The sequence below is a fragment of the Lepidochelys olivacea genome (assembly GCF_965140295.1).
Source record: "Lepidochelys olivacea isolate rLepOli2 genome assembly, chromosome: 1".
Classification (NCBI taxonomy): Eukaryota; Metazoa; Chordata; order Testudines; family Cheloniidae; genus Lepidochelys; species Lepidochelys olivacea.
In genome coordinates this window covers 336,964,448-337,541,163 of record NC_140411.1, presented here as the reverse complement: position 1 = coordinate 337,541,163, position 576,716 = coordinate 336,964,448, and the positions used below count along the sequence as shown (strand labels likewise).

Genomic DNA, 576,716 nt, shown 5'->3' with positions numbered 1-576,716 from the left:
TGAAAATAAATGAGTACTAAATTGTTTCAGTGATTCAGACTTGCAACATTTCATCCATCTATGACAGATTAGTGCTTGAGGTTGAACAAACATTGCTCCAGGCTCCAACTTTATCACTAATATTATTTTAAAATTCTCTATTCAAGAATGTAGTCTGTTTTACAAAGGCATCTAAATCCCTGTTAATGAGCCATTCAGATGCATGCAGCATCCTCATTTAAGATGCCCAGGTCAGTCCAAGTTTCCCCTAATTATTATAATAGCATGCTTTTTCCATCTTAACTAGTTCACCTCTAATCTTAGATTGTTTCAGAGATTTTCCCTGGTTCCTATTGTCTGTAGAACAGGGATGGTCGATATAATTATGTAGAACTGTTTTTATTCCCTTTATGGTTTTTGCTACCTTGATATTTTATTAACCCCTCTATCCTGGGGCTCAAGATTTCCCCTGGTCCCTCCAGTCCATGACACTCACCAACAGAGAGTGGAAGGAAAGAAAAGGGCCTTGTTGTAGTCTCTTCCAACCAAAAGTTACTCCGGGATAGTAGACCACAGAGGCACCCACTCTCTCATCTCATGAGAGTGGCAGGCAGGATTGATCTTCCAGAGAGAATTGACCAAGACCCCTGGGGACACGTCCAACTATTCCTATTCACCAGCACCAGCAAAGCACAGAGGAAGTGGTCTTAGCCATGGTCTTAGCCTCCTGACATGAGCAAATATAAACAGTTTTGAACTGCATCGGCCATTGTGCATGTCACCCTCATGAACCTATTTTACTCCCTGTCCTCACTGCCTTCCTCCTTTTGTGTTCTTCTGTCCTCTTCCCCAACTCCCCTTACTTCACCCTCCTATGCCTATTCCCCACAGCCCACAAACCACACATAAACACTTGTAATAACCACATAATCCTATTAACATAATGCTTTTCATCCCCCAGCCTTCCATTATATACCATCTCTTGTTATGTGCTGCTTTTGTTAAGGTTATGTAATCATGTAAGCATTTCAGAGCAGGGACCAAGTCTTCTGCATGGACTTTAGAGCACCTGGGACACTTAAGGTGCTGGATGAAATGCATTAATAAATAGCAAATTTATTCCACCACCACCCTTGAATTTTAGGGGGTTCAGAGTGAATTCCCATATCCAAATTGGCTCCCAGGGTTTTGATTCCAACTAGGAGGCATCCAGAATCCCATGAAACTATAGCTGTTCTCAGGAGATTTCTATTCCACATAGCAAAAATCTCATGAGATCATCTCACAAGGCTTTTGTCATCTTGAATGGTGGATATAGCACAAGCTCACCTATTCTCATGAGATTTTGTCTCTGTTAGATCTCAGCCTAGGCCCAGTTTGGTCTTGAACATGAACTCTAGTCATAACCTGATCTGAACCCAGCTCCTTTGCCCATCTCTACTTAGGAGACATAGGTTAGAAGCACTGGATACTTCAGCTCAGTGAGGAGTTAAAAAAAGCACCTGGAGAAGAATATGCATTACAGTCATGTGTTGCCTGTGGTTGTCAAGGTAACTGCTTTAAGATTCCTGGCAACAGATTTCATCCATATAAGCAATGGAAACACCACAGGTATTAGCCAGTCAGTCACCTCCCACTGGGTGCTATTCTCAGAGCTAGTCAATAGCTCAGATTCCCCAGTGCAAACAACTGAAAATCAGCATGAGAGGTTTCTGTCATAAAAACTCAGTCTCCATGAGTCCTGGTGCCATATGCTGCACACACCATCCTTCATCCATTAAGCCATATTAGAGGTAGGACTGGTGGGGTTGCTTGTTACTGAGCTTGCCCAGTGCTTCCCATTGTAAGACGCTGTTTTCAGTTCTCTAGAACTTTGTCAAGCTTTAACCACGTAGGCTGAATTTTCCCATGCTGCCTCAGGCTTTTTTTTTAATTTCAGCCAAAACAGTTCAACTGTTCCCAAGAATGAAGCTAAGGACGCATACATTGTTTTGCTCGTGTTAAACTATTCTGGGGACCTTTACTTTGAAAAGCTCTAGGACACCCATGCTTTGGAGCAGGCACTTGAAACCTGGCAGGGGTGGCTTTTGTGTCAGGGATGTGTCTTTTACCATCCCCATACCAATCTACCTAAGTATGGCCAAGTTATCAGCTTTTGAAAAAAAAGCAGTTTACACATGCTCAGTAGAGACGTTGCAGCTAAATTCCCTGAAGATTTTGTCCACACTGGGCATGCTTCAGCATGGGTCTGAGTAGGACTTTCCCTGCAATTGCAGCTCTGGGCTGCTGAGGGCCATGCTGTGCCCAGGCACCAGAACTGAGAGCAGGGAGACCGTCTCTCCTGTGCTCTTAATGACCTCCCTGCTGGGTCCAGCCAGCATGGAGGAGGAAGGTACCTGATTCAGATGCAAAGGGGACAAGAGCCAGAACTGCTTGGGGAGCAGAGGAGTAGACTGGGACAAGAAGCCTGGGAGCAGGGAAAGAAGGGTGGTAAACTGGGAATACGGATTGGCGGGGGGTGGGAAGGATAACTGATATTGGGAGTTGGGGAGGGGGGTGAGACTGGGACAGGCTGGTCACAGAGGTTGGGACTGAGGACCAGTGAGGCATGTGGGAGGAGGTAAAGGGGGATGGGAAACAGATCTGATTAGGAGTGTGCAGGAGGAGTGTGCAGTGTGCAGTGTGCAGGAGGAGCATTGGGACTGGCTGGGAAAGGAGACTGGGACAAGGAGCATAGGACACGGGGAACATAGAGATCAGGGGAACACAGAGATTATCTTGGAGATGGAGACTAGCCAGTGTGGGAAAGAAAGACTGAGCAGATAAGAAGATGGGAGAGTGGGAACTGGGACAGGCTGGGTAAGGAGAATAGGACTGGGGGTGGGGAAGATACGGGGGTGAGATAGAGATTCTGTAGGGCTGATACTAGGACTTGCTGGGCAAAGAGACTGGACCTGGGATGAAATGCCTGAGGAGTGAAGAGCTGGGAAGACTGGGAAAGAAGCAGGGGAGGCAGTAATGGTGGTGGGTGAGACTAAAATTAGATGAGGAGCCCAAGGAGGGAGACAGAGATTGGGAGCCATTTGGAGGGGAAGCAAAGAAACAGCTTGGATGAGGAGCCATGAAGGGGGAATTGGGGTTGTATGGGCAAGAAGACTGGGAACAAGGAGTTGGGGATGGTGGACTGGAACTGACTGAGCAAAGAGGCTGAGACTGGATATAAGGGGTATCAGGGGGAAGTTGGGATTCAGACAATGAGCCTGAAGCGGGAAATTAGGACTAGCTGGGCAAGGAGACCGGTACTGGGATGAGAAGCCCAAGGAGTGGGCACTGGGGCTGGATAGGCAAAGAGAATGGGACTAGGATGGGGAGACAGAGGTGGGGAACGGACAAGATGGGGACAGTTTGAGGAGGGGGACACAAGAGGTCAAGCTTGGGGGAAATGGGCAGAAAAGTCAGTACCCATTACAGCATGCTCCCTTCCAGAGCTTGGGATGTATCCCAAGCCCCTCAGTCTCACTATTCCTCTGCTGTCAGCAAATATCTGTGAAAACCACTGCCAAAGTGTGCCTCATCTCCCTCTAGAGCTGGTTCACATAGAGTATGACAACCTACTACCGCTGTCAGTTGCTCTGTTAGATAAAATTGCAGAGGTCTGTGTGGTGAATCTGAAAGTTTCAGCCCTGCTAGTCTCATTTTTTGTGGGGGTGGGGAGAGAGGGGACTTCTCTTATGATTATTAAATGCTCAGAGTTGGCAGTGCTGGAGAATGGATGGAAGATGAAGCAGGGAGTTGCTGAAGGGGGTATGAAGGAGAGGGGAGACATAGGTGTTTATGCTACTGGTTTAAAAGGGTTGGTCTCACATAGTAGGATTCAGAAAAGGAAGTAGCACCCCTGTACTATATTAGTATCAACATCTCTTATCAACTTTAATTGCTTACACTGATTCATATTAAGACCTGAAAACTTACTGGACTTTTTGCAATATAAAAAAATAGAGTTAGTTAAAAAATGGAAAGGAAAAAAAAAGTGAAATGTCAAAGTTATCACAAGAGTGAAAGAGAACAGAGTCTGTTACTTTCCCATATTGACAGGCTTACTCAATATGAAAAATGGTTAATATGCATGTTATGGAACAAAGGCACATAGGGATTGCCATAGCAACTCAGACCAATGGTCTATCTAGTTTGATTTCTCAGATATGGTCAGTACCAGATGCTTCAGAGGAAGGTATAAATAATACTGCTATAACCTGACTACTGAACTATTTCTTCGTAATGCCAGGCAGATAGCAGTTGACTAATGAGGGTTGTTTTTCCTTATGCATTTTCTGTCTCTTCTAATACAATTGCAGGTGATATTTTTATTATTCATATAAATGTCCAATCCCTTTCTGAAACCTAGTATGTGTTTGATTTCAGTATTATCTTGTGACAATGAGTTCCAAAAGTTAATTACATGCGATGTAAAAAAAAATTTAAAAATTCCTTTTAGTAGTTGTAAATTTGTTGCCTGGCAGTTTCATGAAATGTCTCTGATTTACTTTCTCTTTACCGTTCATCATGTATCATGTCACCCCTTATGTGTCTCCTCCCTAAATGAATCTCACCTCATGGAAATCTTTCCATGTCTCTAATAATGTAATTTCCCTTCTCTGGATTATTGTATTCCTGCTATATCCTTAAGGTACTAGTTATATAGACTAGTAAAGGAGACTAAGAAAAGAGTAATAAGCAACAAAGAAAGAGTGAGAGAGAAAGAAAAGCTCACTGAGTCAGTATAGACAAAAGGTCCTCTTCAAACCCTAGGCAGTCTTTTCCACAGCTTGTACAAGGTCCTGTAGCTAAAACGTTGCCTGTGGTTTTATTAATTCTCTCTCTCATATATATAATTAAAGAACCTTTGCTTGCAGTGTATGCACCAATTGAACATCAGCTTTATTTTCATATTTGCTTTTAAATAAAAAGCACAGTTTGTGCGGGGCGGGGGAGAAAAGAAAGCTTTTTTTTTTTGCAGTTTAGGAGCTGGAGCAGGTAACATCTGCATCAGATCTCAGAAGAAGAATAAAAACAGAAAAGAAATTGAATGCTGCATGCTGCAAGTGTTTAGTGAGCTTTATGGCTGTCTCTTCAGACACTGCGACTATCACAAACATCTAAAACCCTTCATGGTCTTCTAACAGCGGACATTCCCCTCTGAGTCTGTACTGAACTAATACCCCCTAACGTGACAAGGAGCACCATGCCATCATTCAGGTGAATTGTAGTGTAACAACCAGCATTTTGGTGAACACTGGGGATTGAGTCCAGGACTTCCAAAGTTAAAGTAGGAGCAACTAAAGGACAAAGAAGCTGATCCAAAGCCCACTCAGACTCTCCTTGACTTCAATGGGCATTGAATCAGGCCCGTAAGTTCCTTAAGCGGCAACTGCATCATACTCGAGCATCTGGAAAGTAGGATGTGTAATAAACACTAAACAGTGGGTTACTGTAGCACTTATTAAGGATCAGCATATGGCTTTACTCCTAGTTTCCCTGCCAAATTCCAATTCTGCCAATAAAAATTCTATCCATTTCAAATGGAAAAATATTATTCTCTTCCTGTCCTAAACTGCTTTGCAGTATTGCTGGGTGCTGTTAAACAGCTACTTTATTCGATCCCAGAGATAGTTGCCCATCAGTGTGGTGATGGGAAACCCACAAATTGTTTAACTGGTAAAAGGCTGCCGTTTTTGAAAGCTTCTGTGTAACAATGGACTGCAAAAACAGACCCGCAGCAGTGAGTCTCAGAGCCTGTATCAACTGACTGGGGCTTGTGCAGGGGGGATGAAAATAGGTTTCCGCTTGGGCTCTGAGACTCACCCTCTTTGCGGGGTTTCAGAGCTTGGGCTTCAGCCTGAGCCTGAACGTCTACACTGCTATTTTTAGCCCTGTAGCATGAGCCCTGGAAGCCCGACTCAGTTAACCCAAGCTCTGAGACTCACAGCCACAGGTCTTTTTTTGCAGTGTAGACACAGCCAGTGTCTTGCATTCTTGGTAAATGGGCTACAGAGAATTTGTTCTGCTGGTGTGTGCTTGTGACTTGATGTTACACCATCAAATTTTGCAGAGGTGCAGTTTCTCTGCAGCTGGTCTGAAGTGTCTCTCTGCAGTTCGAGAAGATGCTATTCATTCACTTATATAGTTGAATTAAATCCCAGGACCATCAGTTGTTGTTTTTCTAACGTGCCTTTTGAATCGTAATAACAATAATTCCAGACACAATAACACATGTGAAGCAAAATGATTCCTATCGCTATGTGTGGAGTTTGCGGCCTGCTGGTGAACTTGTTAAAAGTGCATGATTAATGGCTTTTCAGCCTGATGCGTGGATCACATTACCAGATGTATAGTGTCCGTTAATACCAATAGATAGAGCAGACAGATAGGTATGTTTGTATTTAGGCCTAAGATTTACATTTTTCTCTGTCATTTAGGGCCAAATTCAGGTCTGACAGTGTAAATCAGGACTTTTGTGGAATTACTTGAATTCCTTTAGTGAACACGATTTCACAGATTTTAAAGCTAGAAGGGGTCATGACTGGAAAGGACCAATCCTCCATCCTGCGTAGCACAGGCCACATAAATTTACTCAGTAATTTGGCAGCATATGGTTAAATGGAATTGGTTTATTTGGGTTTCAGGTGTAAAATGCCCTTACGTGTTAACCCTAAAATGGTACAATATGTACTGCATTGCATCTGACTGGACTAATATCAGCGGATAAAAATAGAGGCTGAAATAACATTCTATGAGTGGGAATTAAGTGGGTCTCAACAAAGCTTTATGAGTGCAGAGAAGTAGGAAGAGCTTCTTCGAAGATCCAATAGAAAAAGATATGGGAGATAGCTAATATAATTCACAAATCTCTTCTAAGTCCAAAGAATTATGCAGCTCCTCTCAGAACATAATTACATATGAAGGTAAAAAAGGTATAAGAAACTTTGCTGAACAAAGCAATCTGAGTCAAGTTTTCTAATTCTCCTTCAGAGTTTACTGGGACGAAGATAATGTCATTATTTTAATACCTCTTCTTCCAATTAACCTTATTGTCCATGAAAAGTCTCAAAAAGACATAGCACATCATTAGTTTCAAGATGCATTGTCATGTAGAGGATGTGGGGGTGAAACTTGCCCCAAACTGTTATATTAATGCCCTAACTAGCAGAGTAGTTACACACACACATCCTTGTTATCACCTTCAGTGTTTGCTGGATTAATAACTCCATTAGTGTCACCTTCTTTTCCTTCAGTGATTTATTTATATTGAACAATAATTTTAAGTGTTTTTTCTCCAATGCAAGTACAAGGCATTTGCACTGACAAAACAGGAAGCTTGAGTTTTCTGTATATATGGTAAGCAGGAACAGCCACTCTGCACCAGGACACACCCACTCATTAACGAAGACTTGTAGGTGTTACGAATTACACCTGGTAGGACATGCACACAAGTGCTACGAATTACACCTTGTAGGACACGCACACAAATGCTGCGAATTATACCTGATAGGACACGCACACCAGTGCTGCGAATTATACCTGATAGGTCACGCACAGTTCGAATCTAGGCTGAGGCACAGAAACAAAGTCCACAACTGCAGAGTTCCCAAAAGACACTAAGTTTATTACGCTCGAGCGTGGTGCCCCCCTGCTAGCCAGGAGGGGACCCTGAATGCAGATTATACAAAGATTATATACCTTTTAGCAAAGCATGTTGCCCTCGTGCATCGGAAACCTTAGCCAATAAACAAACCCTTGTCTTATCTACCACCTATCCCTGCTTGGTGCATTCCTCGTGCTATGCCAGTATGTTAATTACACAGCATGGTCCTAAAGCCATGCATCAGTAACTTTTATTATCAGGATGGGAGGCCTCACATCAAGGCCAAGAAACCGGGAGTTAAAGACTGACAAAAACCAGATACTGGGAGTCAAGGCAGGCTGGAGACAAGGAGGAGGATTTTCACAGGGATTCAATATCTAAGGATTACTCCTCCTGGTGTATGATGTGCTGGCATTTAAACAATGGTGGGCCCCAAACCAAAATGGAGTCACATGTGCTAACTTTTCCTTAACATAGGGAACCACCTTTAGAAGCAAAATAATAGTAATACTCAGTTCTTATTAACACTTTCCACCCATAGATCTCAAAGCTCCTTACAAGGAGGCCTCATATAAAGAGGGGAAACTGAGGTAGAGGGAGGTGAACTGACTTGCCCAAAGTCCCCTTACAGTACTGCTAGGAACAGAACCTAGTTTCCTGGGTCTGTAATTGAATGCCATAGCCAAGTCCATACTACCTCTCTCAAGTATAATTTGATCTTCATGCCAATTTGATGCTTAGATGCTCAGCAGAGGCTGCCAATAATTGTGACAATTGTGGTGTTTTTTTTAAATTATAGACCCCTCTGCATTGTTCACTTAGGATGAAACTCACCCCTGTGCAGAAGGCCAGTAGGAGGCCTTTGGACCACATAATCCATAATTACTTTACACATGACCAGCTGACACTGTTAAACATGGCAGACCATGTCTAGACCGACTACAGGTTCATGTTTAACATTGTGCTGTTAATGCAACATAACCCTGTTTTCCAATGAAGACAAAACCCCAAGAAGGGTGTGGACTCTTATACCATCATTATTGGGCTTCACTTGAATGCCAGCATTCTGGTCTCTTACCGCTGATCATGTTAAAAGAAACATCCAGCTGCTCTGTGTTATAGAAAGAGCTTTGAATTGTAGGCTTAGCTTCCAGTCTTCCCTCTTAACAGTTTATTATTACACTGTCACAAAACCTGCTCTATTCCAAGGTAAATAGATTGTAAATATCTCAATAGTGTAGCTTGCATCTGTAAATGACAGCTATTTAGAGTACAGTAGCACCACGTCCCAACTGAGATCAGGGTACTATTTGTGCATCTGTACATAGTCTCAGAATTTACAGTCTTAATAGACAAAGTATTATTGTCTCCATTGGATAAATTAGATCACCCAGGAAGTCTATGGCAGGGCTAGGGAGTGAATGCAGATCTTCTGAGGCTCAGCCCAGTTGTAGCGTATAGGATAGTTTGGATGAAGAAATAAGCAGGAGTTAGGTGTTGGGTGTAAATTAGCCTAAGTGTAGAGGAGTATGGGATGTTGAAGTTGCTAGTGTGAGGAAGTTAGAGATAAGTTGGAGACAGAGTGTTATGGGAAAGTAAGTGCTAGCAAGGATGGGACCCAGGATTACGTTACCATTATGCTTTGGTTATAACTGGTTTTAGCAAGGTTTTTAAGGAGTACTTTTGAGAATTGTGACTGTTTTATTAAAATGCCATATATATTGATAGCATGGGAAGGACATTGGTGCAGATATTAATATAAATAATGGGTAATGTAAAGTGCCAATAAGAAAGTGGCAGAAATAAAATTATGGTAAAAGGCAGTTTAATGTTAATTAGTATTATCATGAAGTATAAAAGGAGCAGTTTTTCTAAATTGCAAGGGAGCTCCAATTAACATCCAAAGGGTACTGATTAGGACTCTGATGCCATTAGACTGATCATCTATTTCATCTTGGAATGTGAGTATAATAGTAGCATTTGTGTAAGTGGTAGTTACAGGCCTGTTTGCTTAACTAATAATTTTTCTTTTGAATAAAGTTTGTTTGTATCACTCCAAGTGTTGCCTCGTGTGCTAAATACATTTTCTATAACCAGGCTTGAACCTGAAAACTAAACTGGGGTTTATTGCACCTTGATCTTTAACAGCTTAATATTACTTGGAATATTTCAGCATCAAGGTTATGAAACACTGCACAGTGTCTGGGCCAGAAGTCCATCCTTCCTCTCAAAGCCCCCTTGTGAATCCTTTACTCCCTGTGATGAGCTGCTATCGGCATGAATATGCCCATTGAAGCAAAGGAGACTGCTCATGCAATTAGCTGCTCGCAGGTGAGAGTTAAGGTTTCATACTCCCTTCCTTGCACCCGATGAAGTGAGCTGTAGCTCACGAAGGCTTATGCTCAAATAAATTGGTTAGTCTCTAAGGTGCCACAAGTACTCCGTTTCTTTTTGCGAATACAGACTAACACGGCTGCTACTCTGAAACCTTTCTAAATGGTTACTTACATCCAACTATTAGACCTTGTCTACACTACACAGTTTTGTTGACAAAAGTCAGCTTTCATTGACAAAACAGTGGCGGTGTCCACACTAAAATGCTCCTCCCGCTATGCTGACATAATAAAACCACGTCAACGAGCGGCACAGAGCTTTTTGTGACATAGTTAGAGCATCAGTGTAGACACCTCACTTGGTTATGTCGCCCTAATTGGCCTCCAGGAGGTGTCCCACTATGACCGCTCTGGTCAGCAGTTTGAACTCTGCTGCCCTGAAGGTACACAGGGATGCACCCCTCCCCCATTTAAAGACCTGGGAATTTTTGAAATTCTTCTGCCCGTTTGCTCAGGATGCACAGTTCACAAAGCATCTTCCCAGCCGGCTTTATGCGGCAGGCATGCTCCCGGGTGGAGCACACCGGAGTTGTTGCATCTGCTGAGTCTATGGGGAGAGGAGGCTGTGCAGTTGCAGTTGGAATTTTGATACCTACGGGCTGATTGCTAGTGGCATGCAGGAGAAGGGGCATGAGAGGGACACACAGCCGTGCCATGCTAAAATAAAGGAGCTGAGGCAGACATACCAGAAGGGAGGCCAACCGTCACTCTGGTGCAGCACCGAAGACATGCAACATTTGCATGGATATTAGTGTTTAGCACAGGAGACACATCTGCTACCAGTAGTTAAATCCTGAACTCAGTGGACCCCACTTAAAGCTACAATGTACCACTGATGTGTGCAAGATCTGTATTTGAAATGTTAAAAATGGAAGAGTAAACCTGGAAATTATTCTGGCCCACTAATGGTATCCAGGCCCCTATGAACTTCCAAAGGCTAGAATCAGAGCCATTCAGAACAAAGTCCAACAGCTCATCTTGCATCAGCTATCAGAAAAGAGCAGCCACAGGAATGAGGACTCAGCCACGCAAGTCCTTGCACAGCGATTAGGAAGAAACACACAAGGCTGCTGTGTGCTTAAGCGGGTTCAAAGGAAGAAGGGCTGCTCAGAAAAATGACAAGTATTTTCACCAATTATTTTCAAATGATAAATATAACTATATATTCTGTGTTTTGATGACACACCAAAAACCAGCACATTTTCAGTAAAAAGTTGTCAGTTTGCAGAAAACTCAACCCCCCATGCCAAAAAACCCCAAAACAGTTAGGTGGACAATTTTTTGTAAATGAAAAACAAACAAAGCCACACAGAGAATTTAGCATAAACCAAAAATGTTTGTTCAGGAGAAAAAAGGCCATTTTACATCAAAACAGGTTGTGATGGAAATTTTCTACCTGCTCTAGAGAGGAGAATGTTCATGGGCAGAGAGAAGGATAAGGACGAAAAAGTTCACAGCCCTGAGCAGTAGCAAACCTCAGTGCCCTGGTACGTCTGCTCCCTTACTTGTAAGTGTGCAGAGTAAAAATTGGGCCAGATGGGGACTGAGAATGGGTGTTTCTGAAGAGATATGGGTTGATCCTCAGTCCTCATAATGCTAACACGGTACCTGGGTTGCTTTTCCACCTCACCCCTGTTTAGGGTGACCAGATGTCCCGATTTTATAGGGACAGTCCCAATTTTGGGGTCTTTTTCTTATATAGGCTCCTATTACCCTCCACCCCCTGTCCCGATTTTTCACATTTGCTGTCTGGTCACCCTACCCCTGTTCCTACTACTGAGCAGTAGCTTAGTGGCTGCACAGCAATGCTTATTAATACTGACTCTGGTTCAACTGTGTTCCTTGTCCTCTTTGCTTTCTACCATAATCATTTCCATATAGGATCAAACCAGAGTGGCTATGTGCTTTTATTTTTATGCATGGCTCAGTCCACGACCTTTATTCTCATTTTCATCTGAGGAAGTGGAGGAGCCTGTTTTGTTGTTTTCATTTATTTTCTAATTTCTCCGTGCTTGCAGACTGTTGGCACCACTTTAGAGCTCTTCTGTGGGAGGCGGAAGAGGAGGAGAGCTGGCTGGTTTGTTTGAAGCACTTTCCCAATTTATTAGGGGTGAAACACACCCTGGTGCAGAGGAGCATAAAGCCTAGGTACCACGGAGGACCCTTTTATGAGAGTTTACAGGGGTCTTGTGTTGGCTGGCTGCACAGGGCTGAATTCCACTCAAGAGTGTTTCATGCATGGTTTCTCTCACTTGCCTTTCAAACTAAAATATTAATTTTCCTGGGAAAGTCATTCAGTCTCTGGGCCCTGGGACTACCGGATTTCTAGTCTGCTTATCCAGGCTCACGCTGGGCAAGACTGTAACTTCGCAGCCTGTAATGAGTAAGAAGTGTAGCATCAGTGGGGCTAACTGGAGGACTACCACCTCCGCAGCATGGTGAAAGTGTTCACAAACTGCCCTCTATAAATAATAAGCAATAGTCATCAATGATAACATGGGTTCTGAAATATTCAACTAATCAGACATTTTGTTACTGCAGCTTATAATAGGGCAGTATCCTCTTATATAGTTTGCGTGATCTCTACTGGCCCTTACGGTCTTCCAGAAGTTAATAAAACACTCCCAGTGTGTGCATGTAGCTAGTAGAGCTAGGTGACTAGCTGATTTTTTTTTTTTTTTGATTCAGTGGCAGTCCAAAAAGAAATTGTTTCTGGTCAAAGTGAATCTGAACATTTCCAGAATTTTGGGTGAATCAAGAGTGTGTGTGTCAGGTCTGTTCCCGAGCAGGGATTTGAACCCGGGCCTCCCACACCCCAGCTATGTGCTAAAGGTTATGAGGTGGGCAGTGCGGGACACCCCTACCAGCATGTTCATAGTGGCCAAAACTATTCATGTCAAATACATGAATAGTTTCAGCTGACCCTAAACTGCATTTTTGTTAAACTATCCATCCAAAAGAATGTCACCCAGCTCTAATAGCTGGGTATTGTATGTCGGATATTGTTAGTAAACAGTTATTGGGATGCCACTGCACCCGTGGTTCCTTCCTGTTACGTTTGCTGAGCAACAGACCTCCTTTGCAGCCAGGGAGGGGTACTAATTCAGGAAAACAGTGGCCTAGAGAAAGAGTAAACGAAACTGCACCCTACAGCTATGTGAATGAGAATAAAGTGCTTATTTAGAGGCAAGTTTAACAAGGGTTAAATGACTTGGTATTTGGGGGAAAAGGGACCTGTCTGATAGCTCAGGACTGGCCCATGTATATTGAGAGACTGGAACAGTATATTTATCTCTAATAGTGTAACTGATGAGAAAGAGGCCTTACTGAGTGAGGTGGAGCTAAAATTTACAACCTGTGCATAGCCTGAAAGGCCCTATTAGACCAGCACAAATAAAATGTTTGCTGAGTTGGCAGAATTTTCACAAAGTCACCTAAGCCACCGGTGATTGCAGAGTAGGTCTGGTTTTCTAAATGGAATAAAAGGGAAAATGAAACAACTTCTGAATATAAGGCTGGATTAAGGCAATTAACAGACCATTAGTACAAATATACACTAGAAATTACTACCAGTGAGACAGCTACTCAAGAGCCTAGAGAGCTACAACATCATCCTGTTGTCTATGCAACAAACAAAAAGGGGTGGGGGGTCAAGCCAAAAGCTCAAAGTGGAAAAGTCTTATGGTTTCTTGCTTTTGTTGTGAGAAATAGTCTCATAGTGCAAGTGATTGCTGGTTCATAGAATCATAGAACTGGAAGGGATCTCAAAAGGTCATCTAGTCCAGTCCCCCGTACTCAAAGCAGGACTAAGTCTTGTTATGTTAGTTATTATTAGTATGTTCAAGGACAAACCTGGCAGAAACTGCAACAAAGTAGGACACATACAGAAAGTGCATAGTCAGGGCAAATTTAAATGTCTGCCAGGTGCCCAGTAGCAGGCGTTTGATACCGTGCCAAATGGGGAATTATTAGTTAAATTGGATAAGATGGGGGTCAATAGGAAAATTGAAAGGTGGATAAGGAATTGGTTAAAGGGGAGACTACAACGGGTCCTACTGAAAGGTGAAGTGTCAGGCTGGAAGGAGGTTACCAGTGGAGTTCCTCAAGGATCAGTTTTGGGACCAATCTTATTTAATCTTTTTATTACTGACCTCGGCACAAAAAGTGGGAGTGTGCTAATAAAGTTTGCGGATGATACAAAGCTGGGAGGTATTGCCAATTTAGAGAAGGACAGGGATATCCTACAGGAGGATCTGGATGACCTTGTAAACTGGAGTAATAGTAATAGGATGAAATTTAATAGTGAGAAGTGTAAGGTCATGCATTTAGGGATTAATAACAAGAATTTTAGTTATAAGCTGGGGATGCATCAATTAGAAGTAACGGAGGAGGAGAAGGACCTTGGAGTATTGGTTGATCATAGGATGACTATGAGCCGCCAATGTGATATAGCCGTGAAAAAAGCTCATGCAGTCTTGGGATGCATCGGGAGAGGTATTTCCAGTAGGGATAAGGAGGCGTTAGTACCGTTATTCATGGCACTGGTGAGACCTCACCTGGAATACTGTGTGCAGTTCTGATCTCCCATGTTTAAGAAGGATGAATTCAAACTGGAACAGGTACAGAGAAGGGCTACTAGGATGATCCGAGGAATGGAAAACTTGTCTTATGAAAGGGGACTCAAGGAGCTTGGCTTGTTTAGCCTAACTAAAAGAAGGTTGAGGGGAGATATGATTGCTCTCTATAAATATATCAGAGGGATAAATACTGGAGAGGGAGAGGAATTATTTAAGCTCAGTACCAATGTGGACACAAGAACAAATGGATATAAACTGGCCACCAGGAAATTTAGACTAGAAATTAGATGAAGGTTTCTAACCATCAGAGGAGTGAAGTTTTGGAACAGCCTTCCAAGGGAAGCAGTTGGGGCCAAAGATCTATCTGGCTTTAAGATTAAACTCAATAAGTTTATGGAGGAGATGGTCTGATGGGATAACATGGTTTTGGTAATTAAATATTCATGGTAAATAGGCCCAATGGCCTGTGATGGGATATTAGATGGGGTGGGATCTGAGTTATCCAGGAAATAATTTTCTGTAGTATCTGGCTGATGAATCTTGCCCATATGCTCAGGGTTTAGTTGATTGCCATATTTGGGGTCGGGAAGGAATTTTCCTCCAGGGCAGATTGGAAGAGGCCCTGGCGGTTTTTCGCCTTCCTCTGTAGGATGGGGCACAGGTCACTTGCTGGAGGATTCTCTGCTCCTTGAAGTCTTTAAACCATGATTTGAGGACTTCAATAGCACAGACATAGGTGAGAGGTTTTTTGCAGGATTGGTGGGTGAAATTCTGTGGCCTGCGTTGTGCTGGAGGTCAGACTAGATGATCATAATGGTCCCTTCTGACCTAAATATCTATAAATCTATGAATAAGGACTGGAGTCCTTCTGTAAAACAAATAAAACTACGGCATAATACTCCCCCCACAGCTGTTCTCTTATTTCTGTTCCCGGGAAGTCAATATAAAGCTCCCTAGTCATCTTTACAGGTGGTTTTCTCCCCCACTCAAAGGCCAGGTCTACGCTACAAATGTACATTGGTGTAACTATATCGCTCAGGGGTGTGAAAAAATCCAGATATACCGACCTAACCCCCAGTGTAGACAGCACTATGTTGACAGGAGAGCTTTTCCCGTCAACATACTCCCCCTCCTCAAGAGGCGGTAGCTAACTATGGCAATGGGAGAAGCTCTCCTTTGACAGGGTAGCATCTTCATTAAAATGCTGCGGCTTTTTAAGTGCAGACCTGCCCAAAGACTCAAGAGTCTTTTGGGAACATGGAGCAGAATTACTTTTATTGGAGGGACAGGGGAAAAACAGCCAAAACAAACATGAAAAACCCAGTATATGTACATTTGCACCTAAAAAAACTGAGCAGCCCAAATCAGTATTCACCAGTGGGTTACAATAGCATCTCTATGACTCTTTAATTGAGAGGACAATAAATGAAATGTTATTTGGATTCATTTAAAAGTGGAAGGAGGAAAACTTCAAATGGATTTTGATACAGGATCTGCTGTTTCTGTGATTTCACAGCAGGATTTTCAGGGACTACTTGAAAAGTTGAAGTTGCAGAAAACCTCAGTGATACTAAAAATATGTACCATAGAAATCCTTGCTCCCTGGGTGTTTTTACAGTAAAGGTAACAGTATATACTAAACCTTCATATTAAGAAATGCAGGGGTCTTGCATTTTTTGGTGGAGAACTGCTAGATTTTTGGCTAAGGCAGCTCCTATCCTTCAGGATGGTATGAGACCCTTAAACCATATGAAAGCAGAAATGCTGCTTGAAGAGAACAATTTGTAAGTTTTAGAGAGCTCTTCCACTACATTTTACAATACAGCCAGAGGTAGAGTCAGAACTTCAGCACTTACAGGATTCTGGAACTACATCCAAGGTTACCTGGCACAAATGCATCTCCCTGTAGAAGAGTGGATTTACACCCCCTCATGGGTAGATGTGACATAGTACGCTCTCCTCATCTAGCACCCACTACTGACAACCACTCCAGCCCTGTGGCAGTCTGCCTCTTCTCATGACCCAGTTCTCCTGCCCAGGCACATATAATGCCCCCCACGCACCCCTTCTTCCAGTATAAGGCTTCATACCTTCCCCAGTGGTTGGCAGGGAAACCCAGGCCCTCCTTTCCTCTTGGTTCCAGAACAGGGACCCTGTTGTGAGCAGGCAAGATCTGTCTACTCAGAGCCACACCCTGCTATCTCCTTAGGCTTCTTCCTACCTCAGCCTGTCTTCCAGGCTTTTCCACAGTTCATTCCTGGGCTCACTCTGTATCTGCATTCTTCTCAGGCTCCAAGGCCTTTTGAGGTTCACCTTTCTTAGGCCAGAACTCAAATAGCTCCCGCCTTGGAGTTCCCCAACAAGTCCTAAATCAAAATATAAACAAACCACTTCTGCACTCCTTAGGCTTGAGCTTCCATCCCTCATACATTTCCCCAGGCTCTGATTCTCAGCTGAACATCTCTCAGGCCTCTTGCCCCTGCAGGCTCAAACTTTCATGCTTCATATATATCCTCCATGTTCTAATTCCCAGCTGAACACCTCTCAGGGCTCTCTGCCTATAGTTACACAGTCTGCCCTTTTATTAAGGCTCCCCGCCAGAGCTTTCTCCCCCCAGTGACTTCTTCATGTCTCTTTTGGCCTATTGTCAGAGTTCTCTCTGCTCAGGGGAAGCTCCTCCAGGCCTCCTCATCCCCCTATTACCCTGAAGAATCCTTCTACAGCCTAGAGCAGTACTGAAGAGTTCTTTATATGCCTACCCACCCTGGGCTTCCGCTCTTTATAGCAACCAGCTGGAACTCATCTGTAATTGGGCCTGGCCCACCCTCCAGGTGCAGCCAGGCACCCAAATTGAGCTTGCCACTCCAGTTAACTCTTTTAGAGCCAGTGTAAGGTATACACTCCATCACACGCTCTTATAGTGCCAGTGATGAAAAAGAATGGGGTTGTCTATATGTGTAGTGATTTCAAGGTGACCATTAACCCAGCATTGCATATGGTTCAGTATCTTTTACCTAGGATAGAGGATGTATTTGCCTCATTCACTGGTGGCGAGCCTTTCTCCTCCCTGCAAATGGAGACTGGAGACAGTGACAAGGAGTAACCTACCATTAACACTTATAATGGCTTATTTCAATATAAAAGGATAGTGTTTAGAATAGAGGCTACACTTGCAGTTTATAATACCTAGGCCATGACTCACTGCTAGAGTTTGCTGGCATTCCCTACTGCTTGGATGATACACTGATCATGGGAGGTAGTGATGAAGAACCTGAGAACCTCCCAAAGGCACCTGGGAGGCAGTCTGAATACAGTCTTAGTGCAATCAAGGACAAATGTGAATTTTTCAGATTCAGTTATGTGCTGTGGCCACACCAAGTGTGGTGCCTATGACATGTTAACCAGAGGAGGCCTTGATTTGCTGCATGTTGTCTATTTAATGATAGCCAGTTTGATGTCAGTGTCTTGTAACTATTATTTTTAAAAAGCATGTCCTTTTCCAGGAAAGAGGAAGGATGCATAGTAATAGGGTAGTATCCCTTTAAATAGCTTGAGAGCCTGCAGGGGCCCTCACTGTGTTCTGTATTTTGGAAGCCAATAAAAACTCTGTCACAGAAGCAGTACATGTGTGTAGCTAGGCCTTGCATGTTGTATACAATTAGTCAGTATGACTACTTGGGCCCCACTCTGCTCATGTGGTTATTTCCTGTTATGTTTGTTGTGTAAAGAGCAAAAGATGTTATACTTACAATCCTCTCACATCTATTAATAGCTAAGATTCTGTCCCCCTTACTCATTCTGAGTAGTACTTAACTCCATAAATAGTGACTAAGTGGTGAGAAAGTAAGAGGGCAGAATCTGGTCCTGTTTTATTCAAGGAGTAGCTTTCTGCCCTTCAGAGGGGTCAGTATTAAGCTTTGCTTTCACTGTTAATTCTTGTGCTACATTTTCTTCATTTGTTTAATCTTCGTAAGCAGAGCCTTGATCCAGTAAATCTCTTTGTTCCTCCTGTGGTGACTCTGGTTCAGAATTGTCATGATTCAATGAATCTGTATTTTAATTGATCCTCTTTTTATTTCCCTTTCTCATTAGGAAGATGTCCAGGCCTCATGCTGTGAGAACTTCTCTACCTTCTGACTACTCCCCTGAGGCAATGAGAAATGCTTCATCACAAGGTACCATCTTATCTCCTAAATTGCAATAAATCAGCATGTCTCAGATTGTGAGGCTTCTTTCTATGAGGAGGCCCCAGCTGCAGGGGAAGTAAGATATAAATGCAGGAAAAAATCATCAGGGAAAGGGGCTTTTTATCTCAGTTATGTAGGACCAGAGATGGCTCCAGTTGCAAAACTCACATCCAGGTTCCAAGTGCACTGAACACTGGGAGAATTCAGGATCTTAGTCAGTGTAGCAAAAATAAGCCAATTATAAAATGTGGAACTGGTTTTGGATTCTCAGTCCCACAAAAGTTTGGGACTGTTCAGACTCAGGGTACGTTTCTAGGCCAAACCAAAAGTAGCTTTGATTACTGACTACTATTAATTCTTCAGACTAGTAAGGAGCAGTAGTCACCCAGCACCATTCTCATATAGTTTTAGTGGAAGTGCAAAAATCACCTGGAAGAGGGCATTTTCACAATCCTATACCTAAGTTCCACACTGCTGCACCCAAAATGGCTCCTATTCCCAAGATCATGGCCCCACTGTGCTAGGCACTGTACGTCCACTGTTAGAAACAGTCCCCTCACCAAAGAGGTTGCAATCTAGACAAAAGAAGTATTTTTATCCCCATTTTACAGTTGTGAACCTGAGGCAGAGAGAGGTCACAGGACTTGCCCAAAGTCCAACAGGGAGGCAATGATAGCACTGGGCAGGAAACGGTTCTCGCATCCTGTGCCAATTTTTGAGATTTAAGAACATTTCCCATTCCACATCAGGACAAACTGAAACCTTTTGAAATGTTTCATGAAAACTGAGAGTAAGAAATACCAGAATTAGAGCTGTTATGCGGGAGACTGGGGTTCACGTCCCTGCTCCAGAACAAGGATCTTCCCAGGGTTTCCTACATCCCAAGGGAGTGCCCCAACCACTTGAGTATTCCAGGGTGGAAGGCTTTGAATCCCTTCTGTTGCAGCAGTACCTTTTTGTATCAATAATTAAATATTCAGGGGCTGGAGGGAGGCTGGCTCTGTAGTCCAGTGGTTATGGCATGCATGTGGGATATAAGAGGGCCTGGTTTAAGACTTTCCTCTGCATTGGCCAGAACAGGCAATCAAACCGGGATCTCCAAGTTGATTGCCTTGGCTATTCTGGGTTGAGTTTCATTTATTTGTTTTGGTCTGGAATTTTGTCCTGGACCTGAGGTAGCTTTTCCAGTGAAAGTTTTATTGAAACTGATCTTTTTCTACAAATTTTTGCTTTTGATGAAAAATTCTCAACCAGGTCTAGTCACCAACAGAGCTGGGAGGAGAAGCCTGATGCCTAGCCCAGGGGTTCTCACAACAGAATTTTTGGTGGTCTCACAGTGCAGCAACCACCTCTTGCTGGTGGATGCACTGACAGATTTTCCTAAAATACTTAGTTAACTTTAAGAAAAACAGATACAAATGCACATATACCTGTCCAAATCATTGTCATTTATTTATGTAGGGTTTTTTTGCAGACTCAATAATAAAAATAATGTACAGTTGTATTTTGGTGCCCTGGCTTCAGCTGCCTCCCCCGGACCCCACTGACTCCCCATTGCTCCCTGGGCCCCGCTGCTTCCCCGCATTGCCCCAAGCTCCCTTCCATGGCCTTGCACCACAGGCTCACCCCGCTCTTCTACCTCTTGACCATGGCACCCAGTAAGGCAGGCCCTCCTGGAGCCCCGCTGGGTGGGAGCCCCATGGTTGAAGCGCAGGGAGTGGCTGAAGCCCGGAGCCCTTCCACGCTGTGGTGCTGAAGCCTGGAGCCTGCCCTCAGAGCCCCAAGGCTGAAGGTGTGTGTGGGGGACTGAAGCCCACCATTGGAATCCTGCGGCTGAAACCAGGGGAGAGGGGGCTGAAGCCCTCTCCCAGAGCCTCTGGCTGAATTAGGGGATGTGGGCTGAAGCCCTCCCCTGGAGCCCTTGGGCATTGCAGGGAGGGGCCCTGCTTTGCCCCCTCCCTCATGTCTGCCCAGGAGGCTATCGTGAGAAACACTGGTCTAGCCCATCACCTGAACTGCAAGACTCTCCCTCCCCCCAAGCAGATGCTTGTCTTGGTTTGGTTAATTGTCTGAACTGTGCTTGTCTTGCTTTGGTTTACAGCGGTCCCAAAAATTCAGGTTGGTAGGTTTATAAGACCTGAAGAGAAACATCGCAACCTCGACAAATATTTAGGAATTAGCTGCATGTCCTTACCTCCAAGGCAATTGCTGAGATGGGAGCTCAAGCATTAGTGCAGTTAGTTAAGAAATGGAAAAAGGCTGGATAAAATGCTTGCCTCTTGGGCTCGACACTGTCACTCATCCATTCAAGCTTCAGAAGTTCCTCTGTGTTCTTTGTTACGCAAGAGGCTTACTGGAACCACCACATACTGTGTCAGACTTTGTGGAAATCCTTTATCAGTACATCCTTTTGAAACTTGCATTGAACTGTGTGGGCCTAAAGAGCGATAAGCATTAATACCATGTTCTTTTTGTCCAAGTGTCTCTCCGTTTAGTTTCGGTTTGCTTTATCTTGAACTCAGCTTTAAGAGTGAGCCAGTCTGTTGCATTTCTTTTTTTCTTCTTTCAATAGTAGTGCTTAACCCATCACATATGGATGAGTATTGCAGCAATAGTGTAAAACACTTCTTATCTAAGCCAAGGGTCAGTAATGGCCTTAGACTTCCCACTGTAAATGTATCAGCAGCAGATATACCGTGCTTCATTTGCTCTCTGTCTGTAAAGAAATGTTGTGGGCACCATCACTGGGCAGAGTGCTTTGCTCTTTTTGTTTCTGATCCCCATATAATTAAGTGAAATGCATAGAACAGAGAAAGGAAGAAAGTCCAGTGCCTTACCGGCAGGACCTAAGTAGGACTTAGGAGACCTCAGTACATAGATTCATAAGGCCAGAAGGGACCATTGTCATAGGCAGTGGGTATAATAGGCCAGGGAGGCTAAGCCTTCCCTGGCACAGCTGCTGCTGGCAGACTCCCGATTGCGGGGTTTTGCCAGTTTGCACGGGGGAAATTTTTGCTTATTATTATGCCCCATGCAGGTTCTGGGGTGGCTGAGGAGGTGCTACTCAGCTTCCTGGGTTCATCAGTAACCTCCCTGGACTCCTGAACCCGGGAAGCTGAGTAGCAGATACTGCCTCCTCAGCCGCCCCAGAACCTGGATGGTGTATATAAAAACCTCAGGTTCTTTGGGAAGAGACAAGAGCTGTTTCCATGGGGCAGCTTTGGGTCTTGGGAGGGGAAGTATGGCATGGATGGGGGAGCTCAGGCTGGCCCAGGGCTCTTCCAGCTATGGTGGGGTGGGGGAGGGCAGACAACTCAGGGCTCCAGCTGGCCCAGGGCTCCTCTAGCTGTGTGTGTGGGGGGGCCCTTTGGGCTCCAGCCAGCCTGGGAGGCCAATGGAGGGGGAGCAGGGGGGTTTGTGGTTCTGGCCGTCGGGGGTGGAGCCTCGGGTAGAAGGGGTGGAGCTGGGGGACTAGCCTCCCCAAAGGGGGGGCTCCATTCGCCGCCCATGACCATTGTGATCATCTAGTCTGACCTGTACAACACAGGTCACAGAACTTCCCCAAAATAATTCATAGAGTATAGGCAGTTGAATTCCTTTGTATACTTGGGGAGCTGAGAGTCAGAGATGAAATGATTTACCCTTCTTCTGGTGTTCTCTTCAATTCTTCTGCTCCAGAGTAGGGGACCAGGCAGAGACAGATGCCTTCTGGAGGTGAATGCCTGCTGCAAGGATAGTGTTGCCAAGCCAGCTTGGCTTCCTTGACCATGGGATGTTGTTCTGGGAAGAAGGATTGCTAAACAGAGATTGGGTCCACCTGTCAAGGAAGGGGACAAACATATTTGGATACAGACTGGCTAACCTAGTTAGGAGGGCTTTAAACTAAGTTCGATGGGGACAGGAGACAGAAGCCCTCAGGTAAGTCAAACACGGAGACCTGGGAGAAAGGTCGGAATCTCGGGAGAGCGTGGGCCATTATAGCAGAGATAAGGGAGTGACAAGAGAGAACATAGTGAGGAAAATCAAACCAGGATCTTAGATATCTGTATACGAATGCAAGAAGTATGGGGAATAAGCAGGAAGAACTCAAAATGCTAGTTAATAAACACAACTATGACATAGTTGTCAGCACAGAGACTTGGTGGGATAATACACATGACTGGAATATTCGTATGGAAGGGTACAACTGGCTCAGGAAGGACAAGCACAGAAAAAAGGGAGGAGGTGTTGCCTTATATATCAAAAATACACTGGTATACACTTAGACCAGGGGTCTCAAACTCAAATGACCACGAGGGCCACATGAGGACTAGTACGTTGGCCCGAGGGCTGCATCACTGACCCCCCCCCCCACTCGCTGCCCCTGGCTCCGCCTCCACTCCACCCCTTCTATGAGACCCCGCCCCTGCCCTGCCTCTTCCTACCCCTTCCCTGTCGGGCCGGAGCCAATCTAGGTAAACAAGTGAGGGGGGGAGCACGGGGAGCTGGCAGGCCACAGAAAATAACCCTGTGGGCCACGTTTTTGAGACCCCTGACTTAGACTGAAGTTGAGATGGAAATAGACATACTTGTTAAAAGTCTCTGGGTAAGGATAAAGGGGTAAAAAACAAAGGTGATGTCATGGTAGGGGTTTACTACAGACCACCAAACCAGGAAGAAGAGGTGGATGAGGCTTTTTTATAAACAACTGACAAAATCATCCAAAGCACAGGACTTGGTGGTGATCATGGACTTCAACTACCGAGATGTCTGTTGGGGATTAAACAGCAGGGCACAGATTATCCAACAAGTTCCTGGATTGTACTGGAGACAATTTTCTATTTCAGAGGGCGCAGAAAGCCCCTAGGGTAGAGGTTGTTCTAGATTTCATTTTGACAAATAGGGAGGAACTGGTTAAGAATTTATAAGTGGAAGGCAGTTTGTATGAAAGTGATCATGAAATTATAGAGTTAATGATTCTAAGGGTATGTCTACACTACGAAATTAGGTCGAATTTATAGAAGTCGGTTTTTTAGAAATCGTTTTTATATATTTGAGTGTGTGTCCCCCCACACAAAATGCTCTAAGTGCATTAACTCGGCGGAGTGCTTCCACAGTACTGAGGCTAGCATTGACTTCCAGAGTGTTGCACTGTGGGTAGCTATCCCAGTGTTCCCGCAGTCTCTGCTGCCCATTGGAATTCTGGGTTGAGATCCCAACACCTGATGGGGCAAAAACATTGTTGCAGGTGGTTCTGGGTACGTGTCATCAGGCCCTCCCTCCCTCCTTCCCTCTGTGAAAGCAACGGCAGACAATCGTTTCACGCCTTTTTTCCTGAGTTACCTGTGCAGACGCCATACCATGGCAAGCACGGAGCCCGCTCAGCTCACTGTCACTGTATGTCTCCTGGGTGCTGGCAGACACGGTACTGTATTGCTACACGGCAGCAGCAACCCGTTGCCTTGTGGCAGCAGACAGTGCAATAGGCCTGAAAACCATCCTCATCATGTCCAAGGTGCTCCTGGCCGCCTCGGTAAGGTCAGTCAGGAGCGCCTGGGCAGGTATGGGTGCAGGGACTAAATTAGGAGTGACTTGACCAGGTCATTCTCTTTAGTCCTGCAAGCAGTCCTATTGTACCATCTTATGGTGAGCAGGCAGGAGATGAGGATGGCTAGCAGTCCTATTGCACCATCTTCTGCCGGGCAGCCAGGAGATGTGGATGGCTTGCAGTCCTACTGCACCGTCTGCTGCCAGGCAAAGATATAAAAGATAGATGGAGTGGATCAAAACAAGAAATAGACCAGATTTGTTTTGTATTCATTTGCTCCCCCCTCTCTCCCTGAAATCAACGGCCAACAGTCATTTTGTTGAGGTCTGTCACGGGCACCTTGAAAACTTTAATGGAGATTCAGTCTTGCCCGAAATACCAGAAGGAGGGATAGCTCAGTGGGTTGAGCATTGGCCTGCTAATCCCAGGGTTTTGAGTTCAATCCTTGAGAGGATCATTCTGTATGACAGTTGTTTTGGTTTCTCCTTGATGTAAAGCCACCCCCTTTGTTGATTTTAATTCCCTGTAAGCCATGTCATCAGTCGCCCCTCCCTCCATCAGAGCAATGGCAGACAATCATTCCGCACCTTTTTTCTGTGCAGACGCCAAACCACGGCAAGCATGGAGCCCGCTCAGATCACTTTGGCGATTAGGAGCACATTAAACACCATGCACATTATCCAGCAGTACATGCAACACCAGAACATGGCAAAGCGAAACCGGGCGAGTAGGCGACATCAGCGCGGTGATGAGAGTGATGTGGACATGGACACAGATTTCTCTCAAAGCACAGGCCCTTGCAATGTGGGCATCATGGTGCTAATGGGGCAGGTTCATGCGGTGGAAGGCCGATTCTGAGCCCGGGAAACAAGCACAGACTGGTGGGACCGCATAGTGTTGCAGGTCTGGGACGATTCCCAGTGGCTGCGAAACCTTTGCATGCGTAAGAGCACTTTCATGGAACTTTGTGACTTGCTTTCCCCTGCCCTGCCCCATCCCCCAGCAGCAGGAGTTTGTGTGTGGGGGGCTCAGGGCTGGAGATTAGGGTGCAGGATGGTGCTTTCCTGGAGGGGGGGCTCCCCTCCCTCAGCTCCTAGCCTTTCCAAGCCCCGCCAACCCTCCCCCCAGCACCTGCAGTGCCCCCCTATTACTCCCCCAGCACCCATGGTGGCCCCGCCCCCAGACCACATACCACTGAGTACCCGCTGCATGCCCCGCAGGCTGTCTCCCAAGCACTGCCCCCCCCCGCAAGTTTTAGTCAGGGGTATATAGTAAAAGTCATGGACAAGTCACAGGACAAGAATTTTTGTTTAGTGCCTGTGACTTTTACTAAAAATACCTGTGACTGAAACATAGCCCTAGTTATAAACAACTGAAAACAGGGTCTTATAATGGGAAGTCTCAGACTTGGTAGTGCTACCAACCTTGGCTATACTATTAAAACTTTTTGAAGGGAAGGGATTCTAATCTCGTTCACATATTACATCCATCACCATGGAGTCTGAGTGGTGTGGGGAGTTCTTGTGTGCCCTTTGTGAGGGGACGCTTCATACCATTAACTTTCTGCTCTTGATGTAATCCATGACCCTGTAAAGGCCATTGTACATGTTTACCTTTATGCACAGGAATACTGTTATTGACTTTAATGTGATTACTCAGGAGCGTATATGTAATCATACATGTTAAGTCTTTGCAGGGTTGGGACTGTATTTTCTAGAGTACAATAAGGAAATATTACAACCAGGAATTTTTTTGGTGAAGTTCTAGGTCCCGTGTTACACTGCTGGTTCAGACTAGATGATCACAATGGTCCCTTCTGGCCTTAGACTCTATCAGTCTCTGAATAATCTATTTACAGGTGAGTAGCATCATTCGTGCATTTAACTTATGCGAATTCAACTATACGCACTTGGCAAAAAAAAGAAATAAAAATAACAAGATACCTGTAAATAGTGCGGGCGATTCCGCCCACCATTCCACTATGAGCATATACCCTGGACTGAGTGCGAGATGGGACATGTGAATCTGATGTTCCCTCAGTCGGTCTCTGTTTCCACTTGCCTTTCATAGTGTGAGCATCTCGCCGCGCTGAGTGTGATTCTAGTGTTTAAAGATACTATATGTATTTTTCGTACAACATGGCCCCTAAACGCAAGCCAACTTCATCTGGTGCTCAACCGAAGAAACAGCAATCTGTTCCAATGCTGGAGGAAAAACTGGCTGTGTTGGACTTATTGAGAGACGGTATGTCTGTCTCCAACGTGGCACGTAAATATGGCCGCAACGAATCTAGCATCCATGCCATCAAGATTCGAGAGAGAGAAATTCGTCAAGCTGTGGCATCAAGTGCTCCAATAACTGCTAAGGTGATGAGCCAGGTGCATGATAAGACTTTAGTGAAGACTGAAAAGGCATTAAACTTATGGCTGGAAGACATGAGCCATAAGCGTGTGCCTATCGATGGCAACACGTTGCGAAAAAAGGCTCTTAGCCTCTATGCACTGTCAAACCTCCCGCCAAAGAGGGACAGCCTTCTGATGAGAAGGAATTCAAAGCCAGCCAAGGTTGGCTTAACAGTTGTAGGAACCACTTCAACCTCAAAAACATGCAGACTACTGGTGAAGCTGCATCTGCCAATGAAGAGGCAACGATAGCCTACCCCGAACAATTAAAAAAAAAAAACACAGAAGAAAAGGGCTATCTTCCGGAACAAGTTTTTAATGCTGATGAGACTGGGCTCTTCTGGAAAAAAAAAATGCTCAACCGCACTTACACTTTGAAATCAGAAAGACAAGCCCCTGGCTTCAAAGCAGCTAAAGACCATGTGACTGTATTGTTTTGTGACAATGCGGTTGGGCATTTAATAAAGCCGGGCTTGTTCTACAGGGCTTCAAATCCCCGTGCTGTAAAAGGCAAGAACAAAAATCTCCTGCCTATGTTCTGGCAATCAAATAAAAAGGCTTGGGTGATGGCAGCATTATTTCTGGATTGGTTCCAAAAGTGTTTCATTCTGGAGGTTAAGCAGTACCTCGAAGAGAAAGGACTTGACTTTAAAGTGTTGCTGATCGTAGACTATGCTCCTGGCCACCCTATGGCACTCCGATTTGCTCATAATGAAGTTGAAGTTGTCTTTCTCCCCCTCAATACCACCTCAATCCTCCAACCTCTCGACCAAGGCGTGATTTGCTGTTTCAAGGCCACGTAGACAAGGCTTACATTCTCACAGATACGTAGCGCTATGGACACTGATCCCAATCTTAATGTGATGGAGTGTTGGAAGTCCTTCAACATTGCCGATTGCATCACTTACATTAAACAGGCAATGGATGCAATCAAGCCTGAAACAGTCAATACACGTTGGCGAAACCTATGGAAAGAATGTGTGAATGATTTTAAGGGTTTCCCAACCATTGACAAAGAAGTGAAATGCATTGTTCAGGTGGCCAGGCAAGTGGGTGGTGATTGCTTCGTCGACATCCTTGAAGAAAAAATTGAAGAACTGATTGAGAGCCATAGAGAAACACTGACTAACGAAGAGTTAGAGGAACTGATAAAATCATCTACAGAAGACGAAGATGATGATGACGAACAGGAAGAGCCAGCAAGTTGGGATCTTCATAAATTTGCTGAAGTGTTCCAAGCAGCGAAACACTTGAATGATTTAATTTCTGAATACGATCCCTCTGTGGAACAAAGACTCAAAATCACATGTAGTATTACAGACTATTTGAGACTATATCAAGAAATGTTTGAGCAGCTCAAGAGACAACAGCGACAGTTGCCGATTACCATGTTTTCATCACCCAAGCTCTCCATCTCCTGGATCGACATCAAGCCCTGATGACCCCCTGTAATTACCCCTCTAATTACTCCCTGTAATTACCCCCTGTAATTAAAAATACAGTACTGTAAAATTATATTTTGCATATGTACTCTTTATTATATACTGTGCATTACAGTATACATTACACATTACTGTACAGGGTTGTATACACAAAACCATGTACAGTATACTGTACTTTATGGGCAATTTAAGGGATTTTCAAGGGTAATTTTGACTATACGCGATTTTCGACTTACGCGCTACATTAGACCCTAATCCCCGCGTAACATGTGACTCCACTGTATTTATTTACTTCTTTTGCAGTGGGCTGCTTCAGCAGGGCTGTATCAGCTTGGGTGAGCTGTGTTATCACCACAAGTGAAAGTGCTGAGCCTTTGCCGGGGTGTATAAATAATTAGTACCACATTATTTCTCTCTCTGTCTCTCTCACACACACACACACACACACTTTTGAATTGAATAATTTAGTCTAATTGTTAAAGCCAATTACTCTGTATATTGCAAAGTATTACAGGCAGCATAAACCCCTAGTACCTGTACCTTAAAAAGTAGGCTGAAGAGTGAAAAACAATGTGTTTGCTTAAGCTCAAACTATGATTTATTTGTTTGATATATTTCAACCTGGAAGCTTTGTTCCTTATTTTTCTACCATTCCTTGTCTCTTTCTGTCATTTTCTTCAGCTGATGCATGAAAACAAGACTGGACTGTAGCAGTGTACAGACAGCCCTTGGAGACAATGGTACTTTTGTTGTGAATCTGAATAGCAGTTCGTGCTATATATAGTCTCCCAGCCTGCAAGTTTCACCTTTTCTGCAGAAAATAAGTGTCTTTTTTACACATGCATAATAGTATACAGTGAAAACATCCATGTGCACACACACACACACAAAATCACTTTTAAACAAGAGCATGCTAGGTAGGAATCCTCATGAAACTCAGTGGGCCAGATCCTCAGCTGGTATAAATCTGCCTTAGCGCTGCTGACATCAATAGAGTTATCATGACTTACCCTTTGTGATGGTCTTCACTCTTGGGGAGTATTGCCTAGTGGTCAGAGGCTTAGGCTCTTCGACCTGCAGAGGGTCTTTGGTAGGGGAGCCTAGGCCTCCCACTCCACCAGGCTCCAATCCAGGGCCCTTTGAGGGCAACAAAAGGGCCTGGAACTCAGGAATGCCTTAAGGCTGCCCTCCCTGGGCCACCGCTCCACTGCCCACTCTTCTCAGTTTGTACAGGAAAGCATGAAAGGGGTCAGCTCACCACATGGCACCTCTTCATGGCCAGGCAGGGCATGTCAATTCTCTCTCTCTTGGGGCAGCAGCTGTTTCCTCTCAGGCCTTGGCCCTTCAGCCAGGTTCATTCCAAGTCTCTCCCCTTCAGGGGCAGTCCATACACAAAACAAGAGAAATGGACACACACTGAGTCAGTATGTGACACAGGAAAATGCCACCATCTCAGCATGTAACAGAAGCAAGCCTTCCCTTTCCTCAGGGAGGGATCTTCAGGCAGTTGTGGATGGGAGCATTCCTGGCCTGTCCACAAGTGAGCTCTTCTGCTCCCTTTTAACTCCTCCTCCTGTCTGTGCATCTCTTGCAGGTGTGGCAGGGTGGGGCGGGCCAAGTCCAGAGCAGCTCCTTAACCCCTTGTTGCCCAGTGTGGGGTTTGTATACCCCATCACACACCTGCGGAGCATCTGGCCCCATATTCTAAACTTACGGTTCCAATCTAATTATTACAAAGAAAATGTCCCGTGCGTGCATTACACTGGAAAACGCATGGTATCACTAAACCGATAATTAAAAAAAATGTGAATGCCAATCTGTTTCTGCAGACCAGAAAAAGATTAGTTGGAGCTTGAGCCCATGCTCATTGAAGTCAATGCGGAAAAACTCTTCTAGATGTCAGTGATGCAAGACCAAACCCAGAGTTAGCCGCTGCCCTGTAAGGAGATAGATGGAACTACGGGAACAGATTGACACAGATATCTATCAAGAACAATGGCCATCTTTCAAATGATACCAGGCAAGTAAGGACTTGGTAAAATAAATAAAGGGACTGAAATGCAGCTCATGTCAATCTGATCAAGTGCAAGATGAGGCAAAAGATGCAATATGAACCGCTTGCTGCTCAATTAATGTTCAAGTTTATTTAAATTAGTTGAGTGTTGTCTTATTTACATAAGAAAATCTCAACTTATGCTTCACTGAGCTCCAGCCAGGCCTTAATTGAGAATTTATGGTTGAGTTCTCAGTGGAAACTGAAGTACTTGCACATTAATTCAAAGTGTAATGGATGGCCTGAATTCAATCTTATTCTTAACACTGGTGAGCAGTGTCTATTCACGCTAAATCTGTACAACAAGCAAAGTCCTGAACTGGAATTAAACGAGGAGCTGCCGGAAATTGGAGCCAAGCTTGGATACTGCTGGATATCCTGCATGTATAAAACAAAATTATCTTTCTGTAAGCTCTCTCAGGACAAAATGCTCATGCTCATAATTTGTAGAAGGGAAGTTCACTTCACATCAAGCATATCCTTCACTTTTGGAAGCTGCCAACGTCAGATTCTCCTAGCTAAGGCAAAGATGCTTTTATCACTTCAATGCACAGCTTATTTTCTTTTTGGAAAATGGATTTTTCTTCTGAAAACTTTTAAAACATTTTGTAGGACTAAAAGGAAAGGACTAGTTTTGAGCGGAGCTATTCAGACTACAGCAGATTAGCATTGATTCAGATGGCCAGTAGTCAGCCTTCTAGACTAGATGTTGGGGTTCAGGTTCTTGCTCTGCCCCAGACTTCCTGTGTGACCTTGGACAAGTCACTTAGGGCCAGATTTTTAAAGATATTTAGGTGCCTAAAGATGCAGGTAAGCACCTAGTGGGATTGAAATCATGGGAGTTCAGTGGTACCTTTAAAACTCTGGCCCTTAGTCTCTCTGTGCCTCAATTCCCCAACTATACAATGGCGATAATAGCACTTCCCTGTCTCACAGGACTATTGTGGGGATAAATACATTAAAGACTGTGAGGCTTTCAGATACTAAGGTAATGAGAGCCATATAAGTACCTAAAATGGATTGATATTAACAATAACAATGTATTTATTTGTATTACAGCAGCATCTACAGGCCTCAACTGAAATGGGGGCTTTACTGTGCTAGGCACTGTACATACACACAGCATAGATGTAGGACTTCATTTTGTCTAGTCAAAGAACCCATAAGCATAGTAACACATTTCATTGTGCAGGGAACTGAGCTTTATCTGCAAATACCTTTGCTTTTTGCCTTATTTAATGTTTTCATTTAAAAGATTGATTAGAGCTCAAACTGGAGAGCTCTTACTCATGGGTGTAATCCCATGAAGTCAGATTGTGCTCATCAGTGTCAGGTCTGACTGGGCAAACCTATCATACTCACAAAAGGTGCCATATTGACTGTGCTGGGGATTGGACACTGGCAATGAAGGTATCCCCCATCTTCCTACCAACGTGCTCTGTCTGGTGTCGTTGCTTACAGCTGCCGTGGGTTTGTCTTTTGGGGCCTTCAGCTACAGGTTCCTGAATTTTGGAAGAGAATCATCAGACTGAATCCTAAAGCAGGCACTACAGATTGTGATAATGGTTTTGTGATGAGGGCAGCCTGTCCTATCAACTGTCACATAGGATCAGATCTGTGGCCCATCTAATCCAGTATCTTGTCTCCAACAGTGGCCATTGCTAGCTGCTTCTGAGGAATTTGCAAGAAACCCTGCAGTAAAAATTATGGAATAACCTGCCTCCAGGGAAAAGACCTAGACTAAGACTACCAACTCATAGCACGTAGATCATCACTCTGCATTCATCAAACAGTCAAAACTCCTGTTGAAGTTAATCAATGTAGCGAGGGGGTATGGTCTTCCTACAAGACTAATAGGAAGAAACCATTCTCCACCCCTAGTGGGCGGAGCCAGGAAAGCCACGCTCTCCCACCAGAAGCAGAGGGGCAGGACAGGACGTTTAAAAGACGGGCCTGGGAGCTCACTTGTGCGAGAGCCAGAGAAGCAAGCAGACGGCTCTTGCACACTGCAGAGCCCTGCGCCTGAGACAGAACTCTACAGCACTGAGGACCCAGAGGAGGTGCTGGGACTGCTGACTGACCAGTACCTGGAGAAGCTACTGTGACTGCTGCTGGGAGATGGAGGAACCCCAGGAGATGGAAGTACACCCAGAAGGGGTAGTAGGAAGTAACCCAGGGACACCAGACATTAGTCCGGTTGTGTTGCCAGAGTCTAGGTCAGCGTGTTTTGGTGGGATCACCGTTGACCCAGTGGCGGAGCCCTCTGCCACTGTCAGGGCCCTGGGCTGGGACCCAGTTGAGTAGGGTGGGCCCAGATCCCCCTACCTCCTGCTGCTGACCCCAACCCTTAGGCCAAGCGACCTGTTTGTTTTACTGTCTTCCCTAGTCAGGAGGCTTTGAGTTATAGACGGCTTATTGCTCTGCCCTGCCCAGAGGGCCAGAGCCCCCTTGACTGCTAATTTCCATATTGAGATTTGCAATTATAGGCACAGCATAGCAAGGGGGCATGTCCTCCCTTTGAGACTGATGGGAGGGACTGCCATGAACCCTTACAATCAGGAACTGAGTCTTCTCCTCTGTATGCCCCATCTATGTGGCTGCAGAGATACAAAGTAAACTATATGCTCACAAAAGGGTGTGTTAGTCACTTGAAATGTCCATAGGTGAGGTGCTCCCCTCATACACAGGTGATCAGATTCTGTGGTAATATTGGCCAGATAAGTAACTATGGTAGATAGCCAGATATGGCATTGCGAGTCAGGAGGACTGGGGCCCCACACTTTCCTTTGAGTCTGTGTGTGTCAGGAAGCCTGAAGGCATAGGTGGGTGGAGTCCAACCCACAACATGCCTCCTCTTTACCCCAGATTGCATGGAAGCCCAGGGGCTCTGCTGAGTTGGAAGGGGTGGGCAAGAGACAGGAGGGGCTCAGCAAGGCTCCTACAGATTCTCTCCCTTTCACACACACTACTGTAACTACCCCAAACAAACAGTGGGTATATACAGCCTGAGGATATGCCAACACTACAAGCACTGCAGTGGTAAAGCATAGATCAGCCTTGGGCTTTCGTAACTTGCCACCGCTTTTCACTTTGTGATATGGAACCAGCACCTGTTGGAGGAGTTTGGGGCAGCCAAGTGATGAGAGGGCCTCTAAGCATGGATTCTGCAAAAGCTGCGTGGCACACTGGTTGTCAGGAACTAGAAGGGGAAGAGGGCCTGACCAGCACTCTCACTCAGTGCCATTTCTTGGGATCAGGCCTTTAGACTGTTCCAATATTCCAAAATTTTCCCTCCAGAAATACCATTTTCCATCTGTAACTGCTGCTACACTAGTTTTCAAATGCTTTAAAAACCCTTTTTATTTCCCCCAGAACTCTGTCTAGTTGCCTTTGCATGAGGACCCACAGCAAACCCAGTATATAAATAGTGGCAACTTTTAACTTTCCTTTTCCAGCTGACGCTAACAGGCAGATAACACCGAATTATGAACTTTTCCAAGTAAGCCTACGGGGGATTGTTCACTCGAATTTGATTCTTTGTTCAGCAGCTTGTTATAGCTCTAAGAAAAATATGTCCTCTTCCATCCAGTCACCCCATGCAGCAGTCCCTGTACCTTTGTCAATTACCTGGGCCGTCTGTTCTAAGCATAATGTTCGAGATGGCACAGACCCTCAAAGGCTTGGGTACTGCATGGAGACTGAAGGTGCCCTGCTGAGCACAGGTGTTTTATCAGATAACTATTTGCTCTGAATATCGGAGGAGAGGGGGAAAGATGGGGACACATTATGGATGAAATCCTGGCTCTGTTAAGACAATGGGAGTTTTGCCATTGATTTCAGCGAGCCAGGATTTCTCCTGATAACTGTAGAGGCTGGCAAGATACTTCTGGATGGAATAATAACACTTAGCAAATACACAGTGACTCAGCCATTAGCTAATTAAGAATTATTATTCTTTGCTTGGTGCTGCCAATGTGCTCGGTGCTGCCAATGTCCTCAGTGCGTTACAGGGCAAAAAAACTGTCAGTCCTTTTCCAGGAGACGTTATGGACATTAGAAATAGTCCCCCAGGTCCTGATCTATTGCCCATTGAAATTAATGGGAAGGGTCCCATTGTTGTGAGTGGGGATTGGATCAGGCTCATAATTACCAGGTGTGATACTACACCCCATATTCTTCATAGTGATATTATTATGTGATTGTGGCATAATTCTGATGTATTTTAGGCCATGTGAGGTATCATTGAAAAGGTTATGATTTACTGAATATGATTATCCTATTTGTATCTGAAGTTAGGAGTATTGTCTATGTATCTATTACAAATGTGTTTACACACGGGGAACACCCACTAGGCAGAAGACATTCAGTCTAGATGGCTGGCGGGTAAGGGCCCATTCAAGAAAATGGACCATTAGGGAGAACAATGGGTCTTAGAAGAAGCTAATCTCCCACCGTACAGCCTTCCAGGGGAGCGTTCCTGAGTATGCTACAAACAGCCTCTGAGTCATGGCTGCTGTTACCCTACAGGGACATGTGACCAAGTCACCTGGTACTGGGCTCCATCTTGGAATACCAGTGTTTTTTCACTGACCTGGCATGGGAACCAAGGTTGGAGACAAAGGGTTCTGCCATATGCAAAAGCTGTTTAAGGCAGGGTAGTAACGCCATCGGGGTTCTTCACTGACTCCCCAGCCCAAAGAGACTCCTGGAAACACCTGAGGAACAAGGACTGAACTGGGGGAAAGTGCTGGACACAGGCCAGAAGGATTTCTAGCTGGTGAAAGGAATACCTGGGGTTTTAAGCTGCAAGCATGTGAAGCATGCCCCTAAAGAGCCTGCAGCCAGCTTAGATCATCATTTAGGGTGAGAATTTGCTACTCATACACAGTCTATGTAGTATATTAAGCCTAGATTGCATTTTTGTTTATTTGCTAGGTAACCTGCTTTGATCTGTTTGCAATTCCTTATAATCACTTAAAATCTATTCTTTGTACTTAATACTTTTGTTTTTACTTTATCACAAACCAGTGTGTGGGAGTTATAACTTTGGGCAAAAAGCTGTTGTATATTTCCTCCCCACATTGAGGGAGGGGGGCAAATTTCATGAGCTTGCGCTGTACAGATCTCTTTGCAGTGCAAGAACGTATAATTTTGGGTTTATACTCCAGAGGGGGGTGCATGCCTGAGCATCTGGATAGTTCCTTATCTGAAGCCTTCCCATGCAGAGCTGATCACAGCATCGATATGTAACTGCAGCTGGGTGTGTCCCTACTTGTATGTGAGCTGAAGGAGGCGTGAGACCCTATCACAGTGGTGCAGTGTTAAGACGGCCCAGGCTGGTGGGTCAGGCAGGCTCAGTGGTACCCCAGTTCCAGGGGGTAACCCGGGGGTAACCATCACACAGGTGAGACACACACGGAAACTGAGAGTAGTGATAAAAGAAGATAGTCTTCCCTCATGCTTCAAATGCACTAAACTCAATTCTTAGGGGTATCATGGAGGGAAGAGGTGAAATCCTAGAAGAGATTTAAATCAGTTTAGCTATACAGACAGATAACCATTCCCCTTTAACAGATGGGAAGACTATGGCGTGATGGTAAGACCCACATCCTTCCCATATCACACAGCCTGGGCATTCAGTTGCACACAGGGGATTTCTCTGGGACTGGGCAGAGGGCAGAGGCCTTCTTACGGGGCTGTATTGCAGCCCCAGAACTAGAGGAGCCTCCATATTGCTCACACAGCCACTTGTATCGGGGAAGGATTGAGGATCTCTAGCTCTGGCTTCACCCCCACTCCCAGATCAGGAGTGAATGTTGATATACACAGAGCCACTGCAAGCTGTGCTCAGCAGCACGCAGGGGTGTAACACCCTTGGAGAGCTCTCTGGAGTGGGACAGATAGCTCAGTGGTTTGAGCATTGGCCTGCTAAACACAGGGTTGTGAGTTCAATCCTTGAGGGGGCCATTTAGAGATCTGGGGCAAAAAAAATTAAGGATTGGTCCTGCTTTGAGCAGGGGGTTGGACTACATGATCTCCTAAGGCCCCTTCCAACTCTGATATTCTATGATTCTATGCTGACTCCTGCTAGCAGAACTGGACTGCATTGCATGAGGGCTCTGCACGCTCAGAAAGATTTGCCCCTTCAGGTATGTCTACTCTCAGAGCTGGGGGTGTGATTCGCAGCTCTAGGAGACCCACGTATGCTAGCCCTCATTGTGAAGTAAAAATAGAGAGAAGCCACCACGAGTACAGGAGAGGCTAGCTGCCCCAAGTATGTACTCATTCAAGGCCCTTGGCACATACATGGGGTGACTAGACTGTCCCAACACTCACACCACCATGGCTATGCTCTGTTTAGCACATGAGCTTGATGAGAGCTACTGTGGGTATGTATCCTCCAGCTGAGAATCACACCCCTAGCTCGAAGTGTAGTATCAGAACTGGGGTTATGGAACGCAGGAGTTCCTGACATCATCTCATGTAACCCACATTAATATCAGTGTGTCTTTGTCCCGCTCCAGTGGCTGAACCGTGTACAAAGGTTTTTGAATCTCCTTGCAGATGGTCCTTGTAGCATAAGAAAAGAGGATCATGTGTTTTGCACCAGAGGTTCCAGGTTCAAGCCCCTCGTATAAAACAACCACAGGTTAAAATCCTATTATCACACCTGTGCCTCTCTCGGCACAAGGCCCTAGTCATAAACATACAGAATCAAGGACTCATCACACCAGCTATGTGGCTATAAGAGGTTGCTGCAGCTAGATGCGATTTTGTTAGTAAGGCATACACACTCCAGAAACCTGTATCCCCTTTCCCTGCTTTCAGACATAAACTGACTTTGGATTCAATCCTATGAGGTTCAGAGCAACTCCTTAAGTGCTCAACTATTATTGAAAACAGCAGGTGTTGAAAACTCTTAGTACCTATCAAGATGTGGCCCAGTAAGGACCTACCATACTACAGGAAACTTTCTCTGTCTTGACTCTCCAAAGGGGTGAAAAATACCCCATTATTAAAAGTCCTTCCTATATTTTAATACATTAATTCGGTTCAGTGCATTAAATGGAATATATTGTCTCCTGAGGATAGCATTTATTGAGCTGTGCAGGAAGAAATATGAGAAATAACCCTGCTCCTGTCAGGCGATTAAAGAAGTATTATTATTCCTTGGAAATTTAAGGTTTAATTTACTATACAAATCCCTACACGACTCTCTCAAATATTTTTGATAGGAAAATTCAGTGAGGCAGCACACAATAATGTAAAAGCCCCACACCACCCACTTCTCTGTTCAGCATGATGGCATTATGGTCTACCATGGAAATAATGTGGTTAAATATCTGAACCTGAAATATAGACCATGCGATGTATTGTTCCTAAAATTACAGCAGAATTAATCATTTAATAAGGGGTATTATAGTGGTAGAGCTTACAACTGTCATAGCTAAGGTTTGAAATGCAACTCCCAGTATAGTTAGAGTTGGATGGGAAATTGTTTTCGCGGCCCATGAAATTTTTCAAGATATCAAAATTTTTTCCCATCCTGAATCAGGACAAAAAGTCAAAATCTGAAAAAAGTTCATGAACCAAAAACTCAAAATGATTTTAGGTTCAAATCAATCAAAATGTTCCATTTTGATGTGTTCTGTTTTGATTTAGATCATTTGCCAGAAGCTGGGATTAGGTGACAGAGCATGGAGCACTTGATGATAACCTGTTTGTTCATTCTCTTTGGGGCACCTGCCATTCGCCATGGTCAGAGGACAGGATACTTGGCTTGACTGACCTTTGGTCTGACCCAGTATGGCCTTTCTTATGTTCTTATGTTTACTCTAATTAGCTGGATGGGTCACTTCATGTCTCTGTCCCTCAGGTTCCCCATCTGTGAAATGATACTGACCTCCTTTGTAAAGCACTTGGAGATATACTTTGAGATATACTGATCAAAAAGCACTGTATAAGAGCTAGATATTATTTTTTATTTATTATTATTAATTATTATTATTCAGAGAAAATGATCTCATGACCTCCCTCTCTCATATTCACTACTTGTGGGCACGACTGCAATTCAGTTCCATAGAAGAGTAACACTGGGAAAGGATTTATATATTTGTAGGTGTCTCTAAGGTAAGTGTTTTGCCTCCTTATGCTCTTTTGTTCTTTCCTCTGCCCCATCTTTACTTTTTCTCTGCTTCTGAATTCCTGCCCATTTGACACCTGATCATCTTTGACACCTGATCATCTTCTTCTATCACCTGCACATGCTTTCCTGCCATTTGGTTCCATTCTGTTTTCTCTCCTCCTTCCATGAGCACGCTTCCTGCTCTCCTGGTCCTCTTCTTTTCCTCATTTCATCTAGTCCAACCCCCTGCTCAAAGCAGGACCAATTGCCAATTTTTGCCCCAGATCCCTAAATGGCCCCCTCAAGGATTGAGCTCACAACCCTGGGTTTAGCAGGCCAATTCTCAAACCACTGAACTATCCCTCCCCCTAAATAGCTAGGCTGGCTGCTCCTTTTTTCCAGTATGTTTCCAGAGCTCTAGTTTCTTCTTTGCAAGGAGGAGGCTGGACTTCTGTACCTGAAGCAGGAAATAAGGAAAAGAATCAAAACTATGTGACCAGTCAGATCCTTCCACCACTAGGAAGTGCGCTGTTGACTAATGTGACTATGGGCAATAATTTGAGAACAGGTTTCAGAGTAACAGCCGTGTTAGTCTGTATTTGCAAAAAGAAAAGGAGTACTTGTGGCACCTTAGAGACTAACCAATTTATTTGAGCATGAGCTTTCGTGAGTTATTTCAAGGGACTATTCCCCTTGTGTTCTGGACTCCTCTGGTGTCAGGGAGGACCCTGTCTCCCCCGCTGTCTCAGAGGATTGTGGGAGTGAGGCTGTGGTTCTTGTGGGTTTAATTTCAGGATTTCTTTTGTTTTAGCAGGCTTTTGTCTGTTCTCTGAGCTGGCATGACCATCTCCGGGGGACCGAGACCTCAGTTTGTTGTGGATTCTGAGGATTAAACCCATAGCCATGGGTTGTAGATTTTGCCTCCAGACTCTGCCTCTTTGGAAGAATGTGTTGTAGCTGTGGGGAAGGTGACTGGGTTTAAGAATGCACGGTATGCCTCCTGCATGAGCAAGGCCATTGTGTGTTCGTTGCCATGCTTAGCCTCGTTGAGCAGGTGGTTGTGGAGTGGATTGTTGTACTGGTTGTTTTTGTCCCTGTAGTGCCCCCTCAACACCTGCTGCTAAAGTCACTATCTCTAATGCCCCTCCATCTTCAGGAAACAAGCAGCTGGCTAGAGACCTGGTGAGTTATGGTAAGATTAGGAGGATTCCTTTGGCTGTAAAGCCCCAGAGGTACAGCATATCTAGTCCTTTCATAGGCAGGTTTATATGATATTAAGCAATGCTTCCAAAGTGTTACAAGTTTCCCTGCAGGATAGGATTGGGGAGTGTGACTACACTATGTCTGTTGCGACTGAGAATGTGGCCTGTTTTCATTGTGGGAGTCTGACACATTTGCCCTTAGAAGAGGAAGGTTGCCCTGGGAACAGAGGCCCTGTGCATGGGAATGTGGGGGTTTCTGAGGTTAAAGCACATGGTGGGGTGACTGGGAGCTAACAGGCTCCAGCTGTCTCTCAGGCTTTTGATTGTGGGGGGGTTAGTGCTCCCTTTACCATCTGGAGGTGATGGTATCACTGGTTCTGTGGCTCCTGACTCTGTGGCCTCTTGGCCTGAGCCTGACTGCAAAATGGAGGCTGAGCCTGTTGCTTTGAAATCTGCAGCCTTGACGGTGGATTTTGGCTTCCTAGCAAAGCCCCAAAGCAAAAAACACCCAATGAATGCAGATGGGCCGGCAGTTTTTGAGAGTGCTGCAAAGCGGACTAGCTTAGCCAGTGCAGTAGGAGAGCATGCTGCTAAGGCGACTGCTGAAGGTGGTTCTTTGGTGGGGGCATGGAGAATTCTCAGGTATTAGTTTTATCCTCTAGGTCCCACCAGCCCCCTCTCTTTGGCGTCTCTGAGGTTCCTTCTCTGGAGGCCTGTAGTTACTCTGAGTCTGAGAGTGTGGGATGACAAATTCACAGATTCTTTGGGTCCTGACCTCCCTGGGGGGAGGGGGGAGGGATATACCCTGGATGCTACTGGCAGTTTCCGGATGAGACTACGAAAAATGTGGGATAGAGGTGGCAGATTGGTTTCCTGACCTTAATCTGTTGTTGTTGTCTCCTCTTTATACTATGAGGTGTGCCTCTGTGTCTGAATTTGACAACCAGAAGCAAGATTGAAACAACTGATGACCAAATGCATCTCTGATTAGTGGAAATGTTGGGAAATGTTGTATATAGGAGAATTTGGTGTTTTTGTTTGAGGTTTTGGGGTGGGGGGTCTGTCTTTTTCTTTTTTCTAATGAGTATTGGTCTGATGAATAATTTTGTATGCGGGTCTCTGAACATGAATGCATGAAGGGACATTAAAGCACCTATGGCTCTTTTTGAGTACCTGTCCCAGAAAAAGGTGGACATTTCATTTTTGCAAGAGACATGTATAGATGAAGGCAACGAAACCAATTTTTGGAGTCATAGGTCCACTGCAACAGAGGGGTTGCCATTCTGTGACTGAATGCACCCGTGTATTCAGACCCTACACACCATTGTAATAACCTTTGTACAAAATGTACATTGTGTATCATTTGAGAACTAATAACATGCTGTATGCCACAGAGCCTGTGTCTCCATCTGAGATTCAGCTGGTCTTTCTATAATCCCATCACTGGACATGTACAGACTTGAAGAGGACCTGACACTCTCCGAATTGACTTCTTTCTATCAAGTCTCTGTTAAGCCTCTTGCCTTTCTCTCTCTGTTCCAGCTTGTACTCTGGTGAAAATCTTCATATAGGCTGACAGTGTGTTTATTACACATGATTGTGATGCCCAGGTTTTGACTGAATGTCAGCACTCTTTTGAGCAGGCTTCCTCAGCTCACATAAATTGGAGGAAGAGTGACACACTCCTGCTGAGGGTTTGGATGATCTCCTGCCCCCTGACTTTGCTGGTGTGTGCCAGGGAGGGTGGGAGGTGCTATTTTGGAGCTGAACTGGCTTTAAGGGACTGGAAATTATATTGGGACTGGATGATATTTTGGGTCAGAATTGGGAGGGAGTTATGGAAAAGTTGGAGGGGAGGTTGCAAAGGCGGAAGTGGTGTTAGCCTCGACTCTTCTTCCCAGGACAGGGGAGAGTCATTAATAATTTAATTGCCTCTATGTTGTGGCATAAGCATATTGTTTTGGATACCCCTCCGTTATTTTTAGAAAAAGTCCAGAAGGTTCTCTTGGACTTTTTCTGGGATGGCCATCATTGGCTGAGGCAGCATATTTTGTATCTACCTATTGTGGAAGGGGATCAAGGTCTTGTTGATCTTTTCAACAGAGTTGCTAATTTTTGGTTGCAGTCTCTGCAGCAGCTCTTGTTTGTAGAAAAGCCTGTTCCTTGGAAGCAACTGGCCTTTGATTTTCTTCAGGGGGCAGGGGGTTTGGGTTTTGATTAGGAACCTTTTTGTTGGACCCTGCATGCCTCAATTTTGAGGTGCTACCCAGTTTTTACCAAAGCCTTTTTAAAGCTTGGAGATATTTTAAGCTGAGGCCCCAGGATAGGCCGCTGGAGTTCTCATGGTTGCTTGCTGAACCCCTTGTTTATAATCTTGCCGTGAGGATTCCTAGTCTTGTTTCTAGCAGCTTTGCCTCTTCCCTTATTGCAGCCGATGTAACAAAAATAGTTAATTTAATTGATTTTACTAATTTTACGTGGGTCTCAGCGGATATCTGGCTGTCAAGCTTGGTTTTCATTCTGTTCACTGGGTTTCTTGGTTTTTATGAGAGGTGGAATCAGCCCTTCCTGGGGGCAGTATTGCCAGGCTGGGCAGTTGCCTCCCAGAGCTAGCCATTCCTGGTCATACTCAGAGAGCCTGGCCCATAGAGGAAAATAGGAGCCTAAGACAGCCAAACTACAACTCCCATGAGACATCACAGAGCCATTTTGAATCTAAATAGTTCAGTGTTCAGCCAAAATATTTTGGTTTTCAGTGTGTCACCAAAAACTAGGTATTTTCAGCCAAAAATTTTGATGAAAATGAAAACAATTCATTTTTGTCTAAATTTTCCATAGAAACCATGTATTTTCTGACCAGCTCTACTCAGGACTCAGCTCTACTCAGTTCAGCTCAGACCTCTGGAGGTACCAGAGTTTTTCAGCCCAAACTAAGCACTTTATAGATTACAATTATTAATTGCACTGGTATCATCTGAGTTTATGGAAGATTGTGCTGAATGTAATTTTAAGTAAAAACATACTGCTTTTGCTATATAATGGAATTTCTCCTGTCAGCACTAAGGAACTAAACTCATGTCAAATTGTGATGAAAATACAGGTTGAAGTTTTCAATTAAAATTTTCGTGGACATTTTGAGGTTGGAAAATTTTTGAAATTCAAAATTTTGATAAGAAAACAGGAAGAAATTTTTGTGTTCAGTTGCAATTTAGGCCCATCTCTAGTTGGAATCTTTCCTAAAGTATTTGTTTGCCTAGCCCAGGACTGAAAATACTCACGTCTCTGCATCCCAGAAAATATTTTATTTATTATTTCTTTGCTCAGAAGGTTTGAAATTAAGTATTCTTAACATCCAGGTCCATAGAGTCAACTCTATTATGCGCAAAAATCCCTTTAAAATGTAAGCCACACCATCAAACTAATGCACGGCAGCAAAATTATAAAAGCGACAAATAAAGGAAGAGATTGGGTGATTCTTGCTGGTATGTTATGAGGGGCATTCATGAACAGTTATGGAGGAGGGGAAGATCTGTCTACTCTGATGGAACTCAGGAAAAGAGACCCTTCATTTTTATTCTTTTACAAAAAAATCTTTAGTACTCTACAGAAAGTGTGCCTCGTGTGTGGGGGCCCTGGCCTAGGAGTCAAGAGATCTGGGTTTGATAGTTGACTCTGCCAGTTGTGGTGTTCAATACTTAAGGTGTTTGTAAAAGATCTGCTTTGTTCTGTGTGTGGCTCCAACTGGCTCTTCAGAATAACAGCAAGAACTTCAGGAAGCCCTGCCCAGACTCTGTATGGAAAGCTCAGCCCTTAAAAGCATAGTTCCCAATAATACATGAAGGACCTCTTCTGTGACCTTAGAAAGTCATTGTTGGCTGGATTTTCAAGTGCTGATCTCCCCATGTAACATTTATAGCCAGATTTTTCAAAACAGTTCAGGGATCAAGCACACTGAGCTCTTATAAAAAGCTGGCCACTTATTTAGCTACCCACATAAAATGAGCTCCATTGAAAATATGACCCCAGCTGTGACTGCTCAACACTTTTTATGGAAAATTTTATTTAGTCAAAAACCCAATTTTCTGTCAAAAACCAATTCCTGCGGAAAATGTTTGACCACCCCTACTAGTAATGGCTGTAATGACTGTAATTTACAAGAGTAGCACTGTGGGATAATAACTTTATCCACTCCCCACGTCTATAACCCTGGATTAAAATGTGGGATTTTTTGGGGTCTTTTGTTTGAATTTTGAAACACATTTATTAGATTGTTCTAGCTTTTTGTCTTATGCTCCACCAAATGTTCCTCCTTCTAAATGACAAAGACTAATTGAGGACGACAATTGCAGACAAGCAGATAACAAGGAGGCAACAAGCTCTCCCAGAATGGTATCTTTGTGAAAGCTCTCAAAAATCCCTCCTCCAAAAAAGAAGACTTTGTGAAGTGATTCTTTGCTGGTGGCAGAAAAGATACTGTTGAGGCAGATAACATTGTGGTATTAGGTATTGTTCAAATCCAGTGACACTCACTCACTACTAATGCTGCTATTGTTATCACTATGTCAGCATCTCCTGTGTTATCCTCCTCATGCTTGAGTTGGAAACATTTTCACTCTGAACTTGAAACTTGTTCTACAAAACCTATTCCTGGCCGCTTTTTTTGAATACAGAGTTCTTTATTTCTTAGTGTTACAACCTGGCCTAGTGCTCCTCTGTACATATCTACACTCCAACGTTACATTGGCGCACAGCTACTGTCTTCTGTATATCGCTTGGGCATGTACACACTTGGGTGCTTGTGTTGGTGCTGCACTTACTCACTGCAAGTGGTTGCATCGATGTAAAATGTGGTGCAGCATGGATAGGTATTCCAGTCTATCCTGCACTGCTGTCTGGCTCAGTGCCTTGTGGAACATTTTCCCAGTCCTTTCTAGGATACCAGCGATTTGCCCACTTTTTTCTAGATGGTGGGGCTCAAGTTCACACTATGCCACTTTCTCCATCCCACAATGCTTTTCCCATCTCATAATTGTTGTGACTTTTTTAAAACTCCCACAGTCCCGTGTGCTGCTTTTCTACCTCCACCATCTCTCTAGAAGAAGCATGGATTCTGTACAGTCCAGCAAGTTCTCGTGAGAGTTGCTAATATAGGATGCACAAATCTCTTGAATTTGCAGAACTCGAATGGGCACTACTACAACCAGGAATGCAAGGAGGAAGATGTGAAGATATGCCGACACAATAACTGGAAGCTGAAGGACACAGTGGAAAAAAATGCCAGGTAGTTACTGGCATTCATGGAGCAGTTCCTCCTGGTGAACTGCCACGTCTGGGCCCGAGAAACAAACACAGATTGGTGGGATCACATTGTAATGCAGATTTGGGATGATGAACAATGGCTGCAGAATTTTGGATGGGAAAGGCCACATTCCTGGGTCATAGTCTCATCCCAAACCTCCAGAACAGAAACAGCAAAATGAGACAGTTGAGAAGCAAACGGTGATCACACTCTGGAAGCTTGCAACGCTACATTGATGTTAACCAGTGGGCAATCAGTTTGGAGTAGGAAAGCCACAGTGGGGACTGTTATATATGTAAGACCATTAAGCATCTCCTGCTACACAGGACTGTGACTCTCAGGAATGTTCAGGAAAATAGTGGATAGATTTGCAGCAGTGGGGTTCCCAAACTGTGGTGGAGTGATGGATAGCATGTATATCCCTGTTCTGGCACCAGCCCACATTGCCAGTAAATACAGGATACATGCCCATGGTTATACAAGCACTAGTGCAGTAATGCTCAATTAGATCTACCCACAGGCCGATGTAAGAATTTTATGACAACAGGTGGGCCATTTGCACAGAAGACTGTCAAAATAAAAAACAAAACAAAACCCTTCAGCAAGACCTTGATTGCAACATAAGTATTAGTATTTCTATCTTTTAACAAAGTTTATAAATCAAAATTACCTGTGTTTGTGGCAATCTGTAATGGGGGAGGTGACATTGATGAATTCTGGCAAGCTTTGTGAAGAGTGGTTTGTAGGAGGTCAGGGGAAGGCAAATGCACTGGTGAAGATGCTCATCTGTCAGGTGATTGTGGTGTTGGTTTTTTATAATGTTCATGGTAGAAAACCCAGATTCGCAGAGGTATGTTGAGCCAGACATCGTTAAAAGATAGATGGCTAGATTCTGGCTATTCTGAAACTGGTCATCATATTGAGTTCAGAAATCCAAAAGTTCCACTTCTGTGATTTTTGCCTTCAAAACATCTGAGCTCTGGAGCCTTAAAATTTCTAATTGAAGGCACCTTCATCAATTGAATCAAGAATGTTCTTTGCTTCAGAAGGGTAAACTCCATTGGCAGAGACAACAAATGGATCATGAACAAATAAAATCAAATCCTTTGGAATTTTACAATTCTCAAATTGCATTTTAAAATTTTCGATCAGTTTGGTTAGGAATTCTTGCATTGTTTTCATCGAAGTCTCATCCGTAGCAACAACACGCAATGTGGGGAAGGGCAACATCTTTCCTGTTCAGTCTGTCTGAAAGACTTCAAGATTCCTCTGAATGGCACACACTTTTTTAAACAGATCCCCGACACTGCTTGCACGGCCTTAGAGCTGCAAGTTGAGGGAATTCAAGTGACCAGTAATATCGCACAGAAAAGCTACCTGTGACATAGAGGAGACACCATTCATAAATTCAAGGAACTCGCAAACCTTGTCGGTCTTGTTGTTTGAAAGAAATTTTATTTCTTTTTGAAGCGCAAAAAACCTCTCTGGATGCCCTCCCTACTTAGTGAGCGAATATGATGCTGCCACAGGTTCAGCTGAAAGGTCTGGTGCAAGCTGGAATCTGAGCGTATGTCGTGGACTAATTTCATCACAATACCCATTTTTTTTCAAAGTCCCCAGACAACTTACTGCACAGGACAGCCTGGTGAATGATGCAGTGAAGTGCATTTACTGAAGAGTGCATCACTGCTAGATGTGAAGCAAAGCCCTTCTCTTTCCCTGTCATGGAGGGACTTCCATCTGTAACAACCAAGTTTACTTTCTGCAGATCTCAATCATTTTTTCAAAAAAGCCTTTTTTACCTTTTCAAAAATAATCTCTCCGGTGGTGTAGGTTTTTAATGGTATTAAGCAGAAAAACTCTTCCTTGAAAATTTCACCATCATAAAATCTAACGAACAGCAATAACTGGGCCGTGTCACTTAAATTGCTTGATTCGTCCATTGTAAGAGACTTGTATTTGGTGTTTTTTACATCGGAAAGCAGTGCTGATAAGCAATCCTCATAAATGACCTCCGGTCTTTGCACTGCCATGGAACAAGACAGGGGAATTTGCTTCACATGGTTCACAATAAGAAAAGGAGTACACTTGAAGAACACTTCAATCTCTCTGGTCACTCGCTTACATACCTAAAGGTCGCAGTATTACAACAAAAAGACTTCAAAAACAGACTCCAACGAGAGACTGCTGAATTGGAATCAATTTGCAAACTGGATACAATTAACTTAGGCTTGAATAGAGACTGGGAGTGGATGGTCATTACACAAAGTAAAACTATTTCCCCATGTTTATTCCCCTCCCCACCCCCCACTGTTCCTCAGACATTCCTGTTAACTGCTGGAAATGGCCCACCTTGTGATTATCACTACAAAACGTTTTCACCCCTCCCCCCTCGACTCGCCAGCTGGTAATAGCTCATCTTAAGAGATCACTCTCCTTACAGTGTGTATGATAACACCCATTTTTTCCATGTTCTGTGTGTATATAAATCTCCTCACTGTATTTTCCACTGAATGCATCCGATGAAGTGAGCTGTAGCTCACGAAAGCTTATGCTCAAATAAATTGGCTAGTCTCTAAGGTGCCACTAGTACTCCTTTTCTTTTTGCGAATACAGACTAACACGGCTGCTCCTCTGAAAACGGTTCACAATGTCATCTTTGTTTTTATCTCTGGCAAAACACTCTTCCAGCGTTTCCACCGGGCACTCCTTCACAAGCTTGGCATATAGGAAAGGCCTTTTCTTTTTAGTTAGTACCAACATTATCCAAAGAGAAGCAGTTGTTGCTTTTTCCTGTGCAGTCGCTGATGTTGTGAGAATGATATTTGAAGTGTGATGCAAAGACTTCAGATTTTCAATATTGTCACGTCTTGCAACACTGCCAGGAGGATAGGCTGCATTGAAGTTATTGTGCTGTGATTCAAAGTGGTGCCTCGCATTCATGACCTTACAGATGGATACAAAGATTTGGCATATTAAGCACAAAGGTTTTGCGTTTAAATGCGGTGTCATAATAAAAAGAAAATCCGCTGTGCAGTTTGGGTTAAAAGTTCAGGTTTTGCTGTCGACTTTGCAACGTTTACTCCTGCTCACATTCGGTTTTGGCTCCATTTCCATCACTAATGAAAAAATGGGTGGTGTCTTAGCTCAGTTGCAGTGATGCTATCATGAGAGATTAAGATCCAGCAAGCTGTGCTTAACTTGTGCCAGGGCTTGCTGGGGATGACTCCTAGCACCTCTAGGCGTCACGGTTCATCGCCCCGGCACCTCTAGGCTCCCAGCCAGTAGCTACAGCTCTCCAGCCATCCAGCTCTGAAGCTGACATACTCTGGCCACCCGGCCAGTCTTTAATTTGTGCCAAGATTTGCTGAGCCCTGGCACCTCTTTCATTATAAATGAAGCACTGCCAGTAAGTTACTTACTAAGGAAGTAATAAGCAAATGATAGTGCATCACTGTTCGTGAATTTAATTATAAACATGTTTTTAAGGTGAGTTGGTGGGCCACACAGGAAGCCTTTTCGGGCTACATTTGGCCTGCAGGCCGCCTTTTATCACTGCACTAGTGGATCACAAAGGGTGCTTCATTAATATCAATGTGGGCTTGTGACAGGTGTTGGTCGGTCCTCCGAGCCCCTTGGGGTGATGGAGAGCTATGGTCTCCGTGGCAGGCCTCAGCCACACCTTCCGGGCGTTGGGGAATTAGCGGGGGAGGTGTGCCGGCAGGAGTCAGTAGCGCGCCCCTCAGGCAGGGGAGCGCCGAGGTAGGGGAACGCAGGCCCACCCAACTCCACTGCATTCCAGCCCAGGGCCCTGACAGTGGCAGGAGGCGAAAGTCCCGCCGCTGGGTCAGTGGGGCCGTCCGCGTCCGCTGACCAAACACACCCACCCCACGGTGTAGTTCGGCCCCTGGGCTACTTCCTACCCGGTCTCTCTCAGGCGGGTCGCTCCGGTCCCTCCATCTCGTCCGGGTATTCCACTGGGGGCAGCTCCGGTCCCTCCATCTCGTCCGGGTATTCCGCTGCAGGCCACTCCGATCCCTCCATCTCGTCCGGGTATTCCGCTGCAGGCCACTCCGGTCTCTCCATCTCCTCCGGGGATTCCGCTGTGGGCCACTCCCACTCGCCCTCGGTATCGGACTCACGCTGGCCCGGGCTGCAGTCAGGCCCCTCCAGGTCCTCCGGGTATTCAGCGGCTGGCAGCCCTGGTTGCCACAGGCCTTCCCCCCGGTCAGGCTCCTCCTTGCCCAGGGCTTCGCCTGGGTCAGCAGCAGGATCACGAGGGAGCAGCCCGTGTCTGTCTGTCTATCTCCCTCCCTGGTGCTCCCTTCACTGGGCAGAGGGCCCCCCTGCCCTTTGTACTTCCTGTCCCACCCTTCCCCTTCCGGGGATTGGCAGAAGCTTGGCCTGGCCCCGCCCACTCAGGCTGAAAGGGTGGCTCTTTACCCTCTGGTTCGGAGGGGAGCCACCCTGGCTCTCTACAGGGCTGTTCAGAGAAGGTGCATGATGCTCACATCTTTAAGAACAAGCTGCAAGCAGGGACATTCTTCTGTGACCTTGCATTACAATTGACAATGTTGCAATGCCAATAGTGATTTGCGGGGACCTAGCCTACCCCTAGCTCTCCTGGCTTATGAAGCTGTACTTCGGCCACCTCGGTACTGCCAGATTCAACTACCAGCTCAGCAGGTGCAGAATGGCTGTTCAATGTGCTTTTGGTAGTTTGAAGGGTTGCTGGAGCAGTTTACTCACTTGATTGGCTCTCAACAATGCAAACATCCCTATCATTATAGCTGCATGTTGTACACTGCATAATATCTGTGAGGTGAAGGGGGAAAAAGCTACTGCCAAGGTGGACCAGCTATCTTATAAATGTGTACAGCCGGACACCAAGGGCTATTAGAAGAGCCAACTGTGGAGCTATACAGTTGAGGGAGGCCTTAAAAGACCATTTTAACAGTCAGCCACAGTAGTGTTGTCTGATGCTGTTATGAAGTAATGCATCTCATGTATATGGAGATTAAATGTAGTAGGTTATTACCTTCTGCTATGAATTCTATGATGGCTAAAATAGTTCATGTGAATGGAACTTCAATATGGGTGGTTATTGCCTTCCACTATGAATTCTGTAATGCTAGGTGTACTCTAATAAAGATACTCCAACATTTCAAAAATAGAACTTTATTGAGTGCAACGAAACAGGCAGCAAAATTAAAGTGCAAACAAACACACAAAGTAAAAACTTCCTGTAGTAACACTGTTATAGGGTGAGCCATACCCAAAACTCCAAGTAAAAATGGAAGAACAGTGGAAGAAAAGAGTAAACGTTTATGTTCATGGATGTAAAACTTATTACAGTGTTGTAAGTTGTGTCTGATCCTGCGGTTTTCAGAGATTGGTGGCATATAGTTTTGGTTCTCCTTGTTTTCCTCCAATGTGGCATGGTAGAGGTAAGGTTGTACCATGTGTGACATTGCAGTCCATATTCTTTATGGAAATATGCATATAATATTGATATGACATAACTGAGATATACTTTATGCAAGATGGGTCTTGTAAGGTATCATTGGAAAGGTTATGATTTACTGAATGTGATTATCCAATTTGTATGCATGTATCATTTCTGTATCTAAAGTTAGGAATATGGACTATGTAATCATTACAACTGGGTGTGTATTGGGAAGACACCCACCAGACGACAGGCCATCAAATTTGATGAGCCATCAGAAAGGAACAACAAAACTATGAAGATACTAATTTCTCTTTCCCCTGGGAGGCATCCGGGGATGTAACTGTGACACTACTAGGCCTTGTCACCTGATACTAAACATTACCTGGGACTTCTTGTAACTTTCCACTGCAAGGGAAGGGGGGGGGGTCAAATTTGGGAAACAAAGGATTCCCTCCTTATGTAAATCCTACTTAAGGGTGGGGAGGAAGGCAAACTGGACTCCTCCTCTCCATGGTCTGTCTGCCAAGAAAAAAGACTGCTAGAGCCACCAGTACAGAGCAGTACTCCACTCTCAAATGGAGTGTCTCCTGTGTGTCATGGGCTCAATATGGAACACTCCAGTCTCTGCTTTGTCATGTTTGCCCCACTTGCTGCCACCTTTATAGGTAAGTCATTGTTCTATGGGGATGGGCTAGAAGTTGAGTCATTCAGAGCACCCCTACATGGTGTCAGTGATGTTCTTTCGATGAGGTGTCAAGTGCTTTTCCTGGGCAGGTTGGTTGTCTGTAATGCAGTGTAATTGGCCCCCCTTAGAGTATGTCTACACTAAGGAGACTATACTGGCATGGCTACATTGCCTTAGCTATGCTGGCAAACCCCCATAGTGTACATGCAGACAACACTGGTGGAAGGGGTTTTTGTTTTGATGTAGCAATGCTACCTCCCTGAATGATGATAGCTTCATCGACAGAAGCCTTCTTCCATCGACATAGCTGCATCTACGCTTGGGGCTATGTGAGCACAATTATGTCAGTCATGGGTGTAGTTTTTCACACCTCTGGACGATGTAGCTATGTTGACCTAACTTTTAAGTGAAACTGAAAAAAGCCTTGAAGGTGGGCAGCCAGGAAGCTGTCATCTTGATTTTCCTGATGGAAAATCAGATTTTTTCAGTAAAGTTAAATTTTTCCCACGGAAAATTTCAATTTTGCAAAAAAGGGCATTTTGTATAGGATCATCATTCTGATGGAATATTAGCTCTAATAAAATATCCAACCAGCTCCAATTAAATATCCATTTTGTAAAAGTGAAGCATTACAGTTGCTGATGTTTTAGCCAAAATGCCTTGTTTGAGTTAAATTCAATCTCTGAAGTCTAGAGTACATGGTTGCTAAAAAGTGATTTCCTAATATTTAAGAAGGTAATTTAAAATTTATTTAAATGGTAACACTGCTCTGCTGTCAGTATGTTTTTCACCATTCTACTACATTTGCACCTGGGTTATCTCTATGCATCAGATGGATTTTAATCCCAGCTCATAAAATGGAGTTGAGGGGAGTGATCTGGAACTTTAAAATATATTTGTAAAAACTCATTGATGTCCCCCAGCTATTGCAAGGTAGTTATTTTTCAAAAACATTTTTGCTGTCAAGGCTCTTACCAGGTAGGGAAGCAGAAAGCAGATACTTGTGAGTCAAGGATTTTGTACATTCCTGAAGGCTGCCACTTCATAACAATAGCTATCAAAAATGAGATGAGATTGATATTTAAATTCAAAAAAAGTTTTCATATTTAACTGTAAAAGGAAACATTTTCCTGCACTCCTCCTTCATTAGATATCAGTTATCAGATTTTTAACATTATTATTAATTTAATAATAACAAAAGTACTAATATATGAGCACTTCAGCTAATCATGTGTGATTTGACTTCAGCCTACATTTGTATCTCATCTATCTGCATAAGGAATTTATAGGGCTTTCTTCACTGACTTAGCAGCTGGGTGCCTCTCTCGCTGCATTCTGAGCACATGCCCTAGCATTCAGACAGTGTTCATCAGGTGCCTAGATACTACAGTGAAAGGGGCACTATAAATGTCTTAGATACTTACATATATTTGATTGAATTGTTACAAATCTGAAGTACATATTTTCAGTGTTGCCAACTCAAGATTTATACTCAAGTCTCATGATATTTGGTGTTTTCTTAAAGTCCCAGGTCCTGGAGTCCTGTGATTTTATGAGGACCTCAGTTTTCTTTAGGTTAGCACATGTGCATACACTCTGAAATAATTAGCTTCTTATTTATTGGATTAAAATATAACACCTGCAGAACACACATCTAACACATCTCCATTTCCATTAACTTTGAAAGGAGCTGCACCAGGACTCCTTGGCTAGGAGTACCTGAAAACAATAAAGCATGATACAGTACGCTTTTGCATTTAATGATCTAGTCTGCGCCTGTGTTTTAATGAGTGGGTCCCAAAACAAACCTGTTAAGAACAGAGAGCAACTTTTGAGCTGAGAGATGCTTCTAAGAAGATAAAAAAAGCTGCCCAGAAGTTGTTACCAGATTCTATTGTCTTGTTTCCTCAAACTCATAGGATTTTCCCTTTGGAGTTCAATAAAAATTAACAATTTGATTAAGGAAATTTTGCTTTTGTGATACACAACACTATCCTCACATCTTGGACTGTATTATTAATTAAGAGGAACGTGACCATGTCCATTTATTATCAGATATTCTTATACAGGGTATCAGAATCACACATTTCAGGGCTGTGTTTCGTACAATTGCATTGAACACCAAACCTCTAAGTACTAATAGAATGCCAGGTGTTCAGTGATTCAGAGGCAAACACTGAAGGCATTTAGCTGCTATGCCCTACAAGTGGGTCCCCAATAACCACTCAGTCATGTGACTAAAGTGAAGTGGTATTTTACTAGGACTGGCAGAAGAGGAAAGGTTGAAAATATCCTAGGTACAGTGGCTTAAACTGTTAACAATTTAAGATAAAACAATAGTGGTTCCTATTTGGGCCCTGCCAGGGAGCTAGGGGGTGGGGTGGAACAGCAGTTTAAGGGTTTCTCATGCCTAGGGTCTGGAGTTCCCTCTCTGGTCCAATGGGATCTTCCCAAGTTTCCTGGTTTAAAAAAATATATTTAAAGATTTTGTGTAAAACTGCTGTCATCAATTATTCTTATTGCTATTGTTTAATAATAAGATTGTTTTCCTGAAATTATTATGGGCCATATTTAGGCAATAAAAAGACCCAGGCACTGGGTACATAAGTTGTCATGGGTTCAGGACTCTGTCTCCCTTGTGATTTCTTTGAGTATACCTGCTCGTGTGTTAAGTCTTGTGCCTTTTAACTCTCAAGATGGAATCACATGACTCTCCCACTCAGACTGGGGATCTGGGCTACAACATCCTCTATACCTGTTGTTCTTACCCCATAGGTCTGACTAGATTCGTATACATGCAGTTCTTGTTACCCTCCAGGAGCTTGTGGATTTCAGTGACCAACACATTTTTCTTAAACTAACGTATTGTTTGTGGAGTAACAAAGTATTTCAGAGAATAAGAATTAAAACAACAAAAGTCCTACATGCTAGTCTAACTTGAGCAGTCTTACTAATGTAGGTGACCTAGGCAGGCCCACTTCTTCAGGAACTGCAGAGGGTTCTGAGGTCCGAGCCTCAGTTTCCCTTCATCTCAGCTCTCTCTCCTCCTGTCTGAGAGCCCCCTGAAAACCTGTTTCCCTCTTGCTTCAGGGACTGTCCTTTTAAAATAAGAAAAGCTCTTTGCTCTCCGGATTCACAAAGTTGGGCCTCCTTACTTGCCAAACCAAGGAGTCATGCCAACAAATCTATTGAGTGCTGGTAGAAAGCCAGCGATCTGTATCATAGAATCATAGAATATCAGGGTTGGAAGGGACCTCAGGAGGTCATCCATCCTCCTCCTTCTAAGGGTGCATTTCCTTACAGTGCTATACTGAATTAACTCAACAACTACATTCTGTAAACCCCTTTACAATACTCAGACAAATGTACGGTGGATGCAGCATTCATAAGCGAAAAGAAAAGGAGTACTTGTGGCACCTTAGAGACTAACCAATTTATTTGAGCATAAGCTTTCGTGAGCTACAGCTCAATTCACCGGTGAAGTGAGCTGTAGCTCACGAAAGCTCATGCTCAAATAAATTGGTTAGTCTCTAAGGTGCTACAAGTCCTCCTTTTCTTTTTGTGAATACAGACTAACACGGCTGTTACTCTGAAACCTGTCATTCATAAGCGGTTACTGCCAACTCTAAATCCATCATGTAAGGACACTGAAGTATTTTTATTGCCTTTGGATTAAATTTTGGCCTGAATGAAGCGAGCCAGTGCAGCAGAGGGACTGTTATGTGTCTGGTGTAGGAAGTATCCTGCTGTGGCAGAGTAGACTGCTGTGATACATTGCCGCTCCTCTGAGCAGGATCATGTGTGAGCCTGATCTTCTGCCAAGCAGCACGGGCTGCTAATGGTAGCATATGCTCACAGCCAATGTGATAACAGTATGACATACTGGAGTGCTGGGAAGAGACAACTGAACATAACAGCCTGGCCAAAATCACCTGACCTGGCTCAGAGTTCAAAGGTCTCATGACGCCAGTGATTAGTGCGACAGCCATCTTGAGGCAGGATATTGCATACTTCATCCTATTCCACATATTTGACAATAGCTGTGTTCCCCTTGTCTACCAAGTTTTTTAATTCTAACAAAACTGGCGATCAAGCTTGTTTGGTACATTGTGGTCTTTATAAACCCAGCCTTCGTTGCATATGGTTACTTTCCAGGGGCCTGATACAAAGCCCACTGCAGCAATGGAAAAACTCCTGTTGACTTCAGTGAAGTTTGGATCAGGCCTTAGATATTTTGTGATTTCTCCCCCTCCCTTAATGTTCCTTTATTTTAATTTAACTGTCTACACTGTTCTCCCCACCCCAGTAATCAATTTACTATCAGAGCTAGTCAAAAAATTTCAATGTTTTCAATATTTTCCCCCAGAAGTGTAGCTGGGTATTTTTTTTTGTGACCAATTTATAGACTGGTCAAAATTTTACAAAAATTCAAAATTTTGATGAACACTTTCCCACTCACTCTATTTAGTGTAAATGGAGTTGACTATATTTATTGATAAATAAAGGCATGAAGTACAAGAAGATTGCTCAGAATCAGGAGCTGGATTCCCAGAATTTAGGGCAATGTGAAAGGAAAAAAAAGGGTATCTTTTTTGCTTCTTTATGATGTACAAAAAAGGGTGACTTTTTAAACCATTTTTTCTATTTGCTTTTTTATCCTAGAAATGGCAAGAAAGATTCTCTGGTTTTGCTGGAGTGGGAGTGCTGATGCTTTAAAAATTAGAGGTAAAATCCCAGGCCCTAGGATTCCATCCTACATCTTTTCTCCCCACGTTTCAGGCATGTGAGTTGAATAGTTGTTAATGAACCAAGAAAAACAATCAACAGATTCATATATTCTAATTGAAAAGCACTTTCCCTTTCATTTAGGTTTCATTCACGCGGTGGTTTTGATGTCATAATCCTTCCTGTTCTACAGTCATCCATAGAGTCTTCCAGAAAATACGGTAGATCTTTGTTTCTAATATAAATCACAAACAGAAAAAAAACCTTTAAAAAACAACAAATATCCTTTCAGTAGTTCTTTACACATAAAGAAGCAACAATAGGCACAAACCCTATTTTATTTTTCCATTGCAAGCAGCCTTCAAACTAATCTCTATACTTCTGGACAGGAGATTGTGGGGAATCTATTCCTCTGGGCATGTTATATTCTTATGAGTATGCTCCTCTCTATTTAATTTGGATGCAGATTCATCTGGAGCAACTAGAAAGCATCCTGAGACGTGCAGAATTTTATTAGATTGACTCTGCAATGAGAGTAAGAGGTGTCAAGTGTAGTAAGATGACTGTCAAAGGATAGGTTTCAGAGTAGCTGCTGTGTTAGTCTGTATTCGAAAAAAGAAAAGGAGTACTTGTGGCACCTTATAAATTTGTTAGTCTCTAAGGTGCCACAAGTACTCCTTTTCTTTTTGTCAAAGGATAGCTTCGCTTGGCATGCTGTAACTGACAGAAGAACAGAGCTCCTCGTAGACTTCTGGAGCTGGTCTCAGTTAATGCGACTTGTTTTATGCACAGGCAGGGGATAGTGCTCAAGTCCTAATAAAAGAAGTCCTGGAAGTCACAATTTCATTCACAATAATAACAGTAACACCCTTTTTTATTGCACACCTGAGCGATGCTATCTACATCACATTTTCATTCAAAATATCATGATGGGACAAATTGATCCTCCAGAGCTACTTTTGTATCCCCCTCCCCCCTGTAAGGCTACATAGCTATGGCGACATAGACCGGCAGAAGCCAAAAATGGGTGGCATTGACTCCGCTCAATGAGACAAATTGAATAACATGTAATATGGTCTCTGCCCTGGAACCACTTTCAAAATTCTCCCCATTTTGAATCTCTGGGGTTTTTCTACTTGCCCTTTGCAAACATTTATTTTTGAACCTCTATGAATGATCTATACACCTTTCTGACAAGCTGTTTATGAAAAGAAAAAACTATTAACAAGAAGATTTACACAAAATAAATAAATAGAAAATAAAAAAGATGGTTTCTGGGTAGTCCTGGAAGAAACCATCTAAATATATCAAATTTATCTTTGAATATCATTTTTTGGTTTCTTGCAAGCAACAGAAAAATATGACAAAATCCCTGTGTTCTCTCTGTCGCGCATAGCATCTTCTTTACCCACAGAAACAAACATCCATTATTCATGCATGCTTCAGTCAGACTGACTAGTTGTCCAGTCATTGACCAGAGCTTCCATGGAGGCACCAGTCACACATTCCATGAGGCAGAGACACCATCTCCTCATACTGTCTCCTCTACCTCTTCTGCTTCTGGATCCAGCCCAGGTTACCAAGCCATTATCTCTCTCCTTCTGGAGTGGGGAGCTGGGTCTGGGAGTCCCCCTAGGCACCTTCTTTTGTAGCGCTCCTGCCATGAGGTAAAGACAAAGCCAAGCTGTGACATCACACCATTTTCAGAAGTACTGGAACACTATTCTGGCTCCCCTAAAAAAGTGCTGGAATGCTGTTCCAGAATGTTCCTGTACAACTGTGGCATGCAATAGGCAGGAGGTCAGACTAGGTGATCATGATGTTCCCTTTAAAGTTGATGAGATTCGAGTGCTGGTGGGGGGCCAAAGCAAATTTCTGTAGGCTAATTTGATCTGAAATGGGAATAGTCAAACAGCAAAGAGCCAACCAAATGACAGTGACTTCCCTTGGTAAAAGAGGAAGCTATATTATATAGGCAAGTGATATTAAAGTTAAGTATGCTCGCTGACAAGCCTTATCAGAGCAAAATGAAATATAATGATTACACTTTTCTTGGTCTAGTGCCTATATCTCTTATGTGTAAGTGTTCCTATCTGGTGTGCACAGTTGGCACCTGGAGCATATACATTTTCTTGTTGAGATAGATTTCCCCACCTAATTTGTGGTATAGAATTTTTTTTCTCTCCAATTCTGTCCCTCCGTATTGCAAGTTCCCTTTGTATTGAGATAAAGGGTTTCATTAATCATATTCCGGCAGCCTTTTCATTGCTGAAGCTCAGTATAATTTGAGAGAACCTGCACCCCTACCACCAATGCCAGGTTTAGATGGAGGAATAGTGAGCTGTGAACACAATATGTATTGTTTATGACAGTACTGAATGCTTATGCAAAATGAAATGAAAGTTTTAGCGTGTCTTCTGTCTGTAACATTTTATGCTTGGTTAAAGCTGTCAGAAAAACATTCAGATTAAATGCAGTGGAGGGTCATTTAGTAATTGAATAGATGGAGCAGTCAACATGCTACATTGCAGCGAAAGGCTAGAGTGCTGAGTATTTTAGCCATGGTAAAGATTAGCAAAATTGCATTTTTTATTTTAAAAAATCAAGTTCCTCACAAGATTGGGTGTTTATAAAACAAACACAGGAGGGTAAAAGCTCAGTATGATAACACATCTTTGATGCAGGACCCTCTGACTTCATGGAAAGTTACTAATGCTCCAATCCTGCACAATCCTTTAGTATATGCATAGCTTTAAACACATGAGTAGTCCCATTGACCTATCTTATTTTGCACAGAGGTGGTATAAATCAACAAGTGTGGCTATTGTTGATAGGTATAACTCACTTCTCACTGACTGCTGACCTTCAAAATGATAAACATGAATAGTGGTAAAATCAAGAATTCAGGGCAGTTCATGGTTTGAAGCCCAATTCAGCTAGTGCTGGAGAGTAAATCCATTTCTCTCTCTCTCTCTCTCTCTCTCTCCAAAATTAAACAAGAACCTGAACCAAAACCATGGGCACAAAAAATCCCAAAATTTGGGGAAGTTTCACTCCTGAGCCTAACATCATATTAAGGGCATGTCTACACTATAAACTTAAGGTTTCAGAGTAACAGCCGTGTTTGTATTCGCAAAAAGAAAAGGAGTACTTGTGGCACCTTAGAGACTAACCAATTTATTTGAGCATAAGCTGTAGCTCACGAAAGCTTATGCTCAAATAAAATTGGTTAGTCTCTAAGGTGCCACAAGTACTCCTTTTCTTTTTACTATAAACTTAAATTGACTTAAGTCAACATACAGCCACTTCAGTAATGAAGTCATTTGTGAATGTCCACACCACACTTCTTGTGTTGGTGGAGTGCATCCTCACTAGCAGCGTTTGCATTGATGCAGAGAGCAGTGCACCATGGATAGCTATCCCACAGTACAATTCACTGCAGGGTGTTTTGGGAAGGGCTTGCAATGCCTCATGGGAGCAAAACATTCTCACAGGGCTGACTGGGACCATGACTTGAATGTCCCATGATGCAGTTTTCTCCGTCCCCTAATTTCATCTGCATCCCATAATATTTCATGCTTTTTTTCAAAAGCCTAGCAAACCTGCACATCCGCCATCTCTAGAGAAGCATGGACCCCCTCAAAACCCTGCACTACTGTGGTGAGCGTCGCAAATAACGTGCAACTTATCACGCGGTATTTCCAGAGCCGCAAGAAGAACCACAACATGGAACGTGGCAATTTCCTTCAAGTAGCCTTGCTGGAAGCCATGGAATGAAACAATGCCTGGTTGCTGTTGGCAGTCACAGAGCAGCTAAACAGAGTGGAGCACCGATTCTGGTCCCGAAAAGCAAACCCTGACTGGTGGGATCACATTGTTATGCAGGTATAGGACGACAAGTAGTGGCTGCAGAACTTTCATATGCACAAGGCCACTTTCCTGGAGCAGAGCTTACACTAGCTCTGCAGTGCCGCGACACTAAAACGAGACCTACTCTGACAGTGGAGAAGCGAGTGGCAATTGCTGTGTGAAAGTTTGCAACACCAGACAGCTACGGGTCAGTTAGGAATCCATTTTGTGCTCCCCCTCCTTTTTTTTTTTGTAGTTTATGTTTAACACAGTACTGTATTGTATCTGCTTTTTGGCGGGGGGTCCCCTGCTGCTGCTTGATTGCATACTTCCGGTTCCAAATGAGGTGTGTGGTTGATAGCCACTCTACCTCCACTGATTATTTAAATAAAACATAGCAAATGAGAACATGTATCCCCACAATATTAATGCAAACTGCATACTCACCAAAAGTTCCTTTCCCAGCACCATGCTTAGCCATGCTGCAGTGTTGCGATTGGCTGGACTGCCCTGGGGTTACAAACAGCTCCTGGATCTCTGGGACAATGGATCCCCCGCTCGCCTGTCTCCCATTCTCCTCCTCCTTTTTCTCACCCACCACCTCCTTGTCAATGTTGCCTGCAGTGGCCTGTGACTTTGACTCCTCAGAGGTAGCCACGTGGCTCTTGGGAGTTGTGGTGGGACCACTGCGGAATAAAAGCGGCATGTCTGAAGTGCTGCACCATAATGACTGCTTGCCTCCCTTGCCTGCTGGTATGCTTGACGCAGCTCCTTTGTTTTCATTTGGCACAGCTGCAGGTCCCTCTGGTAACCTTTTTCCACTGTGTCCCAAGAAATCTTCTCATAGATGTCCGGATTTCTATGGCTTGATCTGAGCTGTTCTCAGCCTCTTCTCCCCACAGGCCCAGGAGATCCACCACCTCCTGTGTACTCCTGGCTGGAGCGCATTTGGAGAGTGGAGCCAGCATGCTCAGCAGCGCAGGTGAGCTCTCCACACTGAGCAAACAGGATATGGAAATTCAAAAGTTCACGGTCCTTTAACAGCGTACCTGGCTGCTGGGCAGAAGAGTTGAGAACGGTGATCAGAGCGGTCACAGTGGAACATTGTGGGACATTTAAGCTGACATAAGGAACTCAGTGTTTATATTGCCACAATGTCAACGTAACTACATCAACTTAAGCATTACGCTTCTTGTGGAGGTGGAGTAATTAAGTCAACGTAGCAGGTGAGTTACTTCAGTGGGAGGGACCCGGAAGTGTAGACACAGACATAATTAGGTCAATGTAAGATGCCTTATATCAACCTAATTCTGTAATGTAGACCAGGCTTAAGACCAATATTTATCCAAAATGTTCAGGGATTGCACCCACAAAAATCAAGAGCAAAGAACTATTGCATCAAGCATAAGCTACTTGACTTCACTTTCAAGGTTCTCCACCATCTATTCCCACCATACTTATCATCTCTCACTCACTATCAAAATGCTGACTCCCATCTCCAACCAGCACATGATGCCAGCTTCCATTGTCCACTTGTTACATTTTCTCACAAGCACCTTCATACTTTCTCCCATGCTGCCCCTCAGGCTTGGGAGGAGCTCCCTATAAACAGCTGCAAAATGAATGGATTATCCTCTTTCAAATCCCTCCTTAAATGTGCCTTTGCCATGATGCCTACAAAAAGCTCGACAATGGTTAGGCAGCTGGTGTGCTGAGACCTCTGCCTGTTATACTACCAATATTGGCTCATTGTTTCTTTTTATCCTCCTGTCTGTGTTCACATGTTGTCTCTTGTCTCAGATTTTAATTGTAAGCTCTTTGGGCCATAGACTGTTTTGTGTTTGTACAGTACTTAGCACAATGGGGTTCTAGTCCATGACTGGGGCTCTTAGGAATAATAATAATAATTAATAATAATTGTAAGCAGGGTCTGAATGAATGCTTCCCTGACAGCTATCTGGGAGGGAGAATGACTTGGGTGTGTTTATGTAAATACAGTTTGCTCCTGCTCTGCTAACATATTCATCAGATACAGTGGTGTCAAAGTGATCAACTTTGGCTGGTGTTGGGTACAAATCACCTTAGTACTGAATGCACGGGTAGTGAAATATGGTTACCGATGTTGTAATCATTGTAGGAATACAGGAAAGCAGGACTGTGCTTAACCTGTCCCAAATAATGGGGGCCACCCTCAGTTGAAAAAACCTTGTTAAGCCAGGGGCTTGAATGTCTGAGCCCTGTGAAAGTAAGAGGGGTGGGGACAGGTATTCTCATCAAGGATCCTCCCTAGACTGGTTTAACCTGTTCCTCCCCAGTGTTCAAAGAATAGCGCTAAATAGGCTTCATTAGGAGCCTCTTTGTTATGTTAAATGCCCAATCAGAGCTGAAATCAGTTGTGGTAGACTGTATTTCTGCCCAGCCTGCTAAGAGCTAACAATCACTGAGAGCTGAAATCACTTGAGATGAGGCAGTGTTTCTGCCTAGCCTATGAAGAGCTGAAAATTACCAAAAGACTGATGTGAAGTGGTCTCAGCAAAGAGGCAGCTGGTAGCAGAAGGTTACTACAGTCAGCTGGTGAATGAATGGCTGGTGCGGAAGAGAGGCGCAATGAGTGGCCAGCAGGATGGCTGGTGGAGAGGTGTGGCAAGAGCAGTGAGCAGGCGGCCAGCAGGGCGGCTGTGGAGAACCGCGATGAAAGGCCAGCCAGGCGGCTGGTGAAGAGGTGCAGTGAGAGCAGGGAGCAGGTGGCCAGCAGGGTGGCTGGTGCAGAGGTGCACCGAGAATGGTGATCAGGCAGCCGGCGGAAGCAGCCAGCAGGTGGCCGGCAGGAGCAGCCAGCAGGCTGGCTGGCAGAGAGGGGCGGTGAGTGAGCACTTGAGCACTGGAGCGAGTAAGGTACCTCTTTACCCCACCCAGGGTGGGAGGTGAACTCTGCAGATGTGCCTCTGAGCTCTGGGCCTGCATTGACCAAGGACAGCAACTGTGAGTGGGGTGCAGAGAAGAGGAGGGCATGTTAAAGAGACTTTTGGGTTGATGGACTTAAGAACCTGAGTGGAAAAAGACAGTGCCCAACCTATTTGGGGGTGGGTCTTTTACTCATGGTTTATGTTTATGAACCTGATTGCGGTGTTTCCCCAAATTAACACCGAGTTACTTCCCTCCTTTTATTAAAAGTTTCTTTTCTACACTCAGACTCTGTGCTTGCAAGATGGGAAGTATTGCCTCTCAGAGGAGCCTAGGAGTGGTGTATAATTTTCCCAGGTTCCTGGGTGGAGGCTTGAGCCAGTTCTGTGCTGTATCAATGGAAAGGAACCCCTAGATATTGAATCCGGCCCTGGTTTCTGCTGGCTCCATCTGGCAGAAGGGTTATATAATAATTAATAAATCATTAATAATACAGAACCAGGAATCAAAGACAACTTCTTCAATGAGATAAAATCTTCTAAATTCCTGTGCTGCCTGAGGTTGTTCTATAGAGCAGCATCAGTCTTCAGAGTGTAGGACCTCTGCTCTTCACTTTATAAGGAAAAGCATGGGATATTGACTCACTTTCGATAACGTGGAATTTGTTTTTAGCTGATATCACGTACGCTCACTTTTATCAGTGATTAAACTAAAAAGTTGAAAAGTTACTTGTAAAACTGTGATACTTTTTTCTACTCGTAAGATCTCATCCACAAAGTTGAGGAGAGTCAAGAAGAATTTCAGATACAGTGTCGGAGGCATCATGATGACGAGAGGCAGTCACGGATGTATTGCATGGCTGTAGGTGTTGAAGACAGCATGAAATCTTCTTAAAGGCCTTTGCTAGCTTGTCAGTTTGTGTGGCTTTTCTCCCAAGAGGTCGGCAGGCTGGGAGTCTGGTTTGAGAATAAGGGAAGTGAGATCTGAGAGCATCTCAGAAATTTTGGCTTCCGATGCCTTTTTAAAAATTATAATTGTCTGTGGAGGGACAGCAGTTTTAAAGAATAACTAGAGACTGGAAACACAAGTTCTTACTTCTCCCTTATAGCCTGCAAGAGTGAAAAAAAGGCACGTGCTGAACAACCAAAACATCATTTGTTTGTTGTTAATAATTTACTGAGCAGCAGTGGCATGCTCAGCACAGTGCAAAGATGGATGTACAAATTGTATTCTTAGTTATCTAGATATAAATCTGGACTAACTCGGTTGGCTTCAGTGAAGTTATCTGGATTTACACTTAAGAGCTCTGCTGGATCAGGGCTGGAATGCTCAGCCCTTTGCAGGATTAAGTTTATAGAGTGCTTTTTATCTGTACATCTCAAAGTGCTTTATAAAAGAGGGAAAGTGTCATTACCTGCATTCAGCAGAAAAAGCAAGTGCTGTGAATTGTCTTGCTGAAGACTACACAGCATGCCTGTAGCTGAGCCACAAACAGAATCCAGGTTTCCTGATTCCCACTCCCTTGGTCTCTCCATTGGCTCATGCTACCTTCATTTATGCCTGTACAGCCATATTGTCTCCAGATTTATCTTGAGTGATATTTGTGCGTTCCATTACTTACAATTGTGTAAATACACTGAAACTGATAGAACTTGGTTTACAGTTTTGTTTGATGAGCAAGAAAGAATAGAATCCAACATCCTCTCCCCAAGTGTAGGGGCTCTGTAGGGTTAACAGGAGTAAAAAAAAAATTAAAACATTTTTATTACTCAGGCCAGCAGACATGACTGAATACAAGCCAGAAGCAGATCCGTTGAGTAATAATATTCTGGATGAAATTCTGGCCCATTGCAATCAATGGGAGCTTTGCGATTGACTTCAATGGGGCCAAGATTTCACCCTCCATTTTTCCATAGTCACGATGCAGAGCAGAACTTCACTCAAAACAATGAGATATACTACCATGGGCATTGGCTGATTGGGCATGTCGTGTAATCAGAACATCACCTTGTTATTTACTATCACTGTTATCAGAGAGATTTCAAATATATCTAAAATATTAATGGATTTATGTACAAATGTATACAAAGCAAGTATTCACCCCACCCCAACAGGTACTTTAAATTAGATTGTGAATTTAGCAGGAATGTGTAATGCAGAAGACAAAATAGTGAAAAAAAACCCAACAAACGATTGATGCTATGGCTTGGTTAAGCAGCATAACTATCTTAAAAATACATATTCCAGCTGACAATAATTATGGAAAGAGGAAAATGTGCAAGTACTCTTTGTATTTGGTAGCTCAGTAGTATTAGGATCAGTTCTTCCAACTAGGTATCTGATTAGGATAGGTCTGAAGATAATTTTGTTGGTCCCAAGTGTTCCATACATGTAAAGGCTGAAAATTTCAAAGCTACCCAAGAGATTTGGTTATCTAATTTCTATCAAAATTAATGTGTACCAGGCATCCAAACCTCCTGGGTGACTTTGAATCTCTTAACCAAATGTTCATCTCTTAAGCCTATACTCAGGCAAAGCAGAGATGGGACAGTATGGCCTAGTGGATAGAGACTGAGATTGGCACTTAGGAGGCTTATCTTCTATTCCTAGCTCAGCAACTGGCCTGCTGGGTGACCCTGAGCAACTCGCATCCCCTCCCTGTGCCTCCATTTTTCCATCTGTAAAACTGGGATAATGATGCTTCTCTTCTTTGTAAAGCACTTTGAGACCTACTGATGAAAAGATAAGGGCTAATTATTATTATGATTTACCCTTCTTCAGAAAAGTGACAAAACGATACAACCAATTGTCTTGAAAGTGAATTGTGTAACTGCTGCATTTTGTGTAAGCAATGCCTTATGGACAGCTCAAAGTACAGAGACAGCATTGTTAAAAAGTTATTACATACTGCAAATATCATGAGAATACCAGACCTTGAGAAGGAAAATAGCAGATATATGTGGTATGTGCAGTCCACTTGATGGCTAGGGTGGTACAATTGCTATTTGTGAACCTCAAAGCAGGTACTATACAAGCACCATTCAGAGATTCCACAGTCAGAAGGAACCACTGTGATCATCTAGTCTGATCTTGTGTCTAACACAGGCCATAGAACTTCCCAAAAATAACTTCTAGAGCAAGGTGGTCATATTTGTTAAATGTAATGGCAAACTTGTTAGAGTGTTCTTTTGCAGCAACTTGAATATATCAGAGAGTGGGAAAACACAAATATCTCAGTATTTCTATGTGTACTTATATTTTGAATGGGTATTTTTGGCTCATAAAGCTATTTATTAGGACAGAAGTAACACATGATCTGTTTTTTTTCATCGTGTCCCACTATCCAAAAGTGAAGAGTCCCTGAGATGCTAAAGAGTCTGTGAAAATTACAAACTAATAACGCAGCAGGACAACTGCAAGAATTTGCATGCTCCCCTAAAGATTCATTATTGCTGCAACAAGCACATGCTGTTTCTACTGAAATGAGTAAGAGTTAAGCATATACATGAAAAGGAAAGAGATTTGTGAATGATTAAGGTGAATCAGGCTCAAAGAACAATTTCCACCTACATTTCTGAACGTGACATCTATCAATGGTAGAACAATGAAGTTCTTTGAAATGAATGAAAAGAGGTGAATGATTAAATGAAGCAGGTTCATTTTTACTGTTGGAAATAAAAAAGAAGACTCCTGTATCTTCCTTTCATATTTTTCTACTCAACAAGGGGTTTTGACGTAAAACTCATATTACAATGGTTTCTATCCAGCCAAAGACACACTACATACAAGAGGGACTATTATAAAACCATTAAGTCAGCAGTTAATGTTTCACATAATAAGGACTGATGAAGTGTGGCAGAAGCATAACTTGCATAGTATCGTAATCATTTTAGAGGTATTAGCTAACTCTGTTGAGTTATACAGTTGTAGTTCTCAATGATGAAACTTTAAAAAGAAGCAATTTGCCATTTCAGGAAGACAATATAAGGGCATTTAAGGCATTTGGAAACAACGCTGCGGCCTGGATGCCAAAGGATATGGGCTCAGATCCCCAGAGAAGATGTCAGTGGAGCTATGCCAGTTTTCACCAGCTATTGGCCCCTCTGTATTACGGTCCCATTTCAGCAAAGCACTTTAAGCGCATCTTAAAGTTAAGCATATGGTTCAGTGCCTTGCTGAACATGCATAAACTTAATTTGATGAGTATGTGCTTAAGTGATTTGCTGGCTCAGGGTCTACAGTGAGAATACTTTGGGCAGGAAAAGTAGGAAAGTGTGACAAGGACATTTTATGAAATGGCCTTTTCTTCCTTTTTTTTCTGTTGCTATTGCGGCATCATCATCAAGATTGAACTTTTCAAGTTTTTCTTACATAGATCTCAAAGCACGCTGGACATGTTGCTGCACATTATTATCCACATTTTACGATATAAATATTCTTTGCTAAGCTATGAAAAATCGTGAGCTATTCACTCAGTTTTTAAAACAAATCTATATTGATGGAGATGAAGGACGTCTATCTATTGAAACGCACCACTTAGAGAAAAAAGATTCTGCACGAGCTAAGGATGGAGTGTTATCAAGCCTGAACTTTAATTTTTTACTTCTCTTGGTTTGTTTCACGTCTAAAACACCATTTCAATTCAGTGTATTTATCTTTATCTTTGTGGATCAGCCAAATCTTGGACAGTGGTGGACCAGTTCTTCTCGATTACACGAATATACGTGATGCAGCGATGTGTGTGATATAAAGAAGCTATTTATAGAACACACCGACACACACATAGTAAAAGCAGATCTCTGTGAAACCTCAGGGGAGATACATGGGTGTAAGCTGATACCAGCAAACCAGAGTTCAGTCCAGGGTCTCTATTGTAAATCTGAAAATCTATAGGAGGCGATTTCAGCACTCTCCTTAATATCAGGGTTTTTGTTAAGAGTAAACTCAGTAGTTAGAAGTTTATGAGCAGATTTTGATCTTAGTTATACCAGATGACATCCAGAATAAGGACCCAATCCTGGTTCCTTTAAGTCAATGAGAGATTTGCTTTGACTCCAGTATAAGCAGCATATGGTCATTACACCACTGACATTGGTGGAGTCACTCTGCATTTACACTCATGTAACTAAGACCATAATTTGGTTTTACCATTCCAGAGGTGAAAATCCCTAGAAAATCTGAATATCACTGAAAGATATAGAAGCCTGAGCTACCTAAGAAATGGTTCCATCTGAATGAAAACTCAGGGTGAATTCCAAGAACTCTTGGTGAAATCATATTTTTAGAACTCTCAGAATTGCAAATTTAGAGCCCAGTCCTGCTCTCACTGAAGTCAGTGAGAGTTTTGCCACTAAATACAAAGGGCCAGATTTACCAAAAGCTCGGTGTCTACACACTGCCACAAGAGCAGCACAGAGACGGAATCATGCCTTGGTGAGGCACGATTCCCTTCCTGTGCACTCTTGCTCCACAAGGGCAGTAGAGTGCTGCTGGTCAATACCAGTAACAAATGACTATAATTATTAGCTGCTCCAGGCTACAATCTACACCAGGCTGCTGCTCTAACCTTGTCACTTTGCACATTATAAATACTGGTAGAATTGCCAATTAAGGTTGCCTGACACTTCCCATTATAACACACTGTTTTCAGTTGCTTATAACTTTGTAGAACTCTAACCATAAACAGAGTGGCAGTTGTCCTCCATCCACCTTTTAATAAATCACTTACAATGGGGCACCCTATTTCTGATCAATTGCTATGTGCCAGGTTGAGGTATCGCCGGGGCAGCTGTCCATCACTGTCGCTTATGCTCCCACTGAGGAAGCTACAGATGCTCAAAAAGACTATTTCTATCAGCAGCTTGCAGAACAGACACACAATCTGTTCTGCCGCACAACAAACTTACTATATTTGAAGATATGAATGCTGCAACTTGTCCCAGTTTGAAACTATTCTTGGGCCACTTTGCTTTGGAACAATAAATGACAACCCTGTGAGATTGCTTTCCTTTTGTGCTTCTCACAACATTACCATCACCGGCAGTTGGTTTAGGTGCTTGGATATCTATCAGGAAACCTGGATATCCAACAATGGCTGGATGAGGAAGGAGCTAGACCATATATTGGTCCGGACTCATAGTATAGTAAGGTCATACTGAATGACATAGAGAGTTAGGCATATATATTGTATTGCATATATATTGTATCATATTGTATATGTACTGCGTATATATTGTATCATACTGAATATACGTAGAGAGTTAAGCATATATATTGTATACTGAAAATATATTTTAAAATCTGCATAAGGCAGAGTTGACAAAAAGGGTTTCTGCCAGACAGAGGATGTTTATTCACCTATCTTTCTGTCGGCAGAGAGGACTGTAAGTCAACACAGTGGGTGCACATCTACGTATGAAGCCAACAAAGACATGTGAATGCAGTAAGGAAGAGCACAAAGGAAAAAACAAGCAATGGAGTGGGGGGGTGATATTGCCTCTGAGTAGAGACAATGAACTTTGGGTGATTTAAGGAGCAGGCAAAGAGGACACACCTTTGTCCTGCACCCAGTCAAAGGCAACACATTTACATTCTTGAAAATGGGGTCACAACCAACCTTGGCTGAAACACGGCACAGGACATTTGGTGTGAGATAGACTTCTTTGGACAGGTTAGCCTGTTACATTTAGTCTTAGCAACTTTAGTCCTATGACTTCAGCATGAGGATGTGAAGGCAGTACAGAGCCAGCACACCAGGTAATAAACCACAGGGGTTAGCCTGACTCTGGGGACAAAACAATGAACTTTGGGGATGTCAGAAGAAGGCAAAGGGACACGTCTTAATCCTTCACTGAGGAAGCCAAAAGGACTGCACTTTTTGCACAAAAGGAGGATCCCAGCCATGTTGGTTTGAAATACTGGAGATTGCGCTAGGTGAGGCGAGCTACTTTAGAGAAAGGTTTAGCCTGTTAATGTTAAGTTTAGATTCTAGGTAGGGTGTTATACTTTTTGTTTTATATGTAACCATTTTCCACTTGTCTTCCTTCTTCCTTCCTATCTTTAAATCTTAATTGTTTTCACTATCAATATATCTCTGTGCTGTGATGTTAAATTAGAGCTGATCCTCGGTTGAATCAAACAAACTGGTGTGTTTACACCGTTCCTTTGTAGACAGCTTACCTGGTAAGTTCTGTGACTGTCCCATGGATAAGGGGCTGGATGCTACAGGGGGATGCTTCAAAGGGGTTCAGGGGCTGGGGTGCATCTACTGTTAACCTGCAAGGCAAAGTGGGGACTGGCATAGCCCAGAGGAGATTGTTTGGGTGGCTAACAGGCTGTCTCCCAGCTAGGCATAAGCAAGACTCTTTCTTGCTGGAGGTAGGGGGGTAACAAGGTGGCTCACAGTCCTGGGTACCCTGAGAACAGTCACATCTGAGCAGTGTTTGCCAGTGAAAAATGAGCTGCAGAGCTGATCACCAACTGGTCAGGGGCTCCATGGAAAAGATAAAACCCAGGCTTTATCATCCTTTACACTTAAGTTCCATAGGGCTAGAAGGGGACAATGTCTCTCTCCCTGGGTGCACCCCTGACCTATCTATCTCTCTCCTATGCCCATTCAGCCTCTGCTCCCTCACCCTGCATCGCTGTTACACCCATGGTGCACTCTCTGAGGAGTCTGGGGGAAGGGACAGGACAATAAAGGTGGTTGATCCCTACTTCCATCTGAGCATGGGAAGTGTGTGAGTGGAGGGATCACTCCATATGTGGATATGGGAGGAGGATGCAGGCCAGCGGGAGGATGAACCGTCACCACAAAGGTGAGCACCTTAGGGCTGGGGAATGCTCGGAATCCAGGGCTGAATGTTGTGGCTTCAGCCCATCTCTATGAATCGTGGCTGGCCCTTGCGTGGTGGGAAGGATGCAAGCAACCTTTTCCACTTGTGCCCCTCATTCAGGGGCCAGCTACCATTGCACTCCTGAGCCCATGGACCACTGTTGGCTAGTGTCCTCCCGGGGCACAAAAACCACTCTCAAAAGGGAGAGGGAGGCAGGCTTATGGCCCCACTCTACTCTGCCCCACTCAGCAGAGCTGGCTGGCCAGGGAGTGGTACAAGTACAGCACTCTCCTTGGGGATGTGCTGTGGCTGCATTGCCCAGGAGCTGCATTCCCCCTGAGTTACCCTGGGAGCAATGAAGCTGCATTGGCACAGATTTATTGGTACAATCTGGCCTGTAGCTGATGACAGGAAATCAAGTCAGCGCTGCCAACTGCACTCAGTTATTGCTGTACTTCTTTCTTTATAGATTGCTCCTGCAGAAGCCACCACGGTCCAGCCATTGCTTGCTAGATTTATTCTGTTTTCATTGTGCCTGTAAATCTTGAACTGGGAGTTCTGCCCTGCCAGCCCCACTGGGCTCCCTAGGATCACCTGGAACATGACCTAGGGCAGAATTTTGCTCTTTGTTTTAAGGGTTGGGTGAACCACCAGCCATTGGGGTTCAAAGTTGCACAAGCTGATTAGAGAGAGGAGTGCTGCCCAAGGGGAAGTGTTGTATGCAGCACCATGTTTTATTTTTATGAGTTCCAGTGACTGTTATTCACGAGTGGCCTAGCCAGCAGTAACCTCTCCTTTATCTTGTGTCTTTGGATGATGCAGAGGAAGCAAAAAGTAGGGCTGGGATGGATTCATCTGAAGCAGAAAATCTCTGATTTGTTTGTTATGAGATCTCAGAGGGGACTGCAAATCGCCCACTTAATCAACATGTTGGTACAGTAAGGTGTCAAAGCAGCAAATATTTTAACTGTATTTTCAGCCTCTCCAAATTAAATAAATGCGTCTCCTGAATCTAAGTGCAGAATCATTTCCCTCCAGGTGCAACATTTCCATTCAGCTAACAAGTTGAGAAACCCCAAACGTGCAGAGTAGTCCCACTGGAGAAAACATGATGACACGTGGAATAAGATACTACTTGTGAGTAAGTGTGACTGAATCTGGCCAACAGCTTGTGTTGGGGACAAGGTAGGGGAGCAGACCATAAGCGCTGAGACAGAAGTACTAGTAAAATATTTGCAGTATGTTTTTATTTTAAAATAGTTTTCATCATGGAGGGTTGAGTACCACTTGAGAAGGGGGTGGGGGGAAGATACAGCCTTCTATTATCCATAAGAATAATGTATATCTTGCTCTCACTCTTCTCCGTTCCACACAGCAGGTGTGAGGCACCCTGGCTTTTGTTTCCAATGCTCAGCTGTGTGCTACACTAGAGACTGAGCTGGAAAGCATTGTTTGTTTTATCCTCAGCATTACATGCTGATCCCTGCAGGAAATCACTGTATAAACTGTGTTCTCACATGCCCCTTCTTGCGCCACCTCATCAACAATTAGCATACTGTCGCTTCAAAGGAATAAAAAGAGACCCAACACCTAGGAGTGACATCCTTTAAAGCAAAGGTGACAATGTGTGTAGGTTTGGATGCAAAATTACGGTCTGAGTAGTACTGGAACAGCTTTTTAGCTCTTCGTTCTGTAGCATCTCTGGGTTTTATCGTAGGCAAGAAACACTTGCAAGAATACCACACCATTCTACACCTTGGCTTGCGAATGTATGTTAGGTACATCCGGCTGGTGGTTTCTCATCCAGTGTTGGAATTCAGCTGCCAGCACTTGGGACGGGGAGGGGGCGTGACATTCACGCATGAGGACAGAATCCTATGACCTGTGTGCTTGCCTTCCAACTCCTGGAGCAAGGCCAAGCCAACACATGAGGAAATCAGTGCTGATAAAGCATTTTTTTCCAGCAAAAATGTCTGCAGATGGTTTTTTTTAAAAAAAAAACTTAAAAGTTTTTACTGAACAAAAGAAGGTTAAAAGCATGGTGGTCTGAGCTCACCGAGCAAAAGCCATGCTCCAGTTGAAGCTGCACTTGTGCAAAATAACCTTATTAATGGAGTCTGCACCGTGGCTGTGTCATGTGCATGTTTGCTCCATAGCACAGGAGAAAAGGAAGATCAGCTTGAAACCTGAAGGAACAATTTGGTAAAATGTAATTGGTTTAAAGTTAGCATGTTTCTTGTGTCTATGGATCTTTACTCTTCATTATATGAAGAAACCACATGGGCACCGCTGGGTTGCAAATAAACCATGTTTACTAACTGTACACACCTATGTCAAGCCTCACTGCACGCATGCTGCCACTCTGACTGGTTTTGGTGGCTTCTAAGTCTTAGAACACAGTGAGAGCCACTAGAGGGCTCACAAATTATTTAAAGAGAGATTATTCTATCCCTGTCTACTACAATGTTCTTAGCTATTATCTTAAATTCAGCACAGGGGTAGAGAGCTAACCATACTAACCTGAATTCCCAAATCATTTTATCCAGAGAACTGGCTAATTTCTAGGGGGTTATTTTTGTATCCACTAAGGCAGAGGATCTCAACCCTTTCCATACCACGACTCCCTTTTCCATCATGGGGACTCCCAGCTTCCACTCCTCTAGTCTGGTACTAGCTGGGAAGCCCTTTCTATTTAGAAATATGGGAAAAGGAGGGACGTCACAATCTCCTGACACTTGTCTGAATAAAGCAGACAAATCTGCAATCTGTTTACGGATAACTTCTGAACAGGAAAAAAAAGGGGGCCTAAATTCTTACAGAATTGTTGATTACGAATTATGACCACCAGGTGTAGATTGGTGGCATTATTGCCTTGTTGTAAAGTTCAAATGCAACTTTCTATTTGTTTAAATAAAAGAAGCTGTTTGAACAAATTAAGATAGTAAGTGCTTAAACATCATAAAACCATAAAACCATAAAACCAAGTGCTTAAACATCATAAAACAGACTCCCCCAAATCTGAGATTGGCTTAAAAAGTTGAGGGTTCTTTTCCTGTGGCTTCTGCCTTTGGGGTCAAGTTTACAAGATTTTTTTCTCAAACAAGGAGGATCAGAAATTTACTTTCTAATACAATCTGAGATTGTCGCATAATCACATGACTCCAGAATCTGGAGCTTTAAGAAAAATATCAAATATCATGAGACTTGTGAGAGTTGGAAACACTGTAAGTATTAAGCAGCTGACTTTTACAGAGCACTTTACCTCTGAAAACACCTGGGCAACCATTAATTATGTCTCACAACCAAGAGGTTAAATGGCTTGCCCAAGGTCACAGATTGAGTCGGTGTTAGAGACATCAGTCTTTGATTCATATGTCTCTCCTAACAAAGAGAAGTTTAAAGGGTTACTTGATTACAGTCTATAAGCATCTACATGGGGAACAAACATTTAATAAAGGGCTCTTCAGTCTAGCAGGGAAAGGTATAACACAATCCAATGGCTGGGAATTGAAGGTAGGCAAATTCAGACTGGAAGTAAGGCATACATTTTTAACAGTGACTGTAATTAACCATTGGAACAATTTACCGAGGGTCATGGTGGATGCTACATCACTGACCATTTTAAAATCAAAATTGGACGTTTTTCTAAAACATCTGCTCTAGGAATTATTTTGGGGATGTTCTATAGCGTGTGTTATACAGGAGGTCAGACTAGATGATCACAATGGTCCCTTCTGGCCTTGGAATCTTTGAGTTTGTCTCCTGCTCTAACCCTTAGAAAACATTCCCTCCCAATAGATTTGTTTATCCCCTGTCCCCTCTCCTGCTTATGCCTTCTTCGCTTTCAAATATAGGGTAAAAATACTCTCCTTTCATAGTGAAAAGCAGAGCTTTGCCTTTCACCATCACTGCCTGTCTGCTTTCAAAGTACGACTGCACCTATTCTCTTCCTGGAGCTGTAATATTCTAATATTCTATTTAAAATAAAATCCCCCAGGAAAACAATGAGGGCCTGTGTGTTTGGGTGCGTGAGCGTGTTGAACTTCCACAGCTGTTATTCTGCCCTCTGCTGTCTGCTTTATCCTGTATCATGTTGACATTTTTTCTCTCAAGCAAAGCAAATGATGTCTCTCTTGACAGCACAATCCATTGAAAAGCTGTCAACAGAGAAAGATAGAGAAGAAGAGGGCATGTGTCATATTCAAAGGGACTAAAGCAGTTGCCAAGCTTTGACTCTCAGCTTGAACTCGGTATATATATATATGTGTGTATGTGAATTTAGTGGTAGTGAAAGACAGTAGATTGACAGCTCTGGATAAAGACACCCTCTGTTTATATAAAGAAATGCAAAGCTGTCTATGACAGAGCAAGATCTCCCCTACACTGCAATTGTTAATATGCCTCAACCCTGATCTGAACGAACCACCTCAAACCCTTATAGAAAAGTCCTATTGAATGATATAGGGATGAAACCAATAGGGTCCTACTGAAATGTAATAGGTTTCTATTGCAATTCCATAGAGTACAATGCCCTATATGTTTGACTAATGCCTATTACATGGGGGACACTACCATAATATAAATGATGAACAAAAAAACTACTTTAAGGGGGCATTATTAAGGTTGCAAAGTCAAGGCCTCAAAATTTAGGAAAAGCCAGAACCTTAATTCAGCCCCCTTTGTGTGCATGCATTATGATACCGGCTTTAATTACATTATCATGTTCTATTTTTTTCACAGGACCCCTGTCACATCCAGTGCTCAGGATGGACAGTGCTCAATTAATGAGCAGCTATTAGATAACTTGTTTTCTCCTCATTGCTTAGTGTGTGGCCTCAGGCCTTATTTACTGCACACTATTCAAACCCTGCTCTGAAGACAGAATTATTAATTTCCTCATTGGCTATTCTGTGGCACTCAACACTACAGCATCTGAGTTCTGCACAAACGTTAATTAACTTATTTTCACAACACCCCTGTAAAGTGAGTGGGTGATATCATCCCCGTTTTACAGATGGGGAGCTGAGGCATGGAGAGATTAAGGTTAAAAATGTCCACTAATTTTGGGGGCCAAATTTGAGGACCTGATTTGTTAGAGAATTTAACATGATATAGCACTTAGCATTTCATATGGGTATGTTTACACAGCAAACAGATGTGTTCTTAACTTAAATTTGCTAATCCACATTAGCTAACTTGGGTTAAAAAGGCAGTTAAATCATAGCAATTCAGCTTTGAACGCAGGTTAGCAGTTCAAGTTCAATGCCAGGGTGCCCTATAGTCTCCCCCTCGCATTGACTAATCATTCAATTTCAGTGTTCTCCTCTGCAACTGGCTGCCAGTCCCCCCTCCATTTCCCTCAGATCATCCCCTTGCCCAGCCAGTCCTCACCTCCTCCTCTAGTCCCACTGGTCCCAGTTTCACTCTTTACCCTTCCAACCTAATCTCACCAGGCTTCAGGCCCTAGTCTACTCCTTAATCTCCCCCGCATCTCTTCTGCATTCAACTCAGGTGGCTTCTTCCTCCATGCAGCCTGGATACCAGCACTGGGTGTCCTAGAGGGCACAAGAGAGACAGGCTCCCCTGCTCTCAGTTCTGGTGTCTTGTCCCATCCCATCTGGGAGCGGCCATTACAGGGTAAGTCTGCTGTCACCTCTGCAGCCCTGGGCTGGAGTATGCTCATATGCTCTGTGGTGATGACATATGCACAGTCTGGTCATCATGAGGAGCTGTGAAGGGCTGTTGCATGCCCAGTGAAGATGGAATCTTCAGAGATTTTAGCAGCTAAACTTTATGAAGTCTTTACTGAGCATGAGCAAACTGAGATTTCCCCCAGGTTTATAATTTGTCCAAATATGAGCATATTTTCACAGGAACAGCAAAAGACAACTCCCTGACACAGAGTCAACCCTGTCCCAAATTTCAAGTCCCTGCTCCAAAGAGAGAAACAAGAGTATCTCAAAACAACAGTCCTAAGATTTTTTTTAACATTGCATTTTTCCTAAGCGTCATTCTCACAAATGGCTGGACCAATTTGGTTGAAGCGTCTTCTTCATCTCTCTCTCCCCCCCCACACACACACTTTTTTTTTTTTTAATATCAACCTGAGGTAGACACCAAGCATGGAATATTTCAACCCAAATCATTAAAGTCTGGCAAAGTTATAGGCAATTGAAAACAGACTCCTAGAGTACGTTGTATCAGGTAACCCTTAATAATAGCTGGTGCTACCAGCCCCACCTATAATAATACATTAACCTCTGTAGGACTTTTCCATAAGGGAAGAGTGAGAGACTGGAACTCACATGGCTGTTCCTTCATTGTCTTTGCTGTGGAGACAGTTAGTAGTGTATCAATTAGTACCACTTGTGACAGTGGTGGTTGTGATGTGAATGGCTGTCCCTGGGGAACAGAAGCCAGACCAACAAAGTCACTTTACATCACAGCCATTGACCAGCCATCACGTGGCCAGCTTTCGACAGTGAGACTCTGCCTTCAATAAAGGGGCTTTAGGACGGTGCAGTATACTCTCCTTCCTTGTGGCTGGCCTGTGTGTTGGGGGGTGGGGGGGAGAGGGATGGAATGACCCACCTTACTCCCCACCAACTTTGGGGTGACGTCTATCCCCAGTGGTACACACAGGGAGCAGATCATGCACTCCCACAAATAGAGGTGAGGCTCCTTGTACCATTCTTTCTACTCCCACTTCTGCACGTGTACAAGGGCTAAGGGCAGTTTGGCCCTCAAGTAATAACTTAAAGCCTCTACCAACCTGGGCTGGATTTGAATGGGAAACAGAAGTCAAAGGCTCTGTCATATCTCAACCCCCTGAGCCAGCCAGTCTCCTTAGTAAACCATTTCTGGAAAACATTAACAAAATGAAAGAAATGAGAACTTTGCTGCTATGCAATTTAAAAATGCTTGGCTCTGGTTTGATGGGGTATGTCTCGAGGTGTTTTTTATAGCATTTGAAACTGAGAATGGGTTTATGTGCAGGAGTCATGAGGTTTCAGGGCAAATTCTAAAGCAATTAAGAAGATTCTATAACCAGTATATTAGGGCTAAATGTTTAGCTACTCACTATCTGACTCAGTATTCCAGATCATTGAGAAAATATGTAGCTATGAATTAACAGTAAAACAAGTAAGTGGGTCCCTCTAATTGAATGCTATAAACAAGATAAAAGACACAATTCTCAACTCATTTATCCCATTGTAAATGCAGAATAATGGAGTTACACTGAATTTTCACTGGGGCATCTGAGATCAGAAAGTGGACAAAGAGACCCACCTGGCAAAATTCCTTAATAATTTAATAGGAATGAACCCAATAGGATTACATAGACATTTAATAGGACTCTATAGAAATTGCTCTAAAGACCTGTGGCATTTCCTATGACATCCTTTCTATAAGACTTTTAAACTGTCCAATAGAATTCTATAGTAGGGATTTAGAGCCTGATCAAAAACCCGTTGAAGTCACTGGGAGGTTTTATATTGACTCCAATGGTCTGTGGGTAAAATGCATAATTTTCTATTAATTTCTATAGAATAGATCATAAAATGTATATTGAGGTTATAGTTTTCTGCTAATTCCAAATGCCAAACTCATCTATAGAATATAGAGAGCTTTACAAAGGAGGTCAGCTTCATTATCCTCATTCTACAGATGGGGAAACTGAAACACAGAAAAGCAAAGAGAATTGCCCATCTACCCTTCCGCTCTTCCTCATCCCTCCATCCCTACTCCCCGCAAACTCTTCTGGCTGGATGCAAAAACAACGCCTGTTTTAAAATAACCTGGGGATTATCAATTAGCTGTTCATTACTTGACAAAGAAGCTTGGCTGGCCTTTTGTTTCCCAAAGGAAACCTCACATAATTTCCTGAATAGGTTGGCTGGCTGGTTATGGCAAAGGAATGAATTCACTGTTATTGAAATCACCATAAATTAGAGCTTGGAGTGCTGGACTAAATGCAGTCTTTGTAATGGAAAGGGTGTCCTACACAAAACCATAGACAGCTAGCTGTCTGCCATTAATACCTGCTGTGACTCCCTTGAGCTGTATGAACTGATGCAGCATATATCTTATTTTGTGGCACACAAATCCTTCGACCTCACCTGGCCATGAGGGGCCAGATCCGTCAGTCCTTTTTCAAATCACTTGTGGTTTTCTCTGAGGATGGACTGAGCAAAAACCATGGGCTAGATGGTGCCCTAAGTACCATTGGGCATGTCAGAGAAGGTGGGAGGGGGCTGCAAGTAGTGAGGAGGCAGCTGGGGTCAGGGACTGGTCACCCTCCAAGCCGAGAGTGGCAGCAGAGGTTGGTAACGGAGTCTCAAGACTGCGGTGCCTGCCCTCTCCGTGGTGGGTGAGTGTGTGAAAAGCCAAACGCACCCCAGTTCACCCTCTTCCCCAGCTCAAAATCCCTCCTCCACAGTGGGGCAGAAATAGCCGCTGTGCAGCTACACTGTACAGCATGCCCCCCTTGGATGGGTCCATGGCGTTCAGCCCCCAGCCTTTCAAGCAGCAGGTCCACAACAGTCCAACCGAATGCATCTCTAACTATGCTTGCACTATGTGTGTTGCACCCCCTCTGGGGGCTGCCCCACATATATCAGACTGTTACCCTTACCAACCATGCAAGCGTTAGTCAAGTGTTCCTTTAGTTCAAATGATAGAGTTCTGTGCTGTGGTAGTGACGGGCCCGATTAGGGTTGCCACCCATCTGTTTTTTACCCAGACAGTCTAGGCTTCAGCTTGTGAGTCTGGGTGCCATTTGCTAAGCCCTGATGTCCATTTTTTTAAACTGGGGTGGGAGGGGGGGGCGGGGAACAGGTAGAGCAGGGGCAGGGCCTTGCGGGGAAGAGGCAGAGTAGGAGCAGGGCCTTGGGAGGAAGAGGGGGAACAGGGGGCAGGAACTCAGAGTCCAGTTACCTGTCATTAAAAAGGTGGAAACCCTATCCCTGATTCAAACCCCAGTGATGACCAGGTCCAGGGCGATAACATATGCTGGGCTTTCCATGTCTCAGGGGCAGGATTTGCACCCAAGTTACTAAGCTTCAAAGTGATCTTTCTACTTGTTTTAGTGGAGAGGACGAATGAGAAGTGTGATCTTATTGATAAGACAATGGACTGGCAGTTAGGAGATCTGGCTTCTGTTCCCATCTGTGCCCTAGACTTCCTGTGTGAACTTAGGCAAGTCACTTAGGGCCAGATTTGTAAAGGTACTGAAGTGCCTAAATCAATGGGAGCTAGGGGCCTAAATACCAATAAAAATCTGGCCCTTAATGTCTCTGCCGTTCAGTTCCTTGTCTGTAAAATGGGGATAATTATACTTCCTTTGTCTATTTAGATTGTAAACTCTTTAAGACAGGCATGTCTCTATGTGTTCATATAGCTCCTAACACAGTGAGATCCTTGACCTTGGACACTCTAATGAAACAAATAATTAATAAATTAGGTCATTTCCAATTACTTATGCATACAAACCTGAAGTATTTCCTAATCAAATCAATCCAATTAAAAACTATCATCTCCCTTCTCTTCCAAGAGATATTTCTAACAGGGCTTTCGCTGTTATCAGATGTGTGAAACAATGTTGCTGCATATTTTTACACATAGTTGATTACTTAACCATCTGTTCTTTCTGACAAACAAGGTGGTGGTGGTCGGGAGAGGGCGGAGAAGGGGAGAAAATGGAAATATTATTATGCTCAATTTCTAGCCCATCCCTTAATTTTGGATATGAGCCATAAGCCCTGGAGCGGTTTTCATTCTAGCAGTACGTGCACTGAACAAAGTCCGGAGATTGTACAATCCCCTTACTGAAGAATTTTTTTCCCCTATCAGAAAAATGGAAATATACCACCCCATTTCATTAGCGTTATCTGAATGGCAAAATAATATTTTTTTTTTGGCAATGGAGGGGGGGAGTGGGGTAAGGAGGAGAATTTTGTAGGTAGAACATTATGCTCTGTAGATAAAAATCAGTTATTTAGTAGCTCGTATTTAAAAATATTCACACTTAATTTAACTCTGTTCAGTCTCCAGAATGATCATGAGTGTGCAGGTATGGGGAAGATAAATTCAGAATGGGCAGATTTGTCACTGTTCAGCTTGTGGGAATTTATTTTTGAAAAAGGGACATCAGAAAAGGTGGCCCAAATTTTATTATTAGCTTGGTTTGGAAGTGCCCTTTATGGCTCAAATTTATTTTCACAACAGATTTTTGAAAGGACTTAATGAAACAATGTAGTCAAAATATCAATTGTAAGATTATAGATTTTTAATAATTATTAAAATCTTGAAAATTTTTCTTGAAAGTTTAGCAGCCTACGCACAAAATCTACCTCCCCTTTACCTGGAAGAGAAATGCCTAGGAACAACCTGGTTTATAACCTACTGCTATTTTAAACACCAAGAGAAAAGCAAAGTCAGATGCCCTTGGCAGGAGGGGAAACAGAATTTTGTAAATTCCAGGCATATGCGTAAAATAGCCCTACACTGGCACAAATATACATCAGTAAACCATATTAATGTTACCAGAGACTAGCATGCACAACCAACACAGAAGGCCATACTTTTGAAATAGACTTTTTTTATGTGCACATAAATGACAATCACCATCTTGGCTAACAGTAGGGACTGTATCAAGAACCTCCGGAACTGAAGACTTGAGCCACTATAGCACAAACTAAAGAGACAGCTGTCACATTTCAGGCCAACTACACCTGTATTCCTCACTCATGGTCCAGAAAGAGAACCCACACTAGCTACATCAGTCAGGGAAATTAAGAGGTGTGATCCCTGACCAACACAGCTGTGGCATTAGAAGTCCCTAGTGTAGATACAGCTAACCCTGTGCTTTGGGTTGTTTGGGTGGGGTTGCAATAAGCTATGCTGGCAAAAGCTGAGCTTTGTCAGTATAAGCTACAACCAGGGTGGGAGTTTTTTGCTGGTACAGTACACCAGCAAAGCTCTCCTAGTGTAGATCTGGCCACTGATATTACCTATAAAACAACTATGGCCTGGTCTACACTATAAAGTTAGGTTGACGTAAGTCGCCTTGAATCAACTTTTTTGTGCCTGTGTTTACACTCAAACTGGTCTCTGGCCAACATAATAGCAACACAATAAAACAACCTCCCTGCATGGCTTAGAGCCATGGCTGGCCTTCTGAGGTCAATGCAATACGAGTGTAGATACTGCATGACTTTTGTCAATCCTAACTCAGCAACTGTTCTACAATGCCCCATTTCTGCAACAGTGACCACTCCAGTCACAATTTAAAACTCCACTGCCCAGGGGTCAGAGCAACCAGAAGCCATCCCGTCTTCCTTTTGATCCTGCTGCATGCTTTTGAAATGTATTTTTCTGATTGCCCACGGCATGGACACCCAGCAATTCACCTTTGTTGTGTGCAACTGGCAACTGGCTATGCTGGCTCCACACACACACAGATGTACTAGACATGCTTCTGTCTGGAATAAACAAGAAGTATTCCCGGGCCTGTGGGGAGAAGAGGCTGTACAAGCATAGCTATGGACAAGCTGTAGAAATGTAGACATCTGTGAGCAGATTGCAGGGGTGATGCAGGCAAAGGTGTACAACATGGATCAACAGCAGTGCTGCATGAAAGCGAAGGAGCTTTGCTTGGAATACACAAAGCCAGAGAGCTCAACAACAGATCAATATAACCATTATAACAATGGTTATAACCTGTTTAGGAGAGATTGAGTGGGGGGAAGGGGAATGGCATTCTATGTCAAAAATGGCATTCCCTGTTTCTGACTCACTGACAACTCAGAAGAAAATGATCTTGAATGCATATGGATCAATGTCCTAAAAGATAAACCACAAGATGGGGTACTAGCTGGTGTCTGCTGCAGACCACCAAATCACACGAGTGAACAGGATGACCACCTCCTTATGCACCTACCTAGACTGCGTAGGAAAAAAGTTGTGTGATCATGGAGTACTTCAGTCTGAATGACGTATGCTGGAGGTACTGAAACATCCTTGAAATTGCTGAACATTATATATGACAATTTCCTAACTCAAAAAGTGTTGCAGCCAATGTGGGGGGAATTCTATATTAGACCTTGTCCTAACAGATAAACAGGAACTGATCACATAACTAAGGTTTAGAAGTAGCTTAGATACAAGTGATCATGACTTGATCACATGTATAAGGCGCAAGCAGAATAAAGTCCAGACCAGTAATATATATACTTGGTGCTTTAAAAGGCCAACATCACACAGCTTAAAACAATTATGAGCCAAATCAGATGACAGGAAGAATTTAATCAGAAAAATGTGGATGATAACTGGGATTCATTTAAGAACTCCTTACTAGCTGCCCAAAAAGCCACAGTCCACAATCAAGGAAGAAGGCTGTATTGGTGAAAAAAAGACCTGGTTTAGAGGGGAATTGAAGGCAGCTGTAATAAATAAATAATATATCACAAATGGAAGTAAGTGGAAATTAATAGTAATGAATATAAATTAGAAGTTAGGAATTGTAGACAATTTATAAAGTAAGCCAAGGAACACAAGGAAAAATCGATGGCCAGTGGTAATAAGGACAATAAGAAGGAGTTTTTTAAATATATTAGGAACAAAAAAGAACTCTGATAATGGTTTTGATTTATTACTAGATGTGCTGAGGTGCTCCAAAGCTTAAGTGTCAATAGGCATTTCTTATTAAAAAGGCTTATGGGAATAAGGGAAGAGAGTTTTGAAACCTATCTTTCCCTTTCCCTGGTGACTGTAAATCCAGTGGTACATCTGTCTATTTTTATCAGCAGCGTCTGGCGTGGTGGTCCTGAGGGGTTCTCCCTCCATGCCCACAGAATGCCTGACTTGAGGAGGAGGAGAAAGAAGAGGACTAGGGAGGACATGTTTTGTGAGATCCTGCAATCCAGTACTTCCTTGCACCATGAACAAAGGGCTTGGAGGGCTAATATGACCAACAGCATGGAGAAAGACAGAGGACAGGAAAGACCCAGGAATCCCAGTAGGACAAGGAGTGGGAAATGCACCAGAACATAATGGATCTTCTTAGGCCGTAAACCCAAATGCTGCAGACCCTGGTTGACCTACAGAGGGGTGAACAGTGAGGTGACAAATTTTGCAGACAATACAAAATTAAGATAGTTAAGTCCAAAGGTGACTGTGAAGAGTTTCAAAGGGATCTCAAAAAGCTATAAGTGGGTTCAAAAAAGAATTAGGTAAGTTCATGGAGGATTGGTCCATCAATCGCTATTAGCCAAGACAGTCAGGGATTCAACTCTATGCTTCTGGTGAACCTAAACCTCTGACTCCTAGAAGCTGGGACCGGATGATGGAATGGATCACCTGATAAATTGCCCTGTTCTGTTCATTTCCCCTGAATGGCCAGTTTCAGAAACAGGATGCTAGGCTAGATGGACCGTTGGTCTGACCTGGTATGGCTGTTCTTATGTTCTGGTAATATAGTGAGTAAACCTGGCCAGAATCCCTTCAGTCTACCAAAAGCACATTCAACAATCATGCGGCACCTGCTGAGCTGATAGCTGAATCTTTCCTTCGTGCTGCTGAGGTGTCCAGTGTCCGGATTCAATAAGTCAGGGGAGCAAGGAGTAGAAGCCTCTGTCTCACAGAATCATTATTGACATTTCAGTATCACCAGTGGTAATCCACTGGTCAGGAAAGAATTTCCCTGCTTGCAGCTCTATGAACAGTCCTTTGTTTTCACAGATGCAGGTGTCATGCCCCTTTCCTGACCAGCCCACACTGATATCAGTGAAGCATTCCCGAGGATCCACCAAGGCTTGCATAACCATAGAAAAGCTGCCCTTTCTGGTGATGTACTCTGCGGCAAGGTGGGATGGTGCCAAAATAGGGATAGTGCAAAGCTTGATGGGCTCCATGCTTCTGTCACAGATGGCAGACACGAAAAAGTGCTGAGCAGGTATATGGGATATTTAAATAAAGGCACAAAAATTATGGGATAGGGATGACATCATGGGATGGAGAAAGTTGCATGCTGGGAACTAGATCCCTAGCTCTTAGAGATCCCTGGGTTAGTCATTACAATCCCACAACACATTGTGACAATTTCCCCAAAGATATTGTGCTGGACAGCAGTGCGTGGTACACTGGGATGCCTAGCTGTGGTACACTGCACTTGACATTGAAACAAGCACTCCTTGTGAGTACAGGTAGTGATGATGCAAGCAGCCACGTCGGCACATGCTAGAGGAATATACCAACTTGGTGAGCTGTACATTGGCGTAACTTTCATTGACCAAAGTTTGTAGTGTAGACATGGGTCATGTTACAACTACCTGGAGTGCATTTAATTCCAAGGCTAGAAGCTATTGCCTGTTGGGGTTACTTTGATCTCACCTTTCTGAATACAAAAGATCCGATTTTCAATTGTCATGGTGTTTAGATGCAGGAATGAGGAACTTTCTGTGGTTCTGACAGCACTGTCCATAGACTGCTAAGGGGGAAATATAACTTTTATTTCTGCAGGTGTGGAATACCCCCTGGCAGTGGAACCAATGTGGTTCTGGATGGCAGGAGACAGAATCTGTAGGGGGTGTGCATGTTTATGTGTAGAACAGAGCCCATGGTGGGGGGCATCGGTACTTGGGATGAGAAGGGTGCGAAGGGGTCAGAAGAGCTATCTTTACTTGGATCCTCAGGTTCTTTTCCGCTTACAGCGGGCGCAGGGATGGGTCTGCTAGCCCAGCCCCAGGCTAGAATTGCAATTAAGCCTCTACGTTAGGACTCAGAAGGGCTGGGTTCAATTCCCTGTTCTACCATTGGCAAGTCATTTACTCTCTTTGTGCCTCAATTCCCCATCTATAAAATGGAGATGATAACACATCTATTCCCCCATCACTGCTCTGCCTTGTCTATTTAGACTGTAAGTTCTTGGGACAGGGACTCTTTCTTATTCCGTGTAAGTACCATGCCCTCAGTGGTAGGTGCTGCTGAAATCTAAATAACAAAGCATGTATTTTGATGGAGTGTGGAGTTTGATCTGAGCCACGTGGCAATTCAGGTTATTGAGTTTTGCATGGCTGGAAAGTGTGTGTGTTGGGGGACCCATCACTCAGCTCATACTTTACACCATACTGCATCTGACTTTCATGAAAGTGTTAGACAGCACTCAGAAGACTGAGTAGCAGTGTCCTCCTCTCAGGATCACCACTCAGCCAAAGAGAGTTTTACCTGGTGACCTCATTCTTGTGTCTTGTGATTCCTTGGTTGAGTGCATTATCACTGGCTATCCTGTTGGGGATGGAGTTCTTTGGGAAGATTAGGTCCCTGTACACATTTACTAACTAGGCCTGGAAGTAAGTATGTGCAGCATTAGACCCATTGAGAGCATTTCTCTTCAGCTTGCTCTGTAGTTAAGCTAAACATCTTGATACAACAGTTGTTACTTTTCCAATTCACTTCTGCATTATGTAATGCTATTACCTCAATCACAACATCAATACATATATACAGGGATATTTCTACAATGTCCTGTCCTGGGTTGTACATTACTTTGAGTAGTTCTGCATGCATTTGCTAATGAAGTTTTCTTTTTCTTTTAATCTAAAAAAGGATGCATGCTGTATGGGATTTTTATTGCTTTCTTCTGTGGACAAATATATATTTTTCATATGTGTATTATGGGCTAAATTCTGATGTCTTTACTCAAATAAAGTGCTATCTTACTTCACGAGTAGACTCACTGATTGCAAAAGGGATGTTCTGCCTGATGTGAGGAATGGTATTCTGGTCCTCTGTGTTGAATAAATAATAAAATGCACTTGCATTTCTCTTTATAGGTGATATGTCAAATATATTTAGTATCGTTAATTTTTCTTGATGCTTAACATATGCAGACAATATTTTTAAACATAGTCTAATTAGAGCTGTGCAAACAATGGATTTTTCAGTTTGCTGGCAATTAAAAACAAACAAAAAACCAAAACCCAAACTACATCTTTCAGGTTGAACTGAACTCAAACATTTTCGAAATTTTCAAAAAGCTGAACATTATTTGTTTTTGGAAACAAAGGCTTTTTTTGGTTCAAATGAAACCTTTCGTTTCGATTTCAGCATTCTTCAAGTTTTTTGAAATATAAAGTTAAGGGAAATGTCTAAACAAAAAGTCCCTTTGAACCAAAACAGCAAAACCAAAAATGTTTCATTTTGAAAGGATGGAAATGAACTGTTTGGAGTTTCTGAGGCATTTTTTTAAACAAAGAAGGTGGCAAAACTAACATATTCATGAAACGTTTCGATGCCAAAAAGTGTCAAATGCATTATTTTGTCAAAAAAATTTCAGTCAAAATCCAGCACTAATTTCAATGTAAACATCATATTTACATGTTTGCAAAAGAATGTATAAACACGGGCCAGATCTTCCTAGGAAGACACACAGAGTGTGCTCAACATCTGGCCAGATCAGGCCTTACATGGAAACCAAGATCCTTAGCTAGTATAGATCAAGAGAGCTCCACTGATTCCAATGGAGCTATCAGGACTGACATGAGCTAAGGATTTGGCTCTCCCTATTTTATATGATGCCCTATGTGTACTCTATATACAGTCTAGCAACACATATATGCACTGTTCTGGAGGCACTGGTTACTGCTCCATAGATAAACTTTGCACTGAAAACTGGGATTTTTTGTTATATATGAAAAATACAAGGGATCCTCCCAAGATTACACCATTTACTCTTTTGGCACAGACTGAATTTTCTGATTATTTACAAGTCTTTTAAGACATTTAGTACCAGGGGATCAGAGCTTCTTTAGTCACCAATGATCTCAGCTCTGGCATGGACTATATAGATACAAAACTTCTTGGGGTGATTTTAACCCTAAATCACCAATATGTCCTCTTAATCTTAACTGCAAACATAGCTTTTTGTCTGTTAATAGAGGAGTTATTTGGTATTTCTGAGGGGAAGTGGGAATCATAAGATTTTAATAGCATGAAGTGTGCAAAATGTGCTGAGCTATTTTAGGTCAACTATAGGAGATTTCCATGACAGTTGGGAGAAAAGGGATTAAAGAGAGCCTGTGGCCAACCTGGCTGTGGACAGTGCTAGCTGTAAGTTACTTTCTTTTTCAAAGGGCTTGTCTACACTACCCGCCAGATCGGCAGGCAGAGATCCGGGGGTGTGTGTGTCAATTTATCTAGTCTAGATGCGATCAATCGACCGCTGAGCGCTCTCCCATCGACTCCACTACTCCACCAGAATGAGGAGCGCAAGCGGAGCTGACAGGAGAGCATCAGCTGTTGACTTACTGCAGTGAAGACACCTGCGGTAAGTAGATTTAAGTACATCAACTTCAGCTACGCTAATCACGTAGCTGAAGTTGCGTATCTTACATCGACCCCGTGAGGTAGTGTAGACAAGCCCTAAGTGTGAGTGGGTGACAGTGCCCTCTAGTAGGTGGCCCACAGACTGGATAAAGGGTGCACTACTACGGCTGGCTCAGAGCATTTTCTGTTGGCTCATGCGATAGACATCTGTGGGGTTTTTTTTAAATGAAGGGCTAGGTTTGTAGTCCCAGCTCCCTATGTGTGTGTATTTTACTTAGCACTTGTGTGTTTGTCTGCAGCAAAAGGCATAGCAGTGCTGGGCTTCCCATTCTGCAGGCACTGTGTCTGCCTAAGGAATAAAGCCCCCAAGAGCATTCCTGAACAGTCCCAGCCACAAGACTGTGGTTTAAAGCCACAATTTAGCCCTAGACTTCACCATATTTTGGATCAATACTGTATAGAGATTGCAGGGCTCATGCATAAATGCAGATTGTATTTCCTAGGGGGATCCGTGCCATTTAACAACAAAATTAAATAAGACGGAAATGTGAAAAATAAGGTTTAAGTCACTAATGGAAAAACGCTGCTGTCCTTCTGCTTATTAAAGAGCAATAAACTCTGCCACAAAATAAATGCTGCCTCCTAACAAGCTAATATTTAATCAGCAGGATGAGCTGTTTTGCAAAAGGTAAATGTGATGCCTCAATTCTTCATTTGTGTTTTGGTTTGTTGGGTGCTGTTAAAAAGACAAAGTGCAGAGCCAAAGATATTCAAAGTGTTCCGTTCTCCCGACCTGAGAAGCAGGACTGTGGTGTGACTGCTGGGTTGCAAAGCTTGCCACCGTATTGCCTGTGACCCTACGCCCTCAATCACCAAGAGTGGGAAAGAAAATGTGTGGGTGGTAGTCGTATTGCACTTCTTTTTAAATGCTGTAATGAAAATATGCCCAGTTCATACAGAGGTAAAGTGGCCAATGGGTCATTTGGGTCTAGACCTAATTGCATAATAAACCTATAGAAGAGAGACATTTGCATGAGGATTTTCCTACATCATAAATGGGATTGTCATTACATTGAGGTTATCTAGATCAGGAATAAAATGAGGCCACAATATACAACTGTGACATGATGTTATATATTTGGAGTCTGCAACATATGTATGCAACTCTGACTTATATCCTCTTCTTTCTCCACTTGAATTTCTTTACTCTTTAATTTTGCGATAATGACCTATCCATAGTAATTATAGCAAGCCAGACACAACAGTGTACAGCTGTGGTTCTCAACCAGGGGTATGCATACTGCTGGAGGTACACAGTGGTCTTCCAGGGGGTGCATCAACTCATCTAGATATTTGCCTAGTTTTACAAAAGGCTACATAAAAAGCACTAGCAATGTCAGCACAAACTAAAATTTCATACAATGACTTGTTTATACGGCTCTATATACTGTGTACTGTGTACTGAAATGTAAGTTCAATATATTTATTCCAATTGATTTATTTTATAACTGTAAGGTAAAAATGCGAAAGTCAGCAATTTTTCAGTAATAGTGTTGTGTGCTGTGACAATTTTGTAGTTTTATGTCTGATTTCCTAAGCAAGCAGTTTTTAAGAGAGGTAAAACTTGGGGGTACACAAGACAAATCAGACTCCTGAAAGGGATACAGTAGTCTGGAAAGGTTGAAAGCCACTGGCATATAGTGTGAATCATGTAAAAACAATTGGATAGAGTAAAGCACATCAATATAAATTGTAAGCAGAATCTGAATGAGCTCTCCTCTGACAGCTCATTGGGGAGGGGGAGAGACTTCAGGAGCAAACTGAATTTACATGATACATAGGTATCCAGCAGACAGGAGCTGTGTTGCTCAAAGTGATCAACTTTGGTTGGTGTTGGGTTACAAATCACTTTAGTGTATTGAATGCAGGGGTAGTGAAATGTTATCAGTGTTGTTATCTTTCTTGTATGAGTAAAAGGGAGCAGAACTGTGATTAATCTGTCCCGTATGAGGGGGTCACCCTCAGCTGAAAGGAATTCCCTAAGCCAGGGGCTCTCATGCCAGACCGCTGTGAAAGTAAGAGGGGTAGAGACAGGTGTCCCAGCTAGGAGATGAGGCATCTCTCTAGGGTCTCTGGTGTGGTTTAACCTGTTCCTCCTAACTGTTCAAATATAGAGTTAAATAGGCTCTACTAGGAGTCTTATGTTAAGTGCTTCGTAGAACTGAAAATACTTGTGGGGGGACAGCATTTCCGCCCAGCTTGCTTCACTAAGAGCTGATAATCACTAAGAGTTGGGTGGACTCTCAAGAGACTGACCTGCAGAGGTCACAATAGAGAGGCAGGTGACAGAAGATGACTGGCAAGCAGATGGCTGGCGAGACGGCGAGCGGAATGAGAGGTGGCTAGCGGAAAGGAACCGTGGCTGGCAGGGTGGCAAGCCAGAGCAAGTGCTTAGATGGCGGAGCAATGCAAGATCTGTAAGAGGTGAACTCACACAGATGCACCTTTGAACCCTGGGTCCTCACTGACCAAGAACAACCACTGTGAGTGGGGTATGGTGAGGGAGCTGAGAGGGGCATGGTGAACGAACTTTTGGTTGTAGATCTCAGGAACATGAGGTGGAAGGCACTGCCCACACACTCTAGGGTGGGTGTCCTGCTCACAGTTTTACAATTACGAATCCTGCTTGTGGCATGTTCCCTAATTAATGCCAGGTGACTTCCCTCCTTTCATTAAAAGTTTCTTTTCTACAGTCAGACTCTGCTTGCAAGTGCAGAAGTATTGCCACTCAGGGGCACCCAGGGGCGGTGTGTAATTTTCCCAGGCTACTGAGTGGGGGCTCGAGCTGGTTCTGTGTTGTATTGTTGAAAGGGAACCCCTAGATATTGAACCTGGCCCTGGTTGCTGTCAGTGCCACTTGGCAGGAGGGTTACAAAATTACTTTTAATAGCTAGAAAAAAATCACTTAAATAACAGATGAAAGAGACCTTGAGTCATCTTCTGCACCCTGCCCAAAGCAGGGAAATGCCTTTCAGATTATTACCAGATTCTGCTCCAATCTAGTCTTGATCTTTTTCAATATTTGGGAATGGAAATGTTAAGAATGGCATATATAAAATGTGTGTGCATAATTAGCTCATCCAGTTGCTGTGATAAAATATGGAAGCAGAGCAGCTGCGCACACAGGTATGGACACAATTCTAAAAGCCCATCTTACCTGAGAATTTTACCAAATTGACAGCCGCGGGGAACTCTGGCCACACAAGACGTACAGCACAGGAGGGGCAGTACAAGCTTTCCCATACTGCCCTTCTGTGCACCTTAGTTGACCTGGTGTAGACCTAGACAAAGCCATGGTGCAGGGTGAGTAGTGCTTCCTGTTCACTCCATTATCTAATCATTTGTATTCTGAGACTCCTGGCTTGTGCTAATTGTGGTGGTGGTTTTCTAATGTTGATATCTCTTCACTAAAAGTGGGACTGATACCAACACTTCATCTACTGTATGTCATGAGCTTTCCTGTGGTAGCAGGTCACTATGGGTCTAGACTGGGCTTCAGCCAGTGATATAGAGGTGGACATTTATTTCTAGGCCCCCATCACCATTGCCTTGAGTTATTCCATCCCTCTCTGCCTTGGTTTTAAATTACCAAACTGAAGGGGCTTCCCATTCCTTCTTTCAGAGGTTGCCCCAGGGTAAAGAACTGCTTTCTAATATGCATATTTAAATGTCCCTCTGCTCAGTCCTGTCCCATTAGTCCTATTTATGGCCAGTTGGATTGGCCTAAACAGTTCTTACAAGTGCAATAGCTGACCCTGGGTGGGATGGGCACCTTGAGCATATCATACCAGGGCTCCATTTTTTTTTATCTTACCTATCTGATTACTTCCAGATAAAGATGAAGGTGTTCTTACAGTCTAAACCTTCAAATGGTCTGGGACCTGGTTAACTATTGATACTGGTTGGTGGATTCTCTTCACTGGCTTGTTTGAGATTTGCTGTGCCACTCTGGTTGTCAGTTTCTGGAGTTTATAGTTATGTACTTCATTTATGATGATTTTGCCGTATTGGTCATAAAGAATTTCCTACCCCAGGTGGTAGGTACCCCCGACAAATTATTACATGCCACATTCTGCTGCCTTTATTCACCTGAGTAATACCTTCTTTGTGGAGAGTAAGATACTGGTCAACATGAGTACGAGTAGCAGAATCTAGCTTTTAAAATGCAGTCCAACAAAGATACAAACAATGGTATTGAGCAGTAACAAACCAGCAATATTTCTGAGCATGAGAGGTCAGTCCACCAAACTGAAAGGTTTTGTAGGTTCCTACAAAAACTTAATCCCCCTGCATAACGAATCACATCCCCACCTGAATCCTGCACCTCCCCTGCAGCAGTAATGACTCTAGGGCACTTTAACTTGATAGTTCTCATCTGAAGGGACAAGGTGGGGGAGGATATGTCTTCTCTTGGTCCAACTTCTGACGGTAAGAGAGTAAGGGCTTGTCTATATGTACAATGCTGCAGCGGCACGGCTGTACCTCTGTAGCGCTTTAATGAAGACTCTACTATGCAAACAGGAGAGCTTCTCCCATTGGTGTAGTTAATTCACCTCTGCTAGAGGCGGTAGCTATGTTGACGGGAGAAGCTCTCCCGTCGACATAGCCCTGTCTACACTGGGGGTTAGGTCGGTAGAACTGTGTCGCTCAGGCGCATAGATTTTTCACACCCTTAATCACTGTAGTTATACCACTGTAAATTTGTAGTGTAGACCTAGACAAAGGCTTTCAAGCCACATAGAGCTCTTCTTCAGGTCTAAGAAATGTACTCAGAGAGTCACAGCTAAATGCAAGGTGGAACAGATTGTTTAGCATAAGTTGTCCCATATTTCAAGGGACAATTCAAGGTAGAGAAGCCTGTTAACATCCCTCCAGTCATAGCAGGAAAGAAAAGAGAGGGAGGAAATGGGTGGTTACTGGATCTATGAAGGTATGTGTGGTGATCTGTGGATTTCTTGTATATAGTTGTCTGTAGGGTACCATTGTTGAAGCTGATTGTGGTATCCAGGAAGTTGATGCACCCCAAACACACCAAGAAATCTGTTATCTACAGCTAGGCATTCAGATACCACAAAATATGCTCCGAGGAGAAAGTCTGGGATATATACCTTAACACATTCAAAACCGCCTTCACCAAACAAGGATACTCCACCAGAGACATCGATTGCATCATGGAATGGGCCACGCAAATACCCAGAGACAACCTGCTTCAATACAGAAATAAAACCCCCTCTGACCACATACCCCCTAACTGTCACATACCACCCCACACTGGAACCTATATGGGGTTCATCAAACAACTACAACCCATATTCAATGGGGATCACATCCTGAAAGAGATCTTTCCTGAACCCCCTCTTTTGGCCTTCAAACAACCCACCAACCTCTCCAAGCTCATCATCAGAAGCAAACTTCCCACAGACAGTTACACATCAACTCAAAGGACCACCAGCTCCTGCCAGAACAACAGATGCAAAACCTGCAGACATATCTTCATGGCTACAATGATCAACACACCTTTCAAGATTCATGGGTCCTACACATGCCTATCATAATATGTTGTGTACCTCATTGAGTGCTCTAAATGCCCCAATAACAACTATGTGGATGAAACCCGGACAATGACTATGCTCTCGAATAAACTCACACAGGAAAATGATAAAAGTCAAAGAAACACTCTATCACCTCTGGGTGAACATTTTTCACAAAACAATCACTCTATATCTGACCTATCAGTCCTCATCCTCAAAGGAAACCTGCACAACACTTTGAAAAGACGAGCCGGGGAGCTTTAATTCACAACGTTGCTAAATACTAAAAATCATGGACTGAATAGAGACACTGGAGTTATGGATTATTACAATAACCCACAAACAACCCTGCAGCTGTCGTTGCCCTGCTTCTTTTCCCTGCTATGGTTGGAGGGATGTTAACAGACTATAGTGACCTGGCTGAAGGCCTGAACTGTGAAGGAGCACACTGTGTCCCAAAGAAAGAGAGAGACCATATGGACAGGAACTGACAGAAGGGGTCTTTGGACCTGTGAAGAGCTAATCATAGAATCTCAGGGCTGGAATGGACCTCAGGAGGTCATCTAGTCCAACCCCCTGCTCAAAGCAGGACCAATCCCCAATTTTTGCCCCAGATCCCTAAATGGTCCCCTCAAGGATTGAACTTACAACCCTGGGTTTAGCAGGCCAATGCTCAAACCACTGAGCTATCCCTCCTCCCCAATCCCCAGAGCAACCATGAGGAGGTGCCCTAGAGGGGGGTGGATCCCATGACACACGTATGTAGACTTTTATATGTTCCAATCACTGTTTAATCAGTTACAACCCATTCCCCCAGTGAGCTTTGCGTGGGTAGCTCCTTGTGCTCAGAAGAAGCTCCATTGACACTGAAGTTAAACTACTGCTCCTTTAATCAAGTCACCTAGAGGAATGTTTAAAAAAAATTAAGAAATTGCTGTGGACAGTTGTTTTATTCATCAAACAAACAAATGAAGTTGTAACAAGGCAGCCACCTCACACATGCCCCCTTGTGGCCTGGGGTGGCTCTGCAGCACTCTGACCCAGTTTCCCCCATCTGCAGGATCCTCAAACGCCACACTCACAGGCTTCTCACTGTTCAAACATCCCTCTTCAGGGCCTGAGTTTCTTAACATGAAAGTTCAAAACAAAACTCAAAGTCCCAAAATCAAACCTACAAAGGTCAGCTCAATTCCCTGCTTTTAGCAGGCCCACGCCCCCTTCTCCTTCTCCTGGGCAAAGATCTCCTGCAGGAGCCTCCTGCTCACTGCAGCTGTTGTACAGTCTCCACCACAGCTTCTTCTCCCCCTCTCTTTTTAGAGACTGGCTCTTTATAAATTCCAGTTGCTCTTTATCCGGCCCCATCACAAGACTATTAATGAGGCCCAGGTGGGCTAGATCAGTTCCTGCTTTAAGGGCCCAGTCCACACTGCGACAGAGCATATACAAGGGGGGAGGGATAGCTCAGTGGTTTGAGCATTGGCCTGCTAAACCCAGGGTTGTGAGCTCAATCCTGGAGGGGGCCATTTAGGGATCTGGGCCAAAAATTGGGGATTGGTCCTGCTTCAAGTGGGTGGTTGGATTAGATGGCCTCCTGAGGTTCCTTCCAACCCTGATAGTCTATGATTATAGATCTGTGCCTAGAAATCATGTTTGTTACTTAGACGTCAGGGGTGGCAGAACTGGGGAGGGGGATATGGCCCTCCCAATTTTGAAAGTGGACGGGCCTGGGCCCATCCACTTTTTGCCATGGGCCTGAGCTCCTGTCCCTCGTCTTCCCCCCCCCGAGGTCCCACTCCCAAGGCTGGCCCACGTATGAGCATCCTGGAGAGCCAGGGCAGCTGTGGGGAGTCGCAGACCGCCCACCTGTCCAGGGTGGGGGGTCCCAAGAACAGCCCCTGGCCTGTGTCCCCACCCCCTGGATCTCCCACCCAGGGCAGATGGCGGGTCCGCGGCTCCCCACAGCTGCCCAGGCGGCTCTTGCCATGGCCTGGCTGTGGCTCTTTAGCCCTCGAGGCCCCACCCCCAGGCCAGGCTGGAAGCCAGAGCGGGGTCAGGGTAATAGCTGTGTAAGCCACTGTGGGGAGCCGCGGACTCTCCACCTGCCCTGGACGGGGAGGCTCTTGGACCCCCCCACCCCAGCTCCCCGCCCAGGCTCCAGCTTCTGGTTTGGCTGGGGGGGACCTCAGGGTCAAGAGCAGGGGCAGGAATGGGGACACGTAGGGGGCGGAGGCTCATGCCCCACCACTTTTAGGAAGAATCCGTCATCCCTGGTGGGTGTCACATTATCCAAAAGGCAGGGGTGAAATCTTGGCTCCATTGAATTCAATAGCAAAATGGCCACAGTTTCACTCTAGTGCCACTCTGTTGGTGAATACCCATGTACTATACAAAACCATTTAGTGAGGTGATTACTGCAGTACCCACGGGAAAACAGCTCAGTTGTTCTGGTAACTAGGTATCACTGTTTGATGGCAGCATAAATGGGAACATCAAGCGCACTGTAATTGTCATGTACAGGAACTCCTCATTTAAAGTCGTCCCGGTTAACGTTGTTTCGTTTTCACATTGCTGATCAATTAGGGAACATGCTCATTTAAAATTGTGCCATGCTCCCTTATAACGGTGTTTGGCAGCTGCCTGCTTTGTGCACTGCTTTCAGGAAGAGCAGCCCGTTGCAGCTAGCTGGTGGGAGCTTGGAACCAGGGTGGGCCGACACCCCCCCTATTAGCCCCCCAACAGCTCCCCTAAGTTCTCTATGCGGCAGCCATCCAGCAGGCTAGCAATTGCCGGCAGTTCAGCTGTCCCTCCCCCCACTGCCGTGTGCTACTTCTGCCCTCTGCCTTGGAGCTGCTCCCAGGAGCCTCCTGCTTGCTGTGCAGGGGGAGGGGAAGAGGGGTACTAATGTCAGGGTGTCCCCCTCCCCCCACTACTGCCCCTCACTCATGTACCCTATCTCCACAGAGCGGGGCGGGGGGGAGAAGGGGAAGACTCAACAGGGCTCAGGACGGAGGGAGCTTGCTGGCAGCAGCTGGTGTCTCAACTTGCTGATCTACTTAAAAAGGCAATGTACTTAGAGTGGGGTCAGCGTACTTAAAGGGGCAATGCTCATCTCTCTCACACACACAGTGTGTGTCTCTGTCTCTCTCTGTGCCATGCTTTTTCCCCTCCCTCCATTCGTGCTTCCTTGTAGAGTGTGAGGGTACATTAACACCAATTTGTTAATCCTTGAGGGCTCATAGAATCATAGAATATCGGGGTTGGAAGGGACCCCAGAAGGTCATCTAGTCCAACCCCCTGCTCAAAGCAGGACCAATTCCCAGTTAAATCATCAATTAGTTGATGCTAATTAGTTGCAATCAATTAGTTGATGCACCGAATGCTAGTTCATCATTTAGCAGTAAGGCATTCCCTGGGAAATATCCCACCCTTTTCCACCCTCTGACTTCACCACCTCAACCAAGCTTCACAATCATCATTGCTCTGTACAGTATTTAATTGTTTGTTTAAAACTTATACTGTGTTTAAAACTTATACATATATACTATATAAAATATAGACTTTCGTCTGACGAAAAAAATTTCCCTAGAACCTAATCCCCCCTAATTACATTAATTCTTATGGGGAAATTGGATTCACTTAACATCATTTTGCTTAAAGTAGCATTTTTCAGGAACATAACTACAACGTTAAGTGAGGAATTACTGTATTAGCATAACAAAAGATGTCACCCACTTCAGATTTGAGATTTCTGCAAAGCACAATCAAACATCTTGTGGAACTGCTCAAAGACCCTTTCTAGTCTAATATAATTCTCAAATAATGGTTGACTTGAAATTTGATTCCATTCAGAGAATACTTTGAAATGTTATCCAAAGAAGATCTCTTTTTATGTAGGGCCAAGAAAAATGTAAATACTGTGAAGCTTCCCTTAAAACATGATCTTAACATTGCTTTCAAAACTCATAGCACACCCTCACTTGGGTCTGGATCTCCAGGAAAAGGAGAAGTCAAAAAGGGAGTTTATGAGAAAGTTCATTTACAGGTTAAGAAACATTGACTGGACCAGGCCATGGGGTTCACAGTTCCATTAATCAAAGTGAATTTAAGGTCCTGATCCAAAGTCCATTGAGCCTGAGGCTATTGAATTGAATTAAAGCACAAACTTTTCAAGCTCAGGTTCAGCTGTAAGGAATCAAAACCAGACCAGAAGAACCAGAAATGACAGAAGGGAATCATTGCCTATGAGAGTGCAACTTGAAGGAGGCAACATGGTGTGTAAAACTGTAAGGAAGGGCTGGGAATCAGACTAAGCTAAAATGATCTCTTGAGCTCTTCTGGTCAGGGGTTATTTTTTACCACATGCATGTGCAGCACCTAGCATAATGGGGTTTTGAACTTGCTTTGGACCTCTGGGAGCTACCTGAATGCAAGTAATGAAATTAATCAGCGAATGTTGGTAAGAAATTTCTGTTATCATTAGAAAGGGAACTAATTTAGTACACCTCTTCAGCATGGTATAGTGACAAAAACGCTGGCAGAGCTACTGTTTGGACCTCAAAGTAATTGACAATGTTGATAATTCTTACTGAACTGCTTCACAGGACCGGATTTTTTAAACAGGTGAGCTATGCAGCTGCACACTATGCATGCAATTGCATGGGTGATTTTCACAGTCCGTTATTCAGTTGCACATGTATATCGGATAACTGCATATCTAATGGACCACAATCAGCCTCTCTCATGATTTGTGGTCAAAATTTTGATAAATGTGTATGCAAATTAGGGGTCTGATCTAAAGCCCACTAAAGACAATGGGAGTTTTCCCATGTAGTTCAGTGGGTTTTGGATAAGGCCCTAAATACATAATTATGCCTAACTGGTTTAAAAATCAAATCTTGCGCGTAAGTGACGAACCTTGCAATTAGTGGAGAGAGAGCACCGCTAGCAAGAATATGCATTTGTAATCTGGGTTCTCCAAATTCAATGTCATATTCAGAGCAGGTTTCTAATATTGCTGGAGGTTTGGAGATTTAGATTTCATTTGCAGTGATCTCCCATTGGCAGGAATAATTTGTGGCTACAGTTTTTTCATTTGCAGTTGAATTGCTGGCACAGATCTCTAGCGTTGGGCCTCTAATTGCTTGACTGGCTATGTCTACACTACCACTTATGTCAGTATAACTTATGTTGCTCAGGGGTGTGAATAAGCCACCCTCCCGAGCGACATAATTTACACCGACCTAAGTGCCGGTGTGGACAGTGCTATGTTGGCAGGAGAGCTTCCCACCGACATAGCACCTGTTGGGGGTGGATTAATTAAGTCAGTGGGAGAGTTCTTTCCCGTTAGCTTAACGTGGCTACACTAGAGAGCTTACGCAGTGCAGCTGCACCGTTGTGAGTTCTCTAGGGTAGCCATAGCCTGAGAGCACAAATCAGCTAGTTAGAGGCGCAAGTGCTCAGAATTTCTCTTATAATTCATTATGCGGGTGTGAAAACTGGACACAGCTGGCAGGTGTGAATTGCTCTGTCAAGTAGATATGCGGCATTTAGCCTTTCTGCAAGCTTACCCCATAATAACTGACATGATGTCTTAACTGGCCCCCAAAATGTGGCTTCATAATAATGACTCAAAAATGGTTTTAATGTTCCCTTGAAAGAGAGTGTCACAGGCCAGAGGAGAGTGATCTTTACTGATGCCTGTGAGCACAAGAAGAAATGCACCACAAAACCAAGGATACACCTGACATACATTCATGATATTTTCATCCTCTGGACAGTCGGCTTAAACTTCTTCATAGATTTCCACCACAACTTCAACAACAACCGTCCATCCATTAAACTCTCTGGCACACTCCCACACGAGAACCAACTTCCTGGACACCCCACAATCAGCTACAGCAATGGAACCCTATAGATAAGTATATACAAGAAACCCATGGATCACCACACCAGCCTTCATAGATCCAGTAACCACCCCAAACACACCAAGAAATCTGTTATCTACAGCCAGGCACTCAGATAGTGCAGAATATGATCCGAGGAGAAAGTCCAGGATATACATCTTAACACATTTAAAACTGCCTTCACCAAATAAGGACATTCCACCAGAGAAATAGATTGCATCATGGAATGGGCCACTCAAATATCCTGAGAGAACCTTCTTCAATACAGAAATAAAGCCGCCTCTCACTAGAACCCATATGGGGTATCATCAAACAAGTACAACTCATACTCATGGGGACCCCATCCTGAAAGAAATCTTTCCTGAACTCCCACTTCTGGCCTTAAGACAACCCCCCAACCTCTTCAAGTTTATCATCAGAAGCAAGCTCTCCACAGACCAGGACACTCCAACTCAAAGCAGCACCAGACTCTGCCAGAACATCAAATGCAAAAGCTGCAGACATATGTTCACTGCTATAATGATCAGTACTCCCCCAGAACTCATCTTTCAAGATCCATGGATCCTACACATGCCTATCACAACATGTGGTATACCTCATCCATGCACTAACAAATATCTGGGTAAACCAGACCATCACTCTCGAATGAACTTACACAGGAAAATGATAAAAGACAAAAACACCCTATCACCTGTGGGTGACGACTTTTCACAAAGCGATCACTCTATATCTGACCTATCACTCCTCATCCTCAAAGGACACCTGCACAACACTTTGAAAAGACAAGCCTGGGATTGTAAATTCATTACTCTGCTAGACACTAAAAATCATGGACTGAAGAGAGACACTGGATTTATGGTTTATTACAACAATCTGTAACCACTAATCCCCCCCTTTTTGTCTATGATTGCAGAATGGTCCTTGAATGGTCCCTTACAATATGTGCTAACTACTTTTGCTAAAAAATCTGTTCCACCTTCTATTGCTGTGAGGCTGGGTGTACCTTCCCAAGACCTGAAGAAAGTTTCTATGTGGCTCGAAAGCTTGTCTCTCTTACCACCATAATGGGTCAGATTCTCAGTTACACTAAGGCCCCCTTACCTTACTATATAAAAGGAACTTGGTATACATGAGAATTAGGCCCAATGAGTATTCCAGACTTACCTGAAATTAGCACTATTGTGGCAATCCCCCATTCATCACTGGGAGGACAGTGTATGAATTCACAATTCCACATAGAATCATAGAATAGAATCTCAGGGTTGGAAGGGACCTCAGGAGGTCATCTAGTCCAACCCCCTGCTCAAAGCAGGACCAATCCCAAACTAAATCATCCCAGCCAGGGCTTTGTCAAGCCTGACCTTAAAAACTTCAAAGGAAGGAGATTCCACCACCTCCCTAGGTAACACAGGCCAGTGTCTCACCACCCTCTTAGTGAAATTTTTTTTCCTAATATCCAACCTAAACCTCCTCCCACTGTAACTTGAGACCATTACTCCTCGTTCTGTCATCTGCTACCACTGAGAACAGTCTAGATCCATCCTCTTTGGAACCCCCTTTCAGGTACTTGAAAGCAGCTATCAAATCCCCCCTCATTCTTCTCTTCTGCAGACTAAACAATCCCAGTTCCCCCAGCCTCTCTTCATAAGTCATGTGTTCCAGTCCCCTAATCATTTTTGTTGCCCTCCGCTGGACGTTTTCCAATTTTTTCACATCCTTCTTGTAGTCTGGGGCCCAAAACTGGACACAGTACTCCAGATGAGGCCTCACCAATGTCGAATAGAGGGGAACAATCACGTCCCTCGATCTGCTGGGAATGCCCCTACTTATACAGCCCAAAATGACATTGACCTTCTTGGCAATAAGGGCACACTGTTGACTCATATCCAGCTTCTCGTCCACTGTAACCCCTACGTCCTTTTCTGCAGAACTGCTGCCGAGCCATTCGGTCCCTAGTCTGTAGTGGTGCATTGGATTCTTCCGTCCTAAGTGCAGGACTCTGCACTTGTCCTTGTTGAACCTCATCAGATTTCTTTTGGCCCAATCCTCTAATTTGTTTAGGTCCCTCTGTATCCTATCCCTACCCTCCAGCATATCTACCTCTTCTCCCAGGTTAGCGGCATCTGCAAACGCTATCCTCCAGATTAATGAAGATATTGAACAAAACCGGCCCCAGGACCGACCCTTGGAGTACTCCATTTGATACCGGCTGCCAACTAGACATGGAGCCATTGATCTCTACCTGTTGAGCCCGACAATCTAGCCAGCTTTCTATCCAACTCATAGTCCATTCACCCAGACCATACTTCTTTAACTTGCTGGCATGTGGACAGTATTGTTGGACTTTAGCTGTGGGAAAGAAATAGAAACAGCTGTTTGAGTTAGTTGAAGTTACTTGGCGTTTTTGTACTGTGTTCACTTCTCCACTAGGAACTGGTTTGACAGCAGCAAGCTCATTTTACATACTAACTTGGATATCCATAACACAGTAAAATCTTTCAGGGGAAAAATGCTCTAACTGAATATGTTCAATTGCATGCATTAAAATTATTGCCATTTGCACAACTGTGCATATGCAATTATGAAAAATTGGTCCTCAGACTCTACCAGCTTGGGCTGACTGAGAAATGGTGACATAAGGCAGAGTGGAAAAGCACTGCACCGCATCTCAGCCCCATATGCCAGTCAATCTCTGCAACATTACATGGAGTAATAAATCAGACTTGGAGAAGATTTTGGGAAGGGAAACCTAGTTAAAATGTTTGAGGTAAATGTTTGGTGCGTGGGAGTTGCAGACACAAATTCGGTTATAAGCTAGTATGATTTATGCGCATAACTCCCATGCCCCATTTACAAAGTTAACCCCGGTGAAACTGTAATGCATAAAACAAAATTCAAAGGTACATTATTTATACATTCAAAATATTTTACATATAAGATATATACACACATACATTTAACATTTAAATTCTGTCTCACTTGCTAGATGCGCTGGTTTTGGTAACAGGTTTGTTCTTTTGTTAGACCAACATTCCCAGGGATATTCTGTTGCAGCTGATCATTCTGGAACTTTTCACCTGTCTTGTCTCAAACTGGCATTTCACTTAAAAGTGTGAGCTCTAATTTAGGCTTTGGGATGTCTCATATAGTGAGTGTTATCCTCATTAATAACGGTCTGTAAGACCAGGTCAATAGCGTGATGGTGATTCACAGTATGGCCCTGAGCCTGGAATGAACTCCTTGTGGGCAGACCTCTGCATTCAGTAGTCAACAGGGCTCTGCAGGAGCTCGAGCTGCTGCCAACCTGGAACTCATTGCAAGATCAGGGCAAACAATTACTACTGAGCATACTGCTCATTGCCATGACTAGTCCCATTGGTTTGAGAGCCAAATACCCACTGGAGTATTAAGAGTTTGCAGGCTGAGTCTGTAATATTACAAAATTGGAAGAACTTAAGTCTTAGAGGATTTGGATTTTAATGGTTGTCTGTATATTGCAGGGGTGGCCAAACTGTAGCTCGCAAGCCACATACGGCTCTTTTATAGTTAAAGTGCGGCTCATGGAGCTTCACATGCCCCCCACCCTCATTCTCCACCTACCAGACTGCGGGGGAGCTTGGGACATCTGCCTTGCAGCGGGGTGGTGGGGTAGGGGCTTCTGCCGAGTGGGGATGGGGGTCTCAGGGCTTCAGTCCCACGGGGCTCGCCTGCCAGGGCTCCGGGCTTGAGCAGGAGCAGGGCTGATGCCCCAAGCCTGGCAGGTGCCTCCTGCGGGGCTGAAACCCTGAGCCCCAGCAGGCGCTGCCTGGTTCTTGAACTTCTGAAGATTGTCATATGCATCTTGGCGGGTCAGTACGTTTGGCCACCCCTGGTATTCTGTAAGCTAAGTCTGCCCAGGACATATGAAAGGGCTGTGTGTATAAGGTTTGGTCTTAGGCCTACTCTAGATGCATATTATTATTGCCACTTCTGGAGACCGGGCTGTGCCCCTTCCCCCATATTGGCTAAAATATGCCCAGATGGCATTATTATTATTAGCAGCCACTTCTCTTGCTAACGTCCTTATTTTATTTTTTTTTTATCATTACAGTTTTCAGTGCTAAGAAGCATGGCTACATTTTTTATGGATCAATAAAGAGGAAAAAAATAGCAACAGCTCTCTTTGGAGTAATGCATTCATGGTGCATGGCATTCCACATGATATGGCCATTTCTCTTTGTCATCTCTACCCAGGGTCAGATTTAAACTCGGTGACCTTCTCTGCTGCTGTGGAATGATTTATTCTTTTTTAATTTAACAATCTGTGTTCTTGACTTCCAAACAGGAATCCAATCTGGTAAAGGGATATCGGTATCAATTCACATGCAAGTAACATTCACACGCAAGCAAACTGAAATTCCAGAAATCTCCTCTGTTTCTTGTACACAAAGACAGTGTAGGATTAGATTGAGATTCCTACACATTTTATTTTGATTTTATTTCACATCGTTTTCTTATTAAAATAATGTAAATACATTGCTTTACAAAAAACTACAGTATATTCAAGAAGTCAATTTACTGCTTGCATATACTGGTATATAGGGTCCTTTCTGCAAAGCATCCCATAGCTCTTTACAATCTCATGAGAAAGCAAAGTAGCAAAATAACCCAGTGCTGAAAATCTCTGTGCCAGACTTTCAACAGAAGAAGGACCTGATCAAGACTTCCTGATTCTAGACACCATTAATGCAGCTTCTTGGTGCAGCTAGTCCTCGAACCCACAAGGGGAGAGGCAATTCTTGATTTAGTCCTAAATGGAGCACAGGATCTGGTCCGAGAGGTGAATATAGCTGAACCACTGACCATAATATAATTAAATTTAACATCCTTTCTGGGGGAGGAGGAATGCCAAAGAAGTCCACCCCAGTAGCATTTAACTTCAGAAAGGGGAACTACACAAAAATGAGGAAGCTAGTTAAATGGAAATTAAAAGGAACAGTCACCGGAGTGAAATGCCTGCAAGGAAACTTTTTAAAAATACCACAACAGAGAATCAAATTAAATGTATACCCCAAATTAAAGAGAATAGTAAGAGGACCAAAAAAATCCCACCCTGGCTAAACAGCAGAGTAAAAGAATTGATTAGAACTAAAAAGGCGTCCTTTAAAAATTGGAAGTCAAATTCTACTGAAGAAAATAGAAAGGAGCATAAATTCTGGCATGTCAAGTGTAAAAGTATAATGAAGCAGGCCAAAAAAGAATATGAAGATCAACTAATAAAAGAATAAAAAACTAATAGCAAAAAATAATAATAATAAATAAATAAATTAAGTACATCAGGAGCAGGAAGCCTGCCAAAAGATCAGTGGGGCCACTGGATGATCAATATGGTAAAGGAGCACTCAAGAAGGCAAGGTCACTGCGGAGAAACTAAATTAATTCTTTGCATTGGTCTTCACTGCAGAGGATGTGAGAGAGATTACCACACCCGAGCCATTCTTTTTAGGTGACAAATCTAAGGAACTGTCCCAGATTGTGGTGTCAATAGAGGAGGTTTTGGAACAAACTGATAAATTAAACTGTAATAAGTCACCAGGACGAGATGGTAGTCCCCCAAGAGTTCTGAAGGAACTCAAATATGAAATTGCAGAGCTACTAACTGTGGTATAAGCAAAAAGAAAAGGAGTACTAGTGGCACCTTAGAGACTAACCAATTTATTTGAGCATAAGCTTTCGTGATGTGATCTATCACTTAAATCAGCTTCTGTACCAGATGACTGGAGGATAGCCAATGTGATGCCAATTTTTAAAAAAGCCTCCAGAGGTGTTCCTGGCAATTACAAGCTAGTAAATCTAACTTCAGTACCAGGAAAATTGGTTGAAACTATAGTTAAGAACAGAATTATCAGACACATAGATGAAAACAATTTGTTGGGAAAGAGTCAACATGGCTTTTGTAAAGTAAATCATGTCTCACCAATCTATTAGAATTCTCTGATGGGTTCAACAAACATGTGGATACGGGTAATACAGTGGATATAGTGTACATGGACTTTCAGAAAGTCTTTCACAAGGTCCCTCACCAAAGGCTGTTAAGCAAACTAAGCAGTCATGGGATAAGAGGGAAGGTCCTTTCATGGATCAGTAAGTGTTTAAAGGCAGGAAACAAAAAGTAGGAATAAATGGTCAGTTTTCAGAAGGGAGAGAGATAAATAGCAGTGTTCCCCAGGAATCTGTACTGGGACCAGTGACTAATTTTTTAAAAGTTTGTTAAAGTAGGGTGGAGAATATGATGCCCTGTCTCCTTATATTTCTGAGCACTCCCTTCTCCCCAGTGAAAAGCCTCACTCTCATGGTGGTTTCAGTTTTACTGCCTGAAAAAACAAGCTACCACCACAGCTGACACCTGTATTTCTGTCAGTGTCCTCTCTGTCCATGTCTATGTCCTTCTCTGCTGGGTCCAAATATAACAGCGTGGGTATAGAAAAATCTATCAGCTACTCTAACTTGCACTAATTGGCAATGATCCCAACGCGATAGCATGGTTGGAGCAAAATGCATTCTGCCCATCCTTCACTGTTTCAACCCTCGTCTTACTGCCCTGCTATACCCCTACACAAGGGGATGCAAGGCAGGTAGAATTGGTGTTGGCTGCAATGTATCTTTACTCGTTGAGGCTATCTCCAACAGGAGATTAGGACAAAAGAAGACAGGGCAGGCTACAGAATCTGGTCCAAGGTCTGGATCTGAATTGCCAACAAGGGACTTTTTTAGTCAGAATGCTCTGTCCTTGGCACCTAGGATTACAAGCAACTGAAAGGTATACGGGATTCATGAACAAACGGTTTGTCCATACAGGGCCCCATTCTGCATTCCTTATGCACCCCAAACTTTCATTAATTTCAGTCGGTGTTTTGGGTGCACAAGAAATTCAGGACCAGGCCCTTGATCCACTAATCTGTCTCCAGCAGTAACCAATGCTGCAGAGGAAGAGAAAAAACTCGCTCATACATAACGCACCCAATCAATCGGGCAGGTATGGAATGCATAACAGCCCAGGATGCAGTTCCCACCCTGATACAAAAGGTTTGATTATCTGTCTTACAGTACCTTGCACAGAGAGTACAAAGTGTCCCACAGGCAAAAATATGAGAATGCCTCTATTTACCCAAAACCAATGAAAGGCAACACTTTTAAAACTAATAGAAGGTAAATCCCCTTTTACAGACTGTGTGATAATAACCTGTGGAACTCACCCGCACAAGATATCATGGTCCAAGATCTTAATAGGAAAAAGAATTAGACATGTATATGGAAAGCTACAGCCACAGTTACGTTACAGAGGATAAAATGTATAGGGGCTATAAATCCTCAAGCTTCAGGGCATAAGCCAACCATTGATCATGGAGGGTAGGAAAAATTTTACTTTTGGCATATTATTTCATAATTGTCCCCTGTGGAAGATCCAGCACCTTTCACTAAAATATCTCCTGCTGGCCATTGTCTTTGAGACAAGATATTTGATTACAGAGAAGGGTGGTCTCATTATTATGGCAATTTCAATGTTTCTTTATTTCGAGACAGAAAAAAAACTATCTGATCACTTAGTCTCTCATCATTCAAAGGTAGGATATAATCCATTCTGCTTTTCCAATGGATATCAGGTACCCTAGCCATAGCCATGTGAAGGTATGAAACAATGGACCTGATCCCAGTCTCACAACAGGTTTAGACCTATTTTATTCTGGAAGAACAGAACTGAGCGTAAGGGCACTGTCTCAAGGAGCTAACAGTATACCTTAAATTGCAAACACAAAACAATGACAGACCATGCCACAGTGGGTGGAAAAGTGTAAATGTATGTGTATGTGAACACAATACGAGGGAAATGTTGGTCTTGGGCAAGCAGACATTTCTCGTGGCGAGTACATTGTATACTGTGGCCCAACCAGGAAGGAAGGATGGTCTTGTGGTTAGGATGCTGGAGCAGGACTCCAGAGATCTGGGTTTAATTCCCAGATCTGCTATAGATTCTCTCTATGATATTGGGCAAGTCACTTACTGTCCCTTTGCTTTAGTTCCCCAGCTGTGAAAATGGAGATAATAATACTTCCTTTCTCCCACTCTTGTCTCTAGGTATATTTAAACTGTGAGAGCTCTGGGGCAGGAGCTTTCTTTTAGTACTTGTATAAACAGTGCCTACCAAAATGAGACCTCAGCTGAGGCCTCTCCGCGCTATTCTAGTACTAATAATTCACCCATTATGGAACTCCCCTGAAATTAACAGAAGTGAAGTGTCCAGCACATTGCGCATGCTACCATCAACAAATAAAATAATGATATGCTAGAGATGAATTGGTCCCGTTTTGTACTTCACACCTCTAGCTTAGTTATGAAGAATTCAGCTCTTTTTATTACTTAATGTAAATATCTCTCTTTGAAGGATTAAGACTCAAAGTGCTTATGGCAGAAGTGCTTTTTAAAGATGGATTTGAATCAGCACAGGTTTGTTGAGTGACAATATTGCTGTTGAAGGGAACAGGACCAGAAAAGGAGCCATCCAGTTGGTAATGAAGAGCCAGGAAAACTACTCTATTTTTCAAAAAAAACCCCAAAAAACAAAAACCAAAAAAAAACAACAACAACAAATGCAGATTGAATATCAAGCAGCAAGATTAGCTATCACTTCTGTAGGCTTGGAAGGAACTGGCAGATAAATCTGACTACCATCTGCACATTTATGACAGTTGAGCCTATACGGATGATATCAGCCAGCAGAAGCATTAAATGGAAAGAAAACTGGATCTCGAGGAGCTATATCAGGGCTGAGCCAGAAAATAAATTCTTTAAGATTACAGATTGCATCCACTGAGCAAAGGAAGATTTGAATCAACTACAGAGCAATGTTTGAAAATCAAATTTAAAACCTTCTAGCTCCTCACCGTATAAGATGATGCTGAAATTTAAAGAAGCACAAAAGCAAAGATGAGACCCCAGAAGGCTATTTTCATTTTGGCTGCATGACCCTGGGATAGGGGATGATTCCAGAACAGGACTATCAAACCACTGGAGAAGAGACCACCTCTGAAAGAATCCCTCTCGGATTTTTATCTAAGTCCAGTGCAGGGTGGGCAGGCCTTTGGGAGTTTAGTCATTGCTGAGTCTCTGACCTTGCTCCCCACCTGTTCCTGTGCCCCCACTTTCATTTCACCTGCGGCTACTCCTCCGTGCAGATTTCTCTCTACATGGGAGAGGCATCAAAGATTACATTCCTGCCAAAGCCTTTGGGTCCTCTGACTCCCTCCCTCCTCCAACCGCTCCCCACTGTGGGAGACAGAGCCCCCTCCTCACAGCTCCTTTTCCAGCTCCTGCTGTGTCTCTCAACATGGGGAGTGGTGGTCAAGGGTGAGGACCTGCAAGGATAGACTGGTGACCGATCGGCCGGGGAAAGGAAGGAGGTTGGGCATCTTTAATCTCTCTACCCACCCACACGTCAGCTGTAGTTGAGAGCAGTGTCTGGCAGGCAGGAGGTGAAAAGGAAATAAATCTTGATTATAAGCCAAGAAAAACCATTGATACCTTCTGGGAAGCCAGAGAGTCTGAGAGCAGGGCAGAAAGCTGGAGTCTCCTGCTGCACTTTGAGGAATGGGCAGCAGGCTTAGGAGGAGGAGATGAAGAGAAGCAGCCCACCAAGAAAGCAAGGGTGGAGGCCTCAGGAGTAATGGGAAACACAGCTGACAGCAAAGGATGCTTCAACTTCAATGGTGTTAAAATCTTCCACAAGCTGTAACCGTATTTCCCCACGTGAAGAAGAGACGTGACATGGAATTTCATTTGTTTCCACTAGTGCAAATCTTCCTATGAACATTGACTCACACTGTTTTCAAAAACTGCTGGGAAAAAATGAGAGCACAATAAACAAAATCCTCTGCCTGCTCAGACGAGACATGCACGTCCTTCATTCACAGTGCCTGCTGCGAATATCTAAAGCACTACATTGTGTACAGTAGCACAAAGCCTTAGGATGCGAGCAATAAAAATGTCAACAATGTTTTTTTCTTGAAGGCCAGTCAATACCTTGTGGTAGCACAGTATTCCGGAGTAAAAAGCTGCCCTGTAGGGTGGTATGGCAGGTAGGTATTCTGAATTTAAGTGGGATGGCTATTGTGCTCCTTTGTATGCTTATACCCAGCATGCTCTTCTCTCTCACACCTATCTCATAACAGTGCTGGTGCCTGAGATCCAACATGAAGCTTGTATATAATCTCCTCACAGTAGGTGTTAACTATGGCACTTGGAAAGTGTCAGAACAGCAGCCCTGAAGCCTGAAATGTCTATGTAATCACATAACAGGCAGTACAGGCTTCCTCATGCTGGTCACAATGTGCCTCTTTATCATTACCTCCATTACCTTTCGGGACTGAATTTCTAGTTCAGTCTCTGCCCACTTCAGTCCTTAGCCTCTCTACTGAGACTACCCAAATTTCCACTTAATGTTACCAAGTGATGCTTATAGGATGCAGATGTTTATCCACTGTGAATTGGACTAAGAACTACCAAGATCATTTTACCAAATGAGTCACCAAATCATAATCCGGTAAGAGCTTTCAATCATATCTGATATAGGTTTGATTTGATCTTGGGGTAAAATTATTCCGTAGAAGTGAAAGGCTCCATATCTCATTATATTTTCCCTGAGCTATAATAGTTTCCATCGCTGAGTTCTTTTCTTGGTGCTTTTCGTGCCAGAGCTGTAAAAGACTTACCCCATATTTAGCCTTCAAGCCTTTATTCCTTGAAAAAACATCTTGTAAAAGCACAAATTTCACTCGAGCTGCCGTCCGTGCTTCTAGCACTGGACAAAACTTCCATTTTTCAAGCATAGCATGCAATTTGTTATTCTGGGCTGGGGTAGTTATTTTATGTTGTATATAATTACTCATGCTTAGTAATTTCATATAATAGGGGTGCACTAGGGGAAAGGTAGTAATTAAAGAGGCACAAGGAAGGCCAGAGATAGTGGCACCTGAAGCACCAATTTATGCTGAGAACGAGGCACAAATTTTAGAGCTCAGCTTTCTACTGTGTTATCACACACTGTGAATATAGGAAGGGGAAGAATAAAAAAGAAAGGACATAAGAACAGTGGCAAGCTGCCTAACTAATAAAGTACAGGAGAGAAGTGAAATAAAAGGACCTTTCTGCAGAATCGCAGAGGAGACCAACTGCTGATGGAAATAAAGCTATCGTTACAAATGTTATTAAATGTGGCCATATGGTGTGTTACATTGCGGGGAAGCACAGAGTCACAGACCACAAGCAGCATGATCCTCTGAATCATATGCATAGTAAGTTCCTGACTTCCCCTAACTTTTACCAACAATGCCATATTCTCTTAAAGGGGTCCCGGTCCATTAACAGTGAACATAACAAGAACAAAGACTATGACTGTTTCTGTTAGGCAAGCAGTGTTTTTGAAAGTATGACAGATTACTTACTGATCATCACCTAATCCACCTCTGGGTGTTAGCTATGACACTCAGGTAGCCATGATGCTATGAGAGGCCAGAATTTGGGTGCTCCATTCATCATCTAGGGCAGTGTTTCCCAAACTTGGGATGCCGCTTTTTCAGGGAAAGCCCCTGGTGGGCCGGGCCGGGCCGGTTTGTTTACCTGCCGCATCTGCAAGTTTGGCCGATCGCGGCTCCCACTGGCTGTGGTTTGCTGTGACCGGCCCTTTGGGGCTGCAGGAAGCGGCACGGGCCGAGGGACGTACTGGACACAGCTTCCCGCAGCCCCCATTGGCCAGGCACAGCAAACCGCAGCCAGTGGGAGCCGCGATCAGCCGAACCTGCGGATGCATCAGGTAAACAAACCGGCCTGGCCTGCCGGGGCTTTCCCTGAACAAGCGGTGTCCCAAGTTTGGGAAACACTGATCTAGGGAACAGGGCTAAAATGATATGGAGACAAAAGATTCCTCTTTCAGAGCAAAAAAAACCAACCAGACCAACTGCAGATGTTTCTGTCTTTCTTTCTCATTTAGTTATTTCTTTAGCAATGCAGCAGGATACAGAAATGATAAGGGTGAGGGGTAGTAGCTGCACTGAAAGTAAGAAATGTGTCAGGATGAAAAATTTGTAAACTTCGATGTCATATTTTCATCAAAATGTTGACAAAAAGAGGAAAATTGTGAAAATTTCACATCCTTTTCCCTGATGATTTTTGACCAGCTAGGCAGCTGATAGAAATTTTTAATCAACATTTTGAATGTCAATGAAAAAAGGTTTCAGAGTAGCAGCCGTGTTAGTCTGTATTCGCAAAAAGAAAAGGAGGACTTGTGGCACCTTAGAGACTAACAAATTTATTTGAGCATAAGCTTTCATGAGCTACAGCCCACTTAGAATCATAGAATCATAGAATATCAGGGTTGGAAGGGACCCCAGAAGGTCATCTAGTCCAACCCCCTGCTCAAAGCAGGACCAATTCCCAGTTAAATCATCCCACCCAGGGCTTTGTCAAGCCTGACCTTAAAAACCTCTAAGGAAGGAGATTCTACCACCTCCCTAGGTAACGCATTCCAGTGTTTCACCACCCTCTTAGTGAAAAAGTTTTTCCTAATATCCAATCTAAACCTCCCCCACTGCAACTTCATTGGATGCATTCAGTCTCTAAGGTGCCACAAGTACTCCTTTTCTTTTTAATGAAAAAAGGAAACATTTTTGAATTTTTTTTCTGGTCAAAATTCCCTGTTAGACTAACTATAATAATAAGAGGATCTAGAGTACCACTGAGATGGAAAACAGCCGGGTGCCAACCTCTCCATTTGACAGTTTGTCTGTGTCAGTAAAACCAACAAGGAGTCCTTGTGGCACCTTAGAGACTAACAAATTTATTTGGGTATAAGCTTTCATGGGCTAAAACCCACTTCATCAGATGCATGAAATGGAAAATACAGAGACAGGTTTTAATACACAGCACATGAAAAGATGGGAGTTGCCTTACCAAGTGGGGGGTCAGTGCTAACGAGCCAATTCAATTAAGGTGAAAGTGGGCTATTCTCAACAGTTGACTTTTGTAGTGCTAATGAGTTCAATGTAATCAAAGTCGCTCATTTCAAACAGTTGACAAGAAGGTCCGAGTATCAGGACTATTAGTTTTTGTAGTGACCCATCCACTCCCAGGCTTTATTCAGGCCTAATTTGATGGTGTACAGTTTGCAAATTAATTCCAGTTGTGCAGTTTTTTGTTGGAGTCTGTTTTTGAAGTTGTTTTGTTGAAGAATTGCCACTTTTAAGTCTGTTATTGAGTGTCCAGGGAGACTAAAGTGTTGTTCTCCTACTGGTTTTTGAATGTTATAATTCTTGATGTCAGATTTGTGTCCATTTATTCTTTTGGGTGGAGACTCTGGTTTGGCCAATGTACATGGCAGAGGGGCATTGCTGGCACATGGCGGCATATATCACATTGGTAGATGTGCAGGTGAACGAGCCGCTGATGGTGTGGCTGATGTGGTTAGGTCCTATGATGGTGTCCCTTGAATAGATATGCAGACAGAGTTGGCACCGGGTTGTTTCACTATTGAAACTGACTGTTCTGTTCAGGTTCTTACACCAGTCCCATCACCATAGTATCAGTTTAAGAGCAATGCAAAGAACTGTCTGGCTTCCGGAGGCCGAAATGAGCCACTGCACTCATAAGAATTCGATTGCCAAAGGGGAACATTAGTAAAACCTCATTCCCCCACAGCAGCACAGGCTGCTCCGCCCAAGGTATTTTTCATTTTAATATGATAAATATTGGACCAGATGCCTGACCATGTGAAGTTTTGTTTGCTTCAGCAGAGCAGACTTGAGGCCAGTTTAAATGGCCAGTTTTATTCCCTTTGAATAGAGGGATCCTGCAGCTGCAAAACAATAAAATGCATGTAATTACTTATTGGTTGTATTGGAGTAGTGCCTAGGAATCCAAGTCATGAACCAGGACCACACTGTGTTAAGTGCTGTTGAAACACAGAACAAAAGGTGGGTCCCAGAGCTTACAATTGAATATAATCTTACAACTAATATAACAGAATCTAAAAGCATTAGGCGCTACCCAGCAAATCATGTGTCACTGTTATCCCAGTAACACCCATTCAGCCCCTTTCAAATCAACATTTTTTGAATGTATTTTCTAGGAAGTTTTCCACTGTATCATAATAGCTAAATGAACTATCAAAAGGGGAATACCAAGAAATGGAGCAAAGCAAGCAGCCGAAACACCCTGTAAGCAAGCAACAGGTTTTTAATTTTTTAACACACCCAGTTCCCTAGTGTCTCTCAAATGGTATGAGGAGTGAATCCATCCTATAGTCTCAATACTAAATGAATTAGCAATTAGCTCTGTGAGAGCAATTACCTTTGGCAGCACACTTCCACCACTGTTTCCTTTTGGATGCTGTCCATCGCACCTGGTATATAGTCTGAGGTGCTCATGAGTAGAGCTGGTTGGGAACTTTACAACAAAACATTTTTTGGTTGGAAAATGCCAATTCGTTGAGAAGGTTTCTCAGGTTTTGCATGGAATTTCTGGAGACAGAGCGCAAGACAGAGCACTCTGAAATAACTACTAACCTGGTGGTTAGGACACTCAACTGTGATGTTGGAGTCCCAGAAACAGAAGGCAAAGCCTGGTGAGGCTAACAATATAACAATACCCTTTTCGCTCAGGATCATACCTGATTTGTCTTCCTGTGAGAGCTAGTGAAAGGGGAAGAGGTTTCCTTATAACACAGAGAACAGTGTAAAGCTGTTAGGGTGACCAGATGTCCTGATTTTATAAGGACAGTCCCAATTTTTGGGTCTTTTTCTTATATAGGCTCCTGTCAGGGTTCCCTCCCCACTCTGACCTCTAGGGTACAGACGTGGGGACCCACATGAAAGACCTCCTAAGCTTATTTCTACCAGCTTAGGTTAAAAACTCCCCAAGGCACAAATTCTCCCTTGTACCTTGGATTAGGTAACACTGCCACTACCAAGTGATTTAGACAAACTCAGGGAAAGGACCACTTGGAGTTCATCCCCCTAATATCCCCCCAGACCCCCACATCCCCTTTCCTGGGGAGGCTTGAGAATAAACAAGATGAGCACAGACCAGCCTTGGGTTTTTTTAGGACACTAACAAAAAAAAACCAATCCGATTCTAAAAGAAACAGAACTTTATTAGAAAGAAAAAAGGTAAAAGAAGCACCTCTGTAAAATTAGAATGGAAGATAATCTTACAGGGCAATCAGATTCAAAAACACAGAGGATTTCCCTCTGGGCCAAACCTTAAAATTACAAAAAGAAAACGAGGAATACACCTTCCTCTCAGCACAGAAAACATCACAAGCCAAAACAAAAATAAATTAACGCATTCCCTTGCTAGTACTTACTAATTTTAATGGAGTTGGATTGCTTGCTTCCTTCTGATCTGTATCCAGCAAGCACACAGAGCAGACAGACCAAAACCTTCCCCCCGCCAGATTTGAAAGTGTCTTGTCCCCTTATTGGTCCTTTTGGTCAGGTGCCAGCCAGGTTACCTGAGCTTCTTAACCCTTCACAGGTAAAAGGATTTTGTGCCTCTGGCCAGGAGAGATTTTATAGTCCTGTATACAGGAAGGTTGTTACCCTTCCCTTTATATTTATTACCCAATTTTTGAGTCTTTTTCTGGAATATACTCCTATTACCTCCCACCCCCTGTCCTGATTGTTCACATTTACTGTCTGGTCACCCTAAACACTGTTGCAAAAAAAGCAAACTTCATTCTGGGATGTGTTAGCAGGAGTATTATAAGCAAGACAGGAGAAATAATTCTTCTGCTCTATCCCACACTGATTAGGCTTCATTGTGTCCAGTTCTGGGCGCCACATTTCAGGACAAATTGGAGAAAATCCAGAAAAGAGCAACAAAAATGATTAAAGCTCTAGAAAACATGACCTATGAGGGAAGATTGAAAAAAATTGGATTTGTTTAGTCTGAAGAAGGGAAGACTGAGAGGGGACATGAGAACAGCTTTCACGTACATAAGAGGTTGTTACAAGGAGGAGGAAGAAAAATTGTTCTTCTTAACCTATAAGGACAGGACAAGAAGCAATGGGCTCAAATTGCAGCAAGGGAGGTTTAAGTTGGACATTAGGAAAAACTTCCTAACTGTCAGGGTGGTTAAGCACTGGAATAAATTGCTTAGGGAGGTTGTGGAATCTCCATCATTGGGGATTTTTAAGAGCAGGTTGGACAAACACCTGTCAGGGATGGTCTAGATAATACTTAGTCCTGCCTTGAGTGCAGGGGACGGGACTAGACGACCTCTCGAGGTCCCTTCCAGTTCTACGATTCTATGATAGAGATCAAGTCATGCTGTTGTCTATAAATATAGGCCCTCAGTTACACTAAGGGTACTTCAGTAAAAATACCCATCTCTTATATCATGTTTTTCTTCTGTAGATTTGAAACCCTTTTACAAAGGAGAGTCAGTATCATGATTCCCATTTTACAGATAGGGAAGTGGAGGCACAGAGAGTGGAAGTGAATTGCCCAAGGTCACCCAGCAGACCAATTCAAAGCTAGGAATAGAGCCCATCTATCCTGAGACTCAGGCCTGTGCTCTGTCCACTACACCTCCGCACTGTAATCATGTGAAAGCATCTTGAAGTGGGAGTATCTTACATTTATACTCACTTTAAGGCCACTTGACATGGCTGGAATGGTGCAAAGTGGTCTAAGTTTAAATCAGAATCAAGGGTTTAAAGAGCGATTTGACAGCAAAAGGGGTGTTGCTGTGATATTCAGTCTTAAGCAGACATGCCTATAGCCTTTCTCTACCACCAAGCAGGCTCAAGTGCTTTCTCTTCCATTACTGCTATTCTTTGAAAGATGCAGCTGCCAGCTCAAAACACTTGTTTTAATTTTCAAGATGCATTTCGGGCTGTAGCAAGGCTTAGTCTTCATAGGGCAGAAGTGCTTGAGCTAGTCCTGGCTCCCTGCCAAGAGCTGGAGTCTCATTTCAATAAAGATGAGTTTTGTTTGATAGGAAGATGATTTGCTTTGATAGTCTAAGCTTCTATAGGTCCGCATCTGCTAATAAACTGCATTTATATACATCTGCAAGTAAAAGAGGCATTTTATTTATTTAATTTCAGCCACTTGAGAGCCAACACATAAAACAAGACATATTTACCATGTGGCTTTGGGTTGTATGACAAATGGGCACATAATTAATATTTAGGGCCTGATTCACAGTTACCCTAATGCTGCTTTACACTGTTCTGACAGCATAAAGGGGCCTTGAAATAGATATAGTGTAAATGTATGTCCATTTATAAATGTAAATGTATTGCTCTCACTTTAAGGCCTCTGTACAATGAGTGGTGTAAAGGGACTCCGTTGTAAAGAAGAATCGAACACCTGGGGTAAAATTTTCATAAGTGCCTAAGTGACTTAGAAGCCTACATCCTGTTTCGTTGATAGAGAATTGGACTGGGACTTAAGAGACGATTGTATTCCTAGCTCTGCCACTGTCCTTGAGCAAGTCATTTCATCTCTTTTTGCCTCAGTTTCTCCATCTGTAAAATGGGGATAAAGATACCTCCTTTCTAAAGTGCTTTGAAATCTACTGATGAAAAGGGCTAGATATTTTTATTAGTGCCTAAGGCCCACTGACTTTCAGTAAGCCTTAGATGCAGTGATGAGCTGCCAAAATCTTAACAATGGGTTCCCTTCTCACCCCACGAGGGGGTTGTTGCCCACCCCTGCCCCCCGGGACTCATGCCCCATCCAGTTCCCCCGCGTTCCTTGATGCCATCCCCCCCCAGCTCCATCCACCCCCTCCCCTGTCCCCTGACTGTCCCCAGAACCGGGTAGGAGGGTCTTGTGGGCCACCATAGTGGGTGCCCACCCCACCCCTAAGAGCCAGAGGCACCTGCCGGGTAGTGAGGTGGGGAGTCCTGGAGGTGCTTACCTGGGGAAGCTCCCAGGAAGCATCTGGCAGGTCCCTCTGGCTCCTAGGGGCAGGGGAGCATAGCTGGGGGGGAACAGGGGGAGCGGCTGCTCCCCCATTGATCACATCAAAAGTGGCGCCTTAGGTGCTGACTCCCTGGGTGCTCCGGGGCTGGAGCACCCACGGGGAAAATTTGGTGGGTGCAGACGGCAGCTCCCCGCCCCACCCCGCCCCCAGCCCCAGCTCACCTCCGCTCCGCCTCCTCCCCTGAATGCACCGCCCTGCTCTGCTTCTCTGCCCCCTCCCCCGGCTTCCCGTGAATCAGCTGTTTGGCGGGAAGCCGGGGAGGGCTGAGAAGCAGTCCACGGCTTCCCACTCAGGCTGAGGGTGGCGGAGGTGAGCTGGGGCGGGGAGCGGTTCCCCTGCGCCCCGCCCCTGGGTTATCTGCTGCGGAGCGGGTGGCCTTCCTCGCACCCCCCCACCCAAGCTCACCTCCGCCTCCCTGTGCCTGAGCGGGAAGCCGCTGCTTGCTCCTCAGCCCACCCCAGCTTCCTGCGCGAACAGCTGATTCATGGGACGCCTGGGGTGGGGGGTGGAGAAGCAGAAGGGGGCGGCGCATTCAGGGGAGGAGGCGGAGCGGAGGTGAGCTGGGGCTGGGGGCGGGGTGGGGCGGGGAGCTGCCGTCTGCACCCACCAAATTTTCCCCGTGGGTGCTCCAGCCCCGGAGCACCCAGGGAGTCAGCGCCTAAGGCGCCACTTTTGGCCGGTTAAATTTAGAAAAAAGAAAAGGAGTACTTGTGGCACCTTAGAGACTAACCAATTTATTTGAGCATAAGCTTTCGTGAGCTACAGCTCACTTCATCGGATGCATACTGTGGAAAGTGTAGAAGATCTTTTTATACACACAAAGCATGAAAAAATACCTCCTCCCACCCCACTCTCCTGCTGGTAATAGCTTATCTAAAGTGATCACTCTCCTTACAATGTGTATGATAATCAAGTTGGGCCATTTCCAGCACAAATCCAGGTTTTCTCACCCCCCCCCCCGACACAAACCCACTCTCCTGCTGCTGGGTTATGCTCAAATAAATTGGTTAGTCTCTAAAGTGCCACAAGTACTCCTTTTCTTTTTGCGAATACAGACTAACACGGCTGTTACTCTGAAACCTTAAATTTAGAAGCCCTTTTAGAACCAGTTGTCCCTTGCAGAAAAACGGGTTCTAAAAGGGCTTCTAAATTTAACAACTGGTTCTAGCGAACCGGTGGGAACTGGCTCCAGCTCACCACTGTTTAGATGCCTAAGTCACATTTAAAATGATATTTAGGGCTCATCTATATGGCGAGTTACTGCAGAGCAAGCCAGGGTGTGAATCTAACACCACCAGTTTATTGTGCACTAACTTACCATGTGGACACTGCTACAACACAGTAAAAGTCCCTTATGCTCCTAAATCACATAGTTGCTTAGGAAAATATTAACCTTAGTCTTTAATTCTGAACACACAAGATTGTTAAACAAGCAATAAAGGCATATTCTCAGTTATATGAGAATTTCCACTATTGTATCTTAAAGGATTTATGATGGTAATTTTGCTTTAGACCTTATGGGTGAAAGGTAGACTTAAATGATGGGAGTTTTCAAGTGTCCTTACATGATATTACTTGAACGATTTTTTGTTTCTTTATTTCTTTTACTGAAGAAATGTTTAAAGAGCAAAACTCTCAAGAATTTCACTTGCAAGACATAACTGGCTCAAGAATCAAACCTTTTAAATTCATTTAAGATTTTTTTTTTTTTAAAAAAAGCTAACAAAATGAGAGACACCATGGCCTATTCTTTTAGACTCCTTCACCTCAAAGTAAATTCAAGAAAAAAAATCATTCAAAATATGATGTAGCTTCATAAAAATAATGCAGCTACAGTGCAGAAGTATTATATACTGTAATTTATAATAAGATTTACTGGTTTTAATTGCTGTGCACTTTTCATACCTCTAAAAAAATTGTGAAACATAAAGATGTATTAAGCATGCTGAATTTTAAATATGTGTCAGGACTAGAACTGTGGAAAAGCTGGCAGTTAGCCTGCATGGGGAGTCACACAAACATTGTCTTTGGTTTTCTTCTTCTTGGATTCAGACCTGAGTTTTGCTTTGTGTTTCAGGTTCAAATGAAGTCCAAATCTCAGAGCAAAACTCACAGAAAACCTCCCTTGGGTGAAATCCTGGCTCCAGTGAAATCAACAGCAAAGCTCCCCTTGGGGCATGTCTGTGGGGCCAGGATTTCCGCGCCAGTCTCTTCTACTTTCACTTCAGTCTCAAGAGAAATGTCCAATTTTGCTTGATTTTTACCCGAACCCATTAACAGAGAACTTTGATCTAGGTTGAATTAAAGTTATTTACAAGGAGAGTTGGTCAAAAACTTCCCGGCAGAACATTTTCCCAATGGAAAATGCTGTTTCATAAAAACTGAAACTATCCGTGGAAATGTGTTGCTTTCAATGACATTTTGTTTCAAGGGTTTTTTTGAAGTGTTTCAGTAAAGTCTTCCCAGAATGAAACCTTCTGATTGTTTCACTTCAAAAGGACTTTTCCGTTTGATATTTATTTTTTTTACATTGTATTATAAACTAGAATATGATATAAAAAAGAAAGTCAAAGTTGGAACAAAATTGTTTTGATTTGATCAACGGAGAACAGATTGACTAGCCCCAAATGAACAATTTTCAAAAATTTCGTTTCACAGGTAATGTCAATGTTTTTCATTTTCATTCTGATCTGGAACAAAAACAAATTTTGAAATGTCAGAATTTCCCACAGAATGGAAATTCCTAGTTTCAACCAGCTCTATTAATATGGCACCCAATGTGTGCTTGGCAGTTTACAAATGTGAGGACAATATCCCTGCCCTGAAAAACCTGCAATTTTAAAAGAAAGCCTGGGGGTGGTTGGGATGCACAGGAAGTATGTGACAGTGCAGTGTTTCTTTTTCTAAATGGTCATTATCTAATTTAATTAACCTTTTCTAGAGGGGAGGTCTTGAGTTTATAGGCCGGAAAAAAAGGGAGAATTTTAATGAGGGATTTGAAGGAAGAAAGAGAGAGGTCATGGCAGACTAGGACAGCCACAAATTCACAAACATGGTGAGCTGTATGGAAGATGTGGATATGACAGTAGCAGAAGGTCACCTTATACTTGCCTGAAACTGGACTCAGGTTCACAATATTTTGGGGGATGAAATTACCACTGTGCAAAGACCAGTAAGTCTATTTTCCAGAAAATTAATATAGACCTGAAACACGTTTCCCACCCCCCCTTTTCAATTCACTGATTTTTTTTATTTAAAATTGACCTGATTTTTTAAATTAGCCAGTGAACCATAAAAAATCAGTTATTTGCACATTTTCTGTCTGCTTAGGCTCAAATTAATTTGTCATTTTAATCTCCTTATATTTTCTGTATGCTTCTATGAGGTGCTAAGTACCCTCAACATCCCCGGATAGTGGGAATTCAGATGGCTCAACACCTTGCAGAATCCAGCCCTGTGTGAGGCAGGCCAAGCAGAGCAGGTGCTGTAATATTCCCAACATGTCCTCCTCACAGGGAAGACCCCAGAGATACATAGCTTTCACAGTATTCCCCAGAGACTTTGTAATTTTTACTTCACACAGCCATGCTGAAGTTCAGCACAGGGAATATAGCTTTAATTTTCTCACACTTGAGAGCTACAGCCCTGATAGTCTCTCTGGATTTGTGTGTCTGATCTTGCCAGGCTGAGGGTACTTGACTGACTAGTCCTCTCTTATGGTAGAATTGACTGCCACAGGCTGCTTACAAGAAACTTCTAATTTAATGAGATGACTGGATCTGGGGGTGAAACTTGACACTCAAATTGGGTAGAGAAGGGAGAACTTGGGCCGGATCCTCAGTCAGTGTAAATCAGTGTAGCTACACTGACTTCAGTAGTAAATGGTTAAATGTTAATGTAAATCCAGAAACACATTTCAAATGGTAAAATCCTACTGAACTGAGGCCTGTATACTTTTCACCTAAGCTTTTAGCAAATCTCTTTCAGGCTTCTTTTCTTATTCCTTTAAAAAAAAAATTAATTTGTACTGGCTCCTGGGACAGCCCTTTCTGAAAAGTAGTGACCCATGTGCTCTCCGCCTACATATACAAAAATACGCAGAGGGGAACAAATAAACACAAACTCTGTGACTCTAGACCCTTGGCATCCCAGGTATTTTCCCCACAGGCTGTGTCATTAGCACTAATCGCATGCCTCTGAGCCCCAGAAAAGCCATGTCAGCTTTCACTGAGCAGGTGCTTGTATGTGGAAATGGATGTTCTTGCAAATTTTCTTGGAAATTTGTAAATATAGGTTCCAATTCATTGAGATACAGATGCACATGCCTAACTTAAACCACGCTGATGTCACTGGGACGATGCATCTGTTTACAGTTAGGTACGTGATCATCAATGATTTAATTAATGGTGTAGCGGGTACGCTTATTAAGTTTATGGACGATACCAAGGTGAGAGGGGTTGCAAGTGCTTTGGAGGATAGGATAAAAATTCAAAATGATCTGGAAAAACTGGAGAAATTGTCTGAAGTAAATAGGATGAAATTAAATTAGGACAAATGCAAAGTACTCCATTTAGGAAGAAACAATCAGTTGCACACATACAAAATGGGAAATGACTGCCTAGGAAGTAGTACTGTGGAAAGGGATCTGGGGGTCATAGTGGACACACTGCTGACTCATATTTAGCTTGTGAACACTGTTGCAAAAAAAGCAAACATCATTCTGGGATGTATTAGCAGGAGTGTTGTAAGCAAGACACGAGAAGTAATTGCTCTGCTCTACTCTGCACTGATTAGGCCTCAGATGGCGTATTGTGTCCAGTTCTGGGTGCCCCATTTCAGGAAGGATGTTGACAAATTGGAGAAAGTCCAGAGAAGAGCAACAAAAATGATTAAAGGTCTAGAAAACATGACCTATGAGGGACGATTGAAAAAAATTGGGTTTGTTTAGTCTGGAGAAGGGAAAGCTGAGAGGGGACATGAGAACAGTTTTGAAGTACATAAAAAGTTGTTACAAGGAGGAGGGAGAAGAATTGTTCTTCTTAACCTCTGAGAACAGGATAAGAAGCAATGGGCTTAAATTGCAGCAAGGGAGGTTTAGGTTTGATATTAGGAAAAGCTTCCTAACTGTCAGGGTGGTTAATCATTGGAATAAAATGCCTAGGGAGGTTGCAAAATCTCCATCACTGGAGATTTTTAAGAGCAGGTTAGACAAACACCTGTCAGGAATGGTCTAAATAATACTTAGTCCTGCCACGAATGTAGGGGACTGGACTAGATGACCTCTCGAGGTCCCTTCCAGTTCTATGATTCTATGATTAAGCACCATGCTTAAACCAGACCTTTCACTGCACAATGAAGTTTTCTCCTACATTTAAAACACTATGCACAATACATACACCCTCTCTCCAAGGGATGCTTTTGTATTTATAATAATGCCAAGCTCTTTTCTATGTATGCAGTGTTGTTGCAGCTGAAGCCATGTCAGTCCCAGGATATTAGAGAGACATGGTGAGTGAGGTAATATCTTTTATTGGACCCACTTCCGTTGGTGGGAGAGACAAGCTTCCAAGCTGACATAGAGCTCTTCTTCAGCTTGTCTCTCTCACCAGCAGAAGTGGGTCCAATAAAAGATATTACCTTACCCATCTCATCTCTCTAAGCTAGAGCTTTACATTGGTAGACCCCAAAGTACTTAATGAAGGTCAGTAACATTATCCCCATTTTATAGATGGAGAAATGAAGGCACAGAGAGGGAGCATAACTTACCCTAGTTCACAAAACAGGTGAGTGGTATAGCTGAGACTAGAACCTGAGTCTCCTAAGTCCTGTGTAAATGCATGAGCCATTAGGCCACAATTCCCATAGGCACCAAAATTGTCATCCTTCAAGGTGCTAAGCGCTCTCCTCACCCATTGTTTTAAACTGAAGTTCAGTTTACTTAGCTTGTGTGCTCTTTTCATTATGTATATGTACAGTGCCTAGCACAACAGGGCTCTGCTCCCTGACTGAGGCTTGTAGGTGCCACAGCAACACAAATCATAACAATAAAGGGTGTTCAAACTTTTTAGAATATATTATCTCCATCTATTGTATCCACCATGTAATGTTCTGAAGTAGAAAATTCATTAGGCGCCACACTAAATGTTGGAAATGCCTAATGGGATTAACCTTCAAAAACTAATTATTGAAAAGATCAGCAAACGGCAGCCTGCATCACTACTCTATAGCAACATGCCAGAGCTCTGACATCAGGAGTTGGTGCTTGTAATGAAAGATTTCAACACATATGGTTATGTTTATAAATCATATTATACAGCTATAGAACTGAAGGGTTGTTTATTCTAATTTATACCATTTTTATGTAGAAGTCTATTGAATTGTGGGAAACCTTTTTTAGGAGTTTATTCCTTATCATAAATGTCTTCTCTGATGTATATAACCCCCAAAGAGATAAAGATATGAAAATCAATGTATTGAAATAGGCGGTAGTTGAGTTGGCCCCATCCCTTCAAGGGATGGGCTGAAAAACGTGGCAGACTTCACGACTGATCTAAAGACTCCTGAGACAAATTCCCCACTGGCATAAAAAGGTGAACCTCTATTGGCTTCAATAACATTGCACTTGTTTCATCGACACCTGAGTGAGGAATGTGGACAATTCCTTTAAAATGTAATAGGCTAAAGTGACTTGCTATGAAGGAAATCTGTGGCAGAGCTCTGATTTGGTTGTCTGCCTCAAGATGCTATCTTATCCAGAAGACTGTCCTTCCGCTCTGTACTGCTGCTGCATCTGTGGTGCAATTCAGCTATTAAAACACCTGTGATTTACAAAAGCTTACAGACCCTATTAGAATCTCCTTCAGGGAACATTTACAGAAATGTTAATTTCAAACCAGCTATATCCAAGCTGCTAGACACCCACGTTGTCAAAGAGTTAAATAATCTCACAGAATGGAGACCCATCTCCCTCTTAGAGACATACTATAAAATCGTCACCAAGATATAATTGCTAAGTACTGTTATGATTATTATTTGTTATTTTTACTGTAGTATCTAGAAGATCCATTCATTGCATTAGGCATTGTGCATACAGACAGTGAGGATCAGACCTCAAAGAGCTACAGTCTAAATAGACAAGGCCGACAAAAGGACAAAAGAAGTATTATTATCACTGTTTTACAGATGGGAAACTGAGACACAGAGAGGCTAAATCTCATTCTTGTGACGTCTCTTAATCCCTTATCAGGAACTCTGCACCAGCCTGAGTAAGTGTGAGGCCAGGCAAGATGGTGAAGGACCAGTCAAGAGTCAATTGCTTCCTGTTCCTTATTTCCTTACCCAGTATCTACTCCTAATACATCACAAAAAACTTCTTCAAGTCTCTAGACACAGGTATGTCCAGGTTCATTTGGAAAGAGAACAAAAAAAGCAGAATCAACCCCAAATTTCTTCAGGCTAGCAAGGAAATCTCAAATTTCCCTCACACTTTCAGGCAGCGTACATACAACATCTAACAGATGCAAATATTCTGAGAAAACACCAACATTGTGAAATATAGGACTAAAATATAGAGCTAGAAATGCAGATAGCTCAGTTTGCACTATTATTGGTACAGCTGGGCAGTCTTTGGTTCACTGGCAGTTCCAAAAAAAATGACAAAAAAAGTTTGGTCCAAACCAAAAAGTGCTGAAAATTTCAGCGATTCAATGGAATCCATTTTGGGTCAAGTAAAATATTTAGTTTGATCTGAAACATTTTCTTTCTGGGTATTTTTAAAGGGCTAGAGTCAGAAAAAGCAGGGACAGGAGATGTAATCTGAATTTATTTATTTATTTTTTTAAAAAAGGCTAAATCTATTCAGTGAATTCATGTCAAATTTTCAAATATTTTCAGATTAACTGAAATTGCATTTTTAGCAAATAAAGTATTCCTCCAAAAATTTAACCGTGCTTTAACTATCAGAGCATTAAAAATCCACATTATTAATAATGAGAGCACATACATTTTTGCAAAATAGAAGTACAATTAAATGAACTTGGCTTTCTGATCCATCAGGTATCATATACACCAGGCCTTGACTTCAGTATGTTTCGGTGAGAACACAATAAAATCAGAGCATTTAATTACCTTTCAGATGTTTCCAAATAAAATAAATTGCTATTGAATTTCACCCTCAGTTTAAGGTCCTCCCCAAATGCCATGAAATTTGAATTAAAATGAATTTGTTTTTCCATTTAGTGGTTATTTTAGCTTGATTTTTTCCCTAATTCTTAGAACTGAATAAAGATGCTAATTGAGCATTAGTTTGTAATAACAGCTGACAGGCCCCGAGGGCCCAGTTGCAAACTAATTGCATATGGATGCAGAACAAACCATATGCCAGCTTGGGGAAACCAATCTCTGCCACCAGAAGCGATCAGCTATATTCATAACATCTTGGTTGCACACAACTGGGAGATTTCTGCTGATATTCCTATTATTCAGGCACTTCACACTAATATTTTTCAGACTCTGGTTCACTCCGTCCCAATGATTTCAACGGGAATTTTGCCACTGACTTTCCTGTAAGTAATTCCAGGCTCTCTGCTAACAGTCTATGCTACTTTATACTATCTCAGAATCTAAAGGACAATGTGTCTGCTAGCTGCCTGCTAGTGGGGAGTTATCTCTGTCTCTTGTCTGTATTATAGCCTAAAAGGGCTACAGAGGTCTTTGAAGTCTGAATAAGAGTTAATGTTTTCCTTAGGGCGCCTACACATGAAAACGTGTAATCAAGTCAAGTGGTCACCAGACTTTTTCACTTTCCTAACCAATGTTAAGGAAAGGAACGGAGGTATTTTTATCTACATTTTAATGCAGATTTGCAGCTGGGATTGAGGAGGAGAAGACAGCATCAGGTGAATAGGGAGCTTCTCCATGGGCCACCAGTGAATGGTCTGTGGATATAATCTGGGAACCTCTGACTCAACAGCTGCTTCTCAGACTGAAAACTTTGCCTCTTGTGATTGTCAAAATAGGTGATTCATTGTCACTGTAACATGCACTGAAGAAGGGAAGATCCATCCATGCCCTCTTCTTAGCCATGCCCTTAGCCCAGCAGCTGGTGTGGGTTGGGTTGAGGTAGAAACTGTCACACTGATTCCACGCCAACAGAGGATAATTCTCCCTTAGGGTGATGCTGCTGCTGTCAGTTAGGCAGCAGCTCTAGGATGGCTTTGGACTGTTGGAATAATGCAAAGTAGCCCTTGTACACCTGAACATCAGGGCCATTGTTTCCAATTATGAATGGAGCTACTCAAACTCTTATCTTTGTCCCTGATCCTGCAAACACTTAAGCACATGCATGGCTTTATTTGTGTGAGCAAAGTTATGCACATACTTAGTGTTTGCAAGATCAGGGCCAAATTCTGCTCACACAGAAGCCAGTGGCAAAAGTATCATTAAATGGGAGCAGTACTGGACCCTTTAGTTTATTCTCTCTTCCAAACAGTCTCACCACATATCCTAGATTATAATTACAAGAAATAGACATGTAAGGCCCCTGGCCTGAAACCTCAGAGAGAAGGGAGATCACTATAGACACCTGTTGGTGAACAGAGAGAAGAGCAGCCCAAAACAGCTTGAGAACTCCAGATAGACAGGGGCTTCATAGGGTAGGAAACTCTTTGCTGGCAGCTGTTGGTGAGCAAGGAAAAATGACTGACTGGGTCATGCCTCGTTTGCATGTCAGTTATGTGGCAGTTTGGGATATTTTGGTTAAAATATAGTTAAATTTTGATATTGGGGATAACAAAATACTTTTATCACAGTCTGGAAATGAAAGAACCAGAGAACTGTACCAAACGTGCCTGGGGTGAGGCATCACCCTGACCGAGACTACAATCAGGCACAGTTAGGTAAGGCAGCCTGGACATCCCTGAAGAGAGAGGGGAAAGAAATTTACTCACACTTTCTTCTAGGAGTGCTTCTCTGGTGACAAGGAGAGCTCCTTATACTGCTGATTACTGTGAAGATCCAGCATGGAGGCAGTGGACAGAGCAGAGCTGAGGCATCTTCAAGATGGCAGTCAGTGCAAAAGCAGTGCTGAGGCAGCGGACAGCAGTCAGGTGACAGCTTGAGCTGAAGTCACAGAGGACAGCCGCCCAACTGGGGGATTCTGCTGTGGACTTCCCTACCTGAATCACTTCAGCTATGTCAGGTGGTAGAGCCCCGGAGCAGCCCTGGCAGCACGTCCTTTAGTGGCTGGAGACTGAGACTGGCCTGCCAGAATTCTTGGACTACAACAAATTGTGAGTGGGAAGCTGGAGAGGAGAGAAGTGGCTACAGAATGCATTAGCCACTCACAGCTGCAGGAGGAGGACTGAGGTTGGGATTATTGCTCAAACCCCTGGGCAGGGATGTTTATGTGTTAATTGCTGGCTTTCCCAAATTTACTCGGTTGTCTACCTTTCTTCTTTCCCCTCCCCGCACAATACATCTCTCTTTGTTTTAACCCACTAGACTTAGTGCTTGTGCAGCCCACACACTTCCTGAGTGTGGTGTTCTGTCCCATCTAGTAGCACTGAGAGAGTGTGTGTTAAATGAGTCTGCTCTACAGCCTTAACTAAGAGTCAGTTGGCTTTTAGCTCATGGAGTAGAGGCTCATGCACTAAGCTCCAGAGGTCCCAGGTTTGATCCTGCCCACCAACAATCAGGGTCTGTTGGTGTTACACTTTCAAGTGGGAAAGTATTGCTTATCAAAGGCACCCAGAGTGGGGAAAAATAGTTTCCCAGGTTTCTGGGTGAGGCTTGAGACAGAGTTGTATGCATTTTCAGAAGAAACATCTAGAAAATGGAATCCAGCCCTTTTTTATTGCCGACAATATCTGGCAGAAGGGTTACAGACAGTATAAAGTATAAATGTGCTCTCTCAGTTAGAGATACTCATACTGAATGGAAAAACCACAAGAAAAAACAAAGGTAGACTGATCCATGCTATTACACCTTTGGGTTTTTACTCATTTTCCCCCTCCTCCTCCTACTTGTATGAGATATATTTCAGTAACTGGGTTAATTTGTGTTTTATTAGATTGGTAAGGAGGAATTCGTTATGCTAAACTGAGGGCTAGATTTGTTTTCCATAATACAATGTAATGAGATAATAGAATTCTTACCCCTGGGGATCTGAAGATAAATAAATCCTATAAGATATTCTGAAAACAAAGGAGGTTTGCAGAAATGTAGGTTGATTCAGTTTAGAGAAAAATCTGATAATCAGCATGGGTTTATGGGCTAAATTATATGATACTGTTACTCACACCAAGTAGTACTTGACTCCTCAAGTCATCCCATTGATTTCATTAGGGCTACCTGAGGGATAAGTTGCTACTCAGTGTGAGGACAGGTGTCACATATTAGATCTATTTGTTGTCAAAACTCTAGGGAGAGTTGTATTGATGGACTAATGACTGTACCCATTTTCAGAAATGACTAAATTTCCTGTTCCAAATGGAAGTGTTTAGATGGGTCAGACTCCTGTCAAGCAGCAGGCTTGCACCTCTCTCTTCTGTGACATGTAACAATGAATTTATGACAATTAGATTGCTTCATTTGAGCACTTCGTGCTTTCTCAACTGCTTTGTGTTGCTGAGACTCATGAAGTGAAACAAAGTGCACCCTGCATTTTTATTTTTAAGCATTTTTTAAAAATTTTCACAGTTGTGTCAAATTATGGGTTTTAAACATTTTTTAACAGTTTAAGTTTTCACACTTGCAGGAAATGATGTGGGGGTCAGAAAACAAGGGCTCAGACAATAAGTATTTAATGACAGACACTAACATTTAAAAAGCTAAAGCTTTCTAAGCATTAAAACACAAACTGACAGGTTTCAGAGTAGCAGCCGTATTAGTCTGTTTTCCCAAAAAGAAAAGGAGTATTTGTGGCGTAGCTCACGAAAGCTTATGCTCAAATAAATTGGTTAGTCTCTAAGGTGCCACAAATACTCCTTTTCTTTTTGCGAAAACACAAACTGTCAACATCACATGATGAAATATACAAAATAAATATTCTGAAATTAAACTCTAATAAGTTCTCAAGCAACCATTTTCTTCCTTTGACTAGGATACAAGAAGGTCCAAAAGCGGGAAGTAGGAGTTAGACAAATTCAGATTAGAAATAAGGTGCCACATTTCAACAGGGAGGGTAATTAACAACTGGAACAATTTATCAAGGGATGTGGTGGATTCACCATCCCCGGAAATTTTTAAATCGAGACTGGATGTTTTTCTAAAAGATATGGTCTAGTTCAAACAGCAATTAATCTGGGAAATCCTATGGCCTTTATTTTCAGAGAGTCAGACTACATGACCACAATAATCCCTTCTGGCCTCATAGGCTATGTCTACACTGCAATTAGGCACCCAAGGCTGGCCCTTGCTAGGGCCCTGCAAGGTGGGAGGGTCCCAGAGCTCAAGCCGCACTCTGAGCCAGAATGTTTACACCACAGTTAAACAGCCTGTTAGCCTGAACCCCACAAACTCAAGTCAGCTGGCATGGGCCAGCCAGGGGTGCCTAAATGCAGATGCACCCAGAATCTATAATACTGTGGAGTTCACTACCATGTGACTCTTGCAGTTAAAGATACCCTGAACAAAATAGTAAACCCAATTCATGATGGTGTTTATAAGGGCTTTGTGTGTCATTTTAATAATGATAATGATACTTACCTGCTTTCTAAAGCACTTAGAGATCTACTGATGAAAGTGCAATAGAAGAGCTAAGAATTTGTATAGGTTAGTTCCTCTCTTTAATGACTTTGTGCTTGGCTAAATCACATTTCTTTAAATCCCATCATTATCATACTGAATTGCTACATTACATTTTTTATTATTTCTAAATTCCCATTAGAGAAGCACCAAAAAGGCTTGAACACATCCATACTTGGTATGCATGCTGATACTACAGGTAAGTTTAAAAGTACAGGCCTGCTACTTCTGCTTAAATAATAATTAAAAAAATAACATTTACATACAAAATAAATTAATCAAATTATGCAATGAAATATAAGTGGCAATATCAACTGAGAATGAGTGTTCAGCACTGCAACCCATGCTCACATGAGTAAAGATTTACTCATGTGATTAGTCCCAGAGACTTCATGTATCTTCATGTTTGCAGGATTGGGACCTACAATTGCTGCTAGGCCCTTGAATCTTGCTTTAATAAATACATATTTTGCAACTTTAGAACGGATATTGAAATATAGATTTATGCATCTCTGGAATCAAACAGGAAGCCAAAAGATAAAAATTGTATGTGCCATGCAGTGCCCAGAGGAAAACAGTTAATTATTTGAATCAGATTTCATTTGCCTCTGGCATGAATTGGGACATACATCATTGCAAAATGACAAGTCTATTCCTTTATGCATGCTCATTGTTCTCTCATTCTATTTTTGTTTAAGGCATACGGGTTATCTAAAAACTGTGCTGGATGTGGCTCAAGACAATGGGAAACTTCTCAAGTGGGGTGGTGGTTTTCACTGGATGATTGTCTGCAGGTTATGGGGAGTTAGGAGTCATGGGTTCCTGTAACCCATAACCCCCTCAATGCCATCCAGCAAGGGGTTACAAGGATACCCTGATCCTGTTACATACCGTCTGGTTCAACAAAGAATATCACTTGAAGTCTTAATTGAAAGTCAGGGTCATGCTGGTCATCCAAATTATTGTGACGAGCATGTACAGATACTATGTGAGGAGTTATGAATGCATACAGAACATACGTTACTGAAGTCTATGTCAAGGCAGAGCTGACAAAGAGGTTTTCTGTCAGGTAAAAGATGGTTTATTGACCTGTCTCTTCATCAACATGTAAATTAAGGATTGTAAACCAACACAGTGGATGCCCCATTTACATATGCAAGCTGCAGAATAAATCACAAGGGGTTATCTTGACTCTGGGGGCAGACAATGAATCATAGAATATCAGGGTTGGAAGGAACCTCAGGAGGTCATCTAGTCCAACCCTCTGCTCAAAGCAGGACCAATCCCCAACCAAATCGTCCCCGCCAGGGCTTTGTCAAGCCTGACCTTAAAAATATCTAAGGAAGGAGATTCCACCACCTCCCTAGGTAACGCATTCCAGTGTTTCACCACCCTTCTGGTAAAAAAGTTTTTCCTAATATCCAACCTAAATCTCCCCGACTGCAACTTGAGACCATTACTCCTTGTTCTGTCATCAGCTACCACTGAGAACAGTCTAGATCCATCCTCTTTGGAACCCCCTTTCAGGTAGTTGAAAGCAGCTATCAAATCCCCCCTCATTCTTCTCTTCCGCAGACTAAACAATCCCAGTTCCCTCAGCCTCTCCTCATAAGTCATGTGTTCCAGTCCCCTAATCATTTTTGTTGCCCTCTGCTGGACTCTTTCCAGTTTTTCCACATCCTTCTTGTAGTGTGGGGCCCAAAACTGGACACAGTACTCCAGATGAGGCTTCACCAATGTCGAATAGAGGGGAACGATCACGTCCCTCGATCTGCTGGCAATGCCCCTACGTATACATCCCAAAATGCCATTGGCCTTCTTGGCAACAAGTACACACTGTTGACCCATAACCAGCTTCTCGTCCACTGTAACCCCTAGGTCTTTTTCTGCAGAACTGCTGCCGAGCCATTCGGTCCCTAGTCTGAACTTTGGGGCTATAAGGAGAAGTCACCTAGACAGTAAATAGACAGTTTGTTCATATTCATGAAAACAGGATCTCTTGGTTGAAAATGCTGCAGAAGACGTTTGGGGTGAGATAAACTTCTTTAGATTGGAGGTTAGCCTATTACATTTAATCTCTAGAAATAGTGTTATAATTTTGTTTTATATGTTTCCATTCTCCTTACTTACTATCTCCTGAATCTTTGATAATAAATGTATGGTTCTTTTCACTATAAATATAGCTCAGTACTGTGGTATTAAGTGCTGATTCTATGTTGAATCATACAAGCTGGTGTGCGCACTGTCCCCTCTTGGAGAGCAGAGCTGGTATTTCTGTGAGTGTTCAGTGGACAAGAAATGGAAAACTACGGGGAACGTTTCAAAGTGGCTTGGGCATTGGAGAGCACCTATTGTTAACCTGCAAGGCAAGGTGAGGGCTGGCATAGCCCAGAAGAGATTGTTTGGGTGGCTAACAGGCTGGTGGTGTCAGGGAGTTGACACTCAGTAAAGCACAAGCAAGTCTCTCTCTCACTGGAGGCTGGGTGGATAACAAGGTGACTCACAGTCCCAGGCACCCCCAGAACCATCACGGTGCTACTCAGAGTTCTGTCACTGGCTTGCTACGTAGCTTTAGGCAAGCCACATAGGACTAGTTTGTGCCAGGCCCCTGTGTGGGTGCACAAGGGTGGCAGAGGGTGCAAAAAACCTGGTGGCTTTATGTGGGTACTAGGCATGATTTAGTCCCTGAACTCCCTGGTTCTAGGCTCTGCAGGAAAGATGATGCTACAGCAGAGCTACGCGCTACGTTGACCTGTGGTGCTGGCACCAAGTCAGCAGAGTACAGACTACACCCTCTTTAAGGTTGGTGGAAGAGCCTACAGGAACTCCTCTTGGATGTTACACATTGTACCATCCCTTTCCACAAGCAGTGGCTCAAGGACACCACTGAGCCAACTGACTTAACCTCTGTGTGCCCTCATTTAGCTGCCTGCAAACAAGGTATAACAACAGCTATCTCCCTGACAGGGGTAGAGTGCTGTAATCCGTGTTTGTCAACACTTTGGGGTTCCTTGGTGGAATAGGATTTATACGAGCAAGGTATTACATATATTTGTTTATTAATAATTGTAGCAGCTGGTATCTACTTGGTCAACAGAGAAAGGTTTGGACTGCATCTCTATACACCACTTCGTGCTGAAAATGATACATGACATAATGTAAAATGACTGAGTCAGCTGTAAGTAACACCTCACAGTGCTGTATGTCTGCCCACCAAACCTGGGGAAGGTGCAAAAGAAACAGTTTGCAGAGGCCAATTATTGTAGTTCTTCAGATTGTTTTTAATGAGGGGACCCCAACTATAGTGTGCATGAGTCAACTTTTTTCCTTCTTTCCCTGAAATTCAGCTGGCAATCAGCACAAAGGTGACTTCCTGGCTTAACATGAGCATATTTCATGCCATGCTTTGCCAAGAAGTGCTCTTCTGATGGTAGTTTAGCTACCATCAGTCACCAAGTGAAATCAACCTTGCAAGTCTCTCAGAAAAAAGACAAGGCCCAGTCACATCATAGCTCAGAGATGTTTGGATAGGAAGAAACCTGTAGAGTATGGATCTTCTCCTACTGGTGGAAAGGGAAATCAAAACACTTCTGATGCCTTGACACCACCACCCCCTATTACACATCAGAGGCCAAGGAGGGAACGACGTGGTTTTTGGGGGAAGAGTGGGTGAGCCAAATGCAAGGCTTGGGAACATACACACCCCTCCCCCAGTGACTCTCCACAGCTCAGGACAGAAAGTGGTTCATTTTCATAATTAAGTTAATTTTGCAATGAGGAAAATGAGAGCTTATCTCCAGCTTGTGATCCACTTTTATCCTGGAGCAAGGAGATTTTTTTTTCACTCTTTTCAAATTTTTCATGATAAAATTGTAGGAGAATGCTCACCTTCTTAGTTTTTATCCCCCTCCTCTTTTCCCACTAGAAATGTGTGCTGGGGTGGGGGAGTAAAGAAAAATTATGTGATGAAAAGTAACACTTTCACTTTTAAGTGTTAGTGTTAAATATAAAGGCAACATTCCCTCTCCGTTTTTACCTCTCTCTCTCTAAGTGAGAGAAAATAACACTGACTATTTTCCCCTTTGGAAATAAAGTGGGTTTTTTTTTTCTATTTTATTTCACACTTTTAATCCCCCGAATTCTCTTTTTCCAGTAGGGAAAAGAAGGGAGGTGGGAGGGGTGAGAAATTAAATGGAAAGAGTAGGGTTTTTTCTATCAACATTTCTAAGTGTTTTTTTTTTTAAAGTTTCACCGAGAAACTTTTCAACACAAAATGGAAATTTTCACAATGAATAAATACAAACAAAAGTGAAACATCTTTTTAAATTAATAAACAGCAACAATTTTGACCCGCTTTATTCAGAACCACTACAAGAAGTTATATAGGCCAAAGATGGCGACACTTTGGTGGATTTTTCACACCCTTGAGTGACATAGTTATACCAACATAGGTCTATAGTGTAGACCCTGGCCTCTTTCAGGTTTAATAGTGTTTATTTTGGTTTAGCTTAATCCTGTTCCCAATCAACTTCACCTAACCCCAAACAAACCTGGTTTAAAGTGAAATAAGAGTATCCACACAGTCTTTTTGCATGTGTTTCAGTGAATCTGTTTTAAATCACCCCATTAGCTAAACAAGTGCAACTCACCATGTAGACAAATTCTTAAATCACTTTAAAAATGGTTTTGTGAAACCAGTAGAAAAACCCTGTTTGGATGCTCTTATTTCAGTTTGTGAGTGACTTGCTGCAGCTTAGCTTTTCAATAAGGAATTGCCTTAAGCTAAATTGACATAAGCAACTTCTAATTTATCCTAAGAGGAGAGAGAGGATGGTCTAGGGGTTAGGATACGCGCTTAGGCCTTGGGAGGTCAATGTTCAGTTCCCTGCTCTACCCCAGATTTTCTGTGTGACTTTAGGCACACTGCTCTATGCCTCAGTTTATCACCTGTAAAATGGGAGTAATAGCAGTTCCCTGCCTCATAGGGGTATTGTGAGGTGCTCAGAAACTATATTAATGGGGGCCATATAGATAGATCTTAAGTAGATAGCAAGAAGAGAGCTCATGCAGGGTTTTGCACCATTTTACACTTAGTTACACTGGTGCAAGTCTGTGTATAGTCAGGCCTATTTGTTAGTAACTCAAAGTTACTATAAGATTTTCTTTCCCTAAGAGCCAAGAAAGACAACAGTAGCAGCTCAGAACAAAATATACCATGCTGGAGAACTCATTATTGGTCATCTTAGACTAGGCAGACATCTGAAATGGCAGGCATATGAAAATGTAGACAGGATCCTGAGCTGAGATGTTTGCACTGAGATCCAATATTCCCGAAAGTATGAGGAAGTCCAAGTCCAGTGTTCTAGTGTGGGCCAATCTATAAAAAACACAATTCTCCATGCCAGCATCTTAAGTGAAAAAAACAAGAGTCTGATGCAGATGAATGCTGAATTCTATGCACAAGAAACAGGGCCGACTCCGTTAAAACTTTGCAGTGTGTGGTCCTTTTTTTTTTTTAATTGCGTTAGCCACTAACATTGGGTTAGGCTTGTTCCTCAACATCTCTAGTTTCAAGAGACAAAAAATAAAGTTTTAGCTCTGTGATAAATGCTAATCTTTCTCCTTTATTACTGATCTCACACCCAACAAATGCTTTAAAACTGGCAGGCTAAATAAACACAAACCAGAGTCCACATAATAAAATGACAGACTGACCCAGGCTTAAGTCAATTTTGCTTTTCCATCATGGGTTCAAAACAGCATCACTGGACCCTGTGAATCATGTGTGTTATATCCAGGGCTATGATACTAGCTGAATACTGCAGTGGAAGTTTCTGTGATGTTAAAGGTTCCTTCAGAGATTGGAATGTTGCTGTGATTTGCATTTTGGTAGATCCTTCCGCTTCACTCTGATAGGAATTGTACAAACATAAAAGAGCCAGTCCTTGCCCTGATGAGACTACAATCTAAAACTACAGATAGCAGGTTGAAACAACAAACTGATGTGGAGAGCACAGGGAATCAATGAAGCTAAAAAATATATTGTACAAAGAAACAAGGACCAAATTTTCAAACGGTCACCTAAAGTTGGGCTCTTTATCCATATTTTCTTAGATTGGAAAGTCTTTGGGGCAAGGACTGTCTTTTTGTTCTGTGTTTGTACAAGACCTAGCACAATGGGGTCCTTGTTCACGGCTGGGCTCCAAGGGCACTATCACAGTACAAAAAATAAATAACAGTTAAACAACACAATAAAAATGGTTTTATTTTCAAAGATGCTAAGCATCCACAACTCTCATTAAAGTCAATGGGGGCTATGCATGCTCAGCACCACTGAAAATCAGACCACTTATTCTGATGCCTAAAAGTGGATTTAGGTGCCTAATGTTAGACACCTAGATTTGAAATATTTCATCCAAATATATTTGGCCAGGCTACTTTGCTGTGGATGCAAAGCAGCTGTAAACCTGGCTTAATTGGCCAATTATGCAGAGATAAGTAGCTGGTCAGAACAGATTTAGTAAATGATCATGCAAGCCACAGGAAAACATGGAGTCCTGAGCTGCAGAGAATGAGTCACCCTGCAAGACAGGTGCAAATTTCAGGCTGCAGAAAACAGGCCTCAGGTCAACAAAGTCTTTAAGCATGTGCTTTGCATTGTTGCTAACCCTTGCGATTTTAGTGAGAGTCTTGTGATATTTGATATTCTACATAAAGCTCTAGCTTCTGAATCCTATAATCATAGAATCACAGGACTAGAAGGGACCTCGAGAGGTCATCTAGTCCAGTTCCCTGCACTCATGGCAAGACTAAGTATTACCTAGACCAGCGGTTCTCAGCCTGCGGGCTGTATGCGGCCCAATTAGCACACAGCTGCGGCCCAGCTGCGTGCTAAAAAAAAATTTAAAATTTGTCTTGCTGGTCTGGCAGGGGGTGGGGTTGACTGAGAGAGAGAGAGAAAGAAAAAGTGTAAGTAAGTAAGTAAGGCAGGGGTGAAAGTAGGCCTGTGAAGGCTTTAACATTGCTGCCCCTTTTCCTCCTCCCTGGGTCACTGACAGGGGGTGCAAAAGGGGCCGCTGCCCTGGGGCTGGCAGTTTAATAGGTCCCAGAGCTCCCGACTGCCACCAGTGCTGCAGCGGCCAGAGCCCCGGGCCCTTGTAAATCACTGCCAGAGCCCTGGGCTGTGCAGGCTGGGCTGTGCAAATGGCCTGGCTGGGGGAGGCTGACCCCCAGCCCCGCCCCTTCCACAGGCTTGGAGCTGGGCCCCCGGGCTAGTAACAGATTAATATTTCTTTCACCCCTGGAGTAAGGCAGCCTGCAGGAGCGCTCCTGCAAGCAGGGGGGCTGGTGAGTGCCGCAGGTGTAGGCCAAAAGCCTACCGGGGAGAAATTGTCTTGAGTAAATTGTACTCTATTTTGCTCATTTTGTTAGCTCTGAATTAGTAAGAAGAAATTGTTTTATTTCATTCTTTGCTTTACGTGTTAATGATTGTCTTTAGGAGGACAGAAGTCTTATGGCTGTAATGCTTGCTTTTGAAATTATTTACTGTATTGTGTGTGAGTGAACGTCTGGCATGCTAACAGAGAGGAGACAGGAGGCGTCAGTACTGATGGGGCCGGATGGTTGAAAGGGGTGTGGAGAAGTCAAGAGGCACCAACCTTATTATCAGAATCACCCAGATGGCAGATTGACGACCCTAAAGCAAAAGCATAGGCCCTAAGGACAAGATAAAGAGTGGAGTTATTGGGACGAGATAAGAAACAACTGCGGATACTCCCAGTAACAACACAAAATAATGCTGATTGGGAGCAACCTTGACTACCTCGTGATTAACAGCCCCGGTGTGACACAGCAAGGACCATAGACTTGTATTACTATAAAAGAAGGGTGTATTGTCATGGGACTTTGGGTTTGTTCTGCATCAACATGAGAGCTTCGGACGCATCTGACAACCCAGCTCCTCCCCTCCCTCATGTGCCGTTTCAGCTGGCCACTGGAACTGAGCGAGTAACACTAAGGACTGGTAACTGTAAGATCCAGCTTCAGAACCTTTTGTGGCTGTGGCTGTGAGAGAATGGAAGCATATGCTGATTTTAATGCTTAAATTGTACTCTTAATAAACATGGCGTATTGCCTTATCCCCTTAACAAAGATTCCATGTGCTTCTTATAAGCATAACACTGGGGAGGAAGAGTGGGTCTGTGGGTAGGTTGCGGGGGGGGCTCTGCACAGTGTGGTAATGGGGGAGGCACCAGGATCTAGAGTTTTGCCAGGGTGCTGCAGCACCCCCAGCTTTTACGTGGGGCTCCACTCCCAGGGTCGAGTCCGGCTGCCAGGCCCCACGCAGGGGGATCTAGGTCTGGCTGCTGGCTGCCCAGCCCCATATGGTGGGGTCCCAGGCTCCGGCTGCCTGGCCCCACACTGCAGGGTCCGGATCCAGGCACCCAGCCCCGCACATGGGGGTTCCAGAGTTGGTCCAGCCACCCAGTCCCACAGGGTGTGTGTGTCCATGTCCCGCAGTCCAGCTGCACGGCCCCGGGGGGAGGGGTGTTCCAAAGTCCAGTTTCCCGGCCCTGCGCTGGGGGGAGGACACTTCCTCCTTGTAACATTTTATGTACTTGAAAACCATTATCATGTCCCCTCTGTCTTCTCTTTTCCAGACTAAACAAACCCAATTTTTTCAATCTTCCTTATAGGTCATGTTTTCTAGACCTTTAATCACTATTGTTGCTCTTCTTTGACTTTCTCCAATTTGTCCACATCTTTCCTGAAATGTGATGCCCAGAACTGAACACAATACTCCAGCTGAGACTTAATCAGCGAGGAGTAGAACAGAAGAATTACTTCTCATGTCTTGCTTACACTCCTGCTAATACATCCTGGAAGGATGTTCGGGGGGGGTGTGTGTGTGCACGCAGGAGTGTTAGATGGTTGACTCATATTTAGCTTGTGATCCATTGTGCCTCCTAGATCCCTTTCCGCAGTACACCTTCCTAGGCAGTCATTTCCCATTTTGTATGTGTGCAACTGATTGTTCCTTCCTAAGTGGAGTACTTTGCATTTGTCGTTATTGAATTTCATCTTATTTACTTCAAACCATTTCTCCAATTTGTCCAGATCATTTTGAATTTTAATCCTACCCTCCAAAGCGCTTGCAACCCTCCCAGCTTGGTATCATCTGCAAACTTTATAAGTGTACTCTCTATGCCATTATCTAAATCATTGATGAAGATATTGAACAGACCCAGACCCAGAACTGATGTCTGCAGGACCCCTCTCAATATGCCCTTCCAGCTTGACTGTGAACCACTGATAACTACTCTCTGGGAATGGTTTTCCAACCAATTATGTATCCACCTTATATAACTCCATCCAGGTTGTATTTCCCTAGTTTGTTTATGAGACGGTCATGTGAGACAGTATCAAAAGCCTTAGTAAAGTCAAGATTATACCACATCTACTGCTTTCCCCCTTATCCACAAGACTCCTTACTCTGTAAAAGAAAACTATTAGGTTGATTTGACATGATTTGTTCTTGAAAAATCCATGCTGACTGTTACTTATCACCTTATTATCTTCTAGAATTTGCAAATTGATTGCTTAATCATTTGCTTCATTAACTTTCCAGCTACTGAAGTTAAGGTGACTGGTCTGTAATTCCCCAGGTTGTCCTTATTTCCCTTTTAATAGATGGGCACTCTATTTGCCCTTTTCCAGTCCTCTGGAATCTCTCTCTTCTTCCAAGCCTTTTCAAAGATAATTGCTAATCACTAATGAATTTCAGCCTTCATTTTTTTAAACAATGCAAGATTCCGGGCATTGTGATTGCAGATAATAAAGCTTGAAAACATTCCCCTAGTGTGCTCCAAAGCCCCAAGAACAAGAAGACAAATAAAACTTGACCCAAAATATATTACTTTATACAAACTCTCACGATTTTTTGAGATCTACCTCATGACTTTTGAATGCTTAGGGTGGCTGATACTGCTAAGAGCTTTGCTGAATAGGAATGGACCATTGAATCAGGCAACAAGGCCTTGATTTTCCGATACCCAGGGGATTTAGACACCCAACTACCACATTTTAGGCAGCATTGAAAATTTCATCTCAGACGTGCGTTCCTTGTCTGGAAAGTTGCTGAACATCAAGGACTGGGGGGTGGCTTGTTTAAAGAAGGTGTGTATGCCTGTATGACTGAAGGAAATTCTCCTGGCTTCTCTCCCTTGGAAATAAAACACTGGCTACTGAGGAACTATCACCACTAACTTCAGTACAATGCAACAAGAACGTGATTATAGTATTGTCCGACTATTGTACACACAGTACCAACCATGGGTGAACCCCCCGCCCCATTAGGGAAGCTAGCCTGCCAGCCCTACCCCTTCTGCCTGAGGCCCCGCCTTCCACCAGGCAGCCTGAGTCCCCCCATGGGTGGAGAGCCCTGAAACACACACCCCACATCCGAAGGAGCCCTGGCTCCACCACCCCGGCCACGCTGCTGCTGGCCCCAGCACTGGACCAGCCCAAGAAGCGCTGCCCCGGACTGCTGGCCCTAGTTCTGGGCCGGCCCCAGCTCTGCCCTGGGCCACCCCGAGAAGTCCTGGGCTGCCCCTGGCTGCCCTAGCCCCTGTCCACCAGATGGAGCTGAGCCCCTGCCAGCTTCAGGGGACACGGGGGCGGGGGGGAGGGCAGGCCCTCTGAGTGGAACATGAGTGGGTCCATGGGCTGGGTTAGGGGAGGCTTAGCCTGCTCTGGCCTTTGATATCTGCTGTCCATGCTACCAATATTATATCTGGTTTTCTTATTGACTTCTGGAGAAGTTCCGTCCCTCGAGGACAGCAGCTTTTAGCTGGATCTTCTTGCTTTGCACTGCAATGTCCACACTTACTACCAATTCCTGCTCTCTACACATAATGAATGGAGTGGCATCCTGAGTTCAAGAAGAGTGTAAATTTCTTGGCTGGGACACATTAAATCCCACAACAAATGCTACAATTAATTCTCTTTCTGTTATGCAGTTTTAGTTAATGAGTCACTAAGACAGAAGTCCTTTGTTATTTCCTTTCAGGATTAGGTAAGAGAGCACTGTGGGAATTGTATCATGGAAGTATTATATTCAGCAGCCTCAGGGTACATCTAAAAATAGCTGCGTAGACATTATGGCTCAGGCTGGAGCTCAGGCTCTGAAGCCAATCCCTATTGCTAGGCTTCGGAGCTCAAGTTCCATCCTAAGCTGCAATGTTTATCCAGCTATTTTTAGTGCCATAACATGAGCCTGAGTCTCTCAATCCAGAGTCTGAGACTCGCTGTGGGGGCTGTGTAGATGTACCCTTAAAGGCTTGCTTTCGCTGTGGCTGAAAGTGGCATTTGCGTCTAGTCCATAGAAAAAGGGATGTATCCTCAGTGCAATGAGTGCAACCACCCCTTAATGGGAGTTACCCAGCTACATCTCCAGGTGTGTCTACTGAGAGTCTTCAGTACCACCCAGCACTAGACCAGTTCCACAATCACAACTGTGATTGCCCTAGTGTATGCATGGCAAAGGTTCTGATCACTGTGTCCTCTGAACCTGCTCAAATGTAGGGACCTCAGTAAAAATGGCTCTGAGCTGGGTATGGTGAGATTGTGGCAAAAATGTGTGCTCCTGGCCTACCTATAGCTCCTGCTGTTGCTACTTCAAGAGGAGCTGGACAGGAGTTAGACCAATAGTTGGAAAAGTGCTAGTGTACATGAGGCAAATGCAGGTCTAAGTCATGTGATTGCTTGTTGGCTCTGGGAAGGAAGGAGGGCAGGATCGGGTTTACAATAGAGCCAGTGGTGCCATGGAGCCGGGTCCACGCTCAAAAAGGGCCCCAACCTGGCCCGCTCCACTTGCACTGTGCCCTGAGCTGCTGGCTCCTCTCCACCCTCTGGCCCTCCCCACCAACACTGCTAGCTCCTCATGGCCAGCTGGCTCGCTGAGGGCTCCTCTCCGGCCCTGTCACCGACAGGCTGCTGACGGCCTGAAGAGCCTTCAGCCTCTGCCACTCTGCACCGGTTACTGTCCCCTTCGAGCTCCCCAGGGGTGCGGCCCACCTCCCCCTACCGCTCTGCAGAAGTGGTGGGCTGGGGAAGTTGGTGACTGCCCCCACCTGCTCCTGCAACCAGGCAGGCAGGGCTGGGTGGGGCCCCGGGAAATGGAGCTACTCTGTGTTCCCGAGCTTCAGCTGTCCTGCCTCCTAGCACTGTGCTGGGAGGGGGGATCCCTGCTCTGCACTGGCTCAGCTGGGCCAGTGAGTGCGGACAGGGGGCAGGGCATTGGGGAGTGGGTCTCTGGAGGGGGGAGGGCTGTGGGGAGTAGGGTTCCCAACCCTCCAATATTGGCCTGGAGTCTCCAGGAATTAAAGATGAATCTTTAATTAAAAATTATATCATGTGATGAAATCTCCAGGAATACATACAACCAAAATTGGCAACCCTAGTAGGGGGTGCAGGGCTGTGAGGGCGCAAGGGCTCTGGGCCGTGGGGGAGGTTTGTGTGTTTTGGGTGCTAGGCAGTGGGGGAGTCTGTTGGGTGGGCGCTGGGTGAGGTCTGTGTGTGTTGAGGTGCTAAGGAGTGGGGGTTCTGTGTGTGGTGCTGGACAGCTGTGGTGGGGTGCTGGGCAGGGATGTGATGTGCAAGATACTGTGCGTTTGTGGTGGGGAGTCTGTAGTGGGGTGCTGGGCATAGTGGGTCTGGGGGGTGCTGGGCATAGGGAATCAGGGGGTGCTGGGTGGGGGGACTTTGTGGCGCAGCATGGGCCCGTCCTCAAGGGGAAGGGGCATGCTGGTAGCACAGGGCCCGGTGGGCCAGTGTGCATCTGGCGACTGCCGGTTTGTAAACAATGTTCTTGGACGGCGCTGGGCAGAGCAAGGCACCCCCACCTTGCCATGCCCCACTGCCCCGGCTGGCCCCTCACTCTGGGGACTGACCTCCCAGTGCCATGCTCCATTGCCCCCAAGGGTGCCACAAATATGTTTGGCGCCGGGCCCACAAAAGGTTAATCCGGCCCTCAAGGAGGGTAGGGGAATTCCCAGCTGCTGGCATACATTGCTGATGTCACAGCCATGGTGGAAACACAGGTTTTAAGTAGAGCACGGAAAATGGAATTACTCCTATATGGGAAATTGTGACATTTTTACATTTGTTTCCAATCTAAATTGGAACAAAAGGTTGAAATTTTGGAATTTCTTGCAGAATGGAAATTCTGAAAAAAATTGATTTGGAAACGTCAAAATGTTTCATTTTGATAAGATAAAATGTTCTGTTTCAATAATGTCAAAACACATGTATTAACGATTATATTTATTATAGTCTAATTATCTATATAACATAACAGTAAAATGTCTATTGTGATATGTCAAAATAAAATAAATGGAAATGATAAAGTCAAAACAAAATGTTGTGATAGTATTGAAACAAAGTGAGAAAGTTGAAGAGATTTGCTTTGACACGTTCCCATCAAAAACTGATCAAAATCAGCATGTTCCTGAAAAGCAATTTGATTTCAATGAATCTTCTTTTCCCCCCAGAAAATTGTTCAGTCAAAAATGAGTCTACCAGCTGTAATTTTCAGCAAGTAGATATTTCCAGTTTATGCACATGCTTCTAGCTCCCTAAGAAACCAAGACAAGCACAGAATTATTTGGCTTGAGAGGCAGGCTTGTTGCTTGATGTGCAACATTAGTGTAAATTCGTACCCGAGATAGGTTATACCTTGGGGATTCAGTTTCCCCCTTTCACTCATTGATGTGGAGCTCCAAAACTAGCAGGGGATCAGCAGGTTGGGAGCAGAGATGGGTCAACTTGCTCTCAAAATTACTCAAATATTATGGATTAAAAAAAGTTGAGTTTGTCCATGAATGTTTCTAATGGTATTAAGTTGACTTAGGAAACACTGTGAAAAAAGAAGCAGAGAAAGAAGGGGGGGAAAATTAACATGAATGCAAACGCTGAACTTTACACAGGGTGCCCACTGGATACAGTAACATATAGGAATGGGAATTCTCCCATCCCCACTACATAGCTTCACAGATGATAAGGGCAGAAGGGATCATCTAGTCTGATCTTCTGCATAATACAGGCTGTAGAATGTCACCCAGTGATTCCTGAAGATAGTGCTAAGCTGCCATTTCAAAAAATCAGACCCCTTTAAGGCACCTCAAGGTGAGTACCCAAAAACTGAAGCTCCCAAACCACCAGTCACTTTTGAAAATCTTGGCCTACATCCATACGTAATGTGATATTTTCTCCCTATTAATTTAATTTTCTAGTGAGATGTCAGACATTTGAATGAATAAGATGATTTATTGATTATACATTTCTTAAAATAATTTGTTTTAATTTGATTATTTTCTATGTGCTCTCTCCCTTATCAACATGCTGGTGCAGTAATATACCTTATGGATTTATTTTTTATTGCATTATATTTGTGTCTCATTTAATTAAATATTTAGTAGTTTGCCTATTCAATGCATTGAGGTCTATTTTTGGATTTCTAAATAGTGACACTAGAAGGTAATGTAATATTGGAGTGTCAGGATAACCCATAAATTAGTTAATAAGCCAGATGGGCAATTGCAACAAACTCCTAGGGTTTTATCATCACTGTGCAGCTCAATAAATTATCTACAGCAGTCATTTCAAAAGATTGGGCCAATTTGCACTGAAAACAATTGCTAGCAATGTACAGCAAGGCAATTTGTAGAGAGCCAAATACTGTTTTCTCTTACATCTATATAAATCTAGACTAGATGAAGATGAAGTACCGTGGTTGTCTTTATAAAACAAAGCTTAATGAAAAATTTCCATTGAAACTCTTGTTAACAAAGTTAAAATTTTCATGGAGACAGTCTACTTTTCTCAACAATTTTCAATTTTTTATTGGAAAACAAAAACTGATAATTTAGACTCATTTTTTTTCAACAAAAGTCAAAATTTTCTGTTGAAAATGTCAACAAATTGTTTTCATTTTAGTAAAAAAAATTGTTTTTGGGGGGATTCTGACCAGTTCCATTAAAAATACTTCAGTATTGCAGATTCTGGGGTAACACCTAATCTATGTACAACGCGTTACTACCTCAGGTATCTCAGATAATACCTCATCCTAACTGTTAGTAAATGATTACTTTAATGCTTGTCATTCCTGGTGAAAATCCATTGCCTAGATTATGAAAAGATGAGCTTTTAACATAAATACGTTGTCTACAGAGGTGGGCAAAATTTTTCATGCCAATAGTTTGGGGGGGAGTTTTGCCGAAAAATGTTTGCATCGCTCAGGGCATAGGCAAACTCTAGGCCAGAGGTTCTCAAACTTCATTGCTCCACGACCCCTTTCTGACAAGAAAATTACTACATGATCCCAGGAGTGGGGCAGAGACCGAGCCCCGCTGCCTTGGGTGAGGTGAGAGGGGGCCGCAGCCTGAGCCCCGCTACCTGGGTCAGGGTGGAGTTTGGGCTTCAGTTTCAGCTTTGGGTCCCAGCAAGTCTAATGCTGGCCCTGGACTGACCCACTTTGGGGTCCTGACCCACAGTTTGTGAACTGCTGCTCTAGGCCTATGTATCAATTAAGAGTCTGTCAGTCTTAATGGTGGTAGAACATTATTAAAACTAAGTTGTTAAAATTGCACTAAAATATGTAGTGTTTAGACTTTCCTAAATGCTGGTGAATGGATGACTATAATATTCCCGTGATAATCTCTATATTTCTTAAGCTAAAAGTAATATCTGTACATTTGTGTCACACAATTCTCACATGGCTGGGACAGACCCCATGACAACAAGAGCCATTAATCATTGCAGAGTCTTGCCCATAGAGATGGCTTCACCCCTTACAGGAAAGAATGGTCAATTAATGCCTATTAAAGAGCAATATGTCCAGAGAAAATTCCTGGATTCTCAATACAGCAGATAGAACCCACTTCACAGGACAATGGAGAAGTAGAAACTCCCACCTACTGATGGGTTACACAGAATGACCTCATGGACAAAGTACCACCCACCCACCCAACTTTGTCTCTGTGAGCCTTAGGGTAAGAACAGTCACATGGCAGGACTGTTGGATAAAAGCTGCCTAGTGGAAAGAACAAGGGTGTTTTTTTCCTCCCTCTCTCTCTTAACCAGACTGGATCCTAAGAGAAAAGGATTTTGTCTGCCAGGTAAAGGGCTCCTAGGTGTCACAACTGTGATAAGCCTCAGAAGCTGAATCTCTAAGATTTTGTTGCGTTGAACAGAAGTTTTAAGATAAAAACCTACAATTATGTCTTTGTCTTGGTCTTTAGTATTCATAGCATTGTGCAAATGTCTCTTGCTTCATTTTCAGTTACTTAATAAAGACTATGTCACCCTTCTGTAGGTAGAGTCGGCAGAGATAAAGGCTAGGTTCAATATCCAGGGGGTCCCTCTTAACAATACAACACAGAAGTGGAGTGAGCTCTGTGATACTTTGTACCTCAAAATAGTATCTTGTGCCACAAATACCACCATGAAACCCCCACATTCACCATTGTGATATGATTATGATATGTTTTGTACAAAGTATGCCTTGTGAGGTATCATTTAAAAAGTCTTGATTTGTTGAATATTAATATCATGTTGAATTGTTTGTACTATCACTGTATGTGAAGTTATGAAGTATTGCTATATGTTTGTTACTGAAATATGTGGTAGATGGGAAATGCCCACAGCTAGCCTGGGACAACAAAGGAGATGACAGATTTACATCAAGATTGGCCATACAGGTATTAATGGCCCATTAATGTGAATCCACTCTACAGTGGCCCTCCCAGACACTCCTCAGAGGGCATGTACACCATGGAGGAGGTTTAACCCCAGTGACACAGCAGAATCATCCCAGCAACTGGAAGAAATTATAAAAGAGGGACAGTGACATCACCACTGGAGCCTCTCGCCTCCCCCACCTACTCTGAAGGCAACAAGAACGTTTGGAAGAAAAGACTTTGAACTGGGGAGAGTGGTCTCAGTCTGAGCAAAGAATTCAGCCTGTGTATTAAGAATTGTAACCTACCTGCAACATCCATTGGGGTGAGGAAAACTGTTTGATTCAAATCTTGCTTAGTCTGATAAAATTTAGACTCGATTTTATTTTTATTTTTTATGCAACCAACTTTGACCTCTATGCCTAATACTTATAATTACTTAAAAATCTATCTTTCTGTCATTTATACACATATTTTAATGTTTTATCCTTACCAGTGAGTTTGTCTAAAGTGCTTGGGGAATATTTTCAGATTAAAAAAGCTGGTGCATGTCCACTATCCTTTGACAAAGTGGCAATCTAATTAATGAGCTTGCATTGTTCAAGAGAAGGTCTTGATCAATGTAAGATGGTACATTTCTAGGGTGCAAGGCTTGGGGTCTGGGGGTATTTGCTGGTGTCTCTCTGAATATGTGGCTTAGAGAGTATTCATGCAATTTAGCGGGGTGTGTCTCTGCATGTTGGTAGCTGAGCGACCATAGCACCTGAAGGGATTTGCTGCTTGTCACTAGCAAGACATTGTAAGAGACAGCCCATGGAGGAGAGTTAAGGGAGCACATCAGTCCCACAGTTCCAGATTGTACCCCGGGGTATGTCACAAGTCCCCACTCAGTAATCTGGGAAAATTAAACACCACCCAGGGTGCCTCTAAGAGGCAAAACTTCCCCACTCACAAGCACTGAGTCTGGGTGTAGAAAAGAAACGTAATAAAAAGGAGGAAAGTAACCTGGAATTACCTTGGGAAAATGCCACAAGCAGGATTCATAAGCAGGATACCATGATCAAAACATCCACCTCAGAGTACATTGGGCAGTGTCTTTTGCCTCAGGTTCTTAAATCCAACAACCAAAAGTTCCTTTAATGTGCCCCTCCTTTCTCCCTCCACTGCACCCCACTCACAGTTCTTGTTGGCTAGCAGAGATCCGAGTTCAGAGGTGCATTCACATGAGTTCACCTACCACTCGGGATGGGGGGAAAGACACCTTGCTCCCTCCTCTGCTTGTTCTCCACTGGCCGTTCCCTTCTGCAATACCCTCAAGGATGTCTTGAGCTCCCACCACTTACCACAACTCTCAGTGAGTTCAGCTCTCAGTGATTTAAGCTGCAGGCTAGGCAGTCTTTTTCACTAGAGACACTATCCCATAGCAGGTCTAATGCTTAGACCTGGTTATTAGTGATTTCAGTTCTGCAAAACAAGAGACTCTCAACAGAGGCTAATCTGTCTTTAAACAGGGGAGGGGACAGATCAAACAGTACATTATGGCTCTTAGGCAGAGCCCACACCACCCAACAGAACACCTATCCCCACCTCCCTCCCTCTCAACTGGGAGCTAGCATCTGAACCCCCTGTTTAGCGAGTTCATTTGAGGGTGACTCCCTCAATCAGGACATGCTAAGTACAGTTCTGCGGCCCTTTACTCATACAGTAAGGATAACATTTAATGACCCCTGCCTTCAATAGAGGAGTAGTGAATGATTTGTAACCTAACACCAGCCCAAATTGATCACTTTGGCAACACAGCTCCATCTGTTGGATATACCTAGACAGAGTAGATGTGTTCATGTAAGTACAGTCTGGTCCTGAAGCCTCTCCCATCGCTAGCTGTCAGGGGAGAGCTCAACCAGACCTTGCTTATACCTACACAAGTTTATTACAGGATCAGACTAGGTGTTGCCTTATTGGATAACAGAGGAAGTTCTAAGGAGGAACTGACCTGTGGTATGTGTCTGGTCCTTTTAGAACAGAGGAACTTGGATTTTCTGTGGTATTATGGTAAAAGGGCCTAACATCACAGCAGTCCTCTTACTTGGTGCCAAGAAGGACTGGGCTTGCTAAGGGGATTGTTTAAACTTTATACTGAGGCAGGCAAAAGCCAAGGGAGTTAAAAAGCAATGTGGCTAGCTGGTGTGTCTACGGAGCAATTAGAGCCACAGCTGCCATGGGGTTAGCGTCACTTAGGGTTGCCAACAGTCCCTTATTATGAGGGGCATCCCTTATTTTTTCATTTCTATGCAACAAGATCAGAAGTTGCTGAGTGCTGTAAAAAGCATCAAGAAATACCCCTGGTGAATGTAGGGGAGTACTGCTTAATTATTATTATTGATAATGATGATGATAATAATAATAGTGGGAGGAGGCAGGGATGCTAAGAAAACACTTCCTTATTTTTTAAATATAATGTTGGCAATCTTAACACTGTTGCTGTTACTGACCAGTCTGCCTTTAAGTGGAACCCATGGTTTTGAGATACCCACAGGCATGATAATACCAATTCAGTGCTGTCAAGGTTCCTTCCCCACTCTAGGGTATAGATGTGGGGACCTGCATGAAAGACCCCCTAAGCTTATTCTTACCAGCTTAGGTTAAAACTTCCCCAAGGTACAAACTTTTACCTTTTGTCCTTGGACCTTATGCTGCCACCACCAAGCGTGTTAAACAAAGAACAGGGAAAGAGCCCACTTGGAGACATCTTCCCCCAAAAAGGTCCCCCCATGCCCTACACTCCCTTTCCTGGGGAAGGCTTGATAAAAATCCTCACCAATTTGCATAGGTGAACACAGACCCAAACCCTTGGATCTTAAGAACAATGAAAAAGAAATCAGGTTCTTAAAAGAAGAATTTTAATTAAACAAAAAGTAAAAGAATCACCTCTGTAAAATCAGGATGGTAAATACCTTACAGGGTAATCAGATTCAAAACATAGAGAATCCCTCCAGGCAAAACCTTAAGTTACAAAATGACACAAAAACAGGAATGTATATTCTATTTAGCACAGCTATCTTACCAGCCATTAAACAAAAGAAAATCTAACGCATTTCTAGCTAGATTATTTACTAACTTAAGGAGTTATTAAGAGCATTCCTGATCTGTTCCCTGCAAAAAGCATCACACACACAGACCCTTCGTTCCCCCCACAGCTTTGAAAGTATCTTGTCTCCTCATTGGTTATTTTGGTCAGGTGCCAGCAAGGTGATCTTAGCTTCTTAACCCTTTACAGGTGAAAGGGTTTTGCCTCTGGCCAGGAGGGATCTTATAGTTCTGTATACAGAAAGGTGGTTACCCTTCCCTTTTTATTTATGGCAAGCGTGACAAACTATTTGGGACATTTTGGCAAATAGTTTTGGTCAAAGCAGAAAATTTGTAAATGTCAAAATATTTTGTTTTGGAAATGCTGAAAAGAGCCCTTGTACTTCCATTAAGCTCAATGAGACGTTTATGTAGAGAACAGTGCCCCCTGAGGGGTCTAATTTCTTTAGCCAAAGGCCAAGTAGCCAAGTCTTCACTCCCAGTATCCTAGACAGGAGACCAGGTTAATCCTAGTCTATCAGTCTCCTTTGTTCAGGCTCTTTACTGGTAAGGTCCACTTGACCCAGGGACCCCTTCAGACCCCTAGAGTCAGGCCTTATACCATCCCCTGGAGAAGGGTTTCTTTTCTGGACTCAGGACCTCTACAGAAGCCAAAGCACTAAAGCTCCTCTCCTCAGTGGTGTGTAATTTCTCTGCAATCTAGACTATCTACCACTGTCTGGTAAAGTCCTTTTACTAGAACTAGGTCTCCCTAAGAGCAGGGATTCATAACTCTTCCCTTTTGGAACTCCCTTGCAAAATCCCTCTCCTCAAGAGCTTCCTGTCTTCTGAACATCCTCAGTAACCCCTCATAATCCTTTATTAGACCCAGGTGTTCATTAGCTAATTAACTGGTGCCTGGTCACCTGGACACTTAACTACTCACAGGTGGATCTGTGTTGGTTTGTTCTCCTTAGCAGAGCTTGTTATAGGGGAAGACCAGTTACCCTGTGACACAAAATTTTGGACAGAATTATTTGCCTTTGAACAAAGATTGAGCTGGCTCCCCGAAAATGGAAACAAACTCCCCAGTTGTAGATAATGTCCCAGATTCTCTCCTGCACCAAGATTCACTCAGCTCAGGGTGAGTTTGAGCCAACAGGGGTACCAGTGATGGCTGCCTGATTCACAAGCTGCACATGCTTTGGCCCTTTCAGCTACGGGGTTGCTCTAACTTACACAGCTGATTAGTGTCATCAGGGGGCCATACACTGGCTAAGAACTGGAGGGTGTGACTGCACCCTCTCCTACTGACATGCTCCCTACTCTGGGTGTGCAACGCTTCAGTGGGGTATAGGGGTCAGTAAATGAGCCATGAGAGGCTAGGGGAAAATTCTCTGGGGGCATGACCAATGTAAAAGGACCTATGTTATACCTGATTACACTAACTCTGGTGCAGGTGGATAGTTGGAGAATGTGTGCGTCAGGATAGGAGAGGGGCAGTTGCAGCACTCGGTGCTAAAAAGAATCTAGCTGCAGCTCAGCCCAGGGCACAGAGCTAACAGCATGAGAGCTGGACAGAAACTAGAACTCCTGTTCCAAGGGAAATTCTGAAAATTAAAAAAAAAAGAAAAAAATCCAAAACAGAACAAAAAGTTTAAATTGTGAAATTTCTCATGAAATGGGAATTCCAAAACTGAGTTTTATAAAAGTCAAAACATTGTCTAAATGCTTTGGAGGCTTCTCAAGCTGCCTGGAGCCCTGGCAGCCCATCAAGCAGGAAGACACGTAACTTGGGGAGCCTGAGAGTTGAGATCCCAGAGCTTCTGGGTGCCAAGGAGCTGGGAGTCTAGAAGCTGAGACTCCAAGGCAGCCTGGAGGTCGACTGCCCTGGAGCTGGGGACCATGGAAACCTGAGCTCCCCAGCAAGTAGGCTGTGGCTCAGCAGGAGAGCTGAGAATAATTTTCCTCCAGAAAGTTTCAATTGTGAGGAGAGTAACTGTTCCACTGGAAAACCATTTCAACAGAATAGTCCCACCTACCTCTAGTAAGTGGCTATCTAGGCCTGCCCTGCCTTACAGTAGGGACCATTTTGGCCCCACATGGCTGACTGGAATCCAGGTAGCACAAAGCAGAGTAAAGCCACCTTTACCCTGCAACCACCCAGGGCTGTGCTTTCTGTGCTGTGTGTCTCAGGAGATGCAACACAGAATCTGGCCCTGAGCTTCTTGCTATCAAGACACATGGGTGAAAAAGCTAGTTTCACAGCCTCATATCCCAGTGAGGTCAATGAGAACCCAGTGTATGAATCGGAGTCCGGGAGTTAGCTTCCTGGTGCATGTACCGGAAAGGCCTTTTAAAGACAAATGCTATAGTTTCCTTTGAAATAATTATTTCCCCCGAACAAAGCACAGGAAGAATGTAAAAACCACACAGGGTATCCACAGCAACTTGCTACGTTACAAAAGACTCTTGGAGAAGTCTTTTATTTTTAATCTTTTTTGTCCCCCCATCCAACCCGCATTAAGTTAGAAGGTGGTCTCTTTTATGCCACTCTTTTAAAAGACACCATCAATAACACTCCCCCCTGCCCGCTCCAGCTCTTAAATGCAAATTCCCTTACAGCAAGAACTTGATACAAAGGTCTTTCAAAGGGATTAAAAGCGGACCTATTGGTTGCCAAAAGGCGATTACTGTGATGCACATGAAAGCAATGGTTTATTTATTTATATATTGTGATTTAGAGCAATACAAGAAAAAGACCTGGCAATTTGGGGTCTTTCAATGTTTTTTAAAACAATACCCAAGAAACAAAAACCAGCCGCAAAACTTGAGCACAACTGCAGCCCAACACTCCATATGTGGGGCCTTGTCCTCCTTCTCCATCGCTTTCTTCTCTCCTGTATCAGACACAACTCTCTTCAGCCACCTGGGCAAAAGATGGGCCTTGGAACATGCCCTAGAGATCATCAGTATTTGGAGTATTTTGGACCAAGAGCAGAAACTTGATCCACAGTGGAGGGCACCTCCTGGAGAATACTCTACCACCAGCTCCTGGTTTATTGAATTGAGCGGGGATGCAGGTTGTGTGGCACTACTGGGCATACTTTTGCCAGTATGGCATGGGGAGAGGAGTGCTGTGTCAGGGAGCTAGGTCCCAAGCCATACAATCCTAGCAGTAATTGGCATTAAGAGCCCAATTTTCAACCGTGCAAAATAGGGTCCACGGTCATGTGGATGGGGCCAGAATCTGTGGTTCAACTTTTGTTCTAATATTATTATTTTTTAATTAAAAAAATTATTCAAAAACCAAAGAGCTTCACTTACTGGAAAAGGTGGCCACAGGCACAAAAGAAAGTGTGGACAGGCATTGCAGCTGGGTAAACCATGCATGGGTATTGACAGAACAGATGCCCCAGGTACCAGGAGATGGAGTCTCCCAGATTAAAGTAGAAGCCTTAGCATAAAGCAGCGGTTCTCAAACTATGGGGCAGGCCTCCAGGGGAGGCAGGGGAATGTGTCAAGGGAACCGTGAGGTTTGTTTTCTTGTTTTTGTTTTTTTAAGAGCTCTGGCTGTCAGTCCGGTGTGGTTGGGGCTGGTGTAGTAGGGCTACGCACACCCAGGAGGCATGGATAAAGGGGACAACTGGACCTCCACCACATAGGCTCTCCTTCTGCTCCCCAATCCTTCACCAGTAGGTGATGGGGGTCTGGCTGTCAGCCCCCACGGTGGCGGCAGCAGCACAGAAATAAGGATGTCAATGGGGCGCTAAGTCTGCTGTGAAAAATGATATTGACAAATACCGCTTTTCACATTTTCACTTTTCACATTGCCTCCCTTACTTCTGTGCTGCTGCTGGCCCGGCACTGCCTTCAGAGCTGGGTGGCGGTATATGTACTTCTTTTTTTTTTTTTTGGGGGGGGGGGGGGGAGGAGTATAAATGACTACAGACACAAAGAAGTTGGGCCCAATCAAATGAGTCTGAGAACCACTGGCATAGAGCATTAAGGGTATCTCACAGGAAGTCTTCCAACTCTCACTCGCCAAGAGAAGGAAGCACAGTCCAGAGAGGAGCAATTCTCGTTGAAAATGGCCTGCTACCTGATCATTTTCATTATAAAGTGTGACGGGGCAAGGCCAGACGGCTATAAGAAAGTAGTAAGAAACAGGTATGTTAGCCCCAGGCTAAACAAATCCCTGTTACCATGGTAACCAAATGGCAGTTGCTCCAGGTTAATCAAGACACCTGAGGCCAATTAAGATCCTTCTTTTTGAAGCAGGGGAGACAGGTTGATTGGGCCACCTGAAGCCAATTAAGGGCTGGCTGGAACTAGTTAAAAGCCTCCTCCATAGTCAATTAGAGGTATGTGTAAGGAGCTGAGAGGGAGTGCTGCTGGAGGAGTACAAGTGTTATCAGGAAGAAGGTGCTGGGGGAGGCTATGGGAAAGTGGTCCAGGGAGTTGTAGCTGTCACGCAGCTGTTATAGGAGACATTGTAGATAGCTGCTATTGACAGCACCCTGGACTGGAACCTGGGATAGAGGGAGGGCCTGGGTCGTCCCCCCCCCCCCCCCCCATCTGACACATGAGAAGTTGACTTGATCTTTGAGACACACCAGAGGGGAAGGTCTAATTTGGAAAGGGATCTGGCCTGTCCCTGACCCACTAGGTGGGACAACAGAGACTGTGGAGATTGTTCTTCCTTTCCCCCTCCCTCTGTGCTGGCCAGTGATGAGGTTAGCTGAGTGAATGGCAGGCTTGAGCCTCTAGCAACAGTGGCCAAACTGAGGGCTGCCATGAATCTCAGAGGTGAGCAAATCTGCTAGAAAGCGCTGGACCCACCAAGGCAGAGGAGGAATTTTGTCACAAACACAGTAGTTAATGTGTTTGGCGAGCCAGCTCTTTAAAGATGAGAAACAGCATCATTTAGGGGTTCTGTTTACAGAAAAGCCCAAACGTGGTTATTTCTGCTCTTCATTTATGTTTTAAATTCCCATGTTTTCCCAGAGCAGCCTCCATGCTGTCATAATGTGGGGCGCTGCCTCACTGACCCCATGAGCTGTATGCAGGAATATGAGGTTCAGTACCACTCTTTTACTATAACATGCTTTATTGCTTAGGAAACCCAAGGAGGACTAGAGGAGTGTCTCTGCATACTGCATTTAGCTAAGCTCACTGAGTCAGATCATCAGTTGACATAAGTCCATTGGCTTCATGCATGGTGCTGTTAGCCATATGTTGTGCTCTCTGTTCAATGGGGCTATGCCAGTTTACACCAGCAGAGGATCTGACTCATTGTGTTTAGTAGTTTATGCAGAGAAGCTCCTCTTCTCCTCTTTAAAAAACTTCAATGAATTTAAGCCAATTTACACCAACTGATGCTGCGCCAATGGGAGAAATTATTTCCTGGTGTAGCAAGGATGTAATTGGCTTGATGAGGTATCTCCTGATCTCAAAGAACAAGCATTTACCTGCATACATTTAATAAGAATAATATATACCCAAATAGGTTTTCCTTGTGAAAGGTCAGCATTTCAAAGGATTTCTCCAGTCTCGAAGGACCTCAGTGAATGATAGCACTACGTAACTTGTCTCTTGCTTTCTACCCTACTTAATTAGTGTGCTGCTCACTTTGATGAAAACATGTTTCTATCTTGATTAAAAAGCTTCTGTGATTAAATCATTTTGCCTAGACAAGTTGCCAGTAATAATAATAAACAAACTGGAATAATTTTAGACCAAATTTCTCATGGGCTAACAAGCTCTTCATTCAGTTAATCACAGTAACCTATTACTACCCCCAAATATAACTCTACTTTCAATTTCTATAACACTTTAGTGACTACATTGTGGTAGATCAAATGTGGTTAGTCTTATAATACCCTTCAGTGACAGATCAATGTTATCCTTATTTTATGGATGAGGAAACTGAGGCAGGGAGAGTTGTGCGGCTCATTCAATAGCACATAAGATGTTTGTGGCAGAACTGCAAAAAGTGTGTAGGTCTCATCAGTCCCAGGCTTGTGCTTTAACCACTAGACCATTCCTCCTCCCTTGTTATGAAGAGAAACACCTTAACCTTTGGGAGATATTTACATATTACAGTGACAGTCATCCCAGCTGTATTACAGACAGACACTGACACTGATTGGCACCATGATGGTCCTTAGTGAAGGAGGAGGGATAGTTTCTGACTGTTAAAAGAAAAGGAGTACTTGTGGCACCTTAGAGACTAACCAATTCATTTGAGCATGACCTTTCGTGAGCTGTTGAAAGTCAGGGTTGGGTGGGGTTCTCATGCAAGATGGTGATTTTGCTTGGGCTAATTTGGGTTTGAGTATGTAATTTATGTGCCATGTTATGACCTTTGGCATGAAAACGCTTGACATCTCTAAACAACATGGACTAGTCTTGCACTAAATCACATTTTCTAAAGCTTTATGTAAAATGGACATTGCTGTTTCTGGACACACAAACTTTGTCTATTGACAGGATAAAGAGAGTGGGCAGGAACTTATTTGCTATATTAAATGTTAGCTCTTGGGTAAAGAGATCTTAACTCATCTGGAGACTAACGCCTTCCCTAAGCTTGTCTGATCATGGTGGTTTTGAAGCAAAGGCCACAATATGTCTGAGTGACAGCCTTTTATCCCCTGGAGGCTGAGCTAAAGTCACCAAGCTGTGACCTGTGTCAGATAAGAATCAGGTTCTTCAGAGGTAACAGATAATGAAGTGCTAGACCAGGGGTTCTCAACCTTTTTTTTTTCTGGACCCCCCCGCCCCGCTATACAAAATTCACAGCCTACCAGTGCCACAATTGTTTTTCTGTGTATAAAAGCCAGGGCTAGCGTTAGGGGGTAGCAAGCAGGTCAACTGCCCAGGGCCTCACGCCACAGGGGGCCCCGCACAGCTAAGTGGCTCAGGCTTCGGCTTCAGCCCCAGGTGGTGGGGCTCAGGGCCATGGGCTTCAGCCCTGCACAGCAGGGCTTTGGCTTTCTGCCCTGGCCCCCAGTGAGTCTAACATTGGCCCTGCTTGGCAGACTCCCTGAAATCTGCTCGCAGCCTACCTAGGGGGCCCTGGACCCCTGGTTGAGAACCACTGTGCTAGATCATTGTGTCAGTCAACTCTCAGACTTATTTATTACTGCCAGATATACAATCAGGTGATGTGGGGCAGGAGGGTGGAAGAACCACACTATCATTTTCTTTTGACCACTGAATACCTTAAAGTAAAGCTCAGTCTATGTTAGGTACATTCCAGTAGGTAGTAGAGGAGTTGTTTTGGTAGGAGCAATTATCTATCTGGTGTAAATTGTGGTAATTAATATTTTTACTTGATATCTAAGATTACCAAGTAATCTGCAGCACTCTATACTAGCTGTTTATTTTTATGCGATTTTTCAATGTAATTTCAGCAGGGTTATTGTATGATAAAATGTGTGCTTGCTGAGGGCATATGGGTAAAAACTCTCTTGGGCACTGGCAATCTAGACATCCAGAAGCAGATCAGGTTCCAACAAGCCCCCCAAATTGGAAACTTAAATAACAAAATGCAGGAAGATGCCTTCACTCATGCAGGTAGGTATTTGCTCCACCATTTCTTTTGTTTGTTTCCCTTCCTGCCTCCCTACATTTACTTGCTTGTTACAGAGGTTTTGGTCACTACTCAACAGTTAATGAAGAGTCTAGACTTCCATACTTCTAAACCGTTTTTCACTCTTCTATTTTGTGTTGAGTTCACTTGTTTCAGCTGGACAGAAAACACACACACACACTACTCACCCTTGGACACTTAACGTGTTCTTTTTTGTTTTCCCTAAATTAAAATGAATTCATTTGGATTGAAATTAAATGGTTGGTTTTCAAGTCTAGTAAAACTTAATGATAAGCCCTAAAACTAACAACACATCTTTGAAAAATAATTAATGGTGCAAAATTTTTATATGCTGCAGTATCCTGTTCATGCTCCATTTTGTCACACGTTACCACGGTTAAAATGTACACTGCAACGAGGCAGGGCTTCTCTTTTGTTTCCCTTCAGACACTTCATTAATCTACTGCTTATTAAATTTACTCCCTTCCCTTCCTACTGAGAAAGCACTGCTTTATCACTAACTTAATTGCATTTGTCGGGAAGTGCACTGACTTTAATATACAGAGATCTCATCTCCAGTCTTTTCTTTATGTCTGCTCTCATTTGGGAGAGTCTTAGTAGCATCTCTGGATGGAAGTATGGTCCAATGGTTAGGGCTGAACATCCCCTCCCAGTTCAATTCTCTGATGTACAAAAGAGTTCCTGTGTGACCTTGGGCAAGTCTGTGCCTCCGTTTCCCATACATACCTCCCATGGATGTTGTGAGGATAAATGCATGAAAGATTGTGAGGTGCTCAGATACTACAATAGCAGGAGTTACATAAGTACCTACAATAGGTAAAGCCTTTTGGCTTTCTCCTAGATATTCACTAAAGAGCTATGCCACAGCTAAGAACTCAGGGAGCATCAATTCCAAATGATGAGAGTATGTGACTTCTTTGAGACTTTCACAAGCTCAGAGATCTACTTTTCCTCAATGACATAATATATTACAAAAGCAAACTCTGTTTTCTGTATTTATAACACCACAGAATTTACCCCATTGATAACTAATGTCTATTTAAGGCATCTGACTACTTTTTTTGTTTTCCCATCCCTTTCACTGAATTCCTCATTCTATAGATCTTTTCATCATCAGAGCTCTTTACAAAGATTAATTCATTAATCAATCCTAACAATCCCGAGATCGGGAATCATCATCTCTGTTACAATAGAGGGTGTTATAGTATCATTATGTTTAGGGTAAAGCCTAGTAATTTAATTTGGAGAACTCTGCTTTCAGGAATTGCTTGATGAGAGAAGTCTGTATATGTGAAGGAAGGAATAAAGCCTGAATTTGGCACAGTCTTGACTCTCCCTCTCTCTATGTTGGAACTCTGAATGATCCCCATTTTAAAGACAGGTAAACTGAAGCCCAGAGAGGCTAAGTGACCCTTCCCAGGTCACAGAGAAAGTCCATATCAGAGCTGGGATTAGAACTCATTAGACCTCACCTCTTTGGGACGTTATGACCATGAGTAGCTAGGAATCTGCAGACACTGAACTACCACTTATTTCAAGTTTCCTGGTCTGACATGTTTTGAAGTTTCTGCTAGGGTTTGATAAGTGTAGAACTAGTAAACGCTTGAGTACACACCACTGTTGACTGGGGTGGGGGTCATAACACAATTATTCACAATAATTTGAACCACCATTTTATCCAAGAAAGTATTTGCAAATTCTGAAGGTTTCACAAACCTTGTAGTACAATGAAGGGAAAAGAAGAAAGGGAGTCAAGTTTCAGGAAGGATGTCATTTGGTGAAGCACCAGAGGCTCAGGAATGCACACTGCGCCCAGGCTACTTGCATATAAAACGCTACTTATGCTAAAAGAAAAGGAGTACTTGTGGCACCTTAGAGACTAACCAATTTATTTGAGCATAAGCTTTCGTGAGCTACAGCTCACTTGAGTGAGCTGTAGCTCACGAAAGCTTATGCTCAAATAAATTGGTTAGTCTCTAAGGTGCCACAAGTACTCCTTTTCTTTTTGCGAATACAGACTAACACGGCTATTACTCTGAAATCTACTTATGCTGAGTGACTATGGTGAGGCTTTAAAGATTGCTTTCCTACAACTCTGCTTGGTTATTGCATCACTTATTGCTAAGGAAACAAGTCTTGGCAAGGTAGATTTTGCAGAAAATTCAGACCAAAATTTCATTACTCGCTAGTAGTCTGTTGTTGTTCTATTTAAAATGTTCTAGTCATCTAATCAGTGTGCAGACAGCATACCATCTGACTCGGTGTACAATCCTCTGCCCCAGCCCTGAGCCGCTCATCATCAACTCCACCCCAGAGCCCTAACCTCCCCCCGGCATCCCAATCCTTTGCCCCAGCCCTGAGCCACCTCCCACACTTCGAACCCCTTGGCCCCACCCCCACTACGTGAATTTTGTTATGTGCACCAATATGGGGGTGATGTGTCACACATCATCTCCATATTGGTGCACGTAACAAAATTTATTCCACGGGGTGGGAAAAATTAGAGGGAACACTGTGCCTGGTCCCAGTCCCCCTGCACCAATCACTCACATTATTTATCCACAGTGTAACACAGAGGAGACACATAACTGTGGATAATGGGAGGGCACTGTTGAAAGGTTCTGTGGGGGCACGTGACTGCCCCATGTGTTGCCTCTGCTTCCAGCCCCTGAAACTTGATATGTGTGTAGACAACATACACTAGCAATTACCTCCTCCTCCTCCCGATCTCTGTCCTGTGGCTACCCAGCCCTTGCAGAGCTCGCAGGCCTCCCTGCCGGCCTGAGCTATTCTCAATCCATTTAGCAAGAGTTCAAAACAAGAGCAACAAAAGGGGCAACACAGTTGGGATGCACCATCCCCCATGCACCATCAGGGTGGGTGGCGCCAGGGTGGGATGGTGCATGGGGCTGAATCGTCTCTGTTAACAAGAAGTTGGAGAATGTTCAGTCACTTTTTGTTGTGGGGGGTGGGAATCTGACACCCCTAAATTGCCTTCTCCTTGACAGGCACACTGGAGGCTGCTGCAGCAGCAGGGCCCGTCTCACCTTTCTCACACTCCCCCCCAGCCTGCTTCTCTCATGCGGGCTGGATGGGGCTCCATCTGAGCTACCTGGTGCTGAGCAACACATCGCAGCTCCTCTTCCCAGTCTCGAAGATGCCCCTTGACTCACCTCAAAGAAGGCAGCGTGAGGTACTGGGACTCTAGCAGCAGTGAAGGAGAACCAGCCCCATATAGTGGGGCAGGGGGAACTCAGCCCGCAGCCAGCCACCCTGCTGCTTCCTCCCTCCCCACGCTGCACGGAGGTGAGTGCTGCAGCCAGGAGGAGCTGCTGTCTCCTTGCTGTTGGGTGTCCCGGTGAGATGCAGCCTGAGAAATCTGGGGGGCATGTAACCCCTGACACACATTGCCTCTGATGGAAGAGCTTCAGCAGAAGAGATTGAGGAGGCCCCATAGCAGAATAACCTATGGCTCAGAAGTTAGAGAACAATCCTGAGAGGTAGAAGTCCACCTCTTCAAACCCTTTCTCCCACTTTGGGAGGGGAGGAAATTGTACCTGGTTCTCCCACATCCCAGACAAGCACTCTTGCCGCTAGGCTAAAAGTCATAAGGTGGGCAGAGGCAGCCATCTGGCTGGATATTGGGACCTGTTTGGGTAGGCATCAGAAGCTCTCTGCCAGATCAGGCCCTGCATGTGACTGAAGTGGCTAAATCCCTACATTCCCCCAGCTTGTGAATTGCTCTGGGACTCAGCGGGGAGATAGGCATCCAGAGGCCTAGAGTGGGGCAGCAGGGTGAATCCTCCAGAGGCCTAGGGAATGTTTACAGTGGAAAATTAGGCTCTGAGTGAGTTTAGGCAGCTACACAACAGTCTAGCGGTGGTTGTGTGGATTGCAGTGGTGCTGTGCACAGGGAATTAGCTGCCTCAGTCAGGAGTGTAGACACCTGAGTTGCTTTGTGGATCCCACCCAGTGTGCCTACAAATGCCCCTACAATCTGTACATTACCAGTATAATCCATCATATGAATAGTTTAACTAGAATTGTGCCAGTTATTTAAAAAAAAAAAAAAAAAAAGGAACGGTTTTAACCAGGCAAGATATTCAGAACAGCATTTGCTGTATAAACATTAGAATTCTTCTCAGGCCAGTGCCACCCACAGAAAGTAACAGGCATTATTTTAAAGAGCCAGCCTTTGACATGCCTGGAGGCTAAGCACTGGATGGGTTAGGCGTGGAACCCATGGTGTTACAAATAGTAAATCTTTGCCTGAAGCACATTTCAGCAGGTGAGAATAGAAATTAACAGGCTTATTATTTAGCTGACTCGTGGGGTAGGGGCCGGGTTGAAAATATACCAGATATTTAAAGCTGATGCCTCCTAGTAAGGCCTCCTATTTCCCATCTAAAGGAGTTGTCAAATTCTAGCGCTATTAGATGTATCCGTTTTTTCGTTCTTTCTGAATCTCATCGGCATGTATTTGAGAAGAGCTCAACATAAAATGACATGATGGATGCATGCATTTCCTTCCGTTAAAATGGTGAACTTACAGTACTGCACATCAGACACATTTACTTGACACCCCTCGTTTGTTTTGCCCTTTTTTCCTTGAGCTGAGCTTCTCGGTCCGTCGTTCTTTTTATTCAGCTAATCGGTGCTTTTAATCTTTAACTCTAATATTTATACAAGAACGATTCACTGGCTTATAATGGTCCAAGGCATATTATACTCTGCCAGATTTGACCAAATATTATTACTATTATTTGTGTTACAGTAACACTTAGAGGCCACAACCAAGATTGGGGTCTCATTGTACTAGGCATTGTACAGAGCTAGGCAAACTATCTCCATCCCAAAGAATTTCCAATCTAAATCGAGTCAATTTCTGACACTCCATCCCTATTGTGGAGGAACCAGGAATATGGGCACTTCTACAAATTAGAGGAATGGAGGCATACACATCCCTTTGACCAACTAATTCATTGTTCTTCACCTTAGGGTAGTGTTTGTGATAAGCTTCCCAATGAGGCCATCTGGACAAGATACCAGCATTGACACGCTTACAGCCATGTGCAGGATTGTGCAGTTTCTTCCATCACCTGGCAAGCTGTCCCTCAGGATTTCTGGATTTAAAGAGCCACGGCAGGAAAGCCTGGTCTGTCCTGACCATAAACTTCCTCCCATACAAATAGCAATGAAAAGGTTCCATAGATTCAACCACAACCAGGAGTTCCTTGTGCAATAATTTTTCTCAGGAGAATTTAGACTTTTGCTATAATAAGCTACCACCCTATCTAGTCCCTCGTTTTTTTGTGTCAACACTTCCCCCAAACCATAAGCACTAGCATCTGTGTCTGATACGAAAGGGGTTTTGAAACACAGATAGACCGAGACAGGAAATGCTACCTCGTACTCTGCTGACCTAGGAAGGCCACTAGTCTAGTTTTCAACCAGACAGTCCTTTTTGGGGGTGGTTTGTCCTCCAGCAGGTACTAGGACAAAACCGAACCCGACTTTGTCCTGTTTTGGACAGGTAACACCATCTTTAAGAGCACACTGCTCTGTCCCCTCTGGTGTGACCTCAGACACCGTGCATGTGAGCTCATGCTGGCAGGGGTGGGGTTGTTACACCTGAAAATGATAGTCCAACAGGGTGGCAGGATCTTAAAGATGGCACCCACACACCCAATGTGGAGTAACCTCACACACACCAGGTGTGTGATGTCTCAGCAGAGAGGGCAGGATAGTACGCTGTTAAAGATGGTGCCCTCTGTGCCATGTGACTTTGCACGCACTGTATATGTGAGGTTGCACTGGTGGGAGTAGGGTGGTGCACTCTGAAACATGGCGCCGCCATGCAGCGTGATGTGACATGTGCCATGCGTGCAAGGTCATGCTGCAGGGGTGAGGTCACGCCAGCGGTGGTGGGCCCACACCATTCCTGGAAGCACCAAATGTCTGTTATTTTGGGAAACTGTCAGTGGCCACCTTATGCTGACCACTGGAATGGTTTCACTTTCTAACTCAACCTATGCAGTAGTTTTGCAATATTAGCCAATGTAGAAATGAACCTTATATAATGGGAGCAGAGGCCTATAAAACGATGCACATCTGTGAATGCCTTGGGAGTGGGCTAGCTCTACAGTGCTTTAGTTTTCTTTATTCCCTTCTTGCTAATTGTATGCCCCAGATAGATTATCTCTTTTTGAGCAACACATATTTCTTTGAGTTCATTTTCAAAGTGACTGCTTTCAGTTTTCACAAATTATTTGAAAATGGTTCAGTTCCCATTGAAAGGTTTTAGTTTGAACACCTGGTTACAACACTCAGTTGAACCCTCTGTCCAGCTGGTGCTAGTTTCTGGGCAGACTCTTTTAAGCTTTGTTTTACGTATGGCCCCTTAACTGTCTCTTCCAACTGACTTAAAGGGGGGAGCTGTGTTGGTCCCAGGATATCAGAGAGACAAGGTGGGTGAAGTAATATCTTTTACTGGACCAACTTCTGTTGGTGAAAGAGACAAGCTTTCAAGCCACACAGAGCTTGAAAGCTTGTCTCTTTCACCAACAGAAGTTGGTCCAGTAAAAGAGAGTACCTCACCCACCCTGTCTCTCTTAAATGGGGGAGTCATTCACACAGCAGTTTAAAAAAGTGTTGTCAACCCATATACAGATAGAGAGCTCAAGGCTATGTCTACACTACCGCCTTTGTCCACAAAACTTATGTCACTCAGGGGTGTGAATATTCCACCCCCTACCTTGTGACATAAATTGCACTGACATGTGTGGTAATGTGCACAGCACTAGGTTGGCAGGAGAGTTTCTCCCGCTGACATAGCTTATGCTGCTCAAAGGGTGTGTTGTTGTTTTTATGCCGACAGGAGAGTTCTCTCCTGTCGGCACACAGTGTCTTCACCAGATGCTGGAGAGATGGGCGCAGCTGTATTGTACATGTAGGTGGGTGTGGTGCTGCAATCTCTCTCAGTTCTGACACTCTCTATAGATTGTTGCCCTCACTGGGAGGGTCTTCAGTGCTTCAGCCCTCTGGCTAAGTCACACCATCAAAATTGATGCATGAACCCCTTCTGGGGTAACAAACATTCACCACATGGTCTGCCCTTACTAGGTCTTCAACCCTGCCTCCAGCCCTTCACTTGGTCTTCCCAACAGAGCTTTGTTTCCTTCTTGGGGCTGAGGCCACTTCACTAGTGGCCGGTGGATGGACCTGGGACCGCCCACTACTCCAGGTCCCAGCCCAGGGACCCTACACACAGCAGCCACATACTGCTGCCTTCAGGGTTGCCAGGTGTCTGGTTTTCGACTGGAAAGCCCAGCTGAAAAGGGACCCTGGCGGCTCCAGTCAACACTGCTGACTGGGCCGTTAAAAGTCCAATCAGTGGCGCAGAGGGGCTAAGGCAGGCTCCCTGCCTGCTGTGGCTCTGCATGGCTCCTGGGAGGAGCAGCATGCCCCCACTCCAACTATTACACGGAGGCTCTATTACACAGAGGGGCAGCCAGGGGGCTCCCCATGCTGCCCCCACCCCAAGCACTGGCTCCGCAGCTCCCATTGGCCGGGAACCGTGGCCAATGGGAGCTGAGGGTGCGATTCCTGCAGACCAGACAGCGCGCAGAGCTGCCTGGCCACGACTCTGCCTAGGAACTGGAGCGGGGACATGCTGCTGCTTCCGGGAGCTGCTCGAGGTAAGCGCCTCCCGGAGCCTGCACCCCTGACACCCTCCTGTGCCTCAACCCCCTGCCCAAGCCCTGATCCCCCTCCCGCCCTCTGAACCCCTCAATTCCAGCCCAGAGCCCCCTCCTTCACCCTGAACTCCTCATTTCTGACCCCACCCCACCTCCGACCTGAACCCCTCAATTCCAGCCCAGAGCCCGCACCCCCAGCTGGAGCCCTTTCCTCCTTCCCCCCACCCCCGGTATTCCAACCCCCTGAGCCAGCCTGGTAAAAATGAGCTAATGAGTGAGGGTAGGGAGAGCAAGCAACAGAGAGAGGGGGGATCGAGTAAGCAGGGGGAGGGGCCTCAGAAAAGGGGCAGGGCAGGTGCGGGGCCTCGGAAGAGGGGCGGGACAGGGGCGGGGCAAGGATGTTTGGTTTTTGTGTGAGTAGAAAGTTGGCAACCCTGCTCTGATTGGCTGCTTCACTGCTTCTAAGCAGGCCTGAAGGATCCACCTATAGTGCTCCTTTCCTGGGGCAGGATATGCTAGGACGATGAGGCCTCCAGTAGGGGGCATCAAAGGTCCTGGTACATCCAGTCATATATGTGCATAGAAAATAGAGATGGTCCCAAAGGGCAAAGTGTGGCTCTGAATCTGAGATTCTCTGAGTTGTAGGATTGTTTACATCTAGAGCTTTGGTTTAGCAAACCCATATGCAATTTCTTTCGCTTGGGAAGAGGAATAAAGAAATTACCATGTATGACAGACTAATGACATCACTTAATGAATTTCTGGAGGTGCTTATGTCACAGTTGCAGGAGCTGTATAAGAACCTAAATAGAAGAACCTATGATAGCAAGAAGAGCCATTAAGCAAATTTGGATCTAGCTGAGAACACTCCCTGAGTTAAAGGGTATTGGGCCAGGAGCTGGTTTGGGCCCATTTTTAATAGAAATCAGGATGCCTGAAATGGTAGTTGGTATAGAAAGATTATTTTAATCTTAGAATTGGTTTCTTTTTTTACTTCTACCTGAATGTCTCTTCCTCATCACCTGATAGATTCCATGTCCTTTGGGTCCTCATGTCAATAGTGTGGTACTTTTTGTTCAAACATATACATGGGAAGGCAAGTGAGGCAAGATTAGCATGAGAGGAAAAAGATAACACAAAAAGTTTAAAACCTGACTCCAGGAGGGAGAGAGTCTTTGGAGGTGTAATTTACAGTACTAAGGACTCCAGCCTTGAAGTATGCTCATATTCAATCATTCCCTGTTCCCAGGAGTTCCCCCTGCCTATCAGTGCAGCCTTTCCCCAGTTTAAATTGAGTGTGTTAATTTAAGTGATAAAAATCTCTAGCAGCTATATTGTTTCTCTGTAGATAGCTTTGTTTGTGATTGCTGCATGGAACTCTGCCCACTCTGAATCAGCACTCATTTCTCTCTGAGCAGAGTCAGAAGGACAGTTTTCTTCAGACTCAAATCTTGAGTTGCAAGTCAAATCTTGCACATAACCCCCCTCCACTCCCAAACAAACACATACACACCCCACAAAAAGCAAGCAAGCAAAACAAAAATGGCATGTGGAAATATTGGCCAGGAGTCAGTTTGTCCTTATATATGCAATCACAGTTCTTAAAAAGAAGCCAGTTATTATACACAACAATAATAACTATAGACATAAATAGATTTCTACACAGCTTGAGTTCCAGCTGATGTGGCTTTATTTACCAGGGATTCCGTGCTGTCTGAAACCCCATAAAATGCATAGCAACAGCTAATGGCTGAACACAATATTGCAAGCACATATTGCAAAAGGGGATTGTTGAAACTATGGACTCCTAAAAAGGAGCAGCATTCAGTACTTACTTACTGACTTTCAAATATTTGTGAAACATCCTAGTGATTAATATTACTGCTGTATTTTAATTACAAAAATGGAGAGATGGGCTCAAATACACAGGTTCTGGGGGACATGCCCAGGGGACCCAGTCAATTTGGGGGCTCATGCAGGAGCGCTGAAACCTGGGTAGAAATGGGGGGGCCCCACCAATGCTGGAACAGGGACCCGCCCCTGCTCCTTCTCTTCCCCCAGCCCATGTACCCGCCCCCTAGGGCTTGCTACCCCGGGCAGGTGGAGGGTCCAGGGCTCCCCAAAGAGGTCCAGGCTCCCTGGATGGTGTGGCTCTTGCTATGGCCTGGCCAGGGCCTCGTGGGAGAGGAGGAGCAGGGAGTGGGGCCCTGTGGCAAGTGGAGTGCGCAAAAGTTCTTTGTGCCCAATAAATCTTAATCCGCCTCTGATGTCATTCTTTGTCCCTGTGTACTTGGACCCAAATCCTCAAGGGTATTTAGGTGCCTAATTCTCTAGGCACCTAAATATCTTGAAGGGTTTGGGCCTCTATCTTCCTCTGCAGAGCCTTTGGCCTTCAAATGCCAGCAGGGATATATAAGTGGAAGGAGGCTTGTAGTGCTAGTCCAGGGGTCGGCAACCTATGGCATGCGTGCCAAAGACGGCATGCGAGCCGATGTTTAATGGCACACTCCTGCCTGCCGAGTCCCAGCCACCAGCCCCTCTCAGCCCACTGCCGAATCCAGGCCGGGATCCCAGCAGGCAGTAGTGTGCCATTAAATATCCTGCCCCCACCCCCACCCCGCGGCTCCTGTTGCAGGGCAGGCAAGCTCCCCCCTCCCCCGCCTCTTCCACCAGTGTGCTGCATTCCTGCCCCTCCTCCTCTCCCTTCCTGCCACCGATCAGCTGATGGCCTTTGCACGGGAGGGGGAGAAGCGGAGCTCCAGCACGCTTGTTGTACCGGGGAGGAGGCGGAGACGAGGCGAGGATGGGGCCTTGGGGAAGGCGGGTGGAATCAGGGCATATCCCCTCCAGCCCCCTGCCATGAGCCGCTCTGGGCACCCTGCCCTGACCCCTACACCCCCCCACACCCCAGCCTCCTGCCCTGATCCCTGCACCCCCCCACAACCCCAGCCCTGACTCCAGTACCCTCACACATACCCATCCCCCCGACACCCCATGCCCTGACTCCGGCACCCCCTTCACATGCCCCCAGCCCTGACCCCTGCACCCCCCTCACACACCCCAGCCTCCTGCCCTGACTCCTGCACTCCCCCATAACCCCAGCCCTGACTTCAGTATCCGCCACACATACCCAGCCCCCCACACCCCATGCCCTGACTCCAGCACCTCCCTCACATGCCCCCAGCCCCCTGCCCTGACTCCTGCACCCTCCACACGTACCCAGCCCCCTCACACCCCATATCCTGACTCTTGCACCCCCCACATTTGCACCCCCACACTGAGCACCAAACGGGAGCTCCTGCACCCCCCTTACTCCCCACATTCCCACCTGCACCCCTTGCACCAAACTCCACACCCAAACCCCAACCCTGAGCCCCCTCCCTCATTCTAGCTCCTGGCCAGATCATACACCCCAATCCCCAGCCTGCTCCTTCACCCCCAGCCCTGTGCTCAGTGCACCCCCACCCTCAGCTCAGTGCAGAGAGAGAGGAAGAGAATGGGCTAGAGCCAGGGAGAAGGTAGGTACCCACTCTATGTGGGCAGAATCCCAGGCCGGCAGCGGGCTGAGCGGGACCGGCAGCTGGGACCCTGGCTGGCAGGAGCTGGTGGACTGAACCCCAGACCGGCAGCAGGCTGAGTGGCAGCAGGCTGAGACGCCGGCCCCTCTCAGCCTGCTGCTGGTCTGGGGTTCTGGCTGCCAGCCCCTTGCCAGCCGGGGTCCTGGCCGCAGGCCCCGCTCAGCCCGCTGCCGGCCTAGGTGAACGGAAACCCAGGCTGGCAGTGGGCTGAGCAGGCCGGCGGCATAAGAGCAGCATTTTAATTTAATTTTAAACGAAGCTTCTTAAACATTTTGAAAACCTTGTTTACTTTACGTACAACAATAGTTTAGTTATATAATGTACAGACTTATAGAGAGAGACCTTCTAAAAATGTTAAAATGTATGACTGGCACGCAAAAGCTTAAATTAAAGTGAATGAATGAAGACTCGGCACACCGCTTCTGAAAGGTTGCCGACCCCCGTGCTAGTCCATCAATGCTTGGCACTGAGAGACACTTCCCTCAGAAGGGACAGAACATTTTTTTCAAGCCTCTCATGTAAAAAAACATCTTCTGGCAGCTCTACCTTGCCTAGAGCCAAGGTACAGCTAAATCCTGAGCAGGCTGCCTGCTATAAAAGCAGATGAGCAGCCGAAAGCCTGTGTTTATCAATTATCATCGCTGAGGGAATTACTCCCAATGGAGAGCATCAGAACGCCTTTCTATCCTGCGCTTACTGACCTGTGGCTAAGGGCACTTGCCAGCACGGACTCAGTTCTAAAATGGATTAATTTTCCCAGCTTCTCCATGGCAGTAGCTTGGGCTGAATTGAACTGGGAGTGCTGTGAGGGATCAAAAACTGAAAGGCAACTTTAGAATGAAGCCTTTTCCCTTTGCCTTTGATGCTACAGGAGAATGCCCCAGGGAATGGCCTCAAATCTCCTTTAGAGGTCTGACACCTCCTTAGCAGCCTTTCACTTATGCAAATGGGGTGCATATGTAAGCGGGGGAATGGTCCCGCTATTGTGGGGAACTTTCGTGGCTTCTGCACTACCCCGGTGAGGTGGGCTCGCGAAAGGATCTGAGCCCTCGCTCCCACTTCCTTTACCCAGTGGCCTCCCTGCTCTTGAGGACTCCCCTTCCACTCTCCTGTCTGGCAGAGTCCTAGTAACCCCAACAAGGCTGGACCCAGGATTCCTGGGGGGCTCGACCCCCAACCCTGCTGCGGTCACCTAGGACAGGGGCTAGGGTGTCCCCACTCCCGGATACTCTCTCTGCACTGGGCACTTCCCTGACCCACTGATCATTACATACAATTTAAAGCAAATGCAAGTTATTTAATCAACAATTAATTTTAAAAAGAATAAGGAAAAATGGGAAAGGTTAAAGGAAACACATCACCCCGCTCTGTGGCAGGGAACATCACAAACCGGGTCTCTGGAATGTCAGGGCAGTTCAGTCTGTTCCTTGTAAGTCCCAGGCCTCCTTCTCGGGCCCTGGCCGTGCTGCAGGGATGCTGCGGGTTGGACACTCGCTCTGGTGGTGGCCACACACCTCCAGGCTTTGGGTGGTGGGACCCTTCTTCCCAGTGTCAGCCCCCCGTCGGGTTAAGATCCCCCTCCCAGGCTGGCCTGCAAGGACCCTTAGCTGGGGGCGTCTTTCTGAGCTGGGCCCTTTGCCCAGGGTCCCCCCTTGGTTGGCCCCAGTTGCTCACCGCACCTTGCTTCAGTTCCAGCCCCAGCTCCCTCTGTTCTAGCTTTGGCTTCACTGTGCCTCAGCACTGATGCTGCTGCTCTGCCTCAAAGCCCCTGGGCTGCTTCTCTGGCCCAGTGGCTCTGTGGCTGCAGCCCTGCTCCCAGCACAGGATCTGCTTTCTCTGGGCTGCTTTTCTGACTGTGCTGGCTGGCCCGGCTCTGTTCCCTAGCTCAGCTCAGGTCCCTGCTCTCTCCTTACCTCGGCCCCACTCTGTCTGACCCACACAATTCCAGCTCACAGGGAGAATGGGACCTCTCTGGCCTCCTGACCTCCTGATTAGCCTGCCCGCCCTGTCATCCAGGCTGACCTGGAGCATTGGCCTCTCCCCATTGTTCCTGGGGGCTGTCAGTCTCAGGGTCCTGATGTCCCATCGACCCTTCCTGTTTTAGTACTGGGAGCTAGCCAACCAAAACACCCCCCCTGAATGTCCCCTTACACATACAATATAATGTAATTAAGACAAGAAGCTGAGGTTGAATAAGTGTGTGCTGGAGACATTGTGTCGCCATTTCAGTGAATCCAAATTAAGGTTACATCCTGCCAGATGACTAGCATTCAGAACTTCTGTTGAAATCAAATGGGAGCATGCTCAGCACCTTGCAGGGATCAAATAATCGTGTGTGATATTCAATTTAGGGCATGTCTATAGGAATTTAAAAGTATTCTTCTATATAAAGAAAACATAGGGCGAGATCCTTAGCTAGTGTAAATCAGGATGGCTCAATTGAAGTTAATGGAGCTCTGCTGATTCGCACCAGCTTAGGATCTGGCCCTATATTTTGTTATGACAGACAGCAACTGATTTGGATGCAAAACTGTTGCTGTTTCTGCATCCAGGGCATTACACAAGTCAGGTTTACCAATCTTCTGCTTTCTCTAGGATAAAGATTTCCTCAAAACTCTGCATCAGCAATCTGCTCCCCTGCTCCCAATTAAGGTCTTGCCCACTGGGTACAGCCTGTTAATTGTTACGTTGCCCTTGTTTAAACATCCAAAGAAAATAAAACACACACAAAACCCAGCACCTTTACCTTGAAAAATAAACAGCAAGTTGAAAAACAAAGGGAAATGTATGAGGGGGTGTGAGAAAGTGGAAAGACTTAAGGACTAAATTCCCTGGGACTTGGAAGTTGCTAAGAGGGCAGTTTTACACTACAGCTCCAAAGCAAGCACTGTAAATTTCCATTTGATTTTTTTTTCTTTTGCAGGAAGCCCAAACACTGACACATGCTGATAGAAATAATCCAAAGAGGCACAACCTTTGCAAAGCAATTTTTATCAGTAGTAAGAGGATGCTGCCTCAGCAGCCTGAAAAGCCAGAAAATGCTCAGCTTCCTGTCACACACATGGTAATTTTTGCTAAATTTTTGATTGAGAGGCAGGTTTAGTGCCTAGCTGTAGAGTTCCAATGCTACTTTCTATGGCTTTTCATTAAAGAATCCCTTAAAAGAGAAAAAACAAAAAACCCAAGATTAAAAATACTTAGCTCTTGTGCAGGATGTTATATCCTTGAATGGCTGGGCAAAGGTTAACCAGTTCAGACAACCATCCAGTGCAATGTGTGCACTGCCATTTAAAAGAACTTTTATTAACTGAATGAGCAGCCAGTTAATGTTGACATGACTTGGTGTGGTGGAGCAGCTGCCTCACCCCTATGAGAGATAGGGCTAGAGTAGGCCAGAGCAGCTGCCAATCAGGAAAAGGCCTACTGGGAGCCAATCAGGGCCAGTATTACAGCCAGCCAATCAGGGCTAGGCTAGGCCCTATATAAAGGCTGGCTGGGAAGGGCATAGATAGTCTGTCCTAGACCTTCATAGGGGGAGGTCTGTCTGTCTCCCGAGCAGGAGAGTAGCACCGTGGGTAGAGCAGTGCTGGGCAGGCTTGGGGGAGTATAGAAGGGCTCTGGCCCAATACTTGCCCAACCGTGGGCCCCGATAGGAAGGGCCTAGAGGGTGTGAAGGGCCAAAAGAGAAGTGGCCTAGGGACAGTTAGACAAGGGGAGAGAAAGAGGGCAGGGAGGCTGCCACTAAAGGGTCCTTGGGTTGGGACCCAGAGTAGTGGGCAGGCCTGGGTGCCCCTCCCCCCAGCCCTTCCTCTTTGTACAGCACCTAGCTATGGAAGGGTGGCCATGACAGACTGCAACCGGCCCTTGAACAGAAGGGCTAGACTCAAGGGGTTGTGGTTGGCCACTGTGGCAGGAGCAAACTGAAAAGACTGCTGTTAGTACAGACACCCTGGAAGAGGGCAAGTGTGGACTTGGGGGCACTGCCAGAGGGCAGTGTCCTGAAGAGGATGCCGCAAGCTGGGAGCAACGCAGGTCGAGACATCAATCAAGGGTGAGAGACCGATGGGACATCACTGGCAGAGGGTGCTCTGCATGAACTGAGCTAATTCCTAGAGTGAACAGCAGGAGGTGCTGCGGTGGTGAGTCCCAGCCCTGTCACACTTGAGCTTTTGGAAAGCATCTAGGCTGGTATTTTAAAGTTAGGCACCAAAATCCACTGATGGGCACCTAAATAAAAAACTTTTTTCAGAGATTCTGAGCAACTGTTTCTCCCATTGAAGTCAGTGGGAGTTGTGGCTACTGCGTATCTCTGAAAATCAGGCTGTTTGTGTTACACGCAGGCATGTCAAGTGCCAGGGTACCTCAGAACTTGGCAGTCCTGCAGTCAGCCATTTTGTATGTGCAGCCACTACTAGCTGAAAACCAAACATCACATAGCTAGGAATAATCTTAGGCCTTTATGAGACAAGGTCAGACAGCTGCATACTTGTAGTTCGTTAATTAGAATGGGAGGATGGGACAGAAAGTTATGGAAGAGACTGAGTGGATAGCGACCTTGGTTTTAGGTGCCCCTGACATATTGTTGTTTTGGCTAGAAATGTTTTGAGATTAGGAGAATTGGTGACCTACTAGGAGTCACTGTACGTTGTATGTTTTGTTAGTTAGCTATAACAGATTAGGTAAAAGTAAATACCTTGGAGCAGTCCAAGGATGCTTTTCTTTGTGCAAGGAGCTGACATCTAAACTCCCTATCAGCTAGGGCAGGGATCGGCAACCTTTGGCATGTGGCCCATCGGGGAAATCTACTGGCGGGCCGGGATGGTTTGTTTACCTGCAGCATCCTCAGGTTCGTCCGATCTCAGCTCCCACTTGCCACGGTCCCCCGTTCCAGGCCAATGGGGGCTGCGGGAAGTGGTGGCCAGCACATCCCTTGGCCCACACCACTTCCCGCAGCCCCCATTGGCCTGGAACGGTGAAACGCGGCCAGTGGGAGCTGAGATCGGATGAACCTGAGGATGCTGCAGGTAAAAAAACTGTCCCAGCCTGCCAGCAGCTTTCCCTGACAGGCCACGTGCCAAAGGTCGCTGATACCTGAGCTAGGGTGACCAGATAGCAGGTTACTAGTTGCCAACTTCCTAATCACACAAAATCGAACACCCTTGCCCTGCCCCTTCTCCAAGGCCCTACCCTGCTCACTTCATTCCCCCTCCCCCATCACTCATTTGCACTGGGCTGGGGAGGATCTCTTTTCAACACTGTCAAGGTGTGGGGGTGATATGCCCCTATATCAGAAAAAGCCCTGAATATCAGGGCTGTCCTTGTACAATCAGGACATCTGGTCACCCTATCATCAGCTGGATGGAAAGAGGGTCCCTGAAAGCCTGGCTGGTGATCACTCAAAATCATCTGACTGTGAGTAACTGTATCTGGGATGTACTAAACCTATTGTTTGTCTGTGTGCTTTATATCTAATAAATAGTACTTTTAGATAAGTGCATGCTTACTTGTATTAGTATTTCATCAGACAGAATTGCTGTGTTCCCATTGATTTATTCCTGACACTGCCTAAAGTGAAACAGTTAAGTTACCACTGCTTTGAATTCTGAAAACTCCAGGTAACACTTTATGCAGGTGTCTAACTGGTTCAGGTGCCTGTCCCTGGCCTGGCAACATAGGGGTTAACCCTTCAGCTTTGGGAGAAGCTGCTTATAATCAGGGGAAAAGACAGTTGGGAAGGGAGGTGATGTTTCTCAGGGTACCCAGGGCTGTCGGTTACCCCCTGCCTCCAGCATAAGGGAATCTTGGTGCATTTATCTTCATGAAAATGGGATCTCGGCCAGCGTTGGTTAAAAAGCTGAAGACCCTGGGTGAGAAGACTTCTTTAAACAGAATGTTAACCTGTTAAGTTTAGTTTCTAAAAAGCATGTTATGATTTTGTTTTATATATAACAATTTGTTTTCATGATCCTTCCTCACGAACACTTGAATCCTGAATCTTTGATGATAAACTTATTCTTGTTTTGACTATAAATGTCAGTGGTGTGATATTAAGGAAAAGTTCTGTTCCTGAGTTATACCAGCTTGTATGATGTATGTACTGTTCCTTTGAGGGCTATAGACCTGGTATTTCTGTGAGTGTTCACTGGATAATGGGGAAGGACCCTATAGAGGGTAGCACTGGCATTTACCAGAGGAGAGCATTTGAGTGGTTAACAGATTGGTGTCAGGGAACTAACAGGTGACCCAGAATTCTGGGTATCTCAAGAACTCTCTCAACAAATAATTCCTCTTATGACATGAGGAAGGGCATAAGTCAAGGCCTGTTGCCTTAGTAGTGGGGTGTTGGCCTAGGATTTGGGAGATAGAGGGTCAAGTCCCTGCACTGTCACAAGCTTTCACTTAGCCCTGGTCTACACTAGGAGTTGAGGTCAAATTTAGCAGTATTAAATTGATTTAACCCTGCACCCATCCACATGACAAAGCCTTTTTTTTTTTTCAACTTAAAGGGCTCTTAAAATCTATTTCTTTACTCCACCCTTGACAAGGGGATTAGCACTGAAATCAGCCTTGCTGGGTCAAATTTGGGGTACTGTGGATGCAATTAGATGGTATTGGCCTCCAGGAGCTATTCCAGAGTGCTCCATTGTGACTGCTCTGGACAGCACTCTCAACTCGGATGCACTGGCCAGGTAGACAGGAAAAGGCCTGCGAACTTTTGAATTTCATTTCCTGTTTGGCCAGCGTGGCAAACTGCAGGTGAGTGCAGAGCTCATCAGCAGAGGTGACCATGATGGAGTCCCAGAATCACAAAGAGAGCTCCAGCATGGACTGAACTGGAGGTACGGGATCTGATCGCTGTATGGGGAGAGGAATCCATGCTATCAGAACTCCATTCCAGTTTTTGAAATGCCAAAACATTTGTCAATCTCCCAGGGCATGAAGGACAGGCCATAACAGGGACCCGAAGTAGTACTGCATGAAACCTAAGGAGCTGAGGCAAACCTACCAGAGAGGCAAAGGCCACTCCGGGTCAGAGCCCCAAACGTGCCGCTTCTATGATAAGCTGCATGCCATTTTAGGGAGTTCAGCCGCCACCACTACCCCAACCATGTGGTTTGACCCCTTCAATGGAGAGGGAGGCAACATGGAAGCAGGTTTGGGGAACGAGGAAGATCGCTTGCTTGCTGTGAGCTGAGAAACTGGTTTTCCCAACAGGCAGGAACTGTTTCTCACCCTGGACCTGCAGCCAGTACCCCCGAACCCACCTAAGGCTGCCTCCCAGACCCACCAGGCAGAGAAGGGACCTCTGGTTAGTGTACCTTTTTAAACAGAATACATGCTTTAAAAGCAAGCATGTTTAATTTGCCTGGCATTCATGGCCAGTACTGCTACTGGAAAAGTCTGCTAACATGTCTGGGGATGGAGCGGAAATCCTCCAGGGACATCTCCATAAAGCTCTCCTGGATGTACTCCCAAAGCCTTCGCAAAAGGTTTCTGGGGAGAGCAGCTTTATTCCGTCCACCATGGTAGGACACTTTACCACACCAGGCCAGTAGCACATAGTCAGGAATCATTGCAGAACAAAGCATTGCAGTGTATTTGCTGGTGTTCAAACATCCTTTCTTTCTCCCTGTGTTATTCTCAGGATAGTGATATAATTCATAGTCACCTGGTTGAAATAGGGGGCTTTTCTTCAGGGGACATGCAGAGGTGCCCGTTCCTGCTGGGCTGTTTGCCTGTGGCTGAACAGAAATGTTCCCTGCTGTTAGCCATGGGGGGGGAGGGGCTACCCACATGGTAGGGGAAGGTAAAATGCGACCTTGGAACAAAAGAACATATGCTATGGTTGTAATGTTAACAGCAAGGTTTACCATGAAAGAGTGTACCCATTGTTCTATAAAATGTCTTTTTAAATACCACTGTCCCTTTTTTTTCTCCACCAGCTGCATGTGTTTCAAGGATCACAGCATCTTCTCCTTCCCAGAGGCTAGTGAAGATTAGAAGGTGAAAAAAACACACTTGTGATATGTTCTCTGACCTCATGCTGTCCTCCCACACTGACAGAGCACAGATGAATGCATGGAGGCAGACAATGTAAGAGCGCAGGAAAGCACAAAATGACCAGGAGGAGAGGTGGCGGGCTGAAGCTGATCGGTGGTGGCAGTGTGAGGCAGGATTCAATGCTGAGGCTGCTGGAGGATCAAACTAATATGCTCCAGCATATGGTAGAGCTGCAGAAAAGGCAGCTGGAGCACAGACCGCCACTACAGCCCCTGTGTAACCAACTGCCCTCCTCCCCCAAGTTCCATAGCATCCTCACCCAGATGCCCAAGAATGCTGGGGGGGGCTCGCCTCCTGCCACCCAGCCACTCCACCCAAGAGGATTGCCCAAGAAACAGAAGGCTGGCATTCAATAAGTTTTAAAGATTTAAACTTGTCCTCTACCACCCCTCCTGGGCTACCTTGGCAGTTATCCCCCTATTTGTGTGATTGTTGCTTCACATTCATGCATTCTTTATTAATTCAATGACTTTAGTGCCTCTGCAAGCAGTGATTGAAGGGAGGAGGGAAGGGTGGCTAGCTTACAGGGAAGTACAGTGAACCAAGGGGGGGAGCTGTAGCTCACAAAAGCTTATGCTCAAATTGGTTAGTCTCTAAGGTGCCACTAGTACTCCTTTTTCTTTTTTTAAACAGAACTTTCACACTGTAGCCTGGCCAGTCATGAAACTGGCTTTCAAAGCTTCTCTCAGGCACAGCACGCCCTGCACCTGGAGCTGCAGCTAGCGAGAGATGTTAAGAGTAACAAGAAGGGTTTCTTCAGGTATGTTGGCAACAAGAAGAAAGCCAAGGAAAGTGTGGGCCCCTTAATGAATGAGGGAGGCAACCTAGTGACAGAGGATGTGGAAAAAGCTAATGCAAAAAAAGCATTGAGTACCTCTGTCTTCATGAACAAGGACAGCTCCCAGACTGCTGTGCTGGGCATCACAACATGGGGAATAGATGGCCAGTCCTCTGTGGAGAAAGAGGTGGTTAGGGACTATTTAGAAAAGCTGGACGTGCACAAGTCCATGGGGCTGGACGAGTTGCATCCGAGAGTGCTAAAGGAACTGGCGGCTGTGATTGCAGAGCCATTGGCCATTATCTTTGAAAACTCGTGGCGAACAGGGGAAGTCCTGGATGACTGGAAAAAGGCTAATGTAGTGCCAATCTTTAAAAAAGGGAAGAAGGAGGATCCTGGGAACTACAGGACAGTGAGCCTCACTTCAGTCCCTGGAAAAATCATGGAGAAGGTCCTCAAAGAATCAATCCTGAAGCACTTGCATGAGAGGAAAGTGATCAGGAACAGTCAGCATGGATTCACCAAGGGAAGGTCATGCCTGACTAATCTAATCGCCTTCTATGATGAAATTACTGGTTCTGTGGATGAAGGGAAAGCAGTGGATGTATTGTTTCTTGACTTTAGCAAAGCTTTTGACACGGTCTCCCATAGTATTCTTGTCAGCAAGTTAAGGAAGTATGGGCTGGATGAATGCACTATAAGGTGGGTAGAAAGTTGGCTAGATTGTCGGGCTCAACGGGTAGTGATCAATGGCTCCATGTCTAGTTGGCAGCGGTGTCAAGTGGAGTGCCCCAGGGGTCGGTCCTGGGGCCGGTTTTGTTCAATATCTTCATAAATGATCTGGAGGATGGTGTGGATTGCACTCTCAGCAAATTTGCGGATGATAAACTGGGAGGAGTGGTAGATACGCTGGAGGGCAGGGATAGGATACAGAGGGACCTAGACAAATTGGAGGATTGGGCCAAAAGGAATCTGATGAGGTTCAATAAGGATAAGTGCAGGGTCCTGCACTTAGGACGGAAGAACCCAATGCACAGCTACAGACTAGGGACCGAATGGCTAGGCAGCAGTTCTGCGGAAAAGGACCGAGGGGTGACAGTGGATGAGAAGCTGGATATGAGTCAGCAGTGTGCCCTTGTTGCCAAGAAGGCCAATGGCATTTTGGGATGTATAAGTAGGGCCATAGCGAGCAGATCGAGGGATGTGATCGTCCCCCTCTATTCGACATTGGTGAGGCCTCATCTGGAGTACTGTGTCCAGTTTTGGGCCCCACACTACAAGAAGGATGTGGATACATTGGAGAGAGTCCAGAGAAGGGCAACAAAAATGATTAGGGGTCTGGAACACATGACTTATGAGGAGAGGCTGAGGGAACTGGGATTGTTTAGTCTGCGGAAGAGAAGAATGAGGGGGGATTTGATAGCTGCTTTCAACTACCTGAGAGGTGGTTCCAGAGAGGATGGTTCTAGACTATTCTCAGTGGTGGAAGAGGACAGGACAAGGAGTAATGGTCTCAAGTTGCAGTGGGGGAGGTTTAGGTTGGATATTAGGAAAAACTTTTTCACTAGGAGGGTGGTGAAGCACTGGAATGCGTTACCTAGGGAGGTGGTGAAATCTCCTTCCTTAGAAGTTTTTAAGGTCAGGCTTGACAAAGCCCTGGCTGGGATGATTTAATTGGGGATGGGTCCTGCTTTTGAGCAGGGGGTTGGACTAGATGACCTCCTGAGGTCCCTTCCAACCCTGAGATTCTATGATATGATTCTATGCTGTACTCTTCTAACTGCCCTGGTGTCTGGCTGCGCGTAACCAGCGGCCTGGCAATTTGCCTCAACCTCCCACCCACCGCCCCCTCATAAATGTCTTTCCCCCTTAATCTCACAGATATTGTGGAGTACACAACAAGCAGTAATAACAATGGGAATATTGGTTTTGCTGAGGTCTAAGCAAGTCAGTAAACTGCGCCAGCATGCTTTTAAATGTCCAAATGCGCATTCTACCACCGTTCTGCGCTTGCTCAGCCTGTAGTTGAACAGCTCCTGATTACTTTCCAGGCTGCCTGTGTACAGCTTCATGAGCCATGCCATTAAGGGGTAGGCGTGGGCATTTCAACATCCCCCATGGTTATTTTCTGGTCTGGGAAGAAAGTCCCTTCCTACAGCTTTTGAAACAGACCAGAGTTCCTGAAGATGCGAGCGTTCTGCAGAAAAGGACCTGGGGTTACAGTGGATGAGAAGCTGGATGAGAGTCAGATGGCCATTGTGGCCAAGAAGGCCAATGGTATTTTGGGCTGTGTAAGTAGGGGCATTGCCAGCAGATCAAGGGATGTGATTGTTCCCCTCTATTGGACATTGGTGAGACCTTATCTGGAGTACTGTGTCTAGTTTTGGGCCCTACACTACAAAAGGATGTGGAAAAAATTGGAGAACGTCTAGCGGAGGGCAACAAAAATGATTAGGGGACTAGAACACATGACTTATGAGGAGAGGCTGAGGGAACTGGGATTGTTTAGTCTGCAGAGGAGAAGAATGAGGGGGGATTTACTAGCTGCTTTCAACTACCTGAAAGGGGGTTCCAAAGAGGATGGATCTAGACTGTTCTCAGTGGTGGAAGAGGACAGAACGAGGAGTAATGGTCTCAAGTTGCAGTGGGGGAGGTTTAGGTTGGATATTAGGAAAAACTTTTTCACTAGGAGGGTGGTGAAACACTGGAATGCGTTACCTAGGGAGGTGGTGGAATCTCCTTCCTTAGGTATTTTTAAGGTCAGGCTTGACAAAGCCCTGGCTGGGATGATTTAATTGGGGATTGGTCCTGCTTTGAGCAGGGGGTTGGACTAGATGACCTCCTGAGGTCCCTTCCAACCCTGATATTCTATGATCTCCTGGCTGCTCGCCAGAAGATGGTACGATAGGACTGCTGGCAGGACTAAAGAGAATGACCTGGTCGAGTCACTCCTATTTCAGTCCCTGCGCCCATGTCTGCCCAGGCGCTCCTGACCGACCTTACCAAGGTAGCCAGGAGCACCTCAGACATGATGACGATGGTTATCAGGCCTATTGCACCGTCTGCTGTCACAAGGCCATGAGCTGCTGCTGTGTAGCAATGCAGTACCACATCTGCCAGCACCCAGGAGACATAGGGCGGCAGTGAGGTGAGTGGGCTCCATACTTTCCATGGTATGGCATCTCCACAGGTAACTCAGGGAAAAAAGACGTGGAACGATTGTCTGCCGTTGCTTTCACAGAGAAGAGGGGGCCTGACGACATGTACCCAGAACCACCCGCAACAATGTTTTTGCCCCATCAGGTGTTGGGATCTCAACCCAGAATTCCAATGGGCAGCGGAGACTGCGGGAACTGTGGGATAACTACCCACAGTGCAACGCTCCGGCAGTCGACGCTAGCCTCAGTACTGTGGAAACACTCCGCCGAGTTAGTGCACTTAAAGCACTTTGAGCATTTTGTGTGGGGACACACACAATCAACTATATAAAAATAATTTCTAAAAAAAACAACTTCTATAAATTTGACCTAACTTCATAGTGTAGACATACCCTTGGGAGCAGATCCACCAAGGGGACTTTACAGTGCTGTGTCTTATGCTTAACTTTAGACACCTTGCTCCTAGTGGAATCCACAGCCCCACATTAGATGCTCAGGATCTCTGTACAATACATGGGCACAGGTAGGTGACTAAGAATGGGATCCACAAGAGTCAGCATGCTGAGAGGAGAGCTGCCTAAGCTAGCCAATCGGAACTGACAGGGAGAGGGGTGTGATCTAGGCCCCACCCCTCAAAGAGATTTCGGAACCAAAGTCCAGGTAAGAGGGAGGTGCCTATTTGCATTTAGGATTTTCAGATGTGAACCCTCTCTTGGAGTTTGATGCCTAAAGCCAGTCAAGCAAAAACAACAAGGAGGAGGTGGTGCTGTCCTCCTGCCCCCATTCCTCATGTTATATTTTTAGCCTACTGGTTAGAGCACTCTCAGAGGTTATAATCCTCCTTCTGCTTGAGTTGGAACTCAACTCTCCCACCTCTGTCTCAATTACTTTTTAATCCAGTCCCCAAATCATATTGTTCTGCTTGGTTTTCTGAGCCTGATTAAACCAGTTCGGGCAGCCCAGCAGGAGTCAGGATAGCCACATTAAAGTTAATATTCTTTGTTTTCTGCTGAGAGTCTGCCCTGAGTTCTTGTCCTCCTTCCTGACAATCCTGCTATTGAATTAACTCAATATATGCACACAGTAAGCCTTCCAATAACCAGGTCACACAGTGCATTCAGAAATTACAGAGCAGCTCCAAGTCTATTGTACCTGCTTCATGCTGAGCATTCTCATAGGCTTCACACAGATATTACTATAGTTGCTCCTCTGCTACCAATCCATCATCTCATTACCACAGTCACTCCCCAACTTGTAATGATGTTACCTATCTAAGAGGATAGCAGTACCCTTCTGCAGATCCAACCTGTTAATGAGCGTTGGCTCTGTTAGATGATGAATGAGTTCAGTTGATAACTGTGCATGTGTAGCTCATTAAACTCCACTTTGGTTACATATAGTTGGGAGTGGCTCTTTGGGGAGAAGAGTGGTTGGGGAGGATCCCTAGGAACCGCAGTCCAGTATGTGGAGAAAGATCATGTTAAATTTGAGTGACTTGTTAATAAAGTCAAATATCAGAAAGGTGGGGGTATATTTTGACCCCATGCAGAATGTGTAGATTGTGTCTTGGTGCAAGCTGGGGAAAAGCATCTACTCACAAGAGGAAATTCACTTGTATCGGGGGAAAAATAATAAAATTGCTAAATTAATTGCTGTTGCACTAGCATATGATACAAAGAACAGAAGTCTCTGCAAGATGTTTACAGCAGGGTCAACATTAAAAATGTCAGCAGTCATTGTAGACTGATATCTGCAAAGCTGTTTTACAGATGGAGAAACTGAGGCAGAGTGTAAATGATTTGCTTAAACCACCGAGGAAATCAATGTCAGGGCTGGGATTTTACAGAGGAATTCCTGGCTTCCAGTCCTCCACCACATGACATCTCTCTCTCTCTCAAATATTAACAATGTTTTAGTATCAGTTTATATGTGTTACTTTATGGGGATGTATAAGAGGGTGCCCTCATCTCACACGAGCACCGCATCTGGGTTTGTGGGACTGCACTCTCTTAGTCTGCAGTAAGCTCTATCAGTGATTTCTCAGGTGGGTAGTCGACAACTCATCCCTCTGGCTGAGTCACACATAGTCTGTATGTAAAACAACATAGATAATTTCTGGGGTATACAGTCCAACTGGAGCCTATCCCTGTAGCCCTCCCTGGGCTTAGTCTTTAAATAGTCCCGGCCCTAGTATGGGACCGTATTCCCAGGATTCCCTCCCTGGGGACACTGTCTTTGTCCGTTCTAGGCCTTTCCGATCCCAGCTCGGCCACTAAACTATCTGATCCCCTTCCAAGGGTGTTTCACAGTTTAATATTCAGCCCCTTCTCAGCTTCCTTCTTCAGGGCTAAAGCCACTTCCCTAGTGGCCAGTAGGGGGGACTCAGGCCAACTCAATACTCTGGGTCCCAGCCCAGACACCCTGTGAATAGCAGCCACGTGCACTGCACCCACTATGCTGCTACACTTCTCTGGGCCACTTCCCCGTGGCTTCACAAATGCTTCACCCTTACTATAGGACTGAAGTCTTTTTCTCAGTCTTTCCCAGCATCCATCCAGGAGTTCCCTCTTACTCCTACAATCCCTGCCAGCAACTGATCTGTCTATTGTCCTGCTGCTCATTCATCCAGCCAGGAATGCAGGTCTCATTCCTCCAGTTCCAGGCAGCAACTGACTGTCCTAAACTCCTGCAGCTCCTTTTGTATGGGCCTATAATGCTCTGATTGGCTGCTTCCCACACAGCCTCTCTAGGCCACTTGGAGGACGCACCTCCACTGCTCCTTTCTGAGACAGTTGTGGTAGGACCACAAGGCCTCCAGCAGGGGGTCTCTGGGCTTAATACAACCCGTCACAGAAGAGCATATAGCTGAGAAACTTTTAACCCACTTTCAGTTTACAGCTACTTAGGATTCAAGCTTTTAACAGAGAATATGTATCCTGAAAGATAAAATTTTAGGCAAACTTAACAGTTTTCATTGTAGGGGTTTGAAGTTTTGTTTAGTGCTTCTGGTTTCTTGGTTGCTTCAACAGTGTCACAATAGATGGAATACCAACTTTTGTGAATTCTGAGAGCTATTGGCAGCTGACTTTCTAAGAGCGACAGCTGTACATGTCACCATGGCTCAAAGAAACTAGTTGCTAGCAAGTAGCAAAACTTTGGGCTTCAGAAGGAGGAAAAGGCCTTTCCTTTAATGTGTGCTTTAGGAAGGAAAAGATCCTTATAAACACAATTAGATGTGGAAGATATTCTGAATACCTATCAGTGAATAGTAACGGGGCTTCTTATAATGATCTTGTTTCACCTGTTAAAAGCTGGTTGTTTGTTTTTTATATATGCAGCAAAGGGCAACAGCATCAGTGCAAAACCTCTTGTTCTCTTGACTCTTGTCTAACAAGAATACTGTGCTCCACTTTAGATTCAGTGGCTGACCCAGCTGATCCTAAGAATATTTCTCTGTCGTCGCTTTTTTCTGCACTTGGCAATAAGCCAAAGGAATTTAAGAGTCCAATTTACCAAATTCTCCACAGTGAGATTTGACTACTATGTACTGTGCTTTGGGCTTTCCTACGCGCGGGTCAATATCCCATGGTCCATGAGAAGTAAAAAGATTAATGGGCTGCTCTAGCCCACATGGAACTCCACAAAGAACGAGGTGCTGCTTGGAGTGATTAAGGGTTCATATACTTCAAGGGGATGAGGTACAGAGCCTTTGTTTAGGGTATAAACAGCCTAGAATGACTTATTGTGTCAAGGACCATTTATTATCTATTGTATATTCATGCACAGAAATAGGATCCTGCCCCATGGCATTTCTAATATATGGTCACCAGTGAGAGGGAGTGAAACATCCTGCTGCTGTAACATGCCAATGTCTGGGTTGCCACACAGCTGTAATTCGTGATTTCAAATTGAACTGTAACTCCATTTTTTTTAAGTGTAGCCCATTCACAATATTCAGAATCTCATTACCCCTGAAGCAACATCCATCCTTGTCTCAACTGTGCCACTTAGCACATAGATGGCAGTGGTGAAAGAGGGTTGAGCCAGTAGAGGGAGCGCTTATCACCTGCCTAGTCCTAGAGCCTGTGGAGTGTGGCGTTGTGGGGGAGCACTGTTTACTTTAGCTAGGGAAAGGAGGGGAGCTCCCCTCTAGCTTTAGCTGAAGAGATGGAGCTGTGACCATCCCCTCACCACTTCCGCCACTCCTACTGCCCCTCAGTTTTACCCGTTGTTACTATTATGATTTTACGTGTGGTTTTGGGGACTGTGTCTCTATGGGTCAAACTTCCCAGATATAGAGTCTGGGTGGGGCGCTGTGAAACTCTTGTTGTTATGCACACAGCCAGCTGGAACCAGGCATAGAACAAAGTAGACCTTCCGCAAGCACCATAAGCACTGAGTGATCACTCAACACCACATTAGGTAAGCCAGACTACGAGATCCGCTGCTAGCAGTCCATCATACTGCTACTGTCCAAACACAGTCAGGTTCCTTTTAAGGATTTGGGGTAACAATGTACAGGAAAAGCCTATTGCACTATGCAGTACAATCACAACTCTTACCAGAGGGCACCCATTATGGGTGAAATCCTGGAGCCACTAAAGTCACTAGTAAAGCTCCCACTGACTTTAGTGGGGCCAAGATTTCACCCTATGTGCTCACCTCTCCATTCATGAGCCAGGTGAATAATGAATTCTAGTTCACGTTATTTAATGACTGTGTTCTGCTCATGCTTGTGAGCTTTTTTGTATTGACATCCAGCAAATATCTGTGTGATCGCGTTTTAGTGGCACAAATATTCATAGGAAATGAATCGCAAAGTCATGTGCATGAGTGATCATGGAAACCAGATTTTAAAGGGCCTTTCTGCTGGTGCAGCTTGCCATAGTTCCATTGTCTCCAATGGAGCTATGCTGGTTTTCCACCAGTTGAGGATTGGGTGCACATTTTCTCATGCAAAAGTTTATGCAGAAGTGCAGGCACACACATCCACAAACTATAATAAGCAAAAAACCCAAGAGTGTTGGAAGGGATGTAAACTCTTCTGCTGCAAGGTATAAGTCAATCCTTATAGACCAGTATGACAAGGTATACTCGCCCTGCACTGGAGTGGAAGGGGTTAAGGCAGCACTTTTGGCAGTGGAAGACACACCCCCTTGTCCCTGCTGGGCATGCGCTAACTGCTGCAACAGTATAAAAGGGAGCAACCTAGCTCAGTCAGGGTTGACTGCTAAGGAAGGAGGATGTGCTTTGCCAGCTTCAGCTGAGGAGAAGCCGGAATCCCAGACAGTGGGAGATGCTAAGACCCAGATAGGTGCGAAGATGCCCCAAGGAGATTGCAATTGCTAGGAGCAGTGCTGCCTGAGGAGCCCTGGGACTCTAAAGAGGCCCAGGGAGAGATGTAGCCAGTGTCCCTGCAATGTTGGTGTGTTTTGGGCGGATTCCCTGCTGACTTGGTGGAGAACCCATTTGCCACCATCAGAGCCCTGGGCTAGGACCCGGTGGAGCAGGGAGGGCCCTGGTCCCCCTACCCTGGCCATCCCCCTTTTGGGGGGAGGCCCACCAAACCTCCCTTACTGACTTTGGCCATTGGGCCACACTCCCCTACAAACCAAGGGGAGGTCCTATTGATTCTGGCCATTGGGCCATGTGGCCCTCAGGCTAAGGGCAGCCATACTGATGTAAATGCGGCCCTATCACTCCCTTGCCATAACCCCCAGGGTTGATGTTGCTCTGCGACAGTCTAATACAAGGTTTCTTGCATCTTGCTTATTTTCTCCATAGTTCCTTGTGTTGGGCCCTTTAAAGTTTTCATATTTGGCTGACCCAAAAATGTAGCATAAAAGGGAATCTGATTCACTTCAAGCCATCAACCTCCTCTGATGCAATGTAATATTTTCATTTCCTTTTTTTCCCCCTCCAGGTTTGGCTGTATTTAGTGACCTTTCCATCTGGATGTGTTTCATCTTAGCTGATGGGAACAGAATGCTTATGAATCCAGGGAATAGTATTGTCAGCAATGTGCTCCCAAATGTGAACAATGGGTCTAGAGGCACATCTTGCAAGACACAAGCCTCCCACAAAAGTTTGAGGGTGGTGGGGATCAGTGTCAGGAAGGGAGCCCACTAGTGTCAGGGGGTAGGAACAGTGCGGTGGCAGATGCCTGTCATTCTTATCTTACGTTGAATCTCTAAGAGCTGTCTGACAACACTGAGGCTATATCTTACTCCACAAATGGTTCTATTGATTTTGACTGCTCAATGGGGCCTGGTTTTCATTTACACTACAGCTTTTATACTGCTACCCCAGACTAGCAAAATCTGTCCCTATAGGAATTTATCCCCAGTTTGTGGCACTGAGACCAAAAATCAGAGCAAGTGGGCTCCTACTGGAAATCATCTGATAAGGGTATGTATTTGTTTTAATATTAAAAGCTCTGCTAGCATCCCCAGCGATTTATGAGCCTGGCACCAATTGTGGACAGCTGCCCTTCCCTGCAGTTTTTATTATTAAATAGAACTTTGTGAGAGCCCAGACTTAATGCCAACACCGAGGCAGGTTCCTGCATTTCATTTACTTGCTCACTTCTTATTTATGAGGGCTTGGCCACACAGCTAAGTCTTGGAGCTGAGATAAAGCATCATTCACATTGAGGAAGTGGAGTGAGAAAGAGACAGGTCTGACTGCTGTTTCTTTATTTAAATAGATTTTTCTTCACTGGTTAAGATCATCTACTGAAAAAGAAAAGGAGAAAGAAAGGGGAGAGTGTGAAAACAATTTTTTAAAGAGCTATTTAGGGTCATGTAATCAACAGCTGAAGCAAGATCCGAGCCTGTTCCCACTGAAGATAATGATGGTTTTGCTAGGGATTTCAATGCAGGGAGAAAGGGGTAAGACTGGGCCAATAAAGCAAAAGTTGGTACTTTTAATAACCACATTACCAGCTCTTGCAGTTTTATCACAAGTGTTGGCATATTTCTGTTCTTAAAGCACCAGGTCCCAAAGTCCTGGGACTATGGAAAATCTCCACTTTCATTTTAAAAAAACTCAGTTTCTACCCTCATGATTGTAGAGGAAAGCTTGAAAACATGAATCCTAGAGGCTTAAAAAAAGAAACAGCAAATAAGATCCCAAAATTATTATTTTTAAGCCAACTTCATAATTTTGGGGAGGGCTTGACTCGTGTTTTGAATGGTTGGGGTTGACAGTCGTGTATAAGCAGTGACCTCTTTTTGCATTCTAGGCGCCAGATTTCAGCAGGTGTAGGTCAGCCTAGCTCCTCTGACTGCAGGATTTCCATTGTGCTAGGCCGATTTACACCAGCTGAGGCTCTAGCCCTATATTAAACTCTTTCCTTCCATCTGTGCCTTTCCTCTTCCTGCATTCCACATTTCCTTATTCTTCCATGAATATTCTCTTCACTTAGAATTTGTCCATCTTCACATCAGGCCAGTTTTCCAAATGGTTTCTGCTTTTTAAACGTTTCTTCCTCTAAAACCCTTCAGGGCTCTTTCTAGAAGAAAAAAATTGTTTCCACTTGTTCAGCTTTTCTCACTCTTCATATTTTCACCTTTAAAGTTATCTTTGTTCCTCTCTGACCCTGTCATAAATATAAAGGGAAGGGTAAACCCCTTTGAAATCCCTCCTGGCCAGGGGAAAGCTCCTCTCACCTGTAAAGGGTTAAGAAGCTAAAGGTAACCTCGCTGGCACCTGACCAAAATGACCAATGAGGAGACAAGATACTTTCAAAAGCTGGGAGGAGGGAGAGAAACAAAGGGTTTGTGTGTCTGTCTGTAGTCGTCTTGGCCGGGGACAGAACAGGAATGGAGTCTTAGAACTTTTAGTAAGTAATCTAGCTAGGTATGTGTTAGATTATGATTTCTTTAAATGGCTGAGAAAAGAATTGTGCTGAATAGAATAACTATTTCTGTCTGTGTATCTTTTTTGTAACTTAAGGTTTTGCCTAGAGGGGTTCTCTATGTTTTTGAATCTAATTACCCTGTAAGATATATACCATCCTGATTTTACAGGGGGGATTTCTTTATTTCTATTTACTTCTATTTTTTATTAAAAGTCTTCTTGTAAAACACTGAATGCTTTTTCATTGTTCTCAGATCCAAGGGTTTGGGTCTGTGGTCACCTATGCAAATTGGTGAGGCTTTTTATCCAACATTTCCCAGGAAAGGGGGGGTGCAAGTGTTGGGAGGATTGTTCATTGTTCTTAAGATCCAAGGGTCTGGGTCTGTAGTCACCTAGACAAATTGGTGAGGCTTTTTACCAAACCTTGTCCAGGAAGTGGGGTGCAAGGTTTTGGGAAGTATTTTGGGGGGAAGGACGCGTCCAAACAGCTCTTCCCCAGTAACCAGTATTAGTTTGGTGGTGGTAGCGGCCATTCCAAGGATAACGGGGGTAATATTTTGTACCTTGGGGAAGTTTTGACCTAAGCTGGTAAAGATAAGCTTAGGAGGTTTTTCATGCAGGTCCCCACATCTGTACCCTAGAGTTCAGAGTGGGGGAGGAACCTTGACAGACCCCAATCCCTCTGATTCTCCATTGATGTGTCTCTCTCTCCCACCTCTGTCCTTATTCCTTCTCTTTCCTTTCCTCTGAATGTTGTCTAGATTAGGGTTTAATGGTGTAACGTTAAAGAAAATTAAATAGCTAGGACTTCCCTCTGGGGGTTGATTTGGCCAGTTTAGCACATTCTAAAGTACAACTGCTTTGTCTTGACTAGTTTTAGGTGTTAATTAATTTGAGTTAGCTAAACTGATCTAACATCACTCCTAGTCTAGAGAACGACATAAAAGGAAGTAGAAGCGGTATGCTAGTATACTACAGTTAATGTTGAAATAAAATTTAGATTTTCACTCTTCCCCCCCCAGGACTTTAAGAACACTTCCGTGCCAACTGGCAAAGGGTTCATTGTTCTTCACAAACTCATTGCTTTTAGAGTATTTATTCGAAGAGGGTCAAGTGAGGAATCTAATAAGAGCTTATTTCATACTCACAGACTTTAAGACCAGAAGGGCCAATTGTGATAATCTAGTCTGACTCCTGCACATTGCAGGTAACAGAACCTCACCCACACACTTCAGTAATTCAGCCAGAAGTTAGAAGTCCTCAGATCATGATTTAAAGACTTCACATTACAGATACTCCATCATTTACACTAGTTTAAACCTTCATATGTGTAGGGCTCCTTGCCCTAGGGTTAGGGTTCCTATTGGTAGGGTACTCAGACCTATAGTGTCATTGTAGGCACTACTAATGGGGACGTGACCATGTACCTTGATGCTCCCATTGGTAACTCAGACATCTCCTTTGTAGTGTTCTCAAATTTTCTTTAAGCTTCAGCACAAACTGTATGAGGCAAAGGGTGTTAGGATATTGGTTCCCTGTTCGTTGTCTGTAGTAATCAAAGAATACCCTGAAGAGAATGGAATTGGTCCTTATCAGCACAGACACATCAGAGACTCCTTTAAGGTCTGGGCATACTAATGCTTCAGTGTCCACTTCTTCTCTCACCTCAGCAACCTCCTCTGGAAATTCCAGATGCACTATGACATTCCCTTAGTCGGAGTATTCATTTATTCTGCACCCACACAGGTCACGTCCCATCAGTGGTTGTGTAGGCAGGTGCTTAAGCATCTGTGGGTAGAAGGACTGAAATATAATAGTCACTTGAGCATTGCTTTGCATTCTGTCTCTTCGATCTTCACTGTGACCTCTGCTCGAGGCCTATCAATCCTGGCAGGATTCTTCAAGTCCTGCAGGCATGGGAGGGCTCCTTCCCAAGCCCCTTTGGCTGTTCCTCAGCTCCTCCCAACCGGTCCTCAGCTTTTGATACACTAAGGAAGGATTTTCTTCATTATGACACTTGGCAGCAGCATGTCCATACTGGCCATAGGGGTAGCAGAAGGATTGTCCTTTCCCCCTCAAATCTGGTGGGATGGTGCCTCTAACCACTGACTTTTCTATCACCGCAGCCAGAGGCTCTTTATGCCTGGAAGGCTTAGTTCAATCAAAGGTACTTCATAGCTCAGCCATCTGTTCCATCAGGACCTGCACTTGTTGGGCAAGTTCCTCTCTGATGCTCACCATCAGTACACTGGCTGTTCGCAGGAGTGCTGTGCTGGCTGGCTCAGATGGTTGGGTTTCCCAAAACTCACTGGTGCCTGCCTTTCTTTCTCCTCTCTGATCTGTTTTATGAGCTTGGAGATAACCATTGGAAGATGCATGTATGGATGATATTTAAGGAGCTGTGTATATATTGGAAAATATGTTTAAAGCAGTGTTGTCAAGCAGGTTTTGACCAGACAAAGGGGATGTATATTCACCTGTCCACCTTGGTTCACATGTAAAATAAGCATTGTAAGCCAACACAATGGATGTCTGTCTACATATGGCATCAGCATGAGGATGTGAAGGCAACATGGACACTAGCACCCCAGTTAATAAACTGGGGGGGGGGGCTGACTTTGGGGACAAAACAATGAACTTTAGGGATGTTAGAAGAAGGCAAAAGGACACATCTTTATCCTTCACTGAGGAAGCCAAAAGGACTGCACTTTTTGCACAAAAGGAGGATCCTATCCATATTGGTTGAAAATGCTGGGAGCTTGCTCTGGGTGAGATGAGCTACTTTAGATGAGGAATTAGCCTGTTAATGTTAAGTTTAGGTTCTACGATGTATGTTGCACTTTTTGTTTTATATGTAACCATTTGTGTTTCTCCTTGTTATCCTTCCAATCTCTCAAATCTTAACCTTTGATAATAAACTTATGACTATTCTCATTATATAATATCTCAGTGCTGTGATGTTATATTGGAGCTGATCCGTAGTTGAATCAAACAAACTGGTGTGTTTACACTGTTCCTTTTGTGGACAGCTTACCTGGTAATTTCTGTGAGTGTCCAGTGATAGGGGCTGTATACTACAGGGGGCAATTTCAGAGGAGCTTGGGGGCTAGGGTGCACCTCTTGTAAACCTGCAAGGTAAACTGAGGGCTGACTTAGTGCAGAGGAGATTATTTGGGTGGCTAGCAGGCTGCTAGAGTCAGGGCTCTGACACCCAGTTAAGCACAAGCAGGTCTCTTTCTCACTGAGGCAGTGATTCGCAGTCCTGGATATCCGAAGAACCATCACGGTACCCCCTTTTCCCAGTTGCACATACATTTCTCAAACTGAAATTTTCCCAGTTTAGTTGCAACCCTGAGGTCATTTCTAGTGTGTGAACATTTCTGACAAATGCATTAATCTCTTTTTAGGTCCTTTGGTTCTGCCCTTGGTTACGTGAGTCAATGGAAGCTACACCTGTGTAACTGAGAACACAACTGGACCTTCCTTATGGAGCAGTGCTTCTGTGCAATGTTCCACTGGCAGCTGCTACGCTCCATACCAGCACCCAGTTCGAGACCAGGGCAAGGCGGAAAGGATTATGCGTTTGTAGTAGGTAAGCAGGAGCAGTACCTCCCAGAAACACTTCCACATGGACATCCATCCAAGCCACAGCACAGCCTGTCACAAATAGTGGATGGCTTCTCCTTTTCCCAACCCACTGTGGCTACAGATTCCAGAGGGGCCCTCCTAGAACTGGAGAAGAGAATGTGGCTCTCTCCCCCAGGTGTGCTGCTCTTTCCTCTGCCTTTCGCTATGCTGCTTCTCTGCATAGTGGAGTACAGCATGTGGCCTGTGTGGTTTTTAGTTCCAACTGAAGAGATAACTTTGGGTTGGAAAGAAAATACAGCAGCAAAGATGTTCCTTGCGAAATGGAACTTGTTCAGACTTTACTGCCAAGGGTGCAACATATAATACAAGTAAGTAGGGACAAAATTAGAAAGGCCAAGACACAAAACGAGATCAAACTAGCTAGAGACATAAAAGGTAACAAGAAAGCATTCTACAAATACATTAGAAGCAAGAGGAAGACCAAGGACAGGGTAGGCCTGTTACTCAATGGGCTGGGGGGTGGGAAATAATAACAGAAAATGTAGAAATGGCAGAGGGGCTTAATGACTTCTTTGTTTTGGTTTTCACCAAGAAGGTTCATGGTGATTGGATGTCTAACAGAGCGAATGCCAGTGAAAATGAGAGAGGATCAGAAGAGGCTAAAATAGGGAAAGAACAAGTTAAAAATTACTTGGACAAATTAGATGCCTTCAAGTCACCAGGGCCTGATTAAATGCATCCTAGCATACTCAAGGAGCTGACTGAGGAAATATCTGAGCCATTAGAGATTATCTTTGAAGAGTCATGGAAGACGGGAGAGATTCCAGAAGACTGGAAAAGAGCAAATATAGTGCCAATCTATACAAAGGGGAATAAGGACAACCTAGGGAATTACAGACCAGTCATCTTAACTTCTACCTGGAAAGATATTGGAGCAAATAATTAAGCAATCAATTTGCAAACATCTAGAAGATAATAAGGTGATAAGTAACAGTCAGCATGGATTTGGCAAAAACGAATTGTGTCAAACCAACCTGATAGCTTTCTTTGAGAGGGTAATAAGCCTTGTGGATGGGGGGAAGTGGTAGACGTGGTACATCTTGTCTTTAGTAAAGCTTTTGATACTGTCTCCCATGACTGTCTCTTAAACAAACTAGGGGAATGTATCCTAGATGGAGCTACTATAAGGTGGGGGAAAAAACTGGTTGGAAAACCATTCCCAGAGAGTAGTTATCAGTGGTTTACAGTCATGCTGGAAGGGCATAACAGTGGGGTCCTGCAGGGATAAGTTCTGGGTCCGGTTCTATTCAATATCTTCTTCAATGATTTAGATAATGGTATAGAGAGTACACTTACAAAGTTTGCGGACGATACCAAGCTGGGAGGGGTTGCAAGTGCTTTGGAGGATAGGATTAAAATTCAAAATGATCTGGGCAAACTGGAGAAATGATCTGAAGTAAATAGGATGAAATGCAATAAGGACAAATGCAAAGTACTCCATTTTGGAAGGAACAATCAGTTGCACACATACAAAATGGGAAATGACTGCCTAGGAAGGGGTACTGTGGAAAGGGATCTGGGGGTCATAGTGGACCACAAGCTAAATATGAGTCGACAGCGTAATGCTGTTGCAAAAAAAGTGAACATCCTTCTGGGAGTATTAGCAGGAGTGTTGTAATCAAGACACAAGAAGTAATTATTCCACACTGATTAGGCCTCAGCTGGAGTATTGTGTCCAGTTCTGGGCACCACATTTCAGGAAGGATGTGGACAAATTGGAGAGTCAAGAGAAGAGCGACAAAAATGATTAAAGGTTTAGAAAACATGGCCTATGAGGGAAGATTGAAATAATTGGGTTTGCTTAGTCTGGAGAAGAGAAGACTGAGAGGGGACATAACAGTTTTCAAGTACATAAATGGTTGTTACAAGAACGAGGAATAAAATTGGTTTTTCTTAACCTCTGAGGATAGGACAAGAAGCAATGAGCTTAAATTGCAGCAAGGGAGGTTTAGGTGGGCGATTAGGACAAAACGTCCTAACTGTCAGGGTGGTTAAGCACTGGAATACATTGCCTACGGAGGTTGTGGAATCTCCATCATTGGAGATTTTTAAGAGCAGGTTAGACAAATACTTGTCAGGGATGGTCTAGACAATACTTAGTCCTGCTACAAGTGCAGGGAATGGACTAGATGACCTCTCGAGGTCCCTTCCAGTCCTATGATTCTATGATTAGGAGTTTGTTTTTCAGGAAACTGAGGCAATGGTGTGACCCAAGGACCTCTTGATGCTGCCTGGTGCGGGCACAGAGGTGCATAGGGTTACAGAGATTCTCTGGATTCACCAAAAGGGGCCAGGTAAGGTCTCTACTGAAAACCTGTGTCATACTTGTCGTCATCATTACAAATGCATGGGCAGATAATGTGCAAGGAGTTATGTATGTGTACTGAAAATTCTGTTCTCCAGGCCTTATAATAAATGCAGGGCATTCAGAGGCAGAATTCATTGAGACAAACTTCTCCAGACAGGAGGTGGGAGACACCCATAGCTTCCAGATTGATCATTGTGTGTCTTATAATGGAGGTCTTTTTGCATATGGAGTTAAATGCTCATGAAATTGTGAGGTCTGCAGGAAAAAACAAAAACATCCAGGGATATCCCTTTTATGTCTAATAACGTACCTCTTTTAGAGGTATAACTGGAGATGTGGAGCTATACCGTGGATCTTTCAATCTGTAAAGACAAGCTGACAGGAGGTTTGCTCTTAAGAAAGGAGGATCTCAGCCATCCTAGTTGAAAATGCTGAGAAAAGGATTTGGGGGATGGTATACTATACTGTAGGAGATAACGGAAACGTTTTGTGAATTAAGTGTAGGATCTAGCAAGTGTGTTATGAGTTTGTTTCCAATGTAACCATTGGTTTCCAATATTCTTACACATTATCATTTGAATCACTGTGCTTTGATAGTAACCTTATTCTCGTTTTCACTGTCAATCCATCCAAGTGCTGTGCGTTAAGCAGAGTGAGGGGAGACTAGTAAGCAGGTGCGTATTATCTCTTGGGAATTAGCTGTGAGTTGTCAGTGGACCCAGGGCTGAACAATGCAGGGAGCACTCTGAGTGCTTGGGGGTTGGTGTGTGCCTATCACTAATCTGTACAGAGAGAGCGAGGCCTGGCAGTCCGTGCTTGCGTTGACAGAGGCTTGTGGAGTCAGGGATCTGATCCACAGCAGGTACAGTTGAGACTTCCTCACGCTAAGGGCAGGTGGTCACAAAGTGCCTCACAACCCTGGGAATCACCACATATGGTCCCTATGCTGTTTTGGGCTTTAGCAGGTTCCCATTAAAACACTGGAAACCCCATTGCTAAAACCCAATCTTAAACAGTTTAAAGACCTGCTATAGCAACAGGAAAACTAATAACTCTGTTTTCCTTGGAAACTTTGTGAGATGTAGTTAGGAGGTACCAAATACTTAAAAAAATCATACTGATCCAGAGAAGCTGATATAAATTGATATAGATTCAATTACTTCAAAAGTGCTTCAATGATTTACGCCACCTGAGAATCTTGCCTTTGCTTTTTGCACAACATTTTGAGAGGCGAATTTAAAGCTCTGGCCTAGGAATGACAGTGCTGATGTCTTTTTGCTTCTTCTCATTAATATCACTCATAAATCCACACAAACAAAAGATTACTGCTCCAGAGACAGTCCTAGAGATTGAGAAAGTGACAAACAAAGCTGCCTTTGCTAAAGAGCAGAGTGTCAGCCAGAAGTGAGTGATGACACCAATTACCATTTGCAAATTAGTTAGTGTTCATACTATCAATTTTTTTCCCCTAAACCCATCATTGTCAAAATTGCTGCCATTCAGGACTGATTCTACAGTTGGATGAACCCTTTGGAGCTCCAGGTTTTATGAACTTCTGCAAATCTTTTTTTAGCTTTGCAAAACTTATTCATGTTTGAATCCCCAGATTGTTCTTTTCCCCAAAGGAAAATGCTCAGTACCTTTATAAAGCAGACATCTTATTTAAGTTTCATAAGTAGAGACGCAAGGATTGTCATATTGGATCTAGTCCAATAACAGATGCTTCAAAAGAAGATGCAAGAAACCTGGCAGTCGGCAGCTATGGGGTAATCTGTCCACAGGGAAAGGTCCAGCTGAGGACCAAAATTGATACATAACTAGGCACTGGAGCTGAGTGAAATTTTTCAGCTGAAACTTACTTTTGACAAAAAATGCAGATTTGTCAACACGGAAGCATTTCATGAATTTGTGTCAACTTTGCCAAATGGTTTGTGTGAAACCTTCCCTCCAAAAAAAATTCCAAAAAGTCAAACGTTTCATTTTGAAAACATTTTACTTTTTCAATTTAAAATGACTTTGTTTTGAAATTTCCTTCAAAATTATTTTTAAAAATCCAAATGATAAAAATGTTCATAATCTAAACAAAACATTTAATTCAACCCAAAATGACTTATTTTTTTTTACTTCTCAATTCACTGAAAATTTTGAAAAATGTCATTTTCAGTTTGATGCCAAAATTTTTTTTGTACCAAAAAAATCCATTTGCCCTCTTAGGCAATCAGGATGAAATCTTGGGCCTACTGGAGTCAATGTCTAAATTTGCATCGACTTCAATGGGGCCAGGATTCCACCTCCACTATCCCCAAACTTTAAAACAGCAAAGGTCATGCATATGTTCTAGTAGATTAGCATTAAGAGAATACAGCATTCATCTGAATTTCATGCAGCTGGTTCACTTCGACTTCATAGAATCCTAGAATATCAGGGTTGGAAGGCACCTCAGGAGGTCATCTAGTCCAGTGGTTTTCAAAGCCGGTCTGCCGCTTGTTTGGGGAAAGCCCCTGACACACCGGACCCATTTGTTTACCTGCCACATCTGCAGGTTCGGCCGATCGCAACTCCCACTGGCCGAGGTTCACCGCTCCAGGCCAACGGGGGCTGCGGTAAGAGTGGCCAGCATGTCCCTTGGCCCACGCCGCTTTCCGCAGCCCCCATTGGCCTGGAGCGGAGAACTGCGGCCAGTGGAAGCTGCGATCAGTTGAACCTGTGGACGTGGCAGGTAAACAAACCAGTCCGGAGCGCCAGGGGCTTTCCCTGAACAAGCAGCAGACTGGCTTTGAGAACCACTGATCTAGTCCAATCCCCTGCTCAAAGCAGGACCAACACCAATTAAATCATCCCAGGCAGGGCTTTGTCAAGCTGGGCCTTAAAAACCTTTAAGGATGGAGATTCCACCACCTCCCTAGGTAACCCATTCCAGTGCTTCACCATCTTCCTAGTGAAATAGTGTTTCCTAATATCCAACCTAGACCTCCCCCACTGCAACTTGAGACCACTGCTCCTTGTTCTGTCATCATTTATACTTTTTATTCATTATTTCTGAACATTTGTACGAACAGATATTTGTCCACATAAATGTTTGGTGAATGATTGTTCTTGACCCAAATACCCATATTCACATGCAACTAATAATATTCTTGCATGAATAATAATATTCACTGTTTCTTAGACTCCTGTTTAAGAAGTTTTATTTATAAAATAGAGTAGCGGAAATAATACCAAGGATGTGTCTTCACGCAGAGTTAACTCAGGTTATCTATGCTTGCGTTACTCCTCTTAAGTTAGCCAGGCTTGAGTGAGAGTAGCTACATTGTGAAATAGCACTCAGTTGCTGTGTCCACACTGGCTAAATCTGTTGGATAATTTATCTGCAATCATTCCTTCAACCAGCTCTGTATACAATAAAATGACTTTTAAAGTAGGTGCCTGCACTGAACAAAGGAAATTGAAGAGAGCAACAATAAGCTACTGGTAGCAAGCATATCTGCACAACCTTCTCAGAGACCAACCAGCCATGTGATTGATGATACTGTTGGTTTCATTAGCAAATGACATATGGACACATTTTCCTGTTAGTTACACTAGTTCAACACCATGAACTTCAGTGAGGTTGTACTGGTGTCAGTGTCAGGACAATTTGATCTTTAGAGTCTAGGACTCTCGAGGGACAGTCAGCAAGAGTAGTGGCAACATTTTGAACCTGCGACTAATTATTATTCATCATTTATGTGGAGAAGATGTCTAGACACCCCAACCAAGCTCTATACAAACATATGATCCTTGCCCTAGAGAGCTGACAATCTAAGGAACAGCTAAAATGGACATTTTCCCCACATGGATAAAGAGAAAAGATTCTAAGAATTAGATCTGAGTTTCTTGTATTGCTGGGCAGGGTGCTACTGTACTCCCCTTTGCCAGCCTTAATCAATATTTTCTACTCTGAGAAAGGAAGACTGTAGGCTCTGGAGCAGAATTGTGAAAGCTGTAACTCCTCATTTCCCAAGTCACTGTCAGCCATTCACTAGCTACATTCCAGCTGAGCATATTTCACTATATGCAGTGGCTGTATTTAGTAGATGCAATCATACTGACAATCCAAGTGATGGAAACCCTAATCTGCACGTGCCATGCTCTATGGATCACCAAAAGGGGAATCTCCAGGGACACATTATTAATTAGAGGAAAGCAGGCACATTACTATTGTTATTTATGACTTATGATGCACCACACATGTGCATGACCCTTTACAAAACAAATAAAGATGGAGTCTCTGCCATAAAGAGAGTAAAAATCCAAGGGTCAGTTTGTGTCCTACAACTCTAGGGGGGCACAAGGGGCGGGAAGGAGAAAGGACACAAGAAGCCCACCAGGGTCACCATTTAGGGAGGGGGGGCACTGGCCTCCCCTTGCATGGGTGGAGATTGGGGGAATGAGGAAAATTGCCCCCCAACTGGATATATTGCAGAGGCGATATGTGGGGAGAGGTGCCCAGGTTTCCGTCTTCCATTAGGCCCTGCCCCAGGCCTGTGCCCGCCCCCCCCCCCATGGGGCTTGGGACAGAAAGAGTGCCCTGGGGTAAGCGGCAACGCGAGGCGCTCTGTGGGTTCAGATCAGTTTCCCCACGTCGGCTGGGTAACGGCTGCTGCTCCCTCCAGGCACAGGACGGTGTAATCTTCAGTGCCTATGAATCACTGGGTGCTGGTGGCCATGGTGACTGTATCAGGTGGCCTAGCCTGGCCTGGTCTGGCCCAGCCTAGCCCAGCATGCATACAGCCATAAGGAACAGCGCTGCCCCCACTGTGCCAACTAGGGACTGAGCACAGGGCCTGGCCCCGCAGCAGCACCACCCCCTCAGACATAGCCCCTCCTAGTGCTGCCAACCCAAATGTTCAAAAATCATGAGCTTATGTAAAAATAGTAGATTTGGTGTTCTTTTTATTTGTGTTCTGCTTTTTGAGGCTTTAGGGTGCACTGGGGGTCATATTTTGAAATTACTCCCTGCACCCTGAGCTACCTGCCTTTCTGCACACAGCCCCTAGCTACCCCCTGCCTGCATCCTGAGCTATCCCTTCCCTGCATGCCTCCCTGCACCTCTCAATGCACACAGCCTCTAGCTTCCCCTGCCTGCACGCTGAGCAGTTTTCAAACTTTTTGAGCTGAGCTCCCCCCATTTGAGATATACTTTTGCACCCCACCCCAATCGAGGGAGGCTGGGTAGCCTGTTGAGTGAGTCAGGGGGTGGAGTGGTGCTCCCTTCCCAGGCCCCGCCATTTGGAGCTGGCCTGAGCCCCACTGGGTCCTGCCCCTCTGAACATAGATGTCAAACTACACCTATGGAAAAAAAAAGAGAGTTGTCAGGTGCTTAAGTAGCCCCTGGATTCAAGGTTAAAGTTGCGCCCGTCCCCATCTGAAATGGTACCCCTGAAGCCCACTCTTCCTCCCCCAACCTTTTGCCCCTGCACAGCAGAAGGACACAACTGGAATCCTTGTGATCTCTGGACACAGGAGAGAAGGAGCCAGGGATGGCCACAATGGCTAGGTATCAGAGTAACAGCCGTGTTAGTCTGTATTCGCAAAAAGAAGAGAAGTACTTGTGGCACCTTAGAGACTAACCAATTTATTTGAGCATAAGCTTTCGTGAGCTACAGCTCACTTCATCGGATGCATACTGTGGAAAGCGTAGAAGATCTTTTTATATACACACAAAGCATGAAAAAATACCTCCCCCCACCCCACTCTCCTGCTGGTAATAGCTTATCTAAAGTGATCACTCTCCTTACAATGTGTATGATAATCAAGTTGGGCCATTTCCAGCACAAATCCAGGTTTTCTCACCCCCACCCCCCACAAACCCACTCTCCTTTGTGTGAAATAGGAAGAATCAGTCATCTAAAATGGCACATATGTGACTCATACAGAGGTGATGATGATATATTTGTTTATTTATTTGTGTTTTGCTAGTGCCTGAAGGGCCCAAGCTGAAGTGGGGCCTCCTTGTGCTAAGTGATTGTGCTAGGCGCTGCACATACATAGAATTGAAGATTCTCCCTGCCCCAGCAAATTTACTGGCATAAAGACAAGATAGACAACAACAACAACAAAAAGGTAACTTGCCAAAAGTACAGACCTTTTAAATTACAATGAAATTTCTTCCCAGTTCCCCCTTCACATAACAACCTACTTCTTCTGCCAGCCTTCCCTGTCCCCAGCTGCCAGTTGAAATCTTCACTGTCCTTGTGTGATGGCCACCACCTTGGCATATGAGACCATGTGGGACACACATATATCAATGGTCTGATGTTTTGAACCCTGGCGGGGCCAGAAGCCATGTATAGGTCTTCAAATCCAAAATGTATTACCCCTATTCATCCAACAGGATGGATGTTTGTTGAGCTTTATAGCATGCTGCAGCACCTATCTATTTATTCAGTCCTTTCTTGACTAAGAGAGTTCTGTTTATTCCTTTTAAAAAAACTGACTTAGTTCCACTTTGTTTCCACATACACCGGGCTTCCCTACTGTATACTTTATAAAGCTAAAACAAATATCCTGACTCTACGTAGGCTATATAGATCACTACGGCGGTGTCTTCATTGCCTTTTATTTGATGTTCCTGAGCAGCTTGCAAAACATCTGGCAATAAAATGGTTTCTATTTTGGGGGCATGTGGATCTTTCACTGAAGTCAAAGGAAGTTTTGCGGAAAAGTCTTTACCAACATATGCCCCTTTGTGTTACTGCTATAAGCAGGAGAAAGGTTACACATTAGAACAGCGGAGAATGTTTCACATGAAAACAAATTCTTTAAAAGCATCTTTTCCCCCTTCCCGAAAATATAAATTTTGGGCGTGTGACAGAAAGATTTTATGTTTGTTTCACCACAGTTGTATCTTTACATAAAGTTCTCGTTGCTTCATGGTTGCAGAAGAATTCTTTTTTTCAGTAGCATGTCCACCAGCAGCACGGCAGCTAGAGGACCAGAGGAGTAAAGCTCCATTGAAATCAATGAGGCTGTGCAGATAGACAACAGTTCGGGACCTGGCCCAACGGCAGCCACCTCTGGGCAATGCATCAAAGCCATGCAATGTCACAAGGAGGCTAATGAAAATAGAATACCTGGCTCAGAAAGCCAGTGAAGAAATTGATCAATGAAAACATCTAGGTTATATGGCTGAACTACAGTCTCCTCTGGTCAGTAAAATATAAGCATCACATTTATTGATAGAGCAGAAGAAAGATTTGTCTGAGTTACTGATGGAATTTAAACACTAGACTAAAGGGAATATTAAATCTGCAAGGTTATAAAATGCAAAAAATTAGAAGAGGAGATGCAACTTCATACCTTACAGACTATCACAAGCAAAGGAAAAGGCAGTGGAGACAGATCGTTCAATTTCCAATTGCCTTTGCTCTCAGAACTGTCTCTTATTCCAGTGTGAGCCACAAGACAGCAAATCTAAGGTGCTGTAGGCTTATTCCAGCATAACGTTCTCCATTTCTGGCATCTGAACTGCTTCAGGCTCTGGTACTATGGAAGCCTGTAGGGACAGATCTTGAATTTGCACATGACAACACACAGATAACCATCAAACACAGAATATCATCTGACAATTTGATTGCTATTTTTGTTTAGAAAAGAATATTTAATTGTGTTTAATCCATATCATAGTGCTTTGTTGACTTCTAGAATCTGTAAATTGTGTCTGCAACAAAGCAAGGTTCCAGGAACCCATGGGAATAAGCTGAACAAATGGAAGCAAGAACCACAAGTGTAGCTCAGGCCAGCTATGGAACCACTTTGGTATAACAACGTTGCTCAGGGGTGTGAAAAATCCACACCCCCTGTAGTTATACTGACCTATGCTCCACTGTAGACAGCATTATGTCAGTGGAAGGGCTTCTCTTACCACCATAGCTGCCACTTCTCGTAGTGGTGCAGCTGCGCCAATGCAGCGTTTTAAGTGTAGACCGGCCCTCAGAGGTGAAGAAGCCTGATGCAGAATTATGTGAAGTCAGGAGGTGGGACTGATCTCTCCTGTCCAGGCAAAAGTTTTGTGGGTTATTGGATATTCTCTTAATCATAGAATCATAGAAGATTAGGGTTGAGAGACCTCAGGAGGTCATCTAGTCCAAACTCCTGCTCAAAGCAGGACCAACACCAACTAAATTATCCTAGCCAGGGCTTTGTCAAGCTAGGCCTTAAAAACCTCTAAGGATGGAGATTCCACCACCTGCCTAGGTAACGCATTCTAGTGCTTCACCACCCTCCTTGTGAAATAATGCCTGATCCAAAACCCCTTTCAGTCAATGGAAGACTCTTAGTGACTTCAACTGGCTTCAGCTCACACCCTAAATCACTAAGAAAATAGATTGAAGGGAAAACAGAACCAAATCTTTGCAGACTCCAAAGGGCTCCAGGGCCACTGCACACTCCTGGTAACTAATTACTATTTTAGGAACTAGACCAAGTGGGGCCTGCTGAGCACATCTCAGGAGGCACCTCAGAGATAAGGCCCTAAAGGAGATTCCTGTTTCCTTTGTGCATGGAACTCTCTCATTAGACAATTGAATTCCATTGTAACAGAAGCTGATTGTCTCATTGCCAGCATTAGTTCCATATTTCCTAGAGATAAAAGGCCAAATTCTGACCTCAGCTGCCTCCGTGCCACCCCTCTGACATCACCCAGGTCTCTCCAGATGAAACGGAGTGGAATCTGGCCCATGGTGCTTAGATCTCACTCCCCTTTGAAATGTCCCAGTTTTAACTCTCTCTCTTTCTGTTTTTGTTCATTCCATAACTCTTCTGCTTCAAAGAAGACTAAAAGGCAAACTCACCTCTAGTGGAACCCCTTCAGAGTTGTTCCAGGGATGAATTTAACACTAACTTTTTGCCCAGACTTTGCTTTAGTCTTTTACTATTATTTTATTTATTTATTTTTGGAGGCGGAGGAAGAGGTTAGGATTTTACTGAGATCTGTGAAATCCAGATTTAAAAATAAATTAAAGAATGTAGGGAAGTGGCTTGGACTATGAGGCATGAGAACAAACTGAGATTTCAATTTTTAAGCATGGTTCTTTGATCCTCCCTTTGTTATCATTTTACCAAGCCTTAATTGGTTGGCTAATGCATATTTAGAAAGGGTTGATTGCACTTCTAAGTCAGAGAGAGAGGGAGAAAGTAGTTTGGGAACCTTCTTTCTGTTATTCTTTCTGGGTGGAAAGGCTTGAACAAATGGGGGTTTAATTGACTACTTAAAAAATCATCTGATGAAGTGAGCTGTAGCTCACGAAAGCTCATGCTCAAATAAATTGGTTAGTCTCTAAGGTGCCACAAGTACTCCTTTTCTTTTTGCGAATACAGACTAACACGGCTGTTACTCTGAAACCTAAAATATCAGTCTGGCTTACTGCCCATTCAATAGAAGGGCAAGTCATTTATGCATCTGATTACTCAATCAGACCATTTAACATTTGCTGCTAATGCTAATCCCTTCTAGCCCAGAAAAGCTACCCAAATAGTTACAGGGCTGGGTTCTCTGCTGAGTCCCATGTGGACATCCTGCATAGAGGAGGAGAGAGTGGAGGGTGAGGAAGCTGCCTTTCTGCTTCCCAAATCCTGGGCTGCTTCAGAGGCTTTGGCAGCTTGACACTGGCTGCAGCTAGACAAGGTGGCTGAGGTGACATGTTTTATTGAACCAACTTCTGTTGGTGAGAGAGACAAACTTTGGTGCTTATGAGAGCTCTTTTTCAGCTGGCTCATAGGGACCTTTGTGCTGGTTCAGGATCAGCAGACCACTGTGTGCTCTGCCCCGCCACTCTCTGCACCCTGAACACACTACTTCCCATCTCTGCCCCGACCTGCCCTCAACAGCTCTCTGCCATGTCTGAAAGAGGAAAAGCTTGGTAGTACCTTCAGGGCAGCTGTATGGCTGGTAGGACAAACATCCTCCATCAGAATCATAGAACCATAGAATTAGAAGGGACTACAAGGGTCATCTAGTCTAAACCCCTGCCAAGATGCAGGCTTTGTTGTGTCTAGGTCATCCAAGACAGATGGCTATCCAGCCTCCTTTTGAAAACCAGCAGTGAAGAAGCTTCCACAACCTCCCTAGCCAGTCAGCTCCATTATCCTACTGTTCTTACAGTTAGGAAGTTTTTCCTGAGATTTAATCTAAATCTGCTTTGCTGTAGTTCGAACCCACCACCTCTTGTCCTGTGGCAAGAGAGAAGAACTTTTCTCCATCTTTTTTATGGCAGCCTGTCAAATATTTGAAGACCGCTATCCTGTCCCCACCTTAAACCCCCTCTTCCAAACTAAACATACCTAGTTCCTTCAGCCTTTGCTCATATGGCTGGCATTCCATCCCTTTGATCATCTTTGTCACTTGCCACTGGATCCTTTCCAGTTTCTCTACCTCCCTTCTATACATTGGTGACCAAAATTGGACTGAGTACTCCTTCCAAAAGTTATGACACACCTGCAGTGCTTGTAACTACATCCTAGTACATCTGACAATGCTAATGGACTGCTTTCCCATGGGGAGTGCTGCTTAATGCAAATGTTAACTAAAAGTGGAGATTAAAATATTTTTGTATAGTTATATAAAAACCCACTTTTTTATATTTAAATAATAACTTTGCCATGAACAGGATTTTTTTTTAAAGGAGCACAGGGATTTCCATACCAATGGTTCATCTAGTCCAGTAGACTGTCTCTTACACTGGACTCAGAGGAAAGTGTAAAACCCCCTTGGGGGACAACTATGAACAGTTTACCAAGGGTTGTGCTGGTTTCTCCATCACTGGCAATTTTTAAGCCAAGATTGGATGTTTTTCAAAGACATATACTGTAGTTCAAACAGAAATTAATTCAGGGCAGTCCTATGCCCTGTGTTATACAGAAGGTCAGACTAGATGATCACAATGGTCCCTTCAGGTCCATTATACTCTATGAAATAACATGTCTGACCCAGAAATTCCTCCTCCTCATCCTTGTTGTTGCTGCTTATACATTTTTTCCTCTTGTCCTTCTGCAGCAACCTTATATCTTCCTTCCCCTCCTTACCCCACAAAGCTTTCTAAAAGCAATGGGAGCACTTCTGTTGTGAACACTTGCAAATTCTCATTTGTGCTTTTGACATGTTTGTTTTCAGTGAACAGTTTGGTTCTCTGAATGTTTGTGAATAGAAGGGGCTGTGAATACCAGAGGACAAAGTCTGTAGGTTTTCCTCACAAAACTGTGCGTGCATATTCTTTTTGTTGTATTCACCAAGATGTTGTCAGTTCCATCTAATTCAGGATTTACTCAGACTTATTCTCCACTGCTTTGCCCACTGGTGTATTCACTATTGTTTATAGATCTGAAGAAGAGCTTTGTGTCAACTGGAAAGCTTGTCTCTCTCACCAACAGAAGTTGGTCCAATAAAATCACCCCGCTGACCTTGTCTTCTCAAATTACCCATTGACCGTCATTTACACATTTGCAAGTGAGTGCAAACTTGGTGTCAAGCACTACCTTGGTAGCATTTGATGTCAACTCACTGGGTTTGCATTCATGTGTACAACTGTAAATGCTACACATGATGCAAAGCAGCAGAGAATCAGGCCCACTCGCTTTAATAAAAAACCTGTGTGGCCACAGCCCACTGTAAATAAGACAATCAAAATATATTTTCTGTTACAGTCAGCTGCCAGGAAAGAAGTCCAGTGAACAGCAAAGGCCAGTAGTAGACCAAGCACAGTGATGCTCAGTGGGTATAAACTGGAGACGTTCCACTGAAGTCAATACAGCTACAGTGATTTTTATCAGCCAAGTATACATGTGCCCATTTCATAGACTCTTAGGAGCTATGGATTGGAAACACCTGTTAGATCAGCCAGCCCATCTCCCTGCCAATGCAGGATTCTTTCCTAAAGAACATTTTCGAGTGCTGTGTAATCAAACATGTAATCAAAGCTAAATGTAGATATGGCATGCAGTGTAATGAAGCAGACAACTGAGCAAGGCAATGATAGATGTAGGCACAGTGTACACTATAATAAAGTACAATGTTAGATTACTCTGCCTACCTTTCAGTTTAGTCCCTACTCCACTTTTCCCTTTTTTCCAGTTTTTAAAATATGCAAAATGAGACATACACTCTTCAAAAAGAAATGCAAGAAAAGAAAGATTTCAGAGTAACAGCCGTGTTAGTCTGTATTCGCAAAAAGAAAAGGAGTACTTGTGGCACCTTAGAGACTAACCAATTTATTTGAGCATGAGCTTTCGTGAGCTACAGCTCACTTCATCGGATGCAGAAAAGAAAGAGAATCCCTTAAGCTCCATGACATTGTTTAAAAAGTGCTTCTTCTCTTCCTCCCTCCCCCGTGTTCTTTTGACCAGCCTGAGGCTGGGACTTTGATCTATATTTCAGTCATCAGGGTCTCTTATCAGAGAAAACACAAGAAAGGGAAAGTGAGAGCTACAGACAGAATGACAAATAGACACATCCTGAGTTTCCATGGAGTGACTTCTGAGCACTTCAGTATCTCTTAAGCACAAAATCAACCTGAAAAAATACAGAAAATATATCTACAATAGGAATGCACCCAAGAGACAAACAAAGCTATGGCCTAAGGGCCCAATCCAACCCCTACTGTTTTCAAGGAGCCTCTTTTTAATACAAAGAAGGTTGGTTAGTGTAACTACCATAGGATAAACTGATGTATTTTATTGCAATGCTTTGTATGTACACCTCTTCCTATCTCTCCACCACCAAGCACAGCCTGCTCTCTCTCCTCTACAATGTTGCCACTCTGAATGGAAACACCCTCTCCTCTCCAACTTCTGGGACAGTTTTCCAGAAATCACAGCACTGAGCTTGGTGAGGGAAGTTTCTTGTCATGGGGCACGCTGTGATTTTCAAACCTTCCACTAGAACTATTGGTTTCTTTTTCCTCCTCACAGCTCTTCAGAGCTGCTTCCTTTGTTTTTGCTTGGCTGGCAATGGGCCCGGCACCCATCATCTTCCCATCTTCTTCTGCCTTGCCTCTAACTCTGATCTTCCCTCTGCTTTTGCTCTCCTAATCATGTAACTGTGTTATTCATCTCTGTAAACTTGTAAAGCTTCTTGAGATGGTGCATTTGGAAGAGGAGACACCAAATACAGCTAAGTGATACAGTTAGAGAAGCTATCTACAAAATAATGTCCAATATGATGCAAACTCACTAACAGAAGGATGGTGCTTGCATAACCATGGAAAATTAGCCCTTTCTGTTGATGTACTCTGTGGCAAAGTGCTCTGGGGCCAAAATAGGGATGTGCATGCCATCTATTACTCCACCGCAGTTTGGAAACCCCATAGCTGCAAAGCCATCCACTATGTCCTGCACATTACCAAGAGTCACAGTCCTGCGTAGCAGGAGAGGATTAATGGCACAGCACACTTGCTTGACAATGGCCTCCATAATGGATTTTCCAATTCCAAAATGATTTCCCACTGACCAGTAGGAATCTGTCACTGCAAGTTTCCACAGTGGGACTGTCACTTGCTTCTTCACTGTCAATGCAGCTCTCAGTCTGGTGTTCCTGCATTGGATGTCTGGGGTGAGCAGGGCTGGATTTACACCTTACGCACCCCTAGGCACCGCATCTCCAGCGCCCCCCCTCCCTCCCCATGTGGCCTTGCCTGGAGCCCTCCGCCCCACACGCATCCCCATGTGGCCCTGCCTGGAGCCCCCTCCCCATGTGGCTCTGTGACCCCCCCAGCAGCCCTGTGTGGCCCGCTCTGCCTCCTAACCTGGCTCCAAGAAGGCTGCTGTGAATTTTCACTTGAGGAAAAAATGCACTCGCCACCCACCTGCCAGCTGTTTGCCCCCCGCCCGCCAGACCAGCCAGCTCAGGCTGTTCTTGCGCCACAGCGGCCTCTGGTGAGCAAAAGGCGGAACTGCAGCACATTTTCTGCAGAAAAAAAATTCTGCCTCCCTGGGACAAGAATTCTGCACATGCTGCAAAAGTCACCTAAGGGGAGGGGAGAGGATGTGAGAAAAACAGCGTGTAGGGCTTCTCGGCAGGAGGTGGGGCAGTTCAGGAGTCTCCCTGCCTCCTGAGAACTCCCGAGCCGTGCGGCCAGTGGCAGCAGGGCACCAAAATAGCCCAAAATACTGCAACTCGCAACTGCTAACCCCCCAACCCTGGCAACTGACAGCTACAATTAACCCAATTGGGCTAGAAAATTGCATACTTGGCAAGCCAGGCCCTTAGAATGCCGGCACCCCTAGCCTTCCTACTGTGCCTAATTGGAAATCCGGTCCTGGTGTGAGCCTAGCACACAGATCCAGGAATGTGGCCTTGCACATCCGAAAGTTCTGCAGCCACTGCTTATCATCCCAAACCTGCATTACAATGTGACCCTACCAGTTAGTGCTTGTTTCTTGGGCCTAGAAGCAGTGCACCACTGTCTGCAGGTGCTCTGTGAACACTACCAACAACCTTGAATTGGTTCGCGCTATGTCCCACAGCAAACGGTCTCCAAGAAATCATCATGTTCCCCAGAGTACCTCTTGTGGCTCTGCAAATACTGGAGGATCATGCTTCCCGTGCTTGCAATGCTCAAGAGCTGTGCAGGGTCCATGCTTCTGTCAGAGGTCTCAGATGGCAACAAGACCAGTGTGGGTTCCTGAGAAATTGAAAACAGGCACAAAAATTAAGAGCTAGAGATAATGTTCCAAGATGGAGAACATGGCATTATGGGAAGTTGACCCCTTGCTCCCAGTCCCTCCTCAGTGACTCGCTTCTTCCCCACTAAGCATTGTCAAAAACTTACAAAACATAGGGCATAGAACAGTGGTGGGTTGCTCTTTGGGATCCCTACCCATGGTGCACAACATTGTACATCAACACAAACACTCCGGGTGAGTACATGCAGCACCAATGCAAGCAGCCAAGCATGCATACACACAAGCGATATACTAACTCTGGTGGCTGTATGCCAACATAACTTGTGATGGCAAAACTTTGCTCAGTTACTGAGGTTTCTTTAGGTCTTTCTGGAATTCCTTATCGTCCTTCTGATCTTGACTAACCTCAGTATTTTTGTGCCATTCACATACTTAGCCACTTTGCTATCCACTTCCTCTTCCAGATCATCAATAAAAGGAGGGACAAACCCTTCAGTCCTTATTTAAGGCTTTCTGAGACACATACTTCCATTGATTTCACTTCCATTGTTACCACTGGATTTCAATGTGAGCTGTTCATGAGTATGGACCTTAGGATTTGGCACCGGCAAACTGTACTGATCCCTGGGCCACCGCACTATTAACCTCTTTCCATTATCCCTTCTCTTTATTTCCTATCTCTTAAATGGTTTTTAATCCAGGACAAGCCTTTACCTCTTACTCCATGGTTACCAAGTTTGCCTAATAGCTTCTTGCAAAGGTCTTTTTTGAAAGTCTTTTGAGAGACTTGAATAAATTTTATCCACTGGTTTGCCTTTATTCACTATTTTGTTAACACCAAATGAGTTCTAGCAGCTTAGAGAGGCACAATTCACCCTTGTAAAGCACTGCTTTTTTGTCCCATCTGATTATATATATCTGCTTAATTTATAACTCTATCTTTAATGATTTTCCGAACTATTTTTTCTGAAGTAAGGCCCATATGTCTATAATACAGATGATCACCCTCAGCTCTTTAAAAAAGATTGATGCTGGTGTGTTGGATACTTCTGAGTTGTCCAGTGTAGCGGCTTTTGTAAAAAATGATAAATAGTAATTCTGCTGTTTAGTTTTTTAGAGTTTCCAGATAACTAAGATCCAGAAGTGGTGATTAATTGCAATTAAATGTCTTGAGTTATTCCAATGCCTCTTTGTTTGTGATATTGTGCTCTCAGACAAGGTCATGCCTTCACTACCTGTGAAGAGTAACCTCAGGCTAAGTCTTTTGGAAACAACAGTAATCACTCCATAACTTGCATCAACACTTCTCTTGTCTAGCCTGATTCTTTAACACCCTTGCACCTGAAACACCAGATGATCAAGATGAGCTAACATGGTCAGCTCCATAAACTACAAATGCTGCCTTGTGTAATGATTAGAACATGGGACTGGCAGGCATAAATTTCTGAATTTTAATTCCAACTCTGCCACTGCCTTGCAGTGGATCCTTGGGCAAGTCATTTAACCTCTTCAACTCGGTTCTCCCAGCTGTAATATAGGGATAATAACATTTGCCTATCTCCTGGGCATGTTGTGAGGATTAATTAGTTAATATTTTCAAAGTGCTTTGAATATAAATGCTGAGTAAATAATCACGCCGCTCTCCCCCCCAAAAAGGAATAAGTGAAAGGGAAAGTGAAGAAAATACTAATTGTATGTTGACCATGGAGGACAAATTCTTTTCTTTTAAAGACATTGGGCCAAATACTGCTTGGGTACCCCAATGCAAACTTAAATTACCCAGGGCCAGATCCTTATATGAAGTAAGTTGGCAAAGCTCCACTCAATTGAGTGGAGTTACACTGATTTACACCAGATGAGACACTGGTCCATTTACTTCAATGGAGTTAATCTGAATTTACACTGATATAAATGAGATCAGTATTTGGCTTGTTGTCAATATGCCACTGTCTTCATTCCTTTTAATGACGAGATCTTCTGCCAAATGTATACTGTTGGATGCCAACATTCAAAGCTGAAAAATCTCTATATGAAGAGCAAATATTTGTATTGTGATACTACAGTACTAACGAGAAGCTGTAACCAAAATCATGACTCTTATTGTGCTAGGTGTTGTACAAACATAAACTGAGAGACAGTCCTCACCCCAAAGAGTTTACAATCTAAATTGACAAGACAGAAAAGGTTTTTAGGGGAAACAGAGGTGAAGTGACATGCTGGAGATCACACGGCAGGTTAGAAACGGAGTTGGAAGGAAACCCAAGTATCCTGAATCCCAGTCCAGAGCACTAGCTACTGGGCCATATACCGCAGACAAAAATGCAACAGTTAAAAATACCTTCTCATTCTCTACTAGTAAGTATTTTAGAATATTGGTGTCCAAGGCTCAATTACAGACTTTGCAGGTGCTTGGTGTTATCCCTCCATTACAGATGGCAACTTTGTTTCTGCTTCTGTAATATTTCGTTTTCGTTTGGTTTAGCTGTAGCTCCTTGAGGGGGTAAGAGTCGTGTGGAAGTAAAGAGGAAGAATGATCACTGTACGTGAAAAAAAGGCTTCTCATTGATACTTATATCAGCAAAGGCAAGACTGTTACAGGCAAAAGCTCAAGAGGATTACTTGGGATTCTGCAGTGTACAGTATACCATCCTTATCTCTCTCAGAATGGCAGGACATTTTCTATAGTAAGGTTGGTTCAAGCACTTTTTTAAAAATGCCAGTTTTCAGAGGCTTGCAAATGCTGAAATTTGAGCTTAACCATTTTGAGACTTAAAATTAGATTGATATTCAGTTGGTACATTGCCCATGAAACCGGTGAGAATGGCTGCTTGTGAAAAGAACAAGAAGCACTGTAGTTACATTGTATCTGGGTTTTAGTCTTTGTTTCACTTCCCTCCATGTAAACTGAGAGTAAATCCAGAGCATTTTATAGAGCTGCACAAGTGGACAGCCAGTGTGAGTGAGATCAATCCAGTGTACTGCATTTCAAAACATAGGCTCAAGTTTTTCAAAGCACTAAAGCACATGCTCAAAGTTAAACATGTGTTATGGGCTTTGCAGAACCAGGGTCATAAACAGTATGGTCCAAATTTGATGGTCCAAACTTATAACATGTATAAAAGTGCAGATACTACTGTCTCTCTCTCTCTCTTTCTCTCTCTCTCACCCTCCCTCCCTCCTTTGGAGGATTGAAATACAACACAGCTAAGCTGAAAGAAAGAAAGAAAGAAAGAAAGAAAGAAAGAAAGAAAGAAAGAAAGAAAGAAAGAAAGAAAGAAAGAAAGAAAGAAAGAAAGGAAAAATTCACACACAATTTTCAGGGAGAGGAGAGAACAAAGGAAAGGGCTACATGTGACAGATGCCATTCAAGTCACTTAATGCACTACTGGAGTGTGCTCAGATACTATGGTGATAGGCATTGTATGAGACACTGAACATAACAGAAGGCCTCAATCCTGCAACTGGCTGTGTGCAGGCAGTACTCTGTCCCCATGTGGAACTAATTCCAGGAGCAGAGCCCCCGAGCCAGATTCTGCACCAGCTTTCACCCTGCCTCTCAGGAAATCTGTGACAGAGCTAAAAATAGAACCATTGCTATACTTTGGGGGGAAAGTGGTGGTATGCTCCAAATTCATCTTCCTAAAATACCGCTTACCCCTTTTTTATTTATCTTCATCATTGAGATGTGAGGTTATGGCATGACCAGCCAAAATTCATTTCTCTAGTAACAAACGAAGGGAACGCCCACCCAGACATATGAATGCTGCATTTGTTCTGGTTCCCAAGATAAGTGCAAACTTCTGCTTTGAGATGAGATAACTTTAGAAACATTGTGGTCCTGGAGAATAATTATGGTAATTGAAAGTAGGAGTAGAATTATGGTAATTGAAAACTTCTCTTGTGACAGGTATTTCTAAAGCTCCAGGATTCTGGGGCTGCTCCGTATCACTATGTAGGATAATTCGTGTTATTTTTGCAAAAATGACTGAAAGTTCATGCAAATGTAACTTCAACCATTATTTGTATAATAAACTTGTTACGCATACAGACATAGAATTTATTTTTTAAATGTGCGGTTTGCAGTCTGGTGAGAGGTGCTGGCTTGAGAGTCATAAAGAGTGAAATCGTCTGTTCAGTGTACAACATGGACACTATAATCTACACCCATATAGTTCCACCTGTGTGTCCCAACCTTGACCTGGAAGGAACACCTCTAGGAAGAAGTGGGTAGTTCACTCCTCATGCTTGTTTAGACTGTTGCCTCTTGCCTGAGACTACCAGCAAAGCGTGAGTTAGTGTCAATTGTGGAAATCTGTGTGTTGAGGACACTTGTCTAAAAGGAAAAAGACTACTGTCTGGTCTACATTTGAACATGTACCACTTTAATTGTAGTTAAAGCAGCATATGATGAGGTACACACATCCCACACTGGAAAGGAAGGGGTTGAAGAGCTGCTCTGAGCCCACCCCACCACACCAGCAATCCATGCACAGAATGGAGGCAAAGCTTAAGAAGGGAGCGGAACGGAGGCAGGCAGCCCGTGGAGATGAGCTGACCTATACTCTGAAGCTCTGCAAAAGGAGTGCTGTGGGAGGCCCAACTACCAGGTCCCTTGATTATTGATGGTCTAGTTGCCCTGCTGAGGGAAGAGGACTCCAGACATTTGCAAGGTTGGAGACTTTGATTTATTTTGTTTACAAGCCTTTGTTTTTCCCTCTTGCATGGGGAGGAAGTGATCTGGGCAAGTAGCCACCTAGCTTTGGGTCAGAACCCAGGGAAGAGGGTGGGTCTGGGTTCCCCTACTCACCCCTGATGGGGCGGGAGGCAAAAAATGTGTCCCTCATAGTAGAGACTCAGGACTAGGAAAACCCCCATCCTAGAGAGTCCAGGACTTTGGCTAGATGAAGCTTGAAGCCCATTGCTGGGCATTGCAACTAGGCCTTTGTTGGACTCTTTATATACCCTGGAAGCAGTAAACAGAACCTGTGGCCCAGCTGGAGGGCCGAACCACAGAAGGGGACAGACCACCGCAGGGCCAGAATGTCTATTAATGGGGGCATTAAGACAGAAAAGCAACTGTTGTACCCTCGCCCAACCACTAGGCAGTGCCTGTGGGGAACAGACCCCTTCACACAGTACAACCCTTCCTCGATTACACAGTTATATCAGTATAAATTATCAGTGTTACTATTGTCATATAGAAATTGTAATAAGCTATCTCAATATAAACCACCTTTATACTACTTTAATTGCTTCCATGCTAGTATACTTCCAGTACAATGTGGCAGGGCACCTCCTTCACCTTGCCGGGTGCAGTGGTTCCCCCTCTGGTGGTGGCAACCTGTGGTAAGTCATTCCCACTCTGGAGAGTTTTTATTCCTCACTTAGGTTTTTATTCTTCCATATTTACAAGGTAGCCCTCAGGGTAGGCCCAAGAGAAAAGTATATAACACAGAAAGGGGACTGTCTCCTGCCCCATGTTCATAGAATCATAGAATATCAGGGTTGGAAGGGACCTCAGGAGGTCATCTAGTCCAACCCCCTGCTCAAAAGCAGGGCCCATCCCCAATTAAATCATCCCAGCCAGGGCTTTGTCAAGCCTGACCTTAAAACTTCTAAGGAAGGAGATTCCACCACCTCCCTAGGCAACGCATCCCAGTGTTTCACCACCCTACTAGTGAAAAAGTTTTTCCTAATATCCAACCTAAACCTCCCCCACTGCAACTTGAGACCATTACTCCTTGTCCTGTCCTCTTCCACCACTGAGAATAGTCTAGAACCATCCTCTCTGGAACCACCTCTCAGGTAGTTGAAAGCAGCTATCAAATCCCCCCTCATTCTTCTCTTCCGCAGACTAAACAATCCCAGTTCCCTCAGCCTCTCCTCATAAGTCATGTGTTCCAGACCCCTAATCATTTTTGTTGCCCTTCGCTGGATTCTTTCCAATTTATCCACATCCTTTCCTGTGTCTTAAACACAAGACAATCCTTTTCTCCCCATTAGCAATATCTTTGCACATTCTGCATTGATGTTTGGTGAACACAGTAGATTCAGTTTTCAGAGTAACAGCCGCGTTAGTCTGTATTCGCAAAAAGAAAAGGAGTACTTGTGGCACCTTAGAGACTAACCAATTTATTTGAGCATGAGCTTTCGTGAGCTAATTCTTCTGAGACTAGGAAAGCCTGGGGTGATTTAGCAGTGATACTTCACCCAGCATTCATCTAGCTTTGCTTAGTTTTTGGGTGACTCTCAGCATCTCTGGGTGACTCTCAGGACAAGCCAGCAGCAAAGTAGTTACTCACATCTTCCATATTTTTGTATGAAGTTTAGCCAGCCCATAAAGCAGCTCCCTGCAGTGCTCATCTCCAGATCTGAATTGGTAACTTTAAGGTTTATAAAGAAGGTGTCTGAATGGGAAATTCATTCTTACCATTAGCAGCAATTAGAGCTTTCTGGAGGATGATAATTCTATTTTACATCATCTTTTGAGGTTTCTAAATTTGTTTTTGTTCCAATGTGGAACAAAATGTTTTACAAAAATGGAATTATAGTGAAATGTCTGTTTTCAGGTCAAAACCTGACCTTGTTGATTTCCGGATGTGAAGAAGTGTGTCACTCTAAAGCCTCATGGTTAGGGCACTGGCCTATGATGTAGGAGATTCAGAGCAGTTTTTCATCCCAGACCACTCTGAATCACCCAGGGCAGGGTGATTCACCACATCCCAGGCCAGTTTCCTAAGCACAAGGCTATAGCGTGTCAAAGAATATTTCTCTCTCCCATACCTGAGAAACATTTTGTTGAAACCTATACATCTCCATGGAATGTTTCAGCTTTGATGAAAATGTTTTGTCAAAACATTCTGACCAGCTCTATCAGCAACACAGAACTAATTGCTTTAAAGAATCTATTCTCAGTCAATATCTAAGGGTATGTCTACACTATGGAATTAGGTTGAATTTATAGAAGTCAGTTTTTTAGAAATCGGTTTTATATATTCGAGTGTTTGTGTCCCCACAGAAAATGCTCTAAGTGCATTAAGTGCATTAACTCGGCGGAGCGCTTCCACAGTACCGAGGCTAGAGTCGACTTCCGGAGTGTTGCACTGTGGGTAGCTATCCCACAGTTCCCACAGTCTCCACTGCCCATTAGAATTCTGGGTTGAGATCCCAATGCCTGATGGGGCTAAAACATTGTCACGGGTGGTCCTGGGTACATATCGTCAGGCCCCCCTTCCCTCCCTCCCTCCGTGAAAGCAAGGGCAGACAATCATTTCGCGCTGTCAGCGTGGTCACATGAGTGATCAGGACATGGACACAGATTTCTCTGAAAGCATGGGCCCTGCCAATGCATGCATCATGGTGCTAATGGGGCAGGTTCATGCTGTGGAACGCCGATTCTGGGCTCGGGAAACAAGCACAGACTGGTGGGACCCCCATAGTGTTGCAGGTCTGGGACAATTCCCAGTGGCTGCGAAACTTTCGCATGCGTAAGGGCACTTTCATGGAACTTTGTGACTTGCTTTCCCCTGCCCTGAAGTGCATGAATACCAAGATGAGAGCAGCCCTCACAGTTGAGAAGCGAGTGGTGATAGCCCTGTGGAAACTTGCAACGCCAGACAGCTACCGGTCAGTTGGGAATCAATTTGGAGTGGGCAAATCTACTGTTGGGGCTGCTCTGATGCAAGGAGCCCACGCAATCAAAGATCTGCTGCTATCAAGGGTAGTGACCCTGGGAAATGTGCAGGTCATAGTGGATGGCTTTGCTGCAATGGGATTCCCTAACTGTGGTGAGGCAATAGACGGAACCCATATCCCTATCTTGGCACTGGAGCACCAAGCCTCCGAGTACATAAACCACAAGGGGTACTTTTCAATAGTGCTGCAAGCTCTGGTGGATCACAAGGGACGTTTCACCAACATCAACGTGGGATGGCCGGGAAAGGTACATGACGCTCGCATCTTCAGGAACTCTGGTCTGTTTCAAAAGCTGCAGGAAGGGACTTTATTCCCAGACCAGAAAATAACTGTTGGGGATGTTGAAATGCCTATATGTATCCTTGGGGACCCAGCCTACCCCTTAATGCCATGGCTCATGAAGCCGTACACAGGCAGCCTGGACAGTAGTCAGGAGCTGTTCAACTACAGGCTGAGCAAGTGCAGAATGGTGGTAGAATGTGCATTTGGACGTTTAAAGGCGCGCTGGCGCAGTTTACTGACTCGCTTAGACCTCAGCGAAACCAATATTCCCACTGTTATTACTGCTTGCTGTGTGCTCCACAATATCTGTGAGAGTAAGGGGGAGACGTTTATGGTGAGGTGGGAGGTTGAGGCAAATTGCCTGGCTGCTGGTTACGCTCAGCCAGACACCAGGGTGGTTAGAAGAGCACAGGAGGGCACGGTACGCATCAGAGAAGCTTTGAAAACCAGTTTCATGACTGGCCAGGCTACAGTGTGAAAGTTCTCTTTGTTTCTCCTTGATGAAACCCCCCGCCCCTTGGTTCACTCTACTTCCCTGTAAGCTAACCACCCTCCTCTCCTCCCTTTGATCACCGCTTGCAGAGAAAATAAAGTCATTGTTGCTTCACATTCATGCATTCTTTATTCATTCATCACACAAATAGGGGGATGACTACCAAGGTAGCCCAGGAGGGGTGGTGGAGGAGGGAAGGAAAATGCCACACAGCACTTTAAAAGTTTACAACTTTAAAATTTATTGAATGCCAGCCTTCTTTTTTTTGGGCAATCCTCTGTGGCGGAGTGGCTGGTTGGCCGGTGGCCCCCCCACCGCATTCTTGGGCGTCTGGGTGTGGAGGCTATGGAACTTGGGGAGGAGGGCGGTTGGTTACACAGGGGCTGTAGTGGCAGTCTGTGCTCCAGCTGCCTTTGCTGTAGCTCAACCATACACTGGAGCATACTGGTTTGGTCCTCCAGCAGCCTCAGCATTGAATCCTGCCTCCTCTCATCACGCTGCCGCCACATTTGAGCTTCAGCCCTGTCTTCAGCCCGCCACTTACTCTCTTCAGCCCGCCACTTACTCTCTTCAGCCCGCCACCTCTCCTCCCGGTCATTTTGTGCTTTCCTGCACTCTGACATTATTTGCCTCCACGCATTCGTCTGTGCTCTGTCAGTGTGGGAGGACAGCATGAGCTCGGAGAACATTTCATCTCAAGTGTGTTTTTTTTTCTTTCTAATCTTCACTAGCCTCTGGGAAGGAGAAGATCCTGTGATCGTTGAAACACATGAAGCTGGTGGAGGAAAAAAAAAGGTACAGTGGTATTTAAAAAGACACATTTTATAAAACAGTGGCTACACCCTTTCAGGGTAAACCTTGCTGTTAACATTACATACATAGCACATGTGCTTTCGTTACAAGGTAGCATTTTGCCTCCCCCCACTGCGTGGCTACCCACTCAACCCTCCCCCCTCCCCGTGGCTAACAGCGGGGAACATTTCTGTTTAGCCACAGGCAAACAGGCCAGCAGGAACGGGCTCCTCTGAGTGTCCCCTGAAGAAAAGCACTCTATTTCAACCAGGTGACCATGAATTATATCTCACTCTCCTGAGGATAACACAGAGAGCTAAAGAACGGATGTTGTTTGAATGCCAGCAAACATACACTGCAATGCTTTGTTCTACAATGATTCCCGAGTACGTGTTACTGGCCTGGAGTGGTAAGTGTCCTACCATGAAGGACGCAATAAGGCTGCCCTCCCCAGAAACCTTTTGCAAAGGCTTTGGGAGTACATCCAGGAGAGCCGCGAATGCCAGGGCAAAGTTATCCTTTCACATGCTTGCTTTTAAACCATGTATAGTATTTTAAAAGGTAAACTCACTGGAGGTTCCTTCTCCGCGGGCCGGGTCCAGGAGGCAGCCTTGGGTGGGTTCAGGGGGTACTGGCTCCAGGTCCAGGGTAAGAAACAGTTCCTGGCTGTCGGGAAAACCGGTTTCTCCGCTTGCTTGCTGTGAGCTATCTACAACCTCCTCCTCATCCTCTTCATCCCCAAAACCTGCTTCCATGTTGCCTCCATCTCCATTGAAGGAGTCAAACAACATGGCTGGGGTAGTGGTGGCTGAACCCTCTAAAATGGCATGCAGCTCATCATAGAAGCGGCATGTTTGGGGCTCTGACCCGGAGTGGCCGTTTGCCTCTCTGGTTTTCTGGTAGGCTTGCCTCAGCTCCTTAAGTTTCATGCGGCACTGCTTCAGGTCCCTGTTATGGCCTCTGTCCTTCATGCCCTGGGAGATTTTGACAAAGGTTTTGGCATTTCGAAAACTGGAACAGAGTTCTGATAGCACGGATTCCTCTCCCCATACAGCGATCAGATCCCGTACCTCCCGTTTGGTCCATGCTGGGGCTCTTTTGCGATTCTGGGACTCCATCATGGTCACCTGTGCTGATGAGCTCTGCATGGTCACCTGCAGCTTGCCACGCTGGCGAAACAGGAAATGAGATTCAAAAGTTCGCGGTTCTTTTCCTGTCTACCTGGCCAGTGCATCTGAGTTGAGAGTGCTGTCCAGAGCGGTCACAATGGGATAGCTCCCGGAGGCCAATACTGTCGAATTGTGTCCACAGTACCCCAAATTCGAGCCGGCAAGGCCGATTTAAGCGCTAATCCACTTGTCAGAGGTGGAGTAAGGAAATCGATTTTAAGAGTCCTTTAAGTCGAAATAAAGGGCTTCATCATGTGGATGGGTGCAGGTTTACGTCTATTTAACGCTGCTAAATTCGACCTAAAGTCCTAGTGTAGACCAGGGCTAAGCCTTCTAAGGTAACAGTTACAATCTATTTCCTGGTTTTTCATTTGTGTAGGAATTGTCTTGTCTAACAGCTGTTCTCCATCCTAGAAGTCAGCTAGGATCATATGTCATCATGGCTGAAGTCCATGATGTGCTTGACTTGAATATACTTCCCCCCATTGACTTTCAGGGTGATCTGATCAGCTTTGGTATCAAATAGGCTATTTTGGCAGCCTCCCTCTAAAAGGCAGTGTTAAATTTCTTAAGTGGTACCAAGATATAGTCAAGATAATAATAGAACTCCATCTTTATTGAACTAAGGTGATCTGCTTCTGTTTGGACCCTGGCATACTTATCCACGTCTTCCTAGCTACTGAGATAGTTTTAAAGGATCTGGCTGTTGCTGCAGTGTCCTTGATATGTACTTCTGTAGGCTAAGCCTGTGCTGCACTATTCGACACACTTTAATGCTCCTGAATACTTAATATCTTTTGTAGCCTTTCTTTTGCTTGGAATGGGAGAATATATCCAACAGCAGCTCTTAGACATATAACTGTCTTTGTTTCCCATTGTGTTGGCAGCATCTGCTTGCCAATTGACAAACACAACCTAGGTCAGATAAGTTGGGCTGTGCTTGATGAAAAGAAACATTGTTTTTCTTTCTCATAACAGTGCAGTTCTCATCACTGTGGAACGCGACAACTTCATTCCAAAGTCTAGTTTTGTCTTGTCAAAGGTAGCAAAGGTGTTCACCTATAACATGTCAGAATGTCTAAAATCTAGTTATTGTTTGGCCTATATCTTTCTCAGAGAGTTTCACTAGAATTACAAATTCTGTCTCACGTCTTTTATCACTGCTCTCATCTGCCATTAGACAGAATGACCCATCATTTCTGATCTGCTAGACTAACAAAGCATTTTCATGGATTATCATGGTTTTCACACATCCATATCTAAAATCTTTAACAACACTGCCAGGGAGTATTTCCTCAGTGTTTAGGTTTTTATATAACACCTATCACCATGGTATCTAAGATTAGCAGATTACACGGCTTTGTGAAATGATCAACGGCTGCAGATGGTGCGATATGTTTGGCAACAGTGCTTCTGTTCTTATTCCATTTCCAGCACTGACATGTTAATCAAGATCTTTGTACTTGATAATCTCAATCAAAAAATCAAGCATTGATTAATCATCATAACAAAGAAGGGAAGTGCAGTCCCGTATTTAGAACACGCTGCTGTAAGCTATCCACTGACTTGCTGAGTATATTGGGCAAGCCATTTGACCATTCCGTACCTCACTTTAAGCATCCACACAATGAGGATTTGTAAGTCTTTATATTTATTTGGGGACTGTAGGTGCTAATGTAATACAATCAAGTATTGGGATCTCCTTGTGCTAGGCACCCTACATACACAGGTCCTGCCCCAAGAGGCTTAAAATCTAATCGAGAGGTGAGATTCACTGCTGTAATGTGATCTGAGAACCTGCCACGGAAAGTGATATGTAAATGCAAAATGTTATATTTTGGCTTGTTCTGGGTCATAACTTGCATGGTAATTTTTATCACGAGAGGCTTGTGTACCTATTCAGGGCCAAAAATAGCCATACTATTTGCCGTGTCAACTTTTGCCAACCCATAGGAACTGACATTTCCACGAATTTGGTGGTGGTGTATTATAACAGCACTAAGTGGCCCTAACAAGCACCAGACCCCACTTTGCTGGTTGCTGTTCAAGAAGATAAGACAGGACTCTTGCACCAAGAAGCTTTAAATCCAGTTTAGAGAGTGTTCTTTTGCCTCCAACAGCAAAACTTCTATATGTGTCATATCCATTTGTCTAGCCATTAATGAAGGTATCTGAGAGTGCTAAGTGGCTGGCTTAAGATATGGCCACTGTTTTATGGAATTCCTCGCATCTAGGTCATTGGTTCAAATGTAATCCAGGTTGGTAGAGACCAAATCCTGCTATGTTCTGATGGGTATGCAATAGCCTGAGAAGTTAGTGTTCTCAGCCTATTTCCTAGTGGACAACTGTACACTTCCTAAACACATCACTGAATCCCTAGACTGAACTACCCTCTCATTAATACAGGCAGTCCCTTCAAAACAAAGCTGAAGTATGATGCCAGGACAGTGTGGTAATGCTTGCATTTTCACTGGCCATGATGTGTGCTGTGGCTCAATATAAGACTTTGGTCTCTGGGACTGTCCTTCTAACACTATTCATGAACACTGATTCTCCAGTACCTTGCATTTTACTACATCATTTACACCTGGGCAATATGAGTGTAAAACACTACCATTCAGATTTTGTAGTACTTACTTTGCACAGACCTATTATGCAAACTAAAAAAGCACTGAAGCATGTACTTATCTTTGACTTAAATGAGATCACTTGTCTGCTTAAAGTTAAGCCTGTGTTTAAATGCTTTGTTTGATCATGGCCTTAATCACTACACTAGCGATGAGGCTGTGAAGAAATCATCCTTAATTCATTGAACAAATGCCACTATTGACTTCATGTGTTTTGGAGTCACTACTGCTGTTATGGCATACCATTAGTTATAGAAAATTGAGATTTTAAAAGGCCCTTCTGCTGAATCTGCTTCTCACAATGTGTGCTATGAATAAATGTATCCATCAGGGTCCAAACTCCACTTGCCCTCTGGGGTGGAGCAGCACTTTTCCTTAGTTGCAAAATACTTTCAGAAGAGAAGTTGTAGACTGAAGATAATATAAAATATGGTGTGCTGTTTTTTTTTTAGACCATTTCTCTGTTTCCTTATGCCTTCATTTTGCACAAAGACTGTTCGTGGTTAATTCTGCTTTTGAAATTTTAACATTAACTTTAACTTTTATTGTTTGAAAAGTTAAAAATGATTCAAAGTTCAGTAAATAAAAAGCAGTTCAAACACACTGCAATGTACTAAGTAGAGCTGGTTGAAATTTTGCATATGGATTTTTTTCCCTCAAACAAATGGTGTAACTGAAATTGAAATTTTTCTTGGGAAAATGTGAATTTTTGATAAAATTCCATTAAGTCATGTTGAAATAGACCTTTTCATTTTGAACTGACATTTTGAAACAAAATGACACTTTTTGTTTCAACATAAAATGTCATTTTGGTTTATCAGTTAAAAAAAACAAATGAAGTGACATTTGATTTCAAAATCTTAATTCAAGATGACAATTTTCATTTTGGTTTGACTGATATCAAAATTTTCATTTTGGAATTTCTGGTTTGAATCTTTTTTTGGCATATTTCATTACATGAAAGTTTCCAATATTTCAACTTTCCATTTGGGTGCAGAACAGAGACTAATTTCAAAACGTCAAAATTTCCCATAAGATGAAAGTTCAATTTTTCAACCTGTTCTAGTATTGACTTTATATGTGTAAGTTGGTAATACTGCCCATTAGTGTGTGTGGCCCACAGAAGGGATAAAGGCTGATAGTGCTGTGAGCTATTAGAGTTCTCCTTTAGTTTGTTAGAGACCTGTATTTTAGGAACTGAAACAGCAGGGGTCTTGTCGTGTAATGACTTGATACCAGCCACCACCAGGTACTGTAAAAGTTACATTTGCTGACAACCATATGTGACCTAGAAGGTGTGTGTGTGGGGGGGGATCGTGACCCCCCCACCCACCAGATTTCTGCTTAGCCTGCTGGGGGGGAGTGAGAGGAGCTCCCTTTTCTCGCTGCCCCTGTCCCTGAGATCCAGGCCTGGGGTGAGGAGCAGAAGGGGCAGGACTAGCTGCTTCTCATGCTGGCTGCTCCGGGTCACTGCTCTCAGCATTTCCCTCACTGCCTGGCCAGGGCCAATCTGAAGGCACACACAGCACTCCAAAACAAGGAAACAATATATTCCTCAACCCCTCCCATTTACATCTCCGTATGCTGAAATGCGGACACGTAAATTGCAGTAGCAATTCCTCAAATGGAGATTTCCGAATCAGTGAACCTTTATCTCATGCACAGGAAGAATATTTTTTTTCTATTTCTTTAATTCCTTTTGTGTTGCAGCTGTTTAGCTTAGTGAAATGAAATAGTCCTCGGTATGCTGAAAGTCTCTTTGATTAAATATAAACAGTTTTTAATTAACTGGAATTTTTAATATCTCTCTAATTGTCTTTGCCAAGTTTTGTTTAAATAAAGACACATTATTATTACAGCTATATATTTAATTTAGAGCTTAGAGAAAAAGGAAATGAAAAAGATTATGCAGATAGAGTCCAACTCACCAGCCAAAAGCCTCTGTGCTATTCAGGATCTGCTTAAGAGCTAGGCACCGTGTGAGCCCTGAAATAAGACTTAAGTGAGGCATAGAATTTATGCTGGCTCTCGTCTGCACAGGGATGAATTTCGCCCTTTGTGAATAATGTAACAGACTTACTGTGCTGGTATGGTGAGCGAGTGTTTGGGCACATCCTAAGGGTGTAGCTCCTCCTAGATTAGAAGGATCCCTTTCTCAGAGACGATTCTGAGACAAAGTTCAGGGGTTCGCTTTGGGGCAAAAGCAGAACTGTTTTGGGTCAGCAGCACCAGCTGCAGGAGGGGAGATGTCTCTGTACTGCCTTCCAGTAAGAAATGAAGGTGGTTCTCTTGCGCCAGTGCTGTTACTTTGGAGACTGCATGGCTATCCTAACCCACCCATCAGGGGATTGCAAGGTTATGTACCAATACTACAGTCTAATGGATTGCCCATAAATAGGTGTGCAAGGTCAGTTATAGAGCTGGTCAGAAAACTGAATTTCCACCCAGCGAGAAAGTGTAACACTGCAAAATTTGCTTCAAATTGGAACTAACGAAAATAAAAACATTGAATTTTTTCCTGGAAATTCTGGGAAAAAATTGGTTTGGAAAAATTGACCTATTTTGTTTCAATTTATATTGCATTGTTTTGTTTGACTAACCCCAGCCACTTTGTGGTGATGTGCGCCTCTGGGGGAGCAATCCCTCTGCTTTCCTAAGTGCCAGGCTGATGCATGGGCTGCACATGGGTGGGAAAGGCTTTGTGCCCTCCCCCCCAACTCCAATTTGATAATGGGCCTGTTACAACCTGGTCCTTTATTAGCAGAATAGGGATGTGTGCAGTAGATGTTACCCCCCACTACCACCACAGCAGGATTGCAAGTGACTGGTCCCAGGAGGCCAGGAAGACCACTAGCTGGGCAGCGAAGACACTGGAACATGTAAAAAGGAAACAAGCCTGCTTTCTTATGGAAAAAAAAAATTGGCTTGATTTAAAAGGCCCAAACATCCCGGCTCTAATTAAATCTTCAAATGAAGGGGAAGGGGAGGATGTGGGGAGAAAAACAAACTGTCAGATCTGAAGTGACCATAGAACCTCCCCTTGCAAAAACCAAGCGGCCCAGGGGGCCCATTGATCTTTAGGCAGACATTCATCCTTCACCCATTCAAAGACAGCCCCGTTTGGCACCAGTCTTTACAAGCCCTAACTGTTCATTAAAGCTAAGCTGAACTGCTGAATGAACTTGTGAGCTGTGTTTGAAGTACTTTGGCATAGCTGCATGGGGAAGCTCACGCCACTGCTGCCTGCACTGTAATTGACGATAGTGCGTATTACCCGTGCCTGAGTTTCCTGAGCGGAGAAATTGCTTCTCATCCTTCATATATTCTCTGTGGGCTCAGCCCTGAGGTTGTTATTCACTCCCTACTCTGGGATACCTCCACTGAAATCATTGGGCAGGTGAAGGCCAGATCCTGATACTTCTGTGGCAGGTGTACTCTATCAAGTCATATAACTGGTTATAGACAATCCTAGCTGATCCTGAGGAAGGATGGCTTGGCACACAAGGGGAAGAGGCTGCCTCCACTGAAGAAGAGTGGCTCAGCAGGGGGAGAATCGTGTAAAGGAGCCCCTCCTCTTTTTAGTTAGACATTAGCCCTTACACCCCTTCTTCTTTCTAGCAGGAGGAGAGTGTGGGAATTAGCCTGGTCCTGGTAATCTTTGCCTGGCTCACTCAGGAGTGAGAGAGGTGGGATCAGGATGGCTTGCTCTTGTTTAAAAAGGGGATGTTTGAGAAAGGGAATCTAGTCTCCACTAGTCTCATGGAGCCATGAGCATATGCATTGCCTCCCTCATGTCAATAAGCCAGGGTAGAAGACTACCCAGAGATATCGGGGAGGCAATGCATATGCTCATGGCTCCATCCCCTCCTTGGCTCCTCTGGGGTTTACACCTTGGTGTTTTCCTGAGCACAGGATTGCATTTCGCCCTGCCCCATACACGGGATCCGTAAGGGAGAAGGCTCTTTGTAACCCCTTCCTGCCCCCATGCAAGGGTTTGGCACAATCTAGCCCAATTTCTAATAAATTTATTTATTTGTATTGCAGCAAGACTTTCCAACTGAGTTCAGGACTCCTCTATGCTAGGCACTTTATAAACATATGGTAAAAATCAATCCCAAAGTGCTTTCAGTCTAAATAGACAAGACAGATCAAGGATGGAAGGGGAACAATATTATTTTGCAGGAAAGAACCTATAGGACGGCCTGATATATATTTTTTTCTCAACCTGTGTAGTTTCTTGTCTGGACATAAAAACATGTTATTACCTGCTGAACTGTCCTCAGAATTAAATATTAAAGCAATAATAAAGAACAATTTTAAAAATGTGTAGAGAAACTTGCCAGGGTATAGTCATGGGGCATTGACTTGGGTGAAGGGTACAGCTTTCTAAATGAAATTGAGGAAGGAAAATATCAAGTTCTGTTGTTTTTACCTTGGATAGAGCCAAAAAAAAAAAAAAAAAAGAGTGTTCAGTTGTGTTAGAGATCTGCTAATGTACCCTGGCAAGGCTCCAAGCTCCTCTGTGCTTGGCATGGGGTACTTGCCATCCCAGAAAGCAACACTTCTTAATGCCCACAGCAATGATTACCTGTATAAAGTTCCAAGTCAAAAACAGTCAGACCAAAGCAAAGGTGGCTGCATCCTCGAAATCAGCACCTCACCAAAGCAGTGCTCACAGAAGATGTGGGGCTGAGGAGATGGGTATACTCCATGGCTGCTACTGCATGGGTAGGGGTGCAGATACTGTTCACTGTTGCTGTGTGATTTGCAGGGAGAGTGGGCTACCGTTGCATAGGCTCTGTCGCGGCTGCTCCCCTTGCTGCAGAAATGCATTGTTACTGATGCCTTTTGGACTTTTCGGCAGGGCCACTGAAAATATTCACTGTGTCACAATGTTTGAATTAATGTGTTATCAACCTTAACTTTGTACTTTTTTTTTTTTTTTGGTCCACGAACAACTTTTTTGGAAAGTACTAAGCATCATTGTTAGTTGTAGAAGAGTTGGTTTGAATTTTTTTTCCTTCTTCCCAGGAAAAATGTAGATAAAAATGAAAAATTAACCCCCCGACACTCTCAAGCACTGAGAAATGTTTGGATGCAAACAGCAGAAAAATTAGTATGTTTTTGACTGAAAATATTCAATTTTTTTTGGAGGAAAGCAGATGCAAAAAGCAGAAAAAACATGTAGTTGAAAATCCTATTATTTATTTATTTAAGTTTTGATGGAAAATTTTCAACCTGCCCTGATTAATCCCTTTACCCAGGACCAGCTCTGCTATAGAGGTGGAACAGGCATGTATTTAAGCAGAAAAATGCCATTGCAAATTCTGTCACCCCTCTAATGTAAATGGTGCTGAGGCGATGCGTTGGGGGACATGTAGGGTCACGTGGCCCCCAGATTTGCTGCTGGGCTTGTACTGAGAATGCTCACATAGACTGAGCATGCTCAGTAACACTGCTGAAGATGGAGGCCCTCACTCTGCCCTCCCCCCACTATTCGCAGGCAAGGTCATCTGTGTCTACACTAAGGGCATATCTTCACTAGCAAAGTGCTTTAACGTGGCTGTATAGTCGCGGCACCGGCGCTGGGGGAGAGCTCTCCCAGAGCTATAAAAAAAACACAGCCATGAGGGGAGTAGCTACCGGCACTGATGCACTGTCTACACTGCTACTTTACAGCGCTGAAAGTTGCTCTGCTCAGGGGGGTGTTTTTTTACCCTGCTGAGCGAGAAAGTTGCAGCGCTGTATAGTGGCAGTGTAGACAACGCCTATGGGTTCACACTGATGTGGTTAGAGCAGTGGCTCCAATCCTAGTGTAAACATAGTTATATTTGTGTCCTATTGTTAGAGCTGGGTGCCATTTGTTAGCCAAAACCTTGGTTGAGAAATTTGATTCAGATTGACCAAAACAAAGAGAATTTGTGTGAAATTCACCCAAATTGCTTTGGTCAGAAAAAATAATCAAACATTAAAGTTTTTATATGTGAAATTTTACTTCAAATTAAAAAAAAAGTTTTAAAATATCCCTGCTAAATAATACAAAACATTTCTTTTTAGATTGAACAAATCATTTTGTGAGAGGGACACATTTGAATGGTGTCAAGCTCAGTGTGGTTAATTTTTTACCTTGAACTCAACCTGTGTGCACTTTTTTTTTTTTTTTTTGACTAAGAGGCTTGTCAGTTGCATCATTTTTCACAGGTGTATTGAAGGTTTCATTAAAAATACAGCCAAGGTGGTCAGCCTTTCCTTTCTGATGTTGTCAGCAGAAATGCAGGCACACGCTCTCACAGATTCATGGTTCGGAAACGTAGATCTGGAGTTCTTCTGCTGAACTGTTTGGAGTTTGAGTTTCCTGGCAGTTTGGTGGCAAGCAGTTCCTCTGAGGATACTTGAAGCTTGCTCTTCAGTGTGAATTTGGGAAACAAGTGGTATATTTGGTGATTATCAGATAACTATCAGTGAGTAGGCTCCCAAATTTGGAGGTACCTGAGCACAAGGCTGAATATCGCTCCAAAAGTCAGCTGAACCATTAAACCAGTCATCCTCAAGAAAAGGTTCTGTGAGGAGCTGCTGCTAGGAGAATAATCTTGCAAAGACATCTTTTGGAATATTATTTTAGCCAGTCTCTGAAACTGACTGAAAGGATGGATGCTTTGGAGTAAACTAATACTCTCTGTGTTGTACAGAATCCTGGTGAGCTGATAAATAAAGCAAAACACGGTTCTTGTAATTTGTTATTGCAAGGGGTCAGTGACAATCACGCTGCTAGCTTGACCCTTCCTTAGCCCACTGAGGCTGAAATGATAATCCCAAACAAGAGCAGCACAATCTCTGCAAGGCTAATTCAGCATGTTCTTTGTTCCTATATAGCAACTTACTGACACGAGTTTTATTTTTGTTGCTCCTGGTGTGCGCAGAATTGTAGGACTGGAAGGAACCTTGAGAGGTCATCTAGTCCAGTCCCCTGCACTCATGGCAGAACTACGTATTAGTATGACCAAGAGAAAAGTGAGGAGAGCAGTAGAAGGGGCAGGAAGGTTGGGCGTGCAAAGACTCCTATCAGAGTAACAGCCGTGTTAGTCTGTATTCGCAAAAAGAAAAGGAGTACTTGTGGCACCTTAGAGACTAACCTATTTATTTGAGCATGAGCTTTCGTGAGCTACAGCCCACTTCATCGGCATGCATCCGATGAAGTGAGCTGTAGCTCACGAAAGCTCATGCTCAAATAAATAGGTTAGTCTCTAAGGTGCCACAAGTCCTCCTTTTCTTTTTGCAAAGACTCCTAGTCACTTGACACAGAGGAGTCTCAAAGAGAATCCAAACAACTGCTGCAACATCTGTCTGCAAAATAGAAGAGCAGCCACTGTGGTGACAGTATGATTAAAAAACAACAACGTGGAGATGCAGCAATAAGTATCATATCCCTATGGTGCTTTTGCTTTATTTATTTAGATCATTTAAAGAAAGCACCAGAAACTAGCACCGTTCCAAAAGCTCAGGACAACTTTGACAGGCACGAAAAGGTCAAAGAGCTTCAGCAAGTGCATCAAAGTTCTTAATTCAGAAATAAATAAGGAGAAAATCTCCACCCCCCAACAACAAATCCCAGCACACAGTGCGGCCCCTCCCCCTTGGTATTGTGATTTTTACTGGAGTGATGCTTACAGGCCCCAATCAAGAATCAAGGCCTGATTGTGCTAGGCACAGCACATCCAGACAATAAAAGAGAAGCCCTACCCCAAAGAGCTAAGGCCCAGATTTTTAAAGGTATTGAAGTGTTGCTCTGCTCAGCATTGCAAGGTTCCTTCCCCACTCTGAAATCTAGGGTACAGATGTGGGGACTTGCATGAAAACCCCCCTAAGCTTATTTTTACCAGCTTAGGTTAAAACTTCCCCAAGGTACAAACTATTTTATCTTTTGCCCCTGGACTTTATTGCTGCCACCACCAAGCATTTAACAAATATATAACAGGGAAAGAGCCTGCTTGGAAACATCTTTCCCCCCCAAAATCCTCCCAAACCCTACACCCCCTTTCCTGGGGAAGGCTTGATAAAAATCCTCACCAATTTGCATAGGTGAACACAGACCCAAACCCTTGGATCTTAAGGCTAATGCAAAGCACTCAGGTTCTTAAAAGAAGAATTTTAATTAAAAATAAAGTAAAAGAATCCACAGCTTCAAGTTAGGCAACCAGACACCCTATACAAGGAAGGGGCACAATCGGGTGTGAAGGAGTCATCTAAACTAGCCACCAGGCAATGCTGAGAGGAAAGGTGTGGCCTAATCCCCTCTACTCAAAGGGACTTAGGTGCTGAGTGTTGGGCTGAGGGAAGAACCTATCTCTGCTTGTGATTCATAGCCATGAACCCTCTCCTGGAGTTAGGTGCCTAAGCCAGATCAGCTTTTTCTTATGAAAAATTGAAATAGAGGTGGTCTTATACTTACTAGCCCGGTGCTTTGCACACGCCCTTGGGATGTTGGAGACCTGGGTTTGAAACCCAACTGTGAGTGATGTGGAGTGGGAACTTGAAACTAGGTTTCCCACCTTCCAAGTGAGAGGTCTAACCAGTGGGCGATTGGGTATTTTGCATGGACGGAGACTGGGAGGGCATTGCTCCCTCCTCAACTGGATATGTCACCATGGTGATGTGTGGGAAGGCCCAGATTTCTCCCTTAGCCCTGCTTCCTCCCTGCGGAGGAACATTCAGGGGCAGGGCAAGCGGCAATACCAGGAGCTCTGTGCCTGCTGGGTAGTTTTCCCCATGTGGTCTGCATAAGGGAAAGGCAGGAGAGCTGTTCCTGTTGACTCACCACACAGCCCCCATGGGGAAACTGACTGGCAGGCACAAAGCACCTGGAGTTACTGCTTTTCCCTCCTCCCCTCAGCTCTCCTAAGGGGACATGGAGGAACACTCTGGCTGTGGGGAGAGAGGTGACACCAGCCAGGTGTTCTCTGCTTGCAGGTCAGTTTCCCATGCGTGGGCTATGTAATAGGAGGGGAGACGAGCAGCGACCCAGGAGAGCCAGGCAGCTGAGCTGCTTCCCAAGCTCTGTGCAGTGTACAGCCCAAGTGAGTGACCGAGTGAATTACTCCTGGGGGAACTGGAATTCTGCGCCTGGCTGAGCTGCTAGTCTGGGGGTCAGGGGAAGGGAAAAGGGACTTCCTCTTCCCCTGGAGCAGCTGGGGCCAGAGCCCAGGACTGGGTCAGACCAACCGCCAGGAACCTACCTGTCTGCAGGAATCTCTGCTTCCCACTCCTGCTTCCTGCCCCCGTCACTCCTCAGCCTCAGGGTGGGAGGGGTCACTGTATAGGGAGCTACCTCTCTATCAGCCCAACCCATGTGCCTCCAGACCCTCCCACACATCCAGAACACCCTCATGAGCCGCTCACACCTGAATCTTCACCCTGCTGAGCCCCACCCCCTGCATCTAGAGCCCTCCCGTATCTGGACCCCTTGCCAAACCCCTCCTCCTGGCACCCAGACCCTCCACCCCCCCCCGGTGAGCCTCACCCTCCAGCACCCAGACCCCCTGCTAAGTCCCCCGACACCTGGATCTCCACCCCGCCAAGCCTCACTCCATGCATCCATAACCCCGCAACAAGCCCCATCCCCTAGACCTGGATCCCCAGCTGAGCCTTCCCCTCCCCCCACAAATATAGAAGAAACTATGCCTATGGTATTCTGGGGTGGGAGTCTCTCTTCATGAAACTGTTCCACTTTCTATGAAATAATTAAATAGCTGGTAGAGCAGGGTGACTGGATATTGGGTCTCCCATCTCTGAAATGAGTGCCCTAATCACTGGGATATGAAGTCATTCCCCCTGGCTCAATGAATATTTAATTTTCTGAAACAGCTTCAAGGGTCTGTCTCAGTCTCTCCTGTTGAAGCTATTTCAAGGTGTATTAATGAAACTGCGATGCCTTTTCACATGAAACAATGCAACTGTTACTTTTGGTTTTTTTAAATTCAGATGACAGGCTACACCCCTTCTTCCTCTCCCTGACATATTTCTTCCTGCATTTCAGCCTGCACTGGCTCTATGTTCAAGGGCCTGATACAAAGCTGTTCAGAGGGTTGGAAAGTTAGTGGTCAGCATGTACTTGGGATCATCAAAGATGATGGAAGACAAATGCAATTAATCACATGGTCCTTCTGTTTATTACAGTGGTTCTTCCACTCTCTTCTCCTTCCAGTCTTGCCTCAAAACACACCGAGGAAGCCTAAAAGCCTTAGCTCTCCCTATTATAGGAATTGCTGACAAAATAACTAGACAATGAAATACACGGAAACCTGCAAATGATTAAACTAATAACAGGTGTTCCAAGCTCACTACTCAAACAGTTCTTTGATGCATCCTGAATGATGACCTTTCTTCCTCTATATATTGTCCATTTGGGGGTACAATTTTGTGAGGTACTGAGCACCTGGGAATTGAGCACCTCACAGAATCAGGTACTTAGTGTGAATTTCACTGCTGTTCAGAGGCTGGTCTAGAGGCTGGAACTGCTGTCTAAAATCTAGCTGGAGTGGAAGTTATGTGGTACATAGAGCTGGTCTTCTCCACATGGGTGAATTGTGCACATAGCACCTTGAGGGCCAGATCCTCAGCCAGTGTAAAAGTGGCTTAGCTCCACTGACCTACATAACGCATTAGCTTCAGTGGAGCTACCCTGTTTTACACCAACTGAAAAGCTGGTCCAGAATCCATTCATAGTTCCACAATAATATTTTTTCAGTATGTGCAAATTTGGAATTGACTCTGAATAAGGCTTTGTCATGATTCTCTTAACACTCTGTTTCTATGCATTCTGAAATTATTCAGCTTCTTAACAGTCTTTAAATTTCTCCACAATATGATTACTCCATCCCATCCTTCATTAGCGCTAGAGCACTGCATAAGTGCTTGAGAGAATGAGACAGCTGGTTATGGGATAGTCAGCTGGTGATGTTCACAAGCTTCTTGTTGCACGAAAAAGCCAGAGAGAAATGGGTCACGTTGTAAACATTAATGTTAATTTTCACCAGAGGCTCTGGAAGGATGTAGGTCACCTGACAAGGTGTTTATACAAAATATGCTACAGCAGTAATAGCACCTGCTAGGAAGGATAATGCCACTTTTCACAAAGAATTTTATTACCCACCACCCCTCCCAAAGGGATTCAAGAAGACTGAAAGCTAGAAAGCCTGGCCTGAAAGCTTGTCAGAAGGATTGACAATATGGTAATATTTTTTGTCAAGTTCTTTTTTTTTTTTTTAAAGTCAGTTCCTTTCATAAAAGCCACAGAATGAAATCCCCAAATGATATTTGGTGTTGAAATGCCCTATAGGCTATATATTCGCCTAACTGCCATTAAATCTAGTGACATAGGTCTAGTGCTAGCAAAGGTACAGCGTCACTTTACCAAAGATATTTTATTTTAAAGACAGTATTTTCTGATAAGCAAAGGATCCAGAAAGTTAAAGCTATATACACCTTACACAAACAGGACTGTGCTCCGAAAGCACCTTCCACTGGAGACTTTCAAAGAGCTTTACAAATATTATTCATCCTTGCAACACCATTGTGAGGCAGGTAGGTATTGGAACTCCCATTGTAATGACCTAGGTTAGATTTGAAACATTTAGCTCCACTTAAAGGATATGTACTCATGATGCATAGGGATTTACATATATGTAGTCTCTACCCATACCCAGAGCATAGATAGAGTATACTCCAGAAGCATTAGACTTCCCAGATGTTAACATTTCCAACAAGCAAAATTTACTTTTAGGAAAATAAAAAAAAAACCCTTTCCATTGCATTTGACTTTGCTATATAGTTTATATAAACGGAATGAATCTACTTTAATTTCTATTGGCTTGTTGAACTTGGTCTCCTACGATATAACAAATCCTTTTACTGAAAAAAAACATGTCTAACTCCCTGGTGAGTGCATGTTACAGGTTTTCCTCTGTGCTGATCTAAAAAGGATACAAGGTGTTACAGCCAGGAGCTACAGAGGCTTGCCTCTTTCGCTCAGTCTGTACCAGATTGTGCTTTTAGCTCTGCAGGTTCCTTCTTCAATTCCTAGTGTGCCCTCCAAAAGGGTGGCCATCACATATGTATCGCAACTACCCATGCCAAGTCAACTGCAAAAACATTCCAAAGTGCCATTGTAAACAAGTAAAAACAAAACAAACCCCACAAACCCCAACAATACATGGATCTTAGGCAAAAGAGGAAGATAAATTTTAAATAATAAAATACATAAATCAAAAATACAAATAATGCTAATTAAAAAGAGTAAAAGTGCTATATTTAAAGCAATAACTTTTTAAAAGTTCAAATTTCCTATTAAGGACATCAGAATTTGTATATGCAGTTTTGAAAACACAATTATTCATGGTTGCAAATAATAGAAATCTAGGGCCAAATTTACTGCTGGCATAAGCTGGGGCAAGCTATAAAAGTAATTGGAAATGTGCTTACTTCTGCCAACAGAGAATTCATTCACTGTCTACCTTATGGGCACAAACCAACACATGCATATTAGAATGCATAACCTGAACTACTTAAAACACATTGTTGGCTTATAAATTAACTGTAACCACTCAGGAAAAAGACGTATAGCCAGATGATAGATGCCAACTGGTTGGCACACAGGGCAGCTCCAGGAAGAGATTAGCTCAAAGATGGTTGTGGTTGTGGTTGCAGCTCTGACCCTATGCACACCATGCCAGTCATGCGACACAAGAGAGAGTAGCCTTAGGGGAAATGCCACGTTATTCATCTACAAAGCCTTCTCACATCAAAGCATCTACTAACCATCCATGCAAATATTCAGCATAATCTTACAGTATTTTCTCAAGCAAAACTCTTGATGACTTCAACAGTTCCGCCTAAATAAGTAGTATGGTATTGGGCCTGTACAGCAGGATTTTAAGAAGTGCCTAAACTCTAAACACTATAGAGATAACAGAGACCCAGCACACCATGGCTGGGATGAATGCAAGGCTGACTTTATTTCCTATTTACACTGACTTAAGATTTACACTCCTTGCTCTTTGTGCACCTGTGGCAGCTCTAAATATTCACAACTAACAGCACATCCCCCTTTCTGAAAAGGGAAGGGTGATAAAACCTTTATCCAAAGTTTACATTAAACAACAACATATAACAGGAATAAAAGATCAATACAACAAAAAAATCAATATGAAGGACAGGGTAGACTGCCTGAACCTTCAGCCTTCTGTCAGGGATTTCTTCTGCTCTCTTAAGACATTCAGCTAGTAGTTCTCTAACTTTGTTGAATTCTCAAGATGTGATGTAATCCTCCAGGGATACAGGAGTCTCTCTTGCTAGCTACCTCTTTGCAGGGAGAGGATATAGAGGACACGCTGGTGGTTCTGTGTGGGCAGCTGGGGTATTGGTCACAGGTTGAGTCTCGAGGTAGCAATCAGGGTTCATTGCAGGTCCATCAGGTACTGCAACAAGATGACACCAAGTCCAGTGGATGATTCCTGCTGGTACCCTAATAAAGTAGGATCGAGGGGTCCTGGCACATCCATGCATAGTCCCCTTTTTAGACATTTCCTGCCTGTGGTATGGTGTCCCTTGCTGGATAAGTTGTTTGCTGTGAGGTGGTTTGCCACACCATGGACATTCGTTCGTGCTCTTGTTTTGGCTTGAACTGGTCTGGTGTATATTTTTTCTGGGCATCCTGAATGTGGGCTCCCCATGTCTATGGCTTTTACATTGTATTCCTCCTCAGACTTATTGAGAGTCTGTTGCTTCTTCATGCATCAACTTTGGAAGGCAATGTTCTTGAGCATCTCTACTGTGAGGTTAGGATCATTGGAGTCTTTCCAGTAGTTGGGTGTCCCTCAGCCCTACAACAAGTCTGTCTCTGAAAACTTCTTCATTTATCTCCCCAAAGCCAGAGTGTTGGATTAAGTTGTAAAGGGCTATTGTGAAATCATTTACTGACTCATCCTTCTCTTGCTGGTGTAAGTGAAATCGTGCATACTCAAAAATTACATTGCAGCGTGGTATGAAATGTTTGTCCAGTTCTTCACTAACTTTATTGAACTGTTTCATCTGAGCAGCAGTGAGGCTTCTGGAAAGGATAATGTCCCCTGCTGTAGGTCCCATTGTATAGCACAGGGTTTTAATTAGTTTATCGTCTGACTGCTGACGTAAACCACAGCCATCTCTGGGGTTTTTCCAGATTATAGAATCCCTTCCTTTGTTTCCTCTGGGTTCAATAAGGTGGTGTGGTCCCTTAAGGAAGCCAACTAGTGTTGGTGTGGATCTAACCTTAGTTTCAGTGTCCCTTAGTTTATTACTTTCTCTGAACTCACCATAATAGTTCTCTCTGCGCTCTCTGTTTTCAGGCTTCTCTCCCTGCTCTGCTACTAACTCTGTGTAGCTTTTCAGCTGTTCTGCTCTGTTTTCCTTTCCCCCCCTTTTCCTTTTTGCAGGGGTCTTCTGTGCTCTTCATTTGATTCCACTCTGATACCATGTAGATGTATCCTTTGGGTGAGCTAGAGTTTGCTAAATTGCCCTTCTCCAGTGCCCCAAGAAAAATCCCCTAACTCCCATATAAAAGCAACTAGACATACAGAATTCAGGATTTTCAGCAAGGATTGCACAGGCTCAACCTCCCCACATTCAAATCCCAAAAGAAATTAATTTAATTAAGTAACGATTTTATGAAATCTCACGATAAAGAAACATAATAAATTATAGTAATTTAATTTTTACAACAGATGATACAAAACTGCTCAAGATAGTTAAGGCCCCGGGCAGACTGCGAAGAGCTACAAAAGGATCTCTCAAAACTGGGTGACTGGGCAACAAAATGGCAGATGAAATTCAATGTTGATAAATGCAAAGTAATGCACATTGGAAAACATAATCCCAACTGTATATATAAAATGATGGGGTCTAACTTAGCTGTTACCACTCAAGAAAAAGAACTTGGAGTCATTGCGGATAGTTCTCTGAAAATGTCCACTAAATGTGCAGCGGCAGTCAAAAAAGTGAACAGAATGCTGGGAATCATTAAGAAAGGGATTGATAATAAGACAGAAAATATCATATTGCCTCTATATAAATCATTGGTACTCCTACATCTTGAATACTGCGTGCAGATGTGGTTGCCCCATCTCAACAAAGATATAATGGAATTGGAAGAGGTTCCGAAAAGGGCATCAAAAATTAGGGATATGGAAAGGCTTCCATATAGAAGAGATTAATAAGACTGGGACTTTTCAGCTTGAAAAAGAGACGACTAAGAGGGGATATGATTGAGGTCTATAAAATCATGATTGGTGTGGAGAAAGTAAATAAGGAAGTGTTATTTACTCCTTCTCATAACACAAGAACCAGTAGGAGAACACTTAAATCTCCCTGGTCACATAGTAACAGACCTAAAAGTGGCAATTCTTCAACAAAAAAAACTTCAGAAACAGACTCCAACGTGAAACTGCAGAACTGGAATTAATTTGCAAATTGGACACCATCAGATTAGGCCTGAATAAAGACTGGGAGTGGTTGGGTCATTACAAAACCTAAGCCTAATTTCCCTAATACTAATTGTGGTGGAAAATTAACCATGCGTTGTGTTTGGATCAGAACAGGCCTGAGGCCCCTTTATTGATTACAAGCGCAGAGGGGTAACAGCTCGAAGTAGCTGCCCCCTGATACAAAGCACACACAGCTTTTTAAAGCTTAAAACCACAGACAAATTACACATATTTCAGTATTAATTACCTTATTTGGAATACATTGCAAAATTAACAGTGGTCAAAAGCAAAACAAGCATCTCCTCCACTAGGCCCCTCTTGTTATTCACTGTCCGTTCTTTTGCGGTCAGCGACCTTTCTAACACAACTGTTGTAGCTATATATTTCATAAGCTTGACTATTGCAAATTTGTTCTGTCCCCAAACCCCAACTGGTCAAGCACACTTGCACCAACTGCGTTTTCCCTTATTTGGCATATAATGTAAGCTTTTAACAGTTGCTCTGCCTTATTCGGAATACAGCAAAACAAGCTTTTCCTGTTATTGACAGGTTTGTTCTTTTGCAGTTAACGGTCTTTCCTAATTTCTAGCTGCTATGGTTACATTTCTTAAGCCATGCTCTTGTAACTGCCTTACAATGGAATTTCTCTCACCCTCTTCTTATGCTCTGTATACACAGTAAGCTTGACCAAAGTTTTAGGACTATAAGTTTAGGCCCGCTAGATTTTTCCTCCACACTTTCCCTAATTTGGTCAGTTAGCTTGACCAAAGTTTTAGGCCTATAAGTTTAGGCCTGCTAGATTTTTCCTCCACACTTTTCCTCCACTAATTTCCCTCTACTGTTACTCACACCTTCTTGTCAACTGTCTGAAATGGGCCACTCTCATTACCACTTCAAAAGTTATTTTTCCTCCCTTGGTATGCTGCTGTCAATTGAATTGTCTCATTAGACTGATCTTACACTTGGTAAGACAACTCACATTTTTTCATGTATTTATACCTGCTTCTGTATTTTCCGCTCCATGCATCTGATGAAGTGGGTTCTAGCCCACAAAAGCTTATGCCCAAATAAATTTTTTAGTCTAAGGTGCCACAAAGACACCTCATTGTTTTTACAAGACCTAGAGGTCACCAAATGAAATTAATAGGCAGCAGGTTTCAAACAAATAAAAGGACGTATTTCTTCACACAACGCACAGTCAACCTGTGGAACTCTTTGCCAGAGGATCTTGTAAAGGTCAAGACTATAATAGGATTCAAAAAAGAACTAGATAAGTTCATGGAGGACAGGTCCATCAGTGACAATTAGGCAGGATGGGCAGGGATGATGTCCCTAGCCTCTGTTTGCCAGAAGCTGGGAATGAGCAACCGGGAATGGATCACTTGATGATTACCTGTTCTGCTCATTCCCTCTGAGGCACCTGGCATTGGCCAATGTCAGAAGACAGGATTCTGGGGTAATTGGACCTTTGGTCTGACCCAGTCTGGCCATTTGTATGTTCTTATAATAACCCACATACATTATCTTCACATACAGTTATACATAAATAAAGAAAACAAATTAGTTCTGAACAGGTCAGTCCCCACCAAAACACAGTGAGAAGAAACTCAGAGTTCCCAAAAGCTTAGGCTGAATTCACCCAAGTCTCAGAGTCTTTCATCTCCAAATCTATATAGTCTGCTGAGTCAAAAGCAATATCTTCTCTCCACTTGTGTCAAGGTTCCTCCCCCACTCTGAACTCTAGGGTACAGATGTGGGGACCTGCATGAAAAACCTCCTAAGCTTATCTTTACCAGCTTAGGTCAAAACTTCCCCATATTCCACCCGTTGTCCTTGGATTGGCCGCTACCACCACCGAACTTATACTGGTTACTGGGGAAGAGCTGTTGGATGCATCCTTCCCCCCAAAATGCTTCCCAAAACCTTGCACCCCACTTCCTGGACAAGGTTTGGTAAAAAGCCTCACCAATTTGCCTAGGTGACTACAGACCCAGACCCTTGGATCTTAAGAACAATGAACAATCCTCCCAACACTTGCACCCCCCCTTTCCTGGGAAATGTTGGATAAAAAGCCTCACCAATTTGCATAGGTGACCACAGACCCAAACCCTTGGATCTGAGAACAATGAAAAAGCATTCAGTTTTCTTACAAGAAGACTTTTAATAAAAATAGAAGTAAATAGAAATAAAGAAATCCCCCCTGTAAAATCAGGATGGTAGATATCTTACAGGGTAATTAGATTAAAAAAACATAGAGAACCCCTTTAGGCAAAACCTTAAGTTACAAAAAAGATACACAGACAGAAATAGTTATTCTATTCAGCACAATTCTTTTCTCAGCCATTTAAAGAAATCATAATCTAACACATACCTAGCTAGATTACTTACTAAAAGTTCTAAGACTCCATTCCTGGTCTATCCCCGGCAGAAACCAGCATATAGACAGACACAGACCCTTTGTTTCTCTCCCTCCTCCCAGCTTTTGAAAGTATCTTGTCTCCTCATTGGTCATTTTGGTCAGGTGCCAGCGAGGTTACCTTTAGCTTCTTAACCCTTTACAGGTGAGAGGAGCTTTCCCCTGGCCAGGAGGGATTTCAAAGGGGTTTACCCTTCCCTTTATATTTATGACAACTTGCTTACAGGAATCTTCCGTTAGAATCCATGCAGACTCTTCCTCTGCTGAAATCACTGGTAGCCAGCCAGCTAACTGATTAACCAACCACTCAGTTAAGTATATAGATTAAAAAAAAAAAAAAAAACAACCCTGCTGCAAAAATACTTCAGAATTAGGGAAAGCAGCCTGCTTTCTCCTCTGGGGCTCAGCTTCTCCCAGCTTACACAGGGCACATGGCCTTTAGTAAAGCAGCTGCCCTGACTGCTTGCCCTTATGGAGTCTGACCCCACCAACAGGGAACCTACTGGCGCACACCCAAAACTACCATACCCAAAATCCAGAAGCTTCTGGATGTGGAGTGCTAAATCCGCCTAACCATAATGACCAAGACACAAGTCACGCCTAACCCTCTCCCCCGCATGGGTCTCTTAAAGAGATATCCCCCTATTAGGCACATGGGTGACATAGAGGTTACAGAGATCCAGCACATCATGGTTGCAGTGAATGCAAGACTGACTTTATTTCCTGTTTACAGATATACTTACCTCCTTGCTGTATGCCAAATATTCACAACTAATACCACAGTCACCAGCTCCCATGGAAAATCAAGGGGGGCGGGGGCATATGACCTAAGTCTTTTAGGGTGTGTTTACACAGCAAGCAGCCGTCTACGGCAGCAAGTCTCAGAGCACAGGTCTCCATACTCGGGCTCATGTTAAAATAGCTGTGCAGCTGCTAAGGCTGGAGCTTGGGCTCTGAAGCCAAAGCCCTGCCCCCCGCACACACACCTGCCCTTGGCTTCAGAGCTCAAGCCTGAACATCTACACCGTTGATTTTAGCACCATAGCATGAGCAGGGTTGCCAAGTTTGGTTGGACGTATTCCTGGAGGTTTCATCACGTGATATAATCTTTCATTAAAAATTAATATTTACTTCCTGGAGACTCCAGTACAATCCTGGAGGGGGGCAACTGCAAGTATGAGCCCATGTCTATGGACTTGGGTTCTGAGACTCGCTACTATTCACTATGTAGATGCACCGTTAGGTGCTTTTGAAAATCCCCTCCACAATCTTTGTCACTAATAGGGAAATGCTGAAGGTCTACAAATTCAGAGCAATTTTTCATTTTCACATGAAAGTTCAGTGTAGCTTTCTGTATGCAGTAGCTTTCTGTATGTTGTACCCATGTCAGTCCCAGAACATTAGAGAGACAAGATGGGTCAGGTAATAGCTTTGATTGGACCAGCTTCTGTTGGTGAGAGAGACAAGCGTTCGAGTGCTGTAAAGCTTCTACTTCTAGAATACAGTTCTAGTTAATGGGTGAAATCTATGGCCCATTAAAGTCAATGGCAAAACTCCTGTTGATGTCAGTGGGGCTAGAAAGTCACCAAAGTGACTATGGAATGCAGACTGGACCTGTAGTAAATTTTATTACTTAAAAAATGTCATTCAATGAAAAAAAATGTAACCAAAAAGTAAAAATACCCCAAAGAACGCTTTCCTCTCTGCTGTTTAGAATCTGTGGTATGATTAATGGACTCTGGATCTAATTTGGTGAGGGCGCAGGGGCTCAGAAATGCAAACCGGAGGGGCAACTGTTGAGAGACAAACAGCAGAAGCCTCACGGTGTAACCCTGGTCTCTCAGCATGTTTAGTAAACCCTGTTTCTTGCAACTCTCTCTGCCTGCTGCATTGCATATGGCCAACGTAACCACATTTCAAAATTAATGTGGAGACTGGACCCATAGAGGAGAAAAAATAATACATTTCAGAAAAGAAGAAGAGGAATATTTGGCAGTTTTTGTACACGGATTTCCCAAGCCACATATGCTCAAAGCTAACATAGTTTTAAGTTCATCATACTAATTATGTATGCTGTTTCAGATGAACACATAATATAAACCCTCAGAATCACTAGACCAGGACTAGAGAGACATATCTGGGTACTACAATATGTGAGCAAAGTTGGGGCTGTGTAGGACTGTATCTCATGGACAGAAATTCTCATTTAAATACATTGGCATAATTTGTTTTCTACAGGCTGGGTAAAAAATAGGACAGGGTATGTGTGGGCTGTATTCGTGAGATATCCAAAACAGACATATTTCATCCATTTTCCTTTCAATGATCCAATAGTCATCTTTATATCCTGTAAGATAATGTGCAGTCATGATAGGAAAGGACTTACATACATCTGCTGGTTGGTGAGTTGCTCTGTTTCATTACATTGCCCCGTGGATGACTGACAGTTCTGTAATCAACTCCAGGCTGGCTTTCATGGTTCCACAACCTTCTTCCTCGTTAATTATTAAAGGCGTTTTTCTCAGCTCAGAATGAGTGACAAGGGCTGCCAGTATTCCATGTGATCCTGTTTGTATTCTACCGCTATGTCTCAGCAAAGATGCTGTGCTTGGCACCATTAATCAATAATAATAATAATTAATTAATAAAGAGATTTGCAAATATTTTCATGAATGAAGGAGCCAACTTCACTCCATTGCCATTCGGGAGATCATATTGCTCATTATTTGCAAGGGTTTGAATGACAGCTACTAGTCGCAAACTTCTCATTGCCTGAAAGTTTCACCAATTTTATCATAATTATTCATCTGAAAATTCATATCAGAAATGCATCATTCACCCTCATCTTTGGATATTTCCCTGTTTTAGTTAGCCATTCAATCAGGAAGCAGAAATAACACTGTGTGACTTAGGGGACCAATCACAGCCCACACAAATAATGTAGAATCATATATTCATAGTATTGTAGGTCTGCAAAGGACCTCAAGAAATCATTAAGTTCAGCCCCCTGAGCTTAAGCAGGACCAAGTAAACCAAAAGTATCCCTGACAGGTCTTTGTCCAATCTGTTCTTAAAAACCTCCAATAATGGGAATTCCACAACCTCCTTTGGAAGTCTATTCTAGAGCTTAACTAACCTTATACTTAGAACATTTTTCCTAATATCTAACCTAAATGTAATGTAATGAAACAGAGCAACTCACAATCAGAATATGTATGAAAGTCATTTCCTAGTGCTCTCTCTTTGCCTCCATCTCCCATCTGTAAAATGGGGATTGTAGCATTGCTCTACCCAAAGGGTGTCATGAGGATAAATAGTAGTTTAGGCTGGGGAATGAAAATTCCTTTTTCCAGAGGATTTTGAGATTTCAAAATCTGTTGTTCTGAAACCACCAAATTTTGAAATTTTCCACCAAAGAAAACTAAAAAAAAAATTGTTTTGGTTCAATGGAGCCTTTTATTTTGACAAAAATCAAAACTTTATTTTAAAAAATATTTATATTATATATAATGTAATTTTTTTTAAAAAAATTCAAGATGAAAAGTCATTGCAAAAGAAATAATTTGAAGATTAAATTCCAAAAATGTTGCAATGGTACATTTTGACATTGAACATTTTTCCATTTTTTTCTTAGAAACTGTTCCGTCGAAGTTCGACCAGTTCTAATAAGTACTTTAAAGATTGCAAGGTGCTTAGTCACTATGTTACTGGGGCCACATAACAACTTAAGATAGTTAAAATGCATTTGTAGGATCAGGTGTGATACATGAAAAATTTGCATCAAATATTATTTGCAAAGAAAAATCCAACCAGTTTAGAATTTTCTGTGCACAAAAGCTGAAGCATGAAATGAAAATTTTTGACTCTTTCTTTTTCATACCTTGTGCAAACTGAGTTTAGTATAAGTAAGTCAATGTATTGTAAAGTCAGTGCTGAATTTGGCCCATAGTTGATACATTGCTTTAGCATAAAAGGTGCTTTATATATATGTAACAGTTTATTAACACTAACCCACCCTAAAGTACTAAAATCAGTAATGTAGCCTGTTAGCAGAATTATAGGTGTGCACTCAAATCGACTTGCCAGTATATGTCAGTGAGAAATTATCCATTATTCCCACAACCTTACATTCATGTTTGGAATGGGGACCAGTTAATCCAGGAGTATTTACATAAGGGAGTCTCGTATATTGTATTTGAAATCTTATCAATGTGTTTTCTTCAACTTCCTTAATATTGCTGTAAAAATAGAGAACACTTGTGTAGCTGTTCTTTTTAACGTTAGACATTGAAGGTAGCTCATTGGTAAATACAGCTCTCCATAATATCTATTCAAAGCTATGTCTTTGGCAATTAACAACAGTTAGCCCAAGCATGGCATGGTCTGCACCCACATTTCAGAAACAGAAATACTGCAATCACTATCAGGAACAAATTATCTCAGTTCTTATTTACTCAGTAAAACTTTGGATTTTTCCTTAACCCCCGATATAGACAGCGCTATGTCTGTGGGAGAACTTCTCCTGTCAACACAGCTACCTCCTCTTGCAGAGGCTTAGCGCGTCTTCATCAAAGCGCTCCTGCGGCATAGCTGCATGAGTGCATCTGCACTGATGCAGTGTTTGTAGTGTAGACCTGCCTCAGCTTCTGAGATGAGATTCTACCTTCTGTTCAGCTTGATGAGTAGTAGAAATCATAAGCACTAATTATTATCGGAAAGGGACCTGAGCCACCATCTTTGTATATAGGCCAGAGCCAGATCTACTTTTTCCTCAGCTTTGGAGATATTGGGAACTAGGGCTTTGGTTCAGACCATGACAGACATAGGGCCCAGTTACAAAATTCATACTTTGGTACAGATGATTTGGATATTGGCACTGTCAGTCAGAAGTTCCAGATGATGCCGACTCTCTTAGAAAGGGCATGATTAAGAGCCTCCAACACTGGCCCAGAGTGAAGGGTTCTGAAAACCTAGTGTTCTGATCTGTGTTCATCTCTAACCATTGCAGTCTATGTCATCAACTTCTATTATTCCCTAATGTCTTGAGAAGAAATGACTAATCATGGAATATGTCCCCTCTCAAGAATCACCTTGATGAGGTCCAATGTAGATCAGGTAACTCTAGTTACATGATTTTGAATTAAGCCATCATTGAGATGTGATTTTATTTCCTCACTTAGGCTGGCTTGCAGAAGTACTCATGGATTCACAGTTGTTCTCACAGGACAGTTGTCCATTGTTCTGAGGGGGTAGTTGTGCAAGACAAAAGAAGACTGCTTCTGGGTGCTGACAAAATAGCTGCCATAACTAGCATCTTTGATGGAAAGCCCTTCACAGCCCCTTTGATAGCTTTAATTGTAACTAGTGGAAAAAGCATACATTTGGAAGGGAAACAAAAGATTGTTTTGTTTTATACCCTGCTGTGTCTAAAATGACCACAATTATACAATTTATTGGTAAAATATATTCCTTTTTCAGGGAATACAAGAGAACAAACACCATGTTGTTAAAACCAAATGCATTCTTTATTATGCACCAGGGTTCATTAGAACTGGGGGAAAATTGCACACTGCAATGAACTTAATTTTCTAACTACTGTATATCAAAGATAAGCAATTATGCATACAGACAAACCATAGACAAATTATAATAGGCATCAGATGAAGGTGATCCCAAGACAACTCTATCTGCACTAATTTGAATCTTGGCCAACTGATGGTAAAATCCATTTAACTCCAAGGTCACAAACCTTTCCAATGTGTCCTAGGAGAAATACACACTTTGAAGGCTTTCATAAGCCAAATAATAAATCTTCTTGTGTTCTAAAGCAGCCATTCATAAGAGAAATTGTATTCTTCAGACCCGTTGTGCTAAGGATGCTCCTCTTCTAGGGTTGCTGTTTTCCTGCTTTAGCTAATCCATTATCTTTTCATTATGATGGGGGAATCTGGAAATTTCTCTTTCTTTCTTTCTTTCTTTCTTTCTTTCTTTCTTTCTTTCTTTCTTTCTTTCTTTCTTTCTTTCTTTCTTATTGGGGCTTTTTTTCTTCTTCAGATAAATGACTTGGGTCTATTGTGTTCTAATTTTATGTCACAATTTTAAAAATTCCAGACTAGTAGCAACTTTATCTTGATGGAAATCCTAAACCTAAATCCTAGGATATTTCAGCCTCAATCCTAATTGACTGCAAGATGTTGCATCTATATGCAGTCAGTTGCAGTATCATGGTCTTAGCTTATAAACTCTTCAGATATGTCTACACTGCAATCGAAGACTCATGGCACAGCTGTGTCTGACCTGGGTCAGTTGACTTGGGTTAGTGGGGCTTGGGCAGCAGGGCTATAAAGTTCCCCTGTAGACATATCCTTTAAGGCAGGGACTGTCTCTCACTGTGTGTTTGTACAGTGAGTGATAGGGCCTCTATGTGCTACTGTAATATAATAATAATTAATAATTAATGTAATAATTAATAAATAACAGATATCTTGGATATGCTTATAGGATTTGGCTTTCTTTTTACAGAGGTGCCCTCTTTGTGACTTGTGCTATCTCTCAGTGTTTTTAAGTTGCTATTTCTCTGTAACTTCCAGGGACTCTTATTTTGCTTCTAGAGTCCCATCCACATCTCTCTTTCAGCTTCAAATCCTCATCTCTCTCCCCACACACACTGGAATACAGAGGATAGGAGAAAATAGGATTTTTTACCAGTGCTGAAGCCAATACAAGAGATCTCAAGGTCAATATTTGTCAAAGGCCAGTCTTAGTGTGTCCATTCCAGATTCAGAAGTGGCAGAGTAACCACTGTAGTGTATAGGAATTAGGCAGTATCCCTTTAAACACTGTGACCCCGATAGTACCATTCCCTGTGTTCTCTGTTTTAGGGCATGGCTACACTTGCAAATGTAGAGCGCTTTGAGTTAAACCCGCCTTCAGAGAGCGCAGTAGGGAAAGCGCTGCAGTCTGTCCACACTGACAGCTTTAAGTGCACTGGTGTGGCCACATTTGCGGCACTTGCAGCTGCATTGGGAGCGGTGCATTATGGGCAGCTATCCCACAGAGCACCTCTTCCCATCCTGGCGCTGTGGCTTGTGGGAAGGGGGTGAAGGGGGCAGGGCATTCTGGGTCCTGTCCCAACGCCCCGTGATGCATCGGTTCGCATCCCAGCAATCCCTGTGCTTCTGTGCACATTTGGTGCCATCTTTCAACGTTTTTTGTGCTGCACACTCTGCCTTCCCTTTTAGTCTACAGGAATGGAACCCAAACTGCTGAGGAATATGCTGACGAGTCTTGCCATCATGTCACGTTTGGCAGTTGAGTAACTCCTTAAGATCCAAACTGACAGTGAGGACTCTGACGATGATATCGACTCGAGTAACGCATATGACACAAGATTGCTTGTGGCATTCATAGACATTTTCACCATCATGGAATGCCACTTTTGGGCTCGGGAAACAAGCACTGAGTGGTGGGGTCGCATCGTCATGCAAGTCTGGGATGACGAGCAGTGGCTGCAGAACTTTCAGATGAGAAAAGCCACTTTCATGGGACTGTGTGATGAGCTTGCCCCGACCCTGCGGCGCAAGGACACAAAATTGAGAGCTGCCCTGACAGTGGAGAAGCGGGTGGCTATTGCAATCTGGAAGCTGGCAACTCCAGACAGCTACCGATCGGTCGCTAACCAGTTTGGAGTGGGAAAGTCGACCACTGGAATCGTGTTGATGCAAGTTTGCAGGGCCATTAATCACATCCTGCTCAGAAGAACCATGACTCTGGGTAACGTGCATGACATTGTGGCTGGCTTTGCACAAATGGGTTTCCCTAACTGCGGAGGGGCGATAGATGGGATGCATATTCCAATTCTCGCACCAGCCCACTTAGCCTCCGAGTACATTAATCGGAGGGGATATTTCTCTATGGTTCTCCAGGTGTTTGTGGATCACTGTGGGTGTTTCACTGTCATTAATGCAGGGTGGCCCGGAAACGTGCATGATGCACGCATCTTTCGGAACACCAGCCTGTTCAGGATGCTGCAAGCTGGGACTTTTTTTCCCAGACCAGAAAATCACCATGGGGAAGTCGAAATGTCCATTGTGATCCTTGGAGACCCTGCTTACCCTTTAATGCCGTGGCTCATGAAACCCTACACAGGGAGCCTTGACACAGCAAGGAGCGGTTCAACAGCAGGCTCAGCCAGTGCAGAATGACTGTGGAACGTGCTTTTGGCCGTTTAAAGGGCCGCTGGCGCTCTCTCTATGGGAAGCTGGACCTGGCCGATGACAGTATCCCTGCGGTTATAGCTGTGTGCTGTACCCTCCATAACATTTGTGAAGGGAAGGGTGAACGATTCACTCAGGCTTGGGCCTTGAAGGTTCAACACCTGGAGGCTGAATTTGAACAGCCAGAAAGCAGGGCTATTAGAGGGCTCAGTGTGGGGCTGCAAGGATTAGGGATGCCTTGAGGGAGCAATCTGAGGCTAAAAGCCACCAGTAAGGTCTGGTGCCCTGCACGGGAGTGAAGTGCTGTGGTTCCAATGTTAGTAGGAATCTGTGTTTGCTATGCTGACTTGCAGTGCCTGTTTCTTTCCTGGGCGGAGGTATCTTTTACTGTATGCAATAATAAAGAATGTTTTCAAAGCCAAAAAATCCATTTATTGAAAATAAAATTAATTTATTGAAAAGAAACACAACTGCTTGGGAAACAGAAAGGGCAAGGGGGTGGGGTGGGGAACGGTACACTCACAGATTTGTGTATGTCCTGTTATCATACTCAGTCTTCCTGTCTGGAGTGCTGTGCAATGAGTGCTGCACTTCAGGATGGGTATACTGCATGGTGATGGGGGTTCAGTGCAGTGGGTAAGGGTTGTCGTTTTCAGGGCTGAGTGGTGAAGCTGGTGAAGGTGTTGGAGGCAGCTGGTGGCGATAAGAACCTGGATGTTGGGGAAAGTGGGTTGGAGGTGACCTGGGGGCACAAGGGAAAGAGTTTTGGGACAAGGGCTGCAGGGGGGGGGGGGTTGGGCACGGTATTGCTCCGCCTGCATGGTTACGAGCGCCTGGATCGAGTCCACTTGGCGCTCCATGATGCTTATCAGGTGATCTGTGCTTTGCTGCCGGAGCTCCGTGCTTTTGTGCCGGCGCTCCTCATTCTGCTGGTGGATCCTCCTTTCAGTCTCCCTCCACTCCTGTGCTTTTAGATTCTCGTTAAGTTACTGCTGCATTACTTCATGCAGCATGTCTTCTTTGCTTCTACGTGGCCTCTTCCTGAGTCTTTGCAGCCTCTCAGCTGGCGATAACATGGACAGCTGAGATCTCAAGGTTGCATCTGTAAAGGAAAAATGCAACACTTAACAGAGGCAGCATTGTTCACACCAGACAGAGCAATGATTCCCCCACACTTAAGGAGGGCAAGCACAGTCTACAAAATAGCATAATTTGCTCATCCCAAAGCGAGCGCGTACAACCCACAGGAGCCCCAAAATGATGAGTAAACACATGGTCCAGGGGGAATGATTGTTTCATGGCTGTATGGTCCTCTGGGTTTCTGTGCCTTGGGCAGAGCCAACAGCTGTGGGGGGCCCCTTTACTGAACACAGTCCACACATTTTCCACAGGAGTTTGTCCTGGAAGATATCTTGCTGCTGAGGGTGACCTGAGAAGCAAGGGAGGGTCTTCTACTTGTGACAAGATGGCCGATGTTAGTCTGGTAGGTCCTGTACTTTTCTTGGTGGGGAGCTAAGATGCCACCCCTTGCCCCTGTTCTTGGGGCATCGATGGCCCCGCTAGTGGCCCAGGAAGGTGGTAAAGGAGAGAAGTGGGGGAGAGGTCTGGGTTTGCTCCTCACTCTGAGCCCCAGCCCCTCTCAACCCCTGTGGGTTCTTACCCTCTTCCCCCTTAGGTGAGGTACCTGCAGTCCTTAGATGCTGGGGAAGGGAGTCTCCCTCCCTTACTGGGGCAGGGTCCCCCTTACTTCGGTTTTCTGATTTTCCAAGTCTCACAGCACACCTCTAAGCTCCAGTCCTCTTCCTCTTCCTCTTCCTCTTCCTCCTCCTCCTCCTCCTCCTCCTCCTCTGTCTGCCTGAAGCAGGGGGTTTTATTAGGTTCCTAACAGAGCCTTAATTGACTGCAGGTGCTCCAATTAACCTGCAGCCACCTTCCCTAGTCTACAGGGAACCACACCTTAATTAACCTTGAGCTTATATATTTCTCCTCTAGCACTCTCCCACTGTTTCCTGGCCCTCCTGTATCACATACTACAACGCGGCTTCCGCCCTGGCCCATTTGCAGCTTGCCTGTGTGCAGCAATGGTTCCCCCGCCCCTCACGGCACAGTGGTGCAGACATGTTAGCCTGACTGGGACAAGGACCACAGTGGCTCTCCCAAGAAACCTGCCCAAGCACATTGCCCAAGTACTGGCTGAGACCTTAGACGAGATCACTGAGGCCGATTACCGCAATGTGAGAGAGCACATTAATGCCTTATTCCGCATCTAGGCATGCATGTAGCCCTAACCCTCCTCGCCCCAAGAGCCTGCACCGAATAACTTCCTTCCCAAAATAAAAGCCGCTTACTGGGCACCTCCTGTGTTTGTCCTTCCCCAAGCACCGGCTGCCGTGACTGGCTACCTTCCTCCTGGCTTGAGAACAGCTCCTGGCTGCATGCACCTAGGGATTCTGGGGTGTCTTCCTCTGCCTCAGCAGCCTCGCTCCCGCTTTGCTCCTCCTCCTGCCTTGTTGAACTGGGCTCTGAAGTGTCCATGGTGGTCCTCGGAGTGCAGGTGGGGTCGCCCCCAAGTATTGCATCCAGCTCTTTGTAGAAACAGCAGGTCATGGGGGCATCACCGGAGCAGCTGTTTGCCTCGTGGGCTTTGCGGTAGGGATTCCGCAGCTCCTTCCCTTTAATCCTGCCCTGCAGTGCATCCCGGTCATGCCCCTTTCCATCATGTCCCTTGATATCTGCCCAAAGGTATTGTAAGTCCTACGGCTGAAGCGCAGCTGGGACTGGACAGCTTCCTCCCCCAAAACACTGATGAGGTCCAGCACCTCGCCATTGCTCCATATTGGGGATCGCCTGGCACATGGAGGCATGGTCACCTGGAAAGATTTGCTGAGAGCACTCCACGCCTGGCTGAGCAAACAGGAAGGGGATTTTCAAAATTTCCAGAGAATTTAAAGGGCGGGTCTGATGGTTGGTCACCTGAGGGCAGGGCAGTAGAATTCAAAGTGATGACCAGAGTGGCTAGAACAGGCATTGTGGGACACTTCTGGAGGCTGATCAGAGCGCACTAACAGACCACGGTGTCCACACTGGTGCCGTGGCGCTCCAGCGGGGGTGCACCAAACGTTATTCCACTTGCTGAGGTGGAGTACCAGGAGCGGACCAGCTGCGGAGTCAGAGCGCTCTACTTGCCTTGCCAGTGTGGACAGGTCATGAGTTAGAGCTTACAGGGCTGCTTTAATGCGCTCTAACTCGCAAGTGTAGCCAAGCCCTAAGAATCTGCCAGAAACCAGCCAGAGCAGCAGTACATCTGTAGTAAAGTTTGGCATTTTGGGTATATTTAGTAAACATGGTTATTTGGGACCCAACTGTGCCCTTGTGATTATTGTTGTGCAAATTATGAAAGATACAACATACACCAAAGGGGCATGGCATCAGAAAAGCAAGTAGTGCACAGCCCCGCACAAAATGCAAGGGAGATGAAATTCATGATTTAAACAAATACACGGACATTTTTACTTTAAATTGTAATTTAAAAAGATCTTTTTCTCTTTAAATCAGATTTTTATTGATGCTAATTCTTTATTTTCTTCCTATTTTATATTCTTAAATTGCTAAAGTGGATATTTTGTACTTGTTTCTCTAATTAGTTTCCTAGCTGTTAGTAGGATTGCAGGTTACATGTAGAGATTTTTATCTAAGAAGCTTCACACTTAAAATGACAGGTTTCAGAGTAACAGCCGTGTTAGTCTGTATTCGCAAAAAGAAAAGGAGGACTTGTGGCACCTTAGAGACTAACCAATTTATTTGAGCATAAGCTTTCGTGAGCTACAGCTCACTTCATCGGATGCATACTGTGGAAAGTGTAGAAGATCTTTTTATACACGCAAAGCATGAAAAAATACCTCCCCCCCCCACTCTCCTGCTGGTAATAGCTTATCTAAAGTGATCACTCTCCTTACAATGTGTATGCTAATCAAGTTGGGCCATTTCCAGCACAAATCCAGGTATTCTCCCCCCCCACACAAACCCACTCTCCTGCTGGTAATAATGGTGACCACTCTCCTTACAATGTGTATGATAATCAAGGTGGGCCATTTCCAGCACAAATCCAGGGTTTAACAAGAATGTCTGAGGAAGGAGGGCGGGGTTCGGAAAACAAGGGGAAATAGGTTACCTTGCATAATGACTTAGCCACTCCCAGTCTCTATTCAAGCCTAAGTTAATTGTATCCAATTTGCAAATGAATTCCAATTCAGCAGTCTCTCACTGGAGTCTGGATTTGAAGTTTTTCTGTTGTAATATCGCAACTTTCATGTCTGTAATTGCGTGGCCAGAGAGATTGAAGTGTTCTCCAACTGGTTTATGAATGTTATAATTCTTGACATCTGATTTGTGTCCATCTTCTATTTCCCCTGAGCTCTGTGAGCCCAAGTTGGCTGGCACGGGCCAGCTGTGGGTTTTTCTTTGCTGTGTAGACATACCCTAAGTGACTAGGGAGAACAAGTATCATTGACTTCGTACTGCAAGCCCTCATGGAGGACGATACTCTGATGCAAGTATTTCAACGAGTTTCTTGACTTGTGAAAGTTCAATATATTGGTAGATAGCCCCTAAAAGTACCCAAATTCCCCCCGTCAAGCCCTCACATAATTCAAGTTCTGATCCTAATTTTATGTCCCTAAATGTGGGCTTAGGAGCCTCATTTTAGGCTCTATTTTTGGCCTATGTATAAAAATGTTTCTTAATATTGTTAATCTGAACAATTTTACATTGTTAACACTGAATCAGTTTTGTTTTCAAGAGCGTGATGGGATATACACACCCCACACTGGACAACGTGGGGTTAATGAGCTAATGTGGGCTCAGATGGCTCTGCCCCATCACAGATGTAAGGAACTTAGGAGGGAGAGCCCCAGCTCAGTTGATGGCAGACCAGGGAGGAGAGAAGACCTTCAGTGCTCAGCCCCTGAAGAGAGGGCTGAGTGAAACAAGAGCTTTCCAGCTGACTGCTGTTTAATAGACCCTCTCTGAGGAAAGGGACAGCTAGGTGCTGACACATCTTGTGAAGGAACCATTCCCCTCCATTTGCCTGTCAACTCAGTTTATTTGCATTAATTTCCTTTGTTTTTGTTCATTTACTACCCTGAAAGGGAAGCGACTTTAAATTGACCTGGCTGGAGGGTTGAGTCTGCAGGATACTAGTACCATGCTTCATCGACAATAAACCTGGCTGGGTGCCTTTGTCCCTTAATGGATCTTGTGGTCATCGGGCGGTTCACTCAAGGTCTGCCGTGCCAGCTGTCTGAGCAGGGCTGGGGCGGAACACAAAGAAAACACACACACGCAGCCAAACATTTATCAACATCTGACCACACTGGTGACCCAAGACTGCTGATCTGGGAACAATAGGCCTGGTAATTTAGTGAGTGTTCAGTAGATAAGGTGCCAGACGTGGCATGGAATGCTCTGAGGGCTCGGGGGTTTGTGTGTGCCTATTGCTACCTGCACAGAGAGAGTGAGATCTGCAGAAGCCTGGAAGGCAGTGCTTATAATGCCACAGACTGGTGGTTTCAGGGAGATGATCCACATCAGGCACAGACAAGTCTGCTTCATGGTAGATGGTGGTGACTTGCCTCACCACTGTGGGTACCAAGATTTCCACTCACCACAAAAGGATGTAGGCATCAGGTGCAGATATAATAACTCTACTAAAAATCCTGTCTCCAATCTCCTCCCCCAGAGCTCAGATACCACTCATAACAGACAGGCAGCCCTGAGCTACCAGCCAGATCAGAACTTGTCATGTGGTAACTGATTTATCTAGAGAGTTGTAGGGCTAACTCAGCCTGGCTGGGTGGGGAGTTTTCCCAGCACAACTTTATAAACTGGGAGTCACCCTGAACAGGAAAAAGAAGAATCTGAGGGCCGTTGCTTCCAGGTCCCCAGAGGCCAGTTCTCAGGTGGATCCCTGCATGCACTCTGGGATTCAGGAGCTCACTCACAGCAAGTCCTTCTCTTGCAGTGGCTGGCTCCAGACTTCTCCAAAATGGCTTTTCCCCTCTCACAGCACTCCCCGGCGTGGGCATCTCACCTAGGACCTTTCTTATTGGTCCTAGGTGAGATGCCCACGCCGGGGAGTGCTGTGAGAGGCTAGCTCTTCTTCATAGGTTTTTGCTTTTCTGTCACTTAACTCTACCCCACCCCCTTTCTCTCAGACACTGTCCCTCCCCTGAGCAGGTGCACTGATGGCCATCCAGCCAGGCCTGCTAGCCTCCCACAAGCCGGCAGGGCCCCTATTTCTTGAAATGGTGTCTCTCCTCACTCCCTCTTGGTTGCCTAGCGGACTCTGAGTCTGCCTTTGGCTGCCTTCCTCCCAGGGACAGTGTTTCTCCCCCTGAGGTACTAGTGCACAGAGACCCAGGCACCTAGGTAAGCTCCTTGGGGGGTACATTTGAAAATGGGCTCTTCAGTCTAGCAGAGTGAGGTATAACATGATCCAATGGCTGGAAGTTAAGAGACAAACTCAGATTGGAAGTAAGGCATACATTGTTAATGGTGAGGGTAATTGGCCGTTGGAACAATTTACCAAGGGACATGGAGGATTCTCCATCACTAACAACTTCTAAATCAAGATTGTCAAGTATCAGGGGGGTAGCTGTGTTACTCTGTATCCACAAAAACAATGAGGAGTCCGGTGGCACCTTAAAGTCTAACAGATTTATTTGGGCATAAGCTCTCATGCGTAATGCATCTGAAGTGGGTTTTTTACCCACGATAGCTTATGGCCAAATAAATCTGTTAGTCTTTAAGGTGCCACCGGACTCCTCGTTGTTTAAATCAAGATTGGACTTTTCTAAAAGCTATGCTCCAGGAATTATTTTGGGGAAGTTCTGTGGCCTGTGTTACACAGGTGGTCAGACTAGATGATTCCAGTGATCCCTCTGGCTTTGGAATCTATGAATCTACGAATGGGGCAAATTCTTAGATGGAGAGTGCTGTGCTATAAGTCCTGCACCCAACTTGTTCCCACTGTCTGGAGAGATCATCTTGAATGCACTTACCGTATACATAATTGTCTCATTTTACAGATCAGAAAATGGGGGCACAGATAGTGCCAAAATCAGTGGTAGAACTTGAAGCAGAATCAAGGTCTCCTGACCTTCAGTTTCCAACGAAAGCTGTTTCCCCAAAAGCAAAATGGATGGAACTGTTTGCTACAGTGAATGCTCTCACAGTTGCCACTGTGAATTATAGTTGTCCATGAAAGGAAGTGATTGGTATTGATCAAATGTGATCTTTGTGCCAAACAGGTCTTCAGCTGCAAAGTGTCTTGATAATATCTTACTTAATACTCACTGTGAGTCAGACTTTTCAGATCCTTTAAACAAAGAATCCTTTAACCTACACAAGCAAACCATGAACCATGAGCCTATAAATAACCTGACTGTAAAGATTTGATCTGTAGGCGCATCCAGTCCTGAGTGCTGTACTGTTATGTTCATTGTTCAGCCTTCCTGTGGCTGTAATACACAACTGTGTACAACTGCATTAACTGTGGTTAACCCATCTACCACTTTTCTCCTCCTGTCCAAGAAATCTGGTGAGAGACCCATCCCTGGAGATGACAGTGGTCCCACATCCCTGAGTTAGTGCAGGGTGAAAACTTTTGTATTTTATTTCACACAACTTTCCTTTAGAAACAAAGTGCTTTAAAAAATTTGGACAAATTTACATGTTTTCTTAAAATGACATTACATTACCTATTTTCCTCAAGCATGATAAATTATAATTTACAATGAACAGAAACAATACAATAACGAGAGCCCGATTGTTGGGGATTCAGAATCTTTCTTTGTGTCACTCAAAGGTGTGATGGCCCCAGTGCAGGAGTGCTGCCTTCCTTTCACAACCTCACTACAGGATGTAGGTGAAAGACTGCAATCTCCAGCTATACGGGGGTGATTTTGCCCCTTAAAAACTGATCCAAAGGACTACAGCCAAACAATTCAATACACTTTGAAAAAGTTCTTTCTGTTGAGTCAGGGCTTGTACAATGAAGTAAATATGCTTTAACAGTAGATATTAATTCTGCAGAAGGATTTTACATTCACCACCCAAAACTATCTTTAATCCATTTTTTACTGAAGATCTCATTATTACAAATCACCATCCCCAACATTTTGCTGTGAGGCTTGAAAGTAGTAAGATGTTCAACCACGTTAGTAAAGTCGAGCAGCCACATCTGTGTACAAAGTGGATCCATTTCGGTTCACACTGGTTCATCAAAGACTGGGCTGGATTTTGTGATCAGAGTCATGCTGGTGTAAGACTGACTCTTCTGAGGTCAAGTTCTCTATAGTCAATGGGCCTGGTTCTGCAGTTGAGTGACTCCAGGTTTACTCTAGTATAACTGATCTCAGAATCAAGCTAACTGGTTTTGATTCATGTGGGTTAGTGAGCTTTGTTTGGACTCATGGCCAGATCCCAAATCTACCCAACTTTTCACTTTGGGGCAGTGTAAATGTAAGGTCCCCTCAGACCAATCCTAGTCCTGATCCAAAAAGCGACAGTCCTACATATATTGTGGTCTGCTGTGTTTTAGAAACCTTTGCCTCCTCTTTCTTTAGATTGTGCAGAGGAAGTTTCTTTATAGTTTAGTCTCGAGCAAATGAAAGAAAGAGGAAAACAGCAATTAATTTAATTGGAATTGTCTCCTCAAATAGAAGTGGAATCATTTGTAATTGGCCTAGCACTTTAGGAAGGGAATTCATTTTTGGCACTGCAATTCTGCCGAAGCATAACAGCAGTTACCCCCAAGGGCCGCAGCTTTCTTCATTGCAATCAATATATTCAGCCCAGATTCCTTTAGACAATTTAAATGTAGCAGAACGTTATCAGCACGGTACGCACAAACCTGATTTTTGTTAACCTAGCCAGCCATCATGCCAGGGATGCTCTGGATGTTTGAAATCTGCAGTTCCTTCAAGATGAGAGGTGTTTCTTTATTCAGAGCCAAATGTAGGTATTTGAAGAGTCAAACTGTTAGAATTCATTTCACCAGCCCAGCTCTGGGAAAAATCAGCCCCCTTCCTCTAATTTATAAAAATCATAGAATCATAGGACTGGAAGGGATCCCTTCACTCATGGCAGGACTGAGTATTATCTAGACCCGGGTTCTCAACCCTCAGCTCATGGGCCGCTTGCAGCTGAATCAGTACATAGCTACAACCCATGTGACATCCAGGCAGGTCCATAGAGGTAGTATTGGATGCGGACCACAAAACACATTGTGGGCCATGTATGCGGCCCACAATGGTAAATAGGTTGAGAACCACTGATCTAGACCATCTCTGACAGGAGTTTATCTTATCTGCTCTTAAAAATCTCCAATGATGGAGATTCCACAACCTCCCCAGGCAACTTATTCCAGTGCTTAACCACCCTGACAGGAAGTTTTTCCTAATGTCCAACCTAAATCACCCTTGCTGCAATTTAAGCCCATTGCTTCTTGTCCTTTACTCAGAGGTTAACGAGAACGATTTTTCTCCATCTTCCTTGTAACAACATTTTATGTACTTGAAAACTGTTCTCATGTCCCCTCTCAGTCTTCTCTTCTCCAGACTAAACAAACCCATTTTTTTCCAATCTTCCTTATAGGTCATGTTTTCCAGACATTTAATCATTTTTGTTGTTCTTCTCTGGACTTTCTCCAGTTTGTCCACATCTTTCCTGAAATGTGGTGCCCAGAATTGAACACAATGTCTCAGGGATCTCGAAGGGTGGTGACTAAAATCTTTTTCTTCTTTTGTCTGTAACTTCTCTGTAACTTGTTCTCCAAAAAACTGTATAAATTAAAAGACACAAGCCCCACTTGGGGGGCTCACTTCTAAATGTATTAGCAGAGCAGCTTTGCTAATAAAACAGAGTGGTCTGATAAATTGTGAGTCTGAGTCAAACTTTGACACCCCCTATCCACAAGGCTTGTTACCCTGTCAAAGAAAGATGTTAGGTTGGTTCGACACGATTTGTTCTTGACAAGTCCATGCTGACTGTTACTTATCACCTTTATATCTTCTAGGTGTTTGCAAATTGATTGCCTAATTATTTGTTCCATTATCTTTCCGGCTACTGAAATTAAGCTGACTGGTCTGTAATTCCCCAGGTTATCCTTATTTCCCTTTTTATAGATTGGTTCTATATTTGCCCTTTTCCAGTCCTATCATGATCTCTATTTGAATACACAAAACAAAACAATTATTATTAGATGTGCATTAATAACTCCTCCACTACAAACTCCGAGACTTCCCCATCAGAAAAATCCCGACTACATAGACAAGCCTTACCATGTGACCCAATGGTCAACAGCATTAGGTTCTGTCAAACCAAGGGAAAAGTGTATTCTGAGAATGCCTAACATCAGCATTCTGATGACCAAATCTAAGGCTAGTCTGATTAGAGAGAGAAGCTATCTCTAAAACATACACAACCCAAACCATATAGAGCCCAGCAGAAATCAGTGAGAAACCAGGGCAGCATATGGAGTGAGGGGGTAATATACACCAAAGGTGAAACACCAATAAGCAAGCTGCATTCTGCACTAGCTAAACTTTCCAAGTGATCTTCAAAAGAAAGCAATCCAGTCTGGAAGTAAAGGCACAAGGAATCCAGAAAATCCTAAATATATTGGTACCAAACAGATTAACAAATAGCCAAAAGCATCAAGACAAATACAAGAGAATTTGAATATTAAGGCACAGTAAGAGACTTGCCAAAAGTCACATAAGAAACCTGCAGCAGAGCCAAAAATTGAACCTATATCTCCTGGGTTCCAATCCAATACCTTAACCACAAGGTCATCTTTCCTGCAGCTCTAGTCTTTGCTCCTATTTGTCCTCTGTAGGAGGACATTCAATTGTATTGAAAGGCAAAAGAAATACTTTTATCACAATGTGCAATTGACCTGTGAAACTCAGTGCCATAAGATATCACCAGAGATTAGCAGGATTCAAACAAAGACTAGACATTTATGTGGATAATGAGAGCATCCACAATTACACTGACAGAAGGGGTTAGGAAGAAACTGTCCCTATGGGCAGGTGATCCTTCCTTTGAAGCATGTGATATTGACACTCCTGGCTGAGACAGGATATTGGTCTGATCCAGCATGGCATGTCCTATGATCCTAACAACAATCACACAGCACCAGTGAACATTTTATCAGCGTTTATCAACCAAATGTGTGGCTTGCCTTCCAAGGCTTTCCCCTGCTTTTATTATTGCTGGCAATTCAGTTAATGTTTAAAAGCAGGGTGAGAGATTACAAATTCACACATATGACATGTTCTTCACACTCTCTCAACTTGATAGTTTAGGTTTTTCTTAAGAAGGACAGTTGTGAGCATCTTTAGGCAGCAGCTTTCAGTGGATGCCCTGATTTCAGACACTCAACAAAGGACATAAAATACACAGACACTTGGAGGACAACAATACTATCGGAATTGGTAGGCCCATGGACATTAAAACCCTGGGCTCCTTATCTCACTTGTGTGCCTCTCAACTCTATCTATCCCATTGGCTCCATTATCTCTTTTTTCTCGCCACCTTTGTCCTAGTCCAATAGGACTTTGCATCCATTTTGGGTGTTTATCCTAACTGAAACTCCAAATTTTCAGCTTCACCCATAACTTTCCATTCATTAATCCATTCCATTCATGGTAGAACATGCTGGGGTGACAGCACTCACACAGCAGCCGTACAAGCTTCTCCACATTGTCCTTCCCATGCACCTCACGTTTCGTCTGCAGGACCCGCTTCCACAAGATGGGTTAGTTCAGTTTCCATGTTAATTCTACCCTTGGCCTTTCAGCTGTGACTTGGCTTTATTAGATTAAATATGTTCCTGCTAGAATGATTAATTGAGTGTCAAATACATATACACATTTCTTGCTGCCCTATTTTTTTGTTTCCTTTATTCTCTGTTGGATTTAATTAAGCTCTTTCTTGGCCAACAAACTTGAACTTGATAAGAAACAAGCTTGCTGCTGAGGGGCAGGAGCCCCTATGCTCTCACAGTTCTAATGTATTCTCTAGTCCTTTACCAGCGTAGGAGGAGTTATGGTCTCATGGATAGGGTGCTGGCCTGGCTGTTGAGAGACTTGGATTCAAGTCCCAGCTTTGCCACAGACCTGTTGTAAGGGCACGTCACTTCATCTCTATTTGCCACTTGTTTCCCCTCCCCACCTTTTCTCTTGTCAATGTAGCGGGTTAAGTTCTTTAGTGCCTGGTTTGTCTCCCATTATGTGTTGTATAGTGCCTAACACAATGGGACCCAGATCTCAGCTGGGGCCAATAAGTGCTAAAAGAATAACAACAATTCTGTGGTTTCAGAAAATAGGAGACTTCAGTTCTTTGTTCCACCATGATCACCAGTGTTGCCAACTTGAGTGGAAAAGAAGTACCTAGAAAGGTGACCAGGGAGTGATATTACTCGGTAATAGCTTATTCATGCAGGAGGGAGTTGCCAGCCCTCCCTGGTTAGTTAATGATGTAATGCCAGGCTCAGTTGTCTGCCATTGCCACATCACAGAATTGTCAATGGAAAACCATCAAACACAACTGAAAACAATCAAAACCACTATTCGTCATTAAAACTTTTGTTATTCAGAGGTGTGTTTTTTCACACCCCTGAGTGACAAAAGTTTAACAAGGAAAGTGCCAGTGTAGACAGAGCCTCAGTGAATGAATGCAGAGTGCCTCTCCCCACTCTGCATTATGCTGAAACAGTCTTTTGTCTTTATTCATAGCCAGGACCAATGCCTGTGTATTAAAATTTTCTTTCTTTTTTTTTTTTACCTCCAAGTGATTTTGATTGTTTTCAGTTGTGTTTGATGGTTTTCCATTGACAGTTGTGTGATGGGGCAGTGGCAGACAACTGAGCCTGGCATTACATCATTAACTAACCAGGGAGGGCTGGCAACTCCCTCCTGCATGAATAAGCTATCACCGAGTAATATCACTCCCTGGTGACTCCATTAAGCCTAAGACCATAAGGGCATAAACGACAATATAGTTACAGTATTCCTTAAATATCACCCGTACACACATCACACCATGATTATGAACAGTGATAAGTTGCAGAGACCTTCCATGTCACCCTTTATGGATAAATACCCTGTAAGCAATGTATTTGATGTACTGAATTTGTTAGGTCTGAGACAAGAGTAGTTTGCAAAGAACAGGGGGCCCTCTGTCAATGTGCCTTTGTGTCACCATACCACAGACAGAGAATAGCAGGGACTGCGGTGCACCAATACCAGAGGCTCTGGCAGCAGAAGGGAATTGATTAAGTGTGATATAAATAAATGATTCTGGCAAGTGACTCGCACCCTATGCTGCAGAGGAAAGAGACACCAGCCACCCCACCCCAAGATCACAGCCAATCTGACCTGGGGGTAGAATTCCATCACTCTCAATGTGTGGCGGTACATGAAAAGGAGTGGGGAATTCATACAGTCTTGGCTACTTGATGGCTGGCACATCTGAGCCTGTGCTGGGGTGTGTCAATTTGCTGTTTTAGGTCCGTAACAATTTCTAACCCCAGTCTCTCTCCCCAGAGCCAAGGAGGAAGCAGGGGATGCACTGTCTGAGTCACAGTGCCTCCTGGGGTTATTCCTGGGCTGATTTATGCAAAGCCCCTTGCTCAGGTCTCTCCCTGAAGTCACAATTTAGCCCTAAATTTACATAAGAACATAGGAACGGCCATACCAGGTAAGACCAAAGGTCCATCTAGCCCAGTATCCTGTCTTCCAACAGTGGCCAATGCCAGGTATCCCAGAGGGAATGAACAGAACAGGTAATCATCAAGTGATCCATTCCCTGTTGTCCATTCCCGGCTTCTGGCAAACAGAGGCTAGGGACACTATCCCTGCCCATCCTGGCTAATAGCCATTGATGGACCTATCCTCCATGAATTTAGCTAGTTCTTTTTTGAACCCTGTTATAGTCTTGGCCTTCACAACATCCTCTGGCAAAGAGTTCCACAGGTTGACTTTGTGAACAAGAAATTGTGTGAAGAAATACTTCCTTTTGTTTGTTTTAAACCTGCTGCCTATTAATTTCATTTAATTAAGTAAATACAGAGTATTAAATAAAGAGTAAATAACACTTCCTAATTTACTTTCTCCATACCAGTCATGATTTTATAGACCTCTATCATATCCCCCTTTAGTCATCTCTTTTCCAAGCTGAAAAGTCCCAGTCTTATTAATCTCTCCTTAGACGACAGCTGTTCCATCACCCTAATCATTTTTGTTGCCCTTTTCTCAACCTTTTCTAATTCCAATATATCTTTTTTGAGATGGGGTGACCACATCTGCACTCAGTATTCAAGATATGGGCATACTATTGATTTATATAGAGGCAATGTGATATTTTCTGTCTTATTATCTATCCCTTTCTTAATTATGCCCAACATTCTGTTTGCTTTTTTGACTGCCGCTACACATTGAGTGGATGTTTTCAGAGAACTATCCACAATGACTCCAAGATCTCTTTCTTGAGTAGTAACAGCTAATTTAGACCCCATCATTTTATGTGTATAGTTGGGATTATGTTTTCCAATGCGCATTACATTGCATTTTTCACATTATTAGAACAAACAGGACAGTTGGGGGGAAAATTCTGAAATACAGATGGGCACCACCTGGGTTTGTTTTCACATTTCAAGGGACATTTCTTTCTTTCTTTCTTTCTTTCTTTCTTTCTTTCTTTCTTTCTTTCTTTCTTTCTTTCTTTCTTTCTTTCTTTCTTTCTTTCTTTCTTTCTTTCTTCCTTTCTTTCTTTCTGCTATCCATTGCTTGTAGGTAATTGATTTCATTTCATTAGCAGTGCTTTTTTTGTTCATATTTCTGAGCGCAACCCTCTCTTAACTGCCTGTAATGTTACCCACTACATTTCTTTGCATTTCTTGATAGAACAAAAGATAATTGATCCCATAAACAATCCTGGCTGCTCCTAAGGGCTAAAAATAATTATTCCGTTGTGTCCTTGAATAATAGTCACGTTTAACAAATACGCAGACTCTGACGTTTGCTATTTGACAGAAAGCTTTGAGAAACACAGTGTGTGAAAATGGTGTTGAACTCCTTTTTAAAGAATTGATTTTTTTTAAAATCATATATTCCTTTTTGTAGCCTCTGGGCCTTTTTGTGTTTGTTTTATGATTTTTTTTTTTTTTAGATTTTTCTCATAAATAATTGAAAAAGAAACATGCCTTCCTCAAATCTATGTTCAGAGTTCCTTGTTGGATGGCAATTCAATAAGTAAGAGTGGATTTTGCTTAGTAAGCGCAGTGGGAAACCTCATTGCACAGTGAGTCACCAACACATTTCATGTTGATGTAACTTTAAAACAATAAGCTCCAAACCATGCTCATGTTAGTGGGAGAGAAGGGAAACATAAAAGCAATTCAGCATTTAGCACCGAGGGTGAAATCCATTGCTATTATACCTGCACTTTGCTGATGTACTTGTTCATAGATATGTTCCTGACGGGAAAATTTGTTTCTTTTCTGTTGATGGTGGTGGACTTTGGGGGGTACATTAAGGGACTAAAATCATCCCTACTATAAATGGTACAACTCAACTGACTTATTATAGTTACATCAATTTACATAAATGTAAAATGTGACCCATTAAGTTTCTAGATGAAGAAATTCTTCAACTTTTTGGCATTCTGTACAGACCAGCTTAGGAAAAGCGGTTCCTGAGAACCGGCAAGAACTGGCTGATGTAGTGTAGGGAAATGTGAATGGGTTGGTTTCCTTTATGGCTCTCACAATGGCTATGTTTAGTTTCACAGATGAGGCACTTCACATTTGTTATATTTACAACAAAAGTTAATGGCCCAAATCTCAGTTGTAGTTGAGAAGTGCACAGCACAGCTCCAGGGTTGAAAAGATGCCCTTTGCATTCCTCTAATCTTGACTTTGCTGGGTGCTAGACCTGTTCCTGGAGTAATTGAGAAATTATGCTAATAGACATAAAGGGCCATTATATGGATTAGTGGGTTTTAAGGAAGACTTGCCCATACCCAGTTTTCCCATAGCCACACTCTCTGCATCAGAAGCAGTGAGCAGGGTGTCATAGAACTATTATACCAGGTCATAAAACCATCCTTTCTCTCATTCACACTGTTGGGAATCCACTTTTATAGAGCTTAGTTATAATGGGCCAAACTGGAACCCCAAGTTTATACATGCCAACACTTGGTGGAGTAGGGTTCAAAATCTGGGTCTGAATTCAGACCCAGCTATGCCAAGAGAGAATGCTAAGCATAGTAGTTTTGCTTGGAGCACCTTGATTTGTTTGACACCACACTTTGGGTAAGGCGGCTGATTGAAAATTGAGGAGAATAAAGAATGGGAAAATGGTGTGTGAGAAAACACAAGGCCATCCATTTTCATACACTTGCACTCTGCAGTGCCCTGCATGTAGCAGCCTTCTCAGGGAGGTACGAGATAACATATAAATGCCAGAGAGTGACGCTGTGATTTCTCATTGCTGCACTTGGTAGTGTCAGAAGTGAAGTGAGAAGAGATGCTGCTTCCCAGAGGAGTTGATTGTCACCAGCTGGGACCTTACGCCTGGTTCCAATAGCCCTGACTGGGAGAACAAGCAGTAGCAATTCTGAATTTTAGGAAAGGTTGAGCTCAATGTTGAGAGGCTGCCCAAGTCTGTGTCATAAGCCCTATACTGTTAACAGCGCACGGAAATTCTTCTTCAACTCAAGAGATAGAAGCCTGCACTTCTGGAGCAGGAGGATTTGAGTTTTATCCTTGTTGTTCCCACAAAGTTCTGGGGAGCCATGATGTACAGAGTTGTGTCAGGATAAAATTCCTAACTAGTTGTGGATTTGTTACAGTGGAAACAAATATATATGTATAAATTAAATGTAACAATATTTTGCATTTTCTAATATAATCGCAAAATATCAATTAATTTGATTAGCATCACATTTTCTCAGGCAGGCGTTGGTTGCATTCACTTGCAAATTATTTAACCCTGGGTATGTGTGTTTATGGACTTTGTGTTTATAATATGGCTAGTTGAAAAGTCAGTTTTGAAAAATGAATTTTTCTCACAGATAAAAGTTTTAGAGAAAACAGTGATTCACATTTTGTTCTGCTTAGGTCCTTACAATGGTATTTGAGCCTCTCCTACAGCCGCTGTACATTTAGAGCCAGATTCAACCTCAAGGAAATCAATGGGAATTTGCCTTGCCTTCAGTGGGATTATGATTTGGAACATAAATCCTGATCCAAAGCCCACTGAAGTCAATGAAGTCAAAACTGACTCACATTGACTTCTGTAGGATTTGGAACAGACCCTTAGAACATTCATATACATTTGACCAGGCTTAAATAATTGGTTTGGTTAAATTACAAATATGGGCACATTACTGGGTGAACCTGAAAAGAAATTCTTTCTAAGAAAAGACATTTTAATAATCTCCTCGCCTCTGTGTGCTTAGGAATTTCTATAGAAAAAAATCATCACCTCTCTTTGATATAACTGCAAGCAGCCATACACCTTTTGGAGTCGAATAAAATTCAACCCCTGCAATTTGTGAGATTTTATAAAGCAGATTGTAATTAAGAAATGGTTATAATACAGTGACTTAGGTGTGATCCTTTTTTAACTGTATAGTTTTTAATTGGACCCAACCTACATACCTTGGAGAAATGTACTCGGGACTGATAAGGATACCTATTTCTAAGGAAAAAGGAAAGATAAGAAAAAATGCAGATAGAACCATGTGGACATTTTGTACAGAATGCAATTAATTGGCTGATAAGACAGCCACATCTTCCTCCCGCCTAAGTTAAAGACTATAAACTTTCTTTGGATTTTCTTTTCTCCACAATATCTACTGTGAGCAGTCTTCTCCTAAGCCACTTGTATCCTTTCTAAAACCGACAACTGCTCCGATATCCACAGATATTTTTCCTCTCGTCACCTTTAATGCCTGGTTTTCATCCTGACTTTGATTCCCTGTGCTTAATGTCATCGATGGTGCAACAGTTTTGTTATGATTTTGTTAATAAAATGCTTGAGCTGCTTGGAAAAAGTCTGCTGCTCTTTGCAGGCTGTTGCCTGCATTTCCAGTTCCAGCCTTAGTGGGATCTTTTGTCAGCTTCTATCTCGCAGGTTGTCATGTTTTATAACTAATTTATCTTCCAAATCATAAGAGCATCTCTGGTCATGTTGAAATTGCTTTCCCCGCTCAAATATCCTCTCATCTGCTTTTTTCTCAGGTCTTTGTGTAGCTTAGCATCAAACCATCTTCTTACACCAATGTAAGCTTTCATCTATATTCTGTTTCACAGTGCTAGATAAATAGAGATCCCTGTTCCTATTTGTTTTTTAACCAAAATGCCTTTGTTCCCACCTCTTCTGTATCTTGTTTGGCTGAACAAAATGTTATCTTTTATTGTTCAATCAGTTCTTCCTCTTGTGGTTATCTGCCAGAATCTAGTCCTCAAACATTTCTAAATTAATCTCAGATTTGCCAGGAAAAAGAAAAAGAGAATGTGAATTTCTCGCTTGTTTCATAATTGGCTGTATCATACATACACATATATTCGCCCATCCACCATGAACACTTTGCACCGGTGGCAGACCTCATACAGAAGAAGGGGGATGGAGCAGGGAAAAACACCCTCCTGGCAGCCTTTAAGAGTATGTGTGGCTCCTTTTCTAGCACATTATGCAATTGACAAAAGGAGGTCTACAACACGAACTTTCACATGGGGCTAGAAAGCAAGCTCACCCTGCACTCACCCAGCAGCAGCAGCAGCAGCTCCTGTCCCATGCGGCTGGGTCCAGTTCCCCACACTGGGCAGCTGAGAATCAGAGAATAGCTACAGGTTCCCTTACAGACCTAACCCTCTCCACTGCACCAGAGCGCTGCTTGGCTGCAGCACTGAACCAAGACCCCCCCTAAGTATAAATACAGACAGGGCAGAGATTTAGACCGTTGGCAAGGTTTCCAGGAGAGAAAGATTATTCATCCTCTGATTGGATTGCTTACCAACACTTGCTTGGGTTTCCCACCAACTCTTTAGAGACTTTCCTCTCTCACTGCTACTATCTCTTTTCACATTCCAGGTAGGCTGTGGCTGGGAATCAATCATGAAGCAAAAAAAAACACCAGTATACATCAAAATAGTGATGTTTCAGCAGCAACACAAAATCTTCCACTAACCCCTGGCATTGCCTTGCCACTCAACAGCTATTGCAAACGGGTGTGAAAAGCCAAGCAGTTTCAATTTTCCTCACAGAAGCTCTGACTAAAGGGTTCTGTCACATCCCATTATCATTTCGCTCTGTTACATTTACTTTGAATAGATAATAGGAAGAATGTGTTGGAGTTTCAGTTTAAGATTTACCTACAGTCACACTACATTTCAAATGACATTTTAGGGACTATCTCTAAATGTCTTGAATACTTGGAGCATTGGAAATTCAGAGCTGAGTGCCTGTTTGCTTCTATTGGAATCAATGAGCATTGTGGGTTCACAATACCTCTGAAAATCAGGCTATTTATCTTTGTGCCTAAATTTAATTAAGAGCCTAACTTTAGGCACATTTTGTCCTCAGTGTTTAAGCTATAATCACACTGTCTCAGGCCCTCACTAGAGTGGCTTTCATGACTGTTTATGTCACCTCTGAATTTGCCCCTTGGTCTCAGATCCAGAGCTGAAAAACGGTTTCAAAGTTTTGGCTGAATAACGTATTTGGCCATATTTTTTTGCAGCGAATGACTAGTTCTATAGCTGCTATTATTTGCTGAATAAATTATCTAATGGATACCAGCAAGGTTGGGCAAATGATGCAGTCAACAAATATATTTTTTCTCCTGTTTGACTAGCCCTAAATTGAATTTTGTAAGGCCCACTCCAAAGCCCAGCAAAGTCAATCCAAAACCTGTCATTGATTTGAATGGAAGGTTGGAGCAGGCTAAGTCATACACACTGGAAGGTATCCATAGGTATGGTTCCTACTTTAGAACTAACTACTTTAGTTTCCTTTGTTTATAATATAGCTGTATATCTGTTAATTCATACAACACAGATCACTTGGGCATCCAAGTGCCTCTGAAGACTATAACCCCCATCTCAATGATGGACCAGCCTATATTAACTTTTTGAATGACTGTATAGTTTGCCAAACCAACCACAACAGGGTGGGAAATGGTTTTCCCGTCCTGGGAAAACTTTTGACGTTTTGAAAAATAAAAGAAAGCACCCATTTCACGTCATGAAAAATCAAAATCTTGAAAAGTTTCATAAACCAACAATGTGAAAAAAAATGGCTTTGAGTCAACCAAATCAAACAGTTCATGACAATTTCAACATTTTTTATTTTGATTTTGACCTTTTAAAATTTTGGTAACTTTTATTTTTACTTTGGTTAGCTTCATTTTCAAAATGAAAAGTTGCTGTGAACAAAAACATGGATTTTGTTTGTTTGTTTCAACAATGTGAAAGTGGGAAATTTAAACAATTCCAAAAACCTGAAAATTGTCTCTAGTCTTTCCCCCCGCCCCCCCCCCTCCCCCCGCCACTCTTTAGATGCTTCTTGTGTAAAGTAAAGTTTTCCCCAAACCACTGAAAGTGCCATGTCTGGAGTTGCGGCAGTGTACTTTCACTCGCACTTGTGTGCCAATATGAAGGAGGCGCGCCTGTTAGAATGGCCTGTAGGTCCATGGCAGCACCCGCCACTAGGAAAGGATGGCAAGATGCAGCAGCACCACCTGGTGGTGAAAATCACATGGAAGCATTTGCAGCAAAGACAGGGGGTTAGAGTCTGCAGCTTTTGAAAATACCAGGGAGAAGGCACATTCCTTTCCTGAAACTGGCGCACATTTCACCTGTCAAAACTCCATTTGTCCTAAGCAATGCCAACAGTCTGTGTGCCTGCAGAACAGCTGAGATTGTCACATGGGCATTAGTCATTCTGAGATGCAAATTATTTTTCCCTGTGTTTGTACAATGTCTAGCACAGTGAGGTCTTGGCCCATGATTGGGGTTCCCAGGCAATATGATAATACAAATAATAATTAATTATTTTTATAGTACAATACATGCAGAAGCCCCAACCACAAAAAGTTCCCATTGTGCTAAGCGCTGTAAACACACAATAAGAGACAGTCCCTGTTGCAAGGACCATGCAGGCTAAATCAACAAGCCAGGTGAATAGGAAGGCGACATTATTATCTCTGTTTTACAGATGGAGAAATGTAGCCCAGACCAATTAGCTGTCTCATTGAACATTACAAAGATTGTCTGTGTTAAAGTTAGGAACTGAAGTCAGGTCTCCTGAGTTCCAGTCTAATGTCTGAACTACAGGAGCAGTCTTCCTCTTTCATTCATGCTGCTACGACTCCTTTGTACTTCAATCCACTCTTGATTTACAGACATCTATAGAATTTGTCTCCTCGCTCCTTATTGGAACTATTCTTCACTCCCCAACAAAATAGCATTAATCAGCCCCCATGAGGTATTCTGGAGTGGACTGGAGACCAAACACATGCTCAGCTCTGTTGTGATGTGAGCAGCTTCTATGGCAGTAGTTCTCAACCTTTCTAGACTACCATACCCCTTTCAGGAGTCTGAAGCCCAAACCCTGCAGCCTTGGGATGAAGCATGTAACTTAGCTTTGCAGGGCTCCCTGTGGCATGGGGCACAGGCAATTGCCCTGCTTGCCACCCCCCTAACACCGGCCCTGCAATTGTGATACTCCCTGAACCATCCCATGACCCCCCTGCGATGCTCAGGTTGAGAAACACTGATCTAGATGAGCTGATGCACCCCTTCGAAGACCTCTGTGTACCTCCAGGCATATACATACCCCTGGTTGAAAACCACTGATACATGGTGTTTTACTGGGAAGTGAAAAATGATTTGAATAAGTGGCACTGAGACAAATTCTGCTCTTACCTACCTTACTGTAAATCTAGAGTGAATGGAGAATGGAGTCCTTTCACCCAAGGCTACTGGATACAAAAGTTTACTTCTAAACTCATATTTCACACCTGGAAGCCAACAAATTGCTGAACATAGTAACTTAATAAGGAGCATGTGTGAAATAATCCTTTATCGTCACAACAAAACAATTAGATAGGAACTGTGCTGTGTTCGAACATGCTAGGTAGATTGGGATAGATTAAGTGTTGGAATAAAGTGAAGATGACAGCAAAAACTAAAATAATTTCACCCTCAGTTAAAAGTGCAATTTTCAGAAACTTAAAAAAATATAGCAAAATGTTCTGCCTTGCTTGAAGAAACAGTGTTGACTGTACCATGTGGCCATATGAAGTTGATACGGAGAAGGTGGAAGTGACTGATCTTTTCTGTGTAGTCTCTTATGCGTGAGAGTCATTGTAAAGTTTAATTGAAGTTGGGAGAAGCCAGCCTTTGGAAAAAAAAAAACATTTGTTTTAACTATTGCATTTGAGATGAATGAAATCTTTCATTTTCAGCATCACAAACGAGTCAGGCATTTGTAGATAAAGATGGGATTATTTAAATTATCTCTTTTCCCAGTGGCTAGAAATGCAACCATTCACTCAAGGTTTCACTGTAAAGCAGGAAGCTAGCAATGTATTTTCTTATAAATGTAATTGAAGAAGGAAATTCTAATGTCTTCTCTGTTGCAGTGCTTACGAAGTACTCAGCAATGGCTTGATAGTTGGTGTGCCTTGACTACTGCTTAGATTACTAATGATAACAGTCTCACTGGTACTTTGTGCTCTGCTTCAATCTCGTTACTTAGATTGTAAAATCTGTGGTGCAGGGACCATTTTTATGTATTTGTACATTGCTTAGCACAATTTTCCCATGACTGGGGTCTCCAGGTGTCCCGCAATTCAAATAATAAAGAATAATCTGTTTATTGTATCCATCTGCCATCTCTCATCAGTGCTACAAACACTAATACACTTGAATATTTATGGAAAGTTTCAGTGAGAGGCAATGTGACCTAGTGGATAGAGCACAGTTCTAAAACAATTCAGGGCAACTGCACCTGCGTTTCCCTTCTGTGGTCCTTTGAAGGCACCCACTCGAGACTCTTGGTTCCCCAGCCGTCACCTCTCTTGGGCAGAGACCTAAGTTTCTCTCCTTCCTGACCAGCATTTTTCCAGGCTGCACAGTTCCCTGCACACACTGTGATACCCCAGTAAACCAGACTGCCTAAACAGGCCAACATCTATGCTTTGCTTTCTCCCTTCAGAGCCTATAAACAGATTATGATTTTCAGCAGTTATCAGTTACCACACAGCTTTTTCTAAGCAAGCACATTTATTCTTAAGGTAAAAGCATTAAAGAGAAAATATATTCAAAACAATAAAAGAATATGTGGGCATTCTAATAATCTTACCAGAGATCATGGCCTCATACTGCAGCAGGGGCTTTGGTATGAGTCAGCCCTTCAAACCACATCAAGGGGGTTTTCACTGGTTACAAGTTCATAACAGCTTTAGCTCAGAACAAGAACACCACCCAGGCTGACCAGCCTGTTTCTTCAGACCGCTTGGGCTTTGATCTCCAGCCATTGGAACAGGTGATCAGCAAACAATCACCCTCCTCAGGGTGTAGCTTCAAAGGCTGGTGGGAGTTTGCATTATGTCACCCTAGAGATTCCCCAGGCAAACACTTGATACTGTTTATCCAAAAGTCCATTCTTGTCTATCCCATTTTTCAGTACTGACCTCTGAAGTTCATAACGCTTCCCAGAGCTCTCAGTAATACATAACCTTTGCATTTAGTAGAATGGACTGCAAAGATACTTAAGCATATTCAGTAATGTTTTCCAAGGATAATGCATGACATTGCCTCATCTGCCACACAGTTTACTAGGACTCAGGAGACCTGGGTTCTTTTCTCAGCTCTGCCGCTGGCTTGCTGGGTGACCTCTGGCCAGTCAAATCCCTCCCTTTGCCTCAGTTTCCCCATCTGGAAAGGGAGGATAATGATACTGACCTTCTTTGTAAAGCACTTTGAGATCTACTGCTGAAAAGTGCTGTACAAAAACTAGGCATTATTAATATTTCTGTTGATTGTAAAGGAGCCAGCCAGTTCCTTGCTATCACAGACTTATTCATCACTCACATTAACCCCTCCCATTCAAGCTCCCAGTCTGTGTACCCAACCTTAACTTTGTCCTCTTCATTTGTTCTGTAATGGAAATATGTTGTGAGATGTATACTGTGATTTTATTTATTGTTTATTGAAGGCCTAGTTCAAAACCCACTAAAGTCAATAGATGCTTTTCCATTTTTTCCAGAAGCTTGGGGTCATGGGCTAAATACATTGGCCCAGATCCACAAAGTTACTTAAGTACCTAAACCCCAGATGTAGGCCCCTATATCTGGGGTTTAGGCACCTAAATCCCAGTTTTGGCTCCACTGCAGTCCACAAAACTCACACTGAACCCTGTAGGTGCCTAAACGCCCTTGACTCCTGAGCTTTCAAAGTCAATGTTTTCTCAGGACCTACATTTTTGCCTCTGACCATGTGCACTGCTGCTGCCTCGGTCTAGGTGTCCAGATGCCTATCACCCACCTAAGCCCCAGAACAATCCACAAACCAGGGGAGATAGGCATTCAGCCACACAAGTCATGTGCTGGTCCCAATCCTGTAGGCGTGCTCAGAAGCCGATTACTGTATTGGATCTCATTCAAAATTGAGGAGGAGGTTGCAGTACCAACCTTATGAAGTAGCCCAATGGTAGGAATACCACTTGCATAGGATATGCAGGACCCAGGTTGAATTTCCCCCTCTACTAGAGGAGGCAGAATGTATTTGGACTGGGGGTCACCTGCCTCTGAAGAGCTAAGGGATATTCTGATGTGGGGCTATCTCAGTCTCTTCCACTGAAGCTGTTCCACTCTGGATAAATAATGAAAGAGTTATTAGAGCAGAGGGATTAGTCCACAGGTCTCCCCCTGCCCAAGGGTGCCTAACCACTGGACTACAGAGTCATTCTCTCTCAGTGAGGATTGAGGGAGGTTGAGACAGAATGTGCTTTGCTGGTCTCTGTTTCAGGGAAATGGGGTTTCATTTTTTTGTGTTAGTTTAGTTTTGCGGTTGTTGTGGGATTAGTTTCAGGGTTTCTTTTGTCTGCCCTTTGGTCTGGCATGGCCATCCCAGAGTACAGAGACCACAGTTTGTTGTAGATTTTGAGGGTTTAACCAGTGGTCGGGGCTTACAGATTTTGCTTCCAGATGTCTCCGTGGAGGAGTGTGTTCTACAGTAAATAAAATGTAAGTAATTGTTTTATAGGGAGCATTGGTATAGTATGAGTTAGTATTTTAGCATATTGAAATTGGATCTCTTGGATACAGAATTGGATTTTATCATCTCAAAGAAATATCTTATTTGGATCCTTATATACATTTTTGGGAATGTTAAGGGATAAAGTCTATCAAATATTTGGAAAGTTTTTAAAAGCGTATAACTTGGTAAAGTGGAATATTGTTTTAGTTAGTCTCCACTAAAACACACTTTCAACCATGAAGTACAGTGATTAAAGAAATGTCATTTTATACATTCAATGATCACAACAAGTGCAAATATTTAATGAAAGAATTGTAAACTTCTCCTGAAGATATTTCAGTACATGGCTGAGAAAGAAAACAAGGAACTAAAGAAGACAAGTAAAGTGACAGGAGATATCCCAGAAGAACAAACATCTTCATGCTTTGATCTTGGTTTGGATTATGTGAAAGAGATTGAATAGGGTGTTACAAAGATGGACATGCCTAAAGATACTATGCTTTAGATGCAGAAGACTTAAAATGTCCAAAAAGACTAGCAACCTGTTAAAATTGTAATAACAACATAAAGATGTTGTTAACTTTGTTTGTTTAGCTATCTTGTGGGTTGTGGTTTTTTTTAAGGAAGGCAATCTATGAAGGGTTAAACTACAGCAGGAAGTTCCCACAGATCCTTTAGAACACAATTCAGGTGCAAACTTCCTATTGATTCACACACGTTCTCATCAAGGAACAGGAATCAGTTGCACACACAGACAGAGAATACAGCCAGGAGAGATTACAGGAACATCAGTCCCATGATCACTTTATAAGTTATTTGTGCTATTGCATGGCAAACATGCACTTATGAAAAAGTGTCTTCAAAGATATAAAAAACCTTTCACCCTATCCAAACATTTTTACTTGAGACATTTTGAAAAACTAATTCTTAAATATTCACTGTCTAATTCAGTATGTTCATATTTTTAGGTGTGACCAACCCTGCCCCACACCTGAAATGCACACAAATGCATCATAATTTTAAAACAAATTTGCATACTCTGACACAGAGGATTCTTGGCAAAGGGTCCTCTGCTCTTTGCAAACAACTCTTACTTCAGATCTGAGAAACTCACTACACAAAACGCATGGCTTGCAGGATATTTACCCATCAAAAATAATGTGTGAGGTATCTACAGAAAGCTTGTGACTTATCAAGGCTCAGTCATTGTGAAATGTATGTATGGGTAATATCAAAGGAACAATATAACTCCATGGAAGGTATGCTTTATGGATCTGGAGCAGAAGTTAGTCTCAAGGAGATAATATGTCTCAGGCTATGTCTACTCTACTGTGGGATCCATGCTCTGGCGATCAATGCACCAGGGGTCAATTTAACGGGTCTACTGAAGACCCTCTAAATTGATGGCAGAGCGCTCTCTAGTCGACCCCAGTACTCCACCGGGAACAAGAGGAGTAAGGTAAGTTGATGGGAGAGTGTTTCCCATTGACCCAGCAAGGTGTAGACACTGCAGTAAGTCAACCTAAGCTACACTGAATCCAGCTACATTATTCATGTAGCTGGAGGTGTATAACTTAGGTCAACTTACTGCGGTAGTTTAGACATAACCTCAGTGATGGTCAGTTCAAGCAGAGAGACTTGTCACCATGCCCTGGTTAGCTAGTGATGTAATGCAAGGCTCAATTTTCTAGCTTTGCTCCATCCTAAGATTTTCAATGGAAAACCATCAGAGACAACTGCAAACAATCAAAACCACTTGGAGGTAAAAAAGGAATGTTACAACAGACAGGAAATTGCTCAGATGATGAATAAAGACAAAAGTCTGTTTTGGTATAACACAGGGTGGGGAAAGGCACTCTGGACCCATTCACTGGGGAGACAACTAGAGGGATGGGGGGGAGGCTCTCATGAAAAATGAGATCCTATATCCTGTTAAGCCAGCCAGCTCCGCAAAAGACTGAATTTGCAGGGGAAATCCTACTTTATTAGATAGGAAAGTGGATTATTAAGAATAGGCTCAGGTTTGTGATTTATGATTTCTTTTGTATTGTAACCATTTTCCTCCATCACTCACTCTTGTTTTGAGTTTTTCAGAAATAAACCTTCTTTGGTTTTATTACAAGCACTTATGCAGGAGCAGTGGTTTAAGGTAAAACTGGCAAACTGAGGTACGCTGCTCACTTGGGGGCAGAAGATCTGGAATTTCTGTGAGTAGCCGGTGTCAGGGGATGGATACCACAGGGGAATACTTCAAAGGGACTCAGGCACTGGGGTGCACACTCCTATTGTTAACCTGCAAGTCAAAGATAGGGCTGGCATGAGCTTGAGTGGCTGAAAGGTGGGTAGTGTCAGGGATCTGTCATCCAGCTAGGCATAGGCAAGACTCCCTCATGCTGGAGGTCGGGGGTAGCAAGATAACTCACAGACCTGGGTGCCCTGAGAACTGTCACACACACTCATCTTTTGTAAAGTCACTTTTTTTTTTATTACACCTAATACCAGCATGTCTATTTCTTGTCCAAACTATCACACAGCAGGGTTGCAGGACTATAAGAACATATAGCTGTGTGCAGGATATCTTATTCTTTTAATAGTAATCTCAGTCGTTTTATTTTTTCCTGGTGCTCGGTTCTTTCTAAACTGTATCTGAAGAAAGAAAAGGAGTACTTGTGGCACCTTAGAGACTAACAAATTTATTTGAGCATAAGCTTTTGTGAGCTACAGCTCACTTCAGGAATAAGCACAGGTCGTTTGCCCTTTTCCGTTCTCGTTATAATCTTTGTCAGGAAAATGGATTACCCCCTTGCCATTTTCTTTTCTTTTTACAACTTTTGTTGCGAGTGTGAGCTCTCTGGTCTCTCTAATATCTCATATTCCATCAATTAGAATCAAGGAGTGCTCTGCTTCTTTGACTTTTTCAGTATCCTGCATTTTGATTGGGTGGCATTTCCACTCTTTGCACTCCTCAGCCTTCACTGACTAGGCTGGAATGGCAGCCAATCAAATGCCAACTATGAATGCAAAATCAGTTATTGTTGCTGCCAGACTCTACCCCTAACCCAATACTTATTGATTTTGTTGGCTGTCTTCCACTTACGGGGCTGCAAATCAGGTGAATGATTGGGATTCAAGACCGAACAGCTCTGGTGCTGTGACCAAGCGTGGAGCCCCTCCTAGTTTTGATTGCCGCAGTGCATTATAAAGGAACTTTCAGTTTCTTTAGAGCAGCAGTGTCCAATACGTTCGCCACTAGCCACATGTGGCTAATAGGCTATTGAATTGTGGCTAATGCATGTGGCTTTTTTATAATGTGGCTAATAAGAAAAATTCAAAACCACAAGTGTGGCTAGCAGTGTGGCTAGCATCCAATTTCTACTGGACACCGCTGCTGTAGAGATTGCTCTGGTGGCTGGAACAGAGGATTCAGTAGTCCCCCTGGCTCTGCCACAGACTGATCTTGAGCAGGTCACTTAACTCCTTTCCGTCAGTCTTCCTATGGGAATAATGCTTTTATATGCACCAAAAATGGATGGTGTTAGATTAATTAATTCAGATCTGTGAAGTTCTTGGAGCTCTGTGGACGAAAGGCATGATATAAGCACTGTGTTATATAGCTAAATTCGTGTTTGTTGTTGGGTTGTGTACATCAGACAATGCTGATTATTCAAAGAAAGTCAAAGGATACTCCGGTGGTTGGGAAATTAGCCTGGGGTTTGAGAGATGTAGGTTGAACTCCCAGCTTGGTCATCAGCTTCCTGAATGATCTTGGGAATGTTACTTCCTCTCTCTGTTTTCTGTCTGTAAACTAGGGATAATGCACTTCCCTATCTCACACAGGTTTTGTGAGGATAAATACATTAATGATTGTGAGGTGCTCAGATACTATAGCAATGGAGGCCAGAGCAGTAGCTAAGATAAATCTGAGTTTTGCTCCAATTGTTGGTTATAGCCCATCCTCTGAGGACCTTCCTTTCTGAGGAATTTACCAATATTTCATGACTCATGTACTATAATAATTCCATAGGACATTTTTGAAACTAATCACAGTGCAATATGGAGCCCCAATCTCATAGCACTGCAAACAAACCATTAAACAGAAACAATGCTGTGGTGCCTTGAGCAGTCCTTTTTTAAAAGATCTGGAATACCGTGTTCAATTCTGGTCACCCACGTTCAAGTCCCTCTTACTGGCAGACTTGGAATGGCTGGAGGCATTCCATAGGCCTTGTCAATGCCAAATCCTGAGCATCAAATTGTTCAACTTTCTGCAAAATACCATAATTCACAGAGATCTGGCCTTTCCTCCATCACTCACTGAGTTCACAAACAGTGTTGCATGCTCTTCGGCCATCTTGCTGGGATGGACAAAAACAATCCAGCACACTATGGTCTCAAACACTCATTGACAGGTGAAGGGGTGCACACCCTGACTCTACCTGGCATCACCTGTGGGGCTGCTCCAGAAATCTGTGGATTTGACAGATTGAGCCAAATCTGGGAACTTCACTTTACAATGCCTGGTACGAAGCCATCACCTGTGGTCACTCTGGCTGGTGCAACAGTCATCAGTAGACTATGCACATTTGATGATGATGGCTGATGTTCAAGAAAGATGTATCTAAACTGGAATGGGTTCAGAGAAGGGCTACTCCCATGATCGGGGCAAGGGTATGCACAAGGAGAGGAGCAAATAGGGCCATGCACCCCGCAATAATCAGCGGGTGGCACTGAACTCTTCCGGCCCTGGGGTCACAGCAGAAGCTGAAAGCTGCTCTGTCCCGGGGCCATAGCAGGGGCACAGAAGGTGCCCCTTGCCCCAAAAGAGGTGAAACTTAAATTCCTGTGCACGCCCCTGATCAGAGGAATGGAAAGCCTCTTGTATGAGAAGAGAGTAAAAGAGCTCAGCTTGTTTAGCCAAGCAAAATGGAGGCTGAGAGGGGATATGCTTGCTCTCTATAAATATATCAGAGGGGCAAAAACCAAGGAGGGAGAGGAGCTACTTTAAGCTAAAGGACAAACTAACTTGTGTTGAAATTATTCATGAATGGGAGTATGACAGGGCTGCCTGGGATAGCAGGAGACAGGACTTGGTGACCCAGGAGATCCCTTCCAGTCCTGTGATCCTGAAGATGGTCTTCAACACCCTCACAGTTTGTTTGCTCTGAATTTAGAGGGTTATTTTCCTCAAATTTTACTCTGAGGATTAGTTTTTCCCCAAATCATATCAGGGCTGTCAGGTGAGATTCCATCTTTCCTATTTCCAGGCGGCCTAGTTTGGAAGTTTTTCCACTCTAGTTACAGTAGTCTGGTAGCATTAGTACAGACTTTTTCAGGGTCTATAATGATCTGTCCTAGAATCCCTGCACTACTCCCCTCTTGTTAGCTATTTGTGATATTTCAGCTGTAGGATTCTTTTGGAGAATATGCCCCTCATTTCTGTTATTTGTGACACAATCACATTAACAAATTAGTGCATTCCATTAAAGTCTGCAATCAATTTAGGGGAGCAGGTTTTCTGTCATGTTCTTCTCCCTCATGCTGTACAAGGAGTGGAAACCATTTTAAAGTACCCTGCTGAGCAATCCTATGGCATGGGGGAGTCCCCCAGGAGACTCTAATGTCTCCATTCCAAGCACAGGGGCTGGGAATGGCTGGAGTGTACTGGGCTGCAGGAGTTCCCAGGTGGTAGGTATATTGTTAGATTGTTCCTTGCAGTCTGTAGCCAGCTGATGCAAGTGAGAGCAGCCTCCAGGCTGTTCAAACCTGCGTCAGAGCCAGAACTGAAATGGAGAATAAAGGAGCAGTAGCCAGCTCCCTGATAGCACCCCTGCTCTCCTGCACCCTCCCCGGGCTCAGCAGAAAATATGGCTCTTAACTTTGACTGTATTTATACAGTTAATTCCAATGAAGAAATGCTAATGCAAATCCTAACACTCATTCAGCTAATTTATGACACACAAAGCAGCAATAAATCTCTCTGTGTGTGCTTAAAGTATTGGAGAACTGTGAGCTGTTATATACCTCAGATGCTATCCTGTTGCTGACCTGTACTGTGCACATTTCTGTAGGAGTATATACTCTCTGTACTTATAAGGCCAAATTCTCTCTCCAGGTCTGGTCCCTTCTGCTGCTAAAAGGTGGGACAAATGGGATAGACAGCTGTCAGTTTCCCAAGCTAAGGATTCCCCTAGCCTAAAGGATTCTATAGCACAGACAATTCTTCCAGCTCCTACTCCCACCTCTCTGCAGCCCCCTTGTGGACAGTTCAGATGCTGTGGCCAGAGTTGTGCTTTACAATCCCTGAGTGGCAGATTGCAAATTGAAGTCCATAGTCCAGGAGGATAGATTAGGATAATCCCCTGTATATTATGACATGGCTGAGCCTGCCAAATCGCCAACCTTAGGATCAGGGAGCTCCAAGCAGATCCTTTGTGGGTCTCCTATTGTGCACTCAGCAGAGAATTTCTCTTGTCATCTCTTCAAATTTGAATCTAGCTTTGCAATAAAACCCTTGTTTAGACCCTCTGTAAATAGACCCAAACAAGTCCAGAGAGCCCCATGTTTACCAGAAGTGATCTTCCATCAGGGCAGAATATTTTGGGGAAGCTTGAGGTAAAATCAGAAAAGTCATTTTGGATATGATCTGGTTATGAAAAATAATGGGATCTTACAACTGGACTCTAAACTCCTAATTTGTTTCCAATCTTGGTGCTTCTGACCTACTTTTGGGAAATGGGCTAGACCAGATTTACAGGACCCACCCAGGCCAAAAACGTAAAAGCAGGAGTGCCTCGTTCCAACTTTTCACCAACTCTCCTCTCCTCCTCCTCCCACATTTTCCCAGTCAATGTTCTCTTCACCTGTTAAGTGTCTTCCCATTTTAATCATCTTGCTTAAATATTATGAAATAGTCTTTTATACCCATTTCACCCTGTTGGAATGTGAAGACCCTATGAAGAGACCTGTAATTGGAAACATCACAACATTCCTATTTCAGAATGCTGAGTCAGACTAGCCAATAATCGGTGCTAATCATTCCAGACAAAGACCCTTATTCTGCAAACATTTTCATACGTGTTTAACTTAGTAACCCTGTGACCAGTCCCCTTTGAGACCAACAGGAGTAGTCATGTGCTTAAAGCTAAGCATGTGAGAAAATGTTTGCAGAGCCAAAGTAAACCCTAGTCTACATATAACCATTTCAGTCAGGGGCCCTGAAATAGTCAGACTAGTACAACCTGTAGAGTGGATACAATTATACCAGTATAAAGGTGTCATATGCAGTATAGTTTATTCCTCTTCACATCCAGGAAGAAGCTATATGGGTATAAGCAGTTTTATACTGGTGTAACTGAATCCACACTAAAGGGGTTGTACCACTTTAACTGGGCATTTCTGTGGAAAACCAGACACATGGCATCCCTAGTCCTTTCCTTTAGCCTGAGTAGTAGGAGGGCAGCATACATAGATTTGTAATCTGAATGCCTCTTTTATTTCACAATCAGTACATTTTCTTTGCTCTGCAAACATAGCTCTTATATAGCACTCTTCAGTCTTTGATCTCAAAGTACTTTAGGGAAGAGGTCTCATCATCATCATCCTCTGTTTACAGATGAGGCCAGAGAGCTGAAGTGACTCACTCAGGGTGCTTGCTCCTTATGCTGGTTTCTTATCCAGGCCTCCATACTGGGTTATCCCATAAAGCCAGTCAGTTTTCAGGACTGTCCTAAGGTTACTGGCAAGTATTTTTCAAGGAATGAAGTTGGGATCTGACTCCTCTTCTTCTGATAATCCCTTGGGGAATCTGCAGGGTCTTTGGGCCAAACCCCACATCATTATGCAGGGGAAACAACAGAACTGTCTAATGAAACCCCTGAGTGTTTCCTCCTCTTTGGACACTCCCCATTCATTTTTCTGAAAGAGGGGGATAGCTGCTCCTGTAGGACATTTTTATTACATTATGCCTCTGTGGCAGGGTGGCCACCCCGCTCCCTCCTGAAGGGGACAAAGCAGCCCCAGAGAGGGCTGCAGTGAGGAAAGCTGGGCTAATTGGGAAAGCAGCCACAGCTGTGGTCAGCTTAATCTGGGCCCAGCTAGCCCTTATAAGAGGGCAGTGGGCCAGAAGCCTGGACACTCTCTCTTTGGCTCTAGAGAGGGAAGGACTGGGCTGCTCTGGGAAGCTGAGGAGCGTACCTAGGGTGGAGCAGTGCTGGGGAAGGGCAAAGGGAGCTGGGGAGCTCCAGCCTAGCAAAATCCCAGGCTGCAGGCCAAGTTAAAGGCACGCAAAGGGTACTGGGGCTGCAGAGACAGTAGGTCCAAATCACCCTCACCAATGATGAGTGGCCTTTACAGACTGCAGTCTGGCCTCAGTGAATGGGGGCTAGATAGTGACTGGCAGTAGCCACTGAGGTGGGGATAGGGGTTTGGGGTTTCCTCTGGGTGGGGAGACCCAGATTGTGGGTTACTGCTGGGGTGGAACCCTGATGAGGAGGGCACCAGGATCTGGGAGGGATATGGGAGCCAGCGGCAGGTGAGACACTGGCCTGCAGAGGGCGCTTCTGGCTGGAAGAGCTAATTCCCAGGATGACCAACAGGAGGCGCTGCACCAGTGAGTCATTGCCCCGTGACCGCCTCAAACATAGCAATAACCCTTCCATAAAGTGGATGATATCCTGAGATCAAAAATTCTCAGCAGCCATGGGATAAAGTCTCCCAGTATTGCTAATGAGAATTGTCCTGCTTCTACGGGCACTACAATGAAATTTTCCCTCTGAAGGCCCACGGTCTGATCCAAAGCTAAGGAAACCGAGTGGGCCTAAGGGATGCAAAGTGCAGTGATATATATTTTTCCAATAATCTGAAAAGGTGTGTGTGTTTCACTGCCTGCTGCGTTTTAACAACTGAAGCATACATACTAACTGGCTATGCTGGATAAACGCCCCTTACTGATAGTTCTCCCTTGGGGCTGTAATAGTCAGTACACGGATTGAGGGACCAGCTATCCTCCCTCCCTAGCACATTGCAAATCTCTTTAGTGAACCAGGAATGAAGTCCGCCTTTACGCAGGGGGATCAGCACAAGCCATCTGCATTATTAAGTTCCACTTAAGTTTAAAGGGGACTTACGTGGTGCATAGTCTTTGCAAAGGCCTCTTACGCCAAGGTGACTTTCTAGTCTCTAGGTGTGTGGGTTAATGTGGCACTGAACTTCTGCAATGATTGGTTTTGTTTGCATTTGTGTTTGTAATTGTCTGAAATGCCAAAGGATTTTAAAAACCTTTTTCTGCTGGAGCACAAATTTACTTAAACTCTTTGCTTAGTTCAGGCAAAAATAGCCAGTCCATAATAAGTAACAGAACATAAAATAAAATATTTTCACCATCTAGACAAATACTAAGATATATAGCGGCAATTCTACTGCTGTTGTAACAACAAATTTAATAATGATAAATATTTATCTTTGGCCAAGCAGCAGCCAAATTTGAGGCCAAATCTGGGTGGTTTCTGTTTGAATGAGAAATCAGTGACATAGAATCAGGGTATTTTTTTTACTGTAACTTGTTTGTTTATGAAATTGTATCCTCGTCCTGTTTCCTTGAAGAGCAGCAGAAACAAAGGGCATAGGCAGAAATCCCCGATAAACAACTCCAGACCCTGTCTCAAGAAGCAGATATATTTTTTTGCCTTTGCTTCTCTCCAGGGACCCACAGACCCCTCCTGTTTGCTCACCCCAAGTGTTTGACACATAGTGTTACTCCAACTTCTGCCTTTAAAACCTGGAAAATGCTGTTTGCTCCAGGCTCCTCTGACGGGGCCGCATGGTCTCTAGAGGCGAGCCTTGTCCATTAACCTCACACCATCCTTTTCTAATGACCCACTGGCTGGCTACATGCATTGCATCTATTCTTTCTATAGATAGTTTCTTCGTGGGTGACTATTTCAATGGGATTTTAGGCCTCTTTAATTATAATTAATAGAGGCTAACCCCAGTTCCCAAGTCAAAATCCCACCGATCCTTTGAGATATAAGCCGTTTTACTGTTTTCATCCAATAGCATTTTGAAATCATGATGTCATTTTAATGCTTTTTAAAAAAAAAAAAATAAATGAGCCCCTTCATTGCCAAGCAAACCCAATAAATAAATGACATGATTGAAATCACGCTTGGAAAGGTGCACGCTGGGTACATTAATGAGCTCTGATGAGCTAAGCATGCAAACTGCGTGGGCGCTGTTTACATTTTTGAATAAACCCAGAAAAAAAAATATGTGAAGGATGTCAAAAATAAAGGGACTGAGTGCCCCCAGGAGAGAAATGGCTAGAGTTTCTCATTATCTGCAATTTCCAGAGCAAGACTAGCTCAGGAAGATTTGAAAAGCAATCAAAGAAAGAAAGAAAGGAAGGTGATACTCCTCTTAAAAAGCACACATTTCAGTTTAAGGTAGGGCCTCTTCTATCAGGGATACAATAGAAGAATCTAAAATTGTGAGCATTTGATTGAGAAGAAATTGTTAGCAGGAGAAAGATTGCAGCCTTAAGACTTTCATCTTTGTTAATAGAGAGCTGATAATGACAGCAGACTGCATAGCTGTTATATATTGCTCTGCTCCTTTTTATGGATGCAGAAAACTGCCTGAAGTGCTGGAGATTAGAAACTATGTAAATATCTCTTAATTATGCCTATCTGCGTCAAACTTTCCTGTAAAACTGACATAAATCTAAATCTTCCAAATCCAGAGTTCAATATCTGGCTGACAAGAGTTAATATATACTGAGAGAAAGTGATCCTTGGTATAATTAAATCAGAATAAAATTTTTTGAGATGCATTACTTAGAAATTTTCCAGATGGTCCCATTTCAAAAAGGTATTTAAGAACGTGTCTAAAGGCATGTCTGCACTATGAAATTAAATCAGCCTAATTTACATAGGTATACAGCAACTGCGGTAATCTCATCGTTTGTGCGTGTCTGCAAGTGGCTCCTTATGTCGGCGGTGTACATCCTCAGCGGGAGGCCTTGTATCAATCGCACTGTCAGCCTGGGGCATTGCCACAGTTCAAGGCAACTACACCTGTATTTCCCCTCAGTGGTCCAGAAAGTGAACTGATTCTTAGGCTTCCAGGTCCCCAGCAGTCACTTCTCTTGGGTGGAGATCCATGTCTCTCTCCCTTCTGAGCAGGATATTTCCAGGCTGCACAGTTCCCTGCCTTCATCGTGTTATTCTCAGCACGGCCAAGTTGCTGAAAGACAATTGTGTGCTTTCTCTTCAGAGATGGTGTGACGGGGTGTACCTACCCCACGCTGGCCCCATGGGGGTTAACTGCGCACTGCTTTGCAGGCCGAGGAGGCATTTACGATCGAAGGGCTAGAATGCAGTTTTACTACAAGTCTAAAGCAAGGGGCACTGCCCAGGAACGGCTCAAGAATCTCACTGTGACTCAGTGAGAATCAAGGCTATTATGTCACAGGGTGTCCTTGGTTCCCCCTTTTCTCCAGTAGGGAAAGTGATCTGTGTCATCTCTATACCTGGTGCACATTACTTCTTTCTCTGTGCTGGTTTAATAGCATTAGCTGGAGCATTGGACGGATGGATTCAAGACTCCACCCACTCTCTGCCCCTGTCTGTCCACTTCCCACTCTCCCGTCTTTACAGAGGTTGCTTTCCCCCCCAGCAGCAATGAGGGTAGGTCACACAAGGGAGTAAGGGGCACTCCATGGTTTAGGCTCCTCAGGCAGCTCCTAAGTGAGCCCAAAGTTAAGATAAGACATAAAATCTGGGATCCTGGGGAAAACCTGGACAGGTGGCAACCCTAGCTGTGGGACAGATTTGCTTGTGGTATTAATAATGAGAAAAGTCAGACAGTTGCTGGCAGAGGGGAACTTAACCTGGCCCAAAGTGGTAGAATTAGCAACAGCAATGGAAGCAGCAGTGAAAAACTTACAAGATTTCCACTTAGAAGGCAGGGCAAATCAAACTGACTCAATAAACAAAATGCAAAGCAAGCTGAAAAGGACTTGGGCTCCTGAGGGGCATTTCTGGTGTGAAGGAGCTCATTTTGCTTCAGTTTGTAAATGTAAAAGGCCCAATGTCATACATGCCTCAAGATTGGACAATTAGTGAGAAAACGCAGAGGTGACTATTAAACAGCATCTCAAGCTCAGGAGGGTAGACTCCAAAAGAGCAGAGGGCTTTTTACCTTGAGGGGAGGAAGAATCAGAGGAAGATGTGGTCATTATATACAGTCTCAAGGGAAGAAAGTGGGACCATAAGAAGTAGTGGTAGAGTTAAACAATCAATACAAATGGAAATAAACACAGGGGCTTCAGCTACTGTGATAATAAATATGCGTATCAACACTGCAAAGCAGGACTGAGCCCACTGGTGAATGCAGGAGTGAGTGATCCTGCATACCTATGTTGGAGAACCCATCCAGGTGCTAGGTTCTGTGCTTGTCCCTGTAAAATACAAAAGCCAAAAGAAAAAGTTACCAGTCCTAGTGACCCCGGGACCAGGGCAAAATCTGTTTGACAGAGATTGGCTGCAAGAACTAAATCTGAATTGGGAGGAAATTTTCAAATGAGATCCAAGCAATACATCAAAACTCTAGGAAGTCCTGGATGCTGACCCAGCCATTTTAAAAGAAGGGTAAGCGACTTTGGATGGTGTAACAGCCAGGATTTATATCCAGGCAGGGGTCAAGCTAAAATACTTAAAGCAAGATTAGTGCCTTTTGCCCTCAGAGAAAAGTTTGAGACTGTGTTTGACTGGATGGAAAAAGAGGGCATCACTTCACCGTGCAGTTTTCTGAATGGGCCACACCCAGGGACAATGTATTCTCCCAAAAAGTGGGGGGGGGCAATGAGTCTTGGCCTCATGCATGCCCTCCCGCCCCTCCTCTTCCCCCAAGGCCCTACCCCCCACCAAGCTGGAGCCAGGCCAGGAAGCTGTAGACCCTCCACCTGCCTGGGGTGGGAGGGCCCAAGAGCTGCCCCAAGCCCATGTCCCCACCCCCCAGGACCCTGCCCAGGGCAGGTGCAGGGTCCACAGCTCCCCACAGCTGCTCTTACCCTGACTCAGCTTCAGTCTGGCCTGGGGATGAGGTCTTGGTGGTCAAAGAGCCACAGCTGGGCCATGGTAAGAGCCATGGGGAGCCATGGCCCATCCATCTGCCCTGGGTGGGGAGCCTGGGGGGCGGAGACATGGGCAAGGGGCTGCTCTTGGGCCCCCACCCCCTGAGCATGTGCAGGGTCCATGGCTGCCCGCAGCTGCCCAGGCTCCCCGGGCTGGGATCCAGCTTCCAGCCTACACAGCTCGGGGGATGGTGGGCAGGGCCTCGTGGAGAAGAGGAGGGGCAGGGGGCCAGGCCCTTGGCGAAAAGTGGAAGGGCCAGGCCCTTCCACTTTCAAAAGTGGGAGGATCATGGCCCATTGCCCCCCCATTCCGGTGCCCCTGGCCACATCTGTAGTGTCTGAGGTTAAATCAAGTAAAGTCATTCACATGAGCAGAGATTATAGTCACAGTGAATCAGGTCTCCAAGTTAGAAAATTACCCCTTTCCATGGATGGAGGGCTTGCTGGCCGTGTTTGGTGGGGGTCAAAAATTAGTACCCTAGAAATGTCACAGGCGTACCAGCAGATGAGACTGGAGGAGGATTGTAAGAAACTTACCACTCTAAACATTCACAAGGGTTTATACCTGTACAATCGATTGCCATATGGAATATCATCCAGCACCTAGACATTCATTGAAAGATATCCCCTGTGTTGTGAGGACTGATATCCTCATCACAGGTAGAAGTGATGCTGATCATCTGTCAACACTGGACAAGGTACTTCAAAGATTGGAGGCCATGGGACTACACTGAAGGCAAACTAAATGTTTTTTTCATGAGATCAGAAGTGATGTCCCTCTGCTACAGCAAGTAAGGGAAGAGTAGAGCTTTGCTCCAGCCCATAACACTGAGTAACCCAGTTAACTCCTTGATGACCACTTTACTACACACGCACCAAAGCTTGCAGGACTAGGGCCAGTGTCAGTAACCCTTGCCAGTCATCCCTGCTGAGCACAGGGCAGGTGTTGCTGGAACATCCAGTCATTAAGAATTTGGGGGTTCTGAATATGGATTGACTGTATAAGGTGCCAAACACTGCTGTTAGGAATGGGGTCTTTTTACTGTGTGGAGAAACCCAAACACATAAAGCTGCCGTGTGACTGTTTTAATGTTTTGTTGGCAGTCTACTTGTTGCACCTGGTGCACGACCATTTTTCTAGAGATTATTATGTAGCTATCACTGGATTAAAATGTGCCATCAGTGAAAGGGTTAATACGCTTCCACGGTGACAAGTATAAAATATATGGGTTTATTGGGAGGAGCAAATAATGGAGGTGCCGCATCAGAAATCATCATTTCTCCCTAGGGAAAGTGCTATGATTGTTTTCATGTATACGGCAAAGCTGGGGAAAATATTCCAGTCTCAAAAAACTCCCTTCTTATTAAACACTATATTTTCTCAGAATTAAAATTCAACAAGTAACTATAGAGCTAAGAAATGAGAGTACAGATAAAATCCAGTGAAGTGTATGAAGATCCATTTCCAACCATAGCCCTGCTGTATCTCTGCACTTACAGCTTAATAACAATATTTCCAATGAATTGTTTGAGTTCAGAATTCCCCAGCACTCGTGACATCTTCAGACATGGCTAAACTAAATATAAATGCCCCCCCACTTAAACCATATTTACTTTTGATTAGAGAATATCTCCCTGTTTAAATAGGGTTTAAGGCGGGAAGGAAACAATCTGATCATCTACTCTAATATCCTGAGTGACACAGGCCATAGAATTTAACCCAAAGAGTGGGAGGAAAAGCAGAGTGGGAAAGAAATTTGCCCGAGGTGACATGGGAGAGTTGGCGATACAGCCTGGTCTCCTGACTCTGCGTCCAGTGCCCTATCCATGACACCACAGATTTTGCCCCACCACCCAACCTGAAACTGACTTTAATCTATCAGCCAACCTAATAACTTATTCCTGTAGGATATCTTGGATCTTGCCAGTGATATTGACTTCCCCTCTTCTAGGCACATCATTGATAGGTCCCTCAAGGGAGTCAGTCCATGTGGATGATCATTCAAGACCCGTGGCCTCTACTTTCTTTTCCCTTTGAACAGTTTTAATGTGTTACATTCTTTCAACTCTTTTTCTCACTCAAAGATCACACCATTCCATTGATGTAATCTTTTCATGCTCTTCTTCCATCCCCTCCCCCCCCCGCACCATGGTCTTCTTCCATCTTCCCCCACCAGCCTCCCCCACCCTGCTGTTAGTAACCATTCTCTCATAAAACAGGACTTTTGCCTCAGGCCTTATGCTAAATGAGGAACAAATGGATATTCTGGTATAGCCTTCTGAGGGCCTGAATTTGCAAGGTGCTGAGCTCCTCTTGAGAAGCAGAGAGGGAAAGAAAGTGCTAGGAGCCTTCAATTCTGATTCTTATTGTTATTTCTAACAATAGATTCACAGATATTAAGATCAGAAGGGACCATTATGATCATCTAGTCTGATCTCCTGCAGAATGCAGGCCACAGAATCTCACCCACCCACTCCTGCGAAAAACCTCTCACCTATGTCTGAGCTATTGAAGTCCTCAAATCGTGGTTTAAAGACTTCAAGGAGCAGAGAATCCTCCAGCAAGTGACCCGTGCTACAGAGGAAGGCGAAAAACCTCCAGTGCCTCTTCCAATCTGCCCTGGAGGAAAATTCCTTCCCAACCCCAAATATGGCGATCAGCTAAACCCTGAGCATATGGGCAAGATTCACCAGCCAGATACCCAGGAAAGAATAGAACCTAAGGGTCCCAAATGACACCCATAAAGTGAAAGATAGTCTATGCTCCAAAGAGCTACCAGTGTAAGTAGACAAGACAAACAAAATGTAGGAGAGGAAACAGAGGTGAAATGACTTACCGAAGGTTACAACTGGCCAGTGGCAGAGCCAGGAACAGAATGCAGGTCTCGTGAGTCCTAGTTCAGTGCTCTAGCGACTAGATCATGCAGCCTCCTACACATCCTATTGACTTTAGTGGGAGCTGCAGGAACTCAGATCTATCAAGAGGTGATCAGCACCATGCAGAATTAGGACCCTATGATCTGGCTAACTACATTTCACAGCATCCACCTTGGGGCAACTCTGCTGAGTATGATGCTTCTCCAAACGCAAAAGTGCAATAAGCTATGTTAATCCCTCCAACTCAAGGAAGTTTTAGAGAACATCACTGCAGCATCTCTCACAGGATCTTGCCGATTTCTTCCAAGAGAAAATTGACAAAATACAATGTGACCTTCCTCCTCCCCTCAGATAGCCGTCCCCACTCCTTCCCCTTCTACAACTCCTGTCTACTCCCCTGTCCCAGATGCAGAAGTGTCTCTTCTATTTTCCTTCTCTAACCCTGCACTTCCCCCATGATCCCATCCCCTTTCCCAATCTCCCTCACACCCAGTCTCATCCTCTCTCTGATTCTTCTTTTTACTCACTTTTCTCTGGCTCTTTCCCCGCACCATACAAACATGCTCTAGTCTCTTCCATCTTAAAAAGAACCCATATTTGATTCCACTTGCCTCTCCAACTATCGAGCCATCTCCCTCCTCCATCTCATCTCTAAGCTCATTGTGCACATTGCCTACATTTGCTGTCTGGAGTTCCTACCACCCAATTCCATCCCAGACCCTTTCCAATCCTGCTTCTGCCCCATGAATTCCATTGAAACTGCTCTTGCCAAAGAGTCTAATGATCTCTTCCTAGCGAAAGCTCAGAACCAGCACTCCATCCTCATCCTACTTGAACTTTCAGCTGCCTTTGACACAGTCAGCCATGCTCTTCTACTTGAAATCTTGTCCTTCTTTGTCTTACATGACTGTCCTCTCCTGGTTCTCCTCTTCTGTCTGTAGTTGTCCTTTGGAGGATCTGCCTCATGTGCCCTCCCTCTTTCTGTGGGGGTTCTACAGGGCTCTGTGTTTGGTCCTTTTCTCTGGATTATCTCTGGATAATCTCATCCACCAACATAAATTCCATCTCTAGGCTTCTGACTCACAGAGGTACCTGTCTACTCCGGACTTGTCAGCTTCTGTCCAGACTAAAATCACAGCCTGTCTCTGACATCTTCTTGTAGCTATTTAGTCATCAGCCTGAAGAGCCACATGGATAAAACAGAGCTCATAATCTTCCCCATTAAGTCCTCCCTGCTATTATCTATATCACTGTAGGTAACACCACCATCTTGCCTGTCACTCAGGCCTGTAACCTGGACATCATCTTCAACATGGACCTCTCTCTTGGTTCTAACATCTAGGCAAGGTTTAAATCTTCCCAATTCTTTTTGCATAACAGCTCTAAGATATGACTTTTCTTTATCCATCCACACAGCTAAATCTCTCATTGAAGTTCTTATTATCTCACATCTCAATTACCACAATGACCTTCTCTCTGGTCTTGACAAATGCAATCTTTCCCCGCTCATATCTATTCAGAATGCTGCTGCAAAGATCACTTTCCTAGCCTATAATTTTGACGTCATCCTTCACTTTTCATCTCTCCATTGGCTCCCCTATCTCTATCACTTCTTATATTCACTTGCAAAGCCCTTCATAGTCAATCCCCACCCTTATCTATCATCTTTCATGTCTTATTGAGATGATGATGCTTGCTTCTGATAGGCCCATGATACCAGCCTCCATTGCCTGCTGGTTTCCATCTGTTGTGTTTTATACTTAGAGTGTAAACTTCTTGGGGCAAGGACCATCTTTTTGTTCTGTGTTTGTAGACCACCTAGCACAGCTGGGTGCTGGTGGGCAAGACTGGGACTCCTAGGTGGTATGGTAATTAAAAATAATGTCAGTGCGGAGGAACCAAATTATTGTAGGGAGCAAGTACAATCTATTATGCTAATTTCCTATCAAGCAAATTGATGGTGCTGGTGATTATCATTTTGACATGTATAACAAACAATGAAGATAAGAAAGACATTGTAGACTAAGAACATGATCAAAATTGACATTTTCCACAAACTGCTTTTTGCAATATTCTCTCTCCCTCTCTCTCTCTCTCTGACACACACACAAGCCTAGGTTTTTGTAATAACTTAAAATCATAATTTATTTTTCCAAATTGATCCTGCCTAAAAGGGCACAAGGACATTAGAATGCATTTCAAAATCCAATAGGTTTATGATTGCAAGATGGAAGTTACAAATTGCAAGGAAATATTAGATTCCCTGCATGCTGCACAATGTTCAGTGTGATTCAGTGACTGGCTGCCGGAGAACGATAAGCTTGAGAGCCTATGTAAGTATTAATAATCCTGCCCTTGTGCCTGATTGCTACCAGTCCATTCCAAAGCATTTCAGGGCAAACAGCTGTCTATAAATGACTCATTCAGTTACAGAAACTTAACTGTAAATTGCCTACAAATCACAGACCAACCTGTGCTTATCACAGCAAGTCATTTTAGCCATTTCCCTTCATTTATCTTTGAGGAGGGATGTGTCACATGCAATGTAGGATCTTCTGTGCTATGTTTGAAGAGAGAAATCCCAGCCAGCCCACAGCCAGGCCCAATACTGGCCTCTCAGGGCTGGTCTACACTACTGGGCTGGGTGGGAATCGATCTAAATTATGCAACTTCAGCTACGTGAATAATGTAGCTGAAGTCAATGTACTTAGATCGGCTTACCGCAGTGTCTTCACTGCAGTGTGTCAACAGGACATGCTCGCCCGTCGATTACCCTTGCGCTTCTCATTGAGGTGGAGTACCAGAGCCAACGCTAGAGCAATTGGCAGTTAATTTATTATGTCTCATAGACTCATAGATATTAAGGTCAGAAGGGACCATTATGATCATCTAGTCTGACCCCCTGCACAATGCAGGCCACAGAATCTATATTATATTATAGATACTTATTATATCTATATTATTATATTGTGTCTATACTAGACACAATAAATCGATCCCTGCTGGATCGATGGCTGGCTGTCGATCCGGCCGGTAGTGTAGACAAGCCCTCAGTGATGTACTTTAATAGCCATATGTGTTATATATTATGGTACACAGGGAAGGCTCTTTGACAGACTTGACCTAGTATTCTCTGTCTCACCCAAACAAACTTAAAGTCCAATCCTATGCACTGAAAGTGCTCGCCATCACATAGCCATCATTGAACATCTCATATATTCCAGGAAATAAGATATAGTCACGACCTATATTGCCTTTCTTTTCTTGTTCTGTGAGTTGAATAGCCGCTACTACCAAGATATAACATGTGTGATGTCACTATGTTTCATACTGTTTAGTCAATAACAAACATCTGAATATGTTATCAGTAACCAATCCAATGGGATTTAAATGAAACCGACATGATCGAGAGTATATCCAGAACATCCCCTACACATAAAGCAAGTAACAAGAATATGATAGAATACTGTTTTGGGATTTGGGAAGGATATCAGCCTCCATGAAATCTGGGATTTATAACCACCATTACACACATAGGGTGCCATTAAGGCTGGGATCTCAGAAACCATGGTGACAAGAATGGTATTAAATGGCTACAAAGACAGATTAGAAAAATACTATAGAGAGTGCTTGAATTGTATCATTTTCTTGGAGAGGAAATAAAGAGAAAACAGAGGGGATAAAGAGACGATTGTGTGTGACTGGGTATCCTGGTCCAAGTAGGAAGCATCTCTTTTTTCCCATCTTTCACTCGTCATTTTGTATATATCTCTCCTCCCCTACCACTTTCTCTCTTCGCTCTCCCACCCCCACATTTGCCATGTCTTTCTCTTTTCTATCTTTCCCTTGCCATGGAGAGCGCTATGCCTGTTATGCTAGTAGCAGGAGGCTGAAAAGATAACAGAAATGATCAGTTTCTGTAGCTTTCTTGGGAACAAATGTCTAATTCTAGAAACGCAGGTGAGATTGAGAAATTTTCTTGACTTTCACTCAGTTACTGCCTGGATGAATAGAGTGACACAGAAAAGCACAACATAAGATGAAGAGTATGTGGAGACCAATCAGAGGACAGTACAAAACCATAGAAGGGGAGTGAGGGTGTTAAATGAGTGGCCTGATGATATCCGAAGTGGGGAAAAAGAACCATCCAAATCTTATATCTATTTACAGATATCACTGATACATGAATTGTTTCTCTCTCTCGCTATTGTATTGCAATAGCCCACAACACTGCAGTGTTTGCCTGGTGATAATGTTTCCAGTGTTATGAGACCACCAAGTAGAAAATATAAATTACCCAGAATTATAAGAAGTTCAGCAATAAACTTCCATATCTCAGTCTATATATGTGCAATAATATTTGGCAGATGCTGTGTCTTGCTGTCCTGGTGTTTGGAGATCCGGTGACAGCACAGAGGGCTCATATGCAGTGGAGCATGCTGTAATTTTTGCACAATGCAGCCATGTTTCCTATATGGGGGATGCAATATATTAGCGCTTGTCGACATGGAAAATTACTGAGCAGCAAGCCACAGTAGGAGTCTACAGTGCACCAGCTTGCCACAAAGTAACACCCGGTGTGGACGTGTTTATAACATAGTGAAAGTCCCGGATTGTACAGTGACTAGTCATAAGCCAAAGTCCCAGAGTTACTAGCAGTAAGTCAAACTGTATTCCAGGACTTTCACTACATTGTAGTAGCATCCACATGGGATATTACTGCCCAGGAATCTGGTGTGCTGCAGATTCACACCCTGGCTTGCCACACAGTAACTTGCAGCTATTTTTGTCAACAGCATCTGACTTAGTATATGCGAGTTCAGAGGGAACAAAATGTTATTTCCAGAAAAATCATCTTTGGAAAGAGTAACAGCAAGAGAGACAGTCATAGCTGCACTGGCATCTCTCTGGCTCTTTGTTCCTTTCATCCCATGTCTGTTCTGTGTATAAGAATAATAGTTCAAACACTTGAGCTGATTTTTAAAATGTTCTTGGGATTGTCCAGCTTGTGCCTTCTGTCCTATAGACAAGGTTGGCTGGCAGAGCAGAGTTTGTACAAAGGTAAATCATTCAAAATAGGAGTGGTTTGGGTTATCAACGAGAAATGACCACTTCTGTTCACTACCTGTGGCAATAGATATTTACAATTTTTGCCAACTGAAACATTGTTCCTCATTTTCAGACTGAATCCACGTGTGCAGATCATTCATTTCTGAAGTGCAAAATCTGCACATGCTTAACTTTACAAACATGAATAGTCTTGTTACATATGGAGTTGTTTGCAGGGTTGGGTCTTATATTTTGGGGAGATGACCCCTACATTGCAATATTTCCATTGGTGCTATTAAAACAGTTTATGCAAGTCTCAAAATGTTTAGTCCATGGATTTGTTCACGAATGAAAGCACCAAACTTAAGTCCTGATTCTCTTCAGTGTAACTCAGTTGACTTCACTGAAATTACTCCTGAGTTACACCAGTGTAAGTGAGAGGAAAATCCAATCCATAGTTTCACTGGTGATCAAACAGAATTTGAATGTGGGCGTCCAGAGGTGAAATCGTAGTGCTTGATTCTGCCGCTCCTCCTCATGTTAAGCAGTGCCTCACTCTTCAAGTAGTTCCATTGGGCCAGATTCTCAAACCTTTACTCATGCTGAGTAGGAGCTGTACAAGTAGTGTCCTTGAAATAAGAGAGTAAAGCACAACTCAGTAGAAGCAAGGGTGGCAGAATCTGGCCCATAGTTATCTGGTACGTTGGAAGTCAGAAGCAACATGATGTGCACCCATTGGTCAGCACTACCTCTCTTTTGCATCTCACTGGTCACTGAAATAATTCCAGCTCCCAAAGAAGGGTCACATTCTGTTAAACACAAACGCTGAAAAGCCCCAAGCAAGCCATGCTTGAAACTTGTTTCCTTCATTGTTATTCCCTGTTCTTATCAATTGCTTCTTTAAGAGTCTCTTTGTTATAAGGTTACCTTTAAGTAACAGCTAACACCTTGGGCAGTGCTCAAGCTCATTACTAGCATCCACTTCCCTGAGCATTACAGTTTCTTGGGTCAGCATTTCTGAAAGAACATGTTGGGGCTATATTAACTAAACTAAACCATTCTTCCTAATAAGACAGAATTCCTTTCCCAGGCGATAAGACACCTACTATTCCTGGGGAAGATAATGTAGTGTGTGAGCTGCTTAACAGGAGAGTGCTACCTGTGGAATTGATCCAGTGATGAGATGAGGTGCAGGAGCCATCCAATTTGCAATTCACTCAGGCCTGCACCGAAAGGGGCCACAAAGGTTTTTTCACATGCAGGGCTCATTATAACCTATAAAGGAGGCCTATAAAACAGTTGATAGTCACAGGAACTTCCCTCTATGTGCCAACAACCCAGCAGTAGTTAACCTTCACAGCTCCAGCCTTGTGCCATGACTCTTTGTTATCTATGGGCTTGCTTGTGGCTGCCCACCTTCATTAGGCGCCCTCCAAGTGCCTTGTGCTGGTATCTTCTATCACTGTTTCCTTCAGACAGGGGCAAGCAGACACCCCAAAGCTACGACATGCCCTGCCTGGCACAGGTGGCGGCAGGAAGTAGGCAGAGCCTGGACTCTGCCTCTCTTCCCCCAAAAGGTGTCCAGTGACACAGCTACGTTGGCAAATTGGGAAATGTGTGCTGTGAAGGTGTACTCCCTCCCTGATTCACTGTCTTCCTTCTGGGCTATGCCAGGACCAGCACAACAACATGCTGCAACTTGACAATCTTGCCCTATTGAGGACTTCCTGGGAATCTAGCATCCCTCAGTACCTCCAACATTTCCCTAGACATATGCATGCACGCCTCCCTCCCATCATAACTTACCACCTTCCTGCCCTAAATCCATTTCACCCCTACCCCCTCCACTCCCTCGTTGTGTCCATTCCCAACCCCTCTCCTCCATTTCTACCTTCATTTCTCCTCTGTCTTCCCTCCCTCCTGTTTCTACCCCTTGGCACTCCACCATTCCCCCACTCTCCTGCTGCCCCTGATCTCTCCTTATACAGCCAACACCCCACAAAAGAGGGGAAATGCCTACTAATTAAACTCCAAGACCATATCAACATGAACCATGGTTGACCCTACTAATATGCAGTAGCTATAGAAACATCATGACCATAATGCAATGTAAAGAGAAAGATTAACAAAGGGGCTCAGTCAGTGAATTGAAACATGTAACATTTGTATCATCTTTACTGCCGTTAAATGAATGTTGATAGTTTGGGCATGACAAAGCTGTTATACCCCTGACAATTCAATATGGCAAAAACGCAGCTTTATAAATAATGTTTGTGTGGGTTCAACAGCTACTAACCTTCACATTCATTACCATTTATGGCTGCTATATAGCATTTATTGGTAGAGCTACTGGGTATAAATGCCTAATGTCCTAAGTGACAATATTCTGACAAAGACTGGATATACAAAACTGGTCACTCTGTGCTGAGAGCTAATGGGACTTGGTCAGGGGTATGTTTGGCCCATCTGTGGGTTTTTTGTTTGATTGTTTGTTCTCTCATTACAAGCTGTGCAGCTGGGCCAGGGGTGCTGAGTAAGCAGCTGAGACAGGTCTGTTTGTTGGTGTCTTGGTAAGGGCCACAGGCTCTGAGTCTTGGAGCTTTGATCAGCCCCACTGTTTGATGTCTCTGAGTGAGTGGTTCACTCCCTGAGTTTGAGGGGCAAATCTGAGCTGAAAGAAGCAGGAAGATGCGGTAAAAAAGTCACTTGCCAGGTGAAACCGAGAGCCATGAACAGAAGCAGCTAATAGAGGAATTTTGGAGGGAGTGTGCAAGGCTTTCCTTCCAGGTTCAGCTCCTCATGTGATTCAACAATAACTAGTGATGGAATAGTGGCGGTGACCGGCAATGGAAGTGCCACATTTTCTTTCCACTTGAGACCAAAAAGAGACTTCCTGTGTATGAAGTGAAGGTTGGCGGCTCTGCTGGAAGAAAAGATTTTTGCATTGGCAGGGCAAGCATAGACGCTACTGAGAATCAGAGAAACTGAGGAGTTCCTAGACAGCCAGATTTTGGAATCATCAGTTCCCCAGCTTCAAGGAAGAAAGAAGCTGTCCACCAAGGAGCTGGAGAAAGAGGAAGTCAGAGAGGAGGCCTGGCACTGTGTAACAACCAGAGGCAAGAGGTCATGCCAGAGGTGAAAGTAAGCCAGTCCAGTCCGGTATGGCGTACTGGCAAGAGCCAGTATGCCATGCCAGACCGGACCGGCTTCCCCGACTGCTGTGGGGAGCCCCAGGCCCTTTGAAGCCCCGCCCAGCCCCGCTGCCGGAGACCCGGGGTAGCGGCGGCAGGGCGGCGGCAGCGCTTTAAAGGGCCTGGGGCTCCGGCTGCTGGGGGGAGCCCTGGGCCCTTTAAAGCGCCACCCGAGCCCCACTGCCGGAGCCCCGGGGTAGTGGTGGCAGGGCTCCGGCAGTGATTTAAAGGGCCCGGAGTGCCGCTGCAGTAGCAGTGGCCAGAGCCTGGGGCCCTTTAAATTGCCCCAGGGCTCCCAGCCAGAGCCTTTAAACCCCGGTATTTAAAGGACCGGCCTCTTCTGGTTGAGGCCACGCCCCCCTGCTCAGGACTCCAGAGTACCAGTAACTGGGGTTAAGTTACTTTCACCCCTGGGTCATGTTGGCATTTTACACAGTTGGTGATAGATGAAAAGGGTGGGTTGTGGTGACCGGACAGAAAAAGACAAGGGGGAATTCAACACAGCTAGAAGTTCACAATCAATTCCAGGTCCTCAACATGGAAATTGTGGAAGATATCTCTCAAGATCCAGTTGGCCCAAGGGAACAGAGAGATGTACAGGACACACCTGTGGATGACAGCTTGTCCCAACATATAAAACATTTAAGCTTGCCCACAACGAGTTATCCAACCATCCAAGAAAGACAGAGAATCCTTGTTGGAGATGCCATACTCGGAAGAATCAAAAGAACATTTTGCAAGGGACAGGCAGACAATAGGATGGTGTGCTGTCTTCCTGTAGCCAAGACATGAAACATCATTCTAAGATTGGATAGAGTTCTAAAGTCAATGACTAAGGATCTATTGGTGATATCGGCACTAATGACACTGCATGATAGGATATCTCACAGATAACAGTTTAGTGACCTCGGAAGCATGCTGAAGAAGAAGAATGTTTAAACCTGTTGGGATTATTCATATTATTGGAATGTTAAAATCAATGGTTATAACCTATTTAGGAAGGATCAAGTGGGAAAAATGGGAGCAGAAGTGGCACTCTATGTCAAAAATGGCATTACCTGTTTCCGAGTCACTGATAACTCAGAAGAAAATGATCTTGAATGCTTATGGATCAATGTCCTAACAGATAAAGCACAAGATGGAGTTGTGACCATAAGACCCCCTCAATGCCAACTGACAAAGGGATCATTGTTCTGTCAGCAATTCCTATCAGGCCTGATAAACTGACTACACCTAACACATAGCTGTCTTAGTATTTACCTACAAAGAGTGTCATGTGATGTATCAAATGAATGCTGGTGACACAGTGGTCATTAATATCATTGTGAAGTGTATGTATTAACACTGCATGAGGAATGATGCATACCTACTAATATTAAAGGCTTTAAGGTCTGTAACCAAACAAAAGGAGAAACAGGTTTCTTCCAGATCAGAGAAAAGGTAATTATCTCTGTCATACGTAGATTAAGCATTGTTAGCCAAAAAACAATGGGAGCTATATTTGCCTGTCAAGTCAACAGGAAAAAACAGGTTGACAGGAGAATGTGAACTCAGCCTGGCGCCAACATACTGGGGAATAAATAGGAATGCATTTCAAAGGTCTATTGGACTACCACAGGGGTGTTCAAGAACAACACCCTGTGATCTATTTAATTGAGGAACATCCTTGATGGAGGGGGGCAATGTGAAGGAATGGATCCTAGATTGACTGAAAACTAGGAAGCTGTATCGAAAGACTTAGAGAGTGAGAAACTACTTTATACAAGTGTTGTAGTATATTAAGTTTTACCTTCTAGAAAGCATGTTATACTTTTGTTTTATTTGTAACTATTTGTTTCCATTATTCCTGCTCAATACTCATTTGAATGTGTGAATCTCTGTTCTTTGTTAAACTTATATATGTTTTCACCATAAATAGGTTACAGTGCTGTGTTGTTATAAAGGACCTGATCCTGAGTTGTAACCTTCCAGCTGTGTGTACATTGTCTCCTTGGGAATAGCTTACCTGGTGATTACTGTTTCTAGTGCCAGGGGCTGGACACTCCAAGGGATTAGTTCTGGGGGTTCAGGTACTGGGGCACACAAGAGTTAACCTGAAAGACAAAGTAAGGGCTGGAAGAGTCCTGAGACGTTTGTTTGGGTGTTTAACTGACTGTTAGGAAACAGACACACAGTTTAGCACCAACAAGTCTCTTTCTTGCTGAGGCAGGGTTGGGGTAACATGGTGACCTACAGTTCTGGACAACCCCAGAAAGTGGCACGGGGTACTAGCTGGTGTCTGCTACAGACCACCAAATAACACCAGGGAACTGGATGATCGCCTCCTTATGCACTTATCTATAATGTGTAGGATAAAAGGCTGCATGATCATGGGGGACTTCAATTTGAGTGACATATGCTGGAGGTCTCATGCTGACAGTACTAAAACATCCTTGGAATTTCTAAATATTATAGAATAACTTTCCTAAACCAAAATCCAACCCAGGGGACCTCATTTTGACAGATAAAGAGGAAGTGATCACAGACATAAAAGTTTATGGTAACTTAGGTACATGTGATTCTGACTTGATCACATTTATACCGTGCAAATGAAATAAAGTCAGACCAGTGATATATATATATATATATTTGGTGCTTTAAAGGGCCAGTTTCACAAAGCTGAAAACAATTATGAGCGAAACCATCCATGAAGAAGAAATCTGAATGACAACTGGGAGTTGTGTAAGAACACTTTATTAGATGCCCCAAAAGCCACAATTCCACAATTGAGGAAGAAGGCCATATTGGTTAAAATACCAACCTGGATTAGAGGGGAAGTGATCTCTCTCTCTCTCTCTCTCTCTAACAAATGGAAAAAGGGGAAATTGATAGAAATGACTATAAATTGGAAGCTAGAAATTGTAGAAAATTTATAAGGGAAATAAGGAGAAATCTAGGGTCAACGGAGTTAAGGATAACAAGGGGTTTCTCAAGTATATTAGGAACAAAAAGAATCCTAACAATGGAACTGTGATGGTTTGCTGGCCTCAAGCCACGGCCTATGGAACCCCAGGCAGTGTTCAGGCCATGACTACTATCCAGCAGCTCACCTGAGTAACCAGGGAAGGGGCCAGGAAAGGGTTAGCTCGCAGAGGGCCCCACTCTCAGAGGTTCTGGTTGGTAACATCTAACCCCCTGATTGGCTGACGAGTGCTATATAAACCGGGAAGTAACAAGAGGAAATTGTCTGAGCTACTAGAGGAATCTCTGGCTGGCTGCCTGCTACTCTCAGGGGTTCTGGAACTAGGGGTGCTGCAGGTGCAGCAGTGCCCCCTAGCTTGAAGTGGTTTCCATCATATACAGGGTTTAGAGTTTGTTCGGTGACTTTCAGCACCCCCACTATAAAAATTGTTCCAATGCCACTGGCTATGATGGATCCCTCCTGACTTCTGAGCCCTGCATTCCTGCCTGCTCCTGGTTTCTGCTTCCTTCTTGACCCCAGAGCCACAGCAGTGATGGGTGCTGAAGCCTTCTCCCTCCCCATGTTGTCACTGATATTTTTAATAAAAGTCATGGACAGGTTGCGAGCAATAAAGAAAAAATCACGGTGCTGGGCAGCTGTGTGGGCCCCGTCTGGGAGCTGTGGTTTGAGCATCCCTGCACCACCCATGGTGGCTGGGAGCTGTGACTCCCCCACACTGCCCTGGGGGGCCAAGAGTTGCGGGTCTGTGACTTCCATGACCTTCGTGACAAAATCGTAACCTTAATCATCATTGAGCGGTTGTGTTTCTAGTGAGGTCCCACAAGGATTGCTTCTTGGTCTTGTGCTATTTAAGATTTTTATCAATGACCTGGAAGAAATCATAAAATCATTACTCAAGGTTTGCAGATGAAACAAAAATTGGGGGAGTGGTTAATAATGAAGAGGATAGGTCACTGATACTGAGTGAGCTGGATTGCTTGGTAAACTGAGTCCAAGTAGAACGCATCCCTGCTTGATGTTGCGCACTGAATCCCTTTAGTGGCAGCTAGGCCACCTAGAGATTGATGAGCCTGTTACACCTGTGGCTAAGAGACGAGGATCTTTTAGATCATGCAGTAGCAGTGTTAAGATCCAAAGGTAACAGTTTTGATCCCGGCCGATGATGACTGGGGTCTCTCGGTGTTACAAGTGGGGGTTCGTCCCGGATATCAACTAGGAAGTCTCTGAAGCTCAGGATGTGCTTCCTCAGCTACGGGAAGTATGTAACCCATGCTGCTTGGTGTGGTGCTCTGTCCCCATCTAGTGGCTCCTACACAAGCTATAGATTGATGACAGGTTTCAAAGTAACAGCTGTGTTAGTCGGTATTCGCAAAAAGAAAAGGAGGACTTGTGGCACTTTAGAGACTAACCAATTTATTTGAGCACAAGCTTTCATGAGCTACAGCTCACTTCATCGGATGCATACTGTGGAAAATACAGAAGATGTTTTTATACACACAAACCATGAAAAAATGGGTGTTTATCACTACAAAAGCTGGTACCAGGTGGGGTGGGGGGAGAGAAAACCTGTTGTAGTGATAAACACCCATTTTTTTATGGTTCGTGTGTATAAAAAACATCTTCTGTATTTTCCACAGTATGCATCCGATGAAGTGAGCTGTAGCTCACGAAAGCTTATGCTCAAATAAATTGGTTAGTCTCTAAGGTGCCACAAGTCCTCCTTTTCTTTTTATAGATTGATAAGCATGCTACAACCTTGGTTTGAAGACGTGTCTTTTAGCGCATGCACCAGCAGCTCATGCCTTACATGCCAGAGGTTCCACGTTTGATCCCAGATGTCGATGATCAGGGTGTGTCAGCGTTACCCAAGCAAACAATGTTTGCTTTAATATGGCTAAACTTATATATTTAGGAACAAAGATGTAGGTCATGCTTACAGAATGGGAGATTCTATCCTGGGAAGCAGTGACTCTGAAAAAGATTTGGGGGTGTTGGTGAACACTGAGCTGAACATGAGCTCCAAATGTGACACAGAGGCCAAAAGAGCTAATACACTTGAATGTATAAAAAGCAGAATCTTGAGTAGATGCAGAGAGGTTATTTTACCTCTATATTTGGCACTGGTGTGACCACTGCTGCAGTACTGTGTCCAGTTCTTATGCTCACAATTCAAGAATGTTGTTGATAAATAGGAGAGAAGAGCCATGAGAATGATTAAAGGATTAGAAAACTTGCCTTATAGTGATAGACTCAAGGAATCATAGGACTGGAAAGGACCTTGAGAGGTCATCTAGTCCAGTCCCCTGCACTCCTGGCAAGACTAAATATTATCTAGACCATCCCTGAAGGATGTTTGTCTAAACTGCTCTCAAAAATCTCCAATGATGGAGATTCCACAACCTCCTTAGGCAATTTATTCCAGTGCCTAACCACCCTGACAGTTAGGAAGTTTTTCCTAATGTCCAACCTAAACCTCCCTTGCTGCAATTTAAGCCCATTGCTTCTTGTCCTGTCCTCAGAGGTTAAGAAGAACAATTTTCCTCTCTCCTCCTTGTAACAACCTTTTATGAAACTGATATCATGTCCCCTCTCAGTCTTCTCTTCTCCAGACTAAACAAACCCATTTTTTTCAGTCTTCCTTCATAGGTCATGTTTCCTAGACCTTTAATAATTTTTGTTGCTCTTCTCTGGATTTTCTCCCATTTGTCCACATTTTTCCTGAAATGTGGCTCCCAGAACTGGACTCAATACTTCAGCTGTGGCCTAATCAGCACAGAGCAGATGAGAAGAATTACTTCTCATGTCTTGTTTACAATACTCCTGCTAGTACATCCCAGAACGTTTTTTGCAACAGTGTTACACTGTTAATTCATATTTAGCTTGTGATCCATTATGACCCCCAGATCCGTTTCTGTGGTATTTCTTTCTAGGCAGCCATTTCCCATTTTGTATGTATGCAACTGATTGTTCCTTCCTAAGTGGAGTACTTTGCATTTACCCTTATTGAATTTCATCCTCTTTACATCAGACCGTTTCTCCAGTTTGTCCAGATCATTTTGAATTTTAATCCTATCTCCAAAGCATTTGCAACCCCTCCCAGCTGGCATAGCCTACAAACGTTAAATTTGTACTGTATATGCCATTTATCTAAATCATTGATGAAGATATTGAACAGAACCAGACCCAGAACTGATCCCGCAGGACCCCACTAATTATGCCCTTCCAGCTTGACTGTGAACCACTGATGACTACTCTCTGGGAACGGTTTTCCAACCAGTTATGCACCCACCTTATAGTAGCTCTATCTAGGCTGTATTTCCCTAGTTTGGTTATGAGAAGGTCATGTAAGACAATATCAAAAGCCTTATTAAAGTCAAGATATATCACATCTATCACTCCCCCTACCCAATCCATAAGGCTTGTTGCCACAAAGCTCAATCTATTTAGCTTAACACAGATAATGCTAAGGGTGACGTGATTACAGTCTCTAAATATTTACAAGGGAAACAGATGTTTAAAAATGGGCTCTTCGTTCTAGCAGAGAAAGATACAAGATGATCCAAAAGCTGGAAGTAGAAGCTAGACAAATTCAGATTGGAAATTAAGTGTAAATTATTAACAGTTTGGCTAATTAACCATTGTAACTATTTGCCAATGGTCATTGTGGATTCTCCATCACAGGGAATTTTTAAATCTAGATAGGATGTTTTTCTAAAAGCTATCATGTAGGAATTATTTTGTTAGAAGGACCAATCTAGCAATTATTTTGGGGGAGTCACTGGCCTGTGCTATACAGGAGATCAGAGTAGATGACCACAAGGGTTCCTTCTGGCCTTGGAATCTATGAATAACTGAATGATCCAAGGTTTTGGTAAATGAGAGTTGGAAAAAAATCTGCTCCATAACGTCTTGTAGGATTCATTATGGAGATACTCATGTCCAATAAACTCAGCCATTATGACCAGGCTCAGAAATACTTTTAGGGCTGATTAAAATAAAAGCTCAGAAACTGTCTTCCCTCAGCAGGGAAGTGTTAATAATGTAGGAATTAATCTTCCTTCTTGGTATCTTTAAGCTTTCCTGAGGAGAAGACTTAGAATGAGATGTTTACAAAGGGGGCCAACTTTATTAACTGCAAACAGGAAGAACACTATGCAAGAACATCCTGTAGCTGTTATAGCTATGGAAATGCCATTAGGAGAGCTTCATACATATTGCAATACCCTACATTTCAAGCGCTGAACTTCTCTGGAGCTAAGACTTCCAGTTCTACCAAACTGTGTGATGACAGATTAATGAAACTGTAAGAAGGACCAATCTTGAACTGAGTGCTCCAAGGAATCACATTGCAAGGACAGCCCACATTGAATATCAGATGTTTTAGGGCTACTCTGGGAGCAGAGCATTTTTGTAGTGATGTAGAAACTTTTGTCTCTCTTAAATTAAAACATTTTTCTAAAAAACATCAAAATCGTATTTTTATTTTGTTTTAGATTTATAAACTCCTTTGAAAATCACTTGGTTGCAAGCACAGGAAGTAAGAAATATATTCATAGCAAATAAATAACAAGATATTATTATTTATTTGTATTGTAATAGGGTGTAGGCGCACCCAGTGCGGCCCAGTACACCACTGTGCTAGGTGCTGTATAAACACAGAACAAAAGTTGTTCTCTGCCCCAAAGGGCTTACAATCTAAATATAAGACAAGAGAGAACAGGTGAATAGAAACAGACAGACGGGGGGAGTGCAAGGAAACAATTACACATTACTGGCCACCTAATAAGTTGCTTTGGAATCTTTAGTGGACAAACCAATACCACTGAGGCACCTAAGGGCTCAGTGCTTGGTGACAGACTCCTAGAAAATAGGGTTGGGGTTTTCAGAAGCACTAAGCATTGACCTAACTCTAATAGGAGTAGAGCTTTCCAGAGGGCGGCAATTCTGTTTCACAACTTTTGAGGTTTCAAAATTTGTTTTCATTCTGCACTGGAATGGAAACAAAACCTTTCAAATGCTTTTACCATTGTGCTGCAGTGGCCGCTTGCAGACTGCGAAGCGAAAGTTTTCAGTTCCTTTCTTTTCTCTCTCATCAGAAGTGACCAGAGAGCGGATCTTAAAAGGCTTCCTGGCGAAAATGTTACTGAAACTGATATGTCTACGTGAAACATTTTGGCATTGACAGAACAGCATATTTTGACGGAATTTCATTTAACCGAAAATGTTCCAATCAGCTCTAATAGGAGTTGACTTCAGTGGGAGCAGATCTTGGACAAGGCTGACTGCTTTTGAAAATCCTAGCCTATCTGCCCTTCATGTCTCTTTTTAGATATCCCCTGTGTACCAAACTGCCCTTTATTCATTTTCTTGGGTGACTAGATGCTATTTTAGCGGCTCAAATACCTTTAGACGTCTTGCCCATGCTAGGCTATTTCTGGTTTTTCCTCTTCTTGGCTGATTGAGAAGAACCACTACAAACATATGCGTTTTGATTCCCGCAGACTAAAAATCAGAAGCTCAACAAAGAGTGGACCTTTTATTGATTAAATCCAACAGCAAGTGAAGCGGCTGCTTCATCTTCTCTGAGATACCCTACTTACTAAGTCTATGACCTACACCATGGTATTTTGAGCTGCCAGCTTTGCCATCTCATTTCAAGGTAATCCGTGCAGAATCTAGTGAGAAAATGCTTTGGACAGTGCAGTATAGAATTAGGATGATTTACTCTCATTGCTTCAAGCTAGTAGACTCAGTGCCGAAAATAAAATCCATTTTGCTGTCGCTCTACCTACCTCCTTTATTGAAAACCTAAATTAGAGCACGTTGTACAGAGGCTGTTTGACATGCCTGACAGAATGGATTGTACTTGCATTCCAGTCCATCCCTTAATAATGCCATCTGAGTTCTTAGTCCCACCTGAGCTTCCCAATAGCAGACTGCAGTAGCTGATTTTTCTCCTCCCTAGTTAAATAAACATGACACTTTGCAGCCATTACAACCTCAATTAAATAACAGCCTATCATTCCAAAGGAACATAATCAAAGTTGCTTTAGCCTAAATCCATTTTATTGACCATCAAATCAACAAGATTCATCTCATCAGCAAGCTTTTGATAAGTGTCTTGCAGAAGGCAGTGCTAAATCAAATGGAAGAGAACTGACTGCCTTGGAAAGAGGTTCAGAAGATCCCTCACTCTTGCTTTTGCTTCTTTAAATCTGTCAGAATTTCATTTAGGTGAGTTGTAGTAGTGTATTAAGAGTCCCTGATCAGCTTCCATCATGCAACTTCTGTCAGATAGCTTGACTAGAATCATGTGCTGCCTTGACTTACAAGCACGTGTATCAGTGAGAAGCTGGTATGCAGATACTAACTGGAAAAAATACATCCAATTAGGAACTGTCTGTTTTTATGCATAACTGTTTCCCTAGACAGATTTGTTTAGCAGAAACATTTGCAAAATTTAGCAAAGCTGTCGCGCTGGGTGGGATCATGAAAATGTATTGCTGTAATTCAGTCATGCTTGTGGCCTATAAGTCCACACTTCATTAGTGTAACCCTTCTGCCAGGTTGAATCACCAGTGACAAGGGTTGGGTTCAATATCTAGCAGTTCCTTTTTAACAATACAACCCAGAACCAGCTCAAGCACCTGGGAAACCTGGATAAGTAACATGGGAAAATTACACACCACCCATGGCTGCCTCTAATAGGCAATACTTCCCTTTTTGCAAGCACTGAGTCTGTGTATAGAAAATAATCTTTTAATAAATAGGGACATATAACCCACCATTAATTTGGAAAACACTGCAAGCATGATTCAGAAGCATATGACCAGGCACAAAACACCCACCTCAGAGTACTTTGAGCAATGTCCTCTGCCTCACGTTCTCACATTGAGGCGAGAAAGTCCAACCAACAAAAGTTCCTTCAATGTGCCACTCACAATTGTTTTCCTTGGTCAATGAAGACCCAAAGTTCAGAGGTGCATTGGCATGAGTTCATCTCGCACATGTGGGGGAAGGCTGCTTGGCTCACTCTGCCTTGGTTGGGCTGCCACCGCTCACTCCATCAGCTGCTTGCTCTGCCACCGCTCACTCACTCCACCATCGGCTGCTCCACTGCCGGCCGTTCACCCACTCCACCACTGGCCGTTCCCTAATGTCCAACCTAAAGCTCCCTTGCTGCAATTTAAACCCGTTACTTCTTGCCCGATCCTCAGAGGTTAAGAACAATTCTCCTCCCTCCTCCTTGTAACAACCTTTTAGGTACTTGAAAACGGTTATCATGTCCCCTCTCAGTCTTCTCTTTTCCTGACTAAACAAACCCAATTTTTTCAACCTTCCCTAATAGGTCATGTTTTCTAGACCTTGAATCATTTTTGTTGCTCTTCTCTGGACTTTCTCCCATTTGTCCACATCCTTCCTGAAATGTGGCACCCAGAACTGGACACAGTACTCCAGTTGAGGCTTAATCAGTATGGAGTCGAGCGGAACAATTACTTCTCGTGTTTTGCTTACAACACTCCTGCTAATACATCCCAGAATGATGTTTGCTTTTTTTGCAACAGTGTTACACTGTTGATTCACATTTAGCTTGTGGTCCACTATGACCCCCAGATCCCTTTCCGCAGTACTCCTTCCTAGGCCGTCATTTCCCATTTTGTATGTGTGCAACTGATTGTTCCTTCCTAAGTGGAGTACTTTGTATTTGTCCTTATTGAATTTCATCCTGTTTACTTCAGACCATTTCTCCAATTTGTCCAGATCATTTTGAATTTTAATCCTATCCTCCAAAGCACTTGCAACCCCTCCCATCTTGGTATCGTTCACAAACTTTATAAGTGTATTCTGTATGCCATCTTAACTGCAAGACCATCTTTCCTCTCAGTTTAGCTGCTTTATTGGTATTATTTTTCTTATCCCTCTGCCTGTAAATCCAGCTCTCAGTGATAATGTGATATTAACTGTACAGGCCTGTGAGGGAGACTATAGCATTTCTATGCCTAAGAGGCCATTATTTTAATGTATGATATTTCAGAATTTCCTCCAAGGGCATATAGCTCCTGAAGGGTTGCAAGATATTGGACCTTAAACCTGTCACTGGTACAGGACGGAATAGAGCTGGGGTGGAATATTTTTTTTAAGTGATTCATTGCTAAAACTGGCAAGTTCAGTTCACTCTTAGTTGTGAATGTGTGTCTATATGCATAAACCTTAAGTACAGGCAGTGCTACTGGCTCCACAGATCGTTATTATAGTAATTAAGACTGTGGGTGAAATATTCCAGTCCTTATCTAGATAAAGCTCCCCACTAACTTCAAGTGTTTTAAGTTCACTTAGCAAACAGCAGTTTTTGTCCTTGAAAACTATTTCCTTGTAAGTAAATAATCCAAGCTGAAAATTGCAACAAGCAAAAATCTAACTGTAATAGGGTGCTTGGAGGGTCAGGAAGCCTAGTGATTCGTGCACCTAACTTTCAGCCTCTTGCTTCCATAGCAGAGCTGATTCAGTCTATAAGGAGGTCTGGTAGGGGGACCTGAGTTCTCCCTCTTCACCAGGTTCCATAGGAGCATATTTTTGATAGCCTAGAGCCCAGTATCACGCTCAAACCACGACCAGCAGCTGGAATTCCAATTGTTTTGCTTATTGCTGAAAGCAGCTAAAAGAAGGCCTTTCTGAAACCTTAGCACAACTAACAGACCAGGAGGGGAGAGTGAAGTGACTGACTTTGAGGAGTAAACATGACCCTCTGCCCTCCTGACCTAAGTTATTTTTCCAAAGCATGCAGTTTTTCAAGATGGAAAGTCTGGCAATAGTTAACTATTGCTATGTGAACGACAGCTGGTTATCTGAAGGAAAACTACAGGCTGCAAAACTCCACACTTTAAGGCTATGTCTACACTACAGACCTTACAGATGTAGCGGTACAGCTGTGCCGCAGTGAGGTCTCCGTGTAGCTCCTCTCCTGCCGGCATAATTAAACCACCCCCAACGAGTGGCGGGAGCTATGTTGGCGGGAGAGTGTCTCCTGCCGACATAGCGCTCTCCACATCAGCACTTTTGTCAGTGAAACTTATGTCAGTCGGGGTGTGGTTCTTTTCACACCCCTGACTGACAAAAGTGCTAGTGTATATACAGCCTTAGCTTCAGCTCAGCAGTTTTTGTTTTTTTGATGAACAAGCTACGTAATATTAACAAATTGGGTACAAAAAGAGGAAGAAATCTGAGCTCGATGGACACTTGAATGCTTGGACACCTCTCAAGTGCCCCTGCGGATGGAAGGCTGGCCACTGGATGTTTGCAGTTATCCACTCAAGACCTCCTCGAGTCAAGACTGTGGGTAAATATGAATCTGGGATTTTTGGGGGTGTTTTACTAACCTGTTGCGGACGTGTGTAGGTGTTGGAGACTAAACAAAGTAATGCTTTATGTGAGAGCATTCTTGTTGTGCTGTTTCTGCCAGCCACCTATCGGCTGGATGGCCGTGTCTCCATTGATTTGTTTCCTGTCGCCTTCACACCAAGAGTAAAACTTACCAAGAGCTTTGGGTTCATAAACTCTGGGTAACAGTTCCAGCCCAGGGCCCTGTGTGAAGCAACATCAGCAGGTCCTTCCAGCAGAGAGACTAAGTCCGCTGCCCTGGGTTACTTCCTACCCCTGTCTCTTCAGTGTAGGGCACGGTCACTATAATCCAGTCTGTAGTGGCTCAACTTGAGCAACACCCACCTTGTGGGCCTTTTATGGCATCGTGCCATGGCCTCAGGTCCCTCTGGGCAAGGCAGACATGAGAATGGAGGGGCCTAACCCACAATGTCTCTAGAGTTCATTCACTCAGTTCACTCACATGCTCCTTTGTCTTCTCAGCAGTGTCCCCTCGGTCAGGGACGCAGCGCTTCTTCCCGGTGACTGTCCCAGCAGTCAGGCTCATGCTGATGCTCCCCTCATGCAGGGAGGCAGCTAGCTCCTGCTTCTTCCCAAGTTAGCCCCCAACTGAGACAGGTTCTCTCCTTTTCTTCTCCCTCCAGGCCTAGTACAGGCTGCAGGTATTGCGGGGCAGGGCTGGCTGGGCCCATAGGCACTCTCTAATCCTTTTTGTGCTGGTGAGAGGTTTCTCAGCTTCATCACTTTGGCCACATCGCTGTCAGTGTGGCTCAAGCTCTTTCACGCACCTTTGCCTTCTGTTATCTTTGCCCTTCAGTAAGTTTTCAGATGCTCCTATAATGGTGATGCTATTTATGCTAAAGCACATAGAATTAGACTGTGCCTTGGACTGCATACCCGTGCAGAGGAGTAAGACCATCACCTTACTACTAGGGCTGGATGAATGTTATTTATTTATTTGTCTGCAAATAGTAAATTCACCAAAACCTGCATTTTTCAGGACTCCAAAAATATTTATGAATTTGACACATTTTTCGGGGGAGGAACTGAGGCACCATTCAAAAAGTGAGTGCCAGAGAAGATGGAGGTGTTACCTTTCTTATAAGTTTTAACCCAGTGGTCAGAGCACTTATCTGGAAGATAGGAGACCCCCAATTCAATTCTCCCCTCTGCTTGATATGGAGAAGGGATTGGCACATAGGTCTCCCATGTTGCAGAAGAGTGCCCTCACCAAGGGGCTATGGGGTATTCTTCATCTCTCCACTCAAAGCTGTTCCACTGGGTATAACTTATTAAATAGTCATTGGAGCAGGGACATGAATTGGATCCTCCTTATCCAGCCACTTTGAGACCCTAGCCCAGGGGTTCTCAAACGTCATTGCACAACCCCCTTCTGACAACAAAAATTACTACACGACCCCAGGAGGGGGCACTGAAGCCTGAGTCTGCCCGAACCCCACTGCCCCAGGTGCCGGGGGGTGGGCCAAAGCCGAAGCCCAAGGGCTTAAGCCCCAGGCAGGGGGCCTGCAACCTGAGCCCCACAACTCAGGGCTGAAGCCCTTGAGCTTCAGCACCAAGCAGTGGGGCTCGGGCTTCAGGTTTGGCCCCATGCCCCAGCAAGTCTAAGCCAGTCCTAGCAACCCCATAAAAACTGGGTCACAGCCCACAATTTGAGAACTGCTGCTCTAGCCCTTTAAAACCATCAAATGTTTCATTCAATCCAAAATGGACTTTTTCGATTTGCCAGCATTTTTTGGAATTTTCAAATTCAGTTTGATCTTTCTTTCTTTCTTTCTTTCTTTCTTTCTTTCTTTCTTTCTTTCTTTCTTTCTTTCTGTCTGTCTGTCTGTCTGTCTGTCTGTCTGTCTGTCTTAGAACAAAAAATCAATTATTTGCCCAGCTCTTTGCTAGGTCCCTAGGCAAACAGGAGTTAGCAGGTATCGCACACCTGCTACTGACTGCAAGGAAGCAGGAAGTGGACTCTGTCTTCAACATACGGAACAGCACAGCTGAGCCAGTTCAGGGAAGCGTGTGTGCTATTATCAGGGGTGGGGCGGAGAGGAGGCTGCCATCCCCACAGTGGAAATATTGGGAGAGCAGATCTATGTTTCCACCACCCTTCCCAGCCTGGAGCTGGCTGTACCCCCCAACCCCGAGTTTCAGTAGCTCCTTTTGCTCCCCCTCCCACCAAGCTCCCGCATTCACAGGGAGCTTCTCACTCCCGCCCCCCATCATAATTGGCAGCTGATATAGGCCAACAGCAAATTACTCCATGCTCCTTGCTGCCGCAGCTTGAGCTAAAAAAAATAGCCACCCTTTGCTAGTTGCAGCTTTGGTGGGCAGGCACAGAGAGGCTTTATAACACACACTCACTAGTACGTTAAACAAACATTCACGCCAACTCACAATTTTACCCTAACAATTTTGAGAAGGCAGAAAAAGAAGTGAGTCAAGAAAATAAGGCACCTGAAATTATAGTCTGACAGACAACTATTCAAATTTAATGTCCAGCATGTAGCTCAAATGATCTCAAAACATTATCTTCACTAGCTGCTATGGAGAATTTCACACTGGAATCCAGTGTTGCTAAGCATGCAAAGCCCTCTGGTAGTGATAATAGATTCTGCTATATAGTCTTATGCCTGCATAGATTTTGCATATAAATGCAGATGTGAGAACTTGGGAAAACCCACCAGGGAGGAAAACACACACTTTACAAAGTTCATGAGCTGATACAGATAGCATATCACTGCAATGGTACCCTGTCACCACCATAATCATCCTTCATATATGGTTGTGACATTCCATACAAAGCATGCCATGTAAGATATCATATGAAAGGTCATGATCTGTAGAAACCTGTTGTTCTGTCCAAATATGTATATCCTTAGTGTGTATAAAGTTATGAAATTTTGATGTATGGTTGTTACTGAAATATGCTGTAAGTTTGCTCATGACTAAGGGCCTGTGTTTGTCATGGAGGTCACAGAGGACACGGATTCCATGATGTTCCATGACCTCTGTGACTTCTGCAGCAGCCATGCAGCTGGCCTGGGAGTCACCTGAGCAGCTCAGGCAGCCCCTGGGCCAGTTGCACTGGCTGCTGCTGGGGCAGTGTTGGGACCCCCCACTCCCCAGCAGCAAGAGTTGGTGGGGAGGCTCAGGGCTGGGGATTGGGGTGTGGGGCAGTGCTTACCTGGGGGGGCTCCCCAGAATGGCGACAGGAACTCCCCTCCCCCAGCTCCTAGGTCCATGTGCTGCCTCTGCCTGCAGGCACCACTGCCACAGCTCCCATTGGCTGTGGTTCTCAGCCAATGGGAGCTGCAGAACCGGGCCTTGGGGTGGAGTAGAGGCAGAACGTGGAGCTAGGGGCTTGATGTCGTTGCTTCCCAGGAGCTGGGTAGGGAACCTGCCCTAGTCCCGCCAACTCCCCCTCTAGCACCCACGGTGCCCACCCGGGCTGCGCCCCTCCCCCCTGCGCACCCACAGCATCCCCTTGGGTCACGCCCCCGGAGCACCCATGGCACCCCCAAGGATGCCCTCCTGTCTTCCGCCCCCCAAAGTTTTAGTCAAGGGTATATAGTAAAAGTCATGGACAGGTTACGGGCCATGAATTTTTGTTTACTGCCCATGACCTGTCCATGACTTTTACTAAAAATACATGTGACTAAAATGTAGCCTTACTAATGACATACAAAGGATCCGCAGCCAGGAGCGTGTTCAATGATCATTAATCAACAGGGGAGTTGTAATCAAGGGATTTACAGTTCAATGACAGCTGCCCAAGCACTTCATAATGGGGACTGCTCAACTCTGTGACTCAGTTGCCTAAGACCACACCAGGGGGGTTGCTCAACCCAGTGACTCAGCAAAGCCCACCAGGACATGTCTGGCCAAGTGTGTCTTCTAGGCACATGGACAAAGGATATAAAATAGGGAACAGTGGCAACATGCCTTTGCCTTTCTCCTCCCCCACCTACACTGGAAGCAACAAGAATGCTGAGAAGATGAAAACTTCACCTGAGGTGACTGGTCCAGGTTTTGAGAGGGAAACCTGTGTATTATGAACTGTAACATCCAGTGTGGTGAGAAAATTGCTGGATTTAAATATTGCCTAATGTAATAAGGTTTAAGATTTAGATTGTGCATTTATCTTTTGTTTTCTTTGATTACTACCTCCGACCTCTTATGCCAACCACTTATAATCACTTAAAATCTATCTTTTTGTAGTTAATAAATCTGTTTTATATTTTACCTAAAACAATGTGGTTTGGTTAAGTGCTTGGGAAATCTCAGCTCAGGTACAAAGACTGGTGCACATCCTCTCCACGTTGCGGGAGGGACGGACTGGGTTATAAACTTACACTGGTCAGGCTTCTGACCTGGGCAGTATGGTCCAGCACTGGAATGCAAGGCTGGGGCGATGGGGGAATTGGCTGGCACCTTTCTCTGTGTGATTCATGAGTGGCTTTGGGAGCATTCATGCAATCTAGCTGAGTGTGAGGCTTCACATGCTGCTGTGCTGAGTGATAACAGCACTTGGAGGGGTTTGCTACTTGTCACTAGCAAAGTATTTTGAGAGACAGCCCAGGCTGGAGAATTAAGGAGGCACAGCGGTACCCCAGTTCCAGTTTGTACTTCGGGGATCCTGTCACAACTCCCTATCTTCCTTCTCACACATTCCCAATTTCTTCTCTTTGTGTTACTTGCACTAACTCACTGGTACCCAGATAGAACAGAATTTTGAGAAGCAACTTTCTGCATCAATAGCCTTTTCCTAATATCACTTATATTATGTTTTTCCATGGCTCCCACAGTTCTTTATCCACCATGTCATGGCCCATTGGGACACTGGAATCCTTCAGTGGGTTTGCTGGATGGCACAGAAACACTTCTCTCTTGCCTCACTTTCCTTCTAGGGAAAGGAACTTGTCTTCTGGCCATCTGGAAGCACCTGGTGCCATGGATGGGGTTTTGGGATACAAAATCTTTTGGCTAGCCAGACCTTTCCAGCATCTCAGTTTCAGTAACAATCTACCTAGTGCATGGGTCTTCTACACACATGATTATTTCTTCATGGAGAAGAACTCAGAGTCATGATGTCTACTGAAATATATTATTGTGTGCAGCTGTTTCCTGCCTATGCCTAAAACTGACACTAAAGAGAGGAATGATACTTTGAATTTGTGCTTATCCACACAGTGGTAAGTTTTGTTTGAGCTACTGAGAGAAGGCAACTATTTACTATTACTACATCCAACCATGTTTTCTGGGAATAACAGAAATAGGCTAGTGAAGTCCAGTATGCTGAAATGGGATGCCAGGGGACAGCCTGGAGTGGAGAATACACACACATACACACAAAGAGTTTTTTGAATTTCTTCCAAGATCTTAGTGAACGAATAAGAGAATACCAATGAAATGATCTGTTGAGAATTTAAGAAAAACAACAGAGCACGAGGCCATTAAAAAGTAAAGGCGCAGCTCAACCCTAGTTGCAAGGGGAGATGGAGAAGCAAAAAGAAATAGTCTGCTTGGTAAGAAATCTGTCCATTCTCTCAAAAAGCTCTTCAAAGCCCTGATGCTGCAATGAACTCCATGCAGGTAGATCTCTGACTCAGCACTGGAGACAATTGGCATCTCACAGGCATAGAAGCCTGTATCTAAGAGGTATTATGAGGGGGCACTGACCCCCCCTGGAAATTTCTATGACTGCCCGTAGAAATAAGATGCGTTCCATGTTTTTACCTTGTTTCTTTGTTTGAGTTGCCTCATATGAGTGATTGTAAGCCTACGGCCACACAGCAGTACTCACAATTCTGGTAGCTGTCAGGGGCTGAGGTGTGTGTTACTGACCATGTTTTAGCTAAGCAAAGTGTGGAGACCGCATTATGTTGCTGCTCTAATAAAAGATGTGTCATGCTAGTAAGAAAGGTTTCAGAGTAACAGCCGTGTTAGTCTGTATTCGCAAAAAGAAAAGGAGTACTTGTGGCACCTTAGAGACTAACCAATTTATTTGAGCATGAGCTAGTAAGAAAACGACTGCAAAGAGGGCCTCTGCAGGAAGGTATACTACAAAGTTTGCAGAGTAGCAAAGTGCGGACACCATGTTCCATGCTGGAGTTTCTGTGCCTAGACCCTGCCTACCTGTTTAGAGGGAAAAGAAGAAGAGAGAAAAGGAGAGAGTTCCTTTCGAACTGAGGACTTGTCTACGCTGGTGCAGATTTGCTGCTGTAGCACTTAGTGAAGTCACTGCCTACGCCAACGGAGAACTTCTCCTCCCCGAGAGGCGGTAGCAATGTCGATGGGGGAAGATCTCCCGTCAACATAGCACTGTCTACACCATGAGTTCAGTTGGTCTAACTGCATCGCTCAGGGGTGTGGGTTTTCCACACGCTTGGATGACATTGTTATACCAACATAAGTTTGTAGTGTGGACCAGGGCTGAGAGAGAGGAGAAAGCTCCTTTTGGAGAGCATGAGAGCATGTGGATGGGCTGCCTGGAACTGAAATGCTACTCTAGAACTGAGAGGGAGAAACTTCAGATGGACTCCAGGGACTGTGACACTACTGCAGAGTCCAGGGGAACACAGAGATTGACGGAGTTGTGAGCATCCTCTCTGTTAAAGCTGAAAAGGCCTTTTGTTTTCCTTGTAGGCTGTACTCACCCCCTGAAAATACTGGGGGAATGGGAGCTGATACAGTTTTTATCAAGTCTGGATTTTCCTACTGGAAAAATGAACTGTCTCAAAGCAAAGATTTAATCAAACGTGAAAATTGCTTCATTCACTTGAATGCAGTGGGTGATTGGACTCAGCAAGGAAATGAGAAGCTACAGGTAATTTGCTGTTATTTCTACATTTCTGTGACAATCAGGATCCAGACACTTCAAAGGGAGAACAGAGCATCTGTACTCCAAAGAATATGCAATTGAATCAACTGTTTGTATACAATATTACTGTATATAAATATATGTCAAGTAAGGTCTCTTATGTAAGCTTGTAATGTTCTGAACCTGATGGTCATTATGAAATATGTATGCATACTGTGGTTATGAATTTGTGTTTATGTATATAAAACTGTCCTCATAATTTGTGATTTAACATTCAGCTCCACTTCACCACAGTGACAATTCTTGGGGCAGAGTTGCTTCCTGGGACAGAGTATTCATATCTGGCTCTAGCATACTGAAAGAGAAGATTGACTGCAATATCAGTTGGCGGCTCCTTCACGGAGCCATGAGCACGGGCTTGTTCTTGGTGTGGTTCACCCCCGTCCCGGACACCTGCCCCTTCTGCGGTGTGAGGGAGACCTTGGCGCACGTGTATGTGGCATGCACCAGGTTGCAGCCCCTATTCCGGCTCCTCTTAGATATCCTGTTATGTTTTTGGCTGCACTTTTCCCCTCACCTCTTTATCTACGCACTCCCTATCCATGGCCCCACAAAGTCATGGGACCTCCTTGTCAGCCTCCTCCTAGCACTGGCTAAAATGGCCATCTACAAGACCAGAGGGAGGAGGTTGGCTGACGGGGTCTTCTGCAACTGCAGGGCCTATTTCTGATCCTCTGTCTGCTCACGTATCTGGGCGGAGTCCCTCTGAGCGGTGTCCGCTGGCTCCCTTGACACCTTCGAGGAGGAGTGGGCACTGTTCGGGTTTCTCGGTTCGGTGTCCCCATCAGGTTCCCTTTGTTTAGCCCTGTGACCTCACTCCTGTCCCTATTATATCTTTAGTTGTCCCGTGTAATTAATTGAGATCCCAGACCTTGTGGATCCTCCCCTTAGGCTGGGGGAGGATCCACAAGGTTGGGGGAGGTCCTTTAGCAGTGAGCAAGGGGAGGTCCTTTAGCAGCGGGCAGGCTTCCACCCGCCCACTTCCAGGATCCCAACAGGAACTCTTTGTGACCAGCTCTGCTCCCAAACTGGTGTATATGTGTAAATAAAACACGTTACACTAGCAATGTACTCAGATACTAAATGACTGACTTCCCCTCGAACGGGGGAGCCAACCTGCGAGACCTTGATATTTTTCACTGCTCAGTAGACAGGCATCAGCCTAGTTATTATCTGAAGGCTGCTTGGTGAACTATCTGAGATGATTGATGGCTTCAACCCATCTCCTAGTGCAAACAGTGTTCATGTCACCAAAACTGCCACCAGAATTGCCACCTGTTTGCTCCTTTGTTAGCAGCCCAGCAAGGAGTCCCAGGACAAAACAGCCATTTCATTTAATTATAAATCATGATACTGAATGCAGTAAGCAATACAACATTATTTACTTACTAAACAACAGTTAATAAAAATAGTTAGCCAAATACCCCAGCAGCAAATAATTAAACTCAAAACATTTTAGACTGATTAAAATTCTACACTTTCATGAATTACAGTTGTGTAATTTTTAAAAAACAATTCTCCTCTTCCATCTCCTGCCCAAGAGATTCTCATTCCATGGTCTTTTTGTTTACAGCTTCACAATATGTTCTGGCAAAAATATGATAAATGTAGTTTAAATGAGATTACAGATGCAGACTTATTGTTTTGACACAAAATGAGCCTGAGAAATAATTTCAATTATAACTCTATGCTCTTTCTCTTTTTCTTTTTTTTTGGTTGCATGAATACTCACTGCTCTAGAGTGATGCTTGAAATAGTGATTTAGATGGAATGAATGATTCATAATAAATTAGACAAACAATACAGCTAGAATTCCTTGGAACATATAAAGCAACACGCATTTGGAGACAAAGAAACGTAGCTGTAACTTCTCAGGGCCCATAAAACAGCCAGGTGTCTAAGGCACTTCATTTGGGTGTTGTACATGCATTTACTCCAGATTCCATTCCAGGTATTGTCACTCATATGACCTAATGTTATACCAGATGCATTAAGCTCTGAATGGAATACAAAGATTTAAAAGCACCAAACTTCTTGGGGATGAAGAGAGTAGAAAGAGAAACAAGTATGAAATACGTTAGCTGTTAATTGAAGAGTAAACGCTTGTCCCCAAGCAAAATCAGAGGGAGAGGTTTTTAATAGATTCATGTGACAAGAATTTAACCCTACGCTATTTCAGTATTTCCATCAAAGTATGCACCTCTTTCACTGCAATTTTAGTTAGTAGAACTACAAACCCAAGGACCACAGATGTTAAATACTGTGCTTAGAAGCAATGCTACCCAGCAGTGAGCTGCTATTAAGCAATGGAAGAAAATTACGTGCATGACATTGACTACTGCAGACTGCCAAGTGACAGATTAACTGAACAAAACTAGAAATATTGTATTAAAGCAATTGAGAAATAAACGAGTTTTAAACTGAGGGGCACTCAAATGGATGAGACCAAATGGACTCCATGGTCCTAGCAATTCACATGCTCCTCAGATGAGTGTAAATGGCGTACATTAATATATAACACTTCTCAGCCAGGAGAAAGGCAATGGACTTTACAAAACTAACAGTCTGTTTTATGAACTAGACACAAAGGGTAATTTCATGCACCACTGATATGCAGCAACCTCTAAAAGTGATAGCTGGCAGCTGCAGACCTGCTCACAACAGCACGACACGAGAGTAGCTGAAAGTTCCTTTTTCTGGAGAGTAGGAAAAACATCGTGGTTAAATTCAAGTTTTAAGTGAATAAATTATTCTTTAATCCGTATCCTTAAAAAAAAATCCTGTTGTACAGTGTAGCTGCCAATTCCCCCCCAAGAGGTGGCTGCATTTCACTCGTGGGTAAGTGTCAACTCTATAAGCAGTATGAAAAGTGTTTAATGTCCTCCACATGAATGGCCCTGTATAAATGTAAAGTTATTACTATATAACTATCTGTGTACTATCTTTAGCTTAAACTACATGGTGGCATTTTTTCCTCCATTCTTCCCCCCGCCATTTACCTCCTTATTGCCGAAAACACCCCTATGGAAACAACAGAATCAATGGAGCAGAAACAATGATAAATCTGGCTCGTTGCAAATCTTCTGAAGTACCAGCACATGTCATGCTGTTTGTGAAACATGCCTGTACTCAAAAAGCTGAAAAGATTGAGTGTGTATAGATGACTGAGGTTATGCAGGCTTCCAAAGCAAAAACTGGCAATTAGACCTTATGGTTCCAAGAAATATCAAGCTTGTATTTTTCAGCACTGCAAGGTTAGAAAATGTAAATCTATCAACAAAAAGTCCAGTGTTACAGTCTCACCTCGCTTCTCAATGACACCTTCAAACTGTATTTTTATAGGTTATGTTAGCTATATGACTAGAATGTAATATGATTGCATGCGCAATAAAACAGTAGACTTTCAAACATCTAAGTTAGACATTATTTTTTCTGTAGAATTAAGTACAATTCTGTATTTAATTGGAGCTAAATACATAGATGTTGATTATATTAATCAAGTTTATTATGGTCGTGCTTAGGGATCCATCAAGATCAGTGCTAGTCACTGCACAAACACAGAGTAATAGACAATCCCCTGCTCTCTGATCAGTGTATAATCTAAATAGACAAGCCAGACAAAGGATGAAGGGAAGAGTTGTAATAAATAAGTAGAGTGAACAATGTGATGGGAGCAAATGTGATGTCAGTTGCACGATTTTTTTCTTTTTCCGGGGGAGGGTTAACTAGGAATTATATGAAAGCCCGTGAATATTTTACTGGTTTTAATAGATGTTTATTAAAATTATCTTGAAATGGATGGTCAAAATACCAGAAGAACTGCTAAAAAAACAATGATCACTCCTCTATTTTTATTTTATTTATTTATTTATTTTATTTTCCATTTACATACTGGGCTTATTAAGGCCCCAGTCCTGCAAAGACTTGCGCAAGTGATAAACTTTCCACATATAAGTAGTCCAATTGACTTTAACAGGACTACTCATGTGCATAAGTTTAAGCATGTTATAAGTTTTTGAAAGATTGAGGCCTAATAGTCTTGCTTTTAATTGTTCACGGACAGTAGACAAATAAGGCCAACATTTTTAGGCAGCTTCAAAACTGGACTCCAAAATTGTGCCTGCCAGTTTTCCATGTGCAAGTCGCTGAATGCACAAAACCCATGCAGGGTTTCCACATTCACCTTTCTGAACACTCAAGACATATATCCCACTTGAGAGGTCATTGGCTTAGCACCTGGGAAACTTGAGTTCTCATTCCATCTCTGCCACTGGACTACTGTGTGACCTTGGACAAGTCACTTCACTTTCCCTATCTGTAAAATGAGGATAATAATACTTGCCTCCTTTGGAAAACACTTTGAGATCTATGGCTGAAAAGTGCTATATATGTGCTATACACTCGTGCAAGTTCAGCGTGTGATGTAGAAACCTCGGTACTTATTATAGTAGCAACACAAAGCAAATGTGTTGTTCTTGCCCCAAGGTTGTGTTTGTTTGTGAAAGAGCAATAATTCCTTCTTGCAAGAAATATATTTTACTTAAGGCTGCATCCATCTTCTACTCCTGGGGGTATTCTGTGCCATTGCACATGTGCAAAATTCATGTCCCCCGCATGTGGGGAGGAGAAGTGCCTGAGTGGGGGTGCAGGGATACATGAGGACGGGGAGGAGGGGTGGCTGAGTGTGGGTGCAGGGGTATGGGGAGATTTATGTGGATCAGTAAACTTTCTAGACAACTACTGGTAGGTGGAATATCGATTATCATGCTTATTGCCCAAAACAGCCAAATCAGTAGACCTTTAGTGGGCATGTGCAGCAGCCTTAGCATAACTCAGGAGGCAGGGGAAGGGGTTTGAGTGATCACAAGAAGAGAGCCTTTCTCTGCATCCTTCCTGATAAGATCTCTGTTGGAATTGCTGAGAAAAGTGTTTTTATAGGAATATATCTGCTCTCTGGGAAGTGTTTGTCATGGCAGACTTTGCAAAAACACATCTGTCTAATTAATGGTCTAAGGAAACCTCTTGCTTAATCTTTGAAATTGCATGCTTAACAAGTTGTTTTTTGACGGGCATGTTATTCTCATACTAACAATAAATAAGTCTGGGCTAGTTGGATGACTCTGTGGACACATCTTGGGGTCCCCACCAACAGACGGAAGACTGGCCATCAGAAGGCTGATGCTGTACCACTCGAGAACCCCACCAGACTTTGGTAATTACTGAGGGTTGTGGGCGTTTCACTAACCTGTGGCAGACATGTGTAAGTGTGCCATGACCCTGAGTAAAGTATTCCTCAGGTTAATCACTCTCACCATCAAAACTTTACACCTTATTTCCAGTTTGAATTTGTCTAGCTTCAATTTCCAGCCATTGGTTCACGTTACACCTTTCTCTGCTAGATTGAAGACCCAATTATCAAATATTTGTTCCCTGTGTAGGTACTTATAAACCATGCCATCTGCAAACTTTATCAGTGATGATTCCTCTTGGGCTGAGGAAGACAGGTGGTTATGACTGAAGAGGACATAGCTTGCTCCTTTGTCTAATGGGGTGCGTCCTGTTCCTTCTTTCCCTATTCTGGGAAAATATCTGTGCTGAGCAGCTACCAGAACTAAGATACAGCAGAAGCTTCAAGGCCCTGCACAAACCTGGCAGAGGACTATATTGCTGAGCTGAAACATGCAGCTAACTCTGTAGTTTCTTTGTCCTTTACTTTAATTGTACTCAGCTGAAGAAACTTGTGCAAGATCTGGAGTGAGGGCTAAGAGGGAGGCCTGCCAGTCTGCAGAGCAAGAGGACAGCCCGGCTGCAAGAGCCAAAGGATGATCTGCAGTCCCTGAGGAGAAGGCCATGAAGAGTCCCTGTGACTAAGAGAAGGATAACTATCTGCAGAACCCTTGCAACTGAGAGGAGAAGATTTGACTTGTGATGGTTTCCATTTCAACCCTTGCTTAACCCAAAAGGGAAGGAATTTTGATTTGGCCAAAAGACTAAATCTTGCCACCACTCTTAAACAGTCCTTCTCTGCTGAGGCGGAGGAATTGAGGCATGGATGCACCTGATGGGAAGATAAGAGAATACTTGTGCTCCTTTTATGAACCATCCGCCATTCTAAGAATGATTCTGTGAGTTACACCATGTACAGGGCTAGGATTGGGGACCCAGATGTGTTCGGCAGAGAAATGTGTATATTTAAATGGGTTGGCAAGTACAGTGGCAAGGGGCTGCAGAGTAAACCAATCTCTTAGCAAAATGACCCATGTAAAAGAAAAACCAGCTGTTAGGCTGCATTGTGTTTGGTAAGAAAACATGGTAAAGCAAGCCTGGTGAACTGTTGAAAGCACTCGATGGTTTCTGGATTTGGCAACCAAGTTGTGCTGCTCCTGACAAGTTTTCTTCATTATCTCAGCTGGATTTTGTGATGCTCAGGCTGGCAAGTAGTTTGTCATTGAAACCAGTCTACTGACTGGCCCTACCTTAATCATTTCAGTGCACCCTGGGCATCTGCTGTGTCAGTAAACACAGCTCCGTGCTGCCCCATGTATCAAAGATATCCTCTTCGAGGACCTGATCTGAAGCCCTCTGAACTCAATGGAATGACTCACTTTGACTTAAGTGAGTTTTGGACTGGGTGCTCAAAAGGAGGGGTGAGAATTAAAATTATTTTGGGGGATGGGTGGGAAGAGGAACCTCACAGAACTGGGAGGAAAGAGGATTGAATAAGAAAAGGTTCTAGGAAAACTTTAGAAAAGTTTCTAGGCCTTTAGGGCTATCTGAATCAAACCTAGTGTCTGAGTATCTCCATTATGGGTACTAATAACTAGAAACATCACTGCTCCCTGGATAAATCTTTATTTATCATAACAGTAATCACACCTCTAGCGTTATAAGATCAAATTCTGCATGGCACAAAGTGGGGGAAAGGCCTAGACCACAGTAGAAAGATCTATTTATACTAGTATGAAGTGGCATAACCATCCCCAAATGTGTGGATGCAGTTATACTGGCATAGCCAATTCTCCTTCCCACACTGGTATAAGGCACCATCATGCTGGTACAACCACATCTGCACTAGGGCTTAGACCAGTAAAGCTATTTCAGTAAAAAATCACAACCCAAACTGAACTAGTTATACCAAAAAAACTTTCTTGAAATATACAAGGCCTAAGAATGAAGTGGATCACTCAGTAATTAAAACTTCGATTTTAGAGTAAGTAAATCAGTTCCACTTGCGCTCTAACCATGACTCTTAAGGAAAAGTCACACTTGTCTCTGATTAATAAGTGGACTTGAATTCAAGTATTCATTTACATAAAAACACTACAACAATCTTGTATAAATCCCCATCTCATTAGCACATTCCAGAGATGTATTCAGGTCTGACTTCACACACTCATACTGCAGGCTTGATAGCACTTAAAGCTGCTGAAATCGATAGGGCATCTAATTCCCAGCAACACTCTTCAGATTAAAACAAAAGACAAAAAAAAAACAAAACAAAACACAACAACTTTTAGCAATCCAGGTAGTCTTGCATTACTTTCCTTTATCTCTTTGCTTCCTTTCAGGATATTCCCAGTTAGGCCTGAATCCAAGGCACTGAGAACCTGCACATCACTTGCTTATTATATATTCAGACCCCCAAAGTGTGCTAAGTACTTTATAAACATGTAAGAAAGCACAACTCTTCCCCGAAAAGCTTATAATCAAAGTAGAAAAAAATGGGGACCATACAAGCACAGTGGGTGAGGTGACTTTTGTCACACATCTTGTAGGAAAACCATTGGAGGGTAAACAAGGGAGAAGATGCATCTCCATGCCAGAGAGGTAGGATGTCTGTTATACAGACCTACAAGGACCAGTCCTTTATGCTTTTGGTCCATCTGAAACTAGAATAAGTTTTGCTTTCAATGACACCTTTGTAATTTACTTTACCCCGAAAAGCATCATTGAGATTAGTGGCTGCCTCTGTCCTTGTTACTGTTAGGTAATGCCTTAAAGTTCCACTTGGGGTTAACATTGGACACACAACAAAAAGCAGTTTGTGCCCCTGTCTTGGGGTCTATTCGCTCCATGCTGGTTTAGCAGCCAAAGGGTTAAGAAGCAACTGCCTACCTTCTCAGCCAGAGCTGATTGGTAGCCCCACCGCCACTGTGAGGATAAAAGGTTTGCAAGGCAGGAGGATGGGGTGGCTGCCAGGGAAGCAGAGGGATTGCTGAGAAAGGATCCGTTCAGCTGACTGATGAGACGCTGCCAGATAAACCAATACCCCCAAGAGGGAGAAGCAGGACAAGAGTCTGGGAAGCCCACAAAGCAGAAGAGGTAGGAAGTAGCTGAGGTAGCAGCAAGGGACAGAGAAGCCTCTGGCTGTCCCAGACAAGGACCCGGAGCTGGCACTGAGTGGAGTGGGTGTGCCTGGGTTCCCCTACCTACTCCAGCCAGACCTTTGAGAAGAAGGTCCTAAACCCAAGAAACCTAGGGCTGATTGGAGTATAGAGTTGACTACTGCGGAATTGGGTGTGGTGACATAAGGGGATGGAGCCAGGATGGTGTAGCTCTCTATCTTGCCACAAAGGGGTGCTAACAGACAAAACTCTATATTACAGCCATGAAGACCTTGCAATCTGCACTAGTGCGCCTGCTGAATAGGGTTGTATAATGTGCCATATACAACAGTGGTTCTCAACTAGGGGTCTGAGGCCCGCTGGGGGGCCGTGAGCAGGTTTCGGAATGGGGGGGGGCACCAAGCAGTGCCAGCATTAGACTCACTGGGGCCCAGGGCAAAAAGCTGAAGCTCTGCCGCATGGGGTTGAAGCCTGGGCCCTGAGACCCTCCCCCCGGGACTGAAGCCAAAGCCTGAGCAATGTAGCTTTGTGGGGGCCCATGTGGCATGAGGCCCCAGGCAATTGCCCTGCTTGCCTCTTCCCTAATGCCAGCCCTGGCTTTTATATGCAGAAAACCAGTTATTGTGGCACATGGTGGGCTGTGGAGTTTTTATTGCATGTTGGGTGGCCTCAGAAAGAAAAAGGTTGAACCTCCCCGATATACAGCTTTTTTTACTGCATGTTTCTTGGAGAATCCCACCAGTACCTGGGCAGGAGTGACATGTTTGAAGAGTGCTTCGTATAACGTGGGTGGTGGGGTAGAAAGACTAAGGCTGGCTGGGCAAGAAGCCTGGAGTGGGGAGAAATTCTGGTGTTTGAACAAGAGCCCAGAGGGGAAGACTGGGATTGTTGCATGAGGAGACTAGGACTGGGTTGAGGAGTCTGAGGGAGTAGAGATGGACTAAGACAGGGACAGACTGTAGGAGAGTGTCTGCCCATTGGAGCATGCTTGCCTCCAGAACCTGGAATGGAACCCAAGAGCCCAGAGGCTCACCACTCCTCTGTTGTCATTAAAAATCTGTGAAACCTGCTGGCAAAATGTCACATTGCCCTAAACTGCTGGTCTACATAGAGGAAGAATCATACTACTGCTATTGGTTACATTTGCTTAAGTGGTGGAGGTCTGTGCTGTGGATCTCAAGGTTACAACCCTGCTGATGAATCATGTGGGTGTCAATATGATGGGATTTTCACTTTGGTTTCTTAAGCCTGAAAAGTTACACAAGAACAACATTAAAAGAACAATGCCATTGCAAAGTCAAGCACTCAGGTTAGGAAATGCCAGAATTAAGGGTACCTGTGCAGCACTGATTTACCCTCCTTGTGCCTTGGCATTCTGTTAGTCTTTAATTACACAATTACCACTAGATTTCTCCACATCTCCTGTCTCAGTGCACAGGATGGATGGTACTCTGGGAATGAATACTGGATTGTCTGGAATACTGGTTGGTAATTAGAATGTTTGTAGGTCCTTGCCTCATTTGTTGCAGTAGTTGGAAGGTGTGTAGTAAATAAAGAGGGAAATAGAGTCTCTGAGTTAAGGAATCTGAATGCCGCTCTGAAGGATTGCATTCTTTCCCTGCCTTCATCATACAGTTCCTGTGTGATCCTGGCAAGTCACTTGTAACCACTTGTGAAAGTTTGGTTTTAATTGTGTGCATATGCAACCTTAAATCAGATACTTCCTAACTTTTGAGTGCTTGACTTTGCAATGGTATGTTCTTTTAATGTAGTATGTAGGTTGTCTTGTAACTTATTGCCCATGCATCTCTTAGGATTCAATGCTCCTGTAAACTTTTAATCTCCAGTGATTTTTGCTTTCTGTTCCCTGCTATCTTCCCCTAAGGGTAAATACCAGCCAACTTGTTTAATATGCCCACAACAGTAATTCTTGACACATTTTGACTGAGGCTGGTTACAGGATATGTCAAGCCATATGGGAACACTTATTTAACATTTGCAACAGGTTTTTTATTGCAGATGTCATTAAAGTTTTGTTCACTGAGCCTGGTTTTAGTAAGCAGAGTTTTGATAAGTTTCAATAGACCTGTCAAGATACCTTGATATTTTTAAATGCAAAAAAGGGTCCATCTTGAACCCTAGGAAACAGTCACCACTCCAACATTTTCCCCAAAGTTTGAAACATTTTTTTCAACCAGATCTATCAACCATTCTTCTTGTGGAGGAATGTAACATAGGCAAACTGAGTTGGCAATTGTAGTACATTTGTCATGATGTTACTTGGCTAATGTGGCAGTGGTTGCTCTCTAATACCAGACTACTTATGGCATGAGTACCTGGGAAAGTCATCTGTAGATTGCTCATCAACCTCTTATGTCCGTTAAGCACCATGCAAACATAAGGAACTGAATATATAAAATAACCACATTTAAAAGCTACTCCAGCCCTGAAACCTGAGAGTCTTCAAGAGTGCTCAACCGCTAGCAAATTCCCATTAGAGAGACAAGGTGGGTGAGGTAATATCTTTTAGTCAACCACTTCTATTAGCGAAAGAGATCACCTTGATCTGAAGATGAACTCTTTGTAAGCTCAAAGCTTGCGTCTCTCACCAACAGAAGTTGGACCAATAAAAGATATTACCTCACCCACCTTGTCTCTCTAATATCCTGGGACTGACATGGCTACAACTGCAAATGGCAGTTCCCATTGGTGTTTATGCAGATACTGGCTCCCTTTGGTGTTGCCAGGGGGTGTGCTATTGTGAAATTGTAGCCACTTCTGCTGCTTAACTGGGAGCTGAACTTTGGCCCATACTGCACAGCTGTTGGGGATGGGGAAAAATTCATTGTGCTCAAGGACAGTGTTACTTCCTGGAGCTCAAGATCTACCCACTGTGCTCAATAGGAACCTGGCCACCTTTGATTTGCCTACTCTATTTGTTTTCTGGCTGAATCACTTTCGGAAAAGTATAGTTACACAGCCATGCTGATCTTTCAATTATCCTTTTCTTAACCTTTCCCTAGATGGCTATTATTCAGTAACTGATTCCCTGTTGATATATGTCATAAATATAAAGGGAAGGGTGAACCCCTTTGAAATCCCTCCTGGCCAGGGGAAAGCTCCTCTCACCTGTAAAGGGTTAAGAAGCTAAAGGTAACCTCGCTGGCACCTGACCAAAATGACCAATGAGGAGACAAGATACTTTCAAAAGCTGGGAGGAGGGAGAGAAACAAAGGGTCTGTGTCTGTCTGTATGCTGGGTCTTTGCCGGGGATAGACCAGGAATGGAGTCTTAGAACTTTTAGTAAGTAATCTAGCTAGGTATGTGTTAGATTATGATTTCTTTAAATGGCTGAGAAAAGAATTGTGCTGAATAGAATAACTATTTCTGTCTGTGTATCTTTTTTGTAACTTAAGGTTTTGCCTAGAGGGGTTCTCTATGTTTTTGAATCTAATTACCCTGTAAGATATCTACCATCCTGATTTTACAGGGGGGATTTCTTTATTTCTATTTACTTCTATTTTTTATTAAAAGTCTTCTTGTAAAAAACTGAATGCTTTTTCATTGTTCTCAGATCCAAGGGTTTGGGTCTGTGGTCACCTATGCAAATTGGTGAGGCTTTTTATCCAACATTTCCCAGGAAAGGGGGGGTGCAAGTGTTGGGAGGATTGTTCATTGTTCTTAAGATCCAAGGGTCTGGGTCTGTAGTCACCTAGGCAAATTGGTGAGGCTTTTTACCAAACCTTGTCCAGGAAGTGGGGTGCAAGGTTTTGGGAAGTATTTTGGGGGGAAGGACGCGTCCAAACAGCTCTTCCCCAGTAACCAGTATTAGTTTGGTGGTGGTAGCGGCCAGTCCAAGGACAACGGGTGGAATATTTTGTACCTTGGGGAAGTTTTGACCTAAGCTGGTAAAGATAAGCTTAGGAGGTTTTTCATGCAGGTCCCCACATCTGTACCCTAGAGTTCAGAGTGGGGGAGGAACCTTGACAGTATATTACTGCCTCTCCCACAGGCTGTCTAGTAAGTGATAGTTCTGAAACCATGCACTGCAATTTGTAGGACTGCTGCATTTGTGTTGTGTAGGCAATATCTGAGGTCTTCCTCGGCATTCAGGCTAAGGGTCAGGTTCAGATACCATTACCTCAGTTCATAGATTCATAGATTCATAGATATTTAGGTCAGAAGGGACCATTATGATCATCTAGTCTGACCTCCTGCACAATGCAGGCCACAGAATTTCACCCACCACTCCTAAAAAAGACCTCACACCTATATCTGTGCTATTGAAGTCCTCAAATTGTAGTTTGAAGACCTCAAGGAGCAGAGAATCCTCCAGCAAGTGACCCGTGCCCCATGCTACAGAGGAAGGCGAAAAACCTCCAGGGCCTTCCAATCTGCCCTGGAGGAAAATTCCTTCCCGACCCCAAATATGGCGATCAGCTAAACCCTGAGCATATGGGCAAGATTCATCAGCCAGATACTACAGAAAATTCTTTCCCGGGTAACTTGGATCTTACCCCATCTAAAAACCCATCACAGGCCATTGGGCCTATTTACCATGAATATTTAATTACCAAAACCATGTTATCCCATCATACCATCTCCTCCATAAACTTATCGAGTTTAATCTTAAAGCAAGATAGATCTTTTGCCCCCACTACTTCCCTCGGAAGGCTATTCCAAAACTTCACTCCTCTGATGGTTAGAAACCTTCGTCTAATTTCTAATCTAAATTTCCTAGTGGCCAGTTTATATCCATTTGTTCTTGTGTCCACATTGGTATTGAGTTTAAATAATTCCTCTCCCTCTCTGGTATTTATCCCTCTGATATATTTATAGAGAGCAATCATATCTCCCCTCAACCTTCTTTTAGTTAGGCTAAACAAGCCAAGCTCCCTGAGTCTCCTTTCATAAGACAAATTTTCCATTCCTCGGATCATCCTAGTAGCCCTTCTCTGTACCTGTTCCAGTTTGAATTCATCCTTCTTAAACATGGGAGACCAGAACTGCACACAGTATTCCAGGTGAGGTCTCACCAGTGCCTTATATAACGGTACTAAAACCTCCTTATCCCTACTGGAAATACCTCTCCTGATGCATCCCAAGACGACATTAGCTTTTTTCACAGCCATATCACATTGGCAGCTCATAGTCAACCTATGATCAACCAATACTCCAAGGTCCTTTTCCTCCTCCGTTACTTCTAGTTGATGCGTCCCTAGCTTATAACTAAAATTCTTGTTATTAATCCCTAAATGCATGACCTTACACTTCTCACTATTAAATTTCATCCTATTCCTATTACTCCAGTTTACAAGGTCATCCAGATCCTCCTGTAGGGTATCCCTGTCCTTCTCTAAATTAGCAATACCTCCCAGCTTTGTATCATCTGCAAACTTTATTAGCACACTCCCACTTTTTGTGCCCAGGTCAGTAATAAAAAGATTAAATAAGATTGGTCCCAAAACTGATCCTTGAGGAACTCCACTGGTAACCTCCCTCCAACTTGACAGTTCACCTTTCAGTAGAACCCGTTGTAGTCTCCCCTTTAACCAATTCCCTATCCACCTTTCAATTTTCCTATTGATGCCCATCTTATCCAATTTAACTAATAATTCCCCATGTGGCACAGTATCAAACGCCTTACTAAAATCTAAATAAATTAGATCCACTGCGTTTCCTTTATCTAAAAAATCTGTTACTCTCTCAAAGAAGGAAATCAGGTTGGTTTGGCACGATCTACCTTTTGTAAAACCATGTTGTATTTTGTCCCATTTACCATTGACTTCAATGTCCTTAACTACCTTCTCCTTCAAAATTTTTTCCAAGACCTTGCATACTACAGATGTCAAACTAACAGGCCTATAATTACTTGGATCACTTTTTTTCCCTTTCTTAAAAATAGGAACTATGTTAGCAATTCTCCAATCATATGGTACAACCCCTGAATTTACAGATTCATTAAAAATTCTTGCTAATGGGCTTGCAATTTCTTGTGCCAATTCTTTTAATATTCTTGGATGAAGATTATCTGGGCCCCCCGATTTAGCCCCATTAAGCTGTTTGAGTTTCGCTTCTACCTCAGATATGGTGATGTCTACCTCCATATCCTCATTCCCATTTATCATGCTACCATTATCCCTAAGATCCTCTTTAGTCTTATTAAAGACTGAGGCAAAGTATTTGTTTAGATATTGGGCCATGCCTAGATTATCCTTGACCTCCACTCCATCCTCAGTTTTTAGCGGTCCCACTTCTTCTTTCTTTGTTTTCTTCCTATTTATATGACTATAGAACCTTTTACTATTGGTTTTAATTCCCTTTGCAAGGTCCAACTCTACTTGACTTTTAGCCTGTCTCACTTTATCCCTACATATTCTGACCTCAATAAGGTAGCTTTCCTTACTGATCCCTCCCTTCTTCCACTCCCTATATGCTTTCTGCTTTTTCTTAATTACCTCTCTAAGATGCTTGCTCATCCAGCTTGGTCTACAACTCCTGCCTATGAATTTTTTCCCCATTCAGTTGAGTGGCACCATAATGTAAGTTCAGCCCAATGTTTCAAAGGGGGCTACTTGAGGAATCAGGTGCAAGGCAGCATCTGGCCACACTTAATTGGTATGGACATTCTAAACTTTTCAGTGTCTGGGTTAATGACCAATAGATTTACCCTATATGGTGTTACCTGGATCTAATGGCATGTAATAAATTTTGCTGCAGAGCTTATGATATTCCTATTTGGTATGTCCGCTCACTTAAGTAATAGCAAATAAAGCCTAAGTAATAGACTTAATGAATCAAGTAAGAACAATACTTGTACTTCCGTCATACCCAGGCTATGGATCCTGAATTGAACTTGGTACAAAACTCACTTGAAACGCCAACGCCTTAATCTCCTTTCACTTGATCCAGTGTGATGTCACTGCCTTCAGTGGAGCTACTTCTGAATTGCATTGAAGACAGGACATTCAGGCCTTGAAAGAGTGATGCTAATGCATCTATTCAATGGTACTATTGATGCTAATGGTACTATTCAACATCTAAGTAAGGGCCCTTACTGAATTAGCAGTCTTTTGGAAGTCAGTGGAACCACTCAATTGAATAAGACTCTATTCAGCATATGAATAAGAATATCAGAATTTGTCCTTAATACTAAAAAAATTAGTTCCCAATATTATGATTCTGTGTGTAGACCACAATGTATGCACAGAGTCAATTGCATAAGCATCGCTTAATTTTCTCCTCTCCTTTACCCCAAAATGCAAAGGAAAATGGCAATCTTAAGGCCAGATTCAAAGGCAACGTATGCCGCCATTGTGCTTTGCCAACATACATGCATGATGTTGTAACTTTTATGCAAAGGAGCCAGAAGGAAGCAAATAAGAGGAGCTGCATATCAAAGACTAGTGAATACAGCAGGTAGCAAAATTTCAAAATTTCAGCAGAGAATTCTTTTTGCAGTTGAATAAATTCTGTTAGAAAGTACAATAAGCATCTGTCCTTTCGAATACAGGAGATGCTGAGGTGCAATAAATCATTTGGTAACATGTCTTTATTTATGAAACGGACCTTGATGGGCCTTCCCACCCGTACCTATAGGCCCTGGCCCTGCAGCCTGTATGCCTGCAGATCTCTCAATGCAATGAGAGCCAAATTAGAATCTCGTGTTGGCAGGTGCAGCTCCATTCAAGTAAGTAGCAGGTAAAACTCTTAGGTGTGCACTAGACCCATAGACTAGCTGAAGAATCAAGCCCACATAGTGTCAGCTGAAAAGCAGCTATCTCTTGGGAAGAGGGTAGCTCCAACTAGGAACATGCATGGCAATGGTGGTGTCATAAATAGAAAGGGAAGGGTAACCACCGTTCTGTCTACAGTGCTATAAAATCCCTCCTGGCCAGAGGCAACACCCTGTTACCTGTAAAGGGTTAAGAAGCTCAGCTAACCTGGCTGGCACCTGAGCCAAAGGACCAATAAGGGGACAAGATACTTTCAAATCTTGGGAGGGGAGGCTTTTGTTTGTGCTCTTTGTTTACCTGGTTGTTCTCTCTTGGGCCTGAGAGAGACCAGACAGAAATCCATCTTCTCCAACCCATCCTAATCCAAGTCTCCAATATTGCAACCAGTATAGGTAAGCCAGGCAAAGCGGATTAGTTTATCTTTTGTTTTATGTGAATTTTCCCTGTGTTAAGAGGGAGGTTTATTCCTGTTTTCTGTAACTTTAAGGTTTTTTTGCCCAGAGTGGGATCCTCTGTGTTTTGAATCTGAATACCTGTAAAGTATTTTCCATCCTGATTTGACAGAGATGATTTTTACCTTTCTTTTTTTTAATAAAAGTCTTCTTTTAAGAACCTGACTGATTTTTCCATTGTTCCAAGATCCAGGGGTTCGGGTCTTTGATGATTTTGTAACAAATTGGTTAGGATATTATTCTCAAGCCGCCCCAGGAAAGGGGGTGTAGGGCTTGGGGGGATATTTGCGGTGAAGGCGTCTCCAAGTGGGCTCTTTCCCTGTTCTTTGTTTAAAACGCTTGGTGGTGGCAGCCTACTGTTCAAGGACAAGGCAAAGTTTGTACCTTTAGGAAGTTTTTAACCTAAGCTGGTAAGAATAAGCTTAGGGGGTCTTTCATGCAGGTCCCCACATCTGTACCCTAGAGTTCAGAGTGGGGAAGGAATCCTGACAGGTGGGCAGGGGAGGGGGCAGTCTCCTAATATAAAATACTATTGGGTCTTGAATGCCCATCCATTGTACATGATAGCAGTTTTATTTTATTTCAAAGACCATCACAGGAAATGGCATGGAACTGAGTCTTCACAGACAGATAATGGATGGAACAGACACACGTGGGTTTGAACATGTGGTTCAGGATTTCTGTATCTCCAATGTACTGCTTAAGTTACTTGCCTGTCCCCTCCAGCTAACAGGCAAAATTAGCTGTAAGCAGAGCAAGATTGCTATCTTAATAGCTGTCCTAAAACAAGCTAGTGGAGTGAAAAGCCTGCATTATCTTTAAAAAAAAGAGTAATTACATATAGAATTTATGTTTGACAAACATTTTTGATTGGTATTTCAGTAGCACCTAGACTCATTGGCCTACACCAGGGATCTCAAACTCATATCACCACGAGGGCCACATGAGGACTAGTACATTGGCCCGAGGACCCCATCACTGAAACCTTTTCATACAACAATACAAAAGTCCCCCACTTTGTTCCTGGCCCCGTCTCCACTCCACCCCTTCCATGAGGCCCCACCCCCTGCCCAGCCTCTTCCCACCCCTTCATGCCCCCATTCCAACCCCGTCCCCAAAGTCCCTGCCCCAACTCCATCCCCTCCCTGCCCATATTCCAGCCCCTTCTCCAAATCCCTGCCCCGGCCCCGCCTCTTCTCCACCTCCTCCCCTGAGTGCGCCGTGTCCCCACTCCTCTCCCCTCCCTCCTGGAAAGTCCTAAGCGCTGCCAAACGGAGAAGCGGGGACGCGGTGTGCTGGGGATGGGGGGAGGTGGGGGGGAGGGGAGCTTGGCTGCCAGTGGAGTTGGTTGGTGCCTATGGTGGGCTGCAGGAAATAACTCTGCAGGCCGCATGCGGCCTGCGTACCGTGTGTTTGAGACCCCTGGTCTACACACTGCACATACACATAAAAGACTATCTCTGCCCTAAGTAGCTTACGATCTAAATAGACTAGACAGACACAGTAAGTAGGGGAAGCAAAGATAAAAGTGATGGCCACTAATTGCGACTTGGCTAGAGCCAGGAATAGAAACCCAGAGTCCCTCCATTATTCCATGGCCCCATCTGACTGACGAGAAGTATTTCAGTTTGGCAAACTGCTTCCAGAAGGGTTAAACTGAAATGATGGAGCTGTACCCAAGCCCACTTCTCTGACATGGAATATTGGCTTATTTGAAATCCAGATCTGATCTTTGAGGCTCTGGCTTATCTTTAATAAAAACTAATATCCCAGGGCATTCTCCTCCCCTTAATCCCTATAAAATTTAAATTGTCAGTGTAGAGTATGGCTTTTAAAAACTCAGACATTCTCCAATGTACATGATAAGGATCTCTTTTGGAGGGGGGAAAAAGAAATATGCACTATAAACCAGTGCAATATGGGAGGTAAAGGTGTAGAGGAGCTTTTGGCAATTTTAATTCAGCCTTTGTGTAGAACTGATGGTCCAAGACCAGTTTTGTTTGTACATTAACTGCTACCTGAACTGAAATAGCGGCTAGAGCTTTCCATAAAGATATACGGTTAAGTCAGGCGAGATTTGAAAAAAAAATGTCCCTTATTCTTAGGGTAAATGTTACTGACTGCTGTTAGTGATCTTAGAAATGAAATATCCTTGCTTCTCTTGCCCCCCATTTTGGTTTGCTTGGCACTTGTGGCACTAGACTCTTGAGTTCAGGATTATTGAATAGAGGATTGTAACTATCTTCTATTAGCTTTTACTTTAAAAGCAGCACATTCTGAATGAGGGACATCTCTAAGGATAGAATGAACATAACCTGACCCTGATCCTATACTCCAACTAGGTTTAAGATCTCTTGGGAGATCTAATTTGTCAAGGCAAGATATTCCTTTTCAACTGTACCAGCTTGAAAAAGTGAATTACCAATGGCCACTGTCCTGTAAAGCCTATTGATATTTATATCATTTTAATAAACCCAAAGCACGATCTTTTCTGAATTCAAAATTGGCTTACCCTGAATGATACAACTCTTTTTAAATCAAATAACTGTGTTAATGGGATAGGTACTCATAAAGTTCCATATAAAACTAATAATCTCAATTCTCTGTTCACCTATTTACTTTAGTTCCAATTATTACTGTACTTACTATATAGCAGAGCTTACCTACAATAAAGAAGGGGTTTGTTTCTTAACTTTTGAGAAACTCAAATCAGGAAGACATCAATAAAACGAGACACCCCTCCGCCCCTCCCCCCATATGTTTCTAAAAGTATGTTAAAAATGGGTGTCATTATTTGGTATCACCATTGTTTGTTACCACATAATGCTGACTGTAAGTAATGGTAACAGCAGTTAAATGTCAGCTTTTCAGCAGTGTAGTGGAGGTGAACAGAACGTATAAACTGATTAAAATGCTAAGCTTGAAAAATCAAGCACTCAGAAGTTAAGAAATGCCACCCATAACATTGACTGAGCAACTCTTAATTCTGTCTCCTTGCCCATAGGCAAATTACAGAATTGCGTACTACTTCCTCACAGGAAAATAGGATGATGGAGAGAATGCAGAATATGTAGAAAGGATTTCTTAGCGTGCCAAAGATGGCTGCAATATTCACAAAAGACAAACACTATGGAACTATTGCTCATGCTTCTGCTTTAAAGGGAACCTGAGACAAAAGTTAAGTGAACTGTCCAAGGTCACAACAAGTTGGAGTTAGACCCAGGAACAAACAAAATGCAGATTTCTTGTCCCAGTCCTGTGCTCTAACCGCTACCTCATGCATTTTATCACTGCAAGATCATCCACATACGGTAGGATTGTGATACTGGTACAGTTACATAATACAGTCCTGGTATCATCACTCTGCTTAGGAGAGCTTCTTCAAAGGAAAACCATGTCTATTTTGAACATGAAAATCCATTCTATAGTAAATGACTTGGAAGGATTTTAATTTTCACATTGCTGAATGTTTGGTAATGAAGGAATTCTCCCATGGAATATTCATGTTGCACAGGGAAGATCAGTCCATGAGGATTCTAATTGCAGTTATCATTGTAAGGAGGGAAACACTTTTCCTCCTGGGCATTGGAGCTGGACTAGCTTTTAACTTTTCTTTGAGTGCCCTGAAAAGAACTCCTGCTGCTTGTTGCTGGAATATAGCGGCAGCATTCATTGTTAGAACAGCACAGACCTAAATGGCTTAAGACTTGGCTACCTGTAGAATGGATTTGCTCCCCATGTTGTGGCACTGCAGATGCAGTCAAAGTACTAACCTGACCTGAATAGAAAAGGGCGAATACAAACTTAGGGCTAGATTGTGCTTTTATGACCAGGGCAGAGTAAGTGGAAGTGCATAGCTTTGTAGCCCCAGGAGCAAACCCGTGATGATATTGTTACTGTCTCTGCATATTGCTCCCTGCATGCTCCAGGGGGATAATCAATAGGCACTAGCCTCTGTACCTGGCGCAGGTTACTTTTTCTGTCACACCTGCTGAGCTGTGTAGACTGGCATATTGGGATGTGGAGTGCAGGCTTTGCCTGCCCATATCCGTGGTGCCAATTCACATATTTTTGGGGAGAAGAGGGCACATTCTGGCCCCAGCAGGGACCTCATTCAAGTCCCTGCTCACTTCCTCCCAGGTCTCCCTCAGCGTGGAGGCTCCTCTCTCTCTTTCCCCCACAGTGCATGTGGCAGTGTCACCAGGAGTCTCTCAGCAGACTCCCCTGCACTCTGCCATATCGGAACAGACTTAGGCACAGTCTCTGTATCACATTATTGGTATAAGCCTCTCCCGTGACACACATAAAGCACCAGTAAGTACCATAGGGTTAACCTGCCCTTGTATTTTTGTGTGGAGTGTAATGTAGTCCAACACTGAAAGAAAAAGCAGAAGATCAGAGATTTTTGTTAAAAAGCAAAAGGGGGAAGAAGAGGACACACTTTCAAAAGAATCTATTTATATCCAGCACTTCTTTTGGAGCCCAGCAATAAACTCACTCTGACAGCTGGAGGAACAACACAGTTTCTCAGTTTTCTGGCATTTCCAACAAAATCAAATTGTTTTGGGTCAAACAAAGCATTTCATTTCAATGTGGAGATTTTTTTTAACGTTTTCATTTTTTTTTTTTTTTAGTAAAATCAAAAGGAAATTTGGAAACAAGGTAATTGAAAATCAAAACGTTCTATTTCAAAAATGTCAAATTGAAATGTTTCAATTCTTACCATTTTTTCAGGTTTTTTTCCCAACAGAAACATTAGCATGATCTCAGAGTAGCAGCCGTGTTAGTCTGTATTCGCAAAAAGAAAAGGAGTACTTTTGGCACCTTAGAGACTAACCAATTTATTTGAGCATGAGCTTTCGTGAGCTACAGCTCACTTGCTGTAGCTCACGAAAGCTCATGCTCAAATAAATTGGTTAGTCTCTAAGGTGCCACAAGTACTCCTTTTCTATTAGCATGATCAACATTAATTCACAAAATGCTTTGGTATTGCTCAAGCTGTGCTTTTTGCTGGAAAAAAAACTGATAATTTTTTGCCCATCTCTACTCCCTATCGTTTTGGAAAGAGCATTCTAAGTGATGGATCAGACTAATCAGTTTTTCATTATTTGTTGGGTATTAACCATAAATTACTCCTTATGATGTAGAATTTATTTGATTTCCGAAGTCTGGAGCAGTCCCATTTTCCAGAGGTTAACATTTAGGCTTTTTTTCCAGTAAGTAATTTTTTCCCAGTAGTCTAACAATCTTATTTGTTCTTGCCTCTACGCTGCAGTTTCAAGGTGCTAACCTATATGTATTATAGCTCACATCTGGTGCAGAGTGCAATTGCAGTATAGTTGTATCACCTGATACAACCATGTCACACAGATAAAAGGGCCTTGGATTCATATGTTTTAGGCATACACATCAGGAGTTACATAGCACTTAATATGGGCCAGATTATGGAGTTACATAGCACTTAATATGGGCCAGATTATGACTGCTTTACATTGGAGAGGAATTCTCAGACAAATAGCCATATTGACTTCAGTGAGTCAATTTATTTAGGTAAGTGGCCACTACTGTGAGCAAGAGATGACAACTTGGCCCTGTCCAAAAAATTGTCTCTCTTGGTTGCTGATAGAGAAGGGGTAAATTGAGTATTACACTCCTACCCACTGTTTGGAAATCAATGCGTGCAGAAATACTTAACTACACTGAATTTAACTTTTGTGTCTTTTCCTAAGTGGATGCTCTAAAACTATACAGTTTTGATATTATGTTCATATCATACAAACAGAAGGTAGATTAAAAGATATAAAATAACCTTTTAGGAAGGGTTGCAGTGTAACTTTACTTGATTTCGTAAAATCTAGCACTAATACACAAGCACCAGGAACAGAGAGAGACAACACAGGCTTCTCCCTAAGGCAGAGAAGCACAACTCACCCCACCTTGCTGTGAACTGTCTTTTTTCAGACTGACTCTGATTGTATATCATGAGTCACATGTTTCCCTACAGGGTCCCCTAGTTTACAAGCTGGACTAGGAAACCCTGTATAAATTAAAGTGACAGCCTACAGTTGAACACAGTTTTCAGATACACCACAGATACTGGATTTAATGGTTCTAATTTCCATACCTTTTGCAACCACTGAAGATCCTTCTGTTCAAGCTTATCAAAATATTGCATAGTATATGAGTGCCTATCAGAAATATATACATTTGCTTTTACTGCAGAGCATAGCTCATCACCAGAATTTACCTTCCCTTTAATTAAATGTTTTCCTCCTAGTATATCCTTTATCCTTTATGACCATCTAAGAAAAGCTGATCAATGTATCCTAGAGGTGGTAGGAGAAGAATGTGTGTGTATGTCTTTCATGTTTTGTTTGTCTGTTTTGTTTTGCATTTTGCTCACATTAGTGCTTAAGTATGCAGTGAATTCCTAGTCAGGTCTAGTTCAAACTCTTCAGCAAATCCTGATGGAAGGATTGACCATAAGAACCACATGTTCAAGTCTAGAGCTCCAGAGTTAATAAAACAAGAAACATCATTTTGTTTTTTTAAAACACCTGAACTATATATTTGTAACTTAGTGGAAACTAAAATCAACAGACAAGGCGAGTTTTGAAGAAAAGCATGAACTGAATTTTTTTTTTTTGGGTGGTGGAGAAACTATTGCTAGTAATTCAGAACTACAGATAAGAAATAGACAATAGACCTGTTTTTCATCTAATCCAGCAGTTCTCAAACTTCATTGCACCACGACCCCCTTTTTACAACAAAAATTACTACATGACCCCAGGAAGGGGGAGGGGAACCTGACCCCACCCAAACCCCACTGCCTCAGGCAGGAGGGGGCAAAGCCAAAGCCCGAGTCCCACGACGCCTGGCGAGGGGGCCAAAGCCCAAGGGCTTCAGCTGCAGGCAGGAGGCCTGTAATCCATTGCCCAGGGCTGAAACTGAAGCCTGAGCCCTGCCGCCCAGGGCTGAAGGCAGTGGGACTTGGGCTTCAGCTTTGGCCCTGAGCCCCAACAACTCTAGCACCAACTCTGGTGACCCCATAAAAATGGGGTCATGACCCACTTTGGAGTCACGACCCACAGCTTGAGAACCGCTGATCTAATCTGTCTTGCTTTTGTAACCCACATATGTAATAGGGAGACATCTCTTTTAAGAGATCTAAACAGATGGGGGATGGAGGAATGAGCCTTGTAGTTGGGTCATTGTTGCTCTGCATATGCACAGTTAGCACTCCACACCCAGAAGTTTCTGGAATTGGGTATGATACTTTTGGGCATGTTCAATAGGTTCCCTGTAGATGGATTAATAGACTCCATAGATTCAGGGCAGCTGCTTTTCAAAAGGACATGTGACCTGTGTGGTTTGGGAGAGAAGCTGAGCCCAGGAGCAGAAAGCAGGATGTTTGTCCCTAACTCTGGATCATTTTGAAGCAGAGCTATTCATAATGCCGATTGGTTGGTTAATTACCTACCTAACTAGATAACTGAGTGATTCCTCAGTCCAGCAGAACCAGAGAAAGTCAGCGTGGGTTCCAAAGGGAGGCTTCTGCAAGAAAGAGGAGTGTTGCCGTGCTTTGATTCAGCAGCCTGGATAGAGCTGATGAACAAAGACTCTGAGATTTAGGTGAATTCAATTTAAGCTGTTGGAACTCTGAGTTACTTCTCACAGTGTTTCTGTGGGGGTCTGACTTGTTTAGATATTTGTATGCATATTTACGTATAACTGAAGATAGTGTATGTGGATTACAAAGTAGCCTTGTTGTTTAGTAGAAATCAAGCTGTTATTTTTCTTTATCATTATAAAGTTGGTACTTAAGAATTAAGTTCATTCCTCATGTGGACCCTGCAGAATCCTTGCTGAAAATCCTCAATGACTGAATTCTTGGTCTTCATGTGTTTTTCTATAGGAGTTTTGTTGAAGCACTAGGAGAGGGGTAGTAAAGTAAACTCTAGCCAACCCAAAAGTTACACTTTCATAGCAATGTAACACCAATGTGTTAGATTATGGATGAGATTCTCTGCTGCACAGCACAAAGTGCTTGTGGTGGGCCTGCCCCTCCCACTGTTAGTATGGCCCCTGTATTTGGGCTTGCAGGAAATGGAAGCTGACTTGCACAAAGCCTGAGCCCGGGCTAACTCTCCTTGGCAGATTAAAGGGCTACAATAGCACTTTTACCCATGGAAGAAAGGCAAATCCTTCCACAGAGAATAAATTCAGCAAAACACCATTGTCTACAAGAGTTACTCTGGGTTTATGTCAGTGCTACTGTGAATAAAACGTGGTCCTCATTCTTTTAAATATTCTCTGTGTATATATAAAGTCTGCTGCAGTTTCCACGGTATGCATCCGATGAAGTGAGCTGTAGCTCACGAAAGCTCATGCTCAAATAAATTGGTTAGTCTCTAAGGTGCCACAAGTACTCCTTTTCTTTTTGCGAATACAGACTAACACGACTGTTACTCTGAAACCTTACTTTTTCTAGTGAACAAAACAAACAATGTTTGTGCCTTTCCACGTTAACCATGTGAATTATTTCTCTTAGCCAAAACTGGCTAAATTATATCATGTTACTAGTTTTAAATGTGAGTTTGCAGAGTGTTTTTTAATAGCTTTTCTGCAACTAAATGACAGATGCAGCGGTTGGTAATTCAACCTAAAATTATCTCGTACTATAAACAGGTCTGTTAACACAAAACCAATATCTCCTCTAATGGCTAGAATTTGCTTTTAGACATGCACACATGGGTCCTATTGAATCTAATGGCAACTTCACCCAGGGGCAGAATTTGGCTTTTGCCATACCGTGAAATCAAGTTTAAAAATGTCTGGTGTAATTCCTGCCAGTTCTGTTTAAATACACATCGCTATTACAGGAATTTCTAAAATCCATTGTCCCTGTTATCTAGTACAGACTTGGGACAGATTTGGTAGAGAGTAGAATAACTTTTCCTTTGTTCTATCTAACTTTTATAAGCATATGATCACACTTCACAATTCTGTAAATTTATATTTTCTGAATGCATCTCATATTCATCTAATCAGTCCTGATCTATTCTGTTCATAGCACTGCATTTGCCCTAAATGGGATGAAGGAAAATGGCGTACAAATTCTGTCTTTGGACCACAGAGCACAAACTACAGCATCTCATTGACTTATCATTTCAGTCCTTCCTCCATCTAATGGTTCTATTTTGACCTGGCCCCAAACCTGTGTGATTAATCTATTTAATTTTAATAAATGTGCATCTTTTCATGCACTGAGTATCCCTCCAGTATCTATATAGAAAACGTTTGCCTTGAAGTCTGTGCCTTTCTTCCTTGACTGTCCTCACTTCCTCAGACTCGGTAGAAATATCCCAAGCAAGATCCCATTGCAGCATTTCAATGGGAAATATCCCAGGCAAGTCAGTGAAAGGTATAAGCACGCTCCCCTCTGGAGCCAAACTCTTTTGGTTGCCTCTTAGCAGACACTTCATGCTAGAAGCATCGTTTTGTAAGGTGACATTCAGCATTAGGCAAGTACATTAAAAAGGCAGTTATGCTAAAAGTGACTGTGGGGAAAATAGCAATTCTGAATTGCCACATCGATTGTTAGTGTGGATTCAGTCGTAAGTTTACTTTCATGACACAGCTAAGACTAATGCTACTTACTCCTGTTAGCAAGCCAATAGGCCTATGGGAGAATGAACTGGATTCTCTTCTTGGCCCTGTATTAGCAACAAAATTGTTGAACTAGACTGACTTACACATGCAAGTATAATGCCCCCTTAACACCTATTTGGGCTACCTGGTCCTTATGTCCAGGAGTTCTAGGATCTATTCTCACTCTGCAGAGCCTTGCTGAGCCAGCACGAAGTAAGGGTGTCTGGAAGCTGCTGCTGTCCTATACTGGCAGCCGGAGCAAGAAGAAAATGGGAGGAATTCTGACTCTTAGAGGAGTGTTTGAGGCATGATACCTCCCAGGGCTACTCCTGAGGTCACTCCTTGCTCAGTACCACACTTACTTTACGTGCTAGATTGTAACATTAAGAACAGAGATCCACATACTCATTCCCTTACTCATGTTGAATAGCTCCATATCAGTGAGACCAGTTGAGCTCAGTGAGACTACATAAGGTCAATATTCTCGAATGTAAGTATTAAATTATTTCTCCAAACAAGTAAGGGTGGCAGAATCTGGCCCTAGTGTTCCTGTCACTCCTACCCTAGGGCCAAATTTTGGCACCCTTACACTCTGAGATGTACTTTGCTCTGTAAATTGTCCCATTGAAACCAGTGGGATGACTTGCTGAGTAAATGGTGTCTGTCTGTGTCAGAATGGGGCTCCCTTCTCTCCAGTAGGACCAGTCATTTTGTGAGTAGTTAATCACATGAAGTAAAGAGTTACCAGCCTGACTTGGTGTACAGTATTTAATGTTGGTCTGGGCTTTCCTAATTCCCAAATACAGCCTATTAAGTAATAAATAGGATTAGTATTGCAAGAACCCTACCTACATATTGATGAAGACTTGCAATTAAAAGAGCACAGTGTTGTTTATCTAACATTCCAATACAGTATGTCCCAAGCAAGTGGCAGTTAAGTTTTGCTTATCTTGACTCGGGACACCAACTTTTGGGAATGGAGAACAAGTGCCAGAGAATAGCAAAGCATGAGGTTCACCTTCTCTGTCTGAGGGGAATGTTTCCAGGCTCCCAGAACTCTACTCAGTCACAGCTCATTGCTCCTAACCTTGTTTTCTCTCAGTATATATTTTATCAACCCTCCCCCTTATTTCACAGCCCACATGCTGTGCCAGCTGTCCTTTCAGAATGTGAAATGCAATGCAGTTACCTATTCAAATCCAAAGCAGTCCATATCACCCTTGTCACTCCACTACTCCCCTAAAAAAAATCCTAAGCTGATCTTAAATATCACCAATGCAGGTGGATCATACGAAGTTAAATTAATTATTAAAAAATCAGCCAATCGAAGCAAACAAAGTCTATGCATATAGATTTGATTGCAAGGCACCTTCTGTCAACAGCATGTTTCAATTGGAAGGAGTTTTTGACACTCTTCATGCTTCGGTTACCTAATAGTCTCTTCTGTCAGAAATAAATTGGGTTCCTAGTAAAACATTTGCTCTAAAACTGCATAAAAATTAATGACTGTGTCAAGCTATGTACATTGCCAGAAGCTACAGTATCCTAGGAAAATTGCTTTGTATTTGGGGTTTTGATATCATGCTGTCAAGGGCTTCAGATTGGCTGTTGGCAGACAGGGCAATGAGTTCAATGTGCATTTTATCGAAGGAAATTGTAACACCAGCATGTGGCTTTGTCCCCTGTGAATGCTGATAATTTCAAGTAATGATTCGCCTGAAACTTTCAAACCAAAACTTTATTTCATGACGTTGCCAAATGCCTTGAACTCAAGGAATAACAATTTGGTACAGTGATGTCAGAAATCTAGTGGCCAGATGCTGTTTCCACTGCTGCTAAAAAACAACAACATGGTGATGGGCATAGTAAGAGAACCTAAAATGCAGAGTAGTGAAATGCATTTTTCATGTAGCAAAGATGGAAGTTGAATGTCACAATGGAGCTGTGAAAACTGCCAGAAAATAGAAGAATTTGGAGCTAACCTGTAGCCCGATTTTCATACCCAGTAACTCCAAAGAAGTCAATAGTTTGTATGGCAGGATCCAGCTCTGGCACTACACAGGTGTATTTACATTAGAAAATGCCTGTATTCTGGCACTGGTATCGGAGGTATTAACAGCATAAGCTGGGCTCTAAGTGGGTTGTAAACCTTTGTCAGGCTGTCTAGAAAGGCTCATGAATGTGGCTGCCAACCTCGGGGCAGACTGTTACAAACAGGGCACAAACCTCAAATTGGTTGTGTGTTCTATAATTAGATTTCACCAATCAAGTGTGAACTAATCAAGCATCATAGCAATCTTAACATGGAGTCAGACAATCCCCTGGGGCACTCCAGTCCAACTTGCTACCCAGGCAGGACTTCCTTGCCTTACACCAAAAATCACAATATCCAGTTTACTCCCAGTCCCAAAGGACAGTCACTTACCCAGGTCAAGTGCATCTCAGATCATGTATCAAAGAGCACGCTTGTAGCCTGTGATAAACTAACTAAAGAATTATAAACTAAGAAAAGGAAACAAGTTATTTACAAGATTTCAGCAGGTAAACATATACACACAAATGAGTTAAAGTCTTAGGTTCCAAAAAATAATAGAAGCTGCTGTAATGTATAAGCGCTTTATGTCCTAACCCAATCTAAGCAGATTGGGGATCCCTTGCTTATGCTTAGAAATATTGCCCTCTCCATATTCCAAGCAGCATAGTGATGGTAGTTTGTTCTTGACAGGGATCTTCCCCCAGAGTTCAAGCTGTGATGGGATAAGCATTTGTGGACACCTGGTCTTCCTGGGGGGCTGGGAAAACAATCAACAAAATCTTTTGTGCACTGATGTTCCACAGTAGTTTGTCTGGTGTCCAGAGGCCTTCTTTTATTGGGCAGAAGATGACTCCTCATTTGGTAAACTAGTATTTAACGCTCGGTAATGCTTCTCTCCTGACTGTGGGGTTTCCAGTTTTATAGCAAACACTTTTACAAATTATAGAGCAAACACTTAAATATTACCTTATAACATAGGATACGGATGTTATAAGTGAAATGGATGCATGCAGCAACTGACAAGCATTTCATAAAGTTCAAATACTAAACACAGCTCTATAAATCTAATACCTACTTTAACAACACTAACACACAGGTGAGCCAGACTGGTTTCCAGCTATGCATTTGTCAGTGTTCAGTGAAGCCTAAGAGTCTTGGCATTAGCTGGCGCTTGGTCTGCCAGCACCACAACCTTAGTATCAATTACTAGTAAGGAGCTAACAGCCTCAGTATTGCCACCTGTAAAATAGGAACACTAATACGGGGTGTGTGCACTATAAGATGGGTAGAAAGCTGGCTAAATTGTCGGGCTCAACGGGTAGTGATCAATGGCTCCATGTCTAGTTGGCAGCCGGTATCAAGTGGAGTGCCCCAAGGGTCGGTCCTGGGGCCGGTTTTATTCAATATCTTCATAAATGATCTGGAGGATGGTGTGGATTGCACTCTCAGCAAATTTGCAGATGATACTAAACTGGGAGGAGTGGTAGATACGCTGGAGGGGAGGGATAGGATACAGAAGGACCTAGACCAATTGGAAGATTGGGCCAAAAGGAATCTGATGAGGTTCAATAAGGATAAGTGCAGGGTCCTGCACTTAGGACGGAAGAACCCAATGCACAGCTACAGACTAGGGACCGAATGGCTAGGCAGCAGTTCTGTGGAAAAGGACCGAGGGGTGACAGTGGACGAGAAGCTGGATATGAGTCAGCAGTGTGCCCTTGTTGCCAAGAAGGCCAATGGCATTTTGGGATGTATAAGTAGGGGCATAGCGAGCAGATCGAGGGACGTGATCGTTCCCCTCTATTCGACATTGGTGAGGCCTCATCTGGAGTACTGTGTCCAGTTTTGGGCCCCACACTTCAAGAAGGATGTGGATAAATTGGAGAGAGTCCAGCGAAGGGCAACAAAAATGATTAGGGGACTGGAACACATGAGTTATGAGGAGAGGCTGAGGGAGCTGGGATTGTTTAGCCTGCAGAAGAGAAGAATGAGGGGGGATTTGATAGCTGCTTTCAACTACCTGAAAGGGGGTTCCAAAGAGGATGGCTCTAGACTGTTCTCAATGGTAGCAGGTGACAGAACGAGGAGTAATGGTCTCAAGTTGCAGTGGGGGAGGTTTAGATTGGAGATTAGGAAAAACTTTTTCACTAAGAGGGTGGTGAAACACTGGAATGTGTTACCTAGGGAGGTGGTAGAATCTCCTTCCTTAGAGGTTTTTAAGGTCAGGCTTGACAAAGCCCTGGCTGGGATGATTTAACTGGGAATTGGTCCTGCTTTGAGCAGGGGGTTGGACTAGATGACCTTCTGGGGTCCCTTCCAACCCTGATATTCTATGATTCTATGATTCTATGACTTACTTGAGTTCAGAGGGAGTCAGTCGCAGCAGGAAACAGAATTCTAGAGTCCCTGTCTGTCCTGTACTTAGACCACTGTTTTCTCTCATCAAGGTTTGAATCTCTAGCTCACAGCTATATGACTTCGGATTAAGTCTAGATTGGAACTTGCCCTTGTTTAGGTGCCTGAGTGGGATGAAGAGCACAAGGATCCTCTTTGTGCCCTCCCCATGGGTTAGTCACCACTTTAGTTCTTCCCACGAAATCGGGCTCGAGAACTGGGTAGGAGGTAGTGGGGCTGCATCCGTATGGCAAAATTGTGTGGCATGCAAGAGTTCTGTAGAGCCCTGGCACAGTCTTTCCCAGAGCTCCTTTTGAGGAAATGCATTGCCCCACCCTCCCATCAGAGGCTGGACTATTAATGGCATATTCTGGCTCTTAGCTGGTGTGCTTATTTTAAAGGAGAGGAAAATTGCAGTTAGCCCTACTTAATTGATTTTCCTAGCCCAAGGTAACCTCCAGCCTATGTAATGTTTCTGACCTTGTCTGCATGACATCTTTCTATTTTTGAGTATCCAAAGCACATGCCTATGTAAATGTGGCTTTGGGGCTAAAGCACAGGTGTAAATTTGCTGGTGGCTTTGAAACTAAAACATTTGGACTAGAGGTCTCTTGGAGAAACCCAGCTGGTGAGCAAGTTCAATTTAAAAAAATCATCTCTCAGGATCCTTCAGGCAAACCTAATTAATATTGGTGGAGAAAACTGTCTCCTTGGAGACTCTGAGCTGGAGAAAATTGGAGAAAAAACACAGGAGTTTGTGTTCTGGGTGGGAATTTTGTCTTCTGAATACTTGGAGGGGGGAACTTTCAAATTCCTGAGACAGCTTTGAAAATCTTACTCTTAATTGCATCATTCTCTCTGTTCCTGGTACATTTTTTAAAATAAAGGCTTGCAGCACTGTTCAATTCTCTTTTCAGACCTTTTCAGAAACTGAAAGGCCTGCTTAGATATTACAGTGAGTGTCACTCTAAAAATAACAGGCCAGAAAGAAGCACTTTTTTCATCATCCATGCTTCAAGTTTTTTTGCCACTTGAGTTGGTGTTTAATATGTAGGAAAGACTTTCTAGAAAAAGAATCTGGACACAAGATCATTTGTGGAGAGTTGAAGGAGACAATCAAGTATACAAACTTGGCCTCTGGTGGACCAGAAATAGGAGTGATTTCCAGAGTAAGGTTCTTCAACTAAAACTCTGCTATCCAACCTTTGAGTTTAAATTTCAGTCTTCCATCAGAAGCAAGTTATCTGATCTCAAATGGCAAAGGCAGAGATGGTGCCTAGGACAGCTAGGGCCCAGATCACATAGGACTTTGATACTAACATTAAAACCTTAAATTGTACTAGGAAGCCACTGCAGCATGGGTGTAAGTTTAGAGCATGGATGTAGGTTTGTTCAAAGCTAGTGCTACTAAACAAATAGGTTGACATGTTCTCCAATAACTGAAGGTTCCAGGCAGTGTACAAGGATAGCCTCAGATCATCTTTCTCATTCAAAGGTGAGAAGAGCACAAATAGCTGTGGTAAGGTCTGCAACAGAAAATAATTAGAACCGATCTGAGTACTTTCTTTTCTGGAAAACGTTTGCTTCCATATTTGCTGTTTTGACGAAATTTTGAGAGGCTGAAGTCTCAATAGCCCGGTGGAGAGGGCACTGGCCTTGAATGCAAAAGACCCAGCTATATCCCTAATCTGATAAATCAGTGATATGGAATGAAAACCCCTACAGTGAACCAGCCAGAATAGGGAATTGACCCTGGGTCTCCCACATTCTTGCTCACTACCTTAATCACCAAAGTATGAAGACTCTGGGTGTCTTATCTACAACCTTTTCAAATGTTTTGTGAAATGGGACATGTTCACATGCAGAATAAAACCTAGTATTAAATACCTTGAAATGTTTTCTGGACTGGATTTATTTACCTGCCAGCCCTTAAAAAAAATACAATCTCCTAGCCCAGGGGTTCTCGACCTTTTTCTTTCTGAGTCTCTCCCACAACATGCTATTAAAAACTCCATGGCTCATCTGTGCCAAAACAACTGTTTTATGCATATAAAAGCCAGGGCCAGTGTTAAGGGGTAGCAATCAGGTAATTGCCTGGGGCCCCACACCACAGGGGCTGCCATGAAGCTAAGTTGCTCATGCTTCTGCTCAGGGCCTCAGGCTTCAGCCCTGTATAGAAGGGCTTAGGCTTTCTGCCCTGGGCCCCAGTGAATCTAACACTGGTCCTGCTTGGCAGACCCCCTGAAATCTGCTTGCGGCCCCCCAGGGGGCCCCGAACCCCTGGTTGAGAACCACTGTCCTAGCCTATCCCAGATGAGAGGAAAACATGCTTGGCTAACGGTGTTACTTGGGACTCCAGGGCAAATGGCATCCAAAGGAACAGCTAGGCAATACTAAGGACTTTCACTCTCTTAATAGATGATTTAGACCGAAGGGTTTCCTAAAGGCTTCCAGCTCCCCAGTTGCACTGTGTCATTTGTCTGGAATGAGAGCCATGTAATTTACCTCATCCAAGCCTGTGGAGAGACTGGGTGCGTTGCATCTTCTGGAGTGATGCTTATTGACAGGCATTGCAACTTAAAACAGCTCTCAGTCTTCTGCCCCTACCCCACCTAATAGTCTATACATTGCGCGAGGCACATCAGAATGGAGTTCCACACAAATGCTTTAGGGAGGGTGAGTATTCATCTTGCTTCATCTTCTGGAATATCTTGAAGGAAAGACTGAGCCTCTGAAATGCAACCTGTCAGAACCAACCCCACCCCCACTATATCTCAGCAGCCAACAGACCGCTTAAAAAAATTCTGTGGTCAGCTGCCCTTTGACGATCAATAGAGGTGAAATTCTGGGCCTCTTGAGTTCAGTGGAGCTAGAATTTCACCCCAGAAGTCTCCTTGACCAAGTATACTATGCCCAAAACAGATCAAGGAAACCTGAAGATTTAAATTAACCACAGAGCTGAGCTACTTCATTCACCACAACCTTCTCATTTGCTTTCTTCATTTAAATCCATTTGGCAACTAGCTACCTTGCCAGCAGCACATGAGGGCTCACTGAGCAATCTGTGGTCTTACTCTTTCAAATGTGGAGGGTGATTCTACTCTAATCTGTCTAGCTAGGTGGCTAGCCTGAATCCAAACATATCACTGCCAGGCCCCAGTCAAACATGCCATGTGCTGTTTGTTTGGGGTGAGTTGGAAAGGAGTCTCTGCAGAGAATTCCTTTCAAAAGTAGGGTCAACGTAAGATCATAATACTCTCAAGTAGCTAATGACCAAGTGCATTTAAGTACTCCAACCAAACCTGCACCTTCTTCATGTGACATTCCCTAGCTTTCTGTAAGCTGGACTTGCATAAATAACCACTAGCTGAAGATCTCTGTCCTCAATTTGGATTAATCTTGTGTGTAGTGGTGCGGGTATAAAGTGGACAGAGGGATATTTATTGACACCTATCTTCTTCATGCCTTTGAATTCTTCAGTGACTTCAGTTAAGGTCACAAGTCCTAAGAACTTGGGACAACAGTTTCTTAAAACAATGGCTAACTCTTTTCCCAGAGTCTGTCTAGTTGCTGGAGAAGAGGCAAAACAATTAAAGCATTTAGGACTGTTGTGATTGAGCTTTATTAGCTTTAATAAAAAGGTCAACCACCAGAGCATCATATTCCAGATGTGGTGCAGCTTTAAAAACTGAAAACGAGCATCATGTCCTTATCAGCTTGCAATAACGTTTGTCATATCCTTAAGCAGTCTATTACTCACCGCTATATTTCCCCTTTAGAAACATATCCCTGTGTGTGTAATGCAAAAAATGTCAGAAAAATGGAAACGGCTCTCACAGAGCCTTAGGGCAAGTCTACACTACAAAACTAAGTCGACCTAAGTTACACTGATGTATAGCCACTGCAGTAATTACGTTGCTTTTGCATGTGCACACTATGCTCCTTGTGTTGGCGGTGCATGTCCTCACCAGGAGCACTTGCACCGCTTTAACTGCCAGTGTAGGGCATTGTGGGACGGCTTCTGACAGGCAGCAAACGTTGATGTAAGCAATGCAGTGTCTCCACTGACTCTGCATTGGCCTAACTCCATAGACCTAATCGCTATACTTCTTGCAGAGGTGGAGTTAGTAAGTCGGTATAGTGGGCGAGTTATATCCGTGGGAGCTATATTTTAGTGTAGACGCTTACAGAGAAAGGTCAGCGTAAGCTGCCTTACGTCAAGTAGTGTAGACCAGGGCTTAGCCCTGGTCTACACTGGGGGGAGAATTGATCTAAGTTACACAACTTCAGTTATGTTAATAATGTAGCTGAAGTCAACGAACTTAGATCGACTTACCGTGGTGTCTTCACTGCCGTGAGTCGACTGCTGCCGCTCCCCTGTCGACTCTGCCTGCGCCTCTCACGGTGCTGGAGTACAGGAGTCGACGGGAGAGTGCTTGGGGGTCCATTTATAGTGTCTAGATAGATGCACTAAATCGATCCCTGCTGGATCAATCGCTGCCTGCCGTGAAGTGAAGACATACCCTTAGCCCTGATCTACTCTGGGGTGGGGGTCGACCTAAGATACACAACTTCAGCTACCCAAATATTTTGGGGAAGTTCTCTGGCCTCTGCAATACAGAAGGTCAGACTAGATGATCACAATAGTCCCTTCTGGACTTGGAATCTCTGACCTTAATTCTGTAAGGCGCGGAATATCCACAACTCACATAGAAGTGAATGGAACTATAGGACGAGTGCTTCGACTTTTTTCATTGTCACAAAGTAAGGTGCCTACAGTTACTGAATTTTAAATTAGTGCATGAGAAAATATGGTAGTACTGCAAGTTTTGTTTTCTCTTTTTATAACAGTATTTGAGTTGTTTATATGATACAAATTGCATTGGTAATAGTAAATGCGTGTATTATTTGCTTGGAATAGTTGCTGATAAGATGGGTTTTTCTTCCCCTCCAGCTTGCAATTGCAGCACAGGGATTAAAAACGAATCCACTTAGCTCTTTTTATTTTCCTTCTGTGCGAGATGGGATTTAAAGAAAACAGATCCAAAACTGTGACACTAAATAGTCACAGGATCTGATCCTACAAGCAGGCTGGCTGGCTAACCTAGTGAGGAGGGCTTTAAACTAAGTTCACCGGGGGAAGGAGACCAAAGCCCTGAGGTAAGTGGGGAAGTGGGATACTGGGAGGAGGCACGAGCAGGAGCGCGTGAGAGGGGAGGGCTCCTGCCTCATACTGAGAAAGAGGGGCGATCAGCAGGTTACCTCAAGTGCCTATATATAAATGCACGAAGCCTGGGAAACAAGCAGGGAGAACTGGAAGTCCTGGCACAGTCAAGGAATTATGATGTGATTGGAATAACAGAGACTTGGTGGGATAACTCACATGACTGGAGTACTGTCGTGGATGGATATAAGCTGTTCAGGAAGGACAGGCAGGGCAGAAAAGGTGGAGGAGTTGCACTGTATGTAGGAGAGCAGTATGACTGCTCAGAGCTCAAGTATGAAACTGCAGAAAAACCTGAGAGTCTCTGGATTAAGTTTAGAAGTGTGAGCAACAAGGGTGATGTCGTGGTGGGAGTCTAATATAGACCACCAGACCAGGGGGATGAGGGGACGAGGCTTTCTTCCGGCAAGTCGCAGAAGTTACTAGATCGCAGGCCCTGGTTCTCATGGGAGACTTCAATCACCCTGATATCTGCTGGGAGAGTAATACGGCAGTGCACAGGCAATCCAGGAAGTTTTTGGAAAATGTAGGGGACAATTTCCTGGTGCAAGTGCTGGAGGAACCAACTAGGGGCAGAGCTCTTCTTGACCTGCTGCTCACAAACTGTGAAGAATTAGTAGGGGAAGCTAAAGTGGATGGGAACCTGGGAGGCAGTGACCATGAAATGGTCGAGTTCAGGATCCTAACACAAGGAAGAAAGGAGAGCAGCAAAATACAGACCCTGGACTTCAGAAAAGCAGACATTGACTCCCTCAGGGAACTGATGGGCAGGATCCCCTGGGAGAATAACATGAGGGGGAAAGGAGTCCAGGAGAGTTGGCTGTATTTTAAAGAATCCTTATTGAGGTTACAGGGACAAACCTTCCCGATGTGTAGAAAGAATAGTAAATATGGCAGGCGACCAGCTTGGCTTAACAGTGAAATCCTTGCTGCTCTTAAATACAAAAAAGAAGCTTACAAGAAGTGGAAGATTGGACAAATGACCAGGGATGAGTATAAAAATATTGCTCGGGCTTGCAGGAGTGAAATCAGGAAGGCCAAATCACACCTGGAGTTGCAGCTAGCAAGAGATGTTAAGATTAACAAGAAGGGTTTCTTCAGGCATGTTAGCAACAAGAAGAAAGTCAAGGAAAGTGTGGGCCCCTTACTGAATGAGGGAGGCAACCTAGTGACAGAGGATGTGGAAAAAGCTAATGTACTCAATGCTTTTTTTGCCTCTGTCTTCACGAACAAGGTCAGCTCCCAGACTACTGCACTGGGCAGCACAGCATGGGGAGGACATGACCAGCTCTCTGTGGAGAAAGAAGTGGTTTGGGACTATTTAGAAAAGCTGGACGAGCACAAGTCCATGGGGCCAGATGTGTTGCATCCAAAAGTGCTAAAGGAGTTGGCGGATGTGATTGCAGAGCCATTGGCCATTACCTTTGAAAACTCATGGCGATCAGGGGAGGTCCCTGATGACTGGAAAAAGGCTAATGTAGTGCCCATCTTTAAAAAAGGGAAGAAGGAGGATCCTGGGAACTACAGGCCAGTCAGCCTCACCTCAGTCCCTGGAAAAATCATGGAGCAGGTCCTCAAGGAATCAATTCTGAAGCACTTAGAGGAGAGGAAAGTGATCAGGAACAGTCAGCATGGATTCACCAAGGGCAAGTCATGCCTGACTAATGTAATTGCCTTCTGTGATGAGATAACTGGCTCTGTGAATGAAGGGAAAGCAGTGGACGTGTTGTTCCTTGACTTTATCAAAGCTTTTGACATGGTCTCCCACATTATTCTTGCCAGCAAGTTAAAGAAGTATGGGCTGGATGAATGGACTATAAGGTGGATAGAAAGCTGGCTAGATTGTTGGGCTCAACGGGTAATGATCAATGGCTCCATGTCTAGTTGGCAGCCGGTATCAAGTGGAGTGTCCCAGGGGTCGGTCCTGGGGCCGGTTTTGTTCAATATCTTCATAAATGATCTGGAGGATGGTGTGGATTGCACCCTCAGCAAGTTTGTAGATGACACTAAACTGGGAGGAGTGATAGATACGCTGGAGGGTAGGGATAGGATACAGAGGGACCTAGACAAATTGGAGGATTGGGCCAAAAGAAATCTGATGAGGTTCAACAAGGAGAAGTGCAGAGTCCTGCACTTAGGACGGAAGAATCCAATGCACCGCTACAGATTAGGGACCGAATGGCTCGGCAACAGTTCTGCAGAAAAGGGCCTAGGGGTTACAGTGGACGAGAAGTTGGATATGAGTCAACAGTGTGCCCTTGTTGCCAAGAAGGCCAATGGCATTTTGGGATGTATAAGTAGGGGCATTGCCAGCAGATTGAGGGACGTGATCGTTCCCCTCTATTCGACATTGTTGAGGCCTCATCTGGAGTACTGTGTCCAGTTTTGGGCCCCACACTACAAGAAGGATGTGGATAAATTGGAGAGAGTCCAGCGAAGGGCAACAAAAATGATTAGGGGTCTAGAACACATGAGTTATGAGGAGAGGCTGAGGGAGCTGGGATTGTTTAGCCTGCAGAAGAGAAGAATGAGGGGGGATTTGATAGCTGCTTTCAACTACCTGAAAGGGGGTTCCAAAGAGGATGGCTCTAGACTGTTCTCAGTGGTAGCAGATGACAGAACAAGGAGTAATGGTCTCAAGTTGCAGTGGGGGAGATTTAGGTTGGATATTAGGAAAAACTTTTTCACTAAGAGGGTGGTGAAACACTGGAATGCGTTACCTAGGGAGGTGGTGGAATCTCCTTCCCTAGAAGTTTTTAAGGTCAGGCTTGACAGAGCCCTGGCTGGGATGATTAAATTGGGGATTGGTCCTGCTTTGAGCAGGGGGTTGGACTAGATGACCTCCTGAGGTTCCTTCCAACCCTGATATTCTATGATTCTATGATACAACTAGAGGTGGAGTTTGTCCCAGGGGCAAAAGAGGGGGGCTGTAAAGCTCAATTCCAGGGTGTCTACCAGTGACCTTTCAGGTACAATGCATACAAGGTCACATTGTGCGGAGGATGCCATTTGGAGCCCCGGGCAGCACTGAGCAGGACGGAGCAGCTGACTCCCAGTGGGCCAGATCTTGCTTTTAGGGGACCTCTTGCTGCCTTGCAGCCCGCTGCGATGCCACCACTGCCTGCATCCCTTATTTGCATAAGCAGCCTCACTACTTCAACTGAGGCCTAATCCAGTGTCCTTTGAAGTCAGTGGGAGTCTCTGTTGATTTCAATGCAGTTGGGAACAGAGCCCCGCTAGCTAGCTAGCTATGCATGTTAGAGCGGGCTCTCTAAAGGCATTTTATCTGACACTTCAGACATTTTCTGATTTGGCATCTGGTTTCATTCTCATTTGCAAGAAGTTTGGCAGTGCAAAATAAAACCTCTTCCATTATTCCTTGTGAAAATTGAAATCTCTGCCAAGAGAATTCAACAAAGCCCAACTCAAAACTATTTGTAACAGCAATATTAGCCCAAGCGAACACAAGCTTACATCAAACACTGATCTACAATAAAGACACTTTGGATTCTATTGATGCTTGACAAATATCAGCATTTGGTGGTATATAAGAACACTAACATATGTATATAACTCAGATCTTTAAATAGATAAAAAGGAGACTATCCACACTCACACAGCTAAAAAAATTCCCTCTGGAGCATGATACTTGGGACGTAGCAGGTTGCTTACAGACTTTAGTCAGTTAAAATCTTGTGTTTCTATAGTACGCTTCATCTGAGTATTTCAAAGTGCTCTATAAACTTTCATAAATTAAGAGTCAATGCCCCCTGTGAAAATCTATAGGTACAGCAGTACAAATCCCTGACTTTCTGGTTCACTGGCATTCCAAAAAAGAAAAAAAATGGTTTGGCTTGAACCAAAACCACTATCCTTTTTGAATTTTTGATTGATTAAAATGTTGGGAATTTCATTTCAGGTGAACAAAACAAATAGTGTGACCAAAACATTTTGCTTTGATTTGGGGCACTTTTTTTTTGCGGGGGAGGTATTGGTAAGGGGTATGTCTGCATATGAAACATAGGTTTGCTGGCTACTTGTTCAGTACTTTCAGTATCTATGAATCAAGCAAAGAGCTGATTTTAATTCTGCCCACATGTCTGATGTTTTCAATAGGTAAAAGCCTGGGTAGTTGCATAAAAGGAGTTTATAATCAGTCTTGTCCATCTTATTCAATGGTCAACTTGGAATTTTAATCTCTCCTTCAGTGCACCCTCTTTTGGCTTACAATGGAGATGGACTGAAGCTGCAGAACTGTGAGCGGCAGAATTCTAATCTAGATACAGATTTTGAACAAGCTAAAGTCAATGGCTATCAGATATGAATCAAAAGCCCACATTCAGTCTTTAGATAGCAAACAGATCTTTGTTTCTGGCTAAGTCTTGAGACAGTATTTGATTTAAAAATAAAACACTGTAGGGTTCATAGGTCTATTTCATTGTCTTCAGTAGGTTCCCTTTACTTTCCACAATGCAATATTTTTAACCCATTTATTATAACTCAGACTGCGTGTCATCGTAAGATAGATCGTGTGAATGCAAATATTTTGTCCACGGAAAATCTTGAATTGTACGTTGCAGTTAACCTGTATACCGGCTCCTCCTGGAGGAGATGGAAATTATTGCACTGCAGCATGGATGCATTTCATAAACCAATATTATGAACTTTAAATAGTAACAGTAAAACAATTTTTTGTATTAAGAAAATTTTACTGTTCTGAAGGGAAAACTCTGAATTCTGTCCTCTTAGCTAGGTCCTCCAAACAAGACTGAAACTAACTTTCATTAACTGTTCCTGCTGTGATATCTGCAGCTCTAAGTACCTCCCGCAAAATACTGGACACCCAATTTCAGTGGGAATTGGTGTAACTTGGCACCTTGCAGGAGGTTCTTAACTCCCTGCAGGATGAGGTCCTGAGACTTCCAGGTGAAATTCAAACTGTATCTACCATTCAGAGTCCTTAGAGATAAAAGGTACATTCAAAAGGCCCAAGTCTTCCTCAGGTCCCCTTCTGCGGATGCTCCAGTGTTGGGAAATACAGCAAACAGATCGCTGGTAGAGCTGGCTCTTATTCCTCTACCCCTGTAGCTTCCTGTGCTGGGCATATGGTGGCAAGGGGTGAGGATATTACAGCATATACTTATGTTTTTCAATTTAGAATAATTTGCTCATACACACCATGAGAGTCCTGCCAACAAATTTACAAAATGTTTGTAATTGTTTTCCATAAGGGTCTCAGGACTCTGAAATACCCTCCCCACCACTCCTGGCCTAATAGAGCCCAGATTTCAGGGCCTATTTTCCAAAAAGACGTTTGAAGAAAAGTAAGGGGATCAGTCATCAATGTATGGAGTGTTTATGCCTGGCTGCTTGGTTGAAGGGATATTTCCAAGCCCTGGGGCCCTTATGAAGAAGGCCCTGCCAGGTCCCAACCACTCTGTTATATCGAAGGGGACTGAGTGTCAGTACCTTTGCTGATATATTGTCATAATACATAACCTATATTTATGTAATGTGTGAGAAATTGACAGCTGAGTAGGTTGGAAGAAAATAAATGGACCTAGAATTATAGATGAGTGAAGCCAGGATGGCTCTCATTTTGCAGTACCAATATCAAGACCAAGGGCCCTTTATAGACAACTCAATAGGATTTTCTATAATGGGTCACTTTTAAAAAAAAATCGTAGAAGATGTGAATCATCCTCTGGAATGTAATAGAAAATACCTATGCTATAAAATTCTACAGGAATGTTCAAGGAATGAAGATCATTCTCTCTATCAAGTTTTATATAGAATCCTATGAAATGTCAGTCCAATCCTTTTAGACTCGTACTTATTAAATTCTGTAAGATTTTTCCAAATGGGTGGTTTGAGGTTTTATTATCCAAATGCAGCGTGATAAATTTTGGCCTCTGGCTAACTATCACATTCGATACAAAAAGCTGTGTTAATAGCTGGGAGACCTGGCCAGTGCTGTAAAAGTTTTTCAAATGTTCATTATCATTTTGAGATGAATTCACTTACACTCTCTTGCCATCTTCTTACTGTTTGCTTTCCTTCAATACTCTGAACAAACTTCCTGGCAGAAATACTCACTGAAACAGTAAATCTTAGGTGACTATTTTAGGTAACTGTTGATAGTGTCAAATTTATAATAAAGTGCACTTATGCCAGAAACCTGACTAAAAAGTTTATGCATCCAGTCAAAATAATACCCATGTGACTTGTGTCTAATCAAAAGTTTGAATGTTATATCATACAACATAAAAACTGCTTAAAAAAGCAACAGAACAATAATTTACAGATTTTTTTTCCTTCCCTCTAACCAGGAAAACAGTGGATCTGTTTGTAGATCAGAAAAGAGGCTGAAATTAGTCGACTGTATTGGTTATTGATTTTTATTTAGATTTAATTCAGTCAGTTCAATTGTCAGTTCAATGTTTGCTTTATACAAATTATTCAGACAGCACAAAGACTGTATCTGTGGTTTATTAGGGTACGTTTCCTAGCCTCTGATATAGTTTAGTAAAATAGAAGCCTAGAAGGTGAAGCTACTAGACTGACTTGTACATCTTCTTTTTGTCATTAATAAAGTGCCAGATGATCCTGGATCCAAAGCCTATTTAAGTCAGTGGAAGGACTGCTATTGATTACAATAGACTTTGGATCAGGGCTCTGAAGTTCATTTATTTTACAGCTATTGCAAAGAGCTGCAGGATAATGTCTGGCAAGAAAGATGGTTTGGTCACTGACTCGTGGTCATTGCTGATGAAATTAGTGGACAGGAAGTGGGTATAAAACTACCAAAATGTCAAGTCTCTTAGCACTTCTTATTTAAGAGATGTCACTTCAGTGGTATTTCAATTATAGTGATGAGTCATTGATATTGATAACTGTTACGGACTTGAAATACATTCCAGCACGACATGATATGGAAGGATAAAGGATAGAAACCCAACATCCCAAGGGAAAAAAAAAAGAAGAAAATATCAAGTAACTGTTAAAATAACATGAGACAAAATTCTGAGTTAAAGCTGCCATGATAGCTGCAGCCCAATTCCATTGTGGCTGGTTCTGGATTCTGTGGATAGGGAAATCAAGCAGAGGTCTTAGCTTGATGACTTTATGCTGCAGTGTTCCAGCAGAGCAGGATAAGTCAGTTGATTCTATGATATTGTCACTGAGAATTTCCTAACTTTTCTAAGCTTTTCAGCTGACCATTGCAAGGGAGAGGGTGAAAAGGATATAGTCTCCTTCTCTTCTTTCTATACTGCTGAGAAAGGGTGATAATTTCCCCCTGGATCACCCCATTGTGCCAGGTACTGTAGAAAAAATAATTCCCTACGCAAGGAGCTAAGAATAATACTCAATGGATACAGACAGACTGGGGATTACATGCAAACAATGAGACAATATTTGTCAGCATGACAGGCTATGGTCTAACCAAGTATTTTGTTGCAGGCATCAGGGCAAAGTATTAATAGCAAATGCTATTGACCATAAAAGCATTTTATTTAGGCCCTGATCCTGCATGTAGGCAGACCCCAGAGCCTTCATTGAGCATCACTGAACTTAATACTATACCTATACTGAAGTGTACAGGGGTAATGGCTACTGTGTAGTAATCTTAAGTTAAAGCAGAAGCTTTACGGAGGCTAATGGCAGGTTAGAGTATACAGGGTGTGACTGATGGTAGAGGATGGTTAGGTGATTGGATAGTCTGACTCCACTGCCCCCTTGGGACCCTGTTGTTACCAATATGGATAAAATGACACATGCCATTATGGATGGAGGGTAAACATGGTGCCTGTGATTACATGGGAAGAGGAAGCTGCAACAGAGAGGGTTAATGGCTACATGTCAGTGACCTGTATTTTAAGAAATTGCAGCTTGCTGCTGTCTTAACAGAGCAACATAAATAATCATCACAAAGGATGTGCAAACAGGACTAAAGCAAAGGACATGAATAACCTCCCAGCTCTATAACCCAAACCAAAGATGAATCACTGTGCTCCAGTCTCAGTACCACATTTTGTAGTCTAAAGGCAATCTGAGAATGAGAAAGCTGCAGATGGGAGATCTTATCAGCATCCCAACTAAAACATTGCCATTGTCGCTAAAATCAATTTCCAGCCTTGTCTGGCATTGCACTCAGCTACATTACTTTACAGTGCTCAAAGAGCCACCATCAGCACTGACTTTCTACCACTTCGTAATGAGCAGGGGATAAGTGAATCTGCAATAAGATTTCACTGGTTGGAGACTCAGAAAGCCCTTATATTCCCTCAACTGTAAATACAATATTTTTTATGATCAGCTTTCCTTTACTCATTGGGACATTCAACCAGGGAAAAAGTGGGATGTCAAAAGCTGGAATCTCCTCCTGTCTCTATGGTGCTCCAGATGAAACCCCCACAAGGAACCATCCTGAAACTTTGAAACAACTTGGAGCTGGGTTTAGATCCTAACTCGGTGGCTCAGTCCCATAGGTAGGGGTAATTATTTTTTTCTGCTGTACCTACAAAGGAATAATGGAATTGGGCCAGTAGAGAATTAACTTACTGAATCTGAACAAATTCAGCCATCCCTATGCAAGGCATAGCATCAAAATTATATAAGAGAACAATATAAGAAAAGATATTAGGCTCAATCCTCAGCTTGTGTAAATGACCAGATCACTGCTCTTCTCCCACTGATGGAGCTGCACTGATTTTTTTCACTCACTGAGGATCTGGCCAATTTCTATAAGATTTTTACAGAGACCATCATTTCCTAAGTGGCCAAGCAACTAACTCTAAGCATTTTGGGGACTGAATGGCAGTCTCTGAAAGGCTGTTCCTATGCTACACCAGTTCAGATGGTGGTTTTGACCTTCCACGTGACAACACATTCTGTGTCAGTAAATTACTACAGTGCTTTGCTACATGTCTAAATTTTGACATATTACCCATGAAAATGAGCTTAAACAGAGCAATAAATAATCCCAATATGACAAGGAATCTTCTTTTCCAGTGTTTAGGCTACACACATCCATTTCTCAAGTGCTTCCACAATTGCTTAGCTGCACAATGACTTGCTGCAGAGCATTGTGTTCCCTCAGACGTTTGGGGAAATAGTAGGATGCAATAGCAGAAAGTGTGGGCTCAGTCCCACAAGATAGATATGTACAGTGGAACCTCTCCTTCCATAATTTTATATATCTGTATTAAAGAATCAGTGTGAATTACAGCAGGAGAATATCTAGCCTGGGAACTAAGGCTCCTGAGTCTTAGTCCATAGGCTGGGTTATGATCTCATTAATACTGTTGTCTTCAGAGGAATTATTCCAGAGTTACACTACTGCACCTGAGATCAGAATTTGGCCTCTTGTTCAACCACTGACTTGCTGTGTCACCTTGGGCAAATCCGTTAATGTATCTCCCTCCATTTCTCTATCTGCAAAATCTACTTACTTATATAACAGATCTACTTACTTATATAACAGGGTAGCTGTGAGATACGTTTGAAAAGCACCTTCAAAGTGTGGTTGTTAGAGTAATAGTAACAGTGCTGATATCTACCATATTTCACAGGAGGTTACTGAAACGCTTGGAAAACAGTAATCCTCACAATACCCCTTTTGAGGCAGGTAAGTAATATTGCACGTATTTTAGAGATGCACAAATGTTGCAACTTGCCCACAGTAGAACCTGGAGTCAGTGTCAGAGGGCCTTGCGCTCCCATCCTGCAAATGCTGAGGCACACTGAATAGCAAGGTTTGAACATTGTCTGTTTTTTTTTTAAATTAACAGGTTTGTCAAACACAACTCTCCACCAAAAAATGTTTCAACAAAAATATTTTGGTTTTCATTATTTTTTTATAAAAAGATTTTGGCAACAGAACTCCATAATTTTTCAACCTGTTTTTTGACAAAACCCAACATTTTTCAATAATTTCAAAATGAAAATTTATCATTTTGCTGAAAGTTTAACTTCCCAAACAACTCTGTTAACTTTGCTATGTGAGTTCAGTGTAACTACTCACACTGAATTTCAATTTCAAACCTAGGGGCCAGATCCTCATTTGGTATAGATCAGTGTAGCTCTATTGATTTCAGTGGGAGTATACCACCTTCTGACTAGCTGAGGGTATGGTCCTGTCTCAAACCACAAGGCTACTCATCATACATCTAACATTCTAATAAACCAGTTTTTGTTTCTCTTTAAACTTTGTGCCTCCCATTGATGGACATACAAGAGCCTTATGCAAAAAAACAGAAATAGATGCTAAACTTGTAATTTCTACATTCATTTTTTATTAGAGTTCGAACAAATCAAGACATGTGGATCAAACTAGTACCATGGACAGCTACTTTTACAATTACAGGCAGCTTTGTAAACACCCTGGCAGAATATCTTCAGACTGCATATACACTTGACCTCTGTATCTTAGCTTGGGGCAGAAGGGAGTTTGGCAGTTGTTGAAGATTCCAATACTGAATCAATAGTGAGAGCCAAGCAAAAGTGTAACCAAACATAATACAAAGTGCCTCTTGTAACTTGGCCAATGCATAGTGATCCTCTCTGTAACAGGAACAACCCTGCTATCCTGATCATGCCACATTGTGCCCAGCTGTGCAGTGGTTCCGTGGACTCTTGCTATTTAGGTTAAGAGAATCAGTTACTTTCATTTATGAATTAAGGTTGACCTGAGGTCTCTGTTGGTGAAAAGTTACTGCAAGCTGTGGGGCTTTTATTCTTCTGTGATCATATGGCCACATGTCTGGTCAGAAAGCCAGACAATGAAGAATCCATGAAAGCTTCAGGGAGGGAATTTGGAGTAGCAGAATGCCAGACCAAGGGGTGTAGAGCAATCTGTCTTTCACCCCCTTTTGTCTTCAGCACCCTATCTATCCAGCCTTGCATATGTGTTAACAGGTAGGGAAAGGAAGCTTAAGATTCCAATTGGGGAAAGTTTGCCAAAGTCAAATGTATTTAATATTTTGAATGAATCCAAAATCATCCAGCTTCAAACTCCCCCACACCAGTCAGCTGTGATCAGGAATATCAGTGTGGGTAGTCTATGCTAAGGCAAAGGTCCACACACTTTGAGTTAGTGAACCATCCCTTGGGGGAAGCTGTCTTTAAACTACAGAGAATTATGCCAAATCTGCATGCCCCATTAAGGGCAAAATCCAAGGATCGCTTAGAGGAGACATGGGCTTTCATTCTTTGCTGAATATATGTTCCTCTTCACATTCAGCCATGCCTGCTATAATGGACAACTGGAAACCCTGAGATTTTAATCTTGGCTGCTTCCAGCACCCCATGGCCTGAGGGTTTCTCTTCTTGAACAGGAAAAAAGTATTATTCTAAAAAGGAAAATAAAATAAAACTTTGCCAGCAATAAATGACTGAACAATGCTGGGTCTCGATCAAGAGCTCTCATCTTCGGAGTTTGCCTGGACAGAACCTACATTTCTCTTCCTCTGCTGCTGCACTCAATGGCATTTTCACGGATGAAGGGCCAACATTGCTGAGATAATGGAGGTAGGCCTGAGGACTTGGGAAATCCCACAAGAGCTGGAATCTCAGGCTAAGGATGAAGTTAACGTTTCCCTAGCTTTTATATTGTAGAGAAGTCTCACTCGAATGCCAGACACTGAGATATTTGTCTTCTTCAATACCCTTCAAGGGAATGTATTTTAGGGAAATTAGCTTGTCTGAATTCAATACAGATGTGTAGATAGAGTAGTGCAGGGGTTATGATAGTCTTGTCACTGCAGGTTACTGACTGGTTCGGTACAATGCTTAAGGTGCTAGCCTGGGCGATGAGAGAGACAGATTTAATTCCCAGCTGTACCACAGACACCCCGTGTGACCTCAGGCAAGTCACGTAGTTTCACTGCCTCATTTTACCTATCTGTAAAATGGGATCATAGTTCTTCCCTACCTCACAGGAGATTTTTGAGGGTAAGTGTATTAAACATACTATGGGGATTGGGGGGAGGAGGCAGATAAGTACCATAAATAGAGAATTCTTGAATTTTTGGCTCAGGTACTGATTCTATGTTTGGACATGGGTGAGTCATGGGCCTCAGTTTCCTGATCTGTAAACTGAAAAGCATGCATTGAGCCTTCAGCAATTAAAGTTTGCAAAGTGACTTAAACATCCTTGGTTGGAAGTTTAATATAAGTCGAAAGTGTTAGCAAAAGTTGAGAGAACCTGAATTTGTCTCCACGCTGTAATCATCACTTTATTGCAGTGACACATCTATTGTACAAATCCTGCTTTGTTTCCAGCCCCAAATTTAAGCACTGCTTCTCTAAGGAAATATCTCTGGCAAAGCAAGAGACAAGCTGTCAAGCAAATAGACAAACAACTCTGTCACTTCAGTACATTTCTGTGCAGGTACGGGAACAATGATATGCTGCTATAATTAAAAATGAATTACAACAGAGGATTAATAAAAGAAATGCCAGATGTCACCGGTTCATTGGAAGACTCTAAACTGGAGGAGGCAGGCAGAACAATTGCAAGGAAAACAGAGAAGTACGGTGAAGAGGCAGCACAAAAGGTGCCTAATACTTACAAGCTCAGCGGCATTGGTGGGGGGAGGGGTCCCAAGACAGACCGCAAGATATTCTGCCGAAATTCAGGCAGTGCAGACTCTCAAACCTACAGGGGGAAACAGGCAAGACAGGCAGCTCTAATCTGACTATTTCCAAGTGGGATTACAGTACAGCATCAATTTCTAGGGGCTGAACAGTGAACACAGGCCCCATTGCTGCAAGACTCCTGTGGACTTTTAGGTTCCCTGTGGATGCTGGAGCCTGTCCAAGCACAGCAGTTTGCTGGTTTGGGACCCAAGACCAAATCTTGCAAACATTTACTATTGGGCCCAGGATCTCAATAGCACTAATCACTGTAGGAAATCCTGTGTTTGGCCCTTGGAAGTTGCAGGATCGGGGCTGTCCATCGTGTTTTGTGAAGTGGGATGTTTTATACTAGAATATGAAGAAGGCCCCCAAAACTCAGCCAAACTGTTTGTATGCATTTGGCCAGATTCGCAGCTGCTGTAAACCTTCCTAGCTCCAAGTTCACGTGACCATGATGATCTCGGAACCTTGCCATAATTAGCCAGTTGGTTTCTTGTAGGTGGAAATGAAATACAGGGAAAACTACTAACTGGAACAGAGAACTCAAAGTAATGCAGCATCTAGACCAAGTCTATGGCGGGGGAGTTGCAGCTACACTAGCTTACATATTGAGGGTCAGATCCTCAACTGGTATAAATTGGCATAACTCCACTGCTTTTAATTTATACCAGCTAAGGATCTGGAGAGCTGGAAGGTGTAAATTCTATACACTTAGATTAACATAGTCTTACCAACTGAGTTTCTCTGCCTCTTGTAAGTACTTTTGATAACATGAGGAGTGGAATTTTATCTTCAAAGATATTGAGGTACATTTGTGATGCTGGAAGTCCATGGGCCTGTGCATATTTATATAGGCAGTGGATCTGAACGTGGATCATCTGGTTTCTCTGGAAATACAGAAACTAGAGAGCCAGTGTCGCCTATATCTTTAGATTTTTTTTTTTGTAACTCTTAAATGGGTAAGACTCCTGTTTGTGCTGAGATGCTGTACGGAAGTGCCAGTCTAGAACAAATGTGTCACTCTAGAAGTCATATTAGGTTAGCCTCTTGGCATGTGCTAGTCTGTCTTTAGACCTTCATTATGCAAAGGGGTGAGGGTGACATCTGCTAAACTTCATCTTTCCACCTCACCCCCATCTTGTTTCTATCGTCATACTACTGTATTCTGCCTGACCTGACAAAAGCTGTGAGCTCTTCAGGGTAGAGACTGTCTTTACTTGACTAACACAATGAGGCTCTGATCCTTGAGGAGGGTCCTCGGCTCCAGCTGTAATATAAAGAATGGCTTTTGGAGATCACTTCCCCTCTAAAGTGAATGGAACGCTATTGGAAGGTGCCTGATTTACAGTCCTCCAGGCAGTTTCTCGTTAACCAGAGAGCAGGTACTACACAGGGGTTGCAATGTCAGCTTCCCCACAGTGCATGGCCAAGGTCCTGACCTTTTTAATGGGGGAGGACCACCCCAGAGAGTAGATTATCCTCCATTTAGTACTTGAAATAATAATGGGCCTGAAACTCCCCAGAAAGCTGGAGTGACAGTGGTGAATCATGCCCTAAAAGTCCAAAGTGCTTTGTGACACTTAGGTAACTATGATCCCCGGTGTCGAAATAAGGATGCTGAAGCCGAGAAGCCAAAAGTTTCTGACATGGTTGACTAAGTACAAGCTCCGAAATCAGCAGCCTGAGCATGTGTTGTTGAGTTCTGTAGCTCAGGTGGAGTTTATGTTCATTGTTCTCGTTCTCCCAGGAGTTTGAGACACAACTGGTCTTGCTTCTAAATATAGATTAAAATTCTTTGCTGCCCATTCTGCTTTCCTCATTTGATCTTGGATAAAATGATCCATTTAAACTTGGTAGGAGTTGAATCTTAATTTCTTTCCAGAATACTTCTGGGTCCCATGTTTTTCTACGCTCTCCTGCATTTGCTGTCCCTGCATCCATTTTTGTGACACTTATTACAGGGCTCTGTTTCTTTTATGATAGTCATCTCAACTTACCTACTCAAGCTTCCCTCTGGCTGGGCTCCTAGATGCTATAACTCTGATGCACTAGGTACTTCTCCTTAGTAGCTGGGAAGAGATACCAACAGCTTAAGAGACTAGAAATGTGTAAAGGCAGGAGCACTAAGGGCTGGGATTGTCAGAGGAGCCTAAGGGAATTAAGGCACTTCTGTGGTGAAATAGAAATGAGTGAGAGAAAGGTTGGCCTTATGGGTTATGGCATGGTCTTAGGGCTGAGGAGACCAGGGTTCAATTTCTGTTTCTATCCTATACTTCCTGTGGGACATTAGGGAAGCCATCTACTCTCTCTTTACCTTGGTTTCCCTCTCTGTAAAGTAGGGATCGTTATGATTCTTTTCTCAAACCCTTTTCCTGGTCTGCTAAATAGTCCTTCCCCTAAAGAGCTGCCAGTCTTTTACATCATGCATATAGAGTGCTCAGCAGAATGGGGCCCTGATCTTGGTGATAGCTTTGAGATACTACTGTAATATTAATAATATCCACCTTACTCAGAGCTGCATGACAGTGTTGTCATGTCTCTCTTTGCTTTTTAATAAAGAACCAGAATATGGTGCCAAAGATGGGTAATCTCCTGCAAAGATGAGGAATAACAACATCCATAAAACAAATCATGGAGAGAAGACCCAATCCCATGTGAATATGACAGGAGACCTGGACGTTCTGCAGAGAGGGGTGGGGGGTGATGGGGGGGCGGGGAGGGGAACTCCAGGCCATTTCAGGTTCTGAAATGTTTGACCACGTTTACTTTTCACACCCAGTTCTGAAGATGGGCTCTAATCACCACAAGAAAAGCCATTCTAACAGTATTTCTGTCCACCGACAGATAATAGTGGATGGGAACAGAACCACATGCCCATCTTCTGAAGTGAGGAATCTGCAGGCCACTCCTTGAAGTAGAGGGGAGTGAATATGCTAGGCCAATCCAAGACCAGATTGAAGGGAAACACCAATGTCTGGGCAGCTTGTTGGTGTGACCACGCTTTCTTACGCTGACCAGTGCTGTCCTTGTGCTTCCCTGTCTTTTTTTTTTTTTTTTTTTTTAAAGAAATCCATCTGTTGTCTCTGGTCCTTTATAGGTTGTGGCAAGGACTATCTGGTGTTACAGTAACACAAATGAGATACCTGATGTGATCATCTTTAAAGACTGTAAATTGGGAAAGAGGCTGTCTGCTAGGCTGCTCCCGGAAGGTTGGAAGGATGCAGCATAAAATGTTACCAGGCTGTCATTACTTATCAGAAAGGATTATAGGGTATGAACACATTATTTTGCTGTACAGCTTATCTGTAAAGGCAAGCTTCTCCTCCTATGGCTTAAAACATTCTCCCAGTTCTCTACTCTTGATATCTTCATATCATTTTGTTACATATTGTATGTATTTATTGGGGCACACTGTTTTCTCATGTGATTGAGTCATTGAGAAGTTTTAGAATATACAAAGAGGCTTATATCTTTATCTGAAAGGTAATATCGGAGAGGAGCAGAGATGCAAAAGTTCCTGTTAGCCACTAGGTGGTGATAACATATTGCATATTTGTACAGTGAGTCTGTACATGTAACTTCCTTGCCAAAAATAACTAGGACTAATTGGGTGGTAGGTGCTTGTCAGTTTCTAATTCCGCCTTGAGACTAGTTCTTGCAAGTTTAGTTTTTAACTTGTAGGTAAAAACAGTCTCTGCTCTGAGTGGGTTTCAGCAAAACTTATGCTTTCTGAGCCTCAGACTCTTAATTCTGGTCCTTTTTTTTTTTTACTATATTTAATTAGGAAATATGAACAGGCTTACAAATCCCTGCCATGCAAACAGCAGAAACAAAATCATCATTACAAAAGTGATCATTTGTTTAAAGAGACCCTACACAGACATACAGTTATCAGATCTACCCGTTGAACAAGGTATTACCATATTAGAGAGGGAGCATCATTAGACCACCTACAATATGTCATTTCTAGTGAATTTATTAAATTAAGTGAAATCTTGTATTACACATTTAACAAACCAAATATGTCTCTCAAAAGTTAATATTAAAAAAATGAGACAGGTGTGCTGGTTGTTTGCTGATGAATATGCTGTGTCTGAGTATCAAATAAAAGGTAACCAAATATCCCAGTCTCCATTTGTCTTCTGTCTGTTTTGCTGGCATGTAGCTGGTGTGTTAATTTTTCCATAACCACAACCTCCCATGTTTTTTGAACTGGGGGGGGGTGGGTTTTCTCTATTTCTGTTTACAGTTAGAGGCTCTCAAACGCCGAGCAGCTACTAGCAGATGAGAGATTCTTTTTGTCGTTTCCTCTTGTGTGACCGTTTCAGTTGGGAAGCCCCAGGAGGATTACCAACGGATCATTTGGTAATAGATATTCAGCAATTTGTGATATTTAGTTACAGATTGCATCTCATTACTCTCTAATGACTAGACATGTCCACCATTTCTGCTTAAAATCTCCTCTTTCACATGGTTGCTCCAGCACTTATCCCCATTCAATCTCTCTCTCTATTTTAACCCCACTGAAACAGTACCTTAAAAGAAATTTTCTTCCATTGTGCTACAGACTAAGGTGGTTGGTCCTCTTTTCCAGATCAAACCTCATTCCTCTATAGTAATTTGTCTATCCGTGTCCTTAAGGCAGTATTTACACTGTACACTAAGCCCAGCAGTGTGGGACCCAGGTGTTTGGACTCAGTGTGTCCCAGTCTGTGCTTGAGCATGCACACTGCATTGTAAACCTGGGTTTACAATTGCTGGAGCCATGCTAATGCATCCAAACTGGACTATGCAGACCTTCTGACTCAGGTCTGCGGCTTAACCTGCATCCACACTGCAACTGCAAGTGCACACTGCAAGACTCTGGCTCTGATCCACCCCCTATAGCAGGACCACAGGAGTGCTTGTTAACCCAAGCTTGTTGACCCCAGACTGATTTGTGTGTGGACGGAAGGGGGGCTTGGGGTAAAACCTGAGCCAGAGCCTGGGTTTCATGTGCATTATAGACATACCCTTAGGTAGGTTTCTTCTTTTAGCTCACCACCTTTGCCTGGTATCTGAGCGTAAGCTCCAGCCTGAGCTGGAAAGTCTACACAGCTATCTTTAGGACCACAGCATGAGCCCTGCCATCCTGAGTCTGTAGACCCAGGCTCTGAGACTCACTGCCATGGTTATTTAGTGTCCCCCCCCCCCACATGTAGACATGCCCTTAGTGATCAGTGGCTATTTGTTCCAGTCCTTACAGGATTACATTGTACCTAGAAGGTATGGCATTATAAATCACATCTACTCATTTTATTATTGTATTGGCTGGCTTCCTCTGAATCATGGGGGGACATATAGAGACAGAGGTGGAAGCCAGATAACCAAAGCACGGTATCTGATAAATAATCACTGTTAAACTCCTGTCACCTTTTCTGTTACATTGCAACGACATTTTTTTCCTTGGCAAAGGTAGGCGGGTATGGCTGTTCCTTTTAAACTATCAGGGTTTTCAAATAATCAGCTCCCAACAAACTGTTAGGAATCGGTGCAAAGAGGCAGGTGCCACACTCTGAGCGGCAGGGAAAGTCGGGGGAAAACATACAAGGCACAGAAACAGTCTAGTTTGAGGAGCTAGTTTGAGGAGCTAGGAGCTATCCAACCCTGATATTCTATGATTCTATGAGCTGCATGGAACCTCATTGCAATGAGACTGAACTAGTTGTTTACAGGAACTTCTCTTGGTTGCTCCTTTACTCAATAATCCACCCCAAGTATTCGAAAATCATGGCTCAGGCTCCCAACAATCATCAGAAGCTAAATAAATGTGTTTTTTCCCTTCTGCTTTTTTGTGTCATATTTACGGCATTTCTCTGTAATCACAAGCGCCGGAAAGATATGTGGGGTATTGCTTCAAGAAAGCTGAGCTCACAGTCGCACGATTCCAGGAACTGGGGCGTTAAGGACCACCAGATAGCAGGACTCAGGCTAAAATGCAAAGAGTTGGTAGCACTGTTAACGTCCCTTGGGAGGGCTCACTTCCTGTAGCCCAGATGCCCTTGTGGAGTGAGCTTTTGGGCCGGTCTTCTGACTGTCGAACAGTCTACATAGTAAAAGGGAAAAGCCCTCGCCACACTGAAGGGCCCTGTCCTCACTATGCACCCTGGTTGCATCAATCTCCCTTTTTTGCACCCCCCCTTGCCAGTTATGTTCTGCACCCTGCTCCCTTTCCCTCCCGGAGGAGAGCCACAACTTGTAGCTTCCCCTGTTACCAGTTTGGAATTACACTTCATGTTTCTTTCACTTTGAACAAAACATGCAGTTTAACATTAGGGTTGCCAGCCCTCCTGGATTGACTGGGAGTCTCCCGGAATCGGAATCAATCTCCCAGTGGCTCCTGAAACCAATCCGGGAGATTTTAATAGGCCACTAAGAGTCTGGTGGGTGGCACAGTGGGGCTAAGGCAGACTCCCTCCCTGCCCTGGCTCTGTGCGGCTCCCAGAAGCGACCAACATGTCCCTTTGGCTCCTAGGCACAGGTGCGGCCAGGAGGTCTCTGCATGCTGCCCCCACCCCGAGCACCAACTCCTCAGCTCCCATCAGCTGGGAACTGCGGCCAATGGGAGCTGCGGTGACAGTTCCTGCAGGCAGGGGCAGTGCACACCCCTGGGCACCCTTGATCCAAGGAGCCGGACAAGCCGGTCACTTCCAGGAGCTGCCAAGGTAAGTGCCGCCCGGCTGGAGCCCACCGCCATCTCCCCTTCCTGCTCCCCAACCCTCTGCCCCAGGCTCAGCACCGAGCCCCTCCCACACTCCAAACCCCTCAGCCTCACCCCCCAGCCCAGAGCTTGTGCCCCCTCCCGCACCCTACCCCCCTGCCTCAGCCTGGTGAAAGTGAGTGAGGGTGGGGGAGAATGAGTGCTGGAGGGAGGGGCAGGGTCTTGGGGAAGGAACGGGGCAGGGGCTGGGCAAGGGCGTTTGGGTTTGTGAGATTAGACAGTTGGCAACCCTGTACATCAGCACTGTTCTGTAAAAGGGACTGGACAATAAAGTTAACATAATAAAACACATCCTGAGGCCTCACCGAGCCTGCACACCCTTCCAACTTCTTGCTGATTAAACATTTATTGCTTTTTTACTGCTTTTGGGGGTTCCCATGGCACTTTTCCAGTAGGCCTGTCCTGTAGAAGCTCTTCATACCACTCTAAAAGACATGAATTTCCCTATTGCTCCAGACATGCCATGTTGTTTTAGATCCCAGTTTAGTAAGGTTCTTAACCATATACCTACTGAACTCAATGCAACTACTCATGTGCTTCAAGTGAGCCCTGTGCTTAAGTACCTTCTAAAATGGTGTCTTAATCTGCACAGTCCTGTAAACTTTGGTGGTGATACATGGACAACTCAGCTCTCACTGGCAGAGGATTTGTATCTGAAATAATTTCCTGTATTTACTATAAATGAAGATTATCCGTGACATCCCGGAATCCTCTGCTTTCGTCAGGAAGGTAGACATTTATGAACAAATGGTAACAACAGATCTTCCAGGTTCTCTGCTTGATGGAAGCCATTGCTCACCATCCAGTCAACAAGGCAATTTGCGAGCATTTCCTAGCAACCGTTATTGGGCTGCTGCAATCTTACATCTCAGTGACAGCCACTTACTCCAGATCTTCCTTCCCCTGCTTCCCTGTCAATGAGGGAAATAGCTAAAAGCAATGATGTGTTGGGAATATTTTAAAGATCCTCTCTTTAGCTTATGATAAACCTCAGGCATGAGGGGTGTATGTGCTTGCTAAGGGGGTGGGAGGAAGAGAAGCCTGGGAGGTTTCATTCATTTTCCTATTTAAAACAAATGCTCATCCATAAGTTATAACCAGTGAAGGAACAACAACGACGACAACAAATTATCTAAAGTGCTTTTGCTGGGAACTGTTACTTTGTTCCTGAAAATAGCAGATGCTGCTAGAGAGTGATGTTGAACATAATGACTGCGTCCTTAGGGAGAGGGGAAACTGCAATAGAGTTAGGATAGCGTTGTATAACTGATCCTGGGGAATGGGAGGGAGACCTCTTCGGGCAGATGGGGAAGGGGATCCTTTCCAGACAGATGTTTTTGGAACACACCTGGGATATTCGTGCATTTCAAAGCAAAAATACTGCTCTTCAAAACATAGCCACAGAAGTAAATGATCTAGGGCAGTGTGTTCTTGCAGGTAGCTCACTGTACTAGGATTTAGGAATCCTGGGTTCTATTCCTGGCTCTGTCATGGACCTGCTAGATGACCTGGGGCAAGACACTTCATGTCCCTCCACCTCAATTTCCCCATCTGTTAAATGGGGATAGTGATACTGTATAGTAAAGCACTTTGAGATATACTGTTGAGAAGGGCTATACAAAAGTTGGATATTATTATGTGGCCCTCATCACTGCAGTTTCTGAGCACCTCACAGTCTTCAAAGTATTTATGTTCACAGCAACCTTATGAGGTAGGGAAGTGCTGTGATCTCCATATTACAGATGAAGAACTGACCAGGGCTGGGAAGTGGGCACCCTAACCACTGCTCTATCCTTCCTCCTTGGCAGGGATGATAGTAGAATTAAAAAAGGGAGTAAATCATCTGTCTTTTCCCTTCACTTAAGGTGGTAAACTTCTAACAAGGCTTTCCTGGAGTTGATGATGAGACAAGTATACAAATACATAGATTAGACAGAGCTTCCAGTTCATCACTGCCTACAAGTAGGCTGAAAAGGGAAAAGAAAACGCTTTAAAAAACATAGATTCCATCTGTAAATTGTAGAGGAGCTGTAAGGAGCTTTCTATTTGGCAAAGAAGATGGTTTCATCATCTCTAAAAGCATTGAATCCCAGCCACTGCCTGTAGGATTCTAGACTGGATGGCTACAGATGATGAGCATATCTCATCTGTTAGGAACAATCAGCCACAGAAATGCTAATGTGTGCTATAATGCAAGGAAGCAATACTTGGTAGCCTTGAACTGCACTTACATGCACTTTGCAACAGCTGCTCTTCATCTTCTTGGTGGTAGAAAGGATATAACTGGACTATTTTTAGCTTCTTATTGTTCTGAGTAGCCATATATCTCTTGGCCCACCATGAACTGTACTTTTGCACTATTTTCACCATAATTATTCTTGAAGGTCCCTAACAAAAGCCATCTGAGAAAGTTTCCGTAGAGGTAATTAAACCAGTGATTATACAGGATGAGATGTATTTAGCGGTTTGCCTTGTGACTTATGAATGTGGGCAAACAAACCTACATAGGCTCACCTTAACAATCCAGCCTCTGCCCCTCCTGTTTGCTAATAAGCTGACTGGTTTCAATTACATTGAGAGCACCAGTAAGAAAAATCTCTTTGTGCGCTGCTGTGACATTGGTCCGACAAATCTAAGGCTGGAACTTGAGAGCTATTGAGCAACTTAGGCAACTCCTTGTGCAGTTTCAAATCTGGCTGAAATCAGTGGGAGTTGAAGGGACTCAGGCTCGGATTCTCAAAGATATTTAGGCACCTAACTCCCCCTGATTTCAGCCTAAATACCTTTAAGGATGTGGGCCGCAGTCCTTGCAGGATTGGGCCAATAGTGCAGAAGCCGGCTTCTGTAAGAAGCTGCAGCAGACAAGGGGCCAGGTTTCCAGAGGTATTTAGGCAACTAAAGAAGCAGATGGGTGCCTAGTGAGACTTTCGAAAGTGCCTAGGCACCTAAGTCCCATTGAAATGATGGGAAGTCAAAACTTTTGTTCATCTGGCTGTAGGTGCCTATCATGCCAGTAAAATACCCTGATAATAGAAAGTGCTAAACCTAGTGCAGCCATCCAATAGATAATGTATCTCTGAGAAAATCATTACTCGTACCTTAAGCCAAGGAGTAGTCAAAGCACTTTACCCTCATTGCAAAGATCCATTCCCAATTACACATACATGAGTCCCTGTCAGCCACCTTGTGCCTCTCATCTTTCCAAATCCCTTCATGCTTTACATGTGTGATAGTCATTCCATCCACTAGTCATGTGACTCAAGGGCTAAGGTACAAGACAGCCCAGACAGTGCTGGGAAGAACAACCATGAGCAACAGGGAGAGCACATGGGTGAGGGACAGAAGCCAACTATGCAAAAACTTCAGATATTCAGAATGTAGTGGTCAAGGGGGAAACCATTGGCAAGACTAAGGCACATAATTAATGAGTAGTGACCTGGGAAAAGCAAGCAGAGGCAGCTTAAAAACCAGTGGTACATCCCTGGAAATGGCCTTCTGTGCTTACGAAGCATATTTTTGTTTGAGGAAAGGAAGAACTTGGCCATAGGATGTGTTTTTTTCAAAAGCTTTCATTGCTCCAGTCTCGGATCTAATGAGAACCAAATGGCTCCCAGATATCATTATTTTATAAGGTCTGGTGAACAGACATTAGATCTTTCACCTGTTGTAATCTTAGCTTAACCACTGCTGGAAATGAAGAGGGAGAATATAAAGTCCTAGTGCCTTCTGGAACAAACCCTTTCATTTTATAGATAGTAAATCACTTAAAACTGGAAACCACATTTAAGTAACACCCTGTTGCGCCTGCTTAAAAACATTTCTTCTTAGTCTCCTATGTGTATAAATAGACTTGAATACAAAATGATTTCTCTTTGTTGATGACGAGAGACTAAGAGGAGTGGTAGCATGACACTAGAAAATGATGTTAAGAGTCTTTAAAATAATACCCTTCCTTCAGCCCATGGAATACTGTGTCTATTTAGATATGTGGAATGAAATGGCTCCACTTACTTTAATGGATAGATTTATTACATAATAGAGGGAGAAGGAGAGGCAGAGTGACAAAGCAGCAACAAGAGATTTCGAAGACACTAAATACTGTTCTAGTGACAGATGCCAATGTCTTACTGATTAGAAGTTATTGATGGATAAGCACCCAGGACGAAACTCTCCATAGATATAGAGATGCCATGCAATAATTACTTCCAGACAGTTGCTAGGGGGATTGTGTGGGTTAAAGAGCTCTTCTTTGTCTTTAGGAGGTAGCTTTGCCTTGCAGGGTAGCTATGCAAAAGGACTGTTGCCACCCAGATTCATCTTTCCAGGATAGGCAGTCGGCAGGGATCCTGAGACTGGGGATTTCCCAGGTATAAAATTGCAGTGGCTGAGGGAGGAAAGGGGGCCTTAGAGAGAGACAGATGTAAAGGCAGCATCCTCTGGGAATAAAGCAGAAGTGCTTTACCTGAGGCTTCTGCAATGGCTTGTGGGCCATTTGTTACAACTTGCTTCAGGAAATTGGCCATGTACATGTTGTAAATAAACAATAACCCGGAAAATACCTGCCTCCACCTCACTGGTTTCTGCTCCAAACTGCCCTTGCAAAGTTCTGAATTCTGCTATTGCTCAGCAAAGCAAACATACCCCACCCTCAAACTCCCCCCATGAAATAACAACAGTAGAGATTCTTGAACCAGATTTTTTTCTGCTGTAAGTCCATTAGCATCAGCGGTGTCTCACTGGTGTGAGTGGGAGGAGAAAGGTCCCCGGGAAAAGGGCACTCACCTGGGTGTCTAGATGAGTATGGTTATATTTAGACGATTTAAGAACATATAACGTATTTAGAAGATTAAAAAGCTAATGGTTGTTACTCTTCCATAACCAGGCACAACATGGCCAAGACCTTTGGGAAATGAAGCTGAAAATCAGTGAGCCATACTCCAGCATCAGGAAACCATGGTCAGATGCTCATCAGGAGACTGTCAGAGCACTTTTTGTGAGTTTCTAGGAAGCTGAGAGATGAAACCAGTAGTAAAGAAGAATCCAGCTTCCTTTTTCTCTGGCAACTTTCAAGCTGCTTTGTGGAGCATTTAATTAAACACTAAATTAAGTTCAGTTAAACAAAACTGCATCCTGGCTGCAACAATAGCTGCAACAATGTGTCTTGTCGATTCCCTCACCTCTCTAGCCTATAGGAAAACAGCAGCGATCTGCCATTTTAAATAAGTGTGTGTGGGTGTGTGTGGGAGAGAGAGAGAGCGAGAGAGTATTAACCTTTGTTTGTTCACAAATATAACATTATTAGAAATGTGCCCTTTACATAAACATAAACTATTTATGAAATTATTTGGTATAAATTGCTTTAAAAATTCCCAAAGGCAAATGCCAGACAAGGCAATTCTTCCTAAGTATGCAGGAAGTTGTGGGTTTTGCTCTCAAAGTTCCCCAAAAATATTACTATCCCATAGAAAGCAAACCCACAAAATCCTGGAGGAATCCACAAAAATGTAACAAGATCAACTATACCAAGGAAAAAATGAAGGCATCAATAATAAACTTATTGGGTGGTTTGTGTGGTTCACTAACAAGAGAGAGGGTGATGTACCTCTCTCAGAGATTCCCACTGAGGTTCTGGTGTTTTTCTTAATGCCTTAGCTCTCAGATTCATGCAATTAGGTGACAAATCTCAACTTTCATTTGAGAAGAGTCAGTTTCTAACCCACATGATTGTGAAGTTTGAAAATGTGATCCATGTGCATAAGGCTCAGAAAACCAGATGGCAAATAAAAAGAACCCCAAACGTATTATTTTCAAAAAAACTCATGATTTTTTAATCCCCATTTATGATTTTTTAATGCTTGGAGATGGCAATACCACACTAGAGTCACTGGATCCAGATTCTTGCCATGTGCCAATGTATTTATTAACCATTTGTTACTATGTCATGTGACGGGGAGAAGAAAATAAAATCCAGTCGCTTCTCAGCACTCCAATCAGCAGAAAATAAGCAAACCGTGCAGTATGTACATACAGGCAGTAAAGTGGGGGGAAGAAGCTATGAAAAATTTCCAGTGCAAAAGAGACTGGAAGATTGCACAGACCTATTTGTCTTTGAGAAAGGACTGTGTAGTCTCTTTGAATCTTTCATCCAAAACAGATGTGAACTCTTTCTAAGCTGAAGGAGGGAAAGAAGTCATCTGAAGACCCGTATCATACGACATCCTGAAATGAGCTAGTATGTTATACACTGTGGTAGCACTAACTTGTTTGTCATGGAAATCTTAGCCATGTTGGAGCAAGTGTATGCAGTGCCCTTTGTTTTTCCTCCAGTTTTTTCGACTATCCTTAATAGTTTGTAATACTAAAATCCATTCCCTTGTGGAAAATAACTTGCTGCTGAGAGTCTGTTTTTCTCTGATAAATATTTTCTTCTTTTTAACAGTCCATGCACTTGAGAATCTGAAAACAGCAAGTGGATGTTTTTTGGGAACTAAGACTCAGATACTCCAAGTTATATAAGTGCCTACCTCCAGGGAGTTAAGTGCCTAAATAGCTTTGAGGATTTGGCCTAAAAGCCTGCTCTAAATCTCAGTGAAGTCAACTGACTCCTAGTGGCTTTAATGGGCTTTGGATCAAACCCTTAGGTCTTGTTTTCACTAGGAAACAAGGTGTGTTCTTAACTTGAGTTAACTAACTGAAGGTAAAATCTGAGTGAAGACATGACAGTATGCAGCTGTCACACAAGTTAGCAGGTTGCTAACTCGTGTCCTGTCTTTTCTAGTATTTAACTCACATCAGCTAACTTGAGTTAAGAACACACCTTTTCCCTAGCAAAGACTCATCCATCTACACTAGAAATTTTATCTTGGGTTACTTGATTGCGAATCAGCTTGACACAGAGCTGGTCGTATATGTTCCAACTGATCAGCATTTTCCTCTAGACAACTGTTTTGATAGAATCAAAGTGTTCCATGGTGATTTGATGATTATATCCAAAGTTTTCATGGAAACCAGGCACCTGCCTGCTTGATTTTCTGCTGTTCTGACAGGTGGGCTTCCCAGGCTGTCCACCCTGGGTTACCCACCAGGTAAACAGCCAGGGAGCCAGCTTGCCTTCCCAGATTTTTTTTTTAAATATTAAAAACAGAATTTTTTGAAAATTTCTATTTTATGGAAACGTTCTTATTTCCAAGTTTTTGGTCAGATTTGGAATGAAAAAAAATCTCGGAAATGCAAACTTTCCGTGGGACAGAAATCCCAGTTCCCACACAGCTCCAGTAGTTAACAGGTTTGCAAAGGTTAGTCTGAGTGCTCCCTGAATATTTGGTCCAGACTATTGGTGTTTGTAGCTTAACCTACGGATCAGTTTTAAAAACTTGAGAGTTCATTAAAAACAAGCAAAGGAGTTTAGTGAAGAGAAGAAGTGAACAAGACCCAGATCTTCAAAGGTATTGAGCCTTATAACTTCCACTGATTTCAATGGCAGTTAGGAATCTAAATACCTTTGAGGGTCTGGACCTTAGTTCCTATCCCACTTCCACTGACAAAGTCTTCTGTAAAGGAGCCCTTCCCTTAGGATTCAGCTGCAGGGTCTGGCATGACTTCCCCATTCTGCAATAGATGGTGAAGGGGGTGCCCTCACCTCGCAAAAGGAACTGATGGGAGCCCAGGGAAGGAATTTTTCCATCAGAACATTTAGACGGGAGCGCAGACACAGCTCTTCTTCCCAGAGAACGTAAATGGGAAATCAGACAGGAACATTCCTTCTACTGGAGAGCTGCAATAGGGAACTTAGCAATGAGTTCTAGACCAGTAGTTCTCAGCCAGGGGTAAGCAGCAGTCTTCCAAGGGGTACATCAACTCATCTAGATACTTGCCTAGTTTTACTTCAAGCTACATAAAAGGCACAAGCAAAGCCACTACAAACTAAAATTTCATACAGAGAATGACCTCTTCATACTGCTCTGTATACAGTACACAGAAATGCAAGGACAATATTTATATTCCAATTGATTTTGTTTATAATTATATGGTAAAAATGAGAACGTCAACCATTTTTCAGTAATCACATGCTATAACACTTTTATATTTTTATGTCTGACTTTCCAAGTTTTTAAGGTGAAACTTGAGGGCACACAAGACAAAACAGACTCTTGAAAGGGGTAGTCTGTGCTAGACAGAGCGCAGGCCCAGATAGAGCCTTAACAGCCTGGACTATAGGAAAGACAGCGCATAGGCTTCATACCTGATCAGTGGACCTCCTACTCTTTTCCACCTGACAGCTGCAAGAACTCACCCCTGCAATCTGCTTTAGGCATTGTCTACACTACGAAATTAGGTCAAATTTATAGAAGTCGGTTTTGTAGAAAGCGTTTTTATACAGTCGATTGTGTGTGTCCCCACACAAATGCTCTAAGTGCATGTAGTCGGCGGAGTGTGTCCACAGTACTGAGGCGACCGTCGACTTCCGGAGCGTTGCACTGTGGGTAGCTTTCCCACAGTTCCTGCAGTCTCCGCTGCCCATTTGAATTCAGGGTAGAAATCCCAGTGCCTGATGGGGCTAAAACATTGTCGTGGGTGATTCTGGGTACATATTGTCAGGCCCCCCTTCCCTCCCTCCCTCCGTGAAAGCAAGGGCAGACAATCGTTTTGCGCCTTTTTTCTTGAGTTACCTGTGCAGACGCCATACCACGGCAAGCATGGAGCCCGCTCAGCTACCGTCACCATATGTCTCCTGGGTGCTGGCAGATGCGGTACTGCATTGCTAAATAAACAGCAACAGTTTATTGCCTTTTGGCAGCAGACAGTGCAGTATGACTGGTAGCCGTCGTCGACGTAGTCCAGGGTGCTCTTTTAACCGACCTCGATGAGGTCAGGGGCGCCTGGGCAAACATGGGAGTGACTCAGCCAGGTCATTTCCCTTTTAAGTTTCATCTCATGGCAATTCAGTCCTACCAGCAGTGCACTGTCTTTTAATCTGCAGCCAGCAGAAGGCGATGGCCAGCAGTCATACTGCACCATCTTCCGCTGAGCACCCAGGAGATGACGATGGCTAGCGGTCGTACTGCATAGTCTGCTGCCAGCAAGATGTATAAAGATAGATGAAGTGGATCAAAACAAGAAATAGAATAGCAGGGTTGGAACGGACCTCATGAGGTCATCTAGTCCAACCCCCTGCTCAAAGCAGGACCCATCCCCAATTTTTGCCCCAGATCCCTAAATGGCCCCCTCAAGGATTGAACTCACAACCCTGGGTTTAGCAGGCCAATGCTCAAACCACTGAGCTATCCCTCCCCCCCAAAATAGACCAGATTTGTTTTGTATTCATTTTCTCCTCCCTCCCTCCATGAAATCAATGGCCTGCTAAACCCAGTTTTGAGTTCTATCCTTGAGGGGGCCATTCTATTTCTCGCAAAGCCACCCTCTTCGTTGATTTTAATTCCCTGTAAGCCAACCCTGTAAGCCATGTTGTCAGTCACCCCTCCCTCTGCCAGAGCAACGGCAAACAATCGTTTCACACCCTTTTCCCTGGATTGCCCAAGCAGGAGCAGACGCCATAGCACAGGAAGCATGGAGACCGTTCAGCTCACCGCAGCAGTTATGACCATTGTAAACACCTTGCGCATTATCGTGTAGTGTATGCAGAACCAGCACCTGAAAAACCAGGCAAGGAGGCGACAGCAGTGCGGTGATGAGGACATGAACACACTTTTCTCTAAAACCGCGTTCCCCCGCAATTTGGAGATCATGGTGTTTATGGGGCAGGCTCATGCCATGGAACACCGATTCTGGGCCCTGGAAACAAGCACAGACTGGTGGGACTGCATATTGTTGCAGGTCTGGGATGATTCCCAGTGGCTGCGAAACTTTTGCATGTGTAAGGGCACTTTCATGGAACTTTGTGACTTGCTTTCCCCTGCCCTGAAGCACAAGAATATCAAGATGAGAGCAGCCCTCACAGTTCACAAGCGAGTTGCAATAGCCCTGTGGAAGCTTGCAACGCCAGACAGCTACCGGTCAGTTGGGAATCAATTTGGAGTGGGCAAATCTACTGTGGGGGTCGCTGTGATTCAAGTAGCCAACGCAATCACTGAGCTGCTGCTATCAAGGGTAGTGACTCTGGGAAATGTGCAGGTCATAGTGGATGGTTTTGCTGCAATGGGATTCCCTAACTGTGGTGGGGCTATAGACGGAACGCATAGCCCTATCTTGGGACCAGACCACCAGGGCAGCCAGTATATAAACCGCAAGGGGCACTTTTCAATGGTGCTGCAAGCACTGGTGGATCACAAGGGACGTTTCACCAACATCAACGTGGGATGGCTGGGAAAGGTTCATGACGCTTGCATCTTCAGGAACTCTGGTCTGTTTAAATGGCTGCAGGAAGGGATTTACTTCCCAGACCAGAAAATAACTGTTGGGGATGTTGAAATGCCAATAGTTATCCTTGGGGACCCAGCCTACCCCTTAATTCCCTGGCTTATGAAGCCATACACAGGCACCCTGGACAGTAGTCAGGAGCTGTTCAACTACAGGCTGAGCAAGTGCAGAATGGTGGTAGAATGTGCATTTGGATGTTTAAAGGGTCGCTGGTGCAGTTTACTGACTCACTCAGACCTCAGCGAAACCAATATTCCCATTGTTATTGCTGCTTGTTGTGTGCTCCACAATCTCTGTGAGAGCAAGAAGGAGACATTTATGGCAGGGTGGGAGGTTGATGCAAATCGCCTGGCCTCTGAATACATGCAGCCAGACACCAGCGCAGTTAGAAGAGCACATCAGGAAGCAGTGCACATCAGAGAAGCTTTGAAAACCAGTTTCATGACTGGCCAGGGTACTGTGTGACACTTCTGTTTGTTTCTCCTTGATGAAAATCCGCCCTCTTGGTTGACTCTAATTCCCTGTAAGCCACCCGCCCTCCCGCCTTCAATCACGGCTTGCTTGCAAAGGAAATAAAGTCACTATCATTTAAAAACATGTATTCTTTATTAATTGATTATAAAAATAGGGAGATAACTCACAAGGTAACCCAGGTGGGGTGTGGGAGGAGGGTAGGAGGGAAGGAAAAGGCCACTTTAAAACTTGTTGAATGCCAGCTTTCTGTTGCTTGGGCTGTCCACTGGGGTGTAGTGTTGGGTGCCCGGAGCCTCCCGCCCCACGTTCTTGGGCATTTGGGTGAGGAGGCTATGGAACTTGGGGAGGAGGGAGGGTGGTTAATCAGGGGCTGCAGCGGCAGTCTGTGATCCTGCTGCCGTTTCTGAACCTCCACCAGACACCGGAGTATGTCTGTTTGATCCCGCAGTATCCCCAGCATTTCCTCATGCCTCCTCTGATCTTCCTGCCACCATCTCTTCTCACATTCATCGGCCACCGTCCTGTACTCTGCTATTGTGTCCCTCCACACAGCTCTGTCAGTGCTGGATGACTGCATGAGCTCAGAGAACATGTCATCGCGCATGCGTTTTTTCGCTATCTTATCTGAGATAGCCTCTGGGATGGAGGCAGGAGGCTTGAAACATTTGCAGCTACTGGAGGAAAAAAAAAGGGAGTGAAGTATTTAAAAAGATACATTTTACAGAACAATGGCTATACTCTTTCATGGTGAACAACACTATTCACATTATACAGCACATGTGATTTTGGTACAAGGTCACATTTTGCATCTTATATTGAGTGCTTGTGGCTTTGGTGCTAGAGATTCCACACGCAGGGCCGGACAACAGAATTTGGCTTGCAGGGGGCCATGGTAAGCCATAGTCTTTCAGCTTCTGCAACCTTCATAACAGCAGTCCCCTCCTTTCCCATACCAAGCAAAGCCCGTTGAGTTGGCCATTTACTACTGCAGTTTTCCTGTTAACGTGCAGCAGCAGAAACCAAACTAACCCCCTCCCCCCATCCAGTTCTCTGGGATGATCACTTTTCCCCTCCCCTCACTGCCTGGCTGGTATCAAGGAAGATCCCTGCTAGCCAAACACGAACAGCTTAGCGCCAATGCCCCGCCCCCTCCCCCCCCCACGTGGCTATCTGCGGGGAGGATTTATTTTCAGCCACAGGCAAACAGCCCAATAGGAACGGCCACCTCTGAATGTCCCCTTAATCAAATTCCCCTGTTTCAACCAGGTTACCATGAATGATATCACTCTCCTGAGGATAACACAGAGAGATAAAGAACGGATGTTGCTTGAATGCCAGCAAACACTGGGACCATACGCTGCCAGGCTTTGTCATGCAATGATACCAGATTACTTGCTACTAGCATGGCGCGGTAAAGTGTCCTACCATGGAGGACGGAATAAGGCTGCTCTCCCCAGAAACCTTCTGCAAAGGCTTTTAGAGTACCTCCAGGAGAGCTTCATGGAGATGTCCCTGGAGGATTTCCACTCCATCCCCAGACACGTTAACAGACTTTTCCAGTAGCAGTACTGGCCACTTTTCCAGTAGCAGCACTGGCATCCCAAGTCCTCAGGGCTACTTAATCATTAAAAAACGCTTGCTTTTATAACATGTATTATACTTAAAAAGGTACACTCACCAGAGGTCCCTTCTCCGGATTCGTTGGGTTGGGAGGGTATTTCAGTCAGAGTGATAAAAAGATCCTGGCTGTCGGGGAAAACAGTGTGCTGTGTGCTCTCCCCAAGCTCATCCTCCTCCTCATCTTCCCCATCTGCAGAATCCTCAGCCATGGTGGAGAGTATCCCATCCTCGGAGTCCACAGACACGGTGGGGTAGTGGTGGCGGCCCCCCCTTAGAATTGCATGCAGCTCAGCGTAGAAGCAGCATGTCTGGGGCTCTGCCTGGAGCGTCCATTTGATTGTTTGGTTTTCTGGCACGCTAGTCTGAGCTCCTTAAGTTTCATGCGACACTGTGTTGAGTCCCTGATGTAGCCTCTGTCCCTCATGGCCTCTGAGATTTTTTGAAATGTTTTGGCATTTCGTCTTTTGGAACGTAGTTCTGATAGCACGGATTCCTCTCCCCATACAGTGATCAGATCCAGTACCTCCCGTTTGATCAATACTGGAGCTCTTTTTTGATTCTCGGACTGAATGGTCACCTGTGCTGATGAGCTCTGCATGGTCACCTGTGCTGACGAGCTCGCCTGGCCACACAGGAAATGAGATTCAAAAGTTCCCGGGGCTTTTCCTGTACACCTGGCCAGTGCATCCAAAATCAGAGTGCTGTCCAGAGCGGTCACAATGGTGCACTGTGGGATAGCTCCCGGAGGCCAATACCTTCGAATTGCATCCACACTAACCCTAATTTGAAACGGCGATGTTGATTTCAGCGCTAATCCCCTTGTTGGGGAGGAGTACAGAAATCAGTTTTAAGAGCCTTTATGTTGAAAAAATGGCTTCGTTGTGTGGACGGGTGCAGGGTTCATACGGATTTAATGCAGCTAAATCCGACATAAACTCATAGCATAGACCAGGCCTTAGAGTCCCCTGAGCAACGCAGACACCCCTCTGACTCTGAACTCCTCCCTGACTCCTCCAGCCAATAGCCCGCAGAACAGAAGTGGCAGAATAAGGCCCCAAATGAACAGGATGAGATTTGCACAGCACTGCAGTCATTATTTCATCTCAGACAATTTTATTTCTCAGAAAAATTGCTAACATATACATGCACATAAGAAAAAGAAATAGTAAGAATTCTTAGTCTGCCTGATCCACAGCACACCGAAGTAAATGGAAATTCATTTGCTTACACCAGAATGTGCCTCCTTCTATTGGAGTCCAAACTTTGGACTAGACTTTGCCCAAGGGTGATGGTAAGTGACTATTTAATCAGCAAAGACCCTGTGCAGTGTTTTTAAAAACATGTTTGCCACAAGATGGCAAACTATGTCTACAGTTTTGAATCCAAACTGCGCTCATCTTGGTGTTAAAGTATCCAAAAAGCTATTTCATTTCCTGAAGAGAAATAGCATCAGGTCAGTATCCAAATGTTCTCTCTAGTTTTTTCATAGACAGTTTAGTATGGAAAAGAACTGTGGAAAAATGGCACTTGTCTCCTTTCTCTATCCTATGCAAAATATTCGAAGGAAGCAACTCATCTTCAGCATACTCATTATAAAAGACAACTTTTGGTACTTTATAGTGATAAACTATAAAGGGTGCAACAGAAAATTACCGATACAATTAGTGACAGTCATTATGAATAATATTAATTTATATAGAGCTTGACCCAGCACCACTGGACTCAGTAGAAGCAGGATTGGGGCCAAAACCTTTCGAAGCATTCAAAGTCTTTCCCTTGACTTCAGTGGGGATTTGGATGATGTGCGAAAGTGCAGCTGGTGCTTTACAAATGGATAACAAGACAGGTCCCTGCCCGGAAGATGATGAAATGTACAGGCTGCTGCAATCAATAAAATTTAAAGGGTTCCTTAGCTATCTGTTATGGAGCCCTGGGTAGATTTGAAGAGAGATTTAAGGCAGCCTCAGTGGACTTCAAGAGGAACCTGAAGTCTTCAGCAAAATCCCCATGGGGTAATTGTAAGTGAATAATAAGCGCTGTACAAAAGCCTATAAATAAATTCCAGTTCAACCATGTATTGTGCCTGCCAGCGACTTGTATTAATGTTACTCCACGCTCATCGCAGGGCACTTCTTTCCTGTCCTGTCACTCCATAGGAGATGAGATTAGTGACCCTGCCTAGATAAGAGTTTTCAGATGTGTTGTAAGTTGTCAATTGATTAGAGTTAACTAACGGGACTGTAAATGCTAATATAGTCAATCCTCATGCTGAGCCCAAGAGCAAGCTCCTACTATGAATCGATGTGTGTGGAGTGTCTATGTTACAAAATAGGCTATGTCTTCACTGACAAAAAACCTCGTGTTTTTACCACAGGATAACTAATGGGCACTTGCTAGCCCACTGTAAAACCAAATGGAGCAAAGGCACCTGTATTTCTACCGCAGGGTAAACTAGGAAACGTCAACCACAGGTGGGGATATGATGCTGGTCTTGCCTAGCTACCAAAAACTACATGTGCCTTGTCTCCACTTAAGGTTCTACAGTGAGATCACGAATGTGCGAGATTTAGCTCACTATAAAATACCACCTTTGGGTCAGTGAAAACAAAGTCTGTTGTGAACTCCACAGTGTTCCCCTCCTGTGAGAACAAGAGAATGGAGTTCACAAATCCAGTGAAGGATTCTTGTGTGGTAATGCAGAGTCCTAAACATAGGCCCATACCATTACCTGATGCAGCCGGCCATTTGGTCAGGCTCCAGAATGCAATAAAGTTTTTCAACAGTTATTCCTTTATGTCCACAGTGCCATCCCCTGTTCCCTAGCAACCCAGGATGCCCTTTTGTGACTGCTCTCAGGGAAGTGGTTATGCAGCAGAGTGGGAACGTGAGGGGATCCTGAGATACTGTCCCCAGAAGATCCACCAGACTTTTGTCCTCTCTTTGGCTGCCAATGAACAACTTTAGGGAGACCTAGCCAGTGCAGCAGGGAAGGGGCAAGTGGTCAGCAGTACCACATAGGCTATGTCTTCACAGTGAGTTAATTTGAGTTATCTACGCTGGAGTTAATCTCTCAGTCTCTCCTGTTGAAGCTGTTCCACTTTGTATAAAATATTTGAATAGTCATTGAGCAAGAGAGTGACAATGGCTCTGTACCTGGTGGTCAAGGCAGTCACCTGAGAGTAAGGAGACCTATGTTCAAATCCTTTTCCTGAGCTGAGTGCTTTAACCGCTGGGCTACAAATTATAAGGTGGGCAGCACCTCCTCCATCCATTTTGTGAATCTAGCCCGAAACTATTTACCAAATTCATGTACATTCAGAAATACTTTCCAGTCAACTGAAAATGCAGATCCCCTCCAGCCCATCCTTGTACTTTATATGGATTTGCTGGGGAACCTTGCAAAGTTTTTCTGCCTCTCTGGCCCTATCCTATATGGGTGGGCACCCTGGGTTAGGAAATCAGCGTCACATTTACTGTTAAAGACAGGAGTGTTCCTGTTGCTATGCTGAGATACTGACTCAGTAAGGAATCTGAATCTGCCAGCGACTGAATTACAAACACCACTTGTAGTCCTCCAATGCTTCTTCCCATTCACACACCAGACCTATCCGTGTTTAGTTTATGAGATCTGACATGAACCCAGTTGAAGCTGGTGAGGTGGAGTTTGATACTTAAGATACCTTGACGGGATGTCAAGAATTCATAGACTAGTATCTTCTGGCTAATGAGAGCCATAGGAGCTGATGTGGCTGGTTGACTGTTTAGTAACTGGTCACATATTAAAGAGTTCTTCCTAGGCTGTGATACACAGACTCGGGGTTTATTATGCCAATGACAGTCCTATTGGAGAGGCCTTTAGTAGGTAACTGCATGATAGACCCACTGTAATGGCTCTGCCAATGATCCATGTATAAGGAGTCTCTAAATAGTCATTGCTATTTAGTGCATCTTTCTCATTTCTGAGGCACTCCAGCATTGATGGAAAAAACAGCATGGAAAAAGAGTCTTATCCATTCCACAGAGATCTCTTATTTTACTTATTTGATTTATATAGCATGTCCAACCTTAGCAACTTTAGAGACTTTTCCTGGTAATAAGGAGTTAACATCTAGGCTGAAACCCAGTTTTCGATCTTATTCTTACTTCTTAAACATTATCTTTAAATTGAAAATAATGAACGGTGAATAGTTGATTAATGCCAGTGTGGTGATGACTAAGATTCACAAACATCTGTGGTAAGAAAAGATAAGTTTTTGCACACATGGGTGTAATTTTGTTTGAAAGATTATTTGGATAATAATTACGTAAGCTAAAATTTTCAGATTTTGATGCCTAATGTTTGGCATCTGACTCCATATTGAGGCACCTAGTAAATAAACTGATTTTTGGAAGTGCTGAACAATCAGATTAACTGGCACTTAGGTTAATGCTATCTGTGGATGTTCAACATCTCTGAAAATCAGGCTAGGCTAAGTCCAGCTGCTGTGAAACTTCTGTCTCACAAGTCATGAGCCTCTTATTGTTGGTCAACAGAGTGATGGTACCAAGGGACTGGAGTTCCCATGATAGGTCATGGTCACAGAAGCATAGAATATTTCTTAGGTAGCTGTTGTGAAGCCCATTCTCGGCTTTGACTCTCAGGACAGTAACCTTGAATTGGATCTATTCAATAAGGAGCTGGTGCAGATGGTGGAGCATGAGGATGCGCTTATTGTAATTTGTGTTGCTGAGTAGACAAATTACTACACCTGGTACCAGTTGGAGCTCTCTCAGGGCATGTGGCCTTATCGTGAGATAGGAGAGGCAGTAATCAAACCTGGAGGTCATAAAAGCCTGGATCAGAGTGTCCAGGTCTGTGTATGATTGATTGAGACATAACATTCCAGCTCATTGAAGATAGAAGTGGAATTTTTTTTTGTCACCATGACTCTTTGGGTCTTCATTACCACTGTGAGCACCAAAAAGGTCCCCAAAACTATGGAATGACTTGACAAAGCCCTTGCCAGTGGAGGATGTTATAGACAAGACAAGTTCTTTGAAGCACTTTCCCCCACTTACCAGTATCTTCTCAGTCTTGCCTCAGTTCAGCTCTAGCTGCTCTTCATTCAGATGCTGGTTTGAATTTTGTTTAATTTTTGTGTGTGGAAATTTTGTTTTTTCATTTAATTTTTGAGCCAGCTCTGGCTACATTTAAGCCCATGTCTTGGGTGTTTTTTGGTGTTTATCCCATTTCTTATATGTAGCCCAGTGCTTGTCAACTTTTTTTTACTTGCGGGCCCCTAAAAATTTTCAAATGGAGGTATGGACCCCTTTGGAAATCTTAAACATAGTCTGCAGAACCCCAGGGGTCTGCAGATCACAGGTTGTAAACCCCTAATTAAAAAGAGTCTTTGTTGATCTACCTGATGGTTGGTCAACCATATAGTGAAGAATATTTAATAAGTTTTTACACAGCACTTAGTATCAGTAGATCTCAAACCGCTTTACAAAGGAGGTCAATATCATTATCCCATATTTACAGATGGGGAAATTGAGGCACAGAGAGGGAAGTGGCATGCCAAAAGCTGCCTGGAAAGTAGTGGAATAACCAGGAATTTAACCCAACTGTCTTGACTCCTGTCCACTACACCACAAAAATCACCTCTCCCAAATCTTCCATTGCTTTAATTTCTTCCTTTTAGGTAATGCTGATCTGCAAAGCATAATGTGACGTGACTAACATGCCCAGGTTTTATTTGCAGTCCCTCCTTAAAGCTTTATTTTTCACATCATTGTAACTAGTTCTGTCATCTTAAAGTCTTTAAAATGTTCCCTAAAGCATAAAATTGAGGCTTTAGAAGTTTTACAAGACGTTCTTTCATTTCAAATGTCTCATCCTTGCCAGTGCTTAATGGTGAAAGGGGAGACAATGTGCAAGGACAAATATATGCCCGATGTTCATCTCATTATGGGCACTGACCCATCAATCAGATGCAGCATTAGAAAAGATCTACCTTTAAAAGGCAGAAACCAAGTAGCACATGCTGGATTTTTGGAAGGTAATTCCTCTAACTGAAAAATCTTGGCACCTATAAAACAAAGCTGCTAGATCTCAGAGTTAAAACAAGCAATGAGAGAGGAAGTGCGGTATAACGAATCCATTAAGAAAAGATATTCTGACCCTATGGGGAATACTGATATATTGACTGGCAGTGGAATTTTCATAGGATGTGGCTGCTTTTAAATTTAAGGTTCCAACAGCTATGTTAATTCATTTACATTGTACATATAGTCAGGGTTGTTTTTTTCTATCTAACTGTGCAACTTAATATAGTGTATATATGTCAGAAAACATATACTATAAAACATCCATTATGTCCGCTGCAGCTGAATTAATATTTCTGTTGGAACCTTCATTCTTCTTACCCAGCATTTACATTCTCCTAGTGACTTCCACTCTGCAACCTTACGATGGATGCTTAATGGTTTCCTTTGAATTTAGTATTACAGAAAGCTGTCAAGAATTACTTGGAATTTATACATGGACAAATGAGCTCCTTTACACTGGCTGTCTTCAAACAATGTTAAAGGAAAACTCATGGCTCTGGCAGTAAACTGATTGACCGCATTCTATTGTGTGGCAGATTGGTCTACCCACTTGCAGCTGTTTTATCGGCTTTCACCATCTTTAATCTTAAAATGTCAGTCCCCTCAACAAAATATAGTCATCAGTGCTCCTGGCAATTGTTGTCTGTAATGGGCAAGATTGGCATTTTGAAGATTTTTGCGGGGGAGGGGTTGAGATGAATGCCAATATCAGGAATATGAACCTCTGGTATATACCACATATTGCTATGCCAGAGCTCTTGGGCCAAATTTAGACCTGGGATAAAATGTTTAAAAGCACCCAAGTCCCAATTTCAAAAGTGACGTAGCACATAAGCCCAGATCCTGATTTCAAACGGAAGTTAGGAGCCTAAATACCTTTGAGGGTCTGGGCCTTAGAAGCCTACGTAACATTGAATGTCAATGAGCTGAAGGTGCCTAAGTCACTTTTGAAAACAGGACTTAGGCTCATTAGTGATTTAAAAGTGTTTGAAAATGTTACCCCTGGTGTATATATGTGATACTCTACTGAAGGCAACAGAATTGTTTCCTCTTACCAAAAGACTGAATCTGGCTCTTTAACTCTAACCTACTTGAAAACCCTTCCTTGGGGTGATGGTTAATTTATTAGTCACTTGGCCCAATATTGATGAGCACCCCTAACTTCTCAGAAAGGCCTTGCTGTTGTACCTCATCTCCAGGTCTGTCAATTATTCCACTTCAGGGCCTCTGCTGTATCTGTGTTTAAAGTATGCTGGACTTTTATTGCCTTTAGAGAGCAGTGAATATCTTTTTGATACAACACAGTCCCTAATTTTGCGTACAAAAGGAATTTTGACATAAGAAATTGAAATACCGTTGGCTCATTTGTTAGAAAAACAGAGGATTATAAAGCTTTATTTTTTTTCATTTTTTTTTACTAAGATTCTTCCATGAGGCCAAACCAAAGAGTATCTGCAGAGCAAAATAGAGAGAAGAAGCACATTCTCCAGATGGGGGGGATAAACCAGAGGTATGACTAAATCACTAAGATAACTTTGGAACTTAGGTTGAAGCCACAGAATGAAAGATTTGGTGTCAGCTGTTAAAATATGGGAAACAGAATTCTTTTCCCCCTTGAATTGAGAAGCTGAACATCTGAAAGTTGAGGCCTTCAGGAAATGTATGAGAGAAGAAGTGTCCACTTGGAAATTTTAGTAGCCTGTAGTGCTAAAGATATCTATGACAATAAGAAAGGATAAACCATGCTTTAGAGCATGTATTGCTCTTTCTGTAGTGTACTGTATTAAAACAGATACAGTGGTTTCCATTTTAAAAAGACAAGTCTTTCCATAAAGCAGTAATATTCTTAGTTCTTGTTGTTTATGACAATGCATAGGGCCCATGAGCGAGATCAGGGTTCTTATGGGCTAGGCACTGTACAAACACATGGGAAGACAAGGCTCATGCCCTGAAGAGTTAATACTTGGAATAGGAAATATGGGGAGTATCTCAGTGCCGTAGTATGGTGACTTTAAATGTGTCTGATTGGAGACCACTCTATGGTGATTTTTAGGCGCATACCCCTTGTGTAATCTGTGAGTCAACCCAAACCAGGCTGTGGGAGATCACTGTCTTGAGCAGAATTGTGAGAAACCTGCTGGCTTCAGTTAATACAGTTTGCTGGGAGATTTTTGTATTGGTCGAATGAAATAAGTATGAGAAAAGGAATTACCCAACATGCCAGTGAAGGAGTATTTTTCCACTCCTGCTGCTGAAGACCGGGAAGGCAAGCTAACTGCTCAGCAGAAGCAGTCTTGGAGAGACTTCAGAGAGGAGCAAGGCTAACTTGCTAGCTCCTTCAAGTAGAATGAGCTCTGTCACCCTGGCCTTCCTGCAGAAAGTCCAGAAGTTGATGACATGGAATGGAGGGAGCCTAAGCCTATTTGTATGGTAACATACCAGTGATCAGATTCATATCAGATTAACATGGTGATAAGTGCCCAGATATGTATAGCTAGACAGAGAGAAAGATGGGAGGGAGAAATACAGTCCTAAATTGAACCCATTGAAAGTCTGGCCTCCCCCTCTTTTGGAGAAAATTTGCATGAGGTGCCAGGGGAAAAATACAGGTATTCCACCATTACTATCACTGCATTATCTCCACTAAAAGGAGTAAGGGGCAATGGACGTACAGACAGAGATATTGATATTGTGGTGATATTTCTTACTGAATTTTTTCTGCATGCAACGGTATCCTGCACAGAACCTGTCTAGAGAGATACAGTTAGTTCAGCATACACATGCCCTCATGCACATTTATTTGTTTCAAACAACACAACTGTCGGAGCAGAAACCTTCCACCTCCTCCACTTAAAATAATGACAAGGATTTTTTTTTTCAGAGCATTTATAGTCACGCAGCTTTCCTACGACTCCAGCCTCAAATATTATGTTTCCATGGATGCCAGCCCTTAAACTCCAGGAGTTTGTCCATTACAGTCGAAATAGAAGCATAAAGAAAAAGCGCTTTCTGCACAAAACATTATTCTGTTGCCAGCAAGTGAGATCCTGGTTACTCCGCTCTGTTCTCTTTAGGAATCGGGAGCAGCGTTAGAGAGTGAAGATGAGGTGCAAATCCCTCAGTTGTTGCCTGAGGATGACGGACACATATACCCAGAATGGAAAGCAAATCGACTATGTTGAGCCCCCATCTTAAGGGGTTAGCGTATTGATAGAGCCACAAAGCAGATGGAAAAAGAGACAGCAAGCTGGCTGGCTGTACACCTCCTGCAGCTGGACTGTTTGCAGTCATCTTAAAAGTTACTTGGATACAGAGCAGATGTGCTGAGGCACAATGGGCTTTGCAGAAACCCATGTGCACGTTTCAAAGATCAGAGAAAGAGAAAGGGCCAAATCTGACTCCCACTGAAGTCAGTCCCATTGACTTCAGTAGGATTGGGTCCTTAATCAGGATTCTTGGCTCCTCAGATCACATCAAAATTTTACCCAAGACAAGGAAGCAGGATGGACAGTGACTGTGAGTTGTGAGGCTCAGGCTTGAAGGCTGGTATGGAACACATGCTGGTAGCTATCCAAGGGATGTTTTGGTGTGTCTGAAAGAATTAGTGGGTGCAGAACCTAGAGAGAGAGAGAGAGAGAGAGAGAGAGAGAGAGAGAGAGAGACCATGGCTCCTGGTACATTGTAGATGTTACTCCTAGATATTAAAAGGATCAACCTTTTAATAATGTACACTAACTGGAAAAGAGCGGAGTAGTGCACCCATACTGGAGAGAATCTGGAATCAGAGTGCTCCTCCATTGCACTAGTATTTATGCACAGGTCTAGGTAGCTGCATCCTGACTCACAGATCAATAGGAACAAAATTATCTGAAAGACACTGCACCCTCGGCTATCAGCTTTGCCTTAATAATATCCTGAATTTGGATGTTCCTATTGGGTTGTAGGCATTTATGCACTTAATGGAAATGACTTGATTTCCCACATATGGAATGTTATTGTCTTTTAAAAATGACCATGTTTGACCATTTGGTTTAGCATAAGTTTGCCAGACTATAATGGCCTGGGTCATATCCCAGGAACACTTGGCCACCTCTACCCTGCCCTCTGGAGCTGGGACTGTGTCTTCCTTTGTTTTGTACAGCACCTATAACAATGGAAGTGTGATTGCAGCTCTGAGTGCTACAGAGATATAAATGTTAAATAATAAAATAATAACTGTAAAGATGGGCCCAGACTTTTCTAAGTAAATTATGCAATTGGTACAAGGAATAAAGAAAAAAGAATAGTTCCACCCAGTATCAAAAACAGCACAGCTTGCTTGATCTAGAGGTATTCATGTCACTCATTAATCATCTTTTTTCAGCTGGAAGTTGTCATGCGAAGGGTCTCCCTTTTGGATAATAGGATGTTTCTGTTTCTAACCTAAACCACTAGATTAGAAAGACCTCATTTAGGACTAATTGAAAGGAATGCAAATAGCCTTGGGAAAGGAAAGTCTGGAAGGATAGTCCTATGATGATGAGCAAGAGGGGCTCTGTGAGAGTGAAGGAGGAAGGTCTAATGAGTAATGTCTAATAAAGAGGAGAGGGGAGGCCTAAGAGGTTATGCAAGAACAGACAGGTTGGCTGGGGTGGGGTGAAGAAATCTATGTTGTCAGCCAAAAGAAAAACATTTGGAATTACCTTCAAAAGCTGGTTCCAATATTTCCATTTTCTTTTTAATAGCAATTCCTGAAGGAAAAGAAATCTGAACCTTTTAATTGAGAAATATAAATTAGATAGCCCGGTATAGTTTGTAATAGGATGGCTACAATACAGTACTGCTGGAGCAAATGTAAGGCAGATTTTCTAAAGCCTACAAATCAATTATTTTACTTTTTTTGTGTGTGAATCCACTTACCTTTGTGTGTGTGTGTGTGTGTGTGTGTGTTAGATATTCTGTTGATGTTTTGGGGCTTCAATGTACTCCCAGAAGAAATAGTTGAAAGATCCAGCTTGGTTTCTTCTTAAATTCCAAAATGTCTCAGCTTTTTCAATGTTTTTGCCGAACTGGGAATAAATGACAGATGGAGACTGTTTCATATCACTGTTAATGATTTTATTTTATTTCCTGAAGTCTTTTGCTTTTACTCAAGACTTGACTTTTATATAGATACCTCTCTCACACACACGCAAACACGTTATATATATATATATATAATGAACAGAAGTGGATTCCAAAATTTAGAACCTACTTTGTTAGTTCATGCACTAAAGTAATCGGTATTACTTATTTGCTGTAGGCCTGCTTACATGTGATTTGCAAAATTCCAATATGTTTTTTTTTTAAAAAGCAAAGGCCTAAAAAAAAAAAATGAAGAGCATTGGCTAGCTGATCTGGGACTCTATATCTCTCTCCCTATGTGGAATAAATAAGTAGATACATGGCTTCTAAGAAATTATTGGGCAGAAACAAAAGTAGGTCTTAATGATGCGATAAGTAAGGAGTTAATTTAGCTGCACAATCCCGCTGCATTCAGTGTTATTCCAAGGGGACCAGTTTACTACATGGTAACTTATGTGGACTACTGTAATGTCCACTTTAAGAACATGCTAACTGCATTTGAACACCAAACAGTAACATTTACACACAAAAGCAATCACGCAGCATCGTCTCAAACCCCACAATGCTCATGGTCTCTCTCTTCTAACGTATTTAGAACAGGTTATTCCCCTATTTAGAGATCAGTAAAAATGGGGAAACAATTTGGAAAAGGAAAAATTGAACTTGCGTCCATTTTGCAGAATTCAAAAGGAACAAAATATTGGGTGGGTTTTTTTTAAATGAAATAGTTTTGAAACTTTTTGAAATTTTGTTTTTCCCCTTCTCCTTTTTCCCCACTGGCCACTGAGTTCAACAGAATGGAAGATGTCTAGGATTGTTTGATTTTTTTTTTCATTTTTTCCCTTTGTTATGCTAATTTTTCCACAGCTGAGGAAGTTAGATTGGAGACTTGAAAAACAACAAACCAAACCTAGACACAGTTGATTCTATGCAGTGAGTATCAAAAAATGGGGGGAAAGGGAGAGATGGGGGAAACCAAAAATCCAAGATTTCAAAACATGTTGTTTTTTGAAAACTCAAATGAAATTGAAATTCCAATTCAATATGAATTATGAAAAGCTTTTGTTCTGTAATTTTTGTGCAATAATTTCCCATTGATCATATTTTTAAAAAAAATCTTCCAAGTACTTTTCCTGCCAACCCTGCCCTTTGTTTTCTCTGAAACCTCAATTTTCATTTTGAGCACCATCTCCTAGCTCTAGCTTCATCTCAGTTCAGCACATAAAGAAGGTAGATGCCCTGCCCTGTACTGCTCTATGTTCTGCAATGTACATGAGTCAGTTACTTACACTAATGTCTCCCTGAATAAATATTCTTCAAAGGGTCATGACTGCATAATACCACTACTTCAGTTCTGAAGCACCTTCTGGTGCCATTGGACAAGGTGTTTGGGTCACTTGTAAGGTACAGAATGTCAATAGCAAGCCTGACACACTCACACATCCCTTCTGTCTGATTCACGTTTGTGCCTACATGCCATAGAGGGCTGCAGCTGCACAAGACGGGTTGTAGCCGTGTCATGGATGTGGAGGCGCAGTTATGCCCGGAAAGTGTCCAAACATCATTGGGAATGTGCAGATATTTTGCCTGATAATATAATTTCTGAGTGTTTCATTCCTATGGCCCTTCTCATCTGAGGATTGCGAAGCAGTCTACAAATATATTAGCCTCACTGTACCCCTATGAGGTAGTCATATCACCCGTATTGCAGGTAGGTAAACTGAAGCATAGAAATGACTGGATGACCTACAGTTTGCATGTACAGTTTGCATCTCAGTTTCCCGAGAAAAAGCAGGGCATGAGACCCAATCTCTGAGGACCTAGTCCCTAGTGCTCTCAGTTCCAGGCCAACACTCCAGGACCTTTTCCCATACAGTTTGAATTGACTTAAGTCATTGCACTTCCACCATTTCCCTTGGGAGGCTGTTCCACTGTCAAGCTAGATTGTTACTGGATCTGGCTACATCTCACTGTTAGGAATGTTTTTCTTTGCCATATATATTTCTCTTTGCTACATATGTTCTAGTTAACATAACCCGCAGTGCACTCTTATTTAGTTTATCCTTACCCATAGGATGGGGTGGTGTATTAAAGGTCTATTTAATTTTTTATTAGTAGAACTGTGTGAAGCTTCTCCCATCACAATTCCCACTCCATTAAAATTATTCCCCCTTCACCTTTTGGCAATGGAGATAAAATAACACTGAATGCTGAATTACCCTGCAGTTACAGAGCTCAAGGCTTATCAAATTAATTCAGCATATTATGAAAGAACCACAGGGATTTACCAAGCACCGAAAGGCTTTGGCAGAACTTAACCATTCATACTAAAGGGTGAATACAAAAGGGATTTAAACTCATAAACACCCGAATGTGAAAATGCATCTGATGTTATCTGAATAGCTCTGCTTCAAATGGCACATTCTTGTAATTAATCTTCTTCTTCTTTCGTATGGCTTGGGTAGGTAGCAACAACTATAAATTTATATCTAATTGTAATTAATTAAACCTGCAGATGGGATAAATATTCTCCTGTATATTGAAATAATAGTAATTATGATTGTACACTAGAGTTTGGTGAAATAGGTGCAATCCAAAATGATAAACGCTGAACCCCAGGGAGTTCTAAGCAGAAATATTGGCTGGCTAGTTTTGGTTTTGCCTTTGGGCAAATGTGTGTCTTTGCTAACATCCCTGAGCATACCTGTCCTGCCCCCAGAGCAGACCCTGGTCTCAATGATGGTTCTTGGTTCCTGTGGTTCTTGGTTCTTGGTTCCCCCCCCCCCAACATTGCTCCAAGGGGATGTAACCTGGTACCAATCTACAGCAGAGGCAGATGACTTCCCTGTTCTTCCAGCAAGCAGAGCTGAGCTGACATGTTGTGGGGATGGATGAAAGCCATGGCTCCGCCCACTGTCCACCCCTGCCTAACCATGTCCTGACACTGCGTAAGAGGGGAAGCAATGGCCCCATTGGGTATGCCTACACTTTAGTGTAAGCCCAGGTTCATACTCAGACTTGAACCCTAATTCCCCTTCTGTTTACACACAAATCTCTTGGGCTTGGACCAAAAGTCCTAGGACCCTGTGGGCATGAATGATTCGAGGCCAGGACCCAGGGTTCAAGCCCTATCACTTTGCAGTGTAGATGCAGCACCCCTAGACTCAAGTCCTGGGAGTCTGCCAAAAGTATCCCACAATCCCATGGGCCAACCTCTTTTGTCCTCTCTCTTCTAAGAATCACCGATTTACTCCAGGGAAAGGGAAGCAACACCCCTTGTTGCAGTACAGCAGCTCGGTGAGTCAGTGTTTAACCCTTCCATTGTATTCTGAGTGCCAAGCTGCAACCTTCTGAGACCCTTCTGTGTTTGCAATGGATACTGACCAGAAGAAGTCTTTTGCAAAGCACACTGCTTTATGGTCATGGGAACACAGCCAGATTCTGGTTAAAAATCTCTGGTGCAAGACCAGCAAAAGGAACTTTTAATAAGAATATCAGAAATGACCATGCAAACCAGCATATAGCGAAGAAGCTGGCAGTGTTGGAAATGTACTGGAGCGGCAGTGAGTGGACTAAGTAGCTCAAGACTGATTACCAGAAAACCAAGAACCAGACCTGCACCTTGGGCAACTCACTGATGTCATGCCCTGTTTATGAGTTTGACCGGGTGTTGGGTAGTGCACCAAGCATGGCGCCGACGGGAGTGGATGATGAATTGGTCAACCAGGATGGCAGCCTGATGGCGCCGGACTCCAGCATGGGAACTGATGGGAGCAGCAGGTGCCAAATGAGGCCCATGAAGTGACTCTGCTGCTGACAGTGGTTTCTTAGGAGGCTTTGCACAGGAGCAGCAGCAGCATATCTCGGGGCTGCCCTTAGAAGAGCTTTTCAATGGCCCCCGGCACCCCCAGGAATAGCTGGCCACGAGACAGGCAGCAGAAAGGGAAGAGGCAGAAGCCTGGTACATGTCTGGCTCCAATTTAATGTTTATTAATATAGGAACAGGAGGGATTTCCATTTGGTGAACCAATGCAAAAGTTGTTACAAGTGCAGGCTAGCAGCATACTGGTGCTATTGGGAAATTGTATGCCAGCGTGTTGCCCCCAACACCCCCCACCCCCGGCATATGACTTTCAATATGGTGACCAGGAAATGCAAACAGTTAAAAATGCCTTGAAAAGTGAATTTGTTGCACACAGTTTTGCTAGGGTGTTCCTGTTTGTTAAAATAATTACCTTATGCTGCTATCCCTGTAAAATATAGCCACTCAACTGTGTAACAAGCCTCCTGAAAACAATACCGTGGGGAGGGCGGAGGTGGAAATGTGTTCCACTTATAAAGCCAGTCCATTCAGTTAAATGTAGTCCACAGATGATGAAATCATTTGTCCCAAAAACAACTATGGTTTTAAATTTTGTCCAAAAATGTGTCAGAGGGTAGGGTTAAGGGAGATGGCACTGGAGTTCTGTGTGTTTGTATGCAGTCATAACAGGATAAGCCACGTGGACTCCAACACAACATCCTATTGATTCCCTTGTGGATACTGATCCAATCCTGGGTTTTGAGAGCTGCAAACTTTTCCGTTAACAGGAATTCCAGAGAGATTGCCACATTTCAAGCAACGTTGTATTTTCCAGGGCCCCCTTGGTAGCTGACCAACCCACTCTACTCGAAGAGGTGCTGTTCAGTTACTATACAGTTGAATACTTTAGTGGCATACACTGCTGGTTTCCCACTGGCAGCTTAGAATAACCTCTCTCTTTATCAACTGGGCACCACAATGACTGCTATGTGCTCCAAAATGTGAAATGTCTAAAATCATAGAGGAACCTTTCGTAGCTCGGCCACTAACTGCCCGCCAGACCAAGCTGTGCTGTAATTTTTAGGAAAAAAAAAAAGCAGGTGTAATTTTTAAGTTTCCCGTTGTGTCTGCATGCCTTTCTGTGTGATTAACTTGGCTGTGTCCAGGGAGCTTCTGTGGTCTGAAGTATCCCCCTCACAACGTATTGAAGTTCAGGTTTAAAACCAAACAATTTACGTCCTTGAAATTCCACAAGGCTTTCTTCAGTGCTCCTGCCCTGAGCTATTTCAGACAATAACCCTCTGTGTCTTGTCCTAGTTCAGGCCCCTTGCCCTCTACAGGGTGCAGTACCTCCATGGCTCACCCACAGGGCAACAGTAGCCTGGGTCTACGTACCTTCACGCACCGTTCCAAAAGGATTAACTTACGGTTGAAGTTCTGGATAAGGCTCACAAGTAGGCCCTGTAACAAAGATAGGGGCTAGAGGAAAGGCATGGTGAGAGGCAAGCGGAAAGGCTCAGACTGACTGCATAGCTTGAGGACAGGGTTTCAGTGCAGGAGTAAGTACTTGCTTTGTTACATCAATCCATACTGTAAATCAGCCCTCCCTCCCCCATTTGATAACCAGTCAGGTCACTCATGTTACGTGGAAATCAATCCCCCACCCCCTCCCAAGCACTGAAACCTCTCATAAGCAGTCAACCACTCCCTCCTCCGCCAACAAGCATTTTCATAAAGGTACTATTCTCCCTGTTCCATTTTGCATGCAAATCTGTCCTTGAGAGCACAAAGCATCTTTGACTTCTATTGCCTGGGTGCATCCAACTCCAGCTATGGCAGGTGCACTTTCTGGCTGAGGGAACTGGGTTCAGCAGTCCTGCACTGTCATAGGTCCCTTCACGGGGAAATGGCTCACCTTTGACTTCACAGAGATTGCGAAGATCACAGCAAGCCACAGTAATGCACACAGCACTGATGACACTGGAATCCAGCTGGGTGTGTAGACATCGTCAATTGGCTTGCAAGTTTCCCAACACACATTAAACAACCTACACCTTCTAAGAGTGTAATTAAACCTTCTTTTGGCAGGGCCTCAGAAATCAGGGTACTGTTTCATAAGCTGAAGAAAAAGCAGGTATGAGGAAGTCCCCCAGAATAATGATGGGGACAGTATTTGGTAGGAATAATGTTCAAGCCTGTCCATGACTGTAGACTTCTGAAGGGTGAAAAATTCTGGCATCATGAACTTTTCCAGGGCAGCCCACATTGATGTTTATAAATCAGCTTCTCTGGTCCATGAGGGCCAGCATAACAATGGAGTGGTACTCTTTAAAGTTTATGTACTCATGTGCTCCTTGAAGAGGGCATGATATGGGCAGATGAGTACCATCCATGGCCACAGTACAGTTAGGAAACCCTATTCTCTCAAAGTCAGCAGTTACCTCAGGAATACCCTTTATGCCCAGGACTTGGGGAAAATCACATGCCTAATTGACTCAGAAACTTTTGTCACTACTTTACCCACAGTTGACTTTCCAACACCAATCTGTTTGGCAATGGACCTATAGCAGTCAGGGTAGCCAGCTTCCAGACAGTAATAGCAGCCCACTTCTGGGCCAGCATGGCCACCCTCATGCATGTGTCTTCATATTGGAGGGTCAGGGCAAGCTGCTCACAGAGCTCCACGAATGTAGCTTTTTTCATGCAGAATTTCTGGACACATTGCTTGTCATCCAGGGTCTGCAAGACAAAGTGGTCTCACCAGTCTGTGTTACTGGCCCTGTGCTAGAACCACCGGTCTACATAGGGGACATCAGTGGCTACCCTGAGTGTTGTGAGCAGGATCAGCCAGTTTGAGTGGCCATGTCTGCTTCCTTCTCCTCTTCCTCCCTCTGCTCTATCATTAGCTCTGTCTGGTGCAGAAAACGCTGCCAAAATGTCCACCAGCAGCTCACGGAAAGCTCTGCCCATTTTCTGAAACAGGAGTGAAAGTGCAAGGGAGAGACGGTCTTCAAATGGTTCCTCCTCCATGTTGCTGGCTCTGATTGCTAGTAGTGTGCAGAGCAAAGTGACAGCTCAGCAGGCTGTGCTGCGGGGCTGTTTGAACTTCCTGTAACATGCGGGTTGGACAGCCAAGATTTTCCACACTGCACCAGCAACAAAGGGTTAGAGCAGCCACGTTTCAGGAGGGCTCTGGGAAGTCCAGGATATCGTTGATTGCATTTTGGTCTGTGTACTGTAACGTGGACACTGGAGCCCTGGGTTTCGCCGGGGGTAATACATTCTTAACCTAGGTTTGGCAATTAGTTTAGACATTCAAGGCCTGGGTTCTCAAACCAAGGATCCACTGACTCTAGTCCCGCTAAACCTGGGCTTACACTGCAGTGTAGACATACCTGTGGGGTATCTCTACACTGCCAAAAAAACACATCTGGGGCTGGCCCAGGTCAGCTGACTCAGCCTTGCCTGGCTCGGGCTGTGGGGTTATAAAATTACAGGCTCGGGCTGGAGCCTGGGCTCTGGGACCCTCTCTCTACTTGTGGGGTCTCAGGGCCCAGGCTCTAGCCCGAACATGAACATCTATGCTGCAATGCAGGTAGCTCATGCAAAGGGATAAAAAAGGAAATAAGATGCTCCCCCCAACACACACCCTTACTCCTCCCCTTGCCTCATAAATCCAGACAAAGCCTCTGAGGCCTCAGTTAAAGAATAAGCGAATTAAACTCTGCACCTGGTTACAATAACATAACTCCAGAGTCACTCCTTTGAAGTTACTACTAATTTACACAACTATACTGCAACTGGCAGAGAAATAGGGAGTGTTGACTTTAGCCATTGAGAAATAGATTAGAGTATGTACATACACCTGCACAGAGTTGCAGTACAAAAGACAAATTAGAAAACTATTCTATCAACCACTGTTACAGGGCCATGTATCAAGACAGAATCAGGAATCAAATCTTCAACCTCCTTCTGGCATCTTTCTGCAGCTCGGCGTTTTGGCTTGGCCGAGCATAAAGAGACATGGATCAGTAGCAATATTTAGCTTTGGAGCCAGATTGTTTCCAAGTTCAGGGTTAGTGAAGCTGGGTGAAAATTTTCAGGCAGTTCTGATTCACTGAAACATATAGGTTTCAGAGTAACAGCCATGTTAGTCTGTATTCGCAAAAAGAAAAGGAGTACTTGTGGCACCTTAGAGACTAACCAATTTATTTGAGCATAAGCTTTCATGAGCTACAGCTCACTTCATCAGACGCATGCTGTGGAAAGTACAGAAGATCTTTTTATACACACAAACCATGAAAAAATGGGTGTTTACCACTACAAAAGGTTTTCTCTCCCCCAACCCCACTCTCCTGCTGGTAATAGCTTATCTAAAGTGATCACTCTCCTTACAATGTGTATGCTAATCAAGTTGGGCCATTTCCAGCACAAATCCAGGGTTTAACAAGAACGTCTTGGGGGGGGGGGGTAGGAAAAAACAAGGGGAAATAGGTTACCTTGCATAATGACTGAGCCACTCCCAGTCTCTATTCAAGCCTAAGTTAATTGTATCCAATTTGCAAATGAATTCCAATTCAACAGTCTCTCGCTGGAGTCTGTGTTTGAAGTTTTTCTGTTGTAATATCGCAACTTTCATGTCTGTAATCGCATGACCAGAGAGATCGAAGTGTTCTCTGACTGGTTTATGAATGTTATAATTCTTGATATGTGATTTGTGTCCATTTATTCTTTTATGTAGAGACTGTCCAGTTTGACCAATGTACATGGCAGAGGGGCATTGCTGGCACATGATGGCATATATCACATTGGTGGATGTGCAGGTGAACGAGCCTCTGATAGTGTGGCTGATGTTATTAGGCCCTGTGATGGTGTCCCCTGAATAGATATGTGGGCACAGTTGGCAACGGGCTTTGTTGCAAGAATAGGTTCCTGGATTAGTAGTTCTGTTGTGTGGTATGTGGTTGCTGGTGAGTATTTGCTTCAGGTTGGGGGGCTGTCTGTAGGCGAGGACTGGCCTGTCTCCCAAGATTTGTGAGAGTGTTGGGTCATCCTTCAGGATAGGTTGTAGATCCTTAATAATGCGTTGGAGGGGTTTTAGTTGGGGACTGAAGGTGACGGCTAGTGGCGTTCTGTTATTTTCTTTATTGGGCCTGTCCTGTAGTAGGTAACTTCTGGGAACTCTTCTGGCTCTATCAATCTGTTTCTTCACTTCCACAGGTGGGTATTGTAGTTGTAAGAATGCTTGATAGAGATCTTGTAGGTGTTTGTCTCTGTCTGAGGGGATGGAGCAAATGCGGTTGTATCGCAGAGCTTGGCTATAGACAATGGATCGTGTGGTGTGGTCAGGGTGAAAGCTGGAGGCATGTAGGTAGGAATAGCGGTCAGTAGGTTTCCGATATAGGGTGGTGTTTATGTGACCATCGTTTATTAGCACCGTAGTGTCCAGGAAGTGGATCTCTTGTGTGGACTGGACCAGGCTGAGGTTGATGGTGGAATGGAAATTGTTGAAATCATGGTGGAGTTCCTCAAGGGCTTCTTTTCCATGGGTCCAGATGATGAAGATGTCATCAATATAGCGCAAGTAGAGTAGGGGCGTTAGGGGACGAGAGCTGAGGAAGCGTTGTTCTAAGTCAGCCATAAAAATGTTGGCATACTGTGGGGCCATGTGGGTACCCATAGCAGTGCCGCTGATTTGAAGGTATACATTGTCCTGAAATGTAAAATAGTTATGGGTAAGGACAAAGTCACATAGTTCAGCCACCAGGTTAGTCGTGACATTATCGGGGATAGTGTTCTTGATGGCTTGTAGTCCATCTTTGTGTGGAATGTTGGTGTAGAGGGCTTCTACATCCATAGTGGCCAGGATGGTGTTATCAGGAAGATCACCGATGGATTGTAGTTTCCTCAGGAAGTCAGTGGTGTCTCAAAGGTAGCTGGGAGTGCTGGGAGTGTAGGGCCTGAGGAGGGAGTCTACATAGCCACACAATCCTGCTGTCAGGGTGCCAATGCCTGAGATGATGGGGCGCCCAGGATTTCCAGGTTTATGGACCTTGGGTAGTAGATAGAATATCCAAGGTCGGAGTTCCAGGGGTGTGTCTGTGCGGATTTGATCTTGTGCTTTTTCAGGGAGTTTCTTGAGCAAATGCTGTAGTTTCTTTTGGTAACTCTCAGTGGGATAAGAGGGTAATGCCTTGTAGAAAGTGGTGTTGGAGAGCTGCCGAGCAGCCTCTTGTTCATATTCCGACCTATTCATGATGACAACAGCACCTCCTTTGTCAGCCTTTTTGATTATGATGTCAGAGTTGTTTCTGAGGCTGTGGATGGCATTGTGTTCTGCACGGCTGAGGTTGTGGGGCAAGTGATGCTGCTTATCCACAATATCAGCCCGTGCACGTCGGCGGAAGCACTCTGTGTAGAAGTCCAGTCTGCTGTCTCGACCTTCAGGAGGAGTCCACCTAGAATCTTTCGAAAGACGTCGAAAATAGGATTCTAGGTCACCACAGAACTGTTTCATGTTCATGGGGGTGGAGGGGCAGAAGGAGAGGCCCTGTGATAGGACAGCTGCTTCTATTGGGCTAAGAGTATAGTTGGATAGGTTAACAATATTGCTGGGTGGGTTGACGGAACCATTGCTGTGACCCCTTGTGGCATGTAGTAATTTAGAAAGTTTAGTGTCCTTTTTCTTTTGTAGAGAAGCAAAGTGTGTGTTGTAAATGACTTGTCTAGTTTTAGTAAAGTCCAGCCACGAGGAAGTTTGTGTGGAAGGTTGGTTTTTTATGAGAGTATCCATTTTTGAGAGCTCATTCTTTATCTTTCCCTGTTTGCTGTAGAGGATGTTGATCAGGTGGACACAAATCAGATGTCAAGAATTATAACATTCATAAACCAGTCAGAGAACACTTCAATCTCTCTGGTCACGCAATTACAGACATGAAAGTTGTGATATTACAACAGAAAAACTTCAAACCCAGACTCCAGCGAGAGACTGTTGAATTGGAATTCATTTGCAAATTGGATACAATTAACTTAGGCTTGAATAGAGACTGGGAGTGGCTCAGTCATTATGCAAGGTAACCTATTTCCCCTTGTTTTTTCCTACCCCCCCCCCAAGACATTCTTGTTAAACCCTGGATTTGTGCTGGAAATGGCCCAACTTGATTAGCATACACATTGTAAGGAGAGTGATCACTTTAGATAAGCTATTACCAGCAGGAGAGTGGGGTTGGGGGAGAGAAAACCTTTTGTAGTGGTAAACACCCATTTTTTCATGGTTTGTGTGTATAAAAAGATCTTCTGTACTTTCCACAGCATGCATCTGATGAAGTGAGCTGTAGCTCACGAAAGCTTATGCTCAAATAAATTGGTTAGTCTCTAAGGTGCCACAAGTACTCCTTTTCTTTTTGTGAAACATTTAGCGAATTTGTGTCAATTTTAGCAATTTGTATTGGTCAAAACAAAAAAAGAGAACATCAGAAATGTTGAAGTGATTGTTCTTACATTATCAGAACAAAATATTTTGATTTTTTCAGACTAGATTCACCATGGGGCTTAAGATTCATTTGGGGGCATCCCTCTCTTATAATCTTTACTCTAGTTGTTAAAGCATTCTCTGGTTTTGCAAAGGGGATTGAGAAAGCCCCATCTTAGAAGACCCAATAGCCCAGTGGCTAGGGCACTCACCAGGGAAAAGTGAGACTTGAATTCAAGTCCCTGCTCTGTAATGGGGATTGTACCTAGCTCTCTTACATCTTAGGTGAAAGTGAAATACTTAGTTTTGGGTTCCACAAAATGTTTTGGTCAATCCAAAACAAAATTTTACTGACTCCTTCAATGTGCTGACATTTCTACAAACTATCTGTTTTGGTTCAACCTAAAACAGGGTTTTTCCCCCCAGAACTTCCAATGAATTGAAAAATCAATTATTTGCACAGTTCTATTCAGAGTGCTTCAATCCTAGATTTTGATATGGATCACTCTCCAGTTGCACCTGAGGAATAATTATCCTTAGGAGAGGTGGCTGAATTTTTTTTCAGCAAATAGTAAATTCTCCCCAAAAATGCATGGTTGGGGTGCACATAAGCTATCCTTGAATTCCCTTAGAATTTGGTGAACAGTTCAGGCTGAAATAGGAGAGATTCTTTTAAAAAAATTAAAATGGTTCATTTCAAAGAAACATTTTGACTCTTCATTTCAAAATACAGATACATGTGTTTTTAAAAATCCAAAATGGGAAAAAACAGCCCAAAACAAAACGAAAAACCAGGACAACAATTTTTCTGAACAGAACCATTTTTGTGGGGTGAGGGGGATTTTTCACTTTGGCTCTTGAACTGAAGAATCAGTTATTTGCTCACCTCTAATCGTTAGAGTTATTAGCAAGCCCATGTACAGCATATACAAACACACTGTAAAACTCCGAGATGCAAATCCACATGGGCAAAGCATGAAGTTTTACAAGAGGTGAAAAATTAGAATGCAGGATTTTGAGAATGTCTCAGTATTCGATTGCAATCTGGTAAATGTAATGCAAACAGTGTGCATCCAAAAAAGAGCAGTACTCACTGATATTTGTTTCTTCCTATTTCTTAATCATCATGATTAGCATCAGTACATGTGTTAGCGATTTAAAGAGAGAAAAATCTATGGGCCTGACCTAGGTGTCCTTACTCAGGCAAAATGTTGCTCTTCTTCCACTTCACTGAGACTTCATTGCAAGTTATGACTGAATACATACTGCAGTATCTGGCCTTGCACCGTGAGAAGCAGCCTGAAAGAAGGAAACCTAATCCAAAAGAATGGCTTGCTTTCCTTTAACTGTAAAGTATAGGTTGTGTCAGACCCTGAGCTGCTGTAAACTATGTATTTGAAATTATCTTGAGTTACACTAGCTGAGGATCAAGCCCTTTATGTTATCTAGAAGTCTGTTGTTAATAGGGATAAGAGATCAGGTACACACAAAAAGAGAACTGACAGAGATGTTTGCCCTAAACTCAAATGACTGGTCAGGAGTCAGAGTAGCAGACGTGTTCGTCTGTATCCGCAAAAAGAAAAGGAGGACTTGTTTATTTGATAAATTTATTAGTCTCTAAGGTGCCACAAGTCCTCCTTTTCTTTTTTTTTTTTGGTCAGGAGTGTTTCGTCTAACTGTTTTTTCATTGGCAAATGCGGATTCACCAAAACGGAAACTTTTTGTGGAAATGTAGCAGTGTCAGCAAAACTTTTGTCAGGCCCAGTATGAATTTTTGAGGGAGGAGGGATGAGCGGGGAAGAGAGAACCCCAGAATAGCCAATAGCCAGTGGTTAGGGCACTCCGGCTCTAGCCATTAGGCATGACTACCCACAGCCCGATAATGACATTCCCTGCTGCTCTCATGATTGAGGATGACTTCAAGGTGTTTTAGGAGCAATGTTGCTCTCCTCTCCATTTAGCATTGAACCCAAACCTTTGCCCATCCCAAACTGTTAACAATTTGCAGTATGTGCTGTTATACCAACATGTCTGACAAATGGGAAATGACTCCTGTAGAATATGTGAACCTTCACCATAAAGAATTATGCAGCAGAATCCAGCTCTCTCGTACCTTTCAACAGAGAAATGTGTCTGTCCTGATTAAATCAGTTTTAGCCAATCCCATGGGAAACTGCCACAGAGAGTTAGAAATGGGTGAGGAAGACTTATGCCTCCCTCCATTCCCCCAAAACCTTTTAACCACCTTCACCAGCCACATGGAATAGGTTAAAATCATCATGGGAAAGAGCCTGGAAGTGACTGTTAGCAGAGCCCTTTAATATAAAGCCTGTGTGTTTCTCCTTAAAAAAATATCTGCTGGAGGGTTATTTTTATCAGTTATCCTTCAAGATAATCCTCCATATGTGGATGCCGGGATTGTATTCTCCCAGCATATGTTCAGTTTGCTCATTTCATTTGTCTGTTATCTATTTGGGCTATATTCTAGGCGTGAGATCGCTGCATTTTTATTAGTCAGCGGTGTAAATAAAAGTCTGACTGCTCACTCTGTCAGTGATGTCAAGAAATAGTTTTTCTTCTAAATCATGCTTAATTTCTACTCCTCTTAAGATGCAGAGTATGGCTGGTTATTTTTATGCAATTACAGGTATGGCTGGTTATTTTTAAACAATCGTGGAAGTTTCTGAAACATCTTCATTCCATTCATTTTCTAAATGGACTAGTTTGGGGCTTTATGAAATTTTTGACGGAAACTTGATTTTTCTCCCCGATTTTTAAAGTCAGTAATTGTTCAAAAAAGACAAATATTCAGTTTAGGAAAAAGTCCTACCATGAGCCTAAACTGACCAGTCAAAATTGGCCAAAACCAACCAAATAATAAAAAGAAAACAAAAACTGAAATGGCAATTAAACCAAGCAATAAATTTGAGCAAACTATGGACATTTTTGAAGAAATTACAATGGGGCCACAAAAATATCCAGTTAAAGAAACAGGCCTTCCTTTGTCTTCAAAAATTTTTGAATTAAAAATTTTACTCAGTCAGACTTAGAAGGAACTAAATGAAAGCTATGTGGAAGAGATGTTTACATGAATAAGAACTAAGCAAAGTGATACACACTTGATCCCAGTCTGTGGAAAGTGGGTATCTTTCTTTCACCTATGGGAAATATATAAAGTAAAGCTCAGCTCATTTTAGAACCAATTCAGAAACAGCAGGTTCTTGATTTAGAACAAAATTTGAAATTAGTTTTCCACTTGGCTCTGGCAAAATGCAAGTGGGCCTGTGCGTGGTGTCTACGTTATTCCCTGGGAATCCTAGAAGAAGGGGAAGACTTGTTTTCAAACTAGAATGAAAAACAGACATTCAGCTCCTGTAAAAAATATTTTGCAAAAGTTGAAAGATTCTAAAAACTTACAGAAAAAGCCTGAAAGTTTTTGCAAGACTCAGTTCCCCCAGGATCTCCCATTGCCAATGGGCAGCCACACATTCTCATCCTGATCCAGAATGTTGCTAAGCATTTCCTGCCATGTGCTGAGCACCCTCAACTCTCACGAGGATATGAAGGTACAGGACATCTTGCTCCTTTACATACACAACCCCAATTTTTTAGTATGAGTAAGAAGGGGCTGCTAAAATTTGAACAAGGGGCTCCCACAAAAATATCCTCTTAGCCTGTGGCAAATCCCATGTCACTGGGATACATGAGTTCATGGGCCATAATTGAAAAAAGCACATTCTTGAGGCATCAGTGAGAATAGGGATACTTTCCTGAATCAGAGCCATAGGGAGAAATGTAGGAGGTCTCAGGAAACTATTTGTTTTCCTGTTAAAATGAATAAGCTTTCTGACAGCCATAACCGAGGAGGTAGTCAACACAATAGGGCACACAAACAAAGTGGACTTGATGGAAATGTTTATAGTGTTATGGAAACATATACTAAGTACACTGGTGGGATAACATAGTGATCAGCTTGTGTAGTCTGCAGTCTCTGTGGGTGAAAATAGGATGGGAAGGTTTGGATATAGTCTCTACCATGACTTTTTCTTTTCTTTTTTTTTTTTTGGAGAGAGAGTTGGTGAAATCTGGTCTATTTCAAAGGCAAAGCATTTGCTCAGCAAAACCCCAGGAATAAATCTTCTCTGAGAGGGATAACTGAGCAGTGTCCAGTGAAGGAGAAAGCCATTAGTGCAGGGGTGGCCAACCTGAGCCTGAGAAGGAGCCAGAATTTACCAGTGTACATTGCCAGAGTAATACGTCAGCAGCCTCCCATCAGCTCCCCCACCTCGCTCCCAGCGCCTCCCACCCACCGGCAGCCCCACCGATCTGTGCCTCCCCCTCCCACCCCGCACCTCCTGATCAGCTGTTTTGTGGCGTGCCAGAGACTCTGGGGGGGAAGAGGGGAGGAGGAGGGCACGGCAGGCTCAGGAGGGGGCGGGAAGGGGTGGAGTGGGGGCAGGGCCTGTGGCAGAGCCAGGGGTTGAGCAGTGAGCATCCCCGGCACATTAGGAAGTTGGCGCCTGTAGCTCCTGCCCTGGAGTCGGTGCCTATACAAGGAGCCGCATATTAACTTCTGAAGAGCCGCATGCAGCTCCGGAGCCACAGGTTGGCCACCCCTGCATTAGAAGAAGAGAAACTATTCCAAGAATCTCTTCACTTTGGTAGCCATAATTTCAAACACAGGAATTCAGGGATTTTGAGCCCATCCCCCTCCAGCACATCTCTGTGCAATGATTTTTTTTTTTTTTTTTTTTGCTGCCATGTATTACCTGCAAAGAATTCCCTGCAACTGTTACTATAAAATACTGTATCGTTCTGAGGTTTGCAAGAACCCAGTACAATAACAATGAATGCTACAACAGTAGTGTAGCTACAAAGCAGCAGCTTCTTAACAAGGTCTGAACTAAAATTTCAGACTCATTTGGAAATTGCCAACTCAGGATTTATGTGGGTAGAAATTCCTGGTTTGATTTTCACCTGTGGTAGCCCTTATTGAACCATAGAAAATTGTTTATTACAATGCAGGGCAATCTCAGCAAACTTTTAGACTGGGATTTTCTAAGAAACGTAAGGGGGGTAGGAGTCCAAATCCCTTTAACATCAATGGAATTTAGGTGCCTAATTCCATTAGGCAACTGATAATCTCATCCCTAAAGAGCCAATTTGCCTGAGCTCAGTATGTTGGGTATTTTTTTCCACACATCCCTGCTAGAAAGAACGTTTGTTGCAGCCAGATAAGAAATAATCCTTTGGCTCTGGTTCAGATGGATTTGAAAAGTATGATTTTCTTGGAAGAAAAACAAACCCCTTAACTGTTTTCTCCTGCCACCACAGCACAACTACTGATTTACGGCAGCATGAGGTCTAGTTTTCCATCTGCATAATATTTGGGGAAAGCTTATGGCATTGTAATGTGTAAATGAATATAAGCAGAATTTGTTTGCTTGCCTGCCTGCCTGTGTATACAAAGATGACTCCTGCAGTATCAATTCTATACTGGACACCAAGCCAGGGATTTTTTTTATAGTGGTGATTATATTGTGGGCAATCTTTATTCATCTTTTTGGAATAAGGGGTGTAGCTTGAACCCTCATGAACCCATAGAGGCAGCTGCACCAGAAGAAGCATTCATTCCCAGGGGACAGCAGGCAGCAAAATTGCCTCCAGCCTCACCATGGATGTTTACCAGGGGAAGGCTGCTTTAAGTCCTGGACAAGGTTCAAGTGTATTAAAGGCCTGAGTTTTCTTCATTAAAGCATCCTGAAGTCTGTCCTTGATCTCTTGTGCTGCTATGGTGTACAAGTGACTGTGAAGACTGGTTGGCCCCAGAATCTTTATAGAGGCCTCTTTGAAGAAACAAAAACAAGGAACTCCAATAAAACTTTCAAACATGCTGAGACTCAAGATGTGAATCTACTCAATAAACTGTGTCCTGAAGAAACAGAAATATTTTGGTATGAAATATCCCACTAATTATTGGGAATGATGATTTTTTCTTTGTTGTTTAGCTTTTTGAATGTTATATATGAAGCTGTTAAATCACCTCATGAATTCCAGCCATATGAATTACTTTAGATGACACTGTGCTAACTCCTTAAAGTTCATGAAAGCTTGCAAGCCTTCATGTTTCCCCAATGACATCAATTTGACTTTTAAAGAAAACAGGGCTGAAAATGACCTCATTGGTTAAATTAAAACAATGATTAAACATCTCACGTGAAAGGGTCTCATTCAGGAAATATTTGCACAGTCTTTAGTGATGAACTTGCTCTGTGGTGGTTTTGTTTTTAAGTCATCTACCAAACCTCAGATCTGATTCATGCTATTTCTATTTATTTGAAACTCCAATAATTCTAGCATCACCTCCTTTCTGGCCAAACTCTTCTTGATGGCTCAGTTCTGACCTCTCTGTGAAAGAAATGAATAACTGGGAAAAATGTGCATATCTTTGTCCACTGAAAGGACATTTCTGGGTTTGCTCACTACAGGGAGGAAGAGTTCTTTGGTAATTAAGGATCTAATACAACTCCCACAGAAGTATTGGGGTGCCCTAAATTAAGTACTGGGATGCAGAAAGCCTGGAGTCTAGTTCCAAGTTTACTGCTGGGACTGATTGTGTGACTCTATGCAAGCAATTTATTCTCTCTGTAATTCAATTTACCTATCTGTAAAATGGATACAACAGCTCATAGCAGCGAGAAATATTTTCTCCTTTAAAAAATTCCCCCTTTCAGTCTGGCTAGCAGTTGATGATCCACTGTGCTGAAGGCAGAGGAGAATGATTACAGATTAGAAGCCTGGCTAAGATCATTAGTAACTTTGGTGAGTGCAGTTTCAGGAGATAGGAGGGAGCAAAAAGCCAGAATGAAATACACACAGTGGAGAGCTGGCAGACAGAAAGCCAGGGCTTCAGTCAAAGTGTTTAGAGAAGGGAAATTACAGCAGTAACTGGAGAGGCAGGGGGGTGCAGGGAGAGTGTATTTAGGATTAGGGAACAAACACATGGTTGGATGCTGAGTGAAATGTGCCAGAGGGCACATGGCAATTTGATTATACTTTAATCAAATTGGGTTATGTTTCCCTATGATTTGCATGATAAAGTTGCAATATCTAAAGAAGAGAGATTACCAAATAGGGCATCTTCTATTAAAAGCTACACAGTCATTTTGTTTTCTCAGAACACAAAATCTCCTCCTTGTAAATTCACAAAGCTTAGAGGAGATGTTGAAATATGCCCATTTCCACTCCAGAGCTGGGTCTAACTGAGGCTCCAACTTTCCTTGAAATTTAGGTTGGGGGGGGTAGGTAGATTTATTGACAAAGGCAATATAATGCCTGCGTTATTACAATACAAACACTGGGGCTGTGTTTAGGAATGAAGACCCACCACTTTAAAATATGCCTTTTCTCAATTCGCTTCTGGGTGCCTACTCTCAATCTGCTTCAAAGCATCCCAGGGGCAGGAGTGGTCATATTTTTATTTGACAGGTCTAAAGAGGCTCAGTATTCCAATGAAATCATCACTTTGTGGACCCAATGGCCTAGCTAGATGCCTTGTAATTGTGTCTCTTTCAATTAAGCTCTCTCACTCAACAGGTTATCTCAAGCTCCAAAGGTTACTTTCAGTAAAACTCAGCTTTCAAGATGGCATCAAAGGGAGAAGTCGGCTCTGGATGCAGCCTCAAAGCAGTGACTTAGTAAACATCACTTTAAACCAAGGTAAAATAATCTGGGCTAGAGCCTAGCAGGTGAATGAAAGGTTGAACCTGCCGTTACTTTGTCACTGGAGCTGGAATTGCTAGTGATTAGGGCATTTTTCTGATGGCTGCATTTTCTTCTTGCTATTAAAAAAAAACCTTTTTAGATGAACTCAGACCCATAGGGCTGAATCCCCAGCTGCTGTGATTCAACATAGCGTCATTGAAGTCAACTCAAATTTGCTATTGAGCCCTCAACACTCAGCTCTGATCAGCCCATGATGTCAGTCTCCATTGTCCACTTGTTACATTTTCAAAGAACAACCTTTGTGCTTTCTCCCATGCTGCTCCTCACACCTGGGAGGATCTCCCTATAAACCTCCACAAAGCTACCCCATTATCCTCATTCAAATCCCTCCTCAAAATTCTCCTTTGCCATAAAGTAAGTGTAATATTGATGCAATTGCCATCACAGAAACTTGGTTGCATGAGGATACTCAATGGGACACGGTAACACCAGGATACAAAATATACAGGAATGACAAAGTAGGTCATGCTGCTGCGGGAGTGTCAAAATATGTGAAAGAAAGCACAGAGTTAAATACAGTAAAAAATCTTAAATGAATCGAACTGTACTATAGAATCTCTATCTATAGAAATTCCATGCTTGAATAACAAGAGTATAGCAGGAGGAATAGACTACCGACTACCTGACCAGGATGGTGATGTAATTGTGAAATGCTCTGGGACATTAGAGAGGCTATGAAAATAGAAAACTCAGTAATAATGGGAGATTTCAACTATTCCCATAATGAGTGGGTACATGTCACTCAGGATGGGATGCAGAGATAAAGTTTCTTGACACCGTAAATGACTGCTTCTTGGAGCAGCTAGTCCTAGCAAAGGGAGAGGTAATTCTTCATTTAGTATTAAATTAAGTGAAGCACAGGATCTGATCCAAGAGGTGAATATAGCTGAAATGTTCAGTAATAGCAACCATAATATAATTAAATTTAACATATTTGTGAGGGGGAAAACACCAAAGAAGCCCACCACAGTAACATTTAACTTCAGAAAGGTAAACTACACAAAAATGAGGAAGCTAGCTAAACAAAAATTATAAAGTACACTTTCACAAAAGTGAAATGCCTCAAAGCTGCATGGAAACTTTTAAAAAGCACCATAATAGAGGCTCAAATTAAATGTATACCTCAAATTAAAAAATACAGTAAGAGAACCAAAAAATTACCACCATGGCTAAACAAGAACGTAAAAGAAACAGGGGCCAAAAAAGGCATCATTTAAAAATTGGAAGTTAAATCCTACTGAGGAAAATAGAAAGGAGCATAAACTCTGGCAAGTCGAGAGTAAATATATAATTAGGCAGGCCAAAAAGAATTTGAAGAGCAACTAGCCAAAGACTCAAAAATTAACAGCAAAAAAAAATAGCCATTGATCTTCATGAATGTATCTAATTTTTTTTTTAAACCCCGTTATTATTTTGGCTTTCACAACATCCCCTGGCAACAAGTTCCACAGGTTGACTGTGTTGTGTGAAGAAGTACTTCCTTTTGCTTGTTTTAACCCTGCTGCCTGTTAATTTCATAGGGTGACCTCTGGTTTTTGTGTTAAATGAAGGTGTAAATAACACTTCCTTATTCACTTTCTCCACACTAGTCTTGATTTTATAGATCTCAATCATATCCCCCCTTAGTCATCTCTTTTCCAAGCTAAAAAGTCCAGTCTAATTAATCTCTCCTCATATGGAAGCTGTTCCATATCACTAATAATTTTTGTTGCCCTTCTCTGTACCTTTTTCAATTCTAATATATCGTTTTTGAGATGCGGTGATCAGAACTGCATGCAATATTTCAGGTGTGGGAGTAACATAGATTTATATAGTGGCATGATATTTTTTATCTTCTTATCTTTCCCTTTTCTAATGAGTCTCAACATTCTGTTAGCTTTTTTGACTGCCAGTACACAGTGAGCAGATGTTTTCAGACAATTATCCACAATGACTGCAAGATCTCTTTCCTGAGTGGTAACAGCTAAATTAGACCCCATCATTTTGTACATACAGTTGGGATTATGTTTTCCAATGTGCATTACTTTGCACTTATTAATATTGAATTTCATGTGCCATTTTGTTGCACAGTCACCCAGTTTTGTGAGATCCATTTGTAACTCTTCACAGTCAGTTTTGGACTTAACTATTTTGAGTACTTTAGTATTATCTGCAAATTTTGCCACCTCGCTGTTTAGCCCCTTCTCCAAATCATATATGAATATGTTGAACAGGACAGGTCCCAGTACAAATCCTTAGCGGACACCATTATTTACTTCTCTCCATTATGAAAACTGACCATTTATTCTTACTTCTTGTTTCCTACTTCTTAACCATTACTGATACATTAGAGAACCTTCTCTCTTATCCCAAGACTACTTAGTTTACTTGAGAGCCTTTGGTGAGGAACCTTGTCAAAGACTTTCTGAAAGTCCATATACACTTTATCCAGTGGATCACCTTTTTGTACATGCTTCTTGATACACTCAAAGAATTCTAATAGACTGGTGAGGCATGATTTCCCTTTACAAAAGCCAGGTTGAGCCATCCCCAACATATCATGTTCATCTATGTATTTGATAAATGCCAGGATTGACTCCAGAGCCTTTTTAAAATAATCAGCGTTACATTAGTTATCCTCCAGTCAATTGGTAATGAGGCAGATTTAAGCAATAGGTTACCTCTAACAGTTAGCAGTTCTTCAATTTCATATTTGAGTTCCTTCAGACCTCTTGGATGAATACAATTCAGTCCTGGTCACTTATTACTGTTTAATATGTCCATATGTTCCAAAACCTCCTCTATCAACAACTCAGTATGGGACAGTTCCTCAGATTTTTCATTTTAAAAAAATGGCTCAGCTGTAGGCTCAGCTCACTCACATCCTCTGCAGTGAAGACAGATGCAAAGAATTAATTTAGCTACTCTTCAAAGGCCTTGTGTTCCTTCAGTGCTCCTTTAGCACCCTGATCATCTGATCATCCAGTGGCCCCATTGATTTTTTGGCAGGCTTCCTGCTTCTGATATACTTTAAAAAATTCTATTTGTTTTTGTGTCTTTTACTAGTTGTTCTTCAAATTATTTTTGCATGTTTAATTATACATTTAAACTCAACTTGCCAGAGTTAATGTTCCTTTCTATTTTCCTCAATAGGATTCATCTTCCCTTTTTAAAAGGATACTTTTTTGTCTCTCACTACCTCTTTTACTCTACTGTTTAGCCAAGGTGGCATTTTTTGGTTGTCTTACTGTTTTTATTTAGTATGGGGTATACATTTACTTTGAGCCTCTATTATGGAGTTCTTAAATTGTTTCCATGAAGCTTGCAAGCATTTCACTCTTCTGACTGATAGGACATTAAGATACCCCTTATTTACCCTGGCACATACTTCTTTTTATAACACTTTATATATTAAATGTTTCATCTAAAAGTAAATTTGACACTGATACAATTCCATATCCCCCTTCTTTGCTCACACAGGTATTCTCATAGCGTTTGATAATAGCAAAAATCTGATGGCTCTTAGTAGTTGACCTGAAAACCTATATATATAATTTTATTTGATTTATATAAAAGATGGCTTCACGAAAGAGTGGGAGTAAAGGGACCTGGGTTCTCATTCAGGGTCTGCTACTTGGGAAAGTCAACGCAATTCAACTTCAGGCATTGACCCTATTTTGTAATCCACTCGGAGATACATGGATGAAATACTCAGTACTATTATTTGCACTTCATCTAAGAGGTACTGTATATAAATGTTATTAATGTAGAAATCCAAATCCACATGGTAGCTCCAGCTATCCTATTTGAAGAAGCATGCCAAATCACACAACAAACCCCAAACTCAAGATTTTCCTACCAAGGAAGAATAGTTATGGTAAAAGTAATCACAGGTCCAGTGAATATCTTGTTGATCTGCAAAGAACACACACAGATGAAATAATGCCATTTCCACTGATTCATAATTCAAAACATTGGTGCAATCACCCCTAAATGGCCTGTGAGTAACACGAGCGGGTCTCATTTGCTGAACCATGGCATTTTATGTTTCCTTCGTCCCCAGCCTCTGCAGTAATTTATTATTGCCCATACATTGATTTTACTATGGTGACACAAGTCAGTTAGTATTGGTTTAGCAATCTTCAACATCTAGTTCATATTACCTGGCACAGGTAGCAGGATATTTTTCCAACTTTCCAGAAGACAATATGTTGATAACTGTAGAAATTTACCCATCAGCTCATCTGAAAGGGAAATTTATAGCTGGTAGCACTTGGCCTGTCATGGTAAACTCTTGATATAATCCCCAAACCAATAAAAATGACAGACTGATTTTCTACCCGATCCAACAGTATATCTTAATTAAAACAAGCAACTTGTGATAACATGCAAAAAGGCTCGGTTTGTAAGAGCTTGCTCAAATGCACTTCCATATTGAATTTCAGAGACTAAGATTTCTCCAGACTGCCTGATCTGTTTGTAGTTTAACGTTTCTGGACCTGACAGAACTTTGGGCTTTTTGTATCCTTACAACTCCAATGGACTTTATTAGTTACATATTTATTTGTGTTTGAAAAGTTAAAAAGTACTTTCCTCTTTTATTTTATTGTGTGCCAAGATACCACCGTGCTGGATGCCTTATAAATAAAATATATTGTAGATTCCAGATGATACGAGAATTACCTCTATACCCACTTCTTCATAATCTGGGAAGCTATGAGAGAGTGTCTGTGGTCAAGAGATTGTTTCTTTCAGAGAAGCAGTTGTTAGGCTCTTGCTCAAGAAGCTATCACCTGGCTATCCCACAGGGATGCATTAATTACGTCTCCACCAATAGCTGTAGGATCCTCCTGTTTAATTTTATAACCTGTGGCCAAGTTACAGATACCCTGCGTAAGTTTCCCTGTTGCTTCTAACCTTAGATACCAAAACTGCCTGAAATTCAGACAGAAAATGCACTTTTTATTTCCCCTTCTCTAGATTTTAAACTCTCTATGAAGACCTCCAATCCAATCCAAATTCAGTCAGTCTTGACCATGATGTAGATCAGGGATTGGCAACCTTTGGCACGCAGCCCACCAGGGTAAGCCCCCCCGGCGGGCTGAGTCAGTTTGTTTACCTGCTGCGTCCGCAGGTTCGAACGATGGCAGCTCCCACTGGCCGCCGTTTGCCGTTCCAGGCCAAATGGGGGCTGCGGGAAGCAGCGGACAGAACATCCCTCAGCCCACACCACACCGCTGGAATGGTGAACTACAGCCAGTGGGAGCTGCGATTGGCCGAACCTGCGGACGCGGCAGGTAAATAAACCGGCCCGGCCCAGCCTGCCAGGGGGCTTACCCTAGTGGGCCACGTGCCAAAGGCTGCTGATCGCTGATGTAGATTGAAAATTCTTCACAGTGCCAAAAATTTGGCATGGTCTGCGGACCCAGCAAAGCTGTTCACAGTCTGGAAGAGTGCCAGCAGATAAAACTCTGCAGATATAGTGGTGGAAGAGCAAATTATTTTTGTCATCTTCTCTATAACCACAGTATGGAATGCAAAACATATTTCCTAGGCTGGAGGCATTTTATCAAAAGATTTTCTGCTGGCATAAACCAAGTTAGCTCTTATTGCTGTCAGCGGTTGTCTGGTTATCAGCTGAGAATTTGGTCCAGTTAATGTCCTACCAAGTGATAAATAAAAGGGTCAACCAGCTGCGAAGTATTCTCCCTTAGAGAAATCTGAAGCCCAGTTGGACCGATCAGGCCCTGTGGGTGAGCCAATAAAATAGGTCCTCTTCCTCAACAGTAGCAAAGGTGAACCCTGACCACACGCTGTAGGAGTTATTAATCTGGTCATGATGAACTGTCATCTCCTTCTCCACATTCACCAAACCCTGCCCAAAATCAAAATCCAGAGTGCTCCCAGCTCAGTATGTAGGGCCTGAAGTCACCCGAATGAGGCCTGTGATTATCATGGTAGACATGAGACATCAAGTCTAGCTAGAAAAAAAAACAATGTCCCATCTGTATAGGTATTGAATTCAGCCACAACCGTAAAGTAGGCCTAAACACAAAATTTGAGCAGCTTAGCTAGGAGCTTATCGGTGGCCAATCCAACAGAGTTGTTTCCTTTTTAACCTCTTCTCTGACTCCCAGACAAGGTGAACACACTCAAACACGTCATTTTTTTCCTGAACCCTCAAAAATGTTCCTGTTTGGACTGGGGCTCAGGATGGCTGTTATTTTTGCCAAAGTGATTTGTTCATCCTGATCTCGTTCATAAATGTATATCCCCACATCGTCTGTAAAGTCAGAATCTATGGAGGTGTATACTTAGGGATACATATCCAGCTATCTCATCGAGCTAAGGGCTGTCTTTAGCACTCCCCATGTAGTAAGTAAGAGTCTGAGATCAGAAATGGGCTCTTAATGTAGTTTCACTGTTGTCTTTTTTCTGCTGTGCTACTGGGATAAACAAAGCAAGATTAAATCTGACCTACTTATAATTATTGTTCCCAACTACAAATTAGTAGTACAGCCCTTCTACGGTGTACAAGTGACACTGAATAGTACAGAATTTAAATGAGGAAATGATTAGAGAAAGTGAGGATCTGATTAGCGAAATCCCAAAAGGGAATGGAAAAGGCTGCAGCTACTCTGCAGCAGTCCCCTTATATCATGTAAGTATTATTAGAAGTAATTGTTGGCATGTTATGTTACAGAATATGTAAATATAGGTCCTGAAAAGTTTTTAAGCCACTGAGTCCTAGAAAAATATGAAGGTTATTTATTTCGATGTGAACTTTGGAAAACCGAGTGTTAGCATGTTTGCTCAGTCAATAGGCCTCTGTCTCACTAACTGAGGGCATACAGGGGCTGAACATGTAGCAAAGATACTGGGCTTGACCTTCAAGATGACCTAGTCCTCTGCATCACAGGAAATCCCTTGACAGGCTATTTCAGCGATATGTTTAGAACTACTGCAGCAGCCAAAGGGAGTGGAGCTATATAAAGGTGATATAAGGAGCAAACTGCAGCCAGCGTTAAAGGGTCACTGAAAAGGTAATGTGCTTTATATCATGGAGTCAAAATTGTCCTCCCATGGGATGGAGGTCTCCTGGCATACAGACATTACTACTGCCATTGAGGGGACCAGCCTGCTCTAAATCTTCAAACTTTAGGGGGAGCTTGAAATAAAATATATCATGCCCAAGATACAGTTTGACTTCCTGTCCCAAGGGCACCTTAGCATATGTTTGGAAGGAACCCTTTAAATAATGTTTTTTTCCATGTGTTGTCCTTATCTGTCCTGCACGCTTCACTTTGTGGCTTGCTCCGAGCAACAACTTGACTGATTTTCCTTTGATTTGGTTTTGTTATATGCTTCTTTTCACTGCTAGTTTCTTGAAGCTGAATGGCCATTTGCACTGCATCGCAGCTCTGGCAGCATAAAATTGGTTCCGCTTATTTGTAGTCTTTGAAGTTTGACTCAGCACAGAGAGTGCACTTCAAATGGGAGCCTCTAGCTCAACTCCCCTACCCAGTTCTGATGTGCACAGATTGTGTCCAGTAACTTGGAAATCTACCAAACTTGTCTGGTCCTTTATGAAAGAAGCAGACTACTCAAAACAAAAACAGAATGCATACATTAAAATGTATACATTGTTTTGTTTCTTCTCTTGTACCTTTCTATATTTGATGCATCACTGTGAACCAGTAATTCTGAGACATAACACACTGAAGCTACATAATTTATGTTAATTTGATTCTAGTTAATAATGTTAAACAACTGAAGTCATTTCTGGGGAGGAAGTGGGATCATATGCTGTCATAAATATAAAGGGAAGGGTAAACCCCTTTGAAATCCCTCCTGGCCAGGGGAAAGCTCCTCTCACCTGTAAAGGGTTAAGAAGCTAAAGGTAACCTTGCTGGCACCTGACCAAAATGACCAATGAGGAGACAAGATACTTTCAAAAGCTGGGAGGAGGGAGAGAAACAAAGGGTCTGTGTCTGTCTGTAGTCGTCTTGGCCGGGGACAGAACAGGAATGGAGTCTTAGAACTTTTAGTAAGTAATCTAGCTAGGTATGTGTTAGATTATGATTTCTTTAAATGGCTGAGAAAAGAATTGTGCTGAATAGAATAACTATTTCTGTCTGTGTATCTTTTTTGTAACTTAAGGTTTTGCCTAGAGGGGTTCTCTATGTTTTTGAATCTAATTACCCTGTAAGATATCTACCATCCTGATTTTACAGGGGGGATTTCTTTATTTCTATTTACTTCTATTTTTTATCAAAAGTCTTCTTGTAAAACACTGAATGCTTTTTCATTGTTCTCAGATCCAAGGGTTTGGGTCTGTGGTCACCTATGCAAATTGGTGAGGCTTTTTATCCAACATTTCCCAGGAAAGGGGGGGTGCAAGTGTTGGGAGGATTGTTCATTGTTCTTAAGATCCAAGGGTCTGGATCTGTAGTCACCTAAGCAAATTGGTGAGGCTTTTTACCAAACCTTGTCCAGGAAGTGGGGTGCAAGGTTTTGGGAAGTATTTTGGGGGGAAGGACGCGTCCAAACAGCTCTTCCCCAGTAACCAGTATTAGTTTGGTGGTGGTAGCGGCCAGTCCAAGGTGTAATATTTTGTACCTTGGGGAAGTTTTGACCTAAGCTGGTAAAGATAAGCTTAGGAGGTTTTTCATGCAGGTCCCCACATCTGTACCCTAGAGTTCAGAGTGGGGGAGGAACCGTGACATGGTGGCACAGTGGTGGGATTAACCTGAAATCATTTTGAGATCCAGTTGAGATTTTTTGAACTAGAAATACAGATTTTAAAAAGGAATTTTAGGAAGTCCAGGAAGCAGCTTTGAAACTGAAAGCAGCTTGGTTTCTCTCTGCTTTGTGGCCAAGCAGAGACAAAAGGGGATTATCTTGTGAATTGCAGGTTTTCTTTGCCTGGAGGCAGGGTACTTAACTCCTGCAGGGAAATTCACAGTCTTCCAACCCAGAGGTTTTTTTTTTTTCTTTTCTTCCTAAAGGTAAATAGGGGGTGTGTGCTCTACCCATTTGCCTGGAGACAAAAGTGGCAGGGTTTTTTTTTAGGATTTTGATTTTTTTTTTTTGTTTTACAAGGAGCACAGGTTTGAAAAGAAATTTTTTTTTCTTTGGGCTGGGTAAGCAGGTTTCCAAGTAGTTGGAGGTTTTTTGCTTTAATTTGGGCCCAGAGCAGAGACAAGGGAATTGTCTTTTTCTGTAGGCTGACAATCACTATCAGAGAATAGGTATTCTATTCCAGCACAGCAAAATTTTACAGCCAAGTTTTGTTTGTTTATTTCTAAACCTCGGGTGTAAAGTTAGTTAAAAACAGAGAGGTTAGAATGGCCAAATCCTCGGCTCGACTACAGCTGGAATTAGCCAAATTTCAGGCTGAGGAAAAACAAAGGGAACATGAAAGACAGATAGAACTCATGCGGCTGGAGAAGGAGGTACAGGAGGCTGCCCACAAGAGGGAAATGGAGGCAAGGAAGCATGTGGAGGAGATGGAGAGGATAAAGGCCCAGCAGAATATACCAACAAACCCTAGCAATCCTTCTCCAGGTACCACTTCCCATCCCAGAAGGTTCCCCACCTACAAGGCAGGTGATGATACTGAGGCCTTCTTAGAAAACTTCGAAAGGGCCTGCCTTGGGTACAACATCTCTACTGACCAATACATGGTAGAGCTGAGGCCGCAGCTCAGTGGACCCTTAGCTGAGGTGGCAGCTGAAATGCCTAAAGAACATATGAACAAGTATGAACTGTTTAAATCCAAGGCGAGAGTCAGAATGGGGATAACACCCGAGCAGTCTCGTCGGAGGTTCCGAGCCCTAAGGTGGAAAGCAGACATGTCATTTACCCGACATGCCTACCACATTGTGAAACATTGGGATGCCTGGATATCAGGAGCAAGTGTTGAATCTCCAGTAAATTTGCCCTTCCTAATGCAAATGGAACAATTCTTAGAGGGTGTTCCTGAGGAAATAGAAAGATACATCCTAGATGGGAAACCCAAAACTGTAATAGAGGCAGGAGAGATTGGAGCCAGATGGGTGGAGGTGGCAGAGAAGAAGAAAACTGGTCGCAGTTGGAGCGGAGACCAGAAGGGACCACCCCAGACCACACCCTATTACCGGGGGCCGCCCAAAGCCCCACCTACCTCCCAAAGAACCCTCCAGACCCCTTATCGTCCCACCACCCCGTTCTCCAGCAACCCACCTCGCCCCGGTGACCCGTCAGCTGGACGATGTTTTAAATGTAACGAGCTGGGGCATGTAAAGGCCAACTGCCCCAAGAACCCCAACAGATTACAGTTCATTGCACCGGAATCACACCAGAGGTCCACAGGCCCAGATACCTCCCAGATACCCTTGGAGCGGAGGGAAACTGTGAGTGTGGGCGGGAAGAAGGTCACCGCGTGGAGGGACACCGGAGCACAAGTGTCAGCTATCCATGCTTCCTTAGTGGACCCCAATTTAATCAACCCAGAGATCCAAGTGACGATTCAACCCTTCAAGTCCAACTCTTTCAATTTGCCTACAGCCAAGTTGCCTGTCCAGTACAAGGGCTGGTCAGGAATGTGGACTTTTGCAGTCTATGATGATTATCCCATCCCCATGCTGTTGGGGGAAGACTTGGCCAATCACGTGAAGCAGGCCAAGAGGGTGGGAACGGTCACCCGCAGCCAGGCTAAACAAGCCGTGAGGCCTAGCTCTGTTCCGGAAACTTCTATCAGGGCCCGGTCAGAGGTGATGGACCCGGACCCCAGGCCAATGTCTGCAACAGCAGTAGTGGATCCAGTCCCAGAGACCCAGACGGAACCAGTCCCAGAACCGGAACCAGCCAAACAACCAACACCAGACCCCGTGCCAGCACTGAATCCAGTACTTGCAACCTCAACACCAGAGGGCCTCACCGAACCTGAACTGGCAGCAGCCGATAACCCTACACAAGAGGCTCAGCCGGAGCCTGAATCCCAACATAGTGCACCAGCGGAGAGCAGTTCACAGTCAACAGAAACAGCTCCATCCCCTATATCGCTTCCAGAGGGACCAAGCCTATGTCCCCAATCCAATGAGGAACTGATGTCTCCAGCATCAAGGGAACAGTTCCAGACCGAACAGGAAGCAGATGAAAGCCTCCAGAGAGCGTGGGCGGCGGCACGGAGCAACCCACCGCCTCTCAGCTCTTCTAATCGATCCAGGTTTGTTGTAGAAAGAGGACTTTTATACAAGGAAACTCTTTCTGGGGGACACCAGGAAGACTGGCATCCTCAGAGACAGTTGGTAGTTCCAACTAAATACCGGGCCAAGCTCTTGAGCTTAGCCCATGATCACCCTAGTGGCCATGCTGGGGTGAACAGGACCAAAGACCGTTTGGGGGGGTCATTCCACTGGGAGGGAATGGGCAAGGATGTTTCTACCTATGTCCAGTCTTGTGAGGTGTGCCAAAGAGTGGGAAAACCCCAAGACCAGGTCAAAGCTCCTCTCCAGCCACTCCCCATCATTGAAGTTCCATTTCAGCGAGTAGCTGTGGATATTCTGGGTCCTTTTCCGAAAAAGACACCGAGAGGAAAGCAGTACATACTGACTTTCATGGATTTTGCCACCCGATGGCCGGAAGCAGTAGCTCTAAGCAACACCAGGGCTAAAAGTGTGTGCCAGGCACTAGCAGACATTTTTGCCAGGGTAGGTTGGCCCTCCGACATCCTCACAGATGCAGGGACTAATTTCCTGGCAGGAACTATGAAAAACCTTTGGGAAGCTCATGGGGTAAATCACTTGGTTGCCACTCCTTACCATCATCAAACAAATGGCATGGTGGAGAAGTTTAATGGAACTTTGGGGGCCATGATACGTAAATTCGTAAATGAGCGCTCCAATGATTGGGACCTAGTATTGCAGCAGTTGCTCGTTGCCTACAGAGCTGTACCACATCCCAGTTTAGGGTTTTCCCCATTTGAACTTGTATATGGTCGTGAGGTTAAGGGGCCATTGCAGTTGGTGAAGCAGCAATGGGAGGGATTTACACCTTCTCCAGGAACTAACATTCTGGACTTTGTAACCAACCTACAAAACACCCTCCGAACCTCTTTAGCCCTTGCTAGAGAAAACTTACAGGATGCTCAAAAAGAGCAAAAAGCCTGGTATGATAAACATGCCAGAGAGCGTTCCTTCAAAGTAGGAGACCAGGTCATGGTCTTAAAGGCACTCCAGGCCCATAAAATGGAAGCATCGTGGGAAGGGCCATTCGTGGTCCAGGAGCGCCTGGGAGCTGTTAATTATCTCATAGCATTCCCCACCTCCAACCGAAAGCCTAAGGTGTATCATATTAATTCTCTAAAGCCCTTTTATTCCAGAGAATTAAAGGTTTGTCAGTTTACAGCCCAGGGAGGAGACGACGCTGAGTGGCCTGAAGGTGTCTATTACGAAGGGAAATGTGCTGGTGGTGTGGAAGAGGTGAACCTCTCCATGACCCTTGGGCGTATGCAGCGACAGCAGATCCAGGAGCTGTGCACTAGCTACGCGCCAACGTTCTCAGCCACCCCAGGACTGACTGAACGGGCATACCACTCCATTGACACAGGTAATGCTCACCCAATTAGGGTCCACCCTTACCGGGTGTCTCCTCAAGCTAAAACTGCTATAGAACGGGAGATCCAGGATATGTTACAGATGGGTGTAATCCGCCCCTCTGAAAGTGCATGGGCATCTCCAGTGGTTCTAGTTCCCAAACCAGATGGGGAAATACGTTTTTGCGTGGACTACCGTAAGCTAAATGCTGTAACTCGCCCAGACAACTATCCCATGCCACGCACAGATGAACTATTAGAGAAACTGGGACGGGCCCAGTTCATCTCTACCTTGGACTTAACCAAGGGGTACTGGCAGGTACCGCTAGATGAATCTGCCAAGGAAAAGTCAGCCTTCATCACACATCTCGGGCTGTATGAATTTAATGTACTCCCTTTCGGGCTGCGAAATGCACCCGCCACTTTCCAAAGACTTGTAGATGGTCTCCTAGCGGGATTAGGAGAATATGCAGTCGCCTACCTTGACGATGTGGCCATATTTTCGGATTCCTGGGCAGACCACCTGGAACATCTACAAAAAGTCCTTGAGCGCATAAGGGAGGCAGGACTAACTGTTAAGGCTAAGAAGTGTCAAATAGGCCTAAACAGAGTGACTTACCTTGGACACCAGGTGGGTCAAGGAACTATCAGCCCCCTACAGGCCAAAGTGGATGCTATCCAAAAGTGGCCTGTCCCAAAGTCAAAGAAACAGGTTCAATCCTTCTTAGGCTTGGCCGGTTATTACAGACGATTTGTACCTCACTACAGCCAAATCGCTGCCCCACTGACAGACCTAACCAAAAAGAAACAGCCAAATGCTGTTCAGTGGACCGGAAAGTGTCAGAAGGCCTTTAACAAGCTTAAAGCGACACTCATGTCTGACCCTGTACTAAGGGCCCCAGACTTTGACAAACCGTTCCTAGTAACCACAGATGCATCCGAGCGTGGTGTGGGAGCAGTTTTAATGCAGAAAGGACCTGATCAAGAATTCCACCCTGTAGTGTTTCTCAGCAAAAAACTGTCTGAGAGGGAAAGCAACTGGTCAGTCACTGAAAAAGAATGTTATGCCATTGTCTACGCTCTGGAAAAGCTACGCCCATATGTTTGGGGACGGCGTTTCCACCTGCAAACCGACCATGCTGCACTAAAGTGGCTTCACACCGTCAAAGAAACTAACAGAAAACTTCTTCGGTGGAGTTTAGCTCTCCAAGATTTTGATTTCGACATCCAACACATCTCAGGAGCTTCTAACAAAGTGGCTGATGCACTCTCCCGTGAAAGTTTCCCAGAATCAACTGGTTAAAATCGTCCTTGAGATGTGGAAAATATTGTTAGTCTTTATGTACTTGGTAGTATATTTAGAGATGCATGTGTCTTATTAACTCTGTTTTCCTAGAGCTCCAGGAAGAAATCCCAGCCAGTGTTTCACCCTAGCTGAGATTTGGGGGGCGTGTCATAAATATAAAGGGAAGGGTAAACCCCTTTGAAATCCCTCCTGGCCAGGGGAAAGCTCCTCTCACCTGTAAAGGGTTAAGAAGCTAAAGGTAACCTTGCTGGCACCTGACCAAAATGACCAATGAGGAGACAAGATACTTTCAAAAGCTGGGAGGAGGGAGAGAAACAAAGGGTCTGTGTCTGTCTGTAGTCGTCTTGGCCGGGGACAGAACAGGAATGGAGTCTTAGAACTTTTAGTAAGTAATCTAGCTAGGTATGTGTTAGATTATGATTTCTTTAAATGGCTGAGAAAAGAATTGTGCTGAATAGAATAACTATTTCTGTCTGTGTATCTTTTTTGTAACTTAAGGTTTTGCCTAGAGGGGTTCTCTATGTTTTTGAATCTAATTACCCTGTAAGATATCTACCATCCTGATTTTACAGGGGGGATTTCTTTATTTCTATTTACTTCTATTTTTTATTAAAAGTCTTCTTGTAAAACACTGAATGCTTTTTCATTGTTCTCAGATCCAAGGGTTTGGGTCTGTGGTCACCTATGCAAATTGGTGAGGCTTTTTATCCAACATTTCCCAGGAAAGGGGGGGTGCAAGTGTTGGGAGGATTGTTCATTGTTCTTAAGATCCAAGGGTCTGGATCTGTAGTCACCTAAGCAAATTGGTGAGGCTTTTTACCAAACCTTGTCCAGGAAGTGGGGTGCAAGGTTTTGGGAAGTATTTTGGGGGGAAGGACGCGTCCAAACAGCTCTTCCCCAGTAACCAGTATTAGTTTGGTGGTGGTAGCGGCCAGTCCAAGGTGTAATATTTTGTACCTTGGGGAAGTTTTGACCTAAGCTGGTAAAGATAAGCTTAGGAGGTTTTTCATGCAGGTCCCCACATCTGTACCCTAGAGTTCAGAGTGGGGGAGGAACCGTGACATATGCATTGTAATGATCCAATACAATACACAGTTTTCTAAGAGAATATTCAGTGTATATTAGGGGTCTATTCTCCACAGTATACATGCTGATGGATTATTGTTATATAGTAGATGATGAGGCCAGCATACTTCTTTGATGAGCATTTTTCTGCCGAAGGGGTGGAGTCTCACACTCTCGCAATGAGGAAAGAACTAATGGTCAACAGGGGATATTGCTGTTGCATGTGAGATGAGGTCACAGAGTTTAAGTGGAGTGGAACCCATGCTAAACAAGCGAATACTATAATTAGAATCATGCTAACTGGAGCACCATCCTTCGAAGCCAACTGTAGGTTCCAAACTAGCTGCAAAATCTTGGAGGTATTTTTTTCTGCACAGGGTCATGTATAATTTTATTCATGGTGTGTGCGTGTGCGTTGAGGAGTAGGTTCATTCTTTACTTTATTATCTATCTTTTTACCATGAGGTTAAAGTTGGCAAGATCGTTACAAAAATGATTAGGGGGCTGGAGCACATGATTTATGAGGAGAGGCTGAGGGAACTGGGATTATTTCGTCTGCAGAAGAGAAGAATGAGGGGGGGATTGATAGCTGCTTTCAAGTACCTGAAAGGGGGTTCCAAAGAGGATGGATCTAGACTGTTCTCAGCGGTAGCTGATGACAGAACAAGGAGTAATGGTCTCAAGTTGCAGTGGGGGAGGTTTAGGCTGCATATTAGGAAAAACTAGGAGAGTGGTGAAGCACTGGAATGAGTTACATAGGGAGGTGGTGGAATCTCCTTCCTTAGAGGTTTTTAAAGTCAGGCTTGACAAAGCCCTGGCTGGGATGATTTAGTTGGGGATTGGTCCTGCTTTGAGCAGGGGATTGGACTAGATGACCTCCTGAGATCCCTTCCAACCCTGATATTCTATGATCTCACAGCCCAGCTTGAAAAACAGGGGTTGAATGGAAACTACAGAGTAACAGACCCTGGTAACAAATCTGACAAAAAAAGAATAGCACAGGGATAGGGGGTCAGTAAAAGAGAGATCCAGCTGAGAATGACAGGTTTCAGAGTAGTAGTCGTGTTAGTTTGTATCCGCAAAAAGAAAAGGAGGACTTGTGGCACCTTAGAGACTAACCAATTTATTTGAGCATAAGCTTTTGTGAGCTACAGCTCACTTCACTAGATGCATTCATTGGAAAAAACAGTGGGGAGATTTATATACACAGAGAACTTGAAACAATGGGTGTTATCATATACACTATAACTAGAGTGATCAGGTCAGGTGAGCTATTACCAGCAGGAGAGCGGGGGTGGGGGGCGGGGGGAACTTTTTGTAGTCGCTGTCACTGCATCTGTGCATTGAGTCTAAGAGCTAGGAAAGGGGTTCTGTGTCCTCTCACTTGAGTCTAGTACATCCATGCAAAGCAGCCATAAGCTGCCTAGTAATCATTTTTTGAGTAATGATCATACTTGTGATTAGAATTTTAGGTTAATTACAAGTTTTAGTGTGAACTTTGTACTACTCTCCTACTTCACGTGTAACTGTACTCGCTCTTTAACATTCAGAATAGTTATAATGTGGCTTTGACTTCCCTGTTAACATGTGTGGCTGTCTAATAATGACAACTGACGCTGGGCCAGATCCTCAGTTGATGTGAATTGGCTTGGCTCCATTGGATTCACTAGAGTTCGGTCAGTTTAAAGCAACTAAACATCTAGCCTATGTATTTGTGTCAACAATGTCAACATACAGCAGAATGAGCTAAAAGGGTCACAAAGAAATCTTTTAAACTGATGTTTAGAATAAAATGGGTGGTTGGACAAAAGCAGAACTTGTCCAGCATATTGCCTCCTTTCTGCTTCATGTTTATAAACACCCTCCTTTGACGTTCAAACTCACTTTGATTTCATATTGATGTGAGTAAAGGAAGTCTCTTTTGGGGACCTTTTGGTGTATATTTATCAAGACTGATTCCCATGATATGGCCACATCAACAGCTCTTTGCCAGGACTTTTTAATTCACATGCCCTCCTCTCTACTCTAATCCTGTTTATTCTGTGACATTATTGGGCTTGAGGTTTTGGATGCCTCATGTCTGGTTTTATGACTTGTTTATAAGGTTCTTATTAGTTGCATATATTCTAATGCAAGTTTATTACAGTGAACTTTTAATAGAGTTATGCAGGGCCAGGGTCTGCCACACCTATTTCTGCTGCACAGTGCCTTCCTCTACAATTGGTGCCAGATCAAATTGCCATAGCTCCATTATCCCAGAGAGGATCTGGCCATGATTGTCCACAAGTAATGATTTCAATGGCACTACTTATGACACAAGTTACTACTCAGCATACTTGGCAGTCAGACCCTTAAGGTCAATAGGTCAATACAGCTAGCTCATCACTGACCACTTTCAAAATGGATCCTATTCTCTCAGCTTACAACAGTGACAGCTAAATTGAGTGGAGATATTGCAACAAGGGTTTTGTCCTTCCATTAAAAGATTGAAAAAAGCATTCCCCTCCTCCCCCCTGCCTCACGGAGCACAAAATGATGAAGAAAAATTGGTTCATTTTAGCTGAGTGAGTTCTCCCTTTTGGTCCTATACTGTACTTGCTGTATGGTGTTATCAGTCTCACTGTCAGGATCGTGAGCTTGGACATAAGAATGGCCATAGTGGGTCAGACCAAAGGTCCATTGAGCCCAGTGTCCTGTCTTCTGACAGTGGCCAATACCAGGTGCCCCAGAGGGAATGAACAGAACAGGTAATCAACAAGTGATCCATCCCCTGTTGCCCATTCCCAGCTTATAGCAAACAGGCTAGGGACACCATCCCTGCCCATCCTGGCTCATAGCCATTGATGGACATTTCCTCCATGAACTTATCTAGTTCTTTTTTGAATCCTGTTATAGACTTGGCCTTCACAACAGCCTCTGGCAAGGAGTTCCACAGGTTGACTGTGCATTGTGTGAAAAAATATTTCCTTTTGTTTGTTTTAAACCTGCTGCCTATTAATTTCATTTGGTGACCCCTAGTTCTTGTGTTATGAGAAGGAGTAAATAATACTTCCTTGTTTACTTTCTCCACACCAGTCATGATTTTATAGACCTCTATCATATCCCCCTTTAGTCGTCTCTTTTCCAAGCTGAAAAGTCCCAATCTTATTAATCTCTCCTCATATGGCAGCTGTTCCATACCCCTAATCATTTTTGTTGCCCTTTTCTCAACCTTTTCCAGTTCCAATATATCTTTTTTGAGATGGGGCTACCACATCTTCATGCAGTATTCAAGATGTGGGCAAAACATAGATTTATAGAGGCAATATGATATTTTCTCTCTTATTATCTATACCTTTTTAATGATTCCCAACATACTGCTAGTTTTTTTGACTGCTGCTGCACACTGAGTGGATGTTTCCAGAGAACTATCCACAATGACTCCAAAATCTCTTTCTTGAGTGACAACAACCAATTTAGACCCCCATCATTTTGTATGTATAGTTGCGATTATGTTTTCCAATGTGCATTACTTTGCATTTATCAACATTGAATTTCATCTGCCATTTTGTTGCCCAGTCACCCAGTTTTGAGAGATCCTTTTGTAGCTCTTCGCAGTCTGCCTGGGACTTAACTTTCTTGAACAATTTTGTATCATCTGCAAACTTTGCCACCTCACAGTTTACTCCTTTTCCCAGTTCATTTATGAATATATTGAATAGGACTGGGCCCAATACAAACCCCTGTGGGACACCACTATATACCTCTCTCCATTCTGAGAACTGACCATTTATTCCTACCTTTTGTTTCCTATCTTTTAACCAGTTACCAGTCCATGAAAGAACCTTCCCTCTTATGCATGACAGCTTATTTTGCTTAAGAGTCTTTGGTAAGGGACCTTCTCGAAGGCTTTCTGAAAATCCCAGTACACTATATCCACTGGATCCCCTTTGTCCACATGCTTGTTGACCCCCTCAAACAATTCTAGCAGATTGGTGAGGCATGATTTCCCTTTACAAAAACCACATTGACTCTTCCCCAACAAATGATGTTCATCTATGTGTCTGACACTTTTGTTCTTTACTATAGTTTCAACCAGTTTGCCCGTTACTGAAGTCAGGCTTACTGGCCTGTAATTGCCAGGATCGCCTCTGGAGCACTTTTTAAAAATTGGAATTTAAAATTATAGGTTACAGAATATAGTTAGCAGTTCTGCAATTTCATATTTGAGTTCCTTCAGAACTCTTGGGTGAATACCATCTGGTCCTGGTGACTTATTACTGTTTAGTTTATCCATTTTTTATGGACATATTTGCAGCTGGAGAACTCTTATTTCCTTGCAATCACCTGACAAGAAATGCATTGGTCCACCTCTGGCTCTGAATATGAAATTATAATTATACATTAGGAGTAAATCAGAAGATTAGACCACTTACATTGATATCTCAGCAATAGGCCAGGTTTGCTAGAAGAAGCCTCTAGCTTCTTTGCACTACTCAAGAGATGTGCAGTAGCAGGTTGACCAGACAAACCATTTTTCCAGGTGCTTGATGAAGCCAAAGTATACAAGTGAATCTTGCCATGTGAGAGAGAATGAGAGAGAGATGCTCATCAACACCAACAAAGCAACAGACACTAATGAAGACAACAATTGAGAAAAAGATGAGAAAAATAAAGAGTCACAGGCTTTTTAGATATCTTTCTGTCCATCTCTCTCTGGCAACAGTCCCCTTTATCATGTACATTACAGCTTGACTGATTTTCAAGACATAATATTATCAAAAGCATCCAAACCTAAGTAGAGATGCGGTCTCAAAAACAAATAAAAGATGATGGTCGTTATTAGCAACTCTCTCACACCTTTATCTAGGCAAGGGCAAAAGTATAACAAACAGAATTATAGGATGTTGAATATGAATGTGGTAAGCTGTATTATCAAGGCTCCTAGCTCAAAATGTGACTGATTTTTTGTTTTTTAAACCTGTTTGCAACATCCAAGGATTTGTAAAGGTTTATTTTTCTTCCCTCCTCCCCCCTGCCCAAGGAATACAAGCAATTGGTGCCAGCAGCCCAGCTGTCAAATTATAAGTCTCTGTGTGGGTGTGTGTGTGTGTATAAGAGAGAGACGAATGGAAAGAATTCAGAAGGAAACATTTTCATTTCAAGGTTTCCAAGTGGTTTTTATTAATAACAAAGGGAAGGGTAAAAGTCATTTGAAATTATCAATACCTGGCTAATGTTACTTGCAAAATTCAAGATTATTAAATAGACTGTATGGAGTATCACATTTCTATGGCTTTAGGTTAAAAGGGGCTACTCTCTGCCACAGTTTACAGGATAATAAATGAAAATAAAATAAAAAGTGAATATATTTTTGCACTATCTATGTAAAAAACTAGAAGAACACATGAGACTCTGCATTGGTATCAGCATAGGAAGGTCTCATTAACCTAAAGTAAAATAGGTATATGGGCTTGTGCATAGAATTATAGACTATCAGGGTTGAAAAGGACCTCAGGAGGTCATCTAGTTCAATCCCTTGTTTAAAGAAGGACCAATCCCCAACTAAATCATCCCAGCCAGGGCTTTGTCAAGCCTCACTTTAAAAACCTCTAAGGAAGGAGATTCCACCACCCCGCTAGATAACGCATTCCAGTACTTCACTACACTCCTAGTGAAAAAGTTTTTCCTAATATCCAACATAAACCTCCCCTACTGCAACTTGAGACCATTACTCCTTTTTCTGTCATCTGCTACCACTGAGAACAGTCTAGATCCAATCTCTTTGGAACCCCCTTTCAGGTACTTGAAAGCAGCTATCAAATCCCCACTCACTCTTCTCTTCTGCAGACTAAATAATCCCAGTTCTCTCAGCCTCTCCTCATAAATCATGTACTCCAGCCCCTCTAATCATTTTTGTTGCCCTCTGCTGGACTGTTTGCAACTTTTCCATATCCTTCTTGTAATGTGGGGCCCCAAACTGAAGTGAGCTGTAGCTCACGAAAGCTTATGCTCAAATAAATTTGTTCGTCTCTAAGGTGCCACAAGTACTCCTTTTCTTTTTGCGAATACAGACTAACACGGCTGTTACTCTGAAAGAACTCCAGATGAGGCCTCACTAATGCCAAATAGAGGGGAATGATCATGTCCCTCGATCTGCTGGCAATGCTCCTACTTATACAACCCAAATAGCCGTTAGCCTTCTTGGCAACAAGGGCACACTGTTGACTCATATCCAGCTTCTCATCCACTGTAACCCCTAGGTCCTTTTCTGAGGAACTGCTGCCTAGCCACTCATTCCCTAGTCTGAAGCAGTGCCTGGGATTCTTTCGTCCTAAGTGCAGGACTCTGCACTTGTCCTTGTTGAACCTCATCAGATTTCTTTTGACCCAATCCTCTAATTTGTCTAGGTCCCTCTGTATCCTATCTGTACCCTCCAGCGTATCTACCTCTCCTCCCAGTTTAGTGTCATCTGCAAACTTTCTGAGAGTGCAATCCACGCCATCCTCCAGATAATTAATAAAGATATTGAACAAAACCAGCCCCAGGACTGACCCTTTGGGGCACTCCACTTGATACCGGCTACCAACTTGATGTGGAGCCATTGTTGAACCCGATGATCTAGCCAGCTTTCTATCCACCTTATAGTCCATTCATCCAGCCCATACTTCTTTAACTTGCTGGCAAGAATACTGTGGGAGACCATGTCAAAAGCTTTGCTAAAGTCAAGGAACAACATGTTCACTGCTTTCCCCTCATCCACAGAGCCAGTTATCTCATCATAGAAGGCAATTAGGTTAGTCAGGCATGACTTGCCCTTGGTGAATCCATGCTGACTGTTCCTGATCACTTTCTTCTCCTTAAAGTGCTTGATTTCTTGAGGACCTGCTCCATGATTTTTCCAGAGACTGAGGTGAGGCTGACTGTCCTGTAGTTCCCTGGGTCCTCCTTCTTCCCCTTTTTTAAAGATGGGCACTACATTAGCCTTTTTCCAGTCATCTGGGACTTCCCCAGATCACCATGAGTTTTCAAAGATGATGGCCAATGGCTCTGCAATCACATCCGCCAACTTCTTTAGCACTCTCGGATGCAGTGCATCCGGCCTCATGGACTTGTGCTCGTCCAGCTTTTCTAAATCGTCCCAAACCACTTCTTTCTCCACAGAGCCCTGGTCACCTCCTCCCCATGCTGTGCTGCCCAGTGCAGTAGTCTGGGAGCTGACCTTGTTCGTGAAGACAGAGGCAAAAAAAGCATTGAGTACATTAGCTTTTTCCACATCCTCTGTCACTAGGTTGCCTCCCCCATTCAGTAAGGGGCCCACACTTTCCTTGACCTTCTTCTTGTTGCTAACATACCTGTAGAAACCCTTCTTGTTACTCTTAACATCCCTTCCTAGTTGCAACTCCAGTTGTGATTTGGCCTTCCTGATTTCACTCCTGCATGCCTGAGCAATATTTTTATACTCCTTCCTGGTCATTTGTCCAATCTTCCACTTCTTGTAAGCTTCTTTTTTGTTTTGAAGATCAGCAAGGATTTCACTGTTAAGCCAAGCTGGTCACCTGCCATATTTACTATTCTTTCTACACATTGGGATGGTGTGTTCCTGCAACCTCAATACGGATTATTTAAAATACAGCCAGCTCTCCTGGACTCCTTTCCCCCTCATGTTATTCTCCCAGGGGATCCTGCCCATCAGTTCCCTGAGGAAGTCAAAGTCTGCTTTTCTGAAGTCCAGGGTCTATATTCTGCTACTCTCCTTTCTTCCTTGTGTCAGGATCCTGAACTCGACTATCTCATGGTCACTGTCTCCCAGGTTCCCATCCACTTTTGCTTCCCCTCCTAATTCTTCATGGTTTGTGAGCAGCAAGTCAAGAATTGCTCTGCCCCTAGCTGGTTCCTCCAGCACTTGCACCAGGAAATTGTCCCCTACACTTTCCAAAAACTTCCTGGATTGTCTGTGCACTGCTGTATTGCTCTCCCAGCAGATATTGGGGTGATTGAAGTCCCCCATGAGAACCAGGGCCTGTGATCTAGTAACTTCTGTTAGTTGCCTGAAGAAAGCCTTGTCCACCTCATCCCCCTGGTCTGGTGGTCTATAGCAGACTGCCACCAAGACATCACCCTTGTTGCTCACACTTCTATACTTAATCCAGAGACTCTCAGGTTTTTCTGCGGAGCTCTGAGCAGTCATACTGCTCTCTTACATACAATGCAACTCCCCCACCTTTTCTGCCCTTCCTGTCCTTTCTGAACAGTTTATATCCATCCATGACAGTACTCCAGTCATGTGAGTTATCCCACCAAGTCTCTCCCTCCAATGACACATTGGAGAATAAGGGATTTAAATGAGATGGAAAAAGGCTGAATGATAATCTGATAACATCTGCTAAATCAGCAGTCTATTAAAATAAAGTTATGATAATGCTCACATGTGCTGTCAGATCTGCCATGTTCCAGTTATTCATTAAGAATAGTTGATGATTTTGGATAATTTATTTACAAGGGCTGGGTTGCTTTCCAAATAGACACTTAATTGATGTAAACAAACAGCCATAAAAATAGCCATAAAAAATTCATCATAAAATTATTTTATTTAAACTATAGGCATTTGGCACTTGGGGCTAGCAATGAGATCTCTAATTGCATAACGTCAGTCCTTAATCTCTCTAAATCTCTATTGTTTTCCCACCCATTAAAGAGGAATCAGCTTCTATAAACCTACTTCTCCTACAAGCCACAATGATTGCACAGTATCATATAACCCTGTTACAACATGTTGTCTTATGACACAAGACTCATGATTATGCCCCCCAGGCCAATTAAAGAGGTGATTCATCAGTTCACAGAGGATGGCCAAGATTTTCAAAACTTGATACCAACATTTGGACACTGACGTCCATATTTAGGCAGCTAAGTAAGTGGCCTGATTCTTAGAAAAGTTAGGCATCCTGCAGGTCTCCCGGAAGTGCAGTACTTTTAAAAATCAGGCCAGATGTTTTAATAGCTTCATAGATTACAAGGCCAGAAGGGACCATTGGATTATCTAGTCTGACCTTCTGTATAAAATAGGCCAGAGAACTCCCCGAAAATAATTCCCAGGGCAGATCTTTTAGAAAAGCATCCAGTCTTGATTTAACAATTCTCAGTGATGGAGAATCCACCACCACCCTTGTTCCAATGGTTAATTACACTTACCATTAAAAATGTATGCCTTATTTCCAGTCTGAATTTGTCTCGCTTCAATTTCCAGCCATTGGCTCATTTTATACCATTCTCTGCTAAACTACAGTGCTCATTATTAAATATTTGTTCCCCGTGTAAGTATTTATAGACCGTAATCAAGTCACCCCTTAACTTTCCCTTTGTTAAGCTAAATAGATTGAGCTTCTTCAGTCTGTCACTATAAGGCAGGTTTTCTAATCCTTCAATCATTCCCATGACTCATCTCTGAACCCCCCTCCAATTTATCAACTTCCTTCCTGAATGGTGAATTATGGACACCAGAACTTAACTCAGTATTCAGAAGCAACCACACCAATGCCAAATATAGATGTAAAATAACCTCTTCTCCCACTCAAGATTCTCATTTGTGCATCCTAGCATTGCATCAGCCTTTTTGGCCACAATGTCACACTGGGATCTCATGTTTAGCTGATTATACACCAAAACCTCCAAATCTTTTTCAGTCACTGCTTCTCACCCTGCATTCTTTGTTCCTAGATGCGTACATTTACATTTAGCCATATTAAAATGCATATTGAGTGCTTGTACCCAGTTTACAAGCAATCCAGATCACTCTGAATCAGAGACCTGTCCTATTTATCCTTTGCCACTTTTTTGATCCCAATTTTTGTGTCATCTGCAAAATTAATCAGTGATGATTTTATGTTTTCTTCCAGCTCACTGATAAAAATGTTAAATAGTGTAGGGCCAAGAACTTATCCCAATAGGGCCCCACCAGACACACCCATTTGATTCAAGGAATCAATTCTGAAGCACTTAGAGGAGAGGAAAGTGATCAGGAACAGTCAGCATGGATTCACCAAGGGCAAGTCATGCCTGACTAATGTAATTGCCTTCTGTGACGAGATAACTGGCTCTGTGGATGAGGGGAAAGCAGTGGACACATTATTCCTTGGACTTTAGCAAAGCTTTTGACATGGTCTCCCACAGTATTCTTGCCAGCAAGTTAAAGTAGTATGGGCTGGATGAATGGACTATAAGGTGGATAGAAAGTTGGCTAGATTGTCTGGCTCAACGGGTAGTGATTAATGGCCCCATGTCTAGTTGGCAGCTGGTATCAAGTGGAGTGCCCCAAGGGTCAGTCCTGGGGCCGGTTTTGTTCAATATCTTCATTAATGATCTGGAGGATGGTGTGGATTGCACCCTCAGAAAGTTTGCAGATGACATTAAACTGGGAGGAGAGGTAGATATGCTGGAGGGTAGATATAGAATACAGAGGGACCTAAACAAATTAGAGGATTGGGCCAAAAGAAATCTGATGAGGTTCAACAAGGACAAGTGCAGAGTCCTGCACTTAGGACGGAAGAATCCCATGCACGGCTACAGACTAGGGATGGAACGGCTAGGCAACAGTTCCTCAGAAAAGGACTAGGGGTTACAGTGGATGAGAAGCTGGATGAGAGTCAACAGTGTGCCCTTGTTGCCAAGAAGGCCAATGGCATTTTGGGATCTATAAGTAGGGGCACTGCCAGCAGATCAAGGGACGTGATCCTTCCTCTCTGTTGGACATTGGTGAAGCCTCATCTGAGTACTGTGTCCAGTTTTGGGCCCCACACTACAAGAAGGATGTGGAAAAATTGTAAAGCGTCCAGAGGAGGGCAACAAAAATTATTAGGGGTCTAGAACACATGACTTATGAGAAGAGGCTGAGGGAACTGGGATTATTTAGTTTGCAGAAGAGAAGAATGAGGGGGGATTTGATAGCTGCTTTCAACTACCTGAAAGGGAGTTCCAAAGAAGATGGATCTAGACTGTTCTCAGTGGTAGCAGATGACAGAACGAGGAGTAATGGTCTCAAGTTGCAGTGGGGGAGGTTCGGGTTGCATATTAGAAAAAACATTTTCACTAGGAGGGTGGTGAAACACTGGAATGCATTACCTAGGGAGGTGGTGGAATCTCCTTCCTTAGAAGTTTTTAAGGTCAGGCTTGACAAAGCCCTGGCTGGGATGATTTAGTTGGGGATTGGTCCTGCTTTGAGCAGGGGATTGGACTAGATGACCTCCTGAGGTCCCTTCCAACCCTGATATTCTATGATGACAATTCTCTGTTTACAGTTAGGTCTCAAAATGTATCAATTAGCCAGCTTTCAATCCATTTCATGTTTGTTATGTTAATTTTATATCATTCTAGATTTTTAATCAAAATGTGCAGTACCATGTCAAATGCCTTGCAGAAATCTAAGTATATTACACAAACATTATTACCTTTATCCATTAACTTGTAATGTCATCAAAAAAGGTAACAAGTTAGTTTGACAGGATCTATTTCCATAAGCCCAATTTTTATTTACATTAATTACATTACCCTCCTTTAATTTCATGTACCCAGACTTTCAGCTGAATGATTACAATTGGTTCAAAATATGAGGCGGCATGCTAGAGAATAGGTGTACTCCTTGATTTTGATATTCCCTGCACCTATGACTTGCTGTGTGTCCTTGTACAAATTATTTAATCTCTTTAGGCTTGATTAACTGTTGCCCTGCATCTCGTGTAACCATTTGCACCAATGCAACCTGGGTGTAAAACTCCATTGTTCTGATTTTTTCAGCATTTTGCATTAACTTTGCAGTGACAGAGCAAATGTGAATCAGACCCTGAGTCTGTTTTCCATCTGTAAAATGGTGCTCATGCTTATGTGTTTTGAATGTGTTTGCACAGCACCCTGCAGAACATTAAGTGGTAATTTGTAGCAAGAGTCGTGTTAATTCCAAGGTCAATCTAGTGTGCCTTATTAAAATGGATGCATAGCATAAAATGAATTACACCCAGGCAGACATAACTATAGCTGTAGCAATATTTTCATCTGTAACGCATCTTGGTGGTAAAGATCAATGGGCTGAAGAACTTTGTGCACTGTACCCTTACCAAACCTTTGATTCCTTCTCCAGTGTTTGAGGCAGCAATCTCAAGAGGGGAAAATAGTAGCCAGAATGACAGTAAATTAGTTTAACAGCAAACATGCAGCAAAAGATTCCTGGATTATACCATGGCTTTTCTGTTGCTGAACTCTGCAAGCATAGTCACGAAAGCTACTTGGAAGCCGTCAGAAAATGTCCCAAACTGTGCTGGAATCCAGTAACTGAAGATTGACTTTTGCACTTAGTATTTTTGGAGCAATGAAGAATTAGAAGAAAGTGAATGTAAAACAGATCTGAGAGAGAATCATGAGTACAATCAGAAACATAGATGCAGTGCAAACCACAGTTCACACTCTGGCAGGCACTGTGCTGCTATCTCATTGGCTAGCCAAAAAGAACTCATCTAAAACATATGGAAGTTATGGATTACCATTGATATAGTACAGATGGCGATTAAACAACACATAATGTAAGGCAGCTATACTAAAAATGGGCCAGATCCTCAGCTGGTTTAAACTGGTGTTGAGCCTTGGAAGTCAGAGATTCAATAATTCATATTAGCTAAGGATCTGCCCCTATGTGTTAGCTTCTGAGCTATGCTCAGTTTGGACTCATTGTAACTGAGGCGTGGAATAGAGATGGCTCTAAGAGCCTTTCCCTTATCCTGGACAGTCTGGGAACCAAAATGGCCCCCAACCTAATTTAGAGCAGTTTACAGGTTGCTGAAGCTCTGACAGGTGCAGCAGTCCCATAGAACTCAGATCAATAATGTAGGGAGGAGCTTGGGGTAATGCAGTTGTGCAGTGGTTCAACTACAAAGTTAAGTTGGAAAAAGAGATTAGGAAGGCTGGTCTTGTGATGAAGGCGGAGGAGCAGCTTTCAGGAAATTTGGGTGCTATTTTAAGTTTTGCTATAGACTTTCCATGGGACAGTTGACAAATGCTATCAGAATCTATTAGCCAAACTTTTTCAAGATGTTCAGCTAACTTTGGGAGTCTGTTCTGGGTTCCCATCTGAGTCACTAAGGGCATTATTTATAGAGGTGCCATTTTGTTCACTCATCTTTCTCCTTTGCTGCCACTGTCAAAAACATCAATCCAGCCTTGCTGCCCCATTACATCTTGAGTTCATCATATGATATAAAGTCCCATTAGGTCTCTGTGAAGGGAAACATTCACTGCCAACACTGCCCATGATCAGACAAGGCCATGGCAGGCTTTTTTCCTTCAAGGTACTCCCCTTTTTACAGCTGCTCTAGATCTGTGCCGTCAGTGACTCAGCCCTCCAGCCAGGTCATATGTTCAAGCCCACATGTCACAAGGTATATGAAAGGAGTCCAACAACAGAGGTAGCTTTGGGGCTAGGCAGGGGATCCCAGGATTCTCCTTGAGTCAGGATCTCAGGAGTGGGTGGGTGAGGTCAGATTAGATGATCATGGTGGTCTCTTCCGGCCTTACTGTCTGAGAGCATGGAGTTGGCCTGCCCTCTGCTAGAGTCTCCACACCAGAGATAACATTGAGTAATCAGCTCCTCTTTAGGAGTAGATAAGGAAGCTCTGGCCCACCCTCTCCCCCAGGTTCTGATCCAGGGCCCAGTGGTAAGCAGCTAAGTCCTACACCCCAGAGTGCTATGTAGCTGCCTCCCTGGATGACTTCCTACCTGTCTGCTCTCTTCCCAACAGGATCTCAAAGAACTGGACACAAAGATAAAGCCTCTGACCTTCAGAGAGTCATAGGTCCCTTCTTTGTCCACTTGGTAAGGTCACTACCACCAGGCTTCAGGCAGCAAGAGCTCCTGCTGTGTTCCTTCCCAGGAGCTCAGAACATTGGTCAGCTCAACTCCAGCGCCTGTCTGCTCCTGACCTACTCTGCTCCCCTTTTAAGCTCCTCCTCCAGCCTGTGCAAGCTTTGCAGATGTGGCAGGGTGGAGCCACAGGGGCTCAGAGCAGCTCTTTAACCTGTTCCTTTCCAGTGTTGGGTTTATACACCCCATCTGAGTCTCCAAGCTCTAGCACCTCTTTCTTCATGACTGGAAATCTAATTCAATTTTATCAAGCGTTTGGACTCCTTTCTCTTCACTGATGTCTGAACATTGGACTTTCAGGATTTTTTTTAATAGTTTTCACCAGCAGTTGATATCAAAATAGTCTGCCAGGCTTTTTTTTTGTTTGTTTTTGGTTGGTTGGTTTTTGTTTGTTTGTTTTACTTTTCACTATATTTGCCAGGCATCTTCTCCCCTGTGGTAGGGAGCTCCTAAGGTCATAGAACACCTTTATTTATCTAATTCATATTTTTCCTTAGAAAGAAGTTCCCTATTCTGGGTGAGCTGTTGATGTTACGGATTTCTCATTTTTATAGAAGCCTTTTTCCAGCTGTCAATATCGATGCAACTTGTCAGATTCTGCTGCGTCACCTCCAGTCTTGTTTCACAGCACACGTATCCTGAAACAAATGGATCTGCAAACTATTGGGAAAACAAAATGTTTATTTCACCTGTTGGAATTCACATCTTCATAAGGAATTCATATAATATAATATATTCCTTTTCTGCTGTACATGATCAACAGAACAGAGTCTTTTTCTAAAGCCCATCAAAATCAATAGGCATTTTTCCATTGGCTTCAGTGGGCTTTGGATGAGCCCCAGCTGGGAAACTTGACTGTAAGTGCATCATTAATATGTCTCAACAACCAATCTGAAGGCAAAACAGTCTATTTTTCATCATTCAGTCCTGGTTAGTAATCAAATGGGTTCAATATGATTTCCCCATGGATTTTATTTGTACGGTGTGAGGTTTTACACTAGAGATAAGCTAACTTAATTACATCCATATGTAAGTTCCTGGCAATAAAATACAAGGGTCCAAGTGCTTTGGGTAGCTGCGGTTGTTCTGCATACGTTGACAGTAAGTTGCCATCTCCATCTTGTGTTATGACATTCTGGACAGTATTGTCCTAGCAAGATTGATTTGTCTGTCACATTATCCAGAAAAACTTGAAACAAGAAGAGCATCTGATGATGGGGGAGGAGGCTGCCTGCAGGATTTATATCATGTCCCATCTCCAGTTTGATCTTTTTTTTTTTTAACGGCGGATATGTGGGATTTCAAAGACAATGTGCACAACTCCCATTAAAATCAATGGTAGCTATTTCTGTGGGAACTGCATGTATTAATCAGAAAGCAGAATTTAACTCAATACGTTTTACATATGTACCGATCATCTTACCAAAAATGGCAGACAATTTGCATATACTCTAATCACTATAGACAGGGAGTCTCCAAAAGTTTCAGAAATGGGCCAGATCCTCAGCTTGGGTAAATAAATGTTGCTCTATTAACATCAACAGAATTATACCAGTTTATGCAAGCCAAGGATCTGACCCTCGGTGTTGTTCGAGGACATTCTTACCTACTATCAGGTCTGCAAAACTAGCCTGGAAAATCTGACAATATCAGCATCCTTGTTTCCAGTTAGGCTGTAATTGCTATGAGAACAAGATCTCTAGCTATTTTGGTGTTTCTGCTTCTGATCCTGCCTGGAAAAAAGAATGGGGGTGAAAATTTAGCTCAACTTCTTCAAACTTAAAAGCTTGATTTTTCCTCTGCTGACCTGTCCCAAGGTCAGTAGCAAAGGATACCGTCTGGGACTCCCTGAGTGAAATTCTAGCCTCTTTGAAGTCAATGGATCCAGATTTCACCCCTTGACTTGTGTGTTACCCCCTTGACTATGTTCTCTTCCTTAGAAGGAATCTCATGGGAGACGGAAGGAGACATATTTTATTAGATGTATTTTGCCTTTAGTATTCTGAAATTTTAAGGGCCAAATCCTGCTTTAAATCCAAATAATCCCATTGAAATCAGTGGACTTGCACAGTTGTAAATGACAGCAGAAGTTGGCTCTCTGAATGTGGTTCAGATAAAAATTGCCATCCTAAAACATGCATTCAAAGAAGGAGACACTGAGTACATACAATGTGAAAACACTTTTACGAGCATTTCTTCCAGTGTCTACACATTAGAGGTCTAAAATATGCTGAGTTGTTTTAATGGTATGTTCTTAGATGCTGTGCACTGTTAGTCTAGGGGGACAGAAAAAGTAATAGGAAATATGTGCCAAACATATGCAGAAATAAAAACATTTCCAGACTGGAGCTTCCTTATTTTTTTAGCATCAGTCCTAGAAAAATATATATTTTGGCCAGCAGTCTTTGATTGAACCCACATCTAGGGTAGACTTTATTGCCATAACATAGGGCCAAATGTAAGCTGCTGCAATGCCATTTGACTGCATCGGCTTATGCCTGTCACAAAGATGGCCAATGGCAAATACGACACCGCACAATTAATGGCAGCATAAATTAAACAATAAAGTGCACTCAATTGAACAGCAAGTGTCAAGTCAGTGGAAGCCTTGTAAAAAGTTTAACGTTAGGCTGAGGTCTGAAACCAGCCACAGATTTCCATTTGTGTAACGACTTTAAAACAGAAAGTATTTCTCACTCCTAGGTAACACAGTAGATTTTCTTTTTAAAACGTATAAAAGCTACAACATGCATTGGCCATGCTACATACCCTTTAACTTAATATATATATAAAACAGCATGCAGGTCTGGATTCCATATAAATCTTTAGTGCTCTGCTATGGAGAAATATACACATGATCTAACACAGTATTTCAAAAATACATGGGTTGATAGGCACTATAATAACTATCCAGCCTGATTCTCTTTAAAAAACATTTTCACCATGCAAACAGAATGTAGTTTTCTGTTCCGTTTCTGACTAGTATGCAGCCATTTGTGAATAATTAAACTCATATTTTAAATGTGCCAACTTTCACTTACAAGAATGTGCAATCATTGTCTAGAGAAGGGATGTGTTTGAGCACTTATCTGTAAAATAAATTGTTGGGAAGAAATGCGAACATTTGTGGAAATGGGCATAATGCCTTCCACCCTGAAGGCACATTCTGATATCAGGGGCACCATTTTGTAGTGCTGAACAGCAGCTACTGTGCATGTCACTATGTGCCTTGATGTCATATCTGAGATCAAAATTAGATCCTGACGGTTAAACAGTGGACTATCAGGTGTTACTGAAAACACAATCTCTATGAGGCCATTGTTGGGATTCTATGATTGTATATTTTTCCAGTAATCCAGATGGCATTTATTACAAATTGGCCTATTGTGGCAATATGAAAACATGATCTTTTTTCCTTAAAATATTCTGCTTTCTTGACTCTTTGCACCGTGAATACTATATTGTTTCTTTTTCTTTTTTTTAAATTACAAGTGAGTTTGTGGTGGAAAAAGTATGGTCAAGTGCTGTATGGTCCAGGGGCGTACGGGCCTTAGAATCATTAGATCCAAATTTTAGCCTTGGCTCTGACAGTGACTTTCTCTGTGGCCTCAGATCGCTCACTGTTCATCAGCATGTCTATATAAAGGCTTTACAAGTCTGTGCCTCAGTTTCTCTATTTGTAAAATGGGGATCAAAACACCTACTTCATAAGATTGGCTCTTTAAGATGCTTTGGGCACAGAAAGCATTATTATAATGCCGAGGTTTTTCAGGTTTAAATATAACACCACACTTAACTGTGTATCTTTGCACATTGGAGAGACTCCCACAAGGGAGTAACTAAAAAGCACATCACATGTAAGAAAGAGTGTTGCTCCTTTTCACACACACAAGCTTACTGAGTTTGTGTAACCCCCTTTTCTTTTTTCATGGTGTTCAGGCAAAAATTGCTTATTGCTGTAATTAAAGCTGCTGTTTCTACTTGCTCAGGGTTGATATGGAAACGTTCCCAGACAAGATGGCAGTGTACAGCCTTGAGTAACTGCAGAGAAGTATGACAGGTTTCAGAGTAACAGCCGTGTTAGTCTGTATTCGCAAAAAGAAAAGGAGTACTTGTGGCACCTTAGAGACTAACCAATTTATCTGAGCATAAGCTTTCATGAGCTACAGCTCACTTCATCGGATGCATACTGTGGAAAATACAGAAGATGTTTTTATACACACAGACCATGAAAAAATGGGTGTTTATCACTACAAAAGGTTTTCTCTCCCCCCACCCCACTCTCCTGCTGGTAAAAGCTTATGTAAAGTGATCACTCTCCTTAGAATGTGTATGATAATCAAGGTGGGCCATTTCCAGCACAAATCCAGGGTTTAACAAGAACGTCTGAGGAACAGTGAGGGGGGCGGCGGAAGGAATAAACAAGGGGAAATAGGTTACTTTTTATAATGAATCAACCATTCCCAGTCTCTATTCAAGCCTAAGTTAATTGTATCCAATTTGCAAATTAATTCCAATTCAGCAGTCTCTTGTTGGAGTCTGTTTTCGAAGATTTTTGTTGAAGGATAGTCACTTTGAGATCAGAAATCGAGTGACCAGAGAGATTGAAGTGTTCTCCGACTGGTTTATGAATATTTTAATTCTTGACATCTGTAGTTGCTCTTTCAGAGGGAGGGCAGGAAGTTATTAACCATGCTCAGTAGCTATTTTGAAGCGGGTATGGGAAGCTTCATTAAGGGCAAGCATTCCTGCATGTACACAAATACACTGCCCCCCTCACCCGTTCCAGTTAAGAGCTAGAAGCCCATGGGAAATCCATAGTGAGTTCTTTACCAGTCAGATCCAGCCCAGTCCTACTGAAGAAGATAGCGCTGCCCGGAGTAACCTAAACTGAATCTGTGGATTGAATCTCAATACAGTTTCCTGGAATTTTACAGAAGTCAGTGGGATTGAGACTGGAAAAAACACCATAAAGGAGGAATCACAGACTGGAGGCCAAATGTCTTCATGAACTCAGTTGAACATCATTGAACCAAAGACAGTGTGTGAGCCAAACAGCTACATTAATTCTCAAGTTCTTTTTCTGTCTTATTTGAAGTTGTGTATGTGCTCAATAATGTGGATGCTGAAACAACTGATTATGTGGTACAGCTAAATGTTTTATTGAATTGTCAAGATAACACCCAGGGTGAGCCTACATAAAAGCAGAAGATCTCTGTCAGATGTCCCAATCCCTGTATTTAATTTGTAAAGTATTATAAATAAATATATATTTGGGTTTGAGCCCTGTGTTATATTCTTCATTTTAAATGAAATAGCAAATCTGTAGTTACAGCTGTTAGTCTAGCTAGGGTGCATTGTAACTGCTGTGCTGAAAGGTTTATCTTTAGAGTGCTATTCATAAAAGAAATTTGAAATATATTAATTGTGCATGTCTGTGTGTGTGAGCGCATAATTGTCTTATTGTAAAAACTGGCACTGGATTTCTGAGAGGAGAACGAAAGTGAATACTATTATAATTTCCACTTTTTGTATTTAGAGAATTTCTATAGAAAATCCAGCTGTAGCCTCTTGCAAGGATAGGAATTCAAGGTCTATGCAAATACTTTGTCAGATAGAGGAATTCTGTATTAAGTGAATTGACCTCCTTCCCTTCTACATAGGTTATATTTGCACCAGGAGCTATCAAGTACTGCCCTAAGTAAGAATTCAGAATAGCTCTTGATGTGCTAAATCATTCCGCTGTGCTGTCCATGATTCCAAATTGACGGCGAAGTGCTAAGAATGATGAGTGTTCTAAGCAGACAAGAAACCTAAGTTGTTCCAAAGAAATAAAAGGTCACATTTACTATTATTAAAAAGATATGTGGCATAGAGGTATTTAGCCCCATATAATGAGATCCTCAGCTAGTGTAAACTATAGTTTCATAGACTTCAGTACAACTGACCAGCTAAGCCAATTTACACCAGGTAAGGATCTTTTCTGCTACACTGGATGGCTGAAGAAAGTGATCGTGAGATAAAGAATTCTTTGACATAAGGTGACTTATCCAATTGAAGGCCACACAAGTGGTAACTCAGGTGGTCAGCTTGTGATGGTTGATTGATAGATCATGAAATGGTTTGGTGGTCCAAACTTTCTAGTCCTTAATGGACAGGTACTCATATCACTAGACTGGGTTGGGAATTTTTTGATTAACCTTTTTTTGCCAAAAAAAAAAAAAAAAAAGAACTTCATTGAAACCAAAACTGTTCTTGAAGCAGCATCAGTTTCGAGTCTCCTGACCGAGATGAATTTTTGGAAAAAAAAGTTCTGAAATTGACAAAAGTCCTGTTCAATATTTTCAAACCCAAAATTTTCAGGTTTTTTTTTTTAAAGTCAAAATGACTTTATGGTTTGAAATGTTAGTAAATTTAGATGAAAAAAGGTTTTGTTTGTTTTTAAAAAAGTCAAAATCAAAATAAAATATTTGAAATAATCAAAACATTTTGACAGACCCAAACCCAGAATTTTCAATTTGTGAACATTTTTAATAGTTCAACTTTTTGTCCTGATTCAGGAGTACTAGTGGCACCTTAGAGACTAACCAATTTATTTGAGCATAAGCTTTCGTGAGCTACAGCTCACTTCATTGGATGCATTGAGCTGTAGCTCATGAAAGCTTATGCTCAAATAAATTGGTTAGTCTCTAAGGTGCCACAAGTACTCCTTTACTTTTTGCGAATACAGACTAACATGGCTGCTACTCTGAAACCTGTCCTGATTCAGTAAGGCAAAATTTTGGGAGATCTCAAAAATTTTCACAGAAAGAGAAAGCCATTTCCCATCTAGCTGTACTCAATACAAAAGTCATGATTACAAGTGACTCTCTTGTTGACAGTAGGGGGAGTGAGAGCTGAATGGGTATGGTAACTGCAAAACTCGAAGTCAGGTGAAGACACAATTTAATAGCAGTACTGAGATGCATTGATGCTGCCTATGCTAATGATCAGTGTTTCTCCACTGCTGGGTCCCATCTCCTGTAGAGGGCCACCTAAGGCAATCATGGGCGCCATGAGGCAGTGAAAATGTAAATACAATCTATAGGAAAGAAAATCTTACTCCCACACAGCCTTACCCTTCAAGGTCAAGTGTTCTTTCTCAACCGCTTGAAATACAAACTAATTCTAGAAGCTTAGCATTATTATCATTGATTTTTTTTTTACTTCTACAGTATATGTTAGGAGGTCATAATTATTATTATTTTTTTTTACTTTGACTAGGCAGTTGCCTATAGATAAATAGGACATCAGTCTCAAGCTGGCAACTGGATGCCATTCATAGCACTGGCTTCACAAATGAACATTGCTAACGCAAACCTTTAATTATAGCAAACAAACCTGCTGTCTCTTTGGGAGTTTATTGTGCTTGTTCTCACTGTTTACTATATGGATTTACTCTAACACACAATCTGGGTGAAATTCTACACTTGTTTACACTGCTATAAATCTGAAGAAACTCAAGTTATACCTAAATAGCCAAAATCAAAACATGGCCCTTAAGAAGGAATTTAAGGCATTTCCCCAGAAATTATCATCATAGTGAAGATATAGTGAGTTCTAATCCTGGTGCTGACAATGACTTCCTATTCTATGCTTAAATAATAATAATTTTAAACCGTAAACCATCCTTTGGAACAGCTTACCAAGGGCTGTGGTAAATTCCCATCATGGGGAGTTTATAAATCAAGATTGGATATTTTCTGAAGAAGTTAGTCCAATAAATCCTATTGCCTCACTCACCTTGTGTCTCTGGAAGATGTGCTATAGTTTAATCACAAGGTTTTATGTATTTTGGGAGAAATTCTATGCCCATGTTATGAACAATCTAGATTATTATAATAATCCCTTCGGACCCTAAAATTTATTGGAGCTCTTCCCTGCCTCTCCCGCCCCTACATTCAGAGTAAAAGGATTGGAACAGTGTATAGGGCCTTAAATGCCCCAGTTTGGGCTGGAGATATATTACCTTGGTGCAGGCAGTAAGGTGCCATCTGAGGACCCCTGGCATATGGAGTGTGTAGACATGTGGAGCTGAAGAAGGTAGACATATGTCAGGGTTGGGTCTGCAATGCCTTGGAGTTTCCCAGCAGTGCCATGGCCCATAGAATAGCCTGAGGAGGCTGCTATAATTTAGACAGGCCTTCAGAAATGTCTAAATTGGGGTGTAGGGTTCTGTAGCCCGCTGGTGCAGGACTGGGAGGGGCAAAGGTGAGTTACACTTTCTGTACTGTACTTCTTAAAAGCACAGAACTGACTCTTTCCCTATGGATCTATAAGACACTTGTGGACTTATTGTGGACACCTATAAGTTGTTCAAACACATTTCCAACTAGATGCTCTAAATTTCTTGGAACCAGCCTGTCAGTTAAATGCATACTTGCAAATTGTTTTTAAAAATGTATATTTTGCTGCTATCCTGCTCCATAGGAACAGTACATATTCAGGCAATTTAAGTTGTGGGTATATTGCTAGGGTCCCTACTTATTTAAATTACACAAACATATGTCCAACATACAGAGCATGTAAGAGACTGGAACCACTCCAGAAGAGCCATATCTAAGCTATCTGGTAAACAGAGTATATACATTGTATTTGTTAAATGTATGTTATTTACTTAGTTAAGTCTTCTGATCCGCCTTGTAAATCGATGTTTATAGAGACATTTAAAATGCACGTTTACCCACATGCCAGTAGAAAAATATCTGTCACGTGAATACCACACATGTAGGCGCATGTGAAAAATTCATGTGAGACATCTTTGAAGTGCAGTTGCTGAGGACATGCCAGAGCCACTTTTCAAAGTGAGAAATACGGAATGTCAACATTTTTTTTTCCAATGAGCAGCAGTGATCATTTAGGGCCTATACTGAAGTGATCTCTTACTTGACTCATACTATTAAAATCAAAGTCTTTTTGAAGTCATACAAACAGGAAAAGTACGCAAAGAAAATAAATGTCTATTTTATTTGTACTTCAAAGTTGAATTTTTGGAGCCAGAAGAGCAAGTTTACCCAGGTTTCAGAGCTTGCTCAAGCCACACTTAAGCTTGTAACAAAATGTAAGATATGGTCTTATCTAGCTAGACACTTCTATAGTGCCCGTCTCGGTAGGATCTGAGCTCTTCACAAAGATAAATGGATTTAACCTGACGACACTGGAGTGAGCTTGGAAAGAAGCTCCCCATTTTATCCATATTTTACAGATGAGGATCTGAAGCACAGAGATACTAGCCCAGATCCCCAAAAGTTGTTAGGCACGTAACTCCCATTGAAATCAATGGGAGTTAGGGGCCTTAATGCTTTTGAAGATCTGGGTCTGAGTGACTTTCCAGTATCAAAAAGGAACATCTGTGGCAGAGCCAGATCTCTTGAGTTCTAGTCCAATGTCTCAACCACAAGACCACCCTTCCTCTCTCAGTGATGTAAAGCTTTGATGTCAAAGAAATTCCACTTGTGTAAAACTGATATAAAGGATTGTAAAAATCAGGTCCTTGAGGCTTAAAACTCCCACTGTCCTTCAGGTGGTGTCTTGCCCTGCAAGGCGAATTCCATTAAAGAATACTGAGTTCCTGTAAATAGGATTCCTCTTCCTGAAGAACATGTGGAATTTTAAGGCTATGGAGCCAGGCATCTCAAACTTTGGAGATATTTGAAAGTTGAATGCAGATACAAATTTTGCAAATGCCTCTATCTTTATAATGGGCTGAGCCAATGCCCCATTTCCAAACATCTGTAAATATTGGGGTATTTGAAATCCAAAAAGAAATCTTGCAGCTTGAGCCATGCTCTAATATAAACAGAAGTCTGTCAGAATAGGGGTTATAAACAAATGTGGGTACTTTAACAATATGGTTGCAAGGACTCTTGGAATATAAGGTCATTTCCCTGAGTCTGACAATGGGTTTTCCTCTTAGGAACAATAATTAAAAACCAGTATGTACGGATTATGGATCAGATGGAGAAAATATTGAATTATTGGAGCCAAGAAGATTATACGGAAAATAAATTGAGCCTTGACCCATTGACTTCATGCCGTCATTGCTGTGGTATGTTATATCACTTAAGTTGTAATATTGTATTCGCATGTGTCACAGCAACAATGTAGGTATAGCTGTAGAAGGGAAGGAATGCATATGAAGGAAAACAGAGATAAGTATGTATCGCGTTGTGCTAGACTTGAAACCAGAGTTGCCAACTTTCACGCGGTAAATAAGCACCCTGACTTTCACAATAAGCCAAAAATCATGCTAATCCCATTTCAAAACAAGGCCAAAGTAAGCCAGTCCCTAAGAACCCCAACACTCTTTGTGTCTATATCCCCCTCGGTGTGCAGTCTGGGACTGTGGTGGGCCCACTGTGCACCCCTGACTTATCCCCCCTTGCCCGAGCTGATAAAAAAAAAGCAACAAGCTACAACAAGCAACAAGCCAAAAACTAGCCAACAAGCAACTCACAAGGCAATTAAGCCAAAAACAAGCCCAATTTCTGCTTTTTTTTTAAGTGGGTTTGGCATGTCTGCTTTAAACCCCCATCGACCTTGTGGAGTAAATAGTTATGGAGAAAGTTGAGTCTGTGTAACCAAAAGAATTAGAGATGAGAGAATCTCTTGAGCTGTGTTGTCCACTCTCTCTTCCTGTCAATGAAGAATTGTTCTCAAAAGCATATCCTCCGGTGCTGGGGCCTGCCTACATTTAAAGGCCTCAAGCAACAAGGCTTCCAGGTTGGAAGATATTCTATAGCCAATGGTGGAAATATTTTCTTGTTCATCTTAAATCTCTCATTAATTACATCCCATTATCCAAAGTTATTATCTCCTGAGACCACATTAAACAATTTCCTTTCCTCTATTAGCATCCCTGCCTTTCAACTACTTAAAAACCGTTTTAACTTCCTCTGTAATAATTTATGCAAACTGTAAATATTTAAGTACTCCACTCCATCCCCACAAATCCAGCATTCTAGCGCCTTAATTATTTTATTTTGTTCTTATTTGATTTTCTTCCAGTTTGTTGTCAGCTGCCTGGTACTGAAGTGCCAAGAAACTGTATGTTATATTGAAGCTATAGCCGTAGCTGGGTTCCCAGGGCATACTGGGATCTCAGAGAATGAAACGGTGGACAAAGCAGCTAAAAACACTGGAAGAAATGGAAGGCTTGATATAGAAATACTTCTGAGTAAACAGAAGTTCAAAAGCCTCCTACAGAAAAATGTAAGCAAGGAATGGCAAAACATTTGGATTAATGAAAAAAAGAGGAAGATGATTTTTTTGAATAGTGCCCTAGAGTTAAAGACAACAGCATACTTCAGGGCCTGGATAGGACTTATGAAATGCCTTTGTTTAGAATACTAACTGGCTATTGTAGTGCAAACAAAAATCTTTTTTGAATAGCTAGACACAACAATGGAGAATGTGCGCTCCTTAAGGTGGAAGAAACAATTCATCACCTTTTATGGGTATGGAAGGGCTTTGATAAAGAAAGGGGGAAGGTTTCTAAAGAATTCAAACTTCTTAAAATAATACAAATTACATTATGTTTTTTAGTAAAAACATTGGGGAAATGTGGTGGTGTTATAAAGACATTGTTACATTATCTGAAAGACACAGGGCAGAGCAAGAGAATATAAACTACTAAGTACTGAGGAATGGTAGTTGGTGTCGGCTATAGACTACTCAGTCAAGTCTGCTTCACCATAAAGAAAAGAAGTGGGGGAGCTAGTGGAGAAGAGAAAGCTGTGTGAAAGGCTTTGTTTGCTGTAGGTCTGTGCGATGTCCTGTAATGTTTAGAAACTGCGGATAAAAGGGGCTCGTGGTGAAAAAGAAACAGGCTATGTGTGTTTGTGACTAGGAGACCATGAAATCAGGCCAGGCAGCGCTGTTCATGCCCTGTGACAGGGATGTGATGTTACATGTTGGTAAGTAGATGTGAAGCTAATGGGGGTCAAAGCTGATGATGCTGACAGGGCAGAAATATGGTCCACTGAGCTGAGCGGGAGCCTAAGCTGGCGTCACTGGTACACCAAGGTGCAGAAGAGAGTGTAGGAAGCATGTAAGAAGGTGTAAGTTAAATCACATTACCCCAACTTTAGTTTTTTCTTATGCATTGATGTGTGTGGCACCAACTTACCCTCACTCACATGCTGCCGTGTGCAAGGAGATCTAAAGGAGTCTGGCCAAGAGTTTCCACTGCCATGAGCACAACTTCTCAGTATGGCTCACTGACTCTTTCCACTTCAGCTCAGCTGATCTCTCACTACAATGGTCAATTCTTAAATGTTGCACCATGTATGATGTTTGTCCTTTATGAAGAGTTCTTCCCACTTGGGAAAAACTGAAGAAAAAAGACAGGTTTCAGAGTAACAGCCGTGTTAGTCTGTATTCACAAAAAGAAAAGGAGTACTTGTGGCACCTTAGAGACTAACCAATTTATTTGAGCATAAGCTTTCGTGAGCTACAGCTCACTTCATCGGATGCATACTGTGGAAAGTGTAGAAGATCTTTTTATACACACAGACCATGAAAAAATGGGTGTTTATCACTACAAAAGGTTTTCTGTCCCCCCACCCCACTATCCTGCTGGTAAAAGCTTATGTAAAGTGATCACTCTCCTTACAATGTGTATGATAAACAAGGTGGGCCATTTCCAGCACAAATCCAGGTTTTCTCCACCCGCCACCCCCACCCCACCCCACTCTCCTGTTGGTAATAGCTTATCTAAAGTGATCACTCTCCTTACAATGTGTATGATAATCAAGGTGGGCCGGAATAGAGACTGGGAGTGGATAAGTCATTATGCAAGGTAACCTATTTCCCCTTGTTTTCCTAACACCCTCCCCCCCCCCCCCGTTCCTCAAACATTCTTGTTAAACCCTGGATTTGTGCTGGAAATGGCCCACCTTGATTATCATACACATTGTAAGGAGAGTGATCACTTTACATAAGCTATTACCAGCAGGAGAGTGGGGTGGGGGGAGAGAAAACCTTTTGTAGTGATAAAAAACCATTTTTTCATGGTCTGTGTGTATAAAAACATCTGTATTTTCCACAGTATGCATCCGATGAAGTGAGCTGTAGCTCATGAAAGCTTATGCTCAAATAAATTGGTTAGTCTCTAAGGTGCCACAAGTACTCCTTTTCTTTTTGAAGAAAAAAAGAGCCCATAAAGAGAGATTTCAATTTTGGGTTTTAAGGAGATTTTTTTCCCCACATGATTGTGAGACACATTTTCATCTAGGAACATAGGACTTGCCAGGCTGGATCAGAACTGTCATCTGTCTAGTTCTGCAGTTTCTCTCTTTCTTCCCCAAGAGCGGCTGTGCATGAAATGGAATCCTGAGCTTACTCCTGTTGTCGAGTGGCTTCCATGTTCTTTGCAACATTCTCCTTTCAGCCCTCCTAAACATTCCCACTGTGCATAAATGCTGCATGTTATTTGCACTAGCAGTGTTGTTAATACATGCCACTAAGATACCCCTGCTGAAAAATTTCTCCCGTCAGAAGGTTTTTGGAGCCTAGCGCCTGAGATGTTAAACAACCCTGCAGTTCTATTTTTGTCAACCAATAAGATGGTTACATTACAGTATGTTTCTGCAGATCTCTCTCTTAAAGCTGCAGCATGTCTTTAAAAAATATGGAAATAGTTATTTGTAATTACACAAAAGTACATTTACAAAGTTATTAAAAATAAATACAAAAGCCATCCTCTCCCATACTGTCTCCCCAGTATGCGTTGATAAAGCATCCCACAGTTGCATGGAATGCATTTGAAGCACACCTTAAGTATTTGTATTTGAAATGTTAACTCAGTTGCTGGGTGTAGCCCATCAGAGGAGGGTTTGGAAGCAGTACAAAAAAATAAAGGAGGAAGCTGGGAGGTTGGAATTACTATGAAAGATCATATTTTCAGATCTGCCTTGCAGGATATTTGGTGATTTGTTTCCTCTGTAATAGTGGCTAAATAATGAAAGTACAAAGTTGCTTTGATCTAAAAAAATCACTGTGGGATTTAATAATTTATAGCTGAATTTAACAGCACAGTGGAAATCCTTTTATATAGTGGAATTATTTTGTTTCCCCTTGGCAGATCAACTGCTCTTGAAGCAGAGGTCTACTATAAATCGAACGGTACTATGCATATTTCAATGCACTGAAATTATGGGGGGCTTTCATCCAACTATATTTTCCATATAAACAGGTTTTGTTCACTATGTCCCTGACTCCACAAAACTCTTAAGCATATGCTTAAATCCCTTAATTTCAATACAACTGAAGCATGTGTTTAAGTGGTTTGCTGAATCAGGGCCAGTACATGGGTTCCTCTCTATAAGGTGTTTGAAGAAGTAAATCATACAGGGCCAGATACTGTCATCTTTACTCATCTTGAGTAGCATCTGACTCTACAAGCAGTTCTGTTGATTTAAATATGGAAGAAGGTACCAACACAACGGAGTAAAGTTGGCAGAATCTGGCCAATAAATATAAGGGCCAGTTTTTGCCATCCTCATTCACATAAATAGTTGCAATGATTTCTATGGTACTACTCATGAGAGTAAGGTTTGCACGGTCAGGTCTTCGAGAAAAGAGTAAAGAGAAAAATCAACAATTGCAGAGGAACTAGTCTTCATTAGTATGAAATCCTCACACTAACATAATGCCATATAGTGCAAAGACTACACAGACCCAGAACCTTTATTAATCACTGTGAAGTTCACCTGGTCTAATTGATTCAGCTTTTATCAATATAGTTCACATAAAATTAGGGTTGTGAATAAATTGTGTTTCAGCTGTTGCAAAAAGTATTCAGAAAAAAATAACTAAATACGGTCAGGTAAATTTCTTCCATCTCCATCTTTAAACATGTAACATTCAAATTTGAAGGTAAAGGCATGAGGACTCGGGAAATGGTGTCCTTCACTTGTGTGTTAATTGGCGCAAACCATCTATGTTTGGCAGTGACTTAATCTTCACTGCTTCTGCATGATGATTGTTTGGTGGCTCATGAGGGAATGAGTTGGTGGGCTCAGTCCAATGTCTAGTGGGGAAAAAACATTATTATTAACTAGCAGACTTAGTAGAGAAGTAAAGGACTGAATAAATGTGAATGTACTTAATATTCCTGGAGGTGGTCCTTGTGAGCCTGAGTTGAGACTCCAGCATGAGATAGCAAATCTTGTTCATTGTTTTTGTTGGTATTACTCGGCCACCTAAAAGTCCTGACCAAGGCTGGAGTCCCGTCATGCCTGGCACTGTACAAACACATAGTAAGTGGTAGTCCTTGCCAGTGTTCCCTCTAAATTTTCCCATCCATGCGCAGAATGAATTTTGTTATGTGCACCAATATGGAGTCACCTGGGCTGGGGAAAGGGGCACCTCTCCCTGCCACGGCAGCTCTGGGGCCGGGACCATTGGGATAGGTGCCTCTCCCCACCACAGCAGGTCCAGGATGGGGCTGGGTTGGGGCCGAGGGAGGAGTGCCTCTCCCACAGCTGTGGTAGGTCTGTGCCGGGACTGGTTAGAGCCAGGGAAGGGGTGCCTCTCCCCCTCTCTCTTGGCCACAGCAGGTCCGTGCCAGGGCTGGGGCGCTTCTCCCACAGCAGGTTCGGGTCGGGGCATCTCTTCCCCTGCCCAGTCCATGCCAGGGTGGTGCCAGGGGAGGGGCACCTCTCCCCTGGCCATGGCAGGTCCAGGCCAGACTGGTTTGGGGCTGGGGGAGGGGCACCTCTTCCACTGCCCAGGCCAGGCCAGGGCGGTGCTGGGGGAGGGGCACCTCTCCCCCAGCCGCAGCAGGTCCATGGGTGAGGAATCTCTCCCCACCGTACCCCTGAGTGCCTGCGTGGCACTTAATAGGCTGCTGCGTGGGTGCACAGCTTAGAGGGGACTTAGGTCCTTGCCCCAAGAGCTTTCGAGTATCAATAGACAACACCAACAATGAATGCAAGGGAAACAAAGACTATGTGATTTGTCCGGGGTCACCCAGCAAAGCCACGGTAGAAACAGGAACAGAACCCATGTCTCTAGCATCCCAATGCAGTGGCTTCACCATTGGAACAAGCTGCCTCTTGTGGTGTACAAATTGTGTGGGATCAGTGTCTCAGTTTCCAGTGTATTTTATGAACATCTAATTTAATAAAATGCTCCCACAAAGAAATACACGTTTGGCATTTAGATAATTCAATAAATTCTGTTGTAAGTTCCAAGAAATTAAATATAATTGAGTGAGCATGGAGTAGTGCTTGAAGATTTTGTTGCACATTTTGCTTGTAAATCTACAGAATAAAATTATAGCCTAGGCTTACAGCCCCCCAAACTCTAACTTGTAATAATGAAATTAGACTTCAGTGGATCTCTTTGGAGAGTGAAACCCAAAGGACTGGTACCTTTAATAGGCAAACAGGTGCAATGATATAATAATCTAACAGAAAATGTCTCCCTCTGCTCATGTGTGGTACAGGTTCAAGTAACAGCAGGTTGAGTTCTAAAATCATCCAGATATGCAGGGCTCCATCATTCCCACAAGGGATGGGGAGTGGTGTGAGGCAGAGCTGTTGACACTGAGGGAAATTCCCTTATAGAATAGCATCTGAAAGGGCCAGTTGGAGGCCATGCTAACTTTTGGCAGCAGGCTAGGGCCAGCCATAACAACCAGTAGCTTTAGAGATGCACTCTGAATAAAGGCCTGTTTTGTATGGGCAAGGCTGTGAATCCCTTACTCCTACTGATGACATAATAGTCATGTTGTCTTCAGTGGGACTAATTCTGTGAATACCCATGGCAGCAAGGGGTTCACAAATTGGCTCAATGAGTCTGTAAATTCATATGTGCACATGTGGGAACTCTCCATGCAAACCACAACATTTGCACATACACATCCAAGCTGAAATTATTATGGCATTGATGTAATGTATGGCTTCCCCTATATAGGTGTGTATGATGGTTTCATAGAGCTTAAGGCCAGAAGGGAACCTTTAGATCATCTAGTCTGATCTCCTGTATACCCAGACTCCCATATATCAAGCCCAAAGACTTTTGTTTGACTAAAGGATTGTATGATAAGTTATCAGTGTAACCCTTCTGCCCGTCAGAGATGGCAGAACAGGGGCCAGGTTCAGTATCTAGGGGTTCCGTTCCAATAACACAAGGCAAAACTGACTCGAGCCCCCACCCAGTGACCTGGCACAAATATATACCATCCCCGTGGGCGCCTCTAAGAGGCAATGCTTCCCCTCTCGCAAGCACAGAGTCTGAGTGTAGCAAAAGCCTTTTAATAACAGAGAGAAACAATGTGGCATTATGTCGGAGAAACATCACCAACAGGATTCATAACACAACCCATGAGTCAAAACCCATCCCAAGCAAATTGGGCCATGTCCTTTCCCTTTGGTTCTTGAGTCCAGCAACCCAAAAGCCACCCAAAGTCCCAAAAGTCTAACAACCCCGAAGTCCAGCAACCCAAAAGTCTCTGTCCTTGGTCAGTGCAGCCAGAGTTCAAAAGTTTATCTGCAGAGTCTTACCTTCCAGCCTGGGTGAAAATGGGGGTGTTAAGGGGCACCTTACATGGTCCAGGGTCGACAGCCCAACCTCTCCGTGGAGTTCTGCTGCAGCCTTCGCCATGAGCCGCTCCGCCAAGCGCTTCACTCCACCAGCCGTCCCATGAGCCGCTCCACAAACTGCTCCGCCAGCTGCTCTGCCAGCCGTCCCATGAGCCACTCCAGCCGTCCCGCAAACTGCTCTGCTCCGCCAGCCTGTCAGCAATATATCTTCAGGCCCCCACTTCTTAACACAGCACTCAGTGATTTCAGCTCTTAGTAACTTTAGCTCTTTAATGATTTTAGCTTTTAGCAGGGGAGCCTCGGTGCTGGTACACCATTAGCCTAAAGTGAATTCAGCACAGCAGCCTCTAACTAGACTCCTAGTAGAATCAGAATTAGCTCTGCTATTCCACACTGGAGAGAGGAAGTACAATTAGCATTTAAGGCCCATAGTACAAATACCTGTCCCCACCCTCTCTCAATTCACTGGGTTTTGGAACCCATATCCCTTGTCTAGCAAGGGCTACTTAGTTGATGGTGAGTCCCTCTGTCATAAAACAGTTCCACTGTCCTTGATTCACATAATCAGGGTAACAACACCTTATTCTTCCTGCCCCAATAACAGAGAAACTGGCTATCCCACAGCAGCCAAAGTGACCATTTGGGCTGCTGTGGGCTCATGCTAGGCGGAGTGGGTGTGCCTATGCAAACAAGATCAGTCCCTGAAGTTCTTTTCCACAACTGGCCACAATTCACCACCAAATGTCAGGGTAAAGCTCATCCTAACTCTGCTTACATAAGGAAACATTCATTTACCATTATACAACAGTGGGAAAGAGACCTAGAATTGGAAATTGTAACTAATGCCTGGTTAAATATATGCCATAAGTGAAGGACATGTCTGTTCATATTTTCTAGAGCCTCCAGACAAGAGACTGAAACCATCTATGCTCACCCAAAGGCATTGGATAAGTGGAATAACTTGCAGCCCCAGTGCACAAGACAGCAGCATTTACAATGCAACAACCTAATACCATGTTCAGTAGGAGTTTCTTCTTTGCTTTATTTTGGGTATAATAACTTCATTAGCTTAGAAAATTCACTCTAAATTGCTAAACTTGTAAATTAAAAAAAATTGAGCCTCCATGCCATAAAACAATGAGTCAAGCCTTCAGGATAGGATCTAAACTTCCTGTACAATCTCCTGTGAGTGACTGCGGTGCCTTATCGTCACTCTTTGGATACAGAGTTATGCTGTGCACTCAGCTGTGTCACTTAGCTGCGGCCCTGGAGTGGGTGAGATGCAGAGCTACTCTACCTCCAAGGGGAAGCATGTCACTTTCTTTCTCTTCCTAGCGCACTCACCCCATTGCACCGTCTCTTATGAGGGCAGAGAATGGTCCCCTCACATGGCAAGGAGGCCATTGTATTCTCCCTCCTCCTCATTTGACTTTCTTAGTGGCTTGGGACCATGACGGTGCTTGAAGAGAGAGTTCTTACTGGTTCTGTGGATGAAGGGAAAGCAGTGGATGTATTGTTTCTTGACTTTAGCAAAGCTTTTGACACGGTCTCCCACAGTATTCTTGTCAGCAAATTAAAGACGTATGGGCTGGATGAATGCACTATAAGGTGGGTAGAAATTTGGCTAGATTGTCGGGCTCAACGGGTAGTGATCAATGGCTCCATGTCTAGTTGGCAGCCGGTGTCAAGTGGAGTGCCCCAGGGGTCGGTCCTGGGGCCGATTTTGTTCAATATCTTCATAAATGATCTGGAGGATGGTGTGGATTGCACTCTCAGCAAATTTGCGGATGATACTAAACTGGGAGGAGTGGTAGATACACTGGAGGGCAGGAATAGGATACAGAGGGACCTAGACAAATTGGAGGATTGGGCCAAAAGAAATCTGATGAGGTTCAATAAGGATAAGTGCAGGGTCCTGCACTTAGGACGGAAGATCCCAATGCACAGCTACAGACTAGGGACCAAATGGCTAGGCAGCAGTTCTGTGGAAAGCGACCTGGGGGTGACAGTGGACGAGAAGCTGGATATGAGTCAGCAGTGTGCCCTTGTTGCCAAGAAGGCCAATGGCATTTTGGGATGTATAAGTAGGGGCATAGCGAGCAGATTGAGGGACGTGATCGTTCCCCTCTATTCGACATTGGTGAGGCCTCATCTGGAGTACTGTGTCCAGTTTTGGGCCCCACACTACAAGAAAGATGTGGATACATTGGAGAGAGTCCAGCGAAGGGCAACAAAAATGATTAGGGGTCTGGAACACATGACTTACGAGGAGAGGCTGAGGGAACTGGGATTGTTTAGTCTGCAGAAGAGAAGAATGAGGGGGGATTTGATAGCTGCTTTCAACTACCTGAGAGGTGGTTCCAGAGAGGATGGTTCTAGACTATTCTCAGTGGTAGAAGAGGACAGGACAAGGAGTAGTGGTCTCAAGTTGCAGTGGGGGAGGTTTAGGTTGGATATTAGGAAAAACTTTTTCACTAGGAGGGTGGTGAAACACTGGAATGCGTTACCTAGGGAGGTGGTAGAGTCTCCTTCCTTAGAGGTTTTTAAGGTCAGGCTTGACAAAGCCCTGGCTGGGATGATTTAATTGGGGATTGGTCCTGCTTTGAGCAGGGGGTTGGACTAGATGACCTCCTGAGGTCCCCTCCAACCCTGATATTCGATGATTCTATGATTCTTCTGCTAGGGAGGGTGGAGAGACTCTGACTGTGCCTCTGTCAGGAATAAGGGCTTACAGCTGAGCCCAGGACCAACTAACTCCAGCTCCCTAGGGAGGGGCAGAGAATTTGCAGCTAAATCAGGGCGGGCTTGCAGCTGAATCATGTGATTGGCCAGACTACCTGATTGGCTGGAGGAACCCACAAGCATGCTCTTAAGTCCAGCAGCAGCCATTAGCTAATAGCTGCTCAACAGTTGCACTTGCACCTGTGGTTGCTCCTGTCCCTGCTTTGTTCCCTGCCCTACAATCCTTGTCTGCTTACGACTGCTGTTGCGCCAACCACTAGGACTGACTAGCCATGCCCTGGGCTATGATACCTTCCACATCATTCTTTTACCTCCCACCCCCCTGTGCAGCAGCTGGGTGCAATCTGGCCCCGTGCTACCCTGAAAAATGTGCACTGGGAGGTATTTTTAATGTTTTTGCTTAGTTTTTTTTCAAGTGGATTTAGTCCTCAGGAACGGTGCACAAAGACTGGGGTCCTTCATGTGTCCTCAGAACAGATGTAACACAAAGAAGAATGATGCAAACTTCCCTACATTGTTCTGCCAAAGGGCTATATTATTCCTTATGTAATTACGGAGGTTGACCTCATTGCTCCTTGATGCTCTTCTGGCTGTGCCAACTGTAAACGTAAGAGACTAGTCCAGCTTGTTGGAAGTTTGGCCTTTCTCGCCAGACAGTGTGGTGACTGCAATAGAAACCTCATTAGCAGAAATGGGACGGAAGACAGCTACTCTTCTCAGTTCACACAGGCCAGTAATAAATGGTAACAATTTACAGTCACTACCACCTGGGCTGGACTCAGATATGTGACTGCCATCGTGTGTTTATTTGCAGCTCCGCCAGTGATAGCAATGGAGCAGATAGCACCATGTCAGACAGAGTCAGGACTTTCAGAAACAAATGATACTAGGTTGAATGGCCAAAGCGTTCAAATTTGCCTGCCTAAAGTTGAGCATCTTTACTTATGAAACTAGGTTTTCATAGGTGCTGGGCACCCACAACACTTATGTGAAATCAGGCTACCTATTTAGGTTCCAAATGGCCAGACTGCATTACCTTTACTCACACAGAGTAACTCCATGAGTAACTCCCATTGAGATATTTAGTGCTACCTGTGGCCTCAGGCGCTGCTAATCTGCAATAACAGTACGAGAATCTGCATTTAGGTCTCTACCATTAGACATCCAAATTAAACTATTTTGGCCTATATGGGCAACACTTTGCCTTTAGCTATTACTTGTGTGATGACTACCCTTGTAACTGGCACACTGGGGTTTGAACCAAGGCTAAATGCAGAAACCACCATCAATTGAGTTAAAGAGCCAAGGCACTATAAATGGGGGTGTAGCAACTCCACTCTGTAAAGTAGCCGGGGGAGAGGCTGCAACGTGCTCTCACCAGTGGGATATATTGCTTGAAGTTTGCTTATATCATGTGAAAGCTTAGTAAAATCAGCTTGCACATTTTAAATACAGTGTACTGTAAGTATTACACTACTACATTGAATGAGGATGGTGCCATGAGAAGAAGCTGGAAAAATCTCCTGGGCTTGCTTCTCCAATAATGCTTCTGTTTTGCTTTCAGTCCCTGAGGGCTCTGGCTTATCAGATGCAGACAAAGTGAAGAGAAACAGTAGAAATGAAAACTGTTATTGATCCATACAGAGTGTGATGCAGTGCGGATTGAGATTTGAACGTATTCTTTAATAGTGGGCGGAAAAGTCAAGACTGGTAATGGTAACGGGAGACACTGAGTTTTCCTTTCATTTGAGGGTCAAGAGTTAATGTCAAATCTCAGCTTGGCAGCTTAGACATACAGTGTTCCGTTTATTACCACTGGAGTGTGTCAGAGGCCTCCAGAAAGGCTACTGCCTGGTGGAATTTCATGAAGGACAGACACTTGAAAATACATGGTTATTTCTCAAGTAGAATTGTCCACAATTATATCTAAGGTAGAATTAACCATTAAATGTGGTTGCTGCCCCCTCCCAGCTCTTGATCTTGATGATCAGACTTTCTTCCTTCCCCTCATTTGCACATCTCATCTATTTAACTCTGAACAATTACAGGCAAGGGGTTGTCTCTTTCTTTGTGTATGTACAGCAGACAACAAAATGGGTCTCCAGTCTTGTGAAGCTACTGTAATGTAAATCAATAATGATAATAGACCCACTGGTGAAAACTCATGTAAAGTTTAAGTTTTAACATGCAGCTCTTTGTGGAGTGCAAACTCACAGTTTCAGCACTGGTTGGCAAAAAGAAAAGGAGGACTTGTGGCACCTTAGCGACTAACCAATTTATTTGAGCATAAACTTTCGTGAGCTACAGCTCACTTCTGAGAGCTAGATCGCTAGCCTATATAGACTAACACGGTTGCTACACTGAAGCACTGGTTGGGTATATCAGTGGAGCAGTCTGTATGGAACAACACACATTCTGTAGCTCACGAAAGCTTATGCTCAAATAAATTGGTTTGCCACAAGTCCTCCTTTCCTTTTTACACATGCTATTGTATGTGCTGTATCGGTCTTGTAGGAAAACATACTACGTGGGACTGTCTCTCTTCTTCTGTTTTCAACACCAGCTGTGCATCGTCAGTGTTTTCATGCAGCAAAAAGAGAAAGGGCATTTTTTTCCAGACCACTCTGAATAACGCATATAGTTATTAACTCTAAGTTGGCCAAGGCATTCTTTATAAGGTCAAATATGGTTTATGCTCAGAGGGGCAAATTCTGATCCACTTTTATGCATCCTTCACCGGTGCAGAGGTCTTGGTTTCAGCAGAATTGGAATGATACCAGTGCATAATGGGTGAGATCCCATCGGCCTGCAAAAGACCTGGCAACCCTGGAACATGGATGCTTTTCATTTTAAAGGTTTCAGAGTAACAGCCGTGTTAGTCTGTATTCACAAAAAGAAAAGGAGTACTTGTGGCACCTTAGAGACTAACCAATTTATCTGAGCATAAGCTTTCATGAGCTACAGCTCTATGCATCCGATGAAGTGAGCTGCAGCTCACGAAAGCTTATGCTCAGATAAATTGGTTAGTCGCTAAGGTGCCACAAGTACTCCTTTTCTTTTTCATTTTAAAGTAGGGATGAATATTAAGGGTATGGCAGGTTAGTGATCTGTCTTTCTATCTTAGCACTTATAGGGGATCTCAGTGACTTACAGTCTTTAATGTATTTATCCTCACAACACACCTGAGAGAAGTTGCATAAATGGGGAACTGAGAGACTAAATGAATTGCCTGGGGTTACTCAGAAATCTGAGGGAACAAGGACTTGAACCTAGGTCCCAGGCTAGGACTCTAGCCACAACAATGTGAATCTACCTGCCACATGTAGCAGCTCTGCAGACCTGGGGCTAAGGCAACATAACAGCTCTGCCATCATTCTAGGGCGGTGGAGAAGAAGATACCATCCCCATGCCTTAACACACAACTTGTTTACTGTGAGCCACAACTAGGATTTGCCCCATCATGGCTGCTTGCAAGAGTTCTGCAATAACCAGCATAGCCATGAACAGAAATTGATTTCCCTGAACTTAAGTTCAACTCTTTCATGGAGATGGATGGCCATTCTTTGTAGTCCTTTAGACGAAGTTATTAAATAGAATGGGAATGGAATGCGGCCAAAGTTCTCACTGAGCTCCCTACAGTTGTGTTCTGTCATTTCTCCTGCGTTGCAGTAGCCTTTATATTACCCAGTAAGTGCATTTCATAAATAGCCTGCACAGTTATTGAGTGCAGTGACATGCAATAAATTAAACTGAGGCCTGTAAAGAGGGCAAGAAAACCCATGAATATGCTTCAGCAGCATCTGTTGAGCTGATATCAAAGAACATGATAGAAAGAGACATTTTGATTTGTACATCTCATTCTTGTCACAACTTTGATAGAAACATGTCCTTGCTGTTGCAACCTAAAAGTAGGTTAAGAGGGGCATATAATGTACTGTGGGAAAGATATTCAGCTGCTCTAAATTGCATTGCTGATAGAAATATAGGAATTACAATAGTGGGTAAGACCCATGATCCATCTAGTTTAGTGGCCTGGTCGGGAATTTTCCATCAAAACATTTTTCCAAGGGAGAATGCAATTTTCACAAAACTGAAATTTTCCATATGAAAATCGGAAACTCTTTTTCATTTTCACTTGGGAAAATCAAAACAAAATATTTTGTGTGATGCGGTGTTGACCCGAACTGAAATGTTTCCTTTTATCAAACTGTATTGAAATATTTAATTTCTGAGCAGTTTAACATTAATCTGTGGTCACCTGATCTGCTCTCGTGCCTCTTGCGAGCTAGATTTCAAGTGCCCCGTTCCCCCGTTCTCCTCTATGGTTGGGTTTGCTGACTGAACTATAGCTCCCATGATGCACAGCAGTCCACCCTGTTGAACTGATGCAGTGCATCATGAGAGTCATATGACTGAGATTGTCTTAAACCCTGAAGCATGAGATTAATATCCCCTTTTAATTTTTATTGATAGTATTAGCTATTATATCTTTGGATACTCTCATTATCCAGTTCCCCCCTTGTATCTTGCGATGTTCTTGACCACATCCACTTTGTGTGGGTTTGAGTTCCATATTCTATGTAGGCATTGTCTGAAGTGACTTCAGTACTGATTTAAGACAGCTGAGGGTCTAACTTTGTATTTTGTGGCACTATCAAAGATATGTTTCTGTTAAGATCATACCTCTCAACAAGTTAACCATGTTGGACGAGATACAATGTGTAAAAAAAATTCCCAGTTTGGATCTATTAAGTTGGTATCCCACCTCTGACAGTGTTCATTTCCAGATGCTTCAGAGGATGGGACTAATAAATCCCTCAATGTACAACTATAGAATAACCTTCCTTAATCCCCTCAGTGGGTGGGTTTTTTTCCTGAAGGTTGAGGTTGTGGAAGAAAACACAGTCTTCACTCTTAGGTTGTTTGCAACAAGTCATACACAGTTTCTTCTCAAGCAATTGCAAGGGGGAGAGTGTGCACAGACAGGGATTCCCTCTTTCTAGGCAGGTCTCTGCCAGATAAACAATTAGGGCAAACATTTATACCTTTTGTTACATACAATAATGATCAACTGCTGCATCTTGTTTATGCATGTTCCTTCCTAATATCTTACTTTTTCTCAGCAGTTCCTGCTACAATCTGTGTTCCATTCTTATCTAACACAAGGTCAAAACCGCATCTCTTACAGTTTTCCCACTCGCTTCCCACTCGCCCAGGCTCTGCCTTAAAGTCTCATGTTATTAGAGTTAGAGTTAGCCTGACTCTTCCTCTATTCCTAAGAAAACTAAGATGTCTGCATTCAAATTCCCTTTATCCACTTCCACACTTCCCGCTTTTGTGCTTCCATCAAACCTTGAATTTCTGATTCTAGATCAAATGGTTCAGCCTCATGGGCTTTGGTTGGATGCAGTGACAATGCGTGGTTAGTATGAACATGAAAGATGTTATTATTACGTCTGTCATAAATATAAAGGGAAGGGTAAACCGCTTTGAAATCCCTCCTGGCCAGGGGAAAGCTCCTCTCACCTGTAAAGGGTTAAGAAGCTAAAGGTAACCTCGCTGGCACCTGACCAAAATGACCAATGAGGAGACAAGATACTTTCAAAAGCTGGGAGGAGGGAGAGAAACAAAGGGTCTGTGTCTGTCTATATGCTGGTCTTTGTCGGGGATAGACCAGGAATGGAGTCTTAGAACTTTTAGTAAGTAAGCTAGCTAGGTATGTGTTAGATTATGATTTCTTTAAATGGCTGAGAAAAGAATTGTGCTGAATAGAATAACTATTTCTGTCTGTGTATCTTTTTTGTAACTTAAGGTTTTGCCTAGAGGGGTTCTCTATGTTTTTGAATCTAATTACCCTGTAAGATATCTACCATCCTGATTTTACAGGGGGGATTTCTTTATTTCTATTTACTTCTATTTTTATTAAAAGTCTTCTTGTAAGAAACGGAATGTTTTTTCATTGTTCTCAGATCCAAGGGTTTGGGTCTGTGGTCACCTATGCAAACTGGTGAGGCTTTTTATCCAACATTTCCCAGGAAAGGGGGGGTGCAAGTGTTGGGAGGATTGTTCATTGTTCTTAAGATCCAAGGGTCTGGGTCTGTAGTCACCTAGGCAAATTGGTGAGGCTTTTTACCAAACCTTGTCCAGGACGTGGGGTGCAAGGTTTTGGGAAGTATTTTGGGGGGAAGGACGCGTCCAAACAGCTCTTCCCCAGTAACCAGTATTAGTTTGGTGGTGGTAGCGGCCAGTCCAAGGACAACGGGTGGAATATTTTGTACCTTGGGGAAGTTTTGACCTAAGCTGGTAAAGATAAGCTTAGGAGGTTTTTCATGCAGGTCCCCACATCTGTACCCTAGAGTTCAGAGTGGGGGAGGAACCTTGACAACGTCCTTTACAACAACAATAACATAATCCTAAACTGAACAACAACAATAAAAGCATTAACATTCCCATTGTAATAATATGATGGGGTTGTTTTATAGCCTTAGTTACATAGCACAATGCATCATAATTAGTACATAACGTGGACACTCTATAGGCTGTATGAAAGGCATATTTTTCAATTTGGTATATATTTTGAAGCATAGGAATTTGCCCTTGTAATTCAGAGATTTTCTGGACCTCTGGTAGGAGTGAAAGCAAATTGTGGAACCAGTCAGGTTCTAAGGCAGTCCCATTAAAGGGTATCTGAAACCTAAGGGCTGATTGTAGGATTCTATCTACAGGCCAACGAATAATATAATTTCCTGCAGCAGTGGTGAGATTAAAATGTATGTCTTGAAAAGTGGTGGCCTTAACATGCACACAGCTGTCATTAGCTTGGAAAAGCAGGTGTCCTGTCAGGGTAGTTCCTTGTCCCATACCCTCCCAACGAACGTTGTCATGAACAGTGACAACTTCCCCTGGCTTCAGTTTATGTACACACTGAAGCTGTGGGGGTTCTAACAGCCGGAGCGTCCATTGACTCCCTATCCTTATCCAAATGTTGGGTGTTATTCCAGGAGCACTGACGATAAGTTGGTTAGGCATACCAGGTAGTTTAATTTCCCAAATGTCTCGGTGAATTATCCAATCCCACATGCATCCTCCCCACAGACCTGGCAGGATTCGGTATCTGGGAGCCCACATCCCTCCAATTGGTCCGTATGCTTGGAAGGAGCACTGCGAACCTCTGCACTTCCACCCAGAAAATCTCCAAATACATCTCCATGGCCACAGATCAGATGATACTCCTGAAGTATCTGTAAGAGCAGTGGGCCAAGCCTGATGCTCAAGATCACTCCGAATGGCCATTAGCTGGTCATTTAGGAAATCCTGAATTTCTGAACAAGCCAGATCCCACTGCAATACCTTCCCAGCCTCAGTGATATTTAGAACCATCGTTGTCAGAAGTTTCTGGGTCATTGAACTAAGGGCGGAGATAACATGTAATTCACCAACTCCAGCCTGTACTTGGGTTAACTGTGCTCCAGTAATAAGACCTGTGGCTTTTTCCAACTGTCCTAATTTTTCTTCATGTTGCTGGCCTTTATAAATATTCCAAATTGCAGCTGCACTATTGGCACCATCCCATAGGTGTCCAGCCAAGTCCCTCTTCTTTCTAGAGGAAACCCAGGCCCTTTGCTGTGCAGCCCCTTTTAAGCAATTAGGATATGCAGAGGTGACCTAAAAACTGGATAAGGGCAGTGTGAATTTTATAGTCCCTAGTGTAGTACTAATCACAGTCCATCAATATCCTAACACATCTCTCTTTGGTGAAGTACCATATCAAATCTGTTGGCTAAACACTTCCATATACTTCTGAGAGACATTAGCTTTAATAGCATAGGAAGGGGCATATTGCAATATGGTGCAGGTTAAATTATTAATTACAGGGATTATTTCAGTACAGGTAAAATTTCCGGTGGCAGAACAGACTCTTTGGGTATAGTTTGATTATTCACTAATTGGGTGACCAAATAACAATAAGGGCCTCTTTCATCTAACATATTGCAGACTCCAGGAACGGCCATCCTATCTACTTCGCTATAGAACCCATTAATCTCAATTTCCGATTCTTGGGGCTCATTTGTAGTGATATCATATATTTCTATTTCCACCGACCCAGTTCTTTTCCACTCAATTATTCGCTCATATGAACTATTCTGAATCTTAAAAAATAATTTTTCTGAACAAATTTTCAGTAAATCACTAAGATGTGAAGGCTTTGAGCATTGGATTTCCTTAGAATATACAGTATTGTCTGTATTTGGGTAAATTACAGGGGTGGTGGCAAAGGTGGAGGGCATGGGGGGGTAATGTTCGTGGCAGCAAGGCATCTTTGGTATTCGTCATCGGGAAGCCAATTAGGGAGGGCAGTACATTCTAATGGTACTTGTCCGTAAGCACAAAGCCCAGACCCTGAAAGAAATCCAAACCACCACGCAACACCACATTCCCAAGAACAGTCCCTGTAGTTCCCTCCCTGCCAATATACAATACAATAGCACTTCACCTTGTCCTGTTCTCCTGCTGTCCAGAAAGAACAGCAGCACCAGAAGGAGAGAGAGACCACTCATCAGTCGGAGAGTCATCTCAAGGTGGAGGAGCCTTTTTGCAGTGAGAAGCATGGGTCCAGGCAGTCAGTCCTTGGCACTTCACAGCGGTGTTGGTAGTTAACAGGACTTGGTAAGGGCCTTTCCAACGTGGGGTCAGGGCGGTCTTTTGTTTATGTACCTTTATGTAGACCCAGTCTCCTGGTTCCAGCGAGTGGCAGGGTTGCTCAGGATCCTTGGGTAGTGCTTCTTTCACCTGTGTATAAAGAGACCTAACACATTTCATTAGTGCCTGACAATAATTAAGCATTGTGTCATCCATTAAATGAATGTCCATCTGGGCGAGGGTCAGTGGAGACGCTGCCAGAAGTCGCATCGGGTACCTTTGCAGGATCTCATGAGGGCTGAGTCCAGTCTTTCAATTGGGAGTGGCCCTCATGCTCATCAATGCTAATGGAAGGGCAACTGGCCACGTTAAGTTTGTCTCCACACAGATCTTAGCCAGTTTATTTTTCAGGATCCCATTCTGATGTTCCACTGTCCCAGCAGACTGCAGGTGGTGGGGACAATGGGGTTGTGTTGGATCTGCAAGGCTGCACATAATTCTTTTATATGTCCGGTTTTATGGAAGTTAGAAACATGGACAGGAAGGATCATATGGGAGGAAGTGTCCTTTATTTCATGTCATTGGTGGAAATGGTCAAAATAAAGAACTTCATCACTAATGTCAAATACAGTGCAGGACATGGTCACCTGTAGAAGAGGCTGTAGAAATGAGAGTCTGCATGGTCATGTACAACATAATCAAATATGAGACCAGATCCTCAGCTAATGAAAAGTGGCATGACTGCAGGGGAACTATGTCAGTTTACACTAGCTGAGGATCTGGCTCCTGATATTTACAGAAACCAATATCATTATACTAAACATGACTCCTGGTGAATGTTCCAGGTTGAATTTACTCCTGTGCCTCTGAGTGTACCAAATGCATCTTGATATACTATTGAGTTCAACAACATCAGACACAGGGGAATGACCAGCAGTGACTGTGTTAAAATAACACTGTGGATCTAAGTTTGGATCCAGAAAAGCAAGGGAACACCAGAAATGTTAAGAAACAGGAAAGGGCCCCCCTGGGTTGACATACCTGTCCTGATTTGGTTTTTTGTACCGTATTCTTCAAATCCTCCTTTCTGGAAATAGAGCTAGGTGTCTCTTTAGCTCATTTAGACTCTGTGTCAGTCACCTTCTCCAGTAACTAATTCCATGTGTTTCTTTCTCTAGAGTGAAACAGTCCTTCCCACATTCTCTATTTACTCATTGTTACCTTATATTTCAATTATGTCCCCAAGTTTTCCATTTAAAGTAATTATAACAAAACTCCATCTCCCTGCCTACTTTATAAGTTCCCTTTATTGTCTCCCTTTCCTTTATTGAAAACATCTATCATGCCACCTCAAAGATTCTCCTTTTCCAAGGAGAATGAGATCAGCTCCCACAGCCTTTCCTCAACTTATATAAAAATAAACAAACTCTGCAATTAAGAATAAAAAAATCCACATGGGAAAATGCAGACTTTTCCTTTATCCCACTGTAAAGACCTGATCCTGTAATCTCAACTTTTGATCAAGTGACTAGCCCCATCAACATAACAGAAATACCACTAGGGTAGAAGGCAAAACTTAGTGCTGCTCCTGGCATTAGCTTGAAGGATTGGGGAAATAGGACACATGCACACAACGGGGAGTCAATTGCAGACAGATGCTTCAATGTGCCATGCTGCCAGGGATGGGGGGGTTCAGAACTGAAAAGCACAGAAAAACAAACCCTTCTTGCAAATGCCTTGGGTTTGTGGAGATGACACCCAGTTCTCCACTCATCCACAGGTTTCAGTTAATTTAAGGAGGATGTAGTCTGTCCCCTGAAAGACACCTGAGGTTAAATTCCACCTTGCAGAATTTCTGAGCCCCTTTTCCCTCCTGCTGTTTATTCCTTGGGAAAGGAGCACATAATGTGAACTCCTTTCCTTCCCTCCACCAAATTCTAGTGCTAATGGCAAAATTTCAACTGCTTTTATATTTGACTATTGAATTACAATGAAACTCTAAAACAGATAATCACTAAAACTAATGGTTTTGAAGGAGAGATGGCATTTGATAAGATTAGCAGGGGAGGGACTGGAAATAGTATAGAATGCACAAAAAAGTAAAAATAAATAAAATAAAACGTTTACAGCCTGATTCTCCTCTCATATGAAATTCACATTGGAGTAACACCATTGAGTTACAGATGATTTATATCACTGCAAGTAAGCTGAATTTGTGAAAGGATGACTGGTGGTGTGGTTAAGGCATTGGCTGACAATTCAGGAGATCTGTGTTTAATTTCCAACTATGCCACAAACTTCCTAGTTGCTGTTGGTAACATTTTCATAAGTGACTTAGGATCCTCATTCTTATTTTCATAAGTGACTTGGGCATTTTGTGCCCTTGACTTTCACTGAGACTTAGGTTTCTAAGTCACTTTTGAAAATGGGGCACTATTAGGCACTATTGAAAATGTTACCTTAATCTCTCTGTGCCGCAGATCCACGTCTATAGTATGGGAATAATACTTTCTGTCTCCCACCTCTCGTCTGTTTAGATTATAAAGGGCCTGGGAATGGGGCTGTTTGTTAATATGTGCCTAACACTGATATTGGTTGGGGCCTCTAGCTGCTGCTGTAATAGGAAAAATAACAGGATCAACTCCTTGAAAAGTTTGTGTAGAAAACCTATAGTGAAAGATCAATTACTGTCTCCACATTATGTTGTGGTAGGTGGCCTCCCAGGCCTGAACTATGTAATAAACAGATTTTCCATCATAGCTTTCACCTAATGTGGCAACAGCTGTTAAAATGTGATTATGTACTATGACATGTTACTGTTATAAAATGTCACTGTAGCACCTTTACGCAACAAAACCTTAGCTTGCTCTTGTTGATTTCATAGTACCATGAATTATGTGACACATTTGCTTTCCATTATCAGCCAGGTCCAGGACTTCCAATTATTCGCCTTATTAATCAGACCTGTAAAAAGGAGCACAACGGGCCTACACAAAACACAGAATACAGCATGGCATTCATTATGGGAAGCACAGAATTTTAAGATGGAATTTATAGCCAAATTACTTCTTGATATTTTCACCATTACTGTGCTTACTGTTGATGTCCAGTTTATTCTAAATTTACTGCAAGCGATGGAAATTCCTGCTTGCTTTTCTGAATTGGCCTGCTTCATCAACTAGAGAGATATTTCATCTTCTCATATTGAATTCAATTGCATCACAGTGTGTGACATGGTACCACAAAATCTCTTACCTTAACTCGGTATAGCCAACATAGAGAGTTAGGATATTTTAACTTCTAATAGGGCATCAGAGTCCTCTGAGCTAGGTAAAGTGATACTTTTATGCACATATTTTTTTCTGGACCCTGAAACCTTAATTTAATCATTGTATTGACCCACGGCCCATGAACCAGGTAATAGACAATGAGGATCCGATTCTCAGCTAGTGTAAGCTGGTGTAGCTCCACTGAATGCAATGGAGCTGGGTTGATTGACACCAGCTGAAAAAGTGACTCAAATACTGTGACTATGCCTTTGAAAATGAAATAATTTGTGATTATGAGAGTACGTAACACAGAAAAGAGGGACATTTTTATATTGAGTCTTAGGGCTTGATTCCTCTCCTTTTCTTTGGAGTAAATCAGAAGTAATTCCACTGAAATCATAATGAAATCAACTGAGTTATAGCAATGTAAATTAGTGTAAGCCAGGATCTCCTCCTGCCATCTATTGATGAACCGGGGTGGGGGAAGACCCCTGGAGCAGAGTGTATTTGCACAACCTCACTTATTTTACCGTGGGGATCAACAAACAGACCTGTTTCACCAAAGTGATCAATTTCGGCTATTTTGGGTTAAAATTCACATTAGTCTTGAATTGGGGTAATTAAATGATTAAAGGGCAGCAGAACAGCACTTCATGTGCACCAGTTACCCTAACCTTAACCTCACTCACTAAAGAGGGGAGTAGAGATGCCAAAGGCCACTGAATTTTGTGGGGGAGGGGCGTGCAGCAGGAGTTTTTACCTGGTGGTGTAAGGAGTCCTAAATACCATTTAGAATCATAGAATATCAGGGGTGGAAGAGACCTCAGGAGGTCATCTAGTCCAACCCTCTGCTCAAAGCAGGACCAATCCCCAACTAAATCATCCCAGCCAGGACTTTGTCAAGCCTGACCTTAAAAATATCTAAGGAAGGAGATTCCACCACCTCCCTAGGTAACGCATTCCAGTGTTTTACCACCCTCCTAGTGAAAAAGCTTTTCCTAATAGCCAACCTAAACCGTCTCCACTGCAACTTGAGACCATTACTCCTTGTTCTGTCATCAGCTACCACTGAGAACAGTCTAGATCCCTCCTCTTTGGAACCCCCTTTCAGGTAGTTGAAAGCAGCCATCAAATCCCCCCTCATTCTTCTCTTCCCCAGACTAAACAATCCCAGTTCCCTCATAAGTCATGTATTACAGTCCCCAAATCATTTTTGTTGCCCTCCGCTGGACTCTTTCCAATTTTTCCACATCCTTCTTGTAGTGTGGGGCCCAAAACTGGACACAGTACTCCAGATGAGGCCTCACCAATGTCGAATAGAGGGGAACGATCACGTCCCTTGATCTGCTGGCAATGCCCCTACTTATACAGCCCAAAATGACATTGGTCTTCTTGGCAACAAGGGCACACTGTTGACTCATATCCAGCTTCTTGTCCACTGTAACCCCTAGGTCCTTTTCTGCAGAACTGCTGCCGAGCCATTCGGTCCCTAGTCTGTAGCGGTGCATGGGATTCTTCCGTCCTAAGTGCACAACTCTGCACTTGTCCTTGTTGAACCTCATCAGATTTCTTTTGGCCTAATCCTCCAATTTGTCTAGGTCCCCCTGTATCCTATCCCTACCCTCCAGGGTATCTATCACTCCTCCCAGTTTAGTGTCATCTGCAAACTTGCTGAGGATGCAATCCACACCATCCTCCAGATCATTTATGAAGATATTGAACAAAACCAGCCCCAGGACCACCCTTGGGGCACTCCACTTGATACCGGCTGCCAACTAGATATGGAGCCATTGATCATTACCCATTGAGCCCGACAATCTAGCCAACTTTCTATCCACCTTATAGTCCAGCCCATACTTCTTTAACTTGCTGGCAAGAATACCGTGGGAGACTGTGTCAAAAGCTTTGCTAAATTCAAGGAACAACACGTCCACTGCTTTCCCCTCATCCACAGAGCTAGTTATCTCGTCATAGAAGGCAATTAGATTAGTCAGGCATGAGTTGCCCTTGGTGAATCCATGCTGACTGTTCCTGATCACTTTCCTCTACTCTAAGTGCTTCAGAATTGATTCCTTGAGGACCTGTTGCATGATTTTTCCAGGGACTGAAGTGAGGCTGACTGGCCTGTAGTTCCCAGGATCCTCCTTCTTCCCTTTTTTAAAGATGGGCATTACATTAGCCTTTTTTCAGTCGTCTGGGACCTCCCCCGATCGCCATGAGTTTTCAAAGATAATGGCCAATGGCTCTGCAATCACATCCGCCAACTCCTTTAGCACTCTCGGATGCAGTGCATCTGGCCCCACGGACTTGTGCTCATCCAGCTTTCCTAAATAATCCCAAATCACTTCTTTCTCCACAGAGCCCTGGTCACCTCCTCCCCATGCTGTGCTGCCCAGTGCAGTAGTCTGGGAGCTGACCTTGTTTGTGAAGACAGAGGCAAAAAAAGCATTGAGTACATTAGCTTTTTCCACATCCTCTGTCACTAGGTTGCCTCCCTCATTCAGTAAGGGGCCCACACTTTCCATGACTTTCTTCTTGTTGCTAACATACCTGAAGAAACCCTTCTTGTTACTCTTAACATCTCTTGCTAGCTGCAACTCCAAGTATTATTTGGCCTTCCTGATTTCACTCCTGCATGCCTGAGCAATATTTTTATACTCCTCCTTGGTCATTTGTCCAATCTTCCACTTCTTGTAAGCTTCTTTTTTGTGTTTAAGATCAGCAAGGATTTCACTGTTAAGCCAAGCTGGTCGCCTGCCATATGTACTACTCTTTCTACACATCGGGATGGTTTGTCCCTGTAATCTCAATAAGGATTCTTTAAAATACAGCCAGCTCTCCTGGACTCCTTTCCCCCTCATGTTATTCTCCCAAGGGATCCTTCCCATCAGTTCCCTGAGGGAGTCAAAGCCTGCTTTTCTGAAGTCCAGGGTCCGTATTCTGCTGCTCTCCTTTCTTCCCTGTGTCAGGATCCTGAACTCAACCATCTCATGGTCACTGCCTCCCAGGTTCCCATCCACTTTAGCTTCCCCTACTAATTCTTCCCGGTTTATGAGCAGCAGGTCAAGAAGAGCTCTGCCCCTAGTTGGTTCCTCCAGCACTTGCACCAGGAAATTGTCCCCTACACTTTCCAAAAACTTCCTGGATTGTCTGTGCACCGCTGTATTGCTCTCCCAGCAGATATCAGGGTGATTGAAGTCTCCCATGAGAACCAGGGCCTGTGATTTAGTAACTTCCGTGAGTTGCCGGAATAAAGCCTTGTCCACCTCATCCACCTGGTCCGGTGGTCTATAGCAGACTCCCACCATGACATCACCCTTGTTGCTCACGCTTCTAAACTTAATCCAGAGACACTCAGGTTTTTCTGCAGTTTCATACTTGAGCTCTGAGCAGTCATACTGCTCCCTTACATACAGTGCAACTCCCCCACCTTTTCTGCCCTGCCTGTAATTCCTGAACAGTTTATATCCCTCCGTTGGACCCGACTCCTCCAGGTTTAAAGATGAAGCTAATCAGATTCAACTGAAAGTCCTTGTTTCTGCCCAGTGATCGCTGGAGCTCAAACCACTGGTGAGCAGGCCTAGGAGGCTGAACCTTAGAGCTGCTGTGGAGATGGTGTTGTAATGAATGAGAGAGCAAAGGATGCAACAGCAGTGAGAGTCTCCACTAGCATGAAAACACTAAAGGCTGAAATCATGAAGAGCTGGGCTAAGCGGCAGAACCTCAGAATGTGGCATCACAGCTGAGGCAGCAAGTAGTGGCAGAGACAGCAGTGAGTAGAAACAGAGGCATTGCTTGACCCACCCAGTCCACAGTGGGAGATGAACCCATGAGAAGGCACCCCTGAATTCTGGGACATCCCTGACTTAAGGCAATCAACTGTGAGGGGACACAGTGAAGGGAAGAGGGAGTGGCATGTTAAGGGGATGGAAACTAAGGCAAAGAACAGTGCCTGGTGTACCCCGGGAGGGGTGTTTAACTTCTGGTTTGCATCCTTTTGAATAATTGTGGTGTTTTCCCAAATTAATGTTGAGTTCCCACTCTCTTTTAAAAAAATATTTCTTTTGTGATACTCAGACTCAGTACTTGTGAATGGGGAATTATTGCCTGTTGGGGTATGTCTACACAGCAAAGGAAAACCCGCGGCTGGCCCATGCCAGCTGACTCCAGCTCATGGGTCTCAGGCTGTGGGGCTGTTTCATTGCTGTGAAGACTTCCAGAGTTGGGCTGGGGACACTGAAAGGTGGGAGGGTCCCAGAGCTCAGGCTCCAGCCTGAGCCCAGAAGTCTACACAGCAAAGAAACAGCCCTGCAAGCCTGAATCAGCTGGACTGGGCCAGATGTGGGTTTTTCTTTGCTGTGTAGACGTACCCTTAGAGGTGACCGGGGGAGTGTTTAATTTTCCCAGTATTCTGGGTGGGAGCTGAAGCTGATTCTGTTCTGAAATGAGGAGGAACCCCTGGATATTGAAACCGGTTCTTCTTGTTTCCAACGCCATCGGGAACAAGAGTTACAGAGTTTCCTCCAAATTACCACTTTCTAGAGGCCAAAGAAATAATGGACCACGGATGATACTCAATGCCGAATGAATGGGAAGTGTCCTTTTGACTTCCATGAGCATTACTTAAAGCCCTAAGATGGCATTCTTCACTATGGAGACTCCATAGATAAGGTTTTTAAGATAGTTTATATAAAGTATGATTTTGACTCTGTTCTAGCTTTCTCACTAAGCATTTCCTTTCTGCCTGATATTTGATGTGTGGTTGCTAGCCAGAGGAGATAACTTGTCCGCTCAAAACTCAGAAATGTCATCATGTAATACATTGTTGTTTGCAGTGTTGTTGTAACCATGTTGGTCCCAGGATAGTAAAGAGAGAAGGTGGGTAAGGTAATATCTTTTATTGGACCAGTTTTGGCTGGTGAAAGAGACACATTTTCGAGCTACACAGAGCTCAAAAGCTTGTCTCTTTCACCAACAGAAGTTGGTCTAATACAAGATATGATCTCACCCACCTTATCTCTCTGATGTAATACAGTGCATTAGTCACTAATAAAAATTAGCAAATTAATGCAATGGACAGAGCAGCAATTTTTATTAAGGTTGAGTAGAAAAGTTTGGAGTTATACCTGGTCAGATATTGACTTTCTGGGCATTAACTGAAGGTCTCTGGGGACTGTTGAGCTTCTGTGAGTGGCCTTACAGAAGTAGTTAACATGGAGAGAATCTGAAAGGAAAAAAAAAAAAGTCCTACAAGACATGCTTAGGCACCTGGTAGAACTTTACAGGCCAGATCTTCAGTTGGTAGAAATTTACATAGCTCTATTGACTTCAGTGAAGGTAGGCCAATTTATGACAGCCATGGTTCTGGCCCAATGTAAGTTCCATACAAAAACTTGTTAGGGTTCATAAAGCTTACAAGCCACACCAGCTGCCCCAGCAGAACACGTAAGATCTAAGAGACAAAGAGGCAGGGCTCAGTATGTATAGCCTCTGCTGGCACAGCTGAAAGAGTTTTTAAATTCCCTGAGGCACAGCTGGAGAAGTTAGGATTCACTGCCTTTTCTAAGGCAGCCCTCGGCACAGATCAGCTGCTGGTATAAATTGGCAGCTCCAATGGCATCAGCAGTGGTAGCATTTTATACCAACTTTGCACTATACAAGGAGAAAGGCTGAGGACTGGGCCCTCTGAATTTATAGCTTGTTTCCAAAAGCTTTCTGGCCTCCAAATGAAATAACTAAATACACACTTTCCAAGTTGGAGCATATGCTTTTAAAAGTTTAGACGCAGTGTGTTTCCATTAATCCCAGTCAGTCTATTTCATCCTTTCTTCTCTGTGCCTGGATCCCACATGGCTTTTTGCTTTCCACCAGTTACACTTACCCTAAGCACAGATGCAAAGGATTCGGAGAGTTTCCCTAAATGCTTTATTCCTTAGCACTGAGCCTTTTGCCTTCCCACACTGCATGCTGTGTTCAGACCTCCCTGCTTTTTGCTATGCCGTTAAGAAGACTTCCTTTCATTTTAAACCATGCTGAATGCAGCGCTTGCAGGGCATGATCCAGCTCATGTTGAAGTCTTTCAAGGTTTAGAGGTTGCTCCTCTGTAGAGAATGTATCACTTAGGCAGTGTTTCCTTTGTGGGGCTGGAGAAGAAGAGATTTAGCTGTGGGCTGGATAAGAAGATGGTGATTCCTTATGAGATTGAAGCATGATTAGGGGTGGATGGCAGTGTTGCACTTTTTTTGTCATTTTGGAGTTCCTGAGGTGGGCCAGACTCACTGTATGGGAAAACAAAGTCTCCCCTGGTGGCCTGCTTTTCAGACTATTAAACAAAGGTCAGGGGGTCACAGTGCTGTGGGAAAGGCCATCTGCCCTACGCACCTTCTATTCTGCCGCCCAGCTGGTGCAAAGGGAGCTGAAGCCACTCACAAGTCCCCTTGTGGGGGCAGTTCCCAGCAATCTTGTATCTGGCATAGTTAATTCCTTCACCTGCCTCCCCACTGCTTCTGGCACCAGTGTCATATTGGGGGTAAAGAGAGGGAGCAGCTGGGCTGGGCTGCACTCCGGCTATCCTCAGGTGGTGTCTTGGGGACCATTGCCAGCTGGCACAAGTTAGAACAGCCCTTAGGGAGCCATTACTGACTGATGTTTCATGGCTTTTCTCTTCTCCCCATTCCTAGGTTGCCCTGGGTAGCAAGGGGCTTCACTGCAATCCTCTAGACAGGCTTCTCCTTGGTTTAGGCGTTTAAATGGGGCAATGAGGTATTGGTGAAAAGGGTGTTTTTCCAGACTCTGGGGCCATGTCTACACTACAAAATGAAGCTGACTTAACTTACGTTGGCATTCAGCCACCACAGTAATTACATCACTTGTGCATGGCTACATTTTGCTTCTGTAAGCAGAGTCAGGATGAGCTCCACCCTGACATCTGGTGGTGAGGTGTGGCAAGTTGTGGAAAAGAACTTCAGGGGCTGATCTCATTTGCATGGGCACACCCACCCCGCCTAGAATGAGGCCATAACTGCCCAAATGGTCACTTTGGCTGTTGCGGGATCCCCAGTGTCTCTGTTATTGGGGTGGGAAGAATAAATTGTTATTACCCTGATTAGGGGAACTGTGCTTGGAACTGTACTTGGCCTTTTGTTATGATAGCGGGACTCACCATCAACTAAGTAGCACTCGCTAGGCAAGGGACATGGGTTCCAAAACTCTGTGAATTGAGAGAGGCTTGAGACAGGTATTTGTACCTGGTGGTGTGGGCCCTTTTATGTGGGCCTGAAACACCAATTGCACCTCTGTCTCTCTCCACTGTGGAATATCTAGAGCTAATTTTGGGTCTATTAAGAGTCTTGCTACAGGTACTGTGCTGAATTCACTTGGGCCTTGTGGTGCACCAGCACTAAGGCTCCCTCTACTATGAGCTGAAGTCACTGAGTACTGTGTCAAGTAGTGGGGAGCCAGAAGAACTAGTGTGCAGTGGTGCTGTTCGTGGATAGGTGGCGGAGTGTTTGTGAGACGGCGAGGCGAGCTGTGCAGGGTGGAGCCATTTGTGAGATGGCGAGCAGAGCTTTTCGTGAGATTGTGGAGTGAAGTGTTCTTGAGACAGCAAGCTGTGCAGAGCGGAGCCGGTCGTGAGACAGCAGAGCAGAGCAGAGCCCTGTGGGGCAGTCAGCTTCAGGACACGTAAGGTGCCCCTTACCTCTTTCCCCCCACACACAGGCACATTTTAGCCAGACTGGGGAGCAACACTCTGTAGATGAGCTTTTGAACTCTGGGGCTGGACTTTTTGAACTTTGGCTGATTTGTGGATTGCTGGACTCAAGAGACGTTTGGGTTCTGGGACTCAAGAATTCGAGGGAAAGGATGTGGCCCAATTTTCTGGGGTGGGTCTTTGCTCATGGTTTGGTTAATGAACACTAGTTGTGGTGTTTCCCCAATTTAATGCTGATGTCGTTTACCTCATGTTATTAAAGATTCTCTGCTACCCCAAGACTCTGTGCTTGCGAGAGGGGAAGTATTGCCTCTTTGAGGCGCCCAGGGGGTGTGTAAGATTTTCCCAGGTCACTGGGTGGGGGCTCGAGCCAGTTTTGCATTTGCTTTGATGAGAGGGAACCCCTGTGTACTGAACCCGGCCCTTGCTGCTATCAACTTGGCCTGGCAGAAGGGTTACACTTCTAGTGGCAGTGGTGCGTGTTCTCATCAGGAGCGCTTCTGTTGATTGCGCTGTCAGCGTGGGGCACTGTGGGAAGGCTCCTGAAAGCCAGTAACAGTCGACATAAGCAACACAGTGTCTACACTGATGCTGTGTTGACCTAATTAAATCGACCTTGACTCTATGCTGCTCGTGGAAGTGGAGCTATTAAGTCAGCGTAGCAGGGCGGTTACATCGGCAGGAGCGAAATTGAAGTGTAGACGCTTCCATAGCGAAGTTGCTGTAAGCTGCCTTGCATCAGCCTAACTCTGTAGTGCAGAGCAGCTCTGGGCAGTAGCAGAGCAAACTTCTCATGTTCCTCCACCAACAACTTGCCTAACCCTGCCATGGCTGGACTGGTCCCTCCAGAAAGGACAGCAGGGTCAGGCTCAGTGGCCCTTTCAATCCTTTGCTTCTGTTAGATCTGCCCAGCCACCCCATGCCTCCATCCCACCAGGAGTGAAACTCTGTTCATTTCAGTAAGCCAAGCCGACAGCCATTAGGACTGGGGGAAGGGAGCAGGAGCACAGCTTCCTGGATGGTCTGCGAACAGCAGAGAGAAGCTCCCCCCTCCTCTCCCTGAAGGGAACTTTCCTTGTTGGGCAGTGTCCCAGGCCAAGTCAGAGCCAACTGAGCTCTTATCTTGCTCTCCCTGGGGCTTCTACAGCCTAGCAGGGAGGCAGTCAAAGGAAAATTCTCCTTGACTTGCCATGCGAGCAGTTGACCAGTGGGATAGCTGCAAAAAAGAAGTGACAGCAGCAGCTGCTCAGAGCACTCCCAGCTCGTACCAGAGCAACTGCTGGGGCTGCAGGGAGATGATGGGAGGCATATTGGGAGACCCTAGCCCCCCAAATCCCTGCCTGTAGTAACAAAGTTTCTGTTTAAAAGTCACAGGATGCAGCTCAACGAACAAACACATTCAGCTCAGACCAAATACACATTTTCTTCTTAACCTAGTTGTCCGCAAGGACCAAAGTTTAGCAGGCCTCCCCAGGCCACCATCCCTGAGCTTCAGCATGGACAGTGCAAGCTTCCTCACCCTACTTCAGCCACCTAAAGGCTTGATTCTGAGTTGCTTCTGCTGCAGCCACAGTTCCCAGGTAATTCTTGTGTGACCGGCTAACGCTCCAACCCTGCAACTCGTTGCACACAGTCATACCCTGTGTGCCCACATAGCGCCCCAATGAAGTCAATGTGGTTCTGTCCATGCTCAATAGGCTGTAAGATAAGGGTCTTAATCAGCTACACTCTCCTGATTCACCAGTACTTTTAATACCAAAAATGCAAGAGTGGGTAATGGGAAGAGCCAGGCAGCCAGACATCTGGCCATAAACTGGCCCTGCAGGGTTTGGATGAGATGGTTTGGTTGAGATCCATCTGTAATGAAAACACTAAATGACAGTGTGGAAAATAAATGAGCAAATTGCACTTTGAGTTATTACTATTATTGGGTATGTTCAATTCCAGATGAAAGCCAACATTTTCAAAAGTGACTAGGAACCTGGGATTCCTCACCTGTCAGTGACTCAATCCTACCCCTTAGCTACCCTGCTGTAGGGTTGCCTCACCTTTCTATATCCCTGGGAATCTCAGGACATTTCAAGAAGAATTCTGCATCTTGCAGGATCAGGTGTCATTCAGTTCTGCCAGCCTCAAGGATTCAAAACCCATGAGCCAGGCCCCCAAAACTCATGCAGTTGAATTACAAATCATGAGTTCTGTAGAAGAATACATGTTGGGTTATTTTTCTTTTTCTTATGATGTTTGAACTTTTAAGGTTCATCGTTTCTAGCTTCTGTCTGCTACCAGGAGGGCCAGAAACAAACCAAGATTCTTATATAATAACCTGACTCCAAAAGCTGGGGCTTTAAGGAATAACACAAGACTCATGATAAACTCCAAAGTGTGTGCAACACTGCTCAGTAACTTGCAAAATTCCATCATTTTCAGTGGGTTTCATGGTCATTAGTGTGATTTACCAATGCTCTGCAATGCTCATGTTCCAGGCATTTAGCTTGATTTGCATTTGTTGACCCATGGAACATTCCCACATATTTTCCAACCTATAATGATAAAAGCCTGAAACAAGCACTCAGCAATATCATATTAAAGAAAATACCTAGATGAGCATTCATGGAATGTGATTTGAGCTCTCCAAAAATATATGGCATCACTGTCTTTCAGAGCCTCTAACTCTGAGCTAGTTCATCAGCTGGTATAAATCAGTTTCACAAGGGCCAGATTTTGCTACCCTTACACAGGATTTGACCCTCTGACTTCATTATTTAAAGGATATGATTTGAAAGTATAAGGCTTGCAAGCAAAATAATTTTAAATCATTGTTATAATTCTCTCATACCTCTTACCCACAGTTCTGAAAGCTTTGTTTTCAGTTAATGGCATGCAGTAAATATTTGATGAAATATGGAACATTTTTGTGGCTTGTATAGAGGGACACTCAGCAATTCCCGAAGGACTTACCCTTGATTCTCTTTAACAAATAAGAAGTGTTGATCATAAATCTGAAATGTAGGATTCTAAATTTTGCAATGATAATACAACACCTTTTGCCAAACTCCTGTTTTTAACAATGATTGCAAAAAAGTAAACAAAAACAAAAAAACAAGCCATGGCTTGTCATATTGTACTTCATCAGTCATCATTTGTATCTCAACAAAATTAATGGTTTTGAAATATTTCTGATCCAAAACACAAATGAAAGTGCAACGGTGTCCATTTTTAAGATGAGCAATGGTATTGCAAAAATCAGTAATGAGAGAGAAATTTGAGTCTTTTAAACAAAACACGAAAGGAAGATCTCAAATTCTTGTAGCAATATAGGTATAAATGAAAGCACTGACTTCATCATTCCTTTCTTATTTAAATAAGAAAGGCGTAAAGGGCTCCTTTAAGAACTATCACTCAAGATACAAAGGGGAACTGGATCTGTCAAAGCAGAATGCCAGATTCTGTTCCCTTTACACTGAGTAACACCATACTCTTCTAACAGCCCTGTTGATTTCATTGGGACTATGTGTGCAGCCAGAAACTATCCAATATGGGTAATGATGGCCAAATCTGGGCTTGAGAATATATTTATCATAGGTATTAAATCATAACACATTATGCCTGGGGACTGTTTCACTGGTCTATATGCAATCCAGTGCTGCTGAGGAGCCACGCCCCACAGATCAACAGTGTGAACAGGCCAGCACTTCACCCTCGAAACCCTCATTGGCTAGGGAACTGTCAGAAAATCCCACCCCTAATCCCTACTGCCAGATCTCCTCTGATTGGAGGAGGGGGCAGCACTTGAGAAGGGACTGCATGGGCTGTCAGACAGAACACATGCAATTGCTGCAGGGACGCAGCAGGCTTAAAGTAATACTTGGCTAGTATGAGCTGCTTTGCAAGGCATGTGAGAATCAGCTGGAGCCCAAAGGGGAGCAAGCCCCTGATCAGTGACTTTGGGACTGACACTGGGGGGCACTGCAGCTGTTTGTTGCTGATGAAGGCGACTCTTGCTAATAAAGACGTTGGAGTGACTTGGGGGGGTGAATTCTTGCCTCCCAAAGGCTGTTGGAGGGGTCTCCACCCCAAACCAAGGGGTGGGAATTTGGAACTTACTAACAGAGAGGAAGCCACCATCAGAATTCTGAAGTCAAGGGAGTTACACCACCATACAACTGGGGTAACACAGCAGTGTAGGAGGTCCCATGCCTGAACTATGAGGCTGGTTTTAGGCTACCCGTGACACACACACATGCTACCACTCACTTCACTTTTCCATTCACAAAAGCCCATTATAAATACAATTGCCCATAATAAAGCACGTTGGAATTCTCACTAAATCAGATTCTGTGGCTCCCAAACTCAGCCTTAGTATTATTATTATTATTTGTATTTCAGTGGCACCCAAGAGCCCCAGTCAGGGCCCAGGAGCCCATTACGCTATGCACTGTACAAACATGGAACAAAGGGACAGCCGCTGTCCTGAACAGCTCACAATCTAAGACCAAAGGAGCTCGGAAGGTTGTCTCTTTCACTAGCAGAAGTTTGTCTAATAAAAGATATTACCGCACCCACCTTGTCTCTCTCACAATGGATGCTGGTAACGAGTGCTGCAATGAGAGTTACACATTCATGTTACGCCAGTAGGAAGAAGAAAGAACTTGAAGCCAAACAAAACCCATATCAAAGTACTGCAATAAAAAACCTATAGCTGACTAAGGGGCTGTTCCATAAGCGCAGAGTTTCTAATATGCTGGGCGGGGGAGTGGTGCTCTCTTTCAGTTTGGGCCCTGGGCCCTGCCCCACTCTGGCCCTGTCCCACCTCTTCTCCGCCTCTTCCCGCCCCATTCCACCTCCCTCCCCTGAGTGCGCCTGGACCCCGCTCTTCCCTCCTCCACCCTAGCGCTTCCTGCACACTGCGGAACAGCTGATTGCAGTGGGCGGGGAGTTGCTGGGGGGGCGAGAGGTGCTGATAGGGGGGCTGCCGGTGGGTGCTAAGCACCCACCATGTTTTTTTATGGATGCTGCCCTGCTGGCCCCTGAATCCAACACAGGGACTGATGGGAGCCAGCTGCACCTTCCCAGCCAGGATCACAAAGTGACTGTTTTAATGAAACCAGTGCCAGAGCAGGCTGTGGATCAGGATCAACAGCAAACTCTCGGTCCCTGTTTGATCCCCCCGAGGAACAGCTCGCTGCCGAGGCTGCAGAAAACTGGGTAGGGACAGAAGCTGAGTCAGAGTCCAGTAAGTGTATGATTCAAATTAAAAGATTATCATTACAGTAAAGTAAGAAGCAATCCAAAAATGGCAAACCCCGGCTACCAGCATGTAACTACTAATGGTGGATTGTATCACAGCATCTAGGTGTCCCCCCACCTTCTCCTCCCCTCCCCACCACATGCAGTTCAAAATGGCAACTTGGAATTTCAGACTTTCATACACAACTGTAAAGGTTATTTAAACTCTTAAATCACAGAGGTTTGCTACGGTCATTCTTGTTTTTCCTTTCAGTGATTAGAAATTTGCCACTCTGCAATCACTCCTCCTGGGTCTATGTCTGTAAAAAGCAAACTGAGTGTGTGTGTGTGTTTGGGAAACAGGACTCCGTTTCCAAATCTAGTCCATTTCCATTAGCGGTAATCCATGCAGGGGTGGAGTAAAGTAGCAGATTTCAGAGCATTTTGCATGCAGCCATAACAGGATAAGCCATGTGTGCGCTAACACAGCATCATTATTCCATCATGGATTAAGACCCAGTCCTGGCTGCTGTTAGCCGCAACCTTTTCCTGAAGCAGGAACTCCAGATAGTTTGTCACATTGACCGGACGAGCGTATTTTCCAGCCTCCTTGTGCAGCTGACTAGTCCACTCCACTCACAAATGTGCTGTTCAGTCACTATCCGTTTGAATATTTCTGCTGCATACACTGCAGGTTTCCCTCCAGCCACTTGGCATAACATCTCTCTCTGCCAACAGGGCACCACAAGAACTGTTATGTCTTCCAAAGTATGAGAGGCCTGAAATGAGAGAACAAGTATTTTGCTGCAAGGGCACTATACCCCTCCCAGCATATGACACTGAGTTAGGAAATTTTTATGAAGCAGAAAAAAGGTTTTAATTTTAAACTGACCATTGACTCTGCACTTCTGCACTACGTCTGTGTTTCAAGAGACAGTCTGAGGACTGAAGCATCCCCCTCACAATAGGAGTAAGTTCCCTTTAGAACTGTTACATTTTATGTCCTTGAGATTCCACAATCATTAATGCTGTGCTCCTCCACAGGGCTACTTTCCACAATAACCCTCTTGTTTCTTGTCCTGTAACAGGACCTCAACCTATACAGCCTGCTGTTCTTCATTAACTCGATCTCTGGCCCAACGTACCCTCATGGACCATTCCAAAAGGAAGCACTTCAGTGATGAAGTGATGGTCAATGTTTTCGAGAGGACAGACCAGCAGGTCCAGCACCAGAAGAAGAGAGACGAAAGACTGGAACAGCATGCTGACAGGCAGGCACAAAGGCTGAGGCTCGCCACTCAGGTGGAGCATCGTGTTTCAGCACAGAAGCTGGCACTTGCAAAGCCGTTCCTGGAACAGGAACGGCAGCTAAGAAAGGGGGACAGAGATTAACAGAGAGAACCGTTCCAGCAACACCTGTCTATTGGGTTCCAGAGCACAGGTTCCTGCTGCCTCCCATACGCCATGATGCCCCAGCAATGTACCCTCAGCCCAGCAGTAGCTTGGACAACTTCACCCCATCTCCTCTGCTGCCAAATGACGGCTAAATGTCTAAAGAAGGGAAAGGAGGACTTGGGGCCACAGGACATACTGTGGTTGCAGGGATTGTGTTGGGTATTAACTATTTCCTGTTGGCCTCAGAAAATTTCTTTCAGTGATGAATTATTTCAAACCTATTTAAAGCGCATATGAGGACTGGGTCAGATTTTTGGTATAAAGCGAAGAAAACTCAAAGTGAATTCCATCTGCACTTACTACTTTTACTATAAAAAGGTACTTTTGCAGCTTTTATGGCCTGACCAAACCCAGGAAATACTGGAAATCTCTCCAAAAATCTTCACATCACAACATTTCTAAAATGATTTCAGCATCAAAGATTCAGACAATCATCCACATTTTCAAACGGAAGGCCAGATCCTCCATTGGTGTAAACTGGCATATTGCCATTATTTCACTGAAGCTGGAGTTATGCAAATTTATGCCAGTAGAAGATTTTGCCTTGAATTTCCAAACCTTTTTCAAGCTTTCTTTGTATGATTGACCATCCTTTTAGGAGCTTCCATTTTAATTATTTGCATTATACATGTTCTGTTCAGGGCCAGTCTTCCTCAATCTTTTTTTAGTAGTCCAATGCTGTCCCAAGTTACTCTAAATGTAAATTGAGACAGAATTTGCCCTTTTGGCCATAAGCTCCGAAGGGGAAGAACCTATATAAATGCATCAATAGTGCTAAAAAATAACAAACTTTTAACCATCATTCACTTATAATGTTCTAAAACCTTACAGAAGATGTTGGTATTTATTAAGTCCCAGATGCATACCTACTATTGAATTTCCAGACTGCTACACCACAGTGCCATAGAACCCATCAGGCCTTGCCATAGATTTTAGGTCTGGCTTGCTGTGGAGTAGAGAGGCTTGGATCATAACCATAATAAGCTATGCAGAACCCCATTTGCACTGCTATGCTATCAATAAACATTGGCACAGTTTACAGATATACTGTGTCTGTATGATGGTCTGGTCAAAAATTTTCTACCTGAACATTTTTTCCAATGGGAAATTGGATTTTTGATTAATCTTTTTGCAGCAAGTGTCTGCTTCCCTTGAAAATGTTTGATTGTGTTGTTGGAAAATCCCAAACCGACAAATTTCACCAAAAAGTCCAATAAACAAACAAAAAAATCAGTTTCTTAACAAAAAGTTGAAATTTACTCCTGAAAAAAAAATCCAACTATCAGTCACTTATGCTTGGTTGACATAAGGTTTCCTTCAGAGTGTAGAGCAACCTCATTCTCACGGACTGTAAAGAGAAACATTCAGCTTGTTACTCTTCAGCTTCATGCTTGGATCTCCACAATATCATGGAATGGCTGCAAAATTTCAAATCTCGTTTATTTTAAAACCAAAATCTACAATGTGATTTGTTTCTCTCATCATGGAATATTTTGTGGCCTCAGTTTGGTTCATGTGACGCAGCCAAGGACAATCTCCTGTTAGAACAGCTTATCTTCAATAGCCTAAATTATAAAGGCCTTGCAGCCAGAGTAACCATATATGTATTGATTGCTGCCTTGTGGATTAGCAAAATATATATGGTAACAAGCAACAGTTAGTGGGTGAGGTTGTAATTATGAGTGTCCAAGAATCATTCATTTGGTTCAGCATAAAATAAAGGGAAATATGAAAGAGGGTATTAAGAAATCCTGGCCAGTCAACCACTGAAATAAACATCTTATGTGAAAGTTTAAACAGGGCTTGGCCTAGTGAAAAGAACAAAACACATGGGATCGTAATGGCTTCAAATGAAAACTCCTGTAACAGAAGGCAACACCATAAGTCAGTCCTCTTGTCAGTCCTAAAATCTGTTTCAGGTTAGTATATTTGTATATCAATAAGAACCCATGGGGGAGGATTACATACCTCAACCTGAAGCTCACTGGTTTAACACATGTACAACACGTTCTTGCTCACCATTGAGTTAGCTGCCACAGGAGTTCTGTTTCAGAGTAGCAGCCGTGTTAGTCTGTATCCACAAAAAGAAAAGGAGGACTTGTGGCCCCTTAGAGACTAACAAATTTTTTTGAGCATAAGCTTTCATGAGCTACAGCTCACTTCATCGGATGCGTGCATTGGAAAATACAGTAGGGAGATTTTATATACACAGATACACATGAAACAATAGGTGTTACTGTACACACTGTAATGAGAGTGATCAGGTAAGGTGAGCTATTACCAACAGGAGAGAAAAAAAACCTTTTGTAGTGATAATCAAGGTGGGCCATTTCCAGCAATTGATAAGAACGTGTGAGCAACAGTAGGGGGGGGAAACGTTCTGTTGTGGGTGAAGAAAACATAAATTGGTCTTTTTTTTAGGATTAAATTTTTAATAATTGTCTCCATCAAGACTTTAACGCTTTTCTGTCATACAGTTAATTTTCTTTTTTTTCCCCTAAGGAAAATCAAAAGGTGTTGTAAAGCTTATTCAAATTATGAGACGGTAAAAAATTTGGTCTGACTACTAAGGAGCAGCACAGAAACCACATGTTAAGAATGCCCATGGGATATTTATTTTGTTACATCCAGCAACACTGAGGGTATGTATACATTGCAGTGTAAGCCTGGAATCAGGGGGACTCGAGTCAGCTGATTCACATCCAGGAACCTTGGGCTGAACGTCTACATTTTATTTTCACCCTAATAAAGAATTTTCTGACCCATGCTCGAACTTAGGGCTCTAGCATCCACACTGCAGTGCACAGACCTGAGTCAAAGTAACCCTATCCCAGAGTTTCTAGCGCCCTCCTACCTCCCTCCCCCCACAATTCTAAAAACCCTGAGGGTGAGATTTTCCAAGGAGCTGTAGGAAGTAAGGTGCCCAAATCTCACTAACATTCAATGGGAGTTGGCACCTAATTCCCTTAGGGCTTGTCTGCACGATGCCGAAGTGTGAACTAGAGAGAGGTGTGAATCGTGGAGCATCCTAACGTGTTCTGCTCTAACTGCCCTCTATAAATCCTGCAGGCATGCTCTAAAAGGTACAGAGTTCATGCTGATGTTGTCGTGTTTCAAACAGGACTAGGTTGACCAGCCTTGGGTATCTTTTAGAGCATGCCAACAGGATCTGATGAAGTGAGTTGTCGCGCACGAAAGCTTATGCTCAAAGAAATGTATTAGTCTCTAAGGTGCCACAAGTCCTCCTTTTCTTTTTATAGGACAGCTAGAGTACAATATGTTAGAGCACTCTAGAAGTCACATCCCTCTAGTCTGCGGTCTGATGCCATGAAGAAAAGCTTTTAGTTGCCTTTGACTATTCCATCCTTCTGTTTCAGATCTTAATAGTTATGAAAATGATGGTTTCTGGCCATCTTCATCATAAAATAGTTCTATACACGCTAGCATGTCTTCTGCCGCACGCCTGTCCTCATTTCCTGATTCCATCCACATGGCTTTCACCAGCACACGAAGCCAAATCAAACAGTGCAATATGGAACCAAGGGTTATAGACTGTACAGTCTGTTAGGCTTCGATCCAGAACTCTAGATTAGATCACTCATGGAATATATACCTGCATCACTTGTTTATTTCCCAGCTTTAACAACCACAGAGGGACAAGGCTGCAGTAGGTGAGACTCAAATCTCTCTTTCCCGTTGCAGTTTCTGTTTGTATTCACAAATGCTTGTAGGATTCTTTCCTGTAGGAAATTTCAGCTTTTCATTTTGACTTGGCAACAAAAACAAATATCAAAATGTTGGAATTTTTCATGGAATGGAAATTCAGTTTTTCAATCATCTCTACACATCACAGCTTAGATGTTTACTTGTCTTATCGCTGTACTGTACAATGCATGAAAAGCCAAAGCCTACATAGACTCTGATTCAGCCAGATACTGAAACATAAGTGTAACTTTAAGCCTGTTAAGAGTCTCATTGTCTTCAGTTGAAATACTCATATGGTTAATATTACACATGGGCTTTTGTACCTTGAGGGTCACACTATGAAAAGGCAGATTGATCTAATGGACTAAGCATAAGGATAGTCATGTCCATCCTATTCCTAGTTCCGCTACAGTGTCAACTGAAGGGTTTGGAAAAGGCACCGGGCACCAAAATTTATTATTTTTGGGAATTGCTATAGCATGTGCTATACTGGAGATCAGACTAGATGATCACAATAGTCCCTTCTGGCCTCGGAATCTACTAATCTAGTAAGTACATACAAAAATATTCCCATTGAGTGAAGATATTGAGATATATACATTGTTTCAATAGCAGATATTACCTCACCCACCTTGTGTCTCTAATTTGTTGTGACCAACATGGCTACAACAACACTGCATATATATTAACTTGGGTCAGTTAATCAAACGAGTCAGGGTTTTTTTTGGGGGGTGGGGGGTAGGGTAAGGAGTGGTTTAGTGACAAAATATTTTGCAGGCCTGGCAAAAACAATGGTAAGGGCACCTCCACATTTTTGTTGATAATTTATGATTTCTCATTGTACTGACATTAGGATTATATGTGGAAGCTTTAAACGCCCATAGAAGCACTTGAAAATGTTGCATTCAATTTTGATAGTGGTCTTATTATGTTTATATATTAATTAAGTAACCAAACCAAAAAGACTTCTGCTTTGTTTCAGCCAAGATTCTGCAGGGGAAAAAAAGTAATTTCTTTTCTCAGCTACGGTGCCAAACAGCAAAATAAAATATATATGTATGTATGTTTCCCATTGTAATCCATTAATCTATGGCTCTCTTGTGCACTGTATCATAAGAGCATTGTTCAGGGATGACTTAATTTTGTTTTAGTATGTTTTTGGCTGGTTGGCACATTGATTTAAAAAAATACATGGCAGACTCAGGGCCAGTCATTAACCAGGGGTCATTACATAAAAATATCATTCACTTCCAGAACTGTATTACTAACAACATCTGTTCAACTGGACTATAAAGTACATGTGTCCGATATTGCTTATGCTGATCTGTGGACCATAGTAAAGTGAGCAGATGTCCAAGGTTCAGTTGAGCAGTCAAATTATGAATGGTTCATTTTGATGTTCTATAGATTTTTTTCTGTGACAAAAAACCTTGGTGATGGTGACCTGAAATTGTGTCAAGTATGTAATAGGGAGTGGGATTTCCTTATCATATTTCTCTAATTATAAGAAAGTGAGCAGCATTTCTGACATATCTCCCATTCAAGCAGTTAGTCGGAGAGAGAGACTTTTCTTAACAACATTCCTGTTTTTAAAAGGCCCTAGCATACTTCCAGGAATATATTAAAACCTTTAAAAGTAGAGAAATACATTTAGGGTGGTGATGAGCACAATGTAAATAATTACTTGGTAGGAAATGGATAGGTTAGATTGGATCAGTGTCAACTAAATAGAGATAGACTCAAGGTCCCCAAAAATGGACTGCATGAAAGGTAAATAGGACTAGTAGAACTGCAAATAATATGGTTTTGTTGTATTCCTGCAGAAAATTTCAATTAAAATATACATGCTTTTGTCAAAATTTTCAATGGAAAATTTCAACTTTTAATTACAAACAAAAAATGTCTTGATTTTCCAATAAAAACTGAAACTTTTCAAGGACTGCAGATATACTTCCCATGACAATTATTTTGTTAAAAAAAATTTTTTTTGGACCATCTCTAATATACCTCCCCCCTCCCCACCCCAACTTATCATACACCTGAATAAACAGTTTTCAAAGTGGTAGCCATGTTAGTCTGCATCAGCAAAAACAACGAGGAGTCCTTGTGGCACCTTAGAGACTAACAAATTTATTTGGGCATAAGCTTTCGTGAGCTTCTGCTTACCGTATTTTTCACTCCATGCATCTGATGAAGTGGGTTTTAGCCCATGAAAGCTTATGCCAAAATAAATTTGTTAGTCTCTACGGTGCAACAAGGACTCCTCGTTGTTTTTGCTGAATAAACAGATGTGGGCAGATCTCATCCACCCCAACCTTCCTTCCTTCCTTTAGTTCATCACACTCCTTGTTGCTTCTTTCCACATACTGGACTGTAAATTCATCTGGACAGCGACAGTCTCTTTGTGTATGTTTAGACAGCACCTAGCACAATGGAGCCCTAGTCCTGATAGGGGGTCTCAGAGAATTGCAAATAAAAACACTCAAGGACATTTTATCCGGAAACTGTCAAGGTGGGCTTTTGAAAAATACCCACGTGATTTATAAGCACCAATCAATGAAAATTCTACCCACAATTCATATTGCTACTGTAGAGCAATTGATTGAGAGCAGCACCAGACAGAATGGGGTAAAAAGGGCACCTAGAACTATCCGTGACTATCTAAAGGGGTTACCGCAATTGTGCAAGGTGCTGTGTGCTGTTTTGGTTTCTGTTGCCTTTTGTAAAATAAAGAAATAAATAAAAGGTGGGAGTCTACCAAAATTACACCCCTTTCCTCACTGAGCCAATGCTAGCAAAGATGACCAGCCGTTGCTGATTGTTGACAAACTTCCCTGAGATTGATGGGAAATGGGACAGTCAGCCATTTCTTCTTTCAGGGATTATTTCAACTCAGCAACACAAAAGGGTTCATGTAGTAAAGCTCCCTGCATTTCTGTCAGACTCAGCGAACACACTGCATTGTACTCCAGGCTCGGTGCTTGTTCCCCACAAAATGCTCAGGAATTGAAAATGTTGGCTTCACTAGCATGACAGAGGTAAATGCGGTGAAGACTGTATATGTTCAGAAAATCCAAAATCAAACACTGTGGTGTGAATCCTGCAAACACTTGCACAAGTGCTTACCTTTGCTCCCATGAATAATCCCATTTTCTTTTCGTGTAGCATGCCTGATGTGGTCAAAGACAAATTCATTGGTTGTTGATTAGATCGGCCAGGTGTCTAGCAGATTAGCTGTGATGGAATCCTCAAAGGTAGAAGATTGGAGTTTTGGGGTAGACCTGTTGGACTCTGGCTCAGATGGAGAGGAACTGATTGAAGGTTCCTGCCTTTTGGGTCAGTCTATTATAGCGATAGAGAACAGTTCCTATAGCTTTCCATTTTGGCTTTAGGCTCATCTTTATATTGGAGTTTATACATACTTGAGGAAAAGGGTCTTTGCTCTGAGGATTACGCATTATTATCAAAGGGTCTTTGCTCTGAGGATTACGCATTATTATTATTTTCCAGAGCCCTGGCTGATAATACACAGAGAATGGATCTGAATTCATTAATTTGTTATTGTGCATACGGGGCACTTAGTATATTACATTTGAGTGGCTATGCATTATTTCAAAGCCTAGATCTAGAACGTACTATAATTCAGTAGTCTGTAGTTAAAAGAAAAACTTCACAAATACCTGGGGAACTAAATCAAGGAATTGCTAAGATAACAGTGAAAAATTAAATAAAAAAAAGATGCTGACCTATGGCAAAGTGAAGCTATTTTTCCTCCCCCCAAAAAATGTAAGTGCAATTTGATTTTGAGTCTTCCAAAGCTCACACATTCCTCCTTTTCAGCTAAATCTTTTCAAGCCTTAAAACTGTTCTAATATTATTTGAGCCTTCCTGAACTCTACACAATGCAGAACCTTTGGCATTTTGGTTGACTAGCAGTTTAGATGAATGACCAGACAAAAATCTTTAGCTCGTTATCTTATTTCTATAGCTAAAGAGTCATAAACAATGTCAACAATAAAAATCAATCCCTATTTCTCGCTGTGGTTTTTCACTGCAAACTCAATTTCACCTTGAGCTCCAGCACTTTGTGTTGCATTGAAGAATTCCAGGGGAGGGAGGGAAGGATCTAATTAATTTGATGTGTAATTCATGTGAAAGGGAAGATGGAGGTGCCTGAAGACATAATTGTCTCTTGTGATTACATTCTTGGGCCCCAGTTCTGCTTGAGCAGGAATAGTCCTGTTGAATTCAATAGACTGATTCACTGAACTCAATGAGGCTACTCACATGAGTAAAACTAAGCAGCTCAGTAATTGTTTGCAGGGTTAGGGCCTCAGATTCCTTTTTTCCCCCAGCAGCAGCATATTAGAAGAAATAATGTTCATTATAAAAACAAAAACCTTTTTAAAAAAATGAAAAATAGGAGTATTTAAGTTTCCTATGTGGCTCTGGCTGAATAATTTAATTTAATTAAATATGTTGTGAAAGCTGGCAAGATTTTAATAATTATTCATGAATATATTTGTCACCCTTCTGCCAGGTGGAGCAAGCAACAACCAGGGCTGGGTTCAATATCTAGGGGTTCCCTTCCATTGATACAACACAGAACCGACTCAAACCCTGACCCAGGAACCTGGAAAATTTAAACACTACCCTGGGCGCCTCTGAGAGGCAATACTTCCCCACTTGCAAGCACAGAGTCTGAGTGTAGAAAAGAAACTTTTAATAAAAGGAGGGCAGTAACTTGGCGTTAATTTGGGGAAACACCGCAAACAGGGTTCATAAACATGAGTAAAAGACCCACGCCCAAGTAGGTTGGGCAGTGTCTTTTTCCCCTCAGGTTCTTAAATCCAGCAACCCAAAAGTCCCTTCTCTGCACCCCACTTACAGGTGCTTTCCTTGGTCAGTGCAGACCCAGAGTTCAGAGGTGCAGCTACAGAGTTCACCTCCCTCCCTGGGTGGGGTAAAGTGGTACCTTACTCACACCACTGCTCGGGCGCTCACTCGCCGCCCCTCTCTGCCAGCCATCCTGCCGGCTGCCTGTTCTTGCTGTGTCTCTCAGTTGTCCCCTTGCTGGCTGCCTGCTCAGCACTCTCACTGTGCCTCTCCACCAGCCGCCCTGCTGGCTGCTCATCACGCCTCTCTGCCGCACCAGCCACTCATTCACCAGCTGTCAGTCGCCTTTTGCTGCCACCTGCCTTGACCTCTGCACATCAGCCTCTTACTAAATTTTATCTCTTTGCAGGCTGGGCAGAAGCACTGCCCCATCTCAAGTGATTTCAGCTCTCAGTTCTTTTTAACTCTTTACAGGCTGGGCAGAAACACTGTCCCATCTTAAGTGATTTCAGTTTTGACTGGGCATTTAACATAATAAAGAGGCTCCTAATGAAGCCTATTTAGCTCTATTCTTTGAAGAGTGGGGTGGAACAGGTCAAGCCAGCCTAGGGAGGACCTTTGAGGGTATGCAAACTTCCCCACCCCTCTTACTTTAACAGAGCTCTGACATTCAAGCCCCTGCTTAATGAAGTTCTTTCAACTGAGGATGGCCCTCATTATTTGGGACAGGTTAAGCACAGTCCTGCTTTCCTGTATTCTTACAATAATTACAACATTGGTAACCATATTTCACTACCCCTGCATTCAGCACTAAGGTCATTTGTACCCAACACCAGCCAAAGTTGATTCTTTGACACAGTTGCATCTGATGAATATGTAAACAGAGCAGGAGCAAACTGTATTTACATAAATACACCCTCTTAGCTAGCTGTCAGGGAAGCATTCACTCAGACCCTGCTTACATATTTTAAATTATAAACCAATTATATATAATATATAAACCAATTATAATTATAAATTATAAATTACAATTCAAACCTGTGCCACGAAAACTGCTCTAAAAGTTCATACCCAGTTTAAGGGCCCCAGTCCTGCAGTTTTGTACGTGCTTAACTTTATGTAATTAGAAATGGCCCATTTACATTGAATAGGGTAACTTGGAACTGGAAGCAAAAGGATTATTCACATGCACTATGTTACTGGGCTTTGCAGAATCAGAGACCATGGGAGGGTGTTTCGAATGGTGGTCCCATTTTTGTGTGAAAGATGGACAGTTTTACAGAAGTTTTGTAAACTCAAAAAGGGAATGTTGCAAGTATTTTCAATTTTGCAGTGAATAGTACTCTGCAGTAGTGCTGATTGCTTCAGACAAGGTGAAACAACATGGATCAATGTCATCGGAAGCAAAGGAAAACTGCTGCTTTGCATACTGAATTTACAGTATAGATCACTATTTTTCATACCTGTAATCTGCATTAGAGAAGGAGAGAAAGTGGTTCTGTATTTTTTACTCTGTGTGTGGGGGTTGGAGAGCGGGGGATGGTAAAAACACAAACCCTTTCTCTAGCTGTATGCCCCTGACAACTATAATGCAGACATAAAATTGGGGTTTGCCATTTTTGGCTTATATCCATCTTTCTTCTAGCCCTTTTTTTTTAAACATTTTGCTTAAACATAAACTGTCTGCTAGTATCTAAACAGGAAAGAGACATTTACAAGTAAGAAGAACCTGTGTGCCAAGCTAAATAACATTTATTTTACTAGGCGAAAAAAGTCAGAACTAGAGAGACCAGGTTTTACATTTAGAATATATTATAAATGTTTGAAGGGTAGCAAGAGTAACCTCCTGTAGTTTTCTCTGAACAGCGTGCACTGTGTCACATGAATGCAGCAGTCAAGGGCAGTCATCTCCAGCTCGCCCCGTTGCCCAGTATTTCCCTTACTGGAGATGATTGGCAGACAAACCTGAGCAGCTATAAATCAATCAGACTGCAGCACATACCCAAAACCACAAGGTGCTGAGGGCCCTCCTGCTGGGTGCCGAGAGCTGAATACTGTTGAAAATCTAATTGCTTCTTTTGGGGCTTCAGTGGGAGCTGAACTCTTTTGCAAATCTGACTCTAAATGCATGCTTACAATGAAACTTGCAACACTGCACCAATAAAGTTTGAATGTTTGTTCTATCAGCAAAATTGTCCTATAACCTTAGTCCCCTGCTTTCCTTTTTCCATCTGAATTGTTTTGAACCAGAATGCCCTCCTGGATTTGTAAGAACCTGTACTCTAAGTAGGTATTAAAGTTTCCTGTTTAAATGTTTTTTCTCTGAAATAAAAAACAAACAAACGAACAAGGAGCATTCCATTTTCTGCAGAGTTGGTCTTTTTATCTGAAATGGATCATTTATTTTTAAGTGTATTTACTCTGCTATGCATTTTTAGGCAAGCTTCCCAAAAAAATCCATTGACACAATTTTCTTTAACTATTGTGTCTACTAGCAACAGATATTTCATGATGGAGACATTAAAGAGCCTGTTAATTTTACATTTGACTTTAACATGTGGCTGCACTTGCATCTGTGTATAGTTTGGGTGTGTCCCCTATGTGATAAATACACCATTTTTCCCCTTCAGTGTTGGGGGAGTTCAGTTATGCAAGAAACTGATAGCACCTTACAGCTTTTCCTTACTTCTAGCTCATAAATTGCCTGTCATTAGGCGTAATGATAGGATTCTTGCCAACTGAATATTTGTTTAAAATAAATACAGTATAATTCTTGGCACATTTACAGTATATGAATTTTATACAAATTGGACTCTTTCCCTCTCATTATTACTTTGTTGCTAGCCAGTTTGTCCTCCATTTGTTTTCTTGACTATTTCTCCTCCCGCCCCCCCAGAGTATTCAGCAATGAAAGAAATAATCAGTCAAAGTGATTAACATGGAGGAGTGTTGGATAACAAGCACTCTCAAAAAATTGATATTTTGAGGAATGGTCTTGTCTGGAATCCAGAGGTGCTGACCACCTGCAGCTCTCATGCGTGGTCAACACCTCAGAAAATTCAGACCATGTAGTTCTGGAAAAAATATTTCAAGAGGGAATTTTTATCCTGACTACTATATCAGGCACTCTTGATCCTTCTGTTCACCTTTTCCCACCTAAATGGCATGCCCAGTCTGCCACCAAGGAGCCATGTCCAACATCTCTAGGATTTGTCATCTCCTCTAGTATCTTACATACCTTGGTAAAGAACACAACATCAAAACATATTAAGATAGATACATATCTAATGAACACCATCAAGAGTTTTCACCAGAGATTGAACTCTGGACCTCCAGTGCTAAAAGTATGAGTTCCTACTACTTCACCTACAACAAATCACTAAGCTAGTAGCAGGAGTACACTCATATATAGAGCTTGGGGAAAATGGATTTTTCATTTTACAGGAAATTCAGCAATTTCAAATTTTTTTTCTACTCTGAAATGGAACAAAAACCAAAAATTTTGAAATTTCCCACAAAATAAAATTCTGGGGGGAAAAAACGGTTTCAGGTCAATCAAAACATTTCATTTTGATAAAATCAAAACATTTAATTCTGATATTGACTTTTTAAAGATGTCTATTATATTACATTTTAAAAATTGAAAGTAATTTTGAAATGGAAAATTGAAATGTTCCACTCCAAAAAGCTCCGCTGCAACTGTTTATAGAAACAGTTTTGCTGAAATTGACAAGGACATCTTTCCTGAATTCCCCTCTTCTGGCCTTCAAACAACCCCAGCCTCTCCAAGCTCATCATTAGAAACAAGCTACCCACAAACCAGGACACACCAACTCAAAGCACCACCAGATACTTCCAGAACGACAGATGCAAAACCTGTAGACATGTCCCCACTGCTACAATGATCAAGACTACAACACACCTTTCAAGATTCATGGGTTCTACACATGCCTATCACAACATGTGGAGTACCTCATCCAGTGCATTAAATGCCCCAGTAACAACTGTTTGATTGAAACCAGACAAGCACTATGCTCTCAAATAAATTCACAGGAAAATTATAAAAGACCAAAACACCACATCACCTCTTCAAAAGACAAGCCTGGGAGGTTAAATTCATAACTTTGCTAGACCCTAAAAAAGTTCATGGACTGAATAGACACATTGGATGTATGGCTTATTACAACAAATCTGTAGCCCACTAACAACCCCTGACCATCTCCAAGCTGCCTCCCTCACCCCCTTCCTTTCCTCTTTATAGATGAAGGTGTGGTAGTGGGCCACTTCACCTTGAATGATCCTTTGAAATATATGTTAACTACTTATGCTAAACAATCTGTTTCACCTTGCAGTTAGCTGTGATACTCTGAGTATGTCTCCCAGACTTGAAGAAGAGCTCTGTGTAAACTCAAAAGCTTTTCTCTCTCACCAATGGAAGTTAGTCCAAATAAAAGATATTTCCTCACCCACCTTGTCTCTCTACATTTCCACAAAATGTTTAGCCAAATTGATAAACTGGCATTTTCCAATGGAAACATATTTCATCTGAAAATTTGCAACCAGCTTTACTCATATCTTCTGTGGATTAGCCACTAAAGGCAAATTCAAAACTGAAACTGAAATGGGAGTTACATATTGTCGGTCTGAAAAGATGTCTCTTTTAGACTGACATCAAGGGTACTCCCTGTCAGTCATCCAGGGAAAAGCTTTATGTAGTTATCTTCATGATGCCAATATCTGCAGCAGTTAGTACTAAAATGACCATCACACCCTCCTGATTGGAATGCCCTGCATGATATGTTTATGAGATAAATAAAAACATGCAGTATACAGAACATTTTTATCAACACTTTATCAACGTACGTTTATACTAGAAAATGCTGTACTATGGTCATAAAAACGAGAGCTTGATGCAACATTCAAGCATTTCCAGTTGGAAATCCTGTCATCTGCAATAGCTGTAGGACAATGACACACAATTGGGGCTTTTGAGCCCCAGGTAGCCCTTTGGAGCCATGAAGGAGACTCCTGTGGTGCCCATAGATTGGATCGGCGCTCCTTTATCTTTATCCATTATCTTTGAAAACTCGTGGCGAACCGGGGAAGTCCCGGATGACTGGAAAAAGGCTAATGTAGTGCCAATCTTTAAAAAAGGGAAGAAGGAAGATCCTGGGAACTACAGGCCAGTCAGCCTCACCTCAGTCCCTGGAAAAATCATGGAGCAGGTCCTCAAAGAATCAATCCTGAAGCACTTGCATGAGAGGAAAGTGATCAGGAACAGCCAGCATGGATTCACCAAGGGAAGGTCATGCCTGACTAATCTAATCGCCTTTTATGATGAGATTACTGGTTCTGTGGATGAAGGGAAAGCAGTGGATGTATTGTTTCTTGACTTTAGCAAAGCTTTTGACACGGTCTCCCACAATATTCTTGTCAGCAAGTTAAGGAAGTATGGGCTGGATGAATGCACTATAAGGTGGGTAGAAAGCTGGCTAGATTGTCGGGCTCAACGGGTAGTGATCAATGGCTCCATGTCTAGTTGGCAGCCGGTATCAAGTGGAGTGCCCCAAGGGTCGGTCCTGGGGCCGGTTTTATTCAATATCTTCATAAATGATCTGGAGGATGGTGTGGATTGCACTCTCAGCAAATTTGCGGATGATACTAAACTGGGAGGAGTGGTAGATACGCTGGAGGGGAGGGATAGGATACAGAAGGACCTAGACCAATTGGAAGATTGGGCCAAAAGGAATCTGATGAGGTTCAATAAGGATAAGTGCAGGGTCCTGCACTTAGGACGGAAGAACCCAATGCACAGCTACAGACTAGGGACCGAATGGCTAGGCAGCAGTTCTGCAGAAAAGGACCTAGGGGTGACAGTGGACGAGAAGCTGGATATGAGTCAGCAGTGTGCCCTTGTTGCCAAGAAGGCCAATGGCATTTTGGGATGTATAAGTAGGGGCATAGCGAGCAGATCGAGGGACGTGATCGTTCCCCTCTATTCGACATTGGTGAGGCCTCATCTGGAGTACTGTGTCCAGTTTTGGGCCCCACACTTCAAGAAGGATGTGGATAAATTGGAGAGAGTCCAGCGAAGGGCAACAAAAATGATTAGGGGACTGGAACACATGACTTATGAGGAGAGGCTGAGGGAACTGGGATTGTTTAATCTGCAGAAGAGAAGAATGAGGGGGGATTTGATAGCTGCTTTCAACTACCTGAAAGGGGGTTCCAAAGAGGATGGCTCTAGACTGTTCTCAATGGTAGCAGATGACAGAACGAGGAGTAATGGTCTCAAGTTGCAGTGGGGGAGGTTTAGATTGGATATTAGGAAAAACTTTTTCACTAAGAGGGTGGTGAAACACTGGAATGCGTTACCTAGGGAGGTGGTAGAATCTCCTTCCTTAGAGGTTTTTAAAGTCAGGCTTGACAAAGCCCTGGCTGGGATGATTTAACTGGGAATTGGTCCTGCTTTGAGCAGGGGGTTGGACTAGATGACCTTCTGGGGTCCCTTCCAACCCTGATATTCTATGATTCTATGATTCTATTCCTCTCTGTCTGCTTGACTTCAAGCAGTCCTGAAATCCTCCAATAAGCCAGGAAGTGGGAGAGGAGAGAAACGTACTCTTCTCTTATCCTAGTACAAGGGCAGTCAACAGACAGACTGCAGGCCAAATCTGGACCGCCAGATGCTTTTCAGGGGGCTGCAGCTAAGCTGCTCTCGCTCCCCAGTGTAGGGCCCCCCAGCAGAAGCCAACAGCTGCCCAAGCTGCATGGCATAGTGCAGCCTCAGCCCCACCAGCAGCAGGGTCATAATGGGGGAGATGCTCCCCACCCCGCAGGCAGCCTAATGTGTCTCCACTACACCCTGCCCCTCCAATCAGGGAGTGATGGGGTGTCACGTGCTCACTCTGCAGCCCAATCAGAGGGCAGCACTGTCTGGGCCCTAATTCATATTCTTCTTTGCTAACCCTGGAGACGGTGGGCCTGTGACTCAGGGGCTCTGGGCCCTACCAGGCAACCGAGCTGGTAAGTGCCTGTTGGGGGTCCTGCAGTTTCGGCTTATGCCGGGGCACCAAGCACAGCCTGGCCCCACCCCCAAGCAGTCCCCAGAGCCCATCCTGGCCTCAAGCCCCCCACCCCCAAATGGTCCCCAGAGCCCCCTCCACCCCAACCCATTCTTGTGCTCTCCTCCCCTGAGCAGTCCCCAGAGCCCATCCCATCCTTCTGCCCTGAGCTCTTCCAACTGGCCTCTTTCCCTCCCCAGTCTGCCTCCAGTCACCAGCTTCTGCCAATCCCAACCTGGAGCCTCTTTTCTGCCTCTTTGCTATCCCAGCCCCAAAAGGGGCATCACACCACAAGCTGGATCATAGTCCAATAGCTTCATCTCCTGACTCTGAGCTCAAAAGTACTCACACACACTCACACCCTGCTTTGCTGCCCAGATCCCAGCCCATAACGATTACTCTTCCCCTCTGCCCCCATTTCTACTACTTGGCTCAACTGGGGGCACGGGGAAACGTTTTTTGGGGGGAGTGGCAATGCCAGGTGGCTCGGGCCAGCTCTGTGTGTTCCGTTTTGAATTTAGGGAAATAAAGCCACCTTACTTTCTCGACTGGGGGGGCGAGGGGGGGCGCGGAGCTGGCAGACGATCAGGGCATGGGGGGCGGGAATCAGGAGGTAAGGGGAGGGGAGCTGGGTTGGGGTCTGGCCCTTGACCACACCTTGACCAAGAAATATGGATCTTGACAAAAATAATTGACTGCCCTGTTCTAGCAACACGGAGAAGGGTGTGAGACAGGGAAAACATGGCACTGGAACTTTAGAATTGCATCAATATAAGCTGAGGCGGAGTCACAGTGACAACGTGAGAATGAGAACAACACAATGTGATATCAGCAAGTCAAGGCACAATTATTTTGTGCTCTTCTGCGCCTCCATTTGATAAGTGGGTCTCCAACATGTTCGGGCTGAGAACCACTGTTGTGGAAAATGCATAAAGGAAACTGCAATAGGCCCAGAGCCACAAAGCTATTTAGGCATCTAAGTCTGAGGATCTGGGCCATGGACCCTATGGTAAAAACTAGTATTAGAAAAGCCTCTATACCGATAGGCTGCAGGAGGGATGTAACATTCTTGTTAAACCTCAGATGAAAGTCTTTCTGAAAAGTTGCACGAGCAACTAAAGCAGTGTTAATAATGCTTTACGTTTTTATAACCCCTTCCCTCCTAAAGGATCCCCAAAAATGTTGTGAACTCATAAACCACAATCACTTTACTGAGCACTGAAAAGCAGCCAAAACTAGGGTGAAACACAGCAGCTGTTTAACAGCACATGGCAACACCACACAACAAATTATGACAGAAAGTGAGGAAACTTAGGTGCCAGTCCAGGAATACACTCAAACGTGCTTAAATGCTTTCTTGGATCAGGGACATCAGCCTTAGTTTTCCAAAGGGGGGTGAAATTTGCACCTACAATTAGGAAACCGGTACAAATCTGATTAGCTGCATCTCTACATGACTGTGGGTGCCTATCAGGTAGTTAGAAGAGCAGGAATCCAGATTTACACCTGGAGTTCATTTTCTCAGGCTGCTTTCAAAAATTTACCCCAGAATGTCTCCCCTTGAAACTTCAGGGGTTTAGGTAGATACTTTATATTATACGATTACCCACATTGCAATTTGGCCAGGATATTAGAGTCAACAACTTGGTCTTGAAAAATATATAATGGGATCTTTCATAGATACAAACGATCAAGGCTTTGGTCTTCCATGTTGTCTGAAAGATGGCACCACAGCTCTGTTGTACTGGCAATGTGCAATACTTCCCCAGAAGGAAGAATGCCACTCACTGAATTGCTGGCAGTGCTCACTGCAGCACCTGGGTGTTCCTTGCAACTTTTCCAACCGTTTACACCACAGCCCCCAGGTTGCTTAGCTTGTGATCAAGAACAAGGTGGCAAAACTGCACCCAGACTAGAATGAAAGTACAAACATGCAATACTTAGGTGTTCTGACTACAGAGGTTTATTTATAGAACCAAGTAAAGTTCAGTTAAACCTTCCAAGCAATATAACAATGAATCCATGCATTCTGGTGACTATATTGAAAGAGAAAATGCATTTCAAGCAATAAAGCTCTACATTAAAGTGAAAGCCAAGAGATTAGAAAAGCAAGACAAGCAATCACCTTCACAGATAAAAGAAGAAAAGGAATACTTGTGGCACCTTAGAGACTAACCAATTTATTTGAGCATAAGCTTTCGTGAGCTACAGCTCACTTCATCGGATGCATACTCTGGAAAGTATAGAAGATCTTTTTATACACACAAAGCATGAAAAAAATGGGTGTTTACCACTACAAAAGGTTTTCTCTCCCCCCACCTCACTCTCCTGCTGGTAATAGCTTATCTAAAGTGATCACTCTCCTTACAATGTGTATGATAATCAAGGTGGGCCATTTCGAGCACAAATCCTGGGTTTAACAAGAACGTCTGAGGGGGGAGGAGGGTAGGAAAAAACAAGGGGAAATAGGTTACCTTGCATAATTACTTAGTCACTCCCAGTCTCTATTCAAGCCTAAGTTAATTGTATCCAATTTGCAAATGAATTCCAATTCAACAGTCTCTCGCTGGAATCTGGTTTTGAAGTTTTTTTGTTGTAATATCGCAACTTTCATGTCTGTAATCCCATGACCAGAGAGATTGAAGTGTTCTCCGACTGGTTTATGAATGTTATAATTCTTGACATCTGATTTGTATCCATTTATTCTTTTACGTAGAGACTGTCCAGTTTGACCAATGTACATGGCAGGGGGGCATTGCTGGCACATGATGGCATATATCACATAGGTGGATGTGCAGGTGAACGAGCCTCTGATAGTGTGGCTGATGTTATTAGGCCCTATGATGGTGTCCCCTGAATATATATATGGACACAGTTGGCAACGGGCTTTGTTGCAAGGATAGGTACCTGGGTTAGTGGTTCTGTTGTGTGGTATGTGGTTGCTGGTGACTATTTGCTTCAGGTTGGGGGGCTGTCTGTAGGCAAGGACTGGCCTGTCTCCCAAGATTTGTGAGAGTGTTGGGTCATCCTTCAGGATAGGTTGTAGATCCTTAATAATGCGTTGGAGGGGTTTTAGTTGGGGCTGAAGGTGACGGCAGGTGGCGTTCTGTTATTTTCTTTGTTAGGCCTGTCCTGTAGTAGGTGACTTCTGGGAACTCTTCTGGTTCTATTAATCTGTTTCTTCACTTCCGCAGGTGGGTATTGTAGTTGTAAGAATGCTTGATAGAGATCTTGTAGGTGTTTGTCTCTGTCTGAGGGGTTGGAGCAAATGCGGTTGTATCACAGAGCTTGGCTGTAGACAATGGTGGTGTTGTCAGGGTGAAAGCTGGAGGCATGTAGGTAGGAATAGCGGTCAGTAGGTTTCCAGTATAGAGTGGTGTTTATGTGACCATCGTTTATTAGCACTGTAGTGTCCTGGAAGTGGATCTTTTGTGTGGACTGGACCAGGCTGAGGTTGATGGTGGGATGGAAATTGTTGAAATCATGGTGGAATTCCTCAAGGGCTTCTTTTCCATGGGTCCAGATGATGAAGATGTCATCAATATAGCGCAAGTAGAGTAGGGGCGTTAGGGGACGAGAGCTGAGGAAGCGTTGTTCTAGGTCAGCCATAAAAATGTTGGCATACTGTGGGGCCATGCGGGTACCCATAGCAGTGCCGCTGATTTGAAGGTATACATTGTCCCCAAATGTAAAATAGTTACGGGTAAGGACAAAGTCACAAAGTTCAGCCACCAGGTTAGTCGTGACATTATTGGGGATAGTGTTCTTGATGGCTTGTAGTCCATCTTTGTGTGGAATGTTGGTGGAGAGGGCTTCTACATCCATAGTGGCCAGGATGGTGTTATCAGGAAGATCACTGATGGATTGTAGTTTCCTCAGGAAGTCAGTGGTGTCTCGAAGGTAGCTGGGAGTGCTGGTAGCGTAGGGCCTGAGGAGGGAGTCTACATAGCCAGACAATCCTGCTGTCAGGGTACCAATGCCTGAGATGATGGGGCGCCCAGGATGTCCAGGTTTATGGATCTTGGGTAATAGATAGAATATCCCAGGTCGGGGTTCCAGGGGTGTGTCTGTGCGGATTTCATCTTGTGCTTTTTCAGGAAAGTTTCTTGAGCAAATGCTGTAGTTTCTTTTGGTAACTTTCAGTGGGATCAGAGGGTAATGGCTTGTAGAAAGTGGTGTTGGAGAGCTGCCGAGCAGCCTCTTGTTCATATTCCAACCTATTCATGATGACAACAGCACCTCCTTTGTCAGTCTTTTTGTTTATTATGTCAGAGTTGTTTCTGAGGCTGTGGATGGCATTGTGTTCTGCACGGCTGAGGTTGTGGGGCAAGTGATATTGCTTTTCCACAATTTCAGCCCGTGCACGTCGGCGGAAGCACTCTATGTAGAAGTTCAGTCTGCTGTCTCGACCTTCAGGAGGAGTCCACCTAGAATCCTTCTTTTTGTAGTGTTGGTAGGGAGGTCTCTGTGGATTAGTATGTTGTTCAGAGGTGTTTTGGAAACATTCCTTGAGTCGGAGACGTTGAAAATAGCATTCTAGGTCACCACAGAACTGTTTTATGTTCTTGGGGGTGGAGGGGCAGAAGGAGAGGCCCCGAGATAGGACAACTGCTTCTGCTGGGCTAAGAGTATAGTTGGATAGGTTAACAATATTGCTGGGTGGGTTGAGGGAACCATTGCTGTGGCCCCTTGTGGCATGTAGTAGTTTAGAAAGTTTAGTGTCCTTTTTCTTTTGTAGAGAAGCAAAGAGTGTGTTGTAAATGGCTTGTCTAGTTTTAGTAAAGTCCAGCCACAAGGAAGTTTGTGTGGAAGGTTGGTTTTTTATGAGAGTATCCATTTTTGAGAGCTCATTCTTTATCTTTCCCTGTTTTCTGTAGAGGATGTTGATCAGGTGGTTCCGCAGTTTCTTTGAGAGCGTGTGGCACAAGCTGTCAGCATAGTCTGTGTGGTATGTAGATTGTAATGGATTTTTTACCTTCAGTCCTTTTGGTACGATGTCCATCCATTTGCATTTGGAAAGGAAGATCATGTCTGTCTGTATCTGTACAAGTTTTTTCATGCAATTGATAGATTTCTACTCCATACGGCTAAATGCAGTGTCTTGCATAATGACAGGTTTCAGAGTAACAGCCGTGTTTGTCTGTATTTGCAAAAAGAAAAGGAGTACTTGTGGCACCTTAGAGACTAACCAATTTATTTGAGCATAAGCTTTCGTGAGCTACAGCTCACTTCATTGGATGCATACTGTGGAAAGTATAGAAGATCTTTTTATACACACAAAGCACGAAAAAATGGATGTTTACCACTGCAAAAGGTTTTCTCTCCCCCCACCCCACTCTCTTGCTGGTAATAGCTTATCTAAAGTGATCACTCTCCTTACAATGTGTATGATAATCAAATTGGGCCATTTTCATAAAAGAAGAGCACTGAGAAACAAAACACTTTAATTGGTGAAATACCAAACAGAACCTAGTCATGCATGACAAAATCTTGCTCCCAGGGACATGGGTGCACTTTGGTGAGGTTCTTGTAAAACCAGTCCCTACCCATGCCACAGCAAGTGCTTTGACCCCAAAGGGGAAATTTCACACACTTAAGCCTCTGCATTGTGTAGGGTCAGCATGAAGCCTATGCACCACTTAAGTACTATTAAGCCCTCTTTTGAAGAGGTAAGTTATGCATAAGCCATTTGCTGGCCCACAAAGATGTATGTTATGCTAATATTGTAAATCCAGTTGTGATACATGTCTGCCTAGGGGTTTGAGCCAAGGATCATTCAAATAAATAGAAAGATTGTTGAGTTCAGATCCATGAACCTTTATACTACAAAATATAAGACAAAAGAGAAAAAAATAGAAACTTCACTTCGGATCCTATTCAGCAAGGTGCTTAAGAACATGCCTAACTTGTAAGTACATGAGGCATTGAAGTTAATGGGACTACTCATGTGCTTAAAGTTAGGCAGGTGTTTTATGTACCTTGTTGAATCAGTGCCAATTTCAAAAATTACGGGTCAAATTCTGACCCATAGACACATGTGGGACACAGATATCAATTGACTAAATCATTACCCATGTGAGTGGACATTCAGACCTTTAACATGCCAGCTAGACAGCCAATTAAAAGGCCGTTTGGTTTCTTCCTATTGGTTCACGGGCTAAGCTCAATCATTGCTTTCTAGGGAAAAAAGCTCATTCTTTCATGGGCTCTTTCATGAGCCCTACGTCCCTGTTCCATAACACCCTGCCTTTTGGCCATTAACACTGATTTAGTTCACAGCTGGGTTCTGAGGGAATGTGTCTGCCATTTAGTCTCATATTTTATCTTATTTTACTTGTTTAAATTTAACCTTGTTTTTTCCTGATAATACAGTTTGTAAATGAAATCAACATGGCCTGAAATAGCACACACTAAAATGCCATTTGACCCAGCTCCAAATTCAGGTGCTTATAAAAACAAATTTGAGGAGGAACACAAAGCCCAAGCCCTCCTAGGCTACTCACAGCAATTTAAAATTATGGAAAGACTTCCAACTTTACAGCCAATTTGGAGTGAAAGCGATCAGGGTCTGGGCATGTGCTCCATATATAGGGATTTTTCCAAACAGAAGTTCTTTTACAACTAAACTCCATGTGCTCCCATTTACTTGGTACTGTACATGATCCAAATGAAATCTGCACATTTATATTTTAAACTTCAAAATACTGCTTTTATTTAAACTTATAGCTAATAAAAAGAACATGTGTACTATAATTACAATCTGTCTGTTCAATTTATATAAATGTATGTATTGGGTAATAGATCTCAATATTTATTATTCTTTCCATGTCATAGTACACATATTACAATTTTTTTCAGCGGGAGGGGCTTAAGCCATAACATAATATATATAGACAGAGACACACAAAAGTCCTCCACTTAAGCCAATATAAACTATATGAGTACAAAATTCTGACCTGTAATGGGATATACCTGACCTTTATGGCCCTACAGGCCCCCCCATCATACTACACCTTGCCCCAAGAAACAGTGAGCTTAGAGGAAAAGAGCAGAAAATGTGGGTCCTCCAAACTTGCCTAGAGAGGACTCTCTGGAGCATCCATTTTGGAAATTATAGAGATGTGGTCCTTCAAGGGTTAGAGGGGCTAGCAACAGCCAATCAGGGCCCTGCTGGCCATGATAATAGGAACTGCAGGTCCTTAGCAGTCTAATTGCTGGCTGGGACTAGGAATGTGGAGGAGGGTGCTGCTCCTCTCTGTTCAAAGGAGCCTGATGTCAGCCGGTGTCAAGTGGAGTGCCCCAGGGGTCGGTCCTGGGGCCGGTTTTGTTCAATATCTTCATAAATGATCTGGAGGATGGTGTAGATTGCACTCTCAGCAAATTTGCAGATGATACTAAACTGGGAGGAGTGGTAGATACGCTGGAGGGGAGGGATAGGATACAGAGGGACCTAGACAAATTGGAGGATTGGGCCAAAAGAAATCTGATGAGGTTCAATAAGGATAAGTGCAGGGTCCTGCACTTAGGACAGAAGAATCCAATGCACCGCTACAGACTAGGGACCGAATGGCTAGGCAGCAGTTCTGCGGAAAAGGACCTAGGGGTGACAGTGGATGAGAAGCTGGATATGAGTCAGCAGTGTGCCCTTGTTGCCAAGAAGGCCAATGGCATTTTGGGATGTATAAGTAGGGGCATAGCGAGCAGATCGAGGGACGTGATCGTTCCCCTCTATTTGACATTGGTGAGGCCTCATCTGGAGTACTGTGTCCAGTTTTGGGCCCCACACTACAAGAAGGATGTGGATAAATTGGAGAGAGTCCAGAGAAGGGCAACAAAAATGATTAGGGGTCTAGAACACATGACTTATGAGGAGAGGCTGAGGGAACTGGGATTGTTTAATCTGCAGAAGAGAAGAATGAGGGGGGATTTGATAGCTGCTTTCAACTACCTGAAAGGGGGTTCCAAAGAGGATGGCTCTAGACTGTTCTCAATGGTAGCAGATGACAGAACGAGGAGTAATGGTCTCAAGTTGCAGTGGGGGAGGTTTAGATTGGATATTAGGAAAAACTTTTTCACTAAGAGGGTGGTGAAACACTGGAATGCGTTACCTAGGGAGGTGGTAGAATCTCCTTCCTTAGAGGTTTTTAAGGTCAGGCTTGACAAAGCCCTGGCTGGGATGATTTAACTGGGAATTGGTCCTGCTTTGAGCAGGGGGTTGGACTAGATGACCTTCTGGGGTCCCTTCCAACCCTGATATTCTATCATTCTATGATTCTATGATAATTAGACAGTTTATGGCTGGTTTTCAGAGAGAGAAGGACCTAAGGATACTGGCCCTGAGATAGGTCTGGAGATAAAGGGCCCAGCAGGAAGAAGCCTAGGGAAATAGCAGAAAAGGATTGGCGTAAACAGTATGTGGCTGCTGTATGTAGGCTCCCTGGGTTCAACCTAAAGTAACTGGTAGGTCTAGGCTCCCCTACTAGCCACAGGTAAAGTGGTATAAAGAGGACAGGTGTTATTTGGGAATCTGAACAAAGAATTTAAAGGGTGAGGAGCCAGGGCTAAAGATTGCAGTGAGGGCAAATAGGCTGTTTATTTATGCAACTCTGTATTACCCTGGAAGGGGTTCCTTTGGCCTTTTGACATGGCTGGAGAGCCACACCACTGAAGACCCACCAAGGTGTGGCAGCAACTTGAAAAGGGCTCCAGGGGCAAGAAAAGGACTGTGGTACCACATCCAGCCACTTGCGGGTGCTCAAAAGATAAGTGCTCCTTTACACATGCCCTCATTCCTCATACATATGTGCCTATTGTTCATTCCACATATACATGAAAACAAATCATGGTCCCATTATGATCATTGAGAACTTTCCCACAGATTTATATGGGAGAAGGATCAAGCCCAACTGTGTCTGAATATCCAAAGTAGAAGTTAGCTTTCACTGTTCAAATTTTTAAGGACTGATTTTTATCCTTTAATTCTGTAATTTTCTCCTTTTTCCCCATCCAGCTCTAGTTACTGTATTTACAAAACTTATCTCAGAATGGAGCAGTTCATTGGCTTGAGTGATCATTGTTGTGTTATGCCTGCCTCACATTCTTTATGCTTCCTATAGGGCCTGATTCAGAGCCCATTAACTTCAGTGGGTGTCTTTTGACTGACTTCAGTGGGCTTTCAATTGGGCCCATAAAAAGCAGTTGACTTTGGCCACATTCAAGACCTGATTCTTGTACCTTGTCTCATGCAGTATCCAATTTTATTTTCCACTATGGCCACTGAATTTAACAGGCAATCACACATTTCCTGTGGTGTGGAATGCACTCTATGCAAAGAGTCTTCAAATCCTAATGAAGTCAATGTAATGGATTCTGTTATCAGTTTATACTAGAATAGATTGGTGTAGCTTCAGTGAAGTCAATGAAGTGACTCCATGTTCACACTAAAGTGTTCTGGGAGCAGAATCAACTATACTGAGAGTAGAAGGCAATCATCACTTCCTAGGAGGTGCTCCGCATCTGTCGATTTGGCCTGGATTCCACCAGTTTTTCCTCACATGGAGTATTAAATTACTCTACCAGTAAGAGCTGGTCAAAATGTTTTGAATGAGATGGTGGTGATTGTTGAAAAATAGCCTTTTTAAAAATTGGGGCTTTTTGGCCAAAAAACGGATGTTGAAATTATTAGTTTTGGGGGGAGTGGTGCCTTCTTTAAAATGTGTTTCCAGAAACTTTTATCAAAAATGGTTTTTCATAAACAAAAACTTGTCAACCCTTTCAACAATATTTTTGATAAACATTTTTTAAAATTGCAAAAAAAAGTTTGAAAATACAAAATATGTGTCTGTTCTGAACACTTCAAAATGAGAACTGCAAAATTTCAAATGTTTCACATTTGTTATTTGACCAGCTGTTTTCATGAGTAATCTCACTGAAATAAATGGTCGTCTGGAGGAATTTACCCTAAGAACCATGAGATTCCCTCCCCCTACATACTTGCAAATGCATCATATACATGCAGGAAAGAAGAAAATATTTCATTTCAGCAAGTCTAAGTATTGGTATAGCTTGAACCACATCAGCCTGACTCTGTTCTTTATTAGTATGGATAACATTAAAATGGTACAGAGAGAACCAGTTCAGATAGTCCTCCCATTACTGTCTCACTAGACACTGCATGGTTTTCTAAATCTCCTAGAACTCCGTGCTTCTGGGATCTACACTGAGAACTATTGGCTAGGGACACATAGACACATAGAGAACATAAATTGTTGTGCAAAAATCAACATGGTTTCTGTAAAGGGAGATCATGTCTTATTAATCTATTAGACTTCTTTGAGGGGGTCAACACACATGTGGACAAGGGAGATCCAGTGGACATAATGTACTTAGATTTCCAGAAAGCCTTTGACAAGGTCCCTCAACAAAGGCTCTTATGTAAATTAAGTTGTCATGGGATAAGAGGGAAGATCTTTTCATGCTTAAAAGACAGGAAACAAAGGGTAAGAATAAATGGTAAATTTTCAGAATGGAGAGGGGTAACTAGTGGTGTTCCCCAAGGGTCAGTCCTAGGACCAATCCTATTCAATTTATTCATAAATGATCTGGAGAAAGGGGTAAACAGTGAGGTGGCAAAGTTTGCAGACGATACTATACTGCTCAAGATAGTTAATCATAGAATCATAGAATATCAGGGTTGGAAGGGACCTCAGGAGGTCATCTAGTCCAACCCCCTGCTCAAAGCAGGACCAATCCCCAATTAAATCATCCCAGCCAGGGCTTTGTCAAGCCTGACCTTAAAAACTTCTAAGGAAGGAGATTCTACCACCTCCCTAGGTAACGCATTCCAGTGTTTCACCACCCTCTTAGTGAAAAAGTTTTTCCTAATATCCAACCTAAACCTCCCCCACTGCAACTTGAGACCATTACTCCTTGTCCTGTCCTCTTCTACCACTGAGAATAGTCTAGAACCATCTAGTTATGACCAAAGCAGACTGTGAAGAACTTCAAAACGATCTCACAAAACTAAGTGATTGGGCAACAAAATGGCAAATGAAATTTAATGTGAATAAATGTAAGGTAATGCACACTGAGAAAAATAACCCCAACTATACATACAATATGATGGGGGGCTAATTTAGCTACAGTGAATCAGGAGAAAGATCTTGGAGTCATCATGGATAGTTCTCTGAAGACGTCCACGCAGTGTGCAGCGGCAGTCAAAAAAGCAAACAGGATGTTAAGAATCATTTAAAAAAGGATAGAGAATAAGACAGAGAATATCTTATTGCCCTTATATAAATCCATGGTATGCCCACATCTTGAATACTGCATACAGCTGTGGTCCCCTCATCTCAAAAAAGATCTACTGGCATTAGAAAAGGTTCAGAAAAGGGAAACTAAAATGATTAGGGGTTTGGAACGGGTCCCATATGAGGAGAGATTAAAGAGGCTCGGACTTTTCAGCTTGGAAAAGAGGTAACTAAGGCGGGTATGATAGAGGTATATAAAATCATGAGTGGTGTGTAGAAAGTGAATAAGGAAAAGTTATTTACTTGATCCCATAATATAAGAACTAGGGGCCACCAAATGAAATTAATGGATAGCAGGTTTAAAAGAAATAAAGGAAGTTCTTCTTCACACAGTGCACAGTCAAACTGTGGAAATCCTTGCCTGAGGAGCTTGTGAAGGCTAGGACTATAACAGGGATTAAAAGAGAACTAGATAAATTCATGGAGGTTAAGTCCATTAATGGCTATTATCCAGAATGGGTAAGGAATGGTGTCCCTAGCCTCTGTTTGTCAGAGGGTGGAGATGGATGGCAGGAGAGAGATCACTTGATCATTACCTGTTAGGTTCACTCCCGCTGGGGCACCTGGCATTGGCCACTGTCAGTAGACAGGATAGTGGGCTGGATGGACCTTTGGTCTGACCCAGTATGGCCATTCTTATGTTCTGTAACTAATACATTTTAGAACAGTGTGAGTGTGGGTGCAGTAGTTCAGAACACAAATCGTTATGATTAGTGTAGATTAGTGGTTCTCAACCTGTCCAGACTACTGTACCCCTTTCAGGAGTCTGATTTGTCTTGTGTATCCCCAAGTTTCACTGCACTTAAATTACTTGCTTACAAAATCAGACAGAAAAATACAAAAGTGTCACAGCACCCTACTACAGAACAATTGGTTTCTTTCTCATTTAATAATAAAATAAATGAATGGGAATATAAATATTGTATTTACATTTCAGTGTAGCATGTACAGAGCTGTATAAACAAGTCATTGTCTGTATGAAATTGTAGTTTGTACTGACTTCACTACTGTTCTTTTATGTAGCCTGTTTAAAATGAGGTAACTATCTAGATGGGTTGATGTACCTTCTGGAAGACCACTGTGTACCCGCAGGGGTACATGAACCACTGGCGTAGATGAACTGAGGTCCCACTTCAGCAAGGTTCTTAAACACGTGCCTAACTGTTAGTGCATGAATAGTTCTGATGAAGTCAATGGCCCTGATTCTTATATACCCTCTTACCCCACTCTACTTCTACTCTAAAGCCCATGTACACTTGCAGATGTACACTGTGGCCCCTTTACATTGCTCTGGTACACATGAGAATCAAGCCCCATTATGTTATAAATTGGTTATGTGCTTGTCTGAACAGAGGTCTGAACCATTTGTGCATAAACTCATGCAATTACACCAGTTCAATTAGCAGTGGCTCAGAAACTGCCGTGAGCTGAAGCAAAACCTTGAATCCAAATACACAAATTCTTTGAAAACCCTGGCTCCATACACCTGCAAAGTTGTTTGCATTTTATTTCCTATATTTATTATGTTTTTATTCTATTTGTTTTTGATTGCATGGCATTTATTTTTATTCAGTTGCACAGTGCCCCAAGTGTCTTAGAGACGGGAGCAATATATACATAAATGTTTCATTATTATTATATCTGAGTCTGTAGGATCAGGAAGTGGTCTGTGGAACTTTTCCAGATGTTAAACACAGCTCTGTATCCGAGAAGGATGGAGCAGGGGAATTCTTATGGAATGAGAGTGACAAAAAGAGCAGCTAAAGAAAATGAGAAGCAAATGAGAACTATCCAAGGAATACATTTGCCACCTTCTGAAGGCAGAGCAGAACAGCACTAACATGGGGGAGTATAACATGGTGAAGGACAGTTTAATTTAGCTGCTGATTATAGTCCTAAATTTTAACTGTTGGCAGCCACTCCAAGATTCATTAACGTTATCAGGGAAGTGGGGGAGTAAAGGACACGTGTAAGAGCCATTTCTGCAGCTGACAGCCTCCACACATGATTCCCATTCTGGAGAAATATCATTTCCTAGGAACATGTTCAAAACAGCTGCTTCACTTGGAGTCCGCTTGTAAGATAGGGCGGTTTTATAGCAGTGGGAAGACTGGAAAAGACATGGAAAACATTAAATTAACTTGAAAGGAAGATTGATCATTTGGTGACATGAAAAAGGCCTCCAGAAAACATGTGCGCGCCTACTATGGGACAAGATGAGAAAATGGGGAAGGAATATTTGGGGGACCTGAATACAAACCTTTTTATTCCAAATGAACTTCTGGGTCGCTGCTGTAAAGGATCACAGAGGTAAAATCTGGTGCATACTTAACAGTTCACTGTCAAAACCCTTTCAACAATAAGATCTGAGATTACATAGTGTGTTTACCCTGATGAAGTCAGTCTCCTAAGCACTTCTTCTGCGAGAGTTGGGCGGACAATTCATAATAAACTATTTTCTGAAATTAGCCTTTTCCCCCTATTCGTTGTCCACAAGCAATCTGCCTTCATGACTTCCATCAAAGAAATTGAGTGATGAATCTTTTGTACAAACAAATTGCAGTCTGTGGCCCCAATTCAGCAAGCTACTTAAGCATGTGTCTAACTTTAATCACACCAGTGTTAGTGGGATTCTTAATCACATGCTTAAAATGGTTAAGTACCTTGCTGAATCAGGATCTACTGGTTATGTATTGCTTCTGTGAGAAGCCCTCCAGTTATCTGAGATCAGTACCATGTAACTGGTTAACTTAACCATATGGTATTGTTTCTGTTTATGTTTGGATGACCTAATATTTTTTAAACTGCTCCAGCCATAAATGAATGTTAATAATTCTCTAAATGAATCTTGCTTTCTAATTAAATGAATCTTGGTTAAGATCCCATGACTTGCTTTCCATGAAAACTTCACTCTAAGACGTTTGCATAAAAGCAAATAAAAGGTGCAAACGCTTCTACTCTGTTTCTCTTTCCCCCGTCTATGTATTCTCCAAAACGAGAAACCAACTCTACGAAAAAACTGACGTGTGAGTTGTTTTTAAGCAGTGAAACAGGCAGCACAGCAAAGAAGGATAAAGAAGCTGAATTCAGTTGGATTTCCCCAAATCTTTTAAGTCACCATTTATTCATATCTGGGAAACCACTTCCCTTCTGAGTGCTTTCCTAACATTAAGGCCAGAAACTCTGCTCAAAATTCTATAAGTATGACTGCAACTGAGTAGAATTGTATTTATTGGATATGTTCAACCTCAAAGTATGGGACAGGAGATGGACTTGCTGCAGCTAAAGTTGAAAGGCAAAATCTTAATGGAAGATGAAATGTAGGTATGTATTGTACAGAGATGGGCTTGAAATGCTACATTGGCAGCTGTTTGTATCCAAATACTCCCAAAGTTTAAAGGTAGGATTTTCAGCAGTGCTCAGCAGTAACCTAACCTTGTCCAGTTGAAGTTAATGGGAGTTTGTCATAGAAGTGGAGTTAGGCCACTACTGAGTAAAACTCAGCTTTTTGTAAATCTCTCCTTAAGTGTTAGTGTGGTGGGGTTGTTCTGCTCATTATAGACAGGCACCAGCTATGAACTTTGGATCTCAAAGCCAGTATCTCCAAAATACAGTTTTCACATCTAGGGTTTTAGCTGACCCAATCTCTAGTTGTGTGTGAATAATTTACTGTTCCTCAGTGACACACAGTATCCAGGGATCTTTGGGTAAACTAAGACCCAGACGGTCTTCACACAAAACTTGAACCAGATCAGAACTATACTCTTTTTTGCAACTAGATTTTATAGTCTTTCCTCCCACCCCGACATTTAATATTTGCAAGTTTCTGCGCTTTCAGGTTCAAGATGAAGAATTGAGACACCTCAAATGAAATGCTGCTGTCATAATATCTTCTGACTGAAGGCAGGACTGAAATCTCAGGGGGAAACCTGTTCTTATGATATTCGTAGTTCCTAGCTGTAGCAAGAAGTTCAGATAACTTGTATCAAAGTTTTTTTTTTCTATGTGTTCTCATTCTCAAATTACTTCTTATTTCATATTAAGTAAAAGAAGAAGAAATAACACAAGTAAAGATGGTCATACTTTATTATAATGTTCCCTTTATAAATCGTGCATAAGCAGTTAATGAATTATTAATGGTATAGAAGCATATTGAACACATGGGCAGCATGTATTAGATGGCTATAAGCATATCCATAGAAGTATAGAATAAGTGGCTTTAAGCAACGGTTATAATCAACTTATTGATCTGTTGGACTCAGTAACAATTTTTAAACCATTTTAAAGTATTTATATTATTAATGTACCCTTAATATAAAATGTGACCATTAAGCCTCCTTGAGAGATAGCACAATGAGTTTGTCTCTTCTCTATAACTGTCTATAGCAACGCTCACAGCATAAAGTCTGCTGTCTCTGCACTAACACTGGGCTCTTCCTCATTCAAAGGTGAGGTACATAGGAAACAGTTTCATTGCCACCAAAAAATACATGACAGTCTGAATAAACTTTGAACAAGCATCTCAACCTTTGAGTACTTATGCAAAGCCCTCAAGCCTTTTCAGTTTAGGTTTCACCCAGGGCTACCTTTAATCTTATTACATTGCTACAATCAAAAGTCAACAATTTCAGGATAAATTAATAAGATTCCATTTATTGGGGCCAGTCTTTGCAGTCCTCAGACAGCCAAGATTCCATCAGGGCTGCAAGATCATTACCACAATCTAAAGCGTAGAAAAATACATTTCACAATGAGCAGTGAAAGACCCAATTTTGTAGACTTGATTGTCATGTAGTTTTCTTTTCATATATTAGCCGGCTGCTATGTTTGGTGTGGAGAGCTTGTGTAATTAAACAGTGCAATTATTGTAATCTTTTAATATGTTTGGAATTACAGCTCCACGGCTGTTCAAAATTGTGTAGCTGCTGGGGCTTGCATAGCATATTACCTTAGAGTCAGCAAATGTATAACATATGAGCAACAAATGTAGAATGCTAAAATAAATTTGAAAGAAGAACTTTCAGCCCTGGGTACCCCTGGGACGGGGGCATGGCAAGTGACAGCTGTCTTCAACAGAAGAAAATAAATCTGAAAATTGTTTTTCAAGGAGTTCCTCCAAATAGCAGAGATTTATTTTATCATGCACATGCCAGAAATGCCGTGATCTTAGAGAAAATATTAGTTACTTGAGACACAAGTCTCCCAGTACCACAAGTCAGTTATTGAAAAACAAACAAATGAATACTTCATTTTCCAGACTAAAAAAAAAGCAAAAAAAAAAGCAGATCTGAGTTGACAGCACTGTCGACCCTGCATTTTCTCTTTCTGACTAAGTATATCTAGTACCAGATTAAATGGGACCAGATGATATCTTTACTCACACTGAAAGGCAGTTTACACTATTGCTAGTCTTTGGAAGTCAGTGGGACTATTTGCGGACTCAGGTACTACTCAGCGTGAGTAAAGCATTGAGAGGTGATCCTGCTTCATCCACCTGTTCTGCCATCGAGGTCTTACACTGGGTTGTGTTGTGCTGGGCTGCACTTTGTCTGGTACCTTGCCTTTGACCTTACCTCCATGGATGAGCCTACTAGGAGTACTGGACTCCAGATGGCATCGCTTTTAGGGTCTTAAGTATACACAAGCTTCTCCACCATGTCAAGGTGGCAGCCCAAGAAGAAGGCAACAACATCATTGAGATTACAGACCTTTTGGAGCAGAAGAGAAAAGCTCTCTGCAACTGGCAAAACCAACCACTGTCCAGTCAGATGCAGGGCTCTTTCCATCAGCTCAAAGTTGAAGTTCAAAGGAGGATCTGAGAAATCAGAAACAAATGGTTGGAGGACAAAGCAAGAGAAATCCAAACATATGCTGAAAGACATGGTATGTGGAGCTTTTCTTGTGAGATAAAGACCCTGGATGGACCAAGCTCATGTGGCCTCACACCTCTGAGATCTGAAGATGGTAGTACCCTTCTTAAAGATAACAAATCCATCAAAGAGCGCTGGAAGGAACACTACCCAAAGCTTCTAAATCGAGAATCGACTGTGACTGATGACACCATCGACTCCATCCCTCAGCACCCAATCTGGGAAGCACTTGCCAACCCACCAACACCTGAGGAGGTCAGCGAAGCAATTAAACAGATGAACAGTAAAGCAGGTCAATAAACAATAAACAATCAGTTCCTGATGGCATATCAGCTGAAGTACTGAAAGTGGCAGGGAGAAACATTGACTAACAAGCTTCACTTGCTGGTCCTCAAAATCCAGTGCACCAAAGAAATCCCTGCTGACTTACATAATGCCAACATCATTACCATTTTCAAAAAGGGAGACAGGGCTGACTGTGGCAACTGTTGAGGCATTGCCCTCCTCTCTGTCGCTGGGAAGATTCTTGCTAGAATCTTACTGAATCGCCTGCTCCCTTTTGCAGAGGAAGTACTTCCAGAGTCCCAGTGTGGCTTCAGATCATCACAAGGCACAACCGACATGATTCCGCAGCCAGGCAGATCCCGAAAAAATGTCAAGGACAACACCAGGAGCTGTATATGGCCTTTATCGATCTGACCAAAGCTTTAGACTCTGTCAACCGTGAGGCTCTGTGGAAAATCATGTCAAAGTTTGGCTGCCCAAGCAAATTCATCACCATTGTAAGACTCCTCCACGACCAGATGACTGCCTCCATCCTGTGCAGTGGCTCTACCTCTGAGCCCATTGTCATCTGAACTGGTGTAAAACAAGGTTGTGTCCTGGCACCCACCCTTTTCTCCATTTTCTTAGCAGCTATGAAAACATTCACCCAAGACCATCTACCACAGGGCATTGGCATCCAATATCGGATTGACAGCAACCTCTTCAACCTCTCTCGTCTCCATGCATGAACTAAAGTAATATTGGCAACAAGAACCGAACTACAGCACGCAGATGACTGTGCTGTAATTGCACACTCAAAGGAGGCTCTACAAACAGCCCTTAATTGCTTCTCTGAAGCTTACAGACGCCTCGAGCTAATTCTGAACACTGGCAAAACAAAAGTTCTCCACCAGCCAGTCCCTGATCAATGAGCAAGGAAGATATACATCAACGAAGAGGAACTGGAAAATGTAGCATACTTTGCCTATCTTGGCAGCCATCTCTCACAGAAGGCAGACATAGATGTTGAGATTCGGCACAGAATTCTCTGTGCCAGCCTTGTCTTTGGCAGACTCTCTCGCCGGGTGTTCAACAATCACAACGTCAGAACACGTACTTGATTTTTAGTTTGTAAAGCGGTAGGAATCCCAACTGTCCTCTACATCTGTGAGACTTGGGTGACCTCAAGAAACACCTGAAACGCCAGCACCAGCACTTTCTTCGGAAGATCCTCAACATAAAGCGGGAGGATCATTGCACTAATGTCAGTGTCCTCACAGAGGCCGACATCTTCAGTGTTGAGGCCCTGATTATCCAGCACCAGCTGAGGTGGAGCAGGCACTGTGTGTGCACGTATGCGTACCAAAATTGTACGTCCACCTCACCACAGGAGAAAGGAAATGGGGAAGCCAAAAGAAACGCTTTAAAAAACACCCTCAAGATAAATATCAAGACGTGTGGTTTTGACAGCAACCCAGGATAGGGATAACTGGTGAAGCCTTGTCAGAGGGAACGTCCACTTTTGAGGAAAATTGCCTTGCTCTGGTCGCAGAAAAATGCCAGGAAAGAAAGGACACAGAACTGTCATGCAGCAATCGTGGCCCAACCCTGTCTTCCAACACCACCTGCAATGTCTGCCAACGAGCCTGTGGCTCAAGGATCAGACTTCTCAGTCATCAAAGAACCCAAGAAAAAGAAAACCTGTGAAAAAGATCATCCTTGATCTTGAGGGGTCACTGACGAGTGAGAGTAAAGGTCCTATAATTTTTACTGTAGTAATTAGAAAAAAATCTGTAGTAGGCATGATGGCTGTTTGTAGAATACATACAGCCTGAGTTTTAATTCTGCATTTGTTTAATATATGGTCTATCATTTAAGATATTGAAGTGTGGGGACATGTCTGTCCTAAAACCCTTTCTCTACTGTCAAGTTCTCTAAGACTCAGTTGATGATGGCAATGTCCAACACTAAATAATTGTATGCACATGTAAAGATAGTCAGAGAAATAGATCACAGCCCAGTAAATACTCCTAGTTCAAATGCCTTGTCTGCATTAGCAGGAATCTAAGCCTATTTTGAATCTGTCTAACCGTATTAGTGAAACCACTTCCAAATCCAGGCTTTTTTTTTTTAATGCTTCTATCCCTTATAAAGATTACCTTAAAAACATGACCTGAATATATCCAAAACAGTGATGTCTGCCTGGCTCTACAGACAGCTTGAAACAAAACTGTGGGTGCATTAAATGCCACAGTCATTCATTTCAATCTAGTGTTTAAATCTGAAGAATAATTATGATAATGCAAATGTGATACATCCTTTGATCATCAGTGAGATTTCAATTGTCATAATTATTCTTCATAATTAACAATACATTAGAAGAGGGATAGTCATGTATAAAGATCTACTGTGTGTGGCATCTCAAGTGGGCGAAGCTTGGTTTGTGAGCGTTTGAGTACTTTTTTTTGTTCTTCCAATTCAAGTACTAGAGAAATTGTGTTGGTTGCACTAATACTAATGCATGTGACTTTGCTCATGGAGGAATAGTGGACTGTGATACAGGCGTTCCATGGTAAAATCCACCTCTCCTTTTCCTGGCAGAGTTTGAGCACATTTCTGGACACAGTTAAAGCTTGGCTTCAGAGCTGTATCATGATGAAATGGATGGTGTTAACCCTGTTAGGTCCATTAAAAGAGGTTAATACTGCAAGACTAAGTGGTCTTACAGAGGTGCTGAAAAGTTTTTTTCCACTGAAATTTTTTCTCAGTGGAAAATGGATCTTTGAATAAAATGAAATTTTCACTAAAATAACTCACATTTTTTTGAGTTTTTCTTGAAAAAGTAGAATAAAAAAGAAAAAAAATAAATTTAAAATGTTTACTTTCTTCCAAAATGTTTATGGAAAAAATCATCTCCCAGCTTTCTCAAGGGCTTTCTGGTTCTCTCTTTTACCAAATTAGATAAGCGGCAGGGAGCAAACACAATATCATGCCAATGGGTAATCAGGTAGCGCACCCCCCACCCCCAAAAGGCTACAAATAAGGCATCTCTAATAGATTTAACATCTGGCAACAGAGCATAAATTCCAGAAAAGACACATTGTAAGAGTGTAATAAGACCAAAGACTTTTGTTTTTGCCGGTGAGTGCAGAGCTAAAGCAGCAGCCCCTCCCTGCAGCTCCCTCTCCACACAGAGCTTATGTTACACTGACAGACCCCAGTCGTTGGTGGGTGGGATGGAACCTGGGGCCTCTGGAGTTTAGTGCATGAGCCTCTACTGCATGAGCCCAAAGTCAACTGGCTGTTAGATAAGTCTGTAGAGTAGACTCATTTAACTCTCTCTAAGTGGTCTCGGTGCCACTAGATGGGACAGAACCCCACACCCTGGAGGTGTGTGGGTTACACTAACACTTGGGAACTGCAGGGAGGGGCTGCTGAGTGTAAAAGGGGTGGCCTTTAAATTGTAGCCCCCTCTCTCAGCAGGCACCAGTTATCTCTGGCAGAAGCCCCTACCCCCACCACCCTGTCCCCTGCAGGGCAGAAGCCCCAAGCTCCCACCTCCACTTTGGTAGGCAGCGAATGGGAGGGAGGGGCTCCACAAGCCCCACTTGAAATGTAAAAGAGCTGCCTATGGCTTGCGAGCCGTAGTTTGGCCACCTCTGATCTATGGTATTATCCTGCCACCCATCACCTTAATAGGTAAGCAGCTTCCATGTAAAATCAATATCAAAGTCCTACTTCATGGACTTTCTGGCATTTTGTTGGGAATGTGAAACACCCCTGTACATAGGCTGGGAAAAGATAAGAGAGAAAATGTGTCCAAACACTCATGGAGAAAGATCTATAACTTCACATAGGGTTTTGGGATCATACTCATAGATTTTAGGGTCAGAAGGGACCATCATGATCATCTAGTCTGACTTCCTACACCTTGCAGAACACAGAACCTCACCATCCACTCCGGAAATAGACCCATAACCTCTGGCTGAGTTACTGAAGTCCTCAAATCATGATTTAGAGACTTTATGTTACATAGAATTCTTGATTTACACTAGTTTAAACTTGCAAGTGCCCCATGCCCCGTGTTGCAGGGGAAAGTGGAAAAATCCCCTGGGTCTCCACCAATCTGACCCAGGGGAAAATTTCTTCCCAACCTCAAATGTGGCCATCAGTTAGACCTTGAGCATGTGGGGAAGATCCACCAAGCAGATGCCTGGGAAAGAATTGTCTGTACCATTCTCTACAGAATCTGATTCTATGTCTGCTCTAGTGTTCTATCAGATGATTCAGAAACCTGCAGGAAAGGACATCCATTTTCTATTTAATTCTGAATGGCCTTTGGAGAGGTTTCTATAGAATGCCCTTGCATTTCTATAGAACCTCACTAATTTAATAATCCCATAGGATTCTAAAGTAACCAAACCAAACCAAAATGATGCTGTTGAGTGTATAAGTCCTGTTTTCTAGTAATTAGTTCATCGAAATAACTATCATAGGATTGGAAAGAAAATAGTAAAGCAATTCCTTGAGCTTATGAAGACTCTGTTGCTAAGGATATACCAGTTACAACTTTGATTTGAAGTGAATTTCATCTTACAAAGGTTGTTCTAAATTAATTTCATTTCAGCTTCATGTATTTATGCTATATTTTAATAACATTTTTGTGTGAATTAAATGAGTATGAAAGTGAGAAGCTAATGGTAATGGATGCTGGTAGGTGCTAGGCAAGCAATCCACTCTGTTCTACTGACCCACACCAATTTCATCCTGGTACACCAGTCCTGAGCCTTTGTTAAGTAAAAAGTACTCAGTGTTTTATGTAAGATAAATGAGCAACTAGTAGGAGCTAGGATGAGCCCAACAAATTCATTTTCAACCTAAGTAGTCTGAAACTGAGTATGGGCTTTCGGGATTCACTCATTTAAAAAGTAAAGACAAAGTTTAGATAGTGAAGGGCGTCTGGGTTTGCATTTGGAGGCTGAGAGAGGCTGGAAACAGAAGGTTCATGAGGAGCCAAGAAGGAAAGACAGACCTATAAAGGTTTGGTGGTTTGCTTAAGCCTCGGAGGCTTATTCCAAAGCTCACTGAAGTCAATGGAAAGACTCCCCTTGGTTTCAGTGGCCCCCAGATGTATATCTGAACTTTAGGACGCTTAGCTGAATTAAACTGAAGCTCTTGAGACTCAGCTATTGCTCATTCTGGCAAGAGGTGCTACTAAATCCATTCAGCAACTAAAATGAAGCGTTGCTAAAATTTATTCAGCATGTAACTGATCCCTCATAGCTACTTTCTGAAACAATCAGTAACTGCATTTCGTTCCAGTCCATTCCTGAAGACTTGCGCTGAGGCATGGAGAGAGACAAAGTATGAGTCTGAGGGGATATTTGGCAAGTTGGAGGGAATGGAAAGAGAAAAGACAATTTTGGTAGTTCAAGGGCTTTTTAAATATACATACCCAGCACAAAGATAATAAGATTACTTTTATCCAGTTGTAATAAGTTTCTCTTCTCTGAAAATAAACCATTAAGCATGCTGCAAGTTTGCCAATCGCTGCCTTAAATAAAAAGAAGAAGAAATGGCATTGCTTCTCACCCTGCCAAAATAAACTCACCCCGATGGTTGAGATGTAGACCAATGGGGCACATGTGTGTGATAACCCTATTCCAGAATAAATCCAGCCACACTATTAAAGAGTAATCTGAGTAATGAGAAAGTTTCATTAACCATAAATCAAAACACATTTTATGCCTGGAAGGGAATTTTAGTTTTTCTCTTAATTACAATACAATCAATTAGATAAGGGCCTGAAGTAAAAGATTGGTGCCAAACACCCGTAAATTTTGTGGGGGATTTAAAGTCATAGGCACATCTCTGTGATAAATTCACAGAGGGGAAAATCTAACTAAAGTGCACCAGTATTTATATTCTATTTATCTGTGGTACGTATATCCCTCCCGCAATACCATAGTATCTGAGCACCTCACTATCTTTAAGGTAGTGATCCTCACACTGCCCCTGTGAGGCAGGGAAATGCAATTTTCCTTTGTTGATCAGACAGGGAATAAAGGAACAAGGTCACACAGGGAATTGAGCCTAGGTCTCCCAAGTCCCAAACGAGTCCCCTAACCACTGGACAGTCCTTCCCCTCAGTTCATATTCAGCCACCAGTTTACAAGCATGTTGAAAACATATAATGGACTCTTATTGGTATTAGGGAGATCAACTTCAGATAAAATAAAAATTGGCTCAAATCTTTGCCCAAACCTCAAATCTCCTTTGAGGTTTGAAAAAGATTAGTGTACTCTTTTTATTTTCTCTTATTTATTTCCCCTCAATGGCACTGCCTCATTTTGGCAGGGACAGAAAAGCCATGTGAGAAGCTGTGGTTTGCACAAGTTTGGCCAATGGTATCCACTATACATTGGAACTTTCTATCTATAAACAAAAAGTAACAAAATGAGAATTTAATAAAGAAAAGGAGGACGTGTGGCACCTTAGAGACTAACCAATTTATTTGAGCATGAGCTTTCGTGAGCTACAGCTCACTTCAGATAAATTGGTTAGTCTCTAAGGTGCCACAAGTACTCCTTTTCTTTTTGTGAATACAGACTAACACGGCTGTTACTCTGAAATTTAATAAAGATCAGTCATAAAGAAATGTTGCGGCAAATAAAATGGACACTTAGGGCCTGATTCCACAGACTTTAATGGGATATGGATCAGGTCAATAGGCCCTTGATTAAGCATTCCAAGACCTATGGGTGGACTCTGGCCCCTAAACAGAATCTACTGACTTCCGTGGGACTCTAAGGAGCTCACCTCTCTGGATGAAATAGCAGAATTAGGACCTTACATGTTACATTTTCACAGATATTCAGTGTACGGAAGTGGAGTGTACAGACCAAGAAAAGAGATAAGGAAGGAAAGTGATACCAGTAGAATCTGCACTTTTCAGATAGTCTTCTGTCACAAATTACTATACTTACACATATATTGGAAATGTTTTCTGACCTTTGGCGGTGTCTGGATTTGAATCTGATTGTATGCCACTGGTCAGATGTTCCTTGTATTTAGTCTCAAAAATAGCTTAATAAAGCATGTGCGTGCACACCCACCCACCCACACCATTAAAGATGGTTTGTCAGTGGCAAATTGTTGTCATCATTACTGTTCTCCTGTGCACGCAGAAAGGAGAAGAGCTTCTTGTCCACAGTATCACAAGTGAAGCCTGGATGCAAGGACACAAGCATAAGCACTGGAAAACTGCAGTGTAGATGATCCTGATGCCCTTGTGAATATCCTAAATTGGACACTTTTCATTAGCTTGTGGTTTTAAAAATAGTATTAATGAATGAGATCTTTCAAAGGGGCAATGCGGGGAGCTCAGCAGCTTAGCGTATTGGCTACTGAGCTTTCTGTCTTTAGGTCATCAGTTCAGATTCAGCACAGGTTAGTAGGGTATTGAAGCGGTTAGGAGCTTCTGGGTGTTTGTGGGCCTCGGTTGTTAGTGTCTGTCCACCATCTAGCAGACAAGTATCAACCTCAGAAATTATATTTAGCTCTAACTGAAACCCTTATTTATATTCTCAGTAGTGAGGCTAAAGAGTGAATGAGCATCAAGATGGAACTATTATCGTATTCTAGAATATGGATGAATATCAGGAAAGACGTCTTGATAGAGAGACCTATTTGTTGTATAGTTTATCCAAAAATGCGGATTAAAAATTATAGGGTTGGGTGTATTTGTAGGGCAGTGTGGGGAAGACTAAACTCTCGCTGATGGTCATATGGATAAAGAGAGGACATTAATTTCTGGACCCTGTGGTATGATGGAGCAACTGCAGACCTGGGGTATAGGAGATCGGGGTTCTAATCCTAGCTTTGCCACGGATCTGCTCAATGACCGTGAGCATGTGTCAAGGTTCCTCCCCCACTCTGAACTCTAGGGTACAGATGTGGGGACCTGCATGAAAACCTCCTAAGCTTACTTTTACCAGCTTAGGTTAAAACTTCCCCAAGGTACAAATTAATTTTATCCTTTGTCCTTAGAATATCCACTGCCACCACCAAACTCTAACGGGGTTTACTGGGAAACGTAGTTTGGACACGTCTTTCCCCCCAAAATCCTCCCAACCCTTGCACCCCACTTCCTGGGAAAGGTTTGGTAAAAATCCTCACCAATTTGCATAGGTGACCACAGACCCAAACCCTTGGATCTGAGAACAATGAAAAAGCATTCAGTTTTCTTACAAGAAGACTTTTAATAGAAATAGAAGTAGATAGAAGTAAAGGAATCACCCCTGTAGAATCAGGATGGTAGGTACCTTACAGGGTAATTAGATTCAAAACATAAGGTTTCGCCTAGAGAAAACCTAAGTTACAAAAAAGACACACAGACAGAAATAGTCATTCTATTCAGCACAATTCTTTTCTCAGCCATTTAAAGAAATCATAATCTAACGCATACCTAGCTAGATTACTTACTAAAGTTCTAAGACTCCATTCCTGGTCTATCCCCAGCAAAAGCAGCATATAGACAGACCCAGACCCTTTGTTTCTCTCCCTCCTCCCAGCTTTTGAAAGTATCTTGTCTCCTCATTGGTCATTTTGGTCAGGTGCCAGCGAGGTTACCTTTAGCTTCTTAACCCTTTACAGGTGAGAGGATTTTTCCTCTGGCCAGGAGGGATTTTAAAGGGGTTTACCCTTCCCTTTATATTTATGACAGCATGTCTCTTTGCCTTTCTGTGTATCTATTAGGCAGATAGGTCTCCTCAGTTCTGGCAGGCTGTCACCTTAGGAGTAAGAAAACTCTGCTTTCAAATCAAAAAATATCAGCCCTGACCAGCCAGTTTATGAAAATTTTTGCCAATTGCACTTGCTGTATGGGTCTGTGCTGCCAACCCTGGCAAATGGGACAGGATGAAGTGACTCCGTTCCAAGGCTGTTTCACCAGCTTTAAATTCAAGGAGAAGATGAAAATAAGAACAGGGTCAGTAAACATTTATTTCAGTATTTTAAAGCATCGTGCTGTACATGGTTATTCAGAAAGCTGGTTGCACAAACTAAATCACTTGTTGAACATCTGTCTGTGATGTGGAAAACTATGAGGCAATTACCTACCTCAAGATGTTTCTCAGACAAGGGAGTTTTTTATACTTTGAACACCTGTGTCAATGAGAGACACGTCAGCAAATGAACAGCAAGGAATGGCTCTTCCCCAAAAGTGTTTGGGATCTGATCAAAAGGAAGGGTTGTGTTTGGGTAGATGTTCATTTTGGAATAGCCCAAAATCATATGCAAGTACATATGGGGTTTTGCACTAAATAGTAAAGAAAATATGTTTGAATGAGGGTCTGTTCAACACACGTCATTAAAACCACACACTGGCTGAAGCCCATACATCTGCAATAATGCCAGTAGGCCTATTTCAAAAGCTTGGGCATCTGCAAACAAAAATATTTATGTGGAGTCAAATCCTTGAGTCCTTAAATCAGTCCTTAGCAGTAGTATTAGCAGAATGTCACGGCTACCACTGCAACAAAACACTGAGTGTCTGATCCAATAACCATTGGAGTCAGTGGAAAACCTCCTATTGACTTCAGTGGGAATTAAATCAGGCCCATAATGCAAATACATCCAATGAGACAAATTATGGTGAAAGGTACTGTGACATGACAACCCATATTCTTTATAGTAATATTATGATATGAATATGGAATAATTATGATGTATTTTGTGCAAGATAGGTCATGTAAGATATCATTGAAAAGGTTATGATTTACTGAATATGATTATCCTACTTGTATGCATGTATCATTTTGGTATCTGAAATTAGGAATATTGTCTATGTATCTATTACAAGTGTGTTTACACCTGGGGAACGCCCACTAGGCAAAAGACTGTCAGTCTAGATGGCTGACTGCGAAGAGCCCATTCAAATCAATGGACCACTAGGAAGAACAATAGGTCTTAGAAGAAGCTAATCTCCCATTAGGGAGCCTTCCTGAGGACGCTACAAACAGCCTCCCCGGGCTGCTATGACACTACAGGGGCATGTGACCAGATCACCTGGTATGGGACTCTATCTTGGAATACCAGTGTTTTTCCATTGACCAGGCATGGGAACCAAGCTTGGAAACAAAGGATTCCCGGTGTATGCAAAAGCTATTTAAGGCATGGGGGGTGACATCATTGTGGTTCTTCACTGACTCCCCACCCACAGGAGATTCTTGGAAACACCTGAGGAACAAGGACTGAACTAAAGGGAAGTGCTAGACCCAGGCTAGAGGGGTTTCTAGCCTGTGAAAGGAATACCTCGGGTTTTTAAGCTGCAAGCAAGGGCAGCTGGCCCCTTAAGAATCTCTGCAACCAGCTTAAATTGTCATTTAGGGTGAGAATTTGCTACTCATATTCAATCTCTTTAGTATATTAAGCTTAGATTGAATTTTTGTTTATTTGCTAGGTAACCTACTTTGATCTGTTTGCTATTCCTTATAATCACTTTAAAAAATCTTTTGTAGTTAATACATGTTTTGCTTTATCACAAACCAGTGTGTGGGAGAGTTATATCTTGGGGCAAAAAGCCGTTGTATATTCCTTCTCTACATTGAGGGAGGGGGTGAATTTCATGAGCTTATGTTGTACAGATCTCTGTGCAGTGCAAGACAGTATAATTTTAGGTTCACACTCCAGAGGGGGGTGTGCTCCTGAGCAGCTGGGGAGTTCCCTAGCCATAGCCTCCCCCTGCACAGCAGATCACAGTAGCCTGTAAATACTGCAGCTGGGTTTGTCCCTACCTGTGTGTGTGCTGGTGAAAGAACAAGTTTTGAGAGCTTTGCAACTTGTCACAGCAGCACACTGAGAGAGGGAGCCCAGGCTGGTGGGCTCGGCCATACCCCAGTTCCAAGTAGAACCCTGGGGGGGACCCGTTACAGGTACTATCCATCATGAATGATTGCAATAGAACTAGGCTCTTAGGTGTTACTCAAGCAAAACAAGTGCAGTAGACTTAGACTAGCTAAGGATCTGACCCTTTCTCTATAAATAAATAGATCAAAAGGGATCCACTCACACACTAAACAGATTAAAAATAATGGTGTGTATGTGCATATAGCATCAGGTGTGATTACATATCACCTGCTCTAGAGGATGCTATAAAACTCGAAACTCCTAAAGTATAATTCTGAGGCTGTGATCCATCAAAACACTTGGAATCAATGGGAGTTAGATGCCTAAATACCTTTGAGGATCTAGCCCGGTGTACCTTTAAGCATGAGAGAACTACTGATGTCAAATGGAACAGCCAGGTGCTTAAAATTAGGCATGTGCTTAAGTGTTTTGTTGCATCAGGGCCTTAGTCTCGCTCTTCAGCAATCTAGCTGATGTGAAGTCCCAGCAGTCTCGGATTTATACAGCAAGATAGAAATTGCTATATTCCACAGCATCCTTTATCTTTTTATTGTTTCATTTCTTTTATTCAATTATAAAGGTGACCATCAGAGAAGCTCAGATATAATGAAAGTGTTATAATAATCCCACCTTCTCAGCTTGGCAAGGCATTTAACATAGACCAATTTCACTAAACTGCCAAATAGCGGCATAATCTTGTGGTAGACAGAAACTATGATGTTGCAATAGCAAAATAATTGTGTACATGTGTATGTGGCCAGAGAGAATGAGGGGAATGCATTGTATAGGCAAACATGCATATAAACACACTTTTAAATATTAAATGCCTCTTATAATAAATGCAGTCTAATAGTTTGTCTCAAAGCCTTTGTAAATCCGTCCAGTGCATCCAAAGTAAATGACATAACTGGGATTTTAACAACAAGATGGAGAAACACATTTTAATTGAGTCCAGCTTCAGTGACAGTGCCAAGCCACAAAAGAATTAAGAAAAGCGTGTTAGGCTTATTTTTAGGATTTATCTTCAGTTGGAGCTGACTGAAGATGCTTCATCATCAGTCCTTCAAAATAAAATAATTCTGTCTCTCACATAATTATTTCTCAAGAATCTAAAATAACTAGTAACTATGGTGAATGGCTACATTAGTAATACAGATTAGTAAACAAAAATAATTACTTGCATGTAACTGGCTGTGAATTCTTCTGCGGTGCTTTTGCATGAACAATGCCTTACAAAAATAAATTGCATTGCAATGTATGTTTATATAGTTCCTTGACTGGAAATGGTTAAGGTACTAAGTCATTTTACTGAATGGCAATGAAAGGACCAGAAACTATAGTACAGAGAGGCCAAACTTACACCTATAAGCAGACACAGCTCCATTGACAACTGAAATGGTCCTCGCCTACAGCTACATTTGGACCATTGGGTCTTATTCTTCATACTGTTACTCCAGTTTTACCCTAATGTAACTCCATTGCTTTCGTTAAATGGAGCGGTAATTTTCTTAATAAGTACCTGAGCCTGAAAAGACAACCAGGCGTAGTGCTCACTACTGTGAGTTGTGCTGCTGATCTCGATGGGACTATTAATGATAAAACACTTTGGTAATAAATGTGTTAATTACTGGGCACTAATGGACCAAACCTATTCCTATTCAAGTCAATGGCAAAAATACCATTGGGTACAATTCTGCTCTCTTAACACTTAAACAGGTGTAACTCCGTTGACTCCAGTGAGAGTAGGACCAGGCCTTAGATTTTTAATGCAATACTTTAAGAATGAAAATTACCACATGTAAGGCCAAGACCAACTTTGTTCTAATGTATATAGTGATGTGGTTGTTTGTAGAGCTAGCTAGACTTTTCCTTTCACATAAAACTCCTGAAGAGGGCCTTAGGACTGAAATATTGTTACTTATTTTGGTGTGTATTAAGTTCTATCAGAGGACATTGTTAACTCCTATTATAGTTAATGAGTATATCATTATGTGAACAGATTTATTTATTTGCATATCTCACCACATATTGAATTAATAGTAAATATTTAATTCCATACCTAGATCAAATGAATATAATCTAAAGCAGCAAAAATTGCTGACTGAGACATTGGGCCTAATTTTGGTCTCATACCAGTTTTGAACTGGTGTAATGGAGTTACTCCTAACTTACACCAGAAAATGGGAGATCAGGCTTAGGTGGCCTCATGGAAATTTAGTGCATGTCTAACATTTTTGCATTTGTATTGTGAATTAGATAGAAGGAAAATGTGGGGTTTTAGGTTACTCCATATCTTCCTGAAATAGTCGGTATTTACATAGCTTTCACTTCTGGAGCTAATCCACTGGTTTCCATAACAAAACTGTTTCACTCATTGGCTGTCTCCCCTGCTAACCCTGGGGGATTTTTGAAAGCCAGCATAGCTCCTCTCTTGTGTCAAATGCGGATTAATTAAGCTCAAAACCATCTGTATCAGATATGAGGGGAGGAATTCTTTGCAATATGAGGCTGAGGAGGGATGGATGTTGAACAAGTCTCTGAGTGGGAACTGTTCTCAGTTGTGATCTGCTGCAGAATGAATTCTTCCAAAAAGTGGCACTTTCTTCACTGCTTGGGGACCCACCCTTGTAATGAATTTAATGGGCCTGCTCCTGAAGTCAGTGGGAAGCATTCCATTGACTTTACTGGGAGTTTCATCAGGCTTTACATCACATGTAATATCACCTATGACATGCAGGTAGAGCTGGCTGAAACTTGTGATTTCTGGTTGGCCAGAAACTTTGGCCTTTTGAAATTTGATTTTCAAAATTTCTTGTGAACCAGAAATTCTGAAAAAAAAAAATGGTTTAGGGAACACTGAAATGTTTAGGGAACATTTTCCTAAACAAAATTTGCTTCACAGGACCAATAGGTTGAGGGAAGTTGACGTTCTTGTCAGTTTCATTACTGCTATTTTAATGTTATTTTCACTCAGCACCTGCTGAGCCTCCCAGGATCTGCAGCTCTGGGATAGCTCCATATGCAGGTTACCCTGGGGCCACAGACTCCAGGATTTACAGGCTTCACAGCAGTAAGTCTGGAAGCCCCGAGACCCCCCTCTCCCCGAATCTCCCAGCTTAAGCCAGGAGCCAAGCCCCAGTTAGAGTTTGGGCTCCCAGCCCTTCCAAGCTCCTGTTGAAGCTGCTCTGGAGTTGTTGACCCTAGAAGCCTGGAGTTCATGGCCCCAGGGCAGTCTGCATGACAGGGCTGCCAAGAAGCAAGCAAGAGAGCTGATGGGATTCTGCTGGAACTGGGCAGACAGGGTTCCAATGGATTCCTGCCCGAAAATCAGTGAAAGTTTGTCAAACCCAACTTGCTTTCACAAAAAAATCAGGATTGACGAGCCAGCATTTTTTGACTGAATTGTTTCAAAGGAAAATTTCCAACCAGCTCTAATTGCAGGATATTGAAACAATGAAAGAAGCACTGATGGGCCCAGCCGCCCAAACCAAAACCTCAGATTTGAATCACTGCAAACTTGGGGAAAGTTCAGATCCAGCTGAAAACTTTGCGGGGGGGTGGCGGAGAGGCTGTTTAGAAGCCATTGCAGTAGGTGGATCACAGATAAACAAGAATACAAACCTTCAACAAACATCTCAAGATCTAAGGCAAGACTCTGGGGTGGGGGAGGAGGAAGCTAGTCAATGATCATCCAGAAAATAAAGCAAGGGAAACAGAGAAATAGATCCAAGGCACAGATACATTTCAGAAAATAAACCAGGTCTCAAGGATTTGTGTTTAAATGCAGAAAGTATGAAAACAAAAAGTTGATACAAGCCAACTGATTGAATCCATCTCCCTCCCTCTTTCTGTCTCAGATACAGCATATATCTTTCCAGCAAAGTAATGCAACCACACTACAAATACAGCAAGATATAGTACTTAATTCAGGTTATACAACTGATGTGCTGTAATGTGGGTCTTAGAATTATAGAAGTGTAGGACTGGAAGGACCATCAATAGGTCATCTAGTCCAGTCCTCTTTACACTAAGTAATAACTAGACCATTCCCCAAAACTATTATTTTGTTGGAACACCACATGGTGGGGTTTGAGGATCTGTGCCTGCTGATAGTGGGGTGGGAGGAGGGGGGTTGGAGTGAGGGCAACCTGCTTCAGCAGTGTTACTGAGCATGCTCAGTCTGTTTTTCCTTCCCACCCCCAATATCTCTCAGAAGGGTACGTTTTCAATGCTCAGCCCCCTTGCTGCCCTCCTCCCCAAGTCACTCAGCTATGGCGTTCCTGGCCTGCAATGCAGAATGTTCGAAAATCTTCCCTAGCAACATTCCTTAATAACTCCACTATTGGGAGGGAGGGGTTTATGTATGCAAGACGTGTGTGTGTGTGTGTGTGTGTGTGTGTGTGTAGAGCTGATAGAGGATGCCATCTGCTCCAACAAGAAGGTGTGTGTGTGTGTGTAGAGCTGTTAGAAGATGCCATCTGCTCCAACAAGAAGTTTTGTTGGTCCTACACAACCCCAGCAGCTATATGCTACGTATTCTTGAGTGCCATTTATTGGCACGTTTCAGAGTAGCAGCCGTGTTAGTCTGTATTCACAAAAAGAAAAGGAGTACTAGTGGCACTTTAGAGACGAGCCAGTTTATTGGAGCATAAGCTTTCGTGAGCTACAGCTCACTTCATCGGATGCATACCGTGGATGCAGCTCACGAAAGCTTATGCTCAAATAATTTGGTTAGTCTCTAAGGTGCACTAGTAGTCCATTTATTGGCACCTTATCTGTGACTGAACTCTTCACAATGTGACAGTTCATTTTCAGGACACTCCTATAATCAACCTTGGGAGGCACAGAATCACAGACTGTTCCTCTAAGGAAGGGAGAGAAACCAGGTGGCCATAGATCAGGGTGGCTGTAGATCAACTTCACATGAGCGGTCCTCTCAATTCATTGACTCCGTACCTCTGGAACAGTGTAGTTAGGTTCTCGCTGAGATCTGAGCCAACTCAGCAGGAGGTTCCGGATTTTGCTCCATATAACTAAGCTGGAGAACTCACTGCCATAAGATATTAGTGAGGAAAGTAGCTTAGCAAAACTCAAAAAATGGTGTGATTCTTCTGTGAAGAATAGAAACGCCAATTTCAACCTCAGATGCTTAAAAAGGCCATCCCAGTCCAACATTCAGGTGCTCTAATATTCAGGTGCATTATATGAGTATTTATATAACTGAGATTCTTTCCATCATTAATCAATTAGCACTGGGGTAGAGTTTGTGTTTCTCACTTACCTGATGTTGGTTTTTAAACTGTCACTCTATCCATACTGTCCCTATTGTTTATATATATAATTCGTTCCAGTTCCTGACTTCTGTTTCCCTTGTGGAAAGCTGCATATAGATCAACAATATAGAAAGGTAGCAGACAGTAGCTCTAATTAGTCTGTTGTACTACAGTAAACTAAGAATGAAGGTGAAAGTGGTGTTTACAGTCTTAATAGCTACAAAGTGCTGAATCCCCGAAGTGCTGCTTGTGAGATTGTGAGCTCTGGCAGTTGGAAGTTTTAGAGAAAAAACTTAGTTCACTTTTATAGCGTTATAAATATGTATGAATGACTCTCCTTGTCTCTTAAATGGATATTTGGTGCCATGATGCATTTATTTCAACTACATTTATTATGGCCATGTTTAGTCATGCTGGAGGGGTTTCCTGTCCCTAGTTCCCTCCTCCAATCTCCTACTTGCTAATTGCAAGCAAGTTTCCAGAAAAAGTTTTCTGTGATTAAAGATACAATAATTATTGCCTTCACTGGAAAGAACATTATCCAAAAATATCAACTTTCCACTTAATTAAGGTTAGGTAATTTTGTCATTCACTGACAATGACCAACATACACATATTTCCACATAATTATAATTCAGCCACAGATTCGTTACTGTCTGGGTTCATGTGCATTTGCCATTCAGAATGCATGTTCTCCTAAGTGTAATGTATCATTTTAATTAAATACAACTACTCTTAAAAATATGAAATGTAATAACTCCAGGCAGAAGGAGGTTATACAGTTTCGGGAAACTAGGTTATATGGAGATTTTGATCTTTTCTGCATTGATTTCAGACCATAAAAGCTTATAATGTAAGATTAAGAGATGTACAGTCATGACTAAGATCCAAATGGCTATAAAAATAACTGGCAAAACTCTCCTCTTAATTGTATGGGTGAATATTGTAACTAGGGCTGTCGATTAATCGCAGTTAACTCAGGCAATTCACTCAAAAAAGTTAATTGTGATTTAAAAAATAGTGATTAATCTCAATTTTAATTGCACTGTTAAACAATAGAATACCAATTTAAATTTATTAAATATTTTGGATGTTTTTCTTCATTTTCATATATTCTATTATGTTGTAATTGAAATCAAAGTGTATATTTTATTACAAATATTTGCACTGTAAAATGATAAATAGTATTTTTCAATTTGTCTCATACAAGTACTATGGTGCAATCTGTCGTGAAAGTGCAATTTACAAATGTAGATTTTTTTTTAACATTACTGCACTCAAAAAACAAAACAAGGTAAAACTTCAGAGCCTACAAATCCACTCAGTCCTACTTCTTGTTCAGCCAATTGCTAAGACAAACAAGTGTGTTTACATTTACAGGATGTAATGCTGCCCTCTTCTTATTTACAAAGTTACCAGAAAGTGAGAACAGGTATTTGCACTTTTGTAGCTGGCATTGCAAGGTATTTACGTGCCATATATGTTAAACATTCATATGCCCCTTCTTGCTTCAGCCACCGTTCCAGAGAACATGCTTCCATGCTGATGACGCTCATTAAAAAGATAGAGCGTTAATTAAATTTGTGATTGAACACCTTGGGGGAGAAGTGTATGTCCCCTACTCTGATTTACCCACATTCTGCCATCTATTTCATGTTATAGCAGTCTCAGATGACCCAACACATGTTGTTCATTTTAAGAACACTTTCACTGCAGATTTTACAAAACGCAAAGAAGGTACCAAGGTGAGATTTCTAAAGATAACTACAGCACTTGACCCAAGGCTTAAGAATCTGAAGTGCCTTCCAAAATTTGAGAGAGATGAGGTGTGGAGCAGGTTTTCAGAAGTCTTAAAAGATCAACACTGATCCAGAAGCTATAGAATCCAAACCACCAAAAAGAAAATCAAACTTCTGCTGGTGGCATGTGACTCAGATGATGAAAATGCATTGGGTTGCACTGCTTTGGATTGTCATTGAGCAGAACCCGTCATCAGCATGGACACACACCCTCTGGAATGGTGGCTGAAGCATGAAGGGACACATGAATCTTTATGCATCTGGCATATAAATATCTTGTGACGCCAGCTACAACAGTGCCATGAGAAAGCCTGTTCTCACTTCAGATGACATTGTAAATAAGAAGTGGACAGCATTATCTCCCGCAAATGTAAACAAACTTGTTTGAGTGACTGGCTGAACAAGAAGTAGGACTGAGTGGACTGGCAGGCTCTAAAATTTTAGATTGTTTTCTTGTTGAATGCAGTTTGTTTTACATAATTCTACATTCGTAAATTCAACTTTCATGATAAAGAGATTGCACTATAGTACTTGTATTAGGTGGAGTGAAAAATACTATTTTTGTTTTTTCACAGTGCAAATACTTGTAATCAAATATAAAGTAAGCACTATACACTTGGTATTCTGTCTTGTAATTAAAATCAATATATTTGAAAATGTAGAAAACATCCAAACATATTTAAATAAATGGTATTCTATTATTGTTTAACCGTGCGATTAATTTTTTTAACCGCTTGACAGCCCTAATTGTAACTCAGTTTAATGAGTCATTCAGGATTTACACCGAGAACTCACCTAAACTTTTACCAAAGAGTTATTTTGGTAATCCAAAAAAGTACTACTAACAAAAGACAGGAAAAAATAATGTTTAGCCCTTATTTCTCCATTAATAGCACTGATCTGAATGAATCAGAGCCTTTTAAACAAAAGCCAGTCTCAGAACTAGGCTAGAGTAGATTTGCTGTGTCTGGGCTCCAGCTGAGCATATGTAAACTACTGAGAGTCAGAACCAGGTGGAAGCCCTATCAAATAAGGATCTTCAAATCGGTTTGGTAGCATAGCTGGTCAAATATGGGGTGAAATGTTCACAAACAATTAACTTTTTTTTATCAAAAAGTTGAATTTTTGAAATTTGTTGACCAGTTCTTGTTGACATACACTCTGTCAAAATTCAATGAATGGCCATAATTACTTCACACTCATCTCAGTAAGCACTACTGTATTTCTCCCAGTGTTAAATATGAAGATTTTTTTTAAACTCTTTGTTTCAACAATGATCAACAGAGACCGACTCCCATTATACACTCTCACCTGACGCGGTACATGGCGGTGAACTGTTCTGGCTGCACCTACGCTAGACTAGAAACTCCTTGAGGTGAGGATAGTGTCTAGTTATGTTTGGAAATTGCCCCAGATTACTGGGAACCCTTGAAATCAAGGCACTGAGACACAATAGCAAAATACAGAGCATCTGTGCACTGCATGAGAATTCCAATAGCACAGACTGCGTTTCCAGGCCGAGAATTTCAGATGTGCTGAAGGGATTTTGATACCTGATTTCCATTAACAGGAACTAGGCATTCATATCCCAAGGCAATTTTGAAAATATTAGCCCGAACATCCTGCCCCACCATGCACAGGGCTAAGTGTAAAACGTGGGAAGGATTCATTGGAGGCAGTCTCTTTGATTATTCCAAAATCCTGGTTAGAAACCTGAAGGTGGTATCTGTTAAATATATGGTTAATGCTCAGAAAATTATTAATTAATCCTAATAAAATAATGTGTCAAAGAAATGAGAGACTATTTTTACTTTCTTATGCCAATGATATAGAGAGAACATAGATCAGTTACCAAGCTGGCACTTGTTTCCAATAAAAGGTATACTTTACTGTCCATGCTCAGGAACTTTTTGAATAAAAAGGTCTCTTCCACTGTATTTCAAAGCATACTCTAAAATACTAAATATGATCATGCCAGAAGGAATTTGCTGTCCAGTGCAAGATTTCCAACATCCCTTGGGGGATACATTGAAATAAACATTTTCAGTTGGGCTGTATAAACTCATTGGGTGTAATTTTTCCCTAATGGTAAGACTAAATTGAAGGGCAAAACCCAACAGAAAACACACTTTAGTGTCTGCATGTGTTTTAATAGGAGCAAAAGGGATTAATTGCTAATTATACTGTCTTTCTAATGACAGGTTTCAGAGTAGCAGCCGTGTTAGTCTGTATTCGCAAAAAGAAAAGGAGGACTTGTGGCACCTTAGAGACTAAAATTTATCTGAGCATAAACTTTCGTGAGCTACAGCTCACTTCATCGGATGCATAAGGTGCCACAAGTACTCCTTTTCTTTTTGTCTTTCTAATGAATCATTGCCATTTAATACTCTGGGGATCCCTGCCCTTTGACTCAATGTAAATATACTTTATAGGAGTTAAAAAATACGCATCCGATTAGCTAGCGGTTTTGAATAGTAACTGATGAATATTGCACACAATTTAAGATTCTCACATGTCAAGTTATCAGCTTCATTCCATTTCAAAAGAAAACATTCTGAAAGCAATGGGGTTGAATTCAGTTAAAGATGGAAGCTTAGTTATTGTCAGTCACAGGATAAAATGTCTATGTGAACTCTTACTGTGTGGCAAGCTAGGGTGTAAACCTACAGCTCTCTATCATGGCGTGCCCTGACTAGTTGCATGGACCCTGCTGTGTGCACTGGAAGTTCCCCAGTGCACGCTGACATACTGCAATTTGAAACCGCATACTGGGAAGATTGTGATGCACAGCGGCAGAATCCACAGGGACAGTTAGTGCACAGTATGGTGGAATGCTGCAGATTTACCCCCCCAGCTTGCTGTACAGGAAGTGTTCCTGTAGCCATGCCCACAGTTAGGTAATAATTATCTGTATGACTAATAGATCTACCAAAAGAATTGTTTGCTCCAAGAATGTCTGCCAGATAAGGTAGCAGTCAGTGAATTGTGTTCAGCCCTGATAATAATCTATTCGAAATAATCTGCCACTGGTATAAAAACTTCACCTTAAGATAGTTTTCAGAAGACACAGGAAGAAATTTGAATGGATTAGCAGGTGCATCTTAATTGTTTTAGAAGACCTGGGTTTTGTAAGTTTAAAATACATTAAGTGCCCAAAATAAAAGTCTAAATTCCCTTTTATTATTGTAATCCCAATTTTCAGAAGAGTCTGCCTGAATTGTGCATTCAGTCCCACATTTGGGCATGCAAATGAGCACTCAGTCATGCAAAACAGGACCACGTAAGTGCCAATTTTCATGATCAGAGGGATTTGCAGTCATATTTGCAGTGGACTCTTTTGAAATTCGGGTGCTGTATTGGCCCCAGTCATGAAAACGCTGATGCATATGCTTCGCTTTAAGCATGAGAGTAATCCCAACTGTGTCAGAGTTAGGTTAATCACATTTTAAATGCTTGGAGCATTTGCAACTTTGGTTTGAAGCTTTGGTCAGTCTGTTGTAGGTCAGTCTTGTTACTCCCAGGATAGACGTCTGAGGCAAAGTCACAAATGATACCCAGGTTCCTGCCTCCCTAACTCCTTCTCTCACCATTGGACATGCTACCTCCAGTGTTCCTTCACAACCTTTAACAAGGCAAATATGTAAAAACACCATTACTCCAATAACAGAGTTCATTCACTAAGGGGAATTCAGCAGAGACCCCAGAATGTACGCATTAATCAAGCCCTGTGATAGCTGCCTTGAAAAGGTTCTGCTTTTGGTATGTTGGGTTTGATTTGATTGGTAGGAACATGTTCTTGTAAACTGAGAGATCTGAATCACAGCTTGTCAAGGTTCCTTCCCCACTCTGAACTCTAGGGTACAGATGTGGGGACCTGCATGAAAACCCCTTAAGCTTACTTTTACCAGCTTAGGTTAAAACTTCCCCAAGGTACAAATTAATTTTACCCTTTGCCCTTGGATTTCCACTGCCACCACCAAACTTTATCTGGGTTTACTGGGAAACGTAGTTTGGACACGTCTTTCCCCCCAAAATCCTCCCAACCCTTGCACCCCACTTCCTGGGGAAGGTTTTGGTAAAAAATCCTCACCAATTTGCATAGGTGACCACAGACCCAAACTCTTGGATCTTAGAACAATGAAAAAGCATTCAGTTTTCTTACAAGAAGACTTTTAATAGAAGTAAAGGAATCACCTCTGTAAAATCAGGATGGTAGATACCTTACAGGGTAACTAAATTCAAAACAGAGAATCCCTCTAGGCAAAACCTTAAGTTACAAAAAAGACACACAGACAGGAATAGTCATTCTGTTCAGCACAGCTCTTTTCTCAGCCATTTAAAGAAATCATAATCTAACACATACCTAGCTAGATAACTTACTAAAGTTCTAAGACTCCATTCCTGGTCTATCCCGGTAAAGACCAGCATATAGACAGACACAGACCCTTTGTTTCTCTCCCTCCTCCCAGCTTTTGAAAGTATCTTGTCTCCTCATTGGTCATTTTGGTCAGGTGCCAGCGAGGTTACCTTTAGCTTCTTAAGCCTTTACAGTTGAGAGGATTTTTCCTCTGGCCAGGAGGGATTTTAAAGGGGTTTACCCTTCCCTTTATATTTATGACACAGCTCTCCCAGGTGTTCTGCGTGAATTCAAAGCCTCTTAAAAGGTGCTTGTCAGAAACAGTCCACTAAGTGTGTAACGCCTTTCAATCCTTTCCTGGGTAATTCATTAAAGAGAGAAGGTGATGCCAATGGGTTAGTGCACGAAGTTAAAAACTTCCCTTCTGTGTTTGATGGTTGAATTTGATGGACAAGGGCCAAGGCTTGGAAGCATTGGGATTATGCAGGATAGGTTGAGGTGGAATGGTGGGGGTAAATGTAGGTCTATGAGTGCGTGCGTGCGCGCATGCATGCTCGGCATAGTTCCAGCCTCTGTATATCCACCCATAAACATTTTACAGCTTCCCCTCCATACCTGATCTGCAAAGACTGAGTCCACTGCAGCCCCAGCTAGATGATTGGGTTTTTTTTTAGCTCAAGAGGCAGCAGCTGATGCTTTTAGCTCTGGAGTCCTGGATTCTGTCTCTGATGTGTCAACCAATAAGGCAGCCATCACACGACACATTCCTCATTTTCAGTATACTCACATTTTAAGTAAAAAAACAATCAGAACTGCTGAGGTCTGGTCAGTCAGTATCTCTGAGGGCTTGTCTATACACTCAGTAGTGTGCAGCAAGCCAGGGTGTAAATCTACAGCACTCTGGTTTCCAATAGCAATATGTCAAAGCTCACTGACAAACTTCTACTGTGTGGTAGCAGGATCCACACAGCAAATTAGTGCACAGTAAGCAGACACGCTACACATTCACACTCTGGTTTGCTGCTCACTCAGTCTCCATGTGGAGAAGCCTTTATTTAAAATAAAACAAGCCTGTTTGTGTAGGTACCACATATCTCCTTAGATACTACATATCTCCTTGCGTATTTTGTATGTTTTTGATCATCTAGATAAAATAACTTGTAAAACAATTACAGTAAATCTTTCAATCACATATCCAATATATTTGTTTTAGGGTTTGTATCTTTTTCTCCACCTGCTTTCTGTCTGACTGGACAAGAGGTTATTTAATTCATTTCATTCTTAATAAGCAACAAACCATTTGTTAAACATAATTTAAAGTATCAGTTGATATATACTCATCAACTATCACAGGATTTCTCAGTTCTCAGAAACCAACATGAAAGGTGTTTTATGAGACATTTCTCTGACAATAACTTAAGCAATGTTGACTGTGTGATATATCTCAATATGCCTTATTTTTAGAAGTAACCACAAGACTAGACTGACTGTACTTATGAAGGTGGAATACTTACTGCAAAGACACAATGTAAAGTATAAGGATTTAAAGTGCCAGTCCCCTATATTGAGTTTACTTTCTTTTGGAGTACAACATCAGTTTGGCTCTGGATCTGAATGTCCGTTCCAAGCTCAGCCCAGAAAATTTTTTATAATGTTTATTACAATATTCATCTACTCAGCCACATAAGAATGACCATACAGGGTCAAACTAATGGTCCATCTAGCTCAGTGTCGTGTCTTCTAACAGTGGCCAATGCCAGATGCTTCAAAGGGCAACCATCCAGTGATCCATCCCCTGTGGTCCAGTCCCAGCATGTGGCAGTCAGAGACTTAAGGATGGAGGACACTCCCTTTTTCACTTTCTCCACACCATTCATGATTTTATAGACTTCTATCATATCCCCCCTTGCTCATCTCTTTTCCAAGCTGAATAGTCCAGGTCTTTTTAATCTCTCCTCATATGGAAGCTGTTCCATACCCTTCATCATTTTTGTTGCCCTTCTCTGTACTTTTTCTAATTGTAATATCTTTTGCTAGTTTCTCTTCAAATTCTTTTTTGGCCTGCCTAATTATACTCTTACACTTGACTTGACAGAGTTTATGCTCCTTTCTATTTTCCTCAATAGGATTTGACTTCCAATTTTTAAAGGATGCCTTTTTGCCTCTAACCACTTCTCTCACTCGGTTATGCGTACTGAGCACTGAGAGGTTTCTTGGGTGACACTTGCAACTGAGAAGTAGTAACTGGAAAGATGTTTTGATTCTCATACTGTGGCCCATGATATTATTTTGGGGAGTTGGACTGCTGCAATCTGAATCAGCCCCATTGTGCTAGATACTGTACAAATACAGAACAACATAGTCCCTGCCCCAAAGAGGTAACCATTGAGAAATCCTCCCAGGACCAAATCTGCTGGGTTTACTGCTGCTTTGTATTAATGGTGCAAAGCAGCTGGACAACAGACAAGCCCAAGTGGGTGAAACTAGGAGCTATATCAGAATTCAAAACCAAATGAATCCTCTCTCCTTCCTTATCTCAGGTTGGGTGTAATTCTTTTGCTACTGTAAGCAAGTGTGCTGATGGCTTTATTTTAAAGTGTACAGTAGCTGCTATTTTGAACATCGGTTTATTTTGTCAGTACTAAAGGACATAAAGTTCTCCCTTCTGTCTACCTCATTGGAAGACCGTATAAATTGTCAAAGTTTGACTCAGACTCACAATTTATCAGACCACTCTGTTTTATTAGCAAAGCTGCTCTGCTAATACATTTAGAAGTGAGCCTCCCGAGTGGGGCTTGTGTCTTTTAATTTATACAGTTTTTTGGAGAAAAAGTTACAGAGAAGTTACAGCCAAAAGAAAAAAGATTTTAGTCACCACTCTTCGAGATCCCTGAGACCAGTCACGTATCTTCAATTACCTGCCACCCTTAACAATCTCCTTCAACAGCTTCCAGTTAAGTTAACTAATTGCCCTTCACACCTTCCATTCAAAAGCTAACTGTCCCTACGTGTGCTCTCTCAGATACTTTGTAACATGTTTTGGCATGCCCTCTCATATACAATGGATCCAGCATGTCCCCTTATACAATGTTATACTTCCACAATGTTATACTTCCACAAAATCTTGCTCCCTGCGATAATCCTTTAAGGGAATTGTAGTCTAATAGATGTTGACTTTGGCTTTGTTAGCCTTTATGAGAGGAGTTCAAACGGCTGTCATTTTAGATGTGTCCATCATAAATAAGGAAATCTAAGTAACAATTATGCTCTGGCTGGGGGAAGAGATTAAATGTATAAAGCAATACAGGTGTAGGTGTGTGCATATGCACTGTAGTTCACAGACAGAAGACATGGAACATTCTTTAAAAAGCTAATCTAAATGATCCATGACACATGGAGAGATGGCAACATAGAAGGGAGAGCCTTTTCAATCTGTAATTTCTATGGTTCTATGATCAGATCTATTTTTAGAACAGGCTTTAACACTGTTTGCCTCCTGGGTGTGTTATGTGGTGGTTGTTCAATGAATGTATATGTACTGCTTTGATCTTCAGATAAAAGTCCCTATTGATGTGCTAAGTGTTATCATTAATAATCCAATTACCACTAATTCCATCAAGCAGAGTTAAATGAAATATATTTTTTGTTCCTAGTTGAATTATGGGGAGCTTATTTTTATTTCAAGGTCAGGCCCAAAATGTCAGCTTTTGCAATATCAAAAAGTCTATATAATATAAACCACTTCATTGTCCTTCAAACCCTCCTTAAAACTTCCCTTGGCGTGATGCCTACCAAAAACTTGACAATGATTGGGCAGCCAGTGTGCTGATACTATCATGCCAAACTACATTGTCTCATGGTTTCCTCGTTCTTCCCATCTCGGTATCCTCTTGTCTGCTTAGGCCAGATTTACACTACAGACCTATGTCAGCATAACTGCATTGCTCAGGGACGTGAAAAATCCACACCCCTGAACGACAGTTATACCAACCTTAATCCCCCATGTACACCGCGCTATGGCAATGTGAGAGCTTCTCCTGTCAACATAGCTACTGCCTCTCAGGGAAGTGGATTAACTGTGCCGACTGGAGAGTTCTCGTCAACTGGTGTAGGAGCATCTTCACTGCTACAGCAGCACAGCTGATTCGGTGCAGCTCCGCGAGAGCAGTGTTTTTAGTGTAGACCTGCCCTTGGGCTGTAAAGTCTAAGGGGCAGAGACCATCACTTTGGTTATGTTTTTACAGTGCTAGCACAATGGGACCCTAGCCCGTGACTGGAACTCCTAGATGCTCCTGTAATACAGATGAAGGAATTGGGGTACCTAGGGGGGTTTATGCTACAGTTGTTATACTTTAACCTGTGGCTCTCTGGGAATTTGCAGATCATGTCAACTGGGCCCATGAAGCTGTTGGATACAGTGGTTTAACGTCCATTACTCAATGCATGGTAATGCTGCTTGATACTGCTAGCCCAGTCCAGGTTTCTTTTAGGATTTCCAGAAGCCTATTTAACCAACTAAGAACTATACTGAAGAAAATTATGTGTGCGTTCTGTGCACCTGCTTTGTATTTTTTTACTCTGGTGTTTTATTGGTGTCAACTAAATGGTGATCAGACTTGTAGATAACACTACAACTAGAGGAGTACTGAATGCACAAGAGGACATAAGTAACACAGCAGATTAGCCAAGAGAGATGAGCACAGTGCAACGAGGAGAAGACCCAGAAATAAAGCTAGTCACACTTATTCTACTTAAATTCTTAAGCTATACCCAACATCATGGCACCAAGGACCTTGGTATGGTCCATTTAATTTTTCAAACAAAATAATTGTATGGATATTTCCCATTATGAACCAGCTGCATTCAGTAGTTATCAAAGTGAAGTCCTATAACCATGCAGATGCAACAAACAGCAGTGATGCAAAACAGGGAGGTGTAACCAAGTAGCCTCACTCATTGTAGTAAAGTTCATTTGAAGAAATATAGGGATTGCCATGCTGTATCACATCAGTGAGCACTCTGGTCCAACATCCCCCGACAATGGCAAATGTCAGATTCTTCATTAGCAGGTGCTTGATCCTAAAGTAGGCAAAGAAGGAATGCCCTACCCAGCAGCAGAGTTTGTTCCTAACTCCCTCTCAGTGAAAGCGGTGGGGGGTGTCCAGAAGCATGAAGGTTTGTAGCTTTACCATTTGTAGCTTTACCATTTAAAAAGGTGGAAGGTTCCTATTTTTAACTGCCTCTTTTGTACTAGCCTAGTATTACTTTCTCAAAATCAAATATACAGAAGTTGTTGCAAATGAACAGCGTGCCATCAGAACTAGGAGCTGGTCTATGAGAGAACCACAACAGTCTGATATGAAAAAACCTGAGGGTCACTTAAGGTGCACCATAAATACATCCACCTCCTACCACAAGCTTTACATTATTTTAGTGGAAGTACTTTCCTCCCTTTGCTTTATACAAAGCTAATCCAGTGATTTGGTTTTACCCTCTTTTCCCAGCATACATTTCTATCAATGCCACTTGGCTTGCCCTCTTCAAATTCCAGAGAAAAGCTTGGACTTTTTCTAGTAGCCCTCACCTTCACAGAGCCAGAGCCATGCAAATAACCTGGTAAACATTAACAGCCAGATACTGCTAGCACCCTCTTGAAAATAAGTGGTTTACAAGACAAAGAATTTGATATTGCTAGGCATGTTATGTGTGTTACAAGGGGCAAAATAACTGGGTGTGCGTGTGTGTTAGTTTTTATATACAAAATTTCATGTTTCTGGTATTCTATGTGCATGTCCGGGTAGCACTCATGACTTTAAAAGGTTTAGCTATGAGGCTTATTTTTTTTAAAAAAAATAAACCTCTTTTAGCTTTTCCATCTAGATGAGTCATATTGCCCCAGTCTTTTTTTTTTTTTTTTTTAAAGAAAACAGTCCAGTTTTCTATATTGGAGAGTATGATAGGGTTCTCCACTCACCTCCAGGATGGCACCTCCTCCTGGTCACTCTGGGGAATAACTCACAAGGTCAACCCCTCTCGCCATGGTTACACACAGTCTCTCGGCCTTTTCTCCACGTCTCATCTCTCACTCCACAAGCAACTGCTGCCTCTTTGTGACTTGGCCCTCTGGCCAGGTCACCAAATCGTTTCCCCTTCCGGGGTTGGAAAGTCTCTTCCTACAAACAGACTCAGGCTGTCTCCCCATTCACTGCCTCATAGTGCCTCTCCCTCAGTGGCTGGCCGGGGAATCCAGGCGTGCCTTTTACTCTGGGTTCTGGCTCAGGGACCCTCTGGCCAACAGTCAAGGTTTATCCCCTCTTAGACCTTACTGCCTTTCCCTGAGCCCTGTCCTACCTTCCTGGCTTCCCCCTGCTCTGGATTTGCCAGCCCAAATGCACCTCCCTTCTCCCAAGGAGTGACTACAGACTTTCCCAGTAGCCCTCTTCTGCTACCAATTTCCTGCCTGTGTAAGTCCTAACCTAGCTCATTCCTCCTCAGCTGGACTTCCTCATTCAGTCAGGGGATTACTTAGCCAGCTGATTCCTCTCAGCTGTAGCCTGTTGGGTTAATTAGCCCCCTTCTTTGTCTTCATTAACCCTTTCAGGGCAAGCATGGGGTGAACACCCCATTGCAGAGAAGACATGCAGAGATTTTTATCCCTTATTTTGAAACCCAGATGGGAACCATATGGAGTCCTCTGGCTTTGTATCTTTCAGATGGGCTGGGCTTTGTTGTTCACTTTAACTTGTGCCACCAGGAGAAATGCTTTTGCTGATTGGTGTCTAGATTTATGGCTTTTTTCCTCAAGGGAATGGCAAGAAAGAAAGAAAGAAAGAAAATAAATAAATACATAGTTCCTATTAAAATAAATGCTCACTTTATCACTCTGATAAAGTGAATGTGCTGATTTTGGTAGACAGACTAGTACATTTTCATTTGGATTTAGCAAGGCTGCTATAGTGCATTCTTAAGATAGTGAGTTAAAGTAATAAGTGCACATGAGATCAAACTTTTCATTCAGAAGTCCCTGTAGGTATATTCATTGGATAATATATGTGCACACAACTAGAGCTGCTGGGATTTTTTCTATGAATCTTTTGGCTTTTTGTCAAATATGCCAATTCTTTAATGTTGAGACTTTTCAGAGAAATGGCAATGATCAGTTTCCACAAATTTCTCAACTCAAAAATTTTTTGGTAAGTTTCAAAACTGTCAATATCCTTTTCAACTTTTTCACAAAAAAAATCCCTCCAGTTTTCCAGTATGAAATGACATTTCATTTAGAAATGTAAGCCAATTAAAGTAAAAAGTTTTTCTTTAAATGGTCAAAAAACACAAAACAGTTCAATTGACCCAAACTGTAACGGTTTTTGATTTTTGAGTTGAAAATTCTTGATTTTGACTTTCCCCCTCCCCTTCTATTTGAGATGAGGGAAAATGTTCAAAATCTTGAAAATGTTTTTCAGATTGGAAAACTTTCTGCCTAGCTGTACACACAACATGCATACAGCATTGGGACGCTTACTCTTAGTTGTCCATATTATCTTCCTCGAGGTGCTTGTTTGTTTATTTAAGCTACTCGTGTTTAGTACTGCTCTGACCTCTTGACACAGTATCTTGTGCATTTTGTAGGAGAGATGATTGTTCCTGTCCTTTTTGCACACTAGTACATGAATTTTTAATGTATATGGTAACTTCGTGTCTACAATACCAAGGTAGGGGGTTATGAGGTATGAAGCAGAGAAGTCCTTATCTTGGTATATTCAATAAAAATGCTGCCAGCTTGGAGAACAGGAAAAAAGTGTTAATAAAGTATGTGATACCATAAACATAGATGGTGCTAGATGGCAGAAAGGGAGTGCCAGAGAATAGCTCCCTGCTCTGAAAGACTTACAAACAAAAGGCCCTGTCCTGCAAGGTGTTGAGCATTCTCAACTCCTGTTGACATCATTAAGACTCAAGCCACTCAGCACTTCACAGGAGTTGCATAGATTAAGGGTCAGCTATGATCTAGTCTGACCTCCTACATAACACAGTCCAAAGAACCTCACCCAGTAATTTCTGCATCCAAACAATAATTTTGGTTCCAGCTATTGCCTATTTTTAGAACAATGTCAATTTTGATTTAAAGATTTCCAGTGACAGAGCATCCACCGTACCCATAGGTAACACTGTTCCGGTGGTTAATTACTCTCAATGTTAAACATTTGTACCTTATTATTAGTCTGAATTCATCTACCTTTAGCGTCCAACCACTGGATCTTATTATGCCTTTTTCTGCGAGATTAAAGACTGTCTACTCTCAGAAATCTTTCCAAATGGGACCTTGTAGTGTTGGATCTCTAGACAATGACATCCCTGGAAAATGGAGTTCTTTAACCCTGAAATAGGTATCCTTTCATACTCCTACTCTTGATGTGACTAAAGGTTGTCCAAAAAACAATTAGTACCTAGGTAGCACAATTACTTGCATTCTCGGTTGCTCATCTAGTGAATGCACTAGCCCAGAAATCCTGAAGCCTCCCTTCGAACTGTGGGTTGTGACATTTAAAAGTGCCACTATTGTGAGTACTGTAGGAGGCCTGTGGGAGCTTTGCCTTGTTTGCTGGAACATAACTGAATGATCTCTGAACAATTCTGTCACTGGTAAAGTTCATCTAATTTTTAATTCACATCGCTCTTCAAACACATGCAGAAGCCACAAATGTTTTCTTCAGCTGAACAGCGGTTGTTCCTGATTGAACTATTGGCATGCAATGACTGACCAGCAACCACCCGGGGATGTGCACCCACGCACAGATGGCTTAATGAAGGGACATGAAAGAGGATTTGCCTGGCGAGGCTGAAGGCCCAGATGGGTGCCTACATTCACTGTCAAGCTAAGAAAAGAATGGAAAGAAGGGGACCTGACTCAAGCCACAAAACCAGACAGTGACCATCATCATGTTTTCAGAGGAGACTTGATCTGTGGGGGAAGCAAGGCTACAGCTTTATTACAAGACCAGGGAACAATGTTACACACAAGGGCGTACTAGCAATGAAGCCTTTGGACTGCACATGAAGGACCCAGTGTTGGTATTTTGGAGGAGACCTTACTTGATAACTTCCCTCAGATACTACCCTATGTGTCTGTGCACAGCTCTTACTGTCTAGAAGAGACCCAGAAAGGGTCAAAATTCTCCTTCCTGGTAAAGTCCAAATGTCAGCATAGCATTGCATGCCTGCAAGTGACCGGAGAGGTGTAGGGTGAAATCCACAGGACAGTGAGTGATGGAGAGGGGGTTTCTGACTGAGTGAGTGCCAAATCCTTGCAGTAGAGAGCCAAAGATGGATCCAGGCCCTGGTTGCATTGAACCTGTTTGTTCTCACACCCCATTGCTAAACTAAATAATCTTGCAGCACATACCCAGCTGTCCATGACCTACCTTTTTGTTAAACCTTTCCCACTAAAACTGAAGCTGCAGGCAGTAGGCATGCTGTGGCCGCTGCTTGCTGAATCTAGACTATCTTGTTTTCCTCTATCTGTTTTTTTCCCCCTGCAACCATTGCCTCTTGTCATATGTTTAGATTGAAAACACTCTTTACTGTGTGGGTACTGTGCTTGGAACAATGGGGCCCTTACTGGAGTTCACAGGTGCTACCACAATACAGTAACAAAACCAAAAAACTTCAAAAGATAAAAACAAGTCAAAGCCCCAAAAGGAACAAACTAAAACAAGCCAGTAACCCTGCTGGGAATGCTGCCTAGGACCTAGAAGTAGGAGACTAGAACCCTTGACAAAGGCCAATGGGAGCTGTGGGGGTGGTGCCTGCAGACAGGGCAGCGTGCAGAGATGCCTGGCCATGCCTTCACGTAGGAGCCAGAGCGGGGAGATGCCACTGCTTCTGGGAGCTGCTTGAGGTAAGCGCCGGCCGGAGCCTGCACCCTGATCCCCTCCCATGCCACAACACTCGGCCTAGCCCTGTTCCCTCTCCAGCCCTCCAAACTCCTCAGCCCCAGCCCAGAGTCCTCTCCTGCAACCCAAATCCGTTATCCCTGGCCCCACACCAGAACCCACACCCCCAGCTGGAGCCACACCCCTTCCCACACCCCTGCCCCAGCCTGGAGCCCCCTCCTGCCCTCTGAATCCCTCAGTCCCAGCCCAAAGCACCCTCCTACATCCCAACCCCCTCAATCTCAGCCCCACCCCAGAGTCTTCACCCCCAGATGGAGCCCTCACACCCCCCTGCACCCCAACACCATGCCCCACCCCGGAGACCCTCCTGCACCCCAAACCCCTCAGCCCCAGCCTGGAGCACCCTTCTGTACCCCAAATCACTCATCCCTGGCCCCACACCAGAGCCCGCACCCCCAGACAGAGCCCTCACCCCTCTTCTACACCCCAAACCCCCGCCCCAGCCCAGAGCCCCCTCCCGCATCCTGAACCTCTCATTTCTGGCCCCACCCGAAACCCACACCCCCAGCCTAGAGCCCATATCCCCTCCCACACTCCAATCCTCTGCCTCAGCCCAGAACCCCTTCCCATACGCTGAACCCCTTGGCTCCACCCCCCAGCCCGGAGCCCCCTCCTGCATCCCAAACCCTTCATCCCTGGCCTCACCCCAAAGCCCATACCCCCAGCCAGAGCCCTCACCCCCTCCTACATCCCAACCCCCTGAGCCAGCCTGGTGAAAATGAGCAATTGAGTGAGGGTGGGGGGAGTGAACGACAGAGGGAGGGGGGTGGAATAAGAGGGGGCAGGGCCTCTGAGAAGGGGCAGGGCAAGGACAGGGCCTTGGGGGAGGGCTGGGGCAGAGGGCAGAGCAAGGGTGTTCAGTTTAGTGCAAGAAGATAGTTGGCAACCCTACATGGGAAAACCATGCCCTATGTCATAAAGCACAAGCCCTGTAAATATTTAAAAGCCTTGTTTGGAATGATATTGTGTCTTTAAAAGCATAATTAATCCACAACAAATTCTGCTCTCAGTGAAGTTCCACTTAGTGTCGTAGACTAGTGGCGTTTAGCAAGTGGTAAACACAGAAGGTCCGTAGGAGAATCTTTATCACTGCATGAGTCAACAGGCAGTGTAGCTGCTGGCACAGATATGGGCTCCCCCATGGAGTGCTGAGTCAGGGGAAGCATACGAAAGGCAGCCTCTAGCCTGGCTTGTCTGATTGCACAGACATATACCTATACATTTTGCTGAGTCTAAGAGAAGAACAGAAGACCCAGCACGAGCCACAGAACTTCCCTGGTAAATGCAAACTCCCTGCATGACTTATATTAAACTGTATTAAATGAGTTCAAGGGATTACAGTGCAAATGGGTTTGCTTGAGTTTACAGCAGGCCCTTAGAGTGGAAGAAAATGTGTGCCCGGAGAGTAGAAAATATAAATATTCAAAGTGGTTATTGACTTGCTTTGTAACAGCTACAGTATGTTTATGTTTGTAGATTAATTTTACAAATTGAAAATGCTCCAATGTGCAATGCTTTCATAAACTAACTGTTCACTACGCAGGTTTCACAATAGACGTTGAGTACAGTGGATGGATTTGCAGCCTCAAAATTTGCACAAACCACAAGAAGGCTTGGAAACACTGGATTCAATTGTGGCTGTTATGAGCCTTCTTTTATGTCAGAAAAACTCATCAACAGACAGAGCCCGGCCTAGGTCTTCCATCACAACAATACTTAGGTTTTATATATTGGATAGCACCTACAAAGTCCATTCATAGACCAGGACCCCATGGTCCTAGGTGCTGTACAAACACATAATAAAAATGTGGTCCCTGTCCCAAACTACTTGCAATCCACTACTTGCCATGTCTACACTTACTGGTAGATGGGCACTGCTGCGATCGATGCAGCATGTCTATTTAGCGGGTCTGGTGAAGACGCACTAAGTCAATGGCAGAGCGCTCTCCCGTCGACTCCAGTATTCCAGCTCCCCAAGAAGTGTAAGGGAAGCCAGCGGGAGAGCATCTCCCATCAACACAGTGCGGTGTAGGCACTGCAGTAAGTCAACCTAAATTATGTTGACTTCAGTTTACGTAACTGGAGTAGCGTAACTTAGGTCAATTTACCACTGTAGTATAGACAAGGCCTGTGTATAAGATTAGGCAACAGATGGATATGGGTAGAAAGGAAAGCACAAAGAAACACCCCTGAAAGCTGCAAACTCTAACAGCATATAGGATCATTCTAGAGGCAATCTAAAGATTGGGACTGTGAAATATACATATTTTGCACTGACATTCACAGGCCAGATATAGCAATTAAGCATCCCCTCTCTCCAGCACCTGTATTCTATACATACCTCTATAAGGGATAATCTTAATTCAGGATATGTGGTGATGCATTGTCAGGCAAAATAAAGCTGCTTTTGCAGCACCAATGTCTCCTGTCTCTCCCCAGAATGGGTTCAGAACATACATTTTATGTATATTTAATGTAAGTATTGTTTAATTGTAGTTTATCATGTATAAATTACATTAGATTTGCACAGCATGTGACACACACAGGATCTGACCCTCCAGTCAGAACAGTGTTAGGTAGATCCTGGTGTCCATGTAGAGTGCCATTGACTTTGGTGAGGCATTGTGTGAAGATCCTGAAGCAGGACTGGGGACACAGAATGAGAGATTTTCCATGCATTGAAGGGTTTACTTTTGAACAGCCTGCTCTTGTACATGTTGGCTATGTGAAGTAGGCCCAAGGAATGAGATCACTCATGAGTAAAAGCAGCTCATATAAGTGTGATGGCAAGATCAAGCCATAAGATCTTTGGACTGTGAATCAGTGATCAGCATTTTGTTAATACAAGCCTTACAATAACTTCATACAGCTTACATTGGATCAGAGGACTGGTGCATATTTGAAAGCTGCAGACCCTGTTTACAAGTAAGAGCCAACAACTCCCTTTTAGCCTCCAGCTTAGGAACATCAAGCTCATGTTAACTTTTTTATATATTTTTGAGTACATGGTGGCTCAAGGATACAGTTACATGTGAGACTGAGATAAAAATTCTGAGCCTGATCTTGGCTTCAGCTATTCCTGCTCTGGAGAGGCAAAGGGGCTGTGAAGGTGGATGAATCTGAGAGCTGAATATTCTTCCAGCCTGGAGTGGCATAAATGGCACCCCACTCCTTGTAGTTCCATTGGTGCAGGGGATATGGTCAGATAGGGTGCATTAATACTAATCAGGTGCTGTAGAAACACATAGTGAAGATTATCCCTGCCCCTATGAGTTTACAATCCAAGTATAAGCTGAGACAACAGGTACATAAGGAGCGGGCATGCTCCCCCTACATGGTCGGAAGCTCCAAGAAGAAATGTGCCTAAGGCAGGCTCTCACTGAGGCAGTGTGCCTGTGTCCCACCCTCAATATGGGCCCATGCCTATGCAGCTCATTCAGCCTTGTTTATAAACCAGCAGCCAAGACTCATTCTAAAACACATACATCATACCTTTCAGAAGCTGCATCATTCATAAGCAAACAATCTTCATGTCAATGAGCATACTATATGATGTATGAAAGTGTAGGTAAGCAACTCCTTCCCACTAACCCTGCCAAGCCAAAGGGCCAAATGTTGCTCTTGAAATTGGTGAGATTGTCCCCAAAGTATTTTTACATATGTGAAATACCATAGTAGGAACCTCCTAAAAATGCAAAAAGAAAAGGAGTACTTGTGGCACCTTAGAGACTAACCAATTTATTTGAGCATAAGCTTTCGTGAGCTATAGCTCACTTCATCGGATGCATACTGTGGAAACTGCAGAAGACATTATATACACAGAGACCATGAAACAATACCTCCTCCCACCCCACTCTCCTGCTTGTTTCATGGTCTCTGTGTATATAATGTCTTCTGCAGTTTCCACAGTATGCATCCGATGAAGTGAGCTGTAGCTCACAAAAGCTTATGCTCAAATAAATTGGTTAGTTTCTAAGGTGCCACAAGTACTCCTTTTCTTTTTGCGAATACAGACTAACATGGCTGTTACTCTGAAACCTCCTGAAAATGAACACACATATTGGGCCAAAGTCACTCTGATGTAACTCCATTGTGTTGCACCAGTGACGAGGTCTGTCCTTTAAAGCCGAAATTGTCCCACTTTCCCAAACAGGGCTGACAGCAAGTAACTTTTGCCGTGCCTAGCACAGTACAACTTTAAAATCACTTGAATTACCTTTATATAAACACACATAGCTACATTCAGCCTTCACTTAGGCCATGTCTACACTTATCGGGAGATCGGCACTACTGTGATCAATGCATTGGGGGGCAATTTAGCGGATCTGGTGAAGACCCGCTAAATCTATTGCAGAGCACTCTCCCATCGACTCTGTACTCCAGATCCCAGAGAAGAGTAAGGTAAGTCAGTGGGAGAGTGTATCCCGTCGATACAGCATGGTGTAGACACCTCAGTAAGGTGACCTAAACTATGTCAACTTCAGTTACGTTCTTCACGTAACTGGAGTAGCCTAACTTAGGTTGACTTACCACAGTAGTATAGACCAGGCCTTATACTAATGGAAACTCTTTGTCTTCCACTTACATATATGTAACATTAAATATTTTACCTAAGTAACTAGCCATATCATATATTGGTTTAATGAGGCAAGTTATAGAAACGATCTCTGGCAATTTATGGACCAGTAGTGATTCATTTTTGAAGATTGTCTACTGTATTAATAAATGTATTGCGCTTTTATGGGTTTTGGTATTCACAAACTCTTTGCAATCTTATTATGGGGAAACCAAATTCTCAAAGCTGTTAAGCTACAGTATTCTTTATACAGACTATCTCTGTCCCGCACAGGAGCACACACAGAAATTATTAATCTATATTTCCTTGGCACCATTGTAACTAAAACCAACACAACTTTTATTTTAATAAAAATAATATTTTATTTCAGTGTTTTTCCCCCTCCATACTCCAGCATAGAACTTACCTGGCTGTATTGAGTGAGTCCTGATGTTTCAGTTTATTTTAGTGTTTTAATACAACAGCCACTAAAACAATGGGACAAAATGCATTTCCTCCTACACCTGCTAGGATTATGAGTGATTTTCTGGCTGAGTCCAGTATGGAAGCTAGCAGCCATACAGCTATAATATTAAACAAGACATCTTATTGCTGTCAGCTCCAGAAAGGAATGTGAGGAATAGTCAAAGGGACTCACAAACAGAAAACATATACTTTTGTTTACCTATGGTAAAATTATGTTGCCATTAAAAACATAAGAGCACAAAATATTCATTTCCAAAGTAATTGCATCCATTCCGCAAGGCGCTCAGTTTAATATACATCTACATCCTGAATTTTATTTACCTTCCAGAATTACTACAGTGCTACAGGGGCACCATTCATGATGCCATATTTAAGGTATGACAGTGCTTCCAATATAAACTTCAAATGTATATGACTCAGCTGTACAATTTGGCAAGGAGTCGAAAGTAAAGTAGACACATGAAATCCCAGCCTTGGTGGGATGTCTAAATAAACCCCTTGCAAAGCAACCACAGATCTGATTGTTTTACTGTTTGATTGATTTGATTTTGCTGTCTCCTGACTGATAAACATAATAAACATTTCTGGGTTTTTTAAATGGCAGTTCAGCTGTAAAATGTGAGCTTGTGGATAACTTTGTGGGGGCTGTGCATTTACAAATCCAGCCACCATAATCAATCTAGTCGCAAAAGTGACTTGAATAAAAAGGTGGCATTTTTACATATGAACCTGCTCACTGCACAGGTGTTGGAACTAGGAGTGCTGGGAACAGGTGTTGGAACTAGGAGTGCTGCACCCCCTGGCTTGACGTGATTTCCATCATGTACAGACAGGGTTTACAGTTTGGTTCAATGGCTCTCAGCACCTCCACTACATAAATTGTTCCAGCGGCCCAGCTCACTGTGTGAATTTAGTGACTGAATTAAGTTTCTACTCATTTTTATTCCTACTAGCACAGATAAAAGAGCAAGCTGGATTGTATTCTCTTGCCCCACTGAAATCCTCCATCGACTTTAGTTGGGTTCCACCAGCATAAATGAGAAGAATTTGGCCATTAACATTGAAATAGCTTTCTTTGAATTTCATAATAAAATATACTATGTCCAGCCTTCCAGTTTAGTTCCAAACTTATAGATAAAGTGATGGTGAAGGAATGACATTAATCCTAATACAGAATATAAAAGCTGATTTAAAGGGCAAGACACAATATTTGTACTGAAATGAGTGGCATTGTGCAAATTGCTGTGCCCGCTGTCACAAATGTGGAAACAATAAAAAAGTTGTGATTACATTAAAGTTTTGACAACACTTTATTGGATAGAAAATAAATATAAAGCAAGTTCTGCATTCTGGATTAATGAGGTGGCCGTCAAATACTTAATGAGATGTTAGATGAAGTACAACTGACTGGTAAAATATATATGGGCTATTGCTTCTTATGGTATACTGTAAATTTAAGATACATACGTAAGCACGTAGAGGATAATAGGTTTATGAGGAATAGCTGGCATGGATTTGTGAGCTTACAGAAACTCACAACTCATGTCAAACCAACCTAATTTTCTTCTTTGGCAGGATTACTGGCCTGATGCATAGGGGAAGCAGTAGACGTGATACATGTTGATTTGCAGTAAAGTTACTATAAGGTGGGTGCACAAATGGTGAAAGAACAGACTCAGAGTAGTTATGAAAGGTTCATTGTCAAGAGGAAGGGTGTATAGTGGGGTCCCACAGGGTCAGTCTTGGGTCTAGTACAACTCAATATTTTAATTAATGACTTAATGGAGTAGAGAGTGTGCTTATAAAATTTGCAGGTGACACTAAGCTTGGAGGAGTTACAAGTTCTTTGGAAGACAGGGTTACAGTTAACATGACCTTGATAAACTGGCGAATTGATCTGAATTCCGCAAGATAAAATTCAATAAAGACAAGTGTAAAGCACTTCACTTAGGAAGAAAAAATCAAATGCACGCCTACAAAATGGGAAATAATTGGCTAGGTGCTAATACTGTGGAAAGGATCTGGGGATTACAGTGGATCACAAATTGAATGAGTCAACAGTGTGATGCAGTTGCAAAAAAGGCTGATATGATTCTGGAGTGAATTAACAGGAATGTTATATGCATGACATCGGAGGTAATTGTCCTGCTCTATTTGGCATTGGTGAGGCCTCAGCTGGAGTACTGTGACCAATTCTGGACACCATACTTTAAGAAAGATATGGAGAGAGTCCAGAGGAGAGCAACAGTGATATAAGTTTTAGAAAACCTGACCTATGAGGAAAGGTTAAAAAAACTGGGCATGTTTAGTCTTGAGAAAAGAAGACTGAGGGGGCACCTGATACCAGTCTTCAGATTTGCTGTTATAAAGAGGACAGTGATCAATTGTTCTTATGTGCAGATAGGACAGGACATAATGAGCTTACTTTGCTGCAAAGGAGATTTAAGTTGGATATTATGAACAAACTTTCTAACTATAAGGGCAGTTAAGCATTGGAATAGGCTTCCAAGGGAGGTAGTGGAATCCCTGTCACAGATGCATAGATTCCAAGGCCAGAAGGGACCACTATGATCTCAGTCTGACTTCCCATGTAACACAGGCCAGAAAACTTCCCAAAATAATTCCCAGAGCAGATCTTTTAGAAAAACATCCAGATGGTGCAATAGGCCTGATAACCATCCTCATCATGTCCGAGGTGCTCCTGGCCGCCTCGGTCAGGAGCGTCTGGGCAGATATGGGCACAGGGACTGAAATAGGAGTGACTCGACCAGGTCATTCTCTTTAGTCCTGCCGGCAGTCCTATTGCACCATCTTCTGCCGAGCAGGCAGGAGATGAGGATGGCTAGCAGTCCTACTGCACCATCTGCTGCCAGCCAAAGATGTAAAAGGTAGATGGAGTGGATCAAAACAAGAAATAGACCAGATTTGTTTTGTATTCATTTGCTCCCCCCTCCCTCCCTCCCTCTGTGAAATCAATGGCTGACAATCGTTTCGGTGAGGTCTGACAGGGGCACCTTGAAAAGTTTAATGGAGATTCAGTCCTGCCTGAAATACCAGGGGGAGGGATAGCTCAGTGGGTTCAGCATTGGATTGAGCATTGGCCTGCTAAACCCAGGGTTTTTAATTCAATCCTTGAGGGGGCCATTCTGTGTGACAGTTGTTTTTGTTTCTCCTTGATGTAAAGCCACCCCCTTTGTTGATTTTAATTCCCTGTAAGCCAACCCTGTAAGCCATGTCGTCAGACACCCCTCCCTCCATCAGAGCAATGGCAGACAATCGTTCTGCGTCTTTTTTCTGTGCAGATGCCATACCACAGCAAGCATGGAGCCTGCTCAGATCACTTTGGCAATTTGGAGCATATTAAACATCATGCACATTATCCAGCAGTATATGCAGCACCAGAATCTGGCAAAGCGAAATTGGGCTAGTAGGCAACATCAGCACAGTGACGAGAGTGATGAGGACATGGACACAGACTTCTCTCAAAGCACAGGCCCTGGCAATGTGGGCATCATGGTGCTAATGGGGCAGGTTCATGCTGTGGAACGCTGATTCTGGGCTTGGGAAACAAGCACAGACTGGTGGGACCGCATAGTGTTACAGGTCTGGGACGATTCCCAGTGGCTGAGAAACTTTTGCATGCGTAAGGGCACTTTCATGGAACTTTGTGACTTGCTTTCCCCTGCCCTGAAGCGCATGAATACCAAGATGAGAGCAGCCTCACAATTGAGAAGCGAGTGGCGATAGCCCTGTGGAAGCTTGCAACGCCAGACAGCTACCAGTCAGTTGGGAATCAATTTGGAGTGGGCAAATCTACTGTGGGGGCTGCTGTGATGCAAGTAGCCAACGCAATCAAAGATCTGCTGATATCTAGGGTAGTGACCCTGGGAAATGTGCAGGTCATAGTGAATGGCTTTGCTGCAATGGGATTCCCTAACTGTGGTGGGGCCATAGACGGAACCCATATCCCTATCTTGGCACTGGAGCACCAAGCTGGTGAGTACATAAACCGCAAGGGGTACTTTTCAATAGTGCTGCAAGCTCTGGTGGATCACAAGGGACGTTTCACCAACATCAACGTGGGATGGCCGGGAAAGGTACATGACGCTCGCATCTTCAGGAACTCTGGTCTGTTTCAAAAGCTGCAGGAAGGGACTTTATTCCCAGACCAGAAAATAACTGTTGGGGATGTTGAAAAACCTGTAGTAATCCTTGGGGACCCAGCCTACCCCTTAATGCTATGGCTCATGAAGCCATACACAGGCAGCCTCGATAGTAGCAAGGAGCTGTTCAACTACAGGTTGAGCAAGTGCAGAACGGTGGTAGAATGTGCATTTGGATGTTTAAAAGCACACTGGCGTAGTTTGCTGACTCGCTTAGACTTCAGTGAAACCAATATTCCCATTATTATTACTGCTTGCTGTGGGCTCCACAATATCTGTGAGAGTAAGGGGGAGACATTTATGGCAGGGCGGGAGGTTTAGGCAAATCGTCTGCCACTGGTTACGCGAAGCCAGACACCAGGGCAGTTAGAAGAGCACAAGAGGGCACGGTGGGCATCAGAGAAGCTTTGAAAACCAGTTTAGTGACTGGCCAGGCTACAGTGTGAAAGTTCTGTTTGTTTCTCCTTGATGAAGCCCCCCGAGCCTCCTTGGTTCACTCTACTTCCCTGTAAGCTAACCACTCCCCCCCCCCCCGCATTCGATCACCACTTGCAGAGGCAATAAAGTCATTGTTGCTTCACATTCACGCTCTTTATTAATTCATCACACAAATAGGGGGATAACTGCCAAGGTAGCCAGGGAGGAGTGGTGGAGGAGGGAAGCACTGGGTGGGGTGGTGGAGGAGGGAAGGACAAGGCCACACAGCACTTTAAAAGTTTAAAACATTAAAACTTATTGAATGCCATCCTTCTGTTGCTTGGGCAATCCTCTGGGGTGTAGTGGCTGGGTGGCCGGAGACCCCCCCACCACGTTCTTGGGCATCTGGGTGAGGAGGCTATGGAACTTGGGGAGGAGGGTGGTTGGTTACACAGGGGCTGTAGCGGCGGTCTGTGCTCCTGCTGCCTTTCCTGCAGCTCAACCATATGCTGGAGCATATTAGTTTGATCCTCCAGCAGCCTCAGCATTGAATCCTGCCTCCTCTCATCATGCTGCCGCCACTTAGCTTCAGCCCTCTCTTCAGCCCTCCACCACTCCTCCCGGTCATTTTGTACTTTCCTGCACTCTGACATTGTCAGCCTCCACGCATTCGTCTGAGCTCTGCCAGTGTGGGAGGACAGCATGAGGTCAGAGAACATTTAATCGCAAGTGTGTTTTTTTCGCCTTCTAATCTTCGCTAGCCTCTGGGAAGGAGAAAATCCTGTGATCCTTGAAACACATGCAGCTGGTGGAGAAAAAAAAAGGGAGAGTGATATTTAAAAAGACACATTTTATAGAACAATGGGTGCACTCTTTCACGGTAAACCTTGCTGTCAACATTACATACATAGCACATGTGCTTTCACTACAAGGTCGCATGCATTTTGCCTCCCCCCACCACGTGGCTAACCCCTCCCCTTCACCCCTTCCTGTGGCTAACAGTGGGGAACATTTCAGCAGGAACGGGCACCTCTGAATGTCCCCTTAAGAAAAGCACCCTATTTCAACCAGGTGACCATGAATGGTATCACTTTCCTGAGGATAACACAGAGAGATAAAGAACGGTTGTTGTTTGAACACCAGCAAACATACGCTGCAATACTTTGTTCTGCAATGATTCCCGACTACGTGCTATAGCCTGGATTGGTAAAGTGTTCTACCATGAAGGACGCAATAAGGCTGCCCTCCCCAGAAACCATTTGCAAAGTCTTTGGGAGTACATCCAGGAGAGCTTTATGGAGATGTCCCTGGAGGATTTCCGCTCCATCCCCAGACATGTTAACAGACTTTTCCAGTAGCTGTACTGGCCGTGAATGCCAGGGCAAATTAATCATTAAACACGCTTGCTTTTAAACCATGTATACTATTTAAAAAGGTACACTCACAAGAGGACTCTTCTCCGCCTGGCAGGTCCAGGAGGCAGCCTTGGGTGGGTTCGGGGGGTACTGGCTCCAGGTCCAGGGTGAGAAACAGTTCCTGCCTCTCAGGAAAACTGGTTTCTCCGCTTGCTTGATGTGAGCTATCTACAACCTCATCATCATCTTCTTCCTTGTTCCCCAAACCTGCTTCGTGTTGCCTCCCTCTCCATTGGAGTCAAAGCACACAGTTGGGGTAGTGGTGGCTGAACCCCCTAAAATGGCATGCAGCTCATCACAAAAGCGGCATGTTTGGGGCTTTAACCCAGAGCAGCTGTTTGCCTCTCTGGTTTTCTGGTAGGCTTGCCTCAGCTCCTTAAGTTTCACGCCACACTGCTTTGGGTCCCTCTTATGGCCTCTGTCCGTCATGCCCTGGGTGATTTTGACAAATGCTTTGGCATTTCAAAAACTGAAACAGAGTTCTGATAGCACGGATTCCTCTCCCCATACAGCGATAAAATCCATACCTCCTGTTCAGTCCATGCTGGAGCTCTTTTGCGATTCTGGGACTCCATCATGGTCACCTCTGCTGATGAGCTCTGCACTCACCTGCAGCTTGCCACGCTGGCCAAACAGGAAATGAAATTCAAAAGTTCGTGGGCCTTTTCCTGTCTACCTGGCCAGTGCATCTGAGTTGAGAGTGCTGTCCAGAGCGGTCACAGTGGAGCACTCTGGGATAGCTTCCGGAGGCCAAAACCGTCTAATTGCATCCACAGTACCCCAAATTCGACTCGGCAAGGCCGATTTCAGGGTGAATCCCCTTTTCGGGAGTGGAGTAAAGAAATTGATTTTAAGAGCTCTTTAAGTCGAAAAAAAGGGCTTCGTTGTGTGGACGAGTGCAGAGTTAAATCAATTTAATGCTGCTAAATTTGACCTCAACTCCTAGTGTAGACCAGGGCTATGATTCTATGAAATTGTTCTAATGGTTAATTATTCTCACTATTAAAAATGTATGCCTTATTTGCAGTCTGAATTTGTCTAGCTTCAACTTCCATCTATTGGATTGTGTTATAGCTTTCTCTGCTAGACTGAAGGGATCATTATTAAGTATTTGTTCCCCATGTAGATATGCATAGACTGTAATGAAGTCACATGATTGGAGGTTTTTAAGAGTAGGTTGGGCCTGGCAGTGATGGTCTAGATTTATTTGGTCATGCATTGGTGAAGAGGGTTGGACTTGATGACTCCTCAAGATCCCTTCCAGCCCTACATTTGTTTATATATAAAATGGAGTGCAAGTTTCATGGAATTTGGTTTAGAGTCTGCTTTAGGTCCTGTGCACAACTAAAAACTTTAACATCCTTGTTAGCATTCTGCCTGGGGTTTAATCAGTTCTTCCCTAGTGGAGTTTTTCTGTGAATAGAATGGCTTCATTTCAAAACAGCTTGCTTCAGTAAAAAATTAACACAGTGATGAAGATCCTGAAGATTATTGAACTGAGTCTGTCCTTTCTACGTGTATTATAACACACTTATCTGCACTACACACACTGTGTTCTGTAGATTGTACCATGTTTATAGTCTAGTGAGACAGGGTAGCTTGCTTACAAGTGATATTTATGCCACTGTCCTGGCGTGGCCAAGTTGTCTTTTAATAGAAGATGACAGTGTTTGAGCAAACACCCTTTTCTGAGTTAGCTCATCTGTTGGGCTACCATGTGGGCGGGGAATGATGGGATGCTGACTAATGCTGTGTGGAAGCATGGAAAACACTAAGAAAACTGAAATAGGCTGTATCTAAGGCATTTCCTTTACTTCTATATTTTAGGAATTGTCTCCTCCAATCCATTCCATTGTCCAAACTTAGGTTTTCTTGCCTCTGCTCTTTACTGTTCCCTTTCATTTTGTGTATATATTATGTTCTGTGATTTTTTTACTTGCTTTTCTTTACATTGATTTAAAACTAGAACCTTAAATGGCTTTAAAGCTGGAAAAATAATTTGAAAACGTCGAGTCCTGCACTGTCAGGGCATGTCTAAGTGATCTAACAGTTTTCCCCCTAACTTTTGTGCTTATCATGTTTGAGCAGAAAATACCCACAGGTTGGGCTGTTAAGGGCTTAATCCTTCTCCCACTGCAGTCAATGGGACTTTGGACACTGACGTCAATGAAGAAGAGACCCAGGTGCACTAGAAACCATACCTGCTTCATTTTACAGATCCATTGTGCAATATTCCCATTCAAAGTAGATCACGAAGATTACATGGCAACACGTGTTTCCTAATGTGTTTGTGTGGTTTTGTTTATATTTGTTTTCATTTAGCAATGGCTTGCTGGATGGTCCTCTACACTGCTGCACTCTTTTCTGCCCAGCTAGCCTGTTGCTGCACCAGGAGAATAGACACAAAGGCCGGAGATCAGCTGGGAAAACAATGAGATGGTGGTGCGAGTCTTTAGAGAAATGAAACAGCAGAAGATGGCATGATTTAATAGTAGTGCAATTGATATAACAATAAATTTCCCCCTTGTCTATGGCTAGTTCTCCTTATACTTTCTCTTCTCCTTCTTCTCTGGCTAGCTCTGTCCTGTCATCATAGTTTCTTTCTGCCTCCTTAGGTTAAAGATTCTTTTATAGGACTGAGGCATTGCTCCCTCCCATAGCACTCTTCTATGAAGCAGCAGATATTGTATTATTATATCTCATTGATTCCAATGCCCTCTAGTATGGGGCTACTCAGAGATTCTAGTATGCCCTCCTGTATAACGCAGGCCAGAGAATGTCCAGAGAGTAATTCCTAATCTTTTAGAACAACATCCAATCTTGTCAGTGATTGTCCACTATGGTCCTTGGTAAATTGTTCTAGTGGCTAACTCTCGCTCTTAAAAATGCATGCCTTATTTCTAGTCTGAATTTGTCTAGCTTCAACTTTCAGTCATTGGATTATGTTACACCTTTCTTTGCTAGATTGAAGAGCCCATTACTAAATATTTGTTCCCTGTAATCAAGTCACACCTCAACCTTCTCACTTTTAAACTAAATTGATGGAGCTTCTTGAGTCCATCACAATAAGGCATTGTCAAGGTTCCTTAGAATCATAGAATCATCGAATATCAGGGTTGGAAGGGTTCTCAGGAGGTCATCTAGTCCAACCCCCTGCTCAAAGCAGGACCGATTCCCAATTAAATCATCCCAGCCAGGGCTTTGTCAAGCCTGACCTTAAAAACTTCTAAGGAAGGAGATTCCACCACCTCCCTAGGTAACGCATCCCAGTGTTTCACCACCCTCTTAGTGAAAAAGTTTTTCCTAATATCCAATCTAAACCTCCCCCACTGCAACTTGAGACCATTACTCCTCATTCTGTCATCTGCTACCATTGAGAACAGTCTAGAGCCATCCTCTTTGGAACCCCCTTTCAGGTAGTTGAAAGCAGCTATCAAATCCCCCCTCATTCTTCTCTTCTGCAGGCTAAACAATCCCAGCTCCCTCAGCCTCTCCTCATAACTCATGTGTTCCAGTCCCCTAATCATTTTTGTTGCCCTTCGCTGGACTCTCTCCAATTTATCCACATCCTTCTTGAAGTGTGGGGCCCAAAACTGGACACAGTACTCCAGATGAGGCCTCGCCAATGTCGAATAGAGGGGAACGATCACGTCCCTCGATCTGCTCGCTATGCCCCTACTTATACATCCCAAAATGCCATTGGCCTTCTTGGCAACAAGGGCACACTGCTGACTCATATCCAGCTTCTCGTCCACTGTCACCCCTAGGTCCTTTTCTGCAGAACTGCTGCCGAGCCATTTGGTCCTTCCCCACTCTAGGGTACTGATGTGGGGACGTGCATGAAGGACCCCCCTAAGCTTATTCTTACCAGCTTAGGTTAAAAGCTGCCACCACCAAAGTGTTACACAAAGAATAACAGGGGAAGTGCCCACTTGGAAACGTTTCCCCCCCCGCAAAATATCCCCCCAAGCACTACACCCCCTTTCCTGGGGAAGGCTTGATAAAAATCCTCACCAATTTGCATTTAGTCATATTAAAATGAATATGTTTGCTTGGGCTTGCTTACCAAGAAACAGCTAAGTGTCCGCTGCATTATTTACCACTACATCGATTTTTTTTCTCATCTGCAAACTTTATCAGTGATGATTTTAATGTTTTCTTCCAGGTCATTAATAAAAATGTTAAATAGCGTAGGGCCAAGAATGAATCCCTACAGAATCCACTAGAAACATGCCTGATCAATGGTGATTCCCCATGTACAACTGAATGTTGAGACCTCTCAGTTAGCCAGCTTTTATACATTTAATGTGTGCCATGATAATTTTATACTGTTGTAGTTTTTTAATTAAAATGCTGTGTGACATCAAGTCAAATGCCTTACAGAATTCTAAGTACATTACATCAACACTGTTATCTTTATCAACCAAACTTATATTTCCATTAAAAAAAACCCTCAAGTTAGTTTGACATGATCTGTTTTCCATGAACCCATGTTGGTTGGTGTTAATTATATTACCTGCAGATAACCTCTCTCTGCTGCCTACTGGTGCTGTTCCTGCTGGTCACACCCACTTAGTGAGGAATCATAGGTAGCCACACTTCACCAAAGAGGTGGGGCTTCTGGGGGGTGAGGGTAAGGAGGAGTCAATGGGGCTTGGTCTCAGAGCCCTGTCTAGCTTTTTAAAGGTTCTCAATCATTCTAACTGCACTCTGCACACTTCGTGTAATGTTTTCCCACAACATGGCTATTTCCATCTGTTCAGACTACAGAGGAACTGCCTGAATTCTTACACAGTGCTTCAGTCTAATCCATGACGATCCTGGTGCCGGCACTTCTGGTGCCTGGGAAGTTATTGCATCTCTGATGGTGCCATTGTGCACAGTTCTGGACTGTTAGTCATAAAGTGGACCCTCGGGGGAATTTGCAATGGAAACTAATCAATCTCACCACACTACCAAAAAGGGAACTGAAGTTGTAGTAGTTATGATTGCTCCTCACTTGTCCGATGGTACTGCTATTTTAACAGACGAGAGAGGCAATCTAGTGGCTTGGGTGCTGAACTTGGCCTCTATTCCTGGCTCTCATTGACCTATTGTCTGACCTTGACCAAATAGCTTCACTGCTCTGTGACTCTGTTTTCCCTCCATTGGTCTATTTATACTGTAAACTCTACAGGAAAGCTCTCCTACTATGTGTATGTACAGCACCGGGCACTACAGTGCTACCAGAATATAAATGAACCTAAAAGTGAGTGTGAGAAAAGATCCAGGAAACCTGCCTGACCTGGAAAGATCACCAGAACGATTGCAAGGGGCTCAAAAAGGGCTGCTTTCCTAGATACATAATCTTGCAGGAGACACTGCATTTAGTTTGACGCTTAGGTTTAATTCTCCTTCCTTTCTTGCTTTTGCCATCTTCTTTTGGAGAGGCATAATTTTCTTATCCTTCAAATATCTGGAAACTTTCTTTAGAGGCGGGCTAAATTTGTAGAAGGCAGAATACTGAATAGCATAATTATGGCTTCCCTTTTTTTTTTTTTTTTTGGTCAGCATGTATTGCTCATGAAAGGAAGGGACTAGCTGTGTGGAGAAGCTGTTATTGCTGAGCAGAATGAGGTCGGAAGTTCCCTCTCTGTACTGGAAAGGAGGTCTCTGGGGTGGAGAGGAAATAGGTGCACGCTGCAGCCAGAGACAGGTGCTGGTTTGAGTGGTGTTATGTGAAGTATGGAAGTATGTGAAGTATGGATTAGAGCTGCTTTTTCTTTTTTTTTTTAATTCAAGCCTTTGGTTTTCGTGTGGAGAACACCACCCTTGTAGCTCGCAACTACACCCATAGTGCAATCTTGGGCTTTCCTTGAGCAGAGCTTCAGTCCTGCCAATTGTGCAGTGCAGTGTGGTTTAAAAGTGACTTTTAACCAATGTAGTGCTTATGAAAGATTCAGGCCTCTTAGCCCTAGAACCAGATGAAAACCAAACGGTAGAATAGTTCAAGTTCCTCACTCACCAATGAGCTTCAGCCAGAATACAGAAGGAACACTCTGGGGTGTGGGAGAGATATTTGGTCTCTATACCACTCCCTTTCTCTGGGTGATGTTCATTGTACTCGTAGCTTTGTGAAGAGGACACAACTGTCTATGAGATTTGGCCTGGTGTCTCACTCCCACTTATCTTTCACCGACGCATATCTTGCAGCCCTTAGACCAAAGTATCCAAAGCTGGACACCAAAAGATACTCACCTGAATCTCTGATTTTCAAAGGTGGTAAGCACCATTAACTCCCAGGAGGTTAATAAATGCAATCTGTGATCAGAAGCAACAGTTGTGGCTCTGATTGCTTACATGGAGACAGTACAACAGAAAGGAATGTCAAGAAACTGATTTAAGTCTCACTTCATAAAATCTAACAGTCTAGTCCAATAAATCAGCAGAACAGAAAAGTGGGGTGGGGGAAATAAGTATAGAGCCATGATGAAGCTAACTGATTTACACCAGCTGAGGATCTGCCCTGCAATCGTGAAAGAAATCAGATATGTGTAACTTGTTTTGCTTAGCAGGTATGCCTAAAAGAATAGACCAGGTGCTGATGGAAGCAAGTATGGAAGTGTTTGCATTCTTTCTCTGCTCCCCAGGCCCTTGAGGCAGTACTTACGGAAGTAAAAGATCAAGTTCCCTTTTAGTTCAGGAAAAGGGGATTGTTTATGACTGTCCCTGGGGGTGAGTGCCACACATATTTGAAAGCCAGGTTCCTAGGCTATGGAATTGGTGAGCCCTGTACTGTTCTTATCAAAGAAAAGGACACAAAGGTATCAGAACTAGCAGAATATTACCAGTTAATAAATAATAGTAATTGACACTTGAATGATATCTTTTCACTTGAGGATGTCAAAGCACATTATCATAAAGCCATAGTTTTCAATCTGGGTACCTAATCTTAGGTAGCTAACACCATATTATGGGCACCAAATAAATAGATGTTCAGACCTGCTGAGCATCCACAATTTTCATTGAAAACAATGGGAGCTGCAGGTGCTCAGCACCTATGTACAACCCACTTTTAAAGAGGTGCCTAAAATGTGGTTATAGTTGCTTAATGATAGGCACTCAAGTTGGGACAATTCTGACCTGAGTAATTAATATCCCGGCAAGATAGGTAATTATCCCTATTTTATAGGTGGGTAAACTGATATGCACAAGAGAGGTTCAAGTGACTTGCACAAGGTCACATGAAAGCCAGTGACTGAGCAGTAAACTGGGATTAGAGCCCCAAAAACACTTCTCATGATTTGTATTTCTGTAGCACCTGCAGACCTGGTCCATGACTACAGCTACTGTGGTGCTAGATGCTGTACATTCACAGAATAAAAGACAGACCCCGCGCCAAAGAGCTTACAATCTAAGCATAAGGCAAAAGGCAGCAGATGGATATGGGCAGATGGGGAGTACAAGGAAGCAAGAAGACAAAACTGGTCATAACTGAATGATGCTATTCAGAGTCCTGATCCTGAGTAATTCAAGCAGTCCGTGCTCAGTTCTACTTTGAAGTATTGCAGGACATAGAAATATAATAGAAGAAGACTGAGGTCCACCAATGCATACCATTTACATTCCCACAGTCACTGGAAATGGCTCATATGGAATGTGCCAAGGTGACCCCAATGTCATCTAAATGCTACCGCTGAGAGTACAAAGTACTGGAGGAGGTCAGGCTAGAGGATAGTGGTCCTTTCTAGCCTTCAGATCTTGATTATGGCTCTCCTGCCCTGATGCCAGTGGAAATACGGAATTTATTTATAAAATCTTTTCAGCTGAGGAAGAAAACTGACTCATAAGGATCTAAACATCTCATTTCTAAGGAAACCCCTCCCCCCTCCTTTCAGGATACTGGCGGGCCTTACTGACATAGGTACAGTATAATCATTGGTTTAACCTCTGACCCTTACAGGACATGGAGAGGGAATTTACTACCTTGCAGATATTGTATCATACAATAAGCTGTGATGAGTCCAAAGAGGAACTTTGTATGCAGTACCCTTTCCCCAACTTTGGAAGGCAATAACTCTCTCCTGGTTGCATATTGCTAGGCTCACATATTCCCAAAGACAATAGAGACATGACTATGCAGTGGCTGAAGGTGCTACCATGTATCTGCATTCACTAAGGTCCTCCCTACCTCATTTCTATGGAACTTATTCAGTCTTGCTTTCCTTGGTATCATGCAATGGAGGCTAACATAGCTAATAGAGAGTAATCCATTAGCTCACTGTGAGGGGGTGTTCACCCCACACCAGAAAGGAAGGAGTTAAAAAGCAGCCTAGGGAGGCTGCACAGGGAGTAGCCAGTTGGAGAGAGGCTGCATGGAAAAGCCATCAGGGCCCAGTGGGCTTACCTAAAAGGAGCTGTAGGGTCCGAGACAGGCAGTTGCTGCAGGGAGCCCAAGGAGGGAGGACTTCCCAGTGGACTACCAGACAGTAGCACCTTGGACAGAGCAGTTTCCAGCAGGGACTGGGGCAGAAAGAGGGAGCTCCTGGCTGGCTGCTGGGTCATGCTGGCTGAAGGCCCTGAGAAGGGGGTGAAGAAGATGCTGGGTATGCAAGAAAATGGCCCAGGGAACTGAAGCAGCACTGGTGGAGAAGTTAAAGAGAGGAAGCAGGAGGCTGCTATCTACTGGCTCCCTGGGCTGTGACTCGGAATCATGGATGGAATGGAGAACACACAGACAGTGGCACAACTGGAAGGCCAAGTCATGAAAATGACACTGTAGTTCCTGGGCTGATACACATCTGCAGGCAAAGAAGGGAGTGGGAGAGGCACCACCAAGAGAGCATGCACTGGCTGAGAGAGCTAATCCCCAAGATGGCCTGCAGAGGTTACCTCTTTTGGGGGGAGGGAAAGCTCAGTGGTTTGCTGAGCCTGGTCTGTTAAACCCAGGGTTTGTGAGTTCAATCCTTAAGGGGGCCATTTAGGGATCGGGGCAAAAATTGGGGATTGGTCCTGCTTTGAGCAGGGGGTTGGACTGGATGATCTCCTGAGGTCCCTTCCAACCCTGATATTCTATGATTCTTTTGTGAGTAGACCCCATCACACTCACCTAGTCTATTCTTCTGCAACTGGAGAATTGCTCCCAAGGGCACTGTCCCCATTGAATACACGTAGTCAAGTTTTAATTAACTAAAATAAAACATTCTAACCATAATCAAGTGACATAATCTATGGATCATATAAATATTAACTTTCCTTGCCTTCCCTCCAAGCTATAGAAATGGATCTCTTGACCAATCCATGGGTATGTTTCACAGAAGTATAAAGAATTAAAACACTCCTGTTCAAGCCAACTACTGTATACTGCTTCATCAACATAAACCAGCTGATTGAGATAGCCCAAAAGCAGCAGGACAAGAACAGGTTGATTGATTCACAGTGCTACAAATACAGAGGGGCAAACTCAGTAGAGCTAGTTGGGAATTTTTTAGTGAAATGTTTTTTGTTGGAAAATGTTGATTAATCAAAACCAACCGCATTTGCAGGAAAAAAAAGTCAGTTTTGAAGAATGTCCTATTTAAAAAAAATTGAAATGGGATTTTTGACATTTTTGAAACAAGTTCAATTTGGGAGTTCAAAACAACTTTTTCTTTCAAAATGTAAGGTGTTTTTTTAATAGCAAACTGCCCCCAAAATTGAAATGAAACATTTTAATTGAGCCCTGTTAGGATACAGATATTCAGGCCTGTCTGTAAAGGCCTATGCTTTAAGAATTTAGGTATATGTTTATCATTTAGCTAGTTATAGAGGTATAAAAGAAAGAATCTGTGTAAGGGCCTTCTCTCACTGTGACAATCTGAGGCCCTGTTCTTAGGCTAATGCCTTTGGCCAAGCAGCAGAGGCAGCCACAAACTGAGATG

At 43.3% G+C, this 576,716-nt stretch overlaps 1 protein-coding gene and 1 long non-coding RNA gene across 12 annotated transcripts; one reads left to right on the top strand and one right to left on the bottom strand.

Annotated features, from left to right (window-relative positions):
• Positions 1-171,572: 171,572 nt before the first annotated feature.
• On the top strand, positions 171,573-449,034 carry LOC311525190 (uncharacterized protein). Of its 11 annotated transcripts, XM_084637087.1 has the most exons (8): positions 188,270-188,392; positions 191,817-192,001; positions 194,246-194,351; positions 200,327-200,470; positions 218,225-218,288; positions 316,808-316,988; positions 377,161-377,271; positions 448,747-449,034. In XM_084637087.1, exons 5-8 carry the CDS (start codon positions 218,263-218,265, stop codon positions 448,780-448,782), a joined length of 354 nt encoding a protein of 117 aa, XP_084493213.1. In that variant the 5' UTR covers positions 188,270-188,392; positions 191,817-192,001; positions 194,246-194,351; positions 200,327-200,470; positions 218,225-218,262; the 3' UTR covers positions 448,783-449,034. The 11 variants fall into 11 exon arrangements, 9 of the variants coding, with proteins under 9 accessions (XP_084493218.1, XP_084493213.1, XP_084493215.1 ...); XR_014712714.1 differs by lacking the exons at positions 218,225-218,288; positions 316,808-316,988; positions 377,161-377,271; positions 448,747-449,034 and adding an exon at positions 211,506-213,003; XR_014712713.1 differs by lacking the exons at positions 188,270-188,392; positions 191,817-192,001; positions 194,246-194,351; ... (1 more) ...; positions 218,225-218,288; positions 316,808-316,988 and adding exons at positions 325,244-325,364; positions 372,033-372,222; positions 392,259-392,346.
• On the bottom strand, positions 248,638-267,293 carry LOC311525230. Its single transcript, XR_014712725.1, has 2 exons — positions 267,065-267,293; positions 248,638-249,330 (listed from the first exon to the last, which is right to left on the bottom strand). It is a non-coding gene; the product is annotated as an uncharacterized lncRNA (long non-coding RNA).
• Positions 449,035-576,716: the final 127,682 nt, after the last annotated feature.

Excerpts from the sequence above, each read along its gene's own strand:
- LOC311525190 (XM_084637092.1), top strand. The coding sequence starts at position 381,915 with ATGCAGAACCAGCACCTGAAAAACCAGGCAAGGAGGCGACAGCAGTGC.